General features: G+C 52.0%; 6 protein-coding genes, 2 long non-coding RNA genes and 1 other non-coding gene across 19 annotated transcripts in view; 7 read left to right on the top strand and 2 right to left on the bottom strand.

Moving 5' to 3' along the window:
* Window positions 1-173,107, top strand: part of LOC144736716 (uncharacterized) — a 501,200-nt gene extending 328,093 nt beyond the window's left edge. Inside the window, exon 2 of the long non-coding RNA XR_013588804.1 lies at window positions 172,530-173,107. This is a non-coding gene — a long non-coding RNA (uncharacterized LOC144736716). The remainder of the gene's footprint in view (window positions 1-172,529) is intronic.
* On the top strand, window positions 5,817-8,730 carry LOC144736686 (uncharacterized). The gene is made up of 3 exons (XR_013588799.1): window positions 5,817-5,853; window positions 7,700-7,747; window positions 8,664-8,730. It is a non-coding gene; the product is annotated as an uncharacterized LOC144736686 (long non-coding RNA).
* On the bottom strand, window positions 20,430-72,027 carry LOC144736671 (histone acetyltransferase KAT7-like). Of its 3 annotated transcripts, none has more exons than XM_078619247.1 (15): window positions 71,824-72,027; window positions 69,657-69,960; window positions 65,871-66,056; window positions 62,826-63,284; window positions 62,245-62,327; window positions 61,007-61,093; window positions 56,620-56,718; window positions 54,081-54,191; window positions 51,615-51,848; window positions 49,848-49,937; window positions 42,772-42,912; window positions 39,304-39,397; window positions 34,040-34,186; window positions 33,123-33,229; window positions 20,430-28,165 (listed from the first exon to the last, which is right to left on the bottom strand). In XM_078619247.1, the coding sequence occupies exons 1-15, from the start codon at window positions 71,857-71,859 to the stop codon at window positions 28,067-28,069; spliced, it is 2,277 nt and encodes a 758-aa protein (XP_078475373.1). In that variant the 5' UTR covers window positions 71,860-72,027; the 3' UTR covers window positions 20,430-28,066. The 3 variants fall into 3 exon arrangements, with proteins under 3 accessions (XP_078475373.1, XP_078475374.1, XP_078475375.1); XM_078619248.1 differs by having other exon boundaries at window positions 51,615-51,842; XM_078619249.1 differs by lacking the exon at window positions 65,871-66,056.
* Window positions 56,265-56,367, bottom strand: LOC144736744 (U6 spliceosomal RNA). The gene has a single exon (XR_013588816.1). It is a non-coding gene; the product is annotated as a U6 spliceosomal RNA (small nuclear RNA).
* LOC144736730 (uncharacterized) lies at window positions 95,548-146,470 on the top strand. Its single transcript, XM_078619366.1, is given in 11 exon segments — window positions 95,548-96,323; window positions 120,425-120,657; window positions 129,184-129,264; window positions 133,837-133,989; window positions 134,718-134,912; window positions 137,342-137,751; window positions 137,911-137,989; window positions 138,353-138,358; window positions 139,022-139,141; window positions 139,143-139,183; window positions 143,202-146,470. Coding segments are annotated over 11 exon segments (2,019 nt in total). The 5' UTR covers window positions 95,548-95,866; the 3' UTR covers window positions 143,446-146,470.
* RPA3 (replication protein A3) lies at window positions 165,829-173,107 on the top strand. Its single transcript, XM_078619342.1, has 4 exons — window positions 165,829-166,086; window positions 167,356-167,430; window positions 169,045-169,153; window positions 170,022-173,107. Exons 1-4 carry the CDS (start codon window positions 165,991-165,993, stop codon window positions 170,099-170,101), a joined length of 360 nt encoding a protein of 119 aa, XP_078475468.1. The 5' UTR covers window positions 165,829-165,990; the 3' UTR covers window positions 170,102-173,107.
* A 5,245-nt stretch (window positions 173,108-178,352) lies between these two features.
* Window positions 178,353-199,435, top strand: TMEM196 (transmembrane protein 196). The gene is made up of 5 exons (XM_078619230.1): window positions 178,353-178,520; window positions 186,190-186,246; window positions 197,167-197,231; window positions 197,568-197,826; window positions 199,373-199,435. Exons 1-5 carry the CDS (start codon window positions 178,353-178,355, stop codon window positions 199,433-199,435), a joined length of 612 nt encoding a protein of 203 aa, XP_078475356.1.
* A 14,251-nt stretch (window positions 199,436-213,686) lies between these two features.
* On the top strand, window positions 213,687-474,721 carry LOC144736676 (histone deacetylase 4-like). Of its 9 annotated transcripts, none has more exons than XM_078619258.1 (27): window positions 213,687-213,883; window positions 254,902-255,269; window positions 383,950-384,021; window positions 445,212-445,606; window positions 446,612-446,759; window positions 447,285-447,420; window positions 447,961-448,079; window positions 449,267-449,398; window positions 450,188-450,303; window positions 451,584-451,715; window positions 453,619-453,799; window positions 455,063-455,277; window positions 456,626-456,913; window positions 458,118-458,343; window positions 458,788-458,921; window positions 459,491-459,611; window positions 461,486-461,535; window positions 464,254-464,361; window positions 465,405-465,460; window positions 466,670-466,757; window positions 467,999-468,118; window positions 468,784-468,881; window positions 469,506-469,624; window positions 470,721-470,854; window positions 471,486-471,570; window positions 472,908-473,076; window positions 474,140-474,721. In XM_078619258.1, exons 2-27 carry the CDS (start codon window positions 255,248-255,250, stop codon window positions 474,177-474,179), a joined length of 3,504 nt encoding a protein of 1,167 aa, XP_078475384.1. In that variant the 5' UTR covers window positions 213,687-213,883; window positions 254,902-255,247; the 3' UTR covers window positions 474,180-474,721. The 9 variants fall into 9 exon arrangements, with proteins under 9 accessions (XP_078475384.1, XP_078475383.1, XP_078475385.1 ...); XM_078619257.1 differs by having other exon boundaries at window positions 213,687-213,888; XM_078619259.1 differs by lacking the exons at window positions 213,687-213,883; window positions 254,902-255,269 and adding an exon at window positions 319,490-319,574.
* A 16,610-nt stretch (window positions 474,722-491,331) lies between these two features.
* Window positions 491,332-502,500, top strand: part of LOC144736657 (uncharacterized) — a 94,131-nt gene continuing 82,962 nt past the window's right edge. The window contains exons 1-2 of the mRNA XM_078619229.1: window positions 491,332-491,385; window positions 492,261-492,342. Coding sequence (XP_078475355.1) covers window positions 491,332-491,385; window positions 492,261-492,342 — 136 coding nt within the window. The remainder of the gene's footprint in view (window positions 491,386-492,260; window positions 492,343-502,500) is intronic.

Raw genomic sequence — 502,500 nt, 5'->3', positions numbered from 1 at the left:
GTGATGTTGTTGATGGCGGTGACGACGACGACGACGATGTTGTTGATGTTGGCGATGTTGATGTTGGTGATGTTGCTGATGGCGGTGACGAAGACGACGACGATGTTGTTGATGTTGGCGATGTTGATGTTGGTGATGTTGTTGATGGCGGTGACGACGACGACGACGATGTTGTTGATGTTGGCGATGTTGATGTTGGTGATGTTGTTGATGGCGGTGACGACGACGACGACGATGTTGTTGATGTTGGCGATGTTGATGTTGGTGATGTTGTTGATGGCGGTGACGAAGACGACGACGATGTTGTTGATGTTGGCGATGTTGATGTTGGCTATGTTGATGTTGGTGATGTTGTTGATGGCGGTGACGACGACGACCACGATGATGTTGATGGCGGTGACGACGACGATGATGATGTTGATGTTGGCGAGTTTGATGTTGGTGATGTTGTTGATGGCGGTGACGACGACGACGATGATGTTGATGATGTGTCGATGTCTGCAGGCCATGATGAGGCTCCGTGCCGCGTGCTCCGTGGCCCTGGCGCTCTCCCTGCTCCTCGTGGGGGGCTGTGGCGGGGCCTCGGGACGGGGGCTGCTCCCCGTGGGGGGCAACAGGCCCCTCCCCCAGGTGAGACCCCCCTAGCCCCTCCCCTACCCCCCTCCTACCCCCCCTCCCCCAGGTGAGACCCCCCTAGCCCCTCCCCTACACCCCTCCCCCGCCCTCCCCACTAGGTGAGACCCCTCCTCTACCCCCCTCCCCCGCGCCCCCTCCTGCCCCTCCCCAACAGGTGAGACCCCCCTAGCCCCTCCCCTACCCCCCTCCTACCCCCCCTCCCCCAGGTGAGACCCCCCTAGCCCCTCCCCTACCCCCCTCCTACCCCCCCCTCCCCCAGGTGAGACCCCCCTAGCCCCTCCCCTACACCCCTCCCCCGCCCTCCCCACTAGGTGAGACCCCTCCTCTACCCCCCTCCCCCGCGCCCCCTCCTGCCCCTCCCCAACAGGTGAGACCCCCCTAGCCCCTCCCCTACCCCCCTCCCCCTCCTGCCCCCCCCCCCACCAGGTGAGACCCCTCCCTTACCCCCCTCCCCCGCGCCCCCTCCTACCCCCCCCTCCCCACCACTCCTGACACCAGGAAAGCGCCGGGCAGAGATGACCCCCCACGCGAATTGCCGAGGGAGGGTAACTGCGCCCCAAAGTGACCCCATCACAACTTTACCCGACACCTGCACGGGTTCCGCAGGAATCGAGGGATGCCCCTGGGAGGTCCCCCCCCCCCGACCCCCCCCCCCCCCCCTTCTTCAAGAAGGAGTGACCCACACTGACCTTGACAACTTTAATAGGAGCATCCCACTCCTCAGCGTGCCGGGAGACGTCCTGGCAAGATTGATGATTCAACATCGCATTGAGGAGAGGGGGCTTGCGGGAGCCCCAGTGTGCTTTCAGGCCCGGGCGGTCCTGCGCAGACCCCACGTTATTCTCTGTCCGTCTGCTTCAGCAGAGGTGTAGGGAGTTCCAACAGGACCTACATCTCTGCTTTATTGACCTGGTCAAGGTGCTTGGACACGATCGATGGGCAATGCCTATGGGTTGTTTTAAGGTGCTTTTGAGGTCTCTGACTCTCTGCTCACAATCAGTAATGACCGTCATGATGGTTGGGCGGGCAAAACAAACATGTCAAGCCCTTGTCGGTGCCCCTACCTTATTACAGACCAATTCTAGACCTTATCGGTCACCCCGTGTCCTTTATAAACCTCAGCGTTCATCCTACAAAGCCCCATCACGAGGGAGAAACACAAACAAATAGACAAAAAAAATTGCTGCCCGGATTGCAACGGCTGTACGCCGTATGGACCTCAAAACTCAATTTCCCTGTACAAGAATACGGGGTTAAACCGTGATGGGTTGACAGCAATGGGTAAAGCTGCGTGGCTGGGAGTCAGAGCCATTCCCTGTTCACCTTGGGGTGCGACAGGGATGTCTTCTGGCTCCCGCACTATTTAATTTAGTTTTCGATCGTGTAGCTGGATAAGCTTACCATAGCTGTACCGGAGCAATTTTATAACGAAAGTATGAATCGATGCCCGCGTGCGGTCGAGGTATGGCTCCCGATTGGTCAAACACGCTACGTGTGCTGGTGATCTGGTCATTGATGCTCACTCCGGGAAGGAGTTGGAGGCTCTGCTGCTGAACCTGGAGCGTGCCACTGAAACTAAGGAACCTGCCTGGATACGATCCTTATAGCGGTACCCGGGGTAACCAAATAATACAAAATGTCCGAGGCAATTAAATACATCATTAGACCTTCTTTGCGAGTACCAAAATATAATAATAGGGGTTTCCCCTTTTTCTGGCAACAAAACTGAAACCTTTTTACAAGGAATCATGTCTGCGTTAACCACAATACTTGCAGTTAAAATGCAAACAAAAAACACACTCTCATAATATATGAATTGTCCTTGTCCACACCAGAGACAGCTTTCTTTTCAGCCTCGTCTCAATGTGTACGCCTTTTGGCGTCATCTGGTCCAACATCAATTGAGACGAGGCTCAAAAGAAAACTGTCTCTGGTGTGGACCAATCAGTTTCAAGGACAATGCACATATTATGAGTGATTTTTTTGTTTGCATTTTGACTGCAAGTATTGTGGTTAATGCAGTGACATGATTCCTTGTAAAGAGGTTTCAGTTTTGTTGCCAGAAAAAAGGGGGAAAACAAACCATACACACCAAGGTCGACCCAGCCCCTAACGATGTGTAAACATTGTCAACGGGGAGACAAAGGCGACCGGGCGTGGTGCTGATCCACCCACCCCCTCGTGTGCCGTTCCTTCCTTCATAGGTCCTTGCTAACAGCACTTGCCCCAACAGTCTGTGAAGGCTATACGGAAGATGTTTGTCTTTGTATAGTGTATACTGTGTGTATAGCGTGTGCATTGTGTGTATGTGTGTATAGTTTGTATAGTGTACATAGCGTGTGTATTGTGTGTATGTGTGTATAGTGTGTACATAGCGTGTGTATTGTGTATGTAGTGTGTGTGTATAGTGTATAGTGTGAGGAGTGCATGTGTAGGCAAGGCTGCGTTGGCTGGGTCACGTAGCCCGCATGTCCAGCCACCGCATGCCCAAGACAGCTTCTGTTTGGCCGCATAGAGGGGGCTACTAAACGGGCGCGGCACGGGCTGGAGAAGAGATGGAGTGATGTGGTACGGGAGGATGTGGAGCTGAGTGGACTTGCCTATGACTGGTACCAGCGGTGTCAAGATCGGCTTCTGTGGAGGAGGCTCGTGAAGGACGCTACTGGGCATTTGGAGGCAGTCGCCCTCCAGCAACAACGGCGGGCAGAGGAGCGACGCTCACAACAACGAGCGGAGCGCCGGGTGGCTAAAACACAGCGAGTTGGCACAGTAGGGAATACAAGCTGGTACAGCTAACGGGAATTTCAGTCAATTGACCCATGGCACCTGCAGGGTCTGTCCCGTGACCTCCTCCTGCCAGCGAGCCATTGACACTTCACGTGGCCTCAAAGTGCACCTAGCCTGGCACAAGCGCCGTGGTGACTTCACCGCCACTTAGTGGCGAATTGCGACTATTGGTATCGTGTGTCTATCGTGTCGAGTGTGTGTATATAGTGTCGGTAGTGTAGTGAGTGTATCGTGTGTGTGTCTATAGTGTGTGTGTAGTGTATAGTGTAGTGTAGTGAGTGTAAAGTGCAGTGTGTATAGTGCAATGTATATAGGGCAGTGTGTGTATCGTGTGTGTGTAGTGTATAGTGTAGTGTGTGTATCGTGTGTATTGTATAGTGTTGTGAGTGTATATAGTGCAGAGTGTGTATCGTGTGTGTGTAGTGTATAGTGTAGTGTATCGTGTGTGTGTGTGTGTAGTGTATAGTGTAGTGTATCGTGTGTGAGTAGTGTATAGTGCAGAGTGTGTATCGTGTGTGTGTGTAGTGTATAGTGTAGTGTATCATGTGTGTAGTGTATAGTGTAGTGTATTGTGTGTGTGTAGTGTATAGTGTAGTGTATCGTGTGGGTGTGTAGTGTATAGTGTAGTGTATCGTGTGTGTGTGTAGTGTAGTGTATCGTCTGTGTAGTGTATAATGTAGTGTATAATGTAGTGTATCGTGTGTGTGTGTGTAGTGTATAGTGTAGTGTATCGTGTGTGTGTAGTGTATAGTGTAGTGTATCGTGTGTGTGTGTAGTGTATAATGTAGTGTATAGTGTAGTGTATCGTCCGTGCGTTGCGTCTGAGTTGGCCGTGCAGTCGGGCTCGGCGCTGGATCGGCTGCTGCAGAGGATCTCAGACCGCCTGGTCAAGAAGCGTCACTTTGATGAGTTCGTGGGTCTCATGGGAAGGCGCTCCGACGGTGACGAACCCAGCAGCAGTTCAAGTTCCCATCTCTCTCTCTCTCACTCAGCACGAGTTCCCAACTCTCTCTCTCTCACTCACACAACACAAGGACTAACCTCCCCCTCCCAGATTATGTGATTGCACCGCATCAGCATAGCGTTGGTTCAATTCGAGAAAAGCCTCTGGATCGATGTAGACATTCACTCTCTGTCCTCTTGGTTCTTTCGGTAAAGTCACGTAGAAGGAAAATTAATAAAATAATAAAAAGAAAAGAAAATTATTCTCACGACGTTTCGGCCACAACGCAAGCAGCCGTCCTCAGGTGAAGAACAGGTCTGTCGGAAAGACAGCGTCTGAATGAACCACCCCAGGCTTGGAGCGTATATTTAAGCTGGGTTGGAGGGGGAAGAGCGCCTTGACAAAATAATTTGCATATCAAGAGGAATTTAGCATATTTATGGGAAATGCAGATATGGGATTAGTCACGTCGTGAGAATTAGTTTCATTTTGTTTTATTTTTATTATTTTATTATTTCCCTTCTACGTGACTTTACCGAAAGAACCAAGACGATGAATCCCTGCAGTCACGAAAGCTTTAAATCGAAATTCGCTCTCTGGTCAGCGGCCAGGCTTACTTTGAACAAATGCTGGTGAACTTCCAGTATGGGTCCAATGTTTTTTCACCGAGAGCCATGCAAACAATTTAATCCACACACACACATATACAGTGAGGGAAAAAAGTATTTGATCCCCTGCTGATTTTGTACGTTTGCCCACTGGCAAAGAAATGATCAGTCTATAATTTTAATGGTAGGTTTATTTGAACAGTGAGAGACAGAATAACAACAACAAAATCCAGAAAAACGCATGTCAAAAATGTCATAAATAGATTTTTATTTTAATGAGGGAAATAAGTATTTGACCCCCTCTCAATCAAAAACATTTCTGGCTCCCAGGTGTATTTTATACAGGTACAGTGCATGCCAATACATTGCACACGAAAATCGAAGCATTGTTTCAACAACTGCCACGCCTGGAGATCGAATCTAACCGGCGGCCTATGGATTGCAAGTCCAGTTGCGCTGCTGCTGCTGATGATGATGATGATGATCATTACGTCACTGTGCAAGCACATGGCGTGAATTCTCCCTGTGGTCCAGTGGATTTTTCTCTGGGGCATTCCTTCGGGTTTTTATCCCGTTTCGCATTCGGAATCAGCAACACGAGCTTCGAGTATTTGGCTCCTGTCATAAATGTCCACACGATGATGGTGATGATGGTGGTGACGATAAGTCACTTCTGAAAAACAGCTATTATAGCAACTTAGTCAGACTTATCTGGTTAAATAAATTAAAACATTTGTTGATAGTTTGAAATCGTTTTTTTAAAATAGTTCCACTCCAGGCTAGATGGCATGAGGTATTTCCGGACCATCTCCCGTTGCTCATAGACTCATCTCCCTCCCACAGACGAACAAGAAGATATCTTCCCCGTTCTTCAGAAAAGTAAGTTTGCACTCTGAAGTCGATTTAGTGACCTGAGAATTTGTAACGCGCGGGTTGCCCCTTTAGCCTGCTGGTGGTGCCGGTGGTTGTGGTGTGGTGGTGGTGGTAGTGGCGGTGGTGGTGCCGGTGGTGGTAGGGTGGCGGTGGTGGTGGTGGCGGTGGTGGTGGTGTGGTGGTGGTAGTGACGGTGGTGGTGCCGGTGGTGCCGGTGGTGGTGGTGTGGTGGTGGCGGTGGTGGCGGCGGTGGCGGTGGTGGTGGTGGCGGTGGTCGGGTGGTGGTGGTGGTGGCGGTGGTGGTAGTCGGGTGGTGGTGGTGGTGGCAGCGGTGGTGGTGGTGTGGTGGTGGTCGGGTGGTGGTGGTGGCCGTGGTGGTGGTGGCGGTGGTGGTCGGGTGGTGGTGTTGGCGGTGGCGGCGGTGGCGGTAGTGGTGGCGGCGGTGGTGGTGGTGGCCGTGGCCGTGATGGTGGTGGCGGTGGTGGCGGTGGTGGCAGCGGTGGCGGTGGTGGTGGCCGTGGCCGTGGTGGTGGTGGTGGTGGGAGCAGTGGTGGTGGCGGTGGTGGTGGCTGCGCTGCTGCACGTGGCTGTCTGTAGTCCAGCTCTGTTTCGGCAACAGCAGCAGTAGCAGCGCGGGTTGGTGTATCACCGCACACACCAATGTTGTGAAACTCCCGATCCGTGGGTCGTCGTCGAGGAGGAGGGGTAGATGTCATACCCCGGCTTGCCAGGATAAGGGCGGTACAGCCCAGTGTGGACTAATCTCCACACGTTCAGATATTGACGAGCGCAAGGCAGCAGACATCGTGCTGCTCGCAGCAGACATCGCAGCTATCGTGATTTTCACCTGAAGACGAACGCTTGTGTTGCGTTCGAAACGTCGTGATTTTTTTATTTTATTTTCTACCTACGTGACTTTACCGAAAGAACCCAAGAGTGGGGACAGAGTGTGTCGCCCCCCCCCACCTCCCCCATCGTACGCATGCATTTTTCTCCTGGTGCTCCGGTCTCCTGCTGGGTTAATTGGCCATATGTAGAGGACCGCAGAGCTTGGGGCAATTGTTGGTAGCGCCCAGCACCTCGTCGCGAAGCTCGTCTGGGCGCCACGGTGGCTAGATGTTAACTCCCTCGCTTGGTGTACAGGAGGTCGTGGGTTCGATCCCGACCCTGACGCCTGCTGCTGTATATTTTGAGTTTGCGTGTCTCTCTCTCCCATCATCATCATCACGGTGGCTAGGAGATGTTAACTCCCTCGCTTGGTGTACAGGAGGTCGTGGGTTCGATCCCGACCCTGACGCCTGCTGCTGTATATTTTGAGTTTGCGTGTCTCTCTCTCCCATCATCATCATCACGGTGGCTAGGAGATGTTAACTCCCTCGCCTGGTGTGCAGGAGGTCGTGGGTTCGATCCCGACCCTGACGTCTGCTGCTGTATATTTGCAGTTTGCGGTGTTTCTCTCCCCGTGGTCGCGTGGATTTTCCTCTGGGTCCGTCGGTTTTTTCTCTCCATATTAATTGGCTGCTGTACATTTCCACATGGTAGGCCACTTAGTTGAGCTAGCATTTGTGATAGCCAAGTCGCTTCTGAACACGAGCTCTACAGCTCAGTGAGCATTACCTGGTAAAGTAAAAAGAAAAGTTTTTCATAATGTAGTCTGTAGTTCCTCCTCCTGACGCCTCTGAGTAGCCCCACCCCCTCTGTCTCTATGAGAGCGAGCGAATACCGTGCGGAGATGGTGCAGTAGAGTCTTTGAAGGGATGAGTACTACCACGGTAATTATAATTGCACGCGTGCCGCGTCGATCCTCTATTGCCACGCAATGCTGATGTCGATCTCTCGCTGTGCACTTCAGAAAGTCCCGATGAGTTCTACGGCCTCATGGGACGATCGGCTGACATCGGTAAGCGCTTGAGATCAGCACACACACACAGGGACACGCACACACAGGGACACACACAGGGACACGCACAGGGACACACACACACACGGACACACACAGGGACACACACACAGGGTCACACACAGGGACACACACACACAGGGACACACACACAGGGACACACACACACAGGGTCACACACAGGGACACGCACACACAGGGACACACACACACAGGGACACACACACACAGGGACACACACACAGGGACACACACACAGGGTCACACACAGGGACACACACACACACGGACACACACACAGGGTCACACACAGGGACACACACACACACGGACACACACACAGGGACACACACACACAGGGACACACACACACACAGGGACACACACACACACAGGGTCACACACAGGGACACACACACACACGGACACACACACAGGGACACATACACACAGGGTCACACACAGGGACACGGACAAACACACACAGGGACACGCACACACAGGGACACGCACACACAGGGTCACACACACAGGGACACAAAGACAACGATCCCCCATATAGCCTTAACAGACTGCAGGGGCAAGTGCTGTTAGCGAGCACCTATGAAGGCCGCAACGGTACACGAGGGGGTGGGTGGCCAGCACCACGCCCGACCGCCTTTGTCTCCCTAGTGATGATGTTTACACACCGCACCAGGTACTCATTTGAGGCTGAGTCGACCTAGGGGAGGCCCATGACCGGTTCAAATAATCGTCACCGGTGTTGGCCGTGAGCGGGAATCGAACTCGGGTCGCCGGGGTTCATAGCGCAGCGTAGCGCTAACCGCTACACACACACACGCGCGCGCGTTCTCTCTCTCCTCGTGTGTGTGTGTCTGTGTGTGTGTCTGTGTGTGTGTCTGCTGACTCGCCACAGAGCAAGCGCTGAGTCAGAGCAACGGGAAGGCGAGCAAGTGGGAAGACGGCAGCCTCCACTTACCCATGTGAATGCGGACCGACCGCCCGGCCGCCCGACCGCCCTAGGTCCGGTTCCGTTTCCAGTTTCCAGTGGTACCTCGGTACGCGTCGTTAATTCGTTCCAGAAGGTGGTAGGACTTATACCGAAAATGACGTGTACCAAACGAATCTTTTTCCCATAAGAAATAAAGGGAAAGGAAAGAATCCGTTCCAGAGTATAAGAAATTATATTTTATATGGCACTTTATACATTCATGGGGTTGTATAAAATAATTTAGACACCACTTATTACTAAAATGCATACATAAGTTAAAATAAACGCGTAAAAAAATTAAGGGTTGTGCACTGAACGAGATCTACACTGTACAGGCAGACTGAGGAGCGGCACTTTGTTTCAGTCGTGAACGGGGGGTCTACGCGGGTACACGGTGACTCATCACGACCCATACAAGTTCTAGCAAGCGCGTCGTATCCCAAGCAAGACGTCGTATCCCAAGCAAGACGTCGTATGACAAAGCACGCGACCATGGGGAGAGAGAGAGATACCGCAAACTCCGAATATACAGCAACAGTCGTCAGGGTCGGGATCGAATCCACGACCTCCTGTATACCAGGCGAGGTAGTTAACATCTCCTAGCCACCGTGGTGATGATGATGATGATGATGAGAGGGAGAGAGAGACGCACAGTCCAAATATGCAGCAGGCGTCAGGGTCGGGATCGAATCCACGACCTCCTGTAGACCAGACGAGGTAGTTAACATCTCCTAGTCACTGTGATGATGATGATGAGAGGGAGAGAGAGACGCAAACTCCAAATATGCAGCAGCAGGTGTCAGGGTCAGGATCGAACCCACGACCTCCTGTAGACCAGGCGAGATAGTTAACATCTCATAGCCACCGTGATGATGATGATGAGAGAGAGAGACGCAAACTCCAAATATACAGCAGCAGGCGTCAGGGTCAGGATCGAATCCACGACCTCCTGTATACCAGGCGAGGTAGTTAACATCTCCTAGCCACCGTGATGATGATGAGAGAGAGACACGCAGACTCCAAATATACAGAAGCAGGCGTCAGGGTCAGGATCGAATCCACGACCTCCTGTATACCAGGCGAGGTAGTTAACATCTCACCAAGTCGTAACGCAATGATGATGTAGAGTATTGAAAAATGATGCCACTGATTATGAAGTGATATATACAGGATGGGCCCCAAAGTCAGGACACACGGTGTTATTTCATTTATTTTATCACTGACATTAATTTTTTTTAATTATTTATTCAAGTTAATATTTGACCTCTTATCGTTATTAGTCGTGCATTTCTCTTCCTCCTATTTCGGATGACGATTTTCAAAACGGAAGAGGAAAAATAAACCTCGGCTAAAGACGACGGCGCTCAATTGGTTGTTCACACGCGCTGAACGAGGGACAGTGGTAACATTAACACATTCCTGCGGAGGGAGCTGGTAGGAACGTTGGGTTGCTCGGTCAATGGCCAGGGTCAACGGCGGCGTGGTGTATTCCGCTAAATATGCCCGACTGTGAGGGCGGGCACAAGCCGGCGTGAGTAGGTTAGACGTTGAGTTTTATAAGGGCACCACGGGGTGACCAGCCCCTCCCCACCCAGCCCCACCCTGCACGACGGACGGACACAATAATCCCCTGTGGGCTGGTGTCGCGCATTCGTGCGCACGGAACAGTCCGTCGGAACGTTTGTCAAATAAAAAAATATTTTAGCAAAATTTTCAAGCAACTTTGTTTTTATAACCCTACGTGTCCTGAATTTACTTTGGGGGTTTGGGGGAGGGGGTCACCCCCCCCCCCCTTGGCACGACGCTTTACATTCCATTTGTGCCCACAGGTGACGGCAACGCCTGGCGGTGAGGATGCAGGGGCACGTCCTGCGCTGGAGATGGAGTCGAATTCGAGTGAAATCCTCCCCGCCCCCCCCCATTCCCCCGTGTATCGTCACCGATCGTGTCGTTGTTCTGCATCAATGCGATGTCGCTCGTGTCGCTGGCAACGGCCGCCACAATTTACCCGTCGACCCTGCACAGCGCTGAGCCGGATCCACACCCGAGCGATCGGTTGCGTGCAACTTGGTTGCGTGCAACTTGGTTGCTACTCGGTTGCTTGCAACTCGGCTACGTGTAACTTCGCTGCAACTTGGTTGCCACTCGGTTGCTTGCGACTCGGCTGCGTGTAACTTTGCTGCAACTTGGTTGCCACTCGGTTGCTTGCAACTCGGCTACGTGTAACTTCGCTGCAACTTGGTTGCCACTCGGTTGCTTGCGACTCGGCTGCGTGTAGCTTTGCTGCAACTTGGTTGCCACTCGGTTGCTTGCAACTCGGCTGCGTGTAACTTTGCTGCAACTTTGTTGCCACTCCGTTGCTTGCGACTCGGCTGCGTGTAGCTTTGCTGCAACTTGGTTGCCACTCGGTTGCTTGCAACTCGGCTGCGTGTAACTTTGCTGCAACTTTGTTGCCACTCGGTTGCTTGCAACTCTGCTACGTGTCACTTCGCTGCAACTCGGTTGCAACTCAGTCGCAAGCAACTCGATTAAATGCAACTTGCCTCCGCGTAATATGGTTGAAACCTGCTTACGTGCAACCCGCTCGCATGGCAATCGGTTGCAGGCAACTTTCTTGCGACTCAGTTGCGCGCCGCTTGCACGCGTGCAACCGACTCGCCGCTTGGGACGGCCTCGGCTCTCGCCCAATTTGCCGGGACGCGTTTCATTCGTTTCGTTCGTTTCATTCGTTCCATTCGTTTCATTCGTTCCATTCGTCACTGTTGCCGCACGATGGTGAGGTTGGGTCAAAGCCCCACAAAGAATTTAGCGTAGAACTCCACACTTCCACCCGCACACCGTCCACACCGCCCACCGTATATTCTCACTCTTTTAATTAAAAGGAAGAGCTTTTTTCCTCTTGCTTCTTTCGGTAAAGTCACGTAGAAGGGAAGTAATAAAATAATAAAAATAAAACCTAATAAAATAATTCTCACGACGTTTCGGCCACAACGCAAGCAGCCGTCCTCAGGTCTGTCGGGGAGACAGCGTCTGAAAAAAAAGAAAGAGCTTTATAGCTTATCGGATTCCTCCAGGATAGATAAATAAATACAGGGTGCGTACTTTTTGGTTCTTTCGATAAAATCACTTAGGTGAAAAAATAAACAATAATAAAAAATTGTGATTTAAATTTTTCTTTTTCACCTACGTGACTTTACCGAAAGAACCAAAGAGTATGGATCATTGCAGACACGAAAACTTCAAATCTAGAAAAATGCAGGATGCTTCAAAAAAATGTGAACACTTTGGAGTAGTATTTATTATCTCACCCACCCACTCACTCACCCACTTACCCACCCACTGACCCACCAACTCACCCAGTCACACACTCACTCACTCACCCTCTCACTCACCTACTCACCCACCCACTCACTTACTCACCAACTCACTCACCCAAACACTCACCCACTCACCCACTCACCCACCAACTCCCCCACTCACACACCCACTCACTCACCTACTCACCCACCCACTCACTCACCAACTCACTCACCCAAACACTCACCCACTCACTAACCAACTCACTCACCAACTCACTCACCCACTCACACACCCACTCACTCACCTACTCACCCACCCACTCACTAACCAACTCACTCACCCACTCACTCACCCACTCACACACCCACTCACCCACTCACTCACCCACTCACTCACCTACCCACTCACTCACCCACTCACTCACCTACTCACCCACCCACTTACTCACCAACCCACTCACACACCCACTCATTCACCAACTCACCCACTCACTCACCCACTCACTCACCTACTCACCCACTCACTCACCTACTCACCCATTCACCCACTCACACACCCACACACTCACCCACTCACCCACTCACACACCCACACACTCACCTACTCACCCACCCACTCACTCACCAACTCACTCACCCAAACACTCACCCACTCACTAACCAACTCACTCACCAACTCACCCACTCACACACCCACTCACTCACCTACTCACCCACCCACTCACTCACCAACTCACTCACCCACCCACTCACTCACCCACTCACACACCCACTCACTCACCCACTCACCCACTCACACACCCACTCACCCACTCACACACCCACTCACCCACTCACTCACCTACTCACCCACCCACTCACTCAGAATCAGGGTAAACGCGCAGAACTAGTGGTGGGTAGAGACCAGTCGAAAGAGGTGAGTTTTCAAGACAGGACTTACATATCTCTTGACGACTCTAATTGCCTTATTACCCAAAGGCAACATTAATTCGTATTTAGTTCATCATTATTATTAACTACGCTAGCTTGCCATGGTTAGCTGCAATGAATCTCACCACTCGTGGTCCTGCAAATTTACGTCTTTCGTAGTGCACAGGAGGTAACAATCGCACCGCGTTTCCCGATTTTTCGTTTCAACAAAAAATGTGTCCCCCAGTTAAATCATTTCAATAAAATTTTCCTTTTCGCTCGCACACTTCGCACCGTGACGCCTGCAGGCCCCGGGGTACCGACTCTCGCGTAGCCGGAGCGCTTCCTTGGTGAGCACACTCACCGGCGGCATTGACCAGGGCGTCCTGTCGGATTCGAACCGCAAACCCTATGCCAACAATGTTTATGTACGCACGTATGTACGTGCGTTGAACTTCTTTCGCACCGTACGTAGCCGACCGTGCCGAATCGGAGATGCGGGGGAAGGACACCAACCTAAACACAAAAAAGCAGCTCTAAAGAAATTAGTTTTTCAATTTAGAACAATGAGCTTTGCTAAAGTGAGCGAGTCGCCTGCTCTGGTCGACTTCATCATCATCATCATCATCGTCTCTGTGTAGCAGAGACAAAGGCGTCCTCCCTAGGGCACGGAGAATCATCGGGGCCACTGCCCCGGACCCCGTGATTAAACTACAAACATTTTCATTTTACCAGTAGGCGTCAGGGTCAAGATGGAACCCACGACCTCCTGTAGACCAGGCGAGGTAGTTAACATCTCCTAGCCACCGTGATGATGATGATGAGAGAGAGACGCAAACTCCAAATATACAGCAGCAGGCGTCATGCTCGGGATCGAACCCACGACCTTCTGTACACCAGGCGAGGTAGTTAACATCTCCTAGCCACCGTGATGATGATGATGAGAGAGAGACGCAAACTCCAAATATACAGCAGCAGGCGTCATGCTCGGGATCGAACCCACGACCTCCTGTACACCAGGCGAGGTAGTTAACATCTCCTAGCCACCGTGGCGCTTTGGGAGAGACCCCACCGCGCTACGACATCACGGTGTCGGATGTAATAATTTATGTTTCGTTTTAAGTCTTTGGGGAGTGGGTGGGTGGGTGGGGGGGTGACCCACACGGCGTGATTTGCCCCGGGCCCCGCACCCCCCACCGCCCCCCCTCCTCCCTCCCCCCACCTACGGACGGCCCCGAGTAGAGAATCCGTGGCCGGATCGGAGACGCGAGGTTTTTCAGGCCGCAAGTCGGCATCGTCGCATCGCGGGACACGCTGCCGGACCCCGGTAGGCGCTCGCAAACAGCCCCTTGCCGGGATGATCGTGGCCGATGAACCCGGCGGCCCCGAGTTCGATTCCCGCTCACGGCCAACACCAGCACACGATTAATCTGAACCGGTCCTGGGTCTCCCCGAGGTCACCCACCCCCTCGTGTGCCACAGTGCCGGTCTTCCTAGGTGCCGCTCGCTAACAGCACTTGCCCCGGCAGATCTGTGCAGGCTATACGGGGGGTCTTTGTCTTAGTGTGTCAAACACCCGAATTCGTAATGAGCGAAACCGATTTAAACCGTAACGGAGTATTCCGAGAGGGAGGGAGAGAGAGGCAGAGAGAGGCAGAGAAAAAAAAGTGCAATTCTCGAATTGGCCCCGACTCTTGCAGTGACGTTGTTTGGAGGCTGCTGTGAGGGTGGGATAATGTTGGCACGTGTTCCCTGCAATGCTTAAACATCGCCGCTGGGGAGACAAAGGCGGCCGAGCGTTGTGATGGCCACCCACCCCCCCCCCTGTCGTTAACCGTGACCGGCCTTCATAGGTGCTGCTCGCTATCAGAAATTAAAATTAATAAAACGTCGTGATTTTTATTGTTTTATTTTAATTAATTTTAATTTCATTTTTTACCTACGTGACTTTACCGAAAGAACTAAGAGTCTTCAGGTGAAGACGGAAGCTTGTGTTGCCTCCGAAACGTCGTGATTTTTATTGTTTTATTTTTATTAATTTTAATTTCATTTTTTACCTACGTGACTTTACCGAAAGAACTGAGAGTATGGCTTTGTCTCGCTTTACTTATTTTCAAACGTGTTCATTCACTTCGGCTTCTTCGTCTTTGCTAGTTTTAACGTTAAACTCATTTCACCGCCTCTCCCACCCACGCATTGCGCGCCTGAAAACGATCGCTTAAGGCCGCTTGAAACTTTTAAAATTGTTGTTGTTATTATCACGTGACCCCCGTGACCTTTTGAGTGGCAATGTAAAAAAAACATACGGGGGGTGGCCCACAAGTCAGGACACATGAGGGTTGTTTCACTTATGTTGACGCTGGCATTGAAAGTTTGTTTTGTATTGTTGTTGTTTCTTTAAGTTACTGTTGTATCTAACATCGTCGGTATTCGCACCGACTTTTGTTGCGAGTCGTCTATCTGCGCGCGGTCAACCTCCAACGCGCCGTTGACAAAACGTCGGCCGAGGAACCCGGTGAGCGAATTGAGTCGGCAGAAAAAACGACGATAACCCATTAACGTCTCCAAGATTACACACCCCAGTGATTGCGCGATCTTACATGCACCGCGGGCAGATGATCATCTTAACAACAACAACAACAACAAATCCTGCGTTCGTTTCAAAAGAAAAATCATGTATTAATGTTGGCGGAAGTACGGTCTGAACATTCGTTGAAACGCATTAAAACACATTGTCCTGCGGAGGATGCTGGTAGGAACGTTGGGTTGCTCGGTCAATGGCCAGGGTCAACGGCGGCGTGGTGTATTCCGCAAATATGCCCGACTGTGAGGGCGGGCACAAGCCGGCGTGAGTAGGTTAAACGTTGAGTTTTATACGGGCACCACGGGGTGACCAGCCCCTCCCCACCCAGCCCCACCCCTCCCACCCTGCCCCTCCCCTCCCCACCCAGCCCCTCCCTCACCACCCAGCCCCTCCCTGCACGACGGACGGACGGACACAATAATCCCCTGTGGACTGGTGGAACCAGGTGGTTCCTACCAGTATAACCTTGCGTGCTTGGTTAACATAGCTATAGCCTACCCTACGTGTCCTGACTTTGCGTGTGTGTGTTTAGTTGCCCCCCCCCTCCGCCCCACGCACCTACTATAAGCACGGTTGGTGACGTACGGTGCGAAAGAAGTTCTACGCACTGCAAATACTAACGACTGTCAGTTCGTCTTCTTGGTTCTTTCGGTAAAGTCGCGTAGAAGGGAAATAATAAAATGATAAAATTAAACATAAAATAAAAATTCTCACGACGTTTCGGCCACAACACAAGCAGCCGTCCTCAGGTGAAGAAACACAGCTGTCGGAAAGACAGCGTCCCAATGAACACCGCCAAGCTTGGCAGCGTATATTTAATCTGGGTCGGGGGGAGGAGAGCGCCTTGACAAAGGAGTTTACATATCAACAGCGGAATTAAGCATATTGATGGAAAATGCAGATATGGGATTAGTCACTCCTTGTGGAATGTGTAGGTGGTGGTGGGGGGGGTCTCAAAGTCATATTATGCTCGTGTATTATGTAGGATTAGCAGTGATAAAAGGAGGAAGTAGGATTAGCAGCAATAAAGGGAGGGAGATTTTAATCGTAAGGAGCTGCAGCAGCCAAAACCACCGCGTATCACGCTCCTGCATTATGTCAGTTCGCCAAAATCGGTTTGGGCAGAATGGCGAACGCGTTGATGAGCCGTGGAACGATGTTGACACCGGCCCGTGAGATGCTTTGCATTTTTGAACGAAAAATTCCGATGAAACAGATGGTGCCGAATTCTAGATTTGAAGTTTTCGTGACTGCAAGGATTCATACTCTTTGTTTTTTTCGGTAAAGTCACAGTGTGGCTCGCACTTAAGCGGTTATGCTTTCGCTAAGTTGTCCCCAACCTGAAGAAGGGTGCTTGTGTTGCGCCCGAAACGTCGTGATTTAATTTATTTTTAAAATGTACCTACGTGACTTTACCGAAAAAACCAAAGATGGTGCTTCGATTGAAAACTCATCTGTTTTGAACTTATTTTTCATCTTTTTTTTGGCGTCCCATGGTCTAGCATCGTTTGAGACGAGGCTCAAAAGAAAGCTGTCTCTGGTGTGGACCAATCAGTTTCAAGGACAATGCATTATATACCATCAGAGTGTGTTTTTTGTTTGCATTCTGACCACAAGCATTGTGGTTAATGCACACATGATTCCTTGTAAAAAGGTTTCAGTTTGGTGTTTTAACATCTTAACACATCTGTTTTGTTGCCGGAACAAAGGGGGGAAACCTCTTCTCGTCTTTATTTTTGTTGTCTTCAGTTTCTTGTCCTTCCCCCTGTCCGCCCGAACCTCCAGATTAGCGCGGTTGGCTACGTTCGGTGCGAAAGCAGTTCAACAAACAAATATAAATATGATGGGTTCTAGCCTGAGACTGAAATGCACGTCATCCCAAGCGCATGAAATCAATCGATCGATCAATCAATCGATAAATCAATATATCGATCAATCGTTAAATCAATATGTCGATCGATCGTTCGATCAATCAATCGATCTATCGATCAATCGATCAATCAATCGATCGGTTCACCTCTACGGCGTGACGAAGGCGACACTACTATACAACGGAGGAAATATTTTCGCTGCCCCCCCCCCGTCCCCCCCAGCCCCCCCCCCCAGCCCGCCTAGCCCCACCAGCCCCCCCCCGTCCCCCCCCAGCCCCCCCTAGCCCCACCCCCCCTCGATGACAACACGCATTCACTTCTCTCTCGATCTAAATGCTTCATATTACCGGAACGCACACACACACACACTTGTTTAAAACGCAGCTTTGCGGTTTCGATTAATTCATTTTAGAGACTCGGGGAGGCGGTGAGAGGGGCTTTCAGATCGTGGGGTTCGGGGTGGGGGAATCAGGGGGTAGATATGATCAGAGCACGTGTGTTTGCATGTTCACCACAAGTACCCGTGCGTGGTTAATGCGTAACTTGATCCCTTGCGAAAGGTTGCCAGCAAACGGGGGGTAAAACCTGCTGTTATTTTTGCACAATCAGGGGTATAGTAGTAGGTTTTTACCCTTTTAAACTGGTACAAAACTGACACCTTTATTCAAGGCATCATGTTTGCAATAACCACAACACAAGTAGTCAAAAAAGCAAACAAAAAGAAGCAACTCTGATAATGATAATAATATGCACTGTCCTTGAAGTTGATTGGTCCACACCCGAGACGGCTTTCTTTAGAGTCTAGTCCCCATTGGTGCTGGACCAGATGACACCAGAAGGCGTACAACTCAAACACAGTGCAATATCAGAGTCTTGAGAGCTCGGGGTAAGCATTTACACTATGAGATCTCTTTTACCAGTACCAGTTTAAAAGGGTAAAAACCTACTACTATATTTTGCCACTGGTAAAAGAGATCTCATAGTGAATCAGGGGTATAGTTTTAGGTACCAACTTAATTTAAAAAAACATTTTTTTTCAATTTAATTACCACGAGTAAAACATTTCAACAATGTCCGAAACAGAGAGATATAATAACAACGACAATAAAAATAATGTTAATAAAATCGTCGACATTAATTGCGGGATCGATCTACACCCGCACAAGACCCTGACAACCGATGCCCCTGCACCCGCACCAGACCACGTCTCTTCATTTTTATTTTAAAATTCCACGCTTTTCTCTATAATCAATGTGTTGCTTGTAAAATACGGTTCTAGCCGATGATGTATGTCAATAAATTACACATTTACTCCAAGGTCGGCTCACCGTGGTTTTTTTGTTGTTGTTGTTGTTCGATGTTGTTCGTATTTAACAGCACCCCCCCCCCCACCTTACTCCCCTACCCCCCCACCTTAGCCCCCCATCACCACCCTACCACCCCCCCACCTTACCCCCCCCCCCCCCACCATCACCTTACCCCCCCCCCCACCTTACCGCACCACCACCACCTTACCCCCCCCCACCTTACCGCACCCCCACCACCACCTTACCCCCCCCCACCTTACCCCCCCCCCCACCACCTTACCCCCCACAACCACCCTACCCCCCCCACCTTACACCCCCATCACCACCCTACCCCCCCAACTTACCCCCCCACCCGCCACCACTCCCCCCCCCCCCCTCCCACCTGAATCTCACTGCCCGACTCGCACCGTTCGGGACAGCAGAGCTCGCGGACGGCCAACGTGGGTGGGGGTAGAACAAGGCCAAGGCGCAGCCCTGCAACTGCTCACTCGCTCCGCTGCTGGCGGAAGGCGCCTCCAACTGAGGAGTTCTCCTCGGTTGTCATCGCCGTCGCAAGTCGTGATGTCCACTGCACGTGACGTGATTTCTTGACACTTTCCCCTCTGCCTTGTCGTGGCAATATGCTCAAGTAGTGTCATAGTTGTGTAGTGTATAGCGTAGTGTACAGTAGTGTACAGCGGTGTAGTGTGATTCTAAATGTGGAGGGGAAAACCGGAGGACCTGGCAAAAAAAATCCACACGAGTACGTGGCGAGAGACACGCAAAATTCCGAATACACAGCAGCAGGCGTCGGGGTCGTGATCAAACCCACGACCTCCTGCACACCAGGCGAGGTGGTTAACATCTCCTAGCCACCGTGATGATGATGAGAGACAGACACCGCAAACTCCAAATATACAGCAGGCATCGTCAGGGTCGGGATTGAATCCACGACCTCTTGCATGCCAGGCGAGGAAGTTCAACTTCCATGTAGGATAGAATCTACACACGTGTAGTGACGTAACACATTCCTGCGGAGGGAGCTGGTAGGAACGTTGGGTTGCTCGGTCAATGGCCAGGGTCAACGGCGGCGTGGTGTATTCCGCAAATATGCCCGACTGTGAGGGCGGGCACAAGCCGGCGTGAGTAGGTTAAACGTTGAGTTTTATAAGGGCACCACGTGGTGACCAGCCCCTCCCCACCCAACCCCACCCCTCCCACACCCCACCCTCCCCACCCAGCCCCTCCCCACCCTCCCCACCCAGCCCCTCCCCACCCAGCCCCTCCCCACCCAGCCCCTCCCCAACCTCCCCACCCAGCCCCTCCCCACCGCTTGTGTTGCAATCGAAACGTCGTAGTTTATTTTCTTTGAACCTATCGACGTGACTTTACAATATGAATTCCTGCAGTCGCGAAAGCTTTAAGTCAAGACTGTTGAGGCATAGTGCTGTTAGCAACACCTACGAAGGCCGGCACGGTACACGAGGGGGTGGGTGGCCAGCACCACGCACGACCGCCTTTGTCTCCCTAGTGGCGATGTTTACACACCGCACTAGGTACGCATTTGAGGCTGAGTCGACCTAGGAGAGGCCCAGGACCGGTTCAGATAATCGTCACTGGTGTTGGCCGTGAGCGAGAATCGAACCCGGGTCGCCAGGTTCGTAGCGCAGCGCGCTAACCGCTACACCACCGCTCATCCCCCTACACCACCGCTCTCACACGCACACTGACACACAACCGCATTTGTATTCACGTTTGTCGATTCGATTTTTATTCAATCACGTTTCAAGTGGGCACTGCAGGTGTTCGCACACAAGGGTGCGTCGGTCGCCGACAAAACAGAATGTGTTTTTTGGCTTCGAGGAAACAACATTCGAAGGAATCGCGTGCATTTTGGTTCTCGTTACTTTTAAAACTCCCCGACTAACCAACAACAAAAATGTATCAACAGATTCCCGGCTGACGTCGACGGGGGCCCCGATTGGTGTGTTGTGGGGCCCGTGGCGGTGGTGGCGTTAGTTCAAGCCACTGCTGCTGCTACGTCGTCTGTGCTGCATACAGGTCAGAGGTCGCAAACGGGTTTTGATTCCTTACCCGTACCCGGCCGCACCAGGGTCGCAATCGGGTACCCCGTACCCGTACCCTACCCGATACCCGGCTACCCGTACCCAGCCGGGTATCGGGTAGGGTACGGGTACCCGATTGCGACCTCTGGGATGAAGCCATGTTGCAGGCGCGGGTGGGTTGATTCTAGGAACTTGAATTGTAAGAGACAAGACGTTGGGAAATGAGTGACAAACGGTGACTCACCAGTGACTCACGGTCTACCCGTACCCGTACCCGGCCGCACCAGGTACCCGTACCCGGCCGGGTACTGGTAGCCGGGTATCGGGTAGGGTATGGGTATCGGGTACCCGATTGCGACCTCTGATACAGGTTTCCCTCCCTCTCGCTCGACGCGGTAGTAGACGCGGTAGTAGACGCGGTAGTAGACGCGGTAGTAGATGCGTTCTCAACAACAAAAACCAAGAGGGAGTCACGGACCGCAACGCCGCTCAACCCACAATGCACCGCACGAGGAGGCAGCTTCGTAGCGCATACAGCATGAACACCGTACACACAATGCTGTATCTGTGTGTATCGCTGTGGGTGTACTTCTAGGCTCATGTCTCTGTATGTATCTCAGTGTGAGACAGTACACAGTACGTACACACACACACAGTACACACACAACGTTGTCCCACGTCCGACCACAGAGCCGCATGTGGAGTGAATTCAAATCGCATAGTATAGCAAATTTTGGGTTCCAGATTTTGAGGTTTTTACACCGCAAGTCTGCAATGCCTTCCAGCCAACACACGAATGAGCTCCCCCCCCCCCCATACACACTGACCAGGAGTGGTAAAGTATTGTCGAACAATCCCGACGGGAAGGCCATCGATCATCTCGGCGGTGGATTTTTACTCCGCGCGTGAAACAGCAGAAATACACACACATTGCTTTCGCGAGCCATATTATCTATAATACAGGTTTTTTATTTTTTCGGTTAGAGCACATAAATGTGTCGTTAAACCTGCCACCACCCGTCACGTAAACAGAACGTGGCCAATTCGTTACTAGTACAGCACCACCGGTTGTGTTGTAGAGTAAATCCACAACATTTACAACCTCAGTACGACGTTTCGCCAATTATGGATAAAGCTGGTTGTAATTACTGGCGAAACGCCGTACTCAGATTGAAAATATTGTGGATTTGCTCTCCAACACAACCGGTTAGTGCTGTACTCGTAACGAATTGGCCACGTTCTGTTCACGTGACAAACCTTACTAATTGGCCGTGTCGGGTGGTGGCGGGTTTAACGACACACATTTCTATTTACGTGATCTAACCCCAAAAAAACAACAACAACAACCTGCGTTATGGACCACATTGCTCTATGGCGGGGCATCTCTCGACGCTATTGCCGAACGATTGACGCGGGCGCCGTGTGTTTCTTTCGTCGCGGCCCCAGACGCACGCACGCGGTCAGCTCGGCAGAAGGCGATGTCACGGTCGGCAACTCACCAAGGACACGCTACCCCCCACCCGCCCCCCGAACCACGGCCGGAGCGAATCTGCTGGACCACGTCGTGAGCCGAACGACGAAGCAACGTTGCAGCAACGTTGCAGCAGCGACAGAAATAACGATGTCACGGGACCTTTATTTTGTTGTTGTCACCAGTATCAAAGTATGAAAAATGATAGGTTTTGACCCTTTCTGCCAATAAAACAGGAGTTGTGGAAAGATGTTCAAACACCAAGGGGATAGCTTTTTGCAAGTTCTGCATTAGCCACATACAGGACTTGTGATGAACATGCAAACACGCCGAGTTTGCGTAGGTTCATGCACTACTCTCTTCCTTGCAAAAGGCAACAAAAATTTGCTGTTTGAACATCTTAACGCCTCCCGTTTTATTGCAAGAAAGGGCAGAAACCTATTCTCAATTTTTGATGATGCCAACTTGCAACGCCACCGCCGCTGTGCGGCGTTCGCTTCTCGCTCTCGTAGAGAAAGAGAGAGATGACGACGATGTCGACTCGGAGAGGCGCGAGGAGGACGAGGAGACGCCACAGGCGAGCCGGGGGGGGGGGGGGGGGCAGTCAGAAGGTGCCAGCGATTGCCCAAGCTCTGCGGTCCTCTACGTACGAAGGTGCTACTGGCCAACTCTTTGTACTTGCGGCGGTAAACCGGAGCGCTCAGGAGAAAACCCACGCGGGCAAGGGAGAAACACTCGATCCCGTGCAGTCGGAACAGGTGGGAGAGGCCACATTTCTGCTGTTACCTCCTGGCGAGCCAGGGGTGCACACACCGGCTCCTCTGTGACATCCACGGGAACGGAGTGCAGTGATCCACCACCAACGTCGTTCATGCGATGCACCAAAAACCGGTGCTGCGATGCACCAACATCCGTCAAATGGGTGAACGAAAAAAAAATTCTTAAACATGGATTCGCTAACATCTGCTTCAAGTCACCAACGTTTTTTTTTTCTCTATATACCAAGACGAACTTTTGGGGATTTAAAATGAAGGGGGAAAAAAAACCACGCAACTCTACACACGAATACGTGGCCATGTGATTTTATATTCCTGGGGCGTGCACTTAAAACAGGTTAGACCTCTTGCCGACCGCAACGCTGTCGCATTTTTTTCGTTTGTTTATTGTCACGAACGATGGGTGGGGGATAGACATTTATAAAAACGCACGCACCAAAAGGTGGAAAAAAGACGCATTTGAGGATTCACTCGGTAATTGCTCGATCGGACATACGCTGTACAAAAAAAGGCATTTGTGATCATTGATACCTACGTGAAGATGAGACTCGCGATGTCATTTTTATTATTTTTTTTCTTTCGGAAACCCGGTGCTTGCGTTTTATTACTTAGATGGGAATGTGTTTTTTTTATCAAAGGTTGCTCTTTATCGTGTGCTTGTGATTTCAGTGGTTTGTTTAAAAGAGTCACTCGCAAACAACAACAACAAACCATTCGGACAAGTGCAGACACGAAATCCAGCCGAGCACTTTTCTCCCCAGCCCTCCCTTAAAAACAATGAATTCTCAAAGCGGCTGCCTCGGACTATTCCAAATTAATCCCAAACCAAAGCGAATTTCTCCCATCGGCGCCGGCGAGAGCGTGAGCACGTTCCCCACACGCCAGCTTTGTCCTCCCGACGCGATTGAAACACGTGGATCCGGATAGTTTCTCCATCGGGAGACTTAAAAGTGTAATTGTCAAGTAAAATAAAAACGTGCTCGCGATCAGACTTCGCAGGAGAGCGTAATGACGAGCCTCGTGACGATTACCCGATGCCAGCCGAGATGGTCTCGCGGCGCGAACATCGGTAGCTGTACGCACGCGCGCGCGTGTGTTGACGTTGAACTTCTTTCGCACCGTACGTAGCCCAGCCGTGCTTATCGGGGGAAACCAAACAAAACCATTTCACACACCCGCGCGTCCCCCCCCCCTCCCCAAAAAATAAATAACTTTACATCCTTCACCTCTATTACACTGGTGGCAACGTTCACCGCCAGTAAACAAGATACAAGATCCCCGGCAGACCTCCCCCGCCCCCCCCCCCCTGCACCCCGCCGGCCATCCCCAACCCTTCAGCATCGATATCATCCAGCGGTAAAAATTCAACTCGGCTTCGTCATCACGTAAGCAACGGGGACCCCCCCCCCCATCCCCACCCATTCCGCCGGTACAATCGAGGGTCAAAGGAGAGGGCTTCCATATAAACGAAGACATTATCCCTGCACTTTAACTCGCGCCCGACAAGCAACTCTTGTTGCAGCTTCATTATTTTCGAAGGCGTAAACCTCCCGGCGGCGTTCGTGACAACGACCCGCGGACCCGCTGCGGACAGTGCGCGTCGGGTAAAAAGTGCGAGCCCCGTTACAAACTCAAAAATAAAGAAAATAAAGAAATGGTCGCAGAAGCCTTTCTCAAGGGGGGTCCCGCGCCTTGAAAAATAATTTCACGACGTGGACGGCGGCCTTCCGAGCAAGCGCGGGCAGCCGCCAATCGGGACGCAACGCGGAAGCGATTCAAAGGAACCCAGGTTCACCTTTGAACGGCGCGATTGTAACAGAACCCGACAAACGCCACGCGGGAACACGTCCCCCCCCCCCCCCCAACTTCGCGATTCCACTCGTCCATACCGTCACAATTCCCCTCTCGTCCACGGCGACGCGCGAGTCGGGACAACGCATCCGCGCGCACCGTTCCATCCCTGCCCAATGAAGAATCACTTTGCTTTCACACCTTGCCATAAACGCTCGGCAGGGGCAACGTTTCGAGGAACGCTCGCGGCCAACGTAACATCCACTTTGGAGGTGCAGAGGGATCGCTGGAGCCCAGCGAGACTCCGACCTCTTGCACGCGAGCGATCGGCCGACGCGTGCAACGCGAGTCGACGCGACCCGAACCGTAGCATCGCTAGCGCACGAAATGAACGTCGGCACGCGACACTAAGTTCGTCGCCAGGCTCCGCCGTCAGAAACGTGAACGGCGAATCAAATATCGCGGCCTTCACACGTTTGTCCCTCCGCGTTCAAAATAACAAATAAGTATAACCCGTAAAAACAAAGTTTTTCACTATAAATCCTTTATATGCGTGGCAGCGAACTTAATATAAAGGATTTAAAAATATATTCGCCTGTGGAGGACGCGGGGATCGATCCCGCGACCTTTGGCATGGGAAGCGAGGGCGCTACCAACTGCGCTACTCCGCCACGGCCTGTGAAGGGGTTACGCTCTGGGCTCTTTTACTGTGACGTTCAGCCAAAGCCAAGAATGAGCTCTTTTGAATATATGTAAAATATTTTTTTTTTGCCTAAAAAGTGTAAAATTTTGGGAATTTTTTTTCACGAACATTCATTGTCTGGCACAACGAGTCTGTGTGGGAAATGTCAGCTCGATTGGATCACGGGAAGTGGGTTAAAAAACGACCGAAAGATTTGCACGGTCCTAAGCAAGCAAGCAAGCACGCAAGCAAGCGAACTTAATATAAAGGATTTAAAAATGTACACAACCCTTCAGCTGCACGGGCTACCTGGGAGTGCACCGCATCGGCACAGAATTGGTTCAAGGGGAGCACAACCTCTGGATCGGTTTTGACATTTGGTGTCTCGTCAGGGGTCAGGCTTACTTTGAACCAATGCTCGTGAACTGCCAGATGGGTTCAATGTCCATTCATCCAGAGCCATACAAATCATTTTATTCACACACACACACCAATACATTGCACACATGCACATTAGTACATACACACACACACATTACTACATACACACACACATTACTACATCCATACACTCACACTGCTACATCCACACATTACAAAATGCACACACATTACTACATCGACACAAACTACTACATCCACACACATTACTACATCCACACACACACTACTAAATACACACACACACACTACTAAATACACTAACACATTACTACATCCGCACACATTACTACATCCACACACACACTACTAAATACACACACACATTACTAAATACACACACACACTACTAAATACACACACACACTACTAAATACACTAACACATTACTACATCCGCACACATTACTACATCCACACACACATTACTAAATACACACACACACTACTAAATACACACACACACTACTAAATACACACACACATTACTACATCCGCACACATTACTACATCCACACACACACTACTAAATACACGCACACATTATTACATCCACACACACACTACTAAATACACACACACACTACTAAATACACACACACTACTACATCCACACACATTACTACATCCACACACATATTACTACATCCATACACACACATTACTGCAACGCACACACATTAGTACATCCGTGCACAAACATTACTACATACATACACACACACACATTACTACATATACACATACATTACTACATACACACATACCATACTACCTACACACATACCATACTACACACACAAAAGCAAAGATCCCCCCCTATAGCCTTAACAGACTGTTGTGGCAATGATTGTTAGCGAGCACATATGAAGGCCAGCAAAACACACGAGGGGGTGGATGGTCAGCACCACGCCCTACCACCTTTATCTCCCCGGTGACGATGTTTACACACCGCACCAGGGACTCATTTGAGGCCGAGTTCACCTAGGGGAGGCCCTGGACCGGTTCAGATCATCTTCACTGGTGTTAGTCGTGAGCGGGAATCAAACTCGGCTTCTCTGCCGGGTTCGCAACGGAGCGATTTTGCCCCCCGTTTACGCCCAAACGTCATTAAAAAGAATTCACCTGCCATTACCGCGTGTAAAATCGTCCGATAAGCGAGCGTTTTAGTTAACGTTGCCAACGTGTGGCTCATTAAGTCAGTCACCTTCAGCCAAACGTTTCGACCCACGGCCGAACCGATGTGGAGCCGTGCCTTCGCGTGAGCGCGGGGGCAACGGTGTGGGGTAGCAAAGAGGTCATCATCTGAACCCCCTCGGCCTGTCCTGGGTCTCTCCCGGGGTCAAGCCAGCCTCTAAACCTGCCACCAACGCAGCCAGTGGACATCAGTAGCGGGGAGACAAAGGCAGGCGAGGCACGGCGGTGACCGCACCTGCCCCGCTCGTGCCCCGCTCGCCAGCCGTAATGGGTGCCCTCTCTGTGGGCTATGAGGAGGAGGTCACGTTCCTCTGTAGTCTACAAGGTCAAGCGGGGGGGGGGAAGAATCTGTGTCCGTGTGAACCTCCGCTCCCTTAATGACAAAACACGAGCGGGGCAGTGTCAACGTCATCGCGCTCCACTTCCGACGCCGTCCCGCGTTCGCGGCGCAAACAACGCAACATCGTCGGGGCGGATGTCCTATCGTAAAAGCAGCTATCGCGATCACGTGACGCGGGACAACGAGGGGCCTACGAGGCTGTGGGCCTGACGGGATGAACAGACGGATGAGGTCGGATTCTCATGCCCTCTCGCGCTCTCGCTCAACCACCCCCCGTCACTCCGCCACGACGTTTCACGTACTTGTCACCCTGCATCTGTCACGCGCTCTCGCGTTACACGCCCGGCTCTGGCACTTTCCCTCCCTCTCTCTCAATCTCCCGCGCCCACCTCTTATAACCTCTCCTCTGCCAAACCCTCCTTCCAATCGCTGCCCTCCCACTCTCGCCGTTGCCCCTCGCTCGGCCCGTCAACACACTCTCTCTCTCGCTGTCTCGCAAGCTCGCACTCCCGTCAGCCCAATCAATGTTCCACTCGCTCAGAAAATTGCTCTCTCGCTTGGTAAGACTCCTCGCTCTACGTCCCCCACCACCTCTCGTCGCCGCTAACCGCTTTGCTCATCCCTTGAGAGGGGCCCACTTGAGGCACGACGAGTCGATGGCCTTGTCGTTCGCCGGCTTGCGGGCCTCCTTGTCGAGCCAGTCGTCGATGATGTCCTAGCCGCGCGCGTGAGAGAGAAACAGCAAGGCTCACGTTAGGAAAATCTGCGACTCGCGTCCAATCGTCTCATTAAACCCTTTCCCATTCCGATGACGTACGCGCGCGCCATCGGTTCCCCTTCCGATTCCGTCCCGGTGACGTACGTGTATGGAACCGCGAAAAAACTAAAATAACTTTATCGGTACTGAGGCTCCCACAAGGCCATGGCGGGAGGGAGGGCGTGTGGCACAGTTTGGCGCCAGCTATCGCAGAGTGCGGCGGTCGCGTCGCCGTGGTTCTCTGTGGTGAGTAAAATGTCTTTAAAATAACTTTATCGGTACCGAGGATACCCACAGGGCCATGCGGGAGGACGTGTGGCACAATTTGGCACCAGCTATAGTAGAACGCGGCCGTGTCGCTCCGGTTCTCTGCGGTAACGTCTTTAAAAACAACGACGCTACGCCTCTGAATAAAATTAACGCTGAACCGTTCACGCGTTCCGAGATTCATCGGTGAACGGGACACCCACCCTGCGACTTGCAGACATCTCGGAATGGGAAAGGGTAATAATAGTTTGCATATTTCACACGTAAATTGGATCAAAATGTAGCTGCACCAAAGTGTTTGGAACCACCGAGTTTCCTGTCTTGTCAATGTAACTTTACCAATTGCAATTTTTTTTTCCCATTTGTAATTGTGGACCTCTTTAGATGTTGCCTACTCCATGTCCCGGGGGGGGGGGCGGGGACCACGTGGATAGTCCGTATACCATGGGGGGGACCAAGGGGGCGGTCCATGTACCACGGCGGCAACCACAAGGACAGTCCATGTACAACGGCGGGGACCACGTGGACAGGGACAGGGACGGTGCGCCATTCATTTCCGGAGTTATTATTTTATGAACTAAAACCTAAACTATTTACATTTTACCAGGCATGGCCCACTGAGCCATACGGCGATTTTTCAGGAGCGACCTGGCCACAAATGATAGCTCAACAAAGTGGCTTTATCACGTGGAAATGTATCGCAGCCAAATACTCTAAAAGCGTGTTTCTAAACGTGGAGGGAAAAACCGGAGAAACATCCAAGCGACCACAGGGAGAACGGGAAAACTCCAAATATACAGCAGCAGGCGTCAGGGTGGGTATCAAACCCACGACCTCCTGTATACCAGGCGAGGGAGTCAACATCTCCTAGCCGTCGTGGCGCATCGGGACGACGGGCAACGCGTCCGCACACGTGACGGCCGTCTTTTTTGAATAAAAGCTCTCAACTGCGAGTGGATGTCAGCTGTTCATCGTCAGCTAAGGGTCACCTCTTTGCCACTCGCATCAAAGGGGGGGGGGGGGGGTGGGGGCTTGTCTCACTGCAACAGCGGGTGTCATGAGGCTAGACTTGATCCCTGCCAGAGGAACATGGAATTTCAGGCGCACTTCACTTTCACAGCGCGGGTAAAAGCCACCGAGGGCCAAATCTCGTCGTGTCTCGCCAGCCGAGCCGGCTGAGCACACACCAGAGGTCGCAAACGGGTTTTGATTCCTTACCCGTACCCATACCTGGCCGCATCAGTCGCAAATAGGTACCCGTACCCGGCCGGGTACGGATTCCCGTTCCCTACCTGTACCCTACCCGAAATGAGTGACAAACGGTGACTCACCAGTGACTCACGGCCTACCCGTACCCGGCCGCACCAGGGTCGCAAACGGCTACCCGTACACTATGAGATCTCTTTTACCAGTGGCAAAATATAGTAGTAGGTTTTTACCCTTTTAAACTGGTACAAAACTGACACCTTTATTCAAGGCATCATGTTTGCAATAACCACAACACAAGTAGTCAAAAAAGCAAACAAAAAGAAGCAACTCTGATAATGATAATAATATGCACTGTCCTTGAAGTTGATTGGTCCACACCCCATTGGTGTTGGACCAGATGACACCAGAAGGCGTACAACTCAAACACAGTGCAATATCAGAGTATTGAGAGCTCCGGGTAAGCATTTACACTATGGCCGGGTACGGGTAGCCGGGTATCGGGTAGGGTACGGGTATCGGGTACCCGGTTGCGACCTCTGGCACACACACAACAACTCGCAGAGGTCAAAAGGTTAACAGTGAAATCCCAAGAGGGGGGCGCGCGTCAAGAACGCTGCGTTATTCACAGCGGCCCTTTTCTTCATCGCCGGCACATTAGTCACGAGAACTTGTTCTGCCGAGGTTTTTTCCCCCGTTTGTAATTACGTGGGTAATTTACCCAAACACCAATTTACGAGCAGAAAAGGGCTGGTTCTGGCCAGACGCGGGGGCCAGTTTTAATTACTCCAGAAAGCCACTTAAGCTCACTGTCGCATTTCATTAGTGCGGCTGTAAAAACATCGTCACGTTGTCCCCCTCCCGCCGAATGTTCTGCCCACCGTTTAGTTTTACTCGTCTTTGACCGCCTTATAGCGCTGGTACGTCCGCGGTCAAAAACGTCAGTCCATACCGTGTCAACACACACGGTTTAACCCCGTATTCTTGTACAGGGCAAATTGAATTTCGATTTAAAGCTTTCGTGACTGCAGGGATTCATCGTCTTGGTTCTTTCGGTAAAGTCACGTAGAATGGAAATAATAAAAAATAAAAACGTAATAAAATAATTCTCACGACGTTTCGGCCACAACGCAAGCAGCCGTCCTCAGGTGAAGACCAGGTCTGTCGAGAAGACAGAGTCTGAATGACACACCCCAGGTTTGGAGCGTCTATTTAAGCTTAGAGTCGCGACTCTAAGCTTCTGCACCTGAGGACGGCTGCTTGCGTTGTGGCCGAAACGTCGTGAGAATTATTTTAATATGTTTTATTTTTATTATTTTATTATATCCATTCTACGTGACTTTACCGAAAAAACCAAGAAGAGGGCAAATTGAGTTTTCAGGTCCATACGGCGTACAGCAGTTTCAATGCGGGCAAACAATGTTTTCATATATTTGTTTGTGATGGGATGAACGATGAGATTTATAAGGACACGGGGTGACCAATAAGGTCTGAAATTGTCTGTAATAAGGTAGGGACTAATCTTAATTTTGGAGCTTTCGTGACTGCAGGAATTATTATTTGTTTCTTTCGGTAAAGTCACGTATAAAGATAAAATAATAAATTAAATAATTGCATACGACGTTTCTCTCTGCCTCCGCCCCCGTCTGTCTATTTAAGGCCACGCCACAGAGACGATCTCCCTCTCTGTACCTGTGTTACTCTCTCTATGTATCTTGGTGATATCTGTCTGCTTATATGTCTGTCTATAGTTTTCTGGTTAGATTTTTTGTTGCTATTTCATTTATACCTGATGATGATTGCTTGTGTTGCAATCGAAACGTAGTATGCTATTATTTAATTTATTATTTCATCTTTATACGTGACTTTACCGAAAGAACCAAAGAATAAGGTAGGGACTGATCAGGGGTTGACAGGTTTGAAATTAGCATGGATTTGGTGACAATCCCATGTTCTTATGGCAGGTATGTCAATCTATGGGGGGTTATTATTCTTTATTACCATACTTCAACACGCTGATTTAAAAGGATTTTTTAAGAGGTGGAGTGGGGGGGGGAAGGCAGAAACGGTGCGGATTTTACTCACCGCCAGAGGTCGCAATCGGGTACCCGATACCCGTACCCTACCCGATACCCGGCTACCCGTACCCGGCCTGGTACGGGTACCCATTTGCGACCCTGGTGCGGCCGGGTACGGGTAAGGAATCAAAACCCGTATGCGACCTCTGCTCACCGCTGACGTTAGCCGTGGCCGGAAATCGAACCTGGACAGCCGGGTTCATAGGGCAGTGCGCTAATCACTGTAACTAAAACGCTCCACCCCAGGCAAGCCTTCATAGGCCTTAAAAGGGGCTCACTAACAGCACTGGCCCCTACTCCCACCACTACTACTGTGTATCAGGATGTATAAGGATGAGTGCAGTAGCAGGCAAGATGTTAACTCCCTCGCCTGGTATACAAGGTCGCGGGTTCGATTCGGACCCTGACGTCTGCTGTATATTTGGAGTTTGCCTGTCCTCTCTCATCATCATCACCACGGTGGCTAGGAGATGTTAACTACCTCGCCTGGTATACAAGGAGGTCGTGGGTTCGATTCGGACCCTGACGCCTGCTGTATATTTGGAGTTTGCGGTGTCTCTCTCTCTCTGATCATCATCACGGTGGCTAGATGTTAACTACCTCGCCTGGTATACAAGGAGGTCGTGGGTTCGATTAGGACCCTGATGCGTGTTGTATATTTGGAGTTTGCGGTGTCTCTCTCTCTCTGATCATGATCATCATCACGGTGGCTAGATGTTAACTACCTCGCCTGGTGTACAGGAGGTCGTGGGTTCAATCCTGACCCTGATGCGTGTTGTATATTTGGAGTTTGCGGTGTCTCTCTCTCTCTCTCTCTGATCATGATCATCATCACGGTGGCTAGATGTTAACTACCTCGCCTGGTGTACAGGAGGTCGTGGGTTCAATCCTGACCCTGATGCGTGTTGTATATTTGGAGTTTGCGGTGTCTCTCTCTCTCTCTCTGATCATGATCATCATCACGGTGGCTAGATGTTAACTACCTCGCGTGGTGTACAGGAGGTCGTGGGTTCAATCCTGACCCTGACGCCCGCTGTATATTTAGAGGTTGCACGTTCTCCCCGTGGTCGAGCGGATATTTCTCCGGGTCCTCCAGTTTTTTCCCTCCACATTTAGAACTAACGTATTCGGCTGCTATGAATTTCCACGTGACGATGAGCCACTTTGTTGAGTTATTATTTGTAATAACCAGGTCTCTTCAGAGAAAAAGATCTCTCTAGGTCAGAGGGCCTTGCCTGACCAAATAAAAATAGTTAGGTATATACGTTGAACTTCCTTCGCACCGTACGTAGCGAACCGGTGATACCGAGTGATAAAGAAGCGAGGTCTCGGTTCGTCTCCACCCCCCGCCACCCCGCCTTCACCTGTCGCTTGAGTACCAGGTGCTTGCCCTTCCAGTACTTGAGCATCTGCAGGTACTGCAGCGTGCTCACGATGTCCGCGGGGTTGATGGCCGTCTCCTGGCTGATCTCTGTGCGCAGCGAGAGAGCGAGCCACAGCGGGTCACGAGTTTGACGGCGCTGGTAATAGAAGCGGTGTCATGTCCGTGAGCTCATACTTTCACGCCAATTGAAAACGGACACGCATTCCGTCACCGTGCGCGCGATTCACATGAAACGCCGCCAAACGCAGCCCACAAATGTCCACGCGCAAACGACGAACACGACTCTAGATTTGAAGCTTTCGTGACTGCAAGGATTCATACTCTTAGTTTTTTCGGTAAAGTCACGTAGGTAAAAAAAATGAAATTAAAATAAAAAAAACTAATTTTAATTTTTGTTACCTACGTGACTTTACCGAAAAAACTAAGAGTATGAATCCTTCTTAGTTTTTTCGGTAAAGTCACGTAGGTAAAAAAAATGAAATTAAAATTTATAAAAATAATTTTAATTTCATTTTTTTGTTACCTACATGACTTTACCGAAAAAACTAAGAGTATGAATCCTTCTTAGTTTTTTCGGTAAAGTCACGTAGGTAAAAAAAAATGAAATTAAAATTAATAAAAATTCTTTTAATTTCATTTATTTACCTACGTGACTTTACCGAAAAAACTAAGAGTATGCCAAACATGACGACCGGAGGCACACAAGCTCCTGGCTCCCTCCGACAAAACGGCCGCGGCGTTTCCAATCCCTCCCTCGGCAGACACGGGGGGGCAGCCTGCGGCACGATCGTCCGAGGAAAGCTGCCCCGGGGGGCGGTTATTACCGCGCCGGGCCGGTAACAAGCGCTCGGTGCGGGGGCGACGCGGTGCGGCGGGCAGGGCGGAGCGACCTACGACCTTTGATGGAGATCTCCTTGCCGTGAAAGCCGTGCAGGTAGCGCAGCACCACGCCCTTCCAGTAGCTGCGGTAGCTGATGAGGCCCAGGTCGGAGAGCGGTCGCTCGGGCGACCCGATCTTGTCCTCCATCTTCGACAGCAGGTAGCCTTCGGGAAGGAAGTGCGGCAAAAGGGGTCGCGGCGGGCGGGGGGGGGGGGCCGGGGCACGGGGTACGGGGTGAGTTGGATTGGGAGCGGAGGAGGAGGGGCGATGGGGTTCGTTAATCGGTCGGGAAGGTGAGCGCTGAACGACGCGCTGACCGATTAGGTCGCAAGGAACCTCGTTCGCAAAGCAGTGCCCGTGGGAAAGGCAATCGCGTGCACGGGAAGAGCTGTCCGTTCACGCGAAACGAGACGTTGCGACGTGCAACGAGACGTCGTTGGTCGAACAACTCCCAACGTAACGATCCCGAAGCAATCGGGAAGCCGGGTGGCGGCTTTGATGTGCAGGGCTGGAAGCAAACGCTCGCACGCCGAGACGCAGCGGCGACGGCTGCGGGACGCGGAGCGCAAGACAAGCGCGCGAACCTTCGGCAGGCCGAGCGGAGGATGGGCTCTCACAAGGACGGCTCGTCCCGGACGCTGTGAGGGCAGCGCAGCAGTCTCCCCATGCTGCCCCCCCCCCCACAGTGTGCATCTCCCACAGTGTGGATTTCCCACAGTGTGGATCTCCCGCAGTGTGGATCTCCCACAGTGTGGATCTCCCTTCCCCCAGACGTCTGTGCTGTCAATCCCCTGCCACTGTTCAAGGTTCAAGTGCACGGTCAAGACCCTCCAGTACACTATTTTTATTCATTTTATTTTCAGAATCATTATTTATACTGCAGGAGGAATCCGATGAGCTATGAAGATCTATTTTTCACAGATGTACAGTCGGGGCGGATAAGAATGTTACAACAACATTTAACGTGGGGGGGGGTGCGGGGCAAATCACGCCGTGTGGGTCACCCCCCCACCCACCCACTCCCCAAAGCCTTCAAACGAAACATAAATTATTACATCCAACACCGTGATGTCGTAGCACGGTGGGGTCTCTCCCAAAGCGCCACGGTGGCTAGGAGATGTTAACTACCTCGCCTGGTGTACAGGAGGTCGTGGGTTCGATCCCGAGCCTGACGCCTGCTGCTGTATATTTGGAGATTGCGTGTCTCTCTCTGATCATCATCATCACGGTGGCTAGGAGATGTTAACTCCCTCGCCTGGTGTACAGGAGGTCGTGGGTTCGATCCCGAGCCTGACGCCTGCTGCTGTATATTTGGAGTTTGCGTGTCTCTCTCTCATCATCATCATCACGGTCGCTAGGAGATGTTTCGGAATCAGAATCTTTATTTATCCTGGAGAAATCCGATGAGCTACAAATGACAGCTCAACGGAGTCGGCTCACCATGCGTGGAAATTTAGAGCGGCCAAATAATCGGAAGACCCGGAGAAAAATTCCACGCGACCATAAGGGGAACTAGCAAAACTCCCAAATCTACAGGGGTCAGGGTTGGGATCGAACCCACGACCACATGCCTACCAGGCGGGGAAAATAACGTCTCGCCACCGCAGAGCTTAAACACTTCCCAACACTGCTGACCATTAAAACACATTCCTGCGGAGGGAGCTGGTAGGAACGTTGGGTTGCTCAGTCAATGGCCAGGGTCAACGGCGGCATGGTGTATTCCGCAAATATGCCCGACTGTGAGGGCGGGCACAAGCCGGCGTGAGTAGGTTAAACGTTGAGTTTTATAAGGGCACCACGGGGTGACCAGCCCCTCCCCACCCAGCCCCACCCCTCCCCTCCCCACCCAGCCCCACCCAGCCCCACCCCACCCAGCCCCACCCCTCCCACCCAGACCCTCCCCACCCAGCCCCTCCCCACCCTCCCCACCCAGCCCCTCCCCACCCTCCCCACCCAGCCCCTCCCCTCCCCACCCAGCCCCACTCTCCCCACCCAGCCCCTCCCTCCCCACCCAGCCCCTCCCTGCACGACGGACACAATAATCCCCTGTGGGCTGGTGTAACCAGGAGGTTCCTACCAGTATAAATATGCCTGCTATTCCTGCACGACGCCGTGAGATGCGTTCACATCTAGACGCTGTGAAAATCCACGTTGTACCCTGCTGCAAATCAACCTCGGCTCATCTTTACATCCCACCGTTTGTATCCACACACGCAAAGACAAAGATCCCCCATGTAGCCTTTAACAAACTGCAGGGGCAAGTGCTGTTAGCGAGCACCTATGAAGGCCGAAACGGTACACGAGGGGGTGGGTGGCCAGCACCACGCCCTGCCGCCTTTCTCTCCCCAGTGGCGATGTTTTTAAACACCACACCAGGTACTCATTTGAGGCCGAGTCGACCTAGGGGCGGCCCAGGACCGGTTCAGATAATCGTCACTGATTTTGGCTTTGAGCAGGAATCGAACTCGGGTCCCCTGGTTTGTAGTGCAGTGCGCTAACCGCTACAACACCGCTCCCCACTCCATGGTGAACAATAAAAAGACAAAGATCCCCCGTATAGCCTGAAACAGACTGTAGGGGCAAGTGCTGTTAGCGAGCACCTATGAAGGCCGGCACGGCACACGAGGGGGTGGGTGGCCAGCACCACGCCCTGCCGCCTTTCTCTCCCCAGTGGCGATGTTTACACACCGCACCAGGTACTCATTTGAGGCCGAGTCGACCTAGGGGAGGCCCGGGACCGGTTCAAATAATCGTCACGAGTGTCGGCCCTGGGCGGGAATCGAACTCGGGCCGCCAGGTTTCGTAGGTCGCCAACGGCCGGACTACCGCTCCCAACACGCACGCATGCACACCCACGTACGCATGCACACCCGCGTACAACAAACACCGCAAGACACCTTTATAGATGAGCGTGACTCATTGCTCGAAGGTAGCGAAAATGCGTCGCAAATGGATGGTTCAAGAAGACGTTCGCGTCTCTCCCCGGGGCAGGTAGAGAGGCGGGGGTGGGCGGGGTGGGGGGCTGAGCCCGTGAGATTCGGTGACACGGCCGGACGACGGAGGAGCGTCTTACCGCTGGCTCGTTGCAGAGGTCTGCGCTCCAAGCACCCCGGGCCGACCCCGTTAACAACGCGCGCGTATAAACCATAAAACTAAAATATGACGCGCCATCGGCTTCGCAGTGGCCGTTAAAAAAATCCTGCGACATTCTATGCATGTGTTTTGAACTTCTTTCATTATGAATGCATGTACGTTGAGGATTATTCGATTCGATCATAGAAAACGTAAGACCCTCACAGTCCAAATTAGAAAAATACAAAACAAAACCCGCTGCTGCACCTTACTGCCACAGAATAAGCGAGAGAGCAGCATCGCTGCCCTCATTCCGCACCGACGCCACACACTTGAAGGCCGGTGCTGTGAGATCAGCTTGTGCCGCACAAGGACAAGCAGCCGCCCTTATATGGGGAGGGGGGTCCCCATAGGCTGACATGCCGCAGCCACGACACGTTTCATCACATTACGAGCGCAAACATAAGTACGAGTCGGATGTATTAAATGTCTGGATTTTTTTTTGCTATTTCTCGCGCAGGGCTTAGATTAAAAAAAAAACCTTCCAACTTTGATTGCGGCAAAGGAAGGCGCGCGTTCCAAGCGATGTCCCGGGAGCTCGTAGCGCGGCGTGGATTTGAAGGCCGCGAGTCCCCGTCTCACTTTCCCTCGGAGCTTTATTAGGGGGATATCTTCAGTGCCAAGAAAACCCTAAGGCCAACTGCAGACTTCCCGGCTCACTGGGGTCACGTTGTGTGACCTGCCCCCCCCGCCCCCCCCCAAAACGCTCCATCAGCCGAGGCCTCAATTTGTCAAAGAGTCTTTACGTCCGCTCGACGGCCGAAATATCAAGGAAGGGAATCCGGCGAAAATAAATTACCGCCGTTGGAATCGCGCGCTACTGATTTCACCCAACGACGGAAGAGCAACACCAAAAATATGATCGCCACGTTTGTATTTCTCCACAATAAAGGTTTATGGTTTAGATCGCGTAAGTATAAATGTCAAATCGCGCGATGATGCTGGATGTAATTACCAACTCAGATTGTAAATGTTGTAGATTCACTCTTCAACACACCAGTGGGCTGAAGTAGTAACTATTTGGCGTTTACGTGACAAATCCCTTACTGATTGGCCATGTCAGGTGGTGGAGGGCTTCGACACATTCATACGTACGCGATCTAACCCAAAAAACCTTCATTATGAATAATACTGGTCGCGAAAGCCTGCTACGTGTTTGTATTTTTAGTCGCAATTTCTTCGGCCCAACAACTCAAGCCAAACGTACGGCCGACTCGCGCTGGGGACTGGTACCAGCAATGTCAAGATCGGCCTCTGTGGACGTGTCTTCGTGTGTCACGTGTGTGTGCGTTGTGCACGTCTGCGTGTATTTGTATGTCCGTGCGTGTTTGTGTACATGCCTCTGTGTGCATGGAGGAGGTTCGTGAAGGACGCAGTTGGAGGCAATCGCCCTCCAGCAACAACGAAGGGCAGAGCAGTGACGCTCACAAACAACGAGCGGAGTGCCGGGCGGCTAAAATGCAGTAAGTTGACGCTGTGGGGAGAGCAGTTGGTGCATCCGCCAGTCATCTCAGTCAGTCCACGACACCTGGGTTTGTTCCGTGACCTCCTCCTGCCAGCGGGCCTTCAACACTTACACGTGGCCTCAACTTGCACCTAGCCTGGCACAACCACCGCGGTGACGTCACCGGCACTCCGTGGTGAACGGCGGTCGTTGCTGTGGCAATTAGCTTCAAACCGTGTACGTTGCACGAAAAAGGGGTCCGTGGCCTTCGCGTCAATTCGCGACAATTCACGGCGAGACAATTACCAACGTTTGCGTGCTCACCCGGGAAAGCTTCACGCCGAGCCTCAAGACTACGACGCTCGAGGGCGTCAGAGACGTCGTCCGAGACCAAACTCCGTCACAAAGCAGGGATGACGGCCGGTGGTCGAGACGCAGAACAGAGCGGCGGGTCCAAAGCAGCAACACGCCCGGGGGAGCAAGTCGCATGCGGTGGTGAAACGAGCACGGCCAGATTGTGCGCGGGAGCCGGACGGATCACGAGGGACGGCGGGGACGCCTCCGTGGAGGCCTTCATCCGACGGTGGATGGGTCGCGGCCGTCGATGACGATGGCGGGTGCGTGCGTGGGCGAGTTCGCGCGTAGGTGCGTACGTGCGTGCGTGGGTACATGCGCGGGTGGGTTCGTGGGCGTGCGTGAACTCACTAAATTCGATGAGCATCTTGCCGTAGCCCTGCCTCATGAACTGCGGCATGGTTAGGATGCACGACACGTTGTAGTTGAGGAACGAGTTCTTCTCCTGCGAAGGGGAAAGAAATCGGGGGGGGGGGGGGGGGGTAGGGTAGAGAGGCTGTAGCGTCGCAGGCGAAACGGAGCGGCGTTCTCAAGAAACAATGGGGGCGAGTGGCTGCGACGCCGCGGGCCAATTACGAGCCCCGGCATCGTTCGATGACCACGGGACACAGCCGCGGGAGGGCATTGCGGCTGGCGCATCACCGTCACCACCACCATCGCCACAGAGGGAAGGCGATGAAACGTACGGTGGTCGTGCAACAACAGCGTCCACTAACCCTCATGCAGCAGCTCCTCGTTCGCTTTGTCGCGGCATCGATCGACGTGGATCGGTCATCCGCCGTTTCATTTCACGTGCGGCTGTCGCTCGGGAGACGTTCGCAGCGCCGTGAGTTTCAATTCGGCCGCGATCTATTCACTGCTGGATGAAAGCCGCCGCCGCAAGCCTTCACCAAGATAATTGTTTTTGTACCCTTTTATCTGGCAACAAAACTGACACCTTTTTTTTACAAGGAGTCATGTTTGCATTGATCACAATACCTGCGGTCGGAATGCAGACAAAAAACACAACTCTGATAATGTATGCACTGTCCTTGAAGTTGATTGGTCCACACCCGGGACAGCTTTCCTTAGAGCCTAGTCTCACATGGTGTTGGACCAGATGACGCCAAAAGGCGCACAACTCAAAGACAATGCACCGTCAGAATACGAGAGCTCGGGGTAAGCATTTACACCCGACCATGTGAGACTAGGCTCTAAGAAAAGCTGTCTCAGGTGTGGACCAATCAATTTCAAGGGCAGTGCATACATTATCAGAGTTGTGTTTTTTGTTTGCATTCCGACCTCAGGTATTGTGATCAATGCAAACATGACTCCTTGTAAAAAAAGGTGTCAGTTTTGTTGCCAGATAAAAGGGTAAAAAACCAATTATCATATTTTGCTACTGGCAAAGGAGGTTCCAATGGAGCCCTCACCAACTATCTCGTAGCTACGCGATGCCAATCGCATCGCTACCATCGTCATCATCATCCTATGAATAGAACGATTCCTGCAATTGGAACGTGGAATTTACACCGCCCCGGGGTCGTGACATCCAACTGAAATGAGGCAATGAGCCGTGCTGTTTGAGCAGGGAGACAATGAGCGGGGAGCGAGGTCAACAGGGGCGGCTAATCCCACGGTGGTCGGAGACACACACGGAGAGTCAGCGACACCGAGATTCTGGATTCGAATCCGCGTTTCAGTCGCCCGCGGCGATGCCGGGGTTTTCGAGTCGATTGGTCTTGGACCGGTCACCAATGACCACACGGCAAACAGCGACAAAGCAAAATAAAAAATTCTGAAAAATTCCAATGGGGTTTTCACTTTTGATTTGAAGCTTTTGTGACTGCAGGAATCCTACTCTTTGGTTCTTTCGGTAAAGTCACGTAGGTAGAAAATAAAATAAAAAACTTAAAAAATAAAAAATTATTTTAAATAATATTTTTTGGGGATTATTTTTCATTCTTAACATTTTTTATAAAAAGTTTTTTCTATTATTTTATACCTACGTGACTTTACCGAAAGAACCAAAGAGTATGGGGTTTTCACTTTGTTTGGTTCGCTCCAGCTTCTGGGAATCAAAGTTTACAATCTAATGCTGGTAGGAACCCACTGGTTCCACCAGCTCACAGGGGATTATTGTGTCCGTCCGTCCATCGTGCAGGGAGGGGCTGGGTAGGGAGGGAGCAGCTGGGTGGGGAGGGTGGTGAGGGGCTGGGTGAGGAGGGTGGGGCTGGGTGGGGGGTGGGAGGGGTGGGTCTGGGTGGGGAGGGGCTGGTCACCCTGTGATGCCCTTATAAAACTCAACGTTTAACCTACTCACGCCGGCTTGTGCCCGCCCTCACAGTCGGGCATATTTGCGGAATACACCACGCCGCCGTTGACCCTGGCCATTGACTGAGCAACCCAACGTTCCTACCAGCTCCCTCCACAGGAATGTGTTTTACATTGGTAGAACATCACTGGTAAAAAAAGCCACGTAAATTCTGTTCCAAGAGTGTGGAAAGAGGAATTTAGCCGTGGGATCCATAGCAGGGCCATCATATTGTTCATGTAGGTGGAGCACTGCTCGCTGAAAATATCCTAAATTCAATTTGTCTTGCACCATATGACATCGTGCCCCGCAGGCACTACGGGAATATCGTTTGAATAAAATAAGTAAAAGATTTTGAAGGTCTAACTGGGCGTCAAGGTGGCTAGGAGATGTTAACTACCTCGCCCGGTATATAGGAGGTCGTGGGTTCAATTCCGACCCCGATGCCTATATATTACCCACCATCAAACCATCGTCATCCATTCCATGATGATGATACGATAAAAATACAAATTTCAGTTTTGTAGAGCGTCATAAACGCTAATCGCATCTCGCAACTCTGTACAATAATTACATTCATAATCACATTCAGGGCTAAATCCAAATTCAATCAATTATTAGTTAGCAAATGAAACCCTCAGAAAATAGAAACGACAATAAATAAATCAAGAAATGGTATAAACAAAATAATGTACACACAAGGAAAATGTTCATCAAAACGTGAAATTTAAGTTGAGATGACGGGTACAACCATTATTAGTATTTTGTCTTCACAGCAGTGGACTGATTGTGGCTGCCGCTGATGAAGATGGTGCTGCTACAGATCCTGCTGATGCAGCTCCTGCTGATGATGCTGCTGCTCTTGCTGCTGCTGCTGCTGATGATGCTGCTCCTGCTGATGATGATGCTGCTCCTGCTGATGATGATGCTGCTCCTGCTGATGATGATGCTGCTCCTGCTGATGATGATGCTGCTGCTCCTGCCGCTGCTGAAGATGGTGCTGCTACAGATCCTGCTGATGCAGCTCCTGCTCTTGCTGCTGCTGCTCCTGCTGATGCTGCTGCTGCTCCTGCTGATGCTGCTGCTGCTCCTGCTGATGCTGCTGCTGCTGCGCCTGATGATGCTGCTGCTCCTGCTGCTGCTGCTGTTCCCGCTGATGAGGATGCTCCTGCTGATGATGCTGCTGCACCTGCTGCTGTGCTGCTCCTGCTGATGATGCTGCTGCTGCTCCTGCTGCTGATGCTGCTGCTGTTTCCGCTGATGAGGATGCTCCTGCTGATGATGCTGCTGATGATGATGCTGCTGCTGTTGCTGCTGCTGCTGTTCCAGCTGATGATGATGCTGCTCCTGCTGATGATGATGCTGCTACTGCCCCACCTGATGCAGCCACTGCTGATGCTGCTGCTGCTGCTGCTGCTGATGTTGATGCTACCACTGCTGCAACTGATGACGATAATGAATATGCGCAGCACCTCGCGGGTGCGACACTGCACGGGAAGGTGGTGGGGGGAGGGGGGTATCCTCACCTTGGAGAAGTAACCGACGAGGTGGCAGCCGGCATTGTCCCCCTCCGTCATGACGTAGAAGAGGAAGGGCTCCACGTCGTAATACAACGTCTTGTGGTCCAGGAACAGCTTGGCCAGGAGGCACAGGTTCTGGCAGTACGTCTGCAGACAGACCGTGCGACGAATTTTAAACTCTTTAAACTAAACCATTTTACCAGGTAAGGCCCACGAAGCTTTACAGTAGAACCCCTCTGAACGACCACCCCTGTTACTGATTAATCGCTGAACGATGTGTAGTGTATAGCGTAGTGTATACTAGTGTAGTGTATAGTGTAGTCTATAGTAGTGTAGTGCCGCCATAGAGCCCAATGTGTAGTGTATAGTGTAGTGTACACTAGTGTAGTGTATAGTGTAGTGTATAGTATACACTAGTGTAGTGTATAATGTAGTCTATAGTAGTGTAGTCTATAGTAGTGTAGTGCCTCCATAGAGCCCAATGTGTTCGCTTACAGACCATTCCCCTGTTAACGACGGGCTAATGCAGACACAGTAAATATTAACTTATCGCATCGAGTAACCACGTTTCTTTAACATGATGTGTTTATAATGTTGTTAGTATCTTGATGTATTAATATCCATTGTCTAAATATGTTTATCTTCCCATGCTATCGGAACGAATTAAGCCTTTAACGTGTATTTCCTTCACTCGCTTAACGGCCAAATCACTTAACGGCCGGTTTCGTGGAACCGATTACCGTCGTTAAGAGGGGTTCTACTGTTTCGCTCATTTTCAGAAGCGACCTGGCGATCGCAAATGACAGCTCAAGTGGCTGACCATCGTGTGGAAATTTATAAGCAGCCAAATACTCTCAGCGCGTGATATTGATTCTAGATGTGGAGGGGAAAACCGGAGGGCCCGGAGAAAAATCCACGCGACCACAGGGAGAGAGACACGCAAACTCCAAATATACAGCAGCAGGCGTCAGGGTCGGGATCGAACCCACGACCTCCTGCATACCAGGAGAGGTAGTTAACATCTCCTAGCCACCGTGATGATGATGATGAGAGAGAGACACGCAAACTCCAAATATACAGCAGCAGGCGTCGGGGTCGAGATCGAACCCACGACCTCCTGCATACCAAGCGAGGTAATTAACATCTCCTAGCCACCGTGATGATGATGAGAGAGAGAGAGACACACAAACTCCAAATATACAGCAGGCGTCAGGGTCGGGATCAAACCACGACCTCCTGTATACCAGGTGAGGTAGTTAACATCTCCTAGCCACTGTGATGATGATGATGATGAGAGAGAGACACCGCAAACTCCAAATATACAGCAGGCATCAGGGTCAGGATCGAACCGATGACCGCCTGCATACCAAGCGAGGTAGTTAACATCTCGCTCCTCCGACCAAACGTTTTCAAAGAGGTGGAAAAGCAACCAACACTTCACCCCACCACACGCGTCCTGCCATGTCAAATCGCAACCAATCTACACTGCTCGGTGGACCGGAGGGCCAGAGGAATTGAATAAACTTGCCACACGCTACGTACGTTGAACTTCTTTCGCACCGTACGCAGCTAACCGTGCTAATCGGAGGCGCAAACGCCCCGCGCAGCTTGTCACGTCTTTCGCTCGCACGCCGTCTCTCCAGAACTCACGAGTGGGGCAGATATTTTTTTTGAAAAATTGCGTTGTGAACGATGTGGAGGAGTCGTATCGATTCACTCTCCGTCGCCAGCAGGGGTAATATTGCTCTGGGGGGGGGGGGGGGTCACACAAAACAGACTGGTGGGGTCGTTCGACAAGAGACCAGTCTCTGATTGGGTCTCGGAGAAGATAAATAGACTCGATCCGATGGGGCCCTTTGGACAATTATTCGGACCGACATCTGACGGTGTTTTGATGAGGATGACGGAGCAGTTCCGATCAGGTTGGGGAAGGCGAAAGCTGAGAGTTCCAGCCCTTGAGGGTAGAAAGTGGAGAGGCCGGTGACCTTCCCCATCGAGTGGAGGGTTGACAAGGTTGATTTAAGTTGTTGATTTTAGATTTTGCAATATTGGCAAGGGATTTGCCATTGCCTGCCTCTGTGAAATATATCCTAAATATCAGCCTGGTCGGACACTGACTTCTAAGGAGCAGATCCTGTTTGAGATTCCCAGCTTCAAGGTGCCTCTGGGGTGTCCAGCAGAGTGCCGAACCCACGCTGTGATGGAGCTGAAATCAATGAGAAACCCCGAGACATTTAAAGACTCTATTTAAAGCCCACTTACTCAGAGACGCTCCGATCCACTTCTCCAACAACATACGCGCAGAGTTAAGACTCGCGAATCTACGGCTAGACCTCCTCCTAACGTGTGTACGTACGTGCGTTGAACTTATTTCGCGCCGTACGTAGCAAACCGTGCTAATCGGAGGTGCGGTGTGTGTACGTGTGTTGAACTTCTTTCGCACCGTACGAGTATTTGGCTTCGTTAAATTTCCACACGATGAGCAACTTCGTTGGGATGTTATTTGTGCGAGCCAGGTCGCTTCTGAAAAAGAGCCAAGTGGCTCGGTAGGGCCTAACCTGGTAAAATAAAAAAAGTTTCAACAGTTTCAATCCGTCGCCTGGGGGGATCAGGCGAGTTCGGGGTAATGTGGGCGCATAAAGCAATTCGCTTAATGGCACCATCGCCACGGTGACCCCCAGAAACCTCCGTGGGTGTTGGCCGAGATATCAAACGAAGCACCGCTCCACTCTTACCTATTCGTCGCAAACAGCCCATTCATTCACGTGGGGGGGGGGGTTGCTTTGAAGCTCTTGATGGCTGAGCAGTCACTAAGTGACCTAAATGCTGTTCAAGACTTGTGCCGCTGTGAGTCATCGTCGCCCATGGGCGGCTGCGGTAGAAGACGCGGGGGGGGGGCTCCTCAAATCGTACCCACGATACGGGCATCGATTAGCACGGTTGGCTACGTACGGTGCGAAAGAAGTTCAACGCACGTAGGGTGTGGCAAGTTTATTCAATGCCTCTGGCCCTCCAGTCCACCGAGCAGTGTAGATTGGTGGCGGCGGTTCTCAATTTGACCTGGCAGGACGCGTGTGGTGGGGTGAAGTGTCGGTTGCTTCCACCTCTTTGAAAACGTTTGGTCGGAGGAGCGAGATGTTAACTACCTCGCCTGGTATGCAGGTGGTCGTCGGTTCGATCCTGACCCTGATGCCTGCTGTATATTTGGAGTTTGCGGTGCCTCTCTCATCATCATCATCATCATCACGGTGACTGGGAGATGTGAACTACCTCACCTGATATGCAGGCGGTCGTGGGTTCGATCCCGACCCTTACGCCTGCTGTATATTTGGAGTTTGCGGTGTCTCTCTCATCATCATCATCATGGTGGCTAGGAGATGTTAACTGCCTCGCCTAGTATGCAGGCGGTCGTGGGTTCGATCCCGACCCTGACGCCTGCTGTATATTTGGAGATCGAATAGACACCACGCTGATTCGCTTACATGTCCACCGTCACCATGCAGCCTGTTGAGATGCGCTCGCATTTAGAACCCCTGGTATGTGTTGAACTTATTTTGCACCGTATGCAGCCAACCCGCGCCGATCGGAGGTGCGGTGCATGCATGCTGAACTTCTTTTGCACCATACATTACCAGAGCATGCTTGTTTTGCATGTGCACCACAAGTACGTGTGGTTAATGCAGACGTGGTTCCTTGCAAAAGGTTTCTATTTGGTGTTTGAACATCTTAACACAACTGTCAGACAGGGTGAAAGAAACCCATTCACATGTTTTTCAGACGCCGAGTTAAAGTTCGCGACACTCATCCCCGTCCGTACAATCCATGCACTATGGGAGGAAGGGGATGAAGATGGAAGCACACATACAAAAACATTTGTCAATCCACTGTTGGATGAGGGCCTCCCCACGGCATGCGAATCTCGGGGGTTGATATGACCATACTTCACCACGCTGGTCAATGCGGGCTGGTGAAGGCATGGGGCATATAAGTGGAAGCACAGAATTTCATTGCAAATGAACGGATTTTGCTGGACTGCCCTCTGCTGCCCACAACAAAGGTCAACCCCCGATGCCGCCTCTGACAACCTGGCACGCGGTGGCAGTGGAGGTCGCCCATCCAAGCACTATCCAGGCTCGATGCCGCTTAGCTTTCTAGATCTGATGAGATTTGGTGTGGTCCGGGTGGCACAGACATTAATTCTAGATTTGAAGTTTTCGTGACTGCAAGGATTCATACTCTTTGTTTTTTTCGGTAAAGTCACGTAGGTAGAAAATGTAAATAAATTAAATCACGACGTTTCGGGGGCAAAACAAGCATCCTTCTTCAGGTAAGGAGAGCTTCGCGAAAGCACAGCGTGCACAAATCTCTCCGGCACGTGTTGTGAAGACGGGTACCACAGAATCCGAACGTGTCCGTCCAAAGGCTCACTGAACTGCATTGGCTTCTGGTTGCCAAACGAAAACATTGTCAGGGTCGGGCTCATTGCCACAAATGAACCACAATACCTTGCCGATCTCGTCAAGAAGCATAAAACATCACGCGAACTCCGGTCATCATCACAGCAGCGGCTTTTCGCTCGGCCATCGGACGAAGATGGTCACCGCATCGCTCGCTTTCAGATGCGCTTCTACTGCGGCCGTCTGGAATGCTCTTCAGTCCAATATTTGAAAGCCACCGGAGCTATGCACTTTAAAATCATCCAGATGGAAAACTTTTGCGTTTATCTTCTTGGTTCTTTCGGTAAAGTCACGTAGAAGGGAAATAATAAAATAATTAAAATAAAACATTATAAAATACAATTCTCACGACGTTTCGGCCACAACGCAAGCAGCCGTCCTCAGGTGAAGAACGGGTCTAGGGCTGCCCTGCGAATTTTTATATTATATATTAAAAGACAGCTGTCTTTCCGACAGACCTGTTCTTCACCTGAGGTCGGCTGCTTGCGTTGTGGCCGAAACGTCGTGAGAATTGTATTTTATTATGTTTAATTTTTATTATTTATTATTTCCCTTCTACGTGACTTTACCGAAAAAGAACCAAGAAGATGAATCCCTGCAGTCACGAAAGCTTTAAATCGAAATTTTTGTGTTTAGTTTGCTGTCCTTCCCCCACACCTCCGATTAGCACGATTGGCTACGTACGGTGCGAAATAAGTTCAACGTACATGCATTTGGTTACAGGTGTAGAGCTTACACTAAAATCGCTGACGCGCTGAGAATCAACAGGCTGATGAACTCCATCTGACACGGGCGGTGCGACAGGCGAGAAAAACCGAGAGGTCCCTACGAGAGCTTTTGAAAATGCTGCTGACGTTGGACCGATCCTCCAGGATTCTGACAAAAAGAAGCGACACTCCAGGGACATGTTCTAATTTCGAAAAAACACAGATGCGCATTAAAAATTAAAGCAGCTCACGTAGTGGCCGAGTGACTCAGAGGTCAGAGCACTCATGGCCACCGTTGAGACCATGGCTTGGAATCCTGACAGCAGCCAGTGATGACACTGGGACGAGAGAACGGGCCGCGGGTGGATGTGGTCTCAGCCCGGACACCGCGGACTGCACAAAGAATTCCCCGCCCCCCCCCCCCCCCATCAAGTTTGATTCCGCACTGGATGTGACCGTTCACCAGCAGTTCAGAATTACATCTTTAGAAGCATAAAGGAGAGAAAAGGCCACCTGAAAATAGTTTTTTTTTTCAGAAGTTTCGTAAAATATTTGCATGCACGTACATTGAACTTCTTTCGCACACCTTCGGCCCGTACCATCAGCCCCTGCACCCGGTGGCATCGGTATTTGCACGCCGTGTCTCCCGTGAGAGATCGGACCTATCCCCAATGGGCTCTGTACGTCTGCGGATGTATGTTGTGTACGTCGACGAGGCATTCACCAAATGTACGTGCGTTGAACTTCTTTCGCACCGTACGTAGCCAACCGCGCTAATCGGTGGTGCGGGTGAAGGATCATTCAGGTCGACTCCCCGACAAACGCACAAACACACAGCGCAACGCTCGAAGGGATCGCTGAATGGAATCTTCGTCACGGGCCATGACGCCAAAGAAGAGCACAACCGGAATAGATTGGGGGAAGTAAAATAAAAAAAACAATTAAGATAAACGTTCTAGATTTGAAGCTTTCGTGACTGCAAGGATTCATATTCTTAGGTTTTTTCGGTAAAGGCACTTAGGTAAAACATTTAAATTAATAAAAGTAAAATAAAATAAAAATCACGACGTTTCGGAGGCAACAACGGAAGCTTGTGTTGCCTCCGAAACGTCGTGATTTTTATTTTATTTTACTTTTATTAATTTTAATTTTTTACCTACGTGACTTTACCGAAAAAACCTAAGAATAAGATAAACGTTACCCACGCTTAACCTGCAACCTCCGATTAGCACGGTTGGCTCCGTACAGTGCAAAGGAAGTTGAACACACGTACAACCCGCCCGCACCAACTACGCGCTTGGGAGAAGGGGGGAGGAGAGCCCAGTGCACGTGTTCAACCCTTTTAGTCACTCCACTGCTGGATGAGGCTCATGGAGGAGGAGGGGGGGGGTGGTCCTGGGGGGTTATTTGACCGTACTGAGAGCCTTGAGACTCCGTTACGCTTTGCCGGGTAAACGAGCGTAGCACAGCGGCAGTAATAATGTTTAAATAATCCACCACCTCCTCCGGGCGGTGGTGTTGTGTGCCACCGACATCTGGGTGGTTGGTTTTCGAGCTGTTCCCCGTACGCGGGTGTTTGTTTCGTGCGTAAGCAATTTGGCGGGTGAAGAACAGCCAAGTTGGAAATGGCCCTAACTCAGTGTTCTTTATTGCAAACCCCGCGGCGCCACTGGCAGTCCCTAGTGCCCTTTAGTGCAGCCCCTGCCGTGCGGCCCCCCGACAATACATAAATGTGAAAACAGCCCCCCATCATCATCATCATCGTCGTGCTGCTGTCGAACTGCTAATGGTTTCAAATGGTGTGACGGCCTTCACGCTGACGATGTCTTATCGGCGAAAGTGGCCGGCCCCTCTGAAAATGAGTGAAGGACACTGCCCTAACGGCTCTGAAATCTCCGCGCGCGCGCGCCCACTCCACCTTGTTCTTTTTGCCGTCCACTTCGAAGACGGACACGGTGCCGTTCCGGTAGATCTCATCCCCCGGCGGGTGCTTCCAAACGCACTTGGCCTGGCCAGAGACAAAGCGGAGAAAGAAAATGATATTTTACATTTAGAATGATAAACAGACGGATGCGCAAATGGGAAAATTAAAGACACAAGCCAAGGTGGTGCGATAGAGGGCCAAGCAAACCAAACTGTGGACCAAAGAGTAAACCCAGAGGCCCATAGAGATTCATAGAAACCCATATAGACACATTTTATACAATCCACAGTTGCACAACCAACACTGTGTACCATAGAGTAAACAACAGTAGTTTGTGCACAAATGTTAAAATTGGTCAAGCAATTAAAGATATGAAATTACCGTACATTGCGGGAATAACTAATAAACTGGCCAGATTAAAAAAAAAACATCCGAGTGAGATATGGCACGACACATAAAATACAAAAACTAATATCTGGTACTAAGGATGAATTACCTAAGTGAACAAACAGGTGTGTACCGGATAAATTGCTCCTGTGGCAAATGCTATGTTGGTCAGAGGGGCCGAATGATCATCATGAGACTAAAAGAACACCAAACAGAACTTTCGGCAGTTGCAGAACGCACGTGCCAACAAGGACATTACATTTCTTTTGATGTTGAAGTTTTGTGTAAAACTAGTTACTACTGGCTAAGACTAATTAGATAATCTATTGTAATTGAGAGAAAAAAAAAATACTTTGAACCCTTCTGATAGCCACAGGCCGAGTGCTGCTTGGAAGCATATTATCAAGTAATAGACTATATTCTTGGTTCTTTCGGTAAAGTCACGTAGAAGGGAAATAATAAAATAATAAAAATTCTTTAGAAAAAAAAAGGATTTATTTTATTTTATTATTTCCCTTCTACGTGACTTTACCGAACGAACCAAGAATATTAATCCCTGCAGTCACGAAAGCTTGTTTAATTGCATGCCTATACCGGTCGCTATACGTCGATTAACTAAGACTTAATGTGTACATAGCTGCTGCCAAACTAACAAAAATAAGCATTCCATTATATGTTGACTAGCTTTATTAGCCGGCTTCGCCCGGGACTTGGATTCTTGTCTTGGATTAACACACGGCCTACGCGGAGGGTGGGGTGGGGGGATGCGTGACGTCAGCATGCACACTGCGTGACGAGCTAAGTAACTGGAAGTGAATAAAAACATTTCAACAGACACTCTGCATGCACGACGTAAATTGCTCGCGCTTGCCGGTTACCCTCAGCGAGTTCAGAAAGGCCTCTTATATATCATTCTAGCTTACCACGTGGATTTACATTTAACCGTAGCCATTTCAAATTGACAGATTCATACAATCTAGATTAATACAGTACAGTGAAACCTTGGATTGCGAGCATAATTCGTTCCGGAAACGTGCTTGTAATCCAAAGCACTCGCATATCAGTTGTGATCACGTGACGCTCGGCAGACAAAGCGTATACGCGTACTGCTCGTATTGCAAGACCTCGCTCGTTTATCAAATTAATATTTATTTAAAATTTTTGCTCGTCTTGCAAAACACTCGCAGACCAAGTTACTCGCAATCCAAGCTTTTACAGTACATGATTATTCACCGATGACTCTCGCGCCCGATATCATTTCACGCGCGTATAAATAAACTCGCGTAACCCCCCCTGGGACATTGCCACGGAACCCCCCCCCTGTTGAGCACCACCGCTGGGACCGACGCCGCCACCGCCGCCACCACCGCTCACCATGTGTCTGCGCAGGATGGTGGGGCTCTTCATGTACTTGAGGCAGAACTCGCAGACGTAGAGCTTGCCCAGGCGCGTGTACTCCTCGGGGTAGGGCGAGTGGTACCACGTGTCGAGCTCGTAGCGCCCAAACACGATGGTGCGGATGCCGGCCTCCAGACAGGCGCCCACCACGGCCGCCCCCGCCAGCGCTCCGTCGCCGTCGCACGCGGCCCCGCGCAGGTGCATCTGCTCCTGCCGCGGGGTGGTAGCGGGGGTTTTAGTGGGGGGGTGTGGGGGGCTTGATGGCGGCGGGGGGGGGGGCAGAGGTTTAAACACGGCATCTTGAGATGCGTTCGCGTGTAAACGCGACAAAAATCTGATAATTGTTTTTTTTACCCTTCTATCTGGCAACAAAACTGACACCTTTTTTTATGAGGAGTCATGTTTGCATAGACAATACCTGCAGTTATAATGCAAACAAAAAAACATAACTCTGATAATGGATGCACTGTCCTTGAAGTTGATTGGTCCACACCCGAGACAGCTTGCCTTAGAGCCTAGTCTCACATGGTGTTGGACCAGATGACGCCAAAAGGCACACTTTTGGCGTCATGGTGCGCCTTTTGGCGTCATCTGGTCCAACCCATGTGAGACTAGGCTCTAAGGCAAGCTGTCTCGGGTGTGGACCAATCAACTTCAAGAACAGTGCATACATTATCAGAGTTATGTTTTTTTGTTTGCATTATAACTGCAGCTATTGTGGTCTATGCAAACATGACTCATTGTAAAAAAAAGGTGTCAGTTTTGTTGCCAGATAGAAGGGTAAAAAAACAATTATCATATTTTTTACTGGCAAATGGTGCGACAAAAATCCACGCTGTACCGTACTGCAATAAAACCTCGGCTCGGCTTTACATCCCCCTGCTTGTATCCGCACACACGCACACAAATAAAAAGATCCCCCGTAAAGCCTCCAGACTGTTGGGCCAAGTGCCGTTAGCGAGCAGAACCTATGAAGAATGGCACGGTACTTGTGGGGGTGGGTGGCCCAGCACCACGCCCGACCGCCTTAGTCTCCCGATGTTTACACACCCCTACACCAGGTACTCAATTGAGGCCGAGTCGACCTAGGGAAGGCCCAGAACTGGTTTAGATCATCGTCACCGCTGTTGGCCGTGAGCGGGATTCGAACTCGGGTCACCGGGTTCGTAGCGCGGCGCGCTAACCGCGACGCTGCCGCTCCCAGCCTGAGGTTCGCACACGGACGGGTGGTAGTGTGCAGTGCAAGTTTGCGGTTCAACTACAGGGGCTGCCCCGGTTAATGCCGCACAAACACACACACGCGCGAATACGTGCCATCTGCGTTGCAGTACGGGTTGAAGACCTCGCGTTGTTACGAGAAAAAGAGTGCCAGCATGATTGTCCAAACATTTGAAAACTGGACTGAAATCTGAACAAAAGATCTAATCCCAACATAGCTCTCTCTGCTGGCTGGCAGGACTATTGCCCATTTGAGGAGCGGATGATAATTGATTTTCCGCCGCACAGAGACAGGTTCCATAGCGGTCCCCATGGCTTAAAAGAGAAACACTGCGCTCTGCCATGTTACTTTCTGCTACGGGTGTAAAACAAATAGAATTACAATCTTGATTTTAAGCTTTCCCGACTGCAGGAATCGATACTCTTTGGTTCTTTCGGTGAAGTCACGTGGGGAGAAGAATAATAGATCAGGTGGGACAACCACGGCAAGAAAAAACTGCTCAAGTCTACTTCAGCAGTGATGACGATTGCTTTGTGTTGCGATCGAAAGGCCGCGATCTATTTTATTTTTCTACCTACGTGACTTTACCGGAATACAATTATGACTATTTATATGCGTATGTATACATTTATAGCAGTAGCGAAATACTATAAACCGGCGGTTCATAACCTTTACTGAAGCCTTGCACCAGTTCGGTTCTCAATCGTAAAAAAAAAATGTATTGTATTAATACGTAGGGTTTGATGATACAAAGTAGTTGTACTTATGTAGCCGTGCTTCATGTGTTCCGATGATTTAACCTTCTACAAGAATCTGGCATGTCGCGTACCCCCGGTAAAGAAGCGCTGGTTTAAACGCACGTTGATTTCAAATGTGGTGGAGCAAACCAGAGAACTCGGTGGAATATCCGAGCGACCACGAGGAGAGCATGTAAACTCCAAATATGCAGGTGTCGGTCGGGATTGAACCCACGACCTCCTGTATACCAGGCGAGAAGTATAACATCTCACCACCGTTGTGCCCCAGTTCCAGTTAAACATTCTCTAAAAACCGGTTTAAAACCAGTTCAGATTTAAATAACAGCTCAAAAGCAACAACAACAACAACAAGCTCCCCTGGTGGTTATTCACACACGGCAAACCGCACACACAATCAGCCGCAGACACACGCACACTTCACACACAAGCAGGCAGCGCGTGTGTGTGCGTGCGTGCGTGTCCAACCATGTCCAGGCAGGCGCGTGTCTGCGCTCGCCGGAACAGCTCCAGGTCGTAGGGCGACGTCAGCCCGTCGAGGAGCGGCTCTCGGCTCATGGCGTGTGTCTGCCGGTGCTCCTGGCAAGCGGCACAGCGGACACACGGACAGAGCCACCCAGCAGCATCAGCAGCAGCAACAACAATGACAAAGTTTCGATTTAAAGCTTTCGTGACTACAGGGATTCATCTTCTTGGTTCTTTCGGTAAAGTCATCACGTAGAAGGGAAGTAATAAAATAATGAAAATAAAACATAATAAAATAATTCTCACGACGTTTCGGCCACAACGCAAGCAGCCGTCTGTCGAGGCCTCGACAGACCTGGTTTCACCTGAGGACGGCTGCTTGCGTTGTGGCCGAAACGTCGTGAGAATTATTTTATTATGTATTATTTTTATTATTTTATTACTTCCCTTCTACGTGACTTTACCGAAAGAACCAAGAAAATGACAAAGTTGATTTATATAGCGCCATACAAAAGACAAAGATACCCACGATAGCCTGAACAGAACTCTTGGGGCAAGTGCCGTTAGCGAGCACCTATGAACGACAAAACGGCACTCGAGCAAACTAAAAAAAACGAAATGTTTCTAGATTTGAAGTTTTCGTGACTGCAAGGATCCATACTCTTTGGTTTTTTCGGTCAAGTCACGTAGGTGAAAACAAAATGAAATAAAACAATTTACACCATTGGAACCTCTTTCGCCAGTAAAAAATATGATAATTGTTTTTTTACCCTTCTATTTGGCAACAAAACTGACACCTTTTTTACAAGGAGTCACGTTTGCATAGACCACAATACCTGCAGCCATAATGCAAACAAAAAACATAACTCTGATAATATATGCACTGTCCTTAAAAAAGGTGTATGTTTTGTTGCCAGATAGAAGGGTAAAAAAACTATTATCGAAATAAAACAACTAAACTAAATCACGACGTTTCGGAAGCAAGACAAGCATCCGTGTCATCAGGTGTGACTGCTCCAGCAAAATTACTGTCGCGTATTACCAGGCCCACTGAGCGATATCGATGTTTTGCAGAAGTGACCTGCCCACAAATGAAAGAAGGGTGGTCATTACCACGCCCGGCCGCCTTGATCTCCCCAGTACTGATGTTTATGCACTGCACCAGGTACTCATTTGAGGCTGAGTCGACCTAGGGAAGGCCCAGGACCGGTTCAGATAATCGTCACTGGTGCTGGCCCCTCAGCGGGAATCGAACTCGGGTAGCCGGCATCGTAGCGCAGCGCGCGAACCGTTACGCGACCGCTCCCCACACAAAACACCGTTTCGACATGCGCATCATGTTCATAATAATACTGGTAGGAATCCACTGGTTACACCAGCCCACAGGAGATTATTGTGTCCGTCCGTCGTGCAAGGAGGGGCTGGGTGGGGAGGGAGGGGCTGGGTGGGGAGGGGCTGGGTGGGGAGGGGCTGGGTGGGGAGGGTGGGGAGGGGCTGGGTGGGGAGGGTGGGGCTGGGTGGGGGGTGGGAGATGTGGGGCTGGGTGGAAAGGGGCTGGTCACCCCTTGGTGCCCTTATAAAACTCAACGTTTAACCTACTCACGCCGGCTTGTGCCCGCCCTCACAGTCGGGAAAATTTGCGGAATACACCACGCCGCCGTTGACCCTGGCCATTGACCGAGCAACCCAATGTTCCTACCAGCTCCCTCCGCAGGAATGTGTTAATAAGAGTTAATATATATACTGTACTAGACAACCGATATGTAGTTATAAGTGGAAAACAAGAGGAAGATCTTGAGCCTGAGATTGAACACGCGCAGGGGAGGGAGTTCTCTATTGCAAGGGTAGCAGGGAAGAAGCCACACGCGGACAAACTGTTGCACGGAGAGAGAGCGAGACTAACAACTGTGGAGACACACAGCCGCACACACAGAGAGACGCACAGAGCAGCCGGTCGTACAGATAAGAGACGAACAATCGCACAGACAGGAGGGCGCACAGACGTACGGTCACGGAGACAGATAAAAAAAGAGAAGTTTCAGTTTCATTTATTGGGTAGCGCCCTGTGAGCCATTCGGCTCTTGAATCGGGTGCAACTGCAACAAACAAAAAACAAAAACATGAACAAGAAAGCATCTTGAAGTGACTATGTGGCTATGTGCCAACAAAAAATCCAGGAAAAGAGGGAAAAGTATGGAACGCTTCACGAATTTACGTTCCATCCTTGCGCAGGGGCCATGCTGATCTTCTCCGTATCGTTCCAATTTTAGTAGATGTACTGCCGGAAAGCCTGACAAGCCGATTGACACACAGAGACATTGCGCAAGATGCCAGACATGCAGGCAGACGGATGGACAGACGGTCGCAGTGATAAGAAAAGTTGGTCGGAGACATCCATAGAACAAATGACAGCAAAGATAAACGGGGAGGCAAAGGCGGCGGCGGGCTGACGACATGCCAGCTGTGCCACAGTGCGACCGCACTGTAAGGGAGCCTCCTAGGGAACCCGGAACAAACAGGAGGGAAAAACGAATCCACTCACAATGTACTTCTGTTTCTGCTCCTCTGTTGGGCCCGCGTTCCGATTCTTGCGCAGCTCCGTGACCTTTTCTCGATAGCGCAGCTGTTTCTCTGTCGGGCCCTGCACATCGCGATCAAAGAAGACAAAAGATTACAACCCCGCCTCCCCAGAGGTCGCAACCGGGTACCTGATACCCGTACCCTACCCGATACCCGGCTACCCGTACCCGGCTGGGTACGGGTAGCCGTTTGCGACCCTGGTGCGGCCGGGTACGGGTAGGCCGTGAGTCACTGGTAAGTAACCGTTTGTCACTCATTTCCCAACGTCTTGTCTCTTCTCACAATTCAAGTTCCTAGAATCAACCCACCCGTGCCTGCAACATGGCTTCATCCCAGAGGTCGCAATCGGGTACCCGTACCCGTACCCTACCCGATACCCAGCCGGGTACGGGTAGCCGGGTATCGGATAGGGTACGGGTACCCGTTTGCGACCCTGGTGCGGCCGGGTACGGGTAAGGAATCAAAACCCGTTTGCGACCTCTGCGCCCCCCGCCCATCGCCTCAACGAGACTTTTGCGGCAAGTGCTGTTGGCAAGTAGCAGCACCTATAAAGGCCGGGCATGGCACACGAAGCGGGTGGTGGTGGGGAGTGGCCAGCACAACGCCCGGCTGCCTTTGTCTCCCCAGTAGCGATGTTTTGGATACTGCACCGGGTACTCCTTTGAAGCTGAGTCGACCTCTGGAAAGGCTCAGGACCGGTTCAAATAATCATCACTGGTGTTGGGAGTGAGAGGGGATCGAACTCGGATCGCCGGGTTTGTAGAGCAGCGTGCAAACCACAGTGCCTCCCATGTTACATGAGCGGACCCACAACACACACTGCATGCAGACACAAGCATACACAAGCACACAGACAGGCGCATACATGCACAGAAACACATACAAGCATACACACACATATAAGCACACAATGAACAAAGACAAACACACACACACAGAAACCCACACACACAAAGACAAGCACACAACAAAGATCCCCCGTATAGCCTTAACAGAGTGTAGGGGCAAGTGCTGTTGGCGAGCACTTATGAAGGTCAGAACGGTACACGAGGGGGTGGGTGGCCAGCACCACGCCCGACCGCCTTTGTCTCCTCAGTGGCGATGTTTACACACCGCACCAGGTACTCATTTGGGGCTGAGTCGACCTAGGGGAGGCCCATGACCGGTTCAAATAATCGTCACTGTTGTTAGTGGCCGTGTGCGGGAATTTAACTGGGGTCGCCCGGATCGTAGTGCAGCGCGCTAACCGCTACACTACCGTTCCCCACCGAACACACACACGAAGATCCCCCATATAGCCTTCACAGACTGTAGGGGCAAGTGCTATTAGCGAGCACCTATGAAGGCCGGAATGGTACACGAGGGGGTGGGTGGCCAGCACCACGCCCGACCGCCTTTGTCTCCTCAGTGGCGATGTTTACACATCGCACCAGGTACTCATTTGAGGCTGAGTCGACCTACGGGAGGCCCAGGACCAGTTCAGATAATCGTTACTGGTGTTGGCCGTGAACGGGAATCGAACCCGGGTGGCCGGGTTCATAGCACAGCGCGCTAACCGCTACACCACCGCTCTCCACTTGCACACAACACACACACACAGTAACAAGACAAAGATCCCCCATATAGTCTAACATACTTTTGGGGAAAGTGCTGTTAGCGAGTAGCACCTATGAATGCCGGCACTTTGGCAGCACACGAGGGGGTGGGTGTATAAGCACCACACCCGGCCACGCCCACACACACGCACGAGTATTCACAAACTGACACCAAAAACATTGACCTCAGTTTCGTTTTAAAAGACTTGCTGGGACACGTACTGTCAGAGAGCAACTATTAGAGCCAGTAAGTCGAGCAGCTTCGTTACAGAAATGCCAAATAAGTCGCGCAAATTATACCGAAGCAACTATCAGATGTTCAAGGCATTCCAAAGCAGCATGCATAAATAATATGAACTCCTAACTTAAGAAAGTGTCACTTGAGTCTTGATAAAGACACTTTGTTGAGCTATCATTTGTGGCCAGGTCGTTTCTGGAAAATGAATTAATGCCTCAGTGGGCTTTGCCTGGAAGGATGGGGATGGTTTAGTTGTTTGTGTGTTGGGTCATTTGTTTACCTTTCTTGTACTACAATCGTGTGTTTGTACTATATGTTGTTGTGACGTTCTTACCACGTGCCCCTACTGAACATCTGTTAAAAAGAGCTTAATAGCTCATCAGATTCCTCCTGCAGGAAAAATAAATCTGCTGATTCTGAACTGAATTGAGAGCGGGGGTTTTTTCAACCATATTTATCAGCGGTTCAAACACTGGCGCATGCTGGTCGGCCACAGCGTGCCGGCCACGTGGTGACACGTGGTGTGTGCAGACGTGGGGACCCCGCGCGTGGCATCGTGACGTAACAGGGCTTTTAAACTGTTCCAGGTTTGCCTCTGTCAGGGCTTCCTGTTGGATGACTGCTGCCATCTGCTGGCTCCAAGACGCTGCACAGAAACCAGAGGGCTTGAGCCTAGACTTGAACCAGCTGCGAGGGGTTAGAAGCACGGACGGCTGGGGGCAGAGGTCGCAACCGGGTACCCGATACCCGTACCCTACCCGATACCCGGCTACCCGTACCCGGCCGGGTATGGGTAGCCGTTTGCGACCCTGGTGCGGCCGGGTACAGGTACGGATAGACCGTGAGTCACTGGTGAGTAACCGTTTGTCACTCATTTCGGGTAGGGTACGGGTACGGGTAGGGAACGGGTACCCGTACCCCGCCGGGTACGGGTATCCATTTGCGACCCTGGTGCGGCCGGGTACGGGTAAGGAATCAAAACCCGTTTGCGACCTCTGGCTGGGGGTAAGGAGTTCCAGGCTGGGGGTAAGGAGTTCCAGACTGTGAGGGGGGGCAGCAGCAGGAGAGAATGAGCGACTTCCCACCGAGCAAAGGATGACTGGAGGCTTCCGTGGAAAGCCTTCGCTGTCGGAGCGGAAAGAGCGCGTAGAGGGGGGTAGTGCAATGATAGAGAGGTAGGAGAGTGCACGGAGTGGAGTAGTGATGAGAAGGGAGAGGTAGCAGAGTGCGTGGAGGGGGGTTAGAGTGCGATGAGATAGGAGAGCCCGCCACCACCAGACACAGACAATTAGTAAGGGGTTGTCATGCAAAGAGAAAGTGGCCAATTCGTCACTAGTACAGCACTAAGCGGTGTGTTGGAGAGCAAAGCCACAACATTTACAATCTGAGTACGACGTTTTGCCAGTAATCACAGCTAGCTTCATCAGGCAACAGCCAGATTTGTTGAGAAATCCTCCTGTTTCGTTCCTTAAAAAATTAACCCGTAAAAACAAAGTTTTTCTCTATAAATCCTTTATATGCGTGGCATCGGTTTTATTTTATTATTCATTTCAGTTTTTCTTGAGTAAAAGTTTCATTATTATCACATTGGTATTTTAAATTAAATATAAGGAAAGTCGTATATAAGGATTATAAGGTTTTCAGTTTTTGTATGATTGTTTATATTGTACATTTTTGTTGTTTTCTTGAATAATTTTATGTGTTTAGGAAAAATATGATTGTGTTAGTGAAAATTTTTTTTTTCCTAAAAAGTGGAAAATTTTGGAAATGTTTTTCACGAAAATAAATTGACACGCACAACGAGTCTGTGTGCAAAATGTCAGCTCGATTGGATCACGGGAAGTGGGTTAAAAAACGACCGACAGATTTGCACGGTTGTAAGCGCGCAAGCAAGCAAGCAAGTGAACTTAATATAAAGGATTTAAAAAGAGGGGTGGATGTGATGACATCACTTGTGTGCTCTTCTATTTAAGCAATCTAACCCCAAAAAAAACCTGTATTATGGATGATATTGGTCGCGAAAGCCTACGTGCTAAACTGACATAGGAGGGGGGTAGGAGCGTGCACGGAGTGGAGTAGTGATGAGAGAGAGGGGGGAGGAGGTAGGAGAGTGCGCGGATGGGGGTGGGTAGAGTGTGATGATATAGGATAGGTAGGAGCGTGCAAGAACTGGAGTGGTGATGAGAGGGGAGAGGTAGGAGCGTGCACGGAGTGGGGTAGCGATGAGCGGTAGGAGAGTGCGCAGATGGGGGGGGGTAGAGTGTGATGATACAGGAGAGGTAGGAGAGTGCACAGAGTGGAGGAGTGATGAGGTAGGAGAGTACGTGGATGGGGGTGGGTAGAATGTCATGATACAGGAGAGGTAGGAGCGTGCACGGAGTGGACAAGTGATGAGAGAGAGGGGTGAGGTAGGAGAGTGCGCGGATGGGGTACGAAAGAGTAAAAGATGACGGTGACGACGGAGCAACGAACGCCGCGAGCCCACGGGGTGGGGGGCGAGGGGGCCGTGAACTCACTCCGTGCCGGGTCGTGTGTCGATTTTCGTCCTGCTGATCGGCCAGCTCCTGCTCCGCCAGCTCCTTCTCGTACCGCCCTGCTCGCAACTGACGGCACACGAGTCACACGCCCACCAACCAACAACCCCCCCCCCCACAACGGTCAAAGGCGCGCAAACGCGGGTGGGAACCGACGACGCAGAAAGAGAGGCGACGTTCGTTCGAGAAGTAACATTTCGTCTCCATCCGCCCGCGCTAAGGGGAGGGGGTCGGCAAACCTGCGACTCTGGCGCCGCGCGGCGCCTCTTCAAGGAACCGTCTTCGAGACGTTATTTAAGAACCACCGTCTGGCGCGCAATGCGGCTCTTGAAATATCAAATATTTTTGTTACCGAATACCAAACGAAGAACGGCTCTCATGGTTCCTTGATTGCCGAGCCCTGGCCCGTGGGATATCCTCCACATTTCGTGTTTACCGGGAAGCATTTGCCGAGTTAACAAGGCAACCCTGGGCTTGCTTTACACTTCACCAAGGAACACCGGCATGAGGCAAGTCGGCTGCTGGAGCGTACGCCGAGACAACGCGTGGCAGCATCCTCCCTCAGGCGCCAACCTAAGGGGTCCCTCTCTATCAAAGCCCCCTAGCAAAGCCCCCCCCCCCTTCCGATGGGGTCCCTGCCGGCAGAGCCCCCGAGCGAGCCCCCCTTCCTAGGCATCCCTCAGAGCCCCACGCCCCCTGGCAACCACAATCCCTGTGGCCGACCCCACGGCCTCCTCCTCCTCGTCCACCCATGAGGTTGTTTAGCTTGGGGAGGAGGGTGGGGGGGGGGACTTCGGTCGACAGGACGAACCAGGTGCAGGTAAGGAGCTGCACCTGGTTTCTAAATGTGGAGGGGAAAAAAACAAGAGGACCCGGAGGGAGAAAAAAAAATCCACGCGACCACGGGAAGAGAGAGAGAGAAAGAGACACGTAAACTCCAAATATACAGCAGCAGGCGTCAGGGTCGGGACCAAACCCACGACTTCCTGTATACCAGGCGAGGTAGTTAACATCTCCTAGCCACCGTGATGATGATGAGAGAGAGAGACACGCAAACTCCAAATATACAGCAGCAGGCGTCAGGGTCGGGACCAAACCCACGACTTCCTGTATACCAGGCGAGGTCGTAACATCTCCTAGCCACCATGGCAAGCAAAACAAACGGAATTTAAAAAACACAGCGGTGGAGGGCGCCGTTGTCGAGAGGACGGGCCGCTTACCCTGCACTCCTCGGCGGTCATGTTGTGGTAGAGGGGGCAGGCGACGGTGGAGAAATGCCGCTCGGACTTCCCCGCGAGGTGACCTGGAAGGGCGCGGCAAACGGTCACACAAATCGCGAAGATTTTTTTCGAAGGGTGCGTTCCGCACTCAAAAACGCCGCACTTCACCGTGATGACCAGGCGACGTTCCCCGGAGTGCAGGGTGCACGAGCGAGTTTGTTTTGTTTTCACGTGCGCATCGGTTATTTGGAGCGGGTCCTGCCTTTATCGAGAGCATTCTGCAATTGTTTTTGCTTTTATTGAAGCATTCCATCACGACCGCTGCCACAGCTGTGGTCGGCATGACCTAGGAAAGCCAAACTAAGTTGGAAAAAAGTGGATCTATGCAACACATCTGAGCCGAGAACAACACAACCCAGAGAAACACCCCTCGCCACTCACACAAGGGACTTCCAAAAACCCTCGCCCGCTCTCTCCCCACCCCTTACCTTGTCACGCCCTCAACCCCTCACACCACTCATCCTCTCAGCCCTCACCACTCGCCGCTCACCCTCTAACCCCCTCACCCTCCCGCCACTCACCAAGGGAGTCGCATCCCGGCGTTGGACAGCTGGCGCGGGGAACGCGGGTCGAACCCACGGCTGCATCTCCACCGCCGCCGCCGCCGCCGCAGTCGGGCTTCGCGTTCCCGTCCGCCGTCCCGTCCTCTCCGCTCTGCCGCTGGTGGCCCTGGCGGCGCGCTCGCTTGCGGGGCGGCGGCCGCGCCGTCGTCGTCTTGACGGCGGCGGCGGCGTTGGCGGCGGCGGCGGCCGAGGAGGAGGAAAACGAGGAGGAACCGGCGGCTTTTCCCGCGCCGCCAGCGGCAGAGCCGGCGCCGACCCCGGCCCCGCCGCTGGTGGCGGTGGTGGTGCCGCCGCGCTCGCTGCCGGAGTCAGGGTCGCGGTCTCCGCTGGCGGCGCGCGACGCCGGGCCGCTCGACACGTCCAGCTCCGAGTCGGAGGACGGGGCGTTCCCCGTGGGGGTGCGTGGGGGAGACTCGTCTACGGGGGGAGAGACGCGGGGGGAGAGACGCGGGGGGAGAGACGCGGGGGGAGAGACGCGGGGGGAGAGACGCGGGGGGAGAGACGGGGGGGGAGAGACGCGGGGGGAGAGACGCGGGGGGGGAGACGCGGGGGGAGAGACGGGGGGGAGACGCGGGGGGAGAGACGCGGGGGGAGAGACCGGGGGGGGAGAGACGCGGGGGGAGAGACGCGGGGGGGGAGACGCGGGGGGAGAGACGCGGGGGGAGAGGCGCGGCGGGAGAGACGCGGGGGGAGAGGCGCGGGGGGAGAGACGGGAGGGGAGAGACGCGGGGGGGGAGACGCGGGGGGAGAGACGCGGGGGGAGAGGCGCGGCGGGAGAGACGCGGGGGGAGAGGCGCGGGGGGAGAGACGGGAGGGGAGAGACGCGGGGGGAGAGACGCGGGGGGAGAGACGGGGGGGGAGAGACGCGGGGGGAGAGACGCGGAGGGAGAGACGCGGGGGGAGAGGCGCGGGGGGAGAGACGCGGGGGGAGAGACGCGGGGGGAGAGACGCGGGGGGAGAGACGCGGGGGGAGAGACGCGGGGGGAGAGACGCGGGGGGAGAGACGCGGGGGGAGAGACGGGGGGGGAGAGACGCGGGGGGAGAGACGCGGGGGGGGAGACGCGGGGGGAGAGACGGGGGGGAGACGCGGGGGGAGAGACGCGGGGGGAAGAGACCGGGGGGGGAGAGACGCGGGGGGAGAGACGCGGGGGGGGAGACGCGGGGGGAGAGACGCGGGGGGAGAGGCGCGGCGGGAGAGACGCGGGGGGAGAGGCGCGGGGGGAGAGACGGGAGGGGAGAGACGCGGGGGGAGAGACGCGGGGGGAGAGACGGGGGGGGAGAGACGCGGGGGGAGAGACGCGGAGGGAGAGACGCGGGGGGAGAGGCGCGGGGGGAGAGACGCGGGGGGAGAGACGCGGGGGGAGAGACGCGGGGGGAGAGACGCGGGGGGAGAGACGCGGGGGGAGAGACGCGGGGGGAGAGACGCCGGGGGGAGAGGCGCGGGGGGAGAGGCACGGGGGGAGAGGCGCGGGGGGAGAGACGCGGGGGGAGAGACGCGGGGAGAGAGACGGGGGGGGAGAGACGCGGGGGGGAGAGACGCGGGGGGAGAGGCGTGGGGGGAGAGGCGCGGGGGGAGAGTCGGGGGGGAGAGAGGCGCGGGGGGAGAGACCGGGGGGGGGGAGAGACGCGGGGGGAGAGGCGTGGGGGGAGAGACGCGGGGGGAGAGGCGTGGGGGGAGAGACGCGGGGGGAGAGACACAGGGGGAGAGACACAGGGGGAGAGACACGGCTTTGTGAAGGTGGGGAGCACGGATGTGAGAGCACGCGAGCACAGTACGCCGCACTGCCCTCCGCTGCCTTCTAAACGCACAAGACACTGCGACAAGAGCAGGCTGTGGGGTGTTGAGATTGCGAGGGGGATGATGATAATAAAAAAAAACGAGGGGACTTGTGAAAGGGGAAGTGGCAAAGCGACGGGAAATCAGGTGCGGGGCTGGGATCATAATTCATTAGCTCTTCACGCAGGCTGCATAACGCGTTTGGCTGACTTTGCGAGTGATTTTGCCCTGTGTGAACGTTTGTGTGTCTCTTGCGCGGTTGTTCGGCGCGAGCCGTTTGCCCGATGTGCGCTTGTGCAAGTGGTTGAACGTCTCCCCGAGAACACGAGCTCGCGTGTTTACGCGAGCGAGTGAGCGTGCGTGCGCGTGTTTGTGTGTTTACCTGTCGGCGCATGTGTTTTTGCTGACTGTCCGCGTGAGCGCCTGCGTTGTGCACGATTGGGCACACGTTTCTTGAGCGTGGTTTGTGTGTGGCCGTGTGTTTCTGTGTCGCACGTGTGTATGTGTGTTGCATTTCGACTACAGGTATTGTGGTCAATGCAAACATGATTCCTTGTAAAAAAGGTGTCAGTTTTGTTGCCAGATAAAAGGGTAAAAAAAACAATTATCGAATCCTATCTAATAAATAAAAGTCAATGTTTGTCTGTCTCTCTGTCTGTGTGTCTGCCCGCTTGCAAGCTATAAAGCTCTTTTTCACAGATTAACCTTATGGCGGGACCCCGGGGGATCCCACAAGCCCCCGGCTCTCGCACAAACTGCGTTGCGACGTCATTTTATGTCTGCTTAAGGCGAACGCTACGGCAATCGATTCCTCTCGACGAGCTCTACACGATGCGCTAATCGAAGTTTAAAAGTTGTGTTTGTGACTACGGCAACATTGGCAACGACGAGCGCTTGGTGAAGAACGAGAGGATTGGTTTCGTGCGCGCTGGGACGGAGTCGCCAAAAATAACTAAATTAATTACGATTTTGACTTGCGTTTATTCGGAACCCCGGGGTCGTCGCCCTAAGGTTCAGATGTCCAGTCGGTCAACCCATGGCACCTGGGTCAGTCCCGTCAACAGCGAGCCTTCAACACTTCACGTGGCCTCAAAGTGCACCTAGCCTGGCGCAGGTGCCGCGGTGACATCACCGCCACTTTGTGGGGAACGGCGGCTGTTTTCGCTGTCATCGTCCGTGCATGCGTCCGTCTGTGCGTGCGTCCGTGTGTGTGTACAAGTTCGCACCTCGGTCGGCGTGCTCCGTGGCCGTGAGCTCCGACTCGGAGCCGGAGGAGCGCGGGCGCCGCAGGCCGCCCGTCACACGGGCGCCGTCGGTGAGGCCCGCGGTGCCGGCGGTGCCGGCGAGCCGGCGCAGGGGGACGCCGTGGCCCCCCCTGCTCCTCGTCGGGTACGGCGCCGGTTCCCGCCCCGCTGCTCGCCCCAGCGGTCACACACACACGCACACACACACGCACACGCGCGCACGCGCACACACACACACACGCACACACACGCACACACGCGCACAGACACGCACACACGCGCACACACGCACACACACACGCACACACACGCACGCATGAGACGGGCAAGCGAGAGTCGATGTCAAGAAACACAACTGACCCCACTTTAACCCCCGCTCTCCCCAGGCGTCCCCTTAGTGTGCTGGTTATTCTTCTCCTCCCACTCCCAGTCTCTTCCCCCCCCTCCCCTTCGCCCCCCCCCTCACGCGGTTGGGGCAGCAGGGGCCCCCCACTCCACCTTCGTTCCGCACCTTTCACGCGGTTTCGCCGCGCCGCGATGGATACTTGCGGATGTTTTTACGTTTCCTGTTGTTGGAACCTCTCGGTCTGGCTCAACGCGCCCGCATGTTGTTGCAACAAAAATGGACACAAATTAGTTTTTAAAGAAACGCAACCGAGGCTTACCCTGTCCGATCGTATTATCGACCACGGGCTCACATTCCCGTCACCCGTTCGTGATGTTATTAACAACGTTTTTACGAATATATTTCACGAACGCTTTCCTTCAACTTCATCCTGTTGTGCTGTCGCGTAATGAGGCAGACTCCCCATTAAGATCACTCACGGAGCATTCCACACCTTGCACGTGAAGAGACATCGCTCACAAAGCTGGGGGGGCAGCCCTTTCCCACTTGCTGTGCAACTAATACCACTCAACCCGAGCTAGAAATGCTCCGATACTTACACTGTCTTTGTACTGTCCGCCTTTTGGCGTTCTCTGGTCTGACACTGGTGAGACAAGGCTGGTGCAGGCCAATCAGTTTCACAGACAACGCGTATATTATTATCAGAGCATGTTGGTTTGCACGCTTTACCACAAGTACGTGTGGCTAATGCGGACTTGATTCCTTGCAAACGGTATGTGTTTGGTGCTTCAACATCTTAACACCAATTTTTTTTAATTGCCAGAAAGAGTAACAACCTATTCCTATTTACCATAATGTTCTTCACACGGAACCAACAGACCGCCGAGATCCTCGGCGAATGCTGTGGCTTCCCACGCGCTGCTGTCCTGTCCAAAGGCACCAGTGGGGACAAGCTGACCAAACAACGAGCTGGCCCTCAAACAACTGCCCGTGCTTAATTTGTGCTTCGACGATTCCCCTTCTAAAAACACGCGGCCATGTTTCGCACCTCCAGAAAGGGCATCTCGCTCCCCCAAGGGGTGCGTGCACCCCCGGGTCGAGCACCACTGCCCCTCGTGGGTTATCGCATGGAGAGAAGCATGACCTTCGAGCCCCGCGTGAAACAGATCGGTGAGAAAACCAAATCGAGAATCACCCTGCTGACGAAACTTGCAGGGAACGACCTGGCGGGCACCTCGTCCACCTGCCGCCCCTTTCACTGATCTACTCGGTGGCAGAGTCACCTGGTCCGGGGGAGCTCTCGTACGCACAACTGCCGGGTGCACAATGAAATAACGCGACGCGTTATGTCTGCAGAGACATCGCTCAAAACTGCAAGGGAGTTGACACGTTTTCTTGCCAACTACCACCGCCTACTCAACAACGTCCCTCGCCGCCAACTCAAGTCCCGATCCCCTTTCTGGGATCGCGCTGATGCTGCTGCCGTCACCACCCTAGAAACCACCCCCAGAATGGAACAACACAGGAGTCCAAAAAAATCCACCTCGCCCCACGACCCAAACATCGCACCGCCTGGCTTTCACATCCCAGAAAAGACTGCTTTAACCATCGCCTGGAAGCTCAAACATCAACGGGTTGATGCACACATCTCCGCCATAAATGGAACATTAAAGGCACAAGCCACAGCGCGGCTGTAGCCATGAAACCCAAACAATGGACCACACAGTAAAACCCAATGTAGTCTGCGCTCCGTTAACGGAGGTGAAATAGCAAAAACGACACAAACTCTCTCCTGAAGCCCTCTCGCGGCGAGTAGACTTCAACTTTGGCATCGAGCTCCTAATCGTGCAGTAGAACCCCTGCTCTTAACGACGGTAATTGGTTCCACGAAACCGGGAAGCGATTTGGTCGCTAAGCTAATATAGGATATACACGTTAAAGGGTTACCCTTTTTCACCCAACAAAATTACTTAAACACATTCCTGCGGAGGGAGCTGGTAGGAACGTTGGGTTGCTCGGTCAATGGCCAGGGTCAACGGCGGCGTGGTGTATTCCGCAAATATGCCCGACTGTGAGGGCGGGCACAAGCCGGCGTGAGTAGGTTAAACGTTGGGTTTTATACGGGCACCACGGGGTGACCAGCCCCTCCCCACCCAGCCCCACCCCTCCCACACCCCACCCAGCCCCTCCCCACCCAGCCCCTCCTCACCCTCCCCACCCAGCGCCTCCCCACCCTCCCCACCCAGCGCCTCCCCACCCAGCGCCTCCCCACCCAGCGCCTCCCCACCCAGCGCCTCCCCAACCAGCCCCTGCCCACCCAGCCCCTCCCCACCCAGCCCCTCCGCACCCTCCCCTCCCCACCCAGCCCCTCGCTGCACGACGGACGGACGGACACAATAATCCCCTGTGGGCTGGTGTAACCAGGAGGTTCCTACCAGTGTAATGCATTCGTTGAGGAACCCTGGTGCGAGGTATGGCTCGACACCCGACATTAGCAGCGGTGTGACGGGGATGCTGGCGACGCGTGAGGTCACACCGCATGAGAGCGACGGGGAGACAATTTGGCAACAAGATATTGTTCATAATCAACGTTTTTGGGTTTAGATCGCGTTATTTATAAATGTGTCGTAACCCTCCACCACCCGACACGGCCAATCAGTAAAAAAGTCTGGCGAATTGCCCGATGATGCTGGATGCAATTACCAGCGAAACGTCGTACTCAAATTGTAAATGTTGTGGTTTCACGCGTCAACACACCGGTGGGCTAAAGCGGTGAACTATTTGTCTTTTGTCAACGTGACACTTTTTTACTGATTGGCCGTGTCGGGTGGTGGAGGGTTACGACACATTTATAAATAACGCGATCGAAACCCAAAAACGTTCATTATGAATAATATTGGTCGCGAAAGCCTACGTGTTAAACTAACAAGATATTGATCCGCAGAATCTACACGCGGACCGCGCACGACTCGTCAACGCAGAGATGAGAATCTTAGCGGCGTCAAACCGCGTACAGCCGAAACATCACCCCCGTGTGCCGGAAGACATACCTCTTAATAAGCAAGCCGAAACACACGTTCTATAAAACAACATTGGGCGAGGTGCGACTACAGTTCCTCTAAAAAGCTGAACCACGGACAAAAGCCGTGGATGCCGGCAACGCTTTCTACCCTCCGCCAGATCCCGCAGCCGCTGCACAGCAGACACGGGACCTCCCCTACACCACGCCGGAACAGTTCCTCCAAGCGGCGGACATTCACAATGGTTCACATTCTTAGCTTTTACCGGTAAAGCCACGTACCTACGTGACTTTACCTACGTGACTCTACCGAAAAAACCTAAGAATATGAATCCTTGCAGTCACGAAAGCTTCAAATCTAGAATTCACAATGGTACTGCTGGTGTCAGTGCTGCTGCTGCACCTTCTCCCGGTGTGGCGCTGGTGGCGTTGCCGGTTGTGTTGGCGCTGTTGTTGGCACTGGCGGCAGCGGCGGCGGCTTGGGCTCGGGTGGAGCCGCGGGTTGAGCGCGCGAGCCTCCCCGACCGTCGCGGGCCTTGCCCGCCGGAGCTGCTCTCATCGCTCCCCTCCCCGGCCGAGTCTGTGGCCTCGGAGGCCTGCACCTCCATCTCCACCTCGTCGTCTTCCTCGTCCTCCTCGTCCTCCTCCTCTTCCTCCTCCTCCTCTTCGTCCTCCTCGTCCCCCTCCGAGCTGCTGACGTGGCTCAGCTGACGTGAGCAGAGGGGGAGGAAATGAGAGTAAACATCTCCGCGCGCGAGATTACTCGATATTAGTCATTACAGGAGTCCATCGGTTTTAACAGCGACATCGGTTGAGTATGATAATTGGGTTTTTTAACCTTTTATCTGGCAAAACAACTGACACCTTTTTTTTTACAAGGAGTCATGTTTGCATTGACCACTATACCTGCAGTCAGAATGCAAACAAAAAAACACAACTCTGATGATGTATGCACTGTCCTTGAAATTGATTGCTCCACACCCGAGACAGCTTTTCTTAGAGCCTAGTCTCACATGGTGTTGGACCAGATGACCTCGTGGTGCCCGTATAAAACTCAACGTTTAACCTACTCACGCCGGCTTGTGCCTGCCCTCACAGTCGGGCATATTTTGCGAAATACACCACGCCGCCGTTGAGCCTGGCCATTGACCAAGCAACCCAACGTTCCCACCAGCTCCCTCCGCAGGAATGTGTTAAGGCAGAACAAGTAAGTTGTTTAATAGCCGTTGAACCATTCAAGTTCAATGGGGTTAAATCCCTGCTGTCAGCGCTCCGCTAATTACTAAACTATTTACTATTTTTTTACTTCACCAGGTAAGGCCGAACATGAGCTATCTACGTAGATATTTTTCAGAAGCTACCTGGCCACAAATGGAAGCTCAACCAAGTGGGCTCATCACGATGTGGAAATTTACAAGCTGCAACATACTCCAAACGCGTGGTGTTGATTCTACACGTGGTGGGAAAAACCGGGGGAGGCCCGGAGAAAAATCCACGCGACCACGGGGAGAGAGAGAGACACGCAAACTCCACATATACAGCAGGCGTCAGGGTCGAAATCGAACCCACGACTTCCTGTATACCAGGCGAGGTAGTTAACATCTCCTAGCCACCGTGATGATGATGAGAGACACGCAAACTCCACATCTACAGCAGCAGCAGCAGACGTCAGGGTCGAGATCGAACCCACGACCTCCTGTACACCAGGCGAGGTAGTTAACATCTCCTAGCCACCGTGATAATGATGATGATCAGAGAGAGACACGCAAACTCCACATACACAACAGCAGGCGTCAGGGTAGGGATTGAACCCACGACCTCCTGTATACCAGGCGAGGTAGTTAACATCTCTGTGAATGATGACTGCATCTATGACTGTGATTGACAATCTATGCCTGTAAATGATTACTGTAAGATTGTGAATGATTATATCTACGTGTGTGAATAACTCTACGACTCTCTGTGACTCTCCACGACTCTCTATGATTGTGAGTGACTCTCTGTGACTCTCCACGGCTCTCTGTGACTCTCTGTGACTCTCCACGACTCTCTATGATTGTGAGTGACTCTCTATAACTCTGTACGACTCTGTGACTCTCCACGACTCTCTGCGACTCTGAGTAACTCTATATGACTCAGAATGACTCTCTGTGACTCTCCACGACTCTCTGTGACTCTCCACGACTCTGTGACTCTCTGTGACTCTCCACGACTCTGAGTGACTCTCTGTAACTCTCTGTGACTCTCTGTGACTCTCCACGACTCTGTGACTCTCCGTGACTCTGAGTAACTCTGTGACTCTGAGTGGCTCTGAGTGACTCTCCACGACTCTGTGACTCTCCACGACTCTGTGACTCTCTGTGACTCTCCACGACTCTGAGTGACTCTCCGTGACTCTCTGTGACTCTCCACAACTCTGTGACTCTCTGTGACTCTCCACGACTCTATAACTCTCCACAACTCTCCACGACTCCCCGCGACTCCCGTCACCACAAGGTGCACGGGGGGGTGGGAGAAGACGGAGGCCTGAAGCGCCGCGTCAGCCGCTCCCGTGGTACCACAAACTTCACCGTCAGGACGCAGCGTTCCACCTTCCTGCGAGGCATTCCTCTTCAGCTCGCGGCGCCTTCGATCAGCAGCAACAACAATCTCTAAAAAAATCGATAAACTCCCGATAAACTAATTAATCGAGGGCGAGCGATTAACGTCAATGTTGTTTATTGGCGGCAACGCCACTGGGATACAAAAATGAACTCACACGGCCACCGTCCGTTACGTCGCCCCCCCTACAATCCCCACCGGGGGGGGTCCTAACGGGGCACGCGATTGGTCAGTCGAAGGTCACGTGAGCCGTTCTGAACCAATGGCGGTGCGCGCTCGGCCAGAGAGTCGCGAACGGCCACCGTACACGCCGCCGATGGCGCGCGACGTCGACGGAAACGCGATTCGTAATAACTCGCGAGCTTCGTGTTTGTTTTTTTGAAGCGCGTAATGGATTTTAAAAGAAAAATAGTTTTGGTTTTTATTCGATTTTAAATGTTTAGCAAATATAATAAAAAGATATATATAAGCTTTCGTACAACTTTGTGATCGCAATAAAAAAAAGACGTTACATAATCTTTATTGAAATGCTATATGGGCCAATAATCATTTGGCTGCGATCAATGTCCACGTGATAAGCCACTTCGTTGAGCTATCGATTGTGACGGGCAGGGCGCTTCTCAAAAAAACAACGAATAGCTCAGTCGACTTTACCTGGTAAAGAAAAAATTGATATATCGTTTAGTTTTATCTTAATTATTTTAGTAATATGCTTACATTTCCTATACTTTGCATTCCTATCGCGTTTTTTTGTTGTTGTAACTTTCTGATCCTACCCAGCTGGACGTCTGTGCAAAAGAGCTTCGTAGCTCATCGGATTTCTCGTGGATAAATAATACAAATTCTGATTTTAAAACGCGTCCTGAGGGCATTATGCAAATTTGTGGCTCCCATTGGCCTCAACGATCACGGGTTCTACCCATAATGCAATGTGCCCATCAGTTCGATCTGATTCACCCTTAAAACATAAATTAGTTTACTTCGTATTTGTCTTGTCACTGAATAATATCAACGAATAATGCAACTATGCGTACGCCAATTAAAATACACATGCTCGTCGGTAAATATTTCTTATAAATGTAATTATTTTCTGGCCCCCATAGTGTAAACGTTTAGTCTCCAACTCGTATTATCCCCATGATGTCTTTATACTGGTAGGAACCTCTTGGTTGCATTCTAGATTTTAAGCTTTCGTGACTGCAAGGAATCATATTCTTAGGTTTTTTCGGTAAAGTCACGTGGGTAAAACATCAAAATTAATGTTTTATTTTATTTTCATTAATTTTGATGTTTTACCTACGTGACTTTACCGAAAAAAACCTAAGAATATGACTCTTGGTTGCACCAGCCCACAGGGGATTATTGTGTCCGTCCGTCCGGCCGTCATGCATCAAAAAATGGGAGGGATGGGGCTGGGTGGAGAGGGGAGGGAGGGGCTGGGTGGAGAGGGAGGGGCTGGGTGGGGAGGGTGGGCTGGGTGAGGGGTGGGGAGGGGCTGGTCACCCCGTGGTGCCCTTATAAAACTCAACGTTTAACCTACTCACGCCGGCTTGTGCCCGCCCTCACAGTCGGGCATATTTGCGGAATACACCACGCCGCCGTTGACCCTGGCCATTGACCGAGCAACCCAACGTTCCTACCAGCTCCCTCCGCAGGAATGTGTTCGACTTTGCATTTTTGGTGCTAAGGAGAAGCGTCGTCGACCGAAACGTCGCTTTATTTGGGTTTCCTCTGAAGGTCACAGCAGTGAATATTGACAGCTGTTACTCGAAGCGCTATCCTTTTTATCAGTAGGGTAACCACGGCCACCACAGAAGATTATTTTTATTGTGGGTGTTTTTGCTTTTATTATTTTACATTTATTAATTTTTATTTATTATTTTTATTTATTTAGTTGATTCTTTTTTACTCAATTTTTTTTTCTATTTACATGATTTTACCGAGAGCACAAAGAATATGAATTCCTAGTCACGAAAGTTTTAAGTCAGAAAATAATCCCTTTAATTTTATTTGTGTGGACATTTAAACCTCGCTGCTGCTACTTTAACTGCTGCACATTCCCATCGGCGATGCTGCTGCTGCTGCTACTTTAACTGCTGCACAATCACATCGGCGATGCTGCTGCTGCTACTTTAACTGCTGCACAATCACATCGGCGATGCTGCTGCTACGGTGGCAGCGGTGCCTGCGCAAGCAACAATTAACAAGCAATGCCAACAAAAACGTGGACACGTGTATCTTATGATTGCGAACTTTAAATGAAATTTAGAGAACAGGCGACGTTTCGGGCAATGACCCGTCTTAGCGTGTTTGTGTTTTGGGGGGCTGTCATGTAGCCCGCATGTCCAGCCACACATTAAACACATTGTCCTGCGGAGGGAGCTGGTAGGAACGTTGGGTTGCTCGGTCAATGGCCAGGGTCAACGGCGGCGTGGTGTATTCCGCAAATATGGCCGACTGTGAGGGCGGGCACAAGCCGGCGTGAGTAGGTTAAACGTTGAGTTTTATAAGGGCACCACGGGGTGACCAGCCCCTCCCCACCCAGCCACACCCCTCCCACCCCCCACCCAGCCCCACCCTCCCCAGCCAGCCCCTCCCCACCCTCCCAACCCAGCCCCTCCAAACCCTCCTCACCCAGCACCTCCCCACCCACCCCTCCCCACCCAGCCCCACCCTTACCACCCAGCCCCACCCTCTACAGTATATGTTTGGAGATATATTTTTTAATCGGATTTTGAAGGACTTTTTTTGTCGGATCATTTATATAAGATTGAATGATTTAGCAGTTTCAAAATTCGGATCATCCAAACTGATTTTCAGATTTCCATTTAAAGCTTTCGTGACTGCAGGGATTCATATTCTTGGAACTTTCGGTAAAGTCACGTAGAAGGGAAATAATAAAATAATACAAATAATGTGAGGAGCAGAGCACCTTGCCAAATGAGTGTCCTCTGTTGATATGTAAACTCCTTTGTCAAGGCGTTCTACTCTTCCCACCCAGCTTAAAATACGCTGCCAAGCTTAGCAGTGTTCATTAGGACGCTGTCTTTCCGACAGCTCTGTTCTTCACCTGAGGACGGCTGCTTGTGTTGTCGCTGAAGCGTCGTGAGAATTGTATTATGTTTTATTTCTATTATTTAAGTATTTCCCTTCTACGCGACTTTACTGAAAGGTCCAAGAATATGATTTTCAGATTCTATATATTTTTTCACTTTAATTTGAACATTTGCAGCACATTCCCAGAAGACATGCTAGGAACGGATGTCGAGATGTTAACTCCCTCGCCTTGCATACAGGATGTCGTGGGTTCGATCCCGACCCTGTGACGCCTGCTGTATATCTGGAGTCTGCAGACGCAAACTCCAAATATACAGCAGCAGGCGTCAGGGTCGGGATCCAACCCACGACCTCCTGCATATCAGGCGAGGTAGTTAACATCTCCTAGCCACCGTGATGATGATGAGAGAGAGAGACACGCAAACTCCAAATATACAGCAGGCGTCAGGGGTCGGGATCGAACCCACGACCTCCTGTAAACCAGGCGAGGTAGTTAACATCTTGCCATCGAGGCATCACGCCCATACTTAAGCGTGTACCTGAATGACGGCCTCTTCATTTTGTGTATGCCATGAAGGTTTGTTTGACCATACTTCACCAAACTGGTCAGTGTGAGTTGGTCAATAGTGGAGTTCGATGACTGGTGCGGATGTCGTTCAGAGTGGCCGGGTTTAAAACTCAGCGCCCCAACCGCTGCGCCACCGCTCCCACCTCGCTCTACCGCTTATGATTCGAGGAAAAGTTAAAATCAACAATTTGATCAACTGCACAGTTTTTATCTATTGACGCTGCACGTGTTAAGGTACGCGCTCAGCAGCAACATTTCGACGCTATGAACACTTGGCAGGACCCTCCTAAAAGAGATTTGTTGGCCCAAAAAGCGTAATAATATTCTTGTTTAAATAGTAACACATGCATTGCGTGCATGTGTGGCAAACGTGTCAGGACTGTTCTATTCGTCTTGGCCCCGTGGGGGGGGGGGGGTGTGGTTGTGCCCCCCCCTGCCCCCTCCCCCCCGTGCAATGGACTCGCCCGCTCCAAGAGAAGCGATGTGGAGACGTGGCACCACGAGGAGAGGAGAGCAGGGGAACAGGGACACGCAGGAGCTCCAGGATTGATGGAGCAAGAGAGAGAGAGAGAGGGAAAATCGAGGTGGACCGTCGGGAGGCTGAGAAGAGAGGAACAACATTCGGAGCAGGGGAGGGGGAGAACGGGAGGAGAAGGATCGGAGTCAGAATCTTTATTTAGGCTGGAAGAATCCGATGAGCGGTGAAGCTCTTTTATTTCAGATGTCCAGTATGGGCAGGTCAGCAATTTGCGACACAAAAAAGCGATCGGAGTGCAAAATAACGAGAGAGAGAAAAAAACGTTTATCTTTTTGGTTCTTTCGGTAAAGTCACGTAGAAGGGAAGTAATAAAATAATTAAAATAAAACATAATGAAATAATTCTCACGACGTTTCGGCCACAACGCAAGCAGCCGTCCTCAGGTGAAGATCAGGTCTGTCGGGGAGATATTCAGACGCTGTCTCCCCGACAGACCTGGTCTTCACCTGAGGACGGCTGCTTGCGTTGTGGCCGAAAAGTCGTGAGAAATATTTTATTATGTTTTATTTTTATTATTTTATTATTTCCCTTCTACGTGACTTTACCGAAAGAACCAAGAAGATGAATCCCTGCAGTCACGAAAGCTTTAAATCGAAAAAAACGTTTAGCAAGACACTCAATACCAATGCGTAATTCGTGAATAACATGATCGGGAGGAGTAACACAGAACAATAGAATAGGAACGAGAAAGAGAGGAACAGGGGGGGGGGGAACAATGGTAACGGAACGGCGGAGGTGGGGCAACGGAGGAGAACAGAGAGACACGGACCGGGGTAAGGAGCAACCGAGGTGGAATCGCAGGAGGAGGAACACGGGGAGAGAGCGCAAATGATGAAGAGAGGAGTAACGGCAGGAGGAACGTCAGGCGCAGGGAAACATGAGTGTAGCGAACATTGCAGGAGGAGGAAGAACAGAGATAACGATATCTAACAGCGGCGGTAGAGCATCAGGGGGGCGAACAGCCGGAACGACGTTAGAGAACCGGCAAGGATGATGAGACACAGCTGGATGGAGAGTTGCAGGAATTCATCTTCTTGGCTCTTTCGGTAAAGTCACGTAGAAGGGAAATAATACAATAATAAAAATATAACATTATCCATCTTCTTGGTTCTTTCGGTAAAGTCACGTAGAAGGGAAATAATACAATAATAAAAATATTACATAATTAATCTTCTTGGTTCTTTCGGTAAAGTCACGTAGAAGGGAATAATACAATTTATAATAAAACAGAATAATTTTTATTCTTTTATTATTTCCCTTCTACGTGACTTTACCGAAAGAACCTAGAAGATGAATCCCTGCAGTCACGAAAGCTTTAAATCGAAAGACGGAGCACTTAGGACATTTTATTTTGTTTAAACAGTTGCTGAGCGTTGCGGGCGGGGGGGGCGGGGGTCCAAAACGTCATGAGGCCAGTAACAAAGGGCACGGTTAAAATCTCTTCACAAATAAGGGCGCTGCAACAACGCCGCTTTGAATGAAGGTTATTGTATAGGAGGGGCTTGGCAGTGTGGACGATGGGAGGGGCTTCCAGGAGACGGGATTTAAGGGGCAACGGGAGAGAGCGAGATGAGGAGTTGGAACGAAGGAGGGGAACGTCTGGAGGAACGTCTGGAGGTACGGGAGTTTAGACGTCTGGAACAAGTCGAGAGGCGGGCAACCGGCGCGGGTATGAAGAACGTAATCAACCAGATAGGGTGTTGACTGTTATGTTATCCGACTCTCTGTTGTATTACATTAAATTTCTAAGTATACTAGATTTGTGTTTCTATTTAATTTATACCTGATGATGATGATTGCTTGTGTTGCACTCGAAACGTCGTATGCTAGTATTTAATTTAATTTATTATTTTCTCTTTATACGTGACTTTACCGAAAGAACCAAAGAATGATGTCACCAATCGCAGTTCCAGTGACACTTTCCTTGCGAGCAAATTTACCAAATCGCAAAGGGGATGGTCTCGTGAACGTCATCGTTGCTCTCGTTCCGCTTGCTCGACTCGTCCGCGTTGGAACAAAAAAAAACGAAAGTTGCGAGCGCGACTTTATGGTTGCATGCAACCGCGCGACTAGTTGAGCTCGCGGTCGCATGCAACTGGATGTAGTGCGTCGTAAGGCGATCGAGTTGCGGGCGATGTGCGCAACTAAGTCGCTCGGGGCTTGGATCGAATTTGAAAGGCGCTGTACTGGTCGGGTTATCGCGATATGGAGATGCTGCTACGATAAATATCGCACGATATTACACCCGTGATGATTGCACCGCCTTTGACATTTGAAAATACCGTAAAATCGTCACATCTGCATACAGCTGTGTGTATGTGTGCGTCTGTGTGTGTGTGCATCTGTGTATGTGTGCGTCTGTGTGTGTGTGCATCTGTGTATGTGTGCGTCTGTGTGTGTGTGCGTCTGTGTGTGTGTGCATCTGTGTATGTGTGCATCTGTGTATGTGTGCATCTGTGTATGTGTGCGTCTGTGTGTGTGTGCATCTGTGTATGTGTGCATCTGTGTATGTGTGCATCTGTGTATGTGTGCATCTGTGTGTGTGTGCATCTGTGTATGTGTGCGTCTGTGTGTGTGTGCATCTGTGTATGTGTGCGTCTGTGTGTGTGTGCATCTGTGTGTGTGTGCATCTGTGTGTCTGTGTGTGTGGGGAGCGGTGGTGTAGCGGTTAGCGCGCTGCGCTGTGAACCTGACGACCCGGGTTCGATTCCCGCTCACGGCCAACACCGATGACGGTTATCTGAACCGGTCCCGGGCCTCCCCTAGGTCGACTCAGCCTCAAATGAGTACCTGGTGCGATGTGTAAACATCGCAACTGGGGAGACAAAGGCGGTCGGGCGTGGTGCTGGCCACTCACCCCCTCGCGTACCGTTCTGGCCTTCATAGGTGCTCGCTAACAGCACTTGCCCCTACAGTCTGTGAAAGCTATACGGGGGATCTTTGTCTTTGTATGTGCGTGTATCTGTATGCATCTGTCTGTGTGCGTGGTGGGAGCGCTTGCCTGTAGTGGAGAAACCCGAGTTCGATTCCCGCTCACGGTCACCAACAACCGGTGGCAATAATCTGATCCGGTCCCAGGCCTCCCGCTAGATCGACTCGGCCTCAAACGAGTACCTGGTGCGGTGTGCAGTGAACATCGCCACTTAGGGGGACAAAGGCGGTCCGGGCGGGGTGCTGGCCACCCACGCCCTCGTGTTTGCCGTGCCGGCCTTCATAGTTTGCTACTTGCGAGCAGCACTTGCCCCCAACAAGTCTGTTCAAGGCTATATATATGGGGGAGCTTTGTCTTTTGTGTGTGTGTGTGACGCATGGCACTGTTGGTGCGACTTTATATGAAGTCTGGGCGCGGTTTTTCCCCACGAGATTGCGTTTGTGCGTGTGTCTGTATATATCTGTGAGTGTGTACGTATCGATACGTGTACACGTGTACACGTGTCTGTATGTTTCTGTGTGGGGAGCGGTGGTGTAGCGGTTAGCGCTACGCTGCGTTATGAACCCGGCGACCCGGGTTCAATTCCCGCTCACGGCCAACACCCAGTGACGATTATCTGAACCGGTCCTGGGCCTCCCCTAGGTCGACTCAGCATCAAATGAGTACCTGGTGCGGTGGTGTAAACATCGCCACTAGGGAGACAAAGGCGGTCGGGCGTGGTGCTGGCCACCCACGCCTTCGTGTACCGTTGCGGCCTTCATAGGTGCTCGCTAACAGCACTTGCCCCTACAGTCTGCTAAGGCTATATGGGGGATCTTTGTCTTTGTATGTTTCTGTGAGTGTGTACGTATCTATACGTGTACACGTGTCCGTGTCTGTATGTTTATGCGCTACGAACCCTTCGACCCAGCGGCGAGTGAATATCCGAAACGGTTCCTGGCCCGCCTCTGGGTCCGCTCGGAACTTAAATTATTACGACCTGGATGCGGTGCCTAAACATCTGCGCCGGGGAGACAAAGGCGGACGGGCGTGGTTACACCCCCACCTCGTGTGTGTGCGTCGTGTTGGACATCATCGCTGCTCGCAAACAACAACAAACGCACTTGCCCCGACAGCCTGCGGAGGCTATAGAGGGGACCGTTTGCATTGTGCGAGGTAGCTGCGTGCGCGTCTTGGCCGGCGAGGAACGACGGTGGTCTGAGACGTCAGGGCCCAGGATGAGAATGATTGCCTGATTCACCATGCTGTCATCAGCCATCCATTGTCTGAGGCCCAGACGAGACCCCCCCCCCTCTCTCTCTGATGCACGTGTCATCATCATCGTTATCAGCAGCAGCAATATCATCGGCATTACACGGCGGTATCGCCAGCAGAAGCGTGAGCCATGTGCACGTGCTGCTGTGCGTGGAACTTCTTTCGCGCCGTAAACGTAGCCAACCTTTGCGCTGAGCAGTTCGAAAGAAATGCCACGTCCGATCCACTGCTGGATGAAGGACCTCCCGCAATCCGTGTCGATCCTGCCCATGCGCTACACTCGGTCGTCACATCGTCTGCACGTCATGTAGCCCGCATGCCCAGCCACCGCATGCCTAAACAGCTTTTGTTCGGCCGGATCGAGGGGGCTAAACGGGCGCGGCACGGGCTAGAAAAGAGATGGAGTGACGTGGTACAGGAGGACGTGGAGCTGAGTGGACTTGCCGATGACTGGTACCAGCGGTGTCAAGATCGGTCTCTGTGGAGGAGGCTCGTGAAGGACGCTACTGGGCAGTTGGAGGCAGTCGCCCTCCAACAACAACGGAGGGCGGAGGAGCGACGCTCACAACAATGAGCGGAGTGCCGGGTGGCTAAAGCACAGCAAGTTGGTACAGTAGGGGGCACAGGTGGTGCATCAGCCAGTCATTTCGGTCATCTCGGTCAGTCGACCCGTGGCACCTGCTGGGTCTGCCCCGTGACCTGCCAGCGGGCGTTCGACACTTCACGTGGCCTCAAGGTGCACATGGCCTGGCACAAGCGTCGTGGTGACGTCACCGCCACTTAGTGGCGAATGGCGGTTGTTGTTGTTGTATTTCATCTCAGTCAGTCGACCCCGTGGCACCTGCTGGGTCTGCCCCGTGACCTCCTGCCAGCGGGCGTTCGACACTTCACGTGGCCTCAAGGTGCACATGGCCTGGCACAAGCGTCGTGGTGATGTCACCGCCACATAGTAGCGAATGGCGGTTGTTGTTGTTGTATTTCATCTCAGTCAGTCGACCACGTGGCACCTGCTGGGTCTGCCCCGTGACCTCCTGCTAGCGGGCGTTCGACACTTCACGTGGCCTCAAGGTGCACATAACCTGGCACAAGCGTAGTGGTGATGTCACCGCCACTTAGTAGCGAATGGCGGTTGTTGTTGTTGTATGTGCTGCACTGGCTGCACGTGCTCTCGGTCCACGCTGTCGCCCGCAATTGTCATCACCATCACCAGGGAGTTGCCCGGCAGCCACGGGGTCCCTTCGAACCAGAGCGTGCCCCGGACCGAGCCAAACTCACTTTGATTATTAACACTCAATGCGATGTCTCCCCTCCCTTCTCCCTCTCTCACCCACCCCCCTCCCTCCGTCACCCCCCCTCCTTCTCCTCTCTCCCTCCATCTCTCTGTACACCTCCTCCCAGCTGCATCCCTCTTCGCCCTCATCCCCCCCCCATCACCCCGTCCACCTCCTCCTTCCCTCTCTCTTTTTTTTACGATCAGTGGAAACAAGTAGATGCTCGGTGTAGTCGGCACTTTGCTTCGTTCATAATTTCGTAATTTTTTTTTTACATTTTTAAACTTTGCTTTATGTAAAACACCCACCTCTCGCTCACTCTCTCGCTCACTCTCTCGGTCACTCTCTCGCTCACTCTCTCGCTCCCTCTCTCGCTCTCTCTCGTTCTGCACGCAGCCCTTCTCGCAGTCCAACGGCTTCCGACAGGTAGCTCATCCTTCCCTCTCACCATCTCCTCTCCTTTCTCGCTACCAATTCCCCCTCGCTCCATCTCCCCCCCCTCCCATTTCCTCTCTCCCTCCTCTCCACCCCCCCAGGACGTCCTCAGCACAAGCCGCGAAGTCCGCAACGCATCATCGTCAGCCACGTTCCATCCACCGCTGGATGAACACCTCCCCCCAGCCCACCCTCCCCACCCCCTCCCTCCCCCCCAAATCTCACGCGATGCGACAATTTGAGTGCGCGCGAGGAGCCGATCCCATCGTTCCATCTCCGCGGTGATCGGTCGTCTGCGCCGTGAAGTTTTTTTATTCTCTCACCCCCTCCCCCCCTCCTCCTCCCCCTCCTTTGACCGTCGCTCCGCCGTTAGTCTCGACCACGCAACGGGTCGCGTGCACGTCCTGCGGCCGAGCCGTGCAACATCCCCGCAGCCGCGTGGCAATGCTGGCGGCTTAGGGGAAGGCCTTCATCCAGCAGTGGAGAGATCACGGGTGGTGGTGCGTGATGATCGTGATGATGATGATGAAATAAAGGATGCGTGTGCTTGGGTGTGATGTCCGACGTTTCACTTCACGTGCCGGGAACTTCTTCGGGAACTGACTTGAACGGATGCAATCTCCGTGACATGGCATCGCTCTGAAATTCAAATGAATGTATGTTCTGCGGAAGGCCAATTACTCGGTTCACCGATGGCGACGATGACGAGGATGTGGATCGCACACCTGACAGGGTTGACCGTGAGCAGTGTGGATCTCTAGATCAAGTCCTGCACTACATGAGAGAAATTTACCGACACGTATGTATGTTGAACTTATACTGGTAGGAACCTCCTGGTTACACCAGCCCACAGGGGATTATTATGTCCGTCCGTCCGTCGTGCATCCATAAATAGGAGGGGTGGGGCTGGGTGGAGAGGGGAGGGTGGGGAGGGGCTGGGTGGGCAGGGGAGGGTGGGGAGGGGCTGGGTGGGGGGTGGGAGGGGTGGGGCTGGGTGGGGAGGGGAGGGGCTGGTCACCCCGTGGTGCCCTTATAAAACTCAACGTTTAACCTACTCACGCCGGCTTGTGCCCGCCCTCACAGTCGGGCATATTTGCGGAATACACCACGCCGCCGTTGACCCTGGCCATTGACCGAGCAACCCAACATTCCTACCAGCTCCCTCCGCAAGAATGTGTTTCAAGTTCATGTATTAGGTATAGCCCTGTGAGCCATTCGGCTCTTGAATCGGGTGCAACCACAACAAACAAAAGACAAAAACATGAACAAAAAACATCTTAAAGTGAATATGTGACTGAGTGCAAACAGAAAATCCAAGAAAAGACAGTGTTTTGTGCGATGTATTGACATCGCGGGCACCACGTGGGTGCGGGTGCAGTACCGGCCATAGGGGGGCTCGGTGAGCACTGACTGGCAGTGCTGGGTGGCACCACGCTCTGCGTGCAGTGCCGACCCCTACAGGATAGGGTGTGAGAGTGCCGGCCATGTGGTTACTAAGGGCCATGGCACTCTGGTTGACCCCGAAGGACACGTGACCGGTAAAGTCTACACAGGGCCCCCCAGGTGGGGGCTAGGGGTGGTCACGTGTCAGGGTCGAGATCCTGCTCGAGGATTCTGGAAGGTGGGCGTGGCTGAGGGCGCGGCCAACCACGCCTCGGAGGATATAAGGGGCCGTCCATAAATGACGTCACGCACCTAGGGGGGGGGGGGTCAGACATTTGTGACGATGTGTGACGAGGGGGGGGGGGGTTGAGAAATGTAACGTCACATCAAAATGCGCAACTTTAAATAAATATAGACAACACGTTCTACTTAATTAAATAGACTTTTTAATAAATGTTTTCTCCTACAACATCAGAGTGCAGCGCCACATTAAACACGCACTACAATGACAATAGTTTAAAGCGATTTGAAGCATGTTTTATTTTTGGGGAGGGGCAGAGCTTTGTGACGTCATATTTGAGGGGGGGGGGGGTCTGATTTTTTGTGACGCCGTGTGACGATGGGGGGGGGGGTCAAAAATCGTCTAAAATCGCGTGACGTCATTTATGGACGCCCCGAAGCCGGGTCCCCCAGAGGGACTGGCTGCTGTTGTTTCATCCTGAAGAATCTACGTTCTACGTCCTACAGAGTCTCCAACACGTGGACCTGAACCCAAGCTGTGGTCCAGTCCGTTGTAGCTAATTACGTGGTAACTAGTGTAGTTAGCCTGGTGGTCACCACACAGTTAACTACACCAGTCACGTTGTAACTAGCATAGTTAGCCTGGTGGTCACCACCCGGTGAACTACACCAGTTACGTTGTGATTAGTGTAGTTGGCCTGGTGGTCACCACACAGTTAACTACACCAGTCACGTTGTAACTAGCATAGTTAGCCTGGTGGTCACCACCCGGTGAACTACACCAGTCACGTTGTGATTAGTGTAGTTAGCCTGGTGGTCACCACCCGGTGAACTACACCAGTCACGTTGTGATTAGTGTAGTTGGCCTGGTGGTCACCACCCGGTGAACTACACCAGTCACGTTGTGATTAGTGTAGTTGGCCTGGTGGTCCACCACCCGGTGAACTACACCAGTCACGTTGTGATTAGTGTAGTTGGCCTGGTGGTCACCACCCGGTGAACTACACCAGTCACGTTGTGATTAGTGTAGTTGGCCTGGTGGTCACCACCCGGTGAACTACACCAGTCACGTTGTGATTAGTGTAGTTGGCCTGGTGGTCACCACCCGGTGAACTACACCAGTCACGTTGTGATTAGTGTAGTTGGCCTGGTGGTCACCACCCGGTGAACTACACCAGTCACGTTGTGATTAGTGTAGTTGGCCTGGTGGTCACCACCCGGTGAACTACACCAGTCACGTTGTGATTAGTGTAGTTGGCCTGGTGGTCACCACCCGGTGAACTACACCAGTCACGTTGTGATTAGTGTAGTTGGCCTGGTGGTCACCACCCGGTGAACTACACCAGTCACGTTGTGATTAGTGTAGTTGGCCTGGTGGTCACCACCCGGTGAACTACACCAGTCACGTTGTGATTAGTGTAGTTGGCCTGGTGGTCCACCACCATCGCTTGCTATCTGGCTAAGGGGCAGTTACCCCTTTGTGTTGGTATCAATAAATGTGTTGCCTTCAAAGAGTACGTCTACGAGTCAGTTCAACTCACTACATTATTTCGCACCGTACGTAGCCAACTGTTCTAATCGGAGATGCGGGGGGGAAGGACAACAACTTCAACACAAAAAGCAGTTTGAAATAAATTGAGTTTGTCACTCTAGATGATGATTTAACAGTGCATAGCTCCAGTGGCTTCCTAATTTCGGGAGGAAGAGCGTTCCAGACGGCCGCATGCATACACACGCCGCACCTCCGACTAGCGCGGTTGGCTACGTAAGGTGCGAAAGAAGTTCAACGAACGTGCGCACGTACGATGTCGATTCTAAATGTGGAGGGGAAAACCGGAGGACCCGGTGATAAAATCCAAGGGGAGAGAGAGACACGCAAACTCCAAATATACAGCAGCAGGCGTCAGGGTCGGGATCGAACCCATGACCTCCTGTATAGGTGCTCGCTAACAGCACTTGCCCCTACAGTCTGTTTCAGGCTATACGGGGGATCTTTGTCTTTTTTTGTTCATCATGGAGTGGGGAGCGATAGTGTAGCGGTTAGCGCACTGCACTACAAACCAGGGGACCCGAGTTCGATTCCTGCTCACAGCCAACACCAGTGACGATTATTCCGAACCGGTCCTTGGCCTCCCGTAGGTCGACTCAACCTCAAATGAGTACCTGGTGTGGTGTGTAAAAACATCGCCGCTGGGGAGACAAAGGCGTCCGGGGGTTCAAGTTCATTTATTAGGTATAACCCTGTGAGCCATTCGGCTCTTGAATCGGGTGCAACCGCAACAAACAAAAAAACTAAAACATGAACAAGAAAACATCTTAAAGTGAATATGCAAACAGAAAATCCAAGAAAAGACGGCAAAATATTGCAGAAAAAGCACCGTACACCAACGCTGTGTGCAAAAATCCCAGTGGGATGCAAGTCAAACAACAACAACAACAACCACAAGACAACTTAGATTAAGGCCATCAGTCTAACTCTGTACTACAACAAAGAGACATGGCCAAACCGAAAAACTTTTCAAAAATCACCAAAATAAAGCCATAAAAGCAATGAAACAGGGTTGTAACGGCCACCTCACCCCCTCGTGTGCCGTGCCGGCCTTCATAGGTGCCGCTCGCTAACAGCACTTGCCCCAACAGTCTGTTACAGGCTACAGGAGGGCGGCGGAGATTTTTATTGTCACCTGCCATGAATCTTAATTTTAGAACTTTCGTGACTGCAGGAATTATTATTTGTTTCTTTCGGTTAAGTCACGTCTAAAGATAAAATAATAAATTCAATTAAATAATAGAATACGACGTTTCGATTGCAACACAAGCAATCATCATCAGGTATAATGAAATAGCGACATAAAATCTAACCAGAAAACTATAGACAGACATATTATCAGACAGATATCACCAAGATACATAGCGAGAGCAACACAGGTAACAGAGAGGGGTGATCGTCTCTGTGTGGTGGTCTTAAATAGACAGAGGGGGGCGGAGGCAGAGAGAGGGAGGAGGGTTAGAGAAAAAATTAGCATATCAATGAGTGGTCAACAGACGTGGTGCTGCGAATGCGATGGCACGGCAAGCAAGCCTGAAAATCAGGAGGACACACTAAAATTAAATAACCTAGTAAAATATCGAAATGTAATGTAATACAACACAGAGGGTCGGTCAACACACAATTAACGCATAGCCTGGTTGATTACGTATTTCAAAGATTGCTAAGTTAGAATTTAAGTGTGAACAATCTAAAGAGAGGACACAGGCAGAGAAAACAAGTCGCCAGAGAGAGAGAAAAAAGATAAGCTTAAAACTTCCCCGTAGAAGTGTATTCTATTATTTAATTTAATTTATTATTTTATCTTTAGACGTGACTTAACCGAAAGAAACAAATAATAATTCCTGCAGTCACGAAAGTTCTAAAATTAAGATTGAACCACTTCTACGGGGAAGTTTTAAGCTTATCTTTTTTCTCTCTCTCTGGCGACTTGTTTTCTCTGCCTGTGTCCTCTCTTTAGATTGTTCACACTTAAATTCTAACTTAGCAATCTTTGAAATACGTAATCAACCAGGCTATGCGTTAATTGTGTGTTGACCGACCCTCTGTGTTGTATTACATTACATTTCGATATTTTACTAGGTTATTTAATTTTAGTGTGTCCTTCTGATTTTCAGGCTTGCTTGCCGTGCCATCGCATTCGCAGCACCACGTCTGTTGACCACTCATTGATATGCTAATTTTTTCTCTAACCCTCCTCCCTCTCTCTGCCTCCGCCCCCCCTCTGTCTATTTAATACCACCACACAGAGACGATCACCCCTCTCTGTTACCTGTGTTGCTCTCGCTATGTATCTTGGTGATATCTGTCTGCTAATATGTCTGTCTATAGTTTTCTGGTTAGATTTTATGTCGCTATTGCATTATACCTGATGATGATTGCTTGTGTTGCAATCGAAACGTCGTATTCTATTATTTAATTGAATTTATTATTTTATCTTTAGACGTGACTTAACCGAAAGAAACAAATAATAATACCTGCCATGAAACTTCATCCACAGCAATGGTCCGCATCCAACCCTGACGTCACGTCAGCCACGTGTTAACCTTTGGCTGCCACTGTCACTGCCATCGACCACAGGCCACGATCCCTCCGATCACGGCGTGGTGCGGCCAAGTTGACACTTTAAGTTATATTCTTAGGTTTTTTCGGTAAAGTCACGTAGGTAAAAAATTCAAATAAATAAAATGAAAATAAAAATCACGACGTTTCGGAGGCAACTCAAGCTTCCGTCTTCAGGTGGAACCGTCACAGCACGATAGCTGTATCAAGTGAGAGAAATTCCCAGAACACAGTATTTGTATATATACTGGTGGAGGGTGGGAGGAGCTAAGGTAGGCCCCTGAATATTATTTTTGTGAGGTTTGGTGCGGCAGAAGCACGCTGTTAGGAATGAGCCTTTGTTGTGTAAACTCGGTGCGGATGATGAAAAGGTGCGTGTAAAAGGGACTGAGCCTTTTTGTTATGTAGAGATGATGCGGCTTTAAGTTATTTTAACACGGAGGCTTTCGCGACCAATATTATTCATAATAAAGTTATTTTTGGGTTAGATCGCGTTATTTATAACTTCAAGTTCTCTTTTCGTATCTTCTCAGATCCCATGTGTCCCTCCTTTAAGCCTCCGTGTAATTCCAGGCACGTGTCTCTCCCCATGCTTCTCCCTGCACATGTTCAGCGTTTAATTTATACAACAGGTTCCACACACTGCCCACCAGGGATTATTTGTCTGTCTGTCGTGCATATGCGGAATTCCGCCCACCCATGCACCTCCCCACCGAACACCGAGCAACGCCGCGATTGGTTGACGATGTCGGGGAGGGTGGGGGGGAGGGGTAAACACGCCCACTCATCCCCCCCCCCGAACGCCGCGCTGTCCAACCAAATTCCTACCTGCCCACTCCAAAGGAACGTGTTTCATTTTCTTTGTCAATGCCTGACCTTTCTTTCTTCTGATCACCGTCAAAGCGGTTAATATAGCTCGTCTGTACACAACTCTGTCATGTATGTGTGTGTGTGTTGAACTTCTTTCGCACCATACGTAGCCAACCGTGCTAATCGGAGGTTTGCGGGAGGGGGGGAAGGACGACAGACTAAACACGATTTCTGTCGTGGCTCGGTTGGCCATTGCTGACTTCACTCTCTCTCTCTCGACACTTTTCTCCCCCACTCTTCAGGCGCCGCGGCGGCTAGGAGATGTTAATTCCCTCGCCTGGTGTGCAGGAGGTCGTGGGTTCGATCCCGACCCTGACGTCTCGACATACTTGAAGTTTGGGTGTTTCTCTCCCCGTGGTCGCGTGAAAAATGTTCTTCTCATCTGCCGGGTTTTCCCCTCCACATTTAAAATCAACTTCACGCGTTTTCAAGTATTTGGCTGCTATACATTTCCACGCGATAAGCCACTTCGTTGAAATGTCACTTGTGATGACCAGGTCGCTTCTGAGAACGAGCTAATATAGCTCAGTCGGCCCTCATCTGGTAAAATAAAAAAAAATAGTTAACACTTCGTTATCTTGATAATTGGTTTTTTACCCTTTTATCTGGCAACAAAACTGACACCTTTTTTTACAAGGAGTCGTGTTTGCATTGACCACAATACCTGCAGTCATAATGCAAACAAAAAACATAACTCTGATAATGTATGCACTGTCCTTGAAGTTGATTGGTGCACACCCGAGACAGCTTTCCTTAGAGCCTAGTCTCACATGGGTTGGACCAGATGACGCCAAAAGGCGCACAACTCAAAGACAACGCACCATCAGAGTATGTGAGCTCGGGGTAAGCATTTACACCATTGGAACCTCCTTTGCGAGTAGCAAAATATAATACTTGGTTTTTTACCCTTTTATCTGGCAACAAAACTGACACCTTTTTTTCGTTATCTTGTCGTCTTATTCTTCTCAACTCGTTTTGAGCAACTTTACATTTTACTATCTCCCCGCGTGGCAGTTGAAGCAAGGGTGGTGCACGTTCCTTAATCGCTCCCACAACCGTGCACCCGGCAGTATAAACTGGTATAGGGACTCCTCTACTTACGAACGAGTTGGGTTCCAGGGGTCTGTGTTCGTAAGTCGATTTGTTCGTAAGTCCAACTTTACTCCCGTTGTACGGCGTATACAGTAAACACGGGGAATGGCTTTAAAAGTTGTATAATCTCCTGCAGATATAGATGCCACTGGTTCTTGACATTCTGCAGATGTAGGTGCCACTGGTTCTTCATGTTCTGCAGATATAGATGCCGCTGGTTCTTCATGTTCTGCAGATGTAGATGCCATTGGTTCTTCATGTTCTGCAGATGTAGATGCCACTGGTTCTTCATGTTCTACAGATATAGATGCCACTGGTTCTTCATGTCCTACAGATGTAGATGCCACTGGTTCTTCATGTTCTGCAGATGTCGAGTCCGCTGGTTCTTCATGTTCTACAGATGTAGATGCCACTGGGTCTTCACGTTCTATAGATGTAGATGCCACTGGTTCTTCACGTTCTGTAGATGTAGATGCACTGGTTCTTCACGTTTTGCAGATGTAGATGCCACTGGTTCTTCATGTGCTACAGATGTAGATGCCACTGGTTCTTCACGTTCTGTAGATGCCACTGGTTCTTCACGTGCTGCAGATGTAGAGTCCACTGGTTCTTCACGTTCGGCAGATGTACATGCCACTGGTTCTTCACGTTCTGCAGATGTAGATGCCACTGGTTCTTCACGTTCTGCAGATGTACATGCCACTGGTTCTTCACGTTCTGCAGATGTAGATGCCACTGGTTTTTCACGTTCTGCAGATGTAGATGCCACTGGTTCTTCACGTGCTGCAGATGTAGATGCCACCACCGCCATCTATTGTGCTGCGGTTGAACTTACGACTCTCGGTCCGAACAGGCGACTGGACATACGGACCAAGTTTGTTTCGTATCTCTGTAAGTTCGTGAGTGGAATATTCGTCAGTGGAGGAGTCCCGGTAAATACACGGCCGCAAGTTAGTCGATCGGCAGGCAGGTTCGCGTGCGGTGGGGTAAAGTGTGGGTACCTCCTGCCGTTGAAGATAGTCAAAAGTGCTGTCCATAAGAGGGAGCCTCTCTCTCCCTGGAGTGCTTGCCGTGGTGGAGACCTTCAGCGGTGGCGTGAGCAGGCAACATTGCAGGGCTCTAGAGGACAGAAATGTCCCCATACCTGCGTCCAGGTTGTGCGAGATACTTTTCACCACTCTTAAATTTGCAACTTCACAAGAATAAAACAAATATCTAAATGGCTTGGAGCGTAGTTACAGATGTAAGACTCATCCTGTACAAGGGTATTGATCACTCCCTCAAACACTATTTAGATTTACAACAACAAAAGCACTAAATTTCGATTTAAAGCTTTCGTGACTGCAGGGATTCATCTTCTTGGTTCTTTCGGTAAAGTCACGTAGAAGGGAAGTAATACAATACTAAAAATAAAACATAATAAAATAATTCTCACGACGTTTCGGCCACAACGCAAGCAGCCGTCTTCAGGTGAAAACCAGGTCTGTCGAGGCGACAGCGTCTGACAGCGTCTGACAGACCTGGTTTTCACCTGAAGACGGCTGCTTGCGTTGTGGCCGAATCGTCGTGATAATTATTTTATTATGTTTTATTTTTATTATTTTATTACTTCCCTTCTACGTGACTTTACCGAAAGAACCAAGAAAACAAAAGCGCCGCGGTTGTCATATTTTCTTGAAATATTAAATAAAAACGTCTGGGCCGGCACGATAAGCGTAGGCCAAAAAAACATTCTCTAGAGGAGGCCGTTTCGCCAGCGGGTGTCTGAGCAAGCAACATTGCAGGGCTGCGCCTTGAACCTACACCTTGCCTGGTGGTGCCCGGGTCGCAAGCGATAACCCCCACCACCACCACCCCTCGTACCCTAAACGTGGGCTAATAAACCCACCGTCCAAACAACAACAACAACAACCGCCATTCACCACTAAATGGCGGAGACGTGCCAGACTAGGTGCACTTTTTATGCCACGTGTAAGTGTCGAAGGCTCGCCGCTGGCAGGAGGTCACGGAACAGACCCAGGCGCCATGGGTTGACTGACCGAGATGACTGCCAAGATTCGCCAACTGAGCTCGCCACTGTGCCAACTTTGCTGCGTTTTAGCCGCCCGTCGCTCTGCTCCGTCGTTGTTGTTGCTGTTGTTGTTGTGACGTCACCGCGGCGTCTGTGCCAGGCCAGGTGCACTTTGAGGCCGCCACGTGAAGTGTCGAAGGCTCGATGGGTTGGCTGGCAAACAATGACAAAGATCCCCCGCTCAGTGCCGGATTAAGCTAGTGCGGGGCCTGTAGCATATGTTATACTGGTAGGAACATCCTGGTTACACGAGCCCACAGGGGATTATTGTGTCCGTCGTGCAGGGAGGGGCTGGGTGGGGAGGGAGGGGCTGGGTGGGGAGGGGAGGGTGGGGAGGGGCTGGGTGGGGAGGGGAGGGTGGGGAGGGGCTGGGTGGGGAGAGTGGGGAGGGGCTAGGTGGGGAGGGTGGGAAGGGGCTGGGTGGGGGTGGGAGGGGTGGGGCTGGGTGGGTAGGGGCTGGTCACCCCGTGGTGCCCTTATAAAACTCAACGTTTAACCTACTCACGCCGGCTTGTGCCCGCCCTCACAGTCGGCCATATTTGTGAAATACACCACGCCGCCGTTGACCCTGGCCATTGACTGAGCAACCCAACGTTCCTACCAGCTCCCTCTGCAGGAATGTGTTAAAGGGGCTCTAAATAAAAAAAACTTTGATATTAAAACACACATTTTTACTTGCATAGTAAATTAATTGTATTTTTTCATTTGCTATACATCTAGATAATACGAAAAATCACTAATCTTAAACACCCGGTCGTTCATAAGTTGAAGGCGGTATAGTACTATAGTAATAGAGCAAGTGCAGAATCACTGAACCGGAATTGATAGCTTGAAAGCATTTAGCGCGGGGCCCTTGAAAGTGCGGGGCCCGTAGCATTTGCTGCTACGATAATCTGGCACTGTCCCCCGTATAGCCTTAACAGACTGTAGGGGCAAGTGCTGTTAGCGAGCACCTATGAAGGCCAGAACTGCACACGAGGAAGTGGGTGGCCAGCACCACGCCCGGCCGCTTTTGCCTCCCTAGTGGCGATGTTTACACACCGCACTGGGTACTCATTCGAGGCCGAGTCGACTTAGGAGAGACCCAGGCCCGGTTCAGATAATCGCCACTGGTGTTGGCCGTGAGCGGGAATCGAACTCGGGTCGCCAGGTTCCTAGCGCAGCGCGCTAACCGCTACACCACCGCTCCCCAAAACGCACGCACGGACACACCGGATTAGCGTTGCCCCTACACAGCACACACAGTGCAATGTACCCCAAGGGTCCATCTGAACTCCAGGAGACGCACCTGCCGTGCACGCCTTCAAACACCAAGGGGGGGTGGGGGGAATCCATCTGCCGTAGAAGAGGCGGTCTACGGTGACGTCTGGTTTCTGTTACCCCCATCTATTATGTATGCTAGAGCTGTAAACTATATTAGCTGCAAACACAACAGCCTATATATATAATACACACACAGTGTGATGCGTGTATGTGAAGTGCTGAACGCTGTGTTCCGTATATTGTATGGTCGTTATTATGCAAACCTTAAATGTGAAATGAATTTGTACGGTTTTATAGTAACAAGCCGATGACTTAATTGGGTTTTTTTTATCCATGCAAAATGTCATTAGTCGTAGAAATGTAAGAGTACAAAGGATCATTGACCCTTGTGTTTGATTGCCACGGTGACGAGATTTTAACAACATCGCCTGGTATGCAGGAGGTTGTGGGTTCGACCCTGACTCCTGCTGTAGATTTGGAGTTTGCATGTTCTCCCCGTGGTCGCGTGGATTTTTTTCTCCGGATCCACGGTTTTCCCCTACACATTTAGAGACATCCATGCGTCTAAAGTATTTGGCTGCTAGAAATGTTCAACAACACATTCCTGCGGAGGGAGCTGGTAGGAACGTTGGGTTGCTCGGTCAATGGCCAGGGTCAACGGCGGCGTGGTGTATTCCGCAAATATGCCCGACTGTGAGGGCGGGCACAAGCCGGCGTGAGTAGGTTAAACGTTGAGTTTTATAAGGGCATCACGGGGTGACCAGCCCCTCCCCACCCAGCCCCTCCCCATCCTCCCCACCCAGCCCCTCCCTCCCCACCCAGCCCCTCCCTGCACGACGGACGGACGGACACAATAATCCCCTGTGGGCTGGTGTAACCAGGAGGTTCCTACCAGTAAAAGCCACTTCGTTGAGCTATCATTTGCGATAGCCAGTTCTGTTCTGAACAAAAGCTACATAGTACAGCGGGCCTTAACTGGTAAGGGGCCGTCCATAAATGACGTCACGTACCTAGGGGGAGGTCAGATATTTGTGACGATGTGTGTGACGAGGGGGGGGGGGGGTTTGATACATGTGACGTCACATCAAAATGCGCAACTTTAAATAAATCTAGAATTGTTATAACAACACTAATTGTTATAACAACACTCCTACAACATCAGAGTGCAGCGCCACATTAAATACGCACTACAATGACAATAGTTTAAAGCGATTTGAAGCATGTTTTATTTGGGGGGGGCAGAGCTTTGTGACGTCATATTTGAGTGGGGGCTGACTTTTTGTGACGCCGTGTGACGAGGGGGGGGGGTCAAAAATCATCCAAAATCGCGTGACGTCATTTATGGACGGCCCCTAAACAATCAAAGTAAAAACTGAATAATAAACACGATTGAACTTCAGTGGGATCATAACCATCATTAAAACGGTCACCGCACCACTGCCAGCCAACTGCTATGACCAACACTTGGACCAGTATCATCACCGCCCCTGCTAGCGGGTAGTCCATAAATGACGTCACGCGATTTTGGACGATTTTTTACCCCCCCCCCCTCGTCACACGTCACAAAGCTCTGCCCCCCCCCCCCCCCCCCCCAAAAAAGCACAATTCCATTTTGAAAATTAAACATGTTTCAAATCTCTTTAAACTATTGTCATTGTAGTGCGTATTAAATGTGGCGCTGCACTCTGATGTTGTAGGAAAAAACATTTATTAACAAGTCTATTTAATTAAGCAGAACGTGTTGTCTATGTTTATTTAAAGTTGCGCATTTTGATGTGACGTCACATTTCTCAACCCCCCCCCCCCCTCGTCACACATCGTCACAAATGTCTGACCCCCCCCCTCCCCCCTAGGTGCGTGACGTCATTTATGGACGGCCCCTCGTCCCATCACACCCACGACCAACCACCACAATAATCACTCATCACCACCATCACCACGATCACCATCACCAAGTAGAATCCCTCGTACCATCATCATCATCATCACCATCATCATCAGTACCATCCAGAGGTCGCAACCGGGTACCCGATACCCGTACCCGATACCCGGCCGGGTACGGGTACGGGTAGCCGTTTGCGACCCTGGTGCGGCCGGGTACGGGTAGGCCGTGAGTCACTGGTGAGTCACCGTTTGTCACTCATTTCGGGTAGGGTACGGGTAGGGAACGGGAACCCGTACCCGGCCGGGTACGGGTACCCATTTGCGACCCTGATGCGGCCGGGTACGGGTAAGGAATCAAAACCCGTTTGCGACCTCTGGTACCATCACGAGTATAATCGCGAGTATCATCACAGTCATTGGTATCAACCACAAACTCATCATCATCATCACGAAGCATCATCACCACCACCACCATCACCAATGAATAAATTTGACGTGGATCTTGACGCCAGGTTTTCCACACCACCACCAACCCACGTGCTGTTTAGCCACGTGACAGCGGGCTCTAACCACCCCCACCCACCCCATCTCTCTCTTCTCAACGTACCAATCAGCACGCGCCGCCGTGCGGTCACGTGCCACACCGCCGCCCAATGAGCGCGAGCGACAGCCCGAGTATAAGAGGCGCGGTCAGGGACCCGTTCGGGCTTCATTCGGGCGCAGCGAGACGCCCGGTAGGAGGTGGGTTTACGTCCGTCCTGATCCAGATCACAGCAGCAGCAACACGAGTCGCCCGTGCCGAGCAAATGCGCGATCACGCGACTCCACGGCAAACAAAGGACTCGCGCACACGGCAACCGACTTACGCGAACGTATCGAAAGCGCACGACGCGTCGCGGTTCACAAAACGCCGACTCTAATCCCGCAAAGTCGTAGCGAACTTTATTTTGTTTCGCTTGTTTTGTCGAGGTCGCGTCCCACCTCTTCCCCTAACCCCCCTCCCCCCGTCGTTTGCTCACCTCGAGGGACACACGCGCGCCGAGATGTCTTCCTCGCAAGTGTCCCGTGTCCGACGCAACGGCTCCCCGCCACCGCAGCAGCCCGGCCGCAAGCACCAACCCCTTCGTGCCACCGTTCCCTTCCAGCTGCTCGGCGCGACCGCGACACGCGGCCCTGCCCCGGCCTCGAGCCCTGCCCCTGCTGCTGCTGCTGCCCAGGGCTGCCCGCACAACAATGGGGGGGCAGCAGCAGCAGTAGCAGTAGCTGCAGCAGCTGCCTCTGCTGCTTCCACCGCTGTGGCTACGACGCCGGCCACCGTTGCCTCGGCTGTGGTGGCGGTGGTGGTGGCGGCGTCTTCCCACGTCCCAGTTCCTGGGTTCGGCTCCGGGTACGGCGGTGCGGCCCAGGCAGGCGACGCGGGGTCGACTGCTACTGCTGCTACTGCTACGAAGCAGGCGGCCTCGCCTGAGAGACGCAGCCCAGCGTCGCCTGGGTGCAAAGGTAATGAGGTGGTGGTGGTGGTGGTGCTTGCTACCCACACCTAACCCCCTCGTGTACCGTGCGGGCCTTTTAGAGGCACTGCTGCTGCCAACTCGCTCCGGGCACTGGTCTCCCTCCCTACCAGGCTGTGCAGGATACACGGGTGATCTTTGTACGGGGTCTCTGTACGCTGGACTTCTTTCGCACCGTACGTAGGTAACCGTGCTAGAATAAGAGGTGTTGATGATGGTGGTGGTGGAGGAGGGGTGAAGTTGTTGCTGGTGGATGGTGGTTATGGTGGATGGTGGCGGTTGTGAAAGTGGTGGTTTTTGGTGGTGATTCTGGTGGTGATTCTGGTGGGTCGGTGGCCGCGTGGTGATGGTTCGGTTGATTCTGCAAGTGGTGAGGCCAGATGCAACGCAGCTTGCAGCTGGTGGTGGTAGTGAATGTTGTTGCTGCTGTTGCTGCTGCCACTGTTGTTGTTGCTGCCACTGTTGTTGTTGCTGCCACTGTTGAAGTTGGTGGTGCCACAATTGTTGGTGGTGCCACTGTTGTTGTTGCTGCCACTGTAGAAGTTGGTGGTGCCACAATTGTTGGTGGTGCCACTGTTGTTGTTGCTGCCACTGTTGAAGTTGGTGGTGCCACTATTGTTGTTGCTGCCACTGTTGTTGCTGCCACTGTTGAAGTTGGTGGTGCCACTGTTGTTGTTGCTGCCACTGTTGAAGTTGGTGGTGCCACTATTGTTGTTGCTGCCACTGTTGTTGTTGCTGCCACTGTAGAAGTTGGTGGTGCCACTGTTGTTGTTGCTGCCACTGTAGAAGTTGGTGGTGCCACTGTTGTTGGTGGTGCCACTGTTGTTGTTGCTGCCACTGTTGTTGTTGCTGCCACTGTAGAAGTTGGTGGTGCCACAGATGTTGTCACGCATCTGAAACTAAACAACGCATTTCGTGTTATTATTATAAACCCAGGTAACGCCCCCACTGAGCTTGTTACACACAGATCTCTTTCACCGGCGCGGACCTGCCGATCGCAAATTATTAAATCTCTCCACGAGAATTGTCTTGATCAACACGTGGGAAACTGTAGCAGCGGTCAAATAAAGTTCCTATAATTTTCCTTGTGTGCGTGCGCGCTGTGTGTGTGGCTATATGATGGTGCATTGCCACACTCCACTGCTGGATAGGAGCCAAGTCCCCGCCATACAGAGGAGGGTGATGATTTGGGCCAACCTTTAACACGCAGCCTGTATAGATAGCCACAATGCACGCCGTGTACGCTACATCGGAGATGACGCAACTGGCCGTATGGACTGCACACGATTTGGGGCCGTCCATAAATGACGTCACGCGATTTTGGGCGATTTTTGACCCCCCCCCTCCCCTCGTCACACGGCGTCTCAAAAAGTCAGACCCCCCCTCCTCAAATATGACGTCACAAAGCTCTGCCCCCCCCCCCAACCATATTTCCATTTTGAAAATAAAACATGCTTCAAATCTGTTTAAACTATTGTCATTGTAGTGCGTATTTAATGTGGCGCTGCACTCTGATGTTGTAGGAGAAGACATTTATCAAAAAGTCTATTTAATTAAGTAGAACGTGTTGTCTATATTTATTTAAAGTTGCGCATTTTGATGTGACGTCACATTTCGCAACCCCCCTTCCCCTCCTGGTTCTAGATTTGAAGCTTTCGTGACTGCAAGGATTCATACTCTTTGTTTTTTTCGGAAAAGTCACGTAGGTGAAAAATAAATAATAAAAATAAATAGTAAAACTAATATAAATAATAATAGAAATAAAATGATAAATCGTCACATGTCCCCCCCCCCTCGTCACACATCGTCACAAATGTCTGACCCCCCCCCCCAGGTGCGTGACGTCATTTATGGACGGCCCCTTTGTGTACTGTGCTGCACACGATCTGTGTACTGTGCCCGCACGCTTGTGCAGCAACACAGGACACGCTGCAGCCTTACACGTACGTGACCCCCACCACCCTCGGGGTTTGCGATCTTGCACGAGGCTTTGTGTGTGTGATTGTGTGTGTGATTGTGTGACATGTGTGTGTGTATGTGTGTGTGATTGTGTGTGTGTGAGTGTGTGTGATTTGTGTGACATGTGTGTGATTGTGTGTGTGATTTGTGTGACATGTGTGTGATTTGTGTGTGTGATTTGTGTGACATGTGTGTGATTTGTGTGTGTGATTTGTGTGATTGTGTGAACTGCAGGACACGTGCGTGCAGTATGCAACGAGGGCTGAACGATTGATCGATTTGGAATCGATATCGCAATTTGAAACGGTGCGATTAGCAAATCGCAAAGGCTGCGATTTTTTGCAATTTTAAAAATCGTATTATTGGAATTGTTTTATTTTTTATTATAACTTTATTTAACTTAACAATTGTTCTGTTTGATTGTTCTATTTTTTTAAAATATAAATACATGTTGGAAGCAATTCGTAAAGGCTGCGATTTTTTGCCATTTGAAAAATCTTTTTACTTATTGGAATTGTTTTATTTTTTATTATAACTTTATTTCACTTCCCAGTTCTAAGTTTGATTGTTCTATTTTTTTATATATATAAATACATGTTGGAAGCAATTCGTATTTTTTAAGTTCTCATCTTTGCATTAGAATATATAGAGCAGTTCATATTGTGATGGTATCACGTGGTAATGCTCCATCACACGTATTAAATCGATTACACAGTGAATATTGAACTGAAGCTTGGCTTTAAAAAAATTATTCGCAAACCAAATCGCAATATCTGTCAGAACAATCGCAATTGGATATTTTCCCTAAATCCTTCAGCCCTATATACAACCCACCATCGGGTTTGCAATCTTGTAAGAGGCGTTGCGTGTGATTGTGTACTCTAACAGCACTTGCCCCAACAGTCTGTTCAGGCTATACGGGGGATCTTTGTCTTTGTCTACAGGACACGTGATGATAACGCGAATGTAGGGGCAGCACTTCCGGGACTACATTCAGCGACAAATGTCGTGGCCTGTGGCACTTTAGTGTAGCAGAGCTGCGTCAACCCCCTTATTATCAGTGCCCTACCTTAGTAGCAGTGCCCTGCCTTAGTAGCAGTGCCCTGCCTTAGTAGCAGTGCCCTGCCTTAGTAGCAGTGCCCTGCCTTAGTAGCAGTGCCCTACCTTAGTAGCAGTGCCCTGCCTTAGTAGCAGTGCCCTACCTTAGTAGCAGTGCCCTGCCTTAGTAGCAGTGCCCTACCTTAGTAGCAGTGCCCTGCCTTAGTAGCAGTGCCCTGCCTTAGTAGCAGTGCCCTACCTTAGTAGCAGTGCCCTGCCTTAGTAGCAGTGCCCTGCCTTAGTAGCAGTGCCCTACCTTAGTAGCAGTGCCCTGCCTTAGTAGCAGTGCCCTGCCTTATTAGCAGTGCCCTGCCTTAGTAGCAGTGCCCTGCCTTAGTAGCAGTGCCCTGCCTTAGTAGCAGTGCCCTGCCTTAGTAGCAGTGCCCTGCCTTAGTAGCAGTGCCCTGCCTTAGTAGCAGTGCCCTGCCTTAGTAGCAGTGCCCTACCTTAGTAGCAGTGCCCTACCTTGGTAGCAGTGCCCTGCCTTAGTAGCAGTGCCCTGCCTTAGTAGCAGTGCCCTGCCTTAGTAGCAGTGCCCTACCTTAGTAGCAGTGCCCTACCTTAGTAGCAGTGCCCTACCTTAGTAGCAGTGCCCTACCTTGGTAGCAGTGCCCTGCCTTAGTAGCAGTGCCCTGCCTTAGTAGCAGTGCCCTGCCTTATTAGCAGTGCCCTGCCTTAGTAGCAGTGCCCTGCCTTACTACAGAACAAGTCACCACTAGTACACTCACCACCACTACACTCACCACTAGTACACTCACCACTAGCACACTCACCACTAGTACACTCACCACTAGTACACTCACCACTAGCACACTCACCACTCACCACTAGCACACTCACCACTAGTACACTCACCACTAGTACACTCACCACTAGTACACTCACCACTAGCACACTCACCACTAGTACACTCACCACTAGCACACTTACCACTAGCACACTTACCACTACTACACTCACCACTAGTACACTCACCACTAGTACACTCACCACTACTACACTCACCACTAGTACACTTACCACTAGTACACTTACCACTAGTACACTCACCACTAGTACACTCACCACTAGTACACTCACCACTACTACACTCACCACTAGTACACTTACCACTAGTACACTTACCACTAGTACACTCACCTCTAGTACACTCACCACTAGTACACTCACCACTAGTACACTCACCACTAGTACACTCACCACTAGCACACTCACCACTAGTACACTCACCACTAGCACACTCACCACTAGTACACTCACCACTAGCACACTTACCACTAGTACACTCACCACTAGCACACTCACCACTAGCACACTCACCACTAGTACACTCACCACTAGTACACTCACCACCTGTACACTCACCACTAGCACACTCACCACTAGCACACTCACCACTAGTACACTCACCACTAGTACACTCACCACTAGCACACTTACCACTACTACACTCACCACTAGTACACTTACCACTAGTACACTAACTAGTACACTCACCACTAGTACACTCACCACTAGTACACTCACCACTAGCACACTTACCACTAGCACACTTACCACTACTACACTCACCACTAGTACACTCACCACTAGTACACTCACCACTAGTACACTTACCACTAGTACACTTACCACTAGTACACTCACCACTAGTACACTCACCACTAGTACACTCACCACTAGTACACTCACCACTAGTACACTCACCACTAGTACACTCACCACTAGTACACTCACCACTAGCACACTCACCACTAGCACACTCACCACTAGTACACTCACCACTAGTACACTCACCACTAGTACACTTACCACTAGCACACTCACCACTACTACACTCACCACTAGTACACTCACCACTACTACACTCACCACTAGTACACTCACCACTAGCACACTCACCACTAGTACACTTACCACTAGTACACTCACCACTAGTACACTCACCACTAGTACACTCACCACTAGCACACTCACCACTAGTACACTCACCACTAGTACACTCACCACCACTACACTCACCACCAGTACACTCACCACTAGTACACTCACCACTAGTACACTCACCAGTACACTCATCACCACTAGTACACTTACCACTAGTACACTTACCACTACACTCACCACTGGTTCACTCACCACTAGTACACTCACCACCTGTACACTCACCAGTACACTCATCACCACTAGTACACTTACCACTAGTACACTTACCACTACACTCACCACTGGTTCACTCACCACTAGTACACTCACCACTAGTACACTCACCACCACTACACTCACCACCAGTACACTCACCACTAGTACACTCACCACTAGTACACTCACCAGTACACTCATCACCACTAGTACACTTACCACTAGTACACTTACCACTACACTCACCACTGGTTCACTCACCACTAGTACACTCACCACCTGTACACTCACCAGTACACTCATCACCACTAGTACACTCACCACTAGTACACTCACCACTAGTACACTCACCACCTGTACACTCACCAGTACACTCATCACCACTAGTACACTCACCACTAGTACACTCACCACTACATACCTGTCAACCCCTTATCATTGCTCTACCTTATCACAGACCAATTCAAACCTTATTGGTCACCCCGTGTTCCTTATACATCTCAAAGTTCTTCCAACAAAGTCCCATCACAAGGGAGAAACACAAACTAATAGACAAAAAATATATCAAATATTTTGCCCGTATTGAAACGGCCGTACGCCGTATGGACCTGAACTCGATTCCCCTGTACAGGGATACGTGGTTTTAATAGTGTGGGTTGACACGCTATGTGGTGTGTAGGTCACCGTGTTAGTGTTGCCGCAACGTGCAGAGTGGTAAGACCCCGCAATGTGACTTTAGTTTCTAACGAGTAATCCCGTGCCGCCCGTTCATCGCAGGTTCCGTGGTTTGTAACGCGCTCATCATTAGCGCTGCGAATTAGTAATTTCTCGCACTCTATGCTGTTATAAACATAATAACAAGCAACCATCTTCTTGGTTCTTTCGGTAAAGTCACGTAGAAGGGAAGTAATAAAATAATAAAAATAATAAAGCATAATAAAATAATTCTCACGACGTTTCGGCCACAACGCAAGCAGCCGTCCTCAGGTGAAGAATTCTTCACGTCGTAAGAATTATGAGGACGGCTGCTTGCGTTGTGGCCGAAACGTCGTGAGAATTATTTTATTATGTTTTATTTTCATTATTTTATTATTTCCATTCTATATGTGACTTTACCGAAAGAACCAAGAAGATGAATCCCTGCAGTCACGAAAGCTTTAAATCGAAACAAGCAACCGGTACGTGAGCACGGCACGTGTGGTACGTGTGTGTGTGTAAAACACTGAACCGTATAATTCGAGATTTGAAGCTTTCGTGACTTCAAGGATTCATATTCTTGGGTTTTTTCGGTAAAGTCACGTAGGTAAAAAAATAAAATTAAAATCACGACGTTTCGGGGGCAACACAAGCCTCCGTCTTCAGGTGGAACCGTCACAGCACGATAGCTGTATCAAGTAAATGTTTTATTTCAATTATTTATTTACTTGATACAGCTATCGTGTTGTGACGGTTCCACCTGAAGACGGAGGCTTGTGTTGCCTCCGAAACGTCGTGGATTTTTATTTTATTTTCATTTTTTACCTACGTGACTTTACCGAAAAAACCCCAAAACTGAACAGTATAGTTTGGTGCGCGTTTGAGGAAGTTTTTGGCCGTTGCTTAGCGGACTTTGGGGATTATTCACCGACGAGAGGAAACGTGGCTGGATGTACGGAGATAACTTCTGCCCAAGACGATAGGCCACCAACAACCTTAACACCGTGTGGCAAGGATAATAATAATAATGGGGTTTTTAACATTTCTGGCAATAAAGCAGGAGTTGCGTTGAGATGTTCCAACACCAGATGATGTCTTTTGCAAGGAATCAAGTACTGCACTAACCTCACACGCTCCTTAACATACAAACAAACATGCTCCGGTAATATTGATTCCTTGCAAAATGTATTTATTTGGTGTTTGACCATCTCAATGCCTGCTTTATTTCCAGAAACGATGCAACCTATTCTTATTACACGCTTTTATTTAACTCACTCCGTCTGTTGTTGTTGTCGTTGTTGTATCATCAAATCTTGTAACTCAATTTAACCCACTTCCCAATTGTGGTATCGACTGCAAACTTGGTATACGTATGTCATACTGATGACAATACTATATTCTATCATAACTAATAAAAAATATATATTTGTAAACATTTTTTTATCTGTTATGTTTCGGCTTGGGTCTAATTGTCCCCACGCTCAACTGACGTTGGCTGTAAATCACCACAGCCCCTTGCGTTATGGCAAGCTTCGGGGCCACTTCCTGGAGTCGTGGAGTTCTTACATCACTAGTACGGTACATTTCATGAAAGCGTGTTTTTATTAAAAAAACATTTTAAAAATATTACTTATTTATGGCTAAGTCTCACCACCACCAGTGTCAGACCAGAGGACTGACGCCTAAAGGCGGACGGTACAAGGGAAATGCCACGTAGCAGAGCATTTGTAGCTCGGGTTGAGCCGCTGTGGTCTATCCACTGACCCCGTGCCCCTACAGGGCATCCGTGAAAAAAGAGCTTCACACCTCATTGGGTTCCTCCAGTATAAAATAATATTCTCAGTCTGACTTGCCACCAATCGTCTTGTCGTAGGCTCGGCTAGGCGGCGAGGGACCTTTGTCTTTGGACTTTTAGGCACACGCGAAACTAAAACTAAAAAACTCTATTTGGTCAAGGTCCAAAAATACAAACTCCCATTGCGGGAACCACGTGGGAAACCGAAATCCCCTCCATCTGCAATATTGTGATTTAAACAGCGCACCGACCACACTTTTGCGGGATTTAAAACGCACACATCGCACTCGCCTGCAAACGTCTGGCATATCCCCCCTTCCCCCCCAAGAAAGAGTTTAAACAAGGCACGACACTGCTGTTGAGGACCAAATAAGTCAACCGGTGTTGCCAGAGTGTGTGGTGTTGGGGGGGGTAGGAGTGCGTGGGAGTAGTCGAGTTATAGACTTAAATGTTGTTATTATTACGTTAAATTATGACGATGCCTGCTGTATATTTGGAGTTTGCGTGTCTCTCTCTCATCATCATGGTGGCTAGGAGATGTTAACTACCTCGCCTGGTGTTCAGGAGATCATGGGTTCGATCCCGACCCTGACGATGCCTGCTGTATATTTGAAGTTTGCGTGTCTCTCTCATCCTCATCATCACGGTGGTGAGATGTTAACTACCTCGCCTGGTATACAGGAGGTCATGGGTTCGATCCCAACCCTGACGATGCCTGCTGTATATTTGGAGTTTGCGTGTCTCTCATCATCATCACGGTGGTGAGATGTTAACTACCTCGCCTGGTATACAGGAGGTCATGGGTTCGATCCCGACCCTGATGATGCCTGCTGCATATTTGGAGTTTGCGTGTCTCTTTCTCATCATCATCATCATCACAGGAGTTGTGTTAAAGATGTTCAAACACCAAATATAAACTTTTGCAAGGAATCAAGTACTGCATCAACCACCGTATGGTACTTATGGTGAACATGCAAACACTCATGGCTCTCATCATTTTCATGCATTACGTTGAAACCGATTGGCCTATACCAGAGACATCTTTGCATGTTCACCGCAAGGGCGTGTGGTTTATGCGAACTTGACATTCCTTGCAAAAAGGCATCTTATTTGGCGTTTGAACATCTTAACACAACTGTTTCATTGCCAGAAACGGGTAAAACCCATTTTTATTTTTAAATCCTTTATATTAAGTTCGCTTGCTTGCTTGCGTGCTTACGACCGTGCAAATCTTTCGGTCGTTTTTTAACCCACTTGCCGTGATCCAATCGAGCTGACATTTTGCACACAGACTCGTTGTGCGTGACAATAAATTTTCGTGAATATTTTTTTCCAAAATTGTACACTTTTTAGGATTTTTTTTTTTATATTTATTTACCAATTGCTTAATGGTGGCAGGCAATCATCTGACTCATAGGTGGCAGCCATCTCAAGCCAGAGGACGAGAGGACTCTAGCCGCCACGCATATAAAGGATTTATAGTGAAAAACTTTTTTTTTACGGGTTAATTTTTAATACTTTGAAACTGGCCAAAAGTATCCCGTGATACGGGTGTTGCTCAGCCCCGAGCTACAAATGCTCTGCCACACGTGGCATCGCCCTTGTACCGTTCGTCTTTAGCCGTCTGGTTTGACACTGGTGGTGAGACTAGGCCACTAAAGAAGGCCACCGTCTCTGGTGTGGGCCAATGAGTTTCAAAGACAATGCCATCGACAATTATTACCAGGGCGTTTTTGTTTGCATGCTCGCCACAAGCACCGCGTGTGGTTAAAGCAGTCGCTTGATATTCCTTCTTGGTTTGAAGCTTTCGTGACTACTCTCTGGTTTACTAATCGGGTTTTTCCCCTTTTTGTCTGGCAACAAAACTGACACCTTTTGCAGTTTCAAGGACAATGCATAAATTATCATAGTATTGTTTTTTGTTCGCATTTGACTGCAGGTATTGTGGTTAATGTAAGCATGATTCCTTGCAAAAGGTGTCGGTTTTGTTGCCAGAAAAAAGGGGAAAAACCCTATTATTATATTTTGGTACTGGCAAAGGAGGTCCCATGATATACTCACTGGTTTCTTTCGCTCAAGCCACGTAAATAAAAATAATAAAATAAAACACGATTATTTTTTTCCTATCTCTTTACCGAAAGAACCAGAGGGTATTGATGTTCCTTGCAAAATGTATCTTAGTTGGTGTTTGAACATCATAAAGCAACTCCTGTTGTATTGCCATAGTGCTGCTAATGAACACATGTGAAAGCCAGCACGGCACACAAACGAGGGGGGTGGAGCGAGTAGCCAACACCACCCCCGGCCGCCTTTGTCTCCCCAGTGCTGAAGCTGACTAACACCGCACCAGGGGGAAAGGTTCCAGGACCGGTTCCAATTCGTCACTGTTGTTTATCGGCCTACGAGTGGGTTGTGAATTGGACTTGGGTGAGTTGGGAATTTCATAGCCCCAGTGCGCTAACTGCTGCGCCACCGCTCCTCCCCGTGTCTTGTCCAGTTGATCCACGCAGGCTTTCGCGACCACTATTGTTGCGGATTCACTCTCCCACTCGCTCGCTCACGTAATGGGTGATGATGATGGTGGTTGTGGAGGTTGGCTCGTGAAGGACACTGCTACTGAGCAGTCGGAGGCAGTTGCCCTCTGGCAGAGGAGCGATGCTCTCACAACAACGAGCGGTGCGCCGGGTGGCTAAAACGCAGCAAGTTGGCACAGTAGGGGGCACAGGTGGTGCATTGGTCAAACATCTCGGTTAGTCGTCGACTCATGGCACCTGGGTCTGTCCAGTGACTCCTGCCAGCGGGCGTTCGACACTTCCCGTGGCCTTAATGTGCACCGAGCCTGGCACATGCGCCTTGGTGACGTCACACCACCACTTGGTAGCGAATGGCGGTTGTTGGCGGTGGCTGTGTGGTGTCGGGGTTATCGCGCTGCGCTACAAACCTGAGTTTTATTCCCGCTCACGGCCAACGCCGGTGACGATTATCTGAACCTGTCCTGGGCCTCCTCCCCTAGGTCGACTCGGCCTCAAATGAGCACCTCATTTGCGGCCGGGCGTGGTGTTGGCCACCCACCCCCTCGTGTGCTGTGCTGGCTTTCATAGGTGCTCGCTAACAACACTTGCCCCTACAGTCTGTTAAGGCTATACGGGGGAACTTTGTTTTTGCGGCCTCACTCTACCCCCTCCACGCACTCTCCTGCCTCTCCCCTCTCATCTCACTCTACCCCCTCCACGCACTCTCCTGCCTCTCCCCTCTCATCTCACTCTACTCCCCTCCACACACTCTCCTGCCTCTCCCCTCTCATCTCACTCTACCCCCTCGACACACTCTCCGCCTCTCCCTTCTCACTCTAATCTGTCAGCCAAGACTTTACGTGATGCAGGGAAGGAGGGGGTAGTGAGGCAGGGAAGGAGGAGAGTGCGGAAGGGAGGTTCCCACCCATTCTTTTCACTTTCACGGACTGGCCCACGTGGCTTTGCTCCAGCGAGTTCAAATCCTGGTTAGGGGTCGTCTAAGCCCACACTGTGCCTCCCCAGGGTCCGACAAAACGAGAGTTCCGTTTGTGTGGGGAGCGGGGGGAGCGGAAGTCAACAGCAGTTGTCTGATGGGATATTCCCGTCCCTCGCCATATCAATGTGGAATCTCTGCCGCTGTGGATTGGTAGGCCGCTCCTGGTTAATGCGCCATCGCCGTCCGCTTTGCCGTGATGGACGTCACAAAAGGACCCCCCCCCCCTCTGCCCCCACCCTTAACCCCCCCCGCCCCCCCCCGCTTCCCCCTCGTGGGTGGTGTCGGTTCAGGGGAAGAGGCGAGCTGCTAGGTTGCTTGCCGGCGTCGCGGTCCGCGTTTTTAATGCCAAAATTACTCGCAGAACGACGCTTTCGGGGACAAACGGGGGGGTTGGCAAGGTGCCGCCGTTTATCGGTGATGTTGTCAATGACGTTGGCCATTGCCGGCTGCGGATTTCCGGATCGCCGGATTCGGCGTGCGGTTCTGCGAACCGCCGCTTGCCAACGACGTTGGTCGTGGCCGGCAGCGGGTTTCCAGATAGCCGCATTCGCAGAGCGGTGCCGCTAACCCTCGCGTCACCGCTCTCCCCGCCTCCCACCCTGACTGATTGACTGACTGACTTCATTGCACCAGGTTTGAACGCCGAGTGGTTTGCAAGGGGGAAGGGGGCGGCGTTTCCGACAGGTGACGCAGTGCGATGCAGGGAGACTGACTTGCGCAGAAGGCAAAGCCAGTAAACGGAGGAGGAAAAATAAGAATCTGCGTTGACCCTTTCTCGCAAGGAATCAAGTCGCTGCAATATCCACACACGGTGAACACGCAAACAAACATGCTCTGATTATAATAATACATGCAATGTCTTTGGAACGGATTGGCCTACACCAGAGACGGCAGCCTTCTTCATGGCCTAGTCTCACCACCAGTGTCAGACCAACGCCAAAATGTGCGCAGTACAAGGACAACGCATCTTGCACGCAACAAAAGCAAATCCGAGCTGTTGCCGTCGATGCGAATATTAATAATAATAATACCCCCTCGAGTGGCGTCGTGGTCAAGCACGCTGGACTTGTGCTCCAGAGGTCAAAGGGTGACAATTTCTCAATCCACCACCACCACGCGGCACCGCTTCCATCCACCCGGTGGTGTAAACGGCCGACGATCGGCAGGTCGCTTGCCGTGGGGATAGTGTCGGTAGCACCACCACCCCCCTTCACGTCTTTCAAGACGTTCTGGTCAACGTGGAAGAGTAGACCAAATACCCTCGATGTGGGGGGGGGGTGCAGGGAGGTGATGCCCCAGGGCCCACATGGACCCCCTCCGAGAGGGGAGCGGGGAGGGGGGCGCTCTCCTACAGAAGGCCCTTCCACCAGCACTGGGACAGGGAAAGAAATTGCAGGGCTGCACTTTTTTACCTCCTACGTGCGTGCTACGTTTGGCCGATTTGAGTCCTCGTTGAGAATGTGTTTTTGTTTGGCTTGGGAGGAAACCCGGAGTGCCCAGAGATAACCCTCGCTCGGAAGAGATGAGGAGATACGGGCACGACTGTGCGCACACGCAGGTCGGCAACCGTCTTGCTCTACTGCCTCGTGCGTGTTTCTCGTCTCGTGCATGCCCGAGGCTCTGTCTCCCAACCTTGTCTGGAGACCCCATCAGAGGCTGGTTTGACAGTCTATTGTCTAGAGGCCCCATCAAAGACCGGTCTGTCAGTCTATTGTCTAGAGACCCCATCAGAGACCGATCTGTCAGTCTATTGTCTAGAGACCTCATCAGATATTGATCTGTCAGTCTTTTGTCTAGAGACCCCATCAGAGACCGGTCTGTCAGTCTATTGTCTAGAGACCCCATCAGAGACCGGTCTGTCAGTCTATTGTCTAGAGACCCCATCAGAGACCGATCTGTCAGTCTATTGTCTAGAGTCCCCATCAGAGGCCGGTCTGTCAGTCTATTGTCTAGAGACCCCATCAGAGACTGATCTGTCAGTCTATTGTCTAGAGACCCCATCAGAGGCCGGTCTGTCAGTCTATTGTCTAGAGACCCCATCAGAGGCCGATCTGTCAGTCTATTGTTTGAAGACCCCCATCAGAGGCCGGTCTGTCAGTCTATTGTCTAGAGACCCCATCAGAGACCGATCTGTCAGTCTATTGTCTGGAGACCCCATCAGAGACCGGTCTGTCAGTCTATTGTCTAGAGACCCCATCAGAGACCGGTCTGTCAGTCTATTGTCTAGAGACCCCATCAGAGACCGATCTGTCAGTCTATTGTCTAGAGACCCCATCAGAGACCGATCTGTCAGTCTATTGTCTAGAGACCCCATCAGAGGCCGGTCTGTCAGTCTATTGTCTAGAGACCCCATCAGAGACCGGTCTGTCAGTCTATTGTCTAGAGACCCCATCAGAGACCGATCTGTCAGTCTATTGTCTAGAGACCCCATCAGAGACCGGTCTGTCAGTCTATTGTCTAGAGACCTCATCAGAGACCGGTCTGTCAGTCTATTGTCTAGAGACCTCATCAGAGACCGGTCTGTCAGTCTATTGTCTAGAGACCCCATCAGAGACCGGTCTGTCAGTCTATTGTCTAGAGACCCCATCAGAGACCGGTCGTCAGTCTATTGTCTAGAGACCTCATCAGAGACCGGTCTGTCAGTCTATTGTCTAGAGACCTCATCAGAGACCGATCTGTCAGTCTATTGTCTAGAGACCCCATCAGAGACCGGTCTGTCAGTCTATTGTCTAGAGACCCCATCAGAGGCCGGTCTGTCAGTCTATTGTCTAGAGACCCCATCAGAGACCGGTCTGTCAGTCTATTGTCTAGAGACCCCATCAGAGACCGGTCTGTCAGTCTATTGTTTGAAGACCCCCATCAGAGGCCGGTCTGTCAGTCTATTGTCTAGAGACACCATCAGAGGCCGATCTGTCAGTCTATTGTTTGAAGACCCCCATCAGAGGCCGGTCTGTCAGTCTATTATCTAGAGACCCCATCAGAGACTGGTCTGTCAGTCTATGGTTTGAAGACCCCCATCAGAGGCCGGTCTGTCAGTCTATTGTCTAGAGACCCCATCAGAGACCGGTCTGTCAGTCTATTGTCTAGAGACCCCATCAGAGGCCGATCTGTCAGTCTATTGTTTGAAGACCCCCATCAGAGGCCGGTCTGTCAGTCTATTGTCTAGAGACCCCATCAGAGACCGGTCTGTCAGTCTATTGTCTAGAGACCCCATCAGAGGCCAGTATGTCAGTCTATTGTCTAGAGACCCCATCAGAGGCCGATCTGTCAGTCTATTGTTTGAAGACCCCCATCAGAGACCGATCTGTCAGTCTATTGTCTAGAGACCCCATCAGAGACCGGTCTGTCAGTCTATTGTCTAGAGACCCCATCAGAGACCGGTCTGTCAGTCTATTGTCTAGAGACCCCATCAGAGACCGGTCTGTCAGTCTATTGTCTAGAGACCCCATCAGAGACCGGTCTGTCAGTCTATTGTCTAGAGACCCCATCAGAGACCGGTCTGTCAGTCTATTGTCTAGAGACCTCATCAGAGACCGGTCTGTCAGTCTATTGTCTAGAGACACCATCAGAGGCCGATCTGTCAGTCTATTGTTTGAAGACCCCCATCAGAGGCCGGTCTGTCAGTCTATTATCTAGAGACCCCATCAGAGACTGGTCTGTCAGTCTATGGTTTGAAGACCCCCATCAGAGGCCGGTCTGTCAGTCTATTGTCTAGAGACCCCATCAGAGACCGGTCTGTCAGTCTATTGTCTAGAGACCCCATCAGAGGCCGATCTGTCAGTCTATTGTTTGAAGACCCCCATCAGAGGCCGGTCTGTCAGTCTATTGTCTAGAGACCCCATCAGAGACCGGTCTGTCAGTCTATTGTCTAGAGACCCCATCAGAGGCCAGTATGTCAGTCTATTGTCTAGAGACCCCATCAGAGGCCGATCTGTCAGTCTATTGTTTGAAGACCCCCATCAGAGACCGATCTGTCAGTCTATTGTCTAGAGACCCCATCAGAGACCGGTCTGTCAGTCTATTGTCTAGAGACCCCATCAGAGACCGGTCTGTCAGTCTATTGTCTAGAGACCTCATCAGAGACCGGTCTGTCAGTCTATTGTCTAGAGACCCCATCAGAGACCGGTCTGTCAGTCTATTGTCTAGAGACCCCATCAGAGACCGGTCGTCAGTCTATTGTTTGAAGACCCCATCGTTCTGCCAGTCTCGTACCCAAGTTGCCCAACAGTTCCAAACGTTGACGCCGCCGTGTGAGATGTTTAAGGAAGACCGCTGCCGGTAAGCGATGCTCACGGACACAGCCCCCCTTGAGGTCCATGAGGCTCTGTCCTCAGTGGTTTGGTGCGAGAGCCCTCTGTTGAACTTGCACCGTGCTGCGTGTGGCGAATACTTCTCGTCCCGGTGTTTATTATCTCGCGCTGCGCCTCCCGCTTTTGCCGTTGGCTTTGGCATTCCGCGTGGACTGCGAGCAGACATTCCTCGCGACTCGGCGAGGTGCATTCTGTTTGCCCGTGTGCCACTTTGAAATAAATCGTGGAACCTCGTCCCCTCTGCGTGTATGTGCATGTGTGTGTGTGTGTGCTAAACGGGCGCGGCACGGGCTAGAGAAGAGATGGAGTGATGTGGTACAGGAGGACGTGGAGCTGAGTGGACTTGCCGATGACTGGTACCAGTGGTGTCAAGATCGGCCTCTGGAGGAGGCTCGTGAAGGACGCTACTGGCCAGTTGGAGGCAGTCGCCCTCCAACAACAACGGAGGGCGGAGGAGCGACGCTCACAACAACGAGCGGAGCGCCGGGTGGCTAAAGCACAGCAAGTTGCTACAGTAAGGGGCACAGGTGGTGCATCAGCCAGTCATCTCGGTCATCTCGGTCAGTCGACCCGTGGCACCTGCTGGGTCTGCCCCGTGACCTCCTGCCAGCAGGTGTTCGACATTTCACGTGGCCTCAAGGTGCACATGGCCTGGCACAAGCGTCGTGGTGACGTCACCGCCACTTAGTGGCGAATGGCGGTTGTTGTTGTGTGTGTGTGGGCGTGTGTGGGCGTGTGTTTGCGCCGTCTCAGCCTCAAATGAGTACCTGGTGCAGTGTGTACAAACTTTGCCACTGGGGAGACAAAGGCGGTCGTGCGTGGCGCCGGCCACCCACCCCCTCGTGTTGCTGTGCCGGCCTTCATAGGTGCTGCCCGCTAACGGGACTTGCCCCCAACAGTCTACCGAGGTTATACGGCGGATCTTCGTTTGAGCCGGGTGGTTGCGGAGTCGGGAGTGGCGGTGGTGGGTGAATCATCGCCGCTGTGATGACGATGACGACGCCTTGTTTCGTGCGTTTCTGAATCTGCGTTTACGTGCCCCCCCCCCCCCGTGGTTTCTGCTCTGGGTGGTGACTGCAGTCGCCGCACGCTGCCCGGCGAGAGGTTTTTAATGTCCTGTGTGCGAATCGAGTATCCACCTGGCCCATTCATTAACTGTGGTAAATATTTGAACTGGTCCTAGGCCTCCCCTAGGTCATTGGGCGGCCGAAGCGCTGCGTGCAGGTGGGTGGGAGGGTGGTGGTGGTGGTGGCGGCGGTGGTGGTGGTGGTGGTGGTGGCGGCGGTGGTGCAGCGGTTAGCACGCTGCGCTACGAACCCGGCGACCCAAATTCGATTCCCGCTCACGGTCAACATCGGTGACGATCATCTGAACCGGTCGTGGGCCTCCCTTAGGTCAACTCAGCCTCAAATGAGTATCTAGTGTGGTGTATAAACATCGCCACTGGGGGGACAAAGGCGGCCGGGCGTGGTGCTGGCCACCCACCCACTCGTGTGCCCTTCCGGCCTTCATCGGTGCTTTCTTAACAGCACTTGCTCCTGCAGTCTGTTAAGGCTATACGGGGGTTCTTTGTTTTGTCTATGCGAGTGTGATGTGTGGCCTGTGTGTGTGAGAAACCTGTGTGTCTGTGCATACTTGTGTGCGTACCTTTGTCTGTGTGCATACCTGTGTTTTGAGACCTGCATATGTGGGATGCGTCTGTGTGCACGCGCGTGGTGTTGGCCACCCACCCCCTCGTGTGCCGTGCCGGCCTTCGTAGGCGCTCGCTTAACAGCACTTGCCCCAACAGTCTGTTCAGGCTACACGGAGGATCTTTGGCGGCGGCGGCGGCGGCTGTGGTGGCGATGGTTTGGTTGCGGGGAGGCTTGGATGGTGGTTGGCCTGGCTTGGGGTTGCCGGCTCCGTAGCGAGAAAGGAATTTGGACGGGCGGTTGGTTCCAGCAAGAAGGAGGCAGCGCCTCCCAATTGTGGGGTGGGGTGGGTGGGGTGGGTGGGGTGGGTGGGGTGGGTGGGGTGGGTGGGGTGGGTGGGGTGGGTGGGGTGGGTGGGGTGGGTGGGGTGGGTGGGGTGAGGGGGCGGAATGCCGGGGAAAGGGGAGATGGCACGGGGGATTTGGGGTGAGATGGGGGCGAGGGAGGTGATGGGGGCGGCACGGCACACAAGGGGGTGGGTGGCCAACACCACGCCCGGCCGCCTTTGTCTCCCTCGCGGCGATATTTACTACACGCCGCGCCGAGTGCTCATTTGAGGCTGAGTTGACCTAGGGGAGGCCCGGCACCGGTACAGCAGATGATCGTGAACTGGCGTTGGCCGTGAGTGGGAATCGAACTCTGGCCGCCGGGTTCAGAGCGCAGCACGCCAAACGCTCGCTACCCTACCGCTCCCCACATCATCTCCTGCCATAGTTCAGTGGGGCCTATCGTGGTCTCAAATGTCACGAATGATAGCGCAACGAAGTGGCTCATCACTTGGAAATGTATAGTGGCCAGATACTGTAAAAGCATGACGTCGATTCTAAATGTGGGGGGGAGGGGGAAAAACGGAGGACCCAGAAAAATCCACGCGGCCATGGGAGAGAGAGATACAGGCAAGCTCAAAATATACGACGGGCGTGAGGGTCAGGATTGAACGCACGACCTCCTGTAGACCAGGCGAGGTTGTTAACATCTCACCACGGGACGACGGACACCGCAAACTCCAAATATACAGCAGGTGTCAGGGTCGGGATCGAACCCACGACCTCCTGCATACCAGGCGAGGTTGTTAACATCTCCTAGCCACCGTGATGATGATAGAGACCGCAAACTCCACATATACGGCAGGTGTCAGGGTTGGGATCGAACCCATGACCTGTAGACCAGGCGAGGTAGTTAACATCTCTGAGCTACCGTGATGATGATGATGAGAGACACCGCAAACTCCACATACAGCAGGCATCAGGGTCGGGATCGAACCCACGACCTCCTGCATACCAGGCGAGGTTGTTAACATCTCCTAGCCACGGCGACGACGCGTTTTTGCCAAGCCTGCGGTGACCTCTTGGGAAAGGAGGCGATAGTTGCCAAGAGGCCGCGCTGCGCTCGCTCGTTGGAGAGCGAAAGTCGCCACCAAAAACATTGCCGAATTTTTGCGCGGGGTTATTATTTATCATCTTAAACAAAAGTAGCGCCGGGGGGGCGGGGGGGATTCCGGCTGTTGCGGCAAACCCGAAATCAACTTGGGCTTGAAGTTTGAAAGCCCCTTGTTTTGAGAGCTTTGCGATGCAAATCGCCGTTGTGATCTACACATCGTCCGTGCCTTTCCTTTTAAACGCTTGTGTGTGTGTGTGTTGAAAATATAAACATTTCTAAGTGTGTGTGTGTGTCTGTGTGGCTTGGTGTGCGATTCCCACTCGCAGCCACCAGCACCGGTGACGATTATCATCGGAACCGGTCTAGAGGCCCCCCCCACCCCTCACCTAGATCGACCCGGCCTCAAATGAGTACCCGGGTGTGGGGTGTTAACATCGCCACGAGGGAGTTTGGTGTTTGCCACCCCAGCCCCTCGTGTGCCACAGTGCCGGCCTTCGTAGGTGCTACTCGCTAACAGCACTTGCCCCCGACTGTGTTGCGGCTACACTGTTGATCTTTGTCTGTTTCTTTATCGGCTGTGGTGCGGTGGTTATGGCACTTCCAAGCCTTGGCTTGCATCATTGCCAAGTGGAATATCAACCTGTCTCTGGGCGGTTACCAAGGTCGACCGAGTCTTAAATGTGTACCTGCTGCAATGTATTACAAAAATAAACATCGCTACTCGGGACCACACCACACACCCCTTCATCTCCATTTATATAAAAGGCAAAGTTGTGATTATGTGTGTCTGTTCAAAATGTTTAGCGTACTTCCCGACATGCAACAAACTGGAAATTTGCCATGTGGGTACTTTCCAGACTGTACAGCATGCACAAATTATAAAAATACACTTTTTTTGGGGGGGGGGGGGGGGGAGCTCAATAATGCATGTATTTTTTGCACGGCAAGTAAGCTGTGACGTCACATCTGTCACGTGACCCGCGCACGTGGAAGCGTAACGCATCGTAGTGCAGCGGGTAGCGCGCCGCGCTACGAACCCGGCGAGCCGAGTTCGATTCCCGCTCACGGCCACCACCGGTGACGATTATTTCAACCGCTCCTGGGCCTCCCCTAGGTCGACTCGGCCTCAAACGAGTAGCCGGTGTGGTGTGTGAACATCGCCACTGGGGAGACAAAGGCGGCCGGGCGTGGTGAATCCAAGTCCCGGGCGAAGCCGGGTGGTAAAACTAGTATAACACCTTAACAGCTGATTTATCAACAGCACTTGCCCCTAGCAGTGCATCTTGGCTACACGGGGAGATCTTTGTGTCTCTGCGTCGTGTGTATGGGCAGCGACGGTTCCAGTGGGTCGCGGCGTGCGCTATAAACCCCCCCCACGACTTGAGTTCAATTCCCCGGCCACAACCCCCCCCCCCCCCCCACAGTCGATCGAAGATGAATCCGGTGGCTTCGGGGAAGAGGCAGGGAAGGGGGTGCTGGAATTTTCAAAAACGGAAGATAATCATTGTTTAAATTGGCTTTTTTTGTTGTTGCACATTTTAGGATAACATAATGTTTGTGTTCTTGGTTCTTTCGGTAAAGTCACGTAGAAGGGAAATAATAAAATAATAAAAATATGAAACAATACAATTCTCACGACGTTACGACTGCAACACAAGCAATCATCATCAGGTGTGAAATTCACAGAATTGTTTTTTCTTGCTGTGGATGTTACAGCTGATGATGATTGCTTGTGTTACAGTCGAAACGTCGTGAGAATTTTATTTTTTTATTATTTTATTTTTTCCCTTTTATGTGACTTTACCGAAAGAACCAAGAATATGAATCCCTGCAGTCACGAAAGCTTTAAATCAAAATATTATGCTTGTGGGTATTGTGTGTGTGCAGTTTTCTTCTGTGTTTCTTAATGTGTTTACGATGTGAAATTGTCATAAAGAAACGTACACAGAGGCAAAAAAAAAATACATATCCTGCTGTAGAAAGTGACCGTGTTTTACTGTACCGTACTTGCCACTACAAATCTCGAAGACTCTGCGTGGGGTTGGTGGCATTACGTAGCACCGCTCTTGTTTCAATGTCTTTATTTGGCAAATCGCCGGACCGATGCAGCCTTTTAGGCCGGCTCTCCGGCAAACGCCGCATGACACAGCGCACTTTTCTCCGTGTCGTGTATACTTTCTGTCTTTATTACTGCAGCTATTAGTCATGACAGATGTATGCAGTATTTTCATTGTTTAAGTTGTGTGTAGTGTATAATGTACCGTACGTAATATTTGACACTGAATTCAAGTGTTGCTGCTTTTTTTTTTGTCACGGACGCGGTGCCGATCGCCGGACTGGTTTCCTCCTTGCAGCGGTTTTGCGGTTTCCCCAGATCGGCCCGGGGCCGCTGGATAATCGATGATCAACTGTATCATCGTTGGCAAGTTGTGTGTGTGTGTATATATGAAGGAGGCTCGTGAAGGACATTGCTACTGGCTAGCTGTTGCATGGAGGGCAGTCGCCCTCCATGCAACAACGGAGGGCGGAGGAGCGACGCTCACAACAACGAGCGGAGCGCCGGGTGGCTAAAACACAACAAGTTGGCACAGTAGAGGGTGGGGGGTACAGCTGGTGGTGCATCTACCGGTCATCTCAGTCGGCCAACCCATGGCACCTGGGTCTGTCTCGTGACCTCCTGTCAGCGAGCCTTAGAAATTCACGTGGTAGCCTCAAAGTGCACCTGGCCTGGCACAGGCACCGTGGTGATGACATCCACCGCAATTTGGTGGCTGACTTGCCGGCGTCGACGTTGTTGTTGTTGGTACAGTACATGCCTATCCTCCGGGGCTTTCCCCCAAGTAGACTCGGCCGAAAACGAGTACAGTCCGTGAACATGTGGGCAGGGTCACGTGGGGTGGGGCAGGGTCACGTGGGCTGGTGGGATAGTTGTCGGCCACTCGACCTAGAGCCCCCCCCCCCTTTCGTGCACCCGGCCACTCGACCTAGAGCCCCCCCCCCCTTTCGTGCACCACGCGGACCTTGACAGGAGAGCGTGGGTGGACTGGCTGGTGGTGGTAGTGGGGGTGGTGGTGGTGGTGGTGCACGGCTGTGTGCATCGGAGGTGGCGTGACGGAGAGCGGTGGCCTCGTGCCCGTGCCTCTGTGATGGCCCTGCCTGATAGCGCGCCACGTGTCTGTAGCCTGGGCCGTCTGCGTGCCTCTGCGCGTGGCGTCTGACTGCGCGTGGCGTGTGACCGGGCGCTTGAAGCTTTCCAGGAAAGTTCACTGCCTTTGCCAAACGCAGCGTCGCTCTGCCCGCACGCCCACTCGATGTGGGTCACGGGCCACGAGTAGCTCTCTCCCCTCTCCCTCCCCTCAATCCTTCCCCCCACCCCTAAATCCCTCCCCCCTCCCTCCCCTCAATCCCTCCCCCCTCCCTCCCATCAATCCCTCCCCCCTCCCACCCCTCAATCCCCCCTCTCTCCCCTCAATCCCTCCCCTCAATCCCTCCCCTCAATCCCTCCCCTCAATCCCTCCCACCCCTCAATCCCACCCCTCAATCCCTCCCCTCAATCCCTCCCACCCCTCAATCCCCCCCCTCAATCCCTCCCCCCTCCTTCCCCTCAATCCCTCCCCTTAATCCCTCCCCTCAATCCCTCCCCCCCTCCCTCCCCTCAATCCCTCCCCCCTCCCTCCCCTCAATCCCTCCCCTCAATCCCTCCCCCCCTCCCTCCCCTCCCTCCCCTCCCCCCTCCCTCCCCTCGGTCGAGTGCCAGCACGCAACCCGAGTGGCCCACTGCCAAACGGGGGGGTGGGGGGTGGTTGGTGGTGGAGGTGTCTGTGTGTGTACGCGTGGTGGTGCTGGTCGTGGCGATGGTGAATCGGTTTGTAAATGCGGTGTAGAGGGGGGTGGTGGTGTGCAGTCGGTTTGTGTTGGCGTGGTGGTGGTGTGGTATTGGTATGCGTTCGCGTGGTGGTGGTTACGGTGGTGGTGCGGTGCCGGTTTGCATATGCGTGGTGATGGTGGTGGTTGTGGTTGTTACGGTGGTGGTAGTGGTGGTGGTGGTGATGGTGGTGGTTGTGGTTGTTACAGTGGTGGTTGTGCTGGTGGTGGTGCTGCTGGTGGTAGTGGTAGTGGTGCGAGTCTGCGTCCCTTTTCTCGCTCCTGCAACGTGAACCGAATGGAGCGAAAACTTGCGTAACATTTTATTATTACTATAATAATATATAAATATGAATTCACAACCGTGGAGTGCGCACGCGTGCGCGGACCACCCCCCCCCCTTGCCTTTCCGGCGTGTCGAGAACAGCGGCGATCGCAACCATACGGCGGTAATCGCTCGCACACGCCGTAGCGTCAAGAGGATCTCTCGCCGTTACCAAAAAAAGAATTCCACAATCCCATCACCCGCTGCTCCTCCCCCACTCCCCGCTGCACGCAGTCCAGTTGCCATATCCTCCAGCGGTCTTAGAGTGATGGGACTCGCCAGGGAGACTGAGAATCCTGATCCCCGCAAACGCACACACAGACACACGCACGGACACGAGCACACACACAGACGTGCACACGGACACGCGCACACACACAGACGCGCACACACACAGACGCACACACAGACGCACACACAGACGCACACACAAACGCGCACACACAAACGCGCACACACAAACGCGCACACACAAACGCGCACACACAAACACACAGACGCGCACACACAAATACAGACGCGCGCACACACACACAAAGATAAAGATCCCCCGTATAGCCTTAACAGACTGTAGGGGCAAGTGCTGTTAGCGAGCACCTATGAAGGCTGCTACGGTACACGAGGGCGTGGGTGGCCAGCACCACGCCCGACCGCCTTTGTCTCCCCAGTGGCGATGTTTACACACCGCACCAGGTACTCATTTATGGCTGAGTCGACCTAATACAGACACGCGCACACACACCGACACACGCACAGAGAGAGGGCCCTGTGTCAGCGCAGTTGGGCTTGGCGAGAGGGATGAGTCTGGCATTGTGGGGAAGTCGGCACCTCCGATCGGCACTGCAGGCAGCGTACGGCTCCGTATGGTGCGAAAGAAGTTCTAGCGTGCGGATATCGACAAACTGGCAGGCCGGTCTGTGACCTGGGTGTCTACGCAGTGTACACACAGACCGATCTCTGACCTGGCTCTCCAGACCGGCCTGTGACTGGGTCTCTAGTCAGAGACCGGCCCACACGTGGGGCTTGGTTTGCGTGCCAGGGAGAATTCGTTTGATTGTTGTGTCCGACCCCTGAAGTGCGCGCGAAAGAATGCCGACAGGGGTTAACCTGTCGTGTTGGCGTGCCCGCCCCCCGCACCACCCTGCCCACGTGCCCCCCCCCCCGCACCACCCTGCACACATGCCCCCCCCGCACCACCCTGCCCACATGCCCGCCCCCGCACCACCCACGTGCCCGCCCCCGCACAAACCGTGCTGTCGCCGAGTATTTCCGTAACGCGTTCCCCCGCTGTTGCCGTTTCTCCGCGCACCCCGACGGCAGCAGCAGCAGCAGGAGGAGCAGCAGGAGAGCGCCAGCGCGTGGCGCGCGCGAGCTCCTCCTCCCCCTCCGTGGGGGGCCCCGCCCGCAGGGCTGCGGCGGGCGGCGGGGGCGGCTGCCCCGCGCCTCTGGACGCCATCGCGGGGGCGTACCTGACGGGCCAGTGGCCCCGCGACCACCACCACCACCACCACCCCCACCCCGCCGCGCCGGCCGTGCGGGACAAGGCCACCCAGGTGAGGGCGGCGCAGCGGCGCGGGTCTCCTCCCGGGCGCGGGAGCCCGGCACGGAACTGGCGCGGAGCGGTGCCGTTGGTTTAGAAAAGCTGTGACCCTCCGTGATGCGGGCAGTGGGCCCGGGGGGCTGCCGGGACAGCAGAGGTCGCAACCGGGTACCCGATACCCGTACCCTACCAGATACCCGGCTAGCCGTACCCGACCCTGGTGCGGCCGGGTACGGGTAGACCGTGAGTCACTGGTGAGTCACCGTTTGTCACTCATTTCCCAACGTCTTGTCTCTTCTCACAATTCAAGTTCCTAGAATCAACCCACCCGCGCCTGCAACATGGCTTCATCCGAGAGGTCGCAATCGGGTACCCGATACCCGTACCCTACCCGTACCCGGCCGGGTACGGGTAGGGTACGGGTACGGCCGGGTACGGGTACCCGTTTGCGACCCTGGTGCGGCCGGGTACGGGTAAGGAATCAAAACCCGTTTGCGACCTCTGCGGGACAGTGGGCGGGGCTATGTGAAAGTGGGCGGGGTTTGCAATGGCGGCAGTCGGGGGGGTTGGGGGAGCTGAGGTCACGTTGTGGCACCGCAGTGGGACCAGCAGCGGTAGGTCAGATGCACAATTTTGAACACATTTCAGACTCTTAAACCTCTCTCCCCTCCTCCCTTACCTTGCGACGGCGAGACCCTCGCTGTTCAAGGGCTCTTAACGACGTCCACATGAATTTCTGTTATTGTTTGGGGAGGCGGGGGAGAGAGGTGGGGACGGGGACGCGGTCAGTGAGGGGGTCCCGTTGTGGCGAGATGTTGACTACCTCGCCTGGTGTACAGGAGGTCGTGGGTTCGATCCCGACCCTGACGATTCTTGGTGGTTTATTTGGCGTCCGCGTGTTCACTCTCTCTCCCCGTGGTTGCGGGGATTTTTCTCCGGCGTCCTCCGATTATTTTCCCCTCCCACGTTTAGTGTCAACGTCAACGCGTTCAAAGTCATTTGCCTGCCATAAAGTTCCCCCCCCCCCACCCAAGCGATGGCTTGGGGGGGGGAGTGACTTGGAGTGCAAGTGAGATGAGTCAAATTCCTCTGTCGCTGCTGTGACCGCCGCCAAGGAGCGAGCGGGGCAGATGGAGTTATCGATCTTTTCTTTTCTTGCGGGACGAATTTGCCGAGAGAGGGGGGCCCCTCCGCCGGCCCCTCAAGGGTGCCCCCCCCCCCCCCTGTCTTGGACCTGTGGGGGCACAACGGCGCGTTGCAGTTACCCCCTCGGTGATGGAGCGCGACGATCACAAAGCGCAGCAGAATTTGCTGCTGCCCCCGTTTCTCTCTCTCTCACTATCTCCCTCTGTTCCTGTGCCTCTCTCTCTCGCTATCTCCCTCTGTCGCTGTGCCACTCTCTCTCTCTATCTCCCTCTGTTGCTGTGCCTCTCTCGCTATCTCTGTCTGTCCCTGTGCCTCTCTCTCTCGCTATCTCTGTCTGTCCCTGTGCCTCTCTCTCTCTCTCTCGCTATCTCTGTCTGTCCCTGTGCCTCTCTCTCTCTCTCTCGCTATCTCCCTCTGTCCCTGTGCCTCTCTCTCTCGCTATCTCTGTCTGTCCCTGTGCCTCGCTCTCTCACTATCTCTCGCTATCTCCCTCTGTCTCTGTGCCACTCTCTCTCTCACTATCTCTCCTTGCTGTGTGCGGGCGGTGGCGCAGTGGTTAGCTCGCTGGATGATGATCGGGGCGTGGTTGTTTTGTGCGCTTGCCACCGCAGTCCGGCTGCTGCTGCTTTCCCCCACGGCTGTCCAGAATGGGGGGGGGCAGGGGGGGGATCGAGGGACCTCCAGCCCTGGGCCCCCCAGGAGGAAACTGCTTCCCACATTTCACCTCCCAATAAGTTAAAACTAGAAACTAACTTTTTTATTTTTACCAGGTAAAACCGAGCTGTTCAGCTATTTTTCAGAAGTGACCGTCACAAATGAGAAGCTCAACCACGTGGTGGTTTATCGTCGTCGTGTGGAAGTTGACAGCAGCCAAGTACTCTAAAAAAAAGCGTGACGTCGATTCTAAATGTGGAGGGGGAAAAACCGGAGGACCCGGAGTAAAATCAGCGCGACCACTGGGGGAGAGAGAGACGCACGCAAACTCCAAATACACAGCAGGGGTCGGGATCGAACCCACGACCTCGCGTGCGCGCCAGGCGAGGTGGCATCTCCTCGGCACAGCGGCGTGCCCCAAGACGGAGGCACAGGACGACTTTGCGTGGCCACGTGCCTCTCGCCGCGGCGTTTCCCTCCTGCGCGGTCCGTGCCTGCGTGTGGGATTATTACATAAGCACTTGACCCTCCACCCCCCACCACCACCACCAGCCACCCCTTACAGGGCGTTGCTCGCTGTGGGAAGACAAAAGTGCCCTTTGAGCACGGTCGCTTAATTCTCTCCTCAATCCGGCAGCTGGGAGGCACGGGCGAGTTTGTGTCGTTGTGTAACGCAACTTACTTAATTTGGAGCTTTCGTGACTGCAGGAAAATTACTCTTTGGTTCTTTCGGTAAAGTCACGCATAAAGAGAAAATAATGTAATTTATTATTTTCTCTTTATACGGACTTTACCGAAAGAACCAAAGAGTATAACGCAACTGCCGCTACCGCGTTGATCGGAGGTGCGGGCGGGCGGGCGGAGGGGGGGGGAAGGACGGCAAACTTGACGCGCGCAAAGCAGTTTTTGCAATAAATGAGTGTTCGGTCGAGATGATGTGAAAGTGCGTGGCTCTGGCGGTTTGCTTGCTAGGAATTGAGCTCGTGTCTCTAGGAGGGCGTCGTGGGGGAGTTGGGGGAAGGGGGTTGGGGTGGGGGGGTTGGTGAGAAAGAGATGCACCTTTGTCCCCCCCCCCCCCCCGTCTTGGATTGGCAAAGTTGGCGACGCGCACGAGGTGCGAGCGCGAGCAACGAGCGAAACTTTAACGACACCACCGGGTCAAGGTCTTGTTTTCCCGGAGTGAACTTCCTCTGATCCGCGGAAAAAGCGGTGGTGCCATTGGTGCTGGGGGGGGAGAGGGCGGTGGGTGGGTGGGTGAGGGGGTTACCCGCTGCCTGCGGTCCGGGCGTCCGGCTCGAAAGCCAAAGAGCCACGAGTTCGGATCTCGATCGGGGGGGGGGGGTAGGGGCTGGGTGGGGGCATTGCATAAGAACGAGCAGAAGAGGGCATCGCCACGTGTCCAACCGTCACATTGCCGCCCTGATGGATTGGCCGCCCCCACCGCACCCAGTGCATCGTGTGTGTGTGTGTGGCACGGCTGTCTGTGTGGTGTGTCCATGTGCGTGTGCGTGTGGCACGGCTGTCAGTGTGTGTGTGTGTGTGGCACGGCTGTCTGTGTGGTGTGTGCGTGTGTGTGCGTGTGAGTGTGTGTGTGTGTGGCACGGCTGTCTGTGGTGTGTCCGCGTGTGTGCGTGTGTGTGCGTGTGAGTGTGTGTGTGGCACGGCTGTCTGTGTGGTGCGTGTGTGTGGCACGGCTGTCTGTGTTGTGTCCATGTGCGTGTGTGTGTGGCACGGCTGTCCGCGTGCGTGTGTGTGTGGCACGCTGTCTGTGTGGTGTGTCCGCGTGCGTGTGTGTGTGGCACGGCTGTCTGTGTGTGTGGCACGGCTGTCTGTGTGGTGTGTCCGCGTGTGTGAGTGTGGCACGGCTGTCTGTGTGGTGTGTGTGCGTGTGTGTGCGCGTGTGCGTGCGCGTGTGTGCGCGTGTGTGCGCGTGTGTGTGCGTGTGTGTGCGTGTGTGTGCGTGCGTGTGCGTGCGTGTGCGTGTGTCTGTGTGGTGCGTGCGTGTGCGTGCGTGTGCGTGCGTGTGTGCGTGCGTGTGCGTGCGTGTGCGTGCGTGTGTGGTATCGCGGTGACGTAGCGGTTAGCGCGACGCGTTACGGACCTGCGACCCGAGTTCGGTTCCCGCTCACTTCCACCACCAGTGACGGTTATCGGTAGCTGTCCTGGGACTCCCCTAGGTCGACTCGGCCTCAAATTACTAAGTGTAAACATCGCCCTTGGGGAGACAAAGGCGGTCGGGCGTGGTGCTGGCCACCCACCCCCTCGTGTGCCGTGCCGGCCTTCATAGGTGCCGCTCGCTAACAGCACTTGCCCCAACAGTCTGTTACAGGCTACAGGGGGGATCTGTGTGTTTTGGTTTTGCTGTAATTTCCTGTAGATGTTTAGAGATGGGATCTTTCTGCATGTCTGCCTGCGCCTTGTTATATATTCGCCTTGCTAGGGGTGCGACGGTGGCGATGTTAACTTCCTTGTCTGGTATGCAGGAGGAGGTCATGAGTTCGACCCCGATCCTGTGACGCCAGCTGTATATATTTGGAGGTTGCGTGTGGATTTTTCTCCCGGGTCCTGCGTTTTTCTTTTCCCCGCGCATTTTGAAATCGGCGTCACGTGTTCAGAGAATTTTGCTGCTGCTGTAAATTCCACGTGATGACGATATCCTCTTCGTTGAGCTGTCATTCGTGATGGCCAGGTCGCTTCTAAAAGAGCTGCATAGCTCAGTGGAGCCTTACCTGGTGAAATTAAGCAAATAGTATGACATTGAAATGGTTTCTATATCCGACTTGGAACTCTACCACTGAGTGGGAAGTCGGTTGACCGCTGGAGCGGAGCTACCAAGTGAGATGATCCCAGCCCAATGCACTCGTTAGTGACTGGTGATGCGCTCACGATTTTCTGACCGTTCCAAAACAAAAACAAAAATTCCTGAAAATCCGCCCTGAAATACGAAGTTTCGGACCGTTCTGCACGGTGATTTTGTTTCGGATTGACGTCGCACGCACGCCGGGTAGGGCACCTGGCGCCATCGTCGCCATCATCGTCGTCATCATCGTCGTCATCGCGATCGTCGCCATGGTCACGGGCGTCGTCGCCATGGTCACGGTCGTCGTCGTAATTGCGATTGTCGCCATGGTCACTGTCGTCGTTTTCATTGCGATGGTCGCCATGGTCACGGGCGTCGTCGCCATGGTCACGGTCGTCGTTGTCATTGCGATCGTCGCCATGGTCACGGGCGTCGTCGCCATGGTCACGGTCGTCGTCGTCATTGCGATCGTCGCCGCCATTGCGGTCACCGTCGTCACGGTTGTCATTGAGATCGTCACCTTCGTCGCCATGGTCACGGTCGTCGTCATCGCAATCATCGCCATGGTCACGGTCGTCGTCATCGCAATCATCGCCATGGTCACGGTCGTCGCCATCGTCGTCACCATCGTTGTCGTGGCCGCCGTCGCGTCACACGGACACGACGTGGAAACGCTCTGAAAATCCCCCCCCCCCCCCCCAAAAAATGTAAATCTGAAATAATCCGTAAAACTCCATACTTCAATCTGAAACTCGCCCGCTTCGGTTTTTAACGTCGCCGAAATGTGAAGATGATTGTCCGGAGCGAGAGAGATGGAGAGTAATTAGTCGGCCTGGGGGGGGGTGTGGGGGGGGGGTCACGGTACACCTCGGGGGGCTCGGCCGCCGCTTTGCTCGCCCGGTGGTTGAGCACCGGCCGACCGTCGCGGCGCCGTTCAATCGGCGGCTCGTCGATCTCGGTCGCTACGGCAATGGTGCCGGCGGTGGGTCCGCTGGGCCCACCGGATCGGCGCGGTTCCGCGATTCAGCGGCGCTAACGAGCACCGGGGGGGGGGAGGGCGGATGAGGAGGTGGGGGGGGTCACAATGGCCGTGTCACCAGAGACGTGGATGCTTTAACAATCCTGGTGTCGGCCTCGGCTCCCTCTCGAGATGTCTCTAAAAATAACGATGAAGGCCACAGCCCCTCCACTCGCCTGCTCGCGTGTGCCGTGTGCCGCCTGCAATGTCCCGGGGGGAGGGGGGGGGGGTGTGCGAGGTGATTTATTAATGTTGTGAAATTCTATCGTGAGAGTCGTTTGTGAAGATTGACGTACTGTATGAACGCGCCAATGTAAAATAGCTCTTCGTAACAAAGGTGTTTTTTGGGTTAGATCGCAGAAGTTTAAATGTTATGTCGTAACCCTCCACCACCCGACACAGCCAATTGGTAGGGGATTTGTCACGTTAACAAAACGCCAAGTATTTAACTAGTATAGTGTATAGTGTAATATAGTGTATAGTGTAATGTAGAGTGTAGTGTATAGTATAGTGTAATGTAGAGTATAGTGTAGTGTACTACTTCAGCCCACTGGTGTGTTGCAGAGTAAATCCGCAAACATTTACAATTTGAGGTACCGCGACGTTTCGCTGCTAGTTACATCCAGCGTCATCGGGCGATTTGCCTTGCTGATTGGCCGTGTCGGGTGGTGGAGGGTTACGACACAATAATTATACTTGCTCGATCTCACCCAAAAACCTTGATTACGAGTAATATTGGTCGCGCAAGCAATGCTGCGTGTTAAACATAAAATAGCTACGATGCAATTTAAATCAATTTGATGGCTTGGCGCGCTTATACGAGACCTTTTCTAAACTCGCTCGTCGTTGACAATGTGGTGGCCAAGTTACCGGCCAGTGCGAACAAATTGCGTCAAGCGCGCAGAGCGTCCGTTGACTTCACTGTGTGTTTTTGGTTTTAAATTCGCTTGCGGTTTGCTAGCAAGCGGGTAGGGGGGGGGGATACCTCGCACAATGGACAATTGGCTTGAAAATATCGACGTTCATTATTACCACCCGTCAATTTATTTCTCAGAACCATGTTGGGGTCATGCAGCGGGGTTGGTGGTGGTGGTGGTGGTGGAGGGGTGGTGGTGGTGGTGGTGGTGGTGGAGGGGTGGTGGTGGTGGTGGTGGTGGTGGGGCGGTGGTGGTGGTGGTGGTGGAGGGGCGGTGGTGGTGGTGGAGGAGGGGCGGTGGTGGTGGTGGAGGAGGGGTGGTGGTGGTGGCGTGGAGGGGTGGTGGTGGTTGAGTGGTGGTGGTGGTGGTTGAGTGGTAGTGGTGGAGGAGGGAGGAGGAGTGGTGGTGGTGGTGGTAGTGGTGGTGTTGGTGGTGTTGGTGGTGGAGTGGTGGTGGTGTTGCAGGGGTTGAGAGACCTGCTTCCCCCCATCCCTGGAGTGGTGCGGTGGCCGGCGAGTCTCAACACGCCCTGGGAGGGAGGGGGAGAGGGAGGGAGGGAGCGTCTCTCGAGAGGGGGAGAGAGGGGGGCGTGTGGACCATACCCACGCTTTACCCCATCCCGTGAGTGGTCGGGTCGCGGTTTTAATGCCCCGTCAATCACGTTGGGCGTAGCGATCACGTGACCTCGGCAGCCACCGGAGGCGCTGGGATGAGTGCCTCCCGATTAATAAATAAATAGATTTAACGCGCAGGAAACTCCGCGCTAAATGTCTGGCGTTACGTAACGCGCGCCAACATGCGTTCGAACGAACGCGCGCCACCCGCCTTTGACGCGACATGCAAATAAGGGCCGTCGCCCGGAACGTCGGCCTTTGTACGGTTTGCCATCTTAGGCAACGCGCTGTCTGTGTGTGTGTGTATGTGTGTGTGATTGGTGGCCGGAAGCAAGCCCCTGTGCGCACGCGGGCGGGCGGTTGGTCCTGACGTCGGGAGAGCGTCGGATAGTTTGTGATCATAACTCCCCGCCGGGGTTGCGAGGCTTGACGGGCTGAATTTTACTTCGCCCGCGCCCCCCCCCCCCCCCCCCCCTTCTGAGAACTTAAAATATATCAATTGCTCCCAATATGTATTTATTAAAGTGTTTTAATCGAAACAGCACAATCAAACATAGAACAATTGTTAAGTTAAATAAATGAAGTTATAATAATAACAATATAAAACAATTCCAATAAGAAATTAATCGGACTCTTCAAATCGCAAACAAAAATCGCAGCCTTTTGCGATTTGCTAATCGCACTGTTTCAAATTACGATTTTCGATTTGAAATCGATTTCAAATCGATTTCATCGTTGGGACCTAGAGCCTACACGCGACCGACTCAAACCGCCGGAGCGGCCGGGCAGTGCGCACGGCGCCACGTGCATCGTCCGTGTGACGGAGTTGCGGCGGCCAGAGTTCGTAAACGGGTTTTGATTCCTTACCCGTACCCTACCCGATACCCGGCTACCCGTACCCGGCCGGGTATTGGGTAGGGTACGGGTGCCCGATTGCGACCTCTGGGATGAAGCAACGTTGCAGGCACGGGTGGGTTGATTCTAGGAACTTGAATTGTGAGAAGAGACAAGACGTTGGGAAATGAGTGACAAACGGTGACTCACCAGTGACGCACGGCCTACCCGTACCCAGCCGCACCAGGGTCTCAAACGGGTACCCGTACCCGGTACGGGTAGCCGGGTATCGGGTAGGGTACGGGTATCGGGTACCCGATTGCGACCTCTGACACACACACACACACAGCCAGCGCGTGCCGGTTTGCTTTTCAGAATCGGAATAAACGGAACTCGTGATTTATTTATCCCGGAGAAATCCAACGAGCCGTGAGGCTCGTTTTCGCAGATGGCCAGTAAGCGGTGGGGGGGGGGGGCGGTGGGGTCAGACAGTGGTGGCGGTGGCGTCACCCCCCCCACGCCCCCACTCCGTGCGTCTGCCTGCGTCCGCGTGCAGACCCCGAGGGCCTGGGCCGACGAGAGCTGGGACCCGCACCGCAGGGCCCCACTGTGGGAGAGCAGCGAGCAGCGCAAAGAGGTGAGGCCGCCCACCTACCTACTCACCTGCCTGCCTACGTACTCACCTGCCCACCTACCCACTCACCTGCCCACCTACCCCCTCACCTGCCCACCTACCTACTTAACTACTCACCTACCCACTCACCTGCCCATCTACCTACTCACCTGCCCACCTACCCCCTCACCTGCCCACCTACCTACTTAACTACTCACCTACCCACTCACCTGCCCATCTACCTACTCACCTGCCCACCTACCTATCCACCTGCCCACCTACCTACTCACCTGCCCACTTACCTACTCACCTGCCCACCTACATGCCCACCTACCTACTCACCTGCCCACCTAACTACTCACCTGCCCACCTACCGACTTACCTGCCCACCTACCCCCTCACCTGCCCACCTACCCCCTCACCTGCCCACTTACCTACCCACCTGCCCACCTGCCCACCTACCTACTCACCTGCCCACCTACCCCCTCACCTGGCCACCTACCCCCTCACCTGGCCACCTACCCACTCACCTGCCCACCTACCTACTCGCCTGCCCACCTACCAACTTACCTGCCCACCCACCTGCCCACCTACCTATCCACTTGCCCACCTACCCACTCACCTGCCCACCTACCTACTCACCTGCCCACCTACCCACTCACCTGCCCACCTACCCACTCACCTGCCCACCTACCCACTCACCTGCCCACCTACCCACTCACCTGCCCACCTACCCACTCACCTGCCCACCTACCCCCTCACCTGCCCACCTACCTACTCACCTGCCCACCTACCCCCTCACCTGCCCACCTACCCCCTCACCTGCCCACCTACCTTCTCACCTGCCCACCTACCTACTCGCCTACCTACTCACCTACCTACACACCTGCCCACCTACCCACTCACCTGCCCACCTACCCACTCACCTGCCCACCTACCCCCTCACCTGCCCACCTACCTACTCACCTGCCCACCTACCCCCCCACGTGCCCACCTACCCACTCACCTGCCCACCTACCTTCTCACCTGCCCACCTACTTACTCACCTGCCCACCTACCCACTCACCTGCCCACCTACCCACTCACCTGCCCACCTACCCACTCACCTGCCCACCTACCCCCTCACCTGCCCACCTACCTCCTCGCCTGCCCACCTACCTACTCACCTGCCCACCTACCTACTCACCTGCCCACCTGTATACACACAGCAAGCTGTCGCATGCGATTCTGCAGCCGTCTGGAACGCTCTTACATCCGATTATTACGAAGCCACTGGAGCTATGCACTATTAAATCATCGGCTAGATCAGGGGTGGGGAACGTCCGTCCTGCGGGCTGTATGAGGCCCGCGAAATCATTTGGTCTGGCCCTGCCAAAAGCAACCGCAGGCGGGACTCGAAATTCAATAACAGGCTAATTTTTAAGTTGATAATTCTGTGTGGCCCGCGAATGATGTTATAAATATCCAAATGGCCCTTGGCAGAAAAAAGGTTCCCCACCCCTGGTCTAGATTGAAAACTCATTTCTTTAGGACTTTCTTTGTGCTTTAGTTTGTCCTTCCCTCCCCCGCACCTCCGATTTAGCACGCTTCGCTAAGTACGGTGCGAAAGACGTTCGACATACATTACACCTATGTACTTACCTGCCCACCTCGCTACCTACCCACACACATAAAACACATTCCTGCGGAGGGAGCTGGTAGTAACGATCAATGGCCAGGGTCAACGGCGGCGTGGTGTATTCCGCAAATATGCCCGACTGTGAGGGTGGGCACAAGCCGGCGTGAGTAGGTTAAACGTTGAGTTTTATAAGGGCACCACAGGGTGACCAGCCCCCCCCCACCCAGCCCCACCCTTCCCACCCAGCCCCTCCCCACCCAGCCCCTCACCACCCTCCCCTCCCCACCCAGCCCCACTCTCCCCACCCTCCCCACCCAGCCCCTCCCTCCCCAGCCCCTCCCCACCCGACCCAGCCCCACCCTCCCTACCCTACCCTCCCCACCCAGCCCCTCCCCTCCCCACCCAGCCCCTACCCACCCTCCCCTCCCCACCCAGCCCCACCCTCACCACCCAGCCCCTCGCCACCCTCCCCTCCCAGCCCCTCCCTGCACGACGGACACAATAATCCCCTGTGGGCTGGTGTAACCAGGACGTTCCTACCAGTATAACCCTTGAGCTGTCTTCTCACCTAGTACTTGCGTTTGTGCCGACTATACACCTATCAAGCTAACTACCCACCTACCCACCTTCCCACCTACACACCAGCCCACATACCAACTTGCCCACACACGCATTCGCCTGCCTACCGAGTCACCAACTCGCGTGCCCACCAGCCTGCTTACGGTAACAACCTACCCAGCTACCAACCGACCCTACCCACTCGCCTACGTACACAATTACTCGCATACCCAGCTTCCGTCCTTGCTACCCACTCGCTCATCTACATACGCACCTTCCTACCCACTCGCCTACAGCACGCCTACCTACCCACCCACTCGCTCACCTACAACACGACTACCCGCGCACTGGCTCGTATAGAGCAGAGGCGTAGCTTTGCCGTAGGTGGTGAGTGTAGGGTGGGGAGTGTGGTGCGTGTGGATGCTGTTTAGAGTCGTTGTACATGGTGAGCGGCGTCTAGACGGTGAGTATCGTGGTTTACCCCGATGGGGAGTGGCGTTTGTAATACGTGGGTGGTATCGTGTGTGTGGGGTGAGTGGGGAGCGGTGGTGCAACGGTTAGCGCTACGCTGCACTACGAACCTGGCGACCCGGGTTCGATTCCCGCCCACGGCCAACACCAGTGACGATTATCTGAACCGGTCCTAGGCCTTACCTAGGTCGACTGTGTAAACATCGCCACTGGGGAGACAAAGGCGGTCGGGCGTGTTGCTGGCCATCCACCCCCTCGTGTGCCGTGCCGGCCTTCGTAGGTGCTCGCTAACAGCACTTGCCCCTACAGTCTGTTAAGGCTATACCGGGAACCTTTGAACTTTGCGTATGGAGTGAGCGGTGCATGAAGGGGCCGAGTGTGGTTGCGCTGGGGTTTGTGTCATCATGACTTGGTTGCTGGTCACAATGCCCCCCACGCACAGCCATGCACGTTCGTAGCGCAGGCAGGCGGAGAGTGGACAACCCGGGAAAGCTTGCAGGTCGACAAGCTTCCAGGCAGACGTACAGGTAGCCAGGTGAGCATGCAGACAGGCTGACGGCTGTACATGCAGACAGGCCCAATGCATGCTCACCTTGCAGAGAAGTTCCTGTTTCACATGGATCAGCCTGCGCTGGTCTAATTCAGCCTTTGGGGAGTCCTAACCTTTCACTGAGGGTGGCTGGGTATGTGTGTGTGGGTGTGTGTGTGTACGTGGGAGCGGTAGTGTAGTGGTTTAGCGGGCTGTGCTATGAACTCGGCGACCCGGGTTTGATTCCCGCTCACGGCCAACACCGGTGACGATTATCTGAACCGGTCCTGGGCCTTCCCGAGGGCCATTCAGCCTCAAATGAGTACCTGGTGCAGTGTGTAAACATCGCCACAGGGGAGACAAAGGCGACCGGGCGTGGTGCTGGCCAACCACCCCCTCGTGTACCGTGCCGGCCTTCATAGGTGCTCGCTAACAGCACTTGCCCCTACAGTCTGTTCAGGCTACACGGGAGGGGATCTTCGTCACAGTCTTTGTGGTATGTGAGTGTGTACGTCTGCGTTTGTGTGGGTGTGTTGGGGTGTCTCTGTGCATCGGCTTGCGTGTGTACGTGTGTATACAGATACGACGTTGCGTGTCGTCGTACACGCTTGGATAAGTCTGCACAGTGGGGAGCACGGGTGGTGCATTTGCCAGTTATCTCGGTCAGTTAATAAACAGCAACTGGGTCTGTCCCGTGACCTCCTGTCAGCAGCGAGCCATCGACTCTTCACGTGGCCTCGAGGTGCACGCACCTAGCCTGGCACAAGCGGGCGCGGTGACGTCACCGCCCCCACTTGGCGGGAGTGTCTGCTGACTGCCCCCCACTTCTCTCCCCCCCTGCCCGCCCCCTCCCCGTCCCCCCCCCCTCTGCCCCAACTTCTCCTCCCCCCCGCCCCCAACACCCCCCCCGCCCCCAACTCCCCCTCCCCCCCCCGCCCCCAACTCCCCCCCCGGCCCCCAACTCCCCCCCCGCCCCCCAACTCCCCCCCCGCCCCCAACTCCCCCCCGCCCCCAACTCCCCCCGCCCCCAACTCCCCCCCGCCCCCAACTCCCCCCCCGCCCCCAACTCCCCCCCCGCCCCCATCTCCCCCCCGCCCCCAACTCCCCCCGCCCCCAACTCCCCCCGCCCCCAACTCCCCCCCGCCCCCAACTCCCCCCCGCCCCCAACTCCCCCCGCCCCCAACTCCCCCCCGCCCCCAACTCCCCCCCGCCCCCAACTCCCCCCGCCCCCAACTCCCCCCGCCCCCAACTCCCCCCGCCCCCAACTCCCCCCGCCCCCAACTCCCCCCGCCCCCAACTCCCCCCCGCCCCCAACTCCCCCCCGCCCCCAACTCCCCCCGCCCCCACCTCTCCCCGCCCCCAACCCCCCCCCCACCCTGCCCCCATTTCACCCCCCCCCACCTCGCTCTGTCACCCACAGATCGCCAAGCTGCGACAGCAGCTGCAGCGGAGCAAGCAGAGCGGCCTGGAGCGGGAGGCCGTCTCTCCGCTGCTCGCCGGGCTCGCCGGGCTCACCGGGCTCACCGGGCTCACCGCGCCGCCACCGCCACCAACTGTCGGCGCCCAGCCGCTGGTGCGTGCCCCGTGGAGGGCCGGAGCGCCCCAGACGGCTCGCGATGGCCGCGCCGGAGGGCGGAATGCTTGTTTGCGTGGCACGGCACTTTATGACCTGCCCCTCTTCACGTGGCCCTCAAAAGTGCACCTGGCCTGGCACGAGCACCGTGGTGACGTCACCGTCACCGCCGTTGTTGTGTTTGTTGTCGTGTGGAGCGGTGGCGGAGTTGTTGTCAACATCACTGCGCTACAAACACCTGGCGACACGGGTTCGATTGACGCTCGCGGCCAACACCGGTGACGATTGTCTGAACCTGTCCTGGCCCTCCCCTAGGTCGACTCGGCCTCAAATGACTACCTGGTTTGGTGTAAACATCGTCACTGGGGAGACGAAGGCGCCCGGGCGTGGTGCTGGCCACCCACACCCCCCTCGTGTGCCGTTCCGGCCTTCATAAGTTGCTACTCGCTAACAGCACTTGCCCCAACAGTCTGTTACAGGCTTCACGGGGGATCTTTACATTTGGCTTTGCGCGCCATTTACCGTTCTCGCCTGACCCTATAGTGCGCCGGGGGGGGGGGGGGGGGGGGCAGAGGGGGGTGGGGCTGGATGCATTTGCGTGCTTCACAACTGGCGGGGTGCGCAACTTGCGCCGTGCGTGTTGACGTCCCAACGTTGGAGTCGTCCCACACCTGGAGACGCGTCGGCGTTGAGCTCTCACGGACGGTGCCCGCGTCCGCACACCGCAGGTGGCGATGCCGAAGCCGGTGGCCGTCGCCCTGGCGGGGTTTCCCAGCATGCCCGGCGGGAGCGGCGGGGGGGCGGCCACGGCCCCCACCCTGGGCAAGGGGGTGCTGCCGCGTCTGCGCGCCAGCGTGGAGGCGCTGAACCAGGAGATTGAGCGAGTGTTCGTGCAGGAGGCGTGGTGCCACGACTCCCCGCGGGTGAGTGGAAACGCAGGGGACCCCCCCCTCTCTCTCTCTACCCCCCCTCCTCGCTCTCTCTCGCTCTAGCCGCCTCTCTAACCCTCTCTCTCTCTCTACCCCCCCCCTCTCTCTACCCCCCCTCTCTCTCTCTACCCCCTTTCTCTCTCTACCCCCCTTTCTCTCTACCCCTTCTCGCTCTAGCCGCCTCTCTCTCTACCCCCCCTCTCTCTCTCTACCCCCCTCTCTCTCTCTACCCCCCCTCTCTCTCTCTACCCCCCCCTCTCTCTACCCCTCTCCCTACCCCCCCTTCTCTCTCTACCCCCCCCTCTCTCTACCCCCCCTCTCTCTCTACCCCCCCCCTCTCTCTACCCCCCCCCTCTCTCTACCCCCCTCTCTCTCTCTACCCCCCCCTCTCTCTACCCCCTCTCTCTACCCCCCCCTTCTCTCTCTACCCCCCCCCTCTCTCTACCCCCTCTCTCTCTCTCTACCCCCTTTCTCTCTACCCCCCTTTCTCTCTACCCCCCTCTCTCTCTACCCCCCTCTCTCTCTACCCCCCCTTTCTCTCTACCCCCCTTTCTCTCTACCCCCCTCTCTCTCTACCCCCCCCTCTCTCTACCCCCCCCCCTCTCTCTGCCCCCCCTCTCTCTCTACCCCCCTTTCTCTCTACCCCCCCCTCTCTCTACCCCCCCTCTTTCTACCCCCCCCTCTCTCTACCCCCTTCTCTCTCTACCCCCCTTTCTCTCTACCCCCCCCCTCTCTCTACCCCCCCTCTCTCTCTACCCCCTTCTCTCTCTACCCCCCCTCTCTCTCTACCCCCCCCTCTCTCTACCCCCTCTCTCTCTACCCCCCTTCTCTCTCTACCCCCTTCTCTCTCTACACCCCCCTCTCTCTACCCCCCCCTCTCTCTACCCCCCCTCTCTCTCTACCCCCTCTCTCGCTCTATCCGCCTCTCTAACCCCCCCCTCTCTACCCCCCCCTCTCTCTCTACCCCCCCCCTCTCTCCCCCTCTCTTTACCCCTCTCTCTACCCCCCCCCCCCTCTCTCTCCCCCTCTCGCTCTAGCCGCCTCTCCCTCACCGGGCAGGGTGGGCGGCAGCGTGGCGGCTACGTACGTTAAACCTCTTTCGCTCCGTACGTAGCCAACCCTGCTAATAATGATTAGACATGCGGGGGGGGGGGGAGCAGTGGAAAACAACAAACTAAACACACAATTGCAGCGAGCATGCTGTTTGACCACCCTCACTCTGTTCTATGCGGAAAAACAAGCGGCCGTTGCTTTGAGCATCTCCGTTTTTCAAAGTGTGGGGAGGGGTCAGGGTAATGGCTCGGGAGGCCGGGAGAGATGAGTTGCGTCGCCGCGTCGCCTCCACGAGGATCGTCACGGTTTGTCGTCGTCGTTGTTGTTGTTGTTGTCAGCGTTGTTGTTGTCGATGTTGTCGATGTTGATGTTGTCGTTGTTGATGTCGTCGTTGTTGTTGTTGTCAGCGTAGTTTTTGTCGTCGTTGTTGTTGTTGTCAGCGTAGCTGTTGTTGTCAGCGTTGTCGTTGTCGTCGTCGTTGTTGTTGTTGTCGTCGTTGTTGTTGTCAGCGTAGTTTTTGTCGTCGTTGTTGTCAGCGTAGTTTTTGTCGTCGTCGTCGTTGTTGTTGTTGTCAGCGTAGTTAGTTTTTGTTGTCAGCGTCGTCGTTGTTGTCGTCGTTGTTGTTGTTGTTGTCAGCGTAGTTGTCGTCGTTGTTGTCGTCGTTGTTGTTGTCAGCGTAGTTGTCGTCGTCGTCGTCGTTGTTGTCGTCGTTGTTGTTGTCAGCGTCGTTGTTGTCATTGTTGTCAGCGTCGTTGTTGTTGTTTCACGCCGAGCCCTCCCAACGTGGCCAGGGACCATTTCCGCCCCTCCAGCGCCAGGCGTGTCGAGCTCCCACCACGCCCACCGGCTCGTGTCCCCCACGGGCACCACCCCCCTCCCCCCAACCGTGTGACGTGAAAAACAAACCACGATTTGTTATTTCACCAGGTTGAGGCCCACTGAGCTACGTAGCTCTCTATTCAGAAGCGACCTGGACGCAAGTGACGTGCCCGACGAAGTGGCTTGTCGTCACGTGGACATTGATAGTAGCGGCCAAATAGTCTGTGATCGCGTGATGTCGATTCTAAACGTGGAGCGGGAAAAACGGAGGACCCGGAAAAAAATCCATGAGAGAGAGAGAGACACCCGAACTACAAATATACAGCAGGTGTCAGGGTCGGGATCGAACCCACGACCTCCTGCATAACGGGCGGCGGAGATAACATCTCGCCAACCTGGCCTCGAGTGGAGAAATGTAATTCTAAGAGGGGGCGACGTTTCGGGCGACGGCCCTCCTTCATGCGCCCACAGCGTTGACGGTCGTCGTTGTCTGCCCGCCACGCATCTCCCCCCCCCCCGTCCCCCCCCCCCCCCCGTCCACGCGTTCGCAGCAGGACGCTCCGGACGGACGCCGGGCCCCTCTCCCGACGCGACCGTGCAGCTCCAACTCCGGCATCGGCGGCGGCAGCAGCGGCAGTAGTGGCAGCGGCGGCGGCAGCAACACGGCGACCCGCAGCGTGGACACGCAGACGCCGTCGGCGCTCGACGGCGAACGCTGCCGCTCGCTCCCCGCGTCGCCCGCGCTGCTCCCCCCGCTCCCTCCGCCGCAGCTATTGCTGCCGCTCTTCACCATCACAACCACCACCACCAGCAGCAGCAGCAGCATCACAGCAACTACCTCGCCGAGCGTTCCCCTCCCCCTCCTCCGCCTCCGCTCGTCCACGGTGCCGCGGCGCTGCCTGCGCCGGTCACGGTCAAGCAGCAGCAGCAGCAGCAGCTGCAGCAGCTGCTGGCGCACGTTGTGATGTCATCGACGTCGTCATCGACATTGACGGCCCTCGCCGCAGTCGATGATGTGAACAGAGGTGCGTGTTGTTGTGCGTGTTGTTGTTGTGCGTGTTGTTGTTGTGCGTGTTGTTGTTGTGTTATGGGTGTGTTGTTGTGTTATGGGTGTGTTAAGCGGCAGCGTAGAGGTTGGCGCTCCGCTGTGCTACAAACACGACAACCCGAGGTTCGAGCCACGCTCACGGCCAACACCGGTGGCGATTATCTGAACCGGTCCTGGGCCTCCCCTAGGCTTCCCCTAGGTCCGCGTACCTGGTGCGGTGTGTGGTGAACACCGCCACTGGGGAGACAAAGGCGGCCGGGCCGTGGTGCCGGCCATCGCAACCCATCGAGTGCAGTGCCGACCTTCATAGGCGCTCGCGAACAACACTTGCCCCCAACAGTCTGTCGAGGGCTACACGGGGCGGGGAATCTTTGTCCGGGCGATGGTAGCGGTGCAGCGGCAACGCTTGTTGTGCCTCGCAAGCGAAACAAGGGGCCTGGGTTCGATTCCTGGCTCGGGAGCCTCTCTGCGTGGGGTCCGTGTGATCTCCCGCCACCCCTATCCTGTTCTGCAGAGTGCGGTGAGGTGTGAGTGTACGTGCGCGCGCACGTGTACGTGCGCGCGCACGTAGGTGCGCGCGCACGCGTGTGTGTGTGTGCGCGCGCGCGTGTGTGTGCGTGTGCGCGTGTGTGTGTGTGCGCGTGTGCGTGTGTGTGCGTGTGCGCGCGTGTGCGTGTGTGCGCGCGCGCGCGTGTGTGTGTGAGCACGTGTGTGTGAGGTGGGCAGCGGTAGTGCCAACGGGGCAGGGAAATGTCGGGACTGTAGCCGAGGTTGGAGTGGCACTGTGTGCGTCACGTGTGTCGGGTTATTCGTGATGCCGTGGCGTCTGCAGCGACCGGTGATGATGGGGCAGCTGCAGTGTAACGGGCGCTGCTGGTGACGGTGTCGGTGCTGGTGATGATCATCATCATGATGGCGATGATAACAAGGGGGATGGTGATGATTGTGATGGTGACGGTGGTGATGGCGATGGTGGTGGTTATCACTTTGATTGTGACCGTGGTAATGATCATGATGTTTATGATTGTGTGTGCGATGGTGGCGACGGCGATGATGGTGGATGACGATTGTGATGGTGAAGATGATTGTGATGTTGACGGTAGCAATGGTGTTGTTGATTGTGATGTTGACGGTGCTAACGAGTTCGTGGTGATGGCTGTGATCGTGATGATGACGCCCCCCCCCGCACCAGAAGGAGGGGGCGGTGGGGGCGGGGGACCCAGAGGGGAGGGGCGGCTCCCCGCTGCCCAAATACGTCTCGTCGCCCAAGCCCAACCACAGCTACACGTTCATGCGCGAGCCTCCCCGAGGGTTGCGAGCGAGTCACGGCGTTCGAGGAGACGCAGTGAGAGACGCACGCACGCCAGCGCACGCACGCACAGCAGCAACAGCGGTGCACTCGCCCCCCTGGTGCCTGCCCCCGGGTCCGCTAGCCCAATTCTACTTGCGAATTCAATCCTCGGTTTAACGCGTAGCAGCAAGGAGGCTTTCGCGACCAAATATCATCCATAAGAGGGTTTTTTTTGGGTCGAATCGCGTAAAATATATAAATGTGTCGTTAAAGCCGCCACCACCCGACGCGCAAATCTGGTTGCTGTCCACCTGATGAAGCTGGTTGTAATTACTAGCGAAACGTCGTACTCAAGATTGTAAATGTTGTGGCTTGGCTCTCTGACACACAACCGGTGGTGGTGTACTAGTATACACTACACTATACACTACACTATACACTACACTATACACCACTACTATACACTACACTATACACTACACAACTATACACTTCACTATACACTACACTACTATACACTTCACTATACATTACACTATACACTACTATACACTACACTATACTCTACACTATACACTACACACTACACTACTATACACTATACACCACTATACACTACACTATACACTACACTACTATACACTACACTACTATACACTACACTACTATACACTACACTATACACAAGTGCTGAACTAGTGATGAATTGGCCACGTTCTGTTTACGTGACAACCCTTACTAGCTGGCTGTGTCGGGTGGTGGCGGGTTTAACGACACACTTTACATTTACGCGATCTAACCCCAATAACACCTATTATGAGTTAAATCCTGTTTGGGAGGGTTTGACTCTGCTCATCATCCTCCTGGGGTCAATAGCATAGGTACCACTTTGGCCCCCAGTATAGGAACGTGGAATTTACACCTCCGACCTCGGTGTTTTGTCTCCTTCTCGAGCGGAGGGGGGCCCTCGGTCACGGCATCGGATCTCCTCTGGGCAGCCCCGGCGCGGGAGAGTGACCGGCGGAAACTCCACGTTCCCATGGCCAGAGGGCATCCCCCCCCTCTCACCGCGCTTAATTTGAGCCGATCTCATCAAGGAGCCAATAAACCATCGTCGCGCAAACTCGGGTCACCCTTGCGGCAGCGGCTTTGGTTGCTCGCCATCGAAACCAAGACGGTGGTCACCGCATCGCGACGCTTCTGCTGCTGGTCTAGGAACGCTCCTCCTCGCGGTATGAGGAAGCCACCGGGAGCGGAGCGGACTTGAGATGGACAAACTCATTTCTTTACGGAACTGCTTCTCGTCTTCAATTTGTTGTCTCTTCCCCCGCACCTCCGATATTAGCACGGTTGGGCTACGTACGGTGCGAAAGAAGTTCCACACGCGTACGTACGTACGTGACCGCTCGCCGTCACCCCCCCCCCCCCCCCCCGCGAACCCTCCCCTCGACCCCCCACCACTCTTCCGGGCAGAGGAAGAGCGGCCCTGATTACTGGGCGCACCCCAGAGCCAGAAAAAATAACAAAAATAACAAAACCGGGTCATTTATTTAAACCTCAAGCACGCGGGTACAATGCGTTTGTCACCATCGCCTCCCCCCCCCCCCCCCCCCCGGTGTTTTTCACCGCGCCCACGCGGTAACGGCGGACGCGCGGCAATAGCCGGGCATGGTGCGGTGGCGGCGGTGGCGTTTCTCCCGCGGTCGCGCCAAGAGTTGCCCACCACGCCCCCCACCACCCCCCACCCGTGGTGCCGGATGAGCCGGGGATTGGCGTCACCGCCGCGGTGGAGACGGGTCGGCAATGCTGGACTCGTGGTGGTGCTCGCGGTGACGATGATGTCAGCTTTCATCGAGCCCCTTTTTCCATCTCAGAAATCTCAAACTGAACTAGTAAAACAATTTACACGATGAGACCTCTCCTTTAGCAGTGGCAAAATATCGTGATAGGTTTTTACACTTTCAACTGGTACAAAAACTGACATGTTTATACAAGGCATCATGTTTGCAATAACCACAACACAAGCAGTCAAAATGCAAACAAAAAGAAACAACTCTGATAATAATAATGATATGCACTGTCCTTGAATGTACGCCTTTTGGCGTCATCTGGTCCAACTCAATGGAGACTAAGCTCTAAGAAAAGCTGTCTCGGGTGTGGACCAATCAACTTCAAGGACAGTGCATATCATCCTCATTATCAGTTGTTTCTTTTTGTTTGCATTTTGACTGCTTGTGTTGTTGTGGTTATTGCAAACATGATGCCTTGTATAAAGGTGTCAGTCTTTGTACCAGTTGAAAGGGTAAACACCTATCACTAGTAACAACAATGTTTTTATTTCACCTTTCACCAGGTGTCCGGCCGCACTGAGCTGTGTTGTAGTTCTTGTTCAGAAGCGACCTGGCCACCACAAATGACAGCTCATCCAAGTTGGGCCTTTGTCTAAATCTAGTGCAACCCAAATTGCTCTGAACGCGCGACGTTCATTCTAAATGTGGAGGGAAAAACCGGAGGAGCCGGAGGGAAAAATCCACTTGACCACGGGGAGAGTGAGAACAGGCAAACTCCAAATAAATACGTGCAAACTCCAAACCCACGACCTCCTGTATATCAGGCGAGGTTGTTCACATCTCGTCGTACGTATAACAAAATAAATTGTAAGCCACGCTCGCAAAGTACGAATCGAATGCCATAGAAATGCGGTGAATACGGCACTGCAGATACAATGCAGACACAAATAACCGGTGATATTAATCGCAAGTTGCGGCGAAGGTAGCGTCCAGGTGATCTGGAGGTCGCCGTGAGGTCAACACTCAAAAGAGCCGCACGGATGGGTTTGCACGGACACACTCCGCTGTCTTCGCAGCCGGTGAACGCACGGCGCGCCGGGAACTCATTTAAGGCCGAGTCGACCTAGGAGAAAACCCCGGGACCAGTTTCGGTATCGCTCGCAACGACCGATTCGGAACTCGCGCGCCTGAGAATACAACTCTGCTGTTTGTCAGGTCCCCATGGCGCTGTGCTCGTTAACCGCTGCGCCACCACTCCCCCCTTCCCCTCGCCGTGTTATTATGACGACGATGATGGTGATGTGGTAGACAGAGAGGGGGGGGGGGCTGGCTGCTGTTGGGGAAGCACAAGCCGTGACGCTGGGCCGGGTTGCGGTGCGGAACGACGGGAGATTAAATGTCCTTGCGGAAGGGAAGTGTGCACTTTGCAAACGCGGGACGGGGAGGGGGGGGTGGGTTTGGTGGTGGGGGGTGGGAAGGGGTCACGCGGAGGTCAACGGCAGTTTCGGGCCGCCCCTGACGTGCCGTGGAAGCCCACTTCACCATGGGAATCCAGTTTACCATGGGAGTCCAGTTCACAGAGAGTACACAAACACAGTCCACACAGTACACACACACAGTACACACACAGTACGTACACAGTACGTACACACCGTACGTACACACAGTACACACACCGTACACACACACAGTACACACACCTTCATCTAGCAGTGCATTTGATAATTGCGGCCGATTCTCGAAAATGACCCGTTGCCTACGACGGTAACGGGGTGTGACCTCGTGTGCGGTGACGATGGTCGTTACGGTGACGATGGTCGTTACGGTGACGATGGTCGTTACGGTGACGATGGTCGTTACGGCGACGATGGTCGTTACGGTGACGATGATGGTCGTTACGGCGACGATGGGTCGTTACGGCGACGATGGTCGTTACGGTGACGATGATGCTCGTTACGGTGACGATGGTCGTTACGGCGACGATGATGGTCGTTACGGCGACGATGATGGTCGTTACGGCGACGATGATGGTCGTTACGGCGACGATGATGGTCGTTACGGCGACGATGATGGTCGTTACGGCGACGATGATGGTCGTTACGGCGACGATGATGGTCGCTACGGCGACGATGGTCGCTACGGCGACGATGGTCGCTACGGCGACGATGGTCGCTACGGCGACGATGGTCGCTACGGCGACGATGATGATCGTTACGGTGACATCATCTCCTCCGTGTGTGCCGCCCCCCCGCCCCCCCCCCCCCACTACTCTCCTTGTGCAGGCAACACAAGGAGATCCCTTCGATCTTCTGCCCGGACAAGAACAAAGTGAACTTCGTCATCAAGAGCGACACGGCCTTCTGTCCCATCAGCCTCCTGCGCCCGCCGCCGCGGATTCTCCACTTCACGCCCGAGCCGGCGGCCCAAGGCTCTGCGCAGGACGCCGGGCAGGGCTCGGCGGGGGACGCGCCGGAGGAGATGGAGTCGCCGAGCTGCATGCTGCGCCAGCGCTCGGCCGACCGCTAGCGCGGGAACCCCCGGGAGAGGGGGGGGGGGGCGGTGGGTTGGAAGGGGTGCACGAACATTTCTACGTTGTGAAAACAACAACAAGAGCAGCAACGCGTTCGATGATGATTCGTGATCAGTGATGAGGATTGTTCATCGACAACACTCAGGGAATGGAGCAACGCGAACCAGGAAGGAGCGCACGAGGTGGAGGACGAGGAAGATGCGGTGGTGGAGGATGCGGTTTGGCACGGAGGACGGTGATGAAGCCGGGGGGGGGAGGGGGGTGTGGGAACGTGAGACATCTCCACGATTGAGACATCGACGTTGACACCGTGACCAGCCCGCGCTCGGAAGTCCCGTTGGCGGTTCCGGGCAAGCCCTGTCAATGCCCCCACGTTCCTACGGGAAAAATCTCCCATAATAGAGGGTTTTTTTGGGGTTTCGCGTAAATATTTACGCGATCTCACCCAAAGAACCCGTTACGGGTGATATTGGTACGCGGAAGCCTGCGGGTTGAACGGAAAAATCTCCGTTTGTCGAACTTGCAGGTTCCGCAACAGCCCTTCACCTCCACCAACACTTGTCAGACCTGCGTTGGGAGGTCAGGTCGGATGACCCCCCCCCCACGGTTCGTGTACAGCAGTGGTGTGGGTGAGGCCGTCGCCCAGCAGTGAGGCTATACAGGGGAGGGGGGGGCCCTTTGTCTTTGTAGCGTCAACGTGCACCTAGCCTGGCACAAGCGCCGTGGTGGCGAGCGACGGCGCTCGTCGACGCAGCGTCTGCTCGTAATCATAAACAACGAAAAACGACAAATTCCTCCGCGGGCTGGAATACTTTGCGCAAATTTCACGATGTTTTTTAATTGCTTATGCCTAAGAAGTATTTTAAAAATGGCTATTATTCCCCGCAAACTTTGCTTTTGTGACCAGGACATTACGTGAACGAAGAGACACAAATGCACACCACGTGTTCTCATCGACAATAGGTACATTTCAAAATATCACTGTCCTGGTCACAAAAGCAAAGTTTTGTGGGGAATAATAGCCATTGTCTGTACTTTTGAGGCATAAGCACTTAGGAAATATCACATACTACCCAGGAAAACAAAATGTAGTTTTTTAAATCCTTTATATTAAGTTCACTTGCTTGCTTGCTTTTGTGCGCTTACGACCGTGCAAATCTTTCGGTCGTTTTTTTACCCACTTCCCGTGATCCAATCGAGCTGACATTTTGCACACAGACTCGTTGTGCGTGACAATTAATTTTCCTGAAATTTTTTCCTAAATTTTACACTTTTTAGGATAAAAAAAATTATATGTAATTACCAATTGCTTAATGGTGGCAGGCAATCATCTGACCCATAGGTGGCAGCCATCTCAAGCCAGAGGACGAGAGGACTCTAGCCCCCACGCATATAAAGGATTTATAGTGAAAAACTTTGTTTTTACGGGTTAATTTTTTGTGACACTGTTATCTCTTCCCCTCCCACACCGCTTGGTATGGTGTCGCCGTTTCACTCGGGGTGCGAACCCCCCCTGGTGCCTTCGTCTCAGCGGCATCCCTCGCCAAACCCGCACCGACCAGCGAAGTATGGTCGAAGCTAAGGGGGGGGGGGGGGGGGGCCTTCATCCAGCGGTGGATTTGACGACGATCAAAGGGCTGTAAATTGTACCAGTTTTTTTTAATATACGTACACATCCTGGGCCAGTGAGAGTCCATGTCTCTCTTGTCACGTATAAAATCTCACCACTGTCTGTGTGTGCACGTGTGCTGTGTGGGGAGTGGTGGTGGCGCGGTTAGCGCTACGAGCCTGGCGACCCGAGTTCGATTCCCGCCACCAACACCCGGTGACGATTGTCTGAACCGGTCCGTGGCCTCCCCCTAGGTTGACTCGGCCTCAAAATGAGTACCTGGTGCGGCGTGTAGTAACCATGGCCACCCACCCCCTCGTGCGCCGCAGTGCCGGCCTGCATAGGCGCTGCTGCTCGCTAACAGCACTTGCCCCAACAGTCTCTTGAGGCTATACGGGCGGTTGGGGGGGGGAATCTTTGTCTTTATTTTGTTGTACACAAGACAAAGATCTCCCGTGTAGCCTGTAACAGACTGTTGGGGCAAGTGCTGTTAGCGAGTAGCACCTACGAAGGCCGGCACAGCGCACACGAGGGGGTGGGTGGCCATGGTTACTACACGCCGCACTAGGTACTCATTTTGAGGCTGAGTCGACCTAGGGGAGGCCCAGGACCCGTTCAGATAATCGCCGCTGGGTGTTGGCCGTGAGCGGGAATCGAACTCGGGTCGCCAGGTTCGTAGCGCAGCGCGCTAACCGCTACACCACCGCTCCCCACGTACACACACAGACACACGCATACACACATATATATACACAAACGATGTAATCTCAGGACTAACGTTGTGGGTTTTTTGATATTTTAGACCCGGAAGAGGTATGGGAGGGGGTGGGGGGGGGGCTCACAGTGGGGGGCTCACAGTGGGGGCCCCCCCCCCCTCGTGTCTCAACGCGGTGGGAGTTGACATCCCCTTCCCAGGATGGATACCGGAACGCCTGCGACTTAAAATCCAGGTCCTCGAGTGGCTCGTGAATGTCTCCCACTCGACACACCGCTCTCCGTACCGACGGTGGTGAGATGTTAACTGCCTCGCCTGGTCTACAGGAGGTCGTGGGTTCAATCTCGACCCTGACGCCTGCTGTATATTTGGCGTTTGCGTGTCTCTCTCCCCGTGGTGAGATGTTAACTGCTTCGCCTGGTCTACAAGAGGTCGTGGGTTCAATCTCGACCCTGATGCCTGCTGTATATTTGGAGTTTGCGTGTCTCTCTCTCTCTCATCATCATCACGGTGGCTAGGAGATGTTAACTACCTCCACATTTAGAATCAACATCACGCGTTTATAATATTTGGCTGCTTATACATTTCCACACGATGATGATGATGATGAGCCGTCATCTGTGATGGCTCAGGTCGCTTCTGAAATTTAAAAGAGCTGCGTAAGCTCCGTGTAAAATAAAGTTATAATAAAAAAACATTGTGTGTGTGGTGATTGACACGCTGCCAACCCCGACAATCTCAGAGTGTGCGAGGCAAGTTCAAGTTCAATTTATTAGGTGTAGCCCTGTGAAGCCATTCGGCTCTTGAATCGGGTGCAACCGCAACAAAACAAAAAACATCTTAAAGTGAATATGCGACTAAGTGCAAACAGAAAATCCAAGAAAAGACAGCAAAATATTGCAGAAAAAAACACCGTACACTAACGCTGTGTGCAAAAATCCCAGTGGGATGCAAGTCAAACAACAACAACAACCACAAGACAACTTAGATTAAGGCCATCAGTCTAACTCTGTACTACAACAAACAAACATGGCAAAACCAATACACTTTTCGAAATCACAAAAATAAAGCTATGAAAGCAATGAAAAAGCAATCATAGGAACTGTCAGACTTTTCACAATAAATGGCATAAACATCATGTACTACCAAAACCCTGCAGCCATAGCTGGCTGCATGAGTCACTCCACAACAGCAGGGGCATCAATCGGAGTATTATGTACTGCCCGGTGCCGGTCACGTGAGTAATGTACGCGTGTTGAACTTCTTTCGCTCCGGATTTGGGGGGGGGGGAGGGGGCGTGGGGGAAGGACTGCAAACGAAACACAAACACCAGTTCTGCTGTTCTCAGAGCAGCGGGGTTTTACTGGTAGGAACCTCCTGGTTCCACCAGCCCACAGGGGAGGGGCTGGGTGGGGAGGGTGGGGCTGGGTGGGGTGTGGGAGGGGTGGGGCTGGGTTGGAGGGGCTGGGTGGGGAGGGTAGGCTGGGTGGGGAGGTGCTGGTCACCCCGTGGTGCCCTTATAAAACAACGTTTAACCTACTCACGCCGGCTTGTGCCCGCCGTCACAGTCGGGCATATTTGCGGAATACACCCACGCCGCCGTTGACCCTGGCCATTGACCGAGCAACCCAACGTTCCTACCAGCTCCCTCCGCATGAATGTGTTCTTTTTCCCGTGCGGTGACGATTTTTATGACCTCCCCCGCCGCCGTTACCGGACATCTGTGGGAGGAGGGGAGGGGAGGATGGGAGGGAGGGAGGGGAGGGGAGGGAGGAGGGGAGGGAGGGATGGATGGAGGAAGGGGAGGGAGACTCCACCGCCATCCATGCCGTCTCCCAAGTGCAGGGCTCGTCAACATTTTGACTTTCTTCCCCCCAATGTTGCTCTGCCTGATGATCGACTGCTGCCCTCTTCTCGTGTCTATGAAATAAATACTCGCCACCCACCCCCCACCCACCAACCCCCTGTTTCTGTACAGCGTCTTCATAATCTTGGGGGGAGGGAGGGAGGAGGTGGTTGTGAGTCGTGGGTAGTGGGGGGCAAGTTTTTAGTGGAGTTGGAGGGGGGCGCAGTCACGTGGAAGATCGCTCGCTGCGGGTTCGCGTTGAATTTGACCCAAGACCAAACCTGCAACTCAACAACGTTTTATAGATTTTTTTTACCATACTCTGTGGTTTTTTCGGTAAAGTCACGTAGGTATTAAATCTAGATATTTTTTTACCATACTCTGTGTTTCTTTCGGTAAAGTCACGTAGCTATAAAATCTGGATATTTTTTTTACCATACTCTGTTTTTTTCGGTAAAGTCACGTAGGTATAAAATCTGGATATTTTTTTACCATACTCTGTGGTTCTTTCGGTAAAGTCACGTAGGTATAAAATCTAGATATTTTTTTACCATACTCTGTGTTTCTTTCGGTAAAGTCACGTAGGTATAAAATCTGAATTTTATTTTACCATACTCTGTGGTTCTTTCGGTAAAGTCGCGTAGGTATTAAATCTAGATATTGTTTTACCATACTCTGTGGTTCTTTCGGTAAAGTCACATAGGTATAAAATCTGGATATTTTTTTACCATACTCTGTGGTTCTTTCGGTAAAGTCACGTAGGTATAAAATCTGGATATTGTTTTACCATACTCTGTGGTTCTTTCGGTAAAGTCGCGTAGGTATAAAATCTGGATATTTTTTTACCATACTCTGTGGTTCTTTCGGTAAAGTCGCGTAGGTATTAAATCTAGATATTTTTTTACCATACTCTGGTTTTTTCGGTAAAGTCACGTAGGTATAAAATCTAGATATTTTTTTACCACTTAAGGTCCCCGCTGAGCTGCTATGTAGCGCTGTTTTTTTTATTGCAGAAGCGACCTGGTCATCACAAATGATAGCTATGATAGCTCAACGGAAGTAGGCTCATTATCACGCGGAAATCTACAGCAGCAGCAGCAGCCCGAATACTTGGGGACTCAACGCCCGATGTTGTTTCTAAATGCAGAGGTCGGGGGGCAACCCCGGAGCAGGTGGGGGGAACACCCTGACAGGCTCACCACAGTGGTGACATCACCTTTCCTCCTCTAGTTAAGACCGGAAGCAGGAAGACTTCCTCACAATTCTGGCAAACCGCCTGATGAAGTTGCTGCTGCTGCTGCTTGTTGTTGTGACCACGAGCGAAACGACCGAACGGGGACACGGGGTCGGGGTGGGGGGTGTGGAGGGTGATGGTGATGCAGTGGCCGCCAGCTTCCTGTATGGGAGTCGAGGCATGGGATGGGAAGGGGCTGCTCACCCCGTGGTGCCCTTATAAAACTCAACGTTTAACCTACTCACGCCGGCTTGTGCCCGCCCTCACAGTCGGCCATATTTGCGGAATACACCACGCCGCCGTTGACCCTGGCCATTGACCGAGCAACCCAACGTTCCTAGCAGCTCCCTCCGCAGGACAATGTGTTTACACCACACGCTTCGTCGCGCGCTCTCACGTTTGCGCCTCTGCGGCCGTCTGGAACGCTCTTCCCTCCGATGCTAGGACGCCGCCTGGAGACTACGCGATTTTAAAATCATCGTCATCGTCTAGATGTGCAAACTCATTTCTTTAGAACTGCTTTTTGTGTTTGATGTCCCCTCCCCCCCTCTCCCTCTCTCTACCCCACAACTCCGATCAGCGCGGTTGGGCCGCACCTGAGCGGCGATGTTTTTACGCACCGCGCCAGGAACTCATTTGAGTCCGAGTTGACCAAAGGGAGTCCCAGGACCGGTTCGGATAATCGTCACTGGCGCTGGCAGTGAGCGGGAATCGGTACTCGGGTCGCTGGGTTCGTAGCGCAGCGTACAACGCCACAAAGGGAGACAAAGGCGGCCGGGCGGTGCTGGTCACCTACGCCCAGCCTCGTGTGCCACACTGCCGGCCGTCTTAGGTGCTACTCGCTAAACAGAACTTGCCCGCCGCAGTCTGTTGAGGCTACACGGGAGACCTTTGTCTTTGGTGGTTGACCCAACAATAATGCGCGGACGGAATGTGCTGGCTCCACTGAGTTCAGTTTTATTTTGAATCGCCCTGTGAGCCAAAAAGCTCTCTTTTCAAGCCCGGTTTTCATCAACAACAACAACAACAAAAATCAATCACCGCCCCAAACAAAGTCGCGGTGAACTAAATCAATAACAAATAACAGATGACAGAAATAAAAAAAACAAAAAATCTTAGCAAATCATAATGGCAGCGTAAAACATTCTTGCGATTGTGATTTGAGAAACGGGAATGAAGATAGATAAATGCGTGTATTAAAACAAAACCAATTTTTTTTTACTGAACCAAGTTATGTAGATATTTTTTTCAGAAGCGACCTGGATATCACAGATGAGGTGGCTCATCGTGGAAATTTACAGCAGCCAAATACTCTGAACGCGTGACGCTGATTTTAAATGTGGATGGGAAACACCGGAGGAGCCGGAGAAAAATCCACGCGACCACGGGAAGAGAGAGAGACACGCAAACTCCAAATCTACAGCAGCAGGCGTCAGGGTCGGGATCGAACCAACGACCTCCTGTAGACCAGGCGAGGTAGTTAACATCTCCTAGCCACCGTGATAATGATGATGAGAGAGAGAGAGACACGCAAACTCCAAATATACAGCAGCAGGCATCAGGGTCGGAATCGAACCCACGCCTCCTGTATACCAGGCGAGGTAGTTAACATCTCATAGCCGCTGTGGCGCTACTCTCCGAAGCCACGTCCTTTATTTAATTTTTCAGCTTTCGTAGAGACCCATAGACTCACATTGATCCATAGACTCACACATAGAGACCCATAGACTCACACAGAGATCCACAGACTCACATAGAGACCCATAGACTCACACAGAGATCCACAGACTCACATAGACCCATAGACTCACACAGAGGTCCACGGACTCACATATTGACTCACATAGAGTTCGATAGACTCACAGAGAGACCCATAGACTCACATTTTTCACGTGTGTTGTATTCATAGGTGCTCGCTAACAACATTTGCCCCAACAGTCTGTTCAGGCTATTCGGGGGATCTTTGTTATCTTTAGAGAAAGTGTCAGTTTAAATAGAGAGAGAGGAGACAATGTCATTCCGGCCACGGTGATGATGATGATTATGATGTTGTTGATGTTGTTGATGTTGTGACGGCCTTCACTTAAACTTGACTGTGAATCCGTGGGCCGAGACATGAATGAGCCGTGAGAAATCCGTGTACCCGTGCGTGCGTGTAACCTGGCGACCCGGGTTCGATTCCCGCTCACGGCCAACACCAGTGACGATTATTTGAACCGGTCCCGGGCCTCCCCTAGGTCGACTCAGCCTCAAATTAATACCTGGTGCGGTGTTTAATAAACATCGCCACTGGGGAGACAAAGGCGGTCGGGCGCGGTGCTGGCCACCCACCCCCTCGCGTGCCGTGTCTGCCTTCATAGGTGCTCGCTAGCAGCACTTGCCCCAACAGTATGTTGAAGGCTATACGGGGGATCTTTGCCTTTTGGTGATGGTGGTGGTCGCGACCCCCCCACCCCCATCGCGTGCCGTGCCAGCCTTGATAAGTTGTTTTTCTCCCTCCTAGCAGCACTTGCCCCAACATACGGGGAGATCTTTGTCTGTCTGTGTGTGTCTGTGTGTATGTGTGTGTGTGTCTCTGTGTGTGTGTCTGTGTGTGTATCTGTGTGTGTGTCTGTGCGTGTCTGTGTGTGTGTCTGTGTCTGTCTGGGTGTGTCTGTGTGTGTGTGTCTGTGTCTATGTGTGTCTGTGTCTGTGTGTGTCTGTGTTTGTCTGTGTCTGTCTGGGTGTGTCTCTGTGTGTCTGTGTGTGTGTGTGTCTGTGTGTGTGTATCTGTGTGTGTGTCTATGTGTGCGTGTCTCTCTGGGTGTGTCTCCCCTCGTCGCCTCCACTTCCCTCCCCGCCAGCTCCCTCCAGGAGGGACAGCGCGCACACAGATCGTTGTATCGCGAGTTTCAAAAACAGCCCCTTCTCGACATCTCTAGGGGATACCGCGAGGATATTTAGACGTCGTTTTTTGGAGTGATTAAGGGTCACGGGGTCAGGGTATCTCCCCCCCCGTCAACCAAGAAAGTTAAAGTAAATTTCGTAGCTGTCAACCCATGGGGGGTTTACCCCGGATTCCTGTACAGGGGAATTGAGTTTTCAGGCCCGCACGGCGAACAGCCGTTTCAATGCGGGCAGCCAAAAAACCACGTGTCTGTTTGTTTGTGTTTCTCCCTTGTGATGGGGCTTTGTAGGATGAACGTCGAGATTCATAAGGGGCACGTGGGGTGACCACTGAGGTCTGAATTGAGTCTGTAATAAGGGAGGGCACTGATAAGGGGTTGACAGGTATGTAGTAGTGTAGTGTGTTGTAGTGTATAGTGTAGTGTATAGTGTAGTGTATAGTGTAGTGTATAGTGTAGTGCATAGTAGTGTGTAGTGTAGTGTGTAGTGTACAGTGTATTGTAGTGTATAGTAGTGTATAGTGTAGTGTATAGTGTAGTGTATAGTGTAGTGTATAGTGTGGTGTATAGTGGGGTATGGTGTAGTGTATAGTAGTGTATAGTGTAGTGTATAGTATTGTATAGTAGTGTATAGTGTAGTGTATAGTAGTGTATAGTGTAGTGTATAGTATTGTATAGTGTAGTGTATAGTGGTGTATAGTGTAGTGTATAGTAGTGTATAGTGTAGTGTATAGTGGTGTATAGTGTAGTGTATAGTATTGTATAGTGTAGTGTATAGTGTAGTGTATAGTGTAGTGTATAGTGTAGTGTATAGTGTAGTGTATAGTGTAGTGTATAGTAGTGTATAGTAGTGTAGTGTAGTGTATAGTAGTGTATAGTGTAGTGTATAGTAGTGTATAGTGTAGTGTATAGTAGTGTATAGTGTAGTGTATAGTAGTGTATAGTGTAGTGTATAGTAGTGTATAGTGTAGTGTATAGTAGTGTATAGTGTAGTGTATAGTGTAGTGTATAGTAGTGTATAGTGTAGTGTATAGTAGTGTATAGTGTAGTGTATAGTGTAGTGTATAGTGTAGTGTATAGTAGTGTATAGTAGTGTATAGTGTAGTGTATAGTGTATAGTGTAGTGTATAGTAGTGTATAGTGTAGTGTATAGTAGTGTATAGTATTGGTCTGTAAGGGAGGGCACTGATAAGGGGTTGACAGCTCTGGACTAGTGAAGGAATCGAACTCTGATTACCGGTTTGTAGTGTAGCGCGCTCACCACTACGCTACCACCGCTCCCCGCACTCCCAAAATCAACATACAAAGATCCCCCGTATAGCCTTAACAGACCGTTGGGGCAAGTGCTGTTAGCGAGTAGCAGCAGCTGTGAAGGCCGGCACGGCACTCTAAGGAGGTGGTGGGTGGCCAGCACCACGCCCGGCCGCCTTTGTCTCCCCAGTGGCGATGTTGATGCACCGCGCCAGCTGAACTCTTACGCTTTGGGGGCGACCATAAATGACGTCACGCACCTAGGGTGGGGGAAAATTGTTATCACAACACTAATTGTTATAACAACACTCCTACAACATCAGAGTGCAGTGCCACATTAAATACGCACTAACATGACAATAGTTTAAAGCGATTTGAAGCATGTTTTATTTAAAAAATGGAAATATGGTTTCGGGGGTGGGGGGGGGGCAGAGCTTTGTGACGTCATATTTGAGGGGGGGGTCTGACTTTTTGTGACGCTGTGTGACGAGGGGGGGGGTCAAAAATCGTCCAAAATCGCGTGACGTCATTTATGGACGGCCCCTTTCGCCTTCAAAATATAAATGCGTCGTGAAACCCGCCACCGCCCGAACACAGCCCACTGAGTGAAGGGTTTGTCACGTCAACAAACACTGCCGATGAGTTGCCGCTTCAGCCCTCACCGCTGCGTGTGTTGGAGAGTGAACCTGCAGACACATTCACAGTACTCAGGTGGGGGGGGGTGAGGAGTAGGGGGGAGGAGGAGGGGGGAGGAGGGGGGATAGAAGGAGGGGGTAGAGGTAGAAGGAGAGGGGGAGGAGGGGATAGATGGAGGGGGTAGGAGAGGGGGATGAGAAGGAGGGGGGTAGAAGGAGGGGGATGAGAAGGAGGGGGGGGTAGAAGGAGGGGGATGAGAAGGAGGGGGGGGGTAGAAGGAGGGGGGGTAGAAGGAGGGGGGTAGAAGAAGGGGGGGAATGAGAAGGAGGACGGGGAGAAGGAACGGGGCTAGCAGGAGGGGGGTAGAAGGAGGGGGGGGTAGAAGGAGGGGGGGGTAGAAGGAGGGGGGGTAGAAGGAGGGGGGGTAGAAGGAGGGGGGGTAGAAGGAGGGGGGGGGTAGAAGGAGGGGGGGGAGGGGTGGAGAAGGAGGAGGGGGGGGTGCAAGAGGAGTCGCCTCCCCTCCACGCGGCAGCTGTTTCCCGTGCTGTGCATGCGCGATTGTTCTGTAGGAAGTGAGGCGGCTGTCTGCTGCGTCTGTGAAGAGCCTCTTCACACACCGCACGTAGCCAACCGGCCTCATCGCCTGTGCCGCGGTAGGCTAGGAGATGTTAACGACCTCGCCTGGTCTACAGGAGGTCGTGGATTCGATCCCGACCCTGACGCCTGCTGCTGTAGATTTGGAGTTTGCGTGTCTCTCTCTCTCATCATCATCACGGTGGCTAGGAGATGTTAACTACCTCGCCTGGTGTACAGGAGGTCGTGGGTTTGATCCCGACCCTGACGCCTGCTGCTGTATATTTGTAGCTTGCGTGTCTCTCATCATCATCACGGTGGCTAGGAGATGTTAACTACCTCGCCTGGTCTACAGGAGGTCGTGGATTCGATCCCGACCCTGACGCCTGCTGCTGTATATTTGGAGTTTGCGTGTCTCACTTTCTCATCATCATCATCACGGTGGCTAAGAGATGTTAACTACCTCGCCTGGTCTACAGGAGGTCGTGGGTTTGATCCCGACCCTGACGCCTGCTGCTGTATATTTGGAGTTTGCGGTGTCTCTCTCTCCCCGTGGTCGCGTGGATTTTTTCTCCGGGTCCTCCGGCTTTCCCCGCTCTCCACACTTCGACTCGACGTCGCGCGTTAAGGGCATTTGGCCGCTGCATATTTCCACGTGACGATGTAAAGCCACTTCGTTGCACTATCTTGTGTCAACCAAAATAACAAGAAGAAGAGACAGAGAGAGAGAAAAAAAATTCGAATTCGGAACCACAAAAAAACACCCCCATCTCAATATCTCAAGAAGCGCGCAATGCCACGCGGCTCCTGAAATAAATAATGCGTCGCGCCAAGCAGAACCTCGGGGGTTTGCCCACCCCTACTCGTGACCAACTCCGGTTTGGCAGCGGAGGTCTCAACTCCAAATCATTCGTCGGCTGGAAGCTGCCTGGGTCTGTCACTGCGCGCGAAGCTCTGTGTCTTCTCTGTGCTTGCAAAAAACGTGAAACCACCACCCCCCGCCCTCTGAAGGAACATCTGCGCCGGTTTGAAACACGCAGGCTGGCCTGCCTACGATCTATGCTGGGTCTCACCAGACGTGGATTGTGTACGGAGCTCACGTATCTTCAGATCTGGACGCAGTCCCATCATCAGTGAATTCCACCGCGTGCCCAAGCAGCTTCGTTTCGTATGGTTACATTACCCCCCCCAACCTCCTCTCTCTCTCTGATCTTCACACCCTGACAGGCTCACCACAGTGGTGACATCACCTTTCCTCCTCTAGTTAAGACCGGAAGCAGGAAGACTTCCTCACAATTCTGGCAAACCGCCTGATGAAGTTGCTGCTGCTGCTGGTTGTTGTTGTGACCACGAGCGAAACGACTGAACGGGGACACGGGGTCGGGGTGGGGGTGTGGAGGGTGATGGTGATGCAGTGGCCGCCAGCTTCCCATGGTGAAAGTCGAGGGATAGGAACAGTAGGAGGGGTTCTTCACCTTCACTGCAGCCTTAGTAGTGCATCGTCGTGGTCACCACACACCGCCGCATTCTCCAGGGCCGCCCGCCGGATTCGAACCGCAGAGAACGCGCTACCGCTTAGGGGGCAGTGGTTCTTCACCTTCACTGCAGCCTTGCACCCCCTTTGATTATCACTCGTTAAAACTTGTTAATAACTTACACAGGGTTTGATGAAACAACGTTAAGTTGTAACTCAAGTGCCCCGTGCTTAATTTGTGTTTTCGATTATTGACCTTCAATCAAATATCTGGCGACGTCTCGCCAGCCCCCCTAAGGCCGTAGCCATGGAGTCAACATGGGGGGGGGGGGCAAATCCTCTAGGGCCCCCCCCCCCCAGAAAAAAAATAAAAATTTGAAAATGTATTTCCTGCCTAAAATATTTAAAAAATTCACTAAAACATAGGATGGACTTTTTATTTATTTTATACAACGTCTAATAGTGTATTGTATTACATTGCTCTGTTTTTTTCTTTTTTTATCTTTTCTTGTTTCATTGTATGTAATGGCAGAGATAAGGGATTAATAAAGTACAACCATAACCACAGTCATATAAACAGAAATCTATTTTATAGCAATATATTGGGGAGGACATTTTGAGCATATTTGAATATTGGGGGGGGGGGGGGTGGACACATACTATTTGGTTCTGTCGGTAAAGTCACGTAGGTATAAAATAAAATTGATCACGACGTTTCGGGCGCAACACAAGCGTCTGTCATCAGGTGTTTGAAATGGGTGTAGCCCAAGGGTCATAAAGAAGTGGCCGGGTCTAGTGATGTTAATGTGAGAAATTAGCATGTAACAACACGTTTAAAAAAAAATTAAAAACAGTCTGCCTCAGCAGCAGACCATGCTTTCCCACCTGATGGCGGACGCTTGTGTTGCGCCCGAAACGTCGTGCTTAATTTTATTTCTACCTACGTGACTTTACCGAAAGAACCAGAGTATGGATTCCTACAGTCACGAAAGCTTCAAATCAAGATTGGATGTGTCCCCCCCCCCCCCAATATATATGATAATGACGGCTTTGAGAAAAACCACTGGAATTGAGGGAGTTCAGGTGAGTTAAGAAGGTGTTCCATTACTCACTCGACCACACTCTCACTTCCACGACACTGAACACACAAACCACTCCCAACAATGCTCTTAGTTCTTTCGGTAAAGTCACGTAGGTGAAAAATTAAATTAAAATTAATAAAAATAAAACAATAAAAAAAAATCACGACGTTTCGGAGGCAACGCAAGTCTCCGTCATCAGGTGGGACCGTCACAGCCAGATTTGCTGCATGAAGTGAGGCAAGGATTCAAGATGTGTTGCCTCCGAAACGTCGTGATTTTTTTTATTTTTTATTGTTTTACTATTATTAATTTTAATTTCATTTTTGTACCTACGTGACTTTACCGAAAGAACTAAGAGTATGAATCCTTGCAGTCACGAAAGCTTCAAATCTAGAATTCACTCACAACAACTGCACCATCGCCACTCTGAACTTCAAGACGGACACATAAAAAATTAACCCATAAAAACAAAGTTTTTCACTATAAATCCTTTATATGCGTGGCATCGGGGCGGCTAGAGTCCTCTCGTCCTCTGGCTTGAGATGGCTGCCACCTATGGGTCAGATGATTGTCTGGCAGCATTAAGCAATTGGTAATTAAATATTTTTAAAAAAATCCCTAAAAAGTGTAAAATTTTGGAAATCTTTTTTTCACGAAAATGCATTGTCACGCACAACGAGTCTGTGTGCAAAATGTCAGCTCGATTGGATCACGGGGAGTGGGTTAAAACACGACTGAAAGATTTGCACGGTCCTAAGCAAGCAAGCGAACTTAATATAAAGGATTTTAAAAGATAATAAATTCGACGTATTGCGCTCTGATGTTATCGCGATGGCGCGGATAAAGAGGAAATATAAACGCTGCAAAAACAAAACCCAACAGCGTCTTTCCTTGAGCATCAGCAGCTGTTGATTGGTTCCTCGTTTTACGTAAATCATTATGATCTTGCCCTGCCGCGCGCGCGCGTGAGTGTGTGTGAGTGTGTGTGTGCGCGCGTATGTGCGTGTGTGAGTGTGAATGTGTGCCCGTATGTATGTGTGTGCGTGCTTGAGTGTGTGTGTGTGATTGTACGCACGTGTGTGTGTGTGTGTGCGTGCGTGAGTGTGTGCGTGTGTGAGTGTGTGAGTGTGTGTGTGTGCCCGTATGTATGTGTGTGCGTGCGTGAGTGTGTGCGTGTGTGAGTGTGTGTGTGTGCCCGTATGCATGTGTGTGTGTGTGCGTGCGTGAGCGTGTGCGTGTGTGAGTGCGCGCGCGTGAGTGTGTGTCTGTGAGTGTGCGCGCGTGTGTGTGCGCGTGTGTGTGAATGAGTGTGTGTGTGAGTGTGCGCGCGTGTGTGTATGTGAGTGTGTGTGTGCGCGCGTATGTGCGTGTGTGCGCGCGCGTATGTGCGTGTGTGCGCGTGTGTATGTGTGAGTGTGGGGAGCGGTAGCGCGCTGCGCTATGAACCCAGCGACACGAGTTCGATTCCCGCTCACGCAACCACCAGTGACGATTATCTGAACCGGTCCTGGGCCTCCCCTAGGTCGACACAGCCTCAAATGAGTACCTGATGCGGTGTGTAGTAAACATCGCCACTAGGAAGACAAAGGCGGTCGGGCGTGGTGCTGGTCACCCACCCCCTCGTGTACCGTTCCGGCCTTCATTGGTGCTCGCTATCAGCACTTGCCACTACAGTCTGTTAAGGCTATATGGGGGATCTTTGTCTTTTGTGTGAGTGTGTGCCCGTAGGTATGTGTGCGCGTGAGTGTGTAAGTGTGTGCGCTGCTGCTGTTGAAATAGTGAGGGTTTGTAGGGGGGGGGGTTAACCCAACTCGAAAAAAAAAGTCTCTACTTGTTGTTTCAGTTTCCGACCCCTGGGTTAGTCGATAGCGTGCGGGGGGGGGGCGTGGGTAATTCCCGTCTCTTCCAAGAAATATAACCCCAGCGTGGAAGAGTAGGAGGAGGTCAAATACCCTTTGAGAGGGGTACGGCCCGGTAGCTCCATCCAGTGGAGAGGGACATTCTGCCCCGCAGTTGGCGTGAGTGGGCACTTGCAGAGCTGTGCCTTTGCCTTTAAATTGAGAGCGGTGCGTGGTTTTGGGTCATGTTAGGAACGCCGTGTGAGAAAGAGTTCATATCTCCCTCTCAAGTTGACTTCGCCAGCAATCCCTACAGAATTAAGAAAGATATAAAAAAAATTAAATGAAGGCAAAAAAAAACGGAATGTTCCAGAAGTTTCACCATGTTGACATTACATCACAGGCGCACGGAGAGGGAAGACGCGGGCACACAGACACACCCATGCACAGACACACACACAGACACACACACACACAGACACACCCACGAACAGACACACACACAGTCACACACACACGCACAGACACACACACACGCACAGACACACACACACGCACAGACACACACACAGACACACCTATGCACAGACACACACACACAGACACACCTATGCACAGACACACACACACACAGACACACCCACGCACAAACACACACACAGACACACACACAGTCACGCATACACGCACAGACACACACACGCACAGACACACACACCCACAGACACACCCACACACGCGGACAAAACATAACAACCGCCATTCGCCACTAAGTGGCGGTGACGTCACCACGACGCTTGTGCCAGGCCATGTGCACCTTGAGGCCACGTGAAGTGCCACACACTGACACACACACACTGGCACACACTGACACACACTGACACACACAACCGCCATTCGCCACTAAGTGGAGGTGACGTCACAACGACGCTTGTGCCAGGCCATGTGCACCTTGAGGCCACGTGAAGTGTTGAACGCCCGCTGGCAGGAGGTCACGGGGCAGACCCAGCAGGTGCCACAGGTCGACTGACTGAGATGACCGAGATGACTGGCTGATGCACCACCTGTGCCCCCTACTGTGCCAACTTGCTGTGCTTTAGCCACCCGGCGCTCCGCTCGTTGTTGTGAGCGTCGCTCCTCCGCCCTCCGTTGTTGTTAGAGGGTGACTGCCTCCAACTGCTCAGTAGCGTCCTTCACGAGCCTCCTCCACAGAGGCCGATCTTGACACCGCTGGTACCAGTCATCGGCAAGTCCACTCAGCTCCACGTCCTCCTGTACCACATCACTCCATCTCTTCTCTAGCCCGTGCCGCGCCCGTTTATCCCCCTCGATCCGGCCGAACAAAAGCTGTTTAGGCATGGGTATGCGGGCTACATGACCCAGCCAACGCAGCCTTGCCTGCCGGAGGAGCTCACCGATGGGGCTTTGCCCAGATCTTTTTTTGTGAGCTCCTCACACAATCCAACCTCGTTAAACCCAGGATGGATCGTAGAAAGGCCAGCCTAAATGTTTCCAACCGGCGAAGATGCTCCATTAGGGGGGTCCACGTTTCGCAAGCGTAGAGAAGGGAGGGAATGACTGTGGCCGAGAAGACCTGAAGCTTCGTGCGGAGCGACAGACCAGGTAGCTTCCACACAGCGTTACGCAACCGATGAAAAGATATTGCCGCTCGACTTATTCGGAGTGAGACCTCTGCTGTATCATGTTAAACAGGCACTGCGCCACTAACGCGGGCACCAACGCCAGTGACGATTATCTGAACTGGTGCTGGGATCTCCCCCTAGGTCGGCTCAGCCATAAAAATTAGTACCTGGTGCGGTGTGTAGTAAACATCGTCACTGTGTGAGACAAAAGCGGCCGAGGCGTGTCTTTGTGCACGAGACAGTAGCATCAAAGATAAAGAGCCCCCGTATAGCCTTAACAGACTGTAGGGGCAAGTGCTGTTATCGAGTAGCACCTATGAAGACCGGCGCTTTGGCACACGAGGGGGTGGGTGGGTGGTGTGGCCTTCACCACACCCGACAAAAGCGCCACACGTGCGTGCCCTCTGCAAGCTTCGGGTCGCGTGTTGCCTGCTGACCGCATTTCGCTCGCCCGACCACAGCTCGGTGAAGAGGAGGGGGTAGGGGGGGAGGAGGAGGAGGGCATCACGGCCTAGTGCAGATGGCAGCAGCAGATAAAGTCGAAACCTCATGGGAAACACGTGCCTCTCCGCTTTTTTTTGCTTCCTCCTGAACGAGACTCGCCCGGGCAGCTGCCAGAAGTCACGTGGTGTTCGCGATCACAATCTTTATTTGTTCCTGCAGGAGCAGCAGGAGGAGGAATCCGATGGGTTATGAAGCGCTTTGTTTTTTCACGGATGTCCACTAGGGACGCGGGGTCAGAACGTTACAACAACAAGGTAAACAAAACATATATATTTTTAGGGTTTTTTCGGTAAAGTCACGTAGGTAAAATTTTTTAATTATAATCTATAAAAAATAAAATAAAATAAAAATCACGACGTTTCGGAGGCAACACAAGCTTCCGTCTTCAGGTGGAACCGTCACAGCACGATAGCTGCATCTAGAATTAAAACATATATATGCAATATAAATATAAACTATTTGTTCTTTTACCAGGTAAAGCCCAACTGAGCTATTAGATCATTTTTTTCAGAAGTGACCCGGCCACAAATGATGGCTCAACGAAGTGGCCCATCGTGCCGAAATTTGGAGGAGCCAAATAATCTAAATAATGTGGTCCGGACTGGCAGAGGAGTTCAAGATGTCATTGTGGTGGTCAAAGATATCGGTGCCACCACCACCATCACCACCAACCACCACCACCATCACCACCAACCACCATCACCACCAACCACCAACCACCACCACCAACCACCACCATCACCACCAACCACCATCACCACCAACCACCACCAACCACCACCACCATCACCACCACCATCACCACCATCACCACCACCAACCAGCACCACCAACCAGAACCACCACCAACCACCACCACCATCACCACCACCATCACCACCATCACCATCACCAACCAGCACCACCACCACCAACCAGAACCACCACCAACCACCACCACCAACCACCACCACCACCACCATCATTGCAAACAATCTTCATTTGAAGCTTTCGTGACTGCAAAAATCCATACTCTTTGGTTCTTTCGGTAAAGTCACGTGGGTAGAAAATAAAAAAAAACAAATCACGACGTTTCGGGCGCAACACAAGCGTCTGTCATCAGGTGGGAAAATTTCATACCCACGTGACGTTACCGAAAGAACCCAAGAGTATTGCAAACAATATCTAAACACATTTTGTTCTTGATGGTTGCTGAGTGAGCACATAGGCCTCGAAGAGTCCGAGCGGTCAGCAACGAACGGCACTAATTATACGAGTCGCTCCGTTTCTGGAATTGGGTTATTTGCTGAAACTTAAAGGCGGAGCTGTGCGAAGACAGAAGCAGCATGTGAAGTGTCGTGACCTGCACGTGGCGAATGAGTGAGTTGTTGTGACCGGCAGTGTGGTGAGTGGATGGGTGAGTGAGTGAGCGGGTGAATGAGTGAGTGTATTGTTGTGACAGGGAGTGTGGTGAGTGGATGGGTGAGTGGGGAGTGGATGGGTGAGTGAGCGGGTGAGCGGGTGAATGAGTGAGTGTATTGTTGTGACAGGGAGTGTGGTGAGTGAATGGGTGAGTGGGGAGTCGGTGAGTGAGTGGATTGTTGTAACCGACAGTGTGGTGAGTGGATGGATGAGTGAGCGAGCTGGTGAGTGTATTGTTGTGACCGGCAGTGTGGTGAGTGGATGGGTGGGTGGGTGAGTGAGTGAGCGAGTGAATGAGTGAGTGTGTTGTTGTGACAGGGAGTGTGGTGAGTGGATGGGCGAGTGGGGAGTGGGTGAGTGAGTGTATTGTTGTGACTGGCAGTGTGGTGAATGGAGGGGTGAGTGGGGAGTGGATAGGTGTGTGAGTGGGGAGTGGGTGAGTGAGCGGGTGCATGAGTGAGTGTATTGTTGTGACCGGCAGTGTGGTGAGTGGATGGGTGAGTGGGTGAGTGGATGGATGAGTGGGGAGTGGGTGGGTGAGTGAGTGGGTGAGTGTAATGTTGTGATCGGCAGTGTGGTGAGTGGATGGGTGAGTGGATGGGTGAGTGGGTGAGTGGATGGGTGAGTGGGGAGTGGGTGGGTGAGTGAGTGGGTGAGTGTATTGTTGTGACCGGCAGTGTGGTGAGTGGATGGGTGAGTGGGGAGTGGGTGAGTGAGTGGGCGAGTGAGTGGATTGTTGTGACAGGCAATTGTGGTGAGTGGATGGGTGAGTGGGGAGTGGGTGAGTGAGTGGGTGGGTGAGTGAGTGGATTGTTGTGACAGGCAGTGTGGTGAGTGGATAGGTGTGTGAGTGGGAGAGTGAATAAGGGAGCGGGTGAGTGTGTTGTGACATGCAGTGTGGTGAATGAGTGGGTGTATTGTTATGGGGAGCGGTGGCGCAGCGGTTAGCGCGCTGCGCTCCGAAACCGGTAACCGGTGACGGTCCCTGGGCCTCCCCCTAAGTCGACTCAGCCTCAAATGAGTACCTGGTGCGATGTGTAAAACATCGCCACTGGGGAGACAAAGGCGACCCGGCGTGGTGCTAGTCACCAACCCCTTCGTGGGTGGATGTGTTCAACTTCCCACCACTAAAAAGTACGGTAATATTTAAACAAACTTTTTTAAAAACACGCTTTCATAAAATGTATCGTACTCGTAATGGCAAAACTCCACGACTCCAGGAAGTGGCCCCGAAGCTTGCCATAACGTAAGGGGGGGCCGTGGTGATTTACAGCCAACGTGAGTTGAGCGTGGACAATTAGACCCAAGCCGAAACATAACTTCTAAAAAAGATGGTTACATTTTTTTATTCTATATATTTTTTGATAGAATATAGTATTGTCATCAGTAAGACATAACTAAACCAAGTTTGCAGTCGATACCACATTGGGAAGTGGCTAAAAATAGAGGTACAAGATTTGAGGATACGACAACAACAGACAGAGTGAGTTCAATAAAAGCGCGTAACAAGTATAACCCGTAAAAACAAAGTTTTTCACTATAAATCCTTTATATGCGTGGCGGCTAGAGTCCTCTCGTCCTCTGGCTTGAGATGGCTGCCACCTATGGGTCAGATGATTGCCTGCCACCATTAAGCAATTGGTAATTAAATATAATTAATTTTTTCCTAAAAAGTGTAACATTTTGGGAAAAACATTTTTCAAGAAAATAAATTGTCACGCACAACGAGTCTGTGTGCAAAATGTCAGCTCGATTGGATCACGGGAAGTGGGTTAAAAAACGACCGGAAGATTTGCACGGTCGTAAGCGCGCAAGCAAGCAAGCAAGTGAACTTAATATAAAGGATTTAAAAATAGTCCCCACCCCCCCCCCCGTGCACCCCTCTAGACGGGGTGCTTGGCCTACTCTTCCACGCTGCAATAGGGTTGTGGGAGGTGCCCACACTTTATCACACCACCACACGTGGCCTGCCGATTTTCTAACAAGCGATGGACCCCCCGTGGATGGGACACCGGGTGGTTGTGTGGGTGCCGCTACGGGAGATCGAATCGCGCGCGTTAAGGGGCCGTCCATAAATGACGTCACGCGATTTTGGACGATTTTTGACTCCCCCCCCCTTCGTCACACGGCGTCACAAAAAGTCAGACCCTCCCTCAAATATGACGTCACAAAGCTCTGCCCCCCCCCACACAAAAAAAATAAAACATGCTTCAAATCGCTTTAAACTATTGTCATTGTAGTGCGTGTTTAATGTGGCGCTGCACTCTGATGTTGTAGGAGAAAACATTTATTAAAAAGTCTATTTCATTAAGTAAAACGTGTTGTATATATTTATTACTGGTAGGAACCACCTGGTTCCACCAGCCCACAGGGGATTATTGTGTCCGTCCATCGTGCATCAAAAAATGGGAGTGGGGAGGGTGGGGAGGGGCTGGGTGGAGAGGGTGGGGAGGGGCTGGGTGGGGGGTGGGAGGGGTGGGGCTGGGTGGGGAGGGGAGGGTGGGGAGGGGCTGGGTGGGGGGTGGGAGGGGTGGGGCTGGGTGGGGAGGGGAGGGTGGGGAGGGGCTGGATGGGGAGGGTTGGGAGGGGCTGGGTGGGGGGTGGGAGGGGTGAGGCTGGGTGGGGAGTGGGAGGGGTGGGGCTGGGTGGGGTGGGGCTGAGTGGGGCTGGGAGGGGTGGGGCTGGGTGGGGAGGGGCTGGGTGGGGAGGATGGGGCTGGGTGGGGAGGTGGGAGGGGTGGGGCTAGGTGGGGTGGGGCTGGGTGGGGCTGGGTGGGTGGGGAGGGTAGGGAGGGGCTGGGTGGGGAGGGTGGGGCTGGGTGGGGGGTGGGACTGGGTGGGGAGGGGCTGGTCACCCCGTGGTGCCCTTATAAAACAACGTTTAACCTACTCACGCCGGCTTGTGCCCGCCCTCACAGTCGGGCATATTTGCGGAATACACCACGCCGCCGTTGACCCTGGCCATTGACCGAGCAACCCAACGTTCCTACCAGCTCCCTCCGCAGGAATGTGTTTTAGTAAACCCCGAGTTAATGTTGTGAGTTATTTTTTAATGTCCCCTTAGTGGTGCCCGCATTCACCACAATGCTAAAACACAAAACAGCCCGCATTATTTATGCGCCGCGAAGGAGAAGGGTCGTTTCCCGAAACGTCGACTATTACATTGGGGGTTTTCCCCCTTTTCCCTGAGGCGAACTTATTGAGTTTCCAACCATTTGAATAACATGCGTCTGGAGGTTAAATTTCGATTTAAAGCTTTCGAGACTGCAGCGATCCATCTTCTTGGTTCTTTCGGTAAAGTCACGTAGAAGGGAAATAATAAAATAATTAAATATTCAACATAATAAAATATTTTATTATTTGGTAATAAAATATTTTATTATGTTTTATGTATTATTTGGTAATAAAATATTTTATTATGTTTTATTTTTATTATTTTATTATTTCCCTTCTACGTGACTTTACCGAAAGAACCAAGAAGACGCGTCTGGAGGTTAAACCTCTGATATGGCAACATAGCTGGATGGTTATTAAAACCTTTTTTTTAAACGTTCTCCACATTCTAACAATAACATTACTTTCATACGTCGGGTTATTCCCTTTACCAGACTAATTTTAGTCAACAATATTTATCGCGTATAATGTTATTATTTAATATATAGCCGTGACGTCACGTCCTGCTTCCTCTGCAGCGCGGAATTCTGGGGGTTGGGGGTTGTCGACTTTCCCGCCAAAAATCTCTCCCCGTCGTCGTCCCGGCCGCATTCTCACCTCGGGGCTTCGTGTTGAGTTTGTGAGGAGAAGTCGAGACCATTTTATAAAGTTGTTGATTCATTGTCGAGTGACTAGCCATGGACGCGACCAGTGGGATGCGAGCGCGCGTGAACGCCGGCACGCTGTCCCAGTACGTGGGCAAGGTGGTGCAATTCCTCGGGAAAGTGGAACAGGTGGGTGGACACGGGGCCTCGCTCGCTCACTCAACCCACTACTCACCCACTCGCCACTCACTCACCCAACCCACTCACTCACCCAACTCACCCACTCGCCACTCACGACTCGCCCAACTCACCCACTCGCTACTCACCCCACCCACTCGCCACTCACCCAACCCACTCACCCACTCGACCGACTCACTCACCAAACCCACTCACTCACCCAACCCACCCACTCACCCAACTCACACACTCGCCACCCACTACTCACCACCCACTACTCACCACTCGCCCAACTAACCCACTCGCCACTCCTCCACTCACCCAACTCGCCCAACTCACCCACTCGCTACTCACCCGACCCACCCACTCGCCACTCACCCAACCCACTCACCCACTCGACCGACTCACTCACCAAACCCACTCACTCACCCACTCGCCACCCACTCGCCACCCACTACTCACCCGACCCACCCACTCGCCACTCACCCAACCCACTCACCACCCAACGTACCCACTACTCACCCAATTCACCCACTCGCCACCCATTCACCCACTCGCCACCCACTACTCACCCACTCGCCACTCGCCACCCATTCACCCACTCGCCACCCACTACTCACCCACTCGCCACTCGCCACCCATTCACCCACTCGCCACCCACTACTCACCCACTCGCCACTCGCCCAACCCACTCACCCAACTCACCCACTCAACCACTCGCCACCCATTCACCCACTCGCCACCCATTCACCCACTCGCCACCCACTACTCACCCACTCGCCACTCGCCACCCATTCACCCACTCGCCACCCACTACTCACCCACTCGTCACTCGCCCAACCCACTCACCCAATCACCCACTCGCCACCCACCCAACTCACCCACTCACCCACTAACCCACTAACCCACTAACCCACTCGACACTCACTCAACTCACTCACTCGCCACTCACCCACTCGCCACTCACCCAATCCACTTGTACTCACGCCACATTCACACCTCACATTCACACCTCGCACTCCACACTCGCATTCATACTCACACCTCACTCGCTCTCCACACTCACACTCCACGCTCACACCCCACATTCACCTTGCACATGAACACTGCACACACACACAGCTCCTCACTCACACTTCACATGCACACTCCACACTCGCATTTGCCATTTGTATCACGAGATGAAATGTCACGTTGAGAAGACAAGATGGGTGAACGTGAAGCGACAGTGGTGACTGCCTGCCCTGTGACTGACCCTCCCTTGGCCTCTCTTTCCCCAAGGTTCACCAGTCCGGTTCGAGCTTCACAATGAGTGACGGAGATGGCCAGAACATCACCGTGGAGATGCAGGCACCGGTGCGGAGAGAGGCGACACGGGTTCTATGAGATGTTAACGACCTCGCCTGGTCTACAGGAGGTCGTGGGTTCGATCCCGACCCTGACGCCTGCTGCTGTATATTTGGAGTTTGCGGTGTCTCTCATCATCATCACGGTGGCTAGTAGATGTTAACTACCTCGCCTGGTATGCAGGAGGTCGTGGTTCGATCCCGACCCTGACGCCTGCTGTATATTTGGAGTTTGCGGTGTCTCTCTCTCTCTGATCATCATCACGGTGGCTAGATGTTAACTACCTCGCCTGGTATGCAGGAGGTCGTGGTTCGATCCCGACCCTGACGCCTGCTCTATATTTGGAGTTTGCGGTGTCTCTCTCTCATCATCATCACGGTGGCTAGGAGATGTTAACCATCTCGCCTGGTATACAGGAGGTCGTGGGTTCGATCCCGACCCTGACGCCTGCTGCTGTCTATTTGGAGTTTGCGGTGTTTCTCTTTCTCATCATCATCATCACGGTGGCTAGGAGATGTTAACTACCTCGCTTGGTGTACAAGAGGTCGTGAGTTCGATCCCGACCTTGACGCCTAGTGTATATTTGGAGTTGCATGTATCTTTCTCTCCCCGTGGTCGCGTTTTTTCTCCGGGTCCTCCGGTTTTCCCATCCACATTGAGAAACGTTCGTTTTAGAGTATTTGGCTGCTGTACATTTCCACACGATAAGCAACTAAGTTGAGCTAACGTTTGTGGCCAGGTCGCTTCTGAAAAAGAACTGTATAGCTCAGTGGGCCTTACCTGGTAAAATATAAATAGTAGTACTTTGTTACGGTGGGGTAGGGGGATTCGGTGAGAGGATAACAGGTGGACATCTGTGAAAAATAGCTTTATAGTTCATCGGATTCCTCCAGTATACATACATATTCTGATTCTGTCCATCAACCGATAGCACCCGGGTCTATCCCGTGACCTGCCAGCGGTCGTTCAACACTTCACGTGGCCTTAAAGTGCACCTAGCCTGGCACAGGCGCCGTGGTAATGTCACCACCACTTTGTATGGAGCCAACCGCACTGATCGGAGGTGCAGGGGAAAGACAACAAACTAAACATAAAAAGCAGTTCTAAAGTGATGAGTTTTCAATTTAGATTATTTAAAATAGCAGCGGCTTCCTAATATCGGAAGGAAGAGCTGGAAAAACGCCTCTGAATGCGCGCGTGCGATGCGGTGTCCCACTTTGTTCGCTGGCCAGCCAAAACCGCTACGGAGATGACCGAAGTTTGCGTCACCCCCCCCCCCGCACACCATCGCGCGATGGTGTGCAGGGGGGGGGTGACAATTTGCGCTGTGAACCGAGGTCCACTTGTCACCGTGTGTCACATAGCTCAGAGCAAGCGCCATTCGCCGCTTCTTACAGGTGCTCGCGGTCCGAACGCGGCAGGCCGTCCCGGTTAATGCTGCGGGTGTGCGTGTACGCACCACGGACGTGAAAGATCGCGTGACCTCATTCGAATTGACCAGGCCGCCCATTGTGTTGCGGCGGCGTAGTCCGTCAGAAGAATTACCCGCCGAATGTTTTAATTGGGATATCACACGGCAAACATTGCTCATTGCGTGCGTGCGCGGGCGTGTTTGTTCCGCAGCTGGACGAGTTGCTGAGTGGGGTGGTGGACGTGGCGGCTCGCGTCACCCACAAGGGCTCGCTGCAATGCCTGAGCTACGAGCGCATCCGGGAGGACAAGGTGCCCTTCGGTGAGACCCCCACCGCACCGCCACCACTCCGCATACGCACAGCTCCACCAATCGCACCCCCACTCCATCCACCGCCACCGGACCCCCACCGCACCTCCACTACATCACCCACTGCATCACCCACTGCGCTGCTACCACGTTGCCACCACACCTCCACCGCTCTGCCACTGCACCCCAATTGCACCCCCACCACACCCCCACTGGATCCCCCACCGCACACCCCCACCGCACTGCCGCCGCACCTCCTCTGCGCCTTCACCACACCCCCACCGCACACCGTGCAGTTGCCAGCACGTACTCGCGGTGCAGAGGCTTGGGAGGCAGGGTCGGTGGTGAGATGCCACGGGGCAGTCCTGCAAAGCAGCTTGGAGAGATCCGTGTGTGGGTTAGACCCGAGAGACGGAAGGAGAAACGAATGCATTCGAGTGAATGCGACGGTGATTGACACCATTTTAACTGCTCGGAAGAGCGAGCGGGCATGGGCAGAGCACGTCACGGCCAGAAGGTATGAAGGCCGATGGTCAAATGTAATAACGGGAGTGCCAGCCAAGGAATGGAATGTGTCCAAGAGGACGTCAACCGAGGAGATTGAGCGATGAATCGGTGTAGGTGCTTCATCACCGCATCGCGCGCTTTCAGATGCGCTTCTGTGGCCGTCTGGAAGGCTCTTCCGGGGGGGTGCTGGCTCAACACGGGCGCGCCCCCCCCCCCCCCCCATCACGGCTCGGCTGTGCAATGGAAACTCTCCGCCATCATTGGGTCGTATCTCCCCTCACCGCTGACCCCCGCCCCCACGCAAGATGCCTTGTGCCGTAACGACCGTGGTTTCCTCTTTTCCCTTTCGCGTTTCTCTCCTGTCTCGTCGCAGACCTCAACCTGTACAACGAGGCCATCAAGATTAGCCAGGACTTCTCCCAATTCTACCTACCGGAGCAACTGAACATGTGATGACCTTCGTCGCTCGAGCCCCCGTCGACCGGTCAACCCCAAACCAGCACACGGTGGAGTGGCGGAGCGGGTTCACACGCCTCGGCAGTTCCACGAATTGTCGCGATCCCATTCCAGAGTCGCGGTGAGCACGGTTGGCTACGTACGGTGGCGAAAGAGGGTTCACCGTGCGCTCGTGCGTGGTTCGATTCGAGGGTGGAATGGCGCCTCTAGTGGCTGCGAGGGGTCTTCTTCTCGTCATACGGCTGTTGTGGATGCAGCAGAACAACGACGCCTCCGACAATCTCACATTCAGGCGGTCAGGTTGGCCACAAGGGTGATGCGAACTCGAGAACACACAACGCATACGGGTCGAAAAGCATCGATTTCACACCTGCGCGATTCCTCCCGCGTATCGGTGAGCTTAAATGATATTTCGACGTCAATCGTTACTTCGTACCACCACCCAATTAAGTACCCACAGCGGTGGAATTTACGTATATTGAGACTTGTACCCCTTCCTCCACCGGCACATCTTGAGCAGTGCCGGCTCTGGGCCAGCACGGCACGGGTAGTTTCCCCTGTTGCCGAGCCGGAACCGAAGCCGCCCTTAATGCTGGCTTCACGGGACAAATCCGCGCTAGGAGCTGGGCCTCGTGACGTGCGCGCGATGCGTGTTTTCGCGTCACCTGCGTCGTTTGCAACCGCGCGTCTTACGGTCGTGAGTCGCGTGACGTCAGGTAAGGGCCACTGAGCAACATACAGTAAGACCTTGGATTGCGAGCATAATTCGTTCCGGAAACGTGTTTGTAATCCAAAGCACTCTTATATCAAAGCACTCTTATATCAGTTGTGATCACGTGACGCTCGGCAGACAAAGCGTATACACGTACTGCTCGTATTGCAAGACCTCGCTCGTTTTTCAAATTCATATTTATTTAAAATTTTGCTCGTCTCGCAGACCAAGTTACTCGCAGTCCAAGCTTTTACTGTAGCTCTCTCAAAAGCGGCCTGGCTATCTCAAATAATAGCTCAACGAAGTGGCTCATCATCCACGCGACCACAGAGAGAGAGAGATGTGAAAACTCCACATATACAGCAGCAAGTGTCGGGATCAGGATCGAACCCACGACCGCCTGCATACCAGGCGATGGAGTTAAGAGTCATAGCGGAGAGGTGACTCGCCTGACTCGTGTTCTCGATTGGTGGTTCAAATCCTGATCTGCTCCGCGATATATTTGTACATCACAAACAGTGTAATCCATTGCTGCTTATTGTGCTCTCTTAATTTATACTTGCGTGACGTTGACCTTCTTTCACACCTTACGTAGCCAATCGTGCTAATTTAATTCGTGTCTTCCTAAATGTAAAATAAAAATTAGTGTTTGTCCATCCGCTGCTGAATGAAGGCATCCGCCACACACCGTATCGAGCTCAAGTTTGTCAGGGATCGTAGTGTGGCCGCGTTCACGACTGCACCACCCTGCATTTGTCATTTTGTAGCATAGTAAATTACCACCAACGGAAGTTAAGTGCCAATGCACACAGAAGCAGAACCGGTCCACACCCTGTTGGCTTTCCAGAACACCTTGACCCAGCAGCATTTGCCTAAGCAAGCAGACTCTGGACCGGTTTCAACTTCTTGGGTCTCGTCAGCAGAGCGAGGCTTGTGAACACAAATGCTGCCGGGTTGCCCGTCGTCATTGGCAGGAGCACCCCAACAAAGCCACAGCGTGCATCGTTTGTACATAACGGATGGGGAATGCGGTTGTGAATTAAAGTCAATTTGTGGAAGGGCGTGTGTTAACATTAAGGCCATCACTGCGGCCCAAATATGTGGGGGTTTGTCTTGGCCATAGGTCAGGAACCCACAGCTCCTTGAGGAATCTCTTCGTTGGCGTTATTCACATGCATTTTGAAATAATAAAAAATTGTTTCCGGAATGTCTTGGCCAGGAGTCGGCAAACCTTGTAAGCTCTTGTACCGGAGCCGCATGCGGCTCTTTGAGGACCGCTACGTGACGTTATTCACGTGCATTGTGCCTCTTGAAATAACATTTTTGTTGTCGCCTAATTAGAAAGAAAAAAAACGGCTGCTCTTGTTATTTTTGTTGCTGACCCCACCCGCCCACGCCCGGTCTTGGCTGTGTGAATTGAAAAAGTAAGCGCTCTTGACATTGAATTTGAAACGTAAGCGTCGTGACCGCGTAGCTTTTGGCCGCGGTTGTTCGGGTTCAATTTTGTTTTCGCGTTGCCGCTCGGCCGAAGGCGTCGAGGTTCGGTGTGTATCCACAGCTTCTAAATTTGAAGCTTTCGTGACTGCAAGGATTCATACTCTTAGGGTTTTTCGGTAAAGTCACGTCGGTAAAAATTTTTTTTTATGAAAGTAATAATAGAAATAAAATAATAAAAATCACGACGTTTGAGGCAACACAAGTTTCCGTCATCAGGTGATACTGTATCAAGTGATACAGTAAATCTAGCTGTGACGGTCCCACCTGATGACGGAGACTTGTGTTGCCTCCGAAACGATTTTTATTGTTTAATTTCTATTATTACTTTTATTAATTTAAAAAAAAAATTACCTACGTGACTTTACCGAAAAAACCTAAGAGTATCCACAGCTTGTGTTGCGGAGGTTATAAGCTAAACTCAACTATTTTAAAACCGCATTTTATTTGACCAGGTAAAGCCCACTGAGCTTTTAGCGATTATTCAGAAGCAGCTTCTCATCACGTGGACACTTAAAAAAATTAATGCAACCACAGGGATAACAGTCGAACTCCAAATATACAGTGGGCGTCAGAGTCAGGATCGAACCCACGACCTCCCGCATACCAGGCCAGGGCGATAACATCCCGCCATCTCGGCATTTCCCCACCGAGCAATTGCAGTTAAATAGCCGCTTGAAGTGTTCGCTTTGTGTTGATTCCATTGTTGTTTTCCTTGCTTGTTGAAGTTTAGAGTGTCCGTGTTGTCGTTTCCTTGAACCCTTCAAGTGAATTAAAAGGAATTTGCCTTCTGTGGAGCCGTCGTGGTCGTCTGATGCTTGTTGTGCAACGTGGAGGAGGATCGTGGGCTCCCGGTGGGTGTGACTGAGACGAGCGGGCGAGTTGCAAAGTGAGCGGCCAAATTAGACGCGACGACGCTCATCATTGGGGCAAGGTGCAAAAATTCCGTTACTATAACGCCGCAGAAATAATCGCAGCTCGCGATGCGGGCAGTCTTCGCTCAACTGTTGAGAGAGGTTGTTCCTCGTCGCAGAACTCGGTCCGCTGTGGCCAGTCCCGCCTGTGGTAGTCGGCCTTGGTGTCTAAATATTTTGTAGTAATTTTTTTATTACTTTAGTATAAATACATGTTAATGATGATTCATATGTAGTTTTTTTTTACTTTGTGTGAACGAAAAGACACGTGCACACGTTTTCTCATTGAAAATCGGTCAATTTCAAAAAATCACTGTCTTGGTCACAAAAGCAAAGTTTGTGGAGAATAATAGCCATGAGCTGTACTTTTGAGGCATCGGCAATTAGGAAAACACATTGTCCTGCGGAGGGAGCTGGTAGGAACGTTGGGTTGCTCGGTCAATGGCCTGCAGGGTCAACGGCGGCGTGGTGTATTCCGCAAATATGCCCGACTGTGAGGGCGGGCACAAGCCGGCGTGAGTAGGTTAAACGTTGAGTTTTATAAGGGCACCACGGGGTGACCAGCCCCTCCCCACCCAGTCCCACCCCCCACCCAGCCCCACCCTCCTCACCCAGCCCCTCCCTACCCTCCCCACCCTCTCCACCCAGCCCCACCCCTCCCATTCTTGGATGCACGACGGACGGACACAATAATCCCCTGTGGGCTGGTGGATCCAGGAGGTTCCTACCAGTATAACACTTTACTGCCCAGGAACAAAAAAAACATTTGTTACACTGCAATCACACACACGGGGTTAACACACACACAGAGTTAACACACACAGGGTTAACACACAGGGTTAACACACACAGAGTTAACACACACAGGGTTAACACACACAGTTAACACACACAGTGTTAACACACACACAGGGTTAACACACACACAGTGTTAACACACACAGTGTTAACACACACACAGGGTTAACACACACACAGTTAACACACACACAGTGGTAACACACACAGAGTTAACACACAGTTAACACACACAGGGTTAACACACACAGAGTTAACACACACACGGTTAACACACACACAGTGTTAACACACACACAGTGTTAACACACACACACAGTTAACACACAGAGTTAACACACACAGTGTTAACACACACACACAGTGTTAACACACACAGTGTTAACACACACACAGTTAACACACACACAGTTAACACACACACAGTGTTAACACACACACAGTGTTAACACACACACACTGTTAACACACACACACAGTTAACACACACACAGAGTTAACACACACAGTGTTAACACACACACAGGGTTAACACACACAGGGTTAACACACACAGGGTTAACACACACACAGGGTTAACACACACACAGAGTTAATACACACACAGTTAACACACACACAGAGTTAACACACACACAGTGTTAACACACACACAGAGTTAACACACACACAGAGTTAACACACACAGGGTTAACACACACACAGAGTTAATACACACACAGTTAACACACACACAGGGTTAACACACACACAGAGTTAACACACACACACACAGTTAACACACACACAGAGTTAACACACACAGTGTTAACACACACACAGGGTTAACACACACACAGGGTTAACACACACACAGGGTTAACACACACACAGTTAACACACACACAGAGTTAACACACACACACACAGTTAACACACACACAGAGTTAACACACACAGTGTTAACACACACACAGGGTTAACACACACACAGGGTTAACACACACACAGGGTTAACACACACACAGGGTTAACACACACACAGGGTTAACACACAGGGTTAACACACACACAGAGTTAACACACACACTGTTAACACACACACAGAGTTAACACACACAGAGTTAACACACACAGGGTTAACACACACACAGAGTTAACACACACACAGGGTTAACACACACACAGAGTTAATACACACAGAGTTAACACACACACAGAGTTAACACACACACAGGGTTAACACACACACAGAGTTAACACACACACAGAGTTAACACACACACAGAGTTAACACACACACTGTTAACACACACACAGAGTTAACACACACAGAGTTAACACACACAGGGTTAACACACACACAGAGTTAACACACACACAGGGTTAACACAGAGTTAACACACACAGAGTTAACACACACAGGGTTAACACACACACAGAGTTAACACACACACAGGGTTAACACACACAGAGTTAACACACACACAGGGTTAACACACACAGAGTTAACACACACACAGTGTTAACACACACACACAGAGTTAACACACACACACAGTGTTAACACACACACAGTGTTAACACACACACACAGAGTTAACACACACACAGTGTTAACACACACAGAGTTAACACACACAGAGTTAACACACACAGGGTTAACACACACACAGAGTTAACACACACACAGGGTTAACACAGTGTTAACACACACACAGTGTTAACACACACACAGAGTTAACACACACACAGAGTTAACACACACACAGTGTTAACACACACACAGAGTTAACACACACACACACAGTGTTAACACACACACAGTGTTAACACACACACAGTGTTAACACACACACAGAGTTAACACACACACAGTGTTAACACACACACAGGGTTAACACACACACAGTGTTAACACACACAGGGTTAACACACACAGGGTTAACACACACACAGGGTTAATACACACAGGGTTAACACAGAGTTAACACACACACAGGGTTAACACAGAGTAAACACACAAACAGGGTTAACACACACACGGGTTAACACACACAGTGTTAACACACACACAGGGTTAACACACACACAGGGTTAACACAGGGTTAACAGACACACAGGGTTAACACAGAGTTAACACACACAGGGTTAACAGACACACACAGGGTTCGCAATCGCGCTCATTGCTCGCTGCCACGCACACAGCACGCACGCGTTTGTCTGCGGGAGCTGCCTTGTGGAGGAGAGAGAAGAGGTGGGGGGGGGGGTCTGGTGCAATGCCTGGCTGATGAGGCTCTAGCTGACGAGGTGTGGCTGAGGAGGGTGCTGACTGTGGCTGGCTGGCTGGCTGTCTGAAGAGGTGCTGTCTGGGTGAGGAGGTGATAATTCTAGATTTGAAGCTTTCGTGACTGCAAGGATTCATACTGTTAGGTTTTTTCGGTAAAGTCACGTGGGTAAAAATAAATAATCAAAATGATAGAAATAATAATAGAAATAAAATAATAAAATGATATAAATAAAAGAAATAAAATGATAGAAATAATAAAAGAAATAACATAATTATTTTACTTCTATCATTTCTGTCATTTTTTTTTATTATTAGTCATTTTTACCTACGTGACTTTACCGAAAAAAACCTAAGGGTATGAGGAGGTGCTGTTTGAATGAGGAGGTGCTGTCTGGATGAGGAGGTGCTGTCTGGATGAGGAGGTGCTGTCTGGATGAGGAGGTGCGGTCTGGATGAGGAGGTGCGGTCTGGATGAGGAGGTGCTGTCTGGATGAGGAGGTGCTGTCTGGATGAGCCGAAGAGAGGTCGTCTAGCTGACTGAAGAGGTGCCGGCTTGACCGTGGAGGAGGAGGAGGAGGGGGAGGCTGCATGAAGAGGTGTGGCCGACTGACCGTGGTGCATTTTTTGTGTGGAGATTCAAGAATCCGTTTGCTGCGCTGTTGCTTTGCACACGTGGGTGGACAGATGTCGGCGCTGGGTTCACGGCGACCCGCTCTGCTGTGCACGCGTATGTCGCACTTCTTTCGCGCCGTACGCAGCCAACCGCGCTAGTCGGAGATGCGGCGGACTCACTGTCAGTCTAGATTTGAAGCTTTCGTGAATATGACTGTCAGTCTAACTGACTGTCTGACTAGCTTGTCTGACGTCAGTCTAACTGACTGTCTGTCTGACTGACTGACTGACTGTCTGACTGTGTAACTGGCTGACTGACTGGCTGTATGACTGTCTGACTGACTGACTCTCTGACTGTCTGACGTTAGTCTGACTGACTGGCTGTATGACTGGCTGACTGACTGTCTAACTGGCTGTCTGACTGACTGGTTGTATGACTGGCTGACTGACTGACTGTCTAACTGTCTGAATGACTGGCTGTCTGACTGACTGGCTGGCTATCTGACTGACTAACTGTCTGGCTGACTGACTGACTGACTGGCTGTATGACTGGCTGACTGACTGACTAACTGTCTGAATGAATGGCTGTATGACTGGCTGACTGTCTGTCTGACGGGCGAGCTAACCTCCAAGAGGCTCTGGCTGGCTGAAGAAAGGGGGGTGCGAGGCGGTGGGGGCTGGTCTGGCGTTGTCTCAAGAAGCCTGCAGAGGAAGAACGAGGTGGTGGTTGGTGGTGGTGGTTGGTGGTGGTGGTTGGTGATGGTGGTTGGTGGTGATTGGTGATGGCTGTGGTTGGGGTGGTTATTGAGTGAGTGATTGGTGGTGGTGGTTGTTGGTGGTGGTGGTGGTTATTGAGTGAGTGATTGGTGGTGGTTGTTGGTTGTTGTTTGGGGTGGTTATTGGTTCTTGGTAGTGGTGGTTGGTGGTCGTGGTGGTGGTTATTGAGTGAGTGATTGGTGGTGGTTGTTGGTTGTTGTTTGGGGTGGTTATTGGTTCTTGGTAGTGGTGGTTGGTGGTGGTGGTTATTGAGTGAGTGATTGGTGGTGGTTGTTGGTTGTTGTTTGGGGTGGTTATTGGTTCTTGGTAGTGGTGGTTGGTGGTGGTGGTGGTGGTTATTGAGTGAGTGATTGGTGGTGGTTGTTGGTTGTTGTTTGGGGTGGTTATTGGTTCTTGGTGGTGGTGGTTGTTGTTGGTGGTGGTTATTGAGTGAGTGATTGGTGGTGGTTGTTGGTTGTTGGTTGGGGTGGTTATTGGTTCTTGGTGGTGGTGGCTATTGAGTGAGTGATTGGTGGTGGTTGTTGGTTGTGGTGGCTATTGAGTGAGTGATTGGTGGTGGTTGTTGGTTGGGGTGGTTGTTGTTGGTGGTAGTTGTTGGTTATTGCTGCTGCTGCTGCTGGTGGCTGCGTCCCGCCGGCTGGAGCTGTGTCGCCGTTGCGGCCGCCCCCAGCGATGTGCACCACGCGGCACGTGCTGGCCTGCATGCTGGCCTGCGCCCTGTTCGAGGTGGCCTGCGGCCTCGTAAGCATCGCCCTGGGGGCCGCCTCCGTGGCCTGGGCGTTGCGGGAGGCCCAGCCGGTCCGCCTGGGGCACGGGGCCCCCCTGTGGAGCGGAGTTTGCGTGAGTTGCGGGGGGCACGGGGAGGGCTGATGTGTTTGAGAGGAGCGGTGGTGCAGTGGTTGAGGTGTGTGCGTGTGTTTTTGTGTGTGTCGGTTGTGTGTGTGTGTCTGTGTGTATCTATGTGTGTGTCGGTGTGTATCTATGTGTGTCTTTGTGTCGATGATTGTGTGTCGGTGTCGGTGTGTGTGTCTGTGTGTATCTATGTGAGTCTATATGTGTGTGTCGGTGTCTGTGTGTGTCGGTGTTTGTGTCGGTGGATGTACATGTGGGTGTCTGTGTGTACAGGTTTGTGTACAGGTGTGTGCGTACAGGTGTGTGTGTACAGTAGTGGAGCGCTGCGCTACGATCCGGGCGACCCGAGTTCGATTCCCACTCAGGACCAACACCGGTGCCGATTATTCTGAACCGGTCCTGGGCCTCCCCTAGGTCGACTCAGCCTCACATGAGTACCTGGTGCGGTGTGTAATGATCGCCACTGGGGAGACAAAGGCGGCCGGGGGTGGTGTGCCGGCCTTCATAGGTGCTACTACTCGCAAACAGCACTTGCCCCAACATTCTGCTACTTGCTATCCGGGGGATCTTTGTGGTTGTTATACGCGTGAATTACATAATTCACACACACACCACTCACACTGATCCACAACCACAGGGTGTGCTTGTAACACCTAATCGCCCACGACACACAGACAAAGTCAAAGATCCCCCGTATAGCCTGAACAGACTGTAGGGGCAAGTGCTGTTAGCGAGCACCTATGAAGGTCAGAACGGTACACGAGGGGGTGGGTGGCCAGCACCACGCCCGACCGCCTTTGTCTCCCCAGTGGCGACGTTTACACACCGCACCGGGTACTCATTTGAGGCTGAGTCGACCTAGAGGAGGCCCAGGACCGGTTCAGACAATCGTCAACTGGGTGTTGGCCGTGAGCGGGAATCGAACCCGGGTCGCCGGGTTCGTAGCGCAGCGCGCTAACCGCTACACCACCGCTCCCCGTACACACTCACCACACTCACCACACACTCACCATACACTCACCACACTCTCACCACACTCAACCTTATTGCCACCACAGGCAACAGTCGCTGTCACACTTCCACGGCGGGGGGGGGGGGTAGGCGAGAGTGTCGTCGTCTTTTCGCATCGCCACATCACTCCCATTGCTCTTGGGCACTGCAATGCGACAAGGTTTTTTTTTTAAACATTTAACTCTTGTGTATGTGTGGGTTTTTATTCGTGTGTGTTTTTTTATACGTGTGTGTGTGTTTGTATTGTATTAAGCCCAGGGCTATGACCGATGTACAATCAGCGCTTGTGGGGGGGGGGGGGGTTAACAACATCGAGTGAATTAGAAAGCTTTTTGGACCGCGCGTGCCGATTCGAATCCGTCAACTGTGACGGGAGCTCCGAGCGAATCATCAACGAGATGATCTGACTGCTCACTCGCTCATTCACCCACTCGCCCACCCACTCACCTGCTGACTCACCCACCCACTCACTCACCCACCCACGCACTCGCTCACCCACTCACCTGCTGACTCACCCACCCACTCACCCACCCACTCATCCACCCACTCACTCGCCCACCCACTCGCTAATTCACCCACTCGCCCACTCACTCACCCGCTGACTCACCCACCCACTCACTCACCCACTCACTCACTTGCCCACCCACTCACCCGCTGACTCACTCACTCACTCACCCACTCACCCACCCACTCACCCACTCACTCGCCCACCCACTCGCTCACCCACCCACTCGCTCACCCACCCACTCACCCGCTGACTCACCCACCCACTCACCACCCACTCATCCACCCACTCACTCGCCCACCCACTCGCTCACCCACCCACTCGCTCACCCACCCACTCACCCGCTGACTCACCCACCCACTCACTCACCCACTCATCCACCCACTCACTCGCCCACTCACTCGCTCACCCACCCACTCACCCGCTGACTCACCCACCCACTCACTCACCCATTCACTCACTCGCCCACCCACTCACCCGCTGCCTCGCCCACCCACTCACTCACCCACCCATCCACTTACCCACCCACCCACTCACCCACCCACCCACTCACCCACTCATTCACTCACCCACTCACTCACCCACTCACTCACCCACCCACTCACCCATCCACTCACCCACTCACCCACCATCACCCACCCGCTTCTCTCCCCGCTCGTCCCGTCGCGCGGCCCCACTTAGGAGCCGCCTGCCTCCCTCCTCCTCTCCCCCGCTCAGCCTCTCACAGGATAATAACCTTAGTGCAATTTCAAGACACCGCATTAACCCTCATTAGTATTATTATTTATTACGACACTCTTTCTTACCGACCGCTTGGCGTTCTAAGCCTTTGGGGGGGGGGGCGGTGGAGTTGGAGGGAGGGGGGCGGTGTTTAGAGGATACCCCGATGTACGTCTCACTCCCCCTCCCCATTTTACGTCGTTTCGCAGATACGTCGTCACTTGCGAATACGTCATCACTTATTAATACAGCTACGTCATCACTTATTCATACAGCTACGTCATCACTTATTAATACAGCTACGTTATCACTTATTAATACAGCTACGTCATCACTTATTAATACAGCTACGTCATCACTTATTAATACAGATACGTCATCTCTTATTAATACAGCTACGTCATCACTTATTAATACAGCTACGTCATCACTTATTAATACAGCTACGTCATCACTTGTTAATACAGCTACGTCATCACTTATTAATACAGCTACGTCATCACTTGTTAATACAGCTACGTCATCACTTATTAATACAGCTACGTCATCACTTGTTAATACAGCTACGTCATCACCTATTAATACAGCTACGTCATCACCTATTAATACAGCTACGTCATCACTTGTTAATACAGCTACGTCATCACTTGTTAATACAGCTACGTCATCACTTGTTAATACAGCTACGTCATCACTTGTTAATACAGCTACGTCATCACTTGTTAATACAGCTACGTCATCACTTGTTAATACAGCCTAGTCATCACTTGTTAATACAGCTACGTCATAACTTATTAATACAGCTACGTCATAACTTATTAATACAGCTACGTCATCACTTATTAATACAGCTACGTCATCACTTATTAATACAGCTACGTCATCACTTATTAATACAGCTACGTCATCACTTGTTAATACAGCTACGCCATCACTTATTAATACAGTTACGTCACCACTTATTAATACAGCTACCTCATAACTTATTAATACAGCTACGTCATCACTTATTAATACAGCTACGTCATCACTTATTAATACAGCTACGTCATCACTTGTTAATACAGCTACATCATCACTTGTTAATACAGCTACGTCATCACTTATTAATACAGCTACGTCATAACTTATTAATACAGCTACGTCATCACTTATTAATACAGCTACGTCATTACTTATTAATACAGCTATGTCATCACTTGTTAATACAGCTACGTCATCACTTGTTAATACAGCTACGTCATCACCAATTAATGTAGCTACGTCGTCACTTATTAATACAGCTACGTCATCACTTGTTAATACAGCTACGTCATCACTTGTTAATACAGCTACGTCATCACTTATTAATACAGCTACGTCATCACTTGTTAATACAGCTACGTCATCACTTATTAATACAGCTACGTCATCACTTATTAATACAGCTATGTCATCACGTGTTAATACAGCTACGTCATCACTTGTTAATACAGCTACGTCATCACCAATTAATGTAGCTACGTCGTCACTTGTTAATACAGCTACGTCATCACTTATTAATACAGCTACGTCATCACTTGTTAATACAGCTACGTCATCACTTATTAATACAGCTACGTCATCACTTGTTAATACAGCTACGTCATCACTTGTTAATACAGCTACGTCATCACTTATTAATACAGCTACGTCATCACTTGTTAATACAGCTACGTCATCACTTATTAATACAGCTACGTCGTCACTTTATTATTAACACCGCTACTCGATTTGCGTCGCTTCAACCCCCTCACACGTACGTCGCTGTGTGTGTACGCGTCTTCTACGTGTGTTTTGTGTGTACACATGTTCTACGTGTGTGTGTGTACACGTGTTCTACGTGTGTGTGTGCACGTGTTCTACGTGTGTGTGTGTACACATGTTCTACGTGTGTGTGTGTACACGTGTTCTACGTGTGTGTGTACACGTGTTCTACGTGTGTGTGTGCACGTGTTCTACGTGTGTGTGTACACGTGTTCTACATGTGTGTGTGTACACGTGTTCTACGCGTGTGTGTGCACGTGTTCTACGTGTGTGTGTACACGTGTTCTACATGTGTGTGTGTACACGTGTTCTACGCGTGTTCTATGTGACGCAGACAGTGTGAAGGTGAATACAGTGAGGTTGACCTGAGTGAGTAGGGGTGAGTAGGTGGAGAGTGTGGTGAGGTTGACTCTCCCCGTGACTCTCCCCCCCCCGTGACCCCCCCCCCCTCCCCGTGACCCCCCCCCCCGTGACTCTCCCCCCCCCCGGTGACCCCCCCCATGACTCCCCCCCCCGTGACCCCCCCCCCGTGACTCTCCCCCCCGTGACCCCCCCCCCGTGACCCCCCCCCGTGACTCCCCCCCCTCCCCGTGACCCCCCCCTCCCCGTGACCCCCCCCCGTGACTCCCCCCCCGTGACTCTCCCCCCCGTGACCCCCCCCCCCCGTGACTCTCCCCCCCCCCGTGACTCTCCCCCCCCCGTGACTCCCCCCCCGTGACTTCCCCCCCCCCCCCCCCGTGACTCTCCCCCCCCGTGACTCTCCTCCCCCGTGACTCCCTTCCCCGTGACCCCCCCTCCCCCGTGACCCCCCCCCCCCCGTGACTCCCCCCCCCCGTGACCCCCCCCCCCTCCCCGTGACCCCCCCCCTCCCTGTGACCCCCCCCCCCGTGACTCCCCCCCGTGACTCTCCCCCCCCCCGTGACTCCCCCCCCCGTGACTCTCCTCCCCTCCCCGTGACCCCCCCCCCTCCCCGTGACCCCCCCGTGACTCTCCCCCCCCGTGACCCTCCCCCTCCGTGACTCCCCCCCTCCCCGTGACCCCCCTCCCCGTGACCCCCCCCCCCGTGACTCTCCCCTCCCCGTGACCCCCCCCCCCCGTGACTCTCCCCTCCCCCGTGACCCCCCCTCCCCGTGACCCCCCCCCGTGACTCCCCCCCCCCCTTGACTCTCCCCCCCCCCCCGTGACCCCCCCTCCCCGTGACCCCCCCCCCGTGACTCTCCCCCCCGTGACTCTCCCCCCCCCCCGTGACCCCCCCCCCGTGACTCTCCTCCCCTCCCCGTGACCCCCCCCGTGACTCTCCCCCCGTGACTCCCCCCCCCTCCCCGTGACTCTCCCCTCCCCGTGACCCCGCCCCTCCCCGTGACCCCCCCCCGTGACTCCCCCCCCGTGACCCTCCCCCCGTGACCCCCCCCTCCCCGTGACCCCCCCCCGTGACTCTCCCCCCCCCCGTGACTCTCCCCCCCCCCGTGACTCTCCCCCCCCCCGTGACTCTCCTCCCCTCCCCGTGACTCCCCCCCCCCGTGACTCCCCCTCCCCGTGACCCCCCCCCCGTGACTCTCCCCCCCCCCGTGACCCCCCCCCGTGACTCCCCCCCTCCCCGTGACCCCCCTCCCCGTGACCCCCCCCCCCCCCCGTGACTCTCCCCCCCCGTGACCCCCATCCCCGTGACCCCCCCCCCGTGACTCTCCCCTCCCCGTGACCCCCCCCCCCGTGACTCTCCCCTCCCCGTGACCCCCCCCTCCCCGTGACCCCCCCCCCCGTGACCCCCCCCCCCCCCCCGTGACTCTCCCCCCCCCGTGACTCTCCCCCCCCCCCCGTGACTCTCCCCCCCGTGACTCTCCCCCACGTGACCCTCCCCCCCGTGACCCCCCCTTCCCCGTGACCCCCCGTGACTCTCCCCCCCCGTGACTCCCCCCTCCCCCCCGTGACCCCCCCCCCCGTGACTCTCCCCCTCCGTGACTCCCCCCCACCGTGACTCCCCCCCGTGACTCTCCCCCCGTGACTCCACCCCCATGACTCTCCTCCCCCTCCCCCGTGACCCCCCTCCCGTGACTCTCCCCCCCCGTGACTCCCCCCCGTGACTATCCCCCCCGTGACCCTCCCCCCCCGTGACTCCCTTCCCCTCCCCGTGACCCCCCCCCGTGACTCCCCCCTCGTGACCCCCCCCCCCGTGACTCTCCCCCCCCCCCGTGACTCCCCCCCCGTGACTCCCCCCTCCCCGTGACCCCCCCCTCCCGTGACCCCCCCCTCCCCGTGACCCCCCCCTCCCCGTGACCCCCCCCCCCCGTGACTCTCCCCCCCCCCCGTGACTCCCCCCCGTGACTCCCCCCCTCCCCGTGACCCCCCCTCCCCGTGACCCCCCCCTCCCCGTGACCCCCCCTCCCCGTGACCCCCCGGCCCCCCCCCGTGACTCTCCCCCCGTGACTCTCCCCTGTGACTCCCCCCCCTCCGTGACTCTCCTCCCCCCCCCCGTGACTCCCCCCCCCTCCCCGTGTCCCCCCCCCTCCCCGTGACCCCCCCCCCCCCCGTGACTCTCCCCCCCCGTGACCCCCCCTCCCCGTGACTCCCCCCCCCCCCGTGACTCCCCCCCGTGACTCTCCCTCCCCCCCGTGACCCCCCCCCGTGACTCCCCCCCCCCGTGACCCCCCCCCCCGTGACTCTCCCCCCCGTGACTCCCCCCCGTGACCCCCCCCCCCGTGACTCCCCCCCGTGACTCTCCCCCCCGTGACCCCCCCTCCCCGTGACTCCCCCCCCCCCCGTGACTCCCCCCCGTGACTCTCCCCTCCCCCCCGTGACCCCCCCCCGTGACTCTCCCCCCGTGACTCCCCCCCCGTGACCCCCCCCGTGACTCTCCCCCCCCCCCCCGTGACTCCCCCCCGTGACTCCCCCCCCCGTGACTCCCCCCCGTGACCCCCCCCCCCCCCGTGACTCTCCCCCCCGTGACTCTCCCCCCCGTGACTCCCCCCCCCGTGACTCTTCCCCCCCCCCGTGACTCCCCCCCCGTGACTCTCCCCCCCCCCGTGACTCTCCCCCCCCGTGACTCCCCCCCCGTGACCCCCCCCCCGTGACCCCCCCCCCCCCCGTGACTCCCCCCCCCCGTGACTCCCCCCCCGTGACTCTCCCCCCCCCCGTGACTCTCCCCCCCCCCGTGACTCCCGCCCCGTGACTCCCCCCCCGTGACTCTACCCCCCCCCCCCCCCGTGACTCCCCCCCGTGACTCCCCCCCCCGTGACTCTCCCCCCCCGTGACTCTCCCCCCCCCGTGACTCTCCCCCCCGTGACTCCCCCCCCGTGACTCCCCCCCCCGTGACTCCCCCCCGAGACTCTCTCCCCCCCCGTGACTCTCCCCCCCCCCCGTGACTCCCGCCCCGTGACTCCCCCCCCGTGACTCTACCCCCCCCCCCCCCCCGTGGACTCCCCCCCGTGACTCCCCCCCCGTGACTCTCCCCCCCCCGTGACTCCCCCCCCATGACTCTCCCCCCCCCCCCGTGACCCCCCCCCCCCCCCGTGACTCCCCCCACGTGACTCTCCCCCCCCCCCCCCCCGTGACTCTCACCCCCCCCCCCCCCCCGTGACTCCCCCCCCCCCCCCCCCCCGTGACCCCCCTCCCCCCCGTGACCGCTCTCTCCCCCCGCAGTTCCTGCTCTGCGGCGTGTGCGGCGTCTTCTGCGCAAAGAGAAAGTCGGGGAGGCTGGTGAGTGGGGCCGCCGCGGTCGCCTTCGTTGTATTTCACCCAGGCTCAGGCCCGCTGAGCTGTACGAAGCGACGTCGGCTATCGCGAACGATAGCCCAAGGAAAGTGGATTGTCACCGTCGCGTGGAAATTATATCGCGCGTGACGCTGATTCTGAATGTGGAGGGGGGAAACACGCGGGGGGAAATTTCACGCGACCGCGGAGAGAGGGAGACCCGCAAGCTCCAAATATACAGCAGCAGCAGGCGTCAGGGTCAGGATCGAACCCCACGACCTCCTGTAGACCAGGCGGGGTAGTTAACATCTCCTAGCCATCGTGATGAGCGAAAGAGAGAGATACACGCAGACTCCAAATATACAGCAGGCGTCAGTGTCAGGATTGAACCCACGACCTCCTGTATACCAGGCGAGTTAACATCTCCTAGCCACCGTGATGATAATGACAGAGAGAGACACGCAAACTCCAAATATACAGCAGCAGGCGTCAGGGTCAGGATCGAACCCACGACCTCCTGTATACCAGGCCACGTAGTTAACATCTCCTAGCCCACCGTGGCGCCAAAATAACTATACCTATAGCAGCCAAATTCTCTAAACGCGTGGTGTCAATTCTACATGTGGAGGATCTTCACGTTCTGTAGATGTAGATGCCACCAGTTCTTCATGTTTTGCAGCTGTAGATGCCACTGGTTCTTCACCTTCTGCAGATGTAGATGCCGCCGGTTCTTCATGTTCTGTAGATGTAGATGCCCACTGGTTCTTCGTGTTCTGTAGATGTAGATGCCACTGGTTCTTCACGTTCTGCAGATGTAGACGTCAATGGTTCTTCACGTTCTGCAGATGTAGATCCACGGGTTCTTCACGTTCTGCAGATGTAGATGCCACTGGTTCTTCACGTTCTGCAGATGTAGATGCCACTGGTTCTTCACGTTCTACAGATGTAGATGCCACTGGTTCTTCGCGTTCTGCAAATGTAGATGCCACTGGTTATTCCACGTTCTGCAGATGTAGATGCCACTGATTCTTTACGTTCTGCAGATGTAGATTCCACTGGTTCTTCACGCTCTGCAGATGTAGATTCCACGGGTTTCGTCACGGTCTGCAGATGTAGATGCCACTGGTTCTTCACGTTCTGCAGATGTAGATTCCACGGGTTCTTCACGTTCTGCAGATGTAGATGCCACCGCTTCTTCACGTTCTGCAGATGTAGATGCCACTGGTTATTCACGTTCTGCAGATGTAGATGCCACTGATTTTTTACGTTCTGCAGATGTAGATGCCACTGATTCTTCACGTTCTGCAGATGTAGATGTCACTGGTTCTTCACGTTCTGTAGATGTAGATGCCACTGGTTCTTCACGTTCTGCAGATGTAGATGCCACTGGTTCTTCACGTTCTGCAGATGTAGATGCCACTGGTTCTTCACGTTCTGTAGATGTAGATGCCCGCCGGTTCTTCATGTTCTGTAAATGTAAATGCCACTGGTTATTCATTTTCTGTAGATGCCACTGGTTCTTCACGTTCTGCAGATGTAGATGCCACTGGTTCTTCACGTTCTGCAGATGTAGATGCCACTGGTTCTTCACGTTCTGCAGATGTAGATTCCACTGGTTTTTCACGTTCTGCAGATGTAGATGCCACTGGTTATTCACGTTCTGCAGATGTAGATGCCACTGATTCTTTACGTTCTGCAGATGTAGATGCCACTGGTTATTCACGTTCTGCAGATGTAGATTCCACTGGCTCTTCACGTTCTGCAGATGTAGATGCCGCTGGTTATTCACGTTGCAGATGTAGATTCCACTGGTTCTTCACGTTCTGCAGATGTAGATGCCACTGGTTCTTCACGTTCTGCAGATGTAGATGCCACTGGTTCTTCACGTTCTGCAGATGTAGATGCCATTGGTTATTCACGTTCTGCAGATGTAGATGCCACTGATTCTTTACGTTCTGCAGATGTAGATGCCACTGATTCTTCACGTTCTGCAGATGTAGATGCCACTGGTTCTTCACGTTTTGTAGATGTAGATGCCACTGGTTCTTCACGTTCTGCAGATGTAGATGCCACTGGTTTTTTCACGTTTTGTAGATGTAGATGCCACTGGTTTTTCACGTTCTGCAGATGCAGATGCCACTGGTTCTTCACGTTCTGCAGATGCAGATGCCACTGGTTCTTCACGTTTTGTAGATGTAGATTCCACTGATTCTTCACGTTCTGCAGATGTAAATGCCACTGGTTCTTCACGTTCTGCAGATGTAGATGCCACTGCTTCTTCACGTTCTGCAGATGTAGATGCCACTGGTTCTTCATGTTCTGCAGATGTAGATGCCACTGGTTATTCACGTTCTGCAGATGTAGATGCCACTGATTTTTTACGTTCTGCAGATGTAGATGCCACTGATTCTTCACGTTCTGCAGATGTAGATGTCACTGGTTCTTCACGTTCTGTAGATGTAGATGCCACTGGTTCTTCACGTTCTGCAGATGTAGATGCCACTGGTTCTTCACGTTCTGCAGATGTAGATGCCACTGGTTCTTCACGTTCTGCAGATGTAGATGCCACTGGTTCTTCACGTTCTGCAGATGTAGATGCCACTGGTTCTTCACGTTCTGCAGATGTAAATGCCACTGGTTCTTCACGTTCTGTAGATGTAGATGCCACTGGTTCTTCACGTTCTGCAGATGTAGATGCCACTGGTTCTTCACGTTCTGTAGATGTAGATGCCGCCGGTTCTTCATGTTCTGTAAATGTAAATGCCACTGGTTATTCATTTTCTGTAGATGCCACTGGTTCTTCACGTTCTGCAGATGTAGATGCCACTGGTTCTTCACGTTCTGCAGATGTAGATTCCACTGGTTTTTCACGTTCTGCAGATGTAGATGCCACTGGTTATTCACGTTCTGCAGATGTAGATGCCACTGATTCTTTACGTTCTGCAGATGTAGATGCCACTGGTTATTCACGTTCTGCAGATGTAGATTCCACTGGTTCTTCACGTTCTGCAGATGTAGATGCCGCTGGTTATTCACGTTCTGCAGATGTAGATTCCACTGGTTCTTCACGTTCTGCAGATGTAGATGCCACTGGTTCTTCACGTTCTGCAGATGTAGATGCCACTGGTTCTTCACGTTCTGCAGATGTAGATGCCATTGGTTATTCACGTTCTGCAGATGTAGATGCCACTGATTCTTTACGTTCTGCAGATGTAGATGCCACTGATTCTTCACGTTCTACAGATGTAGATGCCACTCGTTCTTCACGTTTTGTAGATGTAGATGCCACTGGTTCTTCACGTTCTGCAGATGTAGATGCCACTGGTTTTTCACGTTTTGTAGATGTAGATGCCACTGGTTTTTCACGTTCTGCAGATGCAGATGCCACTGGTTCTTCACGTTCTGCAGATGCAGATGCCACTGGTTCTTCACGTTTTGTAGATGTAGATGCCACTGATTCTTCACGTTCTGCAGATGTAAATGCCACTGGTTCTTCACGTTTTGTAGATGTAGATGCCACTGGTTCTTCACGTTCTGCAGATGCAGATGCCACTGGTTCTTCACGTTTTGTAGATGTAGATGCCACTGGTTTTTCACGTTCTGCAGATGTAGATGCCACTGATTCTTTACGTTCTGCAGATGTAGATTCCACTGGTTCTTCACGTTCTGCAGATGTAGATGCCACTGGTTATTCACGTTCTGCAGATGTAGATTCCACTGGTTCTTCACGTTCTGCAGATGTAGATGCCACTGGTTCTTCACGTTCTGCAGATGTAGATGCCACTGGTTCTTCACGTTCTGCAGATGTAGATGCCACTGGTTATTCACGTTCTGCAGATGTAGATGCCACTGATTCTTTACGTTCTGCAGATGTAGATGCCACTAATTCTTCACGTTCTGTAGATGTAGATTCCACTGGTTCTTCACGTTCTGCAGATGTAGATGCCACTGGTTATTCACGTTCTGCAGATGTAGATTCAACTGGTTCTTCACGTTCTGCAGATGTAGATGCCACTGGTTCTTCACGTTCTGCAGATGTAGATGCCACTGGTTCTTCACGTTCTGCAGATGTAGATGCCACTGGTTATTCACGTTCTGCAGATGTAGATGCCACTGATTCTTTACGTTCTGCAGATGTAGATGCCACTGGTTCTTCACGTTCTGTAGATGTAGATGCCACTGGTTCTTCATGTTCTGCAGATGTAGATGCCACCGGTTTTTCACGTTCTGCAGATGTTGATGCCACTGGTTCTTCACGTTCTGCAGATGTAGATGCCACTGGTTCTTCATGTTCTGTAGATGTAGATGCCACTGGTTCTTCATGTTCTGCAGATGTAGATGCCACCGGTTTTTCACGTTCTGCAGATGTTGATGCCACTGGTTCTTCACGTTCTGCAGATGTAGATGCCACTGGTTCTTCATGTTCTGTAGATGTAGATGCCACCGGTTCTTCACGTTCTGTAGATGTAGATGCCACCACCACCATCAATTGCACGGTGGTTGAACTTACTCCTCTCAGTCCTCAAAGTGTGGAAGTCGAATGTTCGAAAATAGAGGAGTCCCTGTATTGATTATGCGATTCATAAATTTAATATACCAGGGTGCTTTAAAATCACCGCCACAAATGCAAAAAACGCCGCGCGGAATCCCAGCAAGGCATGAATTATTGAAACTCCGCTTTAGTTTGCTGCGTGTAAGGTGGACGCGGCGCCAGAGTGACTGAGGCAAACTATAAGAGCCCCGCTCGCCGGCCGATGGTACCGCAAGTGGTTACCGGCGGGCGGTGCATTATTGATTCCCCCGCCGCAGGAGATGTCCATCGATTTTTTTTCTCTCTCGTAGTTGTGTGGCGGGCAGGAGGAAGAGGAGGGAGGGAAGGAGGGGTGGAGGTGGTGGAAAAGCAACGGCGTCGAAATGCGTTGTTGTTGTGGTTGTTGAAACGCTCAGTCAGTTCAAACTGAGCTGACGAGGACGACGACGATGAGGATGATGATGATGATGAAGAGGCGGTGTGACGGGAGTGGCCGCTGCGTGGGTCGCCTCGCTCGCCACCCACGGTGGTGCCCGGGCCGGGGCAGGGCGGTGTGCGTGTGCTGGTTTGGAGTTCACCATCACGGATCGTAGTGGTAGAGTTAGTGAGGTTCTAGTGGTAGAGTTAGTGAGGTTCTAGTGGTAGAGTTAGTGAGTAGTGGTAGAGTTAGTGAGGTTCTAGTGGTGGAGTTAGTGAGGTTCTAGTGGTAGAGTTAGTGAGTAGTGGTAGAGTTAGTGAGGTTCTAGTGGTAGAGTTAGTGAGGTTCTAGTGGTAGAGTTAGTGAGGTTCTAGTGGTAGAGTTAGTGAGTAGTGGTAGAGTTAGTGAGGTTCTAGTGGTAGAGTTAGTGAGGTTCTAGTGGTAGAGTTAGTGAGGTTCTAGTGGTAGAGTTAGTGAGTAGTGGTAGAGTTAGTGAGGTTCTAGTGGTAGAGTAAGTGAGGTTCTAGTGGTAGAGTTAGTGAGGTTCCTGGTGGTAGAGTTAGTGAGTAGTGGTAGAGTTAGTGAGGTTCTAGTGGTAGAGTTAGTGAGGTTCTAGTGGTAGAGTTAGTGAGTAGTGGTAGAGTTAGTGAGGTTCTAGTGGTAGAGTTAGTGAGGTTCTAGTGGTAGAGTTAGTGAGTAGTGGTAGAGTTAGTGAGGTTCTAGTGGTAGAGTTAGTGAGTAGTGGTAGAGTTAGTGAGGTTCTAGTGGTAGAGTTAGTGAGGTTCTAGTGGTAGAGTTAGTGAGTAGTGGTAGAGTTAGTGAGGTTCTAGTGGTAGAGTTAGTGAGGTTCTAGTGGTAGAGTTAGTGAGTAGTGGTAGAGTTAGTGAGGTTCTAGTGGTAGAGTTAGTGAGGTTCTAGTGGTAGAGTTAGTGAGGTTCCTGGTGGTAGAGTTAGTGAGTAGTGGTAGAGTTAGTGAGGTTCTAGTGGTAGAGTTAGTGAGGTTCTAGTGGTAGAGTTAGTGAGTAGTGGTAGAGTTAGTGAGGTTCTAGTGGTAGAGTTAGTGAGGTTCTAGTGGTAGAGTTAGTGAGGTTCTAGTGGTAGAGTTAGTGAGTAGTGGTAGAGTTAGTGAGGTTCTAGTGGTAGAGTTAGTGAGGTTCTAGTGGTAGAGTTAGTGAGGTTATAGTGGTAGAGTTAGTGAGGTTCTAGTGGTAGAGTTAGTGAGGTTCTAGTGGTAGAGTTAGTGAGGTTCTAGTGGTAGAGTTAGTGAGGTTCCTGGTGGTAGAGTTAGTGAGTAGTGGTAGAGTTAGTGAGGTTCTAGTGGTAGAGTTAGTGAGGTTCTAGTGGTAGAGTTAGTGAGTAGTGGTAGAGTTAGTGAGGTTCTAGTGGTAGAGTTAGTGAGGTTCTAGTGGTAGAGTTAGTGAGGTTCTAGTGGTAGAGTTAGTGAGTAGTGGTAGAGTTAGTGAGGTTCTAGTGGTAGAGTTAGTGAGGTTCTAGTGGTAGAGTTAGTGAGGTTCCTGGTGGTAGAGTTAGTGAGTAGTGGTAGAGTTAGTGAGGTTCTAGTGGTAGAGTTAGTGAGGTTCTAGTGGTAGAGTTAGTGAGGTTCTAGTGGTAGAGTTAGTGAGGTTCTAGTGGTAGAGTTAGTGAGTAGTGGTAGAGTTAGTGAGGTTCTAGTGGTAGAGTTAGTGAGTAGTGGTAGAGTTAGTGAGGTTCTAGTGGTAGAGTTAGTGAGGTTCTAGTGGTAGAGTTAGTGAGTAGTGGTAGAGTTAGTGAAGTTCTAGTGGTAGAGTTAGTGAGGTTCTAGTGGTAGAGTTAGTGAGGTTCCTGGTGGTAGAGTTAGTGAGTAGTGGTAGAGTTAGTGAGGTTCTAGTGGTAGAGTTAGTGAGGTTCTAGTGGTAGAGTTAGTGAGTAGTGGTAGAGTTAGTGAGGTTCTAGTGGTAGAGTTAGTGAGGTTCTAGTGGTAGAGTTAGTGAGTAGTGGTAGAGTTAGTGAGGTTCTAGTGGTAGAGTTAGTGAGGTTCTAGTGGTAGAGTTAGTGAGTAGTGGTAGAGTTAGTGAGGTTCTAGTGGTAGAGTTAGTGAGGTTCTAGTGGTAGAGTTAGTGAGGTTCTAGTGGTAGAGTTAGTGAGGTTCTAGTGGTAAAGTTAGTGAGTAGTGGTAGAGTTAGTGAGGTTCTAGTGGTAGAGTTAGTGAGGTTCTAGTGGTAGAGTTAGTGAGGTTCTAGTGGTAGAGTTAGTGAGTAGTGGTAGAGTTAGTGAGGTTCTAGTGGTAGAGTTAGTGAGGTTCTAGTGGTAGAGTTAGTGAGGTTCTAGTGGTAGAGTTAGTGAGGTTCTAGTGGTAGAGTTAGTGAGTAGTGGTAGAGTTAGTGAGGTTCTAGTGGTAGAGTTAGTGAGGTTCTAGTGGTAGAGTTAGTGAGGTTCCTGGTGGTAGAGTTAGTGAGTAGTGGTAGAGTTAGTGAGGTTCTAGTGGTAGAGTTAGTGAGGTTCTAGTGGTAGAGTTAGTGAGTAGTGGTAGAGTTAGTGAGGTTCTAGTGGTAGAGTTAGTGAGGTTCTAGTGGTAGAGTTAGTGAGTAGTGGTAGAGTTAGTGAGGTTCTAGTGGTAGAGTTAGTGAGTAGTGGTAGAGTTAGTGAGGTTCTAGTGGTAGAGTTAGTGAGGTTCTAGTGGTAGAGTTGGTGAGGTTCTAGTGGTAGAGTTAGTGAGTAGTGGTAGAGTTAGTGAGGTTCTAGTGGTAGAGTTAGTGAGGTTCTAGTGGTAGAGTTAGTGAGGTTCTAGTGGTAGAGTTAGTGAGTAGTGGTAGAGTTAGTGAGGTTCTAGTGGTAGAGTTAGTGAGGTTCTAGTGGTAGAGTTAGTGAGGTTCTAGTGGTAGAGTTAGTGAGGTTCTAGTGGTAGAGTTAGTGAGTAGTGGTAGAGTAAGTGAGGTTCTAGTGGTAGAGTTAGTGAGGTTCTAGTGGTAGAGTTAGTGAGTAGTGGTAGAGTTAGTGAGGTTCTAGTGGTAGAGTTAGTGAGTAGTGGTAGAGTTAGTGAGGTTCTAGTGGTAGAGTTAGTGAGTAGTGGTAGAGTTAGTGAGGTTCTAGTGGTAGAGTTAGTGAGGTTCTAGTGGTAGAGTTAGTGAGTAGTGGTAGAGTTAGTGAGGTTCTAGTGGTAGAGTTAGTGAGGTTCTAGTGGTAGAGTTAGTGAGTAGTGGTAGAGTTAGTGAGGTTCTAGTGGTAGAGTTAGTGAGGTTCTAGTGGTAGAGTTAGTGAGGTTCTAGTGGTAGAGTTAGTGAGTAGTGGTAGAGTTAGTGAGGTTCTAGTGGTAGAGTTAGTGAGGTTCTAGTGGTAGAGTTAGTGAGGTTCTAGTGGTAGAGTTAGTGAGGTTCTAGTGGTAGAGTTAGTGAGTAGTGGTAGAGTTAGTGAGGTTCTAGTGGTAGAGTTAGTGAGGTTCTAGTGGTAGAGTTAGTGAGTAGTGGTAGAGTTAGTGAGGTTCTAGTGGTAGAGTTAGTGAGGTTCTAGTGGTAGAGTTAGTGAGTAGTGGTAGAGTTAGTGAGTAGTGGTAGAGTTAGTGAGGTTCTAGTGGTAGAGTTAGTGAGGTTCTAGTGGTAGAGTTAGTGAGGTTCTAGTGGTAGAGTTAGTGAGTAGTGGTAGAGTTGGTGAGGGGTTGTTGTTGTTGTTGTTTTGGTTATTTGTTCAGCCTGGCACTTACAAATAAAAACGACATATGAGTGTAACACCATTCACGGTTGTAGATGAATCTTGTTATTATTTTAATCGCATGCAATTTAAAGTTGTAACTGTCGGATAATAATAATAACAACATTAACGCACGTGCAGGGCCCTTGATTTAAGAGGGTGAGAAAAAATCGCCTTTAAATAACTAAATAAAATTTTGCTTTGGATTTGATAGACCATACTTCACCACGCTGGGTTTAGTGCGGGTTGGTGAAGGCTGGGGTGGGGGGGTGCCCAGGGCTGGATGAGGTTTCACTCGTCACTTGATGTTAGCCACGGCCGGCAAGGGGGGGCATCCATTCCGTAGGTACGCAAAAAAATCTGTCAAAACCTGACCCCTCCCACCCCTCCCTGCACACACGTGGACTTTTTACACCCCTCCCCCCCACCTGCGTACGTACGCCTGACCCCCCCCCGCCCCCCACCGTATCCTATAGTACGGTCGATATTTAATCCACGCAGAAACGATCAAGGATTAATCATATTGACCTGTTGAAGCAAACAGATGATCCACCGCCGGCTGCATTAAAGAGTTAAGTTGCGTGCCTTGCCCACTGATGTTGCTGAGCTGCGTGATAGCTGCAGTCAGGGGCACGGTAGCACACGAAGTCACACCTCTCCCACAGTCCCACTTCTCCCGGCAGCAGAGGTCGCAAACGGGTTTTGATTCCTTACCCGTACTCGGCCGCACCAGGGTCGCAAACGGGTACCCGTACCCGGCCGGGTATGGGTACCAGTACGCTACCCGTACCCTACCCGAAATGAGTGACAAACGGTGACTCACCGGTGACTCACGGCCTACCCGTACCCGGCCGCACCAGGGTCGCAAACGGATACCCGTACCCGTACCTGGCCGGGTATCGGGTAGCCGGGTATCGGGTAGGGTACGGGTATCGGGTACCCGGTTGCGACCTCTGAGCTGCAGTCAGGGGCACGGTGGCACACGAGTGACACCTCTCCCACAGTCCCACTGCTCCCGGCAGTGCTTGTTGTCTGACAGCTGGAGACACTGAACTGTGGCTCATTTGAGGTCCAACGTAGCCAAATTATTATCGAGGCTTCACCCTCCCCCCCGTTTCCTATGCGTACATTGTCAGTAGACCCCCCCATACACAAGCGTACGCATTTGGGTTAACCCCCCCTCCATGCGTACGTCCTGAATGGATGTCCCCCAATTGGATGGAGGCCACGTGGCTCCATAAACGATTGTGTGCCGTGTGACGTCATGAGGGGTGGCAGCAGTGGCCCAGCGGTTAGCGCTACGCGGTGTTTGTGTGCGGATATGGGGAGCGGTGGTGCAGCGGTTATCGCACTGCGCTTGAACCTGGTGACCCGGGTCCGACTCTCGCTCTCACGACCAACATCAGTGACGATTGTCTGAATCGGTCCTGGGCCTCACCTAGGTCGACTCAGCCTCAAATCAGTATCTGGTGCATTGTGTATGTACGTGCGTTGAACTTCTTTCGCACCGTACGAAGCCAACCGCGCTAATCGGAGGTCTTTTCTCGTTATCCGTCGTCTCTCAGCCTTCGCCTCCATCACCACCACCACCACCTCCACCACCACCACCACCACCACCACCACCACCTCCATCACCACCACCACCACCACCTCCACCACCTCCACCACCACCACCTCCACCACCACCACCACCTCCACCACCACCTCCACCACCTCCACCACCACCACCACCAACCCTCCGATGGGCACGGCTGGCTACGTACGGAGCTAAATAAGTTCCCACTTACGTCCGTGCTTGCCCCGTAAATAGCTTTGATTGACGTCGTTTCAATATTCGTCACACCTTTCAGGAACGCACCCCGAGTATTACTGTATTATTATTTAAAGCTGTCCCCCCCCCGCTCCTCCTCCCCCCCGCTCCTTCCCCTCTTCCTCCCCCTCCTCCTTTTTGCCCCGTTTCTCCCCCTCCTCCGCCCCCTCTTCCTCCCCCCACTCCTCCTCCCCCCGCTCCTCCTTACCCCCTCCTCCCCCCGCCCCTCCTCCCCCTCCTCCTCTTCCTCCTCTTCCCCCTCCTCCCCCCTCTCTCCTCCCCCCACTCCTCCCCCTCCTCCTTGCCCCGTTCCTCCCCCTCCTCCACCCCTCCTCCCCCCCTCCTCCTCCCCCCGCTCCTCCTCCCCCCCTCCTCCCCCCTCATCCCCCTCCTCCGCCCCTCCTCCTCTCCCCGCTCCTCCACTCCCTCCTCTCCCCGCCCCTCCTCCCCGCACCTCTGCCCCCTCCTCCACCCCCTCTCCTCCTCCCCCCACCCCTTGCCCAGATGATTCTCTTCTCTGCTCTCTGCATCTGCGGACTCATCGCCGGCATCCTGAGTTTCCGCTTCGTGTGGGTGCACGACCACTCCGGGGGCGCCTCCCCAAACCTCACCGCCGTCGCGTCGGCCCCAGCCGGGGCGGCGACAGCTGGCGAGGCAGCTGGTGCAACAGCTGGTGCAACAGCTGGTGCAACAGCTGGATGGACAGCTGGGACAACAGCTGGCGAGACAGCTGATGCTACAGCTGGGACAACAGCTGGATGGACAGCTGGATGGACAGCTGGGACAACAACTGGATGGACAGCTGGTGCAACAGCTGGCGAGACAACAGCCAAAGCAGCCGCCTCCGGCCCGGTTGCGCAACCACCGCGAAGGCCGAGACCGGCGTCGCCGCGCCAGCAGCGGAGCTGGCGCCGCGGCGGCGGTGCCGCGGGTCGTCCGGAGGGGCACGTGGCGGTGGCGTCGCTGAGCGTGGCGGGCGTCGGGGTGGCGGGCTGCGCCGCGTCCGCGTGGCTCACGTGCCGCCTGGCTCGCAACGAGCAGCGCCGCATGTTCGTGGAGATGGAGCACTCGCTGCACCACACGCACGAGCTCACCGAGAGGGTGAGGCTCGCATTCGCCGGCATGCCGGGTTCGTTCGCTCGCTCGCTTGGTCGCTTCGGTTCGGTTCGGTGCGCCGGGCGGCGCGTTCGCACCTCCGGTTGGCACGGTCGGCTACGCACGGCTGGATGAGGTTTCACTCGTCACTTGATGTTAGCCACGGCCGGCAAGGGGGGCCATACATTCCGTAGGTACGCAAAAAAATCTGTCAAAACTTGACCCCTCCCCCCCTTCCTGTACGCACGTGGACTTTTTACACCCCCCCCCCCCCACCTGCGTACGTACGCCTGACCCCCCCCTCCCCCCCCACCGTATCCTATAGAACGGTCGATTCAACGTACGTACGCGCTCTCACGCACTCGCGCACACGTAAGGAACGCGCCCACTACACGCAAAGTGCTTGCCACAAATGAACCACGATACCTCGCCGATTTCGTGAAGGAGCATGAACCACCGCCACGCGACACTCCGCGCGTCCTCGCAGCAGCAGCGGCTTCGAACAAAGACGGTGGTCACCGCATCATCGCGCGCATTCAGATGCGCTTGTGCGGCCGTCTGGAACGCTCTTCGTCCTTCCGATATTCGGAATTGTCTAGATTTGACAAACTCGTTTCTTTGTAATCGAGTTTATTTCTTCCCCTTCCCGGTAACCCTGACGCCTGTTGTTGCATATTTGGAGTGTGTGTGTGTGTCTCTCTCTCCCCGTGGTTGCGTGATTTTTCTCCGGATCCTCCGATTTTTAAATCCTTTATATTAAGTTCGCTTGCTTGCGCGCTTACGACCGTGCAAATCTTTCGGTCGTTTTTTAACCCACTTCCCGTGATCCAATCGAGCTGACATTTTCCACACAGACTCGTCGTGCGTGACAATTAATGTTCGTTAAAAAATGTTTCCAAAATTTTACACTTTCTAGGACAAAAAAATTATATTTAATTACCAATAGCTTAATGGTGCAATGCAATCATCTGACCCATAGGTGGCAGCCATCTCAAGCCAGAGGACGAGAGGACTCTAGCCGCCACGCATATAAAGGATTTATAGTGAAAAACTTTGTTTTTACGGGTTATACTTGTTCCCGCTCCACATTTGCAATCAACGTCGCGCGTTCAGAGTGTTTGTCGGCGACTTGCTAGAAATGTCCACGTGATGATGATGATGATGATAAGCCCACTTCGTTGAGCCGTCATTCGTGATGTGCCAGGTCGCTTCTGAAGAAGATATACACAGCTCAGTGGGGCCTTACCTGGTCAAATAAAAATACTAAAATTACACTCCGTCTTCACCAAGCCACGCCGACCAGCGCGGTGAAGTATGGTCAAACAAACTCCACGTGGGGAGGCCCTCGTCCAGTAGTAGATCATTGTGTACACATCACCCACACATGGATGCACACGTGACGCACACGTGACGCACACATTGTGTACACATCACCTACACATGGATGCACACGTGATGCACACGTGACGCACACATTGTGTACACATCACCCACACATGTGACGCACACGTGACGCACACACGATACACGCATGGTGAACGCATGCTGCACACGTGATCCACCACTCGCGACGCGTCTCTCTCGTTGTGCCCCTCCCCCCCCCGCGCATGCGCAGGAGCTGGCCGAGGTGCTGAACAACGGCATCTCGCCTGTGTCCCAGGGCAGTAAATCCTTCTGAAACGCCCGAGACGCCGCCTCCGACCCCACCTCCGGCCCTACCTCCATCAAAGACGATGATGACGATTGCTCCTCTTGTGGATGGCTGTGGACGCGAGCGCTCTGCCCCAGATGGAACACGCGGTGTGCGTGTCGGGTGTCGGATGGCGTCATTCCAGCTGCGCCTTGGTGTCTCCGGGTGCGTCTCTCGCGTCTCCTCTGTGAGACGGCGTCTTCCCGGTGCTGCTGAACCCCTCTGGTGGACCGCAAGGTGGACCACCAGGTGGACTGCCAGGTGGACCTGTTCAGCGCCAGGGGGTGCCAGGCTTGAGGGATCGATGTTACAGCGCTTCAGCGGGTCCTTGCTGTGGTCCTTGAAGCGCTTTCTCTGTCCTCCAGCGGAGCGTTTGGCTGTGCTGAGTTGCCCCCCCCCCCTCCCCCCCCGTAGAGAACTCGACGGGAGGGCGGGGGGCGGTGATCAGGCACGCGGGTGACACGTGGTCGTTCAGCCACGCTCGCCTCAATGCAGGATGACTCGATGTGTGGAACTCCGTACGTCCCGGTTGTATTCTCTGAGTTCGTGGGCCGCGAGGGCTGAGCTTCTATTTAAAGCTTTCGTGACTGCAGGGATTCATCTTCTTGGTTCTTTCGGTAAAGTCACGTAGGAGGAAAATAATAAAATAATAAAAAATAAAACATAATAAAATACAATTCTCACGACGTTTCGGCCACAACGCAAGCAGCCGTCTTCAGGTGGAGAACGGGTATGTCGAGAAGGCAGAGTCTGACTCTGCCTTGTGGCCGAAACGTCGTGAGAATAATTTTATTATGTTTTATTTGTATAATTTTCCTTCTACGTGACTTTACCGAAAGAACCAAGAAGAAGGCTGAGCTTCTGTTGCGGTCTGTCGCTTTTTTCGCTGGAGTCCAGGAGGGTGCGAACATTTCCGTGGAGCAGCTTGAAGGAGTGACCGAGTCTTGGATTCCCTTGAGTTTTCGGCCGCTGAATGGCGATGCTCCGGTGGTAGCGGCTATCAAACCCGGAGTGAGTGGAACGGACCGTTTTTAGACCACCTTTTCTAGGCCCTTCCCCGTCAGGGGTGAGCAGTGCGGGCGTAATCCACACTGCGCCAACCACATCGTTGCACTGGACGAGGAACCTTTGCATTCGTTTATGACGATCATTAAGAAGAAATAAAAACTGTTGTTTTTACAATGCCATACGAAACAAGAAGAAGTGTGGGGGGGTTGCTCCGGCACGGTGGAAGCTGCCGAGCAGACACGAAGCTGCCCCATCCCGTGTCTCTCGACGACCTGAAACTCCATCGCCTCCTACGTGCAGAGTTTGGCTGGATTGCTCCCAGTCGCGTCATTTGGCCTGCTGGAACAAGAAGCCTGCGCTAGGAGCGTATTCAGGTGAGGGTCAGGGTGCGCAGTCCCTACGCCCACCATCTTCACGAGGAACTCACGACGACCTTCGTCCGGCACGAGCTGCAGGGGACTGCCGGAGATGCAATTTGTTGTTGAACACCGCGGATTCGAAGTCGTGGGCTTTCTCCCCTAGCCAAAGTTTACCCACAAGGCAGCGGGGCAGTGGTGGTTGGCGGGTGTAGATGCCTCTGGTGGACCACTGCAACTCCGAGATCCTCAGGAGGTTTGGCACCGGTGTCGCGATACGCCAGTTACCGTGGGCTGTCAACGGAGAGGCACAGTGGGAGTCCTGGTGATGGAGATGCTCTGTACTGGCAAGGAAGACTTTACGCACTCGGCTCCCTGTTCCACCGTGACGGCTAGCCAGCGGCAGCATGAGTAGCAGAACAGTTTCAAGTTTCAAGTTTCATTTATTAGACAAAAAAACTAAAACATGAACAAAAAACATCTTAAAGTGACTATGTGCAAACAGAAAATCCAAGAAAAGACAGCAAAAATTGCAGAAAAAGCACCGTACACCAACACTGTGCAAAAATCCCAAGTGGGATGCAAGTCAAACAACAACAACCACAAGACAACTTAGATTAAGGCCATCAGTCTAACTCTGTACTACAACAAACAAACATGGCTAAACCGAAAAACTTTTATAAAATCACCAAAATAAAGCCATAAAAGCAATGAAACAGTGGTCATAGGAACTGTGACCGAATTTTCACAATAAACGACATAAACAACATGTACCACCAAACTCTGCAGCCATAGCTGTCTGCATGAGTCACTCCACAACAGCAGGAGCATCAGTCGGAGTGTCAACATTTTTCAATGCACCTTTAAGATCAGCTCACTAAATCAAAACACAGAGCATGCGAGCAGAGCAGCAGGCCAAGCGGGCATGCGCCTAAGCTAATCATGATTCCTGCACCAGGCGCATCACATCACCCTGGGGTTTGAGACAACCATCAACCTGACTTGGATTACACTGGCCAACACACTTTTTCTGCCATAAGGTATTCCAACGTTTTTAAGGTAATTTTGGGGTGCTGATTCCATCACCTCAGGTTTTTGAGATATCAAATATTGCATTTTCAATAAAAACTACGGAAGAAAAATATTAAATAAATGTGGATATCTACATAAAATGATATTATAAACACACTATCCTAAAAATACAGCACCATATTTTAACACTAAAGCAGTCACTGACTCGCAACAACTTGCAATCATAAGTGACAGAGTTAATTTCGGGTAAAATCAATGAAAATGGGGTATGCCGATAGCATACAAATGAGATGTGATAGAGCAAATCTGAGATCAGATTTGGAATCAGCACCCTGAAATCAGCCTAAAACAGCTGCAAAAGTCCAGGCCAGAAAAACAATTGTTTTTGTTGACCAGTGTTATTGGCATAAGGCACTACCACTAGAATAGAACGTACGCCTATCCATAATACTATATTATTGTGCCCTATATTCCTATAATCATGCGAACTGGTTTATAAATATGCGAAGGACAAAATGAGCTGAAAGGGTTGTGGCGCGCCGAAACAATTCCAGGTACGGTGTTCCGGACCATTCCAGCTGAAAGTAAAGCCTGGGTTTGGCACGATGTCCGACGTTTCGCTCCATGTGCAGTTCAAGCGCAGACGGAGGGCTATGCAGCATACCCGTGAAACTCTAAAGCAGTCGATCATCTTCTTCACCTGGGGTTGCACGCTGCACCCCCTGGGGGTGCGAGATGCCCTTTCTGGGTGTGTGCGAGACGTGGCCAGATTTTTTTTAGAAGATAAATAATCGAAAACACAAATTAAGCACGGGGCGCTTAAGTCACAACTTAACTTTGTTTCATCAACACCTTGAGTAGTAATTAACATTGCACATTTTTTCAGCGATTGGGAACCAAATGGGTGCAAGGCTGCAGTCAAGGTTAAGCACCACCGCTCTACGCAGTACTTGATCATTCAACAATAAACAATAACAATTTTGATTTAAAGCTTTCGTGACTGCAGGGATTCGTCTTCTTGGTTATTTCGGTAAAGTCACGTAGAAGGGAAGTAATAAAATATTATATTATTTTATTATATTATTTTATTATGTTTTGTTTTTATTATTTTATTACTTCCCTTCTACGTGACTTTACCGAAAGAACCAAGAAGAAGAACAATAACAATGTGAACTTATCAAACTGGGTGGTCGGTAGCTACGTACGTGGCCTGCAACACCCGACATCGTGATGCGGCGAGGGTTGGTGGGTCGCCGCAGCCCATGCCCCGCGGCCGTCAAAAGTGCCCTTCCCTGGCTAGACGGGAAATGCAGCGCAGCAAATGTGGACTGTCACCTGTTCCGTCTGTACGGGGATCGAGTGTTTCTCCCTCGCACGCTTGGGGTTCTCTCCGTGCGCTCCGGTTTCCTCCGACGCGTATAAGCGCTTATCAATTGGCCGATACCACCCTCATACAAACAGGAGCGCAGTGCTTGGGGCATAGGTGGGACAAAGTCATTGTTATGCAAGTCCAAGTCGAGTCGCAAGTCATCAAATTCATGACTCGAGTCTGACTCGAGTCCAAGTCACATGACTCGAGTCCACATCTCAGGCTTGGGGCGATCGTTGAAAGTGCCGGTTCATTGCCGCGTGGCTGCTACTGCTGCTACTGCCTTTCTGCTCCTCATCTGTGGTTCTTCCTCGCACCTCTGGCCGATAACACCTTGATAAATAGAGGACCGCAGAGCCTGGGGCAATCGTTGCGTGGCTGCTGCTGCTGCCGAGGAGAGGCGGCGATTCTCGTCTGGATTTAGAGATGGGAATTCCGGACCCCGAGGGGAGCAGCAGAGCAGAGGGAGCGACCTCCCACGGTCAGGCGGTTGGTGTTGTGCGTTTGCGCGCCACGTGTAAGCGAGCGCGCACCGTTCGACACACGTGCGAAAGCGATGTCACCGTGACGTGAACTCTGGGTGGGATGTCGACAGGCCACGTGACGGCCAGGGTATAGGGTCAGGGATGGTTTGTTAGCGTTAGCGTCGTTCGGATTCGGGTTAGGGCTCTTAGGGTTATATCGTGTATACGGGGTGAGGGTTAGGGCTGGCAAAGAGGCATCGAGAAGCGATGGTAACTCTCTCACACCCAGTGGGGACACCTTAGCCGCCTGTGATGCTGTTTTTAACAACAACAGCAACAAACACAACAACAACAGCAGCAACAACAACAACAGCAACAACAGCAGCAGAGATTGCGACAGCAGCGATTTTTGGCTGGCCATAAAACAAAGACGGTGGTCACCGCATCATCGTGCGGTGATTTCAGAAGCGCTTCCGCGGCCGTCTGGAACGCTCTTCCTCCCGATATTAGGAAGTCACTGGGAGGAGCCACGCACTGTTAACTAATCGAGATTGAAAACTCATTTCTTTAGAGCTGCTTTCTGTGTTTCGTTTGTTGTCCTTCCCCGCGCACGCCCGATTAGCGCGGTTGGCTACGTACGGTGCGAAAGAAGTTTAACGTACATACACCAACACACCGCACGCTCGCGTTGTCTCGCCGATGTCAGATTGATGAGACTGGCCACGTGACTCGCCACCGGCTCCCGCGGGGACAATTCCTCGTTGATGTTTCTGCTCTGTGAGTGTCCGTGCACCAGCAACAACCCGGTTCACACCGGGGATGCGTTCATAAAAGGTGCGACGATGAACATTGAAACGTCAATCGAAGCGATGTACAGGGGTAGCAGTGGGTGGTGGTGGTGGTGGTTGTAGAGGTGACGGATAACGAAAAACGTCGGGGGCTACGATGCTGTCAGCGACGTGGGTGTGGGGGGGGGGTGAGTTCAAAGTTCATTTATTAGGTGCAGCCCTGTGAGCCATTCGGCTCTTGAATCGGGTGCAACCGCAACAAACAAAAAACATGAACAAGAAAACATCTTAAAGTGACTGTGTGACTGAGTGCAAACAGAAAATCCAAGAAAAGACAGCAAAATATTGCAGAAAAAAGCACCGTACACCAACGCTGTGTGCAAAAATCCCAATGGGATGCAAGTCAAACAACAACAACCACAAGACAACTTAGATTAAGGCCATCAGTCTAACTCTGTACTACAACAAACAAACATGGCTAAACCAAAAAACTTTTGGAAAATCACCAAAATAAAGCCATAAAAGCAATGAAACAGTGCAGGTCATAGGAACTGTGACCGAATTTTCACAATAAACGACGTAAACAACATGTACTAGCAAACTCTGCAGCCATAGCTGGCTGCATGAGTCACTCCACAACAGTAGGAGCATCAGTCGGAGTACTGAGGCGACGCTAATGGGAAGCGGTGTTAATAAAGCGACGTGTGTGTGGGGGGGGGGGGGGGCGACGCTAATTGGGTAGCGGTGTTAATAAAGCGACGTGAGTGTGGGGGGGGGGGCGACGCTAATTGGGTCGCGGTGTTAATAAAGCGACGTGAGTGTGGGGGGGGGGGGGCGACGCTAATTGGGTCGCGGTGTTAATAAAGCGACGTGAGTGTGGGGGGGGGGGGGGCGACGCTAATTGGGTCGCGGTGTTAATAAAACGACGTGAGTGTGGGGGGGGGGAGGCGACGCTAATTGGGTCGCGGTGTTAATAAAGCGACGACGTATTTGAGAAACGACGTTAAATGAGACTACATCGGTGTATTACTGCATCTCTACGTGTCTCTATAACCCTGTAAGTATTCTACGTGTCTCTATGAGTAAAAGGCGTATCTCTATGAGTCGCTATGCATCTCTGTGTGTCTCTATGGGTGTCTGTGTATCTCTGTGTGTCTCTATGGGTGTCTGTGTATCTCTATGTATCTCTGTGTACCTCTGTGTGTCTCTATGGATGTCTGTGTATCTCTGTGTGTTTCTTTGGGTGTCTGCGTGTCTCTATGAATCTCTGTGTGTCTCTATGGGTGTCTGTGTATCTCTATGTATCTCTGTGTCTCTATGGATGTCTGTATATCTCTATGTATCTCTGTGTATCTCTGTGTCTCTATGGATGTCTGTGTATCTCTATGTATCTCTGTGTGTCTCTATGGGTGTCTGTGTGTCTCTGTGTATCTCGGTGTGTCTCTATGGGTATCTCTGGGTCCACTTGGTACAGCCCATAGTTTGTGTTGTGCAACCACGTTCGCACTCTTGTGGCTTGCGTCTTTAATACTCCAATTCATGAAGGGGATGTGCGCATCGGTGATGTTCTCGTGCGTTCGAGCAGTGGTTCTTCACCTTTACTGCAGCCTAGCACCCCCTTCGGTTCTCAATCTTGAAACAAAACATGTTACAATTATCCCTTCGACGTGACTTTACCGAAACAAAGTCAGTTGTGACTTACGCGCCTGTGCGTAATTTGTGTCTTTCGATGATTTTGACTTCTAAAAAAATTAACCCGTAAAAACAAAGTTTTTCACTATAAATCCTTTATATGCGTGGCGGCTAGAGTCCTTTCGTCCTCTGGCTTGAGATGGCTGCCACCTATGGGTCAGATGATTGCCTGCCACCATTAAGCAATTGGTAATTAAATATAAAAAAAAATTCCTAAAAAGTGTAAAGTTATGGAAACAAATTTTCACGAAAATAAATTGTCACACACAACGGGTCTGTGTGCAAAATGTCAGCTCGATTGGATCACGGGAAGTGGGTTAAAAAACGACCGAAAGATTTGCACGGTCGTAAGCGCGCAAGCAAGCAAGCAAGTGAACTTAATATAAAGGATTTATAAAGATCCGGCCACGTCTCGCCACCCCCCATAAAGGGCATTTCGCACCCCCACGGCGTTTCAGGGTCCCACCAGCGGTGTCTTGGAGGAGGAGGAGGATGAGGAGGAGGAATGTCTAAGCCAAGAGGTGTGACGGTGGCGTTTTGGACTCGAATGGCGTTCATTCGGGGTGCGTCTTACTTTCCGGCGCATCTTGCTATCCAGGCAATACGGCAAAACCCGCATATTTAACCTAACGCATTGTGTTTCCCGGGCTGATGCGATGCGCAATCGATTGTTGCGTTCAAGCCACGCTATCTGACCCAAGTTTGTGCCTTCAGTGCCCTCCTCCACCAAACAAGATTTTTGGTCACGTGTGCGAGCGCGTGAACCGCGCTCGCCGTCATTCCTTTTGGCCGGGGAGAAATCCTTCGCGGACCGAATTTAGGGATCGGTTCCGCGACGTTCCGATTGCAACTGCGTCAAGCATCATCAGGTCAGAAAACGGGAAACAATTCTGACTTCCTGGTTCCTCTAATAATAATTGTTAATTATTATATTTATTCCGCTTGTTTACCCAGAGAAGCCTCACCGAGTCTCAAGATGTTTTCATGGAGGGTTCTGTGGCCAGGTGATTTGCAGTTTGGAGGATAGGGGTGATGATGATGATGCTGTGTTGTGTTGTGTGATCACAGTTGAGTCGTTTGCAGGCACGTGTAGAGCGTTGTCATGTTGCTGGTCGGTGCCGCTGTGAGGCCCATGTGCACCACACATTGCGCATGAACACCGCCGCCAGCCCTAATAATTTTCTGTTTATTTCCCTCCTCTAAATGTGCAATAAAAAACAACTGAGGTCATAATACTCGGTGTGTGTGTGTGTGTGTATATGGGGAGCGGCGGTGTAGCGGTGCTCGTCTGTGATTCCTCATCACGTCTCTGGCCGACAACATCTCAACATATATCGAGGACCGCAGAGCTTGGGCAATCGTTGGTAGCGCCAGCTATTTATCGCGTCGCTGCTGCTGCTGCCTTCCCCGCTCATCTGTGATTCCTCATCCCAGTGTGCCGCTAGAGGGCGCAACCTCACCAGAGATTTATCTCGAGGTCATCGCTCTCTCAGGTCCGCGCCTCCGATGAGCACGGCTGGCTTGCGTACGGCGCGAAAGAAGTTGAACATACTATGATAATTGTTTTTTTACCCTTTTATCTGGCAACAAAACTGACACCTTTATTTACAAGGAGTCATGCTTGCATTGACCACAATACCTGCGGTCGGAATGCAAACAAAAAACACAACTCTGATAATGTATGCACTGTCCTTGAAGTTGATTGGTCCACACCCGAGACAGCTTTTCTTAGAGCCTAGTCTCACATGGTGTTGGACCAGATGACGCCAAAAGGCGCACAACTCAAAGACAATGCACCATCAGAGTATGAGAGCTCGGGGTAAGCATTTACACCATTGGAACCTCCTTTGCCAGTAGCAAAATATGATAATTGGTTTTTTACCCTTTTATCTAGCAACAAAACTGACACCTTTATTATAAACAAAAAATGTTCTACCAGGTGCAAGGAGGTCCCACTGAGCTGTGTAACTCTTTTTCAGAAGCGACATGGCCATCACGCATGCGAGCTCCACGAAGTGGTCTTATCATCATCACCGTGGAAATGTAGAGCAGCCAAACAAATCATCTAAACCAGTGGTTCTTCTTCACCTGGGGTGCACGCTGCACCCCCTGGGAGTACGAGATGCCCTTTCTGGGGGTGCGAGACATGGCCAGTATTTGTTTTTAGAAGGTAAATAATCGAAAATACAAAATAAGCACGGGCATGTCAGTACAATCTACTTTGTTTCATCAAACCCTGTGTATTTATTAGCATAATAACTAAGTGCGATTGAGAACGAAAGGGGTTGCAAGGCTGCAAGTAAACGTTAGGAGCCACTGCTCTAAACGCAGGTGCGTGACGTCATTTATGGACGGCCCCTATACTTCGCCACGCTGGTCACTGCGTGTTGGTGAAGGGAGGGGGTGGGGGAGGAATGGGGGCCCCCCGGACCAGTTCAGATATCACTCGCCACGGATGTTAGCCGCGGCTGCTAATCGAACTCAAGTTCTTCTGGTTGGTAGATAAGAGGGGACAATGGTGCAGAGATGCTGCCTTGTTGCCTTTTGCAGGGGGAGCATGCGTGAACTGCTGCGGTGTGAGTGCGAATCGATTAATTAATCGATTCATTCATGCATCTGCATCGATGTCAATTGTTGAATCGCGCGTGCGTGAATCTACGTTTTGCGTTGTAATGGACGAATTACCATCTTGCAACCGCTAGAGGCCGCTATATTCACCGAAATGTAAAAATACACTTTAAAAAAATCCTCGCGAGTTTGTGAATTGAAACGTTCCACCCCAAACGAAAATGTATCTCTTCAGCAAAATGCCACATGACTGTCAACCCATACGGTTTAACCCCGGATTCTTGTGCAGGGAAATTGAGTTTCCAGGTCCATACGGAGCACAGCCGTTTAAATACGGGCTTTGTAGGATGAACGTTGAGATTTATAAGGACACGGGGTGACCAATAAGGTCTGAATTGGTTGATAGGTATGTAGTAAATTTCGATTTAAAGCTTTCGTGGCTGCAGGGATTCATCTTCTTGGTTCTTTCGGTACGTGACTTTATCGAAAGAACCAAGAAGATGAATCCCTGGAGTCACGAATGCTTTAAATCGAAATTTTACCGCCACTACGGGGTGGGATTCCACAAAACTTCAAGATATTCTACGTGACTTTACCGAAAGAATCAAGAATAGGTATGTAGTAGTGGAGTGTATAGTGTAGTGTATAGTGTAGTGTGTAGTGTAGTAAATTTGTAAGGACAGTACGGGGCCTAGTGGCCGTAAATACTGATTGCAGCGATCAGGACAGGCAGGGTCAAGTGAGGTAACTGGGTGAGGGGTCAACGCGGGGGTGGAGATGGAACCCCCGAGGTGTTAGAGGCAAAGGAACTCTCCGATAGGAGAACGTTCGAGAAAAGGGGCGTGCCAGAGCCGAGGGGAAATAAAAGGCAGCGTGGAGCGGGGCTCGTGGCTGTCGTAGTGGGAGTCTGTGGATCGCCCTCATCGTCTGGGAGGGCTTGCGAAGGAAGTTTTATAATTGTGCCGTGGCTGCTACATCGACGTCTCCTATATATAGTCAGTCAGCTATATAGTGAACATATTCGTGGTTCTTTCGGTAAAGTCACGTAAATAGAAAACCAAAACTATTTAATACAAATAATAAAATAAAATTTAAATTTTAAATGAATACAATTAATACATTGAAAATAATCATAATAAAAGCAAAACAAATCTTTATTATTTATAATTTTAATTTATTCTTTTTATTTAATTGTACATTTTATTTATTTTCTGTTTTCTATTTACTTGACTTTACCGAAAGAACCAAGAATATGAGTTCCTGCAGTCACGAAAGTTTTACGTCAAAATATATAGTGAACGGTTTGTAGCAGCTACAGTCACCCAGTTGTATATAGTCAATCTGCGTCCAACTGTAATATAAAAAAATATATAACTTAAGCAAGACAGCGTCTCTAAGTGCTACATTACATATTGTATAGTGGAGTGTATAGTGTATTGTATAGGACGAACGTCCAAATTTATACGGGCACGGGTGACCAATAAGGTCTGAATGGGTCTGTAATAAGGTCGGGCACTGATAAGGGGTTGACAGCTATGAAATTATCATGGATTTGGTGGCAATCCCACGTTCTTATGGCAGGGGCCAGTTCGTCCACGAAAGGAGGCACTGTCAGCGAGTCAGTAAAACAGTCGAGCGCAGGTGCGTGGGGGGGAGGGGAAACACGCGTGGCCATAAAATAATAATTTAATCAAGTTAACAATGCACAACAAGCCTAGGGGTCACGCTGAATTATTCACCTCGTGCCAGAATAGCGTCCCGTTTCACTCGGTGGAGCTATTTATAGTAACAGCCCCTCCCCCCACTTCCCCCCCACTTCCCCACCTCGATCCTCATCTCTCATTGGCATTCCGGCACCACGTGGTCAGCCAGGGCGGGGCGTTGGGGGGAGAAGGGGCGGGGCGTCGGGGGGAGGGGCGTCGGGGGGGAGGGGCGTCGGGGGAGGGGCGGGGCTTATTATGCAAATGTTATTTTTGATGCCCCGCCTCTCCAGAAATCACGTGCAAAGTTGGGGGGAGGTGCGTCTTATAATCCGGTGTGTTCGGTATGCGCTACACACGCGTCTTATAATCCGATGTAAAGATCGGCCTCTATGTAGGAGGCTCGTGAAGGACGCTGCTTGCTACTGGGCTGCAGTTGGAGGCAGTCTCCCTCCAGCAACAACGGAGGGCGGAGGAGCGACGCTCACAACAACGAGCGGAGCACCGGGCGGATAAAACGCACCGAGTTGGCACAGTAGGGGGCACAGGTGGGCCGACCCATGGCACCTGCAGGGTCTGTCCAGTGACCTCCTCCTGCCAGCGAGCCTTCGACACTTGACGTGGCCTCAAAGTGCACCTAGCCTGGCATAGGCGTCGTGGTGACGTCACCGTTAGTGGGGAATGGCGATTGTTGTTGTGTACTGTTGACCAAATTTCGATTTAGAGTTTTCGTGACTGCAGGGATTCATCTTCTTGGTTCTTTCGGTAAAGTCACGTAGAAGGGATTCATTCAGACGCTGTCTTTCCGACAGACCTGTTCTTCACCTGAGGACGGCTGCTTGCGTTGTGGCCGAAACGTCGTGAGAATTTTATTTTATTATGTTTTATTATTTTATTATTTCCTTTCTACGTGACTTTACTGTTGATCAGTCGACCCATGGCACCAGGGTCTGTCCTGTGACCTCTTGCCAGCGGGCGTTCGACACATCACGTGGCCTAAAAGGTGCACCTAGCCTGGCACAAGCGCCGTGGTGACGGCACCGCTACTTAGTGGTGAACGGTGGTTGTTCAGAATCTTGATTGTTTATACTGGAGGAATCCGAGAAGCCACAAAGCTCTTTTTCATAGACGTCCAGTAGTACCAGGTCAGAAAGTTACAACAAATAATACAAAAAGCACCACGGGAGTGCAAATTATATTGCAGGTAAACAAATCACTTTAACAATATATAGAAATACTATTTGGTTCTTTCGGTAAAGTCACGTAGGTATAAAATACAATTAAGCACGACGTTTCGGGCGCAACACAAGCGTCCGTTATCAGGTGGGAAAGCCATGGTCTGCTGCTGAGGCAGACTGTTTTTAAAAGGTTTGAAATGGGTGTAGCTCAAGGGTTATACTGGTAGGAACCTCCTGGTTACACCAGCCCACAGGGGATTATTGTGTCCGTCCGTCGTGCAGGGAAGGGCTGGGTGGGGAGGGGCTGGGTGGGGAGGGGCTGGGTGGGGAGGGGCTGGGTGGGGAGGGTGGGGCTGGGTGGGGGGTGGTAGGGGTGGGGCTGGGTGGGGAGGGGCTGGTCACCCCGTGGTGCCCTTATAAAACTCAACGTTTAACCTACTCACGCCGGCTTGTGCCCGCCCTCACAGTCGGCCATATTTGCGGAATACACCACGCCGCCGTTGACCCTGGCCATTGACCGAGCAGGAACGTGTTAAAGAAGTGGCCGGGGCTAGTGATGTTAATGTGAGAAATTCGCATGTAGAAATAAAACTAAACTTTATTTGTTATCTAACTAGGTAAGGCCCACTGAGCCGTGTGCTTTTTTCAGGAGCGAACTGGCCACATGGGGAAAGCTCAAGTGACGAATCATTGCTTTTATGGATTTATTTTGGTGATTTCGAAAAGTTTTTTTGGTTTGGCCATGTTTGTTTGTTGTAGTACGGAGTTAGAATGATGGCTTTAATCTAAGTTGTCTTGTGGTTGTTGTTGTTGTTTGACTTGCATCCCACTGGGATATTTGCACAGCGTTGGTGTACGGTGCTGTTTTTTTCTGGAAGATTTTGCAGTTTTTTCCTGGATTTTTCTGTGTGCGCATAGTCACTTTAAGATGTTTTCTTGTTTATGTTTTTTGTTTGTTGCGGTTGCACCCGATTCAAGAGCCGAATGGCTCACAGGGCTATACCAAATAAATGAAACTGAAATGAAAAACTGAAGCTTTGAAACTCGCAGAAGTCAAAACAATCCTGAACGCACCTTTCTAAATGTGGAGGTGGTGGGGGGGGGGGAAACCGGAGGACCCCGACGAAAACAAATCCACGCGACTCTATTTGTGTAACCATCTTCTTGGTTCTTTCGGTAAAGTCACGTAGAAGGGAAATAATAAAATAATAAAAATAACACATACAAAAATAATTTTATTACGTTTAATTTTTATTATTAAAATAATTTTATTATGTTAAATATTTATTATTTTATTATTTCCCTTCTACGTGACTTTACCGAAAGAACCAAGAAGATGAATCCCTGCAGTCACGAAATAAGCTTTAAATCGAAATTTATTTGTGTAACCTCATTAACAGTGGGCAATAAGCTTTGGAGCGTGTGCTACTTTTGCTGTTGTTGCGAAACGTCTAATAATGCAGATGAGTTTGTGGTTTTATTTGTGCTTGGTTCAACAAGCAAAACATTTTCTTGGTGACATTGGCCTGTAGTGCCAATACATCGAAGGGCTGATGGACGATAGCTATTTTTTAACTCTGAATGCTTCACAGCGAACGCATAAGAGGTCTATAAACTCGAGAATACGGTAACCTTGGCGACACGTTGGGGGGAGGGGCTTATGTACCCACTCGCTCCACCCCTCACTACTCTACCCCGCCCATCTCCCCCTGACCACGCCCATCTCCCCCGGACCATGCCCATCTCCCCCGGACCACGCCCATCTCCCCCTGACCACGCCCATCTCCCCTGACCACGCCCATCTCCCCCGGACCACGCCCATCCCCCTGACCACGCCCATCTCGCCCTGACTCCGCCCATCTCCCCCTGACCACGCCCATCTCCCCCGGACCACGCCCATCCCCCTGACCACGCCCATCTCCCCCTGACTCCGCCCATCTCCCCCGGACCACGCCCATCTCCCTCTGACCACGCCCATCTCCACCAGACCACCCCCCTCACACAAAAATACATTTGAAGCGGAGTTGCCCGTCACCGGATTTGATAGCGCGGATAAGCGGCTGGCTATAGCAAACCAATGGGCGCCTCATGCCTATGCGCGCTGCGTTATGTAAAGCGAGACGCAGGCATGCCCAGCGAGAGCATGGAGGCGGCTTCGTGTTGAGAGGATCGAGCGAGCGAGCAGGGACATCGACAAGAGATAGAAAGAGAGGCAGAGAGACACAGTGGGACGTTGTTGGTGTCCGTACCGGGGGTCATCGCGACTCCAACAGCGCACTCGGTGAGGTAAGGAGGAGTGGAGGGACGCCTCACGCAACGGCGGCGGTGTTATCCACTATCAAAGTATAACAATAATCATCAGAGGTTTTATCCTTGCTGGCAATACAACCGGTGTTAAGATGTTAAAGGCACCAAACGTAAACGTTTTACAAGAGCATGTTTTTGTTGTGTTTGCATGTTCGCAAGTACGCGCGCGGTTAATGCAGACGCGTGTCCTTGCAAAAGGCGTTAGAACATCTTAACGCCTCCTGTTTTAGTGTCAGAAAGTGTACAAATTATCTCTTATAGTGTAATTTATCTGACTTTATCCGGTTACTCAGAGAGCCTATACACAACTTTACCTCAGAAATGAAACGTTAACGACGCTGCTGCTGCTGCATTGTACAGTACTTCTATGGTGCCCTGCTGCTGCTGGTGCCTTGTACTGTACTTCTATGGTGCTGCTGCTGGTGCCTTGTACGGTACTTCTATGATGCCCTGCTGCTGGTGCCTTGTACTGTACTTCTATGGTGCCCTGCTGCTGCTGCCTTGTACTGTACTTCTATGGTGCCCTGCTGCTGGTGCCTTGTACTGTACTTCTATGATGCCCTGCTGCTGCTGCCTTGTACTGTACTTCTATGGTGCCCTGCTGCTGCTGCCTTGTACTGTACTTCTATGGTGCCCTGCTGCTGCAAGTTAATTAATGCACGGTGTGTCAAGGGCGGGTGTGTTGTTGTTCAATGTTATAGCACCGTATTCTCCGAATTATAAGACGCATCCCAAACAACAACAACAACAACAGAAACTTGTGCCCAGGTGTCGGTAAAGTTTGCACGACGACGACCGCCATTCGCCACTAAGTGGCGGGGACGTCACCACGACGCTTGTGCCAGGCCATGTGCACCTTGAGGCCACGTGAAGTGTCGAACGCCCGCTTTGCAGGAGGTCACGGGGCAGACCCAGCAGGTGCCACGGGGTCGACTGACTGAGATGACCGAGATGACTGGCTGATGCACCACCTGTGCCTCCTACTGTGCCAACCACTAAACCACGACTGAAATATCTGACTGACCAACAACACACACTCACACACACAGCTAAATGCTCCCACTATCTCTGTTGAGGCCACGTGAATGTGTCGAAGGCCCGCTGGCAGGAGGAGGTCACAGGGCAGATCGAGGTGCCATGGGTCGACTGACTTGCTGTGTTTTAGCGACCCGGCGCTCCGCTCGTTGTTGTGAGAGCGTCGCTCCTCTGCCCTCCGTTGTTGCTGGAGGGCGACTGCCTCCAGCCGCTCAGTAGCAGCAGCAGCGTCATTTTACAAAGCACGCACACACACCGGATTATACGACGCACCCTCAACTTTTGCTTGAAAATACGGGGATTGAGTGTGGGGTGGCGTGCGTCTTTTAATTCGATACCGCTGCTGCAACACTCTATTGAACTGGCCCGGGTCCTTCGGGTTTACCCCTCCACATTTAGAAACGTGCATCTTTACAGTATTTAGATTTCTTTTGGTGCAATAAATGTCCAAATAGATGGGACCGCTTTGTTGAGCTATCATTTGTGGCCAGGTTGCTTCTGAAAAATAAGTTAATACCTTAGTAAGCTTTGCCTCGTAGGATTGGGGGTGGTTTAGTTTTATTTGCATGCGTTTGGGTGATTTGTTTACCTTTCTTGTACTTTGCACTGCCATCGTGGTTTCGTACTGTGTTTATTGTTGGAACGTCCTTAGTCGCGCCCTGCCGGACATGTGTGATAAAGCATTTTATAGCTCATCGGACGGATTCCTCCCAGTATAAATGAGTATTTTGACTGTGGAACACGCGTTATGTCAACGTTTTAGTATCTTAACTCGTCTTTACTCAATGTGTGGTTTCCTCCTCTAGGCCCAGTGATGATATTGATTGGAGTCTAACCTGGCTAAATCAGGGATTCTATAATGAGATTGAAAGGCTCGCACACACCTGGTGAAATATAGTGGCTATATGATGCACTTTATAATGAAGATAAGTTTGCATCTAACCTCGTAAAATACAGTAAAGCACTCGATAATGAGGTTGAATGGGGTCTTCCCCGTGGTTAGATTATAAGGGACGTTACAATGAATGTCAATTTGGGTGTTACCTGGTTAAATGAAAGAAGTTATGGTGAATTCGAATTGCATAATAAACTGGTAATACAGGGGATTACGTAAGGAGGTCGATTGGTGCGAGTCGATGACCTATTAAACGAATACCATTTGGGGGTCGTTCCTGGTTATATAATAGGGCTGAGCGATTAATCGATTTCAAATCGAAATCGCAATTTGAAACAATGCCATTATGAAATCGCAAAGGCTGCGATTTTTGGCGATTTTAAAAGTCCTATTACTTTCATATTGGAATTGTTTAACTTTTTATTATTATAATTGTATTTATTTAACTTAACAATTGTTCTATGTTTGATTGTTCTATTTCATCTTCTTGGTTCTTTCGGTAAAGTCACGTAGAATGGAAATAATAAAATAATACAATAAAACATAATAAAATCATTCTCACGACGTTTCGGCCACAACGCAAGCAGCCGTCCTCAGGTGAAGACCAGGTCTGTCGGGGAGACAGCGACATTTAAATAAATACATATTGGAAGCAATTAATTTATTTTAAGTTCTCATCCTTTCATTAGAATATATAGAACAGTTCATATGTTGATGGTATCACGTGGTAATGCTCCATCACATGTTTATATCTATTACACAGTGAATATTGAACTGAAGCTTGACTTAAAACATTTTAATCGCAAATCTGTCAGAAAAATCGCAATTAGATATTATCCCCAAATCGTTCAACCTATTATATAAGGACTTGTAATGGGATTTAAACGGGTAGCTTATTTGGTGTAAACGGATTTCCTACATTGAAATTTCAACGGAGCCTTCTCATCATCCTCATTGCATGAAGGCCGTTATAATTACTGCAATCTCAGTGGCGTAATATCTTGCACGAGTTGGAACTTTTGTCATCGCGATTCCAAGATCGGGATCTCACGCCACGTTGCGTCGACGCACTTTCACTTGCGACCCTCAGTGGCATTGCAAGCGTGCGCGTATAGAGCACGTGTTGGTCATGAATATCTCATTGAGATGTTTTTTTTTCCTCGTCCAAAGCACATCTTTGCTGTGTGAAGGGCCATCGTCGAAACGTCGCCTGTTAGATATGTGTTTCCTCTTTGGAGCAGTGTTATTGACGGATGTTGAGTTTGTGCTTTTTATACTCGTGCATGACTGCAAACGCAGCATCCATGCCGTGTCAACCCATACGATTTACCCGCATTCTTGCACAGAGAAATTTAGTTTTCAGGTCCATACGGCGTACAGCCGTTTCAATACGGGCAAAAAATATCTATGTGTTTGTGTTTCTCCCTTGTGATGGGACTTTGTAGGATGAAAGTTGAGATTTATAAGGACACGGGGTGACCAATAAGGTCTGAATTGGTATGAGCATCGCATGTTTTTTTCGTTCAATAAAAATTACATTGTGCCAGTTACAATCAATGACTTTGCTATCGTTAATCTCAATGGGCTCCCCAACTTGTTAAATAGGGATGTGTTATAATCCGCTCTCTGTCGGCTCTCACCTTGCTCAAAATAATAGGGCATTCATAGCTCGGTGATGAATTAAGGTTTACTAACGCCGTGGTTGTGATACGAGGTTTTTTTTGGGGGGGGGGTGAGAAGAAATCGTGGATCTTAAATGTTTATGAAGTTCCTGAGCTCTTTGGGCTTTGAGATGTGCAGGAGATAACAGCGCAATAAGGTGGGTGTCAAACTACGGACCGTATAGGAAACCCGCTGTGCTCAGCGCTGATTCAACGGAGGAGGAGGAGGATCGGCAAAACGAGACGAACTCTCTCTGGATTTGAAGTTTTCGTGACTGCAAGGATCCATACTCTTTGGTTCTTTCGGTAAAATCACGTAGGTGAAAAAAAAAGAATATAAATAATCAAATTAAATCACGACGTTTCGGAAGTTTTTTGCTTTGGTTGTCCCACCTGATGACGGAAGCTTGTGTTGCTTCCGAAACGTTGTGATTTAATTTGATTATTTCTATTTTTATTCTTATTTTTTCACCTACGTGACTTTACCGAAAGAACCAAAGAGTATGAACTCTCTCTGCTGAAGCCCTCTCGTCCTGGCCAGCAGGAGACCGGTCAAGCTCCTGAACCACTGTCATACGCAAGAAGAAGACTGAGATACATGCAAAGTGACTCGTAGATATATGGACTCGTAGAGACCCACAGAGATGCATTATAGACAATTCACAGCAGTGCAATTGTCGCCATGTAACTCAAACTATGGACCGCACAGTAAACCAACTGTGGTCGCACTCCTTCAACGGAGGATGAGGAACGGCGACACAACACAAACTCTCTGCTGAAACCCTCTTGTCGTGGGCAGTAGCAGTAGCAGCGTCACATCTCAACATCAGCATCTAGCTCCCGAACAGATTGCCCTGCGGCACAAGATTAGAATAGCATTTTTTTGTATCTTGTACTAGAATGGGTTGTCTCTGGATACTCCAGTTTTCTTCCCACGTGTTAAACGGTCCTTAACTATAAAATGGCCAAACCTCTCGACTAATCTTGAGACTCCAAGTTGACGAATCGCCATTTGTTTCCTGATGGTGATTATTATTATTATTTTTCAAGAGCCACTCAGCCACTTGAATCACATTATTATTATTAGTGTCAACGAGGTCTCACTAGGGTAAATAATGGTGTTGGAATCCAAATGGAATGTTGCCGAGTAAAATTCGATTTCGATAGACATCTCTATGGGCTTATTGGCTTAAACAAACGTGTTAAGGGTATATTATTACAACGGTATCACAACAAGCCCTGTGTTTTCTAAATACTGTACGTTAAAAAAAATCTATATAATGTCCATCAATAGATATGCATAACCACATGCTTCTAGCCACAACAGTGCCACTTATGTAAGTGGTCTTGGTTTCCAGAGTTGATAACATGTGTGGCGGGGTGTCATCAAGGAAGTTTGCCACACTGCACTCTGAGCCACCCTAACGTCAGTGGCGAATTATATCAGAACCTGTCCTTGGCAACCTATCTCCTAACCCACCGCCGCCGCCACCATCACCACCACCTTTCATCAACCCACACTGCCCAACATGGCAAAGTATGGTCAAGCTGCCCACATGAGCGATAACAGCAGCACGGGGGAGCCTTGAACCAGCAGCAGAATGATAAGGGTTGTAAACAATGAACACACGGTTGCAATGTGGATGTGGGTTTATATGGCGTCTTAAGTGCCATCACATTTCAAGGCTCTGGGTAGAAATGGTAACTTTTTTTACACATTTAATGGGGGGAGGATGGGGGGGCAACCCCACCCCCTCTCCTCTCCTCCACACATGGACAAACCGGTCTCTGTCATTCCCCACAAAGCAAAGGGTAGTTGTATGAGTGTTCTCGTGCAGAATTGTAAGTGGTTTCCGCGGACGGACGGAGCGGTGACGCGGCCCAGCGGCAGCGCATTGGCCCGTTTGTTGCGGACGCTTACTTACGCTGGTTGTTACCGCCGTGCGTGCATTAACCACGATCGCCACGGCGCTGTCTGCTTCACGGCGCCTTCGAAAGATCCCGTAACTTTATTCTGTCATTCGAAAAGAGTGCCGTTGTGTGCCGGCGTCGTTGACTAAAGTTGTAAAATTTTATTAATGACACGTCACAACACCATCTGCTGCTGTTAAAACTTACTGCAGACCGTTTCTGTGGCAAAAAAAAACGTGAATACTAAATGTGCAAAATTATTATGAATTCTACTCGCGCAGACAAATGCATGTGCCTTGTGCGTGGTGTGCAAGAAGTTCGTGTTTCAAGGGCTGCATTGACTTAACGTGGTGAGAACCGCAGGCTGCATGAAACATCGACAAATAACTTTAGATACATCGAAGACAACTCTTCAGGAGAGAGACATGAGAAATCGGAGGTTCATCTCTCTCTAGAGTAAGTCAATAAAGAAACCACTTTGCGGAGATTTAACCTGCTTGTATAATGATAATAAAACGACTGGCTTCTGTCGTAGGAATGTGGAATATCCACAGCTGGTTCAGAGGTTGGCGAAGATGAGTGGTGCTCGGTGCTTGTTGGCACATTGAGACACGCGTTGACCTCTGGGCTGTTTGATAATGCAATGGAAGTCACGCACCACTAAGTTTTCCCATGGTGACGTTTGCACACCGTGGCAGAGTCACACAGGGCTTTTTACAGTGTTTGGATGCGCGTTGTGCGGCAGTGCAGTGCTAACAACGCTCCTGGCCTCGCAGCAAAGAAGGGCCTAGGTTCGATTCCTGACTCGGGCGCCTTTTCTGTGTGTCGTTTGTATATTCTTTCTAGATTTGAAGCTTTCGTGACTGCAAGGATTCATATTCTTAGGTTTTTTCGGTCAAGTCACGTAGGTGGAAAAAAAAAGAAAAATATCTAAATTAAATCCCGACGTTTCGGAAGCAACACAAGCCTCCGTCATCAGGTAGGACAGCCACAGCAAGAAAAATGTATTGCTGTTGCTATTCATTTTTTTATTATTATTAATTTTTTATTTTCACCTACGTGACTTTACCGAAAAAACCTAAGAATAATTGTATATTCTGTCCCCCCCCCCCTATTCTGCGTGGGTTTACACCGGGTTCTATGGTTTCCTGCCGCAGCCAATACAAAAAAACGTACAATGTAAGTGGTATTGGCCAAACATGCCCAGTGCTGGAAAAATTACCTGCAAATTACTTAATCGGGATTAAGCATAGTAACGTAACCCCCTGCTGCAAAAAAAAATCTTGGCAGGATCCTCCTAAAAAGAGCTTTGAGACTCACCGAGGCTTCTCTGGGTAAACAAGTAGCATAATAAAAAAAATTGCGAGGTTAAACAAAAAAAAAACCCTTTCCAGTGACAGCTCCCACTTATTTGAGCTGTTGCTGCATGAGACTACTTTTTTGTGCGCGATAATTTCTGTTGTCCCTACAATTAAACTCAGAGCCGCGTGGTTAACCACAACGCAGTAATGCAATAATTACAATAATTACAATTAATTGCAAATCCAACATTGGATACTGCCAGCAGCTAATCTATATAAAAAAAAGCTCCCCGGATTGAAAATCAGCCTCTGTGTACAATGTGCATTGCTTGCTACACAACGGCTCGTTGGGCTCTGGCTCTGCCTCGAACACTCTCCCAGGCTCAGCTCAGACTCGCGTCTCGCGTAAATCCTGAGCGTGGCCGAGACGGTTTCTCAGAGCCGGCTCGAGTTTAGCGCGTGGCTTCGAGCCTCCTCATTTGAGCTAGAGCCAAGTCTCAGCCGAGACGTGGCTAAAGGCGCCATGGTGGTGAGATCTTTCCTACATCGCCTGGTATATAGGAGATCGTGGTGTTTGACCCTCGACCCTGACGCCTTTATTTTTGGAGTTTTCACGTCTCTCTCTTCGGGATCATGTAGATTTTTATCCGAGTCCTCCGATTTTTTCCCTCCACATTTAGAATCAAAGTGTGTTTTGAGTGTTTTGCCTGCTATAAGTTTGCACGTGAAAATCCACTTGGTTGAGCTATCACGGTGGCTGGCGTATGAGGGTTGTGACACGGCTTGACAAATGTACAGTCACGCTCTTTTGTTTGCGTCCCCGCTGGAATCTTTTTGTTTTTTGTGCTGCGAGAGCAAACGCAGCCACTCCACCGCTGCATAGAGTGGAGCACGCATGGGCGCGCGTACACTAGTTTGCAAACTGTAGCCATGCATCGTCACGGTGGAGGTATGAGGGCTTGCACTGACGACTCTTTTCCCCCCCCCAATTGCACATCGGAACTATACCAGAGCTCCTTTCCAGAGCCAGGGTCAGGAAGCACGGGTTGCTTTTCCATTGCACAGGACCGAGCCGTGCCACTACCGTCGCATGTAATGAATGAGTAAAAATGCGTGTAGATGATGTAGAGATACGCTTCTGCGGCAATCTGGAATGTGCTCTCCCTACCAATATGAGGAAGTCACTGGATTCTTTGAACTTTTAAATCTTTAGAACTAATTCTTGTGTTTAGTTTGTCCTTCCCCCCCAACCAGACCTCCGATTAGCACGGTTGGCTACGTACGGTACGAAAGAAGTTAAAAAGTTCTACATACATACTTGTCCTCAAAGCGTAATCATTGACATCATGGTGCTGTGTTTTAGTTTCACCGACTGACCTCGCACGCAATGAACACGTCGCTAACCCTTGGCCTCGAGCAAGATTCTGACTTTCATGAGGCCGGCATAGTATGATGGCTCGGTAAAATGTCATCAGAAAACCAGCCCTGCCACGTTGACCCTGCGCTGGCGCAGCTCGGGTGTGCAAGTGGAACAGGGGTGACAGGCTGAAGCGTTGGGAAATGTGCAGCAAATGAGTCCGTGAGCCCCGAGCAGATGTTTCACTTTATCAGATTAGCCAGAAGCGGAACAACTTACGTGGTGTTTTGTGTAATAAGATAAACAAAATATCGTAAGCAAAATCATGTGAATATCTCTTTCTTTTTTATCCTCATTCGGGAACTGACACCGCTAAAGTTGTGTTACTGTAGGTGATGCTAATACTGGTAGGAACCTCCTGGTTACACCAGCCCACAGGGGATTATTGTGTCCGTCGTGCAGGGAGGGGCTGGGTGGGGATGGAGGGACTGGGTGGGGAGGGACAGGGTGGGGAGTGGCTGGGTGGGGAGGGACAGGGTGGGGAGTGGCTGGGTGGGGAGGGACAGGGTGGGGAGGGGTTGGGTGGGGAGGGTGGGGAGTGGCTGGGTGGGGAGGGACAGGGTGGGGAGGGGTTGGGTGGGGAGGGTGGGGAGGGGCTGGGTGGGGAGGGTGGGGAGGGGCTGGGTGGGGAGGGGCTGGGTGGGGAGGGGCTGGGTGGAGAGGGGTGGGGCTGGGTGGGGAGGGGCTGGTCACCCCGTGGTGCCCTTATAAAACTCAACGTTTAACCTACTCACGCCGGCTTGTGCCCGCCCTCACAGTCGGGCATATTTGCGGAATACACCACGCCGCCATTGACCCTGGCCATTGACCGAGCAACCCAACGTTCCTACCAGCTCCCTCCGCAGGAATGTATTTTACACTGTGGTCTGTGGATTGGCATGGTTACTGCACTCACCGCTGGTGGTTTACGAGATCGCCAGCACTGCCCGTGTATTTGCATGGGATATAACTTAAGCGATCTTTCGCCCGCGACCGCAAGGGATTCGACGTTAAATGTGACGGCGTCACCGTGGCATCATTCTGCCCCATAGGTGTTGTTTAAGGGACCGTGACGTCATGCAGAAAAGGTTTAAAGATTCTGTCGATCGATGGGGAACCAAACTTCCGGACGATTCTACGAATGAGCCGCGTGTCACCCTTCCGGAATATTTTAGACCCCCATTTGTTTTTATTGGACGTTACTTTTAGCCATTTCGGCGGGGGGAGGGGGGGGGGAAATTCGCAGAGGGAACAATCTTGCGGTAACGTCAACAGGATAAACATTTTAGTTTTCACATTTTTTTCTCATGCGACGTGCGGTGTTCAGGACCACAGAGTGTGACCGGGGGCCGCACGCTCGCAAATTATATATATTTCGGTGTTTGTCCGTCCATCATTCCACTTGTAACTTTTGAACCAAAAATAGTACAAAGATGAGTAATACACCAAAAAATTCGCAAAACATTTCCCCTTTCCAACATGCACGCTGGCTTTTTGAGCTCGCCTCGGCTAACTTTTCGGGGAAGGCAACAATGTTTGACTGAGCGATTGGTTGGTTGCGGTTGTTCACGAGCGGTATCTGCTGATGGATGGCTTTACTTGCAACATTTGAAACATCGTAATCATTGCATCGATGACATTGCACTGAACGTATATTTTGTTATCACGCTGTTTGTTTATCGAAAGATGTTGACATTCTGCGATTGATATGTCGCAAGATGTTTGTTTTCATTTACTTATTTATCTACCTATCTATCCACCCATACATTTTTCTTATTCATTTATTTACCTATGCGTCTACCCATTTTAATTAATTTATTTACCTATTCATCTACCCATTAATTCATTTATTTACATATTTATTTACCCAGTAATTTACTTATCTATTCAATAATTTATCTGCTTGTTTGTTTATCTATCAATCGAGGAGAGTTTCACTTGAGTCACACGATTCTTTCAGGAAGGGTCCAGCATTGGGTTTTTTTTCTGAAATGTTTTATTGTCATTTAAAAGAACCCAGAATACGATGTAGAAGTTTTTTAATATATTATTTTAAGATGTTTTCAGCCAATTAATGATGAGCGTTTATTATACAAGTGAGGAAACTTAAGCACCCGGAGAAAAACCCCGTGCGCAAGGGGGCAACGCTCTATCCCCGTACAGATGGTGTTCAGTCCACTTGCTGTCCTGCCTTGTAGCGAGCCAGGGTATTTTGGCACCTCGACGCCCACGGGAAGGGAGTTTCGCAACATCCTCGTGATCCACCAACCCTTGCCTCCACAGTGCTGGATTGCACGTCATGTGCATGTAGCCACCACTGCCCATCATCATTAGCGTCATACGAACAATGTACAGACCATTGTCAGTCCACTGCTGGATAAGGGTCCCCTGATGCCTTGTTGCTTATATGGGCGTTGTTTGACCACACTTCACCACCACGCTGGTCGTTGTGGGTTGGTGACGCATCATCTGTTGATTTTGTTTTCTTTGCACGTGTGGTTGGTCGTTTTCACACTGCGATTGAAGTTGTGAAAGGATGTTTAATCCCGAGTCTGCTTGTAACTTGAGAGTCGGACCGGTTTACGAGGATGAGCCGTTGTGATTCCCCCACCCCTTGGTCTTTTTCTTGTATGCACTTTCGTGGTGGCGAGGGATTGCAGTAGGTGCCACTATAGCTAGCGGAGGCCTTCATCCAGCAGTGGAGCGGGTACGTACACAGCTCGTGGGATTCCTTCGTGCAGCACGTTGGAATTCCCAATTTCTGGCCTCTTGTGGTCCAGATATTTTCCAGGATTTGCATTTGTAAATGCTTTCGTTATGAGTTATCAATTGCTTCCGAGGTGTAATACAGATTGTGTGAAGGTTTTTTTGGCGTTTAATTTTAGTTGTGTTTTGAGTGGTGACACGGCTGTGTCGTAGCGCGGTTGCCATTTGTTGCAGAGGTTCGCGGTTCTAGACCATTGGCCACCCCGGTTAATACCGCGGTTGTCTTTATTAACCATAAACACGCGGCAAAAATCACTCTACGTTAATTCTTATCTAGATTCACATAGTGTCTCATTCCAAGGTGTTTTACATCAGTTATTAAATTGTACATGAGATGATAGTGGTTGCGATAAAGAGTGGGGTTATTCGACGTGGTAACGTAGTTATGGTGACAGGAGAAGAGGCAGGATAGGTTAAGGAGGGGTTGGAGTAGTGATAGGGGTTGGGGTAGCAGTAGCTGTAGTGATAGGGGTAGGCCTGATCGTAGCTGGGGGGGCAGGGAGTAGCAGTCAGGGTAGTGATATGGGTTGGGGTTGGCCTGGTCGTAGCTGGTGGGGCAGGAGTAGCAGTCGGGGTAGTGATAGGGGTTGGGGTTGGCCTGGTCGTAGCTGGTGGGGCAGGAGTAGCAGTCGGGGTAGTGATAGGGGTTGGGGTTGGCCTGCTTGTAGCTGGGGGGACAGGGAGTAGCAGTCGGGGTAGTGATAGGAGTTGGGGTTGGCCTGCTCGTAGCTGGTGGGGCAGGGAGTATCAGTCGGGGTAGTGATATGGGTTGGGGTTGGCCTGCTCGTAGCTGGTGGGGCAGGAGTAGCAGTCGGGGTAGGGGTTGGGGTTGGCCTGGTCGTAGCTGGTGGGGCAGGAGTAGCAGTCGGGGTAGTGATAGGGGTTGGGGTTGGCCTGGTCGTAGCTGGTGGGGCAGGAGTAGCAGTCGGGGTAGTGATAGGGGTTGGGGTTGGCCTGCTCGTAGCTAGGGGGGCAGGGAGTATCAGTCGGGGTAGTGATAGGGGTTGGGGTTGGCCTGCTTGTAGCTGGGGGGGCAGGGAGTAGCAGTCGGGGTAGTGATAGGGGTTGGGGTTGGCCTCGTAGCTGGAGGGCAAAGATTAGCCGTAGGATGGGCGAGGGAGAAGAGGTGTGAGTGCTTTTAAGGGAAATAGAGTAGGCCGCCTTTGTGCCGCAATCGTGATCCGAATGTGACGGATTTGAAAAATGATTTACAAACGACCTAATCGAGTGAAGCCACACGGCAACATCGCCCCTCCCCAACAACTGAAACTGCCGCAGACTACGACTGTCTGTGAAGCCACGGTGCCTTTGTGATCACCTTGCCTTCATAACAATGTGTGCGAATACCCAATTGTGTTCATGACCTGATACATTTTTATCTTGAGACATTATCTGATGCTGCTGCTGCTGATGCTGCTGTTGTTCCTGCTGCGTTGGCAGTGATGGACAGGTAAAATTGACAAAGACAACTCTTTCGTCAATAACAAAAAAAGCCCTCTGTGTGCTACGAAGAAGGGACATTGCCTTGAATGTTGGCGATTGTATTTTTCTTTAAGGGCCACAGTGTTTTTTTTGACAATTGTGAGTTTTTAATTATTTTTCTGCCTTCCTGCACCCGTGAAGTGATTTGCAGTATACTTCTCTGTGTTCACGCCTTAGAACTCTGTTGCAAAACAACACACGTTCTCAGTGGGCTGTCACCCCGTTGTAAATAAAGTTACAAATAAAGTCGACATCTCCACTTTATTTGTGGATTAATTTCCACGCGAATGTCCAAAACTAAAAAAAAACGCAGCGTTTTTATATTTTGGTTTTGCTGCAGTTGGCGCACTCGATTCTCGCAATCGAAAGGTTTTGAGTTCAAATCCCACGCCTGCCTGCGTTGCACTAACAAGACTAACATCCCCCTTCTAGACTTAAGACTTTGATGGGGTGAGCTCTGTTAGCGAGTACCTAATGAAGGCCGGCACCGCGCACGAGGAGGTGGCCAGCACCACACCCTACCGTCTTTGTCTCCCCAGTGGCGATGTTTACACACTGCACCAGGTACTCATTTGAGGCTGAGTCAACCTAGGGGACGCCTAGGACCTGTTCAGATAATCGCCACTGTTGTTGGCCTTTAGCGGGAATCGAACTCGGGTTACTAGGTTCGTAGTGCAACGCGCTAACTGCTGTGCCATCGCTCCCCGCTTGGCACCCGGCACTCATTTGAGGCCAAGTTGCTACACTACCGCTCGCACGCACACACGCACTCACGCGTACACACAAAAATAAAGACAAAGATCCTCCATATAACCTTAACAGACTGTTGGGGCAAGTGCTGTTAGCAAGCACCTAATGAAGGCCGGCACCGCACACGAGGAGGTGGCCAGCACCACACCCTACCGTCTTTGTCTCCCCAGTGGCGATGTTTACACCGCACCAGGTACTAATTTGAGGCTGAGTCGACCTAGGGGACGCCTAGGACCTGTTCAAATAATCGCCACTGGTGTTGGCCGTGAGCGGGAATCGAATTCGGGTCGCCAGGTTCGTAGCGCAAGCTCGCCAACCGCTCCCCCACACACTTGCACGCATGTACACGCAAAGCACACACAAGCACACACGTTAAATCTCAGTGCAATAAGCCTCCTCCAATCCTGTTGAGTGCATTCTCTGCATTGCCCGCAGCCGATGCAATACCTGGGGGCAGTGAGGGAATTCGACCAGGTTCCTCCGGATTCTAGAAACAAGCGGAGCCTTCTAAAAATAACAAGCATTGCGCCAAATATAGACTCAGGTGCAGAGATGTCCAGCGAGATACGGGGCCTCTCCACCCGCGGTGCAGACAGACGCAATGCACTGTATGCACTGCGCAGATAGTGTTGCTGCATGACTATTCGCCACGAAGTGAGGGTGACGTCACCACGGCGCCTGCGCCAGGCCAGGTGCACTTTGAGGTCACGTGAAGTGTGCTGAAGGCTCGCTAACAAAAGGTCTTGGGACAGACCCAGGTGTCATGAGTTGGCTGACTGAGATGACCGGTAGATGCACCAGCTGTACCCCCTAATCTGCCATCTTGCTGTATTTTAATCGCCCGGCGCTCTGCTCGTTCTGAGAGTCGCTCCTCTGTCCTCTGTTGTTCCTCTGCCCTCTGTTGGCCAACTGCCCAGTAGCAGCGTCCTTCACGAGGCTCCTCCATAGAAGCCGATCTTGACACTGCTGTTACCAGTCGTCGGCACGTCCACTCGGCTCCACATCCTCCCGTACCGCATCAGCATGACCAGACACACACACACGGGGCGTTTGTTTGGATTCCAGTTGAGAGATAAACGATAGGTGGGTTACACTCCAGGTGCATGGCATGAGAGTAGATTACATTTTTAGATGTAAAACGATTATGATTTGCAGACCTGTGTGTATGTGTGTTGAACTTATTTCGCACCGTATGTAGCCGACTGTGCTAATCGGAGATTGACATAGGTGTGACCTATGGTGAGACATAGGTGAGACCTAGGTGAGACATAGGTGAGACATAGGTGAGGCATAGGTGAGGCATAGGTGAGACCTACGGTGAGACCTATGGTGAGACCTATGGTGAGACCTACGGTGAGACCTATGGTGAGACCTATGGTGAGACATAGGTGTGACCTATGGTGAGACATAGTTGAGACCTACGGTGAGACCTATGGTGAGACATAGGTGTGACCTATGGTGAGACATAGTTGAGACCTACGGTGAGACCTATGGTGAGGCATAGGTGTGACCTATGTCAATTAGCTGCTAGGATTAAGGACCTCCCCATGCTGAGCAGTTAACGGCGGGGGGGGGGGGGGTTATGTGATGATTCTTCACAATTTCTGGTAAACGCCGCGTGTTGGTGAAGGGGGGTGGGGGGCGATCAGCACCGATTGAGATATCTTTTTCGCCCACTGATGTTAGCCGTGATTCGGAGTCGAGCTCAGGTCTCCCACCGGCTTCGTGTCGCAGAACGCTAACCGCCGTGCCACCGCTCCCACCCTCCCGTACGGCTGAACTGGTTGCCTCTCCGCAAAGGCTCCCGGAGTCGTTAATTTATTTATTTGCTCTCCGAACATTTTGTACTCGTATGATTCAATACGGCTTGAGCAATTAGCCGCAGTTATTAAACACACCCGGTCGTGAAGCTATCTCATCTATTTTTTTTATTGAAATTTTTTGTAACTGTAGTGGTGGTGTTTACGCGCGCCAACAGTGAGAGATAACGGGGCGGCGCGGGGTGCGTGGTTGTGCGCGCTGACACAAGGTGGGAAATAGGATCGTGGGCAGCGCGCAGTGATTGGTCAACTGGGGTGGGTGCTCTCAGCGACGTCCGCATGAGGGACTATAAAGGGGGACGCGCGGGAGCACTCGGGGAGTTGTTAACCAGTTGAAGATCGAAGACGGAGTTGAAGAGGTAGGGCCCTGAGACCCCTAGTCCCGCTGTCCTTGTAAGGGCCGGGGCCCTGTGTGGCTCGGAGGCGAGACTGTGGGACCCGTGGTCTGACGTCCATGTGGGACGAGGCTGTGGGACCCAGAGTCGAGACGAACACGCCAGCCGGGTGGGTTCCGAGAAGCTACGGGGCGTAAGTGCCCGTGTGGGTGTAGCCAGGGGAACCCCGTGGGTTAGGCTGCAGTTAGCCACCCGTGTAATATAAGTTGGTGTTAATAAAGAGTGTGCTACCCGTAAGGTCGTCTCCCGTCAAGTTACTACATTACATAACCACGATCGTCTTCTGCGCCAGCGTTGCAGCGCTCACGGTTGCATGCACTCTGCGGCCGTGGCTACTCTTTCGCGGCCTTGACGCAAGGGGGCATGCGGTGGTGAAGAAGCAAACCATGGAGCGTCTGTCCGGTCCCTTGGCTCCCGGAGGAGCCGTGCACCTCATAGGGGCCTCGCCAGGTACTAGAGACCAGGCCACATCAACGTGAGCCATGGTCTATCTACTGCTGGCCACGTCATCATCACGTGCCTGGCACTGGATAAGCATCCACGTGACGGCGAGTTTGGCGCGACTTGGGTTGTTCCTAACCGCCGGCTTGTTTTCCCCACTTTTTTTGTAGTAAAATACCTGAAGTGGAAAATGCTGAACGGGGTATTTCTTAAAAGTAATTGGCGCGGGAGATTTTATATTCTAAGCTTAGGTCTTCTCAGTGGGCATGAATTAACATTACTATAATACTCCCCGATTTACGTCTTATCCCCACCGGCCCCCCCCCCTTTTCGTCGTTTTGCAATTACATCATCGCTTTATTATCCCTTTCTCATTCCAATGACGTACGTGTACATCATCAGTTTTTCTTCTGATTCCAGTCCGATGACGTACGTGCACGTTGTCAGAACCGAACCGGGAAGAAAAAAATAAATAACTTTATCGGTACCGAGGCTCCCACAAGGCCATGCGGGAGGGCGTTTGGCACAGTGTTGACGCCAGCTATCACAGAGTGCAGTCGTGTCGCTCCGGTTCTCCGCGGTGAGTACAATGGCGAGCCGTGTATGCGTTCCAAGATTCAGCGGTGAACGGGACACCCACCCTGCAACTTGAAGGTGTCTCGGAATGGGAAAGGGTTAATACCGCGACCTGATTTTCATCACCTCTACCCACATGCACGCCGCTGACAGCACGTCACTGACAACCTTTGCCTCCACCACCGTACCTTGTTCAATCTCTTTGCTTGACGTCGTTTCCATATTCGTCGTCACACCATTTAAGGAACGCATCCCCGACGTAAACCGAGCTACTGCTGTGCTGGCTCGCGTTTGGGGCATCATGAGCGCCATTGGTGGCGCTTGTGGCTAAAGATGAAAGGGGGCCTTTTGAGAGGCAGCTATTTTGCTCTCTAAACGACAATAGTCGCAGTGTCCTCTGCCTGCGGCGGGTGGAGACGTGGAGGCATCAATGACAGATGGCCGTTAAGCTAATTACAGAGCCGCTTGAGTCACAAGTCAAAAACGTCTCCCTGCTCCAACCTGCGTGGAGCAGCACTCATCTCCATTGGCGACCCCCCCCCCTACCCCCCCGAGCCAGCGGTGGAAATTCTATGTTCCTGTGCCGGGGCTCAGCCTTTCCCTGGGACAACCGCTTTCCACAAAGTGGTACTTATTATTGTTTTATTGCCACCGGAGAGGAGATGATTGGCTCGGTCCGCCAAGCCTCCCGCTGGGATTTAAACTCCAAGCCGTCGAGCTTCACCATGGCGCTGTGTGGCCACGTGTGCCGTTTGAGTAGAGGACTTGTTTTTTTTCTTCTTGGTTCTTTCGGTAAAGTCACGTAGAATGGAAATAATAAAATAATAAAAATAAAACATAATCAAATAATTCTCACGACGTTTCGGCCACAACGCATGCAGCCGTCCTCAGGTGAAGACCAGGTCTGTCGATAAGACAGAGTCTGAATGCACAGAACAGGTCTGTCGATAAGACAGAGTCTGAATGACTCTGTCTTATCGACAGACCTGTTCTTCACCTGAGGACGGCTGCTTGCGTTGCGGCCGAAACGTCGTGAGAATTATTTTATTATGTTTTATTTTTATTATTTTATTATTTTCATTCTACTTGACTTTACCGAAAGAACCAAGAAGATGAATCCCTGCAGTCACGAAAGCTTTAAATCGAAATTTAAGAGGACTTGTTGTTTACACTTTGAGGAAATGTTACTTCGCTGATGCCAACCACCGAGATGGAGGTCTTCAGTTTTTCCGGCTTCACCTCCTCGTGCAGGTGGTGCACAGAGGCTTTTGGTTGCGAGCGATCGAGGAGGAGGTGGCCGGCACCGCTGAGATGCTGGGTTCACATCCGTGTTTCGGCCACCGACTGTAATTAAACCGCACCTTCGATCCCCGCACATTCAGATTAGCTCGGTTGGCTACGTACGGTGCGAAAGAAGTTCAACATGCATACATACAAACCGGGGTCTTCAAATGCAGTGAGTTAATGGTCTCGGCCCACGCACCAATGATTGCACACACACAAAATCATTGCATTACATTTGGTTATGGTAATACACTTTGTGATATCTGCTTCCAGATACGAATGGTCGCACAGCTCTGGTAGAGATCTGAATGTGATTTTTTTTTTATTTCGTGAATTGATGCCCAAAGCATAATCGGAACAAAATTGTGAGAAATTTACAGCAAATTATAATGAATGAATTAACTTTTTTCATTGAGTGGCCGTTATGACGGCAGGATCTAGTTGATAATCGCCGCGTGATCCTTAGGAGGGATCTGTATGATGGCGATGAGATCTTTTTGTAGAGAGTCATGGTGCTGCTGGTACAAGTCAGTTTTCACCAGCACCTCTACACAGCTTGAAGGACACAAAGCTTTCATGTCCTTCCAGCCGTGCATCCTTTGTTGACATTGTACTCGCAGTGACACGTCATCACCGCACTCGATGATAACTGGTGCCAAACTGCGCCACCCCCGCCCTGCATGGCTTTGTGGGAGCTTCGGTATGTCTTCTGACCTGAAGACGTACCGATAAAGTTATTTTATTTTAGTTCTCGTATATCATCGGAACGGAATCGGAAGAAAAACGCATGACATGCACGTACGTCATCACCACGTACACGTACGTCATCAACATGTGCACTTCGTCATCAACACGTACAGTTCGTCATCAACACGTACAGTTCGTCATCATCACTTGCACGTTCGTCATCATCACTTGCACGTTCGTCGTCATCACGTGCACGTAGGTCATCACGTACATTTTCGTCATCAACACGTGCATCATCACCACGTACACGTACGTCATTACCACGCACATTTACGTCATCAACACGTACGTCATCATGCACACGTATGTCATCGCAATGGGAAAGGGTGAGGTTCGTATTTGTTTGAATGAGCCGTTAAATCAGTGGACTGCGTGGCAGCTCCACTTCCAGTGGCTTGCGGAACATTTTACTGCTGTTCGCCTGCCCCCAGTCTTTGTAAATTTCAAAAAATCATTAACCGGGCTCTGCCTAATTTCTACTGATTTCATACCACACACCTCTTGGTTTATGGCCGCGTGCTGTCTGCCACCCTGAAGGGTCATGTATTGTATTTATTCAGAACTTCTATCACACTGTACATAGCCAACCGTGCTAATTTTATTTGATCAAGTAAGGTCCTCTGAGCTGTATAGCTCGTTTTCAGAAGTGACCTGGCCACAAATGATAGCTCAATGAAGTGGATTATCATTACGTGGAAATGTATAGCAGCCATATGCTGTAAATGCACTTTGTTTCTAAATGTGGAAGAGAAAAAGCTGAGGACCAGGAAAAAATCTGCGCGACCACGGGGAGAGAGACATTAAAACTCCAAATTTACAGGTGTTAGGGTCAGTATCGAACCCACGACCTCCCATACCTGGCAAGGTAGTTAACGTATCGACACAATGGTGCCCCAATGGCAGGTGCAACTATTTTCGTGTGCTTCATGTGCAAGTTGCTATGGTTCTGCGTGTTTACGCCGGGAAGAGCCACAAGACGTTTTCACCAGGAGGATCTTGTCATTTTTTCACAGTAGGGGAGCAATTTCGATTTAAAGCTTTCGTGACTGCAGGGATTCATCTTCTTGGTTCTTTTAGTAAAGTCACGTAGAAGGGAAATAATAAAAATAAAACATAATAAAATAATTCTCACGACGTTTCGGCCACAACGCAAGCAGCCGTCCTCAGGTGAAGAACAGGTCTGTCGGGCTGCTTGCGTTGTGGCCGAAACGTCGTGAGAATTATTTTATTATGTTTTATGTTTATTATTTCCCTTCTACGTGATTTTACCGAAAGAACCAAGAAGATAGGGGAGCAATGGTGCTGTGTGTGATCCCAATTGAGTAATTTGCAGGTAATTTTTTCGTATCATTGGGGTGTTTACCCAATACCGGCCATATTGTAAGTGTGTAGAAGGAAGTTGGAAAACCCGGAAAATACCCACGCAGATCAGAGGGAGAAAACATTCAAACTCCACACAGGTACAAATTGGGAGTCGAGCCCAGTCCCTTCACGCAAATGTGGAGGAGGCCCGGTCAGAAGCATAGTTTCTTCAGGTACACGTTCGTTGTGTCCATCGTGAGCGCTACAGATGGATGTTACTTGATGAATCGTTGCATCGTTGCCCCCACTTTTATTTAACCTGTGTGCACTCAATGGTGCCGCGTCTACGCTGTCATGGGTCAATTCACCGATTTAATTTAAAAAGCAAACTCGACACAATTTTCAATGACGCCGTGACCTTAAAATATATATTTTTTATATTACGTGACATTTTGGCCAATGGCTGTTGTTGTTAGCACATAAATAGAGGCCAGTGGATTAAACAGAGTGTATGATACGAGTTGAGGCGACATTTGTAAACACGCCTTATGAGAATGACATTGTTAAAACATGTTTTCTAATGACCACTTTTTAAAGAGGCGTATCAGAATCTTTATTTAGACTGGAGGAATCGAGATGAGCCAATGCGGCTCTTTTCACAGATGTTCCAGCGGCTATTGAGTCACAGACAAACCCTTGACTAATCAAAGAGCATTTCTAAATAAACTCGTTTAAATTGAAAGTTAAATGATAAAATGTTGCTGGCACCATTGCATCGTGGAAAGATTTGTTCTTTGAATTTATGTAAGTTCCATTTACAGTTCACCGTAGCGTATTGACGTGTAGAATTATAAATATTCTCCGTGTGTATTGTAAAATGATCGCCTTCACTCGTAATCCTTGAGGCATACTTTAGAGTCCCTTTTGTCAACTCCTGATGCCGTGTCGGCCACGGCGGTTTGTTTGACCGTACTTCACCGCGCTGGCTAGGGTGTGGGTCTTTGGTGAAGAAGCAAGACCCCCCCCCTGCTTGAGTTATAACAACTCGCCGCTGACATTAGGCGCGGGGACGGAAACCGAAAATCGACTCGCCGTGTCCGTGGCTGCGACTCGGTAACAACCCGCAATCGGCAAAGTTCGGGGAGAGATTTTTTTACTCAAACAATTGCTGATTGGTAATTGGTTTTTTACCCTTTTATCTGGCAACAAAACTGACACCTTTTTTACAATGAGTCATGTTTGCATTGACCACAATACCTGCGGTCAGAATGCAAACAATAAACACACAACTCTGATAATGTATGCACTGTCCTTGAAATTGATTGGTCAACACCCGAGCCTAGTCTCACATGGTGTTGGACCAGATGACGCCTTTTGGCGTGTGCCTTAAGAAACTGTGAGACTAGGCTCTAAGCTGTCTCGGGTGTGGACCAATCAATTTCAAGGACAGTGCATACATTATCAGAGTTGTGTGTTTTTTGTTTGCATTCCGACCGCAGGTATTGTGGTCAATGCAAACATGACTCCTTGTCAAAAAGGTGTCAGTTTTGTTGCCAGATAAAATGGTAAAAACACAATTATCATATTTTGCTACTGGCAAATGAGGTTCCAATGGTGAATTGCTGATTGGTTTCATGGCGGGGCAAAGTGCGAGTAATGCAGGGGAATATTCCCATGACGTCTTTCGGTGATGAGTTGGCTGCGCTCGTGGCCGACTTCACAACGCCAAATTGAGGTAATTTCTGATAACGTTAACAGGAAATTACTTGCTTGGTTAAAACCACGTAGCAACATTGTCGCCACCCGCCCGCTCCCCGCCACCCCCTACTGACAGACTATACCCAGGTGTGAAACATGTTCCTATGATTGCTTTTTCATTGCTTTCATGGCTTTATTTGGGTGATTTCGAAAAGTGTATTGGTTTAGCCATGTTTGTTTGTTGTAGTACAGAGTTAGACTGATGGCCTTAATCTAAGTTGTCTTATGGTTGTTGTTGTTGTTGTTTGACTTGCATCCCACTGGGATTTTTGCACACAGTGTTGGTGTACGGTGTTTTTTTCTGCAATATTTTGCTGTCTTTTCTTGGATTTTCTGTTTTCACTTAGTCACATATTCACTTTAAGATGTTTTTTGTTCATGTTTTTTTTGTTTGTTGCGGTTGCACCCGATTCAAGAGCCGAATGGCTCACAGGGCTATACCTAATAATTGAACTTGAACTTGGAGCGTAAGGAGGGTCAGCCTCTTGGCAATTGAGTGAATAGACGCAATTCAGGGTCACGTTTCGATTCCACATTTCCACACACATATTGTTGTTATTATTGTGGTGAGTGTAGTGGCCTCTAGTAGCTGGAGGGGCCACATTCAAAATCCGTAGCATTCAACACGCACGAGTCTAAATGATGTCGATTCCTTTTGATTGCGCGAAACTCGGTATCCCAAAGCGTCGTCGCCATTCACGATGATCAGTTTGCTGCTGGATGAAGACCTCCCCAATGCGATGCAACGGTCCATCACATCCTAACAATAACAACAAAACTACATTCACACCATTGGAACCTCATTTGCCAGTAAAAAATATGATAATTGGTTTTTTACCCTTCTATCTGGCAACAAAACTGACACCTTTTTACAAGGAGTCATGTTTACATAGACCACAATACCTGAGTTGTGCGCCTTTTGGCGTTATCTGGTCCAACCCATGTGAGACTAGGCTCTAAGGAAAGCTGTCTCGGGTGTGGACCAATCAACTTCAAGGACAGTGCACATTATCAGAGTTATGTTTTTTGTTTGCATTATGACCGCAGATATTGTGATCTATGTAAACATGACTCCTTGTAAAAAAGGTGTCCGTTTTGTTGCCAGATAGAAGGGTAAAAAAACAATTATCAAAACTACATTCGTCAATGAAAAAAATACACAACAGGCGACGTTTCGGGCCATGAGCACGTAAATCCATAGAGCTCTGCTCACAAGATCCAAGAAAACATTTTTATTTGACCAGGTAAGGCCCACTGAGCTATATAGCTCTTGTTCAGGATCGTCCTGGCCGCAACTGATTGCTCAATGAAGTGGGTTATCATCACGTGGAAATTAAAGTAGTAGCCAAATATTCTACACACACGTTGATTTTAAATGTGGACGGGAAAACCAGAGGACCCGGAGAAAAATCCACCCGACCACGGGGGGAGAGTAAAAGAGACGTGCAAACTCCAAATATACAGCAGCAGGTGTCAAGGTCGGGATCGAACCCACGACCTCCTGTATACCAGGCGAGGAAGTTAACATCTCATAGCCACCGTGATGATGATGAGAGAGAGAGAGACACGCAAACTCCAAATATACAGCAGCAGGTGTCAAGGTCGGGATCGAACCCACGACCTCCTGTATACCAGGCGAGGTAGTTAACATCTCACCAGCCTAGTGCCCTAAGCAGAACTCCTGAAAAGAGTGTGGAGACTCGGTGACTCTCTCCGCGACGAATGCGTTCGAGTTGTTGTTTGCTGTTGTTGTAACTGGAGACGCGGAGCTGTATTAATGGAGAGCGCATGTCTGGGCGCTTGTCCTGAGGAGGAATGTAACGCCACGGCATTCTCGGCATGACGCAGCGTGGCTGCTTAGAGCCCTGCTGCGTGAGGTCAAGGGTTATCGAAGCTGGCGAACTCTTGTTTCTGTAACGTGTGTGTGTGTGCACCGTGCGTGCCATGAATGTGTGCACCGTGAATGTGTGTGTGTGCACCATGTCCACGTGTGTGTCCGCGCCACACTGTGTAGTGTGCGTGTGTGCGCGCCGTGTGTAGCGGTAGTGTAGCGTAGGCGTAGTCGTATTAATAACTAGGAAGCACAACTGTGCACACACGTAGTTCCATACTGCGCACCCATGTCCCTAGCACAGTGACAGCCCCGCCCCCCTCCTGTATTTACTCGTCATTAGATCGGTGCAATCGCTCCGGTAAGCTTAATGAACGTGCGTAATTCACCAGGAGGCCAATGATCTGGACACTTAACAGCAGTAACACGCGCGGCTGTGCAGCTCAAGTTGTGAGCGCGTGTGGAAGAATTTCGGGCCGTTTTTTTCTCCCCCCCCCCAAGTAAATAAATATACAGTGCGTACGAAAAATATCGAGAAATATATAATATTTGGTCAAACATCACCACCTGCGTATAGGTCTTGAGAGTCGGTGGGCCTTTCCTGTGTAAATAAAGACATTTATTTATACAAAGGCAAAGCTCCCCCGTATAGACTTAACAGATTTTGGGGCAAGTGCTGTTAGCGAGCAGCTATGAAGGGCGGGCACGGCGCACGAGTGGGTGGTAAGGCCAGCACCACGCCCGTTCCCCTTTGTCTCCCCAGTGGCGGTGTTTACACAACGCATCAGGCACTCATTGGAGGCTGAGTCGACCTCGGAGGCCCAGGATCAGTTCAGATATTAGTCACTGGCGTTGGTTTTTAGTGACTAAGTACGAAACAAGGCAGGGAGTCATGTGACCAAATTCAGCGAGTTGCAAGAGCAGGGGACTCAAGCTGCCCAATGATTGAATCGCCCAGAGTGCACCCGATCCGAATAAGAACGCTCAAGCTAAGCAGGCTTGAGCCTGGATAGTGCTTTGGTTGGGCCACCGCCACACACAACACAGGTGTTGTAGGGTGTTGCTGCTGCTGGGCTACGTGGACAGCTTAAGGCGGTACAGCAAAGTCCATTACTGTGCTCCAAAGTCTACGCTCGCTCTGCCTTCAGTGACCTTTATCCAGCAGTGGATTGACAAGACGGCTGTAAATTCGTTTACTGGTGAGTATCTTGATGTGCTGCTTACTGCATGGCTGTGGTGAGAGAGGGTGCCATGGTGGCGAGATGTTAACTACTTTTTCTGACAGACAGACGCCTGTATAATGGGATACTCTTTGGTTCTTTCGGTAAAGTCACGTTGGTGAAAAAATATAAAGAAAAAATAAGAATAAAAATAGAAATCAAATTAAATCACAACGTTTCGGAAGCAACACAAGCTTCCGTCATCAAGTGGGACAACCACAGCAAAAAACTTCCGAAACGTCGTGATTTAATTTGATTATTTATATTTGTATTCTTATTTTTTCACCTACGTGACTTTACCGAAAGAACCAAAGAGTATGGATCCTTGCAGTCACGAAAACTTAAAATCTAGAATGTATAATTGGAGTTCCTCTCTCCCCGTGGTCGCGTGGATTTTTCTGCGGGTCCCCCCGGTTTTTTTGCCTCCACATTTAGAATCAACATCACCCGTTTGGAGTATTTGGCTGCGATAAATTTCCACGTGATAAGCCACTCTGTTGGGCTATCGTTTGTGGCCAGGTCGCTTCTAAAAAAGAGCTGTATAGCTCAGTGGGCCTTACGTGGTAAAATAAAAAATAGTTTAGTTTAGTGTGTTACTGTTAAGTGGTAGAGGTCTTGATGCAAACTCATCGCGATGAAGTAAAGTGCAGCCTTTTGCTTTGGCCATCGTACTGGGTATCTCTTAGAAAGTAAGTTTTATTAATATTACTACGCTAGTTTATCCAGGACAGCATCACCGAGTTAAGTGTTCACTTTTGGGGATAATGTTGCCATTTGTACTCCCAATTGAGCAATTATGCTGGTACATTTTCAGCATTGGGATGCTTTCTCCAAGTTTGCTATTTATTTGGTTGAACCAGGGGAGAACTCAAGAGACCCAGGATAGATTATTATCATTTGCAAGAGTGACCTGGGGGCATTAACCTGCCAGTCGGGGGCGCTTGTTTAATGAGTGATTACGTGGGTGGGTGATTGAGTGGATGAGCGACTGGGTGAGTTGGTGGGTGAGTGGGTGAGTGAGTTTAAGTTTATTTTGTGTAACCAGATGAGAAGACGATGAGGGCTAGCATTTAGCATCTCATTTGCAAGAGTGACCTTCGGTTATTAATCCGGCAATCTGGGAGGGCGCTGTTGCTACGTGTAATTCCCATTGAGTCACATCCGATACCAAGTTGCATTTAACGGTTTTAACCAGGATCCTTCTAAAGGAAGAATCTCGCCTGAGGCTCTTTCCCTCTCTAAGCGAACCCCATTTCCCCTCGCCATCGCGACACCGGTGGGGAGGAGGGGGGGGAGGTTTCCTGTGTGTGTCCTTTTCGGCGTGAGCTTTTGTTTTTCACTTTGCAGGTTTTTTTGTTGTTTTTGCCGTCTATATTGCCAGCGTGGCGTCGGGCGTATGCAGTTTTCACGGACGTCCCAAGTGTGTAGAATGTGTGCTCCACAAATCTGTCTGTCCGCCTAATTAAGCTAGTTGTATTTACTGGTGAAACGTCACACTCAGATTTTGAATGTTGTGGATTTGCTCTCCAACACACCGGTGTGCTGTACTAGTGTAGTGGGTTCACTTGAGAGAAACAAATTCAGGAGGTAACACGTTTATTCTACAACCACAACAGGGTAACTACATAACCAGTAACCACAACGGGATAACTACATAACCGGTAACCACCACGGGGTATCTATAAAAATGGGTCAGGTCAGTCGGCACACTGCCTGACCCACGATGCCGAGCACGAAGACCGGAGACCTAGGAGAAGACGTAGCACGGCTGGTTTCATTCCAGCAGACAGCCCCGATGGGACCCCGTGACCTCCCTTTTATGCCCTCCAGCGTGGCCTGGCTCCGCCCTTTGCCACGCCCCCTTCTGGAACCTACAAGAAGGTTCTGGGTCACCTTCCACGTATCCCCTGCCTGGCTCCGCCCTCGGCCACGCCCCCTTTTTGAACTCACTAGAAGGTTCTGGGCCCTACAATACGTGTCCCCTCGGTCACCTTTGGCCTACATCCTCACCTTGCCCTATCACGTGCCCTTGCCAGCCAGTCTGGCTACTACATCCTCAAATGCCCCCTACTCTGCCAGCCCCCAGAACCATGCTCCCCTAGAGACCTCTTCCATGACATCTTGTACTCTGCTGGCAGAGAGGGCTACTACACACGCAATTCCTCTTTCTGTTGGTAGATGGCGTTAGGCGCCGTAGTGACCTATTACACGTCACTACACTAGTAACAAATTTCCATGTTCTGTTTACGTGACTTTCCTTTCTAATTGGCTGTGTCGGCTAGTGGCGGGTTTAAGGACACATTTATATTCACCCGATCTAACCCAAAAAAACTATCTCATGAACGCGTGCTGGCGCATGTTTTGGGATAAAATAAAGTGAAACCACGATTTTTTTTTTGTATTGCGTGTCGCGCTCATTACCACTTTTTCCTTCCGTTGTTGGAAATACAAAGAAGATACATTTGCGGTGCGTCAAGCGATTTGTGGCAGAATTTTGTAACCCTTGTTTGTAAATGCCATGGCTCTGCTCAGCTTGTATTTAATTTCGTATCAATTAAGGCCAAGGCAAAGAAAGGCAAAGTGTTTTTCATGGTCAAACAGGCATTGGGCAGTCCCGAACCAGCGGTGGAATAGCCACATTCCTATGGCAGGGAGCTAATAGAACAATAAATGAGTGGTGGCAGCTTCACTGGGTAGCACTCACATTGAGTGAGTGCATGGTTGGCTACGTACGAAATAAGTTCTATATACATCCATTGAGGAATGACGGGGATGAGTTGACAATGGCCTCGATGGGAACGTTTGTTTTGTAATGTGGGCAGAGGATCGTATTCCAGCAATGGATTTCTGAATCTATCTGTACGGAGTTTTGAGTGTTAAGCCCACTTTTTACGTGTGTGGATTTGTATCCGGCTTCTCTAGTTTCCTCCCTCACAAAAAACCAACCTCTCGCTTGTGGAATTTCTGCAAACATCCTAAGGTAGCGGCAGCCTCCTGGAAACGAGGCTCAAGGCTTCAGCCAAGGCCTTCCTGGGTAATAAATGGCATTCCAGTATTGTTGTAATTATTGTGTCGTCGTTGAATAAATGTGTTCGTCGTAAACATTTTTCCGCGGCACATTGGTCTGAATTCTCAAAGCAAATTGTAGGCTTACTGCAGTCGTCGCTGCTTCGCTCTCTCTTCCCCCCCGCACATCTCCAGCTCCCTCAACCTCTCGCTTCTAGCCCCGGTCACTTCCCCCCTCCTTCACCCGCACAGTTTCACGTCCCAGTCCCTGACGTCCACACTTATATAAACTCCTTAGCCCTGGCATTTCTCCCACTTTAGTAAAAGAATCCTAGCTGTGATTTTCATCACCTGATGATGATGATGATTGCTTGTGTTGCAATCAAAACATCGTGAATTAATTTTACTTTTATTTATTTTTTATTTCTATTTTTATTTTTTACCTACGTGACTTTACCGAAAGAACCAAAGAGTATGGATGCTTGCAGTCACGAAAACTTCAAATCTCAAAATAAATTGGAGGCTTGTAGTCTTTTTCGTCTGCAAACTCCAACAATAAGGAAGCCAGCTCTTAACGGCTCCACCCCCTCATGTTGGCTTTCCCCTCACACCCCACGCACCTCACTATTCTACTCTTGAACGTTTGTAATATGTTCAGGTGCTAGATGCCAATGTGTGGGGCCTGCTAGTCACGAAGCCGCTTCAAGACACTGTTCGTGTCGTTTTGCTGCAGTGGTTTACTTGACGGTCCAATCGTAGCACTGTGGCATATCTAATGTATCTCTGTGTACACATGAGTCTCTACGTATATCCATATATCTCTATGGGTGTCTATGGGTCTCTATGTATCGCTTTGGGTCCCTATGGGTCTATTATACGGTCCATAGATTGGGTTGCGTGGCCACAATAGCAGCATTGTGGCGTGTCTAATGTGTCTCTGTGTCTGTGTACACGAGTCTCTACGTATATCTATATATCTCTATGGGTCTATGTATTGCTTTGGGTGCCTATGGGTCTACTTTACGGTCAATAGTTTGGGTTGCATGGCTCAATCGCAGCACTGTGGCTTGTGTCTGTAACTTTCCATTTATGAAGGAGGTGTGCGTATTGGCCTGCTGACGATGTTCTGATGTGGTCTATGGTTCTACCAGCGTTTTTTAAGGAGCAATGTCAAAGTCGGGAGGTGCGATTGATGTTTTGGTGTTGAATGAATGGGATGGAAGGGGGAAGGGCGCCTTGACAAAATAATTTGCATATCAAGAGGAATTTAGCATATTTAGCATATTTATGGGAAATGCAGATATGCGATTAGTACTACTTGTGAAATACGCATTTCACAAGTAGTACTAATCGCATATCTGCATTTCCCATAAATATGCTAAATTCCTCTTGATATGCAAATTATTTTGTCAAGGCGCCCTTCCCCCCTCCATCCCAGCTTAAATAGTCGCTCCAAGCCTGGAGTGTGTCATTCAGACTCTGTCTTCTCGACAGACCTGCTCTCCACCTGAGGACGGCTGCTTGCGTTGTGGCCGAAACGTCGTGGGAATTATTTTATTATGTTTTATTTTTATTATTTTATTATTTCCATTCTACGTGACTTTACCGAAAGAACCAAGAAGACCTAGATGGTGATTCTGATTACGTGTTCCTCTTTGACAACCGCCGCTGGCATCATTGCGGGTGTATGTTGTTGAGCGGTGGCACCCTGCTTGGAGCCGGCTGTGACCGGATAGACTCGGCCACGAGTGGATTCACTCCAATAGCTTGTGGCTTGTCTCGGATTACAACCTATTTACTCGCCACAGTGGGGCACCACGGTGGCTCGGAGATGTTAACTGCCTCGCCTGGTATGCAGGCGGTCGTGGGTTCGATCCCGACCCTGACGTCTGTATATGTAAAGTTTGCGTGTCTCTCTTCCTGTGGTCGCGTGGATTTTTCTCCAGGTCCTCTACATTTAGAATCGACATCATATGTTCGGAGTATTTGGCTGCTATTATAACCTTCCACGTGATAAGCCACTTGGTTGAACTATTGTTTGTGGCTAGGTCGCTTCTGAAAAAGGGCTACATGGCTCAGTGGGCCTGACCTGATAGGATACAAAATAGTTTTAGTTTCTTTAGTCAAGTTTGCTTTTTTTATTGACCGTGTCCCGAAACACATTTGCACGACAACTTTTAAAGGACATTTTTCATCCAGTTTCAACCGGTCCGATGACTCGGTGGTCGAGCGAGCGGCTCGCAAATCGGAATGTCGCAAGTTCAAATCTTGGTGCAGGGTTGTTGACTCAGTCCGATCATCCCTGACACCGGGAGGTTGGGGGGGGGGTGGTCGATAAAATATATATAACTTTGTGGGAAAGTCTAAAGTAGTTGTCTAATAGACTCCCTGCCATCATAGGAATGTGGTATTTCCACCACTTGGCTCAGGGCCGTGAACGGGAGATGAGCAGCGGTCTTAATGCTCATTTGAACAAAAAAAAAACTGCCCTTTTTTTTTTGGTACGACTCGGATACATATTTTCGACTTATGAATACGTTTCTTGTTTTTTTACAATTCCTATCATTCTTCGCGTCATTTGTTCAAATAAACGGCACCTTTTTGAATAAGAAAGTAAATTTTAAACCCGATCACTGGAATGTCCTCAAGGCCTCAAATCTTATCCACATTCACAACAAGATTATTAAATGAGAAAAAAATATTTTACCAGCTAAGCCCACTGAGCGACCTGGCCACAAATGATAGAGCAACGAAGTGGCTTCTCATCATGTGGAAATTTACAGCAGCCCCAAAGACGCACCTTGAGTCTAAATGTAGTGGTAAAAAACCGGAGGACCCGACGAAAAATCCACGCGACCACAGGGAGAGAGAACACGCAAACTCCAAATATACAGCAGGCGTCCGGGTCGTGATCGAACCCACGACCTCCTGTATACCAGTCGAGGTAGCTAACATCTCACCACGGAGAGAGACACGCAAACTTTAAATATACAGCAGGCGTCAGGGTCGGGATCGAACCCACGACATCCTGCATACCAGGCGAGGTAGTTAACATCTCTTAGCCACCGCGGCTCCCTGCGTGCCCCACACGCGCTCGCCCGCTTTCGAGCGGCAAGCGCGACACGGAAACTCTCGGCGATTGGAACGGAATCTGACAGCCCGTCGCCGAAGGCTTCGCGTCTTCCTTTCTTTGTAAATCTTGCGAAGGAAATTCTGAGGGCTTAGCACCCAGACAGCTATAGAATCGCCGGTGCGGTGGCAGGTGCCCCCCCCCCTCCCTCCGCACGCAAAATTTTACCGTTAAATTTAGAAAGCGGGTGGCGCGAACCGAGACGTTTTATCGTCTTGAGATCGCTATCTTGCTGAAGGTGCCTCTATCGCAACATTCCTTGCTGTCTGCAGGGGAGCCCGTCCCACAGCGAAGACTGCACCGGTGCGCGCATTCACGCGTGCAAAGAGAGCCGATAAATGACTATAAATGGACGAAGTAAACGTCGCGTAATTCTTTTTTTTACAATTTTTTTACAATGCCATGGTGGCAGTGGCTCACAAACATGAATGAAAAACAATTCAACACGCTCATCAATAACACCGCGGCCTTAAAGATAGGCCATTGACTGAAACGTTTCGTACATAATATATTTCTATAAGTTATTTATATATTATTATATAAATATTAGTTTCCCCCTTTTCATGGAAACGTTATTGACGAACGCATTTATTACATGTTTTCCCGTAGTTATTCGAAACTCACTGGTGACTTTTTCTTAAAATAAAACTGCAACTCGGCAAGGGAGGGTTGGAGAGGAATGCAGATTGCGACGGTTTCCCACACTCGACGCGGGAGACGTGGGAATAGGCGCGGTGGGTCAGGTGAGGGGGGGGGCTTGCTTGGGGTCGCGCCCAGACGTCTCCAAATAGAGACGAGGCCCCCAGATTCATGGCTTTCTTAGAATTACTCCGTGGCCCCACAAACTGGGCCGTCCACCTCGCTCGCGTTTCGTTGTTGTGACGAGAGTCCTAATCGCGCACGATGAGTGCGCGGGTAGGTGAACGAACGTGCCTGCGTACGTACATACATCGCAAGTCGCTTATTGTAGATGTAATAATGAATTACAACTAAACTAAAAATGGATTTTATTTTACCAGCTTAGGCTCACTGAGCCGTATAGCTCTTTTTCAGAAGCGGCCTGGCCACAAATGATAGCTCAACGAAGTGGCTTATTACGTGGAAATGTATAGCAGCCAAATACTCTAAATGCACATTGATTCTAAATGTGGAGGGAAAAATCCACGTGACCACGGGGAGAGAGACACCGCAAACTCGAAATATGCAGCAGGTTTCAGGGTCGGGATCAAACCCACGACCTCGTGCATACCTGGCGAGGTAGTTAGCGTCTCACCATCGCAACACAATAGGTAGAATTGGTTTCAAGTGTCAATTTTGTTATTCTTAAATAATTTATTTAATAACGTTTTCGGCTGGCTGGCCGGCCGGCCAGGATTGGGCAAAGACGTTGCCCAATTTTCACCCAGGCAAACAGAGCGCACAGAGTTGGGTATTTCCTAACTTATCACTCGATGAGAACCAAGCGAGAACTCAAGAGACTAGGATGAGTCTCATTTTCAAGAGTGACCTGGGGCATTAATCTGCCAGTCGGGGGCGATGATTGCTCTTATGTGTGTGATCTCAGTTGCGGGGAGCGCTAGTCCAGCGGTTAGTGCGTTGCGCTATGAACCCAAAGACCCGATTTCGCTTCCCGCTCACCCCCAACACCAGTGACGATTATTTGAAATGGTCCTGGGCCTCCCCTATGTCGACTCGGCCACAAATGAGTACCTGGTGCGGTGTGTAAACATTGCCACTTGGGAGACAAGGGCGGTCGGGCACGGTGTTGACCACCCACCCCCAAGTGCGCCGTTCCGGCCTTTATAGGTGCTCGCTGACAGCACTTGCCCCAACAGTCTGCTAAGGCTACACGGGGGGTTCTTTGATCCCGGTTGAATAATTTACGCTGTCAAATTTTGGAATCGGAAAATTTGGACACCGTGACACCGGTGCACGACGGCCTACTCTTGCGAGCGACGTCGGGGTATCTTTAACATCCACCGTGAAGCGGACGGCGCGTGGTAGTAGTGGTGGTATTCCGGTTATTACACTCGCAGGGATGACCAGGTCGGCCACGGGATTCGAACCGCGAAACCTCTGCGGCAAGCGGCGAATGCCCTAGGCCGTGTCAGCGATCTGGGGGGGGGGGATGATGTAATGGGGTTGGAGTGGGTGGCGCAGTGATTCGGCACATCGTGCCATGTACCCGGCGACGGTTGACATCAGTGGCGAGCGATGTCTTGGACCAGTAATGGGCCTCTCCCCCCCCCCTCCCCCCCCCCTTTAACCAATGCACATTGACCAATGTGGTGAAGTATGGTTGAACAATCCCCATTATTGACATGGTGTGAGGATGAGGGGGAAGTCCTTTATTTAACACTTGATTGATGAAAGTCTGTATACGTTGTTTGAGATGAATTATCATAAATGATAATATAAGGCGACTAATATTTTAACGGCAGGGCTACAACCCAGACCTGCTTGTGTTGTACTGCCTTTCGCAGCAATCAAAGTGTCAGTAGAGGGAAGTTTACCAGGCGGGCGGCTGAGCTATACGTACGGATCGCAACTGTGGTCAATGCTGCACGGCAAGGCCGCTGCGTTGAGCCGTCATTCGTGATGGCCACGTCGCTTCTGAAAAAGAGGTACACAGCTCAGTGGAGCCTTACCTGGTCAAATAAAAAAACAGTTCAGTTTAGGTGGCGTTGATACCCAATGCTTGTATACTGAGCGTAAAAATCGGCGTTAAGCGATGAATCGATGCATCATTACAGCGCTAATTCGTGCACAGCGCACACAGGATATTTGAAATACTTCGAGATTAGCCTGTGGCCTCATGTACAGCACTAAAGGTATGCTGCTGCCTGCTGCACGTATTCGATTCATACTGGTAGGAATCACCTGGTTCCACCAGCCCACAGGGGATTATTGTGTCCGTCCGTCCGTCGTGTATCCAAAAATGGGAGGGGTGGGGCTGGGTGGGGAGGGGCTGGGTGGGGAGGGGCTGGGTGGGGAGGGGCTGGGTGGGGCTGGGTGGAGAGGGGCTGGTCATCCCGTGGTGCCCTTATAAAACTCAACGTTTAACCTACTCATGCCGGCTTGTGCCCGCCCTCACAGTCGGCCATATTTGCGGAATACACCACGGCGCCGTTCACCCTGGCCATTGACCGAGCAACCCAACGTTTCTACCAGCTCCCTCCGCAGGAATGTGTTTTATTTTATTACTTTATATCAGCGGGGGGCGGGGGTAGGGGAGTTTAACCTCTGCAGACCCCGCTCCTTTCTCCCAGCCCTTCCTGGTTAGGTTTGAGCTTCGTTCAGCTCTGCGTCTTTACCATTGAGGACACTTCTTCTTTAGGGTTCCCACCTCTTACTGTTTAGGTGCCCCCCCCCCCCCCGTCCTCTCCTCCCCCTGCCCCCCAGTTTGAGTAGTGGTGGTGGGGGATGTGGAAGGGGGGTGAGGGTTGGCGGGGGCGCGACTTCACACCAGAGGTCGCAACCGGGTACCCGATACCCGGCTACCGTACCCGGCCGGTTACGGGTACGGGTACCCGTTTGCGACCCTGGTGCGGCCGGGTACGGGTACGGGTAGGCCGTGAGTCACTGGTGAGTAGCCGTTTATCACTCATTTCGGGTAGGGTACGGGTAGGGACGGCTACCTGTATCCAGCCGGGTATCCATTTGCGACCCTGGTGCGGCCGGGTACGGGTAAGGAATTAAAACCCGTTTGCGACCTCTGCTGCACACCGACGGACAAAATCCCCTCTGTGTGAGAGCAGTATAACAGGAGGCTCTCGAGGTCACGCCAACAACGCTGCAGTGTAGCGTCGCGCGGGCTTCGAACACATTGCGGGTGACCGCTCGGTTGGAACTTGGTAGCGCGTCTCTCGCCTTAAACCGACATCTCCTTTCGGTGACACCGCCCCCCTCCTGCGTTTGTCCAATTTGAACGCGATCCCAAGGAAGAAAGGAAGGAAAAAGAACGAATATTGTTATTATTCACGATTACTATTTTTCCCAGTTGCCCGAGCGCGGAAAGCTGGACCCGCGCAGGAATGCACATTTGGCGGCGGCGTGCGTGCGTTGCTGCAAAAATCTTCTCCGGAGCCAGAACAATTCCTCCCTTTGACGCTTTCAAAAAGTGAAATAAAAGAACGCGTCGGAGAATGTTGGAAAAAATGAAAAGCAATGCCACGGAGTGGCGCGGCGAGCGCTGAGTGAAACGGAAGAGAGGGGGGGGTGAGCAGTGCAAGAGAGATGATAAGCAAAAAAAGTCCGTGTTGGCATTGTTACTCGTGAACTAACTTGAATCGTTACGTTTTTTCACATCTTTGAAAACAAAAATGTACATACTGGAGATTTGACGATGCACCACCCCCCTCCCTCCCCCATGCTCAGCAAATTGATTAATTGTCACGAATTGTTTCATGAACTTTTTTTTTAGCCCAGTGTTGAATTGCTACAGAGCGTTTGCCACTTGTAGTAGGGGTTCCACGGTTTCCCAGTGGACGTTCAAGATTCCGTGATATTACCATCTTCGAGAAAAGAAGGACGCGTGTGCATCATGGTCCAAAGTTTGACAAGGTTAATAATCAACCGCAAATTACTGAATTTGAGAAATACGTAGCAACATCGCTCCTACCCATGAACACTTAGCAGGTCCCTCCAGAGAAAAAAAAAGAGCCTTGAGGCTACGGTGAGACTTTCCTTGGTGAATGTCATCGATCAATTACCAATCAATAGTGGCTGGCCTTTATAGTGGTCTAGACATAAAGACGATCACCGCATTGCACGTTTTCAGATGCGCTTCTGCGGCCGTTCGGAACGCACACCTTTCCAATATTAAGAAGCCATATTAGGACTGCTTTTTGTGTGTTAGTTTGTTGTCCTTTCCCCCGGCACCTCCGATTTAGCACGGTTGGCTACGTACGGTGCGAAAGAAGTTCAACGTACATACAATAGGCGTGTGCCGTGGGGAGCAGGGCAGGGAGAGCAGTTGAATCTTTCTAGATTTGAAGTTTTCGTGACTGCAAGGATCCATACTCTTTGGTTCTTTTGGTAAAGTTACGTAGGTGAGGTAAAAAAATGAAAATATCTAAATTAAATCACGACGTTTCGGAAGCAACACAAGCCTTCGTCATCAGGTAGGATAGCCACAGCAAGACAAATTTCTTGCTGTGGCTATTTTTTTTTTCATTCACCTACGTGACTTTACCGAAAGAACCAAAGAGTACAGTTGAATCTTAATGGGCCTCTCGCTATATTATGTCAACTGGTGAGGCTCGGGTGAGTTGGTGACTGGAGAGTGGTGACGGTCCGACGTGGGTCAGGGCGTCGCGCAGTGTTGAGCTCCGTTAATGAACCCGTGTCGTAAATAATCGGCAACATTGTTTTTCTCATGAGCCAACGGATGAGCGTGGGTGGACGACGATCGCCAAGCACGACAGTGACTCCGACTGCCCCGCCAGAGGCCAAGACGATGACGGGCTCATGTTATAACGAGTCGGAATGAACACGCAGGTTGAGATAAATCGGTAACGTTTTCGATGAAGACAAGGCACGGTTATTGGCTTGTATGCGTTTTGCAAAACATTTACTGAATTCGCCGATTGGCTGACTTGATTATTCCTGGGGAGGAAATTACGGCGATCCTCAACGCCAGCGTTTAACGACTACGAAGTGGTTGCCTTAAGGTTTTGGCTGCTTTAGTCGACCCGGCGCTGAGAGAATTATGAAATCAGTACAGCTTTCCGTAGACTAGACTCTGTGGATAAAATAAACCAAAAATATACAGAAAGTAACAATGGTGTAACGTTACCTTGTCCATAGGAGGGGCCGCTCTCTGGGATACATTAAGAATAATAATATCACAACCTTTATTTCATATCGGGCGAGAACCCTTGACACTCAAAACGTGTTCTTGGTTCTTTCGGTAAAGTCACGTAGAAGGGAAATAATAAAATAATAAACATAAAACATAATAAAATAATTCTCACGACGTTTCGGCCACAACGCAAGCAGCCGTCCTCAGGTGAAGAACAGGTCTGTCGAAAAGACAGCGTCTGAATGGGCACCACCAGGCTTGGCATCGTATATTTATTTAAATAGATTTTTAATAAATGTTTTCTCCTACAACATCAGAGTGCAGCGCCACATTAAACACGCACTACACTTAAAGCGATTTGAAGCATGTTTTATTTTTGGGGGGAGGGCAGAGCTTTGAGACGTCATTTTTGAGTAGGGGTCTGACTTTTTGTGACGCCGTGTGACGAGGTGGGTGTGACCCGAGCAACATGAATATATAAATTGTACCGTGCACGCGATCGATCCTCATTCGGGGCGAGGCAGGGTTGCGCAGGGGTAAGACATTCGTGCCTATCAGCAAAGAAGGGATTTTGTCAATTCGGTGGTCCGGGTCACTCTTCCAATGGAGGCTGTTATCGTGGGTCCATTGAGTTCACCCTGGTTAAACAAAATCAACTTGGATCTTGGGTTCGCCGGTTTTCTCCCATAGCTAAAACACACACAGTGTGTCTGGTATCGGTCTAAACATCCCAAATGACAATAATAATTCACAGGACCTGCAAGTTACTCAATTGGGATCGCACACAGCAGCTACATCGTTCCCTTCTGTGCAAACCTGACTGGACCCCCTGAAAAATGAAGAATTGAGGCTCGATGAGGCTTTCATGGGTGAACAAGCTTCGTCATAATTTTCATAATGATGGCGAATGTGTAATGTGGTGCTCAGGACGCAGAGGCTGCCGTTGGCACTCGGCTCTCAGGGACACGTGCGACCGCGTGTGTGAACGGCGAGCGATAGCGTAGCGGTTAGTGCACTGCGCTACGAACCCGCCGACCCGGGTTTGATTCCCGCTTACAGCCAACAGCAGTCACGATTATCTGAATCGGTATCCTGGGCCTCCCCTAGGTCGACTGAGCCTCAAATGAGTACCTAGCACGATGTGTACAAGCATTGCCACTAGGGAGACAAAGGCGGCCGAGCGTGGTGTTGGCCACCGATCCCCGCGTGTGTCCTGCCGGCTTTCATAGGTGCTCGCTAAAATTCTGTTACAGACTGTACGGGGGATCTTTGTCTTTGTGACTGCGTGCGTGACCGCGTGTGTGACCACGTGTGTGACCACGTGCGTGACTGCGTACGTGACCACATGCGTGACCACGTGTGTGACCACGTGTGTGACCGACCGCGTGTGGAAACTCCGGGGTGGAAACCTTCGCCACCAGACGCACACAGGCCAAACTACAAAAGCCACAGAAAACACCGCTCATTTCCAGCAAGATCCCATCGAGAGGACGGGACGACCCATAAGTTTCCTTTCTCAATCCGTTTTTAATTGAACCATCAAAACGTTACAATGAATCGATACATTTTCTTCTCCTATCACGCGGCAATAGTTGCGTTCCTGAAGGACACCGCGTTATTTAGAAATTACGTTATAATAAATCACGTGTAATATAGAGGTGAAGCACAGTCCGCGATAATACGTGAGATATATACGCAGACTGAACAAAGTCTGAGGCATCGAGAAGCATCCAGCAGCATCCCGCCTCGTGCAATGCTCCGCCGAGGCAGCCGGACAAGTGCTTATTCCTTCTCACGCTGCGACGTTGTATCCAATTCGCATCCACATTGTAAAAAAATGTGCTCCCCAATACATTCATCATCGCGTTTATATCCAATTCGCGTTATGAAAGCAACACGCGGCGTTATCGGAGTGCAGACTGTACATCATCAGCCACGGTCAATCTACTCCTAGATGAAGGCCTCCACGAGCTTCTTGCATGTCTCACGATCCTGTGATGCAACAATCCCACCCAGCGCCTTGACACACGAGCCGTACGGCTTCGCTCCGTCTCCCGAGTGGACGAACTCCCGGACACGTTTCATTCCTTGGCCACCACTCCGCTACTATTCTTGACCACCGGTCATCTTCCCTTTTAGCCATGGTCTGTCCTGCCCCAGCCCGCGCTTGCTTCATCCGCAGTTTGGATCGTTCCTTCAGCTTGTGTGTGTCCTCTAATCTGCGTGTTCCTCTTGCCGTCTCTCTCAACGTAACCAAGTCCTACACGCACGTAAACAGTCACCACCCCACCCCCCCCCAACTCCCCGTTAAATTGCAACTCAACGCTTCCCGCAGTTCTACACCGAGGGTTCCCCCACGTTGTGTTCAAAGCCCCTCGCGATCCTTGCACGATGCACGGTGGGCGTGTGCGTGCTCACGAGTGTGGTCTGCGTGCCGCGCTGTTGACACTGTGGTGCCGGGTTCCCCGCGCTCTCTTCTCCACGCCGCCGTCGTCCCCCTCCCAAAAGCACGGAACTCGTTTCGCTTCGGCTCCCCCTTTGGGGGCCGATCCGCGCCTGGCACGGACGGCACCGCGCAGGGTTCTCGACGTTCTGACAACTGTGAGGAAGTGCTGTTTGTTGCTGGCCCGCTTTACGAAAATTCTGGTGAGGCCTTTTGGGACGCAGTGTTGGGCGACCCGCGGTCAGAATATTGAAGGCCATCGCGCGCCTGGTGCCGGAAGTGCTGGAGTCACGCGGCCGGCTATCGCCACGCGGCCGATTCTCTCTCGAAACGTCGTGAGAATTATTTTGTTATGTTTTATTTTTATTATTTTATTACTTCCCTTCTACGTGACTTTACCGAAAGAACCAAGAAGATGAATCCCTGCAGTCACGAAAGCTTTAAATCGAGATTCTCTCTTTTTTTCTCTCTCTATTTCTCTCTCTCGAGCGCGTCCTCGGTTGAATTTCCGCTCGGTAATTTACCGCAAGACGTTTTACCCGAAGATCCCTATGCAGGGGCCTTCCGGAACGCCCCTTTAAAACCGCCCTGCGCTCATCCGCAGTGTCGTTAAACGCTGCCCAACCTTCCCACGCCCAGTCAATGTCTTGCCGGTCATCACTCGTAATCCCAAATTGTATTAAATGCCTCAAAAACTGGATTGTAGCCGGGAGTGGGGGGGCGATTTGGTTATTTTGTTTGAATGGTTATAATGACCCAGATGTCGCGCTCACGGGTTAGAGGTAACGAATCTCACGGGGTATCCTAAACCCGGTTGAGTAAAACGATGCATTTCTGTTAGCTGTAAAGTTTTAGCAAGGGAAGGTGTGTGACGTTGATCCAAAAAGCGCAAAAAAATGCACCAATCCCAATTGCACGTGTGCGTGTCACGAAATTTGACAATTGACATTCAATCTTGCTAATTAGATGTTGTAAATTAGCACGCCATTCCTTAGATAACGAATAATAATGAAGTTAGTTGACCTCGTTTAAGCTATTTCAGGGGCCGTATTGTAAAAAAGCAAGTTGTGTTCCTCTAACCCGTCGGTAACACGGTTGAAGTCGCCATCGGTCAGTCACACGCTGCAGGCGATGACACATGGGGTGGCGTGTCTGAGTTGAGCTGTGCCAATTTTATTATTCCCGCTCATTTGTCCAGGAAAGCGTCACCGAGTCTCGCGTCTAGATCTCTTTCACGAAGGTCTTGTGGTTTTTTTTTTTTCGCGAGAGTGGGCGATGATCTCTGCGTATCATTCCAATTGAATAATCTGCCGGTACTTTTGTTTTTATTTGGCAACATTTGGTGCCGTCACACGCATTGGCCTACTCTTGCGAATGACGTCACGGGATTTTTAATCTCCACTGTAAAACAGACGGCACGTAGTAGTCTTAGTCGTGTTACAGTTATTACACCCCCCCAATATTAACCAGGGTGGCCAATGGAATCGAACCGTGAACCTCTGCAGCAAGAGGCAAACACACTCCTGCTAGGCCATGTCACTGCTGTGCTTATGTATATACGTTGGACTTATTTCGCACACTACGTAGCCCACCTTGCTAATCAGAGGTGCAGGCGAATGACAACAAACTAAACGCAGAAAGCTGGTCTAAAAATATGAGTTTTTAATCTAGATTATTTAAAAGTGCATAGCTCCAAGGGTTTCCTAATATTGACGCCTGCAGAAGCGCATCTGAAAGTGCACGATGGGGGGGGAGGAGGGGGGTAGCGGTGGCGCACTATGAACCCGGCGACGTGAGTTTGGTTTGCTGGCCACGGATAACGTTGTGTTAGAGAGCGATATCTGAACCGGTCCAGAGCCCCCCTTCATCAACCTGCATTGACCAGCGTGGTGAAGTATGGTGTAAGGGAAGCCTTCATCCAGGACTGGATTGACAAAGGGGGTGTAGCACTTGCTTGTAATCTGCGGCTTTCGGTGAACGGGTGATCTCTCCCGCGCAGCGAGTACTCGGTTAAGAGCGCGAAGCGTGTGCCGTTACAGGAATACCCCCCACCCGGTGCTGAGAGGATCGGGAAGGGCCGTGGAAGACTGTGAAAGATCGTGACGAATCGCGGAACATTGTGGAGGATCAAGAAGGTTTGTGAAGCATCGTGGGGGTCCGTGGAAGATAGTGGAGGCTCGTGAAGGATTGTGAAGGTTTGTCGAGGATTGTGAAGAACCGTGAAGCTTCGCGAGAAGGATCGAGGCATCCCGAAGAACCGCGGAGGATCGTGAGGACTTGGCGGTGGTGGTTTGCCGGGGCGTCGCGCGCCCCGGGGCAGGAGGCTCACCGCACGCGCGCCGACTCGCCCCGACTCCGGCCCGATTCGCCGGGCACACTCGGACCATGAGCTCCTACAACGCGCCAGGTCAGTCTCGGCACGGAGAGCAGCGCTCGCTCGCGCGTGTACGCACACACGCACGCACGCACACACGTGTGTATACGTGCACAGGGAAGACAAAGATCCCCCCCTATAGCCTTGACAAACTATATGAGAAGGTGCTGGTAGTGAGCACCTATTAAGGCTTGTACGGTACATGAGGGGGTGAGTGGCCAGTGCCACGCCCGGCCGCATTTGTCTCCCCAGTGGCGATGATTACGCATCGCACCAGGTGCTCATTTGAGCCTGAGTCGACCTAGGGGAGGCCCAGGACCTGTTCAGATAATCCTCACTGGTATTTTGTCCATGTTGAATTTCTTTCGCACCGTACGTAGCCAACCGTGCTAATCGGAGGTGCGCGACCGGGGATCGAACTCGGGTCGCCGGGTTCGTAGCGCAGCGCGCCAATCACTGCGCCGCCGCTCCCTGCAGTGTACGCGCACACGCGCAGACACGTACGTGGGTACACGCGCAGACACGTACGTGGGTACACGTGCAGACGCACGCACACGCCACACAGTGCGGCTCAATTAGAGGGGTGGGGCACGGGGAAAAAATGTCTGTCTGGGTTATTGTGGGTCAAGGCGGGAGAGCAGTCGGCGAAAGAAGGCACTGGAGAGAGAGGGAGGGAGGGAGAGACTTGGTCAGAGGCTGTAGACAGGGGAAGAGTTGTAACCAGTGCCGATAGCAAAGGGAAGGCACGTCCGATTAGCATGGTTGGCTATGCACGTTGCAAAAGAAGTTCAGCATACATACAGCAGAAGAGTAGAAATGCACACGCACACGACAACTGCCGCCGTTCGCCATTAAGTGGCGGTGATGTCACCACAGCGCTTGTGCCAGGCTAGGTGCGCTTTGAGGCCACATGAAGTGTCTAAGGCTCTCGGTAAGGTCACTGGAGAGACCCAGGTGTTGTGGGTTGATCGACTGAGATGACGGACAGATGCTCCATCTGTGCTCCCTACTGTAACACCTTGATATGTTTTAGCTGCCCGTCGCTCTGCTTGTTATTGCGAGCATCGCAACTGCCTCCTGTAGTATCCTCCAACGAGCCTCCTCCCCCACAGAGGCCGATCTTGACAACGCTCATGCCAGTCATCGACAATATTACTCACCTCCACACCCATTTGTACCACATCAACTCCATCTCTTCTCTAGCCTGTGCCGCACCCGTTTAGCCACCCTCTATCCAGCCGAACAGAAGCTGCATACACACGCATGCGTGTACATGCGCAGGCATGAATGTGCAGACAACGACAAAGATCTCCCCCTACAGCCTTAACAGACTTTTCGGGAAAGTGCTGTTAACGAGCACCTTTTAAGTCCGAACACTGAACACGAGGAGGTGAGTGGCCAGCACCATGCCTAGCCACCTTTGTCACCCTAGTGGCGATGTTTACAAATCACACCAGGTATTTATTTGTGGCTGTGTCGACCTCGTGGATGCCCATGACCGGTTCGTATAATCGCCACTGTTGTTGTTCTTGAGCGGGAATTGAACTTGGGTCTGCAGGCGTGTATCACGGCGCGCTACAACTGCACCACCATTCCCCTCACAAACACACACACTCGTGCACATCACAGCCACCTGCATTTTGCGCTGACCGGTGGTGAAGTCACGGCTGCGCGTGCCAGGTTCGGTGCAGCCTGAGGCCGTTGCCAGAGTGTAAAACCGCTCGTCGGTGCGGACCGCGTGTGGATTGTGGACTTGCCGCGTGTGTCAGTGCTGCGGGATCTGCTCCGTTGCGCCGATCGTGACATTTCTAGACGTTTTCGTGACGTTTTCGTGACGTTTCTGCCACATTTCTGCGACGTTTTCCACGACGTGTCTTGACAGCTGCATCGCGATGATGACGACGACGACGCCGCCAGTACACGCGGGTAACAAGTGAGGGCTCCCACCACAGACGAGTCTCTGGGAGAGAGCCACAGTCACCGAATAGGGAATGGGCCGGTGTTCAGAAAGATAGCGCGCCGCTGCGTGGCTACACAGGATGGCACTTGGCAGCAAATTTTGATAGTTTTGCTGTTAACTGAGGCGGTTAACAAAATGGGACCTTTTTTTCCCTGTATGAAAAATTAACAATAGGGTTTACCCTTTCTGTTTTTGTTAAGATGTTCAAACACCAAATAGAAACCTTTTGCAAGGAATCAAGTTTGCATTAACCACAGGTACTTGTGGTGAACTTGCAAAGAAAGATGCTCTGATGGGGTGGTTAAGTTGTACATTTTTTGCGTTTTCGGTAACCTCACATTTCAAACTCTGATAAATAAAATGCTTACCGGCTTTTCCGCATGTATCGGGGCCCCACGGTGACTAGGAGATGTTAACTACCTTGCCTGGTATGCAGGAGGCCGTAGGTTCGATTCCGACCCTGATGCCTGCCGCTGTATATCTGGAGTTTGCGTGGTCTCTCTCTCTCTCTCTCCGTGGTCGCGTGGATTTTTCTCCGGGTCCTTCGGTTTTTCCCTCCACATCTAGAATCAGTGTCACGCGTTTAGAGTGTTTGGCTGCTATACATTTCCACGCAATAAGCGACTTTTTTGAGCTTTCATTTGTGATAGCCAGGTCACTTTTGATAAAGAAGGGATATAGCTCAGCTCAAGTGGGCCTTACCTGGTAAAAAATATATATTTCTATCATTCAATATATCATATTGAAAATGTTCACGTCAAATAAAATTAAACCGACATGTACTGGGCATGCTTTTAAATACATAAAAACCACCACACACACACACGCGACAGGAACAAAGCATAACACGTAAAAAAAAAGCCTGGCCTCTTTTTTTTCTCCCACCTCTCTCGCTGGGCAGAACAACGCGCAGCTCCTCCGCTTGCGTCACGGCGGTTAGGATTTCGGATTCCGCGTCTCCGCGCGCGTCACTCACTTGCACCCCCCCCCTCCTTAACCCCCCCACCCCTCAGTGAGTAAAAGTTTCCGAAGTTCTGCCAGGGCTGCGTGGCGCCAACCGGGACGGTTACCCGTAACGACGATTTCTCGGCATGGCCCCATCGAGCGAGCGGGTTTTTTTTTTTTAAAGGCTCTCTTCCCTATCGACTTCCTACCGACACGGCCGCATCAGCCCAGCCGCCTCTGCTTCTCCTCCCCTCCCTCCTACGTTGAATTTCCTCTCCCCGTGCGCCCCCCGCCCCCCGCATCACCACCACCGACGCCCCCCCCCCACCACCGCCCCGGTCCTGGTCTATGGAACATGTGGATGAGCAATAGTGACCTCCCGATTCAAGAGACGTCACAATCTGAAGCCTCTTGCGTATGGTCAACGCAGACCCATTGTTCCTGTGCTTTCTAATATTGTTTTTTATCGAACCCGAAACCGCGATCACGAGGGCATACAAGCGTACGCGCGTGGTTTATAAATATTGGAATTGAGCCTTCTGGGTATTTATTTCCCCTAAACGGGGGCTTTTTAGAATGATCGGGTTCCTTTTATGACCATGGCATGGTTGAGGGTAGGGAAGAGGTGGGGTGGGTGTGGGGGGATATAACCGAAAGAACGAGTGGAATCGCAGACCCATTGTTGTCATCGTCATCATCCATCGTCATCATCGTCATCACAGCGGGAGCACTGCCAGCCAAGGCTTCCCCGCACGGTGAGAAGTCGGCAGTGGCTGCCGTTCTAAGGGCACACGTGTTCTCCATCATGTGAATGTGGAATGCTCTCCGCCCTGGAGACAAACGCCACGCTGCACCCCCTGTTCGACACCCTCTCCTCCCTCGTTAGTAACTCTGCTCGCCGCCGAGTTCCCTTTTGAAAACGTCGCCACCGCTGACATCTCGCGTGCGTCACGAGTGCCCGGAATCCAAGTGAAGACGTTTCCTTCTCGGAACCCCCTTCCCCCAGCCCCTCCTCCCAGCCCCCGCCCCCCCTCATCAGCTCCGCCGCCTCCCCCGGGGCAAGTCTCCAGAATGGACTATTAGACTATGACACAATTTTTGTTTTTATTTGACCAGGTAAGGCCCCACTGAACTTGCACAGCTCTTTTTCAGAAGCGACCTGGCCTCACGTGACAGCTCAACGAAGTGGCTTATTGTCGTGTGGAAACTTGTAGCTGCAACCAAATATCTTCTTGGTTCTTTCGGTAAAGTCACGTAGAAGGGAAGTAATAAAATAATAAAAATAAAACATAATAAAATTATTCTCACGACGTTTCGGCCACAACGCAAGCAACCAGGTCCGTCGAGGCGACAGAGTCTGACTCTGTCGCCTCGACGGACCTGGTTTTCACCTGAGGACGGCTGCTTGCGTTGTGGCCGAAACGTCGTGAGAATTGTATTTTATTATGTTTTATTTTTATTATTTTATTACTTCCCTTCTACATGACTTTACCGAAAGAACCAAGAAGATGAATCCCTGCAGTCACGAAAGCTTTAAATCAAAATGCAACCAAATACTCTTAAACGCGTGATGTTGATTCCAAATATACGAAGGGAAAAACCGAAGGACCCGGAGAAAAATCCACGCTGCCATGGGGAGAGAGAACATGCACACTCCAAATATACACAGGCATCAGGATTGAACCCACGATGGTGCCCTCGCATGTTACTACTGATGATGATGATGATGCTGCTGCCGATGATGATGATGCTGATGATGTTGCTGGTGCTCCCAAATCAAAGTGAGTTTCTGCTCAAGTGATGCATTGAGGTGGTGCTTCTCTGCTGTTTACAGCTCTTGGACAGTAGCGAGTCTATCCATGAAGTCATTTTTTTTTTATCAACTCCTGATGATGGGCTGTGTCCACCCTCCAACCAGGAATTGAACTTCCTTCCCATTACAAACCGCTCGCTCTACCATTGAGCCACCTGGCATTGCCCACTTTCAGATGCGCTTCTGCGGCTGTCTGGTACGCTCTTCTTTCCGATATTAGGAAGCCACCGAAGCTGTGGGTTTTTAAAACACATTGTCCTGCGAAGGTAGCTGGTAGGAACGTTGGGTTGCTCGGTCAATGGCCAGGGTCAACGGCGGCGTGGTGTATTCTGCAAACATGCCCGACTGTGAGGGCGGGCACAAGCCGGCGTGAGTAGGTTAAACGTTGAGTTTTATAAGGGCACCACGGGGTGACCAGCCCCTCCCCACCCAGCCCCACCCCTCCCACCCCCCACCCAGCCCCACCCTCCCCACCCAGCCCCTCCCCACCCTCCCCACCCAGCCCCTCCCTACACGACGGACGGACACAATAATCCCCTGTGGGCTGGTGGAACCAGTGGGTTCCTACCAGTATCATCTAGATTGAAAACTCATTTCTTTACAACTGATTTTTGTATGTTTAGTTTGTGGTCCCCCCCCCGCACCTACGATTAACACGGTTGGCTACGTGCGGTGCGAAAGAACTTCAGCATACATAGGTACATGGGATGTGTAAAAATAAAATAAATATTGTGGTTAGTTACGTGGAGAGACAGGTCGGTGACAAAGGCGACTTATCTACTCGTTTATTTTTCAAACCCAAGGTGAGTAGTTCACTCCCCGAGTTCATCGCACTCACCTTGGGATTCGAGCCCAAGGTTCTGCAGCTTGAATTTGCTGTTATGCATTTTCTCCACGTGTACTATTGTTTTACTGGCGCAGTCCGTTGATTTGGACAAGTGGTTGGTGGATCAAGCGGGGGATGGAGCCTTCATATATATCAGATGCCCATCTGCATGGCAAGCATTCTTTTTGCGATTGGCAGTACAGCAAGTAGGCTTCTGTCAGGGTGTCTGTTGGGGACTTTGCGTGTGTTTGTGTATCGGTTTACAGCATCTGTATAGTTTGTGGGGGACGGAGGTGCACTGGTTAGCGCACTGAGCGACGAACCTGGCGACCCGAGTTCAATCCCCGCTCGCACCCAACATCGGTGACGAATATCTAAACCGGTCCTGGGCTGCCTCTAGGTCGACTCAGCCTCAGATGAGTGCCTGGTGCAGAGCGTAACTATCAGCACTGGAGAAGACAAAGTTGGCCAGGTGTGGTGCTGGCCACCGACCCCCCCCCCGCCCGCACCTCGTGCACCGTGCCGGCCTTAATAAGCCCTCGTTAATAGCACTTGCCCCATACAGCCTGTGGGCGACATGGGCTGTATCTTTGCCTTGGTTTTTTCCGTATAGTTGCCTCCAGAAAATGAACCTTCATGGCCCGACGGGGCTTCCTAATCCCCCCCGTCCGTCGAGATTGATCTCGTCTGCACACATAATTTCCTTCACGTTAACCCGAACGCCTCTGACGCAACGGTTTAAATTCTGGGACAATATTTGCTTGACCGCCGCAGGCCCCGCCTAGTGACGTCACCGAACCAGATTTTCCAAAAAAGGGACCCCTTGTGTTTTCTCGCAACATTCGGGTTCGCTTAAAACGCGGCCCGAAACCCGAGCCCGCTCGCGCGCACGCGTGCACTCTCTCCGGAATGGAGTCTCCAGCCATTGAAAGAATCCTGGGCCAAGAGGGCCGGGGGCGAGGGGGTGTCGGGGGGCGGGGGGGGACGTTGGGGCTCTGCGTCGGCACTCCCTTAACGTTTTGGAAAGGTGGTCGCGAGGCCATCAATAATACACATGTGCTTAGCCACCGCACATTTGCCAAACGCAAGATTTGGGGGGGGGGGGGGTTACATAAGCCGGTTAAATTGGGCCGCCACAATGCCCCGTGCGGGGGAGCATGAAAGGGTTGCCATTTCGCACTCGCTCAGTCGCTCGCTCGTGGGAAGGAGAGGACGACTATCGGGGCGCCGTGTGAAGTCGCACGGGGCGGTGGGGGGGGGGGCGACCTGGGGGGGAGCTGCCTGGCGCTCGGTCTTTACGCCCGTGAGCCGATCGGTCAGCTGCGCCATTCGATCACCCGCAGTCGTAGCAGCGACGTGCCGTGGGCCGCTGGACCCTGGGCGGCCGTGTCCGCTGGGTGGACGTGGACTCTGAAGCGTCTCCTCCACTTGTGGGATGTGGAGGCCGCTCTGGGGCCGGCATCGTATCGTCGCTTAAGAGTTTGAGAAAGTTCCACGCATTGCACGGTGGCTGTAAGACGTGTAACTGTACAAACGTGTACATGCGTGCGTACTGCGGCACTAATCCCCTGTATGTGTCACACTTCATGCTTCTGTGATTTAAATAAAGACTACCTAGCTACCACCTGCCTATATACCCAAGTTCTTACCTTCCCGACTTTCTGCCCACCAGTTCACATTTCTTACCTACTAACCTACCTGCCTACCAACCTACATCGCTACCAATCAACCTGCTCAGCTGTATATTTACCTAACCATTTTGTTACCTACCTACCCACCTGTGCATGTACCTACTTGCCTATCTACCCACCTACCCACTAACCTGTCTCCTTACCTCACCACTTACCTACCTAACTACCGACCCATGCACTCACTTGCCTACATACCTACCCACCCACTCGCTCACCTCTCCTCCTGCCTATCTAATTACTCACTTGCCTACTCACCCGCTCGCTTGCCTACATACGTGCCTCTACCAACTTACCCACCGAAGTGCTTGTCTCGGCTGTCTGCCTATTGGCCTATTTATCGACCCAATGGCCTACCTGCCCGCCCACCTCGCCACCGCCGCCTGCAGCGATTACGGACCGTTACCATGGAACTCTTGTGAGTGCTGCAGTGCTTGCGTGCGCACGGATTTGTCCCGCAACAGTTGGCGATACTACGCGCCTGCCGTGGTGTACATGGGCAGGCGGGGGTGGCGGCAGCGCTCTGGCAACCCACAGCAAGAAGGCCCTGGGTTCGGACGCCTTTGCACTATTTCCCCACCCTACCACCCACCCTCCCGAGCTAAAAACCCATATGATGCAACTGGTATCGGCAACACATCCCAAAGGCTGAAAAATTACTCACGGCAGCAGCATCGACATCGCCCGAGCGAGGCTCCGGACGCCCTTGCGAGAGCCGGTCTTCGGCCGCGAAAGCAAGAGTCTGGCTCTGGCCGTCCTCGCGAGAGCCTGACTCCGGCCGCGAAAGCAAGAGCCTGGCTCCGGCTGTCCTCGCGAGAGCCTGGCTCCGGCTGTCCTCGCGAGAGCCTGGCTCCGGCCGCCCTCGCGAGAGCCTGGCTCCGGTCGCGAGAGCCTGGCTCCGGCTGTCCTCGCAAGAGCCTGGCTCCGGCTGTCCTCGCGAGAGCCTGGCTCCGGTCGCGAGAGCCTGGCTCCGGCTGTCCTCGCGAGAGCCTGGCTCCAGCCGCCCTCGCGAGAGCCTGGCTCCGGTCGCGAGAGCCTGGCTCCGGCTGTCCTCGCGAGAGCCTGGCTCCGGCCGCCCTCGCGAGAGCCTGGCTCCGGCTGTCCTCGCGAGAGCCTGGCTCCGGTCGCGAGAGCCTGGCTCCGGCTGTCCTCGCGAGAGCCTGGCTCCGGCCGCCCTCGCGAGAGCCTGGCTCCGGCTGTCCTCGCGAGAGCCTGGCTCCGGTCGCGAGAGCCTGGCTCCGGCTGTCCTCGCGAGAGCCTGGCTCCGGCCGCCCTCGCGAGAGCCTGGCTCCGGCCGTCCTCGCGAGAGCCTGGCTCCGGTCACGAGAGCCTGGCTCCGGCTGTCCTCGCGAGAGCCTGGCTCCGGCCGTCCTCGCGAGAGCCTGGCTCCGGCTGTCCTCGCGAGAGCCTGGCTCCGGCCGCCCTCGCGAGAGCCTGGCTCCGGCTGTCCTCGCGAGAGCCTGGCTCCGGCTGTCCTCGCGAGAGCCTGGCTCCGGCCGCCCTCGCGAGAGCCTGGCTCCGGCTGTCCTCGCGAGAGCCTGGCTCCGGCTGTCCTCGCGAGAGCCTGGCTCCGGCCGCGAGAGCGAGAGTCTGGCTCCAGCCGTCCTCGCGAGAGCCTGGCTCTGGCCGCGAGAGCGAGAGCCTGGCTTTGGCCGCGAGAGCCTGGCTCTGGCCGCGAGATCGAGAGCCTGGCTCTGGCCGCGAGAGCGAGAGTCTGGCTCCAGCCGTCCTCGCGAGAGCCTGGCTCCGGCCGCGAGATCGAGAGCCTGGCTCGGTCCTCGGGGCCTGCATTAATAATAATATCCCCGCTCTGCATTTCGTGTTTTTTTTCCTTCAAATTATTCTAATGTTTTTTCTTCTTGGCATAACAAAGTTTGTACTTGCCATGCGTTGAAAACATCGTTTCGACAGTTAATAAGTCACCGGGGGTTTTTTTCACTCTTTAAAATAGCCATGATTGATGGCGCCGTTTTACAAGCTTTATTAAGTGTGTTGGTTTAACTTTTTACTTTTTTTCTGCTTCGCCACAAATTTATTTTCTACAAAGTTTAACTTTTTTGAATTTTACTACTTACTTTTTTCGCCGTCTGAAATTGCGCCACGTGTTCAATCGGTTTCTTTTAGACGAAATTTAAACAAATGTTCGTCATCATAATAAATGGTTAGTAACGTTGTTATGGTTGGTTTTATTAGAAACTCCATGCGTCGTTATTTGTGAAAACCCAACGCAATAGCGTGAATCGAAGTCTGTCTCTCAGCTTTAGTAATTTGCCTTGGCTGCTTGAGAGTTCTCGGAGCTGGCGGCAACTTGCCCATCCTGGCTTTCAATTAAGAATCCACTATTGTTATTACTGCTGCTACGATGATGAGTCTTACATTGCGGCTGTTGTGGTTACTGTTCCCGTGAATGTCGCGCATTGATTCCTCCTCCACCCGCTCTGTATGTATGCACGTGTGTTGAACTTCTTTCGCACCGTACGTAGCCAACCGTGCTAATCGGAGTTGCGGTGTGTGTACGTGTGACTGTTTTGTCTCATTGTGTACTTGCAGGTCACAATAACTCAATCACCTACTCACTCACACTCGTACCTCCACTCACTCATTCACCCGTGCACTCAGTCACGTACTCATTCACTCAGGTACTCGATCACTCACCCACGCACCCACTCGCTCATGCACTTAATACCAATACCCGCCATTTGCCACTAAGTAATGCTGACTTCATCACGACGCCTGTGCCAGGCCAGGTGCACTTTGAGGCCACGTGAAGTGTCGAAGGCTTGCTGACAGGAGGTCTCGGGACAGACCCAGGTGCCATGGGTTAGCTGACTGGTAGATGACTGGTAGCTGCACTGGTAGATGCACCAGCTGTACACCCCTTTGCCAACTTGCTGAATTTTAGCCGCCCGGCGCTCCGTTCGTTCTTGTGAGCGACACTCCTCTGCCCTCCGTTTTTGCTGGGAGGATGACTGCCTCCAACTGCCCAGCAGTAGCAGCAACGTCCTTCACGAGCCTCCTCCAAAGAGGCCGATTTTTACACTGCTGCTACCAGTCGTCGGTAAGTCCACTCACCTCCACATCCTCCCTTACTGCATCAGTCCATCTGTTCTCCAACCCATGTCGTGCCCGTTTAGTCCCCTCTCTGCGGCCAAACAGAAGCTGCTTGGGTATGCGGTGGCTGGACGTGCGGGCAACATGACCCAGCCAATGCAGCCTTGCCTGCCAGAGGAGCTCACTGATGGGAATGTGTCCAGATCTTTCAAGGATTTGTGAGCTCCTCACACAATGCAGCCTGGTTAAACCCATGTTAAACTCATGCACCCACTCACTCTCTCGCCCACACACAATCTCAATCATGCACGCGCTCACTCATCCAACAACCCACCCACTCATGCACTCACCCACTCACACACTCATACACTCACTCCCCACTCACACACGCATGCACCCATTTACCCACTCGCACAAGCACGCACCTACTCACTCACCCACCCACCCGCCCGCTCACTCGCCCATACACTCACTCTAACACTCCTAAACTCACCCACCCACCCACTCACTCACCCACCCACTCACTCACCCACTCGCTCACTCACCCACGCGCCCATCCATCAACTCACGCACATAACCACCAACATTGTAAGTCATGACACTTCTCTTTCTGCTTCTTCACCTCACACTGCTCCACTTTGGAATTCATGGTCTCAGTAAAATGATAGAAAAATGTCCTAATGTTGTTTCGCACTCAACTGTGCGATGCCCAATTTCAACAAAACACAGTTATTTGGCAGATACACCGGGGTAAACCCTGCGACCCCAACTTCACAGCTACAGATATATGCGAGATCCGTCATCGAAGGATAGTTATTCGAGATCGGTAGCTTTGCCAGAGGCTTCCGAAATGGATAAAAAAACGACTCGTTTTTCTGCATGGATTCTCGCGGCACAAGTGAGGTCTGGTTTCCCTGAAAATTAAAAACACAACTGGTGGCTCCAATCCAACAAAGGAGCCTCATGGAATGTTTTTTTATTCGTTTTGTTGCCATTTCCTGAGGTTCTATCCCAATTGTATTATTGGCGTCGCGTTGTGAGACCAAGGAATGAATTCCAGCCACTCACAGAGCAGTGTGAAAGTACGGCCCGTCGAAGCGGATATCATCGAGCTGCTTCTGAGAACCCCTACAAGTGATCTGGATCCCACACAGAAGGGGGGGGGGGGGAGTGGAATTTTGGGCAGCACTTGTGTCGTTGTTCGGCACGATGTCCGACGTTTCGCCCCACGTTGCTGCTGGGGGGTCTTTCGTGAGGACCTGCATTGGGAACAAGCTCCGCTCGCTGTTCGACACGATGTGCGTTTGCTGGGGAGCTTCACAGGGAACCAAACTGGGGACGACGAATTCTCAGCGGCCGAAACGTCGGACACCGTGCCGAACAACGACACGTGGGTACATCCGTGAAACCACCGCGAAAATCTGCGCGGTGGAGTAATACTGACCCTGACACCTCGCCGCTCCCCCCCCCCCCCCCCCCATTTGCCTCCCTCTCCCCCTCGCCGCCCCTTTCATCTTCAGAGGAAACCCGTGGAGTGGCGAGATGTTAACTCCCTCGCCGAGTATGCAAGAGGTTGTGAGGGTCAATCTCGACCTTGACGCCTGTATATTTGGAATTTGCATGATCTCTTCGTGGTCGCGTGGATTTTTCTCCGGGTCCTCCGGTCTTTCCCTCCACATTTAGAATCAACATCACGCGTTTAGAGTATTTGGCTACTGTCATTTTCAACAAGAGCCACTTCGTTGAGCTATCATTTGTAATAGCCAGGTCGCTTATGAAAAGACCTACATTATCCAGTGGGCTTTACCCGGTGAAATACAACGTAGTTCAGTTCATAGTTTTAGTTCAGTATCCTCGTGGCGACGTTGCATAAGCGTGTGTGACGGGTAGGTCGGCGCCGCGTTAATGGAACACCGGGTGCCTTCGCCGGTCACAGCCGTGAGCGTCGGGGGGGGGGGGGGGAAGGCATCGGCACGGAATCTCCAGCGGGTCAAGGAAAGTAAGATAATGGGTGACTCGTTAAGAAGCCTCGTTCCACCTCGTCCCCGCCTCGCCGCGCCATGCCCCACCCGTATTACACCTCGCCCCACCCGTATTACACCTCGCCCTCGCCTTGTCCCACCTAATCCCACCTGGTCCCACCGCGTCCCACCTCACCCCACCCTCGTCCCACCTCGTCCCACCTCACCTCACCCTCGTCCCACCGCGTCCCACCTTGTCCCGTCTCGCCACGTCGTCACTCGGTCAGGTGTTGAGGTCGCCGCTGCCAACGCTGCAGAGCGGTGTTTTGGGTGTGTGTGTGTGCCCTCGTGTGTTGGAATAAAATCATCACGAGAACTAACACGTGCGCATACACACGAGTTGGAACCCTGCTGCTGCTGTCACATCTGGGCTGGAGCACCCAGTCCCCTCGACCGCTCGCTACACCTGGTGGAGTTCGGGGTGAAGCAGCAGTCTGATCCAGCACTCACCGATTTACCGACAGCCACTCGGCCGTCGGTGGTGGTCAGCCTCCTCCTGATCGCTCTTAATTGCTACTAACTACCTGCGGCCGTCTGGAACGCTCTTCCTTCTGATATTAGGAATCCACTGGAGCTGTGCACTTGTAAATCATCTAGCTTGACAAACTAATTTCTTTAGAATTGCTTTTTGTGTTCAGTTTGTTGTCCTTAACCCCTGCACCACCGATTAGCACGGTTTGCTACGTACGTGTGCGACACAAGTTCAACATACATACACACAAAGTTTTCCCAATGAGCCTCGGGCCATGTCCACGCCAGCTCTATCGGCGAGCACCCGTTTAGATCAGCCCGGTACACAAAAGGGGGGTGAGGCTAGTACCATGCATACCTTGGCCACCTTCCCAGTGCTGATGTTCACCCACTCGCAACGGGCACTCCTTTAAAGGCTGAGTAGACCTAGCGGAGGCCCGGGAATGGTTCCGATATAAATTATTCGGCTGGTGTCCATCGCAGACAGCTGCGTTGAAGCTCAACAGCACTGCAGTGACGATACACAGCGCTTATGCAGCACGAAGCCTTCTTCTTGACGAGTGCCGTTGGCGAGCTCCTATTAAGGCCGGCGTTTTGCACGAGAGGTTGGTGTGGATGGAACCGCGCCTAGCGAACTTTGTCTCCCCAGTGTTGATGATTGATTACACCAGGTACTTATTTAAGGATGAGGCAGCATAATCGAGGCCCAGGATCTTTACAGATATCGTTCACGACTGATCTTTGACCAGGAATCTAACTCTGATTGCCAGATTCGTGGAGCAGTGTGCTAACTACTTGGCCATTGATTGCACTGTACAGATTCACACGTGCAGGGACTCTGTCACGCAAAGACAAATATCCGCTGTATAACAGACTTCGTGGCAAGTGCTGTTAGCGAGCACCTAATGAAGGCTGGCACGGCGCACGAGGGGGTGGGTGGCCAGCACCACGCCCCGCCGCCTTTGTCTCCCGAGTGGACTATGTTCAAACACACCTCACCCGGTACTCATTTGAGTCCCAGTCGACCTAGATGACGCCCGGACCGGTTCAGATCATCGTCGCTGGCGTTGGTGGCCATGTGCGGGAATCGAACTCAGGTCGCCGGGTCAATAGCGCAGCACCATAACTGCTACTACGCTACCGCTCCCCCCACACACACAAACCCAGTGAGGTTTCGTAGTGCAGCATGCTCCGCCAGACGCTAGTACACACGCGCACACACAACACGTAGGCATGTTTACATGGGTGCACGCTCGCAGCTGGGCGCCTACACCTGCTCGTGGCTGCGAGGATTTTTAATAAACGTCGGCTTCCCCGTTGCAGCGGGAGTCGCTTGCAAAACACCTCCAGATGAGGGCCGCTCAGCTGCAAACGTTGGCCCCGGGACATCTGTCGGCCGCGTTTGAGATGCCGCAGATGCTTGCGGGGAGGACCGCTTGCGGCGAGCGTTATTAGCCTTGGCCCGGCAAGCGCTGCCAACGCTCGCGCTGCCCGAATGCCGGCATATTTTATCGTGCTAAATAAATACCGGGCGAGAGGAAACGAGCTTGGGGTTATTGTTGTAATAATAACAATAAAAAAAACTGTTCGCTGGATTCGCATGTTTTCCTCTGCGGAAGAACTAGGTAGCGGTGGGGGGGGGACTGGGGACTCGGTTGTACTCCGGCGCCGGATTGACCCTGTGAGGGTCCCGTGTCGCGATAGCGACGCATCTCTGCCGACACGACGGGTTATTGCTTTTTTTGAGCTATGTCGCTCTTTTTCAGAAGCGACCTGGCAACAAATGATAGCTCAACGAAGTGGCTTGTCATCACCTGGACATTTATAGCAGCCACACGCTTGAAAGGCATGTTGATTCTAAATTTGGAGTGTAAAACCAGCGGACCCGGAGAAAAATCCACGCGACCATAGAGAGAGAGAGATACATGCGAACTTCAAAAATATACAGGCGTCAGGGTTGGGATTGAACCCACGACCCTTTTGAATACTAAGCGAGCTAGTTAACATCGACGCGACTGTAGCGGCCAACATCCGAACCATCACAAGCAAGGAACGATCTCGCCAACAAGGAGACGCTTCTCTAGCCCCGTTAGAAGTTTTCATCGCGGGATGTTTCGAAAGCCAATCGATGGTCCGGAGATGAAAGTTCCGATGTGCGGGGACGCATTTTTTCAGCAAGATCTCTCCCCTCATCCGTAGTAAATGTACCCTTACTCGTAGTAAATGTTCATAAGTTGGCGTGAAGATTCATTAGCTTCCGGTGGCCGAACGAATGCATTAGGAGGTCGCACGCAAAGTGCTTGGCACAAATAAACCGCAGTACCTTGCCGATTTCGTCAAGGAGCATAAATCATCACGTGAGTTCTGTTCATTCTCGCAGCAACAGCAGCAGCAGGTTATGGCTATCCGTCGTACAAAGCCGGTCACCGCATCGCACACTTTCAGATGCACTTCGGCGGCCGTCTGGAACGCTCTTCCTTCCGACATTAGGAAGCCACTGGAGCTATGCACTGTTGTGTTTAGTTTGTTGTCCTTCCCCGGCACCTCCGATTAGCGCGGTCTGCCACGTACAGTGCGAAAGAAGTTCAACATGCATATGTGCATACAAAGAGGCCATGGTTAAGGATGAGTTATGCAACGGCGCGGTCACCACGGCAGCGTACGCGCGGGGCGCGGCGCCGCTAAATCACTAGCAGCGGACGTTCCCGCGAAGCTGCAGCAATGAAGGGGTGATTTTTTTTAGATATTTTTTTTTCTTCCAAGTCTGGACCAGGTTCTGAGCAAAACAGCGGAACTCCCGCGCAGTGATGTTATCTACGGTGTAATTGCCAAGTGTGCAGCGCTGGCTCCGACGTCTTGTCGCTCCTTTGATGAGCTTATCGGATGCTGCGTTTGAGGCTTAATGACACTCAGGATCGACCCATGCAGAGATCCGGACCACGATTTAACTCCACGTTGGGTGACTTTTTATTATTTTCACTGTCGTGTTTGTATTTGCATGTAAGGATATTTAAGGAATATTCACAATCTTTTTTGTGAGAAATGCAATATTTCTCGGGCAAACTTATTCGTTTTTTTGCGCTTATTTTGTGGCGGCGTACCTTTACGCCTTTGGGTTCTTAAAAGTGGGGGTCACACTTTATTTTTCTACCTCGCAATAAAGCCCGGCCCTTCGCCACGCGCTGGCGCGGGCGACTTCAGGGAGCCGAGGTGATGCCCCCCTCACCCACAGGAGGCAGAGCGTGGGGCCAGAGCTAGAGAGGAGAGGAGGGGGGGCGCCGCAAAGAGGCAGCCTCGCCCGGGAATGCCACGCTGGGATTACGAGTGGCCGCGAAAGCCTCTCGTGTTCGTCAACGTGCTCGGACGAGTTGCAGGTTTAACTTTCGCGCGCGCTTTTCAATGAATGGATGTGGTGCCGTCCCTGGTCCTGTGACCGCCCCCCCCCCCCCATGCCATGACCCCCCCCGTCCCGTGACCTCGATCCCGTGACCCCTATCTCTTGACCCCCCCCATCCCGTGTATATATGTATGTTGAACTTCTTTCGCACCGTACGTAGCCAATCGCGCTAATCGGAGGTGGCGATGACACTCCCCCATCCCGTTTCTGCTTTGACCCCTGGACTCGCGGTCTCGTGTGGACTCACGCCGTCGATCGCCCAGTGTCGCCTGTGGACAACGCTCCTCACACCTGAGCTCCATCCCGCAGTCTGCCGTGCCAATGGAGGTTGGCGCGTAAGGGACGTGTGAGCGATCGGTTGCACACAACCTAGTTGCGCGCAACTTAGCTTGCATGCAGCCAGTCGTTTACAATGTCCACAGATTGTGCTGCCGTGCGATCCGCTCGGCGATCTGCAGCGACGTGTATATATATATCACGGACCAAGCAAGATTCGGGCGACGATGCAAGTTGCGCAACTGATCGTGTCGGCCGCGTGGACCCGGGTTCAGGGAACGCAAGCGCCGGAGCCTTGTTCCCAGTTGCGGCGGCGTTAACATCCGCGAGCGGTAACCTTGGCGGGGCAGGTCCTGCGCACTTGTAATTTTTGAGCGTGCGTGTCCTTCGCTGCCGCAAGTGGACTCAAGAGATTTTGGGATATCATTAACCGGGAGTGCATTCCCCCGCCTAAAATCTGCGCGCATCTAAATTAAGTTCAATTAATACATTAGCGGCCCTTGCCTTAAACGGGCATCCATGATTCCCTTCTAAAAGTAGGCGACCGGTTGGCTGCCTCCTGCGAGGGTGAATTGTGTGTTCGGCTGGCTGTCCCAAAATGGCCTGCGTCCAGATGAAGCAAGTTCATGTATTAGGTGTAGCCCTGTGAGCCATTCGGCTCTTGAATCGGGTGCAACCGCAACAAACAAAAAAACAAAAACATGAACAAGAAAACATCTTAAAGTGACTGTGCAAACAAACAATCCAAGAAAAGACGGCAAAATATTGCAGAAAAAGCACCGTACACCAACACTGTGTGCAAAAATCCCAGTGGGATGCAAGTCAAACAACAACATCGCCTGGTATGCAAGGAGGGATCATGAGTTCGATCCCGACCCTGACGCCTGCTGTGCATTTGGAGTTTGCGTGTCTCTCTCTCTATCTCTCTCCCCGTGGTCGCGTGGATTTTTCTCCGGGTCCTCCGGTTTTTCCCTCCACATTCAGAAACAACAGATAATCTCGACAGGCTGCCCACCCCTACCCGCCCACCACCCCGTCATGGGAATGTGGAATTTCTAGCGCCGACTCTGAGCCAAAAGCACGCACACCGCCACTGTCCTGACCCAACCCGCTGCGATTTTGACATCAAAGGGTAGAAAATGGCGTTCAAGTTCTCGGCCCTCCCCCCAGCCACGAGATCGCATCGCTGGTGGGCAATTATCATTTTTAATAAATACGCATTTAAAACGTCTCCTTATAAAGCAGCGTAGAAAACGGTGAGACGTAAGCGCGGCCGGTTTCGGTTCGGGGCGGGGGGGCGGTGGTTGCCGTGCGATTCTCGCCCCTATCCATGCCGCTGCCCGCCCCCCCCCCCCAGAACCTTCAACCGTGCGCCGAGAGGTTATCGCAAAAATAATGCGCGCAGGCGAATTGAAACGAGTTGAACCTTTTAAATGTCGGGGGGGTGGGAGGGGTGCGGGCGGGGGAACGTTCGTTTTGCCGTTTGCGGCAGATGTTGGCGTAAAACTTTTAACGAGGGTTGGTGGAAAAAACCGCCAACGAAAGAGAAGGCAGCGGCCACTTTGCAGTGTGGGGGCCCAACGCCGCCGTGGGGCGATTCTCACGTATAATATATATTTATTATTATTTATAATTATTTTGTGATGGCAGTCGCGACTGAAATACGCAGAGTTTACAACTGCTTTCCAAGCGTTGGAATTTTCATGGCTTTGGCCAAAAAAATTGGCGTTGACTATTAGTTTTATACATATAAACAGTATTCACACACACGCACGTGTGTGTGTGTACATGTATACTGTGTATATAGGGTGGCCCAAAAGGAAGGACACATGAGGTTATTATGTTTTTTGTAACAAATAACACGGGGTTATTTTATTGATTTTAACACATTTTTAGGTTGACTTCCATCAACATGAATGCACGTATGAATTCTCTTTTTTAAACTAATTTAGGACGTGTTTTTAAGATCACAGGTGCGATCTACGGACATTAATCAATGTATGCTTAGTCTCAATTAATTCACAGGTTTCTTCGCCGGGTTTTGTAAACAACGCGTTTGAGGTGACTTTCACAGGAAGAAGAAAAATAAAATAGATATTCATCATGATAAGAAAGGAAATATTCACTTAAAGAATTAACAATGAAAATATTTTAATGCCAGTGTGAAAAATGTATGAAATAACCCCATGTGTTCTACCTTTGGGCAACCATGTGTGGATATATACAGTCTGACCCCATGCCCCTACTGGACATCTGTGCAAAAGAGCTTTGTAGCTCATCGGATTTCTCCAGTATAAATAAATATTCTGTTTCTGATATATGTAGATGCCTTGCGTTGCTCCCCTCGACATTGATGTGGCGTTACGGTCTGCAGTGCGCTGGACTTCCAATCCAGAGGTCACCGGTTGGATTCCATCTCCTGGCGCGGTAGTCGAAATAACCGGAGGAAGTTTATTAAATTACTCACCGCTCTCGCCCCCCCCACCGCCTCCATCTACCCGGCAGTGATGTAAATTGGTTAACCGCAGTTAAGTCTGTGCTTAGTTTAATCTTGATTTTAAGCTTTCGTGACTGCAGGAATCCATACTCTTTGGTTCTTTCGGTAAAGTCACGTGGGTATCAAATAAAATAATACACGACGTTTCGGGTGCAACGCAATCGTCTGTCATCAGGTGGAAAAGCATGGTCTGCTGCTGTGGCAGACTGTTTTTAAAAGGTTTGAAATGGGTGTAGCCCAAGGGTCATAAAGAAGTGGCCGGGGCTAGTGATGTTAATGTGAGAAATTAGCATGTAACATTAAGATAGGAGGAGAGCGGCCTCCTGGTTGTAAAGTTATAGAGCCAGGTGGCCAGGATTTAGCAAAAACGGAGGCCACTTTTCACCCAGACACCCGGAGAGCAGCACAGGCTAAGTGTGTCTAACCTAACATTGATACTACACAGCAACATATTTAAGAATCGTTATCTGGTCCAACACCATGTGAGACTCGGCTCTAGAGAAAAGCTGTCTCGGGTGTGGACCAATCGATTTCAAGGACAGTGCATACATTATCAGATTTCGATTTTAAGCTTTCGTGACTGCAGGGATTCATCTTCTTGGTTCTTTCGGTAAAGTCACGTAGAATGGAAATAATAAAATAATAAAATAAAACATTATAAAATAATTCTCACGACGTTTCCTCGATAGACCTGTTCTTCACCTGAGGACGGCTGATTGCGTTGTGGCCGAAACGTCGTGAGAATTATTTGATTATGTTTTATTTTTATTATTTTATTATTTACATTCTACGTGACTTTACCGACAGAACCAAGAAGATACATTATCAGAGTTGTGTTTTTTGTTTGCATTCTGACTGCAGGTATTGTGGTCAATGCAAACATGACTCCTTGTTAAAAAAGTTGTCAGTTTTGTTGCCAGATTAAAGGGTAAAAATCCAATTATCAACATATATAATAATTGGAAAAAAAGACGAGTTAAAATAAAACTTTTGTTTTTTTTTAACGTCAAATCTCATCGGTAGTCCTCACACTATCGCCCAGCCAGGCCGTTATTTATGATTATTATCTCATTTAAAACACCGCGATCTACCGAACGAATGACGCGAGGACAAATGTTTTTTTAAAGCCGGGGGGAGGGGGGGGCGCGTGCGATGGAGCGCAGCGTGTGGGTTACTCGCTGCCCCCCACCCCCTTTCCGACAGACGTCTGTCTGGCGTGCAAACTGTTTGGCCATGCGTCCTCGAGAGGGGGGGCCCCCTCTGGACCTCCTCTTAGTGGGGAGACTACCCCCCCCCCTTTTACACCAGCAGTGCCGTGAGCGAGCACTTTCAGGGCTGCGCCTACACACATGTATTTTTAAATCCTTTATATTAAGTTCGCTTGCTTGCTTGCGCGCTTACGACCGTTCAAATCTTTCGGTCGTTTTCTAACCCACTTCCCGTGATCCAATCGAGCTGACATTTTGCACACAGACTCGTTGTGCGTGACAATTTATTTTCGTGAACATTTTTTTCCAAAATTGTACACTTTTTAGGAAAACATTTTTATTTTTAATTACCAATTGCTTAATGGTGGCAGGCAATCATCTGACCCATAGGTGGCAGCCATCTCAAGCTAGAGGACGAGAGGACTCTAGCCGCCACGCATATAAAGGATTTATAGTGGAAAACTTTGTTTTTACGGGTTAATTTTTTTATACACTTCCCGTGATGCGGTCCTCTCTCCTCACACCGTTGCACGCCCCGCATCAGGAGACGTGGCCGCGTTGGGACGCAGCGTAAATCCACGTTGTGCCGTATTTAACTGTAAACCGGGAAAAAAATGTAAGCTAAACGAAACGCGGCAAAAATAAATAACACGGACCGAGATATATATATATAACCCGCATTTGGCTAAGTTGTGTGGTAAAGTTGTCGTTTACACAGTTTCTGATCGGGGTCCCGGTTCGTGTCCGCTAGTTTTAATTTATTTTTCCCACGCGTGCTCTTCAGTGTGTAAGAGTTGTTTTTGATTCTGACACTGGAGGCGGCGGGGAGGGGGGGGGTATTTCGTGCAGTATTATTTCCTCCCCCTTCTAAATGCAAACAGATGCCGGGGCAAGTGTGTCGCTCGCTCGAATTCAGGCTTTTTGACCTCAAGTTACGTGCCCAAAAAAACATATATGTATCGGCGAAATCGCAAAACGTGCGCCGCATTCTGCTTCCTGCATGATACTACGCAGGGTATTCAACTGCGGTTTTACTCTGGATGGACTCATCTCTGCCACAGGAACGTGGAGTGTCTACCGCCACTGACTCAGGACGGTCGGCAAAGACTAATGCCCTGTTTGAGCTCACCCAAGCGGCCTTCTGGTTCCAGCGGAGGGACTAGTGGCTTGCAATCGAAAGGTCGGGAGTTCCATTCCTGGTTGGGGGGTTGACTTGGCCCATCATCCCTCCGGGGTCAATTGCACGAGTACCACTCTCTGGGGAACTCTCAACGGTGTTGAGTCGATGGACTGACTAGTCCCTGGCGTGGGAGTGTGGAATTTCCACTGCTAGGCTCAAGGCTGTAAACGAAACAAACGGGATGTCGTTGGAGGACACGGTGAGTTTTAATCTTCTTGGTTCTTTCAGTAAAGTCACATAGAAGGGAAGTAATAAAATAATACAAATAAAACATAATAAAATAATTCTCACGACGTTTCGGCTACAATGCAAGCAGCCGTCTTCACCTGAAGAAACGTCGTGAGAATTATTTTATTATGTTTTATTTTTATTATTTTATTACTTCCCTTCTACGTGACTTTACCGAAAGAACCAAGAAGATGAATCCCTGCAGTCACGAAAGCTTTAAATCGGTGAGTTTTAAGTCGAGATAATTTACGCGCGATAGAGTCTATCTGCTCGCGTGCGGTTAAAGTCGCGTGCGCCGTTGATGACGATGCAAAAATCGCAGGGCATGACACCGATCGTGGCTATTGCAGAGGGACACTTGAGTTTGTGAAATGGTTAAATTCACTCAACTTATTCAAACAAACAAAAAAAGGGGTTATTTTGATTTAAATAATGACAGCCCTTTATCAGTCTGGATGAAGACCTCCCCACGACGTATCGGTTCTGGAGGCTTCTTTGACCATACTTGACCGTGCTCGTCAGCGTGGGTTGACAAGGATGAAGGGGGTGGTAAGGGTGGGCGCCCTGAAGCGGTTGATGAGTCCACTCGCCACCGACGTCACCCGCGGCCAGGAGCGGATCGGCGATCGTTTCCAACCACCAATACTCCTCCACGTGGGCGGCAGGGTGGTGGTGGCGGGGCGAGTGGTAACGCTTGTGGCCTCGCAGCCAGATGATGCCTGGGTTCCACTCCCGACTCGTGCTCCCTTTCTGTGTGGAGTTTGCACGTTTCTCCCCTGTTCTGCATTGGGTTTTCTCCGGGCTCTCCGGTTTACTCCCAATTGTGAGAAGAAAAATCACCCCATGCAATGGCAATGGTATTGAGCGCAACATTGCCAAGATGCTGGAACAACATCGCCCGCTAATTACTCAATTGGGATCACAACGCAGCAGCAGGAGCAGCAGCAGCAGGAAACGTCGTCCCCCTTCTGTAAAAAAAAACTTTGCCAGGACCCTCCTTCGGCCGAGGAGGAGTCTTTGAACTCGTCGTTGGCCTCCCCGAGTATACCAAGTAAATGAAAAGTTAATTCACCATTATCTTCGTCCGGTGCTCGCCGAGCTTGCATTGGGCTTCCGGTTGCCGAACCGATAGATTGTAGGTAAGGTTGCACTCATTACACACGAAGTGCTTGCCAAAAAAGTTAACCGCAGTACCTTGCTGAGCTCGTTAAGGAGCATAAAGCATCACGCGAACTCCGGTCATCCTCGCAGCGGTGGCTTTTGGCTCGCCCATCGAACAAAGACGGTGGTCATCGCATAGCGCGCTTTCGGATGCCCTTTTGCGGCCGTCTGGAACGCTCTTCCTTCCGATATTAGGAAGTGAACAGAGCTACGCACTTTGAAATGATCTAGATTGAAAACTCATTTATTTAGAACATCTTTTTGAATTTAGTTTGTGGTCCTTCCCCCTTGCACCTGCGATTAGCACGGTTGGCTACGTACTGTGCGAAAGAAGTTCAACGTACACACATACAAAGTATGTCAAGGAGGACCTCCGTCCAATAAACAAGCAACTCTTGTCTTTTTAGATGTGCACTTAGGCTGTGTCCCAGGCAGTCTCCAATATATGTTTAAAGCTTCGGTGATGGAAAATTACACTTTAAATAGCCTTTAAGATTATATTATGGCTCATTGAGGTGGCTCAGAGGTTAAAGCGCTGACCAGAGGTCACAAACGGGTTTTGATTCCTTACCCTTACCCGTACCCGGCCGCACCAGGGTCGCAAACGGGTACCCGTACCCTACCCATACCTGGCCGGGTACGGGTAGGGTACGGGTATCGGGTACCTGATTGCGACCTCTGGGATGAAGCCATGTTGCAGGCGCGGGTGGGTTGGTTCTAGGAACTTGAATTGTGAGAAGAGACAAGACGTTGGGAAATGAGTAACAAACGGTTACTCACCAGTGACTCACGGCCTACCCGTACCCGGCCGCACCAGGGTCGCAAACGGGTACCCGTACCCATACCCGGCCGGGTACGGGTAGCTGGGTATCGGGTACCCGGTTGCGACCTCTGGCGCTGACCAAGCACCGCCAAGAAACCTAGGTTCGAATCCAGGCAGCCACCCGTCATGAAACCGGGTTTCTCCAGCATCAGTGAGTTGGTGGTCTCAGCCGGGTCGCCAATGGGCGCACAAAGAATTGTCGTGTCTACTTCCATACGAAAACCCCGTCGTGTGGCAAGGCGGTGCATTCCTGCGCGGGGAGTACCCACCACCATCGCTAACGAGCGGGGACATTAGTTTGCGGCGGAGACGGTGCCTGCCGCGATCCGGTATGGGCGTCGCGGTGGCTGGGAAGATGTTAACTACCTCGCCTGGTATGCAGGAGGGCGTGGGTTCGATCCCAACCCTGATGCCTGTTGAATATTTAGAGTTTGCGTGTCTCTCCCTCCACATTTAGAATCGGCATGCCTTTAGAGTGTTTGGCTGCGATACATTTCCACACGACGATAAGCCACTTTTGGTTGAGCTATCATTCTTGGCCCAGGTCGCTTCTGAAAAAGAGCTACTCGTATCAGTGGGCCTTACCTAGTAAAATAAAAAAAAGTTTAGCGTCGACTCCCAGCGCTGGAAATAGCCTGTGGAGTCGTTCGTGGACATCACCCGTCACACTGAGACCTCCTTTAGCAGTGGCAAAATATAGTGATAGGTTTTTACTCTTTCAACTGGTACAAAAACTGACACCTTTATACAAGGGATCATGTTTGCATTAACCACAACACTTGCGGTCAAAATGCAAACAAAAAGACAACTCTGATAATGTATGCACTGTCCTTGAAATTGATTGGTCCACAATCGACACAGCTTTTCTTAGAGCCCAGTCTCACATGGTGTTGGACCAGATGACGCCAAAAGGCGCACAACTCAAAGACAACGCACCATTGAGAGCTCGGGGTAAGCATTTACATTATGAGACCTCCTTTGCCAGTAGCAAGATATAGTAGTAGGTTTTTACCCTTTTATTTGGCTCTTTTTCACAGATGTCCATAAAGTTCATGAAGAAACGCAAGAGACGTCGTAGTGTCGCGGTTAGCTTGCTATGCTGCGAACTCGGTGATCTGGTTTTCGATTCTCGCTCACGGCCAACACCAGTGACGTATATCTGAACCGGTCCTGGGCCTCTTCCCCTTGGTCGACTCAGCCTCAAATGAGTACCTGGTGCGGTGTGTAAAAGCATCACCATTAGGGAGACAAAGGCGGTCAGTCGTGATGCTGGCCACCCACCCACGCGTGTGCCGTGCTGGCCTGAGAGTGTGAGTGTGTGTGTTAGTGTGAGTGTGTTGGAGTGTGTGTGTGTGACGTGTGTGTATTAGTGTGAGCATGTTGACTTGTTTGTGTGTATTAGTGTGAGTGTGTGTGTATTAGTGTGAGTGTGTGTGTATTAGTGTGAGTGTGTGTGTATTAGTGTGAGTGTGTTGACGTGTGTGAGAGTGTGAGTGTGTGTATTAGTGTGAGCGAGTGTGTTGACGTGTGTGTGTGTATTAGTGTGAGCAAGTGTGTTGACGTGTGTGAGAGTGTGAGTATGTGTCTATTAGTGTGAGCTTGTTGACGTGTGTGAATTACTGTGAGTAGGTGTGTTGACGTGTGTGTGTATTAGTGTGAGCGAGTGTGTTGATGTGTGTGTGTGTATTAGTGTGAGCGAGTGTGTTGATGTGTGTGAGAGTGTGAGTGTGTGTGTATTAGTGTGAGCATGTTGACGTGTGTGTGTGTGTATTAGTGTGAGTGAGTGTGTTGACGTGTGTGAGAGTGTAAGTGTGTGTGTATTAGTGTGTGTGTGTGTATTAGTGTGAGTGAGTGTGTTGACGTGTGTGAGAGTGTAAGTGTGTGTGTATTAGTGTGTGTGTGTGTATTAGTGTGAGTGTGTTGACGTGTGTGAGTGTATTAGTGTGAGTGTGTGTGTTGACGTGTGTGTGTGTGTATTAGTGTGAGCATGTTGACGTGTGTGTGTGTATTAGTGTGAGCGAGTGTGTTGACGTGTGTGAGCGAGTGAGTGTGAGTGTGTTGACTTGTGTGTGTGTATTAGTGTGAGCATGTTGACGTGTGTGTATTAGTGTGAGCATGTTGACGTGTGTATGTGTGTATTAGTGTGAGTGAGTGTGTTGACGTGTGTGAGAGAGTGAGTGTGTGTATGTATTCGTGTGAGCATGTTGACGTGTGTATGTGTGTATGTGTTTATTAGTGTGAGTGAGTGTGTTGACGTGTGTGTATTAGTGTGAGCATGTTGACGTGTGTATGTGTGTGTGTATTAGTGTGAGTGAGTGTGTTGACGTGTGTGAGAGTGTAAGTGTGTGTGTGTATTAGTGTGAGTGTGTTGACGTGTATGTGTGTATTAGTGTGAGTGCGTGTGTTGACGGGCTCGAGGAGTCTATCTCTGGCTGGTGTTGCTGCGTGTGAGTCACCCGGCGGTCGAATTCGCCGCACATTCCGCAGATCTGCGTTGACCGCACTCGGCCAATCTCTCAGAGGGCCTCTGGGTGGGTGGGTCAGTGCTGCTGCTGCTGCTGCTTCTCTGCTGCTACTCCGCGTGTCTGAACATTAGCAGCAGTTGCACACTCGGGCTAAATTTAGCCTCCTCCGCTATGGAGAGACCAGACGGACCCCCACCCCCCCCCCCGTGGTATTTTGTACCGTTTTCCCACCCCCACCCAAAATAAGGAGCACTGTAAGTTGACGGAGCGTGCTTTTGCGAAAGAAAAGCGCGGCCTCGGCTTGGTTCCGCCTATCCGTGAGGTTTGGCGCTGCCGTCGCCGCGGGAGAAATGTGTCCTACTTGTTGTACTGCCACTCGATTGATCCGATGGCCATGCAGATGGGGGGGGGGGGGGTCTGATACAAATGAAGGCTCCATCCCCGCTTGATTCACCAAACCCCCCTTGTCCAAATCAACGGACTGTGCCAGTAAAACAATATGCCATGTGGGGATAAACGCATACCACGGAAATTCAAGCTGCAGAACCCTGGGGTTAGAATCCCAAGGCGAGTGCAATGAACTCCGAGTGAACAATTGACCTTGGGTTTGCAAAATAAACGAGAAGATAAGTCGCCTTTGTCACCGACCTGTCTTTCCACGTAACTAACCACGATCTTTCTTTTTTAGTTTTACACATCCCATGTATGCTGAACCTCTTTCGCACCGCACGTAGCCAACCGTACTAATCGGAGGTGCGGGGGAAGAACCAAGAACTCAACGCAAAAAAGCAGTTCTAAAGAAATGAGTTTGTCAATGTGGATGATTTAAAAGTGCACAGGTCTCGGTGGCTTACCGAATATCGGAAGGAAGAGCGTTCCAGACGTCCGCCGAAGCGCATCTGGAAGCGCCGCGCGATGCGCTGACCCGCATCTGGGAAGAGGTGCGGGTACCCACACTTTACCCCACCACACACATCCGTGTCACGCTGGTGAGTGAACAGAGGCGTTGGGGGGTGAGAGGGGTGGGATGGGGGGGGGGGGTGAGAGGCGCGAGTGAAGAAACCCGCGCGCCGTCGTTTCAACTGCCGCTCCGGGAGATGGGGAATCGAACCGGCGACCTCTGGGTCGCAACCCCAGCACGGCAGCGTCTCCCATAATGGATGTGGAAGCGGGGTGGGGGGGGGGCGGCCCTCTCCTCTCCTCTTTATTTAATCGTGAGAGTCGGTCGGCGCGCGAGTTCCGCTGCGAGGGAGACGTGGGGGGGCCGACGCAGGGGGTCAATGCTGAAATGTCGGCTGTGCGCGCTGCGGAAAACTCCGTGCCGCGTCGGATGTTGAGCGCCGAGTTTCAGTGGTTTCCTCCAAAACGATTTCGTCGGCGGCGGCAGCATCAGCAGCCATTTGAGAAAAGTTCTGCCCGATATTAACTACCTCGCCTGGTATGCAGGAAGTCGTGGGTTCGATTCTGACCCTGATGCCTGCTGCTCTATATTTGGAGTTTGCATGTCTGTCTCCCCGTGGTTGCATGGATTTTTCTCTGGGTCGTCTGGTTTTCCCCTCCACATTTAGAATCAACGTGCGTGTACAGTATATGGCTGCTATAAATGTATACGTTTATAAGCCACTTCGTTAAGCCGTCCTTTCGCACCTCCAATTATCACGGTTGGCTACGTACGGTGCAAAAGAAGTTCAACATCCTTACATTTGTGGCCAGGTTGCTTCTGAAAAAGAGCTATTTAGCTCAATGGACCTTACCTGGGAGTCTTGCTGATTATTTTTTTCCCACAGGAGGGGGGCGATGTTGCTACGTGCAATACCCCGTTGAGTAATTTGGAGTTACGTTTTCAGCATTGAGGATGATGTTTGGCCAGTTCCAAGTTACATTGCGTTTTGTGTTTTTCGCTATGGGAGGAAAGCGGAGAAATAAGAGGGAAACTTTGCAGAGCAGGGAGAGAACATACACATTCCACACCCTCAAACTCGTGCGTCTATATGTATATTGGACTTCTTTTGCACCGTGCGTAGCCAAGCGTGCCAATCGGAGGTGCGGGGGGAAGGACAGCAAGCTAAACACAAAAAGCAGTTCTAAAGAAATGAGTTTTCAATCTAGACGATGATTTAAAAGTGTGCATAGTTCTCCCAGTGGATTCCTAATATCGGAAGGAAGAGAGCGTTCCAGATGGCCGTCGATGGCGAGCGAAAAAAAAAACTCCCACACTCCCACAAACAACTCGCACTCTGCAGAATTAGGGAGAAAATAAACTAACTCCAAAGACAGAGATCGCCCACATAGCCTTTAACAGACTGGGCAAGTGCTGTTCGTGGACACCTATGAAAGCCAGCACGGCACACGAGGTGGTGGGTGGCCAGCACCATGCCCGGCCACCTTTATCTCCCTCGTGGTGATGTTTACACACTGCATCAGGAACCAATTTTAGACTGAGTCGACCTCGTTGAAGTCCAGGGACTGGTTGAGATAATTATCACTGGAGTTGGCCGCGAGCGGGAATCGAACTCAGGTCACCAGGTTCACAGCGCGGCGCGCTAACCGCAACACTGCCGCTCGCACGCACAATCACACGCACACACAGTCACGCACGAACTCGCACTCTGCACAACAGGGGCAGGGAACACACAAACGCCTTACAGAAAGGCGCCCGTGTCAGGAATCGAACCCAGGCCCTTCTTGCTGCGAGGCACGAGTAGCGAGCGCTGCGACGCCCACGCTGCACCAAAGTTTGTGAGTCTGTCTGCACATTGCTCCGACTCACTATATTGCTCCTCTACATTTAAACCCAGTCTGACCTTGGCTGTATAGTTGCCGCGTGGCCATAAAGGGGCATCTTTTATTTCGCTAATGCTTAACGCCCGAAGGGTGGGTGGCGGGGGGTGGATCGTGTCTGTAAGCGTTAAAAAAAAACCTTTCATGTGCTTCGTTCGTCGAGGATGGCGTTGCCGTGGGAGACCTGCGTTGTTCATTCGTATCGTGGCTCTGCGACCCGTTCGACCACCGTTGAATGGTGACGCAGCCAACACGGCAGCGTGTGATGTAGTATTGGCAAGGCTCGGTCATTGCAACTCGCTACTCTACCTGACGTCTGGCAAAAACATAACCGAGCTGCAGCGTGTACAACATTGCTGGGCATGTGTCGTGGCAGGATACTGCAATATCTCACCATGTCCGGGCCAGTGTTCACCGAGCTGCATTGGCTTCTGGTTGCCGACCGAAAACATTGTCAGGTCACCCTCATTACACACGAATTGCTTGCCACAAATGAACCACAATACCTTGCTAATCTCGTGAAGGAACATCAACCATCACGCGAACTCCGCTCATCCTCGCAGTGGCTTTTGGCTAACCTTGGAACAAAGACGGTCACCGCATCGCGCGGCGCTTTCAGGTGCGCTTCAACGGCCGTCTGGAACGTTCTCCCTTCCGATATTAGGAAGCCATTGGAGCTTTGCACTTTCAAATCATCTCGACTGAAAACTTAATTTCTTTAGAACTTATTTTCGTGTTTTAGTTCGTGCTCCTTCCCCCGCACCTCCGATTAGCACAGTTGGCTACGTACGGTGCGAAAGAAGTTCAACACGCGTACAAACATACATACGCAAAAGTCACAGTCGACACGACCTGCGGGGGACCACAGTCGCCGAGCCTGGGTTTGAATCCCGCTGCCGGTGGGTGACGTTTGCGCGCGTTGGCTTTGACGTCCACCCTAAGCCGAGAGTGACCATCGATGTGGGTTTTCAGGAGACACCGATGGATTTTTTTTCCCGTAAAGCACAAACGGCATTTGACTCGTTCCCGTGCGGCGGCGGCAGCGGCGGCAGCAATGTGGTTCAGGAGCTAGATCCCAATGTCGAAGTCCGCTCGCCACGACAAGAGGGCTTCAGGAGAGAGAGAGAGAGAGGGAGTTCATGTAACTTCTTGGTTCTTTCGGTAAAGTCACGTAGAAGGGAAATAATAAAATAATAAAAATAAAACCTAATAAAATAAAATTCTCACGACGTTTCGGCCACAACGCAAGCAGCCGTCTTCAGGTGAAGAACAGGGCTGTCGGAAAGACAGCGTCCGATTCGTACTTTACCGAAAGAACCAAGAAGATGAATCCCTGCCGTCACGAAAGCTTTAAATCGGAGTTCATGTAATTTTGCTGCTATTCCTCCTCCATTGAAGGAGCGTAGACCACAGTGGATTGCCTATGTGGTTCAATTGTTTGGGTGCAGTGCCCGATCCACAAATACGAAGGAGACATCACAGTGATATTCTCTGCGACTCCTGACGCGGTTATCTGCCTTGACCACTTCAATGTGCAGTTGTAGTTGTTGTTCTGCGTCGACATCTGCCGTGCGAAAGAAGAAGAATATATTTTTTGGGTTGCATGGCCACATTCGAACTACTGTGACTTTATTGTATCTGTGCATTTACGTATATGTGAGTCTCTATGTATATCTATATGTCTGCATGGATGCTTCTGTTTCTATATGGTTCTCTACATATCTCTTTGGGTACCTATAGGTCTGCTATAAGGACAACAGTTTCGGTTGCATAGCCACAATTACATTTTCTGTGGCTTTTCTTTAATGTACCTATGAATCTCAATGTATATTTATGTCTCTATGGGTGTCTGCGTATCTATATGGGTCTCTGCGTATCTCGATGGGTCCCTATGGGTCTACTATATGGTCCATAGTTTGGGTTCCATGGCCACAATTACATTACTGTGGCTTGTCTTTAATGTACCTATGAGTCTCTACGTATATCTATGTCTCTATGGGTGTCTGTGTATCTATATGGGTCTCTACGTATCTCGTTGGGTCCCGACGGGCCTACTTATACAGTCCATACTTTGGCTTGTGTGGCCGCAATTGCACTGCTGTGGCTCGTATCTTTAACTTTACATTCATGAAGGAGGATGCACGCATTGGCCTGTTGGTGATGTTCTCATGCCGTTGATGGTTCCATCACCAGTGTCTTGAAGGAGGAGGGGGCGGAATGTCTAAGCCTGGAGGTGCGATGTTTAGGTCTCAGATGAGGTGTTTGTATAAAGGTTGTGTGCTCTGTACACGTTTCTGTGTTGTTGTTGTTTGAAACTTGCGTGTTTTTTTCCCCCCCGGCCTGCACTGTTTTTCTGTTATGACGCCGGGGTGTTCTCATCGTTTACACTTCCTTCCCTTTGTGTGTGTGCCGTGGCAATCCTACCAGTGTTTGTCAGCCTGGGGGGGCCTCGTGAGCAGCATTTAGGAGATGTAACCTGATTTTATCTTAAACTAGGGCGGCCCAAAAATAACCCTGAGCCCAAGTAGATTGAGCACGGATTGCGTAGGAAACCTTAAATCGGTCATTTAGCGAAGTGCGTTTCCAAAACTCACGATTTGAACGTCTGCGTCTCTTTGCTGCGCTCGTTGGGCCAGGGCTGCGATTTTTTTGCGTCAAGTGTCACAGGCGTAGCGATGAAATAGAAAGGCTTCCACCAACCCGCGACTGACCGGCGTGGTGAAGTATAGTCCGACGATCCCCAAGACCGGGGTGCGCGGGAGGGGTCTGCAACCAAAATAGCGACTCTCATTGTAGACTGGACTCCCATGGTAAACTGGACTTCCGTGGTAAACTGGACTCCCATTGTAAACTGGACATCCGTGGTAAGGAGTCTGCAACCAAAATAACAAGAAGAGACGTTTTTTTCTCGAATTTCGTAGAAATAAAAGTCACTTTCAAGAGCCGCAATGCTTCCATGGAGCCTCAGGTTGCCGGACTCGTGCCCCCTCGTGTTCTCAATGCACTTTTAAATAATAATAATAATAATCATAATCCTGCTTCACTGAGTCTCAAGACTCTTTCTCAAGAGAGTCCTGCCACATTTGGATATTTGGCAAAATCTAATCATGAAAAGTTTTGCTTCTTGTGGGAGGCAACCAGCGAAACCAGAGAGAACCCGCCGCGCACAAATGCACGGGGATGACGCTCAAAGCTTCGCACAGACAGATTCAATAATTCGTTGCTGAACTTGAGCTTTACGTCCTTTCACCAACATCACAACTCATTTTCTCACAACTGATGAGTCCCCAGAAGGTTGAAAGCATTCCAGTGTTTGCTTGCTTAAACACACGCTGCTTGATAATATTGGCGGAAAGCCAATTTATATACACTGATGGCTTAAAAATGATTTCATTTTCAATGTGGAAACACGGAATGGAATTTCTGCTTATATTTGGCTATATATACACACGCGGTTATTTTGTACCCACTGGAGGATTTCTCCATTTTATTGAAAGTGCGGCAGAAGATGACCCGTAGCCAATCCAGGGCGCCCCAACGTCGACCAGCGAACGGCAACGCAGCGCAGCACATACGCGCTGCGTTGTTTCCGTTGATGACATTTAATCGTGAAAAGGTGCCCCGTCAAGGCGTGTTTATTTGTCGGCGGTTTCCGACGAGGCCACATTAGTCGCCGTTGAGGTGAGTTTGTATCGCGCTATTTGAACCGTTTATCAGAATATTAATTGATGCTGGAGGAATCCGATGGGCTATGAAGCTCTTTTTCACAGGCGGTTCAAGTAGGGGGCACAGAGGTCAGAACGTTACAGCAACAAGCAGTACAAAAACACGCTAGGAGTGCAAAGTATAGGAAAGTTAAACACATCACTGAAAAATATACAAATGAAATGAAAGAGTGTTTTATCTTACCAGGCAAAGCCCACTGAGGTATTGACTTATTTTTCAGAAGCGATCCGACCACAAAGAAACGTCGTGAGAATTATTTTATTATGTTTTATTTTTATTATTTCTTATTTCCCTTCTACGTGACTTTACCGAAAGAACCAAGAAGATGAATCCCTGCAGTCACGAAAGCTTTAAATCGAAACAAATGATTGCTCAATAAAAGTGGCTTTTTGCGGCAAAATAATCGAAATAGTCTCAATGCATGTTTCTACACATAGAACACGCAGCGCGTGTGCCCTTCTGCTGGAACGTGCGTATCAGGGTATGAAACACAGAAGGCTCCGTTGCACCGTGTGAAAATGGATTCAAAGTTTTAATGTTTTTTTAGTTTTGCCGCAACCATTCTCTGGCCACGTTCGCGGTTTGGTGAATTGTTGAGATCCTCGGTCGTGATTTGGTGGCCGCACGGATCACGTTAACTCGTTACATACAGCGTATACGAATACAAAAAGTGTATCCTTGCGCACGCGATTCTATGCAAGTTATCTTACTCTTAATGCTCACAATTAATCAGGGAAATTGTGAATCGTTTACACCCTAGATGATTATGTCAGGTGACTAATTGATGAACTGAAATGTTACTTTCTTTTTACGATATGACACAGGCCTTAAGCTGGTTATTATTGAACTGTTATTATCTCTTTCAAAATCCATCTACGCATTTTGCTAACGCGTCAGCCTCGGCCGGTTTCCCGGTTTATTTGCGGGAAAAAAATAAAAATGTTTTTAAAATCCGCCGCCGGGAATCGGCCCGGCCGTTCTGAGCGCCGGGGCAAGCCACTCCTGACACCGTCCGCCGGAGCGGCGTTACGCAAGGACTTTGTTGGTGCCGAGTGGGCAGATGTCGCTAATTACTTTTGGCAAGCCGCTGGAATGTTCCTTTCAGGACGTCGTCGCCATTTGTAAAAAAAGAAAAAAGATCCGTTGAGAAGATTAAAGTTAAAAGTGGTTTGAGTGTTGGTTATAAAACCATGCGCCTACTTTCAAGTTGAAGCAGATGGCTTAAGGTGGTAGGAGTCTGATTGATTTATAAATATATTTTCCTTCACGCATGATGTTGTTGAGCAATTCATAAACTGCCCTAACTGTGCTCAGGTCATGCCGTACACTCTTGAGTCATGGTGTGTGCTGTTGGGTCACGGTGTGTTCTCATGGGCCATCTCATGCATGCCTAGGTCATGTCATGCACTCGTGGGCCATGTGTGCTGCTGGGTCATGTCTTGGGTCGATGCACCCGCTGACCAGTGCGGCGAGGTAATATCAGACAACTCCCATTGGTGATGTTTAAAGTTACTCGCTTAAGTCTGAGCCCACCTAGGGGAGCACACGACATGAGTGGTGTTTTATCCATGGCCACGAAATCCACAGAGGTCACTGGGGGATCAGAGCGCGGTCCAATTACCACTGTTCCCACCGCACAAAAATACCCCCATGTAGGATACACAGACTGTTGGCGTAAGTGCTGTTGGCGAGTAGCACCTATGAAGGCGGGCACGGCACGTGAGGGGTTGGATGGCCAGCACTACGCCCGACCGCCTTTGTCTCCCCAGTGGAGATGTTTTCACACACCGCACCGGGTACTCATTTGAGGATGAGTCGACCTAGGGGAGGCCCAGGACAGGTTCGGATAATCGCCACTGATGTTGGCCGTGAGCGGGAATCGAACTCGGGTTACCAGGTTCGTAGTGCAACACGCTAACTGCTGCGCCATCGCTCCCCACTTGGCACCCGGCACTCATTTGAGGCCGAGTTGCTACACTACCGCTCGCACGCACACACGCACTCACGCGTACACACAAAAACAAAGACAAAGATCCTCCATATAGCCTTAACAGACTGTTGGGGCAAGTGCTATTAGCGAGCACCTATGAAGGCTGGCATGGCATCCGAGGGGGTGGGTGGCCAACACCACACCCGGCCGCCTTTGCCTACCTTGTGGGAAAGTTTACACATTGCACCAGGTACTCATTTGAGGCTGAGTCGACCTAGGGGGGGGGAGGCCCAGGCCTGCTTCAGATTATCGCGACTGGTGTTGGCCGTGAGCGGGAATCGAACTCGGGCGATTATGTTCGTCGTAGCGCAGCACGCTAACTGCTGCACTACCACTCCCCACGCGTGCACACACGCACACCTACACACACACGCACACGCACGCACCCTCGCCTCGCTCTGCTTCCCATCCCTCCTCCTTTGTCGATTTTGACAGCGCGGTGTAGAATGTCGTGGCTTCGCGTGTAATCCCGGCCGCGGATTTCCGCCCCATCGAGCGATCGGGAGATAGCCGGGGCTGTCAAGCAGAGTGCGTCAACCGTCGCTCCCGCCCACCGTCTCCAGCTGTCACCCAAGAGCGGGTCCCCAGTCCTCCCCCCCCCCCCCCCGGTTCCGTGCCAGAGTCGTCACCACTGTCGTGCAATTACTTCTGCTGCTGCTGCTGCTGCACACGGCACACGACCCACCAACACTTCCTCTTCTTCTTCTGTCATACGGCTGCTGATGAAGATGCAGAGCCACAATTTCACATTCAGGGGGTCAAGGCCAGATATCGGCGTCATGAGCAGCGGGAGTGGTGTATCATCGTCGCCGTGTTCGTGAATCGGGGCGTTGCGTCGTACGTTGTGCGGTGTGTTCTGAATGACCACAGTCACACATTTGTACAGCATCAGGTATCCGCAATCTTCTGCCATGGTTTGTGCAGTCGATGCTGTTTAGGATAGACCATGAGCTTCGTGGAAGATCAAACCCAGGGGTCTTTCACAACGCTGGAATCCTGCTGCTGTTGCTGTAACATCTGGGCTGGAGATCCCGGTCTCCTCTACCTCACCGCGCCTACAAATTATCATGGTTGGGCTACGTGCGGTGCGAAAGAAGTTGAACATACGTGCATATGTACACCGCCGCACCTGGTAGAATTCGGAGTGAAGCAGCAGCCTGGGTGATTGATGATCCAGCACTCAAGTGATTGACACCTGGAGTCACTTGCTCGTTCAACGGCGGTCTGTCCTCTTCCATGTCACTCTTCTATCGCTACTATGATGGTTTCGTTTCCTGTGATTCCTCCACCAGTGTCGCGGACTCGGTCTCTACCCAGAGGCGAACCTTTTCATCTCATCCGCCACACTGTGTTCAGTTGCCACCGCCGCCACCACACTGCAGGGCACAACAACAACGCTCGTTCGCTCACTCACACACTCGCCCACCCACTCACACACTCGCCCACCCAACCAACGCACTCCAGACCACATCGTTTCTCATGCTGCTTCTTTCTCACACACTGGTCCGCTTTGGAATTCTCTCCGATCGCTTCTCTTCCCCCCCCACGCGCTCCTACATTAATAACAACCTTGCTCACCATAATAGCGGTTTTTGGGTTATATCGCGTAAATATAAATGTGTTGTTAAATCCGCCACCATCCTAGGCAGCCAATTAGTGAGGTTTGTCACGTAAACAGAACTTGCCAATTGGTTACAACTTCAGCACACCGGTTGTGTGTTGGAGCGTAAACCCACTACGGCATTTACAGTTTGGGTTACTGTGACGTTTCTCCAGTAATTACAACAACCAGCATCATCAGGCGATAGCCAGAGTTGTGGAGAACCTTGCTCTGTTCAGCAAACGTTTCGCGTTGTCATCTATTACAACCTTAAAAGTGATGTTTGTTACTGGCCGTTTGGCGTTCGGGGGAGGGGGTCGGTGATGGTGGGGGGGCGTTTGGACCGGTGGTCAACAAGCATCATCTACAAAGTTCCCTCCCATTCGACCTTGGGCCCTGTCCCCTGTCAGCTCATTACAACTCGGTGCCGTTTGTTACCGGCCGTTTGACGTTTTGGGCCTTTCCGCCGCTTTGTGCTGAGCCGCTGTGGTTTAAAAAAAAATCTTCTGTGACCCCCCCCCCATTCCTAATCCCGTGACCCACCCCCCTCGTGTTGGCTCGCCCCTCCCATCACCACCACCCCCCCCTGTTGTCGTGTTTCGTCCTGGCTCACCCCCCACCCCCGTCTGGGCTCACCGCCCCCCAACCCCCCCACCACCACCCCCCCCCCCTCTGTGTTGTCGTGTCACCCCCCCACCCCTCCCCTCCCAGGGGTATCGTTTCCCTCCTCCCGGAGCGCCGTGCGGAAGGATGTCCCTCGCCGGTGACGGGAGATTTCCCACTTCTTTGACCGTCGTGGAAAGTGTCTTTAAAAAGTTAAAACGCTGCTTTGGCAGTTTTTAAAAAATACATATTTGGATATAAAATTTGACCGTTGGGAAGAACCCAGTTATCCTCTCTCGGATCGTGACGTTACCATGACGAGTCTATAAACACACGTGGTGGGGAGGGGATCGTTCGAACAATACACGTTTTCTTTACCCCGTTCTTAGCGTCGTTGGTGCAAGTTGCAGATGGACTTGTTTTAAACGCGTGCAGATGTTTTTTCCGCACGGGGACCCATGGACGAGCAGGTGACCGGCACCAACAACTCCCCCCCCCCTCCAAGTTCTGCTGTCCTACATTTGGATGTTTGGCCCAAAACCCATTGTGCACGTGGGAGAAAACTGGAGGTCATAATGAAGGTTTTTGTTTGGGTCAGATCGCGTAAATATAAATGTGTCCTTAAACCCACCACCACCCGACACAGCCAATTAGTAAGCGTTTGTCACGTAAACAGAACGTGGCCAATTCGTCACTAGTACAGCACACCGGTGTGTTGGAGAGTAAACCCACCACATTTTTCAATTCGAGTACGACGTTTTGCCAGTAATTAGAACCAGCATCATCAGACGGACAGCCAGAATTGCGTGTTGGGTGGTGGAGGGTTTAACGACACATTTATATTTATGCGATCTAACCCAAAAACGTATGCAAACATATTCTTAGGTTTTTTTGGTAAAGTCACGTAGGTAAAAAATTAAAATTAATGAAAGTATCGTGCTGTGACGGTTCCACCTGAAGACGGAAGCTTGTGTTGCCTCCGAAACGTCGTGATTTTTATTTTATTTTTATTTTACTTTTATTAATTTTAATGTTTTACCTACGTGACTTTACCGAAAAAACCTAAGAATATGAATCCTTGCAGTCACGAAAGCTTCAAATCTAGAACGTATGCATAACATTGGTCGCGAAAGCCTACGTATTCAACTGAAACTGGAGTTTCATGTGAGCGGCCTGCGGGATTCACATCCCTATTGGGGGGTTGACTCGGGCCATGTACGCACGTACATATGTGTCACTTCTTTCGCGCCGTGCGTAGCCACTAATCGGAGGTGGGGTGTATGGACGTATGTTTAACTTCTTTCGTACCGTACGTAGCCCAACCATGCTAATCGGACGTGTGGTGTACCTACGTGTGTGGCACTTATTTCGCGCCGTGCGTAGCTACTAATCGGAGGTGATGTGTATGTACGTATGTTGAACTTCTTTCGCACCGTACGTAGCCAAACCGTGCTAATCGGAGGTGCGGGGGAAGGACAGTTCTAAAGAAATGAGTTTTCAATAAAGATCTAAAAGTGCACAATTACCAGTGGCTTCCTAAATGTGACAGTTTCTATTTGGGGGTCGATAAAATGCGTACCGCTTCACCGAGCGGGTTCATGAAGGAGGGGGGGGGGAGACCAAGCTCCGTTGAGAATGATGTTAGCCGCAGATGGGAATTTGAAATTAGGTCGCCGGGTTAATGCCGCAGTGCGCCCAACCACTGTCCCACTTTTTTTTTTCTAGATTTGAAGCTTTCGTGACTGCAAGGATTCGTACTCTTTGGTTTTTTCGGTGAAGTCACGTAGGTAAAAAAAAAAATTAAAACAACTAAATTAAATCACGACGTTTCGGGCGCAACACAAGCGTCTGTTCCCATCTCGTTGCTTATACGCAGTTATCTATATATAGAATACATTTATTTTGCATCAGCATTTTTCTCTCTCTCACAATTGTGCTCTGGGAGCAGCCGTGCCATGGGGTGACGAAGCATGTCAGTCGTGTCGTATATTCACGGCGTGTGAACCGTACGCCTCCGAGCGCAGTGGGCCTGCTCGGATGGAAGCGCGCCTTGCGGACGCTCCAGCCGGGTTCGTCGATGCAGTCATTGGTTACCACATTGAGCCCCTCTAAACTGCGAGTGAGTCTGGTTTTATCACTGAGCCCTGGTTTCGATCCACCTCTGGCTTGGGTATTCCTCATGTTGATGTGGCCAACATTTTTTATGCCTCTGTTGATATTCGCATCGTGGAGTCAAAGGGGTGGGTCCAGGCCTGGCACCGCCGACACCACCCGTGCACATCTGTTGCCATTAATAGGTGCTCGCTGACTACATTTGTTCTGATTGTCTTCAAGGTGAACGGAGGAACGCGCGCTCCCGTTTTAAGCGTGTGTTTGTGTTATCAATGGTGCCCGTTGTAGAATTGTATTAGTCTTAACGTTGCCGCTAATTTACTGACGTTAACATTAGCCCAAATGGCCCTGCTCCAAATTATTATTCGATGCTCAAAGCGACGCAGTGGATTGAAATAGTTCCAAGAAATAATTTTAAAACATGGAATTGACCGAAATAAATTACCCCCACCCCCCCTTCCTTTCTCCTTTTATTTCTCTTTCCACGTGGCTACGGTTTGGCTAATGATGCACGGGATATATTAGACACAATACTTTATTCTGCGCTGCGCGTGATTACGAGCATGACGAAATGAATTTAAAAATATCCGAGCGCAAACATCTGTGGCCGTGCATTGAGTAACATTCCAAACACGAGGCCTTGCGCAAAAAAACACACGGTTTATTCACTCCCTTCGCCGATTATTGATTATTCGGGGGTCACGATTTAAACTGTTCATCTAAACTTTGCATTTGTTTTACTTACCAGATAAAGCCCCACCGAGCTGTGTGTAGCTCGTTTTCATAAGCTTACCTGGCCATCACAGCTCATAGCTCGACGAAGCGGCTTATCATTGTGTGGATATTTATAGCAACCAAATACTTTAAATGCGTGATGTTGATTCTAAATGTGGAGGGAAATCCCGGAGGAATCTGATAAAAATCCACATGACCACGGGGAGAGAGACATGTAAACTTCAAATATATAGCGGGTGTCAGGATCGAAAATCGAACCCATGCCCTCCTATATACTAGGCGAGGTAGTTAACATCTCCTAGCCACCGTGGCTGCCCCATTGAACATTGGCACGCTTCTTTACCGAGGGAAAGTCTCACTGAGTCTATCAAGGGAGTTATGGTTCTGCTATGTGTTCATAGTAGTGGATGATGATTGGCCACCTTTTTCCCATATCAGTGATCCTTGAGGGATTTTTCAAATTTTTGACAAATTCTGGGCAACACAACGGGGGCCGCTCTTCATCGAATGACGTCTCAGGTCCTCGAACGTCAGCATGTTATGGTTAGCACGTGAACTACCGTATCCTCTGGGTTACGTGAACTACCATATCCTCTGGGTCAGGTGAACTACCGTATCCTCTGGGTCAGGTGAACTACCGTATCCTCTGGGTTACGTGAACTACCGTATCCTCTGGGTTACGTGAACTACCGTATCCTCTGGGTTACGTGAACTACCGTATCCTCTGGGTCACGTGAACTACCGTATCCTCTGGGTCACCTGAACTACCGTATTCTCTGGGTCACGTGAACTACCATATCCTGTGGGTCACCTTAACTACGGTATCCTCTGGGTCACGTGAACTACCATATCCTGTGGGTCACCTTAACTACGGTATCCTCTGGGTCACGTGAACTACCATATCCTGTGGGTCACGTGAACTACCGTATCCTCTGGGTCATGTGAGCTACCATATCTTCTGAGTCACCTTAACTACCGTATCCTCTGGGTCACGTGAACTACCTTATCCTCCGGGTAACGTGAACTACCGTATCCTCTGGGTCATGTGAACTACCGTATCCTCTGAGTCACCTTAACTACGGTATCCTCTGGGACATGTGAACTACCTTATCCTCTGGGTCACGTGAACTACCATATCCTGTGGGTCACCTGAACTACCGTATCCTCTGGGTCACGTGAACTATCTTATCCTCCGAGTCAGGTGAACTCCCGTATCTTCCGGGTCACGTGAACTACCATATCCCTCCGTATTGTTCGACGCACTTTTCCTTCTCCCTGCACCTTGCAAGCAAATGTTGAGGGTGCTGTGTCGCTGCTGGTGCCACCAACGCGGGGTGGGGCCCGCAGGGGCAGGCTTCTTGGTTGCCTCTCCTTGGCGCGCCGCAGCGCCACCGTCCGGAGGCGTGGCGGCGGAACGGAAATCACCACAGGTCGGCCGCGCGCAGAGGTGCGCGCCGATCGGGGCAATCGCACATTGCCACCTTCGCGCGCAAATGCGGCGCTCCGCGCTGGTTCGTGCAGGGGCGGTGTGAGATGGCCCCCAACAACCCCCCGCCATCTCCCCGCTGCCTCCACCACCCCCCACAGTTTTTTTTCACAGTCACCCCCCGGGGGAAGGAAAACCACGATTTTAGAAGGCGAAGAGAAAGTCCAATGACTTTTTTTTTCCTGCCGCGGTGAGAGAGCCGCCGCCGTCGCCGCCCACCGCTCTGTAAATGGAATCGTCCCCTTCTGCCGTTGCGCTGCAGTTCCTTGTGGAATGCGCGCCGTGCGCGCATGGCGCGTTTGTTGTTGTTGTTATTCGCTGTATTTTTAGGAAAGTCACAGGGCCAGATTGACATCTTGGGAAAGCGCTTGATAACGTGGCCTAACGGAGGCATCCCCCCCCCCGCCCGCCCCCCCCTCCACCCACCCTCCTCTGACAAAACTCGAACGAAACTAATAATAAACGTGACTGCCTCTCCGCTGAAGTGGGCCAACGGTGAACATTCCACATTCCCACGGCGGGGACAGTCGTTCCATAAGACATTCAGAAGTGTTGTCCTCATTTTACAAACACCAGATGAAGTATAATAACGACGGTGATGGCCTACATTGACATCCCCCCCCATCAGGATTTTAACTCGCAGCCTTCTGAACGTGGCGATGCTACTCAGGTCGGCTATCACCGTCGATGCTTCACGAGCAACCGGTGGGATAACAAATGCGAACAACTAACGACACCAAGGGGCACGAGCCCATCCAGGTTCACAGTGGTGGGTCACCGAGGCCATCGCACCGCCAGAGCGTGGACACGTTCACCCTGCAGCCACTGGGACGGTTTTACGATATGTGTGGGCAGGTGGGCTGAGCCTTGGTAACCTGGGTCAGCGCGGCAGCGGCTCAGCCCCCCCCGTATGTGGCTCTGTGTGTGTAGTGGACTCCGTAAGGCTTCCCCTTGTGACCGGTCACGGGGTCGGTGCGACATGAGAGACGTGCAGGTGCATGCGTGCACGCTCAGTGGCGCCTGTCGTTGGGTTCGACTTCGCGGCTGAGCCCCCCGTGTGTGGCTCTGTGTGTGTAGTGGGGAGCTGTAGTGTAGCGGTTAGCGCGCTGCGCTATGAACCTGGCGACCCGGGTTCGATTCCCGCTCACGGCTAACACCAGTGACGATTATCTGAACCGGTCCTGGGCCTCCCCTAGGTCGACTCAGCCTCAAATGAGTACCTGGTGCGATGTGTAAACATCGCCACTGGGGAGACAAAGGCGGTCGGGCGTGGTGCTGGCCACCCACCCCCTCGTGTACCGTTCCGGCCTTCATAGGTGCTCGCTAACAGCACTTGCCCCTACAGTCTGTTAAGGCTATACGGGGGATCTTTGTAGTGGACCCCGTGGCCCGGCTCCCCCTTTTCTGAGGGAAGCCGCACACTTTCACTGGTGCGGGGGGGGGGGCGCCCTTGTGACCGGTCGCGATGTTGTGGGTCGGTGCGACAAGAGAGACGCTGTGCGTGCGTGCGCTCAGTGGCGCCTGTCTCTCGGGTCGACTTCACGGCTGTATTATGGTTCTTTTTTTATGGAAAAAGAAACATTTTAAATAAAAACGTGGAAAATTGCCAAAGAAAATCGAGAATTTTTGCTCGGGATTGTGTAACCCAACCCAAGAAAATGTTAAAAGACAGCTTTACTCCCCAAAACAACCGGTGTGCTGAACTAGTAACTAATTGGCACGTTTTGTTTACGCGTCAAACCTTACTAATTGGCTGTGTCGGGTGGTGGTGGTGGCGGGTTCAACGACACATTTATATTTACACAATCTAACCCAAAAACAACCTCTATTGTGGAACAAAATCATCGTATTGCCCACCTCTGGCTCGGTGGATTGTGAGATCCTAAGAGACGGTGATGACTTGGGGGGGGGGGGGAGGCCTTCGTCCAGCAATGGATAGCTCATGGCCAGTGGTGATGATGATTACCACGAACTACGACATCACAGTGAGTGAGGGCAGTATTCCCAGGCAATCGCCCAATTCCAGATGTTACTTTTCAATCGCTCCGCCTCCGAGCTGCTGACGGTGCCAAGTGAATACAAGGGGGTCCGCGTGCCCGGGGGCTCGCCTGCAATGCAGCAGCAGCGGAGTGGGGTTGGTGGGTCACGCAGAAATCGAGACGCCCTCCCGCTACGGGCCCTAGCGCGGTGGGACGGCCGACGGTCTGAACCTCCTGCTACCGGGCTCCTCACGCTCCTCAACACGCTCGCCACGCTTGCCACCCGCACCACGTCAGCCCCGACACCCCCCGGGGTCCCTCCACCGGCTCGCGATCCAATCCCGGATCGACTTCAAGATCCTCCGTTGACTTGCCCCTACCTGCCTTTCCCCTCTTGCCTCACTCTACTCTACTCCCTTCTATGTACTGTCCTTCCTCTCATCTCACTCTACTCCGCTCCACTCACTCTCCTACCTTTCATCCCACTCTACTCCCCTCCACGCACTCTCCTACCTCTCTTCTCTCATCTCACTCTACTCCCCTACACGCCCTCTCCTGCCTCTCCCCTCTCAACTCACTGTACTCCCCTCCACACACTCTCCTACGTCTCCCCTCTTATCTCACTCCACTCCCCTCCACGCACTCTCCTACCTCTCCCCTCTTATCTCACTCTACTCCCCTCCACGCACTCTCTTACCTCTCCCCTCTCACCTCACTCTCTTCCCTTCCACTTTGCTCTAGTCCGAAAACGAAGGTTTTCTGAGGAAGCTCCCACTCAAAACCTTTTCCAGTGGGAAGTTACTCGTTCTCCTCTGCTGCCCCACCGACGGTCTGGAACTCTCTCTTCCCACAGCTGTCCGTGCCGTCGACTCTCATGCCCCTTTTCAAGTCCAGCCTCAAAGACCTCCCTCTGGCCCTGCGGCCGACCGCCTCCGGCAAACCTTCTTTCGTACAACGGCGTCTCGAGGCGCGCGGTCCCTTTTGGACGCTCCGCAAATCCACGTCGTGTCGCGCTTGTATGGCGGGGGGCAGTACAGCGAGTAGGTCGTCGATGTCTCTGTGTGGAACGTGGGTTCCCCCCCCCCTCCCACCGTGACTATTCTCCAGATACCGCCGTTTCATCTCCACGTGTAGGAATGCTCATTGAAGGGATTTGGCCGACCCTCGTCCCTTGTGGTCGCCCCGCCCCCATCACCCGGTAAGAGTTTTGAAACTCTGCGACGCTTTGCCGGGTAAACAAATAAAATATCGTGACTACCTGACAGCAGCGGGGGCCACACATGGGACTTGCCACAACCCCCCCCCCTCCCCTTCTCCGTCGTCCGTCGCGAAAGTGAACGAATGCGCAATAGCGCAAGAGTTATGGATTGCACTTAGCGGAATTGCGTTGGGGTCATTTTGATCTGGCAAGAATGCACGCTTATTCAATGGAATTATCATTCAGCCCGATTTGTATTATTGTTATTTTTAAACATTGCAGCCAGTTTTTTTTTTGCGTTTTGCGAAGATTTCCTGTTTAACTTTCGGTGAAAGCGCTGGCGGGTCTGGGACTCTCCCCGGCCTGTCCTCCGCGTGGATAAACTCCTGCGATGAGTGGCACTGCCGTTTCCTTTCCGCCGGTGCGTATGCATCACAATGTGGAACGTGCAGGCACGCGCGCACGTGCGAGAGAGAGAGAGGGAGGGAGCTCGCTCGCGGCAATTTGCAAAGAGCTCCGTTGACAAAACACTCCGTCCCACTTTCTCAAGCGCGTGGAGCAAGTTTGGGGGGGTCTCGGCCCAGCCCGCCGAAAATAATCCCAACGGTGACTTTTTCTTCATCAGTGCCGCCGTTACCGTCTGTAGCGATGTTCGCCGCAGGGTGACGTGCGGAGTCGGCTTTTGGAGGAACCGGCTGGATGACACCGCCGGGTCGGAAAAGAACGTTCATCGGGTGGGTTGGGCATCGTTGGGACATGCGGTCGACCGCCGATTGCACCGCGTGCTTTGTAGCTGTGGGCGAAACTCAACTGGAGAACCGAGAAGGATAAACCCATTGCTGAACGTTGGAGAGAACGTACGCAAACTCCGTGTGGAGAGTTCACCCCGTGGCAGGAATCCAACCCGTGTCCTCCTTGCTGTTGGCCGCCGGTGTTACCACTGTGCCACCCCTCCTGTTGCCAAAAGTCAAATTGTAATGTTTTCTTTTATCACCGAATCCTAGCGGTGTAGCGATTCATCGCTTTGCCAATTAAAATAAAATGTTCGTGCCCGTGATTCGTGCCTTGCATCGCGAGCTTACGGGGCAGTGTTTTCGATCCTATGATGATTTACTATGTTTTTTTATTTACCAGGTAAGGCACACTGAGCTACGTAGCTCTTGTTCAGACGCGACCTCGCTACCACAAATGATCGCTCGACAAAGTCGATTGTCTTCACGTGGAAATTCATAGCAGCCAAATACTCTAAAATGCCTGATGTTGATTCTAAATGTGGAGGGAAAAACCGGAGGACCCCGGAGAAAAATCCACACGATCACGGGTAGAGAGACACGCAAACTCCAAATATACAGCAGCAGGCGTCAGGGTCGGGATCGAACCCACGACCTCCTGTAGACCAGGCGAGGTAGTTAACATCTCCTAGCCACCGTGATGATGATGATGAGAGAGACACCGCAAACTCCAAATATACAGCAGCAGGCGTCAGGGTCGGGATCGAACCGGAGACCTCCTGTAGACCAGGCGAGGTAGTCAACATCTCACCACTGTGGCACCCTCACCCGCCTCGTGTGCCGTGGGTCAGCGCCACTCCTGCGGTCACCGCAGAACGGCGCCAGTCGCCACGACGCTAACGTGCAGCATCGATCCTTGGATCCGATAGTGGCCCACCCGAATCGTGACCGTGAGTGTCACGAGCACGTGAATGTCTCCATCTCCGCGTGATCCACCAACACCCAGCTGCAAGTCGTTATATGACCACAGCTGTGCACCAGCACTCCACTGAGTTGGATAATTAATACCACACTAATGGATACCGCGCTGATTAATACCATAATAAACAAAGCAATTTGGAATCGTAAAGAGTCCAAATGCACCCGTAAGTCAAGTTGCTGTACAAATGGGGGGGGGGGCGTGGGGGTGGGGGGTGTGTGGTGGGGTGGGGGGCTCCAGGGCAGAGTGCGTCGAGAAACGACGATGACGGTGGGAATTTTGAGCTTCTTGGCGCTGCACAGAGAAAAAGAAACACGGACGTCACAATGAAACACGACCACGGAGAGAGAGAGAGAGCGAGTGAGAGCGGGAACGCTACACCCCCAGCGGGCCCAGCCACGGAGAAGGAGTGACCACCTTCCATTAAACAAGCATAACCAAGGCATCATGTTTTGCAATAACCACAACACAAGCAGTCAAAATGCAAATAAAAAGAAACAACTCTGATAATGTTTCTTTTTGTTTGCATTTTGACTGCTTGTGTTCTGGTTATTGCAAACATGATGCCTTGTATAAAGGTGTCAGTTTTTGTACCAGTTGAAAGGGTAAAAACCTATTACGATATTTTGCCACTGGTAAAGGAGATGTCTCATAGAGTAAAGCATAACCAAATCACGTTGGCAGCGCCCCCCCCCCACCACCACCGCGTACTCCGTTCACGGAGCACGTTGGCAAAGTTTTTTACGCCGAAAAGTTTTCGTCTCGTGAATAACAAAAAAAACCTCGCGATAACAGACGGAACGCGCCCCCCCCCCCTCCGGGGATAATCGCCAGGCTCGCTCTCTCTCTCTCTCGCACTCGTTTCCTTCTTTTTTTTTACTACTTTAACTTGAGCCGAATAGTGTTTTTTGCACGTTGAGCGGAAAATATAAACGGGGGCATTTTTTAGTTTTTCGTCGCCGACGGCCAGCCGTGGTCAAGTGCACGCCGCCCGACTTTGAATCGCACGAGCGAGAGTTTAAAAACAAATTTCCTAAACACGCGCACACTTTAAAGGCGCTCTCCTCCAGACTGTCCTTTCCAGCCGTGCTCACTCTGTAAACATCCCCCCCCCCCCCCGTGCTCACTTTCCCGCTATTGTCAAGAAACTCTGGTCAGATTTCCTGTGAGCGGAGCAGCCGCGGTTGTGACGGCGCCGCGCGGCTACCAATCCCCGTCTGCCTCGTCGCAAACACGCGCAGATCCAAAGAGAGAGAGAGATAGACGGACAGACAGACAGAGAGAGAGAGAAAAGTGTGTGCGTGTGCCTTAGTTTATTTTGTTTATCCACGTGAGAGACCTCGACAGAGAGAGACCAGCAGGATGAGACTCAATTTGCAAGACTGACCTGGGTCAAGGAAAGGACAAGAACGGGAGAAAGTAAGAAGAAAAAGCGTTGCAAAAAAATTACAATTTCGGAGCTAAAAAACTGTTACAGGGGTGATTGAAACCATTGCACAAACATATATATACAACAATAACTTTACATTTAGACTGTTGGAGTGAACATGCATGAACGGAACTGCAATGGAGGGAATTTTTTTGTTGTTGTAAAATGTTTAACTTATTTCGCACCGTACGTAGCCAACCGCGCTAATTGGAGTTGGGGGGGAATGGCAACAAACGAACACACAAAAATCAGTGGTAAAGAAATTTATTTTCAATCGAGCTGATGATTTACAAGTGCCCAGCTCCCAGTGGCTTCCTAGTATCGTAAGGAAGAGCGTTCCAGACGGCCGCAGAGGCGTGTGTGAAAGCGCGCGATGCGGCGAGCGTCTTTGTTCGATGACCGGAGTTCGCTTGATGATATGAGCTCCTTGACCAGATCAGTAGGGCATTATGGTTCATTTGTGGCAATCACTTTGTGCGTAATGAGTGTCATCTTTCACTAAACTATTTATCTTCTTGGTTCTTTCGGTAAAGTCAAGTAGAAGGGAAATAATAAAATAATAAAAATACAACATAATAAAATGCAATTCTCACGACGTTTCGGCCACAACGCAAGCAGCCGTCCTCAGGTGAAGAACAGGTCTGTCGGAAAGACTGCGTCTGACGTCTGATGCTGAATTGTATTTTATAATGTTTTATTATTATTTTATTATTTCCCTTCTACGTGACTTTACCGAAAGAACCAAGAAGATGAATCCCTGCCAGTCACGAAAGCTTTAAATCGAAAATTAAACTATTTATATTTTACCAGGTAAGGTTCCACCGAGCTAAACAGCTCTTTTTCATCTTCTTGGTTCTTTCGGTAAAGTCACGTAGATGGGAAGTAATAAAATAATAAAAATAAAACATAATAAAATAATTCTCACGACGTTTCGGCCACAACGCAAGCAGCCGTCCTCAGGTGAAAACCAGGTCTGTTGAGGCGTTGTGGCCGAAACGTCGTGAGAATTATTTTATTATGTTTTATTTTTATTATTTTATTACTTCCCTTCTACGTGACTTTACCGAAAGAACCAAGAAGATGAATCCCTGCAGTCACGAAAGCTTTAAATCGAGCTCTTTTTCAGTTGCGACCTGGCTATCACAAATGATAGCTGAACGAAGTGGCTTATCATCACGTGGAAATTTATAGCAGCCAATACTCTAAACGCGTGACGTTCGTTCTGAATGTGGAGGGAAACACCGGAGGACTCAGATAAAATTCCACGCGACCACAGGGATAACACGCAAACTCCAAATATTCAGTCGTCATGGTCGGGATCGAACCCACGCCCTCCCGTATACTCGGCAAAGTAGTGAACATCTCACCACCGAGGTGTGCTGGTTAGAACACTGGACTTGCGATCCAGAGGTCACCGGTTCAACTCGTTGATCTCCCCGCAGTTGAAACAACGGGGGGGGGGAGTTTCTTAAATACAGTAAAACCTTGGATTGCGAGTAACTTGGTCTGCGAGTGTTTTGCAAGATGAGCACATTTTTAAAATAAATATTAATTTGATAAACGAGCGAGGTCTTGCAATACGAGCAGTACGTGTGTACGCTTTGTCTGCCGAGCGTCACGTGATCACAACCGATGTACGAGTGCTTTGATATACGAGTGCTTTGATATACGAGTGCTTTGATATACGAGTGCTTTGATATACGAGTGCTTTGATATACGAGTGCTTTGATATACGAGTGCTTTGATATACGAGTCCTTTTATTACAAACACGTTTCCGGAACGAATTATGCTCGCAATCCAAGGTTTTACTGTACTCACCCCCCCTCCTCCGCCTGCGTTTGTCCACCCAGCGGTGTAAATGAGCACACCACGGTTATTCCATTGGTGGGTCGCGTGGAAGATTAAATGAGAGGTCTGGCCAGCGTGGAAGAGTAGGCCAAAAATACCTTCTACAGGTGCTCTCTGAAATGCCCTCGAATGGACATCTGTGAACAAGACAACTGCCGCGAGAACGTGAGCGTGCAAGTGAAGGGGTGAGTGTGTGAGTGACGGTGAGGAGGTGAGTGACGGTTTATGAGTGAGTGTGTGAGTGAGGGGGTGAGTGTGTGAGTGACAGTGAGCGTGCAAGTGAAGGGGTGAGTGTGTGAGTGACGGTGAGCGTGCAAGTGAAGGGGTGAGTGTGTGAGTGACGGTGAGGAGGTGAGTGACGGTTTATGAGTGAGTGTGTGAGTGAGGGGGTGAGTGTGTGAGTGACGGTGAGCGTGCAAGTGAAGGGGTGAGTGTGTGAGTGACGGTGAGGAGGTGAGTGACGGTTTATGAGTGAGTGTGTGAGTGAGGGGGTGAGTGTGTGAGTGACGGTGAGCGTGCAAGTGAAGGGGTGAGTGTGTGAGTGACGGTGAGGGGGTGAGTGACAGTGAGGGGGTGAGTGTGTGAGTGACAGTGAGTGTGTGAGTGTGTGAGTGACGGTGAGGAGGTGAGTGACGGTTTATGAGTGAGTGTGTGAGTGAGGGGGTGAGTGTGTGAGTGACGGTGAGTGTGTGAGTGACGGTGAGGGTGTGAGTGACGGTGAGGGGGTGAGTGACGGTGAGGGGGTGAGTGTGTGAGTGACAGTGAGGGCGTGAGTGACAGTGAGGGTGTGAGTGACGGTGAGGGGGTGAGGGTGTGAGTGACAGTGAGGGTGTGAGTGACGGTGAGGGGGTGAGTGTGTGAATGACATTGAGGGCGTGAGTGTGTGAGTGATGGTGAGGGGGGGCGAGTGTGTGAGTGACGGTGAGTGGGTGAGGTAGTGACCGTGCAAGTGATGGTGAGGAGGCGAGTGTGCGAGTGACGGTGAGTGTACGAGTGGTGGTGAGGGTGTGAGTTTCCAAGGGATGGTGAGCGTGCGACTGACGCCGAGTGACGGTGAGCGGTGAAGCCTCACCCCGGCGCTCGCTCTGCGAGTAGCGCCCGTCGCCGTGTGCGTCAGGGCTGGCTGGCACGCGCCGAGTCTCGCCGCCGCTCCACGTCCGTCCCGCGGTGACCCGTGGCCCCGCGCTGTCACCGAGAGCTCGCCGCAAATGAGAGCCGCGTCTCGGTTTCGCGCCCAAGTCAAATATTTTACGTAGCTCGCCACGCGCGCGCACGTGCGCGGGCAGACGCGTGCGCAAACACGCGCGCACGCAGCCACGCGGACACGGACGTGCAAGCAGAAAACGCACAATGGACAACAGCTGCCGCTTGCCACGAAGTTGCGGTGATATCGCCATGGTGCTTGTGCCAGGCTAGGTGCACCTTGAGGCCACGTGAAGTGTCAAAGGTTCGCTGATAGGAGATCACGGGACAGACGCAGGTGCCGTGGTTTGATTGACGGAGATGACCGGCAGATGCCACCACCTGTGCTGTGTCAACTTGCTGCGTTTTATATCGCCTGGCGCTCCGCTCGTTGTTGTGAGCGTCGCTCCTCCACCCCTCCGTTGTTGCTGGAGAGCGACCGCCTCCAACTGCCCAGTAGCAGCGTCCTTCACGAGAACTCCTCAACTCACCGATCTCGCGCACGCGCACACACGCACATGCACACACGCACGCGCACACACACACGCGCACACACACACATGCACACACGCACATGCACACACGCACATGCACACACGCACATGCACACACGCATATCCACACACGCGCACCCATGCACACACGCACATGCGCACATGCACACGCGCACACGCACATGCGCACACGCACATACGCACATGCACACACGCACCCATGCACACGCACGCTTCTAATGGCGTGCACGTTTGCGTCGGGAATCGGCTCTAAATATCTAAATACCCGTGGAGTGGAGCGGTGTTCCCGTGTTCCCTCGCCACCTTGGACACATTGCACGCTCACTGAGGGTCCCATTGAGGGGGTGTTGTGGCGGTGGGGGGCAGGGGGTAGTGTGTGTGGGGGGGGGGGTACTCTCTGTGGTAACTCCGCTCACCCTCCCCCGGAGCCCCCACCTCGCCCCCGCGCGTGTTCCCACTCGTCAGTGGGGAATTGTTTGGGAGGCTCCGGCTTACCGGAGGATCCGCGGGTGTCGCGGCGCTCGCCCCGCCGCGGGGGTTTGTTGATTGTTCTCCGCGGGATTGAAACGTCTGAGCGGGAAAAATAAAGTTCTCGGAGTTGGTTGCGCGGCACGCCGACGCCACTTGAGCCAGGGTCTCGCCGCAGCCCGATTCTCGATTGACGTTGAAAGTCGGGAGGTGCTGCCATCACCGCCACCACCGCCATTGCCGCCATCACCACTAACACCACCAACACCACCGCCACCACCACTGCCGCCATCACCACCACCAACACCACCGCCGCCACCACCGCCGCCACCACTGTCACTCCCGCCACCACCACCACCGCTGCTACACTGCCACCGTCACCACTACGGCCACCACCACCACCACCGCCACCACTGCCACTCCCGCCACCACCACCACTGCCGCCATCACCACCATCACTGCCGCCATCACCACCAACACCACCAACACCACCACCGCCACCACTGTCACTCCCGCCACCACCACCACTGCCGCCATCACCACCAACACCACCAACACCACCGCCGCTACACTGCCACCGTCACCACCACGGCCACCACCACTGCCACCACCGCCACCAAAGACAAAGATCCTCCATATAACCTTAATAGACTGTTGGGGCAAGTGCTGTTAGCGAGGCCACCTTTGGGTGGACAGCACCGCGGCCGGCTGCCTTTGTCTCCCTACGCACGGCACCAGCTACCCATTTGAGACTGAGTCGACCTAGGGGGAGGCCCCAGGACCGGTTCAGATAATCGTCACTGGTGTCGGTGGCCGTGAGCGGGAATCGAACTCAGTCGCCGGGTTCGTAGCGCGACGCGCTATCCCGCTACGCTACCGCCACCGTCATCATTGCCGCCGCCACCACTAGCAACGCCACCACCCGCCGGGGAGGGGATTGGGAGCGCCGGTTGCTCCCCGTACCGTTGATCGCGTTAGCGCGCGGCACCACGCGGCTGTCGAAGCCTCGCGCCTCGCAGCGCCAAGTGTCCTGGGTTCGATTCCCGACCCGGGCGCCTGTTTCCGTGCCGGAGCTTGTACGTTCTTTCGCACCCCCACCCCCTCCACCCTCCCCCCCACCACCCCGTTCTGTATGGGTTTCCTCCGGATTCTCCGGTTTCCTCCCACAGCTAAAAGAATCTGCGCACTGGAACTGTGCTGGTCACAAACGCTGAAACATCCCCTGCAGATTTACTCAGCTGGGACTGCGAAAAACTTAGCAGCACCCTCCGGAACAATCGTCTTGAGGCTTTCTTACCCGAGTATAATAATAATTATAATAATTTTAGGCCGACTTAACTGGTGCCCAGTTATAACACCTGGTATACAGAAGGTCGTCTGGTATTCAGGAGGTCGTGGGTTCGATGCTGACCCTTGATGACGCCTGCTGTATATTTGGAGTTTGCGTGCCTCTCTCCCCGTGATTGCGTGGATTTCTCTCCGGGTCCTCTGGTTTTTCTCTCCACATTTTGGAATCAACGTCACGCGTTTCGAGTATTTGGCTGCTTTGCATATTCACACGATAAGCCACTTGGCTGAGCTATGATCTGTTTTAACATGGTGCTGTCAATTGTCGTTTTGGTTAGCGAGCGGACCGTTGCGACATCTTTATTCATACAGAGAGAGCTGGGAAGAGCTGGGGAAAACTGGGGAGAGCTGCGGAGAGCTGCGGAGTGCGGCGAAATGCTACAGAGTGCCGCGGTGCGCTGCGGAACACTAGAACAGCAAGCGTAGAACACTGGTGGATGCTGCCCGCTGGTTGCAGGGAAGTGCTAGGATCTCGCCCCATCGACTGGTGACCGTGCAGTCGGGCTGCGTGATCTGGCACCGGAGTTAACACCGGGCAGGGCACCGTGACCTCTCCGATCGTCGCCGCTGCCTCCTCCTGCTTGCTTCCCCTCCCCTCCTGCTGTGGCCACCCGCCCATAGTTTTGGAAAGGAACTCGAGCGTTATTTAAAAAAAAAATCTCGTTATTTTTCTGGCATTGTGCGCAAGTAGTTGGGCCATGAGACCGGGAGCAGAGAGTACCCACATGCTGAAAATCGAGCTTTAACTTGGCACATGTAGTGCGCGTGAGTGAAGATGAGGGTGCGGGTGTGAGTTGGTGAGTGAGTGAGTGAGGGTGTGGCTGAGCGCGTGAGGGTGTGGCTGGGTGAGTAAGAGTGTGGGTAGGTGCATGAGGGTGTGGGTGTGTGAGTGAGGGTGTGTGTGTGTGGGTGAGTGAGGATGTGGGTAGGTGGGTGAATGAATCAGGGTTTGGGTGGGTGAATGAGGGTTTGGGTGGGTGAGTGAGTGAGTGAGGGGGTGGGTGGGTGAGTGAGTGAGGGTGTGGGTGGGTGAGTGAGGGTGTAGGTGAGTGGGTCAGTGAGGGTTTGGGTGGGTGAGTAAGAGTGTGGGTAGGTGCATGAGGGTGTGGGTGTGTGAGTGAGGGTGTGTGTGGGTGAGTGAGGATGTGGGTAGGTGGGTGAATGAATCAGGGTTTGGGTGGGTGAATGAGGGTTTGGGTGGGTGAGTGAGTGAGGGGGTGGGTGGGTGAGTGAGTGAGGGTGTGGGTGGGTGAGTGAGGGTGTAGGTGAGTGGGTCAGTGAGGGTTTGGGTGGGTGAGTGAGGGTGTTGGTATGTGGGTGGGTGAGTGGGTGAATAACCGAGTTTGGTGGGTGAGTGGGTGGCCTAGGTGAGTGAGTGGGTTCGTGATTGAATGAATGAATTCGGTGCATAGGTTGGCGAGTGGGTGAACAACCAGGTGTGATGGGTGAGCGGATGAGTGCTTGGATGAGTAGCCAGGTATGGTGGGTGAGTGAGTGGATCCCATTTTGTAGAACGCTTCGAGATGGCACTATGGCCACGTCTGAAAGAGCGTGTGCTACCTGTGGGAGCCAGTACAGCAAGTAGGCAAGTACATTTCTCACCTACACGAACGAGAACTTTGAACCACTCGCTCAGAGTAGGAAACGAGTCTCGCGATGTCCTCTCGGCTGATGTTGGACCTCATGTTGAAGAGGGAAAGAGAGAGTTGACCCAGGCAGGGGTGTGCTGCCACTGTGTACTGCCTCGCTCACTCGTCTTGCAAGCCCCAGTTCGTAGGTTCGACTCTCACCTCCTGGCGTGGCGGTTGAAACTACTGGAGCAGGCTTCTTAAACCCCCCCTCTCCCGCACCACCTCTGTCCACACAGCAGTACAAATGTCCACTCCCACAAGTTTATTAGCAGGTCACGTGTCGTGGTGGCGGTAAAATGTGGGTACTCCCACCGAATACAAAAACACAATCTGGCGAATGTGGTAGAGTAAATTATAAACTAGTTATGTTTTTTTGAACAAGCTAAGGCCTGATAATTGGTTCTTTATCCTTTTATCTGGCAACAAAACTGACACCTTTTTTACGAGGAGTCATGTTTGCATAGACCACAATAACTGCAGTCATAATGCAAAAAAAAACCATAACTCTGATAATATATGCACTGTCCTTGAAGTTGATTGGTCCACACCCGAGACAGCTTTCCTTAGAGCCTAGTCTCACATGGGTTCGACCAGATGACGCCAAAAGGCGCACGGTTAAGGCCTACTGAGCCGCATAGTTCACTTTTTTGTCCGAAGAGACCTGGTCATCACAAATTTTCGCTTCAATGTAAGTGGCTCACCGTCACCGTGTGGAAGTTCACAGCGGTAGCCAAATACTCTTGAGGCCGAATGGCCACTGTCGAGGGGCCCTCTTGAGCGACCCCCCCCCACCCCCCTTCGAGTTTTAAGGGGCCCTCTCCTCTCCAGCCAGCGCCAGCGTGAGCCAAGCAATCGGAGGGGCTGCACTTTTTAAATCCTTTACATTAAGTTCACTTGCTTGCTTGCTTAGGATCGTGCAAATCTTTCGGTCGTTTTTTAACCCACTTCCCGTGATCCAATCGAGCTGACATTTTCCACACAGACTCGTTGTGCGTGACAATTAATTCGTGAAATTTTTTTTCAAAAATTTTACACTTTTTAGGACAAAAATATTATATTTAATTACCAATTGCTTAATGGTGCAACGCAATCATCTGACCCATAGGTGGCAGCCATCTTAAGCCAGAGGACGAGAGAACTCTAGCCGCCACGCATATAAAGGATTTATAGTTAAAAACTTTGTTTTTACGGGTTATACTTATTCTTATTCCTCCAAGCCGTAAAACAAACATCCCTTATCTTGTCGAGTCGCACCTATGCCGCTGTGTTTCCCAGGCTGTCTCTTCATGAGAGCTGGAACTAAAAATAACGCCCACTTTTCATTGACTTGTTCACCATTGACTGTTCGTTAATGTTTCCTTTGTGAAGCCGCAAAAGTTACATTCGTAGCCCTGCGTGTGCGTGTGGCGTGGTGAACGGTAGCGTGGCGGTCAAGCGCGCTGTGCTACGAACCGGGCCACACGAGTTTGATTCCCGCTCACGGGCCACCAACAACGCCGGTGACGATTATCAGAACCCGTCTTGGGCCTCCCCTAGGTCGACTCGGCCTTAAATGAGTATCTATTGTAATGTGTAAACATCGCCACTCAGAAGGCAAAGTCGTGTTATGTTGGCCACCCTTATGGTGCCCTGCCGGCCTTCATAGATGCTCACTCACATCACTTGCCCCAACAGTCTTGAAGGCTATACGGGCGTTCTTCGTCTGTGTGCTTGCGTGGGAGTGTGTGAATACCAATAGATTATTGCACTGAATCATGACCTCAGATCGTGGTGATTCATTGTCGCGCCTATTGTGCTGCTGACACAGCAGCAGCGCTCGTGCTCACAGCAAGGAGGACCTGGGTTCGATCCCCAGACATAGGCGCCTTTCTGCGTGGAGTTTCTGCGTCCTCTGCCTATGCCGCGTTGACTTCCTCCAAATTCTACGGCTTCCTCCCACAGCACAAAGCACGCGCCGTACGTTTTGCACAATGTATGTTTCAGCTATGGCCATTGCAAACATCTCAATGCTAGCAAGTTGCATGCTAGCAAATGACTAAATTGGGATCACACACATCGCCCCCCCCCCCCTTTGAGACTCAGCCAGGCTTTCCTTAAGTGAGATAAGAATAATAATAAGATAATAAAGAGACATAGTTAGCCAGGCCTGGATGGTGTTCGCCAAACCACCGCCTCGTCGGTCTTAATAGGTGCTCGCAAACAAAACTTGCCCGTGTTTTCCGATAAGCTCGTGTCGGAGGTGCGGTGTTTGTATGTGTGTGTGTTGAACTTTTTTCACACTGTACGTATCCAACGGTGCTAATCGGAGGTGCGGGTGTCGTCGGCCTGCGTGTGAACAAAACAAAAGACCCCGCGTTTGAGAGCCAAGGCGTACACACCGAAAACACACCCCGATGACCCAAATCTGCACGTTTGGTTCCGTCGCAACGGCGGCTCCCACCTTCGTCACCGCGCGTCGCGGCCGACTTTGCTGCCGTGCCGCACCGTGCGCGTTCACGAGGGCAAGGTTCGTGATTTACGGCCACCGTATCCCTCCACGCTCCTTGCACCTACGAGCCGGAGGCTCGGCACTGTCTTTCCGGGGGGGCGCGCATGCGCATCTCAGAAGACGATCGTGGCCGGAACCGTCCCGACTGAGCGCCGTTTTGTCCGTAGCTGCTGCCATCATCCCGAAGTCTCTGCCGCTCCAGATTCCAAGAGTTAAAATCCCTCTGGGTTGCAAGAGTCAGCTGAATGCATACACCCACCCACCCACTCATCCACCCACTCACCCACCCACTTATCCACCCACCCACTCACCTACTCACTCACCCACCCACCCACTCCTCCACCCACTCCTCCACCCACCCACTCCTCCACCCACCCACCCACCCACTCCTCCACCCACCCACCCACTCCTCCACCCACCCACCCACCCACTCCTCCACCCACCCACCCACTCCTCCACCCACCCACTCCTCCTCCACCCACCCACCCACTCCTCCACCCATCCACTCCTCCACCCACCCACCCACCCACTCCTCCACCCACCCACCGACTCCTCCACCCACCCACTTATCCACCCACCCACTCACTCACCCACTCACCTACTCACTTGCCCACCCACCCACGCACTCACCCACCCACTCACTCACCCACCACTTACTCATCCGTTCACTCATTCTCTCATCTACCCAGAACATTGTTGCAAATGAGGCTCTCTTGGCCGCGTGGCTTCTCTGTTAAACTGGTAGGCGCCGCATCGTTACCCGTGGTTTTATCATTATTTCAGAATGAGACTTACCTGGATACATTAGTTACTCGGCGTGCAACGATGCACAGATTAAAATGCATCCTTAGGCTCGTTATATCCGTGCGTCGCATTTTTCACGTGAGAACAGTCCCCGATTCAGTTCCAATGACGTAAGTCATCGGAATGGAAGATATTAACTGAAATAAAATAACTTCATCGGTACCGAGGCTCCCACAAGGCCATGCGGGAGGGAGGGCGTGTGGCACAGTTTGACACCAGCTATCATAGAGTGCGGCGGTCGTGTCCGCTACGCTTCTCTGCGGTGAGTAACAACGTCTTTAAAAACTACCACACCCTGCCAACTTGCAGAAGACGTCTCGGAACGGGAAAGGGTTATTAAATAACGTCACTGAGCAGTCCTTGAAGAGGCGCACGCGGCTACGGAGAGCCGACCCATGGACAGGGGGCGGGCGCTTTCACTGCAGCCAAGGGGCGGGTGGGCGTTTCTCATTTTCAGGATTCCCTTTCTTTTTTTTTCTACTTCACCGACTTGAATTATTTTGGCTCTAAACAAACACAAAAAAATAGAGAGAGAACACAGAACAGCACGGTTGTATGTTACCAATTATGCTCGCCCGGACCCCACGGCTCACGCTCTTTCGCCAAACAACCGAATCGTGTTAGGCCCAAAGTTGTTTGGCTAAACGTAAAATGCTGGGCTGGGTGGGGAGGGTGGGGCTGGGCTGGGTGGGGAGGGTGGGGCTGGGTGGGGAGGGTGGGGCTGGGCGGGGAGGGTGGGGCTGGGAGGGGCTGGGTGGGGCTGGGTGGGGAGGGTGGGGTTGGGTGGGGCTGGGTGGGGAGGGGTTGGTCACCCCGTGGTGCCCTTATAAAACTCAACGTTTAACCTACTCACGCCGGCTTGTGCCCGCCCTCACAGTCAGGCATATTTGCGGAATATACCACGCCGCCGTTGACCCTGGCCATTGACCGAGCAAACCAACGTTCCTACCAGCTCCCTCCGCAGGAATGTTTTCTCTGGGGGATCCTGTTTATCTCCCAATTAGGACCTGCCCCACGCAACCCGATTCAGTTCGGTTAAAGGGGGCCGATTGAGATTGACTATTACACTGGCCAACACACTTTTTCTGGCATAAGGTATTCCAACGGTTTTAAGGTAGAATGGAAATAATAAAATAATTCTCACGACGTTTCGGCCACAACGCAAGCAGCCGTCCTCAGGTGGAGAACAGGTCGAAACGTCGTGACATTTTTTTTATTATGTTTTATTTTTATTATTTTATTATTTCCCTTCTACGTGACTTTACCGAAAGAACCAAGAAGATTCTGATTCTCATTCTGAATCTCGAGCGTCGTCAACACCAACAAGAGGGGTCGCTTCGTCGATGCTGCCGCCACCGCTGCGTTGGCGTTGGCGGTGCACAAGAAGAGTTAACAGCAACAAACACTCAACACAATGGTCAATGACCACACTGTAGCCTTCAAACGACAAACAAACTTTCATATCATAGGCGACGTTTCAGGCAATGCCCCTTCAAAGCACACAGGGTGTGGCCCAATGATCTATTGTCTCCCAACTCGCATTGTCCACTATATCTCTCTATGGCTCTTCTATTTATGTGCTACGAAGGAGGACCATTGCCCCGACAATGTCACCTCTTAAAATTGTTTCCCTTCCTCTTAAATCCACGGTGTCATTGATGGATGTGGGAGGTGGCGGCAGGGGTGGGGTTATTATCTCGAGGTGAGCCGGTGGTTAAGCGCGCCCTGCACACCTCTAAGCCTGGCACGATCCACTTCGATTCCCACCCAACGTTAGTGGCGAGTGGTGTCAGAATTGGCTCTGGTACCCCCCCCCCAACCAAAGACAAAGATCCCCTGTGTAGCCTTAGACAGACTGTTAGGGCAAGTGCTGTTAGTGAGCACCTATGAAGGCTGGCACGGTGCACGAGGGGGTGGGTGGACAGCACCACGCCCGGCCGCTTTTGTCTCCGCAGTGGCGATGTTTACACACCGGACCAGGTACTCATTTGAGTCTGAGTCGACCTAGGGGAGGCCCAAGACCGGTTCAGATAACGGTCACTGGTGTTGTTGGTGGCCGTGAGCCGGGTTCGCAGTAACGGCGCGCTAACGCCTGCACCACCGCTCCCCCGTACAGCCTGCCTTCACCACCACCACACCCCGCCTGCGACCCGGCACGGCGATGCTGGGTCAAACGACTCCCACCCACGAGGGCGGCCAACACGGCGATGGAGGGGGGAGGTCTTCATGCGGCAGGGGAGGAGGGGTACGGGGGAGGAGGGGGTCGTAGGGGGTGGGGGGGTACAGGGGAGGAGGGGGTCGTAGGGGGGGGGGGTACGGGAGAGGAGGGGGTCGTAGGGGGGGGGGTACGGGGGAGGAGGGGGTCGTAGGGGGGGGGGGGTACGGGGGAGGAGGGGGTCGTAGGGGGGGGGGGGTACGGGGGAGGAGGGGGTCGTAGGGGGGGGGGGTACGGGGGAGGAGGGGGTCGTAGGGGGGGGGGGTACGGGGGAGGAGGGGGGCTGTGAATTAATTTGCTTGTAAAGTGGTGCCACGGCGCAACGGGAGTTTAGTTTGCAAGCAGATCCCGGGCGCGCTTCGGGAGTAACGCGGAGGAGCCGGGTGGGAGAGATGAGGAGGAGCTGGTGGGAGAGATGATGAGCTGGTGGGTGAGAGAGAGGAGCTGGTGGATGAGAGAGAGAGGGGCTGGTGGGAGAGAGAGAGAGAGAGGGGCTGGTGGGAGATATGAAGATCAGCTGGTGGGTGAGAGGGAGAGGAGAGAGCTGATGGGAGAGATGAGGAGGATCTGGTGGGTGAGAGAGAGAGGTGCTGGTGGGTGAGAGAGAGGAGCTGGTGGATGAGAGAGAGGTGCTGGTGGGGGAGAGCGAGAGATGATCTGGTGGGAGATATGGAGATCAGCTGGTGGGTGAGAAAGAGAGAGAAGAGAGCTCTGGCTGGCGCAGGGGAGTGGCGTGTGGGGAGACATTCCAGAGCACACACGCATCGGCATGGGCGTGCTCGCGTGTCCGTGCCAGCGCGCGTGAACCCATTGTGCGCGTGCGCGTCTCTACCCTGTGTGTGTGTCTGGTGGGGGGGGGAGTGGTGGCGCAGTGGTTAGCGCACTACCCCTACTAATCCGCCGACACCGCGAGATTTCGATTCCCGCTCAAGAACGTCCGGCGTGGCGTGGACTTGTTGCGGCATTAGGCTCCACAGGGAGCGAAGAGGAGTAAAATAAATAAATAGCAAATCTTCATTTGAAGCTTTCGTAACTGCAGAATTCCATAAATATCAAATGTTTGAACCGGCCATGGGGTCTCCCCCAGGGTCGGCTCAGTCCTAATTGAGCACCTTCTGTGTAGTGCGCGTAGTGCGCATAAAGCATCAGCAAAAGGAAGCGCCGGTTGATTCCTAATATCGGAAGGAAGAGCGTTCCAGACGGCCGCGGAAGCGCTTCTGAGAGCGCGCGATGATGCGGTGACCATCGTGTTTCTTCGATGGCTGAGCCAAAAGCCGCCGCCGCCGCTGTTTATAGCTCCTTGACGACGTCAGCAGCAAGGTGGTTGTAGTTCATTTGTGTCGAGCGCTTTGGATGCGTCTTATAATCCGGAGTATACGGGCTTCGGTGGTACGGCCACGTGATGCGAAGTGAAGAGTCATCAGTGGCCAAGACTGCCTTGCGTATTGAGCCAAAGGGCCGCCGTCCACGCGGGCGTCCGAAGAAGCGATGGATGGACCGAATAAAGGAAGACATGAAGACGGTCAACGCATCCCCTGAAGATGCCCTGGACCGAGCCAAATGGAGAAGACAATGCCGAAAAGCGGACCCTGCGCCACAGCGGGAACAACGCTAGGAAGAAGACGGTCATTTAAATGTTCACATGCCCCCAACTCCCCCCTCCAACCCCACACACATACCGCCCCCCCCCCCCAACTGCGGGAATTCGGAACTATTTACCAAGAACAGTCGTGGCCTCTGGCCTCTATGCCAGACGTCTGCCTGCGTACGACAATGGTTTAGCATCGCTGTAGGAGTGGCAACACTTCACGCGGCAGTTTACACCCGTGCACTTTTAAGGGCGTCCCGGGTTCGATTCCCGCTCACGGCCAACACCGGTGACGAATATCTGAACCGGTCCTGGGCTTCCCCTAGGTCGACTCGGCCTCAAGTGAGTACCTGGTGCGGTGTGTAAACATCGCAACTGGGAAGACAAAGGCATCCGGGCGTGGTGCTGGCCACCCACCCCCTCGTGTGCCGCTAACAGCACTTGCCCCTACAGTCTGTGAAGGCTTTGTGTAGATTATTTGTCTTTGGTGATTATGGTGGTGGTGGTGGTGGCCACGTTCTTGCCACTCAAGCCGGCAGACACAAACCCGCGGGGGGAGGTTGTGGGGGGGGAGTGGCTGACGGAGCATCGTCGCCGTGACGTGGGGTTGAACCCTACCCCCCACTTCCTACGGCAGCCACCGCGTTTAAAATCTCCCTCCTCCTGTCCCACCACCACCACACCCCCACCGCTCGCTCGGTCCCTCCCCCTAAGCCACACAACCCCCACCCCCTTCCTCTCCCCGACACTGGCCTCCCGAAATCCCGCGCCTTCACTCGCCAATCACCCCCCCACACCCAGCCCCACACAACCCACCCCCCCAAACTCCTCCACCTCACCCAGCCCCCCGCTCGCGCGCCCGCACAATCTTATTCCGCGCGTGTGTGTCAGTGTGTGTGTGTCAGTGTGTGTGTGTCAGTGTCAGTCAGTGTGTGTCAGTCAGTCTGTGTGTCAGTGTGTGTGTGTCAGTGTGTGGCACTTCACGTGGCCTCAAGGTGCACATAGCCTGGCACAAGCGTCGTGGTGACGTCACCGCCACTTAGTGGCGAATGACGGTTGTTGTTGTGTGTCAGTGTCAGTGTGTGTTCGCGAACAGCACTTGCCTCCACAGTCTCTTAAGCCTATACGGGGGATCTGTGTCTTTGTCCCGTGTGTGTGCGCGCTAGTGCGTGGGGGAGCGGTGGTGTCGCTGCGCTCTGCGCTGCGACTCACGCTCACTGACACCAGTGTTGATTATCTGGCCCTCCCCTAGGTCGACTCGGCCTCAACAATGGGTAGCTGGTGCGATGCGTGCAGTAAACATCGCCAGCGGGGAGACAAAGGCGTGGTGTGTTGCCCCGCCCACGACCCTCCTCGTGTGCCGTTCTGACCCTCATAAGTTGCTTTGGGGCCGTCCATAAATGACGTCACGCACCTAGGGGGGGGGGAGTTGAGAAATGTGACGTCACATCAAAATGCGCAACTTTAAATAAATATCGACAACACGTTCTACTTAATTAAATATACTTTTTTTTATAAAGGTTTTCTCCTACAACATCAGAGCGCAGCGCCACATTAAATACGCACTACAATGACAATAATTTAAAGCGATTTGAAGCATGTTTTATATATTTGGGGGGGGGGGCGCAGAGCTTTGTGACGTCATATTTGAGGGGGGGGTCTGACTTTTTGTGACGCCGTGTGACGAAGGGGGGGGGTCAAAAATCGTCCAAAATCGCGTGACGTCATTTATGGAAGGCCCCTTCCTTGCGAGCAGCACTTGCCCCGAGGCTAACACGGTGCGGGAACCTTTGTCTTTGCCCGTTGGACCTCACTCTCCGCCCCCTTACGATGCGAGAGAGGAAATAAAATAAATAAATAATTGCCTCGCCGCTCTCACGGTCTTTCCCGTGCGCTCCCTGTCCACTCCGCACGCCCCTCGAGCCTAGGCAGCGCCACGCTCCCCACACCCCCATCACCACCATCACCGTGTCACGACTCGCTCCCCACACTCACATCACCACCACCAACACGACTCGCTCCCCACACTCACATCACCACCATCACCGTGTCACGACTCGCTCCCCACACTCACATCACCACAACTCGCTCCCCACACTCACACCAACATCATCACCGTCACGACTCGCTCCCCACACTCCCATCACCACCATCAACACGACTCGCTATCCACACTCCCACCACCACCATCGCCGTCACGAATCGCTCCCCACACTCACATCACCACCACCACGACTCGCTCCCCACACTCCCATCACCACCATCAACACGACTCGCTCCCCACACTCCCATCACCACCACGACTCGCTCCCCACACTCCCATCACCACCATCAACACGACTCGCTCCCCACACTCCCATCACCACCATCAACACGACTCGCTCCCCACACTCCCATCACCACCACGACTCGCTCCCCACACTCCCATCACCACCACGACTCGCTCCCCACACTCCCACCAACACCATCATCATCGTCACGACTCGCTCCCCACACTCCCACCAACACCATCATCATCGTCACGACTCGCTCCCCACACTCCCATCACCACCATCAACACGACTCGCTATCCACACTCCCACCACCACCATCGCCGTCACGAATCGCTCCCCACACTCACACCACGACTCGCTCCTGACACTCCCATCACCACCATCATCATCATCACGACTCGTTCCTGACACTCCCACCATCACCACTACCCGCTCGACACCACCACTACCAGTTCCTGACACTGCCATTATCACCGCTACTCGTTCCCCACACTCCCAACGTTGCTGCGTCCTTCCCCCCCCCGCCACCTTCTCTACACCCTCCTCGTCGCTCTGATCGTCATCATCGTGTTTACTTTACGGGATGACTCTCGCGTCCGCAGCATGAAGCACACTGCAGGTGAGGGACACCGCGCGCCCGTCCGTGTGTGTGTCCGTGTGTGTGTCCGTCTATGTCCGTGTGTGTGTGTCAAGTTGCGTGTCGGTGATGTCTCAGCGACACGAGTTGCGTGTCTCCTCCGCCTCCTCCTCCGCCGTGTTTCGCCACGGCCGTGGTTGTGGGCGTGCACGCGCGCCCCCCTTGACTAGCATTGGGAAGTAAGTTATGTGGGGTGGGTGGTGGTGATGTTGTTGATGATGATGATCGTGGTGGTGGTGATGTTGATGATGATAGGTGCTACTCGCTTAAAGCACTTGCCCCTACGGTCTGTTCAAGGCTATACGGGGGGATCTTTGTCTTGTGGCTGAGTCGTTGTGTGTGTGTATGAGCTCTGAGCTCGTGTACCGCTGTGAGCGCTGTTGGGTGTTGGCTGGTGAGTACTGTAGTGTGCGTGTGTGTGTGTACTTGGGGCAGTGCTGTGTCGTGTACGTATGTGCACGCTCGGTGTGAGTTTTGGGGGTGTGTGTGTGTGTGCGCAGACCTGTCAACCCCTTATCAGTGCTCTACCTTATTACGGACCAATTCAGACCCTATTAGTCGCCCTTATAAATCGCAACGTTCATCCTACAAAATCCCATCGCGAAAAGGAAACACAAACAAATAAGACACAAAATATATAGTTGTGTTGCTCGTATTGAAACGTCTGTACGCCGTATTGAAACGGTGACAACTCGGTTTCCCTGTACAAGAATACGGGGTGAAACCGCGATGGTGTGGTGAGTGTGTGTCTGTGTGTGTGTGCGAGCCGGACGGGTCTGGCTTGTCACTCGATTTGTGCAAGGCTCTTTAAGGCACCGCTTGCGGCGGTGACCCCGTTATTCACACGGGCATCGCGGCTCTTTTATAACACTGGTCAACAAAAAAAACTTTTTATTTCTGGCCCTGGACTTTTGCAGCTGTTTTAGACTGATTTCAGAGTGCTGATACCAAATCTGATCTCAGATTTGCTCTATCACATCTCATTTTTTAAATCCTTTATATTAAGTTCGCTTGCTTGCTTGCTTGCGTGCTTGCTTGCTTGCTTAGGACCGTGCAAATCTTTCGGTCGTTTTTTAACCCACTTCCCGTAATCCAATCGAGCTGACATTTTCCACACAGACTCGTTGTGCATGACAATTATTGTTCGTGAAAAAAAATTCCCAAAATTTTACACTTTTTAGGCAAACATTTTTTATTTTACATATATTCAAATAGAACGCATTCATGGCTTTGGCTGAACGTCAGAGTGTAAGAGCCCAGAGCGTAACCCCTCCACAGGCCGTGGCGGAGTAGCGCAGTTGGTAGCGCCCTCGCTTCCCATGCCAAAGGTCGCGGGATCGATCCCCGCGTCCTCCACAGGCGAATATATTTTTAAATCCTTTATATTAAGTTCGCTTGCTTGCTTGCTTGCGTGCTTGCGTGCTTGCTTGCTTGCTTACGACCATGCAAATCTTTCAGTCGTTTTTTAACCCACTTCCCGTGATCCAATCGAGCTTACATTTTCCACACAGACTCGTTGTGCGTGACAATTAATGTTCGTGAAAAAAAATTCCCAAAATTTTACACTGTTTAGGGAAAACAAATTAAATATTTAATTACCAATTGCTTAATACTGGCAGACAATCATCTGACCCATAGGTGGCAGCCATCTCAAGCCAGAGGACGAGAAGACTCTAGCCGCCACGCATATAAAGGATTTATAGTGAAAAACTTTGTTTTTACGGGTTTACTTGTATGCTGTCGGCATACCCCATTTTCATTGATTTTTACCCGAAATTAACTCTGTCACTTATGATTGCAAGTTGTTGCGAGTCAGTGACTGCTTTAGTGTTAAATATGGTGCTGTATTTTTAGGATAGTGTGTTTATAATATCATTTTATGTAGATATCCACATTTATTAAATTTTTTCTTCTGCAGTTTTTATTGAAAATGCAATATTTGATATCTCAAAAACGTGATGTGATGGACAAAAACTGATGCCAGATTTGGAATCGGCACCCCAAAATTACCTTAAAACCGTTGGAATACCTTATGCCCGAAAAAGTGTGTTGACCAGTGTTATCTTTATTGGGGGTTTTTTTCTTCTTCACAATAAAGGTGTTGGAGGTTGGATCGCTTAAGTAGAAATGTGTCAATCTTGATTTGAAGCTTTCGTGACTGCAGGAATCCATACTCTTTGGTTCTTTCGGTAAAGTCACGAAATAAAATCGAACAAATCACGACGTTTCGATCGCAACACGAGCCTGATGACGACCGCTTGTGTTGCGATCGAAACGTCGTGATTTGTTTCATTTTTAACTTCGTGACTTTACCGAAAGAACCAAAGAGTATGAATGTGTCGTGAACCTCCACCACCCGACACGGCCACGTCCATGTTTGTCACGTGAACAAACGCTCCAGTTAGTTACGACTTAAGCCCACCGGTGTGTTGGAGAGTAAATCCGTAACATTTACAATGCGGGTTCCGTGACGTTTCGCCGGCGATTACACCAATCGGCATCATCGGGCGCGATTTGCCGGAATAGTGAAGCGATTCACCCGTTTCAGGTCTTAAGTAGAGCAAGACGACGTCATCACAGAACCCATCAGGTGCGGAGATCAGAGGCCGAAGAGGAGGAGGTTCATTGCAATTATGCAATAGATAGTTAGGAATAAGTTAATCAGCATGTGTTTCCTTAATATAAGGTTTTTATTTTTGTTAAATGTGCCGAATTGGGAAGAAAAAAACACTCCCCCCAAATGTCTCCTTGTTATTTTTTTCCCTTGCCCCCGACCCCTTTTGCCTGGGTCTCGTGTGAATGTCTTCACGTGTTTGTTCGGCTGTGTGGTGGAATGCCACGTGACGTGTTCCATGCGGTCTGAGTTTGTGTGGACAGTAGACTCGGTGACTGTCTGCCGTCGGATGATGGTTCTTGTTCGGCGATTGTGGTGTTGTGTCGTGTGTGTGATGGTGTGTTGGTGTGTGTGTAGGTGTTGTGTGTATAGGTCATAGGTGTGTGTGTGTAGGTTGTGTAAAGGGGAGCGGTAGTGTAGCGGTTAGCGCGCTGTGCTATGAACCTGGCGACCCGGGTTCGATTCCCGCTCACGGCTAACACCAGTGACGATTATCTGAACCGGTCCTGGGCCTCCCCTAGGTCGACTCAGCCTTAAATGAGTACCTGGTGCGGTGTGTAAACATCGCCACTGGGGAGACGAAGGCGGTCGGGCGTGGTGCTGGCCACCCACCCCCTCGTGTACCGTTCTGGCCTACATAGGTGCTCGCTAACAGCACTTGCCCCTACAGTTTGTTAAGGCTATACGGGGGATCTTTGTCTTTGTAGGTTGTGTATAGGTGTATAGGTGTGTGGGCATGTGCCGTGCCGGCCTTAATAATTGCTCACGAACAGCACTTGCCCCAACAGCACTTGCCCCAACAGTCTATTAAGTCTAAACGGCGGGGGATCTTTGTTGTGGATCCACGCGTTTGGTCTGTGTGGTGTGTTCACGCATGTGCGTGCTGGGGACGGTTCGGGGTTGCAACGTGGGCTTTGGTAAACTTGAATGCGTCAATCAGTACCGACAGCTGTTCGGAGGAGATGTTGCAGCGGTGTTTATAAAGCAACACGTCGTGTATCCTGATTACAGGGACTCTCCTTACGATCGAGTTAGGTTCCAGAGGTTTGTTCGTAAGTCGATTTGTTCGTACGACATGTACAGTAAACACGGGGAATGGCTTTTAAAGTTGTATGACCTCCTGTAGATGTAGATGCCACTGGTTCTTCACGTTCTGTATAAGTAGATGCCACTGGTTCTTCACGTTCTGCAGATATAGATGCCACTGGTTCTTCATTATCTGCAGATGTAGATGCCACTGGTACTTCACATTCTGCAGATATAGATGCCACTGGTTCTTCATTATCTGCAGATGTAGATGCCACTGGTTCTTCACGTTCTGCAGATATAGATGCCACTGGTTCTTCATTATCTGCAGATGTAGATGCCACTGGTACTTCACATTCTGCAGATGTAGATGCCACTGGTTCTTCACGTTTTGTATACGTAGATGCCACTGGTTATTAATGTTCTGCAGATATAGATGCTACTGGTTCTTCATGTTCTGCAGATGTAGATGCCACTGGTTCTTCACGTTCTGCAGATCTAGATGCCACTGGTTCTTCATGTTCTGCAGATGTATATGCCACTGGTTCTTCACATTCTGCAGATGTAGATGCCACTGGTTCTTCACGTTCTGTAGATGTAGATGTCACTGGTTCTTCACATTCAGCAGATGTAGATGCCACTGGTTCTTCATGTTCTGCAGATGTAGATGCCACTGGTTCTTCATGATCTGCAGATGTAGATTCCACTGGTTCTTCACATTCAGCAGATGTAGATTTTACTGGTTCTTCATGTTCTGCAGATGTAGATGCTACTGGTTCTTCACGTTCTGCAGATGTAGATGCCACTGGTTCTTCACGTTCTGCAGAAGGAGATGCCACTGGTTCTTCATGTTCTGCAGATGTAGATGCCACTGGTTCTTCACATTCTGTAGATGTAGATGCCACTGGTTCTTCATGTTCTGCAGATGTAGATGCCACTGGTTCTTCACATTCTGTAGATGTAGATGCCACTGGTTCTTCATGTTCTGCAGATGTAGATGCCACTGGTTCTTCATGTTCTGCAGATGAAGATGCCACTGGTTCTTTACGTTCTGTAGATGTAGATGCCACTGGTTCTTCATGTTCTGTATAAGTAAATGCCACTGGTTCTTCACGTTCTGCAGATGTAGATGCCACCACCATTGTGCGGCCGTTTAACTTACGACCCTCGGTCCGAACAGGCAACGGGATATACGGACCAGGTTTGTGTCGTATCTCTGTGAGTTCGTAAGTAGAGGAGTCCCTGTACATCTCAATGAACATTTTCTAAACGCTTCAAATGTTTAAACAAATGACCCCTTCGCTTTTTGCGCCAAGAGGAAAACCCGCCGCTGCTATTTACAGCGACGAAGACTTCGACGGGTACGAACAAAACGGCGCTTGCTGTAATGGGGGGGGGGGGTGGGGTAAAGAGTGGGTACACGGATCTCTCCTCCGTCCCACGTGATCACCCGGGGGAACGGGTTCGGCCGAGTCGTGCCTCTTGGGGCACAAGGCCACGTGAAGTGCCGCGTCTGCGGGTGGCATTTGTGCCAGTGTGCCCGGCCTTGACATTTTGCCCTCACCGGCTCGGCAAAAAAAATCCACCACCACTCCGTGTCAGTGAGCGCAGCATGTGCGCGTGTGTGTGTAGTAATAATTGTAATGATATTAACAACGACGACGACGACGTCGTTTCCGCCGTGCTCACTGGGCAGCTTCGACAACGGCGGGGTGCGAAATCGGCACGCGGGCGCAGTGCGCCGTGTTGATGATCCCGAAGCAAAGGTGTTGAACCCACCAACAAACACGCATGACCGTGCCCCCCCCCCCCCCTGCTGCGTCGGTAGTGGTGCCGTGCCACCCGCGCCGTCTAAAAGCGATCGCTGTTTGAAATCCTGTGGTTTTGGTCACTTGGGTGCGTTGAAACAGTTATTCCCATTCGTTTTGAGATTCTTTAGATTCTTTTGCTGGGAAATATTTCCACGTGATAAGCCATTCGCGTTGACCTCTCATTCGTGGCCAGGTCACTTCTGAAAAGTAATTTAATACTTCGGTGGGCTGACTTTTGTTAACTTTTCCTATACTTTGCACTCCTATCGTGTTTTTGTATTGTTTGTTGCTGTAACGATCTGACCCGCCCGTCCTGGCCATCTGTGAAAAGAGCTTCACGGCTCATCGGATTCCTCCAGTCTAAATACATATTCTGATTGCAGTGCGGGGTAGTATCCATCGCTACAGAACTCTGGTTCAGCTGCTTCGCACTTGGCGGGGGAGGGCAATCTCATCACGGCTTGAGCAGACGCGTTACGAACAATACGCTCACCATCATGGTAATGATGATGATGACGACGATGCTGTCCACTACAAAGCACGACTATTCACACAAAGGGCCCCGCTGTGGCTCGCGCGCTCACACCGACCACACATGATGTTGGTGACCGTGGATAAGAGTTCATCGCGATGCAGCTGCGTTGAACCATGTTTGCGAAGCGTTCGCCCGAAAACAACGGCTGTTCGTAGCCGTGGAACGAAAATAGGTTCGGGATTTACGCGGCGTAGGCCACGGGATAAGTCTTCGCAATACGGACCCGACCTGTGGAAATCCGACCTTCCGGAAAAATGCTCCCATAAATCGTGTAACAAAAAATAAATCCGCGGAAATGTGTTTGCGTTAGTTACGTAAGCGCAAGTAGTGCAGCCGCGGTGAGGTTGCGGATGAATACCACGGAGCGAGGCGTGAGGCGGGGCAGTCTTACGCCTCTTCACGTGAGCTTCACTAGGATGAAGGCAAATGGAATTTATCTTGATTTTGGGGGGAAATTGTTCGGTTTCCGACATGCGGAAAATTCGGGTTGCGGATCGCTCTCGGGAACCTAACCCTCCCGTAACCCGGGGACTGTCTGTAATTGAACAGTGGTCCGGTGATTTGTGATTCGTATTTTCTTTTTCTAACGTTGGCAGCTGGGAAGGAAGGCCGAGGCCAGGCACACACGATGGCTTTCGTGATTGACAGTGAGCGGGCCCGACTGGCTGCGTTGTTTCTACGGGTTTAACCTCCACTGCAACGGGGAACCACTGGGACGTGTGAAACTGCCAAGTGGCCCAAACATTTACAATTGTTAGGGGCCTCCTTTTTACTGTGCTGTGGCGTGATGTTTCAGAATGCCAACTCGCCACCGCACGCGTACACGCATCTATCCACACTTTGAGGGCCCGGTTTACTCACAGGCGGCTACCTGGGTTCGAGCCCAGGACATGGGTGGTGCCCACTCAGCAGCCTGACCTCTTGAGCCACCCGCCCGCGTCCCAAATGAATGACTCCTAAATGATAACAATCATAATAATGATAATTGTTTTTTTACCCTTCTATCTGGCAACAAAACTGACACCTTTTTTACAAGGAGTCATGTTTGCATAGACCACAATGCCTGCAGTCATAATGCAAACAAAAAACATAACTCTGATAATGTGCACTGTCCTTGAAGTTGATTGGTCCACACCCGAGACAGCTTTCTCGGGTGTGGACCAATCAGTTTTGTTGCCAGATAGAAGGGTAAAAAAACAATTATCATATTTTTTACTGGCAAATGAGGTTCCAATGGTATAAATCATAATAATCTACACCTCTTCAAGCGCCTTTCCCCCCCCACACACACACACATCTTCCGATGTATGGCTGATGTAGATGCAGAGCAACATGTACAATTTCACATTCAAGTGGTACACACACACACGCGGCCCACGCCGTTAAGTGAGATATCAAAACAAATGCTATCAACGCGGCGAGCGAACATCAATCGTTGATCTCCCGGTCTGCAGATCAACAACAAAGACAGAGATCCCCCACATAGCATTAACAGAATGTTGGGGCAAGTGCCGTTAGCGAGTTTCACTTAAAAATGCCGGCACGGCACATGAGGGGGTGGATGTCCAACATCACGCCCGAATGCCTTTGTCTCCCCCAGTGGCGATGTTTACACACTGCACCAGGTACTCATTTGAAGCTGAGTCGACCTAGGGGAGGCCCAGGACCGGTTCAGATAATCGTTGCCGTTGTTGGCCGTGAGCGGGAATCGACCTGGGGTCGTTGGGTTCATAGTGCAGCGTAGCGCTAACCGTTAAGCGATAAATCACGACGATTGCTATCAACGCGCGGCGACCGAACATCGATCATGGATCTCGCAGTCTCCAGATCAACAACAAAGACAAAGATCCCCCGAAAAGCCTTAACAGACTGTTGGTGAAAGTGCTGTTAGCGAGCACCAACAACAACAATCGCCACTAAGTGGCGGTGACGTCACCACGGCGCTTGTGCCAGGCTCTGCACGTTAAGGCCACGAGCACCAACATGCACACACACACACATGCAGGCTCACATCAAAAAAATACGAACCCCCCCTCCCAAAGAAAGTATTCAAGAAACGGAGAACGCCCTAAAAAACAAGTTGCATCTCAAGGCGCGATTTGAATAAAACAAGGGGGAGAGAGCAACCGGGTGGTGAAAGTGGATTCCAGAGCCCTGGGGCCTCCGTACGTAGCAGTGGCATGGCTCACACGCAGCTCGCACAGCTTGCACCGTCAAAGGCAGGCCGGATCAATCTCACCGGCATACGCCCCACGCACGTTCCCCGTGCCGGCTTGACGCTTTTGTGTCTGTGGTTTTTATTTTATTTCATTCGATGAATTTTTAATCGCCCCAAAAAAACGATATATATACACGTGGGATTTAAAAAGAAAAATGTCAAAAAAGTAAAAACCCAGTGGAAGGACATTGAGCGAGATCACGATGAGTTAGAGCCTTGAGAGTCGGGGGGGGGGGGGCCATGACTCCCCGCTCGGAAGAGAAAGTGAAAATGTGTTCAGGCTCCTCCGCCCACAGAGCCCGCATTCGCCGTGAGCACTTGTCGTAGGCCTGCTTGCTCCCAGTGCCTTTCGCGCGCGTATGGCAAGCCCATTGCCGCGCGGGGCGACACGCCCGGGTTGGCGTCCCCGAACCCCGTTGCGGACCCTCGGCCAGTTTGCGGCTTTACAAATAGAAAGAGGAACCACACACACACGTGGATTAGCGAACGGCACGCTGGTCCAAAACCCCCTCGGAGAGGTCGCGTCGACTGCCGCTTAAAACAAAGGAAACAAAGGCGCCTTGCTTTGGGTTCCGGGATTCGTTGCTTCGAGGTGGTAGGTCAAGGATGGGACAAGCAGAGAGGGGGGGGGGGGGAGCACGCGCACCACGGAGATGGAGCGGTGAAAGCAGCTCTCGTGTGCAGCTCTTCAAGAGCCACTTGGTGACGGCATTTATTAAGGACCCACTGTCTCGATTCGCGTGCATTGCGTGCGGCTCTTAAAAAATATCGAGTTTTTTATTTTTTATTTGGTTACCAACCCCTGCGCTAGATGGATTGCCGCAGGACCTTGTATAAGATGACTCGGTAGGATAATGCTGATCAACTCGGCGATAATCAATCCAGCATTGGATGATCAATGCAGCATTGGATTGATAAATCCAGAATTGGATTCATGAATCCAGATTAATCATCCAATACCGGACTGATCAATACAGCATAGTATGATCAATATGGATTGCTAATTCAATACAGGATTGATCACCGAATTGATCAGCACTACCTGGTGGAAGATGAAGATGCTTTGAGGAGCATTATTCAGATGCCTACTTGATGGTCCCGTGGGGTAACAGTTGTCACGATGCGTAATAGTTACCGCGCGGGACTTACGGTCCAAAAAGTCACCGGTTTCATTTGACCTCTGGGGACGGCGCCCCGTAATCTGCCCACTCGGAAGAACGCAACGTGTTGACCGCAGTTAGTCGATGGGGCAGGTCACGTGTGGTGTGTGGGGGGGTAAAGTGTGGGTACTCTAACCTCAACCAAGATGTCTGACTGGTGTAGAAGAGTGCACCAAATAACCTCTAAAGGCGGATTTGCAGAGCTCCGCCTAGTTGAGCTCCCTTCCACCTGCAGTTCCATGAGCAAGCTTTTACAGGACTGCACGGTTAGTGTCCCACCCTTCACAGCCTCATCACCTCCCTGTGACCTACCGAGGCCGCCCCTCACCCGTCCCACCTGCCAAGTCTTGCCAGAGTACAGGCGTACATGCCTGTATTGATTTTTGTGTTTAGTTTGTTATCCAACCCCCGCACCATGGTTGGCTACGTACAGTGCGAAAGAGGTTCAACGCACGTACACACACCACACCTCCGATTAGCACAGTTGGCTACGTGCGATGCGAAAGAAATTCAACGCACGCACATACACCTGCGCTCCAGTTCGAGGCGCGAAAGCGTTTCTTCCGTCCGTCGACGTTGGCGGACGGCGTGCATCTGGGTTTGTTGGCACCGACGGCCGATGGGCGAGTGACGGGACGCCGTTGTCGAGGGAGAGAGACAGAGGAACTCTGCAGCATCGGAGAGAGAGAGAGACAGAGGCAGTCGCCCCGACGTCGCTCACCGCAATGCTGTAAGCGCATACCAAACCTCCCACACACCCTCGCCAAGAGCATGCCAATTGCCAGCGGGGAGGAGTGCGGTGGGGTGGGTGGGGGTTCAGGGGGTGGAAATAGCACACTAGACGGATGTTCTGGCTGTCCAAAAATAAATAACTTATTTTTCATTGTTGACACCCGAGCGTCGTGCCTCTCCGTCACAGACGCTGGCTGTGTTTCGCGAGCAGCGGCGTGTAACCGTGCTGCCTGGGTGAGACACGGCCGCCGGGACCGTTTGCAGGAGACACAGCGGGGTCCTTTGCGGCAGAGACAGCCGGCTCCTTTGCGGGTAGAGAGCCAGGTCCTTTGTGGGAGACAAAACCGGCTCCTTTGCGGGCGACACAGCCGGCTCCTTTGCGGGCGACACAGCCGGCTCCTTTGCGGGTGACACGGCCGGCTCTTTTGCGGGCGACACAGCCGGCTCCTTTGCGGGCGACACAGCCGGGTCCTTTGCGGGCAACACGGTCGGCTCCTTTGCGGGCGACACAGCCGGCTCCTTTGCGGGCGACACAGCCGGCTCCTTTGCGGGCGACACAGCCGGCTCCTTTGCGGGCGACACAGCCGGCTCCTTTGCGGGCGACATAGCCGGCTCCTTTGCGGGCGACACAGCCGGCTCCTTTGCGGGCGACACAGCCAGCTCCTTTGCGGGCGACACAGTCGGCTCCTTTGTGGGCGACACAGCCGGCTCCTTTGCGGGCGACACAGCCGGCTCCTTTGCGGGCGACACGGCCGGCTCCTTTGCGGGCGACACGGCCGGCTCCTTTGCGGGCGACACGGCCGGCTCCTTTGCGGGCGACATGGTCGGCTCCTTTGCGAGCGACACGGTGGGCTCCTTTGCGGGCGACACGGTCGGCTCCTTTGGGAGCGACACAGCCGGCTCCTTTGCGGGCGACACAGCCGGCTCCTTTGCGGGCGACACGGCCGGCTCCTTTGCGGGCGACACGGTCGGCTCCTTTGCGGGCGACATGGTCGGCTCCTTTGCGGGCGACACGGTGGGCTCCTTTGCGGGCGACACGGTCGGCTCCTTTGCGGGCGACACGGTCGGCTCCTTTGGGAGCGACACAGTCGGCTCCTTTGCGAGCGACACAGCCGGCTCCTTTGCGGGAGACACAGTCGGCTCCTTTGCGAGCGACACAGTCGGCTCCTTTGCGGGCGACACAGTCGGCTCCTTTGCGGGCGACACAGTCGGCTCCTTTGCGGGCGACACAGTCGGCTCCTTTGCGGGCGACACAGTCGGCTCCTTTGCGGGCGACACAGTCGGCTCCTTTGTGGGAGACAAAGCCGGCTCCTTTGCGGGCGACACAGTCGGCTCCTTTGCGGGCGACACAGTCGGCTCCTTTGCGGGCGACACAGTCGGCTCCTTTGCGGGCGACACAGTCGGCTCCTTTGCGGGCGACACAGTCGGTTTCATTGCGGGCGACACAGTCGGCTCCTTTGCGGGCGACACAGTCGGCTCCTTTGCGGGCGACACAGTCGGCTCCTTTGCGGGCGACACATCCGTGCGCTTGTGACACTGTGAGGCTCTGTGTCCCCCCCCATAGCCGAGTCCACGAGCCCAGGCCAGATATCTCGCGTGGCCGTGCCACCCGAGTGGGCATCACTTTCGCGGTTTCCAATTTTTTTGCGTGGCCAATGACGGTGAATTATTTGATGACCACTTGAAATTGTCGAGTGCCGATTCGCTCGGGTTGGGCGTGTAAAACGAATCGATACGACTAAAGTTGTGCTTCATCTTCTTGGTTCTTTCGGTAAAGTCACGTAGAAGGGAAGTAATAAACTAATAAAACATAATAAAATAATTCTCACGACGTTTCGGCCACAACGCAAGCAGCCGTCTTCAAGTGAAAACCAGGTCTGTCGAAGCGACAGCGTCTGAATGAAACACCACCATTCAGACGCTGTCGCCTCGACAGACCTGGTTTTCACCTGAGGACGGCTGCTTGCATTGTGGCCGAAACGTCGTGAGAATTATTTTGTTATGTTTGATTTTTATTATTTTATTACTTCCCTTCTACGTGACTTTACCGAACGAACCAAGAAGATGAATCCCTGCAGTCACAAAAGAAGCTTTAAATCGAAATTTAAAGTTGTGCTAGCTGAGTTGGCTCGCGGACTTGCGCTCCGGCCCGCGCACTCGCAGCGCGGTCGTATTCGTGTCGCTGACGATGTACGGATGGCGCGAGACGGTAGAAGAATCTCAGATGATGTGGAGGTTTGAGTGTCCTGTCCACGCATGCACGTGCTGGCTTTTCTCCTGGCACCCCATTGTCCTCTCTATTGAAAAAAAACCTAATTTTTGGGATTGCCTAAATATCCCAAGAAAAGGGGGACACTGTAAGAAAAAACTCACTTGGGGGACTTTGTGGATTATACATTTTGCCTCCCCTTCCCTGCCTTCTTCCAATTTAACACGTTCATTCGGAGTGGTCAGGTAGGAACTTGGTTGGACAGCGCGGCGTTCGGGGGGGGGGGGCAGTTGGATGAGTGGGCATGTTTACCCTTCCCCCCCCACCCTCCCCGACATCGTCAACCAATCGCGGCGTTGCTCGGTGTTCGGTGGGGAGGTGCATGGGTGGGCGGAATTCCGGATATGCACGACAGACAGACAGACAAATAATCCCTGGTGGTGGGCAGTGTGGAACCTGTTGTTCCTACCTGTATGGCTCGCAGTGTTGACCCGTTACAGAGTGGTGGGGCTTAGTGGTTAGGGCACTGCTCCGTGAAGCCGGAGACCTGAGTTTTATTCTCCGGCCATGGCTAACGTCAGCGGCAATCGTGAACCGGCGCTGACAGCGTGACGAGGTCTGGTCAAACGACTCGCGTGACTGACGTGGCATGGCGGAGGCATTTATCCAGCTGTGGTTTGACTAAAGGCTGTAACCATTGGAACCTCATTTGCCAGTAAAAATATGATAATTGTTTTTTTTACCCTTTTATCTGGCAACAAAACTGGCACCTTTTTTACAAGGAGTCATGTTTGCATAGACCACAATACCTGCAGTCATAATGCAAACAAAAAATACAACTCTGAAAATGTGCAATCAACTTCAAGGACAGTGCACATTATCAGAGTTGTATTTTTTGTTTGCATTATGACTGCAGGTATTGTGGTCTGTGCAAACATGACTTCTTGTAAAAAGGTGTCAGTTTTGTTGCCAGATAGAAGGGTAAAAAACCAATTATCATAAAGGCTGTAAATTTTTGTATAATAATATTCACTAATAGTTTCAGTGCTTCAGTTGGAAAGATTAAGTATTGTGAGACCCCGCTGGTTTTCTGCGCCCCAGGAGAGACCCGCATGCCTCGTGCTTCTGCCCCAGAATTCTGGGCAAATTCCCCGACGCGTCACTCTCATCTATAAACCGCTTCTAACGCCTCGCTTAACTTGAGCACGGAATTTCAGTTAGGTTTGTCTGTTCTTCAATACTGAAATCTAATTGGTTGAATTAATGTTTTAATGCTGAACGCTGATTGGCCGAATTAATGTCTGAATGATGAAGTCTCATTGGCTCCTTGTTTTGCTGTTGGAAGTCTCATTGGCTGAATGTTTTAATGCTCGATCTCATTGGCCGAATGTATTTTTGCTGAACCCCGATTGGCTGAACAGTTTGTAACCGAACATGATGGGCTAACCGTTTTAATTATTCCGAACCCTAATCAGCTTTATGTCTTGATTCCTGAAGCCCGATTTGGTTGAGTGTATTCATGCTGAATCCTATTGGCTGAACATTTGAACAGTGAACCCCCCGATTGGCTGAATGCTGTAACGCTGAACCCCCAGATTGGTTGAATTTGTCCCCGGCCGCCCCTCTCTCTCCCACCGCCGTCACGTGTCAGAGCTGTCAAGTGCTTTTTTGTGTCCTTTGGATCTGCAGGCGGGAGCGGGGGGGGGATTTGGGCTGACTCTTTAATTAAAAAGTACCGTTGACCTTTTAAAAGTTTTCCGCCGCATGTTCTTCGCCGATCTAATGTGACACTTACACGGGAGCTCCCGGGCGACTTCAAAGCGTGTAAAATGTAAGAGGCAGAACAATCTTAAGAGAAGGAGTTGACAAAAAAAATCCTCGATGGAGATGAAAGAGGAGGTGGTGGTGGGGGGGGATTGTATCATGCCTATCGTGCGAGGGCGGTGCCACGTTAAGCCGTAATTACAGCGCGCAGGGATTTGAAAATTTATATTTTATATTATTTATTTTTGAAAGGAGGGGGGGGGGGGCGAGGTGCGGATATTTTTCTCGCTTCTTTGAACGTGCGGGAAAGGTGTAGGGTCAAGTGTTTGGGGCAAACGAGGCGTGTTCAATCCTCTCCTGCTCAAGGGGCTTTGAACGACGCTCGGCTCCGAATTCTGGACGTAGTTTGCCAAGGTGGGGGGGGGGGGTGTTGAAACGGTGCGGGCGCGATCATTTCGTCTGCACAGTCTCGCCACGAATGAACCGCGATACCTCGCCGATCTCGTCAAGGAGCAATAAAACCATCGTCACGTCAACTCGGTCGTCATCGTAGCAGCAGCAGCAGCGGCGGCGGCTATTGGCTGGCCATCGAACAAACACGGTGGTGACCGCATCGTGCGGCGCATTCAGAAGCGCTTCCGCGGCCGTCTGGAACGCTCTCTTCTTTCCGATATGAGGAAACCACTGGGAGCTGTGCACTTTTGAATCATCTACATTGACAAACTCGACTTGAAGCTTTCGTGACTGCAGGAATTCATATTCTTGAAAATAACAAAATAATGTTATTTTTGTTATTTTCTTTGAACCCATCTACGTGACTTTACCAAAAGACCCAAAAATATTGACAAACTCATTTCTTGAACTACTTTTTGCATGTTCAGTTTGTTGTCCTTCCACCACACCTTAGATTAGCATGGTTGGTTACGCACGGTGCGATCAAAGTTCAGCATACATTTAACGTACATCTCGCAACCGAGATCGTTTGTTGAACGTTCGTTGTGTTATTCCCGTTGAATACAAAATCAGCTTTCGCGAGCATCTGGCTCAGCATGGCCGGCTTGGGGTATAGTGGGGGGGGTGGGGATTGCAATGGGGAGGGGGCAATGCCACGTACCCCCAGCCACCTTTGCCTCCGCAATGCTGTCTGGGCTAAGTGTACCGTGATTCTGTACCGCATCATCTCCCGGTGATTTAATACATTTTCGCGATTCTGCAGCGGGTATTGGATTGAGCGATTGATTTATTTTATGTATTTCGCTCCGAATTTTTCACGATTTCCTTTCCCGTGCGCTTGGTACACGAGGATTTCTCCACGACTCTGTTCTGTCCGCCTGATGATGCTGGTTGTTGTAATCACCGGCGAAACGTCACGGTAACTAAATTGTAAATGTTGCAGCGGGTTTACTCTCCAACACACAGCTGGTTATTGCCGTACGAGTAACAAATTGGCGCACGTGTTGTTGACGTGACGAATCTTACCGGGTGGTGGCAGGTTTAAATGACACATTTATATTTACGCGTTCTGACCCAAAATTAAACTACCTATTACGGATAATATTAGTCGCGTAAGCCGATGACGACGTGTTAAACCTCGTACAGTTTTGTGCACCGATTTGACCTCGGTGTGTCATGTTCACGTCTAATTTGCTTGCGATTTGCATACGTTTATTTTCAGACGCACGCATTCTATTGGGTATGTCCCGAGTGGAAGAATCCATTTGTAGTCCGTGCATCATCACGCCTTCTTCTTGACCACTGCACTTTTGATTAATTTAAGGCCGAGTCAGCCTGGAGGACACTCAGACTTGCTCCAAAGCTAATTGTAAGTGTAACACTATACTGTTCTTGGCGGGGAATGGAAATAGTCGGGTTTTCTGGGATTAGAGCTCGTTAATTTTTGTTAATCTGATTATGTACCGCTTGGTTTTCATTGGTCGCAAGTTTTTCATTGGTCGCAGTGGCCTTTCGTGACCAATATTATTGATAATACAGATCTTTTGGGTTCCATCGCGTTTAATGCAAATGTGCCGTTAACCCACGGCCACCCGTTACAGCCAATTAGGAAGGTTTGTCACGTGAACAAAATGGGCCAATCTTGCTCTATTCAAGGCCGGAAGCAGGAAGACTTCTTAATAATTCCGGCAACTCACCTGATAAAGCTGGTTGTAATCACCAGTGAAACGTTGCACTCAAGTTTTAATGTTGTGGGTTTACTCTCCAAGGCACTGGTGTGCAAAATTAATAGCTGATTGGTACGTTTTGTCGACGTGACAAACCTTGATGTATGTCTGGTGGTGGTGGTGGGTTCACGACACATGAATATTTACGCGATCTGAATAAGCGCCAAGCAAGTGGGTAGGATGCGCCAATCCCGTGCGATGGAAAGGCATCGAAACGCGTGCGTCACAATTTGCGGATTTTAAAATACAACTTTTATTCACCTTTGTTGGGCGCAATGGAATCGGGTTCATGCGCAGGATCGCGCGCGAGAGGTGGTGAGGCCTTCATCCAGCAGTGGATTGAGCGTGGCCGCTGACGACGCGGACGGTGATGATCAATGGGCCTCGCGTCACGCGTGCATCACGAGGCGCGCTGCTGGAGTCGATTCTCGAGTCGATTCGCGACCCCGAATCGCAACAATTCATCTCGTCGCTAATAAAAAAAAACAGAAACCTCCCAAAAAGCGTCGGGTTTTATTTCTCCAACTAAGCGGTGGGGGTGGGGGGAGGTTAACCATGACGTTGGTGGCAAAGTATTTTTGGACCTCGTTATTTTACATCACACGCGTACGCAGACACGTGCGGGCCCATGTACGTAGACACGTGTTGGACCGATCGGTCACGGTTCCACAGCCGCGGTCCCAAGAGCCGTAATCGTGAAGGCAACGACGCTGTAAACTCCTCGCTATCGCCACGCTCGCTCTCTCTCGCTCGCCCGCTTGCACGCCAGCAACAAAAAAAACGCACGCACGCACGCACACGCAGCCTTGACGCAGGCGCTGACCTTGCGTGACACCGTTTGAACGGCGATACATTTCGCTGTCCAAATCCAGCCCTGAAATATGCACAGCTGTGCGCAGCGCCACTCTCCGAGCCGCTTGCTCCACAATGCTCCGCCTGTGTGAGTGTGTGTACTGTGTGAGTGTGTGGTGTGTGTACTGTGCGAGTGTGTGTGTGTTCTGTGTTTTGTGTACGGATGGTGGCGGTGAGGCCACCCGAGTTCGATTCCCGCTCTCGGCCAACACCAGTGACGATTATCAGAACCGGTCCTGGGCCTCCACTAGATGGACTCGGCCTCAAATGAGTACCTGGTGTGGTGTGTAAACATCGCCACTCGGGAGACAAAGGTGACCGGGTGTGGTGCTGGTCACCCACCCATGTTGTGTGCCGTACCGTGCCTTCAGATTTGGCACGGTACGTAAAATACAGAATTTAATATCTGGTACAAAAGATGCGTTACCGAAGCTATCAACAGAAGGTGTGTACAGGATTAACTGCACGTGTGGTAAATGTTGTGTTGGGCAATTAGGACGAATGATCAGCACGAGACTAAAAGAACATCCGAGAAATATTAAATTCTCCCAGCTGTCAGCTGTAGCAGAACACGCGTGCCAACAAGGACACTCAATTGATTTTGATAATGTTGAAGTTTTGTGCAAAACTAGCTACTACTGGCCAAGACTAATTAGAGAATCTATTGAATTTGAAAGAAATCAAAATAACTTTAACCATTCGGATAGCTACCGCCTTAGTGCTGCGTGGAAGAGAATCATAAAAAATACATTATTTAAATGCATGCCTACAGGAAGGACAAGTTCAAAGGGCTCGCTTTAATGCACATGCATAATGTACATTGCCTCGGTAATCCCCCCCCACATTGTGCAAGAGCGCAGAAGCGTGGTCACCACATCTTCGCCTCTATATAAGGAACGAAACAGGTGGACTTCTCCACAAATCTGGCTGTTGCCTGATGAAGCTGGTTGTAATTACTGGTGAAACGTCGTACTCAGATTGTAAATGTTGTGGCTTGGCTCTCCAACACACCGGCGTGCTGTACGAGTGATGAATTGGCCACGTTCTGTTTACGTGACAACCCTTACTAGTTGGCTGTGTCGGGTGGTGGCGGGTTTTAATGACACATTTATATATTTACGCGCTCTAACCCAAAAACCTCTATTATGGATGATATTGGTCGCGAAAGCCTACGTGTTAAACTTCATAGGTGCTACTCGCTAACAGCACTTGCCCTAAAAAGTCTGTTAAGGCCGTACGGGGAAATCTGCGTGCGTCTACAGCACTGTGTGCATCGGCCAGTCATCTCAGTCGGTCAACCCATGGCACCTCGGTCTCTCCCGTGACCTGCCAGCGGGCGTTCGACACTTCACGTGGCCTTAAAGTGCGCACAGCCTGGTACAAGCCCCGTGGTCACGTCACCGCCACTTTGTGGCGAATGGCGGTTGTTGTTGTTACAGTCCTGTGTCTATAAAACCCCGTGCAGAATTGTGGGGGGGCAGGTGGGGGGGGGGCAGGCATTGTCGCGGGTGGCAAACCGCGAGCACTGAGCGGCGGCCGAGCGTTGAGCGTTGAATTCCTTTCGACGTGGAGGAGGAACGAATGCGGTGCTGGAATTGTGCCTCAGCGTTCGCGCGCTCATCCTCGCCGCTGGTGGCCACCACCGCCGTCGTGACCGCCGCGTGCCGCGCCCACCCTCACCCCCCTCCACAACTCCGGAACAACTCCCTCCCCAGGCAACTCCACCCGGTCGCTTCTCTCTCCCCGTCCGCTCTCAAGTCTCTCCTAAGAACCCTTCCTCTTCAGCCACCGCTTCTCCCCCTCCTCCTCCTCATTCACGGGTTTTTTTTTTACGAACAGTGGAAACAAGAAGATGCTCGGTGTAATCGGCACTTTGCTTCGTTCATCTTTTCGTATTTTTTTTACTTTGCTTTATGTAAACCCCCACCTCTCGCTCACTCTCTCGCCCACTCTCTCGCTCACTTTCTCTCGCTCACTCTCTCGCTCACTCTCTCTCGCTCACGCTCGCTCACTCTCTCGCCCACTCTCTCTCTGGCTCTCTCTCTCTCGCTCTCTCTCGTTTTGCACGCAGCCCTTCTCGCAGTCCGACGGCCTCTTTCTCATTCCCTTGCTCGTTCTGTCCCGTCCCTTCACCCATCCCGTTCTCTAAACGTCGCCGCAGATTGCTCTCAAGCAGCAGCAATAATGTCGACGCGTTTGTTCATCGCGTGGCGACTTTATCAGTCGGGTGAAGGAGGGTGCATAACACACACACACACACGGAGACTCTGACCGAAACATTGATTGTAATATCAAGTCGAAGCAAAGTCCTCACTCAAATGAGTGTTGATACTGCCCAGGGCCCGTGGTGTGAGTCGTACACTCCGCTTGCAACGGCGCGAGTCTAACTCGAGGACAACCGCGGTCGGATTCCCCCGCCACGCCGGTATTCCATGTGAACCGGGAGCCACCCTCCCAGCCACCCTGTCAGCTACCCAGCCACCCTGTCAGCCACCCAGCCACCCTCCCAGCCACCCTCCCAGCCACCCTCCCAGCCACCCTCCCAGCCACCCTGTCAGCTACCCAGCCACCCTCCCAGCCACCCTCCCAGCCACCCTCCCAGCCACCCTGTCAGCCACCCTGTCAGCTACCCAGCCACCCTGTCAGCCACCCAGCCACCCTCCCAGCCACCCTGTCAGCCACCCAGCCACCCTCCCAGCCACCCTCCCAGCCACCCTCCCAGCCACCCTCCCAGCCACCCTGTCAGCTACCCAGCCACCCCCCCAGCCACCCTCCCAGCCACCCTCCCAGCCACCCTGTCAGCCACCCTGTCAGCTACCCAGCCACCCTGTCAGCCACCCAGCCACCCTCCCAGCCACCCTGTCAGCCACCCAGCCACTCTCCCAGCCACCCAGCCACCCAGCCACCCACTATCACTTCCCATTTTGAGCCTGGCCAGCACAAGCGGCACTTGACCCGGCAGTCCACACCGCACCGAGGGAGACGCCTCTTATCTCATCTCCAGCGTGTCACGGCTAAGTGAGCGAGCAAGTCATGCACGTGCGTGTGCTGCGTTGCACCTGGCGCAGCGCTTCCGCGCCCGCGCCCCACCAACCCCATCCAGCTGAGTTGGATTCCCAGCCACGGCTCGCATCAGTGGCGAGCAATGTCTGATCCGGTCCAAGAGGCGGGGGGGGGGGGGTTAGGCATCCGCTGGGTCAAATCGGCCTTAGGTTGGTGACTGGCGCGTTGTGTAAATAGCCAGCGTTAGCGGGAGACGGAAGCGGGGCCGGGTGTGCTGCTGGCCACATCGCCCCTCTTTCTTGCTCGGCCAGTCTTCAACCCTTTCCCGTTCCCGAGACGTCTGCAAGTCGCAGGGTGTGGTGGTCCCGTTCACCGGCAGATCTCGGAACGCGCGAGCGGCCTTGGCGTTAATTGAATTTCGAGAGGCGTAAGTAGCGCCGCTGTTTTTAAAGACGTTGGTGCTCACCGCGGAGAACCGTAGCGACTCGACCGCTGCACTCTCCGATAGCCGGCGCAAAACTGTCTCACGCGCCCTCCCGCCCTCTCGCATGACCCTGCTGGAGCCTCGGTGCCGATGAAGTTATTTTACACCATTGGAACCTCATTTGCCAGTAAAAAATATGAAAATTGGTTTTTTACCCTTTTATCTGGCAACAAAACTGACACCTTTTTTTTTTACAAGGAGTCATGTTTGCCTAGAGCACAATACCTGCAGTCATAATGCAAACAAAAAACATAACAATTATCATATTTTTTACTGGCAAATGAGGTTCCAATGGTGTAAATGCTTGCCCTGAGCTCTCATACTCTGATGGTGCATTGTCTTTGAGTTGTGCGCCTTTTGGCGTCATCTGGTCCAACACCATGTGAGACTAGGCTCTAAGGAAAGCTGTCTCGGGTGTGGACCAATCAACTTCAAGGACAGTGCATACATTATCAGAGTTGTGTTTTTTGTTTGCATTATGACTGCAGGTATTGTGGTCTATGCAAACATGACTCCTTGTAAAAAAAAAGTGTCAGTTTTGTTGCCAGATAGAAGGGTAAAAAAACAATTATCGAAGTTATGTTAGTTTTGTTTTTTCCCGGTTCCATTCCGATTCCATCTCGATGGCTCACACATCCGTCATCGGCACGGAATCGGAAGAAAAAGCAACGATGTACGTCATTGGAATGTTACAGTGGGTTAGTAGGTGCTCGCTAACAGCACTTTCCCCAACAGACTGTAATGGTTTGTGTCTTCGCATGTCGGTATGTATGTATATGTACTGTAAATACGTGGACAGCGGGTAGTTTGCATTTGTTTGCATGTAGATATTACAGCACATGCAAAGGCCACGCTGGATTTTAATATTAAAAACTTGCATGCGCGCTGCCGATACTTCGACACACATATTACATAATGGATACTGAACATGGAGACGACACACACACGCACGCAACATATTATACCATGTACAGCCAGCAGTGTGTATGTACGTGGTATATGTTGTTTGTGCATGTATATATTACGTGTCTTTTTTAAAGGTGTTTGTGTGTTATATGTGTGCAACTATGTTGCATGTGTGTTGTTTGGATGCATATCCATTGTGTGCATGTGTGCGCTTATACGTCATATTTATGCGTTGTGTGTGTGTACGTCTTACATAGTCGCTCGCTAACAGCCAGAGGTGTGGACTCGAGTCATGTGACTTGGACTCGAGTCAGACTCGAGTCATGAATTTGATGACTTGCGACTCGACTTGGACTTGCATAACAATGACTTTGTCCCACCTATGAGATGTGGACTCGAGTCATGTGACTTGGACTCGAGTCAGACTCGAGTCATGAATTTGATGACTTGCGACTCGACTTGGACTTGCATAACAATGACTTTGTCCCACCTATGAGATGTGGACTCGAGTCATGTGACTTGGACTCGAGTCAGACTCGAGTCATGAATTTGATGACTTGCGACTCGACTTGGACTTGCATAACAATGACTTTGTCCCACCTCTGCTAACAGCACTTGCCCCAACAGTCTTGTTAAGTCTATCGCGGGGTTTCATTTTGTCTGTGTGTGTGGATACGCTGTGTGTGCAAATACGTCGCGTGTGTTATCTATGTACTGTTATGTGTGATGTATATACATTATGCGTGTGTGTGTGCGCGCGCGTGTATGTGTGCGCGCGTGTTTATAGTTGTGGTAATGAATGGCTGAGGAAGGAAACGCCCCAAGTGTGTGCCCCAGTCCTTCCTTCCTACCTGATTAACCCATTCCCTCCCCCTCTGTCTGTACACCCCCCCCCTGCCCGGACCCCCCCCCCGCCCTACCCAGGCTGCCCCCCACTCCCCACCCTCATCCCGTCGAGCAAAATAAGTCGGGGCCATTGTGAGCCGCTCCGGACACGTTTCCGACTTGCTTAGCACTTAGCGGCGCAGAATGTTTGCGATGCGATACGCTGGCTTGATGGATTTTTCGCGGATCCGGAGGCTTTCGGTGTTTACCGAGCGAGCGAGTCGGGGGAGCGCGCCACTCGCTCAGCCGAGTGCACGTTGGTTTTGACATCTATAAATAAAATGTATAAAACTACGAACAAATTTTTTATTTCGCCATGTAAATGCCCACTGGAGCTGTGTAGTGGCCTGGCCACAAATGATAGCTCAACGAAGTGGCTTATCATCATTGTGTGGAAATTTGTAGCAGCAGCCAAATACTCTAAACGGGTGTTTCTAAATCAGGAGGGGAAAAACCAAAGCACCCGGAGAACAATCCAAGCGACCCCGGAGGGAAAAACGCACGCAAACTACAAATATCTTCTTGGTTCTTTCGGTAAAGTCACGTAGAAGGGAAGTAATAAAATAATAAAAATAAAACATAATAAAATAATTCTCACGACGTTTCGGCCACAACGCAAGCAGCCGTCCTCAGGTGAAGACCAGGTCTGACACTGTCTCCCCAACAGACCTGGTCTTCACCTGAGGACGGCTGCTTGCGTTGTGGCCGAAACGTCGTGAGAATTATTTTATTATGTTTTATTTTAATTATTTTATTATTTCCCTTCTACGTGACTTTACCGAAAGAACCAAGAAGATGAATCCCTGCAGTCACGAAAGCTTTAAATCGAAATTTAAACTCCAAATATATAGCAGGCGTCGGAATCGAACCCACGACCTCCTGTATACCGGGCGAGGTCGTTAACATCTCGCCATCGTGGCACCCTCGAAGTGTGGACGTCTGTGGAAAAAGAGCTTCATAGCTAATCGGATTTCTCCAGGACAAATACACATTCTGACATTCCCGTTTTAACCTCTGGGTGGTGCCTCTTGCATTGCTCCATGTCACGGTTGCCATGGCGTACGGGGGAGTTGACACCGTGGCGCGTTTAGCGCGCTGCGTTACGAAACCCGACGACCCGAGTTCGATTGCCGCACGAGGCCAGCGTCAACACCAGTGACGATTTTCCGACCAAGAGTTTAGTGCCCGGTGCGATGTGGATATATTGGAAAAAATGGGGGCGACAAAGGCGGTCGGGCCGTGGTGCTGGCCGCACGCTCATGCGGCGTGCCGTTACCGGCTTTCGTAGGCCCTCGATAGCAGCACTTGAAAAAAAAGTCTGCGAAAGCTATGAGTGGGGGGGGGGGTGATCTTTGTGTTTGTGATGTCTCGACCGTCTCGATAGTTAGGCGAGTAGCGATCACTCCTCCGTATGGGGGGCGGGGAGGAGTGTCGGTGAAGCGGGTTGAGTACCACGTGGTGGGAATTCGGAGAAGACTTGCTTTCGGCCGCCCTGGGAACGTGGAATTTCCCACCGCTGGCTCCAGGACCCACGAGCTGCGGATGAGCGCTGGCGCTCAAGTTAGGGTGTCGGCCGCACTGGTGCTGTTTTCATTGTCTCTGCGTAGCCACGGTGGAGGGGGGGGGGCAGGCGGAGCTGTATCTCGCCCTACTCTCCAGGCTCTTGAGCCCCCCACTGCAGTAGCGTTAGACGCTGACTTGGGGGTGCAAGTGGTGGGATGTACACACCGGAGGTTGCGGCAAGCCCGTCCAACGCGTGCGGGGTGACGTGCCAAATCACGTGCCGCTCGCCTGCCCTTCATCGCCTGACGCTCTCGCCTCAACCAGCACTCATCACTCGCTCGCCATCACCTCACCTGACACCACTCACCAGTCCATCACCTCAACTGGCACTCGCATGTAATCATCACCTCACCCTGACACCAGTCATCTTTCTCACCCGATGCCACTCACCAGCCATCGCTTACCGCGGCACTATTTCAGGGGCGCATCTCTGCCGCGTTGAGCGATGAATTGCCGCGTGCCGTTTATCGTTTGCCGCGCCTGTTGCCAAAAATGCCCCTTGAGCTGTAAATTCACAGCTCCGGCGCTGCGCGGTGCCCCGTGCCAGACGCCGTCGCGACAGCCGTGGCGCTGTCAGCGCCGGGCAGCCAAACTGCTCAGCTAGGCCGCACCTCCGATTAGCACGGTTGGCTACGTACGGTGCGAAAGAAGTTCAACGCACGTACATACGCCCCACCTACGATTAATTCGGTGGCTACATACGGTGCGAAAGAAGTTCAATATACATACAACATACATAGCTTGTCTCCATTATCTACTACTTTCGCACCGTACGTAGCCAGCCGTTCTAATCGGACGTGTTGATTCTAAATGTGGAGGGGAAAACTGGAGGACCCAGAGAAAAATCCACGTGACCACGGCGAGAGAGAGAGAGAACGCACAGACTCCAAATAAACAGCAGGCGTCAGGCTCGAGATGGAACCCACGACCTCCTGTAGACCAGGCGAGGGAGTTAACATCTCACCACCACGGCGCAAGAGGGCAAGAGGCCGTCTTCGCGGCGTCCGGCTCAGTGTTGCGTGACAAGAAGTAACATTTTGTTCTCCCGCCGTCCCTCGGAGGGAGCTCGCGATTGCCCCGCGTTCAACTCGCCGCCGCCGCCGCGTAATTGCGTGGAAAACACACGCGGGGTAAAAATAGAGCACGTCAGTGGCACCGAGCGCTTATCGGGCAGCGCAGATCGGGGCTCCGAGGCAATTTAACTCGTCCAGACATCGCCCGTGAAAGTTCACGGTCCAGCCTTCCTCACTCCCTCTTTTTTTGTTTTCGAGCAGAAGAAGCAAAAAATGCCCGGTAATTCGCCACTTTGCTTAGTTTTTTTATACAAAAAATCTCCCCCTCTCCCTCCCCTCCCCTCCCCCCCTCCCCCCTCCCCTCCCACTCCCCCCACAGCCCCTGTCAGACGTGACCCCAAGTCCACGCGTAGGCCATCGAGCGAACCAAGTAGTGAGGCGTGGTGATCGCGGTCCCTGGTGCAAAGGGATTGAATTTACAACTAAACTAAAAAAAACTATTTTTTTTATTTTACCAGGTAAGACCGACTGAGCTGTAGCTCAGCGGGCCCTTACCTGGTCGAATAAAAATGGTATCGAGATGAATTTATAAAATTACACATCCTTGACGACTCCGCACCAAGTGGTCCCGTCTGACCTCACGGTTGTTCTGTCACGAAACGTTTAACGCCGATGATGGAACGGTCGATGCAAAAGATGGGCAGGAACTGAGCTGATACGATTTCACGATAACGATTAATCCCACTTTACCAACGGAGTTGTTGTCAGGTCGATTATAATGTTTATCTTGTGCTCGTTTCGCTATCGGTAACCACTGCGCTGCATTAATCTGGGACAAAAATATATTATAATTAATAATAATTACTCCGTTAAACAACAGCAGATTGGGAAAAAAAAAACTCCTCTGGTCGAAATGGAAAAAAAAATATTGACTGCGCAGTACCGATTGTTGCAGCGGCAGTTTAGTTTTAGTCGTGCTCTTTGTGGTTTAAACCACACGGCAGCGGGGTTAACAACATGAGCATGCGCACGTATGCACTTGCGCACGCACGTACACACACCTGACGATCTGAAACGAGCGCCGCTTGGCAAGAAAGCGCGCGGCCCCCCCACCCCCCCGTGCGCCCTCTGCGTTTTGAAACGCGTGTTTTTTGTGTGCGTGCGTGTGTGTGCGTGCGTGCGTGTGCGTGCGTGCGTGCGTGTGTGCGTGCGTGTGTGTGTGTGCGTGCGTGTGTGTGCGTGCGTGTGTACGCGTGTGTGCGTGCGTGTGTACGCGTGTGTGTGTGTGTGTCGACGATCGAGAATGGGAGCGGCGGAGCTCCTCGCCTCACAGGATTAAGGAGCTTTGTGCGCACGTTGTGCGAACGTGTGCTCGCTCGCTCGTTCGTTCGCTCTCTCGTTCGCTCGAGCATGCATGCGTGCGCGCTCGTTTATCTCTGCCCGCGCTCGTCAAACGTGAGCGCGGGCACTCGCGTTGCACGTATGTACGCTGAACTTCTTTCGCACCGTACGCAGCCAACCGTGTTAATCGGAGGTGCGGTATTGTCGCCGCCCGCTGGACGGTGTTGATTGCCCAGTGGGTGGCGACACCGACCGTCAAACATCAAGTTCGCCGAAGGTGCACGAGGGTCCTGCGCTGGGATGTTTGACCGACAAGAATTACGTCGTCAGTTGTTGTTTCATCGACGGGAGGAGACTTGTTCGCAACACAAGCGACCGTCTTCAGGCGAGAGAACAAACAAGATTTATTTAGGCCTGAATAAATTAGCGGACAATAATAGCACACACCTGTCCCTCCATCATCATCGTCACCGCGATCCATGAGCAGATCGCCTGGAGGTGTCCACCGCACATTTCGTCATTTGTTTCCACTGCCCCTCCACATGGACAAATTAAAGTTTTTGTTTCGCAGCCCTTCAGCCACGCGACCTTCTGGGAGTGGCGTAATTTTAAAGCAGCGTTGATTCGACACGAGCAACGTATTTGACCGGTTTGTAGCACGTCCGCTCATGGGCAGAGACTCGCTCGAACCAATGGTGGTGAACTTTCACGAAAGTTTGTCCGCAAGAACCCCACTCGCTGTAAGATATGCATCCTAGTCGAGCACAAACAAATATAATAAATAAACCAAAATGTTTAAATATTTTACATCTCGCATGCACGGCGTGTACAGGGGGTGCCGCGTGGGTGTAAATATGCGCGTGCGCTCGCTGTGTGTGTGTGTGTGGAATTGCTGACAACGGGCTTTCGCGTGGCGTGTAACGCACACCTGCCCAGGTCACCTGAACAATCGGGGCATAAATAAATAAGCGGCGCTTCGTAGGAAATGGCAACTCGAACCGTGTCACCTGGCCCCCCGACCCCCCAACTCTTAATTTAATTTTGGCTGCTGCAATTACGCTCGCTCGCTCGTCTTCCACACGGAGTTACGCGGCACAGCGTAAGCCTGCGACGATCCCCGCACCGCCCCCCCCCCCCCCCATCGATGAGTCGCCCCGAGCAGATTTGACGGTGACGTTCATATCCTGGAGCGCCTCCGTGGTGGTGCGATGGGTCACACCCAGCACTTTCCTGCGCAGAGGTCGCTGGTTCGGTCTTCCGTCCGTCTGAAACGACGGGGCAGGTTTCTTACCTCCTACCCCCCCCCAACCGCCCGCGACCGCCACCTCTACCCACCCAGCAGCATAAATGCGTACACCACGGTTAGGCGGTCGGCAGGATCGCGCGTGGTGCGGAATAGTGCGGGTACCACCACTTGGCGCCTTTTGGCATCATCTAGTCGAACACTGTATGAGACTCGGCTCTAAGGAAAGCTGTCTCTGGTGTGGACCAATCAGTTTCAAGGACAATGCATATATTATCAGTGTGTTTTTTGTTTGCATTCTGACCACAAGTATTGTGGTTAATGTTAACATGATTCCTCGTAAATAGGTTTCAGTTTTGTTGCCAGAAAAAAGGGGAAAAAACCTATTATTATATCGGTAAATAGTTTAACACGGAGGCTTTCGCGACCAATGTCATCCATGGTGCAGGTGTTTTTGTATTATGGGACTCACCTCTGGTCTTGCGCACGTAATACCAGAGTTGATTTCCATCATCTCGATTACTCTCCAGAATATTGGAAACTCACCCCCACACCCCCCTTGCGCCCCCACAACCTTCCCGTTGTCGAGGAGACGATTTGCATAATTTTAGGCATAAAACTTGCTGTGCGGGGGGGGAAAGTCCCCTCCGGTGGTGGCTCGGCCAGCGTGCGGTTTCCTCGCGCCGTGTTTCCGACAGGTGCCGCGGTGCCCGCGCCCGCGTGTGCTTCCCCGCTCATGCGCGTGTGTACGTGTGCGTGTACGTGTACGTGTGTGTACGTGTGTGTGTACGCACGTGTGTATGCGTGTGTACGTGTGTGTGTACGTGTGTGTGTACGTGTGCGTGTACGCACGTGTGTATGCGTGTGTACGTGTGTGTGTACGTGTGTGTGTACGTGTGTGTGTGCGTGTACGTGTGCGTGTACGCACGTGTGTATGCGTGTGTACGCACGTGTGTGTGTGTGCGTGTGTATGCACGTGTGTGTGCGTGTGTGTGTACGTGTGCGTGTATGTGTACGTGTGTGTGTACGTGTGCGTGTACGCACGTGTGTGTGTGTGCGTGTGTACGCACGTGTGTGTGCGTGTGCGTGTACGCACGTGTGCGTGTACGCACGTGTACGTGTGCGTGTACGCACGTGTGCGTGTACGCACGTGTGTGTGTGTGCGTGTGTACGCGCGTGTGTACGCACGTGTGTGTGCACGCGCGTGTGTGTGCGCGCGCGTGTGTGCGTACGCGCGTGTGTGTGTGTACGCGCGTGTGTGTGCGCGCACGTGTGTGCGCGTGTGTGCATGTGTACGCGCGTGTGTGCGTGTGTACGCACGTGTGTACGCACGTACACACGTTACCTGCCGTGCGGTGCGCCTGTTTGTTCCCCCCCCCCCCCGCACCGCACGTGGTGCTTTTGCAGTCGAGTCCGAGGCCGTGGGACCGATGGCTAAAGAACGAAGGAAGGTCCCGTGCTTTATTCCTTTTCATAAACCTTTTTGTTGAAAGGTAACAAGTGCAGCCCTGCAATTACTCGCGAACCCCGCCGCTGGTAGAAGGGCCTCTGCTCGAGGGAGCTCTAGAGAGCCTCTCCAGAGGGTTTCTTGGCCTACTCTTCCACGCGGTTGAGAGCATCCACACTTTAGCTCCCACGACACGCGACCTGCCGATTATTAAGTGCGAGTTGACAGGCGGGGTCGGATTTAAGAAACGTGCCCATGGATGCCCGGTGTGATATCCGTTAGACCATGGCAGCATCTATATTAATTGTGTGAAATGTAATCTCTTGTGTTGTGAGCAACATAAGATGAATAATTATGAATGTGGGGGTTTGTACCTTAATCCTGGAATGTTCTGCACAATGAACCACTCTCCTCTACCCACGAAACGGGGCCCTCGCACTGAGCCTACAAACTGGGCCTCCACACTGGGCCCTCCACACTGGGGCCTCCACACTGGGGCCTCCACACTGGGCCTCCACACTGGGGCTCCACACTGGGCATTCATACAACACTGCGCCTCCAAACTGGGCCTATACACGGGGCCTCCACACTGGGGCTCCACACTGAGGCCTCCACACTGGGCATTCACACTGGGGCCTCCACACTGGGGCCTCCACATTTTGGACTCCACACTGGGCATTCACACTGGGCCTATACATGGGGCCTCCGCACCGGGGCCTCCACACTGGGGGCCTCCACACTGGGGCCTCCACACTGGGCCCTCCACACTGGGGCCTCCATACTGGGCCCTCCACACTGGGGCCCTCCACACTTGGCCCTCCACACTGGGGCTCCACACTCGGGCACCACACTGGGCATTCACACTGGGCCTATACACGGGGCCTCCGCACCGGGGCTCCACACTGGCCTTTCACATCACACTGGGGCCTCCACACTGGGCATTCACACTGGGGCCTCCACACTGGGGCCTCCACACTGGGGCCCTCCACACTTGGCCCACAAACTGGGGCTCCACACTGAGGCCTCCACACTGGGCATTCACACTGAGGCCTCCACACTGGGCATTCATACAACACTGGGCCTCCAGACTGGGCCTATACACGGGGCCTCCGCACCGGGACTCCACACTGGGCCTGCACACGACACTGGGCCTCCACACATCGAGACTTCCCCCTGAGGGACAACAAACTTCCACGTGTGCAGCCTCTCAAGTGGCGGCGCGCGTCTCTGAGAACGACGGGGGGGGTGGGTGAAATCGACGCAAAGCCTGCGTTGTGTAACGGATTCCAATGTGCGCTCGTTCTCGGAAGTGTTTTATTGGCAGAGTGTGAAAGCTCACAGGGCTAAAACTCAAATAGGCACGTTTGGAAATAGTCTTTTTGAATGTTGTTGTTGGTGCCGCTCTGGTTTGTGTTTCCCGAGTTTTTTTACCCGACGCTTTGATGAATGTGACCGCTTGACAACGGGGGGGGGGGGGGTTCAGTCTCTTAAACAGCGGCGCAACTCTGCACTAAAGTTACGCTCACATTAGTTCATCTTTGCGAGAGTTTTAGTGCACAGTTTTCCTCCCGCTCGCCCGCCCGCCCGCCCGCCTCCCTTACAGATGCCCTACACACGCCTGGCTTGCAAAGAGTTACAAGGCGCATCACGTGACCTGGGTGCGTGCCACTTGACGGACAGACGGAGTTTATAACTTGAGGATTGGCTGGGTGCGGCGAGGAATGCGGCGAGTCGTCGCGCCCCCCGGCTCCCGGCAACCGGGGATGTATTGTCGCGGTTGGAGGTTGCGAGATCGATTACGGCAATCGATTGCGTCTTGTGCCGCTCGTTTCTTTTGTCGTTGCCAATCTCATTTGTATTTCCTTGTGGCTCGCTTGTGAGCGTCTCTTGGCGCAGGGTGCGGCAACGCCTTGCCCGGTGCCATCTCGAGAGGGCGGTAGCAGCGAGAAGGTCGCTGGGCCTGTCTGTGCGGATTGAGTTGATGTCTGTCCCCGGGAGAGACGGGATGAGGAACTAATTAGTGGTCAATGAGTCTGCCCGAGCTGAAGGACCCCCGTTGTTAAGACAAGTTGGTGGGCAGCGCATACCTGTCAACCCCTTATCAGTGCCCTACCTTATTACAGATCAATTCAGACCTTGTTGGTCACACCGTGCCCCTTATGAACCTCAAAGTTCATCCTACAAAGTCCCATCACAAGGAAGAAACGCAAACAAATAGACGAAAAAATGTTACCCGTATTGAAACGGCTGTACGCCGTATGGACCTGACAAAACTCAATTTCCCTGCACAAGAATACGGGGTAAACCGTCTGGGCTGACCGCTATGGCAGTGGGTGAGGGCCGATGGTCAAGACTCGCAATGAAGTGGCAGCAAAAGGAGAGAACACGGCCGAGGGGGCGACCACGTATTGGAGTGTGAGCGATGCACGATCGGCATCTTGAGACGATGGCTTCCGGCTTAGGGGAAAGCCTTTATCCAGCAGTTGATGGGTCATGGTTGATGACCGAAATCCCTTCCTGGGGTTTCTGCGAGCCACCCCTCTGCCGTTCCCAAACACAAACAAAATTAACACCAAAGACGAGCCTCAACTCCCCAGCCTCCCGCAGAAAGGGGGCCGTCGTATCGTGCAAGCTCGGAGCGAGGCTTTAAACTGGTTAAATGAAGGCTCGTTATTCCGACACGTGAATTAGCAACCGTGCCGGGCATTGTTAATGCTGCTTGTTATCACCGCGTTAAGGCTTTTAGCGGCGCTCGTTTTTTTTGGTTGAACCTGATGATGCTGCTGCTGTATTCCCCCGCCCCCTCGGTTTGCTGGCCGCCAATGCCCAACGCTCACGTGATGCCGCGCGGGGCTTCACTCTCCGGCACCGCGAGTTGAGACCCGCATCAGACCCCATCTATCGGACCCTAGAGCGGCGGTCGACGTGGATGTCTCGCGTCGATGCCTCGCGTCGTATCGGACGAGCAGAGAGGCGGCGGCGCCGTTTGCGGCGCTTGTCAACCCTGCTGGCTGTCGTAGTTAAAGTGTCGCTGCGGTGGCTATGAGATGTTAACTGCCTCGCCTGGTATACAGGAGACCGTGGGTTCAATCTCGACCCTAACGCCTGCTGTATATTTGAAGTTTGCTCGTGTCTCTCTCTTTCCTCGTGGTTGCGTGGATTTTTCTCCGGGTCCTCCCGGTTTTCCCTCCACATTTAAAATCAACATCACGCATTTAGAGCATTTGGCCGCTTAGAAATGTTCACATGTAGATAAGCCACTTTGTTGCACGATCATTTGTGATAGCCAAGTCGCTTCTGAAAAAGAGCGACGTAGCTCCGTGTGCCCTGACCTGGTAGAATTAAATAAAATAAAAAGTTTGTATTTTTAGTACCGGCCGGCGCCTGTGCCGCGCGCCGTGCGGGCAAAGCCGTTGTTCATCTGGAGCGCGACTGCCAGCGGAGTGGCTGCCCGCAGAACCTCGGATGGCGGGTCCCACCAACCCCTGCGCAGGTTCAAGGAATAACGGCGGTGGCGGCTGTGGCAAGGCGTGTGAGCGTGTTGGCCCATTGAGCTGTGTTTACTCTGCCCCTGTTGAGCAATGTCAGAATATTTCAGCGGGTGCATCTATCGCATTTCACTGCTGTCCTGGAAAGTCTCGGTAGCCCGTTTACCGAATTCTCCAGATGATAACGCCCCTCCTGACCCCGCCACCTCGTGTTTCACAGCAAGAGTTGTGGGTGTGGTTCATGATCCCCCCCCCCCCTGGTCGCCGTGTCTCTGCGATTCGTATCGCGTAGCGATGAACACAGTGCGCTACGATCCCAACAACCCAAATATGTCAACCGGGTCGAGGTCGACTCAGCCTTAGGCGAGTACCTTGTGCTGTGTGGCAATATCAACATTGGGGAGACAAAGGCGGCCGGGCGTGGTGTTGGCTCCCAAACCCGCTCCCTCGTGTGCCGTGCCGGCCTTCATAGGTGCTACTCGCTAAGGGCACTTGCCCGGCAGTCTTTTATTGAGGCTACACAGGAGAGGAGATCTTTAGTATAACTTTATTGACACCAGGCACAAGTTGGGGGAGAAGTGCTTCTTGCCTTTCGGCGAGCCTTATAATGCAGACAATACTGTAATTACATGTTTTAGATGAACCTACGCTGGCTTTATGGAAACACTTGACTGCCAACGATTAATGTTACAGGTGGGCCACACTGTGACTGTAATGATTCACTCACTAAACCATCCTTTTCGTCGACTTTCCGCGTGAAAGTTAATTGTTTTGCAGCCCATCGCGCTCCACAAAGAAGCGAATAACCAGACGGTTACTGAGCAATCCGCCGACGACTCTCCATCCGCTTTCCGAGCGACACGCCGCGTTTGTGCGTTTTTCGACTTTTTCCAGGACAGTTGGCGAATGTCGTGTGAGCGGTTTGACAAGGGGGCCATGTGAGTGCCCCCACCGCACCTCGTCTGTAAGGACGGGCTGCCCACACTTGCCTGTGGCGATTGGTATCCTCCGTCCGGGTGGCACTGGATACTTTCCTTGATGTGGCGGCGAACGCTACCGGCATTCGTCAATCACCGCCGGCGGTGTGCGTGCCGTGTCCGTGTGCACGTTGAACTTCTCTCGCACCGTACGTCGACAACCGCGCTAATCGGAGGTGCGGGGGAAGGAAGATAAACCGAACACAAAAAGCAGTTCGAGAGGAATGAGTTTTCAATCCACATTTTAAAAGCGCATCGCTCCAGTGTGCGCCCAACACACATACACACGAGCGGTACGGACACCACCGATTCATAACCGCGGCCTGAAATCGAACCCGGATTTGCCGAGTCCGAAGCGTGCGCGCCACCGCCGACGACGAGCTGGGGAAGCCGTTCCCTTCACGGTCATTCTCACGCCACGCTCGCTCGCTCGCTGCGGAGGAGGAGGAGGTTATTTTTGGGCCGTGGCACGGTGCCACCGCGCGTCCCGGCTAAACTCGCTCCGTGTGCCGCGTGGCCGGCTAACACGGATTCTTACTTAACTCCCTCCCCCCCCGCTGTCGAGCGCCGCGCTACGTTGCACATCTGGCCCTGAACGTACGTAGCAAGAATCAAAATAAACCAAACCCCCTCGTAGTAGACACGGACGTCGAGTGTGCCTGTGTGCGTGTGTGACGACTCAGCCTCAAATGAGTAGCTGGTGCGGTGTGTAAACGTCGCCACTGGGGAGACAAAGGCGGCCTAGCGTGGTGTTGGCCACCCACCCCCTCGTGCGCCGTTCCAGCCTTCATAAGTGCTACTCGCTAACAGCACTTGCCCCTACAGTCTGTCAAGGCTATACGGGGGATTTTTGGCTTGTCTTTGGGTGTGAGTTTGTGCGTGTGACTTTATTGTCTGTGTGCTTTTGCACCACTGCCAACGCAGCGACAGCAGCCACATCATCACCACCACCACCTCTAGACAATTTCTTCAGCTTTTAACCTCATGTTGTTCTTCGCTTGGGAAAGTTGTCCTGGTATGGCAGTGGCTCTTGAACTCCCGCATGAACGTTAATTGTTGTTGTTGTCGACAGCTTTGAGCCCTTTAAATAGGCGTGTGTGTGCGCGTGCACGGGTGGACCGTACAGTCTGTACAGAGCGGATATTTTTTTGTGGCTTCTCAGCGTGGTGGTAACAAAAAAATCCCCCCCCTCTCCTCCTCCGCTTCGAACTATTTTTGACTTTGGGACGCGTTCGCAGCCCTCGTCAATGGAGCGTAAATTTGAAGGAAAACATCCTGAGCAATTAGGGGGAAAGCTGCTTGTTTTGGAAATGCTGGAACTCGTCCATAAACACACGTCTTCGGACGAAGTGGCGATTTCTCCTCCTGGATCAGTTTCTCCCTGTTTCCTCGGTGCCTGTGCAATGCGTGCGTGGTGAGTGTGCGTGGTGTGTGTGTGTGAGTGGTGTGTGTGCGTGGTGAGCGTACGTTGTGTGCGTGCGTGGTGAGCGTGCGTGGTGAGCGTGCGTGGTGAGTGTATATGGTGTGTGCGTGGTGAGTGTGCGTGGTGTGTGTGTGTCAGTGAGGAGCTGTGGCGCAGCAGTTAGCGCGTGGGTACGACTCCCGCTCGCGCCCAACACCAGTGACGATTGCTTGAACCTGTCGCGGGGCCTCCCCTAGGTCAACTCGGCCTCAAATGAGTACCTGGTGCGGTGTGTAAACGTCGCCACTCGGGGAGACAAAGATTGTCGGGCGTGGCGCTGGCCACCCACCCCTCTCGTGCGCCGTGCCGACCATCATAGCCACTCGTGAACAGCACTTGCCCCAACAGTCTATTAAAGGCTACACAGGGGATCTTTGTCTTTTGTAAAAACAAAAGCCCCCTTCACCGAGCAGCACTGGCGCCGGGTCTGGTGAGTGCACCGCGCTGCCATCGGGTGCTATTTGAGCCTCCAGCCAGATTCCTACCCCTAGGTTTACTTGGCCTAAAGTGTTTACATGCGTCGCCACGTGCTTATAAGTGCTTCCGCATGGGTGTGCGTGCGTGCGTGCACATGTGTGCACGTTGGTGTGCGTGCGTGTCAGTGGTTGTACATGATGTATGTGTGTGTGTGCGTGCGTCTGCGCGTGTGTCACAGTGGTTTGGGCCGAGCGTGAGGTCGGGTTTCAAAACGCATTCATTTTGCAACCAAAACCCCGTGAGAGCCAATCGCGCGTTCGCCCAGCCTCGCCGACAGAGATCACAAAGCCTTCACTCTGCGTGTGAAACGCTCCGGCGCATGGGCCGTGCTGGCACCCGGGGCGGTGCGTGGCACCCGGGACGTCGTTTGTGCAAATTGCATCTTTTGCAAACCACAGGCACGAGCTTGTGGAAGGCAGCAAGCGGGCGTGTGATGACGATCCGCCAGTGCTCAACAGTTCCCCAAGTTCTGCAGCCCTCCGTGTATTAAAGATGTTTTCAGCCAATTAATGAGCGAGTTTATTCACGCGTTTTTGAGTTTTAAGTGTGTGTGTGTGTTGCCCGACCCATCACGCGAAAAGTGACAAGTCCATTCTTAACGGTCTCTCCCGTCTATACTATGGGAACCTCATTTGCCAGTAAAAATATGATACTTGGTTTTTTACCCTTCTATCTGGCAACAAAACTGACACCTTTTTACAAGGAGTCATGTTTGCATAGACCGCAATACCTGCCAAAAGGCGCATCTGGTCCAACCCATGTGAGACTAGGCTCTAAGGAAAGTTGTCTCGGGTGTGGACCAATCAACTTCAAGGACAGTGCACATTATTAGAGTTATGTCTTTTGTTTGTATTATGACTGCAGGTATTGCGGTCTATGCAAACATGACTCCTTGTAAAAAGGTGTCAGTTTTGTTGCCAGATAGAAGGGTAAAAAACCAATTATCGGTCTCTCCCGTGTTTCCATCATCGCCGCCGTTATCGCAACCTTCGCTCGAATTGTCATCGCTCATTTACGTGCCCGGTTACGTTGTTTTGGCACACGGGGCCGTCATGCGAGACTTGAACGTGGGGTCAGCGGACCACGAAAGGATGAGCGTGTGCGCGTGAGACGCGCTGCCCCCCTTCTCCGCAATGAGTTGATGCCTCTACCATGCAGTAGAGCAAGTAGGTTATTTATAAATCCTCGAGAACTCGACTGTTGTTGTGTCCCCCTTACGTCTGCAAGTTTTTTTTCTCTCTGCAGTCGCCGCCGTAGCTTGCTTCCACGCGCAAGAAAATATAATGGATATCCATATAAGTTACAATGGATATCCATTGTAATTTATATTCCATACATTAAACCTCCCCCCCCCCCTCTCGGCGCTGGCCTTCACAGCTGATTGGCTCACAAGTGACGACGTCACATCTATCCCCTCCGTCGATTCAAGGCCGAAACAGGAGGAGGATTTCTCTACAACTCTGCGGCTATCGCCTGATGATGCTGCTTGTTGTTGCTGTTGTAATTACCGGCGAAACGTCACTGTACCCGAATTGCAAATGTTGTGGGTTTACTCTCCAACGTGACAAACCTTACTAATTGGCTGTCTCGGGTGGTGGCGGATTTAACGACACATTTATATTTAAGCGATGCAACCCACAAATGTCTATGGATAATATATGTCGCGAAAGCCCACCACTACGTGCTAAACTGAGAAAGTACGGACGAGGTCATTTATCAACGCATACGCGATGATGCAGATCAGAATCCTAACTATTGAAACGTCGACGAGACGAGCTGGGGTCCTCGCTGGGTTAAAGATCTCTCAATAAATCAATAAATAACGCGAATCGCAATCTCGATTGGGACTGGCACGTACGCCCGCTGGCATGGCTGCCCTCTGACCTCTACTGGCCACAAGTAGCAGCTGCAACTGATTTGACCGATGCCAGAGTTGTTTAAGCCCGTGTGACTTACTCTCTAGTCTTTTGGGAACGGCCCATCGTTTGTTTTGCTCGAGTTGGTGGTGAGGATTGTTCGCCAGACCGCCAGCGGTGAGCTAACGTGGTAATGGCCGGCGCACCGTTAAACGCACGTGTCCAGCCAACGTCTTTAATCGATTGTTCTACGGAGGGACGCTCGCTGAGTCGCGCTCTTTCAGATCGACGCGCACCTGCGGCCGTCTGGAACGCTCTTCCTTCCGATATTAGGATGACCACTGGGAGCTATGCACTTGAAAATGATCTATAATGAAAACTAATTTCTTTAGAATTCCTTTTTGCGTGTTTTTTTTTGTCCATCCGCCGCATCTCCGATAAGTACATTTGGTAAAGTCACGTAGAAGGGAAATAATAAAATTAAAAAAAACATAATAAAATACAAATTCTCACGACGTTTCGGCCACAACACAAGCAGCCGTCCTCAGGTGAAGAAACAGAGCTGCCGGAAAGACAGTGTCCCAATGAGGGATGCTGTCTTTATTATTTCCCTTTTTTTTCATTTCCCTTCTATGTGACTTTACCGAAAGAACCAAGAAGATGTTTTATTATAGCCAGAAAGGGTAAAACCTATCCTTATATTTTGATACTGGCAAGGGGGGAGATCCCATGATGACCACGACATAAACTTTTCCTGAACGTCATCGGCGTCCTGCTCGACGAAGGCTTCTAACGTCTGCCTGCAACACAGAAGTGCTTCCAGCAACGGAACAGTGACCCGCCCGCACAGCATGCCCTACACGCACGCACACGCTACAAAGACGACAAAGATCCCCCCAAATAGCCTGAACAGACTGTTGGAGCAAGCGCTGTTAGCGAGCGCCTTGAAAGGTCGGCACGGCGCACGAGGGGGGTGGGTGGCGATGTTTACACACCGCACCAGGTACTCATATGAGGCTGAGCAGGCCCAGGACCGGTTCAGATAATCATCACCGGTGTTGGTCGTGAGCGGGAATCAAACTCGGGTCGCCGGGTTCGTAGCGCAGCACGCTAACCGCTGCACTACCGCTCCCCAACGATGCTACACACACGCGCGCGCGCGCAGAAAACCGGGGCGCGGAGTGCAGGGTGCAGGGTGGGGGTTGACCAATAACGTGTGCGTGCTGGATTGTGCCGAGGGCCCCCCCCGGCACCCGCCCCCCGCCCTGTGTCCCCGTGCGCCAGATCGAGATGGACAATGCTCAATATTTTACCATTCATTTGAGAAAGGTCGGCCTGCAAGTCACACAATGGTGTCATTTCATTGAAAAAGCACCCCACGACGCTGAACGACGATGACAAAAAAAAGTGAATTCTTTTTTTTCCCGGGGCAAAATGGAAAAAGTGCTTGGCACGCGTTCCGCCGTCGTCTTCGTCGTCGTGGTGAAAGCGCGAATTTACATTTCGTTGTCGTTAGTTGCCAAAAATGTATCCGTTAGAAAAAAAAACTAGAATTTCCCCCCATTCTGATATTTTTCGAACAGTGGTCGTTTTGTCGTTCGGTGAGCGGTGGCGGTGGGTGGGTTGGCTGCTCGTACGTGGTGAACCGTACGTCAGAGGTCGCAAACGGGTTTTGATTCCTTACACGTACCCGGCCGCACCAGGTTCGCAAACGGGTAACCGTACCCGGCCATACCCGTACCCTACCCGTACCCGGTTGCGACTGTCGTACGTAGCCAACCGTGCCGATCGGAGTTGCGGTGTACGTACGTTGAACTTCTTTCGCACCCTACGTAGCCGGCCGTGTTAATCTGCGTTGGCGGGGTACCACGTGCGGTAACCGCGCGCTCTCCCCACGTGACGGGGACATGAGCCGCGCTGCTGATGATGCTGCTGCTGCTGATGCTGCTGATGCTGCTGATGCTGCTGCTGATACTGCTGCTGATGCTGCTGATGCTGCTGCTGCTGCTACTGATGCTGCTGCTGATGCTGCTGCTGCTGCTACTGATGCTGCTGCTGCTGCTGATGCTGCTGATGATGCTACTGATGCTGCTGCTGATGCTGCTGATGCTGCTGCTGATGCTGCTGCTGATGCTGCTGATGATGCTGGGCGCGTCGTCGTCGTCGCTGGAAGTCCGCCGCGGGGCCCCGCTGGCTCGCGCAGGTTTGGACTCGCTTTTGTAAACGAGAAGAGGAGAAAAAAATCCCACTGAAGTTTACCCGGGGCGGGCGGTCAGGTGAACACGTCTGTCCGGAACCCCCCCCCCCCCGCTTTCAAACGAACGGCCATATGCGTACGGCCGCTGTGCACGCGCACATGTGTGTGTGTGGATGTGTGTGTGCCTGTGTGGATGTGTGTGTGCGTGTGTGTGTGGATGTGTGTGTGTGTGCGTGTGTGTGTCTGTGTGTGTGCGTGTGTGGATGTGTGTGTGTGGATGTGTGTGTGCATGTGTGTGTGTGTGTGATGTGTGTGTGTGCGTGTGTGTAGCGGTTAGCTCTCTCTGCGCATAACGAACCCAGCGACCCCAGTTCGATTACCAATCACGGCCAACATCGGTGACGATTATCTGAACCGGTCCTGGGCCTCCCCTAGGTCGACTCAGCCTTAAATGAGTACCTGGTGCGGTGTGTAAAAACATGGCGACTGGGGAGACAAAGGCGGTCGGGCGTGGTGCTGGCCACCCACCGCCTTGTGTGCCGTGCCGGCCTTCATCGGAACTTGCTAACAGCACTTGCCCCAACAGTCTGTAAAGGCTTTACGTGGGATCTTTGTCTATGTGTGTTTGTATGGGGAGCGGTGGTGCAGTGGTTAACATGTTGTGCTACGAACCCGGTGACCCGAGTTCAATTCCCGCTCATTCCCAACACCAGTGACGATTATATCTGAACCGGTCCTGGGCCTCCCCTAGGCTATACAGGGATCTTTGTTTGTTTATTTGTTCGTTTACATAGATTGTATTTACCCAAAGACAAAGATCCCTCGTTTGCCCCAGAGACTGTGGGTCGGGGTAAGTGATGTTTGCTGCCGTGGTGTGCACAGAACCACGCATTTACAACCACCGCCACCACTCTCTCCCTGCATCCGAGTGTCGATGTGGAAGCCCTCACCGCACCAGGTTTTTCATTTTGGGCTGAGTCCACGTAGAGGCCACTGATAACCGCTGGTGGCATGCAAGATGGTAGTCCTCTACACACACCGCTACAAAGACAAAGATCCCCCGTATAGCCTGTAACAGGCTGTTGGGACGAGCGCTGTTAGCGAGCACCTATGAAAGCCGGCACGGCGCACGAGGGGGTGGGTGGCCAGCTCCACGCCCGGCCGCCTTTGTCTCCCCAGTGGCGATGTTTACACCACTGCACCAGGTACTCATTTGAGGCTGAGTCGACCTAGGGGAGGCCCAGGACCGGTTCAGATAATCATCACCGGTGTTGGTGGATGTGAGCGGGAATCGAACTCGGGTCGCAGGATTCGTAGCGTTGCGCGCTAACCGCTACACCAGCGCTCCCACCTACAACCGCACTGACACACACCAGAGGTCACAACTGGGTACCCGATACCCGTACCCTACCCGATACCCGGCTACCCGTACCCGGCCGGGTACGGGTACCCGTTTGCGACCCTGGTGCGGCCGAGTACGGGTACGGGTAGGCCGTGAGTCACTGGTGAGTAACCGTTTGTCACTCATTTCCCAACGTCTTGTCTCTTCTCACAATTCAAGTTCCTAGAATCAACCCACCCGCGCCTGCAACATGGCTTCATCCCAGAGGTCGCAATCGGGTACCCGTACCCTACCCGTACCCGGCCGAGTACGGGTAGCCGGGTATCGGGTAGAGTACGGGTATCGGGTACTCGTTTGCGACCCTGGTGCGGCCGTTTGCGACCTCTGACACACACACACACACGGTGCGGTCACGTGGCTGCACTGGTGATCCGGTGCTTTGGTGGACCCACGTGATGCTTCCTGTGACGCTCCAAGCCCACCGGGCTGTGGTGGCTAGGAGACATGCTGTACGCATGTCTCCTTCAAGGTCCCTAAGATCCAGGGATGCAGATCTTCTCTGCATTCCCAGGTCGAGGTTTCGGTCTATGGGTGACCGAGATTGTTTCCCCGTGTGCCCCCAGGCTATGGAATGATCTTTCACGAGGTATCGGGGATCTCTGCAAGTCTGTGGACATTTAAAAAATGCGTCTTAAAACCTATTTATACGCTTCCGCCTGTTACACTTTCAGTTCATTTAAGGAAATGGATGTTCAAAAATGTAATTCTTTAATAGGATTATTTTAATGCTGAGTGGCTGCTGCCACTACATGCATGGAATTATTATTCGGAGAATAAGACATTCGTACGGAACGTTGAACGGCTGTCGTCTTTCCCCCTATTTTCGGGAACTTCCGGCTTCCTCCTGCAAGCCGACCACGCGACGATTAAATTGGCCAAATGCCCCCAGTGGCGATGAAGGGCTGACAAAGAGTTGGGATGAGCCACTTGCTGGTGCTCCTCTCGATAACCAGGTCCCTTTACGTACGGGGCACATGAAGCGGTGCACGATAGCGAGAGCTTGGTTTGCAATCGCCATCATTATCATCTTCTTGGTTCTGTCGCCTCGACAGACCTGGTTTTTTACCTGAGGACGGCTGCTTGCGTTGTGGCCGAAACGTCGTGAGAATGATTTTATTATGTTTTATTTTTATTATTTTATTACTTCCCTTCTACTTGACTTTACCGAAAGAACCAAGAAGATGAATCCCTGCAGTAACGAAAGCTTTAAATCGAAAAAAATCATCATCGTCATCATCCCAAGGGGCGGATACATTCGGCACTGCTTCGGCCAGACTGCAACACTTGGCGGGAAGTCCACCGGCGGTTCTTTTCACCTTCAGGAGATTCTGGTCCTCGGCCTAAGCACGTGGAGTTTCGTCCACTGGCCTGTAAACCTCACTGGTGAACCGCCGTGGAGAGATTTTATATCCCATGCCTGGTATACAGGAGGTCGTGGGTTCGATCCCGACCCTGACACCTGCTGTATATTTTTCTCTCCCCGTGGTCGCATGTCTCTCTCTCCCCGTGATCGTATGGATTTTTCTCCGGTTCCTCCGGTTTTTCCATCCCACATTTGGAATCGGCGAGTATTTGGCTATTGATATAAATTTACACACGGTGATGAGCCCACTTCGTTGTGCTATCATTTGTGATAGCCAGTTCGCTTCTGAAAGAGAGCTACATAGCTCAGCGGGGCCTTACCTGGTAAAATAAAAATGGTTTACTTTTAAATAGTTGTATTAGTTTCCACTTGAGATGAGTACTTGACCCCCCCCCCCCGCCCCCGATCGGTGCGTGTTTAAGCGTGCGGAGTCGCCGCTATGCTGTTTTCCCGTCTGGCAGAGGTCGCAACTGGGTACCCGATACCCGTACCATACCCGGCTACCCTTACCCGGCCGGGTACGGGTACGGGTACCCGTTTGCGACCCTGGTGCGGCCGGGTACGGGTAGGCCGTGAGTCACTGGTGAGTAACTGTTTGTCACTCATTTCGGGTAGGGTACGGGTAGGGAACGGGTACCGGTACCCATTTGCGACCCTGGTGCGGCCGGGTACGGGTAAGGAATCAAAACCCGTTTGCGACCTCTGCCGTCTGGGTTCACTCCGTTGGGGCTGCAATGTTGCGCTGCTCTTCACCACGCCGTTCTTGTGCCCTCCCTGCTGGCCACGCGGGGTAGTCGCCGGTCGCTCGCTCTCTCTTCTTCGCACACGTTCGGCCGCCGTGGCCGTGACAAAAGAGCGACGGCCGGGCCCGGGCCATCGTGAGAGTTTCACAGGAACTTACGCGGGGGTGGGGGGCTGGGCGGTGAAGGGGGGGTGGGCGGGAACCCTCCAGGACAACTCCAGGGCCACTCCAGGGCCACTCCAGGGCCACTCCGGCATCGCGCGATGCAAAACACTCGAGAGCCAAACGCCTTCTCGCAGCTTCCGATTGGCACGGTTGGCTTACGTGCTGCGCGAAAGAAGTTGAGCATGCGTGCACACAAACAGCACCTTCTTCAGCAGGAACGCGTCAATAATAACCGGGCCTCCTCTACTTTTAAGACATACCCCCGGGCTGCTGCCGTTACTGCTTCTCCTCTCAGATGCGCGTGGACCTCTCCGCGTGCATCTACGAGTTTGAGGTGGCCGCTCTTGAAACGCCCGTCGTGATGCGCGAAGACGAGCGTCGGAGCGAGCGGGCAGGCGAGCGGGCGGGGCGAGCGGGCGAGTGAGCGGGTGGGTGGGTCGCGGGCCACACGCGGTTGCACGGTGGGCCCCGGGTCCTCCGGTTTTTCCCCTCGACATTAAGATTATTCATTTGCTGCTATAAATTTGTACGTGATAAGCCGCTTTGTTGAGCTGTCATTAGTGGTAGCCAGGTCGCTTCCGAAAATTAAGTTCATACCTCGGTGGGCTTTGCCTGGTAGGTTGTGGATGGTTTAGTTGTATTGCATGCTTTTTGGTGATTTGTTTACATTTCCTGTACTTTTTTTCATAGTTTGTTGTAACGTTCTGACCCCGTGCTCCCTAGTGGCCATCTGTGAAACAAAAATAGCTTCATAGCTCATCGGATTCCTCCTCCAGTACAACAAACAAATTCTCGATTCTGAGTTGCGGCAGTGCGCGGGCGTTGTCCCCCAACGGGGGGGGGGAGGAGGAATCCGCGGAAAATTGGGCAAGGACATTCGCGCCGAATTACAACGGGGCGGCGGTTTATCCCAGGGAACACGAGCGGAGCTTCCGCGACCTCCCTTGAACCGGATTTTTTTTACTGAATCGTGCGCAGCAGCGGCAGCTGCTGCCTCTTAATTCATAGCAGGTGTCCCCGCGCGCAAGCGTAGCAACGGGCGCAGGCCGCGCGTCGCATGACAAAGCGCATCTGCGCGGCAGTTTGGGTAACTCGCGGAGGAATTTCAGAAAATATCCACCGGCTTGGATTTTATCGCACCCTCCATGATTTGTGCCGTTATCCGAGTTGTTGTCGTGTTTCAAGCCTGGGCGGCGTACGTAGCCAATTGCACTAATCGGAGGTGCGGGGGAAGGTCAAACAAACTGGCACACGAAAAGCTAACGAAATGAGATTTCAATCTAGATCAGCAGTCCCCAACCTTTTTGGCACCAAAGTAAAAAAAAAGTCAAAAGTCACTTTATTGTCAAGTGTGTTACATGCATGACATACAACACAGATGAAATTACAGTCCTCTCTCTTAGTCCCACGGTGCAACCAAGCAATTAAAAAATGAATCACAATTAACAGACATAAATAAACAATAAACAATCGGCGATCAACACTAGATAAATAATCAAAAATGTAATAGACTTAAAATAAACAACAGTCATGAATTATAAAATGTAAAATATTATTTAAATAAAATATTTAAAGAAATAAGATATTTAAACCGGCTTCGTGGAAGACAATTTATTCACGGACCGGGTGGGGGGGGTGTTCATCATTGGGTCTTTCCCGCTTTTCAAAGAAGTTCTCCGATGACGTTTGTTTTTTTACTCATTGTGGCTAGGGGTTAGCAGCTTGTGGGCTTGCCAAGACTGTGACTGAGACAAGTGCGCAGTGCGGGCAAGAGGCGCGCACGGAAGTGGTCAATAATAAAACAATGGGGGCGGGCCACGCGCGGACTCACCGCTCTCACCTCCTGCTGCTGTGCGGCCCGGTTCCTAACAGGCCACGAACCGGGTTGGGGACCCCTGATCTAGATGATTATAAAGTGCATCGCCTGACCAGTGGCTTTTTAATATCGCAAGGAAGAGCGTTCCAGACGGCCGCCGAAGCGCATCTGAACCTGGCTAGCCGCCACAAGCCGCCGCTGCTGCTGCTGCTGCGAGGATGACCGGAGTTTGCGTGACACTCCTTGACGAGATCGGCGAACTATCGTGGTTCCTTTGTGGCGAGCGCTGTGTGCGCTGCCACCCCCCTTCCGTCGCGTGGAACGGCTCACCGGGAACATGCCGACACCGCAGAGGTCCTCAACGCGCGCATCTCTTGCCGAACAACAGGTGGCAGCCTCCTCTTTTCCCCCACGCGAGTTTCCGCCCTGGGGTTGGAGCGAGTTTACGGTTCACGGCAGAGTCACCGTTGCCCCCCCTCGAGAACGTTTATTCAATAAAGTATCAAAAAACGAGGGGGAAAAAAACCCATTAAAAATATTTCGCTTTAATTTGGCCAAGCCTCACCTCTCGTAGACCAAACACGTGAAAATTCCCGCTGCCAAATAGTCACCGAATACGTCACCACCCTTGACAAAGCAAATACGTCACCACTATGGGGGCCTTACCAGGTAAGGCCTGCTGAGCTACAGAGCTCTTTTTCAAAAGCGACCTGACCACAAATTATAGCTCAGCGAAGTGGATTATCATCGCGTGGAAATTTAAAACAGCCATATATTCTGAACGCATGATGTTGATTCTAAATGTGGAGCGAAAAACCGGAGGACCAGGAGAAAGATCCACGCGTCAGAGACACGCAAACTCCAAATATACAGCACGCGTCAGGGTCGGGATCGAACGCACGACCTCCTGTAGACCAGGCGAGGGAGTCAACATCTCCTAGCCACCGTGATAATGATGATGATGAGAGAGAGAGACACCGCAAACTCCAAAACTACAGCAGGCGTCAGGGTCGGGATCGAACCCACGACCTGTATACCAGGCGAGGTAGTCAACATTTCCTAGCCACCGTGATAATGATGATGATGATGATAGAGAGAGACACGCAAACTCCAAAACTACAGCCGGCGTCAGGGTCGGGATCGGACCCACGACCTCCTGTATACCAGGCGAGGTAGTCAACATCTCCTAGCCACCGTTTCGAGCGGCGTCGCGCCTTGGGAGGGGGGGCGGAGCGTGTGCATGGGCACCGTCATTTTGGCCACGCGGTGTCCAAATGCAAATTGAAACGCGACGACACAGAGTCTCGGAGAGACGACATCAGTTGCCGTGCGGGGTGACGCCATCCGTCGCTGTCGTGATCCCTGTCTGCAATTCCGCCGCCAGCGAAGCGGTTTCCTTGGTTTTGTATCTCGTTCTTTAGAGTCGGGAACCATTTCATCCATTGACGGCGTTTGGATTTTTTTTATTCATAAACAAGGCACCGGCGAGTGTAACGCAAAGTAACGTGACATTTTTTTACATTTTGTTGAGTTCAATCTGTGACCCGAGTCGCGACGGTTCATCAAATTGCTCGGGTGAGGAGTGGCTGGATCGTCCACCGCAAGTCCGCTTGTGAGGAGCGTCGCACGGCCTCCCTCCGTTGTGAGCGGCGGCGTTTGCCCGATCGCCACCACGGGCCAGGCCACAGTTCTGCCCCCCCCACCTCCACCATCGTCATCATCATCATCATCGCGCGCTCCGCAATGAGCCACCGTTTTGCGTGCGTGTCTCCGTCGCGTAGGGCGTTACTTTTTTTTATTGATGGCGGTCGATCCAAAAGTGGCTTCTCCGGCCGCACGAACGACAAACGTCGCCGCGCTTGAGTAATGCCGCCGCCGTTGCCGCTGCTCGCCGCTGATAAGCAAACTGATGATTTCGGGAAGTGCCGCTGTTGTCGTCGGGTTAAGCGCTTGCGGTGCTCTCTATGCGTCGACGGCTCTCTGCGTGCGGCTACACACGGGGTCCACACGCGGTCCATACTCGAGCCAAACTTGAGCCACAAGCAGTCAATACTTGAGCCAGATTTGAGTTACACATGGTCCACGCGTGAGCCAGACTTGAGCCAGACTTGAGCCAGACTTGAGCCAGACGCGGTCCACACGCGGTCCAGACTTGAGCCAGACACGGTCCACACGCACGCCACGCTTGGGGCCACGCGATCCACGCGCGATTCCCAGCCATGGCCGACATCGGTGGCGAGCGACAACCCAACCCGGCCACCTGTGGCCTCTCCCCTCTTTGTCACTGACCCACACCGATCGGCGTGGTGAAGTATGGTGGAACGAGACCCGTAACCGACGCGGGCGCAGAGAGAGAGAGGGGGTTCATCCTTCTCCCTCGAAATTGCTGTCCCTCTTTCAACACCTCCGATGAGCACGGTTGGTTACGTACGGTGCGAAAGAAGTTCGGCATACAAACGCACGTTGAGCAGTCGATTGACACAGGGCCGTAAATGACTAATTGTTTCTTATTTAGCACCACCCTGTCTTGAGAAGCCACGTGCCCAGTCCACGCAAAGAAACACGCCTTTCAGCTTGAAAGCCTCGGCAAGTGATGTGAGCGAGCACCTTATTCGGCTTGCAAGTCACACGAGTGGGCGGAGTGTGCAGTTAGAGTAGGTTAATTATTATTATGATTGTATTAGTTATTAATATTACAATGCTTGTTTACCCAGGAAATCATGACTGGAGTCTCAAGAGTATTTTTCAAACGGGTTATGCCATTGAAACGTCGTGATTTATTTTATTTTATTTCTACCTACGAGACTTTACCGAAAGAACCAAAGAGTAGAGTAGGGTTATGCCATGTTTCACAGTAGTAGGGGGGCGCTGTTAGCGCTGCTGTTGAGTGTGATCCCAAATGGACGCTGTTGTGCAGTTGGAGGCAGTCGCCCTCCAGCATCAACGGAGGGCAGAGAAGCGACGCTCAAAACAACGAGCGGAGCGCCGGCCGGATAAAACACAGCAAGTTGGCACAGTACGGGGTACAGCTGGTGGTGCATCTACTAAGTCATCTCAGTCAGCCGACCGACGGCACCTGGGTCTGTCCCGAGACCTCCTGTCAGCGAACCTTCCGTGGCCTCAAAGTGCACTTGGCCTGGCACCAGGCGCCGTGGTGACGTCACCGTCACTTAGTGGCGAATGGTGGCTACTGGATCCCAAATGAGTAGAGTGGTTTGAAGGTCATTTTATTTTTCAATCATTGGGGATGTTTGGCCAACAGGTGTTTTTTTTAAAGCAATTTTTTTTATTAATGTGGAAGAAGAAAAAAAAACCCCATTTCATCCATCAGCCTTGATCATTTCTCACTCTCAGCACTTGATGTCCCCATGCCCCCTTTGTTATCGCGGAAAGGTCTACTCAGCGAGCGAGCGCCCACGTGACACACAAATAAACAAAGATCCCCGTATAGCCTTGATAGGCTGTTGGGGCACGTGCTGTCAGCGAGCCCCGGTGAAGGTCGGCACGGCGCACGAAGGGGGTGGTGCTGCTAATGCCACGCCCGGCCGCTTTTGTTTCCCCGGTGGCGGTGTTTATACACCGCACCAGGTACTCACTTGAGGCTGAGTTGACCTCGGGGGAGGCCCAGGATTGGTTCAAATAGAACTCTGGTCGCCCGGGTTCGTAGCGCGGCACACTCACCGCTGCGCTGCTGCTCACATGATGTCGAAAGACAAAGATCCCCCATGTAGCCTTAACTGACTATTGGGACAAGTGCTATTAACCAGAACCTATGAGGGCCGGCATAGCACACGAGGGGGTGGATGTCTCGCACCACGCCCGACCGCCTTTGTCTCCCGAGTGGAGATGTTTACACACCGCACCAAGTAAGTCATTTCAGACTGAATCATCTTGGGGGGGGAGTCCCAGGACCGGTTCAGATAATCGTTGCTGGTGTTGTAGCGTGGAATGTTAACCGCTGCACAACTGCTCCCCACAGATACACAAACACACGCACGCACAAACACACGCACGCACAAACACACGCACGCACAAACACACAGATACACAAACACACGCGCGCACAAACACACGCGCGCACAAACACGCGCGCACAAACACACGCGCGCACAAACACACGCGCACACAAACACACGCGCACACAAACACACGCGCACACAAACACACGCGCACACAAACAAACGCGCACACAAACACACGCGCACACAAACACACGCGCACACAAACACACGCGCACACAAACACACGCGCACACAAACAAACGCGCACACAAACACACGCGCACACAAACACACGCGCACACAAACACACGCGCGCGCATGTTCCATTTTCCCCTGCTCGTTACCCTAATTACCGGGATGTCGAACAGCGGTACAGCCACGGCTGGCGAATTAAACTGGAATTAGTGAGTCATGCACTTTTTTTTGTTTTGTTTATTTTTAAGCAGGCAATTTATGATTTCCAATTATGAACTTTAAAATAGCTGCGGCGCTTAGGAGATTTGGTGGTGCTGGGGAGTGGGCTCAGAACGATAGAGGGTGCTTTGACACGGCGCTGTGATGGTGAGATGTTAACTACCTTGCCTGGTATACAGGAGGTTTGTGGGTTCCATCCCGACCTCTGATGCCTGTATATTTTGAGTTTGCATGGTCTCCCCGTGGGCGTGTGGATTTTTGTCCAGGTCCTCCGTTTTTTCCGCTCCACATTTAGAACCAACGTGTTGATTTGGAGTATTTGGCTGCTATACTTTTCCACGTGAAGACAAGCCACTTCGTTGAGCTATCATTTGTGGCCAGGTCGCTTCTGAAAAAGAGCTACATAGCTCAGTGAGCCTTACCTGGTGAAATATATTTTTTAAAGTTTTTTTTTTAGAAACCGCGTGGATTAATCGGCATTATTGACTTCATTCTGCACTGATGGGGGCCGGTACAAACAACGCTTCGTAGTCGCTGCTTGCTTCTCAGATGTTTGTTTGTGAAGGAGCCTAAACCATCATCACAAAACGCCGGTCATCCACTCGTGGCAGCGGATTTTTGGCTCTCGCCATCGAAACAAAGACGATGGTCACTGCATCGCGCGCCCTTTCGGATGCGCTTCTGCGGCCCGTCTGGAACGCTCTGCCTTCTGATATTAGGAAGCCACTGGAGCTATGCACTTTTACATTTAAATTGGAAACTCGTTTCTTGAGAACTGCTTTTTGAACTTCAAGGACAGTGCATACATTATCAGAGTTATGTTTTTTGTTTGCATTATGACAGCAGGTATTGTGGTCTATGCAAACATGACTCCTTGTAAAAAAGGTGTCAGTTTTGTTGCCAGATAGAAGGGTAAAAAAACAATTATCATATTTTTTACTGGCAAATGAGGTTCCAATGGTGTAAATGCTTACCCCGAGCTCTCATACTCTGATGGTGCATTGTCTTTGAGTTGTGCGCCTTTTGGCGTCATCTGGTCCAACCCATGTGAGACTAGGCTCTAAGGAAAGCTGTCTCGGGTGTGGACCAATCAACTTCAAGGACAGTGCATACATGATCAGAGTTATGTTTTTTGTTTGCATTATGACTGCAGGTATTGTGGTCTATGCAAACATGACTCCTTGTAAAAAAGGTGTCAGTTTTGTTGCCAGATAGAAGGGTAAACAAACAATTATCAACTGCTTTTTGTGTTTAGTTGCCCTCCCGATCAGCACGGTTGGCTACGTAAGGTGTAAAAGAAGTTCAGCGTGCGTACGTGGTGACGGTGATGGTCGAGAGTGAGGGGAGAGGGGCAGGCGAAGGAGGGAATGTTGCCTTAGAGGGATGACGACTGTGTAAACGGAGCGTACAGTACGTATGTCGGAGTTCATGGTGACGACTTGGGGGGGGGGGGGGCTACCTCCAACAGTGGATCGTGATGATGACTTGTGCGATTCGTTTATGCGAGCCCCTGTAAGCACTTGTGGCCGCTACAAACACGACAATGTGAAGAAAAATACCCCAATAATCTATTATTCTCCAATCAAATCTTGACTTGAATCGCCATCATAATTCATTGAATCGCGAAGGCATGAGGTCGGGATGGGGGTGGGGGGGAGACCTTTGTTGAGGATAACTTCCTACCAGTGGCGTAAGCGTGGTTGGTATATCACTCCAGGTGCAAGACATCAAATGGAGGGGGTGGTGAGTGGGGTCAGGGGTCGTGGTAGTGAGTGGTGGTGGTGACTGGGGTCAGGGGTAGTGGTGGTGAGTGGTGGTGAGTGGGGTCAGGGGTAGTGGTGGTGAGTGGTGGTGGGTGGTGGTGAGTGGGGTAGTGGTGGTGAGGGGTGGTGGGTGGTGGTGAGTGGTGGTGAGTGGGGTCAGGAGTGGTGGTGGGTGGTGGTGGTGGGTGGTGGTGGTGGTGAGTGGTGGTGAGTGGGGTCAGGGGTGTAGTGGTGGTGAGTGATGATGCAATGCCCCCTTTTAAAAACAATCCTCCCTCTCCTGCCCGGCAGTGCAGCACAACCGCTTACACACCACACACCACAACGCTGCTGCTGCTGTAGAGCTTGCCGGCAGTAGCTACGTGCCTAGCATGCTTTGCCTCCGCGAGCGGAGAGATTTCTGCACCAGTTCCCTTTATGAGAGGACTGACCCACGCCGGTCTGTCTGTCTGTCCGTGCGAGCAATACAACAACTCTCCGTCTCGACCGTCTGTCTGCTTTAACCCTCCCTCTCTCCCTCCCTCCCTCCACCCTCCATCCAGCCACCCTCCCTCCCTCCTACTCCCCTCTTTTGTACGAAGCAGCTTCCCGGCCTGTTTTGATTTCACCCGCAGGGGCTGTCTGTATTGCCTCTCATGCTGACGCACGGGCCAAAAATAGCGGCAGGCCCCCCTCTCCCTTAGTCCCCCCCCACCACCACCACAGCCCCACCCCACCCACCACCACCACCCCACCCACCACCACCACCACCCCACCCACCACCACCACCCCACCCCACCCACCACCACGGCTCCACCCGCCCCGTACAGCCCCACGGCCAAATCCCTCCCGAACGCGAACCACCCCCTCACCCAGCTCTCTTACCCACCCCCACCCTCACCACCACCCCCCACCAACCCACCAACCCACCCCCCACCACCAACCCCCCCACACTCCTCCTCACCTAGCCCGGAGAAGTCTCCTCCTACGCCCCCCACCCACCCTCACGCACCCCCCCCCACGCCTCCGTGCTGCGTCAATACCACTTGGCCTGCACTGTCAAGCGCTGAGTAGACTTTGGCCTCCGTGACTAACGCTGCCTCTTATTTAATTAAATGCCCGCCTGTTTTCGTCTATTTTTGGTCTTCGGTTGCCGTGTGTATTTTTTTTGTTTAGCCCTCCACCCTGTTCCTGTTGTTTTCTCTTCAAACCCCGTGGTGGTTGTGGTTGGTGGTTGTTGGTTGTGGTTGGTGGTTGTGGCAGCGGCTGACATCATCGCAGTTTTTCTCCTGTACCCCCCCCCTCTCTCTCTCTCTTAGTGGCACACGGGCGATCAAAGGTGCAGACATCGTTCCCCAGGGTGTACAAGTGCGCGTGGTGTTGGCCCGTGTGGAGAGCGCGCTCGTGATTTGTTAGCAGCTTTGCGCTACGAACCCTCGATTCCCACTCACGGCCACCAAACACCACTGACGATAATCTGAACCGGTCCTGGGCCCCTCTCCTAGTTCGACTCGGGCTAAAAAGAGTACCTGGTGCGGTGTGTAAAAACATCTTCACCTGGGGAGACAAAGGCGGCCGGGCGTGGTGCTGGCCACCCCCCACCCCCTTGTGTGCCGTGCCGGCCTTCATAGATGCTCGCTAACATCACTTGCCCCAAACAGTCTGTGAAAGGCTATCCGGGGAATCTTTTTCTTTGTCTGTGAGCACACTCTACTCGTCATCTCGGTCAGTCAACCCCATGGCAACCGGGGTCTGTCCCGTGAACTCGCTGCCAGCGAGCATTCGACCACGTTACGTGGCCTCGAAGTGCACTTAGCCTGGCACAAGCCGCCGTGGTGACTTCACCGACGCTTCGTGGCGAACTGCGGCTGCTGTTGTCGTTGGACACACACAAACACACGGCCCTTCGCGTTACAGGTGCCACGCGTGTGCACGCACGCCTGCCTTTGCGCTCCGGCGACTGTGAGGTTGCTGGGTTGGTGTGGTTGAGCGTGCGATTGTTGCTGAACGGACGAGAAACTCGCCCGCGCGGGGCAGCGAGTTTTGGTGGCGGCAGGAGACAGCGCAGCGAGTTGGTTCCACGTCCCAAGCTATCTGCGCGTGGTTGAAACGGGTCGATCTCGTCTGTGCATTGCTGGGGATTTTCCCCAGACGTTCCACTCTCCTCCTGTATAGGAAATTATCCAGCATCAGGGCTGTTGCAAAGGAAGCCCCCCCACCCCACCTTAAAAATGGAAACGTAAGTCATCGGTTTTTTGTGGTCACACGGAGAAATCATCGTTTATTAGAATTATCATCAGTACAGTATTCATGTTATTATTACCGACCAGTGACTTATTCTGCTTGGTCTGTCCGGATTATGTGTCACATTGCACAGGAGGCAAATGAAACTATGACCTGAACCAATTTTTGGTTCTTTCGGTAAAGTCACGTAGAAGGGAAACAATACAATAATAAAAATATTAAACAATAAAATTCTCACGACGTTTCGACTGCACAACACAAGCAATCATCAGGTGTGAAATCCACAGCAAGAATTTTTTATATTTTCTTGCTGTGGATTTCACACCTGACGATGATTGCTTGTGTTGCAGTCGAAACGTCGTGAGAATTGTATTGTTTTATATTTTTATTATTTTATTATTTCCCTTATACGTGACTTTACCGAAAGAACCAAGAATATGTAATGAAGTCTTTTTTAACCACCGATACTTTTGGTGAACGTGCAAACAAATGTCCATCACGAGTACGCGTGGTTAATGCAGACTTGGTTCCTTGGTGTTTGAACATCTTACCACAACTCCTGTTTTATTGCCGGAAAGGGTAGAACCCTATTCTTACTTTTCATACTTTGATACTGGCAAAAAAGGTCCCACGATGGCGCGTCCTTCCCAGCAACGGCGGGCAACACGCACCTCGGTGCGATTCGCGTTTGGTGTTACGTATAAACGCAAGCAGAGCGACTCCCCCCCCCTCCCCTCACCAACCCCCGCCCCCCACGGTAAGCCAGTCCGACCCTACTAGGAAGTCAACAGCGGTCATCATAGGCACAGACGCGGCTCCCTCACCGTGGAAATGTGAGATTCCCACCGCCGGTTCAGGCCCCGCTGAACAGGAGCAAAGCCGCCCTGTCCGTAGCGTTGAGAGACGGCAACAAATTGTTTCTGTGGGGGGGGGGGGGGACCCTTTTTTGTGCCAGTGTCAGAAATGACGGAAGATAAGAAACGGGTGTTTACCCTGCCTGGCGATAGAACAGGAGTCGCGGAGATGTTCGAGCACCAAATGTAGATGCCCCATCGCAAGGCACCGAGTTGCCGCACTAACCACGCGCGTCGTACTCACGGCACTTCAAGAAAATCGAGCGCGAAGAGGGGCGCACGAGCGTTTTGGTCGCGGCGGCTCGATCGAGCGAGCGAGGTTGTCACGGTTGGAGAACGATTGTGGAGTCTCACATTGGAGTACTGGTGGAGGCGGCGGTGGGGGGCGCTGGACGAGGGGGGGGGGTAGGAGAGAGGGGGGTGGTGGTGCTGAGATGTGGCCAAAGACTCTCACACGGATAGTATTTTATTTTTAAAATGTGTATGTGTGTGTGTATATAGTTGGTGGGGAGCGGTGGTGTAGCGGTTAGCGAGCTGCACTACGAACCTGGCGACCGGGTTTGATTCCCGCTCACGGCACAAACACCCTGTGACGATTATCTGAACCTATCCTGGGCCTCCCTTAGGTCGACTCAGCCTCAAATGAGTACCTGGTGCGATGTGTAAACATCGCCACTGGGGAGACAAAGGCGGTCGGGCGTGGTGCTGGCCACCCACCCCCTCGTGTACCGTTCTGGCCTTCATAGGTGCTCGCTAACAGCACTGGCCCCTACAGTCTGTTAAGGCTACACGGGGGATCTTTGATGTATAGTTGGACCGTTGAATATTGTTATGCAGGAAATATCACAGAAATCACGCTGTGTTCGGATTCGTCGCAGCTAAACGGGCGCCAGGCACTCTTCGGAGGTGCATGCAGCCCGCACTGCCATTGGTTGAGACGACGCCCACGTGGGTTTTGTGACGGCATTGTCGACGGGAAGCGCCTGTGCAGTAATGTGGTGGTGGTGTTTCCTTGCTGGTGTATTAACGTGCGCGGAGATTTAATGAAGCGCACGCGGTCGCGATTGCTATTCGTTGCGGTTGATGAGAGGTGCAACGGTTATATAACGTCTCTATCTTTATTCGCGTTGGATTATTGTTTTTTTCCCTTCGTTCATTATCGGCAATGCATGGAATTTGTGCGCACTCCCCTGTTTGCGGAGATAAATAAGGGTACATTCTGTACCGTGTTTACATTTTTCCGGGCGGTGCGGTGCTTTAAAAAAAAAGAGGATCACTGGAAGCATTTACAAAGACGAGGATTGAGTGCCGTAGTAGGGACGTTGCCACCGACGCACTTTGTGGGCTTGGCTGTTAGTGCCGTCACCTCCTGCTGCTGCTGCTGCTGGATCTCAAATCTCGTGAACATCACGACGAATTCCCATTTCTTATCGGACAACGACGCAGCTGTTTCCACGCCGGTGGTCGGCAACGTGAATCCTGTAGCCGATTTTTTGCCGCGGGGTCGTCCCGCTATTCTGAATGACGCTTGCTTGACGGTGTGCTTCCTCCTGGTCTTCGCGCCTTTTTAAATCCTTTATATTAAGTTCACTTGCTTGCTTGCTTGCGCGCTTACGACCGTGCAAATCTTGCGGTCGTTTTTTAACCCACTTCCCGTGATCCAATCGAGCTGACATTTTGCACACAGACTCGTTGTGCATGACAATTTATTTTCGTGAAAATGTTTTCCTAAATTTTACACTTTTTAGGGAAAAAAAATTATATTTAATTACCAATTGCTTAATGGTGGCAGGCAATCATCTGACCCATAGGTGGCAGCCATCTCAAGCCAGAGGACGAGAGGACTCTAGCCGCCACGCATATAAAGGATTTATAGTGAAAAACTTTGTTTTTACGGGTTAATTTTTTTGCGAATGCATCGGTTATAGATTCCTGCTCCGGGCCTTTTACCTGCAATTTCAATAATGCACGAACGAACTAAAACATTAATTATTGGAACATTTATGTATTCCATCCCCTCGCAAGACCAAAAAGAGGAGAACGCGGAATGCGCGGAACACGTGGATCGGAGAGACGGCGCGAGTTAGGAGACGCCCGATGGACTGTTAATAAAAGTACGTGTGCTTTGGGCAGCACCTGCCACGGTCAGAAGGGACGATGGTGGCCGGTGGTCGATACCAACGGCGTGGGGTGGCAGCCGCAGTAGGGAACGTAGCCCGTGAGCCCGTCGGCCACGGAGATGGAGCTACGAGATTGGCGGGCGTCTGCGCGTCGGAGCTAATCGGATTAATACTCTTTGTTTTTTTCGGTAAAGTCAAGTAGGTAAAAAATGTAAATAAATTAAATCACGACGTTTCGGAGGCAATACAAGCTTCTGTCTTCAGGTGGAACCGTCACAGCCAAATTACGACATTAATTTCGTGATTTAATTTATTAAAATTTTTCACCTATGTGATTTTACCGAAAAAACCAGAGTATGAATCCTTGCAGTCACGAAAACTTCAAATCTAGAACTAATCGGATGTGCTGCGTCGCAGAACCGTGATAGGTGTACTGGTTGTGCATGTTGAACTTTTTTCCGCACCGTCCGTGGCCAACCGGAAGTGCAGGGGAAGGACAACAAACGAAACACACAAAAAGCAGTTCTGAAGAAACTCGTTTGTCAATGGAGAAGATTTAAAAGTGCGCCGCTCGCAGTGGCTTCCTAACATCGGAAGGAAGAGCGTTCCAGATTCATAGACGGTGAAGACCTACGCAGGAGGGAGGGGAGGCCTCTACCCAGCAGCGGATAGATCACGGCTGACGACGACTATACGACCCTTGCCGAGAGTGAGCCGGGGCGGTCCGCGTGGCCACGCCGAGTTCGGTTGGCTCTCGCGCTGGTGACCAGGCCAACGAGAAGCCCGGACCGAGCACGGTCAGCCCGGAGCTTCGTGTCGCCGTAGTAAATAGCGTCAAGGACTTTTTGAAAGTCACCTCCCCCGGGGAGGGGGTCACATGCTGGGTGACGACGGATGGGGGGGGGGGGTCATTCGTTACTCCCTCAACGTTTGACCTCGTTCCGGACGTTACCTCCCGCAGGTTCCTGGTGTTACCGACTGCCGTGGGTATAAATTCTACAATGCCCGTCATACTGAAACTTTGATTCGGTTTGCGATCAAACAAGCCGGTTGGCCCAAGAAGTTTGCGATTTTCCCCGCCGCGACTTGCACACAGTGGCCCTTTGCCGTAGATTTACGAGGCATAGCGAGCCCGAGAGCCGTTAACCCCGCGCACTTTTATTTACTGGCCTTCCCCCCCCCATCTTCTCTCTTGCTTTCTGCTTTCAAGTTTAATTTTTATGATCGGTTGTTAAAAAAAAACCCCAAGAACACAACGGTCACGCGAGTGTTTTTTTTCTCTTCAAACCTGAGCCCCCCAGCCCACCGCCACCGCCCCCCCACCGTGGAGTCTCGTGACACTGAATAAATAAAGTCCACCAAACTCCCCCCCGTGTAGTCCATTAAATATCAACGAGCGGCCGAGTTTGTCTGCTCTGCTTGGTTCGTCCCCTCTGCTGATGGGTTCACTCTGTGGTGCGTCTGCACGCGCACGTCGCCTTTCGCGGCCAACATGATCCGCGATGAACGTTTCTATTTCGATTTGAAGCTTTCGTGACTGCAGGGATTCATCTTCTTGGTTCTTTCGGTAAAGTCACGTAGAAGGGAAGTAATAAAATAATGAAAATAAAACAATAAAATAATTCTCACGACGTTTCGGCCACAACGCAAGCAGCCGTCCTCAGGTGAAGACCAGGTCTGTCGGGGAGACAGCGTCTGAATTCATTCACCAGAGGGACGGCTGCTTGCGTTGTGGCCGAAACGTCGTGAGAATTATTTTATTACGTTTTATTATTTTATTACTTCCCTTCTACGTGACTTTACCGAAAGAACCAAGAAGATGAATGTTTCTTTGTTGGGTTGGATCGCGCGAATATAAACGTGTCTTTAAACCCGCCATCCGCCCGGCACGGCCAATCAGGCGAGGGTTTGTCACCGAAGCAGCAAAACGTGCCAGTTGGTTACTGCTTCAGCACACTGGCGTGTTGGAGAGTAAAGGCACTACAACATTTTGCAATTTGAGTACTGCGACGTTTCGCTGGTGATTAAAAAGCAGCCTGAGGAAGCGATTTGGCTGTTGGGTGGCGGTGGGTTAGCGACGCGTTTATGTTTAGGCGATCTAAACCCCCACCAAACAATTTCTTTATTACGAGACGCTAATGTTTGCGACCGAGGCCGCCGCCGCGCCCTTGCCAACAGCGCCGAGCAAACGCGCGTTTCCGTGCCAATCTCGTTTGGTGTTGCGTATAAACGCAAGGAGAGCGACCACCCCCCCCCTCACCTCCAGTCCCGACGACTCTGCAAGAAGTCCACAGCGGTCATCGTAGGCACAGACCCGGGCCCTCTTGCCACGAAAATGTGAGATTTCAGATTTCCACCGCCCGTTCATGGCCTCGCTTAACAGAAGCAAGCCATAATATAGTTTTTTTGGGTTAGATATAAATGTGTCGTTAAACCCGCCACCACCCGATGCAGCCAATTAGTAAAGATTTGTCACGTAAACAGAACGTGGCCAATTCGTTGCGACTACAGCACACCGGTTGTGTGTTGGAGAGCAAATCCACAACATTTACAATCTGAGAACTAGCAAGCCGCCTGTCCGTCGCGTGAAAACAACAAAAAAAGCATACGGTGCAATTGTTATCGGCCAAACATCCCATTGGTGAAAGATGAGACCGCAAATGGCTTACACAGCAGCAACATCGCCCCTCCTCCGCCCCCACCAGCACTCCTACGAAAAACTTGGCAGGGCCCTCTTGAAAAAAGAGTCTTGAGACTCGGTGAGGCTTTTCTGCGGAGGCCGACGTGGGGGCCATTCTGTATGCTTAGATGTACGTGCGTTGAACTGCTTTCGCACCGTACGTAGCCAGCGGTGCTAATCGAAGGTGCGGTGTACGTACGTGCGTTGCACTTCTTTCACACCGTACTTAGCCAACAATCGCTCATCAGTGTTGCGGAGTAAGACGAGCGTGTGGGGTCCATCGCCGCTCGTGACGGCGGTGCCCGCGATCGAAGCCGTTCAACGAAACTCTCCCGGGCGCGGCTGTCGATGTTCCTTCTCGTAATTGCAGCCACGCACGTTTTTTTTTTATACCGACGCGCGACCTAAACTGAGCGCGTGTAATTTTAGCTGCCACCAGGCCGTCTGTCCCGTGGCAAAAATAAAAAAAAATGCCAGCGCTTCATTTATACCGAGAAAACGTGCCGCATTTAACCAGGGCAGGTGTTGCGAAGCTACACGGGCCTATTGATATGCTGCTGGACTTGCCTAACGGGTGTGCGATCTAAAAATAGGCAGAATTTCTCTCTCTCTAAAACGTTTCGCGACTATAAAAGAGTCAGACAATGTTACTGGCGTTGGCCACACATCCCTGGTGCTGAAAAACGACCTACAAATTCACCCGATTTGGAAGTTACACCCAGCGACGTCACCCCCCCCCCCCTCCTGCGATAAACGTGGCAGGATCCTCGTTCAAAAGAGTCTTGAGGCTCGGTGAGGTTTTCCTGGACAAACAAGTGTACTAATAATGGCATCATTAACCCCTTTCCAAGACATCTTAAGGTTGCAGGGTGGGTGTCCTGTTCACCCCTGAATCGTTAATTTTATTTCGAGAGGCGTAAGTAGTGCCGTTGTTTTTAAAGACGTTGGTGCTCACCACGGAGAACTGTAGCGACACGACCACTACGCTCTCCGATAGCCGGCGCCAAACTGTTGCCACCCGCCGCATGGCCTTGTGGGAGCCTCGGTAGAAGACGTACCGGTAAAGTTATTTTTTTTTCCTTCCGACTCCGTTCCCAATGACGTCCCACAATATACGTCGTCGGAAACTTGGAAAGGGTTAAGCAAGCTGTTGAGTTGCCGTCATCTTTATCGGCATCGTCGCCAACCCCTTGAAAGTCGTGGGGAGGGTGTTCAGCATCCACCGAACCTGCCGCGCACAGGGGACGTCAACCTGTGTTTGATGATTCAATTAAAAATGCCCATTCCTGCCATAGAAATGTGGAATTTCCACCGAGTAACCTCGGAAACCCGCAGTGGCGCTAAGCCCCACCCCCGACGCTGCTCGTAAAGTGGGGGCGGGGTTTTTGAGTTTGCGGCACGTGTACTGTGCGCGAAAATTAAATTTTTTTGGTTGAAATTAAAAAAAAGTTTTTTGAGAATTCGTTACCGTTTGAGAGGGGCACGCGGCATATCGCAGCGCGCCGGGGTGTGTCGCGCGCACACCTCTCGTGCCGGTCTCTGCCAGGGCTGAGGTTGGCGGATCGCCGCAGGCTGGGAGCAGTAGGAGTTACCGCCACCGCGGCCACGCGTGCACAGGCCCGTGGCGGCCCCCGGCCTCGCTCGTGCCGCCCCCCATCTCGTCGACCCGAGATGGGGTTGGCGCTTGGGCCCTCGCTAGAATACGATGTCGGCGCACGGCCCGAAATGGCGGCACGCAGCCCGAGACTCTGCGTATCGATCGATACGCCGCGTACCGCTCGCTCCAAACTCGTGCTGTTGATTCCAAATGTGGAGGGGAAAACCGGATGACCCGGAGAGGAATCCACACGACCACGGGGAGAACATTCAAACTGCAAATATACAGCAGGCGCTAGGGTCGGGATCGAACCCACGACCTCCTGTATACAAGGCGAGGGAGTTAACATCTCCTCGCCACCGTGATGATGATGAGAGAGAGAGAGACACGCAAACTCCAAATATACAGCAGGCGCCAGGGTCGGGATCGAACTCACAACCTCCTGTATACAAGGCGAGGTAGTTAACATCTCCTCGCCACCGTGATGATGATGAGAGAGAGAGAGACACGCAAACTGCAAATATACAGCAGGCGCCAGGGTCAGGATCGAACTCACAACCTCCTGTATACAAGGCGAGGGAGTTAACATCTCCTCGCCACCGTGATGATGATGATGATGAGAGAGAGAGAGAGACACGCAAACTCCAAATATACAGTAGCAGGCGCCAGGGTCGGGATCGAACCCACGACCTCCTGTATACAAGGCGAGGTAGTTAACATCTCCTGGCCACCGTGGTGTCGATATGTGGTGGTCACTGACACGCTCCGCATATGACGCCTACCCGGAGCGTGTCCGTGACCACCTGCGAAAGTCAGATTTGACGTTGTGTTAAAATCTATACTACATATTGTTTTATTCGTACAAATCAGCCCTGCAGATATTTGCGGTGAATATCTTCAAATACCTGTTTGACGAATTGGAACCTCACCAGAGTTTTTATGGCTTTTAATGTTTGGAACAACAAACCCGGGGGGGTGGCGGGGGCGGCGCGTGGTGCATTTTGTTAACAACTTTTTAGAACGTTGTTTTATATATAGATATACTTTTGTTCTTGAGCCTTGTGCGTCTCGTAAAAATGCAGCAATGTTGTTGTTATATGGCCATGGGATTTGGTGGCAACAAAGCCATAAAGCGCGCGCGCACACACGCACAACAAATACAGCAATCGCCGCACCGCGCTGAAATGAGTTAACGACCGAGAACCTTCGCTCGGCACTGTCGGCAGCTCTCGTTGCCTCGCCGGTGCATGCATTGCCGTGCCCAGAGTGTGTGTGAGTGTGTGTGTCTGTGTGTCAGAGTGTGTGTGAGTGTGCGTGAGAGTGTGTGTCTGTGCGTGAGAGTGTGTGTCTGTGTGTGTGTGCGTGAGAGTGTGTGTCTGTGTGAGAGTGTGTGTCTGTGTGAGAGTGTGTGTCTGTGTGAGAGAGTGTGTGAGTGTGTGTGTCTGTGTGAGATAGTGTGTGAGTGTGTGTGTCTGTGTGTGAGAGTGTGTGTGAGAGTGAGTGTGTGCGTGAGAGTGTGTGTCTGTGTGAGAGTGTGTGTGTGAGTGTGTGTGTCTGTGTGTGAGTGTGTGTGTCTGTGTGAGAGAGTGTGTGTGTCTGTGTGTGAGAGTGTGCGTGAGAGTGTGTGCCTGTGTGAGAGAGTGTGTGTGTCTGTGTGAGAGAGTGTGTGTCTGTGTGAGAGAGTGTGTGTGCGTGAGAGTGTGTGTCTGTGTGTGAGAGTGTGAGTGTGTGTGAGGCTGGATTGTGTGAGGAGCTCACAAATCCTTGAAAGATTTAAACACAGTCCCATCGGTGAGCTCCTCCGGCAGGGAAGGCTGCGTTGGCTGGGTCATTTCGCCCGCATGCCCAGCCACCGCATGCCTAAACAGCTTTTGTTCGGCCGGATCGAGGGGGCTAAACGGGCGCGGCACGGGCTAGAGAAGAGATGGAGTGATGTGGTACAGGAGGACGTGGAGCTGAGTGGACTTGCCGATGACTGGTACCAGCGGTTTCAAGATCGGCCTCTGTTCGATTCCCGTTCACGGCCAACACCAGTGACGATTATCTGAACCGGTCCTGCCCCCCCCCTCCCCAGGTCGACTCAGCCTAAAATGAGTACCTGGTGCAGTGTGTAAACATCACTATTAGGGAGACAAAGGCGGCCGGGCGTGGTGCTGGCCACCCAACCCCCACCCCCCCGTGTACCGTTCCGTCCTTCATTAGCTGCACGCTAACAGCACTTGCCCCAACAGTCTGCTCTTTCTATACTGATCTTTGTGTTTGTGTGTGCGTGTGTGAGCGTGTGTGTGTATGAGCGTGTGTGTGTGTGCAATAGGGGGTGGCGGGTTTGGGGGGACGTATGCTCGCCCCACCAACTCCCACACTGCGCGTGTGTGTGTAAGCGCGTGTGTGTGTGTGACCGCCACGCCGAGGAGAGAGCTAATTTTATCTGCCACTCCCACCCACCCCCCCCTTGTGCTATTTCAGTCCGGACGCGCTGGTGGTGGTGGTATACAGTGCACAACACGCAGGCACGGCGGCTGCCTCTCTCTCTCTGCGAGAGCGTTGGGTTTTTTTTTACTTACACGGATGACTTGTACCCCCTCTGCCCTCGCACTTTGCCTGCGCGTCTCTCTCCTGCGTCTCTCTCTCTGCCGTGTCTCTCTCCTGTCTCTCTCTCTCCTCCGTCTCGTCCGCGCTGCGCTGTCCACCTCGTTCAGAGCGAAGACGCGCGCGCGCGCTCGTCCGGCGATTAGCCCCGACACCGAGAGACAAAACTGAGTGGGGAGGGTGGTGATGGTGGTGCTGGTGGTGGTTTTCCCTCTCTCTATCGATCTCGGGCGACGTTCGTAAAGTCGTCGTCGTCGTCATCCTTGAAGCAAGGCGGGCAAAGTTTCGTTGTTGCTGCTGCTGCGTTACGACAAGAGCGCTGGGCATGTTGTAACGCGCGCGCGGCTGGCCCTGGATTTTTCTTCGCGGTCATGGGGGAGGCCTCTTTGAAATGACAACTAAATGACAGCGACGACGACGACGAGGAGGAGAATAACGGCGACAACGTCAACAATCGGAGTTTATTATTACTATCATCGTCATAATCATAGGTGTCGGATGCTCAGGTGGTGTCGCGGCACCCACCCCCCCCCACACCGTCTCTTCGCGGCGGCACCGCAGAGAGAGTGGGAGAGCCGCTGTCGCGAGGAGGAGGAAGAAGACTCGTGTAGCGCAGCGGTGGTCTCCTCCACGTTGACTTCGTTTGTTTGCCGTCACCGGCTCGCGAGCAATCACCTGACCACCACCACCAACCTGATTTAGCCTGGAGATTCACGTGGTCCGAGACCAAAACGATCCTCCTCCTCCGCCACTGCCGCGTGATTTTCCGTCTTCTTGGGAGAGTTTTTCTATCATTCTGCGTTGTGGTTCTACGACTTCTACTTCTTCGCTCGCCTGCTGACCCGGACGAGGAAATCGTTTCAACCCTTTTTTTGTTGTTGTTTATTTTAGTTTGTTGTTTATTTTTTCGTGGACGTTGACGGGTGGTGGTGGTGGTGACGGTGCGTGCGTGTTGCTGGACCGCTCTTCAAGACGCAAAGGGGAACACGTGCAGCATTAAAGGCTCGGGCTGAGCGAAGGAGCTGGGGCAGGAGGGAGGGAGGAGGAGGAGGAGGACTTGAGAGCGTTGCCGACGAAGACGGGCCCCCCACCCCCCCACCGTGACCCCACCGATGTTGTCTCTGCTGGGGCCAGGCTCCATGATGCTGCAGACGATTTACGAGTCCGAATCGCATTTCCCTCCAGACGGAGCGTCGGGACGGGAGCAGCCGCTGGACCTCGTGTCTCCGCGCAGGCCCGGCGTCCTCGCGTCCACAGGTGAGGCGCCAGCGAGACATGCAACGCACGTGCACGCACACAACAACAACAACAACTTTCGATTTAAAGCTTTCGTGACTGCAGGGATTCATCTTCTTGGTTCTTTCGGTAAAGTCACGTAGAAAGGAAGTAATAAAATAATAAAAATAAAACATAATAAAACAATTCTCACGACGTTTCGGCCACAACGCAAGCAGCCGTACTCAGGCGAAGGCGGACGGCTGCTTGCGTTGTGGCCGAAACGTCGTGAGAATTGTTTTATTATGTTTTATTTTTATTATTTTATTACTTCCCTTCTACGTGACTTTACCGAAAGAACCAAGAAGAAGAACAACAACAACCACCACCACGACGGCTCGACATTCGCCACCGAGTGGCGGGGACGTCACCACGGCGCTTGCGTGCCAGGCTAGGTGCACTTTTAAGGCTACGTGGAAGTGTCGAACGCCCGCTGGCAGGAGGAGGTCACGGGGCAGACCCAGGTGCCCATGGGTTGGCTGAATGAGATGACTGGCCGATGCACCACGTGTACACACACACACACACTTGTACACACACACAGATGCACGCGCGTGTACAAAACAAAGACAAAGATTCCCCACCCCTCCTGGATAGCCTGTAACATGCTGATGGGGCAAGTGCTGTTAGCGAGTAGCACCTATGAAGGCCGGCAGGGGGGTTGGGTGGTCATGGTTACTACACGCCGCACCAGGTACTCATTTTGAGGATGAGTCGACCTAGAGGAGGGGGCCCATGACCGGTTCAGATCAATCGTCACCGGTGTTGGCAGTGAGCGGGAATCGAACCCGGGTCGCCGGGTCCAATGCGCAGTGCGCTAACCGCTGCACTACCGCTCCCCACACACACACTGAGACACACACACTGAGACACACACACTGAGATACACACACGGAGAGACTCGCACACACACAGAGCCACATGCACACAGAGACACACACACACACAGAGACACACACACACACACAGAGACACAGACACACTGAGACACACACACAGAGACACATGCACGCGCAACAACACAGGGAGATCGGCACCACCACCGGCTCCCGCACCCAGAGCGGTCGTTTCAGACTGTGCCCGTGGCGGTGTCGTCTCGACGGCTGTTTAACCAACATGCACCCACACGGGTCCAGCTAGGGACAATGTTTCCCCCCCGCCCCGCTCGCCCCCCCCCCACCCCCCCGAGGCACGCTGAGAATGATTGATAAGCAGCCTTACATTTTGGGATCTTGGGTATTTCCACGGAGAGCTGAGAGTTCTGAGAGTTATTATAATAATTCACCGCTGCTCCTGCCTTGCCCCCGTGGCTCGCGGAGTCGGCGGTCGTTCATGTGCACGCACGCACGCACGCGCGGACTTGTGGTTCCAGCACCGTCGTGATATAAGAATAGGTTTTAACCTTTGGGGCAATAAAGCAGGTGTGTTAAGATTTTAGCACACCAAACTCAAACCTTTTGCAAGGAATCATGTGTGCATTAACCACATGTGCTCGTGGTGAACATGCAAACAAAAAACATGCTCTGGTAGTATATGATGCGTTGCCTTCGAAGCTGATTGGTCCACACCAGAGACAGCTTTCTTTAGAGCCTAGTCTCAATGTGTTTGACCAGCACGCTCCATTGGCCGCTCATCGTTGGTTGATCGCTCGCAGGGTTTCGCGTCTTCTACGCCCGTCCGTGCGTCGCCTTGACCGTCGGGCTTGTGTTCACCTCTTTCTAGTTTTTTTGTCCCCCCACAAAGCACTTTGCGCGAAAGAAGTTCAACATACACGCACGCGAAGAATCGTTCCGTGGTTCACATATTATCGAAGTGCATTAGTCCGTGGCGTTTACATTTGTTTCGAAAAGGCCAAACCGAACACAAGTGTGCACGTACGTTTAACTTCTTTTGCCCCGTACGTATCCAACCGTGCTGAACTGAGGTGCGGTGTATGTATGTTGTACTTTTTTCGCACCGTACGTAGCCAACCGTGCCAATCGGAGGGGGCGGTGTATGTACGTGCGTTAAACTTCTTTTGCACCGTACGTAGCCAACGTCACTGATCGGAGGTCCCGTCGATCAGGTGAGGCATATACGTCGGGTGAAATCCGTGAGTGGTATCTGAATCAGTTCTGGGTCTACGCCCCCACCCCCTCGCCACCCGCCCCTCCTTTACCAACCCGCACCAATCGGTGCGGTGAAGTATGGTCAAACAATCCCCATTACTGACACGGCATGGGGAAGCCTTCATCCACGGCTGTGAATCGCTATCGATATCATCGTTATTGTTATGAGCGGCGGCACTTGGATATAGAATTGAATCTCCAGTTTGGACCACTATCCTCGCCCCCCCCGACTAACAATTTCTTGCATCACGTTTCCGTTACTGAAATCGGCACTGTAAGTTTCACGGGAAGTGTGCATTTCCAAAGCGTGCGTGCGCGCGCGCGCTTGCTTACTTGTAAATATTCTTCTGCGTTCTGCTGCGCCGTGTGAGCGCGCGCGAGGTCTGTCGAGCGATCTGATCCGCGATGCGATGGACGGTCCGCGTTGCCACGGAGACGATCGCTGCACCACCTCGACCGCCCCATGCGTGTTTGAGGGGGTGGGGCGGGGAACGTGACAAAGGCCCCACTAAGCTGTTATAGTTCTTTTTCAGAAGTGACCTGGCCAACACAAATCATTGCCCAACGTGGATGTTTATAGCACCGGCCAAATACTCTAAACGCATGATGTTGATTCTACATGTTGAGGGAGAACTCGAAGGACTCTGAGAAATGTCCACGCGACCGCGGGGAGAGAGACACCGCAAACTCCAAATATACAGCAGGCGTCAGGGTGGGGATCGAACCCACGTCCTCCTGCATACCAGGCGAGGTAGTTAACATCTCCTTGCCACCGTGATGATGATGATGAGAGAGAGAGACGCAGACTTCAAATATACAGCAGGCGTCAGGGTCGGGATCGAACCCACGATCTCCTGCATACCAGGCGAGGTAGTTAACATCTAGCCACCGTGGTGGTGATGATGATGATGAGAGAGAGACACCGCAAACTACAAATATACAACAGGCGTCAGGGTCGGGGAGGCAGTGCGGAAGGCAGGTTTCTCACAGGCAATTTAAAACGTTCTCTGCTGTGACGCGTGGCCATTCTCCCTGGGCATTCCGCTCTACTATAGCGTCCATGCCATGCGTCCAAACAATTCCATTGCAGCTGGGGGCGGGGGCGGGGGGCGGCCCGTCCTGAACGCGTAGAGTTTCGAGACCTTTCCTTTTGCGAACAAAGACACTTTAAACACTTTGCCGTGCGCGCATCATGGCAGTAATGTTTACGAGGGTAGCGTTTGGGCCCCGGGTATTTTCAAAGCCGACGTAGAGTGGCGAGCAGCAACACCACTGGACTGTAACCTCGGTAAAGGCGGACTCGGCCCAAAAGTCAAACAGTCGTTATCTTGTTGATATGCCCCTAGTGTGCATGCGTGTCTGTGTGTGCTGAACTTCTTTCGCACCGTACGTAGCCAGCCGTGCTAATCGGAGGAGCGGTGTGTGTACGTTTGGTGAACTTGTTTCACACCGTACGTGACCAACAATGCTAATCGGAGGTCCAGTGTACGTAGGTAGGTTCAACTTCTTTCGCACCGTACGTAGTCGGAGGTGCGTTGTGTGTACGTTTGGTGAACTTCTTTCGCACCATACGTAGCCAACCGTGCTCATTGAATGTGCTCTCTCTCACGACTTCCGATCCTTGCGGATGAGCATTACAGACGCCGACATTATCTGCGGGGCTACGCCGCCGTTACGGCGCTTGAGCGACGTCGATGCCCCACGATCTTGACTGCGGTGTCAGAGTCGGCGATGGCCACTTATGGAGTAGTGCTCCGGTGGTGGTGGTGGTGGCGGCGGCGGCGGCGGCGGCGGCGTGACCGTGCGTGGCCTCTGGGTTCTCTTTCCCACAACGCGAAGTTGTCGCGCTTGGCCCGGGTGCGTATCTAGCAGATAGCAGCGGCTATTTGCTTTTTGGGTTTGCGCCGGGCATGTAAGATATCGCTCGCAAAGAAGAGACCTTGACATGTGGACGGACTAAAATTAAAGCTATAAAACGCAAACTATTTTTATTTCACCAGGTGTAAGGCCCACTGAGCCGTGTTGCTGTTTTTCAGAAGCGGCACGGCTATCACAAGTGATAGCTCAACGAAGTGGCTTATCATCACGTGGACATTTATAGCAGCCAAATGCTTTAAACGCGTGATGTCGATTCTAAATGTAGAGAGGAGAAACTGGAGGACCCGGAAGAAAATGCACATGACCACGGGGAGAGAGACATGCAAACTTTTAATTTTCAAGGTGTCTAGAGTGGCGATCGAACCCACGACTTCCTGTATACCAGGCGAGGTCGTTAACATCTCCTAGCCACCGTGACTGCACCGTGATACAGATTCTCGACAAGGAGGATAAACCATGACACGAACTCCGACATCCTCGCAGCGGCTTTTGGCTGGCCATCGAACAAAGACGGTCACGGCATCGCGTGATTTCAGATGAGCTTCTGCGGCCGTCTGGAACGCTCTTCTTACGATATTAGTAAGCCACTGGGGCCATGCACTTTTAAATCTAGATTAAAAACGCATTACATTATAGAACTACTTTTTGACTTTAGTTTCTTGTCCTTCCCCCCCCCCACACCTCCAATTAGTAGAGTCGGCTACGTATGGTGCGATATAAGTTCAACATGCACGTACATCGTGTTGCAAATTACCCGGCACCAACCCGTGGACAAATCGCGTTTCAGGCCCTCTCGTGAGTGTGCTTCAGATTTCTCCTCCCGACATTCAAATTCCTCACTTCACCCCCCCCCCTTCCCCCCGCCGCACGAGTGTCATTACTTGTTTTTGTGCTCGCACTCGTTTATCGTTACGCTTCTGCGAAAACGTTTAATTTTCTTTGAGGAAGAGGTTTTTTTTCAGCCGAGAAAAGCACTGCGGCTAAATATAAATCTGCACCAGGAAGTCTGTCAGAAGCGAAAAAAAATCGCTCAGCGCAGCGCTTTGCATACGCGGAGGTTCTTTATATAGACGTTCGGACGGCGGCGTTGCAACACTTCGAGGAATGCGCGCACAGCCAAAGTTGTACAATGCACGCACATGCACACACACACGTATGTATGTTTGTTGATCTTCTTTCGCACCGTACGTAGCCAACCGCGCTAATTGGAGGTGCGGGGGCAGGCCAACAAACTAAATGCAAAAAGAAGTGATGAAGAGATTAGTTTTCACTGTAGATGATTTAAAAGTGCACAGCTCCCAGTGGCTTCCTAGTATCGGAAGGAAGAGAGCGTTCCAGACGGCCGCAGAAGCGCGTGTGAAAGCGCCGCGTGATACGGTGACCGTCTTTTTTCGATGGCCAGCCAAGAAGCCGCTGCTGCTGCGAGGGGATGACCGGAGTTTGAAGTTTTCGTGACTGCAAGGATCCATACTCTTTGTTTTTTTCGGTAAAGTCACGTAGGTTAAAAAAGAAAACAAATAAATTAAATCACGACGTTTCAGAGGCAACGCAAGCTTCCGTCTTCAGGTGGACGGAAGCTTGTGTTGCCTCCGAAACGTCGTGATTTGATTAATTAATAAATGTTTCCCCAACGTGACTTTACCGAAAAAACCAAAGAGAATGGCTGATGCTCCTTGACGAGTATAAAAAACGCCTAGAGTTCATTTTTCTGCCCCCCCCCCCCCTCTCCAAGAATCCTCTTACGTTCTCATAAACGCCGGAGCTGCGTTTTTATTTGCGCGCGCAAAGCTTTCCCCGTCCGCTCACCTTCACGGCGGTTCAACTTTAACGCTGACTCCCACCGACAGTCGTTTGACCGTGGCCCGCGGGTGGGTTGGTGTGCACCGATCGTGGTGCGGTCACGCTTCAGTGGGGCTAGGAGGGCCTTGTGGTGTTGCCGTGCCAGGGTGTTCGGTGGTCGTGGTGTTCACCTGCTTGGCCCCCCTGTCTCCGACGGTAACATTTCCACGTGAGTAAGCCGCTTGAATGAAAACCACCAGGCTTGGCAGCGTATATTTAAGCTGGGTTGGAGGGGGAAGAGCGCCTTGACAAAATAATTCTGCATTGCCCATAAATATGCTAAATTCCGAGTGATATGCAAATTATTCTGTCAAGGCGCTCTTCCCCCTCCAACCCAGCTTAAATATACGCTGCCAAGCCTGGTGGTGTTCATTCAGACGCTGTCTTTCCGACAGACCTGTTCTTCACCTGAGGACGGCTGCTTGCGTTGTGGCCGAAACGTCGTGAGAATTATTTTAATTTTGTTTTATTTTTATTATTTTATTATTTCCCTTCTACGTGACTTTACCGAAAGAACCAAGAAGATGAATCCCTGCAGTCACGAAAGCTTTAAATCGGAATTTAAGCCGCTTGGTTGAGCTATCGTTGGTGATCGCCAGGTCGCTTCTGAAAAAGAGCTGCATAGGCTCAGTGGGCGTTACCTGGTGGCATAAAAATAGTTTGGTTTAAAAATAGTTTAGTTTATAGGGGGTGCTCAAGCCAATAATGCCTGAGTAGTCCAACAGCATTTCTTTAACGAGCTTGACTCTGCTGACACGTCCCCCGAAGGTCGAACCCAGTCCAGAGTTTGCTCGCTTAAGCAAATACCGCTCGATGATGTTGTTCTGAAAAATCCAATAGTCCTGAGGGATTAATATGATGATTATTATTTAGTTCGAAAGGGTTTATTTCTACGCGGAGACGCACAGTGGAATTCCGCTTCTGCTCGCTGGACAGATTGATCTGCGGCGGCGGCGGTGGCGACGCAGCTCGGCGATGAAGCGGCCACAAAACCCCGGGGTGAGGCCGGCACGCTAGGAGAGAGATACAGGAACCACGGACGCAGTATCGTGGATTGAATTACATCCATTGCGCCATTCTCACCGCCCCCCCCCCCCCACATTTAAAACCTGGCAAGAAGCCACTGGATATACAGTAGCTATATAATGTTTTACACTGGAGCTCTTGACTAACCTTATCAGGGACGGCTGTGGCTTCACTGATTTTTCTTTTACTGAATGAAAATGCTGTTATTTGGGTGGCGGCGGCGGCGGCTGATTTTTAGATATACGTCTTTGGTTTGTTCGGGCAGTTGATGCCAGGACCCCTCGCCGGTCCTTTGAGCGGTCACTTGGCAGTCGCTTTCGCACAATGAGCTGCCCCCCCCCTCACTTCCACGTCTCTCCACGAGACCCCAACCCTGCAGCCAAGCGGCAGCTTTGGCTTGGAGCAGCCGGTGTAACGGGCCCCGAAGGTGACGCTGCAATCCTACTACGGGAGTCGCTTCGCCACCCGCTCGTGCTCTGTAAACGATCGGGAGTCAATGTCGCCGTGTGCCGCCCGTCTTTGGGGTCGCGAATCCAGTCATCGTCGTGGTGATTGTAGCACCTCCGGTGGCTGCGGTGCTCCCTGGAATTGATAACAGTAAAAGCTCTAACACGTAGCCTTTCACGAGCAATCGAATCCATAATACAGGTTTTTGTGGGTTATATCGCGTAAATATCTAAATGTGTCGTTAAACCCGCCACCACCCGACACAGCCAATTAAAAAGGTCGCCTGATGAAGCTAGTTGTAATTACTGGCGAAACGTCGTACTCAGATTGTAAATGTGGCTTTGCTCTCCAACACACCGGTGTGCTGTACTGGTAACGAATTGGCATTTTCTGTTTATGTGACAAACCTTACTAATTGGCCGTGTCGGGTGGTGGCAAGTTTAACGACACATTTATTTACGCAATCTAACCCACAAAACCTGGATTATGAGCAAAAGCTCTGTTATCAGTTATCCATGAGGTTAATTGAATATGCTGGTTTTCTGAGCATCATACTTACGGAAAGAAACCTAAGCGTAGATTTATGATATAGCAAACAATAAACTCCTTTATAGAGTAAACTTGATTTGGAGCTTTTGTGACTGCAGGAATTACTTTTCGGTTCTTTTGGTAAAGTCACGTAGAAAGAAAATAAATTAAATAATCCTTTATAGAGGTACTCACCAGTCAGTTGTAGAGCATCCTAAATTGATTGTAGAGAATCAGAGGGGCTGTTTTGAGTACAGTATACGGTAGTGCTGAACTGTACGTACAGTCTTCGGCTAGTGCCAACACTCGGCAGCGTCCTGAAGCTCCCGTAAACAACAACAGGTCTACGATGAGTGCACGGAAAGGTGCCGGATACGTTTTGTCCGGATGCTTCAAAGAAGATTTGTGTTGCCGTCTATAAGAGATGCCGGCGAATAGAGCGTTCTTGGATGGTAGAGTGCCGGACAGCGGAGCGTTTGCTCTATCGACGCGTCGTGTGAATTGGGAAAGAGAAAAAGTGGGGTGTTGCACGCGCAACTCCGATTTCCGCGTCCGGAAATCAGGAATCGGCGTTGAAACGACGCTATCGGCGCGTCGTTACGTTAACTCGGCCCGGCCCGAAAAAAAAAATGTTTTAGTGAAGTTGCCCTGTTTAATGTGGAGCAGAGGTCGCAACCGGGTACCTGATACCCGTACCCTACCCGATACCTGGCTACCCGTTCCCGGCCGGGTACGGGTAGCCGTTTGCGACCCTGGTGCGGCCGGGTACGGGTACGGGTAGGCCGTGAGTCACTGGTGAGTAACCGTTTGTCACTCATTTCGGGTAGGGTACGGGTACAGGTAGGGAACGGGTACCCGTACCCGGCCGGGTACGGGTACCCATTTGCGACCCTGGTGCGGCCGGGTACGGGTAAGGAATCAAAACCCGTTTGCGACTTCTGATGTGGAGTGGGAGTTTATTCCAATGGAGGCGAGCCAGGAGGGAAAAGGAGCCGAGACATGACCGAGCACAGGTGAAGCGAGGCGGGGCGTAGTGAGTGGCAATGGAGATTATGAACGCAGCTGTTGAGATGGCACATTGCAAGTTGAGGTGCGGCAAACGATTTGTGCTGCCGGGATTTTTGTGAACGCATTGACCACATCAAACACAACTTACCGCTATGACAATAAACACAGCAATATCACCCCCCCCCCCCCCCCCCCCCCGGTTGACGCCGGCGATGCGTTCCTAAAAGGTGCGACGACGAATATCGAAACGTGGTGGTAAATCGAAGCGATTTCCAGGGCTCTAGTCGGTGGTGGAGGCGAGGCTTGGAAGGCGACGGATAACGAGAAAGAACAGACGGACAGACGATGCTACCAGCCACGTGAGCGTGCATGGCAAAGCGACGACGAGATTTGCTAAACGACATAAGAGGGGGGTAGAGACGTACATCGGGGTATTATCGCTGTACAGGAACTCCCTCTACTTACAAACGAGTTGGGTTCCGGAGGTCTGTTCGTAAGTCAATTCGCTCGTAAGTCCAACTTTACTCCTGTCGATTCCAAACACGTTGTACGGCGTGTACACTGAACTCGGGGGACTGCTTTAAATGTCGTATAATCTCCTGTAATCGTAGATGCCACTGGTTCTTCACGTTCTGCAGATGTAGATGCCACTGGTTCTTCACCTTTTGCAGATGTAGATGCCACTGGTTATTCACCTTCTGCAGATGTAGATGCCACTGGTTATTCACCTTCTGCAGATGTAGATGCCACTGGTTATTCACCTTTTGCAGATGTAGATGCCACTGGTTCTTCACCTTTTGCAGATGTAGATGCCACTGGTTATTCACGTTCTGCAGATGTAGATGCCACTGGTTCTTCACGTTCTGCAGATGTAGATGCCACTGGTTATTCATGTTCTGCAGATGTAGATGCCACTGGTTCTTTACGTTCTGCAGATGTAGATGCCACTGGTTCTTCACATTCTGCAGATGTAGTTGCCACTGGTTATTCACCTTCTGCAGATGTAGATGCCACTGGTTCTTCACCTTTTGCAGATGTAGATGCCACTGGTTCTTCACGTTCGGCAAATGTAGATGCCACTGGTTCTTCACGTTCTGCAGATGTAGATGCCACTGGTTCTTCATGTTCTGCAGATGTAGATGCCACTGGTTATTCACCTTCTGCAGATGTAGATGCCACTGGTTATTCACCTTCTGCAGATGTAGATGCCACTGGTTATTCACCTTTTGCAGATTTAGATGCCACTGGTTCTTCACCTTCTGCAGATGTAGATGCCACTGGTTCTTCACCTTCTGCAGATGTAGATGCCACTGGTTATTCACCTTCTGCAGATGTAGATGCCACTGGTTATTCACCTTTTGCAGATGTAGATGCCACTGGTTCTTCACCTCTTGCAGATGTAGATGCCACTGGTTCTTTACTTTTCTGCAGATGTAGATGCCACTGGTTCTTCACCTTCTGCAGATGTAGATGCCACTGGTTCTTCACATTCTGCAGATGTAGATGTCACTGGTTCTTCACGTTCTGCAGATGTAGATGCCACTGGTTCTTCACCTTCTGCAGATGTAGTTGCCACTGGTTCTTCACGTTCTGCAGATGTAGATGCCACTGGTTCTTCACCTTCTGCAGATGTAGATGCCACTGGTTCTTCACCTTCTGCAGATGTAGATGCCACTGGTTATTCACCTTCTGCAGATGTAGATTCCATTGGTTATTCACCTTTTGCAGATGTAGATGCCACTGGTTCTTCACCTTTTGCAGATGTAGATGCCACCACCGCCATATTTTGGCGGTGGTTGAACTTACGACTTGGGGTCCGAACAGGCAACTGGACGTACGGACAGGTTTGTTCTTATCTCTGAATGTTCGTGAGTAGAGGAGTCCCTGTACGTTGTATTGTACACACACACACATGCACGCGAATTTGGTGAGCGTATCGCGTGAGCTTCGGCACCCGATGGGCGTTGAGGATTTCCCCCACTTGCCTTGGTTTTTTTCGTTATTTTTGACGACGTTGGAACAAAACGTCAATTGGCCGTAGTCCCGGTCAAAGGCTTTTCGCGATTAGGTGGATTATACACGCGGCAGCAGTTAAACAAAAATAGGTCTGTGGGCAATAATTGCGATAAACCCTTAATAGCGGACAGACCTTCACCAAACGCAATAACACCTTCAGATTAACAGCTCCTACTGGGAATGTGTTGTATATACAGTGTTACGGTTTGTTATTTTTGGCCTTTAATTAAGAGACGAGAAATTTCGAAAATATGATTTATTATTCAATCTGTCTATAATTTTTTTCTCACGTGAAATTACATTTCGGTTTATAATTCTTTCACGCTGACTATTAAACTAAAACTATTTGAACTAGTTTAATTTTTAACCAGGTAAGGCCCACTGAGCTGTGCAGTGATCAGGCTGCAAATGATAGCCCAACGAAATGGCTTATCGCGTGGACATTTAATGCAGCCAAATACTATGAACGCGAAATGCACGTTTCTAAATGTGGAGGGAACTACCGGAAGGACCTGGAAAAAAAAACCACGACCACTGGAAGAGAGACACGCAAACTCCAAATATACCGCAGCAGTCGTCAGGGTTGGGATCAAACACACGACCTCCTGCATACCAGGCGAGGTAGTCAACATTTCCTAGCCATCACGGTGGCCTTCCCTCTTCGTGGAGTTTTGGGCTTTGCGTACGATCGCGTGCAAAGTATTTGGCCGAGAAGTTCAAGTTACGTCTCGGGAGGGGGGTGGGGCGGGGTGGCAAAGGTCGCGCAAAGGTCGCGCTTGTCGGTTGTGACGCTAAAGTTGCCGCACACTGAAAAATTATTCGTGATCTTTACGAAGGATTATCCATTGTGTTTGTATCTATGTGTTTTGTTGTGGTGTGGGGGTGCAGAGGGGGGGAGCGGTGGCGCAGTGGTTAGCGCACTGCGCTAGGAAACCGGTAACCGGAGTTTCATTCTGGCTCGTGGCCAACACCAGTGACGGTTGTCTGAACAGGTCATGGGCCTCCCCTAAGGTCGACTCAGGCTTCAGTGAGCATCTGTGGGACACAAAGGCTGCTGGCCACCCACCCCTTGCGTGCGCCGTGCCGGCCTTCGTAGGTGCTCACTTAACAGCACTTGCCCCAAAAGTCTATCAAGACTATATGGGGGCGAGCAGGGGGACCTTTGTCTTTGTGGGGGAGTGGGTAGCTCACCGCGCTGCAAACCGGGCGACTTTTGAGTTCGATTCCCAACCCCTGGCTTAACGTCCCATTGCAAGTGGAACGGAACTTGTGCAGGGCGTCCCCCTGTAGGTCGACGCAGCCCTTAGATGAGTCCCTGTCTGTGGCGGTGGAATGTGTTCATCACACCGGCACTTTGGAGACGAAATTGTACCAGGCGTAAATTGTCTCCGGCCACCTCTTCGCACGCCGTGTGCCAGCCCGTTAGCAGGTCTTGTTGCTAACCCTCGGCCACGCGGCGGGGGTGGGGGGGGGCGTATCTTTGTGTCTAATGTGCGTCTATATTTTGTTGTTGTTAAAGATCTTTTAAAATGTGCCAAACGATAGATCAGCGCATGCGACTCGATGCGCACCTGTCCGCCTGGTGGTGCCCCGTCCGTCCACGAGGCGCTCCCCCGCTGTACCGCGCGAGTGTGAAGCAGAGGCCGCAAACGGGTTTTGATTCCTTACCCGTACCCGTACCCGGCCGTACCCGTACCCTACCCGTACCTGGCCAGGTACGGGTAGGGTACGGGTATCGGGTACCTGATTGCGACCTCTGGGATGAAGCCATGTTGCAGGTGCGGGTGGGTTGATTCTAGGAACTTGAATTGTGAGAAGAGACAAGATGTTGGGAAATGAGTGACAAACGGTGACTCACCAGTGACTCACGGTCTACCCGTACCCGTACCCGGCCGCACCAGGGTCGCAAACGGGTACCCGTACCCGTACCCGGCTGGGTACGGGTAGCCGGGTATCGGGTAGGGTACGGGTATCGGGTACCCGGTTGCGACCTCTGGTGTGAAGTCCACTGGCGTACAGTAGTGGAGGGGTGGTGTATAACGCTACCGTGTGCGATCCCAATTGAGCAATTTGCAGTGACACATTTTTTAAATATATTTTTTCGCCCTATTTTTTTTTTTTACCGGCCACGTTATTTTCTGCCGCGTAAACGTGTCTTTCGTGTCAAAGGCCGGCCCACGTCGCGGCCGCTCTCGTGTGCGCACGCCCGACGGCTCGTCGTGCATCCTGTTGCATTGTGCGTAAAAGAATGTGGGTTTCGTCCCAGCGACCGCCGATGTCCATTCCAGTTCGTCAAAAGCCAAACATTCCATGCTCTTAGGTTTTTTCGGTAAAGTCACGTAGGTAAAAAATTAAAAAATTAAAATAAATTAAAATAACTAAATTAAATCACGACTTTTCGGAGGCAACACAAGTCTCCGTCTTCAGGTGGGACTGTCACAGCCAAATTTACCTACGTGACTTTTCCGAAAAAAACCTAAGAGTATGAATCCTTGCAGTCACGAAAGCTTCAAATCTAGAACCAAACATTCCAATCCGTCGCGGCACTCAGACCCCCTCGGTCAGCTGCCAGATATTTCACCGTTGACATGACCGACTCCACTCCTAGGGTGCGCAACGATTGTAATATTTCATAATTCGGTACGCGCGGTGATTGAGCTGTTCTCACGGCGCGCGGTGGGGGCTGTCACGGAGTCGCGTCACGGGCTGATCGTCCGTCAGCAGGGAGCGATGTTGCTACGAGCAATCCCGATCGAGTGAATGCGGCGACGTTTACTCGTTTGCGTACAAATCCGCGTACGTGAAGATCTTTTGTTTATTTGCTCCGTTATAAAATGTGCACCATCTCCAGCGACTTTGATCCACCGAATTATCGCAGCGGGGGGGGGGGGGGCTTTTACTGTTCCGCGCACGCATCGCCGCTGTGAAGTGACGGCGTCACGAACGCCATGGGCCCTCCCGTGGCTTGTCGTCTCTCCGCTCCAAATGAAGGGGAGGCGTATGAGTGGCGCGACACCCCCCCCCCTTTCCCGATCACGTTCGTGCGCCTCACAGCAGGGACATCCGGGTTCGACTCCAGAATAGGGCGTCTCTCTGCGCCGAGTTCCGCACAGGCTTCCTCCGTTATTCCTCCCACAGCTAAGCGCGTGCTGCAATGTAACCGGTGTTGGCCAAACATCGCAATGCTGATGATAAAAAAACACATTTCTTCGGATTACATGATCGGGATGAAAAACAGCACCGGCAGAGGCGACATCGCCACCCTCTGCTGTGAAAACTTGACGGGACCCTCCTTAAAAAGATTCTTGAGACTCTGCGATGCTTTCCTGGGTAAACAAGCGTCGTATTAACATGACGGTGGGCGGCTGGGTAGAGTGTTGCAGCTGCGAGATCTCGCGAACGACGGAGAGAGAGTTGGCGAGGCGTGTGGTGGACAGCAGTGGCTTGGGTCACGATGAGCGGTTGGCCCCGATCTTTAGGGTTGGCCCCGATCTTTGATCGGTAGCTCCCACGTGCGGTTGGTTGGTTGGCGGTGAGCTGAGCACCCAAGGGGTCACCAGGCACGGCGCTGGTAGCGCCACCCTCGCGAGCGCCGTGCCAGCCTTCGTCGGCGCTCGCTATAGCAGCACTTTCCCCAAGAGCCCCCGGTGGCTAAATGCGGCTACTTTTTGTCTTTTTTTATCGCCGATCTGCACTCGGGACGGCTGTGCAGACCCCCCCCCCCACCCTCGGGAAGTCTGGAACTCCCTCCGCAAGGCGACCCCTGGCCTGGTCGCGTCGCTCTCCACGACTTTGAAGTCTACGTTCAAAGACCTTTTCTTGAGTCCGCGATCGCAGACCTCCCTTGTGTCGGTGTCACCCAAAGAGGCCTCGCTTGATCCGTTCCGATATTTTTAATGCCGAGCTCATAGCTGCTATTTTTCCGCTCTGTTGGTACCAGCCGACGTCGCCTTGTTTGAGCTGTTCCGATCTCTCTCCGCGTGGCCGATAACGGTGAATTCCGTGACCTACATACGTGTGCACGTACTTTGAACCTCTTTCGCTGCGTACGTAGCCAACCGTGCTAATCGGAGGCGCGGTATATGTATGTACATATGTTGAACTTCTTTCACACCATATGTAGCCAACCGCGCTTATTGGAGGTGCGGGGGGAGGTCAACAAACTAAACACAAGACATCGGAGGTGCGGTGATATCCGCTTGACACGAGCGGGGTTAACCAGGTAATCCGGTTGCACCGGCCGTGTAAATGAATCGGTGTGACAACAGTTCCGGCTGCCTTCGGTGGTGTCCGCTCTGGCCCCCCATGGACTGCTGTCCTACCCCCGTGCCCTCGACTCTGATGTAAAACGCGCGCTCGAGATAACACTGGTCAACACACTTTTTCTGGCATAAGGTATTCCAACGGTTTTAAGGTAACTTTGGGGTGCTGATTCCAAATCTGGTATCAGTTTTTGTCTATCACATCAGGTTTTTGAGATATTAAATATTGCATTTTCAATAAAAACTGCAGAAGAAAAATATTAAATAAATGTGGATATCTACATAAAATGATATTATTAGCACATTATCCTAAAAATACAGCACCGTATTTTAACACTAAAGCAGTCACTGACTCGCAACAACGTGCAATCATAAGTGACAGAGTTAATTTCGGGTAAAATCAATGAAAATGGGGTATGCCGATAGCATAAAAATGAGATGTGATAGAGCAAATCTGAGATCAGATTTGGAATCAGAACCCTGAAATTAGTCTAAAACAGCTGCAAAAGTCCTGGCCAGAATTTTTTTTTTGTTGACCAGTGTTATTTAGATGTTCTTGCTGCTAGGAGTGTCCACGCGACGAGCCGCTTCGTCGAGCTATCATCGGTGACGGGCAGGTCGCTTCTCAAAAAGAAGCTAATGGCTCGGTGTGCCGTACCTGGTAAAAATTTTAAATAGTTTAATCTTATTTGTATATATTTTTAAGTGGCTTGTTTATCTTTGCTATACTTTACACCAGAGGTCGCAAACGGGTTTTGATTCCTTACCCGTACCCGTACACGGCCGCACCAGGGTCGCAAACGGGTACCCGATTGCGACCTCTGGGATGAAGCCATGTTGCAGGCGCGGGTGGGTTGATTCTAGGAACTTGAATTGTGAGAAGAGACAAGACGTTGGGAAATGAGTCACAAACGGTGACTCACCAATGACTCACGGCCTACCCGTACCCGTACCCGGCCGCACCAGGGTCGCAAATGGGTACCCGTACCCGGCCGGGTACGGGTAGCCGGGTATCAGGTAGGGTACGGGTATCGGGTACCCGGTTTCGACCTCTGCTTTGCACTCCTGCCGTGTGTTTGTGTCGCTTGTTCTTGTAACATTCTGACCCGCCCCGACTGGACATCCGTGAAAAAAAGAGCTTAATAGCTCATCGGATTCCTCCAGCATAAATAAATATTCCGACTTTGATTCCGCTTTCTCTAACTCCCTTGCGCTGGTTTCCCATGCTCGGTCCGTCCCGTTCGCTCGCGTTTCCTCCTGTTTCCTCCCTGCGTACTCCTACACGCCGCTGGGACCAAATGGAAGATTTTTTCTCTTTGAATTGGCCACCGTCGCTTAAACCCCGGTGGGTTTGCATAGCCGTCAACCCATACGGTTTACCCGTATTCTTGTACTGTACAGCGAAATTGAGTTTTTGGGGTCCATACGCCGTACAGCCGTTTCAATACGGGCAGCAAAAAAAAAGTGTCTGTTTGTGTTTCTCCCTTGTTATGGGACGTTGTAGGATGAACATGGAGATGTTTAAGGGGCACGGGGTGACCATTGAGAGTTTGACTTGTCTGTAATAAGGTAGGGCACTGATGAAGGTATGCCGGTGGGTTTGGGATGCGAGACTGTTAGGGGCCATCCATAAATGACGTCAATCTGATGTTGTAGGAGAAAACATTTATTGAAAAGTCTATTTAATTAAGTAGAACGTGATTTAAAACTTTCGTGACTGCAGGGATTCATATTCTTGATTCTTTCGGTAATGTCGCGTAGAAGGGAAATAATAAAATAATAAAAATATTGTTTTATAAGTAGAACGTGTTGTCTATATTTATTTAAAGTTGCGCCTTTTGATGTGACGTGACATTTCTCAACCCCCCCCCTCGTCACACATCGTCACAAATATCTGACCCCCCCCCCCAGGTGCGTGACGTCATTTATGGACGGCCCCTTACTGTACTCGCCCCATACAGTGTGTAGAGATGCCAGATTAAAGAAAACACATGGGGAAAACATAAGAAAACACTGCGGTTTAAATCTGAACATTTTAAAAAAAGATATCAATCTAAATTTGAAGTTTGTTTTTGAACAAAAAAAAAATCTGTTTTTGAAAGGGCAACCCCCCCCCAGCTCAACCCGCATCTAAAAACAGAGCTGGCAGCGGCCACATTCGCGCAGAACCAGAAATAGCCGAGCCTTAAAAATAACCGTGCAGAACACACGGACAGGGGCGGCGGGGGGGGGGCGTAGGGGGGGGGGTGCGAGCCGGATCCTCCCATAACATTTCTGTTTACAACCTCTTGCACAGAAGAAACCCCGTCTCAAGTTTCATCGCGCTGCTGCTTGTTAATATAGCCGCCCCCCCAAAGGCCGCCGCCGCCCGGCCGCTGTTGGACGGCCTGGGCTAATCTGAGCCCCGTCGGTCGGTGAACTTTCTAAATTGGTGGGCGCCCGCACGCCCGATTGGGGTGAGAGCGAGCGGCTGTCCCGCCGCGGACGTTTTTAGATGGGGGGGGTGGGTGGGGAGGGAGTGTCCGGAGACCTCCACACGTGTCGCGGTCTGGTCTGTTGTGCCCACAGGATGGGGGGTTGCCACCTGTGCCTCACTAGCCTGTCTCCGCGCTCTCAACTGGCTACCCATCGCCAGTAGGGTCACATACAAGACCGCCTGCCTCTGCCACAATGCCTTCATATCCGCCTGCCCGCCGTACCTATCTTCATTATTGACAACTTGCAGCGCAGCACACGGCAGATGCCTGCGCAGCACGACTCACGACCTCCTCTTGATACCAAGATCCAGGATGGTCACCGTGTCTATGCGCCGCTTCTCGGTGGCAGCCCCAACAGTCTGGAACGATATCCCTCTGCACATTCGCAGCATCACCTCAATCGCCTTTCTTCAAGAGACACTTAAAAACTCACCTCTACAATCACGCTTTCGAGCGACTCTGAGCTTGGCTCCGCGCCTCTGAGTTGCGGCCACTACGTCAGCAAATTTGCGCGCGTTATAAATTGAACTATTATTATTATTGGAAGAATGATGACGATAGAGGAGAAGAAGATTGTCTCGCGATAGTGGAGGAGGGATGAGAGATACCGGGGAATGGATCTTCCTGATTGGTGCGTTAAACACGCAACTCACAAAAACTGTGACTTTTATGAAACTGCAAACTAAGCTTTTTACTAATTTACCAGGTAAGGCCCACTGAGTTATATATATATATATATTTTAGAAGTGACCCGGCCACAGATGATGATTGAACCAAGTGGCTTATCGCGTGGAAATTTACTGCAGCCATATCATCTAAATGCACGTTGGCTCTAAATGTGGAGGGAAAGACCGGAAGACCCGGAGAAAAATCCACGCGACCACGGGGAGAGAGACACGCAAACTCTAAATATACTGCAGCAGGCGTCAGGGGTCGGGATCGAACCCACGACCTCCTGTATACCAGGCGAGATAGCTAACGTCACCGTGGTGCCCATGGGAAGACCTACAGGTGTTGTTGTCCTGGGAAGACGCTCCAGGTCTCCCAGGACGGCTATCACAGAGAGAGAGAGAGGATGATCCTGGGATCAATAAAAAACATGGGACAGGTGGCAGCCGTACTCCTGGCACTTGGCTGGAAATGGTTCTGGTTCATATCCACTTGTGCCCTGACTGAATATTAATAACGTACGTAACCGTGTTGAAATGATTACGCACCGTACGGAGCCAAACGTGCTCATTGTCGGTGCAGGCGGTGGATAACAAACTGTCCACAAAAATCGGTTATAATAATAACAACATTATTACTTATTCATACTCTTTGGTTCTTTCGGTGAAGGCACGTAGGTATAAAAGAAAAAGCTTTTTTATAACAATTTTTACAAATAAAAAAATTATCAATTTTGATAATAATTAATTTTTGTTTAAAAATGATTTAAAAGTTTTTTTATTTTATACCTACGTGACTTTACCGAAACAATCAAAGTGTATGAAACATTGCAGTCGCGAAAACTTAAGATCTAGACATTATTACTAATTCCCTTTATTTATCCGGTAAAACGTCACCTCACAAACTTTTTTCATGAGAGGCGTGCTAAGTTCTGGATTATCGAGCAGTTTCCCGAATGAGTGTTCGGCTCATCATATGAAATCGGAGTACCTGGAGAAAACGCGTGCACTCGAGGGGATCCCACGCTCGTTGGGTCGCACAGAAAGATCCACGAATCCCATCGCTCGACTGTCTTAGTCTGGCAACCTCCCAGCCTCAACGTGCAGTGCCCCGTATCTTCATTCACTCTCCCATCCCGCTACTAGGCCGGCTTAAGATTCTGCTTGGCTTCCAAGATCTGACGAGATCGGGTCGTGTTCACTAGGGATCGGCACGGTTTGGCTCAAACCACCAAACCGCGGTTTGAACCGAACCAAATCGGTTTGGTTTGGCTCTGTTTGAACTGGTTCGGTTTGGTTTGGGGCTACGAAAACCGACTCGGTTTGGCTCGGACAGGGTGGAACCGGCTCAAACTAGTTTGGTTCAAGCCAACTTAAGAGGTTTGGTTTAGCTTAGTTTGGTTTGGTTTTGGTTTGGTTTGGTTCAGTCGTCGCTGGTTTGGTTTGGATTGCTCAATTTGAAACCAGTTTGAGTCGGTTCAAACCGTGCCGACCCCTAGTGTTCACGGTGATGTTGTCCTGAGCTGTGTGAGACCAGAGAAGTCCGAAAGTCAAACCGTACAAAGACGATGCACGTAACGGAGAACTTATAGCTCGCGATGAGCAGCTACAATTGGTGAGATGAGGCCAATCAGTTTCAAAGACAATGCAAATATTTTTCGATTTAAAGCTTTCGTGACTGCAGGGATTCATCTTCTTGGTTCTTTCGGTAAAGTCACGTAAAAGGGAAGTAATACAATAATAAAAATAAAACATGATAAAATAATAAACCAGGTCTGTCAGACGCTGTCGCCTCGACAGACCTGGTTTTCACCTGAGGACGGCTGCTTGCGTTGTGGCCGAAACGTCGTGAGATTTATTTCATTGTGTTTTATTTTTATTATTTTATTACTTCCCTTCTACGTGACTTTACCGAAAGAACCAAGACAATGCAAATATTATCAGAACATGTTTGTTTGCATGCTCACCACAAGTAGTGTGGTTAATGCAGACTTGATGCCATGCAAAAGGTTTCTATTCGGTGTTTAAACATCTTAACGCCTGTTTTATTGCCCGAAAGGGTAAAACTTATTCTTTGATACTCGCAAAAAGGTCCCATGATATTGGGGTATTCCTGTTCGCAGGACGATGCCCGGATTACAATTTTATATTAGCCCCCGATTCGTGCCGTGGAAATTGCTTTCCGGTAGAGAAATAATTCCGATCACTGAGAACATTGGCCAGGTTTTTGACTTTGGAAAACTGAGCTTGATCCAGAGCAGTGACACAGATCAAGGTGCCGAAAGAAGAGGAATGAATGTTTAATCGCTCTCTGTGTATGTACGTATGTTGAGCTTCTTTCGCACCGTACGTAGCCAACCGTGCTAATCGGAGGTACGGGGGAAGGACAACACACTAAACACAAAAGTCAGTTCTAAAGAAATGACTTTTCATCCAGTTCCATTGGCTTCCTAATATTGGAAGCAAGAGTGTTCCAGATGGCCCCAGAAGTGCATCTGAAAGTGCGCGATGCGTTGACGGTCTTTGTTCGATGGCTAGCGATGTTGACGTGCTCTGACATGTGGATTGGCACGTTGGACACTGACCGAATCAATGGAACAAAAGCTGCAGAGTGCACAAAGACGCATTGAGATTAAACCGGGTCCTCCGGTTTTCCCTGTGCATTTCGAAACACGAGTTTTCGGGTATTTGGCTGCTATAAATTTCCACATGATGAGCTATCATTTGTGGCCAGGTCGCTTCTAAAACACATTCCTGCGGAGGGAGCTGGTAGGAACGTTGGGTTGCTCGGTCAATGGCCAGGGTCAACGGCGGCGTGGTGTATTCCGCAAATATGCCCGACTGTGAGGGCAGGCACAAGCCGGCGTGAGTAGGTTAAACGTTGAGTTTTATAAGGGCACCGCGGGATGACCAGCCCCTCCCCACCCAGCCCCTCCCCACCCTCCCCATCCAGCCCCTCCCCACCCTCCCCTCTCCAACCAGCCCGACCCCTCCCATTTTTGGATGCATGACGGACGGACGGACACAATAATCCCCTGTGGGCTGGTGGAACCAGGTGGTTCCTACCAGTAAAAGAGCTCGATAGCTCAGTGGGCATTGCCAGGTGAAATGATGAGAGAACATGTGCAGGTTCGAGGCAGCATCGTTCAACCGCTGAAGTGGTTTCTAAGAGAACGTCCACCGTGGAGATGGCGCGACGATTGATAACTCGTTTTTTTTTTTATTAGAAATGCTTTCTGTGTTTAGTTTGTTGTCCTTGCGAAAGAAGATCAACGTACGTGCGTACATCGGCCCGTGCGCAGGAGCCGCCAATCGTATTGTTGCACCACAGGATCATGAGAGATGTCTAACCTCTTGGGAGAAGGCCTTCATCTAGCAGTAAATAGGTCGGAACTAAATGGTGGTGGTGGTGATGACGATGACATTTGTCACCGACAAAATACACGCAGCAGAGCGTGTACTGCTATGACTTTGTGGCCTGGTGATCTTTGATATTCCGGTAACGTTCGAAATTTTCTTTTTTCTTTTGCTTCTCATTAAAAGATTTTCACGCGTCTCGAGAAGCGAGATGCAGCATCGCTCTTATAGCAGAATGCGTTCCGTCGTCTGTATTTTCCCGCGCGGCAATGAGAAATGTTTTTTTTATCGCGGATAGCGCAATGCACCCTTTGCGCTGCGTACCAAGCATCGATCGGCGAAGCCACCGTACGTGCCACCCCAGCCATGCCCATTGTGATGGAGCGCGCGAGAGAGCGTTTGCGCTGTTGGCGGGTTTAGCTCGTGGGATGAACCCGGAGGGATCCCATACAGAACGGGAGGAGAAACACACGAACGCCGTGCATGAAAGGGGGGGGACACCTGACTCGGGAATCTGAACTCGGCTATTAAAAACTAAACCATATTTTTTAATTTACCAGGTAAAGGCCCGCACTGAGCTACATAGCTCTCTTTTATAAGCGACTTGGCTATCACAAATGATCGCTCAGCGAAGTGGCTTGTCATTTATAGCAGCCAAATGTTCTCGACGCATGTTTATAAAATGCGGAGGGGAAAAAACCGGAGGACCCGTCGAAAATGCACGCCGCGAGAGAGAGAGACGCACAAACTCCAAATATACAGCAGGCGTCAGGGTCGATATCGAACCCACGACATTCTGTAGACCAGGAGAGGTAGTTAACATCTCCTAGCCACCGTGATAATGATGATGAGAGAGAGAGACACGCAAACTCCAAATATACAGCAGGCTTCAGGGTCGGGATCGAACCCACGACCTCCTGCATACCAGGCGAGGTAGTTAACATCTCTCAGCCACCGTGATGATGATGATGAGAGAGAGACACGCAAACTCCAAATATACAGCAGGCGTCAGGGTCGGGATCGAACCCACGACCTCCTGCATACCAGGCGAGGTAGTTTACATCTCCTAGCCACCGTAGCGTGGCTATCTCACTGTGAATCTCAAGAGTTTTTGCTACGCCACCACCCTGCTGCTGCGCCATGGGGGGCGTGGGAGCAAACAAAATCGCAGGCAGGGGGGCAAGGCCGCCCCCCTGCCTGCGGAGGGCAATGCACCGCGATGACGGTGCCGCACGCCGATAAGCATCATCGAGGAGACGCAGGACGTGGCGATTGTGTGTGGAAGCATCGCTCCGATATCGCGTGTCGTTTATCTGGCAGCGTGTTGGCACCTCCACATTCCAAACCATCGCCGCCCCAACAAGCACGAAGATCAGGTCTCGGTCAGCACCTAATCGTGGGCAATATTCATGTTACAGAGCATCTAGCAAGCAAATCGTGAATTGATAGTCGTCTGGAAAACATGTTGGTCGAACGATTAAATATTCTCGTACGCGAGTTTGGCTCTTCAGGGAAATTGCCGTTCGTTTTTATTACCCTCTGGGCCCGGCTATTTTGAGCAGTGCCACCGCGGGGGAGTTTACGGAGCAACACTTCCCCTCCTATCGGCAATCATCTGAAGCTCTCGCAATCCCTGAAATAGCCGAGCAATGCCAGGGCGCTGCCTGGCACCGCCTGGCATTTGCCCTGCCGCTAATTTGCACGACTGGGATCTCTCTCTGCGCGCGCCGTCGACCCTCCTAGCGCGCTGTCAGACCTGCAGGTGTCTCCGCTGTAGCTGCCGCCCCCCCCTCACCCCACCCACAGGGGCATTGTGATGGTGGTGGGGGGGGTGGATGCGCAGAGGGTTAACCGTACAAGTTGTTGCGCGCGAGCGTCTGCATAGTAATGGGGCGGATTTTGCCGCACTCTGCCAAGTGCGTTACCGACCGTGCATGCCGATTGCGTGCGTCCGCTCGCGCGTCTGGTGTGTACGTGCGTGTCTCGCGAGTCTCGTTTGAGACGCAACGAATTAATATCTCGCAGCAAGCTCTCTGGGTGTTCGCTCAGCCTGCGCTGACTACCGGGCGGGGTGGTTGGTGATCGGCGGTGGCGATGGTAAAGGGGTTGTCTGCGTCTGGTCCGAGCGCTGGTCGTTGCGAGCGTCTCGTTTTCATAATTTAGGTTTTTGGGTCAGATCGCGTTATTTATAAATGTGTCGTAACCCTCCACCACCCGACACGGCCAAACAGTAAAAAATGTGTCACGTTTTCAAAGGACAAAATAATTAACTTCTTTAGCCCACCGGTGTGTTTTCTTCACCTATATCATGAATAATATTGGTCGCGAAAGCCTACGTGTTAAATTGACCAACGTCTCGTTTTCGACGGGTTCTATTCTGCACGAAAGCGAGGTCCCCTCTTGTTCTCCCCACTGCAGCGTCCGCCCGGCGAGTCTCTTCCTTTGCCCCGATGAGTGCCGTCGGCAGTCACATTGAGAGCGTCTTCTCAATCCCGTGGTCTGTGCCAAGACACGCACCTATTCAGACTCGCCTTCCCAAAAAAAAGGCGATTTAATTTTTTATTTACAACATAATATTTGTTAATGTACGTGTTTATCTGGTGCGTGATTTTTAAATATGGCTCTCGGTGGCTATTGTAGATGACAGAGCAGATAAGCAGGACCATGAGAACAAGTTGAGTTAGCTGAATTGTTTGATACCAGCTTACAGTTTTTTTCCATTCTTTCTTTATCTCGTTTGCGTAAGCTGCACACGGTGTGGGCTTTCAAATGACGTCGATTCAATCGATCGATGCTTATTTGTGACGCACAACGTCCCAATTAGCCAGTCACCCAGCGACTTTGCAAGGAAGTTTTGTGGTGCATCGGCGTAAAACAAGAGCATGCTAAATCGGTGGAGTGGAGGTGTTCCAATGAGGAGTTTTAGGGACAAACGTGCGCGCTTTACAAACAAACGTCAACACGTGATCATCCCATCGTGACGCCGATTGCATTTCTGTTGTCGAGTGGCACAGGTGGCAGGGGTCTAACTCGGTTGGGATCTCCTTGTCAGGGGGGGGATGTGAGCCCACTTTCAGATCGGTTGCGGTGCGATGCGGCCCGTAAAAAATAAATAAAAACGAACGATTCCGCAGGTGCCCGCCACAAAAACTCCGTGCGCGCGCGTGTGTGCACCCCCCTTCGGCACAAACCAGACCCCGTGGCTCTCACCGGCTCTCCCCTTATCTCGCGGCTGCAAAGCCTCTCTCTTCCTGTGGCCACCGGGGGGCCTGCCAGCGCTCACCGCCGGTGCCAGACCACACCCCCCGACCTGTGCGTGGGCTTCGCCTCAACCTTACCGCAGCGCCAGCTGCTGCCCCGTGCGTCCGCCACCCCCCCCCCCCCACCTCGCCCGCCCAGCCCCTCGATTGGCGAGCAGAATCAGAATCGGAATGTTGATTTGTACCGGGAGGAATCCAACTAGCTCTAAAGCTCTTTTTCACAGATATCCAGTATTTTCACAGACGTTCAGAGCGGTGTCCGTGCCTCGCAAACTCTCACAAACAGGAACATTTGCGCAGATAATCATGGCTAGTAGGCCCGCCCCCCCCCCACCCAACCGTCAAATCCCATGAGAGGATTTTCAACTGCCCCAACGTCGTTCTTTTGCCCCGAGGTTCCACGACCCCGCAGTGGTTCGGGTGCGGCCTACACGGCAAGCGACGACGCCTCCAGAGTGGGAAAACAGAGGAGCTTGGGTTTTCGGTGATATACCGGCTATCGCTCCGTGGTGCCCGTGCGATGGCCGTGAAAACCGTAAGAGCGTCCCGGTCTTGCATCGCGATCCGATATCACGGTCGCTGGCGATACCTCGGCGCTTGGGGACAGCGTGGCGTGTACACGCAGGGCGCGCGGAAACCTAAATGCGGAGAGAAAAAATAGTGGCAAAATAATTAGTATTTTTTATTGTCGTCGTCGTTGTTGTTGTTGTTGCTGCGAGAGTTTACCTGGAAGAGCCCCACCAAGTCTCAAGGCTCTTCTTCAGGAAGGTCCTGCCCAGTGTTTCTCAGCAGGGGCCGTGTTCCTACACGTGCCGTCGCGGGTGAACCTGCACAGCTCGGCGATTCGAGACGTTTGGCCCGATTGCGGTGACAAATTGCGTGCATTTAAAAATGTTTTTATTTTTAGAATCATCGGTAAACAAAGTCCCGCGCTCTCCACCGCCGACTTGGCAACACGGTAGAGCAACCCCATCCCCAGACGGGGTGCCATTGACGTAATTGGCCGACATGCGGCTATGAAGCAAAAAAAAAAACGCGCCGCCCGCGTCCAAGATAGTGGCAGGTGCTGCGCCTAAGGTCATTCTTGGCGACGTAATTGCATTCTCCGCGGAGACGGGTTCAGCGCCGCTGACGTCAGAGCCGTCGCCTTCTGACGCTCGCCGAGCCGCTAGCCGAGCGCGGCGCGAGTGGCGAGGAATACTAAGGATGCCGCCCGCTCGCCCGCTCGCAGCAGAGACACCCACCTCCGCAAGTGACCGATTGGTATTGACGACGACGATGATAAGAATAAGTCATTGCGGTCCTGTGCCAATCCACCGCTGGATGGCGGCGTAACCGCCCACCTCCCCACCCCCGCACGTCTTGTGTCGCGGGAGCCGGTTGACTGTGGGGTGGGTGACGGGGGAGGGGGGGTCAAGGACCGGCTCGGATGTCGCTCGCCGCTAGCGCTGGCGGCCGTGGCTGGGGGCTGGACATCAAACGCGGGGGTCGGGGGGGGTGGAGGGGGGTCAAGGACCGGCTCGGATGTCGCTTGTCGCTAATGCCGGCGGCCGTGGCTGGGCATCAAACTCGGGGAGGGGGGGGAGGGGGGTTGGGGGTCGCTGGGTGCGGAGCGCGGAGCAGCAATCGCCACTCCCACCACCACCGCTTGCCGCCCCCCCAGGCTACGAAATAGAATTTCGGGGAAACAAAGGGTAAGCAGTCGTGAACTGTAGTCTCGGCATCATCGTTGCCTAGCCAGCTTGCATCAGCCTTGGCAGCAGGGTGAGGATGAACGGGTTGCATTTGGCAATTGAATCCCTGGGGGTGAGGGACGTTGAATGGTCGTGCCTCCGGTTTTGAGTCCGTGCCTCCCTGCTCTCGGGAGGGGGGGGGGGGGGAGTCACGCACATTTACAGGAATTCACATTCGCGCTGAGTAACGAAGGAGACGTCACGGCGATGCACTCCCTCGCTGCTCCTGACGCGCGTCATCTCTGCCGCATCCACATCGGCCATACGAAAGGAGGAGGAGAAGATGATGATGATGATGAGTGCGCTTGGTTAATCGGAGAGCGATTGCAGGCAGAGGCGACTTCACAGGTGCGCGCGGTCGGTTAACAACGCCTGACGGGTCGGTTGCAGTTCGCTCCTGCTGCCGCTTTTGGTAAATTGACGAATTTACAATCGGCGCCGAGAAAACGATGAGCAATTCCACGCTTGACGCAGTAAGTGCTGTCGGCAAGCGCCTATTAAGGCGAACGATCCGCCTGTGAGGGTGGCGCGGCCCCACACAGCGCACGCTTCGGGCATCTGGGCCCCTCCCCGTTGCCCACGTTTATCACCTCGCCACAACCCAAGTATGCATTTTTCGCTTCGACGGGGGGGGGCGGCTCATCTGTTCGGGAGCACGTTCCACGCTGCGTGCCATTGTGACGCTCCTTCTGTGGCGGTCGACGGCAAGCCACTTGATTGACCTGCGCGGCCGAGCGGAATGATACGGCGCGCGGAGACGGTACGGTGCTCGGAACAGCACGCGGAACGGTACGCGGTACGGTACGCGGAATCGTACGGTAAGCGGCGGCGTTTCCCTCGTCTCAGCTCTGCTTCCGCCAGGGCGATCTTGACGCGGTTTCAGTAACTCTGCCCGAGCTCACCTCGTGGAGGAACCAGGCCTGTGTCGGGACGTGCGCACGTGGTTTTCGGCGCTGGCAACGGTGGGCGGGACCGCGCCGTTCCCTCATCGCGCGGCGCTCGCGACGAAGGGGTGGCGATCGTCTTGTCGGCGCAGAATTCCAATTATTTCCCCAATTGCCGCAAATGAAAGCCCGAGTGCACTTTAATGTCGCCGTCAAATATTTCGGAAATCAAAACGTTACGCCGGGGGTATAATTACCAGTGGTCGTGGGTTGTTTTTTTTTTCAGCGTGGGCACCCGGAAATGTGTTTTTTGTTCTCACACAGTCGTTGGGAAATTGGATTTTTGTTGAAGGACGAATTTTCGTGTGTTCTTTAACAAATACACTGCATGTGTGCGTGTCTGTGCGCGTGAATGTGTGTGTAAATATGTGTATATGCGTGTATAGGTGCTCGCTAACAGCACTTGCCCCAACAGTCTGTTCAGGCTATATGTGGAATCTTTGTCTTTGTATATGTGAATGTGTGTGCATGTGCGTGCGTGTTTGTGCGTGCGCGCGCATGTGCGGCTGCGTGCGTGAACGTGTGCGTGTGTGTGCGCGCATGTGCGGCTGCGTGCATGCGTGTGTGTGCACGCGCGACTGTGTGTGCGTGCGTGTGTGCACGCGCGTGTGTGCACGCGCGACTGTGCGTGTGTGTGCGCGCATGTGCGGCTGCGTGCATGCGTGTGTGTGCACGCGCGACTGTGTGTGCGTGCGTGTGTGCACGCGCGACTGTGTGCGTGCTTGTGCGTGTGTGTGCACGCGCGACTGTGTGTGCGTGCGTGTGTGCACGCGCGTGTGTGCACGCGCGACTGTGTGCGTGCTTGTGCGTGTGTGTGTGCACGAGCGACTGTGTGCGTGTGTGTGTGCACGCGCGACTGTGTGCACGCGCGACTGTGTGCGTGCTTGTGTGTGTGTGTGCACGAGCGACTGTGTGCGTGCGTGTGTGCCCGCCGCTGGTGCGGTGGATATTTTGGGATGAATGGAGCCTTCAGGAACAATGACACGCAGCGAAGGACGGAGGAAATTGGATTGCCGACTATCGGCGACCGTAACGCCGCCGAGCGGTTTAACCCAGTTCCCTGCTCCTGCCACCCCCCCCCCCCCGACTCCTTCTCTCGGCGCTTTTGTCGCTTTATATAGAAGCCCCGCCGTACTTCCGGCCACTTGTTTTTCCTAAGATTCCTAAGATAGCACTTTGGCGTTGGACCATCTAAAACAATTCGAGGTGGCCGCGTGGCTTCAGAGGTCAGAGCAAGGAGAGCCGATGTCCCCTCTGCGACGCTGAATGTGGAACCTGGGTTTCAGCCGCCCCTGATGAAGTCGAATTCTCAGCTGTAGGGAGCTGATGACCTCAGCCCAGCCGCAAGTGACTTTCGCGCACCAAGAAGTACCCAGCTAAATTGAGTTTTCCCACTTAAATGGTTGCCAAATTATAGCTCTGAAAAAAAAAGTTGCTTCGTCGTCACGCGATGAAATCGATCTCGTCCGTCGATAAGGTCTCACGAATAAATAAGACGTCTCCAACCTGTGCGGGTTCTTCAAAATCAAAATCCAAGTTGTCCCTATTTCCGTGTGATTCCGACCTTTCTCGCCTCTGTGAGCAAAATGACCCCAGGCAGCCTTCTTGTAATTTTTGGTTGTTGTCTTCCCCATCGAGCCACCAGCGGAATTTTCACCGCGTTGGAACTCCCCTTCCTTGGGTCGCCCCCCCCCCCCCCCATCGCGTTCACGTGAATCGGTGGCGAAAGACAAAACCGACTATGGGGAGGGGGGGAAAGCCAGCCGCCGTATTATCGCGAACGCTCTGGGATTATTATTGATGTGTGTGTGTGGGGGGGGGGGTTAAGGATGGTCGAGATAACACAAAGTCACACGGTGGGGCGGCTCCTCCTCCTCGTCGTAGTCGTCGTTGTTGTCGTTGTTGTTGTCGTTGTCGTCGTTGTCCTCGTTGTTGTCGTAGTCATTGTTGTTGTCGTTGTTGTTGTCGTTGTCTCCGCGCGAAACGACTCTGGGAGCCTGCGCCTTAAAATTAATCGGTCCACGCAGAGCGCCCACGGAGTTGGAGCCGCTCAACGATCGCCGCCGAGATTGGGGTGCCACGGTACCGAGATGTTAACCACCTTGTCGGATATGCAGGTGGTTGTGAGTTCGATCCCGATCCTTACGCCTGCTGTATATTTAAAATTTTTGCGTGTTCCTCCCCGTAGTCACGTGGAATTTTTCTCCGGCTCCTCCGGATTTTTTCTCTCCACTTTCAGAGTATTTGGCTGCAATCGTTTTCCATGCGATAAGCCGCTTCGTTGAGCTATTATTTACGATAGCCAAGTCTCTTCTGAAAAAAGACCTATACAGTTCAGTGGGCCTTACCTGTTAAAATAAAACATAGTTCAGTTCATAGATCTCCCCCACCGGCTGCGCCAGGCACCGGGCTGGAAACACCGGGGCGGCCGGCTCTGTCTGTCTGCGAAGGAACCCTGCACGATTGAATATTTGCGAGTGGAAATAACTCTCACGCAAATTGATACTTGCTCATGAGTTAGTAGTCGCAGCATCTTTGGGATTCTGTCACCAACTTTGTCGCTCGAATTTTTGCGGTAAAAACCAGTCATCGGTGGTGCAGGTCGCAAAAGTGTCCTCCCAGCCTCCCGGGCAAATCCTCACGCGGTCGTGTCACGGAACGGCCCCCGGGAGTTGACATCGCAGAACTACTACCAAAGTGACATTCGTAAATCTCAACACTTAGCTGGTGCGCCGTCATGCTGCCTTAAGGGTAGTTCGCTGTGCGTCGGTCATCTGTCGCTTGTAAATTTAAGCCATCAAGGCCGGGTCTTGGCCAGAATAAGTGAAATACCCAAATGGATTTGCTCCGATTTTCCTTGCTTTTTGCGCATTTGATTTGATGAGTTTTCGTGTAAATGCAGCTAACCTATTTCTACCCAAAAAATGTACCCTATTATGTGGTGTGAATTCACTGTACATGTGGCTATCCGGTCGGACGTGGAACAAGACTCAATGTACACTGTGTGTACACTGCATGTGTACTGTGCGTGTAGTGTGTGTACCGTGTATTGTGTGTGTACTGCGTGTATTGTGTGTGTACTGCGTGTGTACTATGTGCCCTTCGCTTTGTGCGCCATTTTTTTGTTTGTTTTTAAAGCATCCGCTGCCGCCGCACAAAGCAAGGTGAAGCTTGCATATGTGAGCACTCCCATCTCTTCTGTGACGGGTCCATCCAGCATGAAAGAGTAGGCCAAGCACCCTCTAAAGGGGCTCTCTAGAGCTTCCCCCTAGCGGAGACAGGGGACCCCTTCTGCCAGCCGTGGCGTGAGCACAAGAAATTGCAGGGCTGCGCCATTTTTACCTTTGTTACATTTGTAAATAGTCGTAGAGGATTCCTAAAGCTCACGGCGCGCGAGCGCCTGGTTTCACCCGTCGGTGGCTCGCCAATTGTCGTGATGAATAGTTTGACGTCCCGAAATCTAAGAACGCGTTCGTGTTTTTCCCTCCAAGGTGACCGCACGTTCCGAGGCCTGTAATTATTTCCGCGGGTTGGACTTTTTTGTTGTTGTTGTTGTTGTATTTCTGTGTTTACATTTCCCCTCTGCCCCCCCCCCCCGCATGTCGACCGTTTGTGTATTATTTTGCAACTTTGAACTAAACCCCCCCCCCCCGTCCCTCCCCCCTCCTCTCTATACTACTCACTTAAGAAAAACATGACTCTGTTTATTATTACGTGGCACCGTTGACTGTGTGTAAAAAAAAAGTGTCTCACCTTTATGGAAGAAGAAGAAAAACATCTTCCAAAAACGGGAAATTTTCTACGAGGCCGACTTTTCTGCGTCCAATTAGTAATTAAATTAAAACTAAACTGTTTTTTCCATGTAAGGCCCCATTGAGCTAGATGTAGCTGTTTTTCAGAAGCGACCTGGCTGTCACATACGGCTTGTCACGTGGAAATGTATAGCAGCCGAATATTCAAAACACACGTCGATTCTAAATGTGGAGGGAAAACCCAGATGACCCGGAAAAAAATCCACGCGACCACAGCGGGAGAGAGAGAGATGCAAACTACAAATATACAGCAGCAGGCGTCAGGTTCAGGGTTGAACCCACGACCTCCTGTACACCAGGCGAGGAAGATAACATCTCGCCACCGTGATGAGGTAGAAATAAAGCTACGCAAACTCCAAATATACAGCAGCAGGCGTCAGGGTCGGGATGGAACCCACGACCTCCTGTACACCAGGCGAGGTAGTAAACATCTCCTAGCAACCACGGCGCGCGATCAGGGTCCTGGAAGCTGGTGTTCTTCTGGCAAGGAAACTTTCTTGCTTCTCGAGAAGGAAAACCTCTCGAGGGGAAAAGCCCGGGAGGGCACCGCGGGTCCTGCCCTCCAGCCCAGCGCGTCACGTGGGGCACACACACCAAACAGCAGCAGTGACTGCAGCTCCGTACGCCGCAAAGTGGTGGTGACGTCACCACGGCGCGCTTGCACCAGGCTAGGTGCACACAGAAAGACAAAGATTCCCCGTATAACCTTAACAGACTGATGGGGCAAGTGCTGTTAGCGAGCACCTATGAAGGCCGGCATGGCACACAAGGGGGTGGGTGTCCAACAGCACGCCCGGCCGCCTTTGTTTCCCTGGTGGCAATGTTTACACACCGCACCAGGTACTCATTTTAGGCTGAGTCGAACTAGTTTTGAGGCCCAGGACCGGTTCAGATAATCGTCACCCTTGTCGGCGGTGAGCAGGAATCAAACTCGGGACCGCCGGGTTCGTAGCGCAGCGCGCTAACCGCTACACTACCGCTCCCCACACGACACACACACACACGTCACGTGCGCACTTGCACTCACTTGTGCGATGTCTATTTCCCCACGAGTGAGTGAGCGCGCGGTGGTTTCTCTAGCACACGTGCTCACGTGTGCACGTGCGTGCGCAAAAGTGTGGGTGTGCACCCAACAGCTCGTGTGAAACTGCCGCCCGTGGTTCGAAACCTCGGTTTTGCGTGACGTTTGTTCATGGTGATCTCGCCAGCGGTCCATATGACTCTTGAACTCTGATAAGCATGGCAATGGCACAACTCAAGATAAACAGTTGCGCAATCTTATTACATATTTTCCTAAAGCTCCCCCCACCCCCACCCCCGCAACAACTACACTTTTTTTTAAGCCGATAATTACATCTATTTTACGAAAAAACCCAACGGACTGCATAGCAGCGGGTCTTTATAAACGCAAGGCCCCTAAGAGGAATCGCTGGCCCACCGCACAGTCGTGGTCAACGAACGTATCCCTCCACTTACACCGGGGAGCAACAACGGATGTCCCTCCTGGCTTCGTGTACCCCCTCTTCGTAGCACGGAAGATGATGAGCCGCCGTCTAGAAGTTTAGCCACGGTCCAGATGTTGCGTCACTATCCAATCGGAGGTGCGATGGGAAGCCCCGCCCACCCCCCCCCAATACGTTCCATTCATTGGCTGCCATATTCAGATAACCCCCTCCCCCCTTATCCTCCCTTAACTTGTATTTAAGGGCTTGTCTCTTGGAATGTTGCCTCACTTGATACGGTAAATCTAGCTGTGACGGTCCCATCTGATGACGGAGACTTGTGTTGCCTCCGAAACGTCGTGATTTATCATTTTATTTCTATTATGTTATTTTTATTATTTAATTTTACCTACTTGACTTTACCGCAAAAAACCTAAGAGTAAGTGTGCGATGGGAAGGTCAACAAACTAAACACAAAAAGCAGTTTTAAAGCAGTCTAGATGGTTTAAAAGTGCGTAGCTCCCCAGTGCCTTACTAATATCGGAAGGAAGAGCGCGTTCCAGACGGCCGCAGAAGCGCATCTGTCCGCCGTCTTTTTTCGACGGTGGTTGAAGAAGCAATTGGGGTGGCGGTGGCGGTGGTATCGCTCGTGGCCTCGCAGCAAGAAGGCCCTGGGTTCGATTCCCGACTCACGCGCACACCCCGTTCTGTGTGCAGTTTTTGTATTTTCTCTCCACCTGTTCTGCATGGGTTTTTCTCCGGGTTCTCCGGTCTCCTCCCAATGCTGAAAAATGTACCTGCATTTGACTCAATCTGGAACGCACGCAGCAGAGACGTCGCCACCACCTTGGCAGGACCCTCCTGAAGCAGTCTTGAAAGTCGATGAGGTCTTCCCTGGGTAAACGAGCTTAGTGATAATGTTGTTATTCGTAATAATAAATATAACGGCTGCTGTCTAGACGTGTCATTTTGCGGTTGAAAGCGGCGTAATGATCTGGCAGGGAATGTTTTTTTTTTTTAGAATACTCCAGCTTGCGGTGGCTGTGATATTGGCAGTGATATAATTAAAACGTTTGAAAAGGCCCCTTAATTGCGTAAAAGCGGCACTCTTTTTGCCCGTTTGCTGACCGAGTGGTAAAACGCGACCACCACAACGAAACGCTCGCCTCATTCAAATCGTGCCGATGCCCCCCGAAATGAACGATTGCGAAAATATAATTATGATTTTTTCTTTTCCTCCGAATTAATCATGGCTAAAACACACCACCACTACCACCACCCGAGCGCTGCACAGTGAAAGCCAGACACCTTTAGCGGATTGTGTTGCGGTGCCGGAATTCTCGGCGTCGATTCCGCTGTCCGCCCATCTCCCTTTGTTCATCGAAAACGACGAGCAGTTCCCGTCAAGGTCACCCGGGGGAGTTCAGGGCCCCGCCTCTGCCACCTCATTTCCTACCCGTGAGCCTCAGCGTTGTCTCTGCATCTCAGTATGAGTGTGTACGTGTGTTGAACTTCTTTACATACATAGCCAACCGTGCTAATCGGAGGTGCGGTGTATGTACGTATGTTGAACGTTTTGATTTAAAGCTTTGGTGACTGCAGGGATTCATATTCTTGGTTCTTTCGGTAAAGTCACGTAGAAGGGAAATAATAAAATAATATGAATATAAAACAATCAAAAATAAAAATTCTCACGACGTTTCGACTGCAACACAAGCAATCATCATCAGGTGTGAAATCCACAGCGAGATGTGGATTTCAAGCAATCATCATCAGGTGTGAAATCCACAGGAAGATGTGCATTTCACACCTGATGATGATTGCTTGTGTTGCAGTCGAAACGTCGTGAGAATTTTAATTGTTTAATATTTTTATTATTTTATTATTTCCCTTCTACGTGACTTTACCGAAAGAACCAAGAATATGTTGAACGTGTTTTGCACCGTGCTAATCGGAGGTGCGGTGTATGTACGTGTGTCGAACTTCTTTCGCACCGTACGTAGCCAACTGTGCTAATCGGAGGTGCGGGGGGAAGGACAACAAACTAAACACAAAATGCAGTTCTAAAGAAATGAGTTTGTCAATCTAGATGAGGATTTAAAAGTTGCATAGCTCCAGTGGCTTCCTAATATCGAAAGGAAGTGCGTTCCAGACGGCCACAGAAGCGCATCTGAAAGCACGCGATGTGGTGACCTTCTTTACATATGGTGTTCTAACCACAGCAAGAGTAAAAAAAAATATTTAGTTTACGCACTTAGAACCTCCAAACAAGGTGGCGAGATGTTAATTACCTTGCCTGGTATTCAGGGGGTCGTGGGTTCGATCCCGACCCTGACGCCTGCTGCTGTATATTTAGAGTTTGCATGTTCTCCCCATGGTCACGTGGATTTTTCTGCAGGCCCCCCTCCCGTTTTTCCCTCCACATTTAGAAAAATGCGCTTCGAGTATTTGGCTTGCTGTCAATTTCCACGAGGTAAGGCAGTTGGTTGAGCTTATCATTTGTGACCAAGTGGCTTTTGAAAGAGAGCTGTGTAGCACAGTGGGCCTTACCTGGTAAAATAAGAATAGCAAATCGTAACAAACCTGTACGTTTCGATTTAAAGCTTTCATGACTGCAGGGATTCATCTTCTTGGTTCTTTCGGTAAAGTCACGTAGAATGGAAATAATAAAATAATAAAAATAAAACATCATAAAATAATTCTCACGACGTTTCGGCCACAACGCAAGCAGCCGCCCTCAGACTCTGTCTACTCGACAGACCTGCTCTCCACCTGAGGACGGCTGCTTGCGTTGTGGCCGAAACGTCGTGAGAATTATTTTATTATGTTTTATTTGTATTATTTTATTATTTCCATTCTTTGTGACTTTATCGAAAGAACCAAGAAGATGAAACCGGCACGTATCATTAACTTCCTTGCACCTCGTTTAATCTTAGTTTTATTCCCCTTAACGCGCGCGCTAGAAACAATTGAATACAATGCAGCTCGTGCTAACTGCATAGCTGGTTATGTGCTCCCGCACGGCATGCCGCTAATTGAATGGCAGACTCTCTAATGGGTTGCGGTGCAGGTTTGTGCTCGGCCCGTTTAAAAACACGCACGTAACAAGGCGGCCGTACGGGACGGCTCAAGGCTCCCTGCAGCTGCTCCTGGATCCCCCGCACACACTCCAACTTAACGCACACGATCCACTCGCTCATTTGCTCACCCGCTCATCCGCTCACTCACATGCTCACCCACTCACTCACTCACTCACATGCTCACTCACATGCTCACTCACATGCTCACCCACTCACCCACTCACTCACATGCTCACCCACTCACCCGCTCACTCACATGCTCACCCGCTCACTCACCCGCTCACCCACTCACTCACATGCTCACCCGCTCACCCACTCACTCACCCGCTCACCCACTCACTCACTCACATGCTCACCCGCTCGCTCACCTGCTCACCCGCTCACCCGCCCACTTACCTGCTCACCCGCTCACCCACTCACTCACCTGCTCACCACACAGGAGGTGACCTCGCAGTTCTTTCTGCTTCTTCCTGCGCACTGCTCCACTGTGGAATAACCTACGAGTAGCTCGCTCAATGCACGTGACGTACCAGCCCTTTATCCATCACGGCTTTTACTCATGCTTTTTGTTGCTGGCCGTTTGGCATTATGGGCCCTGTGTGGGCCTGTGTTCCCCAACCGTGATAGTTTTTTTTTTATCCCCAGCCCGCTAGGCGGTGACACCGCTCCACCATCGCTAGGAGATGTTAACTACCTCGCCTGGTATGCAGGAGGTCATGGGTTCGATCCTGACCCTGACGCCTGTTTATTTGGAGTTTGCGTGTGTCTCTCTCCCCATGGTCACGTTGATTTCTCTCCGAGTCCTCCGGTTTTTCCCTCCGCATTTAGAATCGACATCACGCGGTTTAGAGTATTTAGCTGCTATAAATGTCCACGTGATAAGCCACTTAGTTGAGCTATATACTTCCATGCTTGATCACATCTTTAAATACTCTTAGGTTTTTTCGGTAAAGTCACGTAGGTGAAATAATAATAAACTAAAATATTAATAAATGATAATAACTAAATTAAACCACGACGTTTCGGAAGCAACACAAGCCTCCGTCATCAGGTGTAACTGCTCCAGTAAAATTACTGTAGCGTGTGTAATTTTACTGGAGCAGTTACACCTGATGACAGAGGCGGATGACGGAGGCTTGTGTTGCTTCCGAAACGTCGTGATTTAATTTAGTTATTTTCATTGGGCGTTGCGTCGTGATATACGTCTGTTATTACATTTGGCGACGAGTGAAAGGGGGGGGGGAGATAAAAACACCCCGGAATATTCCCGCGGTGTCTTGGTTACTTTTTTCCCCCGCGGTTTGACGTCGTTGCGGGCGGAGGCCATCCGTCGGCGGCCCTTTGCCGCAAAATCTCCCGGCGCGGCTCAGAGAGGGCAGGGGCGGTATCATAATATCTGTGCCTCGTGTAACAAGTGATGCAGTATTCAGCACGCGGATCGCGTTGTTCCCCTTTGTGTTCGTCACCTCGTGTTACCGTGCAGGTTGCTTGAAGCACCACCGCACCATTAACATTTCATGCTTGCAAGCGTGCTTACAGCCAACCGTGCTCGACAAATAGTATTCTCGAGGATACACACACACAACTGATATAAAACCCAGCAATGTCCATCCGCACAAAGCATTGGCAATGGCCGATTGCGGTCGTGTGCTGGAATGGTTGAAACTGTTGCTACGTCCGCACCTCCGAACAAGCGCGGTTGGCTACGTATGGTGCGAAAGAAGTTCAACACGCGCGCGTACGTGTGGTGGCTCTGCTGCCGTAGCAGGGCCGCTGATCAAATTAGACCGTCGTGTGGTCGTTTGGGAAACTTCCCAATCCGTGGTACACCCTGCCCTGACATAGTTGCTCGGCGCACGGCTCTGCGTTCGTCAGGAATAGTTAGAATGTTTATATTTTTGTTCATACGTGCAGCGTCGTCGTCGTTCATGCAAATTGCCATCCCACGGTCGCTGATGAGCCAATTGCCCAAACTCTGCTTTCCTCTCTGTATATTAACATTTTTGTTCAGCCACTTAATCCTTTCCCGTATCCGAGATGTCTGCATGTTGCAGGGTGTGCGTCCCGTTCACCGCCGAAACTCGGAACGGGTCGAGTGGCTCGGCGTAAATTTTATTCGGAGAGGCGTAGTAGCAGCGCCGTTGTTTTTAAAGACGTTGCGCTCACCGCAGAGAACCGTAGCGAAACGACCGCCACTCTATGATAGCTGGCACCAAACTGTGCCACGCGCTCTCCTGCATGGCCTTGTGGGAGCAAACTGATGACGTACATGCACATTATTGGAATGGGAAAGGGTTAATAAGTATTTATACAAGCGAGAGGAAGCTGAAACACCCGGAAAAAAACCCACGCGTGCGAAGGAGCAACGCTTTATCCCCCGTACAGATGGAACAGATGGGCGCAAAAAATTCCGTTACCACCATCTCCTGGTGAACCATGGTTACGGATCATCCTCGGTGCCCCCATGGGAAAGGAGAGTTTCACAACATCCGTGCGACGATCCAGCAACCCTCGCTGCTGCCTCCACAGCGCTGGGTTACAGGCACCAGCCACGTGCGGCTCTCGTGTAGCCACCAGCGTCACCACGCGGCTAAGTTCTGCGTTTTATTGTTACACTCTCCAGAAGCCCGACCCAGAGCAGATCCGACAACGAAAGCTTGGCGTCAATGCAGCGTTAGCGCGCGCGTTCTTGAGTGAAGGCGACATTTCACTCGGCCGATTGCGAAGCGAGTGAACATTTCGTGGAACGCATAAGTACGTAGCCATTGGAACGTCGTTAGTTTTTGTTGCGCGGTGTAATTTTCGTAAATCTTAAAAACGCCGCTCGTCATACGCCCGCCATTCACTGCGCGCGCGACGCCAGTCCCAGGATCCCGATTTAATCGACGTGGGCCCACGAAAGAATGATTAATTGGACAAACAAAGATCAAGTATGAGAATGAGAGAGATAATGTAGAGCGATCGAGAGAGAGAGAGAGAGAAATCCCTGGGCTAGCAAACGACAATCGTTTCGTAATCGCGAGCTCTCAATGCGCCGGGATTACGATGATGCCGAAAACGCTCGGCACATCGCACGCCGGCGCGGTAATTGCCGCGAGTGTTTTAAAAAAAATGTTGCCGTGGTTGTTATTATGTTGTTTTTGTTCTCTTTATTTCTCGCAGGAGAAAGCAGGGCTAAAAATAACCACGCTCGATCGCCCGGTGTTTGTGCCTCCATGAGACTAGGCCGGAGTGAATCTCGCAGCGGCTGTGACGCCATCACGCTCGTGTCGGTGGCATGGGCAGGCGCACGGCGCGGTCAGTGGCATGGGCAGGTGTGTAACAGACATACCTTTCAATAATATTACTAAATGAACTCGTTTATGTTCAAAGTAAAATGATAAAATGCTGCTGCCACTTTGCATTGTGGGAAGACGCGCGCCACACGGCTCGCCATGACGATACTTGGTGAGAAATCGGAGCCACGCCAATACCCCATTGTCCTTTTTCCCCGGGGTGTCGTCACGCTGAGATCGTTGCTGCTCGGTTAATTTTTATCTCCTGAAAAAAAATATATATACAGTATATCTGAATGAACAAAACGAAATAGCGTAAAAGTGTAAATAAAACGTTGTTAGCTTGGGACTGATCCGTGTTGACTTTCCAACGAGGTCTCTGAGATCTTGGGATAAAGTCACGCGTTTAGAGTATTTGGCTGCAATAAATTCCCACGTGATGATAAGCCACTTCGTTGAGCTATCATTTGTGATAGCCATGTCGTTTTTGCAAAAATACCTATATAGTTCAGTGGGGCCTTACCTGGTAAAATAAAAAAAATTGTTTAGAATGGAGGTTTATGCACCGGTAGCGGCATGGGCAAGACATTCAGGCGCTCTAGAGATACCTTTAACCCGTTAAATAATTGCTTCTCAAACAGTTTAATTGGCGGCATGGTGTTATATACGAGGTCATCACTTTCATCATTTTTTCGAATATAATTATCTCCTGTGCAACTTGACGCCGCGTGCGTTTTAAGCGTTGCTCATTGTGAAGTGGCAATGATTATTATAGGAGACTTTTGGAACGCGTACGTATGTATGGTTGTATGTTTGGTTGAACTTCTTTCGCACCGTGCGTAGACAACCGTGGCTCATCGGAGGTGCGGGGGAAAGGCAACAAACTAAACGCAACAAAAATCAATTCTAAATCTAGATGATTTGAACGTGCATAGCTCCCAGTGGCTTCCTAACATCGGAAGGGAGAGCGTTCCAGACGGCCGCAGAAGCGCGTCTGTGACCCCGCGATGCGGTGACCCTCTTTACGGTGACGCGAACTGCAGTTGAAGAACTAACGAGAGCGGCGAACCACGCAAAGGATGGTCAATAAAATACGGAAACGCGATTGTAAAGATTTGGAGGAAAAAAATCGATATCGCCATGGTCGTCGTCTCGTCGTGAATATAGAAGATAGAAACCTTCCAAGGGTTTTTGTTGTTGTTGTTGTGACGAGCAGCCGGAGTGGCATATGCGGTGGGTAACCGTACCCACCGCATATGCCACTCCCTTGAATACTATAATGATAACAACAGCAGCAGCAGCAGACGTAAACAAGGCAGGATGTTTCTCCGGCTGCTCGTCACAACAACAACAACAAAAACCCTTGGAAGGTTTCTATCTTCGTTTGCCTCTTATTTTTAAGCATTTCAGGATCATCAGAATCGGAGGAATCCGTTCACTTTGAAGCGCAAAGAATCGTCAGACTTTGTTAGTTTGGCACACGACGAATTGCCATGAACCGTGGTCGTGATTCAATTCAAATAATAAATCTGTTTTTTTTTACTCTACGTTGCGGCGAATGCAGCATCGCCTCCAGTGGTTGCAGGCTTGACACGAGGCAGTTATATACAAGTAATATTTTAAAAAACTTTTTTTAAAACACGCTTTTATGAAATGTCCTAGTAATGGCAGAACTTCACGACTCCAGGAAGTGGCCCCGAAGCTTGCCATAACGTAAGGGACCGTGTCCAATTACAGCCAACGTCAGTTGACCGTGGACAATTAGACCCAAGCCGAAACATAACATATAAAAAAGAACGTTTAAAAAAAGATATTTTTTATGATAGAATATAGTTTTGTCATCAGTATGACATAAGTATACCAAGTTTGCAGTCGATACCACATTGGGAAGTGGGTTAAAATTGATTTACAAGATTTGAGGATACAACGACAACAATAGTGAAATTTTGATTTTAAGCTTTCGTGACTGTAGGGATTCATATTCTTGGTTCTTTCGGTAAAGTCACATAGAAGGAAAATAATAAAATAATACGTGACTTTACCAAAAGAACCAAGAATATAACAGTGAGTTAATAGAAAGTGTGTAAAAAAATATAGCGTCGTCGTGTGCCATGATCTACTTGAATAAAATATAATCGCTTAATTGGTCCTGACGCACTGCGTCTCTGCGCGTGTCGCAGGTGCAAGAGGCTGTAATCGATTATCCCATGCCCCGTGTGATTTGCCAAGTTTCCACCGAATCTTCTTGGTTCTTTCGGTAAAGTCACGTAGAAGGGAAGTAATAAAATAATAAAAATAAAACATAATAAAATAAAATAATTCTCACGACGTTTCGGCTACAACGCAAGCAGCCGTCTTCAGGTCGTGAGAATTATTTTATTTTATTATGTTTTATTTTTATTATTTTATTACTTCCCTTCTACGTGACTTTACCGAAAGAACCAAGAAGATGAATCCCTGCAGTCACGAAAGCTTTAAATCGAAATTTCCACCGAATGTTAGGGAAACGCCTGGTAACGTGTTTTCGCGTCATTGGCATCCGCCTTGCGTTGCCGCGAGTTCCCATCGCCAGCGCGCTCCGCGTAAGATTCCTTTGCGCAGTAATCGCCGCTGTGAATCCATTAGTGGCAGCGACGTAGGATCTTTTTTAAAAATATAAATTCAGGCCAGCTGTTTACTTGCTGCAGTTTCATAACGCGTGCACGCCGGGGAGCCGTGCACTCTCGAGGGGCCCCAGATGTGTACGAAGCACACGACCAAAATTAGCGTTTCCCTCCGCGCCGAAGGGGGGCAACAATGCCCGCGGCTCGCTTGCATTGTTTGTGGTTCTGCATCCGGGTGGAGTGCTGGTGGTGGGGGAGGTTTTTTTTTTAATTCAAACGAGTAAATAAACGACCGAACGTGCACTTCCAGAACTTCCCGTGCATCATTTAATTTTTTTTTCTTTTTCTCAAAATTGCGATGGCTGTTTTCTTCTCTCTCCCATCGGGTTGCTTTTTTCGGAAACACTTTACGATTTGTTTGGACTTCGGGGGGCGCACAGCTGATGGACCCCAGTTTGTGAAAGCCCCCTGTGGCCAAGGGTCGTTTGCTTTTGAAGCTCTGTTGATTCCCTTACATGGAGTGGCTGGGGGTGGGGGATGCGGGCGCGGTGGGGGGTGAGATTTACGTTGAGATTGTGGCGAGAGAGGGGGGGTGGGAGGGGCGGGGGTGTGGTACGGGGGGTCAGGTGTTGTCAGTGGTAGTACCCCGGTTGGCGCGTTGCGCTGCGGATCAAGTGACCTGAGATTGATTCCTGCTCATAGCCACCAACACCGGTGACGATTATCTGAACCGGTCCTGAGCCTCCCCTAGGTCGACTCGGCTTCAAATGAGTACCTGGTGCAGTGGTGTGTGGGGGAAGGACAACAAACTAACACACACACAAAGCAGTTCTAAAGAAATTCGTTTTCGAGCTAGATTTAAAAGTGCATAGCTCCAGTGGCTTCCTAATAGTGGCTGCAAGTGGCTTCTGGGGAGACAAAGGCGGCCGGGCGTGGTGCTGGCCACCCACCCTCTCGTGTGCCGTGCCGGCCTTCATAGGTGCTCGCTAACAGTACTTGTCCCCAATAGTCTGTTAAGGCTACACGGGGGATCTTTGTCTTTTGACCTCTCGTTGCACAGGTAACGTCCAGTTTGGGCCACGCTCTCACCGCCGTGTCCTTTCGAGTGAATAATTATAGCCGCAAAGTTCAGGTCGGTGGGCTCTTGGAGAGATTGAAGATCTCATTTCCGTGGCCGTAATTGTGAGAGAAAAAACCAAAGCCTGATTTATAACTGATTCAAAACGGTTGGTTATTCTTTAGGCGCATGGGTATGTTGCTTATCAGTATTAAGTTGAGTACGGTCAACCACACGCCACCCCTCTCCCATCTCCCATCCCCCATCCACCTTGTTAACTTAAAACTTTTGATCCCGGTCTGCCTTCAGTTACTGCCCCCAGCTGTTGCGTACTCCGATGTGTTTTGCACCGCTGCGTGGCCCCCAGGCGGGACGTCTCCCATCGTTCAGCGGCAAACCTTGTCCCTGGTTTGTACGCAATTTTGCCCAAAGCGCGCTCCCAACTTTGCTCTCCCTCCCATCGGGAAAGTGAGTGGCCTGGGTAGGTTTTAAATTTAAAAAAATTAAAAAAATTCCCTGTAGCTCTCTCGATCCCAAGTCTCCCATCGGTTCTGAAATCCGTCGGGGCCACTTGGACGTGGAGATGCGGCTGCGAAGTCCCAAGATGCATCTTGCAGGAGGGGCCGGGCTCAACATTTTCTCGGGCAAAGTCCCCTTCGAGTATTTGCTCTTCGCGCGTGGGCAGAAACGGAAGTTTTTGGCTTCTCTGGCGAGTTCGTCTCGCCCAACGCAAACCTCTCTGACTCCCCCCCCCTCCCCCCCCGGTGCTTCCCTGGTACATCTGGCGGTCTGAGAAACGTGTTTTGCTTTGATTCGGTCGGCCGTTTAAAGCCGGTTCTGTTATTTGACGATGCTACTTTCGGTGTGATGCTCGCCCGTGGCTCCTGATCACAATCCCGAACCCAAGCCGCAATGAGAGAGAGCGAGAGTTTTAAGAACCGTTTTAGTCCCGAGTGTGTTTTTGCGCAATGTGCAATCGCGTTTCGGTTCCACCCCCCCCCACCCCCATTGATTTATGTGAATCGGTCACTCTGAGTGACATCACGACGAGGGTAAGGCCCACTGAGCCACACGGCTCTTTTTCAGAAGTGGCCAAATACTCTAAAAGGCGTGATGTTGATTCTAAATGTGTAGAGAAAAACCGGAGGACCCGGAGGAAAATCCACGCGACCACGGGGAGAACACGCAAGCTCCAAATATACACGTGTCAGGGTCCAGATCGAACCCACGATCAACTGTATACCAAGCGAGGTAGTTAACATCTCGCCACCGTGGTGCCCGCAAGTGCGGCGAGTTTACGGTCTCAATCAAGTCGCGAGCGACTGCACATTTGTGGCAAGCACAAAGTGTCAAGGAGCATAAATCATCATCACACGAACTCCGGTCATCCTTGCAGCAGCGGCTTTTGGCTAGGCATCGAACAAAGACGGCCACCGCATCGCGCGCTTTCAGACGCGCTTCTGCGGCCGTCTGGAACGCTCTTTCTTCCTATATTAGCAAGGCACTGGAGCTGTGCACTTTTAAATAATCTAGTTAGAAAGGTAATTTATTTTTAACCGCTTTTTGTATTCAGTTTGTTGTCCTTCCCCCACACACCCGATTCGCACGGTTTGCTACGTACGATGCAAAAAAAAAGTTCAATATACGTACCCAAAAAAAAAACGCGTGACGTTAAAATCCGATTTCTCACTCGCCTGGTCGACCGCTTGACTCCCACGCAGCCAGTCGTGTGGCCATTATAAACAAACACCGGTCACTTGAGGTCTCAGATGTAGCTGTAGTTTTGCTATATCTGTTGTGAGGGGCCCCATTCTCGCTGGGGCACGAGGGGGGGGGGTGACGCCCAGCCCGCTCAGAGTTCCCGATGACACGACGCTAATAGCTCAGCGGTGACAACATCGGGTTAACGACAAGCTCAACAAACTATTTGGCTGCTGATGTAATTTTCCACGTTGTAAGCCGCCACTTCTTCGGGCTATAATTTGTGATGGCTAGGTCGTTTGTGAAAAAGAGAAATCTCGCTCGGTGAACTTTTTTACCTGGTGAAATAAAAATAAAAAGTGAATAGTTCATCTGGTCCCCTTTCTGCCGGGAGGCTTTTTGCGTTGGATTTCAGCTGGAGGTGCGTCTCCACTAAGGAATGGACGGGCTTGTTGTGTGTTGTGGGTTAGTTTTTTTCCGCCCCCGTCCAGGCAACACCGGCCACACAATGGACGAGGAGCGGGGGATGGGGCCTTTGGTTTTGGAACAAAAAATAAATATCTCTCTCGTCGCCACCGTCCGTCCACTCTGAATTTCTGGAATCCGCCCGCGGGCGTTTGCGAGGACGACGTGAGCCGGGGCGGACCAAGCACAAGCCTCGTCTTGCCCCCGGTGCAAGAACCTCGGCCCCAACCTTCCGCCACCGCCGTCTGGCGTTTATCCGTTGGCGCTCGCTCCTTGCGCCCGGTGCGTGCGGTGGTAGGCGCGCGTGGCTATGCGATGCACCCCCCTCCCTCGGTTGGGGGGGCGGTTGTTGATCGCGCAGAGATGAGGCTTTTAATGGTAATAGTGATAATAATTTAGCACTTTCTGTGCCCGCTGATGTTCTCGTAGCGCAAGGAAGGACGCCGCCGCTGTGTTTCACGGGCACAGTCGTTTGCTGCGGTGGTTTTGAAGTCCGCGGTATTCCCTCGTCGTTCACGAACTTGCTATGGCCGCGGGTCGCGTCTGGAATTCTACACGACCGCGTCGAGAGAGCAAGAAAGTTACGCTAGAAAGTGATGAGATAAAGTGATGCCGAGTGTTCCGAGGCTGATTGGCCGTGCCCTTTCACAGTTGAGCTCACTCCGCACAAATACCCGTTTACTCATGCGTTGTCGTAATGGAAGGTTGGGAGGTGGCAGTGAGGAGGATGGAGATTTGGGGGGCGGGGGGGGAGCAGGCGAGCGAACGGGGGCGGTCAAAAAGCAAAAAGAAACTAAGCGGAAATCTGCAGGATTAATTTAAACGCCGAGTGACGGATGCGGTGACATTTTTGTTTCTTGAGTCAGAAGGCAGGGCTAAGCTTCCCACTCTGTCGTCAGCGGCAACGTCAGGGCCTTGGCGGCGAGGGGGCTGCTTGTGTGGGGCCCGGCGGCCCGTGCTGTGATGCTGCGGGGTGAGTCGGTGTGGGGACGGTGCGACGCGCCCAAGTCCCCGGTAGCCAGGAGAGCCGGGGGGGGCGGGGGAGACGGAGTTGGAGGCAGAGCCTTAAGGAGCAAGTGGAGATTGAGAAGCTGCCGCCGTGAGCAAGCGTGTATTTTTTTTTCAGCGAGCGTGTTGGAAAATGGTGAGCGGGGACGTGCGAGCGTGGAGCCGGTACGGGAGAGGGAGAGGGGGGATCGAGGGAGGGAGGGGAGGGGAGGCAGGGATTGAGGAAACGACGCATTTTCGTGACCCGCCATGACCCCCCGGCTTTTGTGTCGGGGGTGCACTCCGTGCATTTATGTGCGAGCGCCGTAGTGCGCTTGCGTGGAGAGGAGCGTAGCGCGCGAGAGAGAGAGAGACGACAAAAACAATCCGGAGCGGGGCCACGACGTGGGGCGTGCGGCGGTAGGCAGAGGAGGGGGTTGGCGCGGCGGTGCAGCGAGCTCAGAGCGGTAGAGCCGCCCCGGTGAGCGCCGGCGACGGGGCAGAGAAATCGCGAGGGCTCCACCTTCCTTACCCCCCCACCGATTCTCGGGGAAAACTCCGTCCTCACGCCACGCGGAGTTTTGTTTTGCCTGTAATGGTGACCACAAGTAAGGACATCTCTCTCTCTCGCTCTCGTGCTTTGCTCTTCTCTCCGCGCTCTGTTGGCCCCCGGCTCGTCGCCGTGCGACGTACGGGCTACGTTCAAGGGAGCGCGTCGGAGCCGAGCTGAGTGGCTGCGCTGTGCCGGCGGGTGGCCGGTGGCCGATTGGAAGCAGCTTAAGAGAGGCCATGGGGTGCGACGGGCGTTGAACCCCTGCTCAACGCGATAGCGGACGTGAGTACGTTAGTACAACTGAGGATGTACATACGTCCGCCGTCGCGTTTGTGAGTTTGCGCGTATTTACGTACGCTTTCGCGTTTCTTGAGTTGCATGTACGTTTCGTACGTCGCAACTTTCGGGGGAACGAAAAATGTAACGCATTGTGTGTGTGTGTTTTAGCACTTTGTATTTTTTACAGCGCCGCCGTTGATTTTGTCTCCTGATAATTTCTCGCGCCTGTGACCAAATCACCCGGGATATCGTACGATCTCGGAAGCTAAGCGTAGCTTGGTCCTGCACGGTGCTTGGATGGTAGACCACCCAGCACAACGGGTTGCGATAGGCTGATGCTGCTGCTGATGCTGCTCATAATAAAGATTTCTTAGGTCAGATCGCCTAAGTGTCGATGTGTCGTTAATGTTCCATCACCCGACACAGCCAATTAGTAAGGTTTGTCACGTCAACGAAACGTGCGAATTAGTTACTGCTACAGCACAGTAAACACACAACATGATACCGCTGCTGCTGCTGATGATGATGCTGCTGATGATGATGCAGCTTCTGCTGGGCTCTGTGGTTAGCAGCAGAGAGTTGAGCAGCAACATCGATTGTTGTCCTGTACTTGGAGAAGGGGGGTTGGGGGGGGTCCTAGACCGGTTCAGATATCGCTCGCCACTGGTGTTAGCCGTGGGCCAGGAATCGAACTCGGGTTCATAGCGGTACCGTGCCACAGCTCCTCTGTTGGCTTGCGGTACTGAATTAAATTCAGTGCCTAAATTATGACTGAATGAATGCAGTGGCCGGAATTGTGTGTTCGCGTCCGCACGTCTAAACAGAAGTCTCATACACACACACACGTGCACGTACGCACGTGCGCTTGCGCGTGCACTCGTTCCCGCTTATAGCCTGGCCTCGTTTACAACGCTTGCTCACACTTGCTCTGTACAGATTTAGTCCCGGCAGATGTGCGAGGCCTCGCGCTCCTGTGGAGGAATGCCACCGATTATGCGTGTATGTTGTACGCACGTTGAACTTTTTTCGCACCGTACGTAGCCAACCGTGTTAATCGGAGGTGCGGTGTGTGTACGTGTGTTGAACTTTTTTCGCACCATACGTAGCTAACCGTGTTGATCGGAGGTGCGGTGTATGTACGTGTTGAACTTTTTTCGCACCGTACGTAGCCAACCCTACTGATCAGAGGTGCGGTGTATGTTCGTGTGTTGAACATTTTTCGCACCGTACGTAATCATCTATGCTCCCGATATCCGCACACGGTTTCCCACGGGTAAACAGATTATATAGAACGAATCATCAACCCCCACTCCCCTTTCCCACCTGCCCGCAGCTAAAAAAGCGCATATTCTAGGAAGACTCGCAGATAAATGCGCCCAATTTCCGTGCATTGATTTGGGGTCGCCGTGGATATGAGAAGTCGCGGGCGATGATAGGGCCTCGGATAAGCGGGGCAGCTCTACTCTCGATCCGTGGATTTCATTGCCGAGCGTTTTTGTTTGCTCTCGCTGCCGCTCAACGTTGGACGGGAATGTTTTTTGGACGTCGGGTTTTTCTGCCCGATTTGGGTCGGCCCTGTTCTCTCCATCTGGGGCTTGCGACCGCCGTGCCTTCATTTTCAGGCCAATGTCCCTGAACGCCACCGTCTTTTGGGCCATTCCCTACTCTTTATAAATTTGCCCCTTTTTTTAGTTGTTGTTCTAGCGCAGGCTTTGATTCGTCGCCGTTTGCTTTCTTCTTATTTTTTGGAACCCGGTATATAACGGCAACGTGGTTGTTTTTGTTTTTTTAAACGAGCTCTCGACATTCGGGAATATAAACCCGCGCGTGAATGTAATTCCGTCTGAAGACGACGAAACGTAAAACCGACGCGATTAATGCCGTGTGATCAATTGCTGCATGCGCAACCAGACCCGGAGCCCATCGCGATGAAATTGGTCCTTGGCGATTTTAACAAACGTGCTTTGCTGAGCGGGAGTTGACACCCTAATCTCTCCGCTCACTCTGTGTGTGCTGTGATGAAGGGCCATTTGCCAGGAATGTCAACTGTTGTGTACGTTTCCTATTGAGGCCACACCGGTCTTATATTGACGAATGCGTTTGAGGTTTTTGTTTTATTTACTTGTGCTCGTGTCCGCCGCTGCGTGGGCAGCGTCGCCAGATACGTTGTTTAACTGTAACGGGTATGACTGTTGCGATAGCGATGGTTGTGATGGTGGTGATGGCGATGTGGGGGGGGGGCGGTTATTGTGAAGGCTAGCGCTCTGCGCTATGAATTTGGCGACCCGAGTTGGATTCCTGCTCATGGCCAATACCGGTGACGATTATCTGAATCGGTCCTGGGCCTCCCCAAGGTCGACTCATGAGTACCTGGTGCGGTGTGTAAATATTACCACTGGGGAGACAAAGGCGGCTGGGCGTGGTGCTTGCCACCCACCAACTCGTGTACCGTGCCGGCCTTCACAGGTGCTCGCCAACAGCACTTGCCCCAACAGTCTGTTCAGGCTATATGGGGGATCTTTGGTGATGATGATTATGCTGATGTCATTATGAGTGGGTGAATGTGTTAACTTGCACGTTTTAGGCACTCGAACGTGCAATTCTGAATGTGAACATAGCCAAGTGTTGGTCGTGAGAGGGAATGAAATTTTTATTGCACAGGTGTTCATAGAGTGCACAGCATGCTGGGTAAATCCAAGGTGGCCACGTACTGTTACTATTATCTTGAGGGACAGTATTATTACTTTTAGTCAAGTCAAACCTGCTACTCAAAAGCGCCATCATCATTCTCATACACATAAAAATATACAATGCTCTTCAATGAAAAATAAATAAATCAATATACTATATATACTATTAATACCATGTGTGTTTTTATATATTTTGGGCAATCTTGTACAGTTACCGCACATTTTGTTATTCGTAACAGATTTTTGGGTCATATCGCGTGAGTAAATTACCACTGTGTGTTGTACACCCTCCTCCACCTGACCCAAACATCAATCGTGAATCATGATGTAGTGTGGCGAAAACTTGCGTGTACATTTTTTACTAATGCTTCACCAATGAACGTATCCAACCGGCTGAAAATTGTACGAGGCAATTATTTCTCATGATCATGAGATGCAGCAAATCCATCTGGCAGCTTCACGAGAGCGGATACGATCGCTTCGTTTCCACAGTGGGCATCCTTTAGGGCGCGTCATCTCCTTGGGGTGCCACGATGTTAACTACCTCGCCTGGTATGCAGCAGGTCGTGGGTTCGATCCCAGGAGTGAGTGTGTGTGTGTTCTCCCTGTGGTTGCGTGGATTTTTATCCAAGTCCTTTGGGGTTTTCCCTCCACATTTAGAAACATGCACAGAGAATATTTGGCTGCTTTAAATTTCCACTCGATAAGCCACTTCGTTGAGCTTTCATTTGTGATAGCCAGGTCGCTTTTGGAAAATGTCTGCATAGCTCAGTGGGCCTTACCTGGTAAAATCAAAAGGTTAGTTTTTGTTATCCTGCTTGTTTGTCCGCCAGTCCATCATTAGTCTCGACCCACCGGCCCATCGGCCTTCCCGTGACACGTCCCGCCCAAGCCCACTTAACTTTATTCTCGTACCTATGTTGAACTTCTTTCGCGCCGTACGTAGCCAACCATGCTAATCGGAGGTGCGGGGGAAGGACAACAAACGGCACGCAGTCTCTTGTGACCGCTGCAACTTGCATTTGTTCTCTCATCAAAAGATAGGGCCCCGTATTATCATCCAACCTCGGCCTCCGTACGGGATGCCATCGTGGTGCAATGGAGAACGCTCTGGACTTTGAATCCTGTGGTCCCATCTCCCGGCGTGGTAGTTGATACAATTAGGCAAGTTTCTTAAATCCCACCATCCCTCCCTCCCCGCACCACCTCTGTTCACCCAGCAACGTGGTTAGTCGATGGACAGGGCACGTGTGGTGGGGTAAAGTGTGCCTGCTCCAAACCTCCTCTGAGACATCTCGCCAGCACGGAAAGAGTAGGCCAAAATCCACCCTCCAAAAGGGCCTTCTGCTAGCAAGTCGTGTGAGCGAGCAATTGCTGCTGCTGCCGCTGCTGCGCCTTCAACCATCTCGTCGTGGTGTTCTTTGGCACGCGCCAAACGCTCGGCGTTGAACAACGCGACGTTACGACTTAATCGCGGTAACGGCGACCCCCCCAGCCTCCTCCTCCTCTGCCCGGCTGCCTAAATAAAGCGGCGTTAATCACGTCGCTGGCGGCGCGCTCAATATGGCCGTGGCGGTGGAGATGCGGCGGCATGGCGCGCTCCGTAGATGGCGTTGTGTAAAGACGTGTGACCCTAATCCCGAGTAATTGGCGTCCGTTTACGGTGCGCCGCGTCACCCGCCCCCCCCCCCGGCGAGTGTTGAAACAAACCGCAGCTCAGCGGGGGCGACGAGGGGAACGCTGGGTAGAGACATTTACAGCGAGCGGGGAGGTTGGGGGGGGTGCCGACGCTGTTTTAAAAACAACAACAAAAACCGTGTCGGGCGGAGGCTCGGGAGAGCCGAGCCGACACCGGGTGATATGCTGGGGCTCGAATTCCGGGTTTCAGCGGCCCCGTGATTTAGATCGGAGTTCTCAAGCGTAGCGAGTTTGCTGGTTCTTCAGCCTGGTCACTGATTCCACGGCCCCATTGAATCCTCCCCAACATGGCACAACAACGGTTCCACGGTGGCTCTGAGATGTCATCTCCCTCGCCTGGTATGCAGGAGGTCGTGGGTTAAATCCTGAACCTGACGCCTGTTGTATATTTGGAGTTTGCATCTCTCTTTCTCTCCCCCTGTGTGCGCGTGGATTTTTTCCCGGGTCATCTGCTTTTTTCCCCTCCACATTTAGAATCGACGTGTGTTTTTAATATTTGGCTGCTGTACATTTCCACGTGATCAGCCACCTCGTTTAAGATGTCATTTGTGACGGCCAGGTCGCTTCTGACAAAGAACGATAGAGCTCAGTGGGCCTTACCTGGTAAAATAAATAAAAGTTTAATCGTTGTTAATAGTTTAGTCTGCACGTCGAGATAAAGATAAAAGTGCAGCGCTGTGAACGCTCTACTTGTGCCACTACCGTTATATTATTATAATTATGGTAATTTTCATTAAAATAAATGATAATTATCATTTATTTCGCAGAAGATGTTCGTGATTTAAATTGTTATGTTTAACATTTTATCGATGTAATGATGCATGAGCACATACCCAGCAGACGGCTAAAACGATTTGTGTTGCTGTGTGTGTGTGTGTCTTCTCGTTGTGTTGCTGTGTGTGTGTGTGCGCGTGTCCGGCTTCTTCTCATGTCGCTGTGTGCGCGCCTGTGCGTAGCGATAGACACAGCGACATTAGCCTTGTGAAACACGTGGCCCTGTGTGCCCTACCGCTTGCGTCTCACTGGGCTACAGGGCTACATTATTATTCGGTGGCAAACTTTCCGTTTGTTTTGTTTCATGTAGACGCCGGTGTGTGGCTGGAGTTTTCATGGTTAGAAGGGAGAGAGAAAAACCCCCCCGACCGTACTGGAAAATGTGGTGGAAGCCGCGTTGCCCTGCGGTAATTCGGCGTGCCGCAATCCGTGTAGCAAGCAGGGGGGCTTGTTAGTTGTTCGTTGTATTTTTTGCCCACGTTTTTTTTTTCTCCTCGGCGGCGAAGGGTGGTGCGTTGATTCTTTTGCACAATGTTTTTTTTTTATCATCGCTTTGTAAAAGGAGCGAACGCGCGACTCCACGAGCCACAAGGCCCTCTCCTCCAGCTAACCCCGCGAGTCCCTGCACGTCGCTGAGTCGTTACTCTCATCTTGGGCAAGTCGCTGAATCGTAGGGATCTTCAGTGGTTACTCTCATCCTGGGCAAGTCACGGAATCATCAGGGTCTAAAATGAGTCGTTTTGGTCTGGAGAAACCGTGGCAACGCAAGGCTTGCAAACACAAGCACAGCTGCAGCTAATTATTTTCGTGTAGTATTTATCTTTAAAACATTTTTCTTCAAATAATACAATACTCCCAATACTCCCATAATCATAGTAGTGTATTTATGATTTAACGATATGCAGATGGCACGATGAGATCAGCTCTCGTGCGCAGGAGCCAGCTGGATTGTTGTTAGCGTCGCGAGGCGGTGAGAGATGGCGACGGCTCGGAGGAGGACCTCATCCAGCAGTGGATAGACCACGGCTGGCAATGTCGATTTCTCTTCTCCACCTTTTTATTCTCTCGTGTCCCACCAGCCGACGCGTGCTCCGCTTGCGCCGTCACACTTTGCGTAGCCGTGTAAACGGCGAGGAGGAGCGTTTTTCTCACCGCGCCGCGGAAGCCGTCACAGCCGCCCACCCGCCTGCAGAGGTCGCAAACGTGTTTTTATTCCTTACCCGTACCCGTACCCGGCTGCACCAGGGTCGCAAATGGGTACCCGTACCTGGCCGGGTACGGGTACCCGTTCCCTACCCATACCCGTACCCATACCCGGCCGGGTACGAGTACCCGTTCCCTACCCGTACCCGTACCCTACCCGAAATGAGTGACAAACGGTTGCTCACCAGTGACTCACGGCCTACCCGTACCCGTACCCGGCCGCACCAGGGTCGCAAACGGCTACCCGTACCCGGCCGGGTACGGGTAGCCGGGTATCGGGTAGGGTACGGGTATCGGGTACCCGGTTACGACCTCTGCCCGCCTGTTGTCGGATTTTCAGCGGCCCGGGGCAGGAAGCAGCAGTCGCTCGACGTCCGGGCTCTCGCTCGCTCGGCACACACCTGACGACGCTGGGTGTTGACCTCCCGGCGAAACGTCCTCCGTAGCTGTCCGGCGGGGCACGTTTGTCCACGTTGCAGCCTGCTTGGTTTGGCGGTGTGTCGGGTGGTAGAGGGCTCACAGCTCTAATTGACGTCATCGTGATGTTGCCCCGTGAAAGCCGACACGTGCTGTGTTGAGTGAAGGCTCAACGAGACGTCGCCGCTACTTCGCAATGGGAGGGAAGACCTTGTAGTTATGCAGCCCACGTCTGCGTGAAACGAACGTCGGCCCTGGCTTCGGCACCGTCTCGCTGCGCCAGCTGTTGTGCCCGCACCTTCGATGAGCATGGATGGCTACGTACGGCGCGAAAGAATATCAGAATATCCTTTTATACTGGGTTGAATCCGATGAGCTATGAAGCTCTTTTCAACACATGTCCAAGTAGGTGGGGGGGGGGTCAGAACGTCACAAACAACAACAAAAAACTTGCGGTTGGTCTCCCGTTGGCCGCAGATGTCGGGTTACGAATGGCCTGCAATCCTCCCGCACGCACCCGTTTCTCTTTGCCTTTCGTCCTACCGTTGCCCGCTGCCGTGCCCATGCTCGTGCTCGCTCTCAGCGACTCGCAGATGGCGGTGAGGTGGCGGCCGCCGCCAGGCCGTTCTAGCTGTCACCGCCGCTGTCCACGCCCCGTCGCTCGCTCTCTCAAGGGAAGCGGACGCGCGTGAAGGAGCTGGCTGCGCGTGTGCAGTTTGGAGAAGGGGTGGAACTTTTTGATTGGGGGGGAGGGGGGGTCTTGGTCGTTCCAGGGATTGCCGGCATTGAGTTGAAAGTGTGACGGCTGGACGGGCGGCTTTCAACAAATCGGCAGCCGTTGTTACCGGTGTCACCAACAGTTTCGCAATTTTAACTATTGACTATATTTATTTTACAAAGGTGAGGCTCCACTGAGCTGCAGAAGCGACCTGGTCATCATCACAAATGATAGCTCAACGACGTGGCTGATCACGTAGACATTTATCAAGGGCAAATACGCGCGCGTCGATTGTAAATGTGGAAGGAAAAACCGGAGAACCCGGAGAAAAATTGACACGACCACCTGGAGAGAGAGACACACACACTCCAAATGTACAACAGGCGTCAGGGTCGGGGTCGAATCGACGACCCCCTGTATACCAGGCGAGGGAGTTAACATCGCGTGGCCGTGGTGCCCCAACAGCAGTAGTGGTCACCTTCGTCGTCGTATCTCAGAGGTCGCAAACGGGTTTTGATTCCTTACCCGTACCCGGCCGCACCAGGGTTGCAAATGGGTACCCGTACCCGGCCCGGGTACGGTACGGGTACCCATATGCTACCCGTACCCATACCCTACCCGAAATGAGTGACAAACGGTTACTCACCAGTGACTCACTGCCTACCCGTACCCGTACCCGGCCACACCAGGGTCGCAAACGGCTACCCGTACCCGTACCCGGCCGGGTACGGGTTGCCGGGTATCGGGTAGGGTACGGGTATCGGGTACCCGGTTGTGACCTCTGCCGTATCTTGCTGTAGGACATGCCAACAAGAGGTGGTCAACGAGCAAGCGGAAGGCCAAACTGTTGAGCTTGAGGATGGGATCCGAGGTTGCGAATCGCAGTCCTGGCTCCCCTTCCTGCTGTTGTGAGGTGGACGCGGGGAACCAGCGGCGTTCGCAGCTGCGTGCGGCGGTGACGCACGCGGCGCGATGATGAGTGCCTAACCTGGCCGTTGCCTCCGTGACGACCCCGTGACGACCCCGTGACCCCGCCAGTGGAGGACGTCGCTGGAAGGGGTCTTGCTGGTATCTCGTTTGTGTCTCTTGGTAAAAGAATCGAGACGAAGGAACGAATGATTTAATGAATGAATGGAGTGATCGAGTGAGTGAGTGAATCGTGGCTCTCATCTACCGCTCGTAACATGTGCGAGTGATTAGCCGTGGGCTCTTCTACCATTTTGGTTAAAATGTCGTGTGTTTATGTTCCTTAATGGTGCTGCGCGTACGTGACTTGTCTCGAGATTGTAGAGAGTGTGCGGGCATGAGCGAGCGGATGAAAGGCCAATGTAGGAAAAGTGTGTACCCGTGCATATTGTGTAGTGCGTGTGTAATATCTTAATTCTGCTGCAGCTAAAGTTGGGCTTTTGGTAGTTTCTTTTGTACCTCCTTCATCATTAAAATGAGAATTGGTGATGTTAATTTTAATTGAGCCGACCGTGATTCTTGTGTTCGCGATTAAGTCCTAGTGGCCAACTCTCATTCACACGCTCGCTCACACTCACACTCTCACTTTCTCACTTGCACGCTATCGCTCTCGCTATCTCTCACACTCTCGCTCGCTCTCACGCTCTCGCTCATGCTATCTCTCATGCTCTCACGCTCTCGCTCACGCTCTTGCTCATGCTCTCACTCAAACTCACGCTCTCGTGCGTGCGGGAAGAAATAAATTAAACGGCTTTGAAAATCCGATAGGATCCAGGGCAAAGGAGGTCACACTGGGGGGGGATTGATGTCGCAAAGATTTTATCGCAGTCATTGCGGGTGGGGCACTTGATGCAAGGCTCCCTGAACCACCAACCACGACTGCATACAAACTTTAACGGGGCAAAGGAGGTGAAATAAATGTAATAATACTCTCGTGTGTGTGTGCACGTGATTGTGTGGGGAGCCGTGGTGTGGCAGTTATCACGCTGCGCTACGAACCCGGCGACCCGAGTTCAATTTGCACTCACAACCACCGACACCAGTGACATCTATCTGAACCGGTCCTGGGTCTCCGCTAGATCGACTCAGCCTCAAACGGGTACCTGGTGCGGTGTGTAAACATCGCCACTGGGGAGACAAAGGCGGCCGGGCGTGGCTCTGGCCACCCACCCCCTCGTGTGCCGTGCCGGCCTTCGTAGGTGCCCCAACAGCCCGTGAAGGCTATACAAAGGTGGATCGTTGTATTTGTTGGTGTGTGCGCACACGGCGTATGGAATAAGTGAAAGCGCGAGGAATGTAATCGAGTCCGATGCAATGGGAGGCGAAATGTCGCGGCCCAGATAATTTGACGTCTTCGACGGGAGGGAGGGAGTGAGGGTGGTAGGTGCCCAACTCTCCGTGCGTCTCCCATCGCGACGTCATTCGGCTCCTGTGTAGTAGAAGGCTTAGACGAAAACAAGATTCTGTAAATGTTAGCAGATGGGGGGGGGCGGGTAGATGCCCAGGGAGTTGAGGCGGGGGGGCTGTGGTAGTGGGTGGGTGATAGACACGTGGGCTGGTTTTAGACACGGGAGGCGATGCATCGGTCGGGCGGGCGGGGGGGGCTTTTATTTATTTATTTGAGTTTTGTTGTACACAAGGACAAAGGCCCCGCCGCTGCGGAATGTTGGGCGACAACAACAACAAAAAACAACTGCACGCGAATATCCGCCAGGCCCCCCCATTGTACCTGACGCGTCCTGGTTGATGGGATGGGGGACAGATAACCCTGGGAAGTCAGTGGGGGGGGGGGGGGAGATAAACTGTTTGTCTCATCATTTACATGGGAAAAATACACCCGTGGGGGGGGGGGTGGCTGTGTATGAGGTGCGCGTGCGTGCGGTGGTAAGTGTGGTTGCCCACCAAAGGCGTTTGCAAGTCCTGTTCTACCCTCGCGAGGAAAACGATGCCCCAAGCGTGGTGTAGAGAGAGAGGGCACCTGTCGATAACTACGCGCGTTCATGAATTCTGAACCGAATAATCATTATTTGTTTGCAAGTGAATCGACAAGCCTCGATTAAAGCAATCATCGATAATAGCAATCGAAAATGTCGATAATAGCAATCGAAATAAGAACAAAAAATCCCAATTCTTTTGCTCCCGGGAAAATCGCGCACCACCTTTCAGTGTCGCGTGTCAACGCTCCCACGGGCCACCAGCGCGCCCCCGTCACCGTCACAACCCCCACAGCCCCATCGACGCGGCGTGGCGCGGCGCTAATCAGCTGTGCGGTGCGCTTGCTCCCAGTTGGAGGAGGGTGTGGAGGGCGGGGTTGGTAATTCAGAAAATGATGTTTTTTTCGGTGTTTTTAGAAACTTGCTTTCTTTCGGGGTTTCAATTTGCACCTTGGGTTCATTTTGTGTTTGTGACTTGAGAACTTGTCACATCCATTACATGGGGGAATCTGGGGAGAATAAACATCGCGAGAGACTGCTTCCACGCACGCACACATACCAGGTTTTAAATGACAGGCTTTTTTGGAAACACGTGTGTGTGTGGGTGTACGTGGGGAGCTGTTGTAGTGTAGCGGTTTGCACGCTGCGCTACAAACCCGGTGACGCGAGTTTGATTCACGCTCACGGCCACCAACACCAGTGAAAATTATCTGAACCGGTCCTGGGACTCCCCTAGGTTGACTCGGCCTCAAATGAGTACCTGAAGTGGTGTGTAAACATCAGCACAGGGGAGATATAGGTGGCCGAGTGTGGTGCTGGCCACCCACCCCCTTGTGTATTGTGCTGCCCTTCATAGGTGCTCACTTACAGCTCCTGCCTCAACAGCCTGTTAAGGCTATACGGGGGATCTTTGTTGTTTGTGGATGTCCGGAAGGGGTAGAGGGTGAATGGCTTTTAACTCGCTGTGAACCGGGTTCAATTCACGGACATGGAATGGCGCTATATCAAACCTAAAGCTACTGTTATCATCATCGTAGTCATCATCGCAATGCACAAGGCGATCGCTATTTAGATGCTTCACAGATTTGTAACTACCCTCTTTGTGTGCATGTATGTTACACTTCTTTCGCACCGCGCATAGCCAACCGTGCGTATCGGAGCCAACCTATTTGCTGCGAAAGTGATGCCTTGCGTAGGAGGAAAGCGTTCAGAGATTTAATGCGAGCATTCAGATTGGTGGGAGACATGTAGAGGAGTTCACGAATGTGTAATTTCTCTGTAATTGGTCCCAATTATTTGAGTGGGTTATTATCGTCAATAAACGCCACATTCATGGACCCAGAGGGACAAGAGTACGTGGCTCATAGGCTGCAGCAGTGGTGCCGGTACATCGTGTAGGACATGGCCTCATGGCACAGGGGTCATCGTGCCAAGCCAGCTTAGAATCCTGGGTTCGAACACCGGTTTCTGCCACTGCCTGTGATGCGACTGGGTTCTCTCTAGTGTAGTGAGTTGATGGTCTTCCGATAACCGCTCTGGGCTATATTTAATCTCTGAGAATTTACATATCTGGAACACTCTTCCTTCCGATATTAGGAAGCCACTGGAGTTGTGCACTTTTAAATGTAGATTGAAAACTCACTTTTTTTAGATCTGCTTTTTGTAATTAGTTTGTTGTCCTTCCCCTGCAACGTACGGTGCGACAGAAGCTCTGCATTCATACGTATTTATTTTGTGAATACGTGCGAACCAGAGGCGACTTGAAGGGATGTCGGAGGTAGCTCTGCAGCGTCCACTTCCGCAGGAAGTGGACGCGCTGCTGTGCGAGAGATCCGAACGGATCCTGCCGTCCCGTGGCCACGTGACGCCGCCAGGACAAACGATCGGGTCAACGTCGGGGGCGTGGGTTGGGGTGGGGGGAGAGACAAAAAAAGAAAATAAGCAAAAGCCCCGGTGCGTCGTGCACTGCAGCAAGGGGCGCGACGCGTGCACGAACACGCACGCCGAGAGAATGCTGAGCGAGTGCCTCCCACCCCCTTCAACTGCGTGCAGGCAGCGTGCAAGCAGCATGCAGGCTTTAAAAAAAAAAACACCTGCAGAGGCGCCTGAACAGAATTTGTAAGCAGCACCCGGGCCTAGGAACTGCAACGGTCAAATTAACGAAGTAAACACTCGTCGTCCACACCCATGACTCACGCTTTAAAAGTAGGGCATGTCATCATCAGTCCTTCTGGCCAGGATGCAGCGCGGCCTGCCAGTTGCGAACGTGCGGGCTCACGTCCCAGCCGGGGTCAACTCTGCATTCTCATCGTCATGATCATCTCCAGGATATTACCATTGCCGTCGTTATCTTTGTCGTCATCATCATCATTATCCCCAATTCAACACCTAGGCTCTCCCCTGGTCAGTCAGTGAAATTGGCACTGTCACGAAAAGCTGCCGCCTTTGGTGCGAGTTTAAAAGCGATCGTTGTGTTAAGAGACATAAGTGGTCTCTGCCATAGGAACGTGGACATTCCACGACAGATTCAGGACCGACATTGAGCATGACCACCACACATTGCGGGAGCACTTTTTTTTTTTACTGCCAGGGTACTTGGGGTTCTCATTATCCGCTGCTAGATGAAGACTCGGCTGGCCAGGGGTTCACGTTGCACCCCTCAGCCCGGTGCCTCCCTCGGCTGTCGTAACTTCGCTAGTCTTGTCCGTCAGCAAACGAGTAAATTCTTTAACTCAATTTATTTCACCAGGTAATGACTAACTGAGCTATGGGGCTCTTTTTCAGATGCAACTGGGCCATCACGAATGATAGGCAAACTTGTTGTTGTTGGCCTATCGTGTAGAATTGTATAGCAGCCAAATATTCTAAATGCGCGATGTCGATTCTAAATGTGGTGGGAAAAACCTGAGGACCCGGAGAAAAAGCCATGCGACCACGGGGACAGAGACACACAAACTCTAAATATACAGCAGGCGTCGGAGTCGGGATCAAACCCACTACCTCATGTATACCATGCGAGGTAGTTAACATCTCCTAGCCACCGTGATGATGATGAGAGAGAGAGATACCGCAAACTCCAAATATACAGCAGGCGTCAGGGTCGGGATGGAACCCATGACCTCCTGTAGACCAGGCGAGGTAGTTAATATCTCCTAGCCACCGTGGCGCCCCACCGGATACATGTTCTCTGCTCGTGACCCCCCGTCGCAACAAATGCGCGTGTTTTTCAGCGTTGTGCAACGTTTCGGATTCCTGCTCTGGAGGATGAACCTTCACACGCTCCGCGTTCCCGCCCTTCCTTCCGGGGCTTTCATCGTTTTTGTCTTTTTATAAGAACGCGGGCGGGCGTGTGTAAGCGCTTGCATGCGCGTGGACGGGCGCGCGTGTGCGTCACTGCCCGTCGGACGTGTTGCGTGCTCCGAATCGGCTTTCTCTCTTCGTCTCATGTGTATTTATCTTAACGCGACGCCCGGGTGTGCGATGGGGCATGACCGCTGAAGAATTCGTCTCACAAAAATCTATTTTCTAGTGAATGAATGAGGTTTACAGTAGCGGGGGTGGGGAGGTCTTTTGTTTTTAATGTGTGTTCGTCCTGTATGTTGATAGACAATTGCCGCAACTGCGTGTGGGTTGGCGGTGGGGAAAAAACGGTATGTTGTACGCGTGCACACGTGTGCACATACGTGTGTGTGTGTATGTGTTTGGAGTTCGATTCCCAGCCGTGGCAAACGTGGCTAATGGTACCCGAACTTTCCCTGGGGCCTCTCCTCAATTGACTCGGCTTCAAACTAGCACTTGACGCGGTGTATACATTTCAGCACCGGGGAGACGAAGGTGGTCGTGCTTAGCCGCTGGCCTGCACTACCGCGTCATCTTAACGAGCGCTCGCAAACAGCGCTTTGCCCTGGCGATTCACGAGTCTAAACGGGATGCAAAATCTTTGGTGTTGCTGTCTCCGCGTGCGCAGTGGAGGTGAGCCAGTCCCTGTCCACGCAACCCAACCTCGGCCTCCGCGCCCTCTCCTCCATGCCGGGCGTCGGGGGGGTCCTCGCCTCCGCGGGGGGCAGCAGCGGCGAAACCGGGATGGGCGGTAGCGGTGGCGGCGCCATCGTCATCATCGGTGCCGAGCTGCCCTCCTCGGCGGCATCTTCGCCACCCCAGCAGCAGCAGCAGCAGCAGGCACAGCCAGCGACCCCGGGTGGCCTCCCGCACGAGCAGGACCTGCAGCACGAACTGCAGGCGCTCAAGCAGCAGCAGCAGATCCAGAAGCAGCTGCTGCACGCCGAGTTCCACAAGCGGCAGGAGCAACTTGCGCGGCAGCACGAGGCGCAGCTGCAGGAGCACATCAAGGTGGGCGCCAGGGTGAGAGTGCCTCTGCCCCCCCCCCCCACCCACCCGCTCGGAATCTTGATTCATCCTGAAGGAATCCGATGAGCTGTCCAGTATGGTCCCGCGCTGAACTTCCTCACACAGGCGTCTCCTTTCTTTTTTTCAGCAGGTTTCACCCAGGAAATTATTTATCTTTTTTAAATTTTCCATGTGTTAGGTCTCACTGAGTTGCGTAGCTCTTTTTCAGAAGCGACCTGGCCATTACAAGTGACAGCTCAACAAAGTGGATCGTTGTGTGGATATTTATAGCAGTAGCCAAATCCTCTAAACGTGTGATGTCGATTCTAAATGTGGAGGGAAAAACGGGAGGACACGGAGAAAAATCCGGGTGACCACGCGGAGAGAGACACGTAAACTCCAAATATACAGCAGGCATCAGGGTCGGAATCTAACCCACGACCTCCTGCTACATAGCAGGCGTGATAGTTAACATTTCGCCACCGTGGCATCCCTGCTTCATCCACCCACCCCTCTTAGCTGTGTCACTGCCCGCCACTCCCCGGCTAATGCCGCATTGCCACGCGCTCTGGCAGGGGGTGCGGAGCCAGCCCACATTGACTCCTGGAACGGCCCAGGGCCCATTGAACACGGGCCGCCGATCAGGTGTCGGTGTGTAAATACGCTTGGGTGAAGGTGTGGAACGCGCGTGCCACACGCTAACAAGAGTGGAACCCTGAGCAGGCTTCTCCTGGAACACTAGGCCCAGCTGCTGCTGGTCTCGCTGCCGTGGGAAAACTTAAGAGGGGAGACACGGCGCAGGCTCCGTGCAGGCCCTGGTCCTAGCGCCCTTCCCGAGAGCACGGCACTCGAAAGATTTGCAGCTTTTGTTCGGTCCGTCTCCTTCGCTGACGCGTGCGTGCGTCTGTGTGTTTGTGTGTGCCCTTGCGTGTGTACGCGCGCACGTGCGCCCGTGTGCGTGCGTCCCCTCCCCTCTCCCACCTCATCCTCCCGCTCCTCTCCCCCGGTCCCTCGGAGCAGCAGCAGCAGATGATGGCGCTGAAGCGGCAGAGGGAGATGCTGGAGGCTCAGCGGAAGATGGAAGCGGCGCGTGAGGCCGAGCTGCAGGAGAAGCAGCGGCGCGAGCAGCACCTGCAAGCGCTCAAGTACAAGGAGAAGGGCAAAGAGAGTGAGTGTGAGCGACGGGGCGGTGTTGCCGTGGTAGCGGCAGTGCGGAGCTCCGAGGGAGCACCTTGAGATCCTGGCAACCCTGGGCTAGATTCCCGGTGACGGCGAACATTGGTGCCGAGTGATACCTGAATCGGTTCTGAGCCCCATCCATCGTTCGGTTTGGCATTAAATCAAGTACCTGTTGTTGTGGTGTGTAAACATCAGTGCTGTTTGTATGTATGTTGAACTTGTTTCGCGCCGTACGTAGCCAGCTGTGCTAATCGAAGGTACGGGGGAAGGACAACAAACTAACACACACACAAAGCAGTTCTAAAGAAATGAGTTTTCAATCTAGATTTACAAGTGCATAGCTCCAGTGGCTTCCTAATAGTGGCTGTGGAGTCAAAGGCGATCGGGCGTGGTGCTTGCCACCCACCTCCACGTGTGCCGTGTCAGCCTTCATAGGTGCTACTCTCTAACGGCACTTGCTCCTACAGTCTGTTAAGGCTATACGGGGGATCTCTATCTTTGTGTGGCGTCTCAGGCGCCGTCGCGAGCTCGGAGGTGAAGCAGCGCCTGCAAGAGTTTGTGCTCAACAAGCGGCAGCGCGGCCCCACCATCCCCCCCAGCACGGGCGCCATCAACCACACGCTGCCGCACAACCAGCGCCTGTGGCTCGCGTGAGTTTGTGCGTGTGTGTGTGTATGTGTGTGCGTATGTGTGTGTGTGTGCGTGCGTGTGTGTGTGTGTGTGCGTGTGTCTGTATGTGTGGAGCGGCAGTGCAGCGGTTAACGTGGCCACCACAACACCAGTGACGATTATTTGAGCTGGTCCTGGGCGACTCAGCCTCAAATGATTACTTGGTGCGGTGCGTGAAGTCATCGCCACTGGGGAGACAAGGGGGGTCGAGCGCGGTGCTGGCCACCCACCCCTCGTGTGCCGTTCCGGCCTTCTAGCTAAGAGCACTTGCCCCAACAGTCTGTTCAGGCTGTACGGGGGATCTTTGACATTGTTTGTTTGGGGGTGTCTGTGTGTGTGTGTGTGCATGGAGGTGTGTAATAACAATAATAATAATAATAATTTACAGCTCTTTGTCAAAACATTGTCAGATGGGACTCCCCAAACATTGGAGCTTGTTTGATCATACTTCACCGCGCACCGCCGCTGACTCGCCGCGTTGCTATCGCGCCCCCCTGCCCCCCCGTGTCTTTTGCCGACAGCGTGGCACAGCACGGTTCTTTTGAGAACAGCTCGCGGCCGGGCGGCGTCACCCAGCTGTGCCAGCACCCCGACATCGGCAACTACGAGTCCAAGGACGACTTCCCGCTGAGAAAAACCGGTGAGACCCGGCGGTCGGCCCACAGCGGCGGCAACGCTTCGAAAGCCATGTCGGCCGTGGCCGAATAATTAAAATTGAGACCTTCCTTTCGTTAGTTTAGGCTCAAGGATGACCCTCTTGGTTGTTAATACTTGGCAACTGCTGGGCTTCCGATCGAGAGGTTGCACAATCGATCGCTCAGCAATGCGCCCCCGTCTTTGTTTGTCCAACAGTATAAAGGGGTACTCCGCTCCAGTCAGTTGATGGGTCAGGTGGAGTAAAGTGTGGGTAACTCCCGTCTCTTCCACAAATGTAAGTCCTTCATCGAGAGAGTAGGCCAGTATCCTCGAGAGAGAGAGGGACTGTCCAGAGTCCCTTCCGCCAGCAGTGGCTTGAGTAAATCATTTCTGGACTGCACTTTTCATTTAAAGGGAAACACGTTTTCGGGTGCACCGCACTCACGACTGTGTGCTCCAGGCTCGTGCCGTCTCTTGGGTTTCATACTTTTTTTTTATTTTGGTTCAAAACTTGCTGACGTCTTCCCCCCCTCCCACCCCGTCAACGACGCAGCACGACGCCAAGGCGACGCCGTTTCGTCAATAAATACATCTGGCGCTGCGTGCGCCTTGCTCGCAAATAAACATTTATTTTTATCTATTTTTTCTTCCCCCTACGCTGCTGTTCTCGCGCCCACGTGTGTGGCAGCGCTCGCTCTGCCGCCTGCCAGAGAGCCGCTAGTCTCCCCGGGCCCCCCACCCGCGGCCTCCCCCTGGTCAGCGATCCACGCCCACGTTTAGACAACGCGCCTGGGACAGGAAGTCAGACGTTTCGAAATAATTACGTGTGCCGAATAGACGGCCCTGCCCACACCTACACATTTAGCCATGTGGACCACAGTGCTCGGGCATGTGTGGGTGGTTAGTCTGGCCCAGTGACCCGAGTTCGATAGCTAGTCCTACACGTGGTGGATATACTTTCGCTGCTGCTCGTAAATAATGATATGGCACCCATAATGCCACCGGGAGCCCAGGCAGAGCAGCACATCTTCTGTTTCAGCTAAATGAAACGGGCGGTCAGCGGAGATGCCACCGGACTATCGAGACCTGGGTTCACATCCAGGCTCACGCTCTCTCGTGTGTTGTTGGTGTGCCCCCCCCCACCCTGCCCCGCCCTGCCCCACCCTCCCACCCCTCCGCGATGGTGCACAGCGTCCGAGCCGAACCTCAAGCTGCGCTGCCGACTCAAGCAGAAGGTGGCGGAGAGGCGGAGCAGCCCCCTGCTGCGGCGCAAGGACGGCACCGTCGTCACCACGCTCAAGAAGAGGCCCATGGACGTCACAGGTGCGCGCGAGTGTGTGCGTGCATGTGTTAAAGTGCACATGGCCTGGCACAAGTGCCGCGGTGACGTCACCGCCACCTAGTGGCGAATGGCGGGTGTTGTGGTGCATGTGTTTGCGCGTATGTGTCTGTGTGTGCGAGTGTGCATGAGTGTTTCAGTGACGATTATCTGAATCGGTCCTGGGCCTCCCCCAGATTTGGCTCAGCTTCAAATGAGTACCTGGTGCGGTGTGTAAAAACATCGGCACTAGGGAGACAAAGGCGGCTGGGCGTGGTGCTGTCAACCCACCCCCTCGTGTGCCGTTCTGGCCTTTATAGGTGCACGCTAACAGCACTTGCCCCTACAGTCCGCTAAGGCTATACGGGGGATCTTTGTATTTTGTGTGTGCGGGTGGGTAAACGGTAGTGCGGTGGTTAGCACGTAGATTCCCGCTCACAGTCAACAGCAGTGACTTATCTGAACCAGTCCTCGGCCTCCCCTAGGCCGAATCAGTCTCAAATGAGTATCGAGAGCGATGTGTCAACATCGCCACGAGGGAGACATCGGCGGACTTCATAGGTGCTCGCGAACAGCACTTAAACATGTTGATAACTCAGCCTTAACACGAGTGTCTGGTGCAGTGTATCCAGCACACATCAGCACTGGGGAAACAAAGGCGGCCGGGCATGATTCTCGTCACACCACCCCATCGAGCGCCTTGCTGGCCTTAGCAGTTTGCCAGGTAACAGCACTTGCCCCCAACAGTCTGCATGTCTATATGGGGACCTTTGTCTTTGTGCGTGTGCGTGCAGGCCCCACGGTGTGCAACAGTGCGCCGGGCTCAGGGCCCAGCTCCCCCAACAACAGCTCCAACAACATCACGAACGAGAACGGCACCATGGGCTCCATCCCCAACATGCATGCCGAGGTAGCGGCCCTGCCCATACCTACACACGTAGCCATGTGGCACACCATGAGCGGGCATGTGTGGGTGGTTAGTCCGGCCCAGTGGCCCAAGTTCGATTCTCTGCTATAGCTAATGTCAGTTGTGTGAGATATCTGAACCAGTCCTGGGGCCTCTCCGAGGATGTTGTGATTTGTGACCATTGCCACTGGGGAGACCAAGGCGGCTGGGGATAGTGCTGGCCGCAACCCACCCCGTTTTGTGCCGTGCCAGCCTTCGTGGCCGCTCGCTTTCCCCAACAGTCTTGAAAAGCTTTGCAGGGGATCTTTGTTGTGTGTTGTGCGCAAAGCATCAACAGTGGCGTGTTATCGTCACTTGGTGAGTAACACACGAATTAATGTAACCGACAAGTAACAAACTGCGACGGGATAGACATTGATTATTGTTTTTTTACCCTTCTATCTGGCAACAAAACTGACACCTTTTTTTTTTTACAAGGAGTCATGTTTGCATAGACCACAATACCTGCAGTCATAATGCAACAAAAAAAACACAACTCTGATAATGTATGCACTGTCCTTGAAGTTGATTGGTCCACACCCGAGACAGCTTTCCTTAGAGCCTAGTCTCACATGGGTTGGACCAGATGACGCTAATAGGCGCACAACTCAAAGACAATGCACCATCAGAGTATGAGAGCTCGGGTCAAGCATTTACACCATTGGAACCTCATTTGCCAGAAGAAATAATATGATAATTGGTTTTTTACCCTTCTATCTGGCAACATGATAGACATTTTAAAATGTGTTGGCGGATCGTGACGCGTAACGCTCACAAGGTTAACCCTAACGCAGAACGCTCGCTTTTAGCCGCTGCTCGTGCACAGGGCATCACTCTCGCGGCAATGGGAAAATCCTTGCGCAGTACCGTTTAGCACCGACACATTTCTCTGCCATTACAATTCATGTCAAGACCTCGGTGATGGCGACAGCTTGGGGAGAGGCCTCCAGTTTAGCCGAGGGAGGATAACCACTGTTGCTACTTGAATGTATCGGTCCTGGAGGCCTGCGATTCTGAGTTTGATCTCTGGCCAGGATTTGAACTGGGAACTGTCTAACTTGCGAGACGAGTGATCTCCTGACCCTCATCGCCACCAGGTGGGATCCGAATTGTCACTGATGGTTTATTTGTCTTTACCTTCCTCTTGTCATTGACTCTCCCTCTCTCCTCGCTCTCTCTCTTTCGCGCTCTCCCTTTCCTCTCTCTCCCTCTCCCCCTCCGTCTCCATATCTCTGCGCCACCAGCACCCGATGCTGTCTCCTGAGCGGATGCTGACGCGCGATGGCAGCACCCTCACTCAGATCAGCCTCTACACGTCGCCCTCGCTGCCCAACATCTCGCTGGGACTGCCCGCCACGGGCGCCGCCACTCCACACGTGGGTGCCGCACCCGCGCACGCACACGCACGCACACGCACGCACGCACGCGAGAGGTACAGGTGCAGCCCTGCGATTGCCTGCTCATGCCACCGCTGGTGGATGGGCCGGAGCTAGACATCCCCTCCCCTTTCTAGAGGATGTTTGGACGACTCGTGCACACTGGCCAGCCTGATGTTAGCCGTGGCTATGAATTGAACTAGGCTTTGCCGGGTTTGTAGCACAATGCGCAAACCTCTGCACCACCGCGCTGTCCGCAATAAAACACGCGCACATGCACGTGCCTAGACCCCCCCACAAACACTCGGTGTGTGTGCTCTGCCCCCCCCCCCGCCCCACTTCAGAGGAACTCAGATTTCCACCACAATGTGGGATGCTTGCAATCCCCTCCCTCCCTCCCTTTTACTCGAGTAACTGCCGCCGAATAGCCGACCGTAACGTTGTGAAAGTTTTTTTTGTGGAATAAATGTACGTGAGCAGCTTGAAGCTGCGCGGTGTGCGTGCCATGACGTGAATGCAGATCACTCGGAGCGGAGTGGGGGCAGCGGTGGAGACAGCGAATCGCAGTATGTGTACGTGTGTGTGTGTGTGCGTGTATGCCTTGTGTGTGTCTGTATTTGTGCTTGTGTATGCGCGTGTGTGTGTCTGGGTCGACTCATCCTCAAATGAGTACCTGATGTCGTGTGTAAACATGGGGAGACAAAGGCGGTGAGCTGTAGTGCTGACCACCCACCCCCTTGTGTACTGGTCAGGCATTCATAGGTGCTCGCTTATAGCACTTGCTCCAATAGCATGTTAAGGCTATACGGGGGACATGTGTCTTTGTTGTCTGTGGGTGGATGGGGAGCGTAGATTAGTGGTTAGTGCAGGGGTCGGCAACCAAAACAACAAGAAGAGCCATTTCTTTCAATTCGGTACAAAATTCAGTATTTCAAGAGCCGCAATGCATCTGAGTACATACTGTACATACGTACATATTGTCAAGAAGCAGCCCGTAAAGAGCCGCATGCGGCTCCGGAGCCGTAGGTTGCCGACCCCTGGGTTAGTGCGTTACGCTACAAACCCGGCGACCCGAGTTCGATTCCTGCTCGTGGCCAACACGATTTTCCAAACCGGCCCTGGGTCTCCCCTAGGTCGACTCAGTCTCAAGTGAATACCTGGTGTGGGGCGTGGTGCTGGCCACATCACCACCTTGTGTGCCATGCCGACCTTCATAGGTGCTCACTGGCAGGACTCGCTCGTACAGCCTGTGTGTGTGGTTCTCCTTTTACAACGTCTCCTCCTCCTCTCTGTCACCCCATCTATCTCCCCCCCCCCCTCTCACTCCGCTGCTGCTGACGCGATTGTCTGGCTTGACCGCCTGATTGTGAAATTGTAGTCGTTGCTCAGCGTCTACAGCAGCTGTTCGAAAAGAAGATGACTCTCCAGCATTCCTCCGTCTCTTCACTCACCTACCTACTCACCTCCCTACTCATCTACCTACTTACCTACCCCCCCAATTTCCTCTTTCTTGTGCCTGCGATTGCTCGACCACGAACCCCCTTAACCCCTTAAGGGGGTCCGGCACCATGGTAACGAGATGTTATCTCCCTCACCTGGTATGCAGGAGGTCGTGGGTTCCATCGCGACCCGAATGTTTGCAAATCGCATGTTCTCCCCGTGGTGGCGTGGATTTTCCCCCGGGTCTTCCGTTTTTTCCCCACACATTTAGAATCATGCCTTTAGGGTATTTGGCTGCTATAAATTTCCGCACGATGAAAAGCCACTTCGTTGAGCCATCATTTGTGATGGCCAGGTCACTTCTGAACAAGAGCTACACAACTCAGTGGGGCCTTGCCTGGTAAGACAAAAACTCGTATTTTTTTCTTCTTAACCCTCGACCCCAACTCTCTGACCCTGGCAGATGGTGGGGAGCCTGGCAGCGCAGCACGAGGCGGAGCGGCACGCCGTGCTGGGCATGCGCGGTGGCGCCGCCGGCGCTCAGTTCGTGGGCAGCGTCCCCTTCCTGCCGCGCCACGACGGCAACGCGGGTGCCGCCACCCTGCAGCAGCAGATCCTCCTGCTGGAGCAGGCGCGCCTCGCCGGTCCGTAGCGCGCACGCACACACGTGCACACGCACGCACACGCAGGTGAAGTGCCACCACCTGTACCTCACACACACACATACCAAGCGCCACCACCTATACCACACACACCAAACGCCACCACCTGTACCACACACACACACACAGGCCAAGCGCCACCACCTATACCTCACACACACACACACCAAGCACCACCACCTATACCACACACACCAAGCGCCACCACATATACCACACACAGGCCAAGCGCCACCACCTGTACCGCACACACACACACACAGGCCAAGCGCCACCACCTGTACCGCACACACACCAAGCACCACCACCTGTACCGCACACACACACACACAGGCCAAGCACCACCACCTGTACCGCACACACACACACATACCAAGCGCCACCACCTATACCACACACACCAAGCGCCACCACCTGTACCACACACACACACAGGCCAAGCGCCACCACCTGTACCGCACACACACACACATACCAAGCGCCACCACCTATACCACACACACCAAGCGCCACCACCTGTACCGCACACACACACACAGGCCAAGCGCCACCACCTGTACCGCACACACACACACACACATACCAAGCGCCACCACCTATACCACACACACCAAGCGCCACCACCTATACCACACAGACCAAGCACCACCACCTGTACCGCACACACACACCAAGCGCCACCAGCTGTACCGCACACACACACACACCAAGCGCTACCAGCTGTACTGCACACACACACACACACCAAGCGCCACCAGCTGTACCGCACACACACACATGGATTTAACATAGCAGGTACATGGCCACTTTGTCTTCCTTGTGTGCATGCGTATGTCTAACCATCAGTTCATATGTCCATCCATCTGTGTGTCTCTAGATGTCTGTCTGTGTCTGTTCATTTGTCTCATCTGTCCATCCTTCTGCATGTGTCTGTTTCTTGTTCCATATATCTGTTCGTCTGTCCGTTTATCTTTCTATCCATCTGTCAGTCTGGCTGTCGATCTGGTTGTACATCCGACTGTCCATTTGCCTATTCGTCCATGCATTTGTGTATGTCTTCCCATTCGACTCTTGGTCCCTCCATTATCTTTACCCATCTATCCATCCGTCTCCCTCCCTGTCCGTCCGCCTGCCCGTTTATCCGTTGGCCCATTTCTTCTCTCACACCCCGCGTGCCCGTCTATCCGTCGTCTCGGTCCGCCCGCCCGTCCGTGATCCCCGTCTCTTGCGCCCGCCCCGCCGCAGGTCTCGGCGGCGTGACGCCCCACCCGCAGTCGCCGCTGGCGCTGGGCGGCTCGCCCACGCTGCGCCGCACGCCCGCCAAGATGGGGCGGCACCAGCCGCTGGGGCGCACGCAGTCGGCGCCGCTGCCGCAGAGCCCCCAGGCCCTGCAGCAGCTCGTGCTGCAGCAGCAGCACAAGCAGTTCCAGGAGAAGCAGAAGCAACTGCACCTCAGCCAGGTGGGGGGAGAGAGAGAGACTGCAAGAAGGGCTGCGTGCAGAACGTGAGAGAGCGAGAGAGAGAGTGACCGAGAGAGTGAGCGAGAGAGTGAGCGAGAGAGTGAGCGAAAGAGTGAGCTAGGGAGTGAGCAAGAGGTGGGGGTTTTACATAAAGCTAAGTTAAAAAAAAAATTACGAAATGATGAACGAAGCAAAGTGCCGAATACACCGAGCATCTTCTTGTTTCCACTGATCGTAAAAAAAAGAGAGAGAGCCAGCGACTGCACACCAACCGTGGCTCCCCACCGCCTCCCTGTGGCTCTCCCCATCGCCCACCCCTATGACCCCTCCCATAGTCCCACCCCCCATAGTTCCCTACTTGTAGACCCCCCGTGGCCCCTCCCATGGCTGCCCCCTGCGGAGCAGTGGCGGTAATGTAGGGAGCGTGGGTGAAGCGGTGGCGCAGGACCCACAGCAGCGGCATTGGCAGTGGGCCGCGAAACCGCCTTCAAACCCACATGACCATGGCGTCAAAGCCAGGTGACCTCGTAGTCAAACCCACGTGACCCCTGCAGTCAAACTCACGTGACCCCTGCAGTCAAACCCGCGTGACCCCTGCAGTCAAACCCACGTGACCAACAGTCAAACTCACGTGACCCCTCAATCAAACTCACGTGACCCCACAGTCAAAGCCACGTGACCCCGTCCCGGCCAATGACAGCGCTGCTGCGCGTAGGCCTTGGTTTCCCAAGCAGCGGTCTGCGGGGCCCCCGGCTATGGTGCCACTGTAGTGAGATGTGATCTTCTTCACCTGGTATGCAGGAGGTCGTGGGTTCGATTCCGACCCTGACACCTGTTGTATATTTAGAATTTGCATGTCCCTCTGACTGTGGTTGCGTGGATTTTTCTCCGGGTAGACCGGTTTTTCCCTCCACATTTAGAATCAACATCACGCGTTTAGAGTATTTGGCTGCTATAAATTTCTACTTGACGATGATAAGCCACTTTGTTGAGCTATCACTTGTGATGGCCAGGTCGCTTCTGAAAAAGAGCTACACAGCTCAGTGAGGCCTTACACCTGGTAAAATAGGAAAAATTGTTATTAGTTAAAATACTCTTTGGTTCCTTCGGTAAAGTCACGTAGGTAGAAAAAATAATAGATCATGACGTTTCGCCGGATGAAAATTGCTTGCGTTGCGATCGAAACGTCGTGATCAATTATTTTTTCTACCTACGTGACTTTACCGAAAGAACAAAAGAGTATGGATTCCTGCATTAACGAAAGCATCAAATCAAAAATAGTTGAAACGGTTTAGTTCACGCGCTGCTGCATTCGATCTCACCGCGCCCGCCACTACCCCCGTCGCAGCTGCTGCTGTCGAAGGCGGGCGAGCCGGTGCGTCAGCACGAGGCGCACCCCGAGGAGACGGAGGAGGAGCTGCGCGAGCAGCAGGCCATGATGCAGGAGGAGGAGGGGGGGGCGGCCGTCGCCGACGAGGTCCGCGTCAAGCGGGAGCCCGCGGACAGCGACGATGACGACGACGAGGAGGACGAGGACGACGAGGTGCGCGAGGGCTCGCCCCTCGGCGGGTTCAGCGAGCAGCAGCAGCGGCAGCAGCAGCAGCAGCGGCAGTTCCACGCGGCACTCTTGCAGCAGGTGAGTTTGTTTGAATGGTATCGGCGGTGTGAAGATCGGCCTCTGTGGAGGAGGCTCGTGAAGGACGTTGCTACTGGGCAGTTGGAGGCAGTCGCCCTCCCAACAACAACGGAGGGCGGAGGAGCGACGTTCGCATCAACGAGTGGAGCGCCGGGCGGCTAAAACGCAGCGAGTTGGCACAGTGGAGGGCACAGGTGGTGCATCTTGCCAGTCATCTCATTCGGTCAAACCATGGCACCTGGGTCTATCCCGTGACCTCCTGCCAACGGACGTTGGACACTTCATGTGGCCTTAGAGTGCACTTAGCCTGGCACAAGTGGTACAGTGCATGGGCTCGATCTTAGAAGAGTTACGATCACCCACTCTTGAGACTGACCTGGTCTCTTCTCGCCCAGCTAAACCTCAGACACTTAGCTTCGGCCTATTTATCAAGCAGTGGAAAGATCATGACCTGGTGTGTGTGTGTGTGTGTATGTTGAACTTGTTCCACGTGACCCCGCAGTCAAACCCACATGACCCCGTCCCAACTAATGACAGCGGTGCTCCGCGTAGGCTTCGGTTTCCCCGAGCGGCGGTCCGTGGGCCAGAGGTCGCAACCGGGTACCCGATACCCGTACCCTACCCGATACCCGGCTACCCGGCCGGGTACGGGTACCCGTTTGCGACCCTGGTGCGGCCGGGTACGGGTACGGGTAGACCGTGAGTCACTGGTAAGTAACCGTTTGTCACTCATTTCCCAAAGTCTTGTCTCTTCTCACAATTCAAGTTCCTAGAATCAACCCACCCGCACCTGCAACATGGCTTCATCCCAGAGGTCGCAATCGGGTACCCGATACCCGTACCCTACCCGTACCCGGCCGGGTACGGGTAGGGTACGGGTACGGCGGGTATGGGTACGGGTACCCGTTTGCGACCCTGGTGCGGCCGGGTACGGGTACGGGTAAGGAATCAAAACCCGTTTGCGACCTCTGCCGTGGGCCCCCGCTGGCTACGCGCCGCCACACGTGATCTCACCCTGAAGCAGTGGTGATGACGAATGGAACGTGTGAGAGATATTACAGATGTGACTTTTTAATCGGATCACGATTCAAAATCGTGACGAAGAAATCGCTGGCGGGACTGCGACTCCCGTGCTGTGCGGCCGCCGACACTTATTCCCACGTTGTCTTCCCCGCCCACCCCCTCTCCACCCCACCCCCCGCAGCACGCCACCCTCATCGGCCTGCCCCCCCCGCACCCGCAGCAGTCGCTGGTGCTGGAGCAGCAGCAGCTGCACCAGCTGCGCATGTACCACGCGGCGGGGATGCCCGCGTGCGCCCACGCGCCCGGGCACCGGCCGCTGTCGCGAGCGCAGTCATCCCCGGCCTCCGCTAACTTCCCCTTGCCGGCACCGCCGCCCGAAGCGCCCGTCAAGCACCGCTTCACCACCGGTACGTCCGTGCGTGCGTCCGTGCGTATGGCCAGTGAGTCCAGGCGTACGTGTGCGTGCGTGCGTACCGTGTCGCTCCTTTCTCCCCCGCGGTTGACGCCCTCTCAATGAACTGCTGAATTGTTTCTCGACAACAAGGATCGGTCATATTTTGGTAACTGAAGCTATGAACCATTTATGAACTAAACTGCAAGGAAACTATGTTTATTTTACCAGGTGAGGCACACTGAGCCATATAGCTATTTTTCAGAAGTGCCCTGGCCACAAATTATAGCTCAACGATGTGGCTTATCACGTGGAAATATCTCCACATCTCGCCACTGTGGTGCCCCCACCCCCGTCTCGGCCTAACCGAGTGAGTGCCTCGGTCCTCACCGTCTAACCGGTGGCGGCGGCGGTGGTGCATTCCCCACCCCCCCTTCTTCCCCCCCGTTGCTCGCGCCAGGCCTGGTGTACGACACGCTGATGCAGAAGCACCAGTGCACGTGCGGCAACAACACCAACCACCCCGAACACGCCGGGCGCATCCAGAGCATCTGGTCACGCCTGCAGGAGACCGGCCTCGTCAACAAGTGCGAGGTGAGCGCTCGCGCGTGCGCTTACCGCTCGGCCGCTTCGCCGGGCGCAGGCGTCGCTCGCAGGGGTTTCTCGTGACCGGGTGTTGTTCCCAGTTGTTGCTTTTGCGACGTCACGGCTGACGGAGCTTGAGAGAGCGCATTGTGTTAACAAAAAAACGAATACCGGCATCTCACATTAATTTCTTCTGAAAATTATTACAAAAACGACTGGGCGCAATCGCCGCCCGCTCCTTGTCGCAAGTAGATCTAGCAATCCAGCTAGCCCCATGCTACAAAGCACCATCGAGCGGGTCTAGCAGTATAAGGGCGCTGACTGCCGCTGGCGCTGACTGCTGCTGGTGTTGATCACCACTTGCGTTGACTGGCACCGCTGCTGACGTTGACGGCCGCTTCCGGCGTTGACCGCCGTCGGCGCTGACCGCCACTGGGGCTGACCGCCACTGGTGCTGACCGCCGCTGGTGCTGACCGCCGCTGGTGCTGACCGCCACTGCCGGCACTGTCCACCGCTGGTGCTGACCGCCGCTGCCGGCGCCGACTGCTGGCATTGACCGCTGCGGGTGCCGTTGCAGCGCGTGAGGCCCCGCAAGGCGACGCCCGAGGAGATCCGCACGGTCCACTCGGAGCAGCACGCACTCCTCTACGGCACCAGCCTCTTCAACCCCCCCAAGATCGAGCCCAAGAAGATGCACGGTACCCATGAATTTCGATTTAAAGCTTTCGTGACTGCAGGGATTCATCTTCTTGGTTCTTTCGGTAAAGTCACGTAGAAGGGAAATAATAAAATAATTAAAATAAAACATTAAATAATTCTCACGACGTTTCGGCCACAACGCAAGCAGCCGTCCTCAGGTATTTTATTATGTTTTATTTTTATTATTTTATTATTTCCCTTCTACGTGACTTTACCGAAAGAACCAAGAAGATGGTACCCATAAACTAAAACTATTTAAAAAAAATATTTTGCCAAGATAAGGTCCACTAAGCTATGTAGCTCTTTTTCAGAAGCGGCCTGGCCATCGCAAATGATAGCTCAACTAAGTGGATTATCGTCACGTTCAAATTTATTGCAGCCATTGCACTCTAAACGCACGTGTCGATTCTAAACGCAGAGGCAGAATCCTGGGGGAAAATCCACGCGGCCACAGCGAGAGAGACACGCAAACGCCAAATATACAGCAGGCGTTAGGGTCGCGATCGAACCCACGACCTCCTGTATACCAGGCGAGATAGTTAACATCTCTTCTAGATTTGAAAGCTTTCGTGACTGCAAGGATTCATATTCTTAGGTTTTTTCGGTAAAGTCACGTAGGTAAAACGACAGCTGTATCAAGTAAATACTTGATACAGCTGTCGTGGCTGTGACGGTTCCACCTGAAGACGGACGCTTGTGTTGCCTCCGAAACGTCGTGATTTTTATTTTATTTTACTTTTATTAATTTTAATGTTTTACCTACGTGACTTTACCGAAAAAACCTAAGAATATAGTTAACATCTCGCCACCGATCGATTCTTTCGCGCACGATGTTTTCCCACAACCGTGTGCACGGGAAGCGATTCTTTTCAATAACCCCCTTAACTGCCGCCAGGGGCCGCTACATCAACACGCGAGAACATTGGGAAAAGATTTAATCTAAATTGAAACGCAACCTCGATTTGTGGCAGTCGAATTGCGAGGGCTGCCAAGTATTTAGAGGCCTAGTTTGTACGTGTGGTTGAACTTCTTTTGCATCGTACATCGCCAACCTTGCTAATCAGAGATACGGGGGAAGGATACCAGAATAGCCAGAGGAAACCCCTGCAGAACAGGGGGGGAGAACTCCACACGGCAAGGGGCAACAAGCCTGGTGGTGTTCATTCAGACGATGTCTTTCCGACAGCCCTGTTCTTCACCTGAGGACGGCTGCTTGCGTTGTGGCCGAAACTTCGTGAGAATTGTATTTTATGTTTTATTTTTATTATTTTATTATTTCCCTTCTACGTGACTTTGCCGAAAGAACCAAGAAGAAGGGGCAACTGAGTCGGGAATCGAACTAGGGGCCTTCTCGCTGCAAGACCACCGAGCCTCCCTGCCTCCAGAATCAATTCCTTTTTCCCTTAGTCTCCTGTTGTGTTCACAACAACAATAACAACAGCATGGCGGTGTCGTCACCGCAGCGATTATGCCAGCCCAGTTGCACTTTGAGGCCACGTGACACGGACAGTCCAGCCGTGTCACGGGTTGAACTATATACTCTTTAGTTCTTTCGGTAAAGTCACGTAGGTAAAAAATGAAATTAAAATCAAATGACGCAGCAAATCTGGCTGTGACGGTCCCACCTGATGACGGAGACTTGTGTTGCCTCCGAAAGGTCGTGATTTTTATTATTTTATTTTTTATTAATTTTCATTTCATTTTTTTACCTACGTGACTTTACCGAAAAAACTAAGAGTATGAATCCTTGCAGTCACGAAAGCTTCAAATCTAGAACGGGTTGGACTGCCCGCTCTCCGATCTTTGCTCTTCCGTCCGGCAGATCTCCACGCGGACTCGCTGACCGTATTGTCCGCTGCTTTGTGCCGTGCAGGATCCCTGCCTCAGAAGGTCCTGGTGATGCTGCCGTGTGGCGGCCTGGGGGTGAGTACCGCTCGTGGGCACCGCACACCACCGCATGCCACACCACCGCTGGCCACACCACCGCATGCCACACCACCGCATGCCACACCACCGCGTGCCACACCACCGCTGGCCACACCACCGCATGCCACACCACCGCATGCCACACCACCGCATGCCACACCACCGCGTGCCACACCACCGCATGCCACACCACCGCATGCCACACCACCGCTGGCCACACCACCGCATGCCACACCACCGCATGCCACACCACCGCATGCCACACCACCGCGTGCCACACCACCGCTGGCCACACCACCGCATGCCACACCACCGCGTGCCACACCACCGCTGGCCACACCACCGCATGCCACACCACCGCATGCCACACCACCGCGTGCCACACCACCGCGTGCCACACCACCGCGTGCCACACCACCGCTGGCCACACCACCGCATGCCACACCACCGCGTGCCACACCACCGCTGGCCACACCACCGCATGCCACACCACCGCGTGCCACACCACCGCGTGCCACACCACCGCGTGCCACACCACCGCTGGCCACACCACCGCATGCCACACCACCGCGTGCCACACCACCGCTGGCCACACCACCGCATGCCACACCACCGCGTGCCACACCACCGCGTGCCACACCACCGCGTGCCACACCACCGCATGCCACACCACCGCGTGCCACACCACCGCGTGCCACACCACCGCGTGCCACACCACCGCGTGCCACACCACCGCGTGCCACACCACCGCATGCCACACCACCGCTGGCCACACCACCGCGTGCCACACCACCGCATGCCACACCACCGCGTGCCACACCACCGCATGCCACACCACCGCTGGCCACACCACCGCGTGCCACACCACCGCTGGCCACACCACCGCGTGCCACACCACCGCATGCCACACCACCGCTGGCCACACCACCGCATGCCACACCACCGCGTGCCACACCACCGCGTGCCACACCACCGCATGCCACACCACCGCTGGCCACACCACCGCGTGCCACACCACCGCATGCCACACCACCGCGTGCCACACCACCGCGTGCCACACCACCGCGTGCCACACCACCGCGTGCCACACCACCGCATGCCACACCACCGCTGGCCACACCACCGCGTGCCACACCACCGCGTGCCACACCACCGCGTGCCACACCACCGCATGCCACACCACCGCATGCCACACCACCGCGTGCCACACCACCGCGTGCCACACCACCGCTGGCCACACCACCGCATGCCACACCACCGCTGGCCACACCACCGCATGCCACACCACCGCATGCCACACCACCGCTGGCCACACCACCGCATGCCACACCACCGCGTGCCACACCACCGCTGGCCACACCACCGCATGCCACACCACCGCTGGCCACACCACCGCATGCCACACCACCGCATGCCACACCACCGCTGGCCACACCACCGCATGCCACACCACCGCGTGCCACACCACCGCGTGCCACACCACCGCATGCCACACCACCGCTGGCCACACCACCGCATGCCACACCACCGCGTGCCACACCACCGCTGGCCACACCACCGCGTGCCACACACCCGCGCCCCCTGAGGGTTCGCCACCTCGCCTGGTATACAGGAGGTCGTGGGTTCTATCCTGACCCTGACACTGCCTGCTGTATATTTGGAGTTTGTGTGTTCTCTCTCTCTCTGATCTCGAGGTCGTGTGGATTTTTCTCCGGGTCCTCCGGTTTTTCCCTACACATTTTGAATCGACATCGCGCGTTCAAAGTTGAAGATGACAAGCCGCTTCGTTTGCAGCCAGGTTGCTTCTGAAAGAGAGCTACATGGCTCAGTGGGCCCTACCTGGTCGAATAAAACAAAGTTTCGTAAACAGTTTAGTATGCGCGTCGTCCTTTTATAGTCGGAGGCAAAGGTGAAAGCGCAGCGCTGAGAAACGCTCCACTCACGCCGCTATTTGTGGGCAGAAGAGCCTCCACTGGAGGGAGCTCTAGTCAAGCAAGAGCTCTCTAGTCGAGGAAACGCCAGGGGGGGGCGGAGGCCGGCAATGTTTTTCTGGCGGCCACGGAAATTCCACATTCCCATGGCGAAGGCCGTCTTCTCTCTACGGCGATTGTTGAAATAACCTCTCCTGAAATTGTACTCATTTTATCGATCCCAGAGGGGATGATGAGCGGATGGAGTGGATGCTCGTGTGGAACCGGGCGGGGGACCCCGTTAATGTAAACAGCTGTTTTGCCAAGCGAGCTTTGAGATTTTTTGAACCCAAAAAACAAACGAAATTGTCACCCGGGATCGGATTTCCCACGAGCGGCAATGGGGCCCGCCGTCGTCGTGAATCGTCAGCGCGGCCGGGACGGACGCACGGACGGACTCGCGCACGAACGGGCGGTTGGACGCACAGACGGTCACACGGATGGATGGACGGACACACGGACGAGTGGATGGATGCACGGACGGGTGGATGGATGCACAGACGGACACACGGATGGATGGATGGACACACGGACGGGTGGATGGATGCACGGACGGGTGGATGGATGCACAGACGGACACACGGATGGATGGATGGACACACGGACGGATACACGAACGGGCGGATGGACGCACAGACGGACACTCGGATGGATGGACGGACACACGGACGGGCGCGTGGACGCACGAACGGACACACGGGCGGGCGTGTGGTTGACCTTGCGGGCGTGGCTGTGGCTGTGCCAGGTGGACAGTGACACCATCTGGAACGAGCTGCACTCGTCGGGAGCGGCACGCATGGCGGCCGGCTGCGTCACCGAGCTGGCGTACAAGGTGGCGGCCGGGGAGCTCAAGGTGCCAGCGAGTATCGCCTGTGTCTCTTCGTGTGTGTGTGTGTGTTATGCTGTCAGGGTGTGTGTGTGTTACTCTGTGGGGAGCGGTAGTGTAGCGGTTAGCGCTAAGCTGCGCTACAAACCAGGCGACCTGGGTTCGATTCCCGCTCACGGCCGACACTAGTGATGATTATCTGAACCGGTCCTGGGCCTCCCTTAGGTCGACTCAGCCTCAAATGAGTACCTTGTGCAGTATGTAAACATCGCCACTGGGGAGACAAAGGCGGTCGGGCATGGTGCTAGTCACCCACCCCCTCGTGTACCATTCCGTCTTTCAAAGGTGCTCGCTAAGAGCACTTGCCCCTCCAGTCTGTTAAGGCTATATGGGGGATCTTTGTCTTTGTTACACTGTCAGAGTTTGTGTGTGTGTGTTACGCTGTCTGGGTGTGCTTGTTCTACTGTCAAGGTATGTCTCTTTGTGTGTGTGTGTGTGTTTTGCACTGTCAGAGTGTGTGTGTGTGTGTGTGCGTGTGTGTTACACTCTCAGGGTGTGTGTGTGTGTTCTGCACTGTCAGAGTTTGTGTGTGTTACACTATCTGGGTTTGTGTGTGTGCCGTGCCGGCCTTCATAAGTGCTACTCGCTAACAGCACTTGCCCCAACAGTCTGTTAAGGCTATACAAGGGGATCTTTATCTTTGTGTTATACTGTCAGTGCCTGTGTGTTCACACTGTCAGTCGGCGTCTGTCGTTTCCTCCGACGTGCAAAACTACTGAGAAATTGGCCATAGAACCCAGAACCGAGCAGGTGTTGCGGCCTCACAAACCTCTTGCCCCCCATCTTTCGCTCGCTCGCTCACTCTCTCTGTGTGTGTGTGTGCACGAGTCCGCGTGGAAATCTGTACGTTTGAGTGTGGCGACATTCAACGTTTCAAAGCGCAGTTTGTGCGTTTGTCGCCGCCGAAACGTTCCCCAGTGCTCCGCGTAGTTCTAATCGGTTGCTGCTGCTGCTGCGTTCGTTGTTGTCGTCGTCATCGTCGTCATTTGTTGTTGTTGTTCTTTTTTTAGAATGGGTTCGCGGTGGTGAGGCCTCCCGGGCACCATGCCGAGGAGTCGATCGCCATGTAATTATCACGCCCCTCGCCGACACTCGCCCACGTTTTGCCCGCCTCGCGTACCAGAGGGAAGGACAGCGAGGGGGGTGGGGGGTGGGCGCCCTCGTGTTGTGCAGCAAATAATAATAATAAGACCGACAGACCGGTTCTCTTGCGCGTCACGTCGACGGCGAAGAACCCGTCAGACAAAGACGGTTCGCCGCGTCGCGCAGCGCTCCCGCGGCCGCCTGGAACCGCTCTTCTTACCGATGTTAGGAAGCCGCTGAGAACTATGCACTTTTAAATCTTCATCTAGATTGAAAACACGCTTCTGGAGAACTGCTTTTGGTGTTTAATGTAGTGAATAATTTTGCTGTGGCTGTTCCACTTGATGACGGAAGCTTGTGTTGCCTCCGAAACGTCGTGATTTAAGGTAGTTTTATTTATTATTATTTTAATTATTCATCTACATGACTTTATCGAAAGAACCAAAGAGTATGGATCCTTGCAGTCACGAAAACTTCAAATCTAGAATTAGACGTTTAGATTTCTTAGAGTATTTGGCAGAGGTGTGGACTCGAGTCATGTGACTTGGACTCGAGTCAGACTCGAGTCATGAATTTGATGACTTGCGACTCGACTTGGACTTGCATAACAATGACTTTGTCCCACCTATGAGATGTGGACTCGAGTCATGTGACTTGGACTCGAGTCAGACTCGAGTCATGAATTTGATGACTTGCGACTCGACTTGGACTTGCATAACAATGACTTTGTCCCACCTATGAGATGTGGACTCGAGTCATGTGACTTGGACTCGAGTCAGACTCGAGTCATGAATTTGATGACTTGCGACTCGACTTGGACTTGCATAACAATGACTTTGTCCCACCTCTGGTATTTGGCAGCTGCTATAAATTTGCACGTGATAAGCCACTTCGTTGAGCTATCGTTTGTGATAGCCAGGTCGCGCCCGAAAAATAATCTAATGGCTCAGTGGGCGTTACCTGGTGAAAATAAGATAACAACATTTTCGTTATTTACTTAACCTGTCCTATACTTTGCACTCCTTTCGTGTTTTTCGTATTGTTCGTTGTCGTAACGCTCTCACCCCGCGGCCCCCGGCTGGACATCTGTGATTAAAGATCCTTGACAGCCCATCGCGGATTCCCTCCTGCTGTCTGGACGGCGCTTTCCGATTCTGAGCGACGCGCGCGCGGCCTGCTCTGTCCTCCGCAGGGGATTCTGTTTCTTCAACTCGGTGGCGATCGCCGCCCGCGTGCTGCAGCAGAAGCTCAACGTGAAGAGGGTGCTCATCGTCGACTGGGTGAGTTCGGCAACCGGCCGATCCAGCTCCCAAAGAGAAAGGTTCCCCCCCCCATCTCCACCCCCGTGTGTAGCCTGCGACGGACTGTTGGGGCGAAGTTCCGTTAGCGAGCGGCGCCTATGAAGGCCGGCGCGGCACATGGGAAGCGTGGAGGGGGGGTGGCCAGCACCACGCTCAGTTGCTGAGCCGACTTGAAGGATGCCCAGAGCCGGTTTAACTAATCATCGCTGGTGCTGTCCGTGAGCGGGACTCAAACTCTGGTTTGCCGGGTTCGTAACACGGTGTGCTAACCACTGCGCCACCGCTCCAGCGCACAGATCCAGCATGAGCCATTCCGGCTCGCTCACTCACTTGATACGCACACAGCCATGCACACTCACTCGCACACAGGCATGCACACTCACTCGCACACAGGCATGCACACTCACTCGCACACAGGCATGCACACTCACTCGCACACAGGCATGCACACACACTCGCACACAGGCATGCACACTCACTCGCACACAGGCATGCACACTCACTCGCACACAGGCATGCACACTCACTCGCACACAGGCATGCACACTCACTCGCACACAGGCATGCACACTCACTCGCACACAGGCATGCACACTCACTCGCACACAGGCATGCACACTCACTCGCACACAGCCATGCACACTCACTCGCACACAGCCATGCACACTCACTCGCACACAGCCATGCACACTCACTCGCACACAGGCATGCACACTCACTCGCACACAGGCATGCATACTCACACATAGACACGAAGATCCCCGCATAACCAGGCCTTAGTTTCAGCCGGTTCTGTCCGGTTCGGCATTCCCGGAAAAATATTTACACACCACATCCGGTAAACCTCTCTTTATAGCTGCAAGCTGCTAAGTCACTTGCCTGTTCAAGCCTAGCAGCAACCTGGACGCTATTCGGGTCTCCTTTCCCGCACTTCACCGCCTGCCGGCAACCGACGTCGTCCCGAGTTCTCCACCATCGCGGGCTGCCACCCACGCACCCCGAACTCTGCCGGGCATGCGCCTTGCGATTCAAAACCCTTGCCCGCCCAACGTAGGACACCCCGCCCCCCCCTCCTCCAGGCAGACTCTTAACACGCCGCGCCAACCCTCGTCTGCGGACGGACGCGTAGGCGTTTCGCCGGGTCGGCCGCGAACGGGGCACCCGGATAGCGGACGGGACGGCCGAGGGGAGTGACGCTCGCCGCCGTTTTGTGCCCGCAGGACGTCCATCACGGAAACGGGACGCAGCAAGCGTTTTACAGCGATCCCAGCGTCCTCTACATCTCCCTGCATCGGCACGACGAGGGCAACTTCTTCCCCGGCAGCGGAGCCGCTGACGAGGTGCGAAGGCTCTCCACCGCGTCTGCTGTCGCTCGTCAACGCTCGCCCGCTTGGGCGTTCAAAACACTCGCCCCACTGATGATTAAAACACTCACCACTGACGATTAAAACACTCACCACTGGCATTCAAAAGACTCAGCACTGACGATTAAAATACTCACCGCTGACGATTAAAACACTCACCACTGACGTTTAAAACACTCACCACTGACGTTTAAAACACTCACCACTGAAATTAAAACACTTACCACTGACGATTAAAACACTCACCACTGACTATTAAAACACTCAACACTGACATTTGAAGCACTCACCACTGAAATTCAAAACACTCACCACTGACGATTAAAACACTCACCACTGACGTTTATAACACTCACCCCACAACACAGTCATCATAAACATAGCCCCAAGAGGATACAATAGACAACATTTCGGGCAATGGCCCTTCTCTATAGTACACAAATAGAGAGGTCAGAGAGTTACTGTGGATAATAAGAGTCGCTATTTGTCGTCGTTAAGATCATCACCACCACCGCTACTACCGTTACCGCCACCACCACTCTCACCACCACCGTTGCTGCTACCACCACTAGCGCCACCACCACTACCGCTCGCCCTCTTGCCGGGGTCTCTGACCACCTCATGGCCGTGCCCGTGCGCAGGTGGGCGTTGGTGCGGGTGAGGGCTTCAACGTGAACATCGCGTGGACGGGCGGCCTCAGCCCCCCCATGGGGGACGCCGATTACCTGGCGGCGTTCAGGTAACGCTCGCCCCCTGCAGCGGCCGTCTCGGGCACCACCCCCTCCCCCCGCACCGCCCCCATACGGCAACTATGCACGGCGCTTGCGATGATCGGACGGTGGTTAAACTATAAGTTGTATTTTACCAGGTAAGGCCCCCACTTAGCAATGTACTGTGTAGCTCGTTTTCAGAAGCGACCTGGCCACAAATGATAGCCCAACGAAGTGGTTTATTGTCATGTTGAAATGTTTACCAGCAGCCAAGTGCTCTAAACGCGTGACGTTGATTCTAAATGTGGAGGGAAAATCCGGAGGACCTGGGAAAAATCCACGCGACCACAGGGAGAGAGACACGCAAACTCCAAATATACAGCAGGCGTCAGGGACGAGATCGAACCCACGACCTCCTGTACACCAGGCGAGGTAGTTAACATCTCTTAGCCACCGTGATGATGATGATGATGATCAGAGAGAGACACGCAAACTCCAAATCTACAGCAGCAGGTGTCAGGGTCGGGATCGAACCCACGACCTCCAGCACCACGATGTAAGTTGTTGTTGAACGACTGAATCTGGCCGTGACCCCCCCCAAGCGTGGCTTGTTGTTTGCCTGTCGCGTCATGTGTTGCGCCCCCCCCCCCCAGGTCGCTGGTCATGCCCATCGCGAACGAGTTCTCCCCGGACGTGGTGCTCGTGTCCGCTGGCTTCGACGCCGTCGAGGGCCACCCGGCGCCGCTCGGCGGGTACAACGTCACCGCCAAATGTACGTGCCACGCTCGCACGCAACGCCTGCCGTTGGCGCGGTCCGTCGCGTTACTTGTCGCGTCGCTTGGCGTGGTGATTGTTTTTTGTCGGTAATCAACAAGCAGCTGCAGCAGCAGCAGCAATATCATCATTATCATCAGTTGCAGCAGCCAATATCAGATGACGTAGAATCAGCAGCAGCAGGGACATCATTGTAATTTGAAACAACAGTAGTATCATCTTGGTTCTTTCGGTAAAGTCACGTAGAAGGGAAATAATAAAATAATAAAAATAAAACATAATAAAAGAAAATATTTTTATTATTTTATTACTTCTCTTCTACGTGACTTTACCGAAAGAACCAAGAAGATTAATCCCTGCAGTCACGAAAGCTTTAAATCGAAACAGTAGTATCATTATCGGGAACCACAGAAGCAATATCAGCAGCAACAGCAGCAATATCATCATCATCATCATCAGTTGCAGCAGCCAATATCAGACGACATAGAATCCTCAGCAACAACAGCAGCAGGGGACATCGTTATAATTTGAAACAACAGTAGAATCATCATCGGCAGCAGCAGAAGCAATATCAGCAGCAGCAACGATGTCAACAGCCAGATCGTCTTCGTCATCATCACCCGCTGTGATCAATGCCGCTACAATCGGTGCTCATCGACACCATTTCCGTAGTCGTCGGCAGTGGCGTTGAGGTTCGGCGTCGCCGCCACGCGCCGCCCGCCGGAGCCAGCGGCGAGGGGTCAACCTCGTCGAGCGGTGTTCTTCGTTGCCAGGCCCGCGGGCCACTGGCGGCCACTGGTGGCCTTTAGTGCGGCCCTCTCACGTGCACCCCCCCGACAATACACACAAACACCCCCATCATCATCTGTCAAATCCCCATTCGTTTCAAATGCCGCCGTTCTCTTACTGACGATGTCTTATCGGCGAAAGTGTCCCCCGCCCCAACCCACCCCTCTGAAAATGAGTGAAGGACACTGCCGGAGACGCTCGATAGATGCAGCAAGAGGGGACTTGTCTCTCCCGCCCATTTCACCACTCGGCCGCTCTCTCCTCACCCACCCACTCCTCACCCCCCCACCGCCCACCCCCTCCAGGCTTCGGCTATCTGACGCAGCAGCTGATGACGCTGGCGGGCGGCCGCGTGGTGCTGTCGCTGGAGGGGGGGCACGACCTCACGGCGATCTGCGACGCGTCTGAGGCCTGCGTCTACAGCCTGCTGGGCAGCGAGGTGAGCAGGCGTCGTAACCTCCCCGCTCGTGCGAGCCGGTGGGGTGGCGGTGGGTGGGGTGGGTGGGGTGGTGGCGGGGGTGGCACTCACCCTCGCCTGTATTCACATCAGACCACCGTTGGAACGGTGTTGATCACAGCGGGTGACTATGACCACGCTGCACGGTGGTCTACGTATGGTGTGAAAGAAGTTTAACGTACATACACACTTTCGATTTAAAGCTTTCGTGACTGCAGGGATTCATCTTCTTGGTTCTTTCGGTAAAGTCACGTAGAAGGGAAGTAATAAAATAATAAAAATAAAACATAATAAAATAATATAATAAAATAATTCTCACGACGTTTCGGCCACAACGCAAGCAGCCGTCCTCAGTTGAAGACCAGGTCTGTCGGGGAGACAGCGTCTGAAGAGGTACATAGACGCGTCAAAGTGCTGCTCTGCGTCGTGCCTGCTTGCGCTCACGTTGGCGCTAGTAGCCTCCGCTGTTTACTTTCGTCTATCCTAGTTCTCGGTCATGTGTTTTTGATGTACGTACGTGGAACTTCCAATTCGCACACCGTACGTAGCCAGGCGTGCTAAGCGGAGGTGCGGATGTGAAGTAAGCGTCCGTGCCGGTGCGCGCGTGGAACAGATGGAGCCTCTGTCCCAGGAGGTCGTTCAGAAGAGACCGAACCCGAACGCCGTGGCGTCGCTCGAGCGCGTCATCCAGATTCAGAGTGAGTGCACTCAGCCACACTTCCCCTGCACGCACAAAGACAAAGATCCCCCGTGTAGCCTTAACAGACTGTTGGGGGCAAGTGCTGTTAGCGAGCGGCGCTTATGAAGGCCGGCACAGCACATGCACCAATACACACGCACACACCAATACACACGCACCAATACACACGCACCAACACACACGCACCAACACACACGCACCAACACACACGCACCAACACACACGCACCAATACACACGTACACACCAATACACACGCACACACCAATACACACGCACCAATACACACGCACCAACACACACGCACCAACACACACGCACCAACACACACGCACCAACACACACGCACCAATACACACGCACCAACCAATACACACGCACCAATACACACGCACACACCAATACACACGCACCAATACACACGCACCAACACACACGCACCAACACACACGCACCAACACACACGCACCAACACACACGCACCAACACACACGCACCAACACACACGCACCAATACACACGTACACACCAATACACACGCACACACCAATACACACGCACCAATACACACGCACCAACACACACGCACCAACACACACGCACCAACACACACGCACCAATACACACGCACCAACCAATACACACGCACCAATACACACGCACCAACCAATACACACGCACCAATACACACGCACCAACCAATACACACGCACCAATACACACGCACACACCAACACGCACACCAATACACACGCACGGACAAACACACACGCACACACCAATACACATTGACCAATACACACGCACACACCAACACACACACCAATACACACCAACACGCATCAACACACACACCAATACACACACTAACACACACACACCAACACACACGCACACACCAACACACACACCAGCACACACCAACACACCAATACACACGCACCAATACACACGCACACACCAACACACACGCACACAACCGCCCCCACACATTACCACTAGACACCTAGACCAGGTAACCACCAGGAGGGGCTCCTCGGGACGCAGGTCGCCCACCACTGGTGGCGGTGGCGAGCGCCTCGCGCACGCCCCAATGCCTCCGCGTCTGACTCATCCACCAACCCCCCCCACAACCTCCCCGTGTGAAGTTCATAATGGACACAGCGCGCACACCTGGCTGACCCGGCTCGAGCCAGCACTCGCTCCGAGAGCCCCTCTGGCCACGCTGACGCAGTCTCCTCCGTGTTGTGTGTGTCTGCGCGTGTGTGTGTCTACGCGCACGTGGGCGCGTCTGTGCGTGCGCCAATGCGTGCGTCTGTGCGCTGCGTGCACACAGGCAAGTACTGGCGCTGCCTGCAGAGGCTGGCGCCCACGGTGGGGTTGTCGTTGCTGGAGGCGCAGAAGCACGAGAAGGAGGAGACGGAGACTGTGACCGCCATGGCCTCCCTCTCCGTGGACGCCACGCAGGCGGCCGCCGACAACGCCGCCGCCGCCGACGACAAGAGGTGAGCTGTCCTTGCGTTCGTTCAGTCCTTCCGTTCGTTGAGGCCTTCCTTCATTCCTTCATTCCTTCATTCCACGAGACCCGGCCACGATGCGACGTCACGATGCCCTGCCGATGCAGGTGTGTTCCAGACGTGCGGTGGTGGCGGCGGCGCGCGCGGTGGGGTAAAAACGTGGGTGACGCGAGAGCCTCTTTCAAGACGTCCGATCGGCGTGGAAGAGTAGACCAAATACCCTGTAGAGCCCCCTCTAGTGGGGTGGCGGGGGGCGTCCCTTCCGCCAGCGGTGTGCAGATACTACGATGATATTCTCACAACACCGGACGTTTTGGCTGCGTGGTGGGTCCCAATGTTTGTTTGTTGTTGGCATTTGGAGGCCTGTCCAGAGGGGAAGCTTGACGGCTCTCAAACCCATATTTTTGTCTCCTGTAAACCCCCCCCGTTGTTGAATTTAGTTTCCACTGAGTTTACCCCCACCCTCCCCCCACACACCGTGATCTGACCCATCGTGGTTCTGAGAAATACATGCATGAATAATGAACGTCAATATATGAACCAATTGTCCATTTTGTGAGGGATCCCTAACTAGGTGCTAACTGCAAGCGAATAAAAAACATTAATTCAACGGACGCTCTGCACGCGTGATGTAATTTGTCCGCGCTCGCTGCTTACTCTGGGAAACCCTGGGTTACCATATGCATTAAAATTCTACCGTAGTTATTTTACATGGGCAGATTCGTACAACGTGATTATTCACCAACGACTCTCGCGCATGATATCACGTCACGCATTTATAAATCGTCTCACGTGTACCCCCTTGGGGCATTGCCACGTAACCCCCCCTTGTGGGGGTCCACGTACCCCCCCTACCTCGCCCACCCCCCGCTTGAGAACCACGGCCGTAGAAGAACGAGCGTCGTCGCCACAATCAACGACGCGCAACATCGTCGTCGAGAATCGCTCTCCTCTCGCGATTCCCAACGCTCTCTCTCGCGCGATTCTCCCCCCTTCTCTCGCGATTCCAACCTCTCCTCTCGCGTGTGTCCACCTCCTCCTCCCCCTCTAGGCCGGTGGAGGAGCCCATGGAAGAGGAGCCGGCGATGTAAGCGACGGACCCGGTGCGTTTGGATTGCGGCCGGCACGGCTCGCTCCACCGAGCGTTTGGCAGCGCCATCCCAACCCTCCCCGCCCTCCTCCCCCCACCACCCCCCCCCGCTGACGGTGGGGGTCAGGCGATCTTCGGAAACGATGGGGGGAGGGGGGGGGGGCGTGCGTGCGTGCGTGCACCCGGCGACAGTCGCTCCGTGTGTGTCCGTACGATGGTGCGGCCCAACGGCTCGGCCGGAGGATGGGCCGCGCGACGCGGGCGCGACGCGATTATCCGACCCCCCCCTCCCACCGGTCGCTCGCTAGAGCCGTGTCCTAGAACGAGTCTGTTGCTCGCCGTTCCTTTCCTCTCGTTGAGACTTTTTTTTACACATGCCTTCATCTGTTTTGTTGTATAGGGTTTCCTTAGCAGGCCAATTTCTTGAGCTTAAGAGTATAAGTCGTTGGCGGCAAAACGACCGAGACACTTTTTTTTTCATACTGTATAAAATCGAGTTCGTTCCTTTTTTAAAGTTGTTGTTGTTTTTGTTGGGGGTGCGGGGCTGGGCGGGGCGGGGCGTGGGGGTCTCGGGGGGGGTCCCGGGGGGGTCCCGGGTGGGTCGGGCGCGCGTGGCGCAGGGGGGGGGGTCTCAGAGCGACGATGGGAAGCGGTCGTGCGCGTGAATGCTCTCGGGGGGCGACATCGTCGTCCGGTCGATGCGCTCTCGGGGCGGCGTGGAAGTCAAACTTCCGAGGAGTGCCTTTTTTGAGACGGGAATGTCTGCGTTGACACTGCCTCGCTGAACGCCGATTTAAAATGCGTCGTCTTGGACAGAGGACACACGCCGCACCCTCTCCGCTTTGTCGTTGTTACCGTGTGTTATTTTGAATTCCTTTAACGCTCCAGAATCACCAGCAATTGTTCTTATTCTGTTCCAAAGTAGGCTTTTGTAAGAATGACACAAAATGCAAAGTATGTTTGTTTAAAGTAGATTGTGTTCTCTGTGTATTCCTCATCTTAGCAGGGTTAAGCTTGGGTAACGGTGATCTTTTTTTAAATGAGATATGTTTTACTCTCTTTTGCAGGTCATACTTGCCTGGGTATTGGTATTAACATTTAACAGTTTCACTCTTTTTGTATGCTACTTATATTTGATCTATTTATTCCTTTTCCTTTCGATTTTAAGAAATAAAACACCGTACTTCAGAGTATTTTTCCTTTCCTTGCAAAATGTTTATATCTTGCTCAAATAGGAAGAGACGTAAACAAATAATTACATTTTGTTTATAACGTACATGCGTTGAATGACCAAGAAAATATCGCTGAGAGCTGTATACCATATTGATACCTTAGTGGGTAAGGTTTACAAAAAACTGAGTTGTCTTCCCCCCCCCCCCCCCTCGTGTTCTCGCTGTTGTACATTTCTTTCTTAAGTAGTTCACAACGTTTTAAATCCCGGGCTCACGTGCACGTGTGTTGGTGTGTACGTACGTGCGTCGAACTTCTTTCGCACCGTACGTAGCCAAGCGTGCTCATCGCAGGTGTATATAACAGGGCAGCGGCGGCGTGGCGACCGCAGCATCGGTGAGGATCGGTATCTGAACTTCACCCGGTCACGCCCCCTAGGTCAACTGGGCCTGAAACGACCACCGTTGGTGGTGGTGATGGTGATGGTTACGGTTATCGGCAGCAGCAATGGGGGAATGATGTGTGTGGTCTTTGCCCTGGACACAACAACACGTGTGCCGTTCCGGCCTCAATGTGCTCACCGCGACCACCGCCTCTTTGCCCCGGCGCCTGTAATAAGGATAACCAGGATTTTCTTTTTTATATATATATATTTATGTATATACATGCATATTCATATAGAGCACACACGTTATTGCTGGATGTGTCGGTGGTGTCGTGGGCTTTCATGAATACGCTTTGAGGTTTATCTCCGTTACGTGTGTGTACGGCACAGTGGCATCTGAATTCCAAATCCACAGTTTCGATTTAATTCTCGCAACTTGTGTTCCTCCCGGCCATTCCTGAAGGCCACGCACAAAAAGCCTCTCTCTCTCTCTTGTAAAATAAGGTCCTTTCGTTTATCTGTTTTATTTTTACACGATAGTAGCAGGAATCAAAGCTACTACACCCGATCCCGTTCATTTACCGTTGCCTCTACGAAAGTGTGCGCCCCACGAGTTTTGCGGGAAACGCACACACGCACGCACGCACACGCACGCACGCGCGCACACACGCACGCGCACATTCACCCACACGCATGCACGCTGCTCAGCGCGTGTCGCTTAGCATAGACCGCGAGCCGGCCGAAAGCGCGGGTTCACTGTCAGAACCTTTATTTATACTGGAGAAATCTGATGAGCTGCAAAGCTCTTTCATTTGTCACAGATGTCCAGTACAGTTACGTCAACGCGCTAAACGTCAATCGACCACGGACCGCGTCCGTGGCGGCCAACGCTCTGCCGCGGTCGGCACGGCGACCGCCTCCATCCTCCTGTCAAACCCCATCTTCCTTTTTTTGCAAACGGTAAACGTCGAAGTTTGTGGCATTAACCAAAATTAGCGAGTCCTACTGTATTTAGTTTTTGCGTCATTCAACACCGCACGGTTTAACAATCAAAAGGTTTCCTCGGCAAGAGGAGGCCTTCTCTTAATGGGTTACGCGTGGGGGGGGGGGGGCATCTAGATTTGAGAAGCGGTCACTTAAGTTTTCTAAATCTGAAAGAAAAAAAATGTACTGCCCCCGTCACCATTAAAATCGATGTCACCGAACTTTTTTGTTTCTTTTGCGTGCGCGTGTCGTACGGTTTTTCCGCATCGAGCTGCGATCATCTCGCGGTTTCGGACGGAGTACAGCGTTGGGCGTGAGAGGGGGAACGCGCGAGGTGGTTTTAAAAAAAAAAACATTTCTCACCGATGTTTCCGATTGGGCGGCAAAAAAACTAACTTTTGTTGTGCGTTTTTGGCAGCAGATGAGAGCCGGTTGCGGCGTGCCCAGCAAGTGAGGCATTTTAAGTCCCCCACGGGGGGAGTTTTCTAACCTACCCATGGACCCGTTACTCTACGCTGAGAATGGATGGCGAAAACGACGCGTTTGTTTTCCTTCTGTTCACCGATGACAGACTTAATTCTATAGGAAGCAGTCGTGGATATGAAACATATTGTTTTAAGAGGTATTTTTGAAAGAATATATATTTTGAAAGTTGATGATGATGATGATGATAATTAAAAAGAGGTTGTAATGTGTTGTGTAAAAAAAAAAAAATACCAAAAACTAAAAAAAACACCCTCGTTTCACAAAATCTTTAACGGTGTCCAAATTCGAGCGTTACGTCACTTGATTACACTGTACTTATTGCAAACCGTGCCCGCGTTCTGCCGGGAAACATCCTCTCAGTCACAACCAAAAGACTCTTACATTCTGTGTGCGCTGAGCTGATGCTATAGGCTTGGGGTAATTTTAACTTGTTTAGTCTGTCCGATTAAAATGTTGGTGTTTTACTGTGTTTTCAAACTGTATCTTTCTTTTTTTTTCTTTTCTATCCCACAAGTTTGCTCGTTTTGTAAACTGTAAAACGACCCGATTGTTAACGATTAAAATTTTTATTTTCAATGTAATTGCTTCATCGCCGTTTCGTGTTCACCGCGTTGGTTGTTTGCCCATTGCCTTGCGTAGCTTCTGACGGTCGCTGTGTCCACTTAAAGTAACCCCGACCGCGTCCGGGTACACTTGAGCTGACATCGTCTTGCTCGGTTGGTGGATTGCGCGCACGGGGAATAGGGGAGGTTGTTGCAGAGCGCTCTGTCTCTCTCTCTCTGCGGAGTCGGACTTGCGCACGCTGGAATGTGTGTCGGAGATGGTGTCCTTTAAAATGGGAAGTGATCCGTTACGCAGGTGACTTGCCGGGCCTGGCAGTCGTGTCAACTCGGTGATGTAAGTGCTCGCGCTCTAAACTTGCGTTGCCTCATTCGAACAACGTTCGGAGAAGCTGCGGGGGGGGGGGGGGAGCCTTGTGTTTTTGAATAACACATTTGCATTCTAACTGGCTTCTTTAAGAAGACGTTGGCTCGAAGCTTGTCATTAAAAGGAACGCTGAAAAATCTGTCGTCAAAACGTCACAACGTGATCTGATGTGGACAATTTCACGACGGGTAAAAAAAAAAAGCGAAACGGTCTTTCTCAAAGGTGAATTAAAATAGTTGCGAGTTGCTGGTGCGGTGAATCCCGGACGTCGGGTGCTCAAGCGCCGGATTTTAACGGAGGCCTATCCGAGAGGGAGGATCGGCGTTCGAAATCGCCGCGTGTACATAATTCCGCTTGCGTGTAAAGCAAATAGATTGTATGTTGAGAATCACTTGACACGTTTCTGGGATGCTGTTCTCTTGCGTCGGTCCGTGCCCCCCGCTGCAGTGCCGAGGGCTGGTCGGCTCAACGTAATTCCCAACCGGATCATTTTATGCAATAATGCGCCCTGTACTTAATGCACACATTCTATTTTGCTACACTCCTATCAAGGCGACGTCGAGGAATATTTTCTTTCTCCTTAAAATGCGCGGAGGCAGCCTCTCGGTGTCCGTCACGTCCGAGTTAAAGATTCGCGCGCGTTTGCGTCCGTTTTCTGTTCTGCACGTTGAAAATAAAACGAAACGGAAAAAACTGAAATCCGTCGGCAGATCAAGTTCAAGCTTGCTACCCGTGGCGCTCCATCTGTCAAACGTCTCGTGCGCCCTTGGCGCCAACACTCAAAAAGCTTTCGAGAATTCTAGATTTGAAGTTTTCGTGACTGCAAGGATCCATACTCTTTGGTTCTTTCGGTAAAGTCACGTAGGTAGAAAATAAAATAAGAAAATTAAATAAGCTAATAAAATAAAATAAAAATGTAGTTATTTTTGGTTTATTCATTTTAAAATTAAATAAACTAATAAAAATTTTAAAAAAATTTAGTTATTTTTATTTTATTTTCACCTACGCGACTTTACCGAAAGAACCAAAGAGTAAGCATTCGCGAAGCGCGACAGTGAGTGAGCTCTGCCAGAGTGCTTGTAAACACAATCGTAGCTCTTGACTTAAAGCTTTCGTGACTGCAGGAATTAATCTTCTTTGGGTCTTTCGGTAAAGCCACGTAGATAGAAAAAAAAGAATAAAAATATCACGACGTTTCGATCGCAACACGAGCAATCGTCATCAGGTCATCAGGTGACAATTGCTTTTGTTGCGATCGAAACGTGATATTTTTATAATTTTTTCTATCTACGTGGCTTTACCGAAAGACCCAAAGAATTTTCAATTTCACGTTATCTCGCCGTTCGCTGCGTGCGACAAAGCGAAAGTTTTTGTCTCGTCCGCGATGTCCGGTGTGGAGCGTGCCGCCCGCGCGCGAGATTGACGCACCCGGCGGAAGAGTTTCCACCTCGCGGCGTCTGTGCCAGAGGTCGCAAACGAGTTTTGATTCCTTACCCGTACCCGGCCGCACCAGGGTCGCAAATGGGTAACCGTACCCGTACCCGGCCGGGTAGGGTATGGATATCGGGTACCCGGTTGCGACCTCTGGTCTGTGCCAGCGAAAGGGGGCGTCGGGCCGATAAAGCTGCCGTCTCGTTTTGAGTCCATGTCCAGTTTTACAAAGCCCCAGCCTGTGTGGGGGTGCAGCTGCTGCGGCGTTCTGCTCGTTGTTCAACCCGTCGCGGTCGAACCGTTCTCTGCACTGCCAGGTCTGCCCTGTCCATCCTCTCTCCCAAAGAAATGATGCGAGTCGCAACGTAATTTAAAGTTACGTGACCAGGTTATCGAACGTTTCTGGCCTGAAAATTCTGAAATTGGCATCTGCCGAGCGTTTTGGGGTGTTCGCGTATGAAAAGAACTGTCCTGGCCGCCGATGCGGTAACGAATTTATCTTGCGATGAAAATTGTGGTCACAGTCGCCGCCCCACGGCATTTCATTTTCCACGGCATTCTTTTGCAACGTGAGACTTGCGCTGTGCTCGTTAGCGCGGTGCCCTTCTTTGGCCACTTGAATTTAATCTCAATATAAAATTTAACGTTTTGTGACTTGGATCCGTTTAAAATTTGTGAATGTTTTCCATCGTATGCAATCGAACGAACACTTGGACGTGCAGAGGATTAATTTGGGAGAGGGTCGCTGATCCAACCGCTGCTAAACTAGAAATCATCTTCATTATGCTGACATCTAAATTCATGTCCTACAAGACCCCCAATTGGCACCACGGGCTAATTGTGTTCCTGCGTTAGAGTATGCCTCCCACACGCCACTCTCACCGAACGATGATTTGTTCCACTTTTTAAACGTCCACTTAGTGGTAATAATACCGGCTAATTTCAATTTATTTGGCCGATACTTGCATTGGCAGTGGTGTGCACAAGCACACAAACACACACACACAAAAACCTCAACGCATTCGTCAATAACGCCTTTGCCTTAAAAGCCAAAATATATAACAGACGACGTTTCGGGCAGTGAGCCTTCTTCACATCCGAGGCCACAGAGAGAGACACCTCCGGTCTCTCTACGGCTCATTTCGAAATGCCACCACCGGTGATCGGCCGTCGTTCACCGTTACTCGACACATCATCATGCATGTGACCGGACGGCGCGTTTTGGACGGTGGCACACTTGTTCTTTGGTTCTTTCGGTTAAGTCACGTCTAAAGAAAAAATAATAAATTAAAATAATAGCTACGTAAGATTGGGTGGCACACTTGCGTTCTTGGCCCTGATCAAGGCCCACGGCCCGACTCGTTTGCCCAGCGTTGGTACTGACGCCCCGTGACGATCTCGTCGTGTTCCCCGTTTAACTTTTAACTCGTCGACACGAGTCGCATGTCCGCGGTTGCTCTTGCAGAAGCTCCGCTAACTGCGTGTCCCCCCCCCCTCCCCACTTAATAATGGACGCAGGCTGGCCCCTTCCTACCAATCGGAACTTTTCGGCGATCGATTTACAAAGGCGGTCGGTTCTTCTTCTTGGTTCTTTCGGTAAAGTCACGTAGAATGGAAATAATAAAATAATAATAAAACATAATAACATATGTTTTATTTATTTTGTATTTTATTATTTCCATTCTACGTAAAAATAAAACATAAAAAAAATGTTTATTTTATTTTAGTATTTCCATTCAACGTAAAAATAAAACATAATAAAATATATATATTTTTTTATTATTTCCATTCTACGTGACTTTACCGAAAGAACCAACAAGATGAATCCCTGCAGTCACGAAAGCTTTAAATCGAAATTTAGCGGTCTGTTCTGTTCGTCGTGTGGCTCGATGGACGCATCTTACTCGAGTTGCGAAAGTTTAAAAAAAAATTGGTTCAAAACCAACGGCGCGGGGTTTTAATCGGACGGCGACATTCTCGCTTGCGGCAAAGCTAAAAAAAAAGTTTGGCCGGTGACCTTGAAATGCGTGTCTCTCCTGAGTCTTGCCTTGTTCCACACGATGAGTGTTTCGTCTCTTCAAGCGCAGCCTCGGTGTGGAAGAGGGTGGCCTCTCAAACCGTGTTACGTTCGCGTAATCAAAAGGCGGAGAGCAATCGGACGTTCATAAGTGCTTTTCGAATCGGCGGATGGATGTAAAAACAAAAACGTTTTCAATGTAGAAAGCAGGTGATTGTGCGCGGTAAGCAGAGGATGGGAAACGGTATTAAGCACACAGAACAGCAATATGGATGCGTACCTTGTGCGTGAGAAAGCGCCTCGCTGCGGGCGTTGTGATGAGTGTGTGCTGGTGGGCCCTTGCGTGGACCCAGCCGTGTGGCGTGGTTGTCTTATCGATGTCTCGGGCGAGTGGCCTTTTTGCCGCGGCCGTCGCACGTTCAACGCGGAGAGGTCTGCTGTCACGTGTGGGCGGCTGTGGGACGCAACAGTACGGAGAGAGAACTCAACCCACCACCCCCCCCTCCCCACTCAGATCAGTCTCCCGTGATGTACAAAAGAAAATAAAAAAAGAAATATAATTTTTATCACGGTTTGGTGATTTTGTTCGTTGCTGCCACTTCCTTCACCTCGCTGATCTCGTCACGGAGCATAAACCATCTTCACGCGAACTCCGCTCATCCTCGCAGCGGCAGTGGCTTTCGGCGGCTGGCCATCATGCTTTCAGTTGGGCTTCTGCGGCCGTCTGGAACGCTCTCTTCCTTCCGATATTAGGAAGCCACAGGGAGTGACGCACTTTAAAATCATCTACAGTGACAAACTCATTTCTTTAGAACTGCTTTTCGTGTTTAGTTTGTTGTCCTTCCCCTGTACTTCTGATTAACAGGGTTGGCTACGTACGGCGCGAAAGAAGTTCAACATACATTTTTGCATGGGTCACCTCATTCAGATTTGTATGGCGACTGCGTAGGTTTACACAATGTCGCGCTTGCCCGGTGCGTGCACCGTGTATTCGGGTTTGTTCCGGCTGTCGATCGGTATGTCCGACGTTCCGCTCCACATGCTGGGAGCTGAAGAAAGATCGGGTCTCTTGAAGTTCAAGTTCAAGTTAATGTATTAGGTATAGCCCTGTGAGCCATTCGGCTCTTGAATCGGGTGCAACCGCAACAAACAAAAAACATGAACAAAAAAACATCTTAAAGTGAATATGTGACTGAGTGCAAACAGAAATCCAAGAAAAGACAGCACAATATTGCAGAAAAAAACACCGTACACCAACGCTGTGTGCTTTCGTGACTGCAAGGATTCATAACTCTTAGGTTTTTGCAATCTGCACACGCGCAAGCGCACGTACACATACATTGAGATGTTGTCAATGAGTTGTTTAAACCCGTGGGAGCATACGGGAGAGCACCTGGCAGTGAACCCCACATCTGCGAGAGAGGCAACACACTACTGCGTACAGATGGAACAGACGGAGATGTATTCCACACTTGCCGTCTGCTGGTGAGCCACGGTATGGCACCTCAACTCCCGCGATAAGGGAGTTTTGCAGCGCGTGTGTGATCCAGCAACCCCTTGGTGCTGCTTCGGCAGTGCTGGACTACAGCCACGTGAATCGCGACTGCCCGGGAAATGTTGAACTCCCTGGGTCCCAGAGGTCGCAAACGGGTTTTGATTCCTTACCCGTACCCGTACCCGGCCGCACCAAGGTCGCAAACGGGTACCCGTACCCGGCCGTACCCTACCCGTACCCGGCTGGATACGGGTAGGGTACGGGTATCGGGTACCTGATTGCGACCTCTGGGATGAAGCCATGTTGCAGGCGCGGGTGGGTTGATTCTAGGAACTTGAATTGTGAGAAGAGACAAGACGTTGGGAAATGAGTGACAAACGGTGACTCACCAGTGACTCACGGCCTACCCGTACTCGTACCCGGCCGCACCAGGGTCGCAAACGGGTACCCTTACCCGTACCCGGCCGGGTACGGGTATCGGGTACCCGGTTGCGACCTCTGCTGAGTCCTCGTTTGCTGTGCACTTCTAACGTTTTTTTGTGTGTGTCCATTTGTATAACTACACGCCTCATTGGAGCCAACCCTGGCCTCCCCCTACGCTCGCCCTCCTCCCATACCTACACTGACCGGCGTGGTGAAGTATGGTTACAAAAATAAATCCACCTGATAACTAAAATGCTAATTTGGGCCAATCTTGGCCTCCCCATGCCCTCGCCCCTCCTCCGCAACCCCCACGCTGACCAGTGTGGTGAAGTATGGTTAAACAACAACAACAACAACAACCCATACGTGGGTAACAGCGAAGAGGCAGAGGAGCGACCGCTCCAAGTTGGCACAGCGTGGGGGTGGTGGGGGGGGGGGGTCCATAAATGACGTCACGCACCTGGGGGGGGGGTCAGACATTTGTGACGATGTGTGACGAGGGGGGGGGGTTGAGAAATGTGACGTCACATCAAAATGCGCAACTTTAAATAAATATAGACAACACGTTCTACTTAATTAAATATACTTTTAATACATTTTCTCCTACAACATCAGAGTGCAGCGCCGCATTAAATACGCACTACAATGACAATAGTTTAAAGCGATTTGAAGCATGTTTTATGTTGGGGGGGGGGGCAGAGCTTTGTGACGTCATATTTGAGGGGGGGGGTCTGACTTTTTGTGACGCCGTGTGACGAGGGGAGGGGGGCGGTCAAAAATCGTCCAAAATCGCGTGACGTCATTTATGGACGGCCGCAAAAGAGCCGAAACGGAGCGGCCAAAGAGCAGCAGGTTGCCGACTGCCCCTTCATCTCGGGTGTCGATTAGGATCTGTACCGGCAGAGGGCAGTCTCTAAGAGTCTAGGACTCGAGGGTTTAAGACACATGCAGTCCAATGCGTTTGTCGTTGCAGAGGACATTTAGACCGTCCCCAAATTGATTCGGTGGCTCATAATGTGGCCGTGTTAAGGTCCTAGGCCAGAACTGGGTCTGTATACAGACAGCGACCCCGAGATTAAACCAGGAGCGTGGTCTATGCCCGGTCATCTTTAACTCGATTTTATAATGTAAGGCCCGCGAAATCATTTGGTCTCTGGCCCTGCCAAGGCAACCGCAGGCGGGACTCGAAATTCAACAAATCGAGGAGCAAACCTGGAAAAGCAGTTGCAAGTAGCAGCTAACATCATCAACACCAGCAGCTAACATCATCACACGCCTCGCCAGAGAGAAGCAGTTCCAGCCCATCGTATTAGGGGTGAGTTTACATTTTTGGGCAAATATAACGGGTTATTTTTTTAGTTGATGATTTTGTATGGCCCGCGAATGATGTTATAAATATCCAAATGGCCCTTGGCAGAAAGAAGGTTCCCCATCTCTGCTTTGAACTAACAAATACGGTCCATGGGGATTTCACGGCCAATGATTATCACCCAAAATCCACCAAGATCATGAATGTGGACAATAAATGCGACAAAAGCTGAAAGTGTGGGGGAAAAAATCGCGGAATGTGGCTTGGACGTACGTTGAACTTCTTTCGCACCGTACGTAGCCAACCGTAGCTAATCGGCTTGCTTGAAGCTACGGGGAGAGATGCGGCATCACGTGGATCAGGAGACATGCAACCCAGAGGTCATCGCCACGCAACAGAGGTGGGCTTGCAAGACGTGGGTTGTTCGGAATGGCTCGCGATGGAATGGCAGCGAGAGGAGGAGAGAACGCATCGAAGAGGATGACCACCGCCACCGGCTTCACGGAGATGGAGCGTCGAGATGAGTGCATAGTTCATGTGCAGGAGATTGATTATGGCATAGCGATACTGATGCACTAAACCTTGAAAAAAAAATGACCAGGTGAAGGGCCACTGAGCTGTACATTTCTTTTTACTGGTAGGAACCCACTGGTTCCACCAGCCCACAGGGGATTATTGTGTCCGTCCGTCGTGCAGGGAGGGGCTAGGTGGGGAGGGAGGGGCTGGGTGGGGAGGGTGGGGAGGGGAGGGTGGGGAGGGGCTGGGTGGGGAGGGGCTGGTCACCCCGTGGTGCCCTTATAAAACTAAAAGTTTAACCTACTCACGCCGGCTTGTGCCCGCCCTCACAGTCGGGCATATTTGCGGAATGCACCACGCCGCCGTTGACCCTGGCCATTGACCGAGCAACCCAACGTTCCTACCAGCTCCCTCCGCAGGAATGTATTTTCAGAAGCGACCAGGTTATCACAATCGAAAGCAGCTTAACGAAGGGGCTTATCGCGTGGAAATTTATAGCAGTTGCCAAATACTCTGAACGCGTGGGACGGTGATGACTTGCGGAGGCCTTCACTCAGCAGTGGATAGACCATGGCTCACGATGTTGATGGATGACACTTTAGGAATTAGCAACTTAATGTCGCATGGTCCGCTGTTACCGCTAGATAAAAAAAACGATTTCAACGCCTCTAGAAGTATTTGATTCAATTCCCCAATGGCTGGGAAAGTGGGTCTCGTTCTAGATTTGAAGTTTTCGTGACTGCAAGGATAAATTAAATTAAAACAATTGCAATTCATCTTCTTGGTTCTTTCGGTAAAGTCACATAGAAGGGAAATAATAAAATGATTAAAATAAAACATAATAAAATAATTCTCACGACGTTTCGGCCACAACGCAAGCAGCCGTCCTCAGGTGAAGAACAGGTCTGTCGGAAATACAGACGCTGTATTTTCGACAGACCTGAGAATTTTTCTATTATGTTTTATTTTTATTATTTTATTATTTCCCTTCTACGTGACTTTACCGAAAGAACCAAGAAGATGAATCCCTGCAGTCACGAAAGCTTTAAATCGACAATCGACAATTGTTTCTTGCTGTGGTTGTCCCGCATGACGACGGAAGCCTGTGTTGGCGTCCGAAACGTCGTGATTTAATTAATTTCATACCTTATACCTACGCGACTTTACCGAAAGAACCAAAGAGTATGATGAAGCGGGTCTCTTTTTCGATTTAAAGCTTTCGTGACTGCAGGGATTCATCTTCTTGGTTCTTTCGGTAAAGTCACGTGACTTTACCGAACAAGTCACGTGACTTTACCGAAAGAACCAAGAAGATGAAGCAGGTCTCGTCCCCTAGTGGCGTGACGCCGGCTCAAGCCAGCAGAGGACACCATCGCCTGTCTGAGGCAGCGAGGGCCGTGGTGCTGGCTCGATTCTGATGGAACCCAGCAGATCAGTGGTGGGGGAGGGAGAGGAGAGACCACGGATGAGAGAGAGAGAGGGTGGGGGACATCATGCACGCAGATGCGATGAGAGAGAAGCCTTTGCGGTCACCACACATCCGGCCCGAATTCTGGCAGTGGCTTTCAAGCCTCTCCCCTCCGACTCGCCGAGGCCCGGGGAGAATCTTGAACTGTGCGGGGATGATGATGATGAGAGAGAGAGAGGTCTGGCCGGCACATTTCCCCTCCTTAATCGCTTCGTAGCGGCAGAAAATGTTCAAACGGGCCACGATTTTTAACTTTCTAGCTAACAGCAGAGCGAGAGAGAGAGAATGTAAAAATGCCTGAGGGGGGAGATAGATATTTGTTCAACATGTGAGTTTAAGCGACTGTATGAGATTGTGTGGCACTGGAGGAATCCGATGAGCTATAAAGCTCCTTTTTCACGGGCCTCAGAAAGTTACAACAACAAAGTCACAAATAAACACGGCAGTAGTGAAAAGTATAGGAAATGTAAGCAAATCACGCACACACAAATTAAATGTAACTATTTTTATTCTGCCAGGTAAAAGTCCACTTAGCGATTTGCTTCTTTTTTAGAAGCGTCCTGGCCACAAATGACAGCTCAACGAAGTGGCTCATCGTCGTCGTCGTCGTCGTCATCATCATCACGTGCACATGTATAAGCAGCCGAATAATGTTAAGAAGTGAGAATCGTGATGATCCATTTAGAGATACCCCACTTAATCAACAATTATTTGATCCGTACGGTTGATCTCAATAGGCCTACTGCATCTGTTTAAGTGACGCTCGCCTCGGGGCACGCTGTGCTACGCCACCGGTGTGATTTGCTGAGCATCTTCAACGATCGCGTCAGCTGAGGAGATTGGATATGAAGAGGCTCATTCAAAGCCAGATGGGTATTCATAAATGGATCACTCTTGTACGGCGCGGTCCAGTTGTCTTGTGACCACCAATTAATTGACCCTTAACATTTCCCCCCCCCTTCTCCCCAATTTCATATTAATTTCTGTTTTATATAACCCTTACTTGCAAAAAATATGAATATTCCGTTTCGATTTTAAGATTTCGTGACTGCAGGGATTCATCTTCTTGGTTCTTTCGGTAAAGTCACGTAGAATGGAAATAATAAAATAATAAAAATAAAACATAATAAAATAATTCTCACGACGTTTCGGCCACAACGCAAGCAGCCATTTAGACTCTGTCTTCTCGACAGACCTGTTCTCCACCTGAGGACGGCTGCTTGCATTGTGGCCGAAACGTCGTGAGAATTATTTTATGTTTTATCTGTATTATTTTATTATTTCCATTCTACATGACTTTACCGAAAGTACCAAGAAGATGAATATTCCGTTTTAGAGAACTAAATGGGGGTCACAAGACATCTGGAGCACGCTGTACTGTATTCGTTTCACATGCACGACTGCTGATAAGTTCCAGACGGTCAGACCCGGACCACAATTCGCTTGCTTTAAACAGATGCCGCCTGATTAATATCGGACGGAAAAGCCATTCAATAAGTGGATGGACTCAAGCATTACATTTACATTTTGGAAGGTTTTATTCTGGAAAGACTGACACTTTCCATGGTAATGTGGAATTTCCACAGCTGGCTGGATCAGAGCCACAAACTCGTAAGGTGAGTGCCGTAGCAACTGGTGGTGCACATTTGACTTTGATCTTGAGAGCTGTATAATTGATATCTCAACGTAGAATGACTCAATAATCACAATGGGTCACGTTTATAATAAAAGCTTTGGAACCGTGGTTCTGTTTGTGACGATCAGAAGATGCTGAGTGTAAGGCGCTACATTTCAGGCACGGTTAATTATATATACACGAGGGCTGTCACAAGCAATATGCATCGTAAACCCCTCCCCTCCGCCACCCAACACAGCCAATTAATAAGAGTGTCAACTGGCGATGTGAGCTCGTGTTAGCTCACTTTGATGATGCGGGGTGTAATCTCGAGAGAAACGTCATTTCTAAACCGTCGTCCGATTATTCTCCAGCAAGAACAGCGGGTGGCGACGATGCTGAAGCAGCAATACATGTGAGGGGCACGTGTGAGTGTGACGTGACACTCCGGTATTAATTGGCCCGCGTTGGGTGGAGGAGGGCTTTTACGACGCATTTTTGACACAACGAGCGAGCCCCAAAATAGAAACCAATTTATGAATCGGCCAGCCACGGGTTTGTGCCGTACATCTCTACAAAAGGTCCGCGTGTCCTTCAGATCCAGAGGGCAGACGGGCACTACGTTGGTATAAGGTGGCAACTTGCAGCCCTGACCTCCTGTCGTGCCTGTAGAATGCACAGACAACTGATTTCGATGAAAACCATCGAGTGTTCTCTTTTCCAGCTTTGGCCACGTAAAGGATTCACGTGCGGAGTGTACTTCAGTGCTGGATAGATCAATGGCTGCTTGCTGCTGCTATTGATGTATGTACGTTGAACTTCTTTCACGCCGCAGATGACTGGAGGCATCCATGGAAAGCCTTCGTTGTCGGAGCAGAAAGAGTGCGTGGAGGGGGGTAGTGCAATGATAGAGAGGTAGGAGAGTGCACGGAGTGGAGTAGTGATGAGAAGGGAGAGGTAGGAGAGTGCGTGGAGGGGGGTTAAGAGTGCAATGGGATAGGAGAGCCCGCCACCACCCGACACAGCCAATTAGTAAGGGGTTGTCATGTAAAGAGAACGTGGCCAATTCGTTACTAGCACAGCACACCGGTGTGTTGGAGAGCAAAGCCACAACAACATTTACAATCTGAGTACGACGTTTTGCCAGTAATTACAGCAAGCTTCATCAAGCGACAGCCAGATTTGTTGAGCCAACCGTCCCCAATTGGAGATACGGGAGAAGGACAACAAACTAAACGCGAAAATCAGTTAAATTCACAAACAGCAGTTCGACGGTGAACGATTCAATCAATACTATATTCAGAATTTTCAGAGTAACGGACTCGGTGGCACGAACCCACGTGACCACGCAGCCTGCACCTGGAATCATTACCCACCCAACTGGTGTGTAACTATTGGTGTACAGTAGAGCTGGTGTCTAATCATGTTGGTGTCGTCGTCGGCAGTCCCCCGCGGTTCGAGGATGACGCTCATCAGGTTTGCTGGTGGCTCTTGAGGTGGCTGAGGAGTCCAATTCTGGATCCGCAGATCTTCGGGGCATTGGAGGCACCACGCGGTGGTTCCAGGTGGAAGTGGAATCCACAGTGCCGGGTCGGCTTCCTTTTCCTTTCTCTTTCGGGGCGGCGATTCGCTTCGGCGTCGAGACGTTGGGTCTCGAAGTGGGCCCACGGGCCTGGTGGATGCAGCCATCGCCAACCCCTAGGCGATCGGCAGAGGTCGCAACCGGGTACCCGATACCCGTACCCTCTACCCGATACCCGGCTACCCGTACCCGGCCGGGTACGGGTACGGGTACCCGTTTGCGACCCTGGTGCGGCCGGGTACGGGTAGACCGTGAGTCACTGGTGAGTAACCGTTTGTCACTCATTTCCCAACGTCTTGTCTCTTCTCACAATTCAAGTTCCTAGAATCAACCCACCCACGCCTGCAACATGGCTTCATCCCAGAGGTCGCAATCAGGTACCCGATACCCATACCCTACCCGTACCCGGCCGGGTACGGCTATGGCCGGGTACGGCCGGGTACGGGTACCGGTTTGCGACCCTGGTGCGGCCGGGTACGGGTACGGGTAAGGAATCAAAGCCCGTTTTGCGACCTCTGGCGAACGGCATCCTGCTTGCTCCTCCCAGTCCTGAAGGCCGATGCTTCCGCGCTTCAGGGAGGACTTGAGGGTGTCCTTGAACCGCCGCTTCCTTTGTCCTCCCCTCGTCCGCTGCCACATTGAAGAGCTGGGAGAAAAGGATGCAGTGGCCGGTCCATCGGAGTTGTCTTTTTAAGAAGTATTGCTTCAATGCTGGTGGTGTCAGCTTGGAGGATGACACTCCCAATTGGTGCAGCGATCTTCCCACTTGATCCCCTGGATTTGGCGGAGTAGGTGCCGTTGGGAGCGCTCGAGCGCAGTGACGTAGCGCCGGCATGTTCTCTACGTTTTGCCGCAGTAGAGGAGCGTTGGGATGACAACGGCCTGATAGACTAGGTGATATGTTGTTCTGCGAAGACGCGCTGGCGCGGTTTGTAAAAGGTGGCGCTAGCGCGTTGTATCTCCTCGTCGACGGTGGCCACTTGGGAGAGATGACTATCAAGGCAAGGGAAGTACTCCACATATGCAAGGGCCTCTCCATCGACATAGATAGTCGGGGGGATAGTTGGCTGGTCCGATGACATTTGGTGGAAGGTTTTGGTTTCGGTGATGTTCAAGGTTAAGCCACGTCTCTTAAATGCTGATTTGAATACATCGAAGGTCATCTGGATGTCCTGCGTGGAATGAGCCACCACTCAGCGGCCGTGTTCTAACTTGCAGGTTATGGATGTCCTTTGTGGTCACCTTCTTCTTTGCCCGGAAGCATCCGAGGTTGAAGAGCTTCTCGTCCAGACGACACTGGATGCTGACGCCAGATGGAAGGCGACCGTGCACGGGGAGGGTCACCATGGCGGGGGCGATCACGCAGGCTCTGTTTGACACCCGCTCGGATCTGAAAGGCGTCCGTTTCAGATACCCCACGTGTCGTGCAGGAGCCGCAGGATGGGGACAAACTTGATCATTTGTTTTGTACCCTTCTATCTGGCAACAAAACTGACACCTTTTTTTACAAGGAGTCATGTTTGCATAGACCACAATACCTGCAGCCATAATGCATATATTATCAGAGTTATGTTTTTTGTTTGCATTATGGCTGCAGGTATTGTGGTCTATGCAAACATGACTCCTTGTAAAAAAAGGTGTCAGTTTTGTTGCCAGATAGAAGGGTAAAAAAACAATTCTCATATTTTTTACTGGAAAATGAGGTTCCAATGGTGGGGACAAACTTCTCTGGACAGCCAAGGCATGGCAAGATACTCCAAAGGGCTTTCCGGTTGAGGGAATAAAATGTCTCGGTTAGGTCGATGAATGCCAAGAACGGTTCTTGATGTTTCTCCCAACACTTTTCTTGAATCTGTCGGGCAGCGAAGACCGTATCTGCAGTGCCCCGGAATGGTCGGAATCCACACTGCGTCTCCGGCAAGACCTCCTCAGCAACGGGACTCAGACGATTGAGCAGGAATTGTGCGGGCCAGGATCTTTCCTGCTATGGACACGAGAGAGATCTCCCCCTGTAGTTTCCACAGCAAACCTTGTCCCCCTTCTTGAAGATTGTTACTGTGGTCGCATTCCTGAGGTCGCTGGGCTTCTTCGTCCCAGATCCGGTTGGATCAGCTTGTGGAGCCTCGAAGTGGGCAGGAAGCCTTCAGCCGGGATGCCATCCGGACCGCGGGCCTTGTTGAACTTCATCTGCTTGAGGGCCACGCCTCAGCTCGCCGATGGGTTGGTGGCTCACCGAGGTGGTGCTCTGCGGGGTGTTGCGGTACCGCTTTGGAGGATCTCATCCAGCACGGTGGATTCGTCGTCCAGGAGCTGTTTGAAATGCTCTTTCCAGCGTTGACGGATGGCATTGTCATCCGTCAGGAGCTGGGATCCATCACGTGACCTGATGGGGTTTTGTCCTGTAGACCGAGGTTCATAGATGGTCCTTGCTGCCTGGAAGAAGTTCCGCATGTCGTGCTGGTCGGCATATCCCTCTAGCTCACATGCATTTTCCACCCACCAGTTGTTGATGATGGCGCGGATCTGCCGTTGAGTTTCGGCCTTCAGTTGGTGGTACGCTGCGGTTCTGCGGCGTGTCCTGGGGTGGTTTCCACAGGCGAAGAAGGCAACACGTTTGCACTCCAGGAGGTCGTGGATCTGGGTGTAATTTGCGTCGAACCAGTCCTCGTGTCTTCAGGGTTCTTAGCAAATTGTGTGGGCACACGAGTCGAGTCCACAGCGGTTTTGAGCTAATCCCACTGTGGTGGATGGCGATGGCCTCTGGTGCATCAGAAGGGTTTTGAAATGCGGTGTGGAGTTGCACAGTAGCGCTGACATGACTAGTCGATTAATTGAATAAACATTATAATTTACGACTTTTTTATGGTATTACTCCGGCCGACCAAATGGTTTACCTCTGTTTTCTTCAACCGGTTTAGCTGAGGTCCATGGTTCGAACGCGCGACGCAATTTGCCGTAAACGGCTCGCGCATTGCCCCAATACAAACAAAAATGGCCTCTTCTTCCCGAACGTGGGAAATCCCCTACAACCCACGTGCCCGTATGACACAGCTGATGGTGATGCCAACAAGCCCTGTCCATCAACTCCCATCCAGCGTTCGCAAGAGGTGACACTTTCGCGACCTTTCGCGACCGTATCCGTGTAATGTATATCGGTCGAGTGATCGAATTGGACTACAGCCCCAGTGGTGGTGTGCAGGTTTGGATGAGCAATCATCAACGCGTCGGTTTTGTAGTCAAGAGGTTCCCAGGGCATGCAGTTACAGAAATGTATTAAATATTTCGATTTAAAGCTTTCGTGACTGCAGGGATTCATCTTCTTGGTTCTTTCGGTAAAGTCACGTAGAAGGGAAATAATAAAATAATAAAAATACAACATAATAAAATAAAATAATATAATAATATATGATATTAAATATTATATAATATTATTGAGTTATTATATTATTAATTATGTTTTATTTTTTTTATTTTATTATTTCCCTTCTACGTGACTTTACCGAAAGAACCAAGAAGATGTATTAAATATGTCTGTGTAGAGTTCTGAGTGTTTCCCTCTCATATGCCTGGTTGTGCCAGCATCAGCCCCACTGATTAGTGTTAACGGATATTATCCATATTTACATAGAGCTTTTATCCACACCTACGATTAGCACGGTTAGCACGTACGGTGAAAAATAAGTTGAACATGCATACAATACAGCCGCACTAAGATTGCAAGAAGACATCCAGTCGCCATGCCAGCGTTGGGCTAACGTGACCACGTGGTTTGGAACCCTTTGACCAACGTTGGCCCGACGTTGCAACATTTACTGAGCAGGTCCAAAACACCGTACACGCTCAAAGGGGGGAGTGGGACAAGGGGATGCGCTCTTTTCTCAAAGTTATTCAGAGCGGCAGAAGACAATTTAAGAAGTTTTGATTGCGCCTTTTGGCGTCATCTGATCCAACCCATGTGAGACTAGGCTCTAGGGAAAGCTGTCTCGGGTGTGGACCAATCAACTTCAAGGACAGTGCACATTATCAGAGTTATGTTTTTTGTTTGTATTATGGCTGCAGGTATTGTCGTCTATGCAAACATGACTCCTTGTAAAAAAGGTGTCAGTTTTGTTTCCAGATAGAAGGGTAAAAAAACAATTATGAAGTAAGGATTGGTGAAGCAAAGGCAGAAGCATGAATACGGAGAACATTAGTCACCTCGGATTTGTTTGCCGGCAACGTTCAAAGGGAATGAACTGCAGGGAATTGGTTATCAGAGCTTAGGGGTGAAGAAGTTGCTCTCATGATAAATACGAGCAGAGCAAAGGTCACAATCAACCAGTTCACGTCACAATCAATCGGGAGACGGCCGTCGTGAGGGTCCCGGCCAGAGAACACGACCAAGCGTGTGAACCTGGGAACGATTTTGAAGGCGGCCCGGGATCAAAAGGATGAAATCAACGGGGCGGCCGAGAGAAAGTTGATGTTCAGTCTGCGTTTAACCAAGGTGGGAAGGCAGGAGACCTGGACGAGTAACCTGGGACGCAGTATTCTATCAGCAGGGTGCAATGATTGATCGGTGCAATAACGATTTGAGTAATTCGTGAGCGGGTTTGAAATTTCCAAAATTTAAACCCTGCCCGCGACACACAGTGGCCCACTCTTGCGAATGGCTTCAGCGGATATTAACGTCCATTATCAAAGTTCAAAGTTCATTTATTAGGTATAGCCCTGTGAGCCATTCCGCTCTTGAATCGGGTGCAACCGCAACAAACAAAAAACAAAAACATGAACAAGAAAACATCTTAAAGTGACTAAGTGCAAACAGAAAATCCAAGAAAAGACAGCAAAATATTGCAGAAAAATCACTGTACACCAACCCTGTGCAAAAATCCCAGTGGGATGCAAGTCAAACAACAAGCAACCACAAGACAACTTAGATTAAGGCCATCAGTCTAACTCTGTACTACAACAAACAAACATGGCCAAACCAAAACATGAAGTGAGCGACACGTAGTCATACTATTATGGTTGATACCATACCGCAATAATAACAAGGGCCGCTACTGGATTCGCAAAGTAAAAACTCAACCAAAACTAAACTTTTTATTTTATTTTACTAAGTAAGGCCCACTGAGCTATATAGCTCTTTTACAGAAGCGACGTGGCTATCACAAATAATAGCTCAACGAAGTGGCTTATCATAATGTGGAAATTGTCATCATAGCATCCAAATACTCTAAACACGTGACGTTGATTATAATTGTGGAGGGAATAACCGGAGGGCCCGGAGGAAAATCAACACGACCACGGGGAAAACATGAAAACTCTAAATATACAGCAGCAGGCTTCAGGGTCGGGTCAAACCCACGACCTCCTGTATACCAGGCGAGGTAGTTAACATTGATACCGTGGTGCCCTAACAAGCGGTGAAAGCACCGCAGCTGAGCCACGTCACCGCCACCACCACCATCTACACCACCACCATCTTCACCACCACCATCTCCACCACCACCATCTCCACCAACACCATCTCCACCACCACCATCTACACCACCATCTCCACCACCACCTCCACCATCTCCACCACCATCTCCACCACCATCTCCACCACCACCACCATCTCCACCACCACCACCACCATCTCCACCACCACCACCACGATCTCCACCACCACCATCTCCACCACCACCATTACCATCTTCACCACCACCATCTCCACCACCACCATCTCCACCAACACCATCTCCACCACCACCATCTACACCACCACCACCATTACCATCTTCACCACCACCATCTCCACCACCACCATCTCCACCACCACCATCTCCACCACCACCATCTACACCACCACCATTACCATCTTCACCACCACCATCTCCACCACCACCATCTCCACCACCACCATCTCCACCACCACCATCTACACCACCACCATTACCATCTTCACCACCACCATCTCCACCACCACCATCTCCACCACCACCACCATCTCCACCACCATCTCCACCACCACCTCCACCATCTCCACCATCTCCACCAACATCTCCACCACCATCTCCACCACCACCTCCACCATCTCCACCACCATCTCCACCACCATCTCCACCACCACCTCCACCATCTCCACCACCATCTCCACCACCATCTCCACCACCACCACCATCTCCACCACCACCACCACCACCATCTCCACCACCACCACCACGATCTCCACCACCACCATCTCCACCACCACCACTACCATCTCCACCACCATCTCCACCACCATCACCACCACCATCTCCACCACCACCACCATCTCCACCACCACCATCTCCACCACCATCTCCACCACCACGATCTCCACCACCACCAACTCCACCACCACCACCATCTCCACCATCATCTCCACTACCACCATCACCACCACCATCTCCACCACCACCATCTCCACCACCATCTCCACCACCACGATCTCCACCACCACCAACTCCACCACCACCACCATCTCCACCATCATCTCCACCACCACCATCACCACCACCATCTCCACCACCACCATCACCACCACCACCATCTCCACCACCACCACCACCACCTCCACCACCACTATCATCATCGGCGAGACTTTCCTGGGTGAAGGGCTTATTGTCAAAATTATCAAAAAACCTTGCTCTTGCAAGTATAAGTGAAAGAGATCAAATTAAACCGTGTTTGATTGGCATCCAAAAGCTCAATTATCATTGCCACGAAATGAAACGCCTCTTGAGAGCTCAGCTCGAGGAAGACGGCTGCCGCTCTGTGGACACATCGCCCCGTCCAGCCACATCGCGCAAACTTCAGTTGCCATTCGACGTTCCAAGCGAGAGACCACGACCCTCAACGGAATGGCGCCTGGTCGCTCCCCCCGGCCCCCCCCCCCACCACCCCCCTGGCCCCCCCACTCTGATCCGTGGGTCAAACAAATCACTGGAGACGCGCCGGTGTATGGCAGCAAGAGAAGTCCATGAGCAGGCCATCGCGAGAGGTCACGCGTTTTGGCGCGACGTTTACCCTTCGCCGACGACGCTCGATTGAATGAACGGCATTCTTACCTAGTCAGTACTTTTTAGAAGTAGATAACAAACAAGAATAAAACCATGCCTCTGTCGGTGCCTTTCGCGCACCGCGTCTGATTTGTTTCCGCACCCAAATCCGTGCTTACCAAGCCACCACGCGCGCTCACGTCGCGAGGCAAAGGAACGGCACCCTCCCCCTCCTCCCCACCCACCCCTCTCCTCCACCTTGCACGACGCCTTCGGTCATCCGAGGGTCTTGCCGAGTCGGCAAGGGCGAGCTACTGCGCTCGGGAGCCGTGGGTCTCCACTCCGTGTTTCATGTATTACACGACGCGTGTTGAACTTATTTCGCACCGCACGTAGCCGACCGTGCTAATTGGAGGTGCGGGTGAAGGACAAGGATCTAAACACAAAAAGCAGTTCTATAGAAGTGAGATTTCATGGTGAACCACTCCGGCTTTTCTTCCAGTTTCCCACACGTGTTCGTCTTTCCCCCTAACGCCCTCGTGGTGTTGATATTTTTGTTAAAATCGGCAGGTTGGGTGGTCGTTAGCTGTTCTTTTTGCGCCACGGTGGTGAGATGTTAACTACCTCGCCTGGTTTACAGGAGGTTGTGGGTTCGATCTTGACCCTGACACCTGCTGTATATTTCTCTAGACCCGTGGTCGCGCGGATTTTTCTCCGGTTTTCCCCTCCACGTTTAGAAACACGCGTTCAGAGCATTTGGCTGCTATAAATTTGCACAAGCTACATCGTTGAGCTATAATTTGTGATGATCAGATAACTTGTGAAAAAGAGTGGCATAGCTCAGTGGGCCTTACCTAGGAAAATTAAAAAAATTGTTTAGTTTCGATTTAAAGCTTTCGTGACTGCAGGGATTCATCTTCTTGGTTCTTTCGGTAAAGTCACGTAGAAGGGAGGACGGCTGCTTGCGTTGTGGCCGAAACGTTGTGAGAATTTTATCTTATTATGTTTTCTTTTTATTATTTTCTTATTTCCCTTCTACGTGACTTTACCGAAAGAACCAAGAATATGAAATAGTTTAGTCTTAATAATTTTAGTCTAGTAGCTTTAAAAATAATCGCACGTGGAATCAAAGGTCACTTGAGGAAGGCACCTCAGAGACAAACTCTGTGATATCCACTTCCACGGCCCGCTCTCTAACACGCAGTGTTGCACTGCTCTGCGACAGATCGAGATTCCTCGATTCGCGACGCCCTGTGGCACCGATTGGTGAAAAAACTGGGGCAACAAAAAGACTCAACAAACAAAATCAAAAACAAACACCTCTCATTGTGACCACCAGCGCTGTTTTGAAAGCGATGGCGCCGTGGTTACCGCACCGCGCTATTAAAAACAGAACCCGGCCACCCGAGTTCGACTCCCGTCCACGGCTTGCGTTGGCGACACGCGAAATCCCGAACCATGCCTGCCCTGGGGGCAGCCTCTTCTTCACCGACAAACCGACAACCTTTGGGGTGAAGTATGGTCAAACCAGGCGCACCCACCACGGCCGACCCAAACGCGGCTCGGGCGAGGCCTTCATCCAGCAGTGGAATTGGTAAAAAAATGGGGGGGGGGGGGGCTGATGATTAATTCATTATGTGTATGGAGGGAGGAGGGGGGGATGTTGAGTTGATTTCATTATACCCAGATGTAGGCAAACAGTGTCTTTATTAAGGCACGCTTCTCCTCCTTTCCTCTCATCTGGGCACCGAATTCCAGTGGTCTGGTGAGAGGCCAGCTTCAATGCTGCCTGGCCCCCACATGTGGCTGTCATATTTGCCTGGGCCCCTTGTTCTGGTAAGGGTCCCTGCCGTCCTTAAGCTTCAGAAAAGGGCCCCCCCAAAAAAAGCACTTTGGATAAACGAATGTCCCCCAAAAAACGAAACCCATCCCCTCTGCTGCCACCATCACCGCAGGCCTTGGTCGACTTCAAGAAGGCCCCACGAGGCAAGGAGGCCATAGTGCTCGACGTTTGCGAGCTCGCGAGGTTGATTAGTTTTTCTTTTAAGGAGAGGTCCTCTCCGTAAAGTCCCACCCTCTCCCCCATCGGATCTTTCAAAACTCCGTCCTTTTATCAGGACTGTCCTGCTTGGGAAGTTTGGCCAACTCCCGTTGCGAGCGATTGCTTCACGGTCAGAGTCATTCGGAGTGGCGATATTTCGAATCTGTCTTCTTGATATCGTCACCAGAGCGATGGGTTACACATTGGTGGCTGTGTGGGGGCGGGGGGCGGGGGGAGGCAGCTCAGTGTGAGCCTTGCACACCCGAGGGGTCAGGTTCGGATCCGGGACAAGGCGGCCGTGTTGTCAGCCACGTGGTCAATCGCAAGAAAGAAGGAGTTGTCGAATCATTTGCCTTAACTCAAAGTCCTGGAGATGATTTTGTGAAATCATAGTCCGGGAGACTGGCACGTGGCACCCACCCCCTCTCTCTCTCTCTCTGCTACGGTGGGGGTGGGGGTGTGGAGCAGTGCCACGTGGTGATGGGTGAGCGAGGCGCCACTGAAGTGCCTCCAACGGCAATTTGGTTGAGTCCACTCCCAGGGCCTTTCACCGCGGTGGCTGGGAGATGTTAACTACCTCGCCTGGTATACAGGAGGTCGTGGGTTCGATCCCGACCCTGACGCCTGCTGCTGTATATTTTCATTTTGCGTGTTTCTCTCTCTCTCATAATCACGGTGGCTAGGAGATGTTAACTACTTCGCCTGGTATACAGGAGGTCGTGGGTTCGATCCCGACCCTGACGCCTGCTGTATATTTGGAGTTTGCGTGTCTCTCTCTCTCATAATCACGGTGGCTAGGAGATGTTAACTACCTCGCCTGGTATACAGGAGGTCATGGGTTCGATCCCGACCCTGACACATGTTACATATTTGGAGTTTGCGTGTCTCTCTCTCCCCGTGGTCGCGTGGATGTTTTTCCGGGTCCTCAGGTTTTTCCCCTCCACATTTAGAATCAACATCACGCGTTTAGAGTATTTGGATGCTGCTATAAATGTCAGCATGATGATTAAGCCACTTGGCTGAGCTATCATTTGTGATAGCCTGGTCGCTTCTGAAAAATAGCTACATAGCTTAGTCGGTCTTACTTGGTAAAATAAATAAAAATGTTCATAGTTCGTAAACTCACACAGGGACGATGTTTTACTTCTCTACTCTGAAATCTCAACTAGGACGTACAGCAATTGTCAATTACCACAGGTTAAACAAAATGCGTACTTGTCGGTGATTTCTAAATGGACACATTGTTAATTATTATATATTTAACAAAAAAGAAAACATATTTCGGCTCGTACATCGAACGCGACGCTCCGGCTGAGATAAAAAAACAAACACACACACAAAGACTTCCACGAGGTGCGTTGTGCGTGCGCACGTGGACATGAAGTTGGTTTCAAAGGTGCATTCTAAGCCGCGTCGAAATGTTACTGCAAACAGCTTGACGGCGTTCGTGCGCGGAGACGCCGTTGCTGTACAATTATTATTCAATATCTACGTCCCCGAAGACCTCTTTGCCTGAAGCTCAGCAACATTTGGGCAGCGGTGCCGTTACCAAAACGTCTTTGCGGTTACGGCAAGAGCCAGTTTTAACTGACTCCAGCATTAACCCTGCCTGCCCCACATGCTGCTCTGGGTTCACATCCAAACTATGAAAGTGTTGAAACTGCTAAAACTATTTTTTTTAATCCTTTATATTAAGTTCACTTGCTTGCTTGCTTGCGCGCTTACGACCGTGCAAATCTTTCGGTCGTTTTTTAACCCACTTCCCGTGATCCAACCGAGCTGACATTTTGTACACAGACTCGTTGTGCGTGACAATTTATTTTCGTGAAATTTTTTTTTCAAAAATGTTACACTTTTTAGGAATTTTTTTTTATATTTAATTACCAATTGCTTAATGGTGGCAGGCAATCATCTGACCCATAGGTGGCAGCCATCTCAAGCCAGAGGACGAGAGGACTCTAGCCGCCACGCATATAAAGGATTTATAGTGAAAAACTTTGTTTTTACGGGTTAAATTTTTTACCAGATAAAGCACACTGAGCGATATCTACTGTAGCAGTTTTTTTTTCTTTTCATAAGCGACATGGCCATCAAAAATGATAGCTCAACCAATTGGCTTCTTATCTTCATGTGGAAATTTACAGCAGTCAAAGACTCTAAAGTAGTGGTTCTTCTTCTTAACCTGGTGCTGCACGCTGCACCCCCTGGGGGTGCGAGATGTCCTTTCTGGGGGCTGGCGAGACGTGGCCAGGTTGTTTTCGAAGGTAAATCATCGAAGCACAAATTAAGCACTACTTTGTTTCATCAAACTCCGTGTGTTTATTAACGTTGTACATCTTTGTAACGACTGAGAAGGCTGCAGTGAAGGTTAAGAACCACTGCTCTGAACGCACGTTTCGAAATGTGGAGGGAAAACCCGGAGGAGCTGGAGAAAAATCCACGCGACCACGGGGAGAGAAGACACCGCAAACTCCAAATATACAGCAGCAGGCGTCAGGGTCGGGATCGAATCCACGACTTCCTGTATACCAGGCGAGGTAGTTAAGATCTCCCAAGCCATCGTTATAATGATGATGATGATACAGAGAGAGAGAGAGACACCGCAAACTCCAAATATACAGCAGAAGGCGTCAGGGTCGGGATCGAATCCACGACCTCCTGTACACCAGGCGAGGTAGTTAACATCTCCCTAGACATCGTTATAATGATGATGATGAGAGACACCGCAAACTCCAAATACACAGCAGGCGTCAGGGTTGGGATCGAATCCACGACCTCCTGTACACCAGGCGAGGTAGTTAACATCTCATCTGGAGTCCCAAGCCTCCTGAATTCTGGGGCAAATTCACATCCACGTAGGAACATATTCTCTAATATCACACTGGGTCAGTGCTGATGAGATCCTGGCTTCAGTGATGGTGGTGGTGGTGTTTGTTGGTGGTGATTATGGTGGTGGTGTGGGGAGCGGTGGTGCAGAGGTTAGCGCGCTGCGCCACGAACCCGGCAACCCGAGTTCGCCACTCACAGCCAACACTCAGTGGGACGATTATCTGAACCGGTCATGTGCCTGCCCTAGGTCGACTCAGCCTCAAATTAGTACCTGGTACGGTGTGTAAGCATCGCCACTGGGGAGACAAAAGTGGTGGTGACCACCCTCCCCCTTGTGGGTCTTACCGGCCTTCATAGGTGCTCGCTAACAGCACTTGCCCCAATAATCTGGTCAGGCTATACGGGGGGTCTTTGTCTTTGGTTGTTGGTGGTGAGGACAGTCGTTGTCATGGTGATGATGATGATGTCAACCTTGGTCGGGATAACAAAAGTGGTGGCCGTGGTGGTGGTGGTGATGGTGGTGGTGATGGTGGTGGTGGTGATGGTGGTGGTGATAGTGGTGGTGGTGATGGTGGTGGTGATGGTGGTGGTGATGATGGTGGTGGTGATGGTGGTGGTGCATCGGCCAGTCAACTCAGTCAGTCAACCCAAGGCA

This window comes from Lampetra planeri, chromosome 62 (genome assembly GCF_965212315.1).
Source record: "Lampetra planeri chromosome 62, kcLamPlan1.2.h2, whole genome shotgun sequence".
Lineage (NCBI taxonomy): Eukaryota > Metazoa > Chordata > Hyperoartia > Petromyzontiformes > Petromyzontidae > Lampetra > Lampetra planeri.
Note: the sequence above shows the minus strand (reverse complement) of the source record. Positions and strands in the feature narration are given on the sequence as shown.

Excerpts from the sequence above, each read along its gene's own strand:
- LOC144736671 (XM_078619247.1), bottom strand. The coding sequence starts at position 71,859 with ATGCCTCGCAGGAAGGTGGAACGCTGCGTCCTGACG. Across the intron at positions 69,961-71,823 it reads TGGAACGCTGCGTCCTGACG|CTGAGCCACGTCAGCAGCTC; the intron begins GTGAAGTTTGTG and ends TGCTCACGTCAG. Across the intron at positions 56,719-61,006 it reads GACACACGACCCGGCACGGA|GGCCCGACAGAGAAACAGCT; the intron begins GTGAGTTCACGG and ends CGCGATGTGCAG.
- RPA3 (XM_078619342.1), top strand. The coding sequence starts at position 165,991 with ATGGACGCGACCAGTGGGATGCGAGCGCGCGTGAACGCCGGCACGCTG. Across the intron at positions 166,087-167,355 it reads TCCTCGGGAAAGTGGAACAG|GTTCACCAGTCCGGTTCGAG; the intron begins GTGGGTGGACAC and ends TCTTTCCCCAAG. Across the intron at positions 167,431-169,044 it reads CCGTGGAGATGCAGGCACCG|CTGGACGAGTTGCTGAGTGG; the intron begins GTGCGGAGAGAG and ends TTTGTTCCGCAG.
- TMEM196 (XM_078619230.1), top strand. The coding sequence starts at position 178,353 with ATGTGCACCACGCGGCACGTGCTGGCCTGCATGCTGGCCTGCGCCCTG. Across the intron at positions 178,521-186,189 it reads CCCTGTGGAGCGGAGTTTGC|TTCCTGCTCTGCGGCGTGTG; the intron begins GTGAGTTGCGGG and ends CTCCCCCCGCAG. Across the intron at positions 197,827-199,372 it reads CGCTTGGTCGCTTCGGTTCG|GAGCTGGCCGAGGTGCTGAA; the intron begins GTTCGGTGCGCC and ends GCGCATGCGCAG.
- LOC144736676 (XM_078619255.1), top strand. The coding sequence starts at position 383,877 with ATGTTGTCTCTGCTGGGGCCAGGCTCCATGATGCTGCAGACGATTTAC. Across the intron at positions 448,080-449,266 it reads CTTCCCGCTGAGAAAAACCG|CGTCCGAGCCGAACCTCAAG; the intron begins GTGAGACCCGGC and ends GATGGTGCACAG. Across the intron at positions 458,344-458,787 it reads CAAGCACCGCTTCACCACCG|GCCTGGTGTACGACACGCTG; the intron begins GTACGTCCGTGC and ends TGCTCGCGCCAG.